Source organism: Desmodus rotundus, chromosome 7 (genome assembly GCF_022682495.2).
Source record: "Desmodus rotundus isolate HL8 chromosome 7, HLdesRot8A.1, whole genome shotgun sequence".
Taxonomy (NCBI): domain Eukaryota; kingdom Metazoa; phylum Chordata; class Mammalia; order Chiroptera; family Phyllostomidae; genus Desmodus; species Desmodus rotundus.
The window spans coordinates 81,989,500-82,403,038 of NC_071393.1; the positions used below are offsets into that span (position 1 = coordinate 81,989,500).

Here is a 413,539-nt window from a genome sequence, read left to right on the forward strand (position 1 = left end):
GCCATATTCAGGTTAGTGAGGCTGATTTCTTGGTGTGGCAGGGGTTTGGGTTTTGGAAATCCTCCACTTTTTTTATAATAGTCTATTTTTATTGTATTTTTTCATTACTATTTATCCCCCCTTTACCCTTTTCCACTTCCATGCACCCTCCTCCCCCAACCCCAACAAGGCAATCATCCATTTGATAAAGGTATCTTCAGAGAAAATGAATTTTCTAGCAGACTATGCTTCCATTCAAACCACCCACAATCACACTGAAAACAAAAATTTAGCAATCTGTGAGAGATGAAGATGGCAGCTTTGTGTGTCTGCTGGTGATCAGCACCAAAAACTGGAAGCCAGTAACAAAAGGGACCAAATATTTTAAGCCTTCAGAGCTCTGGTGCTGACTTAAAAATTGGGAGCAGCCTTTTCTGGCAGACTGGGCTGAAAAACAGGTTAGTGGCCATAAACAACTTAGGTGCACTTTACAAGGCAATAGGGGGGAAACAACCTGCATTTAAAATTTGCTGATTGATTCCAGCATGTGGGTCTGGAGAACCCCCAAAGCAGGGCTCTGCAGAAAATCAACACATTCCCGATGTTAGCCCAAGGCACCTGCTGAGTTTCTACTGTTGACACAAAAGTCAGTCAGGTAACTTACAGAGAAAAGAGCCTTTTACTAACTCATAGGTTGGAAGTTTGAGAGGAAAAAAGAAAGAAGCTAAGAAATAATGAATACTGGATAACTCAGGGAATCAGATAAAGTAAAGAACCTTAATGAGAAGTGTGCATACTTGTGACCAAAAACTAAGCCACCGGAACTGGGAAGACTGAATCACAAACTGACTGTCTAAGGTATGGCATTGAGTTAAAAACACAGGCCACGGGACAACTAGACCCCTGGGGTTTGAATCCAGCTTCTCCGTTATATACATACCTGCTTTACTGGGTTATTGTGAGGATTCAATGAGATAATGCTTATGAGACTTAGCACAATAGCCAGCACTTAATAAAGGCTGTAAAAAAGGTTTGCTTTTGTTTTATAATCATTCTCTCACGTAATCCTCACAACCCTGCAAGAAATGTTCAGTGATCCCCATTTTCCTGGTAGGGAAATGGGCGTGAAGAAGGTCAGTGTCTCTGCTAAACAGTCCCATAGGGGATGGGCTTTCGAAGCAACAGCATGCCCTGCCTTCTCTCCGCTTCTCAGGAAGCTGGACAATTCACAGTGCAGACGGTCTTTCACTTTTGTCCTACAACTTGGTCTGCCCCACAGCTTTCTCCTCAATTACACTCCCTTCCTAATTCCCCATGACCCTCCTTTTACCACGGGAACATTTCTTTGTTTTGCTGTTGGCTTTTGTTCTTCAACTTCTTTTATGCCAAGGACACATGGGACTACCCCACACTAAGCAGCAATGTTAGGAAAACCTCTGTGACGGGATGTCAGCTCGTCATCACCTTTTTCTCAGTTTCTATTCTTCTAAATTCTTTTTTTTTTTTTTTTAATATATTTATTGATTATGCTATTACAGTTGTCCCATTTCCCCCCCCACTCCACTCCATCCTGCCCACCCCCCTCCCTCCCACATTCCCCCCCTATAGTTCATGTCCATAGGTCATACTTATAAGTTCTTTGGCTTCTACATTTCCTACACTATTTTTACCCTCCCCCTGTCTATTTTCCACCTATCATCTATGCTACTTATTCTCTGTACCTTTCCCCCTCTCTCCCCCTCCCACTCCCTTAATGACAACCCTCATGTTCTAGTTGTTTGCCTAGTTTGCTCTCGTTTTTGTTTTATGTGTGGCCGTTAATAACTGTGAGTTTGCTGTCATTTTTACTGTTCCTATTTTTGATCTTCTTTTTCTTAGGTAACTCCCTTTAACATTTCATATAATAAGGGCTTAGTGATGATGAGCTTCTTTAACTTGACCTTATCTGAGAAGCACTTTATCTTCCCTTCCATTCTAAATGATAGCTTTGCTGGATACAGTAATCTTGGATGTAGGTCCTTGCGTTTCATCTTGGGTAATGTAATTATGATGTGCCTTGGTGTGTTCCTCCTTGGGTCCAGCTTCTTTGGGACTCTCTGAGCTTCCTGGACTTCCCGGAAGTCTATTTCCTTTGCCAGATTAGGGAAGTTCTCCTTCATTATTTGTTCAAATAAGTTTTCAATTTTTTGTTCTTCCTCTTCTCCTTCTGGCACCCCTATAATTCGGATGTGGGAACGTTTCAAGGCGTCCGGGAGGTTCCTAAGCCTCTCCTCATTTTTCCAAGTTCTTGTTTCTTCATTCTTTTCTGTTTGGATGTTTGTTTCTTCCTTCTGGTCCACACCATTGATTTGAGTCCCAGTTTCCTTCTCCTCACTATTGGTTCCCTGTACATTTTCCTTTGTTTCTCTTAGCATAGGCTTCATTTTTTCATCTGTTTTTCGAATAGATTCAACCAAGTCTGTGAGCATATTGATAACCAGTGCTTTGAACTGTGCATCCGATAGGTTGGCTATCTCTTCGTCGCTTAGTTGTATTTTTTCTGGAGCTTTGAAGTGTTCTGTCATTTGGGCCATTTTTTTTTTTTTTTTTTTTGTCTTGGCGCTTCTGTTACTTTAAGGGGCGGAGCCTTAGGTGTTCACCAGGGCGGGGTAACGCTGGTCGCTGAGCTGTGATGCTGTACGAGGGGGAGGGGCCGAGTGGGAGCAATGGCGCCTGCCTCACTCTCCTCCGGATTTCAATCCTTCACTCAGCTACCCACAATCAAACTGGGCCCCTCTGGTGCTGGCTCCCGAGTGGGCGGGCCTGTGCACACTCTAGGCCCCCGTGGGTCTCTCCAACGACCTCTCCTGTGAGGCTGGGAGTCTCTCCTGCTGCTGCCCCAACCCCCCGGGGCACTTTCAATCAGAGGTTTGAGGCTTTATTTCCCAGAGCTGGAGCCCTGGGTTGCACGGTCTGCTTCGTTGCCCGCCGTTCGTCAGGTTTATCTGTGGGCGAATTTGGTGCCGCGGGGTGCTACCTGCCACTCTGCCTGCCCCACTCTCCGCCACTCTGAGTCCGGCCCTCTCGGTTTATCTGTGCAGATGTGGGGCCGCAGGGTCTGCTAGTGCTCGGACTGCCTGTGCCATTTGTCCCACACTCCGCCAGTCTCAGTCCCGCCACAGCCACGCGAGTCCTCTCCTCCCCGGTGCCCGTCTCCGCCCCTCCTACCAGTCTGGATGAATGGTTATTTTCTATTTTCTTGGTGTTGGTCCCCCTTGCTGTTCGATTCTCTGTCAGTTCTGGTTGTGCGAGGAGGCGTAGTATGTCTACCTACGCCGCCATCTTGGTTCTCACCTATTCTTCTAAATTCTTTCAGCTTCAAGGTACTTCCTCCCAGATCAGGACAAGGTTCCCAAGGAAGATGGAAGTACTTTAGAGTTCATGGACAATTCCAGCCCTGCCGTCAGACTACAGGCTGCTTTGAAGACTGCAGTCAGTCAGTGGAAGCTGTGGAGTAACTTTGAAGAGAAAAGGACAGAGGGCAGAGCTCCCGTTTCTGATATCTGAGGGATTGAAAGTCATGAAGAAGAAACTGATTCAGCCTCTTATCCAAGGGCAGAAGCAGTCCGCGGGTGGTGACTGTGAGGGAACAGACTTCAGGTCAGGAGAGAGAGGTGCTTCCTCACCATCAGGCTGTCCCGTTAGGGGGCTGGCTGCCTGCAGCTCAGGGGTGTTGCGTCATTGGGGACATTACAGCAGAGGTTGAATGCCATCTGTAGGCTTATTCTGAAGGGGACTCCTGCACGAAATAGAAAGTACACAGTCCCCTATCAGAGAACAGGAGTGTCACCTGAAACACTCTCACAGGAGTGAGCAGATAACTGGGAGGTCAGTGAAACAGACTTAGAAGAGCGGCCTGGATGGGGAAGGGAGTGGTGAGAAGAGTACAGACTGGGGGAGGGAGGGTGCCCAGCTCATGGCCCTGTCTCAATCTTCACTGATACTCAGAGAACATAGTTCCTCTCTGGAGCCACCTGGGGCACCCAGGATACGGGGAAGGCACTGTACTCATCCTCTTCCCCTCCTTTCCGTGAGCCCTCCTTTCCAGCAGTAAGTCGACTGGACACCCCTGGCTGCTCTGTGATGCTATTTGACAGAAAGCCCCTAGGTCACTCTTCAGAGGATCAGGTAAAAAGCCCAGGTCAAGTGAAATCACAGTTGATGAGAATGAGTATCCAATTGAGAATAGCCTTTGGGGGCCTGATATCCTTGACTTCAGCCTAGTCAAGGATTAAGGAATACTACTGCTGTGTGAATAAAAGGAGGGAAAGTTTGGGGCAAAGGTGGGGAGATGGGGACAGCGTAACCCTGCAGGTAACATGGACTAACACACATACCTCATTGGAACTCCTTAGAATGAGCTGATAATGATGACTACTACACCAAAGAGCAAGTCAAAGAATTTTTAAGAGATATGAGCTTGCTCCACAGAACTGAGATATAAGAAAAGTCACATTTTGCCCTGGCTGGTGTAGCTCAGTGGTTGAGTACTAGCCTGCGAATCAAAGAGTTGTCGGTTCGATTCCCAGTCAGGACACATGCCAGGGTTGCGGGCCAGGTCCCCAGTAGGAGGTGTGAGAAAGACAACCACACATTAATGTTTCTCTCCCTCTCTTATTCCTTCCCTTCCCCTTTCTCTAGAAATAAATAAATAATATCTTTAAAAAAAAAGAAAAGTAACATTCTTTATCATTCTATGTCCTAATAGACTAGCTCTGAACGTCCAGTCTCCCCACCCCATCCCCTTGACTCCCATAAGAATCACAGGTCTTACCTGATCCGAGGAGCCAGGGGAGGACCTAGTCCTTAGTCCCTAAGAGGTGCCATTACTTCCAAGGCCCCCATGTCTCCACTGTTGATGTCTGGCTCTCCATATCTGGGTACGGCTGCTAACTTTCTTCTGGCCACAGACTAAGTCACAGGGACATGGGTCATCTCACTGAAGGTTTTGGTGCTTGCTGATTACACCCTAAGCACCCAGGTGTCGTGATACCTTCCACCTCTTGGGGTTCTGGGAGGCAAGTGAGATTAGAATCTCTGCCTCTCAGCAGAATGCATCATCCCTCCAACTCCCAGGTTTGAGAAGTCCATCTTTCCAATATTTAGGCCCTGGGGCTTCTCAACTCCCAGAATCCAGCCTTCTCTCCAACAGTCCAGCTCCAGCTAGCTTTTTTGAGCCCGAATTTTCAAAACAAAGGCCTGTTAAATCTCCTCTGGGGCAAGTGAAATGCAGCCCTCTGGAGCACAAACCTGTGGTTGAGCCAGGCACTATGAAAAGTGTTTTGCAACAAGCATTGTATCATCTGATCCTGACAGGGGCCATCTGGGTAGGTAAGATTACTATTCCAGTGGGTTAGGGAATTTGCCTGAGGGGAAGGAGCTAAACCCAGGCTACTGACCCCAGAGCCTGGGCTCTCAGTCACCACACCAGTGCTTTCGTCTGCAAAATTAATACATGAATCCAGCAGTAAGTAATTTTCTCTCTCTCTCTCTCTCTCTCTCTCTCTCTCTCTCTCTTGTTTGGTGAGGATGCTGCAAGAGAACATGAAATACAAATGAATTCATCAGATTAACATGTCGGAATGATACCAGTTAAATCCCAGAGACTCCAAAGGCCACACAGCAGGTATCCAAGAAGGAAGTGATACTTTCTCAGAACCAGGCAAAGCCTGGAGGGCCTGGGGAGCTGCCTTGGAGGTTATTTACCCTCTCTGGGCTGCTGGGGGCAGGAGGGGTGCCCTCACTGCTCTTTGCATCATTAATTTGCTGTGAAGAGATCCTCTGAAATTCTCCAACTCGAGAGCACCCTCTTGCTCTTGCCTCTTCAGGCTCTCCCTTTCCCTGGGCTGCAAAATAAAAATAATTTCTTATCCCCAAACAACTATTGAAACTATTATGCTCTTTAGGCATCTTTAAAAAGTAGCCCCATACACTGTATATTTTTTACCATTTCTCAACCTTCTACAACTCAGTAATTACCATTTTCATTTTTTTAAATTTCTAAAATTAGGAATAAATCTTCATGCAATGACATCTTTATGATTCTAATTAACAATACTGTTTCATTTTCAAGTAGTCTATAAATTGATGATGCATCTTTGAAATTATGGCATCTTCCATTCAATGATCTGTGGTGTGTGTCACACTCAGTGGCAAGATTCTAGACTAGAACCTCCTCGAGGGCAGGAAAGAAAAACTGATTCTGCTTCTTACATACCTCATATTCTCACCACCCTACAGTCAGCGCCTAGCGCAGTCGTGCTGTGTGTACTAGTCATGCTGCGTGTACTAGTCGTGCTGCATGTACTAGCCGTGCTCTGTGTACTAGCTGTGCTGTGTGTACTAGCCATGTTACGTGCACTAGCCGTGCTGTGTGTACTAGTCATGCTACATGTACTAGTTGTGCTGCATGTACTAGTCATGCTGTGTGTACCAGTCGTGCTGCATGTACTAGTCGTGCTGTGTGTACTAGTCGTGTTGCGTGTACTAGTCATGCTATGTGCACTAGTCGTGCTGTGTGTACTAGCCGTGCTGCGTGTACTAGTCGTGCTGCATGTACTAGTCGTGCTACATGTACTAGTCGTGCTGCATGTACTAGTCGTGCTGCATGTACTAGTCGTGCTGCGTGTACTAGTCATGCTGCGTGTACTAGTTGTGCTGCATGTACTCGCACATTTCATCTGAGATGATGAAACGTCTACTATATGGAAGCCACGTGTAAACCTCACACTGAGAACTTTGAGGGAGAAACAGAACCATAAAACAAAGTCCGCTCAATCAAGAAGATATTGCCAGTGATCTTTTCTGTCATGAAAAATTTAACTGAACTCCCAAACTCCTGAATCATAATTACTTATAAATTTTTTACTTGTAGAACTATCTGATCAACAATGGCAATGAGTTGCTCAGATAAGGAATCACTCACGATGCCCACGGGTGTTTTGTCACCAGTGTTGTGCAGTTAAAGACTATTTCTGGTGTTCAAAACACATCACCTTACAGCTTTAGGAAACACACTATTCGTTGGTAGAGCAAACCCATACTGAGAAAATATTTTGACCTGTTGTATAATATCTATGAATTACTTGGCTTAGAATTTTGCTTTTAGCTACTCAGACCAAGTAGGTACTTTATAAAGAAAAGTAGGTATTGTTTTCATATGTGACTTAGAACATGGTCGGAATAGGGCCACATGACAGCAGCCGTTAACAGTGGGCAGCCCCGGCCATTAATGACTCATGTCCATTCTCCCTGGTCAGTGTCCCGGCCAAACTGATGGATAATAATTTTAATATCTCCCCAAAACACCTAATCATGATCTCAAATTAATTCTTTTTTAATCATGACTTCATCAAAATGACACCATGTCAAGAAAGGAACAGGACTTTTATTTGAAACCTCTTCTGGGGTTGTCCTGGAGTCCCTGCAATTCCTGGCCAATCTCTGCACATCAGCCGTGCGTCCACACTCATATACTGCTGCACACTGAGGAGAGACGGTCAGAAAGGGGCCAGCAGTAAAATCCGCGGTCATCGAAGAAACAACCGACTCCCTGCTCACACGCACCTACTAGAAAGCAGGGAGAATCAAGCACATTTGTGACAGGGATAATCATTGCCCCCAAATTCAGTTAAGTATCAGTTTTCCATGCATCCTGGTTCAATAAGGTTTTTCTGTATGAGCCTAGGGCTGTAGTTTATTAAAAATTTAAACTTGCCCTTACAAACCTTACGGGAATCCGAATTGAGATAGCCAGAGATTTCTGGCCAACTCATCATTATTATTTCTTGAACTCTGGACATTTCCTATGCTGCTCCAAGCTGATTTGTATTCTGCACCGGTTACAGGAATAAATCTGCCAGGAAGTTTTGAAATGCGAGGACAGATAGGCCCCTTTCTTGGTTAAGTCATAGCTCCAGACCTACAGATTTGCCCAGGAAGGCCCTCCAAATATTTTGCAATGAGCATTTTGAAACACATGGGTTATTTGGTTCTGGCTTCCAGGCAGTTCAGCGAAACGCTTAGGCTAGAGAATTGCAAAAGTTCATGATTTGTCACTGAGGAATGAAATGTGACGCAGTAAAGCAAACTGTGGACGTTTAATACCAGATGTTGATATAAAAATTGGAAAATTGTGGCCCCACGTCATTATCTGACTCCCGACCCGCAGAAGCCCATCATAGTCCAGCAGTCATCTTAATTTCTGGCTTCTGCCACTATTAAACTATGTCTAATATTTTAAAATTTAAAAATAATAATTCTGAGTGATTCAGCCGAGATGATTAGGTCACATTAATTTGGAGGCTTTTTGCACACACACTCACAGAGTAATGCAACATCTTACCATAAAAGTTAGAGGAGGAGCTTTTCTGTTTTTCTAACAATTTTTAAAAAGTAATTTGAGATGTTTATTTCCACACCTATCTAACTTCATCAAATACACAGAGAAAGAAGAGAGGAAATCTTGCTTATTTGTACTGAGAGGGAAAGAGAGCACCTGAAATATGCATTTCAAAACCCTTTGACATTCGTCTGTGCTTCCCCGGACCTGTACACGTGAGAAATGGAAGGACTGTTTTAGAAGGAGACAGACTGCTGAGAATTCTCACACCTGTGAGGACAGACAACGGTGGTGTGAAATAAGGAGTTGTAGGTAAGAAGCTCCAGATTAGGTGTCAGATCCGAGTGAGCCTTTTTACTATCTGGTAGAATTGGGCAAACCAACCTCTCTATGCCTCAATTTCCTCTTCCTAAAAACAGGTTGAACATGAATCCCTGACCACTACACAGGATCGTTGCAAGACCCAAAGAATACAGTTTGTGTAAATATAACCCACGTGTCCTTCGATGGATGATTGGATAACGAAGATGTGGTACTTGCAATATGACTCAGCCATAAGAAAGGATGAAATATTGCCATTAGCATCAATATGGATGAATCTGGGGAGTATCAGTGAACCAAAATAAGTCAGACAGAAAAACTCATGATGTGATTTCACTCATATGTGGGATATAAAACAGAAAGCAACAAACACACAAAAAAACAACTCAGAAACACTGAAAACAGTATGGTGGTGACCAGAGGGGTAGGGGAGTGAGGGGAGGATGAGGAGAGTAAAGGGGACCAAATATATGATGATGGAAGGAAACTAGACTGTGGGTAGTGAGCACCGAGTATAATACACGGATGATGGGTTCTAGATTTGTGCATGCCACTTATATAATGTTATTAACCAATGTCACCCCAGTGAATTCAATTTAAAAGTTCTCCTCTAAGCCCAGGGACAAGGTAGAAAGGACTTTAAATGGCGCTCTTCTCACTAGGCAAAAGTGTCTTACCTTCATTCCTGTATACTTTTGATATTTAAAGCGGCAGAGAGGAAATGAGAGTGTGGTTATAAGATCTTGCTGAAGCCCTGGCTCAGTGGATTGAGTGCCGACCTGAGAACTGAAAGGTCACCAGTTCCATTTTCAGTCAGGGCACATGCCTGGGTTGTGGGCCAGATCCCCAGTTGGGGGCGTGTGAGAGGCAACCAGTCAATACATCTCTCACACATTGCTGTTTCTCTCCCTCTCTTTCTCCCTCCCTTACCCTCTCCCTAAAAATAAATAAATAGATCTTTAAGGTTTTATCACCTCTGTGGTAAGCTAAGAGACAGAAGCACACCAGGGGCTATTCTAGAGAAATACAACTAGTACAAGAGTTAAGCCCTCCCTGCAGGAGAGAATCCAGTTTAATTTCTCTCAATTTCTCTCTCTCTCTCCCCCCCCCCTCTTTCCCTCCCTCTCTCCAGTTAAAACCAATTACAATGTGCAACACTGGTAAGAACAGCTCCCAGAATGGGTCTTTGAGGCCACACTGCCTGATTTCTCCATAGATGGACTGCGACACTAAGGCCTGGGGAAGTCAGTGATATGCCCCTCCTGACAGCTCAGCAGCATCTCTGTGACGAGAACCCAGAGCTCCTGGAACCCTTTCTAATAAAGTGTTCTTGAGCTCACACCTCCTGTGAAGGAGGTTTTTTTATTCACTTCTCAAATACCATCAAAAGTTTTTCCTTTGAGGAATTAAATTTATTTTTCAGAGAGTCATGTCCCCTTAAGAGATATATAACTGGAAACTATTACCTCCCCTCCTCCTATCTTCTCCCCATTGCTTTCTTCCTCTCTTGCTTTATTTCTCTTGCTTTCTTCATCCCTCTCTCTTTCCTTACTTTATAGTTATGTATACCTAACTATACATAGTTAGGAGGCAGATGAGAGAGACAAATATGGCAGATGTAAGTTATAGGAATACAATTTGCAATTGCCTGTAAATGCTCAAAACTTGAACAAAGATTTTAAAACCTTAAGGTTACCAACATCAGTTCTGAATCCAGAAAAATTATTTTCCTTTCCAAATAATCTGATAATGTTTATGTAAAATCAAAATTTTATCATTCCCCAGTGTACTGCCATCACCAGCCACCACTCAGACTCTTTTTGTTCAGGTTCAAAATCAGCCCTGGCACTTGTAATCAAATTATCTTGCAGTGGGTGTGTGAGCTTATTTGAATCTCATGAGGCCAAAGTAAGTTGATAATATGTTTCTCTCACAATCATCCACATTATCTGTTTATAAACAGCTTTATTTAATTTGGACAGAATTTGCAAACTTGGAACCTTCCTAATGTTTCCCATCCTTTACACATAGGTCCAATCAGTCATTTTATTCTTGATTCTGATCCTAAGAATGATGTACATTTTCCTCAGGCATATAAAGAAGAGAAAAAAAAAAAAAAGAAACGGTTGACCAATGTAACAAAAACTCTTTCCAATGAGTTCCCAATAAAGAAATGGCAAAACATCAAATCCCAATAATGCCAAAATATTTACTGAAAGTTTAGAATCTTTCAAAAATGTTACAAAAAGCAAGCAAACACAGTGAAACTAATGAAATACTAGACATTGAAAACTGGTATCTTGGTAAATCTGCACAGGCATGTAGGGGAGAAGGGAACATATATGAGCATATAGTATGACTAGACTCTTTGACATGTATCTCATTTTATCCCATTCAAGGAAAATTATCCCAGACTTTGAAATAAAGGCCAAAACAAACAAAAAAACAGGATTGTATGACATATTCATATTATGCTAGCCTATTATTCATCAAGCCCACCCGAGGGCCATCTAACTCTCTTGGGAAATGTAACTTTGGCTAATGACTCAATAGGGACTACACTATGGACCCTGTAAAGTTGGGGGTTGACTTGTAGAAAATTAGTCACCTTTCTGGCAGAGAAACTCACCTCCAAGGTTATAGTTTTATTTCTCTTTAGGACACTAACCAGTTTTTATCTTACTTTGCAATCTCATTTCATCAAGGCCTTTCCCATTGATTACATTCTTGTTCCTCACATTCTCTTCTCTATTTTCTGATGATGAGTTTAATGGACCTAAACTCATCACCTATTCATATGAGAATTATGTTTTTCATGATTTGAGAATTTGTGCTTTGACAACCCTCAAACAGCCATGCGAGGTAGGTAGTATATATTCCCTTTACAGAGGAAGAAACTGAGTCTCAGAGGAGATACCTGCCCAACATTATAGAGGTAAGAAGCTATGGAGCTGGACTTTGAGCACAGATCTGCCTCAGTTCTTTTATGGAAACTACACTGGTGGTTCACATCTGGACTAGAATCTCTCAAAACAATCAGCCTCACATGTGTGTGTGTGTGTGTGTGTGTGTGTGTGTGTGTGTTGGAACTATAAACATTATAGCTGAGAACCAAAAGCAACTCCCACTGAATGACCTAGCCTGGGTATTTAAATAGTAACTGAAGAGAATATTTACTAACATGTTTGGTTTCCAATCAGAACTTTTAAAACTAACAAATGTTGAAAGAATTTGCCCATACACTGTATGGGGAATATTATCACTAAAGTGTGAAATTTCACTGCTTTGCTGGTTCCACTAATGGTTCTGGATGACACTGAGCAAATTACTACTGAGATTGTTATAAAAGTCATTGAAAAGTATGTAGAACACTTTCTAGAGAGCCTCTCTTTGACAGTTCATGAACACATCTATGAGAGCCTTCTGAATGAATTTGACCAAATTATCAGCTTATCCCACTGTAAAGATGCTCAGTCTATACTGTGTTCCTGAAGGTGATTTTTGTCCTGGCTGGATAAACAGGTAGATGTCAAGACTGGAGAGGGAGAAGCTCCTCTTAGTCTGAAAGCATCTAATCTTAAAAGCATATCTTGGGGAAGGCTGATCTTACATGTACATGTTTATCTGTAAACAATCATGATTTTCAGCTGGGGTATATATATATCTTGAATGCACCCTTTTATCCATCTGAAGATCCATTAATGTATATGCAGATTTATAAGTTTTTCTTCATAAATAAAATTCTAAAGTTTGAGTCAATTGGTATCTAGGTTGATAAAAACCTGTGCTCGTGCTGTGAGGGTTTTGTCTGCCAAATCACGCATTAGATGGTGACCACCTGGCTTTGTTTCCAGTAGAGCACACCTCTATTTGACGGGCACCAGGCAGCTGTCTGCCACAGATTTAAGCGAAGTGAGGCAATCTACCCCACTCCTAGCCCCGATCCCAAACTCTGGAGCCAGCTGAATTTTAGCTTCAGCTGAAGTGGAAAGATAACTGTGTGGTTCAAATTCATCTTGACTCACAGTTTTACTGTTTTAGTGTGGTTAAAGCTGCTCACTGTGTCTGTGGTTTTCTTACATAAATTTTCAATCCAGCTAGTGCTATTAGACAGTGTCTTTTCCAGCCCTGATGTTGAGGGTAGATTTTTAGCTCGCATATTTTTTCCAGATGTGATAAGCTCTCCATAGCCCTCTTGGTGAGCAAAAGCATATCCAGATCTTCTTGAGCTTGATCTACGAGTCTGAGGCCTTTGGCTTCGCTGAGGCCTTGCCTTCCTTTGAGCTTTCTGCCACTGGCGGATCTGGAGAGGAAGGAGACCCAGAGTGAGATGATGCATCTAAATGATAGACTCCAGGCAGCGGGCCACTTTGTGAAGTGAAAGCCTTCTCCATAAAAATAACATCAACACTAACAAAATACCCGCCTTCATTGAAAAAGGGAGTTTTTCACCTAAAAAATAAGAATTTTTCCCCTTAAAGACTACCCTGGGCACCAGTTAGTTTTTATTTCTACCAGGAGACTATGGAGCAAGAAGTATTGATGCAAACTTCATCATCGTCTCTCTCTCATACATCTGTCTTAAATGAATTGGGACATGTTTTTATACAGAAAGATTTTCTAGGATGCACCACCCAAACACAGTCAGTATAACAATGCATAATCCCATTGCCCCTAAAATGGGCCTTTTCCCTCTCTTTTGGAGATTCTCAGGATCCAATAGTCATTAGGAACTAGACAAGAACAGAATTTAGAAAATGAGAATCAGAAAGGTCCAACTCTTGTGGTAGGTCTATGTACCATATTTTCAGGGTTCTGATTTCTTCATGGGGGCTTTTGATCACCTTTTGAAGAAGGCAACACCATTTGAGTGGGTTTCCAACATTTCTTTTATTCCCCTGTAAAGTTAAGGGGGAAATATCCAAGGTTAGGAGCAAGGTGGGCAAGCCACCTTGTTCTCTGAGTCAGCTGATTGCTTGGACTATGACTTTTGTGTCAGGAGAAAACTGTTAAACAGAAAGTCATGATCTGACTAAATATAGGAAGAAATGATCATCATCTTCCTTCCTTCAGCTCATTCATCATTTTCTGGGTTTACGTAAGAACGAGCTTACAGAGCCAAGGGGAAAGGACAGACATAACAGGGGACTCCGGGAATCATTTCAGAAGGAATATTTTTGTGTTTTGGTCCCAGAATGTGAGGGATAACATGACAAGGAAAGTTCTACCTCAGTTCCTCTCAGCATTATTGGCCTGGCCACTCGCCCCACCAGTGTTTTTACCCTTCTCTTCATGTGGCTATAAATGGGCCTCCCCTTTCTTTCCCCTTTTCTCTTTGTATCTGGGTCCAGACCCAAGTTGCTATTGTCCTGCTTATACTCCTCTTCCCAAGAAATACTGAAATATGTTCTATTAACCCCTTGGTTTAGGCATTTTTATAATTTGTTCTATTTTCCTTCTAACTGTGTATTTTCCCAATCCATCCAACACGCTGCTGTTCCCCTTCTTAATCTGTTCAGAAGGTAACATTTCCCCTGTTTCTGAACGTGCCACTCTACTTCTACAAACCTATACAGCCCCTTCCCCACCTGTCTCGTTGTCTTCTACTGTAGCCTTTATTTGCCCCCAAGTCAATAATCTGCCCTCTAGTCTGCCTTTCCCTTGGAACAATTTTCCAAAGTGCTGCCAGAGAGCTCCTTTTTAAAAAGTCAACTTTTTAAAATCCCCGACTTGTAATTTATGACTCCCTACCCGTATTTAGTCTAGACATTTATTTTTATCGGCACTCACAAGACTAGTACAGTCAGATGTAGGCAGTTCTATCTACTGTGATGTGATGTTCTGCACCTGTGGGTGTTTGCCAGTGGGAATTTTATTGGCCCTTCACTGGGCTTCCAATAAGGCAGAGAAGAACATGATTCCAAGAGCCAAGAACAAGCCTTTCAAAGGCTCCTCAGCACTACAACATACCTGATCACTCAGGGTCGGGAATAAATCCACCTTCAAAGATCTGAATGTCAGCACAGGAATAACTGAAGCCACTGTCGTTAGGAGAATAACAAGCCAGATACACTTCTGGGTCAAGGAATGCCGTGCATTTCCTATCATTAAAGAAAAATATACATTGTGGTTATAAATAGAATTGAATTGTTGAAATAATAGGCTAGTTGTCTATTCGCATAAGACCTTTTTTGAAATGGTGAGGTTTGGACTACATAGGGAGAACCCCTAGGGTCTTTTCCACTACATAGTATGGTCAGTGGTGACGAGGAGAAGGCAAGGCTCTCGGGAGCTGCTTTGGGGCCTGGTCACTTGGAGAGGGCCAACTGGCGTCAAGCATTCTCTTATCCAGGCTCAGTCCAGCTTCACACATGAAGCATACTTCTTTCATCCAGTTTCTAGGTCCCTTGACTACATAGAAGTTATTATTGCTAAAAGTCATATTTACGCTGGTAGTTGAGGCTTGCATGCCACCTTCAGCTAAGGAGAAAGGGGAGTGTGGTGGAGGGAATTAGTGGTTTGAACTTCAGAGAGAAAGAAGGCAATTCACAAGAAGATGGAGATGTAGAAGGGGGGACCCCCAAAAGATAGAATTATTTTCTGGAGGGCAGGCCCCTTGTAGTATAGGCTTCCCCGGCTAGGTGAGTGGTGTAGGTGCCCATCTGTATCAGTATTCCAGCTGGCATTGTTGTGAGAGGCTGCCTTGTCTTCAGTGAGTTTTTTTGGAGACTCTTTTAATGTGTTTGCCCATTTCATGATAGTTGATTTACAAACGCACCTGCCCACACCACACCGAGTGTTCAGCAATTTTTGACCAAAACGCAGCATGACCTCCATGCCCCACCCTCCCTATTTATCCCATCTTGCTTCGAGTGACCCTTTTTTGTTTTGCTTGAAGAAAAAAGTTCTCAAAGGGAAACATTTGGCCCATGTGGAAGAGGTGAAACAAAAAGCAGCAGAAGCACTCAAAGGCATCAAAACTGATGAATTCAAAATCTGTTCTGAGCAGTGGAAAAAAGTCTCAACAGGTGAAATGGAGAGTACTTTGAAGGTGACTGAAGTTAAACGTAAGAATAAATACACAATTTTTTATAAGTAAATTCCCTTTTGGGGTGTCTCTCCAGGGTGTCTACTAAATAAATGTTTGCTGGACCATCTTTAACCATGGATAGAGGGAGGACTTTGATCAAATGGGCCTTGCTAGATTCCTCCCTGGCCATCACTCCTAGTTCATATTAAACTATAGTTATCTGTGATGAGAGCTCCCTTCCTGGAGCAGGTCTTCTCTCTAAATTTTTAGGCAGTTAGGGGGAATGTCAAAAGTTCTCCCTGAGGTTTTTGGTTTTTAAAAAATAACCAGCTTAAAATAATCAATATCCAAAAAAAGGCATATATTGGGGTGGCAAACTTTGTCCCTCCTCATTACCATATCAAAACTACACAATATATGTCCTGGATGCAGGCACAGTCTTAAATAACAGTCGTGGGGACTGGGTATGTCACAAAGGGTAAGCTTCATTTACTACTGGGCTAAACTTCTAAATTCAGGCCACAACCCCAGAAAAACCTACATCAAAGGGACTTGCTGATTTCTCTGCCACTCACCGGGTTATGAGGTACTGAAGGTTCCCAGGAGAGCAGGGATGCTCCTCATTTTTGTAGAGTGTTCCCCTCACTGGGAAACCCCTGGTGCAGCCACCAAACGCCGGTGCAACAGAGCAGTGCAACTCATTCCCAAGCCTGGAGCCAGTTTCTTTACTTTGTACTCATAGCTCAAATACTGGGACGTTTGTTTAAACAAAGCAACAAGGGTCAGTAAGGCAGGTAGGAAAGTCCTACAGAAGATGGAAAGCCTACTTATATCACCAAAACCAACTTTTGTTCCTATGGGTTTTCCAGGGACTTACCAAACATCCAATTATCCAGGATCCCTCTCCCAATGCTAAAAGTGTTAACACCCTGAATGGGCTTTGGGTGCCTGCATTTTCTGGCTTTCAGGGGCGTCCAACCCACCGTCCAGGATAGCCATGAACACAGCCCAACCAAAAATTGTGAATTTACTTAAAACCTTACTTTTGCTCTTCAGTTTTTATTAGTGTTTCTGTATTTAATGTGTGGCTCAAGACAAGTTTTCTGGCAACGTGGCCCAGAAACGTGAAAAAGTTGGACACCCCTGCTAGAGAAGAGAATCTGCCTACCAAAGAACAGTTGGTTCCATTTCCCTGGGCAGAAACAAACTTGACTCAACAAATTAAACATCTCTTTGAGCTCCTTGAAGCTCAGTGCCCCCAGGCATGGCTGGAAAAGCACCAGCTTCACTTTAAAACCACACTCCTGTTTGCTGCTGGCTACTAAGGAAAAAAATTTTTGTTAAACCTCAATGTTGATCTAACTTTTGAAAAGACTCATTGGAGCTCAGTAATTAATTCCTGGAATTAATTAGCTGGAGAGAGTGGTCCCCACACAAACTACTTTCTCCAGTTGAGGCATTCCAGGCTCCTTATGCATTCTGAAATGCCTTCTGAGGACTGGAATCTTCTAGTCAATGCGCTGAACTCTCAGATTTGGCAACAAAAAAGAAAAAAAGAAAGAAAAAATAAAAAAACAAAAAGAGTTTTAACGTCTCTCTTTTCCTAATATGCTTATTTTTATTCATAACCACCATGTTTTTTCTACATGACTGGAATCTTTTGATAAACAAAGTATTAATATTACATATTAAGTAAGAGTGGTGCAATTTAAAATTTCCATGTGCATGCAGGGCAAGGCAAAAATTGAAGAATAAGATCCTTAAGTGTATGTGCAAATTTAAATGGAATTGCAATTTCCATTTAATTCAGGAGCCTTTGCATCATTGGGAATGTATAACACTATAATTGCTCTTATTTTGCTTTCTACATGAACCAGTCTTCTAAGAATTCTTTGGTAGACTGAATTCCCTGACTAGTAGATGCAAATCTCAGTCCTGCCTGATTGAGCTCACAAGTGTTGTCATCTGTTTGTCTCTCTTTTCCAAAGTTTGCTGGGATGAACTGAAAAACATCATTATTACCAACTTCTCTCACACACCCTAGAGATTTTAAAACTTCTGAGAAAGTATATTAGTAGCCCCACAGTCTAAAGTTCAGTGGCCCCTGCTAGGAATCACTATGAAATGTGTGGAGCAATGTCAGTATACTCAATAGATGAACCAGATGCACGCTTTCATAGAATCACAGAATCTCACGACTGTAACGGACTTTAGGAGGCTCTATGCTACCTATGGTATTTACAGCTCAAATCACTCTGCAGTGTCCCCAGGACACATTTACTTGGATCATCCTCATTATCATCACCACCATTACCGTGGGTAACATTTTTCTGAACTGCTACATAGAATGTCACATGCTAAGCATTTTATATGCACTATTTCATTTAACCCTCACAAATTTCCAATGAAACTAGAAAATATTAATATTCCCGGGTTAGACATTAAGGCACGAAAAGGAAAAAACTTGCCCTCAGTCACACAGCTAATAAGTGGTGAAGCTGACACTGAATCCTGGCCGTCTAACTACAGAGCTTACTCTTCATGCCACTACAGACTAACGTCCCAAAAGTTTTAGAAGGCTCTAAATTATACATCATTTCTTTCTTATCCTAACGCAAGTAAGTTCCACTGGTAATCTCTGGCACAGATACTGGTGATACTGTGGCATGAAAGACACATTCTCTTTCTCTTTCCTCTATCATACATGAACTTTTCCCAGGCCTTGGGTAGCCCTGATGCATATGCTATGCCTCTTGTTTTCAAAAAGGCAGTTTGCTTCATCTGGGCTGTTGGAGTAGCCATCTCAATGAGTCTTTTGCATCTGGTGAAAACAGCAGAAACTAATCTTTTAGAGTTCTTTTCAAGCCTGGAAGCCTTCAGATGCTTCTGATGCAATCAAGTCCTAGAGAAACAATTAGTGGTCACCGCTAGTCCCACCTAACACAGAAAATAAATAACGAAGACAAATAAGTGACAGCATGACACTAGGCCCCAGTAGATAATAGGATTCACTTACCAACAAATGGAAACTGCTTTGGGAAGACGTCAAACATGCCATTACTGTGCATTGTAAATAAAATAGAGAAGTACGTGGCAATGCTGCCCCATATGAAGACGTGATTAATGACAGTCCAGTAACTGGTATCCAAGGCTATCTGTAAATAAAGTCGGATACAAGGGGGAGGTCTTTGAGGATTAAAAGAGCATGTTTTTACTGAGAGATGTTTCCCCAGAACTGCTCTGTGAAAAAAATGGTTACACCTGTCTAGTTCCCAACTAACCAGAGGCACCTCCACTTTGTGCACAACTCAGGGGACTCACTGTACATTTCTGCTCAACAGCTGACTTCAGAACTTCTACCTGCAAGCCATTGTATCTGCCAAGGCTTGATCAGAATTGGGTAATAAAATGTTAAACTTCTTTTCAGAGAGAAATAAGAAAGCAGAGTGGGTTCTAATTTCAATGTTGCTTTATAAATTGCTTTTAAAAATGTTTTTTGATGGAAAAAATATTTTCTGTGGTAACCAAGTGCAACATTTTATAATCTGTAAATGTTCACATGACCATTTTTTTACACAGGCATCATCTGTTTTACATCAATATTCTACCTCATTTTGATGATCCTTTCTCTTAAATTATTTGAATAGTAACAAAGACAAATCCTTCATCTTCTTCTGACATAAATGTCAGAAGCTGGTTCATAGTGCCCTGGGAGCACAATCACAACCCTTCTCCCTTCCAGGTGCTTGGTGTGGTGGAACAGCTGTAAAAGAGTGACCTACTATCAGAAAGCCAAGGAAGCCACTGGTGAAGAAGAGCCCTTGTGTTCTCAGGGAGAAACAAGTAGGTTCTGACATCATTATTTGCATCTCAGAGGTCCAACGTGATCCAAGAGAAGGTTTGCTTCTTTTTAGCTGAGTCTGATGCAAGACCACAGATGTCTCGCCTGCCTGAGAGGACCCTGCTTACTTAGTAAATAGATCCTTCTCTGCATTGGAGATATAGTTCCACTTCCCACTTTAACTTTGCTGTCTTTTGAAATACTGCCCCGGTAATAGATTGTTGGAAGCCTTGGATGTAAACTGCAGGGATTATAAAGGGACAGCATTTTCTTTTTTCAAGAGGCCTAAGAAGAGAAAGCCTCAGCAAAGAGATGCCAGTTTTCCAGCTTGTTTGGCTGCTAAGATGTTAGACAAAATCTCCAAATCTACCTTCTACCACCTGTCAGTTCATCACTATCCAGGGACACCAATAGCCTGGACTGTGTGGGTATGAGTAAGCAAAAAAAAATCACAACAAACTTAAGCCTCAAAAAAAAAAAGGACAAATCAAGAACAAGTGGCTCCTATTGAGGCAGAACTAATGGAAAAAGCAGACAAGTACTATAACAACAGAAACAAAAAAAATGTAATGAGAATTCTTAAGGGGATGCAATTAGATCACAGAAAAAATTCTGGATGAAAAAAAGCATTATTGCTGAATTTAAAAACTCAATAGAGAAACAAAATAAGAATAGTCACTGATGAGAACTGAATTAATATTCTGGAAAAAACAAGTGGAAATACTATCTCACAGCAGAGAGCAAAAACTTGAAGAAATAGATATTACATGCAAAAAGATATAAGACAGGGATGGCAAATCCATAGATGTCAGATCCATGGGTCCAATGTGCAAAACAATTGAAATTTTAGAAAAATAAATAAATAAAAAGGTAACAATCAAAGAAATAACAGAAGAAAACCGCTCTGGTACAACAAGTAGCAAAGATTTTCAGATGTGGGGGAGCAATCTATATCCAAGGCAAATTAAGGGAAGAAGTAACATTCTGGTGTCGTTTGGGAAGTCGAAGGATAAAGAACACACACTTCTAGACAGAGAAGATATTCCTTACAAAGGAAAGAGATCAATGTAATATCAGACAGTTGAAACTGGAACATAGAACAACTTTCACAAGGTTCCTAATGACAAAGGCTCTGACTCGAGAGTCTTATGTCCATTCGATATAGCATTTAAATGTAAAGACAAAGAAAGAAGGCTCAAAATAGAAAATCTATCTGCCACTTCTGAAGAAATTACTCAAGGAAATTGCTGTAACAAAAAAAAATTAATTAATTTGGAACAAAGGCCTCAAAACAGTGGAAGACAAAGAGCTTCAAAGTGGTGGTAAGCAACGATTCTTGTAAATTTGGAGTTGGCTCTAAATGAGTAAAAACTGAGTATGAACCGTAGTATTAATTTAGAAAGAATTTTGTAACAGTCAAGACATATGTTGGAGGAGCATCTAACATCCTGGAACTAGAGTCCTAAATTAGGAATGTTCAAGAGTTGGGGAGGGGAGTGGGACAAGGGAGGGAGAAGTGAAGTAAAAATATTTCCAAAACTGTTTAATTTGGAGGTGGGTGAGGGAAGGTATAAAACAGGATAGTGAAACATTTGATGGAAGATACAGTTGTTTAGTTTTGGTGTGTTAGTATAGAGATGAAGATTTAACTGATTATGAAAATAGGGAGAAATCACTAGTAGAATGGAAATTCAATAATAAAAGTTATAAATTATTCATAAGTAGGATATTTTAAAAATCCCAGAGTAGTAGTATATGTGTGGCAGCATTGCTTCAATAACAAAAAAGAAACGTGCTGAATGTCTATCGTTAGAGGGTGGGTGAATAAGTTATTATGTAACCAATTGTCAAATTCTGCACAGCCCTTCAAAAGGTTATGATAGCTGGACGTGTTGGTTTGGAGAGCTGTCTAGCATATCTCACTAAGTGTGAAAAGCATATCACAGAAATTATGAGAATTTCTCTTGGATACATGCACGTGTGGAAGAATTAAGCTATAGTAATCATAATAATAGTTAACCAGGAAACTATAGGGAAGAAAAGAAGGATGATTGATTTTATTTTAAACGCTTCTATATTATTTGAAATGTTAAAAGGAGAACTTCATAACTCAAGTAACTGAAGAAAACTGATACTTAAAAAATAATAGAGACTGGGGAAGTTTGGCCAATAGCATCGCAGAACACATACATAAGATTCATGACTGTAGTTATGGTACTCTAATTTAAACTGCACTGCCAGGCACGGATGCGTATTTGCTCGTGGAAATTTCATGGGGACTGTTACCATAATGACAAGTTAAGCTTAGATGGCAAGAAAATGGCATTAATGCCACCATCAAAGTGAGCTTATTCACAAAATTCCTGAAACTCATTATTTTATATATATATAGGACGGCAGTTTCCACTGAAGCCAAAATTGCTGAGCTTTTATGATTATAAACTCAGGTCTGAAAATTCTATGGTAAAGCAAACATTTGCAGGGCTTCCTAGAAATAAAAATGTGTTAGACTAAAATGACAGGAATTAACCTATATATTCCTTAAATTGAACATTGACGTTGAAAGTGGGTCTGTGCGTGTATCCTCTATTAACAGAGCTTCTCTCCCGTTTTATTCAAGGATGATCCCGTTGTCGCAGGTGTCCCCTCATGGAAGGGAGAGGTGGACCATGCATTCTCTGTAGCTACTAGCTTCCAGTTTTCTTTATAAAGAAGGGAGAGAGGTCCACATGGCTTTGGAGTTGGGGGTCTGAGGCCAGATCTGTGTTTAGATCCTGGCCTGTCACATTCTGTGTGACTTGAACTGTAACCTGTCTATTTTTCATCTATAGTAATAGTATCTATGTTTTAGAGGGCCGTGAATGGAGTAAACAAGATAAGGGGATTATCTCAGTAACAATTCATTTACATAGGAAATGTTCAATTAATGGCAGCTGCTACTGTTACTCTGCGAGCCAGAAAAGCCTGGCAGAAGCAAGTGGGCCAGGTTTGCTGTTAGTATTTCTGCAGCCTCTCCTTCCCCTATTCTTCCAGGTGTTCTCTCTCTTCCAAACCCCAGTGCTCCTAGCTTTATGACTGCTCTCTTTCTTTCTCCTGTATAAACAAGAAAGTATCTGATATTTTTCTTTCTACTCAGTGAGAACCTTTGTTTTCAGGCTGCCTGAAAGTTTGCCTTTTGACCAATGAAAGACTTTATCCTAGACAAAGTCAGAGTCAGATAGGTCTGGGTTTCAGTCCTGGGTCTGGGATTCCGTGTGTGGCCTCAGGCAAGGCCTTTAACCACCCTGAGCTCCATCTGTGAGAGGGGACAATAATACCTAGTTCATAGTGGCCCTGCAGAATACGTATAAGCATGACATTCCTCAGAGCGGTAATGAAGATACAGGCTTCTGCAGGGTACCACCAAGGACAGGCTTGCTTTAGTCATCTGAGAGTAGATGGGCATGTAACTAATAGAGTGGGGGTAGTTGGGTACCTCAACCGAATTCTTCTTACTTCGTTTGCTCAACTTTAAACTCTCTCTTTATATCCCTTGCCCTTTCATTCATTCAGCAAATACTCATTTGTGTCTGGCATTGGAATTTAAATTACAGTACAGTAATAAACAAAGCATGCCCATTGGAAACTGGTATCCATTCTCACCCATTCTGCGTCTAGGCCACTGTTACTAGCCTGTATCTCTTCTCTCTCATTCTATCCAGAAAGTTCCTCAGTCTGCTGGCCGTTTCGGGTCTCTGCAGCACTCAGAATTAATGGTGGGTATGCATGAAGGGCAGGGAGAAATCAGATAAAGGAGAAATGGAAAGGGAGTGTGTGGATAAGACTTAGAGGACTTTGACCCTGTAACGTGGTAAAGAGATCACAGCCACCAAGCAGTGTGACCCAGAACCTCGTCCTCAGAAGTACAACTTCCTGTGTGCATTACTGCTTCCCGGCCGTGCCTAAATGCTCTGCACCCCAGCAATAATAGTGTTGTAGAAAATGTGCGCCTCCCCTTTTTAAAGGACACTCGCACATGCCTTTACTTAAGAACATTTCCTTGAGAAATAAGACTACTGAATCCTTGCCCTAAACCGGCAGGGCAGTCACTGTGTGAACTTGGGCAAATCTTGGTCCCAGTTTGTTCTATCAGTTTTATTTAAAATTATACCTGTTATGCTTGTAACATATGACCACCAGTTCTTTGAAACTCCTCTTTCTAGGAAATGGAGTTTATTCTCTTCCCCCTGAATGTGGGCTGGTCATAGTGACTCAGTTCTAATACAGGGAAACAATCAGTTTACAGTGGAGAAACCTTTATCTTAAAGACATTATCTTAACTAAGTAACCAAGACCAGCATCACCAGTAATAAATTACGTTGATAGCGTGTGCCTCCCTGATAGGATGCAACTAGAACTCACCTCTGTGATTCTTCCCCAAAATCCATCATCTCAGTCTATTCCCAAGAAAACACCAAAAAACAAAACAAAACAAAACAAAAAAAACCCAAACCCTGAGACATTCTACAAAATGCCTGACGCTCTTCAACAGTGGCCAGGTCATGAAAGACAAGGGAAGAGTGGAAAACTGCCAGAGAGGAAACTAAGAAGACATGACAACTGAATGCGATGTGGGATCCTGGAACAGGAAAAGATCGGTAACGCAAAACCAAGGAAATCTGCAGTTCAGTTAATGGCTTCATTCCAGGGGTTATTTCACAGTTCTGACAACTGCACAATGGTTACATACGATGCTAATGTTAACATTAGAGAAAAGCTAGGTGGTCCACAGTTGCCCTTGAGGAGATGGAAAGCGGAGAATAGATGGGAGAGACAAAAGCCAATGAGGCCTGAACCAAACAGACCTGGATAGTCCCACCCTGAGTGAGGGACCAGTGGTTACTCTGAGCCCTAAGTATGAATCCCTCTGAGAAAGCATGGGTCCCATTCTTATAAAACCTTGATAATTAAAGGTAAGAAATTTTGAATAGTTTGATTTTTAAAACTCTAAATTACAGAATGAAAAATTGTGTGATCTTATAAATAAACAATGTTTTTAAAGTAAGATTATTTTTATGAGCTCTCAGCTTGTGAAAAAAGGAGAAATGTAATGATGGCATCCAACTGTTAAAGAACTGTGTGCTGTGTGGGGAAAATGCTTTTAAATTGAAAGTTAATATAGAAACAGCACTGGCATTGCTGCAACAGGGTATAAGAAATAAATTATGGACAAGCAAAAAGAAAAAGAGATATAAGAATACCAACAGATTTTTTAACTAAAACATGAAGTTAATCAAAAATTATAGGGTTAATTTGGAAAGCTAGTTTCACTAAAAACATATGATGCCTGTTATATCTACAGTGAATTTTCCAGGTAAATGTTTTGCCCTTATTTTTATATAGCATATAATGTTAAGGACAGTTTGAAGAATTGTTGCCCTTTGCTTTCTTCTTCAGATATGGGTCCTTTATCTCAGTGACTACCTTTCAAATCATCTCTTGGAGCACCAAGTAACAGGCCTGACCTGGAGGTGACTAAGCTGCTACCACTAAAAAGATGTCCCTGTACATGCCACAACCACTCTCTCATTGTGAGGAGAATCCAGGGAAGTGGAAACCCGCCCTCCTGACAAGGAGTACATCGCCCAATTCTCTGGGCTGGAACAATAAGGGTGTACACCGGGTTTGCTCAGGGATCAAAGGCAACAAAACAAGAGAAGCTGGAGTGCCCAATATAGTGCCAAGAGCTGTAAGAAAAGATGAAGCGATAGCTTCTGTGAGGAGATAAAGACCTTATCATCCCTGTAATGGACTCCCCTGATGGATGCCTGAGCTACATCAGATGCTTCCAAGTCAGTCTGTGATTTCCTCCTCCGCTGCAGAACTGAACATGGGGGACTGGGCGTGGAGGGCTCACAGAGCACCAGTGTGCTTTCTGTAGCTATAAAACAGACAAACAGAACTCCTTTTTGAGTAGAGAAATCTGGTTCTGATTTTGGATGCTACCTGTCTGATTCTGAATTTTGAACTTCCAAGATGTCAATTGTCAGGTGGCTTTCGTATGGACTTAATGATACTCACTCAGATGGGCCAATGAATGGAAACGATGCCCTTTGCAGCAATATGTTTACATTTGATTCCTTCAACCTAATAAATATTTATTGGGTCATGAAGAAAAAGTCTGGATTTAATGCGATCTTTTGTTGGATGTGAGCAGCTAAGATTTGTGAAAGATTGGTTACAAATCTTTTTGGCTAGGAAAAGGTCTGACCAAAGGCAATTCGAATGCTATAAAAATTAAGCCCTTGATTGATACCCTTAAAAATAAAAACAAGAAACAAACAAAAAACCCGAAAAGAAAAACATAAAACAGAAGTCACATTGCTTGCTGTACCCACCCAGAGCTACAGATTTTAATGGACAGAAAGCTTTTGTGAATTCTAACTTATATCTAGTAGTATTGTTCATAATTTGCATTAAAAAGGGAATAGAAACACAACTCAAGATGTCCAGTGGAAGAAGATCAATGGAACATCAAAAATTATCCCTGTCAGTTTCAGAGGTACCACCAAACCTCTTGAATAATTCCAAGGTTATAATGCCAAAAAAACTGTAGATCTCACTTTAAAACCTAGACATTATGAAGCCTTATAGAAATCATGGGAAAGTTTCTCTTTCTGTCATAAGCGAAAACAATTTCTTCTTCAAACACCAGAAGGAAGTAGTAGTATAATCATATCTTCTTACTGACAATATTCAACCCCAAGAAGTGATTCCATTGTGAGGTTTCTACTAATGCGGAGGTTATAGGCCCCTAATGCTAATTTTCTACATCTGGTAATTTATGTTAAAGCTTCTTGTTTCTTTTTTTCCCAGTTTCATTGAAAAATAATTGATCACTCTGTAAGTTTAAGGCCTACAGTATGACAGTTTGATTAATATACACTGGGACATGATGACCACAACAGGTTCAACTAGCATCCACCTCAAAATGTGTAGTCAAAAAGGAAACCCCAGTGTTCCTGTGGGATTTTTTCTCCTCCAAGAAGTAGAAAGACATCGGTCAACAATGAAACAGAATTTTAAGTTACAAAGAAATCAAGTTAAGATGTTTTCACCATCAGGGTTACCTGCACGCTGACCACGATGACCAAAGATGTGGCCATGGTGACCGCGAAAGACTGGTAGTCAGCAACGTGCTGCCCATCCTCTCCAGCCACGTTGTAAAAGGCCCCATAGGGAATGAAGAAAAGGGCTAATGAGGTGTAGATTCCATGTGCCACGCAGATGAAAAATTTACGCTTGTTAAAAAGCAGATTCCGCTGTCCAGGTTTGTAGAGCTGGGGATGGTCCATGCTGTTCTGGTCACTTACATCCTGCCAACAAAGTGTTAGTTACATCAGCAGAGGAGGCTTGAGGAGAAGTCAGAGAGGCCCTGAATTCCCTGTCTCCAGAAATGGCCAGTGCATGTCTAAGCATGCCCTCGTATGCACCAGTCATCATCCTGTTTTCATTCCCGCAATAACCCAGAGCATACTAAAATGATCCCTGTTTCATAAAGGAGGAGCTGGAGTCTCCAAGAGAGATTCATGAGAGGTTACACAGCCCTTATAGCAGAACCAAAACTTGATTCACACCCAGGTGTTTGCCTTCACATTGAAGTTTCTCTCCTGTATTCCCCTGATGGCAGGATTCTAGTACATCACGTGCCGTCAGTGGGCCTCGGGGTTAACTGCCAGGGAAGTGAGTGGTAGTGACTAGGTGATGGTGGCAGAGAGCTGCAGAGTTGGAATTGGCCAATCAGAGCTCCCAAGTTGGGGGTGGGGGGAGGGTGAGCAGCAGGAGGATATCAGGGAAAGGGAAAAAGTGCATGTGGGATTCCAGGTCGGAAGGGAGCTGAGCCTCAAGAGCTGAGTACTCTACCCAATGAAGATGCCAAAGATGCCAATGGTGTTCAGGACAAAGAATTTCCACAGAATGAGAAGGCATCATGTTTGGCCCCAACAGGGGTCCTGGGAGAATCTAAAACAGTGTTTCTCAAACTTAATGTGCATGCAAATCATCTGGGGAGCAGGTTATGATTCAATAGGTCTGGGGTGGGCCTGAGACTCTGCATTTCCAACCAGCTCCAAAGCTAATGACCACACTATGAGAACCAAAGCCAAATGCCAAAGCCAAAAAGGATGGCAAGGATATCATAGGACCATGGGTGGAGGAGAGGCAGTGAAAAGGGAGGAATACAGGCATGAATGAACTCTGGGGGCAGACCAAGTTCCCCTTTCTGCTTGTGGGATGGGCTGAGTCTTGCTAAGTGGGGTCCCCTGGAAAACACTGACATACTCACTTCAGGAAGTCCTGTTTTGAGACACTGTTGGGAGCTTGTTTCCTCAGTTCAGTAATTGGTCGAATTACATGCACAGGCTTTGAAACCAGACAACACAGAGTTCAAATCCTGGCTCTGCAGCTTAGCAGCTGTGTAGTCTTAGACCTTCTAATGAACCTGTCTGAGGCTCACTTTTCTCATTTCCAGAAGTGCTAACAATAGCACCGCCTTCACAGGATCACTGTTATCATTCAATGGGCATGTACTCTGCAGAGTTCTTGCCATACCTTAAGTAATAAGTAACAGGAGCCTCTATACATAGTAAATAGAATAAGGAGAGTAACACCCGCAATGGTAGAAGTGTAGCAGACTATGAGTTAACTGGCCTGGTGTTAGGCTGAATTTTATTACTGATTGGCTATATGGCTTTAGGGCAGCGACTGGAAGCTCTGAGCCCAGGCTTCCTCCTTAAAATAAGTGATCTGTAGATGATCACTGAGGCCCTTCCAGCAGAGCACTCCGCGATCCGTGATCAGCGTAAGGGCCAAAGTCGGCAAAGCAGGGAAGGAAAGGAATGGACACTCAAGGGGGCAGCGATAGAGGCCTTATTTATTTATTTATTTTTCAAATTGCACAATCACCATCTTTTCCCAGAAGCTGATTTATTTTACTTTATTCCACATTCTGAGCAGATACAAGGTACCAAAGAAAGAAACACTTGTTAACGTGGGCACTTGGGAATGCGTGTGCTTAAATCCTTTATACCTTGGGTTTTTAGAAGTCTCTTTGTGTAGAATTCCATAAAACACGCCATTCACAAACTGCTGTTTTTACATACAGAAAGTGAGACATGACTGACTACATAGCCACAGAATTAGAGAGTGGAATGAGCTCATAATGTGAAGATTTATATTTTGCAATAGACGGCTTTGGGCCAGAGAATGAGGCCTAGCAAATGGGTCTAACAACAGCCTGGAGAAAATCTGGTCTCCTTAAAAATACTTCAAAAAAATTTTTTTAATAATACACTCTAATCATGCCATGGCAAATCCTCTGGCTAGCCTTTCACTTCCCCATAGGCAGCCAGACTTCTCCCCTTTCCAGGAAATACCCTCCAAGGCTCTAAATGTGCCAAGGAGACACTATTTCTCTTTTTTCTCAAGCATGTGAGCTAAAAAAAAAAAAGACTGCAATGCACCTTGTTCTCCATGCCTGGGGGGCTGTGCCTGTCTGCCCCATTGGGAGGGTGCTCTGCTGGCCAAGGGAGTCTCATCGCAGATGCCAGTTCTCTGCACTCCCGCCTGGCTCCATAACTTTACCTGTCATGCCTGGTTCTCTGCACTCTCAGAGGCTAATACAGCCCTTGGAGGTGGTGAGCCACAAGGCACTAGTTCTGAGGCATATTAATAAGTGCTGTACAAAAAGTAGATAACTAAAATTACTCACAGGAGTTGGGGAAATGCTGGACTAAAATGAAGCTAAAGAGACTATCTCCTGTAGGATGCCTCAGAGCTCTGAGACACTGGGGTATGAATGTGGGGTATGAATCTCTAAGGGGAGAGTAGCCAAACTTTGAGCAGATAGATTTGGGGGGCAGTGGAGGGGCAGGGATATGAAAGGGTTTTTACCCGTGTTGTATCTATTAAAACAACTCTACTCCTAAGACTTTTTCTATAACTTGTATCTTCTAATTAAAGAACAAATTGTCAGTGACCAGAGGAAAAGGGGGAGGGAGATAACAGGGGAAAGAAGGGGAGAGGTCAAGTCAAGAACATGTATAAAGGACCCATGGACAAAGACAACGGGGTGGGGGGGAGGATTGAATGTGGGAGATGGGGTAAGGCAGGGGATAGTAATTGGGGGAGGGAAATGGGGACAACTGTTATTGAACAACAATAAAAAAATAAGAAAGAAGCAACTAAAAGGCATCAAAAAGCAAAATAACTTACAAATATAGAATAAACACATACCTGGTCAAAAATCCCCATGGCTAAAACAGGAAGTGATGTGTAGACAATGTTAAAGAGGGTAATGAACCACTGGTCATAGACAGTCTGAAAAGAAAGAACACATCGGTGAGAAACATCATCCCCAGCAGTGAGAATGTTCACTTGCAGGCTCTTACATGAAATATCCCAATTTCCTGAGGTGGGTGAGAGTTTAGTTTTGGAGTCGGACAGACATGAGTCCTCCCCCAGGCTCTGGCTCTGACCAGTTCCGTTGCCTTAGTGGGACTCTAGATCTCTCTAAACTTCCATCCGTTTCTTCACATTAAAATGAAGCCATACCCTCCCTGCAGTATTGCAGCAGGGATGAAAGATGATCTAGAGAGTACACTGGACACATTTAAGACCCTGAACTCTTGTGGCAAACCGTTATTCCATTATCCAGTTTTCCAATGGCTTATCCCTAGCCCAGTGATCTAATCTAAGTGATATGCAAAGATCCACTAAAATTTTTAAAGGGAGATGCAGAAATTAACCTGTGAGCTCCACCCTGTGCTCAAATAGAAAGTTTTTTCTTCAGAGTGGCTTAAAGTAAGATGGACATGGAGCTGGTGGCTCAGGATACTGCATATAAACAAGTGAGATGATAAAAATATCCCCTCACATCTATGTAGAGTACTTCCTTGCATAAGCCTCACTAGAAGTCAGTAAGGCATATGAAACAGGTATTACTGTGTATCTTTATTTTGTTAATGAGTACATAGAGATGTAGAAACAGAATCAGAGTTACAGAGCTTAATACAGGCAAGGACAAAAATTAAAACCCAGGTCTCCAGCTCCTAAATAGTATCTGTTCTACCACTGGTATCATTCATTCATTCAATATTTATTAAGAAACCACTATGTGCCACGTACTGTTCCAAACAACAGTAATTCAACCTGATCGCTCAGATAAAAATTCCTCATGAAATTTGCAGTCTAATAGTGGCAAGGAAAAAAAATATATGTAATATATATAATCTATCTCTCTATATAATCCACCTATCTATATAATATATATTATATATCTATATAATATATATTATATATATTATATATATATATATCTCAGTGAGTGAGTAAAATGGTAATAAATACAAGGGAGAAAGGAGGAATAGGAAGTGTGGGAGGGATGTAGTTGTAAAAAGGTGACTAGAGAGGGTCTCACTGAGAAGTAACATTTCAGAAAATGTAGTAGCAATGTTACAGAGTCCCAGCACAGAGCAGGAGTCTTAACAGGGTTTCAGATGCCAACTTCTGTCTACCCCAAGAGTCTACCAGAACAGCAGAGCTTGGCCTCTCATTTTCTTCTGATGAGCAACTGCATTCAACAACTCTGCTTAGACAGATGAGTTCAGAGTGTCTGCCTTCGTGCATCAGGAGACACATGAAAAATACTGCAGCATTGGTCATAAAGAACCAAAGACATCCACCAGGTGTGGAATGGAGAAAGGCACTGTGATGCTATATGGACATAATGGAATACCACAGACTCATGGAAAGGAAGGAACTACAGCTACATCCCAAAACAAGAATGAACTCAAAAATATAAGTAATGCTAAGCAAAAGAAGCCAGACAAAAAAGTATAATTCCATTTCAATAAAGTTCAAAAATGTGTCAGTCCTTTCTGGTTTGTCAAGAGATTCACACTGGTGGTGAAATTAAAGGACAAAGCACACCACGACTATAGAACGTCAGGGTGACGGCCACCTGTGGAGAGTTGTGACCGCGAAGGAGAGGGAGCTGCTGGGGCTTTGGCAACGCTCTGCTCCTTGAACCGGGTCACAGTCAGGTGGGTGTTTGTTTTATAATTTGTTAAGTTGACATTTATGTGTTAGGTACGTTTTTGTAGATTCATTATATTTTACGATTGAAAAAAGAAAACACATGACCTTTTTTAGTCATCGCCTGGCAAAACTTCGGCCACACCCCAGGTCAATTAAATCAGTATCTTTCGGGTAGTTTAAAATTTTTGCCAGGTAATTCACCGTGAAGCCAAGATTGATTATTTCGCTCACTTTCCTCCAAAAAAATAAAGCAGTAGCTGACACAAATCTCCACTCCTTGATGATGGCATGATGGCATCTGACTTCCATTCCTCAGACATGTCGATTCATTTCATGATTGCAGTTTGGAAGTTACAGAAGGGGGAAAGCAGCCAAACTGAAATTCTGTAGTCCCAGGCAGAACCCAGTGCTGGTCAAATCCCTTACTCTTCCTCCACCCCATCTACTACCCAACTTCCACACAGAGAGAGAGATGTTTTCTGGGATGAGGAAGAAAGAAAAAAATCTGGTAAATTGTGGCACACTAAACTGCAAGTAGTGGATGGTCTGGCATCAAATGCCCCCATCATCACGCACTGGCTCGCACGAAAACCTACAGTTGTTTCGCAGCAGCGTTTGTAAGTTGGCATTCAGACTTAAAGCCTCATTTCACAACTGGAGCAAGAGAGCACAAGGAGGGAAAATCCAGGAGAATAAAGCTTAAGCGAGTTGTGCAATTTCTTGGAAGAGTTTTTACTGCCACTTAGGATCACAACAAGAAACAGAAAATTAGCTGATATTTACTGAGCACCTGTTATGTACCAGGCACCAGTTCCAGGGCTTTACATACATGACTCGTGAGATCCTCACAACCCTGTAGGTCAGTTCTACTAACAGCCCCAAATTGCTTGTGGGAAAACGGACGCCTGTCAAGGCTGGGAGATTTTCCAATGTCATACACTGAACATAAAGATTTTCAAAGTGTCATCTAAAGAACTTCTGGAGGATCTACAATGTCAAAACTTTTTTCACAAAGATACTAAGATGTTCATTTATTTGTCCTTTTCTCTCTCATTCTCACAGGAATGAATATCACTTGTGATAACACAGCCAACTGACTGCAGAAGCAGATATGAGAATCCATCCAAGGAACCAAGTCAGAAATCTGATATTTTTCTCCTTTTCTCCAACACTCCGTATCAAATTAATCCCCAAGTCCCACTGATTTAACCACGCCAGATGGCTTGTGTTCCTGCCCAAGGCATTCCTCCTTTCTGTGACTTTCCTCCAGTTGTCCGCTCTGCTGGGATGCCTGTCTTCTTACTCCTCACCTCTTTCACTATGATTGATCCTCGAGGGATCAGGCCACGGACAGGTCTTCCTGGAAGCCCTTCTGAGCCCCAACCTCCTGGGCTGGGTTCCAGCCACTCCTTAGCAGTCCCCTGACACTCCACGCCCTCACCTCACTGCTTCATAATTGTCATTTTACAATTATTTATGTGCCAGTTCCCAGCACCGCCTCCACTAGATTGCAAGCTCCTTGGTAGCAGGTTATATGACGTATACTTCTGTGAACATAACTCAGTGCCTAGATTATGGTAATTACTCAAGGAAAGGAAGCTGGTGTCTTAAAAGTAAAGGCATTGGAGTCAGAAGACAGAACTGGGTACCCTTGTATAAGACACTCAACCTCTGTGAGTCTTAGGTTTCTTGACTATAAGATGGGGATTCATGGGAGGTGGTAAGTATTCAATGAAATGACTAAGTGCCAGCACAGTAGTGCCTGACAGACAGATAGTGCTCGGTAAGTGAGCACCTTTACTATGGAAGGAAGGAAGAACAGACAGAGGAATTCGAGCCTCCGATGGTGTGTTTAATGGGTAAATGAAAAGGTATATGCTTTTCACTAATTATACTTTTTTATGAAAATACAATTCTTTACTGCTATAACTAACTATACATATGTATTTCTATAATAAACTACTATATTAATGAAATCAGTAGAAAATTAGAACAAGATTTAAAGAAAACAGAGTACCTTAATATCATTAAGCATTTTCCTTATGAATACTTAAATATATAGATCACTGTTTACTCTAACTCTAATTTTGTCTCAGGCTCAACCAAAATGTGTTCATCTGAGTCATTCACCTTTAAAAAAAAAACAAAAACAAAAACAAAAAACACCTTTTCCAGCTTTGTGCATTGGCTTAGCACAGTTGAGGTTTAGGGTCTTCCACAAAAATTAAAGCCACAAGCAGTATTTCTTCTACAGCAGGCTTCCTCCTCCTCTTGCAAGAAATCTCCACCTACTCAAATTGCTATCCTAGTATGCTCTGCTTCTCCTGAAGGCCCTTAGATACCCTCAGAAAAACTTTAAGACGCCCCTCTGGTGACTAGGACCCGCTGAGAGGGGCACACTAGCCCAGATCATGACCCATGGAGAACCCACCCATTTCTCCCCTTCTAGGTATTCTCAAGCTCTCTACCAGCTCCACTACCCACCCACCCCCAAGCACCAAGCACACATGTGAGTTGACCAGATGTCCTAATGATTCATTCCTCTGGAGCCTCTGGTGTAGGAAGCATTTTGGCCTGAGACTAGACTGTTCTAATGGTGCTGGCACTCTGATCTCGGGTAACTTAAACTGTTTATATAAATGAGGGTGACCATTTATATAACATTTGTTATTATATAAAATATTTATATATTTTTTTAAAATTTGCCCTTGGGCCTCTGTACCCCAGGGCCAGTCATATCACCTTGACTTCCCAGTTGTCTGTTTGCCCTCTCCAGTACTCTGAATAAGAGAAGAGCCATGCTCCTGTGAGATGTCACTGGTCTGTCTGGAGCCACACAAGTGTCTCCTCGCAGCAGAAGAAAAAGGAGAGGAGAGTTTCCATTTTTCCAAGTTCACTGTTTTCCTATTTAAGGAAAGCTCCTCCTGGCTCCTTTCTTTGCAGGAGCAATTTATCAACCTTATCAGCCATTTTATAGAGTAAAAATACTCCAACTACAAATTACACTCTCAAAGCTTGGGAAACACAAAATCTATGATTTATAGAATACCACATTTAAATAAACTTTACGAAGGCCCTTAAACAGTGACAAAGGGCTTTCCACTCAGAGACTATCGGCTTAGCCCATTGTTCAAACAGCAGGACGAGCTGGCTCTTTGGAGACATGTACCCTGTGTTGCTGTGCGTTGCAGGAGAAAACTGTATAATAATAATTTTTCCTTTTTGGCCTTAAAAAACATTTGTCATTTAAAGAAAAAACATTTTGGAATAAATATGAGGTGCTTGGCCTCAGCACATCTGTTACTGATTTGTGTAATTAGCAGAAACCCACGAGCAGGATCCAGGAGGAAGGGCTGGAGACTGAGCACCCGCCCCTCCCTGGGTTTCCACAGAGCACATCTGGAAGGCGGGGGTGCGGGAAGGAGCCACCGAGCCAGGGCGAGACGGGCTTGCAGGTAACCAGATCCATGATGTCATCGAAGCCTTGAGATTAGTCGCACTCTTTCCCATCACTTTCCAAACTTTTCAGTGTGAGTTTTCTTATATTGTTTGTCAGAACTAAAGTTTTTCTGACCTTGACAACATAATTGTTTCCATATCACCGGAGAATTTAAAAGAAAATACACAGCTCTGTATCTCACTGACAATGATAAATTGTCATCAGATAATATCATCTCACAAGTACACAGTGCCAGTAGTTGCTTCGTTTCAAACGTGAATTTCCTAAATATGGCTTCAACCAATGCGTTTTTCTTTCTGGCTCTATACCTGGTGGGGGCCAGCTCATCTTTAGTAAAAATCCTGAGGGTATAAAGTGCTTTTAAAATAAATTATGCATATAAAAAGTGCACACAAGCTGTCATGGGCTCCATGAAAACCATGTGGGCTTTATAACAGTTTGGGATAAGACATGTCCTTACAAAGGATCCATGATCCAGTTTAGAGACTTATTTGATCTTTTTTCAAACCCCTCTGGTCCAGAAATCTGGTTGGAAATCTCAACAGGACAGATTATATTTAAATTGCCTCTCAGTAGCAGTTTGGTTGGAGTGCTTGCTGGCAAGGTGACCTCATGCTTCCAGATGATTCCAGGAGGCAGTGTCCCTAGAGACAGGCCTGGCTTTCTAAGGACCTAAGTTCTGGGAGACACCCCCCAAGACATCAGCTTTCTCTCAGTAAGGAGTTCATTTTCCCCAATAGTTACATTGTACTGACTGTTTCTGGATGTTTCTTCTTCAGATTAGAAATAAAGCAAACACTTGCCTGGTTAGGGGTTGGGAGAAGAAAATGGAAAATTGGAAAAAGATATAGCCATTCTCCTTTGCAAGTCTGTGACAATTTGAGTAAGTCGCCGGAGCACTGAAGGAAGAGTCGGAAGACATGGGTTCCAATCCCAGCCTTGTCTACCCCTGATTCTTGGCTGTTGGGGGACTCGGGTTCCCCCTCTCTAAATTGAAGGGCTAAACTTGCCATTCCTTGCCAGAGCAAAGATTCTAGACTTCAACAAAACCTACACTTTTTGTTCTGTGTCCCAGCTGTTCCTCAGGAAAGCAAGCAAAAGGAGTGTGGTTCTTCCCAGGCAGATTCTTTCCCCCATGTGACCCAAGCAATCCCAACAGAGGCGAGGTGTTACAGTTAACAGAGGAAAGCCCATAAAGCAAGCACAGCCCAGCCTGCATCGCATCACCATTCGTCTGACATGTCCTAAGTGCCACCATCCCACAGGCAGTGAATGATACCACCCACTGGCCCTTGACAAACACCCACTGAGTCTCACATGCCACAGCTGGATTGGCTTGCCCATCTGCCCCAGCCCACCTACCAGGATGGGGCATTGGATAGAATCTGCCAGGGATATCATCAGAGAACAAGAGCCTGGATAAAATTTACCAGGCTCCAAGAGACCAGCCAACATAGTAAAGAAAAAGCACATGTCACTTCATTAAGTAATTAAACTGGTGTTTTTAAAAGTCAACATTGTATGTAAGAAAGCACAATCTGTTTACGTTTGGTCAGATGTTTTGGGCTGCAGAGTGGATTACTTCAAAACAATCTGTTAAGAGGTGCGGGGAAGAAATATTTAGGTGCGTATAAATCATGCGGAGATTGGACAGGGTTGGCCCCAAGACATGGAGCGTCCACTCTTCAAAAGAGTGTTTTTGAATTAAATTTCAAAAACACTCTTGGTAGAAAAATAAGAGAAAGGTGACTATGGAGTTACTCAACATCAGTTTCACATTTATGAAAATAAAATTGTTCCCAGAATGTAAGTTCCCTGAGGAAAGAAACTATAACCCTCTGGTTCATTCTGGTGTCACCAGAGGCCAGCAGAGCACTTGGCCCTACACTGGCACTCGGTTTACTCTTGTTTAATGAATGAGAATTCAAAGATGATGCATTCGGTGTTAGAGAGTGTGCGTGTGCATCTCACTCCTATCAGGATGGGACAGATAAGTGATGGTCAGACCCACCAAGGAAGGAGCTCTCAACACGCCTGTGTCACCGAACTCTGCCAGCCCCTAAAGTTTTTATGACTCCTGGCTCCACCTCGACATGGAGCCTTCAGTTCCATTGAAGCAGGTTAGGAGAGGGTTGGCAGGGGGTAGAAAGACCTGACAATCAACTTTCATTAACAGACTAGAAGCAAGCGGCTACTTAATGGGTTTTAGAGGCTAAAAAAGCCTTGTCACCAAACACAAGGCTTTAGAAGCCAAAGCCAACCAAGTGATCTCAATGGGGGAAAAATGTGTGACTGCAAGTGTCCCCTATTCAAAAATTCTCATTCTCTGCAGACTAGTCTCTTTCCCAAATATGTTGTTTTCTTTTCACTTGCTTCATTTACCGCATATTGTCCTTAGGAAACCAGGGCTAAGAAAAAATGCCAGTTGATTTTTCAGTAAAACCTGTTGCTAATCAGGACCTTGTAGGGAAAAACAGGGAATGGAAGAGAGACGATGACCCCAGCTCCCCATCACAGTGGATCTCATAGCCAGTTCTCGTTATCACTAACACACCAGACCACCTGTGTGTGGGTGGAACTGGGGAACACCAGAGTCTCCATCTCTATGACGGAATAACACCTGCTCTAGAAGACACTGCTTGCTGTACAAATCACTGTGAAGTAAGATCCCCTTTCGACAACATGCAATTTTTAAAGGGTGTTTCTGAATGAGTTGATGTTAAATGCAATTTTAGAAATTTTAGAGGGATTTCAAATTCAGCTGACTGCTGATCAGCTGGCAAATGTTCGGTGTGACTCGGAGGGCTTTCCTCCTTTTTCTCGACAGTCTCACACCTTCACACGAGCCAGTTCCCAAATCTCGGCAGGCAGCTAGACTTTCAGGCCTCACCTCCACTTAATTTTGAATATATCCACGTACTCAATTGAGATTGAGCCCCTCAGTTGTCCCAGATCCTCACACATTCCTCCTTTCCCATGCTCTGGTATTAACTTCAATTACAGAACTTCTGTTGGACTTATTTATGCAATTTTTTATTTTCCAATAAGAAAACAAGTTCCAGGTGGCTAGGGACTTGTCCTATTCACTATTTTGTTTTCTCTTCCCAAGATAGTAAACGAGTATTCCTACTAGACATCTGACAACGTCATATAACTCAAGGCTATGGGCAAGGAAAGAATTATTCAATTTAAGTAAGAAAGATACAAACAGCCCTGACTGGTGTGGCTCAGTGGGTTGGACGTTGCCCTGAGAAGGTTTGTCAGTTCAATTCCCCGTCGGGGCACATGCCAGGGTTGCAGGTCAGGTCCCCAGTTGGGAGCATGTGAGGGGCAGCCAATCGATATTTCTCTCCCTGTCTTTCTCCCTCCCTTCCCTTCTCTCTAAGAATAAATAAATAAAATCTTTTTAAAAAGGAAAGATACAAACGGTATGGCCTCAGATATATATAAGTTGATATATATGCACATATAATTATTTTTATAATCAGAAAGAAACTTTAAGGATAGTGGGAAAGATTTTGCCAAAGTTTAAATGTAAACTTTCCACACCTTGGCATATAAAGCAGGGCTCTTTTGTCCCCTGTTCTAAAGTTAATTAAGAAAATGGAAGTTTCTGATATGGAGAAAAATAAATAGCTTGTTTCTATGAGGATAGTATTCTTAGCATCATTTTGTCTTCCAGACACCTTACTGCCTTCAGAACATTGGAACTAAGATGAACGGCAGGGTAAGTCAGGTTTGGAAACCACTGCCCTAGAGACATGTATTCCAGAATCCTCCAAAGTGGGTTCTGTATGGCTCCTGGTCTACAGGACATTGTTCATGTTGCTTGGCGTGGGGGGAGATGGGGATGAGTTTGGGTAATAATACTAAATCTCCCAGACTCTAAGACACTAAATATTGTAAGGGGGACCATTATTGATGCCAAGATTGGACCAAATGAGGACTCTAATAAAGCTAAGGCAGCAAAGGGCTGAATCCTTAGTGTGAGAGTAAAGGAGAAGCAAATCTTTGTGCAGACAGGGCCTGCAGGAAACATGCCTGCGTCAACACACTGGTACTAGCTAAAGGGGGAGATAAGAACACTTCTCCCAAAAATGTGAACAACAGATGGTATTCACTAGATCTGAAATGCAAATTCAAAAAGTCCTGCAACAGAGAAAGAGATCTCAGGTAGGCAACGCCCACAGGAAATGGGCAGAAGCCACACAAATGCTCTCTGGAAAAAGGAACTTCAGGAATAATGCCATCAAGATGGCAACACAGTCATTCCCAGCAACGGTTCCCCTCACTAGAAGACCGGTGGCAACTATCCACAGACAGGACACCACTGCGAAAGTCCCAGAGCTGGGGGGATGAGGCTGAAGCACCACCCTGAACCACAGAGTCAGAGCAGCACCACATCCAAAGGGAAAAGGAGCAGCTACACTCTGACTGCATCGCCCCTCACCCAGGCTGCACAGCACTGCACCAAGAGGGTCCCTCTGGGCCTAAGGTTTCTCCAGTGATAAGAAGGGAGCCCCAGGGGGACATCCACCTCTCCCAGAGCTAGGGGAGACTTTCTGGGAGGCCCATTCCGGTCTTGCCTCTTGGGAATCACTGGGGAAATCTGCAGAGGCTCAACCGGCTTCAGATACAGGTTGGGGAGGGGGCGGGGCTTACAGCAACCAGTGCTCAGATCTCTTGATGGATCTCATTCATACTTGCAGCAATGCTGGAGCAGAGAAACCCCAGCCAGGGGTTTCCTGCAGTTCAATCAAACACTTCAGAAACTTAATCATAGACAGGTGGTGTGTCTTACAATTAGGTTTAACAATCAGCTACTTGTGTCTTTAGAGAAATCACTGTGTTCCTCACTGTTCTCTTTTTAAATATGACCATTGTCAAGAGACTTAAAAATCTACTTGTTTAACATCTGACTGACCAACTTCATTAGATCCTAAAAGCAGAGCAGAAAATCACCTACATGTAGAAGTTAAAAGTCATTGAACATAAGTTTCAACTTCACAGTTTTAGTGAGCACAACTTTGCCAGTAAACCTACCTATCCAAGCTCAGCGTGTCTATACATACAAATTATTAACAACTCTTCTGTGTAAAAGAGGTCTAAGTGAGGGTTAAGATGTCCTCTCGTAGTTCTGTAATTTTTCAAAAGCCTCAAACCTTTGCAACATGAAAACTGGATCTCAGAGAAACACCGCTTAGCAAATAGCCTTGCTTTGTTGTTAAGTGGAGGCAAAGTGACCCGCCTGGGAAGGCAAAGTCCACAGGCCCACGCCTTTTGTCGGACAAAGGTGGAATAATGAGGAGGTGAATATCCCTATCCCAATGCCTTCTCAAAGTAGAGTTAAAATCAAAACTTGCTTTACTTCAACTGTCTAAAAATTACCAAAAATAATCAACAGAGTCTGCTTTAGTTCTGAGAATGTTATCCTTCAGAGAGAAAATTAGGAATGGGTATAGGTGTGCCTTACTTTAAGAAATCTCAACTTCTCAGAAAAAGAAAAAAATGTATGAAACCTATTTTCATTACAAAAAGGATTTGTTGCTCTACCTTACACAATTAAGGTAACATAAAATGCCAAGATTTAATTGATCTCAATTATTCTGGAATAAAATGATTGAAACAAAATCAGCTTCATGAATGTCATTGAAACCAGGGATTAAACCCAAGGGGAAGGAAGAACAATTAAAGCAATCTGTAATGAGAATTATGGCCACCATTTCATTTTCAAGGACAATGTTTTCTTTTGTTGTCATTTAAAATAATGGCATGATTTTTTAATTCATAAATATATTTAAATACTATAGGTCTTACATTTCACAACACCCAGGGTCAAATCTTGATATCCTTCAAAATGAAGATGGCTGTATATAAAAATAGCATCCTAATTTACAAATTTGCTAATTTTTCTTTATTACAATCAACATCATCTATATATCATTTTTTTTAGCCAGTGAACTACTGTCTGAACATCCTTGATGTCAGGGTATCAATTACTTCCCCCGATATAAGATATTCACATTAAGTGAGTTCAGTGAGTGGCCATCCTCCCAATAGATATATCTCAACATTTCTTGTTATTGTTTCTCAGACTTCTGAATTAAAACTCTGTATCAAGCTTACCTGTCATCCTACAAGAACATTTTAATAAAAATGTAAAGAAAAGAGTACTCATTGGTTGCTATGCAAATAGAGAAAAATAAATAAAATTCCAGCTAAATATATATTCTTCTTGGGTTCAAAGCTCAAGTCAACTATCAATTACATAATTGCCATAGTGTCCCTATTAATTAGTAAAAGCCATGAAGAATAGTCATTTATAATCCAGGGGATTTTATAAAAGAAAGAAAAGTACTTTTTACCAACCTGGGCTGAGAAACCACAGAAGAAACCAAACCAGAAATGCACAAGTGTGAATGCAAAATTCTTATAGAAGAAATAGCATAAGAATTTGCACATGCGGAAATAGGACCACCTTCCATGAACAAGGAGAAGCCTTTGGAGGTATCTGAACTGAGCAAATGAATAGTCGCTGGCTAAGACTGCCTGCAATCCCTCCTGGCCGCTGATTCCAATGCCAATGTGAGCACCTGCAAAGGAAAAAGGGAACACTTTTTATTCCCCAAAGAAAGACACAATCCCTTGTGGAACTTGTCATTCCTCGTTTATGGAATTATTTACTTACAGAAAACTTACAGCTATAGTATTAATAATTTTCACACATATTATCTCACGATGCACTCATCATAGTATAGGTGTTTTTCCCAGTTTCACGAAAGAGGACACTGGCTCAGAGGAGTTCAGTAAGTTGCACAAGGTTTTACAATTTCTAAGTGGGGAAGCTGGGACTAAACCCAAGTGTTGGAACTGTGGGACCAATGTTCATTTCTCTACACCACGTCCTTTTCCAGCCTAAAATATACAGATCATTTAATTACAGACAAAGAGGGTTTTTTTCCTTTTTTTTAAAGATTTTATTTATTTATTTTAGACAGATGGGAAGGGAGGGAGAAAGACAGGGAGAGAAACATCAATGTGTGATTGCCTCTCACGTGCCCTCAGCAGGGACATGACCTGGTGCACAACCCAGGCATGTGCCATGACTGGGAATCAAACCAGAGACCCTTTGATTTGCAGGCCAGCACTAAATCCTCTGAGCCACACCAGCCAGGGCACAAAGAGTTTTTTTAATGAACACTAATAATGGCGAACTCATTGGATTTAGAGTATTCATTCTAGAACCACCGGGCAAAAGGAAGTTGTAATGGAATCTCCGTTACATACTGCCGAATGCTGAACACGAGGACTCCAGGTATGCAGCATGCCCCACCAAGCAAATGTTCTCTTACTTTTGATCATGCTGACATCATTAGCTCCATCGCCTATGGCCAAAGTGACAGCATTTCTGTGTTTCTTCACCAGCTCCACTACTTGGGCTTTCTGGAGTGGCGTGACCCGGCAGCACACCACAGTCTTACACATGCAGGCAAGTTCTAGGAGATCTTTCTTGACATCACTTTCTAGGGCATGAGCCTATTATTAAAAAAAAAAAAAAACCAGAATAAGACAAGAAACAATAAATCAGAGCCATCATTTGAGAAATCAATTTCTTATTTCTCAACTGATTTCTAAACAGTTTAATTCACTTCAACAAGTCACTGTTGATTCAGGGTCACACAGGCAACAATGACCAACTATAGTTGTGAGTATTAAGCTCCTCCTAAACGCCAAGGAATTTTAGAATAAATATTAAAGACACAATGCCCTTGGATGCCTTTGAATGTCCTCCTTGACACATTATCATGCTGAACTAGAGAGAGAGAAAGTTCAATGCCAGAGAAGTTCCAGAGTCTCCCAAAATAAGGAAAAGCAAATGACAGAACCTATTCACCACCTCACCAAGTTTAGAATGAACTACAAAATGGTGATTTGTTTGTCCTCATGATGGAATTTTTGTTTCCTTGGCATTGTTGTTTGCTATATTTAGTGTTTGTTGTGGTTGTTAGTGCTCTCCAAATAGGTAACAACCTTTACATGTGCCAAGAAATTACTGAAAAAGAGAGCATAGTCCTCTGTAATTAACTGTGCAATTTTTTTCTAGAAAACATCTTGCTGTACATTAATTAATAGACTTTAAGTCACCATATCTTTGAATGAATCTTTAACAAGATATTCATAGCCCCTCACAATTGCCCCCATATTCTTTTTGAGTTCTGTCTTCTACCACCACCTTTAAGTTTTCTCTCTACTCCCATCAGGCCAAATTGCTTATTTCCATAATTTGACAGGTTCTTTCTTGCCTCTGCGCCTCTGCATTGCTGTCACCTCTACCTGAAAATATCACTTCCTCCAGGAAGTCTTCCCTGACTTTCCCACAAGGAAATAAATGTAACTGCCTCTTTGCTCTCAAAGCACTGTGTTCATTCCTCTTTATAGTATTTGGCATACCACTGTGAGATTAGCTGTTCCACCAGATGGCAATCCTTAAAGCAAGGTCCATGTTTTATTTGCATCCTATTCTCAGGCTCCTGTACTGTGGCCTAGATACGCTTGGTACATGAACATGGTATGAATAGAAAGATCAGTGAATGGCTATAAAAACATGCACTGAGGTGGATAATTCTCATGTCAAGGTCTATAATTCCAAGGGGAAATTGTGAATTAGCATTCTCAAATATAAATGCCCTTTCTTAAAGAGAAAGCATGTACCATATTTTTCGGACTATAAGACGCACCAAACCATAAGACACACCTAGGTTTTAGAGGAGGAAAATAGGCAAAAAAAAACCCACTCTACCACCGCCCCGCCCCCAGGCAAGCCAGGTAAGCTACATTTGGACTATAAGACGCACCCCCATTTTCCTCCCAAATTTGGGGTGGGGGAAGTACGTCTTATAGTCCAAAAAATATGGTAACTGGTCCAGAATGGTCCCCTTTTCTTTCTTTTCTTTTTTGTTTATTATCAATGAGTGAAAACTTAGACTTCCTGGCTCTAAGGAAGAGGACCCAAGTACATTCTGCAAAGCAACAAGATTTAAGCAAATTCAACTATAATTTTTAAGGCTTTTGACCATATTATCAGAAACATGGTCAGTTCTTAAATAAAAAATGGCATTTCATGGTTTCACAAGCTTCCAGCATTGAAGTTGAAGGGGTTCTTGAGGATCTACCTTAGCTCTTTCAGCATATTTAGAGAAAGAGAGAGAATAGTGAATGTTATCCCCTAAGGGCTCTGACCCACCACACCCTGGCTTCTGCAAGCCTGGGGGAAAGTCAAAGGGCAGCTCATTAGGGACCCTTTCTATATCGTGGTCCCTGGGCAATTCAGGTTGGAGGCCACCAGCTCCAAGTCCCAGCTGACAGGCTTATCATTTTCAGTTGCTATTCGTTTGTGCAAGGGAGAAGTTCGTGTCATCTGGACAAACTTTCAGCTGAGCTTGGCCCACAGCTGAGCTCTGTAACTTTCCATGGTGTAGACGGCAACACATCATTACGTCTGGAATCCAGCTGGATAACGCTCTGAGCACTAAGAGCTAACAGACAGCTGATCACAGGGGAAAGTACAATATACTCACATCCAACTTCTTTTGTCCTCTAAGAAAATGTCTAAAAGAAGATACATTTATTTTCCACAGTCCAAAAAAGAAAAACGATCATCAAAGTGGAAGAAAAATATGACATTAGCTCTTTTTTTTTGCATATAAATGATAATTTCACTGGAGTGCAATCAGAGCTTTTGTTTTCTAAATGAGAAACTCAGAGGAGCGTTTTGATATTTGTTCAAGATTTGGAACCTGAACTACATTAAAAATACAATACAAGTTTATTCTATTACGACAAGAACCAGATTTCCTAATCAAAGCAAATTGTTTGGCATTGCTCTAAAACGCTGCTATTTAGAAAAACCACCAGGGGTATCTTAATGGCAATAATTTGGTGTGGTAATTCTGTGAAGGTCGGGTTGTATTCCACAAATCACAAACATTAGCAGGAGCAATAAGTGTAATACATTCATCCAGTTGCATTATTTCAATTAAATAACAGTGAACTGTGACACTCTCCCTTAGAAAAGCACTTAAACGATACTGCTAAATGGTCTATAGTCATTGAGACAAGATTGATATTCTATGAATTCAGCATTTCTTTGGCTCCTCCCTTCACTGTGGAAGTTCAAGCAATAATGTATAAAGTATGTATTAGACGTTTCCTTTCCCCTCACAAACAGGAAATGGTGGTGTATGCCTTGTTTCCAGTAGTGCCATTTGTTTCGAAAACACAAAAGGAGATCTCATTATGACAGCACAAAAGAGACAATTATTGGGGTGAACAAAAAGAACAAAAGTCTTAAGTGCACTCACCAAACTGTGACCATTTATGATTAAGGCATAATCTCCTGTTACGGTTTCTTCTACAACTGAGTCCAGCTCCCACTGCTGCTGTTTTTCAAAAACTACATGGCCATTGGAAGAACTTCTGTTTTGTCCAAACATATTTTCCTTTGCTTTCCTTAAAGGCAAGGGGCGGGGGAAGCAAATCATAACAAAGTATACAGAGCATATCTTTTAACTCTAATAAGAGACTGGCCTAGAGGTAAATCCATTTTGTCATGATTTTGACAGACTGCGGCAGGAGATTCAGTTTCAGTAAGCGAGCTTAATAATTCTTTGTGACAGAGATGCAAGAGCAAATTTCCAAATTCCAGCAAGTAGGAGGGTAAACATAATACAAAAAGAATCAGCTTGATCTTCTAAATTGTTTAAAAGTTAAATCACCATCTTGATCTGGCCTTGAACTAAGGGCTCTTGATAAATTTGTTCTATAAGGTTGTCTGAATTTCAAGGGCTTAAGAATCACTGATCTGGCATGTGATATTGTTAAATAATGAAAGGGAAAGGCTGAAGAAAATTCATGGTATCTTCTAGGAATTCTGGGGCATCTATGCTGTAAATGAATTAATTAATTTGTAGAATGATCTAATATGATCCATCTTATAACAGCAGGCTTCTAAAGACAATAAATTTGACAATAAAACAAATGCTAGCATTTAAAAATTGGCATAGGCATTAGGGAATATTTTAAGTGAAAATTGTACTTATCAGCTCAAACAACAGAATAAGTTTTCTGAAAAATAAACTACAGGCACCAAAGTGTAGTGGGTTATTCCAAATGGAAACGCCCTCCAATGCCCTAGCTCTGGTTGCATAGAATAATCCTGCCCACATCACATTCACCTATGCTGTCTAAGAAGGATGTGTGGTAATTCAACATCCTTAAAAATGGCATGTTGCTCCCCTTCAAAATGCAAAGAGATGCTTTGAAACAAAGGAAAATTTCCTCTCCAAAGACCCGTGGGTGACAGGCTTTGAAGCAACACAGGGCAAGCTGACATGACTACAGAACTCTCAGCCACAGCCAGGGAGCTACCCAGCAGACACTCCCTGAAGATGAGCACCAAAGCCAGCCACCAAACTCCAGGCCACAGCTTGCATGTACTAAACGAGTGCCCGGGACAAAATTGGGAGTGAGAGATAGGCCAGAAAGTGGATGTTTGGACTCGGAGCAAAATGAAATGGTTCCCCAAAGATTTATCCTACGTAGAAGATGTTTAATAAAATGGGTTTAGGCTGTAGCTCCTCTGAAAGAAGAGAGTGTTCCCTGTACAAAAACAATCATTGTAGTCTTCATCTTTCTATTTGAAAATGTAACACTAATTATTTACATGCTAAGTTTAAAAAAAAAACAAAACAAAAAAATTTTTATCTGCTGGCTCAACATCTCCTTCTGCTGTTCAGGGCCCAAATCACAGCCTGTGCTTAGGAACCCAAGCCACCCGAGGTGACACAGCCCTGGCTCCAAGGATGATATCATGCATTTAGCGGAATCAGAGAAAAAGGTTCGTAAAGTCAGAGTGCTACGTGTGAAATTCAAGGAGCTAGGGTAGGGTGGGGGAGGGAAAGCAAGCATGAAAATTATTGTTTTAAGTGGGAGGACCAGACTTTTGCCTCAGATAACCATGTCAGGGAATCCTCCTCACAGTTATGAAAATTTACAGTCCCATGTAATGAAGAAAGCAAAAGAGACAAATTCCTCCGAAATGAACATTTCTCTGACAATGTTGCAGAAAGCCTAAGCGGGGGCCTAGGAAAGCACCAAAGGGCAAACTTCTCCTGAGGTTTCCTTTTTCATGGAGTTCTCACTCGCTGGATAAATGACTCAATCTCTGTTTTCCCCCTGGAGAATGAAAACATTCCAAAGAAGGGTGAAGTTCATAAAAGTATTGGCTGAAATTTTATTTACTTAGGATTTTCCCCCCCTAAACTGTCTTCCTAACATCTCACATGAACCCATTCCAGGCAGACAAGGGACAGTGTTTTCAAACTCTGCTTAAACTCCCACTGCACTCCCTCCTCACAGGCCAACCCTCCTCACCAGACTGGGCTCCTGCATTTGCAGACCTTTGCCCACACTCTACAGCTGTCATTTCTTCTTCTTCCTGGAACTCAGCTCTTCAAGTACCAGCTGGTTTTCGCAAAAACAATTTATTAGAAGGGCAAAAACTATCATAACTCCGTTCAATGAATATGAACCATACATTTTTGTAGGCACAACGCACAGTGCTTAACCACAGAATACAAATAACACATGCTGAAACAAAAGAGCGCCTGTTTTTTCCAGGCGTTGTAATGAAGGGCAGTCTATTACAATGCTGGCATGCAGAAATGCATTAATGGTTGGAGCAACCGCGGCATTCACAGCCCCATGCCACCACAAACACAGCAAAGCCCAGTTAGGCCCATGTTGGCTTGCATGCAACCTATAAAGAAAAAGAGGTGGTAGAGAAACGAGTCCTTTTGTCGGTCCTCTTAAGGCGCTCTATATTCAAACACTAAATGGCCTTCTTAGGAAATGGATTGAAATTATGATATCATGCTTACAAGAAGACAATCTTGACTTTGATGTAAGAGCATTGGGCTTGGAACCTGAAGTCCTAGATTCAGGCTTAAGGTCTGCCTCTGACAGCTAGCCCCTTGGTTAGTCAGTGACAGTCCCAGGCTAGAACCCAAGTCTTCAAATTCCCAGTCTTGACCTACTACACCAAGTAGGTTTACCCATAGAGTCTGTCCCAGGCTGTCTCTAGGTTGGGACAAAGATACAGTGACAGAGGAGTAGTTAAGGAACAGTACTACCCTGCCAACAGTAAAGGGAGAAAGTACATGAAATTTTTATTTCGAGCCCTAGTTCCATCCCTTACTACCTGTGTGACCTGAAGACATTAAATCTCTGAACCACGTGAAAGACTGGTTTCTTTATTAGAAATTGGAGGAATGGTACCCACCAGTCAGACTGGTTGACACCAGCTATGAAAACGGACAGCTCTATGAGTGTGTACTAGAAGATCTCTGAGATTACTTAGAGCTCTAAAGTTTTACCATTTATTATAGAAACTTAACTTACTAAAATGTTTTGCCTGGGTGACTAGCAGTTGGGAATTTGGGACAAGATGCATTTTGTCTGGCCTGCATAGTATTTAAAAAAAAATCTGTATGAGTTTGTGGACAAGATGATGTTCGCCTTACCAAAGTCCCCACTGCTCCCTAATGTCTTATCTATTGCCCAGATTACACAACTAATGTTATCTTCCTGCTCTTAGAGCCATTTGTATTTGTGACCCTCGCTCATTCAAACAAATAACTTTTCACCAAGTAGGTATTCAAAAAAATACAATGTGTATTTTGTTGATTAAGCAGGAAATATATCCTAGGTCTATCGCCAGTATACTTCTCAGAAGCAGTGGAGTCAGCTCATGGTTGAATTAGTTATAAGACATGAGTTTTCAAACAATAAAGCCTGTGCTCAATGAAACAAAAATGAAACATGGAATGAGTGAAGTTGCCTGAAAGGAGAATTACATTCTCAGTCTGTTTTCTTTTGGGCAGAAGACATATATGTGTTGGTGAAATGTAATCAATGCATTAATCTTCTGAGAAACCATGTCAGAATTTAATTGTAGATTTCTGGGCACGCCCTCAATACTAAAGCAGCTATGGCAGCAAAATTAACGCAGCACTTAAAGTGTCTAGAATGGTTTCACGACACTAAATTTGAAATAAGCCTTATGCATGATGATCATGACAATTACTTATCCGTGTTTATGAAATAATCTAAACACACTTGACAGGTTTCAATGTAAGCATTTAGGTCATTTCTTCCCAATAGCTATTATGACTTAGACCCTGTCCTTCTGATGCACTTTTTTTTGTTTGGTTGGTTTTGTAAGAACTCTCACTGAACTCAAAAGTATAAAACAAGAAGAGTTAGTGATGTAAATTTATGATTTCAATATTTCATCTCCAAATGTGTGGGCTTTAATATACTACACTTTGCCATGTATAATGAGCACCCATGTTTCGTGTGCTTTATACATGGGGATATTATAGCCGTGGTATGCAATGATCATACCCAATGTGCACCCTTATTTTTCCCTCAAAAATCTGAGCAAAAACAGTACACATTATACATGGCAAAACACAGTAAGTAACCGAGATTAGAATTACAGAGCACCTCTAGCAATAATTTTTCTTAGATGTCCTTCCCCCCATCATAATATTAAGCAAAGTAATATTTAAAATGGATTGATTTCTCTTAAATAGAATTTTCTACCATGCACTGCCTCTCTGTCTTAGACTCTAAAAATGAGGTGATAACCAACTCTGGGTTGAAATAAACATGATTTGCCGGTCAGTTAAGCAAGGTGGCCTCAAGGATCCTGAAATTATTAGTGTATGTAGAAATTATTTATTTCTTCCCTCTGAATATCTTTTTCTTCTCTTTAAAGAAATGGAGATAATTTTTTCCTACTTGTAAGAGTATTAAATAAATACTATTATAACTTCAGATACTACAAAGAGCCATAAAGAAGAAGGCGACCATGATCTGCACATGATTCTATCACTCAGGGCAAACAACTTTATATACGTCCTCCAGAGTTTGATGGGCAGGTAGATAGACAGATATGAGTATATATAGATAGTGTTTATACATATACAGGGGTGAGCAAAAGTAGGCTTACAGTTGTTTGTATGGCAAATAATACAATAATAAATAATAATGCAAGAATAAACTTTTATGTACTTACATTGTAAACCAACTGTCATCCACCCCTGTACATACATACTTACACATTTATATACATACATACATACATACATACATACATACCTTTTATTTAAAAAAGGATCATACACTGCACAATGTTTTATAATCTCATCTTTTATTTAAATATATCATGTATATCTTCCAATGTCAATAAATACATAATCACCTTTAATGACTGAATAGTATTCCACTGCATAGCATAGTAATTAGCTAATAGTATTCCACTATATAGTATAGTAATTAACAAAATGCCTGTGGGTGGGTATTTGAGTAATTTCTAATATTTCATTATCATAACTGATGCAGCAATGAATATTTCTATATATGTATATCCCATCTTAATTCTTAATATTTTTAATTTTGGGGTCAGAATGAAGCTATAGATTTTGCATTTTAACAAGTGCCCTCAGTAACACTGATCACTTATGATCATGTAAGAATTAACAGGGGTTACTCACCAATGTGTAATTTTAGAGGCTAATGATAATGGAAATGGCTGGAAATCATTTTTTAAAACTACTTGGGAAATGTTGGAAGCCTGAAGACATTAATCCACCACTGATGTCAAACTTGTCTTAGTTTGTCACCAAAATGAATAGAATTTTAGGAACCATGCAGAAAGGGCTCTACACTAAATGAAGACCATAGGAAACTGTAGAGTGTCTGTCTACTTCCTCAACTATCTGATCTTCCTTTGCCCTTTGTCTCTCTCCCCCTTCTTTCCTCTCTTCCTTTCCTCCTTCCTTAACACTTACCTGAGTTCTTCTCTGACTTCCCCTGCCGAGTTCCCGGCTACAATGAACACTTCATTCATGTCGTCAGTCAGCATGTTGCAGGCATAGCCAATGTTGATGGCAGTTTCTGATGCAAAACAAAGCGTACTTCAGTTAGAACATTACTTGATAATACAAATACCGTCTGTGCTGTATTTCCTTGTACCTTACAGGTTCCCTTAATGTCAGAGAGAGCCTAATGGCGATGAAATGCAAGAGACGCAGAGGGAAAGTCAAAACCCTGGCTCCATGATCACATTTACCAACTGCTAAATCCATGGATCGGTAGCAACATCCATGAGTCCTCAGCTTTCTCATCTGTTTTCTAGCAGGGGTTGCAAACACAGCCTTTGGAGAACTAAAATACTAAACTTAGCCATTTTTCAATTTTGAAATGGTAGGCAAATTGAAAAACAACTCACAAAATGTTCAGTTGAACAGCAAAAATGCTCTTCTGACATTTTTATAGTTCTCCCATACGTAATATTGTAATTTTCCCATTAAGTGAATGGACTGTGGCTACCAGCTGACCGGAAAATCACATGATTTGGCATTCCTTCCACTACTTTTATAGAAATAGAGCCTAGGATAGTTAGGTAACCCTTCCATTTCATTCCAGTTCTATTGAGTTCTGAGGCTTAACCTAATTCTATGGAGTCATTAGATTTCTCTGCCCTAAGTCAAGGAAGGCAACTGATAAAATCTCAGCATATCCTTTGTATAAGCCACAGAAATTAAGGCTAAAATAATAGTAAGCCTGTGAATATTCCTAACTAATTAAACAGCCGTACATGCGGATCAACATCAAACCCCAGGAAGTCTGCAGTAACACACCACAGAGCTCAACGTTCTGTTGTTTTTTTTGTGTGTGATCCGTGATTGGGGTGAACATATAACTGATTTATCAAATCTGAAAATCCTCCAATGTTCTAGAAATACCTAACAGGTAGATAGACCTGAAAAACATGTGTTCACCAGTTAACTGAATATTTCTGGGTTACTGAGGGCCAAGCATAAAATCATTTCTGTTTGAACCATTACTGCTAGCAATAGATCCAGAATGTATTGATCCCCTTTTCTTTCTTAGGAAACACAGTATTTTGAACATAACCACTCTTTCTCTGATGGACTTGGCATTTTGTCATGCCTGAAAGTGGGTCGACTCTCATTATACCACTGCATGGGAAGGCCTGGAATTCAGCCAAGTTGCACCAGTACAGCTGTGGTTGTTAAAATACCAAAACACGTCCACACCAGCTGATAAATGGTTGCTTCTCTGAGCCTTCCCAAAGCTTGCCCACTGCCCTGATCCCTCCTCTAAGATTCCCACACCTCCCTACATAGCATCAAGAGACTAAAGGAGTTGTCCTACCAGTACCATACCAGCCTCTGTCCTCGTTGGAGGCAGTGCTCATATAAACCAAGAGTTAGACATTTTTAATTCCATCATTGTCTACAGGTTTAACTATTATGTTTAACAAGTGAGTTAGTTGAAATTCAACAGACTACAGGGTATACTATAGAAGATATTTTCTTAATTTGTTTTTGTTTATTTTTAAATAGTAAATTCCTTCTTATTTACTTTTTACTCTATTTTTTCCATTACTATGTGTCCCCCTTACACTCCCTTGCAATCACCACACTGTTGTCCACGTCCATGAGTCCTTTTTCCTCTTTTCTCAGTCCTTCTACCCCCTAATACCCCCACCACAAGCTGTCATCTGTTCTCTATCTATGAGTCTGTGTCTATTTTGCTTGTTAATTCAGTATGGTCATTAGATTCCACATATGAATGAAATCACATGGTATTTGTCTTTCTCTGACTGGCTTATTTCACTTAGCCTAATGTTCCCCAGGTCCATCCATCCTGTAGTAAAGGGTAAAATTTTCTTCTTTTTTACGGCCAAGTAACATCCTTTTTGTATGTCAACTTTTTCCTACATGGAGGACTGGGAAAATATCTAACTAATTCAACTTTCTAATTAGTTAAAATTTTACCATATATATTACCACCCTCTGTTCAAAACATCATCATCCATTTTCGAATTACCTTGTTTGTCTCCTGTTAGGACCCAGATCTTAACATTGGCTAGCAATAAACTTGTAACTGTTTCAATAACACCCTCTTGTAACTTATCTTCTATAGCAGTGGCACCTAGAAGCTTCATTGAAAAATAGAGAATACCTTATGTTAATGCATGCAAACAACAGTTAAAACATCTGCAGCTTTCAATCATGGAGTTTAGAGGTCAAAGAACATGAATTGAGGGTGAAAATTATAATGCATTGATATAGCAAGCATCCTATTACATGCAGACGTGAGTTGGAACAAACCCATGTGGAGCTTCCCAAATCAGGCCAAGTGATAGGCACACCAATTAATGGCAGAGATCCTGGAAGTTACCGTAAACAATCAGAAGCCATTTGAGCCTCTTAAGGACTTAAGAACTCCCCAGCTGCTTTCCCACTTACAACGGCATGAAAGGGTCCAAAGGAGAGCCCTCATTTCAGTCAGGTTCACAAAAATGTAGAGCCGTTCTCCTAAATTAACACCTCAGCAGATGAGATAAACTAAAAACTGAAGTTCTTCTGTGACATTTCACCCAAAGATGAGCAAGGCGTGCTCCCTAGTACCTCCCTGTAGCTAAGCATCCTGTCCACTGGTGCCTCAGGAAAGGGTGGTGTCTAGAATAGATGGCACCCGTCATGGTCCAGGCAACACAGATACCATCTGAATCTCCTGGGTCTAAGGCAGTTTAGAGCCGTAGCCCAACTCTTCGTGGCAAGTTTCCCTGGTCTAAAAAGGTGGGGCATAAAGCAGGGAGCAGAAAAAAATAACATCAAAGACATATTAGAGGTTGACAAAGAATAGAGGGTCTCCAATCTTCTACTCTTGGGTGACTTCCAATTATATAAGTTACATTTAAGAGAAATAATCTTCTAGGCTCTCCAGGGCCACACATGGCAAACTCAAAGCCAGAGCAGAAAGCATGATTCGGTGTTTGAAAGAGTAACATCTGCTGTGTGCAAGAGGGTTCAGCCAATGGATTATTCTTATGCTGGCTCTCTAAACATATACTATCTTCTTTATCAACACAAACCATCATGCTTCTAAACTCATACCATCAAATCCCTTTCGATCTCTTCATACAGCCCAGCTATCCGTTCATCCCTCTCATCTGTGGCAGCATTTGCATCTTCAAGCATCTTCTGCCACTCTTTAAAGTACTTGTCATCCAGGTCTCTGTATGCGATGGCCAAGGTTCGAAGGCCTTCCCCTGCAAATTCCTGCCAGAATGGACATTGATTTAGGAGCCATCCCAAAACAATCATCACAGCAAGAAGAACAAAAATAATGGGTAGGGAGTTTTGCACTCAAATTCACTTTATCCCAAGAACACAACTTGGCTATCCTGACCTTTAAGTTCTTAGCCCTCTTGGAAACAGGGGATAATGTTTGCATTTTGAATATTATTTGTATTGGGTTAAAAACATTCAGGGGAGATAGCCCTCACCCTAAAAGAAAATTAAAATGCCTGTTGAAATGTCCTAGTTGCAAGGTGATTAACAGTGCCTGTGAATTGCAATATCTAATTGAAGTAATATATATATTGGTTTTCAACCTGTCCCCCACCTGAAGGAAGTCCTCCTGGCAATGAGAGGAACCCAGCCTGTTTCATGGCCCACGGTACTCAGCTTCCAGTGGAAAGAAAAGGACCTTCAGAGGAGCCACAGCTCCCGAATCAAAGGCGGAGGCTGTCCTCTGAGTCTTGTCACCTTCCCCCTAGTCCTATGGCTATGTCTAAAATGAACTCAGTCCTATTTTTGTTTATCCTTGAAACCTTCCACAATAAAAAGATAAGAGTCAATAATAGATGAATAATTAGATGTTAGGTAATAGAAGTTTAAGCCTATTAAGTAAGATTATGTTATAATAAGCTCTAGGGGAAAAGGGGAGAGAATGGCAGAAAGTAGAAAGTTAATACAAATGTTTGGTTTGGGGAAGTGGGACTAAAAGTGGAGGCTGACTTTTCATTCTAGATCTCCTGTAATTTAAAAGAAAAAGCTAGCCCTGGCCAGTTGGCCCAGTTGGTTGGAATGTCATTCCATACTCCAAAAAGCTGTGGGTTCAGTTCCCGGTCAGGGCATGTACCTAGGTTGTGGGTTTGATCCCCAGTTGGGGCAATCGATCAATGTTTCCCTCTCACATCGATGTCTCTCTCTCTCTCCCCCTTCCTTTCTCTCTAAAATCAATAAACATCTCAGTGAAGATTTTTTTTTAATTCTATATGAAAGTTTCACTTTAATAATAAAAATGGCTTGAAACTTTAAAGATACCATCAGGTCAGGTTAGTTTAAAAATGTATTTTTTTATAAACTGTTTTCTATGAAGTTAGTATTTAATAACAGGTCAAATTAGTGGGAGAATTATGCTTTTCCTTTCTTATCTCAGGAAACTGACAATCTTAAATGATACGTCTGGTGCTTTCTCCTTCTAACAGTAAAAAAAAAATCCCCCCCAAAAAAAGTAGGAGACTGGTAGTGGCTAAGTGTCTCACATGGTCATGATAGCTAGAAACACATGCAGATTGCTTTGGGGAAATGCTAAAAACCTCCCGCTGTGCCTAGGCCTCCTGTGGCCATTTTATGGCCTGTACACTGTAAGCATTTTTATAGCCATTTCTATGCCTTTGGGTATTGCCACTGAGCATATCTTCTCTGTGTGTTTTGGCTTACAGAACACACACAGGTTTCTGAGCATGCACAAGTTAAACCGTGACACATCCTAATTAGGTTAATGGAAAGCAAAGTCAGTGTGCAGGCTGCAATGATGTGGTTTAGCCCAGAGAGACCATGAGAAAAATTCTCCAAATTTATCTTGTAGGCAGTTGGTAGCACTTTGGATATTGCAATCACATTTACAAGCCCTGCCTTCCAGGACCACCCCTGGCTTCCCTACTGATCTGAAAATGGAGTCACTGTGGTCTAACGATCTTTTGTCCTCTTAATTCACATAAACGCTTCTTTGCCTTTAACTTGCAACATCGCTGGGCATTACAATGCTTTCCTCTGTGTTCTGCACAATAGTGAATCAACTCTAAGAAGACATTACAAAGGGGAACAGATGATTTAAGTTATTTAATTAGTACATGAAACACAAATTGGATCCTAAATGAGCATTTGAGCAAGGTTGTTTCCTATCATTAAACAATTTTAAATCAATAATTAAATATAAATTTAAAACCTCAGAATTTGAAAGCCAAAATGAACAAAGTGAATGAAGCAAAGAACAAGTTAAATAGATATTACCTGTAAAAATTTCTTTTACGTAGAAATGTAAAAAGACCAAATTAGGCTTCCTATATTTTTGTATGAAAGGAGAACGTATGAAAATTCAGGGCCTTGGTGTTTGAGCAATGGCAAAAGTCAGATACTTATGATTCCAATGTTGTTCTCATAAAAAAATTAAAAAGACCATGCCGGCCTTCTGGAAGAGATTAAAACAAAATCAAGAATGCTCTCTTGGAAAGAGAAAAACAATAGCTATGTTTGTACCCAATATTACTAAACCATCGTTTTTTAAACTTAAAGTCAGGCAGAGTTTTTAAAATTTGTTTGTTTGTTTGTTTTTTAAAGAGTCAGGGAATGTTTTGTATTAAACATAGGGCTTGACAAAGAACACAAATCCTCGGTAATTTTAAAGGAGAGAAACCAATGAGGAAATGAGAGTTTTGGCCAGTTGCCCTTAAAGTTCATATTGGGTTAAACAGAACCTCAAGCAAGTACTAGGGAGATAATTGAATCTCAGGTTCAGACTAGGTAATGCTCATATTAATTTATACTATTTTCAAAAAAAAAAAAAAACTTTGCCAAAAATCACCCCTGCTCCCCTCAGAAAGCTTTTGGAAAGAAATTATGCATAGCTGCAGAATGTATGCAATTGGTAACTTCACCTACGAACATAAATGGCTCGTCAAGATTTATGTCCTGAATAAAAGGACCATTAGGAGAGAAAATGGGCTACAGAGACTATTTTCCCCTCACCCTTTGAACACAACCCTAAGATTTTCACTGGGGATGACCATAAGAGATTCTGTGGGTGCCAGACATATTGGAACACAGGTGAAAGCAGCTGTCCAGCTCTCCTTCCTTGAACCTCCCAATGGGCACATCCCCAAACTACAGGGGAGTCAGAGCAGGTCTCCCTAGGTGTCCTGAGCCTTCTCCTGGATGGAGCTCAGGAACCCACATTCAGTGGCTACGTCTCAGCGGCTGCGTGTTACTCCACCTGCGGTGAGACCAACCAGATCCTCAGCAGGGCAGGGGGTGGGTCCAAGTGCCAGTTTCCAGATATTTACTGGCACAGTTCCCTGTGGAACCACTCTCCACATGTTTTCTATTTCAGAAGTCAGATCATGTAGCTGATATTTTGTAAATGAGACCTAACCATAGAGAGTGGCCAAAGGGCCGTTGTGCTAACCTTAGACAGAGGCACTTACACTGATGTGGTCTGACGTCAAAGCCAGAAGGTCTTCATTGGATGGATGAAGTTTTTCAAACAGAATAGTGTCTGCTCCTTTGGAATACAGCTTTATCTGTCCTTCCGGGTTTCGAACTGAAAATTAAGAAGTTTGGAAAGTAGATTTTAATCAATAAAATCTGTCAAAACTGGGCTCTCCCAAGGCTCTAGCCAGGCAATTTGGAAATGGGCATAACGTTTTAGCCAGTAGTAAAATATTCAGTGTCTTTGGTTAGAAGGCCACTACCTAAGTCACTTGGCTTTATTCCTGTTTTATTAACTTAGAAATATTTCATCTACTGGAATCCTTTGATTTCCCAAACTCAGAAACAGTGTTTTTATTCTGGTGTGTATGACTTTCCTACTATCCTTGCTTACTACTTCTGAAGGGTTGATACATTTAAATTAAGCCTGTATTGAGTAGAATTGTGAGCCTGTGTGCCTGTCTCCTGGTGCGAAATTCAAGACCTACTGTAGGAATGACAATCAGTGATATGCCAAATGATCTCCATATGCACTGGTTTATCCATTAGTTCTCAGCCCTCGCTAACAAATTTCTTTACCTCCTTTACTTCTTGGAGAAACCCTTTCTTTCTTGGTGGTTCCTTCTTGAGTCAAAATCCTGATTGTAAGCATGCCTCACAGAGGGCCTTCAAAATTAAACTTTCTATCTTCTTCTCACTGGAAGTCTGTATTAGTATGGCTGTGTTCTGAACCTGTCCCCCAGGGTTTGAGGATGATAGTCTTCACCAGGCTCCTCTCATCTCCAATCCCCAAGCCTTCCCCTGGATGTCCTGCAGGTTACTGTCAGACAAGTCTTTTTTAAACCACAGAGTACTTGGCCTACCTTTGGAAGCCTGGTTTTATAGCTTAGCACATGTTAGGCACTTAATTATTTGTTGAATGAATGAATGAATGAATGATGTGACATGACATGACAATGTATTTCTTTCCAGGAATGGCCTACAATTTAAGGCAACTGGTTGGGTCATGTCTTCGTAGTATGAATACTCTGACCCTCAGAAGCTTCATTGAGTCATAGATTATACATGCTTTCCACTCAATTATACTTTTTTGCTAAAGATAGAATTCCTCAAAACAGATGAACATAAATATGGACTACTATTAATTTAATAGGATGCACAGTTTAGAGCTTGATTTAAAGGAACATAAATATCATTGTACAATAGATTACTTTTCCCTCTAACAACCCTCATCAGCACTTCATCTAAGGCACCCTGGGAACTTTTTTGTATTGCGACTTGTCTAGGTTCATCATCTCTTCTAAGATCCTCGGTCAGTTTCCTGGTTGCAGTTGCAAAACTCACCCAGTTTTCTTGTCCTCCAGCTCTAATTGCCCACATTGAGGGGAAAGAGAGAAACAAATATGCAATTTGTCTAACCGTTCAAGTGGGAGGGGGGACATTTATTCCTAGGAAAGACTTCTTACTCTTATAACAATTCAACTTAATAGTTTCCTCATACTTTCTTCCTCACATCACCAGAACTATAAAAGCGAAGTAGATGTAGCTTACATTTGACAGTGTGATTCTCTATGACCGTTTTTGATAGTCCAGACTAGAACATCCATTCCCAAACTTCTGGGTCTCAAAACTCCTTTACACTCTTAAAACTTCATGAGAATGCCAAAGAACTTTTTTTTATGTGTGTTCTATCAATATTTACCATATTAGAAATTAAAACTGAGAAATTATATGATATTAACAGTCTTAGACATATATAATATTATTATATAGTACATATATAATATATATTATGACAATGATAATTATTATATACTATAATGTTATATTACTATAATGATAATTATTAGAGTAATAAATCGATTTTGTATTCTATTAACATAAACATTTCTATGAAATATAACAATATTTTTCCAGACAATAAAACTGAGTTTGGAGAATGGCATTGTTTTACACAATTACAGGTCCCTTTAATGCCTGGCTTAATAGAAGACAGTTGGATTTCATATCTGTTTCTGCATTCAATTTGTTGTGATATTATACAGCACGTGGCTTTTGTAAAACTCCACAGAATACTCATGAGAAAAAAGAATGAAAGAGACACATAACATTAGTATTATAAAATTTGGGGGGCCCTGGCAAGTATGGCCCAGTTGGTAGGAGCATCGTCTGGTAACCAAAGGGTTGTAGGTCTGGCCACTGGTCCAGGCACATACAGGAGGTAACCAATCAATGTTGGTGTCCCACATCGATGTTTCTCTCCCTTCCTCCCTCTAAACCTTCCCCTCTCTCTAAAAACAGTGAAAAAAAAGTCTTCAGGTGAGGATATGTGTGTATATAAAATGAGAGGTCTGTCCAGAAAGTACCCATCCATTTAATATGAAAAATGGAGACGCAATTGAAGAAGATACAAGATACAAGAAACATTGTACATAGGAAAATGATGCCTCAGTCCCCTTCAAAGTAGGCACCTTGTGATCTCACACAGTTCCCCCAATAGTCATTAGCTGCCCCATCGTACTTTCCTGAATTGCATCAATGGTCTGACATCTCTTTCCTTTCAGAGGTGATTTTAGTTTTGGGAAAAGCCAGAAGTTGGAGGGTGCCAAATATGGGATGTACGAGGACTGAGTCACCTGGGTAATTTAATGTTTTACAGAAAAATTCTGCATGAAATGTGATATATGAGTGGGTGTGTTGTCATGATGAAGCTGCCAATTACCACTTGCCCACAGCTGCAGCCTTCTGAATCATCTGAATAGTTTCCACAGAGGAATATTCAAGCTTAACACAAAATTTGATGCAGATTCATTGTTCTACTCGCTCATTTTGAATGTGATGGCCACACAGTACACATGCTCACTCAACAGCGTCTACCACCCCCACTGACTAGTACAGTGAAGTCATCATTGTTCATGCGTGCACATTCCAGTCCACTCTCCTTTGCTGCCAGGTTACATCAATGTCATGTAAACCATTCTCATTATATTATCCATGGTAGGACTTGTGCATCCTCTGAAAAACACTCAATGTTTCCTGTGGTTCCCCAGACCACACATTGAGAACCACTTGTTTACGGAAATCATAAACTCATTATGATTTGTGCAAATTCCTTACCATCTCTTAGTCTCAGTTTCTACATGTGAAAAGATGTTTTTAAAACTCTGAATTTAAGGTCCTTTCAGCTCTACAATTTTCTTTTTCAATAAAAACTTTCCATCTCTGACGCCTTCTCTTAACCCAGCATTATTCCCTTTAATGGGCACATTATCTTTCTTCAATAACTAGCTACTCCTTCTATGTCCCCAGTCTGGTTAACCAGATTCATCATTCACTCAGTCTCCAAATCAGATACCTGGCCATCATTCAAAGCTCCTCCCTGTTCAAATCCATACATCCATTTGAAGTCATGAATTTCTCTGTCACCCTCTTTCTTGCCTAGATTGTCACATTAACCAAAATGATTTTACTCTTTCCAGCCCTGCTTCCCCCATACTCTTCTGTCATCCAGACAGAATCATCTTCCCACTATTGCTTGGAATCTTGCAATAAAAAATTGGAATCTTGCAATAACCTTAGACCAGGTGCAGATTTCTTAACATGGCATAAACAGAAATCTTCAAGATCTGGCCCTTTCCAACCTATTTCCTGCCCTGCTTCCCCATCTTCTCCTCAATACTACCACACAGAACATTTTTCAACTCCATCTTCTCCTTAGCTTCAAGTCCCTGGAACATGGTGAGCACTTAATAAATATTTGTTTAGTTGAGTTGAATTATAATTATGCAAAATTCATTGACAGCAGCAGCTATGACTTTGTGACATAAGGGGAAAAAAAGGTCAGAAATAGTTATAGGTTTATGCTGTAAGAGTAAATGCAATAGCAACACTGTGAAGGGTGATTAATAATTCTGTTTTGCCCTATCTCCGTGGGGTGGATATGGCAAAACCCTCAGTGGGCTGTTCATACACTCATACAGAGGAATGCCTGACATATGGCAGCATGATTTGTACTTTGGTAATCATTAAACAGTTTAGGGTTGAGCAACCCTTATCTTAGGATCTTGTAAGGGCTTTTCAAGAGCAGCAATTAGATATTACCAGGTGGGTAGGAGTTTTTTAAGAAAGAAGTGGAGAAAAGGAGAGTTCTAGGCAGGGGACACGGCACACGCGAAGGGTGTGGAAGTACGCAATGCATGATTACCTGCCACTTACCTGTATTAATAAATATCTTTGAATTTTATCACTGTATTTTTATTTACATAATTGGTAGAATTTGTACTTCTAAAACTATATAATGAGATGGACCTGTTTATCAATATAGTAGGTTCTAAACCCTCTTACCTAATTCTCTATAGAAATCTATTTTTAATTACATACCTCTAAATTAAATCAGGGTTCTTGCTCCAAAATGAGAGTACTCCTGGTATACATGTATGATTCAATAAATAATAGGCAAAAGGGAAGGAGAAGAAAAAGGAGGAGGAGGAGGAGAAGGAGAAGGAGTACAGCAGCAAATGTCAAGCCTTCACATTAGGGTGTTGTCCCCACAGACAAAGCATGCGATGATCATGAGACTAGCATTGTTTTTTGCCTTGTTATCAAACAGAGACTTTTCTTCCCTCACTGAGTCCCTCTTTCAGATTCCGCCAGATTAAAAACCAAATAGAACCAAAATAGAGCCCTCAAGCCTGCCTGCGTTTTGTGGTGGAACATTACCTTTCCTCATATGGGATCTATTAGGGCAAACATCTGATGTTTGTGGTTAGGCTGTGATTTCTCCACAGCCTCTAAGGGTGACTGATGCTGGGGAAAAGCCAATAGTTTCCCTGTGTAGCAATCTTAGGTTTTTGTCAACACCCTCAAAGGCAGTTCTGGGCCAACCCAACACCAACACCACCTCCCCCGAAGCTGTAAATGGCAGATAATTCCCACTGCTACAACATCAGGTGGACACTTAGAGCAGCATAGCATGTCTGTTCATCAGCAGCATCAGTGATGACTGCGTAGAGCCTGTTGTCAAAAATATAAAAATAAATATCCACAGATGATGTTTGGTTTTCACCTGCTGAGAGCAATCTCCCAGGGCTAGTTTCCAGTAGTGAAGACCCAAACCCCTACAATTACATGTACACACGTTTCCAGCAGTAGAAATTGACTTACTGTGAGGATCAGAATATTCATAAGTCACAAAGTGTAAGGTAACATTATATTAGAAAATCATTTACAGAAAACTTGGTGTGCGCCGAGCTCTGTGTTTGGTCCTGGGAAGCTTAAGGAGACTAAGGCACAGCACCTGCCTTCAAGTAGCACACACTCTAACAACTGGGCAAGTCACGGGACTGGTATCGCACTCTTGTTAGGAGCAAGGGGCTTGGGAGAACAAAGGAGAATACAGTTATTTGGAGATTGGGGAAAGAATTGAGAGAATAGGAGACATTTGAATTAGACATTACCAGGTGGGTAGGAGTTTTTTAAGAAAGAAGTGGAGAAAAGGAGAGTTCTAGGCAGGGGACATGGCACACGCGAAGGGCGTGGAAGTACACAACGCATACCGGGAATGCTGAGGTCTGACGAATTGGAGCACAATCTGGGCAAGTGGAAGAACAGTCAAATTGTTGTCAAATTGCAAATGATCTTGAATGTCATCCTAAGAGCTTTATCCTTTAAGTTCTAGGCAGTCACCAAGGTTTAAGAAGATGATGGCAAAATCAGCCCGGAGTTTTAGTAGGGATGCCCTGGTGTCAGCATGGAGGATTATTTCAAGGGGGAAGAGTTTTGAAGATATTGCACTAATATAAGCAAGCAGTGATGAGAGCATTAACTAAAGCCATGGTACTGAAAATTAAGAGAAAAGGAAAGAAGGCCCCTTTACAAAAAGGGGCTTGGGGGCCATTTTTAGAAAGTTTACTGTAACACCTTGAGAAGAAACAACTTAGAAACAGGGTGACTACTGAGGATTCTATAGGGCAAGAGATGCTGAGGCCTTAGTGAAGAGAATAGCAGAGAGGGAGAGAGGTTTGAGAAATGCCCCCAACAGACCTGGGTAATTAATGAGTAGTATTTGATGACCTATTAGTCCAGGGAAGTCATCCCCAAACTGCAGCCCCCTGACCAGCAGTGTCAGCATTGGATAATATGGGAGCTTATTAGACACAAATTTTTTAGGCCCCACCCAGACCTATTGAATCAGAAATCTGGGGCTGAAGACTGGCAACCTGTGTTTTAAAAAGCCCTTCTGGTGGTTCTGATGAGAGCTAAGGCTTGAGAACCACTAGCCCAGGGGCATAAATGAGTTGAGGTGTCAAAAGTAAGTGAGCTACAACAGGGGTTAAGAGGCCAGACTTTGGAGAAACATAGATCTGAGTTCAAATATTTGCTCTGTATCTTACCAACTGTGTGACAAGTCATGTGACAGATGTGTGAAAATCTTTGGTAAGTTACTTAAAATCTTTGAGCTTTAATTTCCTCCTCTTCTAAATGGAGTAACATACTATTGCAAGACTTTAATAGAATAGTTCATTGTAAAGTGTTCAGTTTACTGATAGGCATACAGTAAAAAGGGATTGTTAACAATTTTAATAAGGGCTTCAGAAAGAGCAATACCTCTGAAAGAAAGTTCTATATTAGACCCATTAAATTTGAGGTAACTGTAGTACAACCTAGTGGCAGAATCCAGGAGAAGACTGAAAATATTTGTGGACCTCAGAGAGAGATTAAAGCTAGAGAACTATTTAGGAAAGACTCAGAATATAGGCAATAGCTACAACCGTGTGAGTGGTTAAGATTATCCAAGAGGAGAACAGAAAGTAAGAAGGGAAAAAGACACCAACACTGAAGAATAGAGTAGCAAACAAAAGAGCTGGAGAAAGAAAAGACAGGACAAGAGGAGAACCAGGAGATGATGAGGTTGCAGAAGCCGAAAGAGGAGTGTTATGAGAAGGCCAACAGTCTCAATATTACAGTTTAAAAAGGTAGATAGGTAGGTAGGTAAGTAGGTAGATAGATATGTAGACGATGAGATGGATAAATGGTTGGATGGATAGATGGATGGACGGATGGATAATAGGTATAGGTAGATAGATAGATAAAGAAGGCAACTGCTGGGGAAGCTATGAGGTGATTGGAAACTTCTGAGAAAGCATTCTTCTTGAGCAGTGGCAGTAGAAGCCTCACTCTAATTGGCTAAAAAGAGAAATAAAGATGAGGAGCAAAAACTGACCTTAAAAAAGATAGATTGTGATGGAAAGAAGAAAATGGAGTGGCAAAATCTGTGCAGGCTGGAACATGAAAAATATCTTTAAGGAAACAGGATAATAATAATAGAGTTGTGGGCTGAAAGAAGAAGTGAGTGATAAAGAAGAAATCAAAGACACAAGGAAAGAAGGGAATTGGGTAGAACCTTCAGCTTTGAAAAGAAACAAGAGCAGAAAAAAAGAATGAGTAAAGATACAGCTTGGGGATGAAGGAGGAAGATGGGGAAAAGTGTGAGGTGACGGTACACATTCTGAACACCTCTATTTTTTTTTAGAGAAACAGAAGATGAATTTAGTTTCCAAGAGTGAAGGAAATCATGGCAAAGTTGGGGAGTTGAGGAGAGGACAAAAGCCTAGAACATCTATTATAAGGACTGGAAACAGGAGCAAAGTAATGAAAAGGACATTGATGCAGCACTAAGGGTTAGAGCAAGAGCTAAAAAAGCATCATTTGCTGTGGTGCCAATACAGCCTCAGGTGATCATCTCCAGCAATGCAGGTAAACAGAGTAAGTGAATGAAAATGAGGAGGCTGATGATGATGATGATGTTCACAAAACAACACTGTTGACAACAACTAACAGGGGCCAACAACAACTAAGTCAGGCCCTGCACCAGTGTTGTGTAGTGATGAAATGAGTGGGCTTGGCGGTCAGACCTCCTAGATGTGAATTCCAGCTATTCCGGTTCAAGCTATGTGACCTTGGGCGAGTTACTCAATTTCTCTGTATTTCAGTTTTATTATCTTCAAAATGGTCATAAAAATACAGTACAGTTTTTGCGACAATTAAATCAGTCAGTTCATGAAGAGCAGTGGTATCAAACCCATCTTCCCAGGGGGCCACATCAGCTTCACAGTGGCCTTCAAAGGGCCGAATGTAGAGCTGCTTGCCCCTAGTTAAGGAGAAGTTACATTTACACAGCCCTAAAATTGCATTTGGCCCTTTGAAGGCAACTGCAAGGCTGATGTGGCCCCCAGTGAAAATGAGTTGACACCCCTGAATTGTAGAGTGTTTAGAACAGTGCTGGACACATAAGCATTTGTTAAATGTTAGTTGTTACTGTGGTGTTGAGTCTGAGGCTACATTGAGGATGACAGAAGTTCATAAAGTTACAAAAATATCACAATTCTCAGTCTATAACCAAGAGTGAAATCATCCTTGAGAAGCATCAATATAACAATAGTATTATACTATCAAAGATTAAAAATAATCTCAACTCCCAACCATACCTATGACAGACATCCTTTTTCTGATATTGTTGAAATCCAAAAAGGCAAGCAGTTGATAAGTAACTAGGGTTCCCAATTCTTCTATTGTTATTGTGTCTGGGGTCCGAGACTTAAAAATGAACCCCAAATTTCTGGCAGCAGTCACTAGAGCCCCTTCGTCAGGTGATTGAACTTGGTAAGTCAGCTGTCCTAAAAGGAAAAGAAATGAGTGGATTAAACATCAACCAAGAAAGTGGGTTTTAAAAAAGGAAAAGAAATAAATGTATTAATACTAAAAATAATAGCTAACATTCATAGAATGCCAATACCAACTCCAACTCATTCTTCCACACTGAATTCCAATACCAGCTCTAGAAATCAGAACTTTCCACTCACCAACCAGCTGGACCAGGTGCTTATTCTGTGGGATATCCATACCAACAGTTTAGCCCTTGTCATCTTATTAAAAAATACTTGCCCTAGCTGGGTGGCTCAGTAAATTCAGTGTCAGCCTGTGAATGGAAAGGTTGCCGGTTCAATTCCCAGTCAGGGCACATGCCTGGGTTGCAGGCGGGGTTCCCAGTTGGGGGTGTGCAAGAGGAAGCAGCCCATCAATGTATCTCTTGCACATCAATGTTTCTCTCCCTCTCTTTCTCCCTCCCTTCCCCTCCCTCTAAAAATAAATAAATAAAATCTTTAAAAGTAAATAAATAAATAAATAAATAAATAAATAAAAATTTTTAGAAAGAAAAGAAAACTTGTTCTTGAGTATGCCTTTCCACCCTGCCAGAAGTTTCTTAGGTCAGAAACCACACCTTTGTATTTTCAGTAACAACAGGTGTGCCATGAAAGTTCTATAAGCTAAAACACTTAATATATATTCACTCACATAATTCTCATGGAACACTTTTGAGATAGGGTTATTAAAATTATTATTTCCATTTATACTGCTGAAACTTATGACTAAACAGGTTATGATTTTTGCAAAGTTACATGGTCAAAGAATAACAGAGCAGATATTCCAAACTCCACTCCAGTCTGCCACTAAAGACCTTTCCATGAGACGGTATCTAAGAAATCCCCTGGAATTGAAAGAATCAAACCTGATGTTAATCCTTGACACTTGATACTGTGTATGTGTTGGGGTGAGGGTAAGAGGGGAGAGGAGAGAAGAGGAATGAAGAAAAAAACATAAAAATAAACTTTAAAAAACAGTATGTATAAAGTAAGCCCTTCTACATAAAATTAGTATATTATCTTTGTATGTAAAGATAAATTTTAAAAAGTAGAAAGAGCTAGATCCATATTTACTGATTTACAGTGATGGTCATGATAAATTGTTGAGAAAACAAGTTGCATATTAATGTATATACTGCGATTCCTTTTCATTAAAAACAAATACACCACCTACATACCTGCAACTGGAAAGGGTAAAGTGGTTCACACTAAATGTTACCATTGGTTACCCCTATATTGAAATTATCAGAAATAACATACAAATATTTAATATATTTCCAAAAATAAAAGAGAGGCATGAAATTAAGCAGATTTGAAAAAGATTTAAAGATCCTGTAGAAATTAAAAATCAAAAACTGCAGATTAGATACAACTAGAAAAATAATTAGCATACAAAAAATAAAGTTCCCGAATATATCCCAGAGAAATAAAGAAATGGAAAAATGAGAGACCTGTTAAAAAAGAGAGTGGAGTGAAGATATCGAACATTGAAGATCTGGGAGGAAAAACTAGTCAGAGGCAATATTTGAGGAAATATGGCTGAGGAAACTCCAGAAATGATAAAAGATGACATTCTATAGATTCAAGAATCTCAATGAATCCCAAGCAATACATATTTATTTTACTTTCACATGTATACTAGGAAAATGATAAAAGAAGAATCCTAAAAGTAGCCAGGAAGAAAAGACCAATTACCTTCAAGCCCAAATTAGAATTACAGCTAACTATACAGTAATAGAAATCGCAGCCAGAATACAGTAGAATATCTTTAATGTCCTGAGAGAAAATCGTCACCTTAAATTTCTACACAACAAAACATCATTCAAGAAAAAGGATGAAATAAATTTGTTTTCAAACAAAGTTTTTGAGAATTTGCTACCAGTAAGTTCTTCCTAAAAGAAATTCTAAAGAATACGCTTTAGGTCAACAGAAGACCAGAGATGGAAAAGCACTGAAGAACATGGAAATTAGTGAGCACATGAATAAATCTAAGTAAACATTGATTGTAAAAATCAAAAATAATATCTTGTGATGGTAGAAAAGGAGACACATGAGAATAACACTGTACTATGTAAATCGGACAGGGTTGATTAGTATTGAAGGGTCTTAAGATCCTTGCTTTGTTCAAAAGAAGGCTTAGGCTTTGATAAGTCAATTATGCTAACACTTCTAGACTAACCACTAAAAATACTAATAATGATGTATTATTTCCAAAGCAGCAGAAGTAAACATGGACTAAATCTGTAAGACAAAAAAATGAAGAGAAACAAAAATGGGGCAAATATAACATACAAAATAAAATGGTAGAAATAAATATAAATGTATTAATAATTATATATTTAATACTTAAAAATCTAAAAATGTCAATAATCAATAAAAGTAAATAGATTAAATGTTCCATTTAAACTTTAGTTTGTCAAACTAGATACTTTTAAATGGTAGAAATGCTGGTTCATCAGTATAAATGAGAGGTCTTCCCCCAGATATGATCCAGCCATATCTGGAGTATAGTACCCAGAACTCTCTATCTTTAACACACAAAGTTTTTGGAAGTTATGACCAATGTGCCATGGGAAATGCAGGAAGTAGATGTTCTGTTTTATTGGTGTAGAAGTATTGAATGAGAGATTACATCCTCTGGATAATTCATTATTTATGTGTACAATCATTAAAGTTTTTCAAAAAATCTTAAAAAAAAAGAAATGCTGGTTCATATTAAAATTATGTCATAAGAGATGTGTCTAAAACATAAAGAAAAAGACAGATTAGCAGAAAAGAGTGGGAAAAGCTAAATAATACAAATATTAACAAAAGGAAAACATCTATAACAATATTAATATCAAACAAAATAAACTTTAAGGTAAAAATATTACTAGAGATAAAGAGAATCTATATATGTATATCGATAGTTTTAAAGAACACATAAGTCTAATATCTAATAACATAACCTTAAAACATATAAAGCAAACATTGACAAAACTACAAATATAAATAAACAAATGTACCATTACAGTTGGTGATTTTAGCCTCATTAACTGAGAAATCAAATAGTCAAAATAATCCACAGAGATAGAATATTGAACAATACAATTAATAAACATTATCTAATGGACATATTTAGAACCTAGTACCCAATAACTATAAAATGTACATTCATTTCAAGCACATGAAACATTTATGGAAATTGAATACATACCAGGCCACTAAACAAGCCTCAACAAATTTTAAAGGATATAATAAGGTAATTGAAAGAAAAAAATTATTAATTTTTTAACTCTTTAATTGCCATTCACTAAAATAGAAAAATAAAAGCCCTATTGAAGTTCTTATACTTTCCACTTTTCTGCTTCTGTAATTTCATCCTGGCAAAGGGAATGAGAATATATCAACTTCTCCAAGTTTTTCTCCATGAAACAAATAGCACACACCAATAAAGGCCATTGATAGATGAATAAAGATGTGGCATACACACACACACACACACACACAATGGAATATTATGCAGCAGTGTAAAAGAAGAAAATCTTTCCATCTGCAACAATACAACTGGATCTAGAGAGTATTATGCTAAGCTTAATAAGGTGGAGAAAGACAAATACTATATGACTTCACGTATATGTGGAATCTAAAAACAAGCAAACAAACAAAACAAAACAAAGACAGACTCAGGAAACAGAGACCAAAAGGATGCTCACCAGAGGGAGGGGTGGGGGTAACGGATGAAAAGGGGAAGGGGACTATAGTCAATACATTGTGATAAGTTTACACAGTGACAGATGATTACTAAAATTAGTGGGGTGACCACACCATAAGATATAAAAATGTTGAATCACTGTATTTTACACCTGAAACTAACATAATCAATATAAGATTGTATAACAAATATATATAAAAATAAATAAAAGAAAAGCAACACTCTCAACTATAAATTATACAATAATTATAGTTTTAAGTTTGTTAGATTTGGGCTCTGTTCTTTTGTGTAGTAACATTTATATGAGAAAATTTATATTTTCAATGTACTTTAACATACATGCATTTGTCATATATCTTATAAATAAAGCTTTAAAAGAAGAGCAATATAATTTCCTCCTTCTCAGTGATAGAATCCTTCACTTTAGAATTTGATATCTGAAAGCAAGAGACAGAAATAGTTCAAAGCATATGTACATTTACCTCTCTACACTTAAAATACCTTTATGTGGCAGAAGAGTAATTAGCCAATACCCACCAGAATAACTAAAATTTAAGAGTGATAATGCTAAATGTTTCCAAAAATGAAGGAACTGGCATACTCATGTATTAATGGTAATGGATAATGGTAAAGGAATGTAAAATGATAAGATCATTTTTTAAAAATAGTTGGCAGTTTCTTACAAAGTTAAACATACCTACACTACGGTCTGGCTATTTCCATTAAGTATTTACCAAAAACAAATTTGTTAAATATTTTTAAGAGACACAAAATTGTTTATGGCAGCTTTACTCATAATAATCCAAAGTTGGAAACAACCCAAATGTGCACAAACAGAGAATTGTAAAGAAAAAAAATGTGGTATATTCAAACAATGCAATATTACTCAGCAATAAAATATGAACTATTATTGATTGATATGACAACATGGATAACAAAAACATTACCTTATGTGAAACAAAGTAGATGCAAAAGAATATATATTGGATCATTCCATTTATATTAAGTACAAGAACAGGCAAAACTCATCTTCGATGATAGAAATGAGGGTAGTGGTTGGTTGGACAGGGGTTGGTGGCATAGACTGGAAAGAAACATGAGTAATGTTTCTGGAGTGATGGAAAGGATTTGTACCTTGATTGGGGTGATGGTTTTAACAGTATATTTAATTGTCAAAACTCATCAAATACACTTTAAGATCTTTGTGTTTCATTGCATTTAAGTATATCACATTATGAAAAAATTAAATATTTGAAAAGAAAAATGAATATTATCATTAAGCTAGAAATCTGAGAAATGTCTGAAAAATAAAAAGTACATTTCATCAATGAAGAAATAAGAAGAAAACCACAGCTCAAAGCAAGAGTAGTGCTCAAAGTTTCTCCAAACTCAGAGTCAAAAAAACAGGAAAGTAGGCATGGTCTTGGGGGAACATTGGTAAAATTAACTGAATTCCACTCAGCCCTCCTGGACCATTTGGGATCCTGCTCCTGCCAGCTTCCTCTAAACTACAGGCTGCCGTGACATTCGCTCCCAAAATAAAATGTTGACAGTGTTTTTCAACACAAAGTGTACCATCTACCTAAGGAAACTTCGAAGACTTGTTGGGTCTGGAGACCAGGCTGAGGAGAGCCTGAAGTAGCCTCAGAATTCCACAAGGATACGTAAAAAGAAAATGAGGAGAAGGAACTCAAGGAATCTGATGTCTTCTCCAAGGCCAGACCTTAAGTACAAATCTCGCTCAAACGGGAGTTCTGGCACAGACTGCCAGCACTAGATCTGAAAAAAGAAAGTTAAGCCCAGGTAGCATATGAATTACAGGAGAGAGGAATCCCTCACCTACATGACAAGTGTGTATTTCGCCTCTCCCCAACCATCTTGGCAGGCAGGCTGCTGTAATCAGAACCTACATTAACCAAGAGGCAAACAGGGGTTCTCAAACACAAATGAAAGCAGGCGACCACAAATCATCAAACATTTGAGAGCAACACAAAAGCTAGACACAAAACTCAAATAATAACATTCCAAAAATGAAAACAGAGGAAATGAAAGTGGAGAAAACAAAGAATACTTCAAATTAATATCTTCAAAGATATCTAAGAAAAATATTATAACATTAAAAACAGATTGCAATTAAAATAAAAGAGCATGGCAAATGAAATAAACTCAAAAACAGACATGAAAGAACCTTACTTGAAAGTATTGTGATATCCTCAGATGAAATATAATAAATTATTATTGGCGTTAGTATTATAAAGATAAGTTTAAATCATAAATATAATTATGTGAATCCTCACAGCAATAAAAATATGAGGAATGGGTTAATCCAGCATCATGAAGGGCAAAACTATGGTTGACTATAGTTCCGACAAAGAAAAAAATATATATATATATAATATATACAAGTCTATATATGCAAATATATGCATACACACATACCTATCACATATATATACATATGAACACATACAGTCTACAGTCTGTATATATTTCACTTTTGAGTAAAATTACTTGGATAGTACTTTTTAGTCAATAGTTGGTAGTAGAAAGAACAAATAACTTGCAAATAAAATAAATTGGGCTTGAGTGAAACAAGAAGCTTGTTCATTAACACCATTACCTACCCACCTCATTTCTTCAATTTTAAAGTGGCCCAGCCGATTTTGTTCTATTTTAGGAACTCTGAGCTCTAAACAACCATCTCACTGGGAAAATGCATTCTAAGCGTACACCTGATGGTCATCTGCATTTATTATATGTGCGTGGTTTATATTATACATAAAAGATAAGTGGAAAATGTGGGATATAAATAAATACAAAGAAAAAAGCTAGTGTGATAGGTAAGCCCTTTATGCAAAGCTGTATTTTTAATTAGAAAATCCTTCCAATTCTAAAGATGTTAAATAAAAATATCAGTTCTGATTTAAAAACCAAGGGTGGCCTCAGACACACCTTCGTTCACTTACCTGCACTGTTTTCCTCCGACATAACAGTGTGGCAGAGAGCAAGTAACCGCAGAAATTCATGCACCTTGGGATCCCCCAGTCTGATGGACTCCATCAGACCGTGGTCGGAGAACTGAAATGTTTTATCTCCCTGGGGGCTGACTGAGAAATCCATAGGCTTCTTTTTCTGTAGGAGAGTAACAACAACAAAACTAGAACTCATTTCAACAATAACCTTTTAAAATTCAAAACTATTTCCTCTAAGCATTTTTAGTGCACATATGATTTTTCAGCCTCAAATGTCTGGCACTAAAATGTCTTTCTGTTCCCCATTACTGTTAATTTTTTTTTTCCTTTCAGAACCATGCAGTAAACAGTGAATCTTCAGAAGGCGTATAGAGGAAAAATATCCAATGGCTATAAAGATCCTCAAATGCTTATTGAAACACAAAAATACAAAGAAGCCCTGAAAATTGAAAGTTTTTTTCCAAAACTTAATAGCAAAGCCTCACCTGACTTCAACTGATTTTGGCAGCACTATCTGACCTGGAATGACACGTGTCTAATTATAGATTGCTTTAGCCTATTTAGTGTGAAATAATAGTTTCTGAAGCAGACATGCTGTGTTTGACCATAGAATACTTTCTCAGCTCTCACTGGAGATACTGCATAATATAATGACAGAATTAAAATTAGGATCTCGAGATATTTTCCACTCAGATATTCACTGCAGCATTACTCACAGTAGCCAATAAGTAGAAATGACATAAATGTCCATCAACAGACAAATGAATAAAGAGTATGTAGTAAAAGATCCAAAATTGTGGTGGAGTAGGTGAAAGCTACACTCACCTCCTCCCTGGATCAAACTAGAATTATAACTAAACTACAGCACAATCAACCTGAAGGACCAACCAAAGACTAGCTAAACAGAAGTTGTATAACCAAGGATTTACAGTAGACACCACATCAAGACTGCTAGGAAGGGCAGAGATATGAAAAGAGCTGGACCCATGCCCACAGGCAGCAGTTAAGATACCAGAGGGATATCTCAGCTGCAAAGGTTCCCCCTGAGGAGTGTGGGATCTTAACCCCACCCCAGGCTCCCTAACCCAGAGCACTAGAGCTAGGAGAAGTCACTCACATAACCACGGGCTGTGAAAATCAGTGGGGATTCTGTCCGCCAGGGAGAGACAGAGTCTGCCCTGAGTCATCAATTCTCATATTGACGAGGGTATTTGTGGGAGGGTAAGTGGTAGAAATTCTAAAGAGGGTGACCTGGCAACATTTATCAAATGATAAATGCACATACCTTTCGATTTAGGAATGCATTTCTAAAAATGCAACTTGTTACAGTATAGAATCCATTTGAAACAGCACAGGTATACACTTATTGTTGCTGCATTTTCTTTACTAGCAAAATAAGAAATATCCTGAATGTCTAATAATGTTTCCATACATAACTTACAAAACATTAATATAACAAAATACTATTTGTTCATTAGAAAGAATAAAAGAGCACCCTTTTTTTCCTGATCTAGAAAAATCTCCAAGATACATTGGTAAAAAAGAAAGTTGAAGAACAGTATATACGAGTATATGCTACCATAAAAAATGGAGAAATATATTTGCTTGCATATACATAAATATCTCTAAAAGGATGAAAAACAGTGGGAACTCGGGTTGGTGGTCCTGAATGAGCAGGAATTATGAACCAAATAAATCTACTTTTTTTAATATTATGTATCTCATCTGGTCATAATGGAAATCAGGCCTCCAGGAACCCCTCATTTTTTTAATTGTTTTAAAGATTTTATTTATTTATTTTTAGAGAGGGAGAGAGAAAGGGAGAGAAACATCAATGTGTGGTTGCCTCTCACATGCCCCCTACTGGGGACCTGGCCCACAACCCAGGCATGTGCCCTGACTGGGAATCGAACTGGCAACACTTTGAATCACAGGCTGGCCCTCAGTCCACTAAGCCACACCAGCCAGAGCTGGAACTCATCATTTTTAAAATGCATGCACAAAATGAAATTAAAAGTAAGAATGAAATATTATCACCTCCCCACCTTAATTATGTCTGTCTTCCGACCCATGTCATCATGTACTTCACCTGCCAAACAAAAATTGAGAATTAAAAATAAATGAAATTGAAACTAGATTTAGACATTTAGTCTCAAGTAATACACTTATTTATTAAAGCACTACTGTTGGATGGCACTATGAGTTCACACATAGCCTTTATGAGTGTTTTCCAACTGTGACCCTGAACATGGCAATCTACACAGAGAGATACTCACATTTGTCCAAGATAGAACTAATATGCAATATACATGTAAACAAAACACAAAACCCACAATCACGTTTTTCTAAAATTTTTTCAGCCTGTCATTACATCATCTGAAGTGTTTCTCAGAGGCAAATTTTGTCTTCTACTTTATCTCCACTGTTGGAGAATCCAAAATTATACCCTCTACAGACCAATTCTCATAAATGCTTGAGTTTGGCAAGAACATCTTTGTGTATCTTGGTTGGGGCCAGATACGTCTGTGCAACGTGAAGGTCAGATGAGCATGTAAACTTTAAACAATGTCAGTGCCTTCTGCAGGCAGAGAACATAGCCACCTATGTGCCAGATCTTTAAAAATAACTTTTCTTAGTATAAAGCCAATATGTGATTATTATAGATATATTTTAAAATACAGGACATTTACAGTAGAAAGTAAAAATTATTAATAGTCCCCCCACCCAGAGATACCAATATTTGTAGAGTTATTTTTGGTTAATTGTATGTATGTGCATTTGTATATATGAGTGTATATCTAAGTTCATCATACTATTCATAAATTTCTGCTTCCTGTGTTTTTAACTACTTAGAGTATAAGAATTTCTGCTATCATTAAAAGTTCTTTGTGAATTTAATTTTGAATGGGAGAAAATGCAGACAATTGTAACTGAATAAAAATAAATTAGTTAATTAAAAAAATAAAAATAAATTTTGAATGGTTGTATGATAGTCCGTGTAGCGTAATTTATTTCAGATTTACCCTATCTGGAGGTCTTTATGATTTTTTTCCTAATTTTTGTTTGGCATTTGAAGGTTTAATATTATTGGCCAGGACTGTCATTCTTGTAATAATAAGAAGAGTTATTTGCATCAATCCTGTGCCAGGCACTTACATTATCACTAATCTTTATAACAAACTCACCAGATGAAGATTTTCTTTCAGAAATCTGACGATCTGGATGAGTGAACTGAAGAACTGGGTTCAAAGTTACATGACTAAACTAGAACTGAAAAGACAGCACAGTGGATTTTTGAACCTCAGTCTCTCTTTTCACTGCATAATGCTGTGACCAAACGCAACACTTGACCAACGGGTATTTGTTGGCTTTCTGGGGCACAGGTCTCAATCTGGGATGCTGTGTAGCTGCATGTGAGAGGAGCCCCTGAGCTAGTGAATGGACCTCACCAAGCACCTGGAGTTGAAATCTCAAACTCTCTGTGCTTATGTTCCAGTCATTTCCCCATATGCAGGAACCAATAAATAGTAATAACAAAACGAAACTGCGTCTTTGTGTAAAATGTTTACCTCAAAGAGAGCTCACTTTTAGGGCTACGATGGGAGTGAAGAAAAATTAAAGAGGTATAAGGAAAATAATAGTTCTGAGCCAGAAAAATAAAAGATTTAGATAAATCAGAGTGGAATGTCAAAATTTCCTAAGGCCTAGATCTGTGATATAAACAAGACCAAAGTGTATGAAACAGGAAAAAGTTATTCTGAAACATTCTGTGAGTGTTTTAGTAAGAATATATTTTAATGACATCATAAATGCATCATAAATTATTATGGCATATAAATTGAGGGTTTAAAGGGGTTACTTAAATATTTCAGTTATCTTCCTGCATTTTATGAGGGAAATTAAAGCTTTCAGGGGATTTGAACATTTGGAGATTTGCAAAGATCGTGGGTTATATACTTTGCAAAAATCAAGGGCCTTCTCTAAAAATAGCCCGGTGACAAACATCTCTACAAACAAATCTTGGCCTGCCTGTCTGATAACTTCCTTAACATCATTTCCTAGAAGTGATACTATTATATTATCAGTACGTGTCATGGTAAAATAATTTAAAAAGCCCCCCAAATTCAAAATACCTCCAATAATCTAACTAAAATTTTCCCATTTAAAGTACTCTTCTACTTTTAGAAAGCCTTTAAAAATAATGTCCAAAAACACTTTATAAGGAAATGTTCTGCTTTATTTACTAATCATTATGATAGTGGTGTACAAAATGCACAGTGTAGCTGAGGGCTTGTGGAAGTCCTGGTCGAGAAGCATTTGCTCCACTGTCAGAGAAGGGTGGGGGGCAGAGGAGAGGTGACCCTGAGTGACAGGGGTGGGTTGAAACAGGAAGGTCAAAAAGCAGGAGAATATAAAAATCAACTTCTTGTACTTTCAGGTTTTTTCCAGGTCAAATCTTGCTTTAAAATATTTGGCAGTATGTGAGGTTTCCCATCAAGAGACAGGGGAATGTTTTCCTCTTTTTCTTGGATTTCCTTTACTTCCTGAAATTTGTTGGGAGAAACTGGCCACTCAGAATGCACTGAAGTAAGATTGGGAGTCCGGGGGGACCTGACAGAAACCTTCTGCAGAGCTTGCATGCTCTCAGCAGAAGGAACTGTCTGCTAATTGGCCAAAGTCGGGGCGACAAGGGTCCCATCTAAAGAAAATGCTTGAAGTCCAAATACAGAGCAGGTATCCTGACAAAAGCAAACAGGAACTGTGTAGCGATGACCTAGCTTCTGTGGCCACTCAAGTCAAGTCCCAGAAACACAGGCACTAACATCAATGCCGGAGTTGACTGGAAGCAAGTATAAAGTACTACAAAGAGGGATGGAACAAATAAAAAGAGAGAGAGAGAGAGAGAGAACTCATGGGCAAGGACAACAGTGTGGTAATTGCTGGGGGTAAGGGAGAAGTAGAGGTAGAAAAGAGAATAGGGGAGATAAATGGTAATGGAAAAAATAAAAATTTAAAAAGTACTACAAAGAATTTGTCCTCCCTGGGATATGGGTCCATTAAGTACCACAGAACAGAATCACACAGTTGGAACACCGAACAGAACCTCTGAGAGTATTGCATTTAAGCACCTTCCCTACCTTCTCTGTGAATGGTAACAAATCCAGTTTATTCTAAATTATTAAACATTCATCCAACTAATATTTAGTGGGTGTTTAATATTTAGTGAGTGCTAAGTATGATGTTAGATGCTGGTGGTGCCCACATTGACAAGAAGGCAGCAGTGGTTTGGGGTTTCTTAATAAGAAAAAAATAGACTTGCCTATTTTTTAAGGGACCATTAACGATATCATTTTTTTTTAAAGAACTATTTCTCTTACCATAGATTCTCCCATTGATGGAACACTTTTTAAAAGTCATGATGTTTTGAGTGAGGGTGCCCGTTTTGTCAGAGAAAACGTATTCAATCTGGCCCAGTTCCTCGTTGAGCGTGGTCGTTCGAGCTTCAGCGGGTGTTGCTCTCTCAGAGTAATACATCTTCCAATCCCAGTTTATAAAATAACTGTGTCCCAGACGAATTACTTCCACACTTTCATGCATTAAAATGGAAAAAAGAAAAAAGAAATGCTCCATCAATTTCAGAGCCTACAAAGCTTTGCCAAAGTAAGAAGTCTGCCAAAGTGTTCGGAGTTCAGAAAATGTGGCTGCTTTGTCCCTAGGCCCTAGTGACCTTCGGAAGCATCACAGCAGAGCCTGTTTCTTAAACCTAAGTTATTTCCATACAGCACCCTGAAACAACAGCCTGGCTTTGCATAAAGCTTTAGGGGATGTTCCATGGTTCTCTATTTACATTAAGCAGGCCCAGTGGAGGCTTCTTGTGTTATATATTAGTTGGCATCTCTCCTAAATCTTAGGAGAAGCTATTATTAAAGATATTTGTCAGACGTCTGATCTAAAGAAATGTGTGGTTGAGGACTTTCTCTCCAATACATTGCTTGATGTGGCTTTGCCAAAAGAGGTAAAAATTATCTCCGTCAAGCACGGAGAAAACCATAATAGATAGTGAGTGAAAACAGGGGTGTGTTGTCATATTAGTCTGTTCACTTCCCAAGACAAGAGCACTGTCTTATGGTCTAGTGGTGATTTATGGCTTTCCAACTCCAGCAGTAAAATTCCTGCAGCCAAGGGTATGAACTTCTCCAATCTTTGTCATACATAAGGCCACACTGATTTCCAAAAAGGTTATAACAATGTAACTTTCTACCATTAGGTTATGGAAAATTATCTTTGACTGGATGCCAAGGCAAATGCATCTAATTACTATATACTGAATTTCTTTTCAGTGTGTTAAAGTTTTGTTTCATATTTTATTGGCCAGTTGTTTTCTTCACAAAGTTATCTAATTGTGTTATTTGCCTATTGTATTTTCCCTATTGAGATGTTAGTGTATTTCTTATTTATTTGTTAAGAAATATATATATAATTTAATATATACATTATGCAAATATGCTACTCAATTTATTATTTGTCTTTTAATATTTCCATTATTGTTAACATACAGAAGCTTTCTCTTTTTACATGATTAAGTTTATCCACATTTTATAGTTTCTGCTTTGGGAGTTTTGCTTAGAGAGGCTGTCCTTGTACTAAGGTTATACATATAGATATTGATATTATTCTTGTAGTTCTTTATTAATTTTTCTACATTTAAGCCTTTATCACAATAAGAATTTTTTGAATTATGATGTACATATGAAGAGATAACTTCAATTTTTACCAAGGGAAAGATTTTGTCACCATTTCTTTAACAATGAACCTTATCCCTATTATGTTGGGCTGCTTCCATGTGACATACAAATAACTTTCCTCACTAGAATCTATTTTGGGACTTGCAATTTTGTTCTTTAGTATGTCACTTAATGCATCTCTTGCTTTCATTATGGTCACTTTAGAAAATTTTGCAATACCTGAGAAGAGATAAAAGAACATTTATTCTCTTCTTTTTAAAAAATTCTTAACTATAATCACTCATTTATTCTTCCCATATAGGATCAACATGTTCATCTAAATAAACCTTAGAATCAATGTATCAGCTTTGTCATGAAACTTATATGGGATTTTTATTAAGTCTGGTAGATGCTTAATTGTCTGAAAAGAACGAATACTTTATAATGCCTAAAACAACTTCAAGAAGGGTAAATCTTTCCAGGAATTCAATTTTGGAAAGTACCTCTATTGGTAAAGAATTTTGATCTTGCTTTGCCTTGTTTTGCCCACACCGCAGCTTGGTAAATTTGTTTCTGGACATCATAACTCTTTACTAATGAGAAACTTTTCTAAATTGTTATTGGTTTAAAGGAAATTTTTAATATTAAATGTAATATTAAATAAATATTAAATATGTTAAATAAATAAAAGAACTGAAAATTCTTCTAATATTAAAAAAGTGATTATGTGATAAAATCAGACATTTAATTGAATTATCTGACTAATAGTATTACAGAATCATTCTGTTGGATTTTCTAGAATTTAACCACATTCTGTTCTTCATTTCTAATAGGTTTATTTCAGTTTTAGTTTCATGTGTCATTTTGTCGTCGATATTTCAGTTGCATGCCTTAGTACATTCAACAAGGACATTCAGAACAGCACAAAGTAGTAATGGTAAGAGCAAGGACCCACAGCTTATTTCTGATTTTAGTGGGAATTAAGCCTTGGTTTTCTCAGCCATAAGGTGAGAAAGTCCTCAGCAGTCTGTTAGACTACCTCTGAACATTTGTCTCCTTGAAGACGAAAGAGGACAACTAAGTGTTGTAGGGGCATTAAATTCTATACTTCTAGTTCTACAATTGCATGACATACCTACATTTCCCTCCCAAAAGTGGTATGGTGCCAGTTCACTTTCTAACCATGTAAATGGTAACACATTTTTACACCCAATCTAAAAATCACATTATGACTCTGTAGAAGCATACGATATAAAAATAAGTGTCATATTCTGAAGAGTGTGGTGATGGCCAGAGGGAAGGGGGCGCAGGGGCTGGGTGGAGCTGGACAAAGTGTGAGGGAATGGGGACATCTGTAATAGTGTTGACAATAAAAATGAAGTAAAAAAATGAGCATAAATGTCTGCGGAAATTTAATTTCTGTTAACATTTGATAACTGAATTTTATATAAGTACTATGCAGAAATCAGAAACTAGTTGCTTCAGAGAATATGTATGGAAATAAATGAAATACAAGTAAATAAAATAAAGTCATATTCTGCATGTATTTATTCATGTATTTCCTGTTATGGTTTACTATTCTGTATCCATCACCAGTACCACCCCCTACTCCCAACCCCTACCCTTCCTGAAACACACAGTTGCTTATAAGTTCCTTGGTAGCTGTTCTAATTCAGCTTTGTTTTCCTCATTCCACCACTCAGAAGGCATTAGTATATACAGGCACAGTGCCTTACCTGGCATAGGCAGTCAGTCAGGATTCTATGAATGAATTCTGACTCTCTATTCATTAATTTTATCAATAAGGACATTAACAGAGGTTAAGTGACTAACCCTGGGTCACACAAATAACTAACTACAGAGCCAAGACTAGAATTCCAGCATTTGATAAAGCCAGTGCAGACCTGACCTTAAGAATGCTATCAGAGCATGATGGAGGAAACTGCACAAGTCAGCTGAAGCTTCCATTTATTTGAAAGTAAAGTAGCTCCCTGAACACTCAAGGCAGAATGAATGGAACAGAACTTCATCCTTGTGTGTTGCAGTACAACCCAAAGGAAGTACTCTAAATTGATTTGAACGCTTAGACCTTAAAATAGTCCTTAAAAAGAAAGGTAACCTTTTTGTTTGGGAGAAGAGGATATGAGAGCGTCACAGGGGAACATTCAGCCCTTTGTTTCATAATAAAGAAAAGGAGACAAATGTTGAGAGTTAGCACTACCACACCTCACACCACTCAGTGTTTTCTGCCTGGATGCTCTTTGAGCAGGGCGTCTGATTCCCCAATTCAGTGGCAAAACAAGCCATGGAAATGAGTTCCTCTTGCTTTGGAAAAAACACTTAAAAGCTAATTCCTTGGGAGTACAATGGCTGCATTTCTCAAGTTGATGTATTAAAAAACCGTAGCTGCTTGTGTTGAACACTACAGATAAACAAATTGACAGCACAGAACTATCTTACCGCAATCGATGTCCTTTGCTTACATGGAATTGTTAACCATTCAAAGTAAATTCTGCCCTTTTATTCTCAAGTGGCATGTGGCACTAATTTATCCTTGGTACCTATTCAAAAGACTAATGGAGCTCACCGTGGAGACCTTTCTCCCCCAATCACTCTCTCTCTCCACCTCTCTCATCAATCAATTTTTTTAATTTTAAAAATATCTGGGGGTTCTCGGTGTGTAAACGTCAGTGTGTATGATTGAGCAGTCTGAAATTCCTCAGAATGCCTTTTCCCTCAAGTTAAGAGCAGAGTCACCGTTTCTATTTGGAGAGAGCAAATCTTATTTGTCTTCATCAGGGCTATGCCTTACCAGCAGGGAGAGAATCCGGCCTCTTTTTTCTCTTGATATCTTCACTGACTGTTAAATCATACACAGCTTAGGCATAGAGGAAAAGATACTGTTCCAAGTGTCAGAAGACTTGGATTTGGATCCTGGTTCTGTCCCTAACCAGCAACATGGTCCGAATGAATCATCTCATTTTTGAAAAAGTTCAGCAATACCTACTTCCTAAGAGCATTAGGAGATGTAAATGAGATAAAGTGTGTGAAAGCACTTTATATAAAATATAAAATGTTATCTAAAAGGTAAGGCAGTATTATTGGGAGCCCTCAGAAATCAATTATTTTAAACCCCTCATTATACTGAGCAGCACATATCTGACAGGCAAACTAAGGCACAGGGCAGCCAAGTGCTTTCTCCAAGGTCCCACAGCTATCAGTGGCAGTGCCGAGACCAGAGCCCGGGTTTGGACTATTCCAAACAGATTTTCTTTCCACCGCTGCAAGGGACACATTGGCAGGAAAAGGAACACTACCCTGGAAATCTATCTAGCCTTGGTCTCAATAAATAAATAAACAAACAAACAAATAAATAAATAAAAGACCTTTCAAATCATTAAATGAAAACTGCCAGTGCACTTCAAAGAAAGGGCGTGTATAGGATACACTTCTTTCACGAGGACATAAGGAACTGCACATGTGCTGGTGGGAAGCCACTACGAGCATTTATTACTCATTTAGGACATAAAAGGAAAGCTATAAAAGCTGTCCATAGCTTCTGGCAAAGAGCGGGATTTACTACAGACTTAATAATTGCATAGAAGCTTGAGAGGTCCTCAGAGTCAAAGATGAGCTAGCACGATACAGTTTAAGTAGACCCCACTCTGACCACAGTTCCAGAAGGCTCAAAGCAATTTGTGGTGTGACGGCCACATGCCGCTACTTCAAGTCCATTTCCCACAACTTGACATTTCGGAGCCCTGACCACTATCCAAAACAAGGGTGGATTTGTGCATTAAACTTGCTTTGCTTCATCATAGCTCGACTTTTGGAAAGAGAGAAAAAGAAACTCATAAAAATTAGTGGAAATTTAAAGCTGGTGGTGCTGTGTATTGTTAAAATACCGGCAATCAGGAAAGTCAAACAACCAACTCTGCTCTTGGCCCCAGCATCTCTGGGACTGTCTGGCTCAGGCTTGGTCAAATTAGGGTCAAGAATGTCACAGGTACAGACTCTAGGGCCAACTTGTCAAGCACTCACACTCACACATACACATATACATATATGTGTACATATAGAGACAGGTGTGTATAAGTCTGTATTTATCTATATACATGTATAGATGTACGTACCTATGTGAGACCATTTTAGCTCTAGTTTGTAGGACCAAATCTAGAAATGACAGACCAAGTCATAGTAGAAGTTATGAATCATACTTCTATTTAACAATGGTTAAGTACCATCAACTATATTTCAACTCCTTCACGTACTCTTTTGTAGTTACAAATAATAATGGCAATAATTAATATTCATTAAACTCTTACAATGTGCCAACCTTCTAAGAGCATTACACGTTTGTTTACTCCTCAGACAATCCTACTGTTTTCTCTAGTTTTAAAATGAGAAGACTGAGGCACCGAAAGGCCAGTTAACTTGCCCAGTTCACAGAGTCAGTAAGTGTAGGACAGGATCTGAACACAGGTGTCTGGAGCCAGACTAGGAGCAGGGAGGCACCATCACCATAGGTCTCCCCAAATATCCTTTTATTTCTTACCCAACATCAACCCAAATCTAATTGATCAGGTTGGATGAGATTATATTATAGTCCACGTATTCCAAAGAAAAAGATTTATAAGAAAATGAATTGAATGAAGAAGAAAATAAAAAGCACTTACTGTAATTTGAAAATGTAAAAGTGAAACAGATTAACCGGTTTAGTTGCTTCCTTTGTAACTGATGTGGCTGATCACAGACAGAGCGATACATCCATCTCACAGTTGTAATTTTACAACAGACAAAAGCGACTATGCAAAACAAAGGCTTTTAATAAAAAGGCTTCACGAAAGTATAAACTCTCATCTTACCTCACGTATAATGAAATGGGTACGACTGTGTTGAGAATAATAATATATGACCAGAATGTTAAGAATCCTGAGAACAAGGAATTCTTCTCTCCTTCATTCCAGAAAAGGAAAGTTCTGAATTGGTCCCCAACTTGATTCTCCCAGATTGAATTTCCTATTGCAAGAATAATTCCCAAGCATACCAGAAACCCAAAAATCTGAAATGAGAACAGAAGTCTGGTTAAAGCTAACTTGAACTCAGAACTAGTCCTATCAATGCAATCTAATTACACTTCCAACTCCAAGAAATTGTCATTTGAAAAGTAAGTTATACAAAGCTCTCCTTACTTATCATTAATCATGCGAGTAAAATTTAACATTATTATGCAGGGAACACAACTAAATATTTTATATACATTTTCTCAAATTTCCCATTGACTCTGAGATAGGAACAATTATTTTCTCACACTTTGCTGGTCAAAACCAAGACAAAATAAAGTGGAAGCACAGAAAAATTATGTAACTTGCCCACTGCCATAAAGCTAATAACTTTAATTAATCGATTCACAATGAGTGCGTATGTTTCAGTGGCTTAAGTAAAGACAATGTGCCCTCATCAAACCCAGTTTACATGCATTGGCCAGCTGTGACACTGTATCATTCCCTGCTTTTCCCTCCAAAAGTATCCTGTTTAAATGATAAGTTATATAATCACCCAAGGCACAAAGCAAAAAGAAAAAACATCAATGATAACGATTTATCCAAGAATGGGCAAATCTTTCGGCTACAGATCTAGTAGCATACTACTTACTTAAGGCTAACAAGAAAGATAAGGATTAATTAAAATATTTCATGACATATATACCTTCCTTTTGAGATAAGAAAGAAGGTAGGAAGCAACTGAAAGCTAGCCAACTCTTACATTGTGATTAGTAACAGTATTAGCAAAGAGACACTTTGGAGGTATAGCAAATAGAAAAACAGCAAAGTGAGTCCCTTGTGAGCCTCAAATTCCAGCTTTTAGCAGGAGGAACACAAAGTCAGTGACCACAGCCTGATATAAGCTGAACACAGTGTTCAGGGGACTTTGCTCTGCTATGTCACACTGTGATAGGAGCTGGGACCAGCCACTGTCAAGGGAGGAGTGGGGCTAGAGAATAGGAATGCATTGCCTTCCAGTTTCCTTTGTCCTCAATGAAAGAATATTCAGGTGTTCTAGAACTGATTTTTTCTTTTTTCTCTCATGAACAAAATAGGCACCTTAAGAAGACAAAGTTTAGGGAAAGCCAATTTGAAGCATATTAGAAAACTGTGCACTAGAGAAAAGTAGAACCGTGAATCCCTAAAATCCTACCAATGTGAGAGCTGTATCACACAGTATCCTCTTTCTGTTAATGGCTGATACTATAAGTTAATTTAATTGAATTACTCTAAGAGCATTAAAATTGCTGACATTTGGCATTAAATTCCTGATTTAAGGAGAGACTCTAATACCCCAATGGATCACCCAATTTTCTAGTACAAAACGCTGGGACATTCCTGCTTCACAACCCCGTAATTTTACTCTGTGGTGGGCAGATATACAATCCCCATGCAAACCCTAGAAGTGAGCACAGGGTCATTAAATTGGAGATATTAGGAAGGGGTCACAGACTCCTGGGCATGTTTCCTTGACCCCGTGGATTCTGACCCAAGAGGACAGTGTAGCTGGAGTAAAGTCCATGTCTGAGGATAATACCGAAAGCAATACACAGAGCCTGGATATGATTTTGTACCAAAATAAGGTTCCATTTCCTTCTTTCCTTATTCAGGGTCCCACTATTACATATTAGTTAAGCAAATAAATATTGAGCTCAGATTTTATCATTGTTTGTGAGTCTGTGATGGGGCAGGTGGAGAACGTGATTCAAAGTTACTGTCCTCGTATTCCAAAGTCAATGTTCTAAAACTTAACCCTTACATGTGGAGGCAAAGCAATAGCACATGAAAAATCGGACAACAATCAGATCCACAGCCTGTGGTAGCACAAGACTAACTTCAAATAGGGTAGGACACGGGGAATACCTGTTTTTAGTAAATGGTGGTAGAGGAAATCATTTCAAAAAATTCAGAGGAGAAAAAAAGTTCAGAGGAAAGAGATAACCATGGGCTAGGAGGTTGGGAGGTCTTCATGAAGGAGAGCTGTGACTTACACCTCAGAGGATTCATGAGTAAAATCAGTACATAATTTTCAAGGCCCAGTGCAAAATGAAAATGTGTGCCCCCTTTGTTCAAAATTTATTAAGAATTTCTAAAAAACAACACTTTACATAGCAATAGGAGGTCAATAACAAATGCGAGGCCTTTCAGAATGGGGACCTGTGTAAGTGAACAGGTCATACGCATGAAGCCAGCACTGTCTATAAGCTACGAAGAGAGGATGTGAGCAAAAGTAAGACAACAGAAAGGCCAAACTACCTTAAAAATTATGTTTTGTTTTTTAAAAGCAAATCTTTGGAATATGGAGAACTTGCAAGACTATGAAGCCTCCACAAGCACTAACCTACCTCTCACAAGAAACTTTATCAAAGATTGAGAAATCATAATCTAGAAAGTAGAGGGCTATATACCTGGGCCCCAAATGTAAAATCTCCAAATACAAACTACACAAGGGGAATGTAGACTTCTGAAAGAACTCCCAGCAAAAATATAAGAAATATATGAAGATAACAATGACTGACATTGCCTAATTTTCTTATAGTAACTTACCCATAGTACTAGAGTATTCATCAATCTATCAATGCTTGTCCTTTTAAACTTTGTCTTTCCACTGTTCTGCATTAGTTTAGTGTCAGGACCTGCAAAAAAAATATTTTTAATAACAACTTTGAAATTATTATTATTATTAGATGGTGATGACGATGATGAGAGAGGAGGAGGAGGAAGGGGAGGAATTCCTACTCATATCAGATGTTCCTGAAAATAATATATTTTTTAATTTAACTTGTATTAAGAGCAAGCAAGGGCCATTATTAAGTTGTGTATGATTCTCAACTAGTGGCTAAACAACTCTGGAAACTGCAATAGAGTTGGCCTCCTTAGAACAGAATAAATCCAGACAGAACTTGTAAATGAAAAGTTTAAGTAAACGGATTTTTTCAAAATCTGTGTACAAATATGCTTGTAGCTTGAAGCAGTTAAAAATAATTAAGTCCAACAGATACAGAGTGAGGAATAATTTGAATGGGATATCACCTTACACCTGTCAGAATGGCTACCGCCAATAAATCAACAAACGACAAGTGTTGGTGAGATTGTAGAGAAAGAGGAACCCTCTTGCACTGCCAGTGAGAATGCAGTCTGGTGCATTTACTGTGGAAAACGGAGTATCCTTAAAAATTTAAAAATGGAACTCCCTTTTTTTATTAAATATTTTATTGTTATTCTATTACAGTTGTCCCAATTTTACCCCCTTTGCCCTCCTCTGCCCACCCACCCCCCACTCCCACAGTCATTCCCCAACCTGTTTTCCATGTCCATGGGACATTCATACATGGAATTCCCTTTTGACCCAGTGATTCCACTTCTGTGAATATACACCAAGGATCCCAAGACACCAAAACAAAATATATATGCATCCCTATATGTATAGCAGTGTTATTTATAATAGCCAACATTTGGAAACAGCCTAACTGCCCATCAGTCTATGAGTGCATAAAAAAGCTGTGGTACATTTACACAGTTGAATACTATGCAGCAGTAAAAAAGAAAAATGCTAACATTTCACAACAGCATGGATCAACCTGGAGAAAATTATGCTAAGTGAGTTAAGCCAGTCAGTGAAAGAAAAGTACCATATGATCTCACTTATATGTGAAATCGAATGAACACAATAAATCAATGAACAAAATACAATAGTAATAGAAGCTTATATACATAAAATGGACTAACAGCAGCCAGAAAGGAGATAGCGGGAATGGGATAAAAGATAGTAAAGAACCAAAGAGCATTTATGTACAACCCATGCTCATGGACAACAATATGGGGATTGGCTTGGGGTGGAGTTGGGTGGAAGTAGGGAAAGAGAGAAAAAGTCAGAACAACTGTAACAGCATAAACAAAAATAAAATTAAATTTAAAAATACAATTCAGGACACTAAGGTCAAAAATGAAAACTCGAAATAAGAAATCAAATTCTGAATCTGTTTCCCAAAAAGATTTGAGGTGCCTTTAATAGAGAAATTAGGATAACTCCAAACAGTACATAAGCAAATAATTTAAACCTTTATTATGTATTACACACTGTATATATAATATGTACTTTATGTAAGGGCAAGAATTATCTTTAATCTTGCATTAGATTAATTTCAGGTAAATACAATACATTATCTCATGACAGACATATTGATTAAGTGCCTTGTTCAAGGAATTTTAAGAATATTATTAACTGCCTTAGATGTAGATTATTAGGTGTTTAATAGAGGAAAATGTTAGAATATATTATTGCTTAGGAGATTCCTTGTGGGCAAGGAAGATGCTAAACAGAAGCAATTAACTTTTAATTATACCTGACTTGTCTAGTGTTCCCTCTACACATCATCTTCCCATGATTATTTTCAATTCGTGAAGACATTTCATATAGCAGGGGAGGAGAAATGAAAGGAAGAAGAGAGGAGAGGCACACATGAAATTCCAAAAGTCAAGGAGGAATGGGCACATTGCTAAAGACTTTCATTTCCTTTCAATACAAACTGAAGCAAAGATTGGTCTCAGAAAAATTCAGTCTTCAGTTGGAAATTGTACCCCAGTGCCCTATTCCAGCCACTGCTGTGTAAAGGAGGCCACCCACATTTTCTCAAAATCATTTATTAAAATCATGTGGACATTGACGGTGGGAAATATTTCTTTTTTTTAATATTTTATTTTTTTAATTTATTTATTTTTACTTTTTAATTTATTTTTTATTTTATTACTGTTCAATTACAGTTGTCTGCATTTTCTTCCCATGCCTCTCCCTCACAAATCCAAACCCACCTCCCTCCCTTGTTTTGTTTATGACCATGTTAGCCAAAACACATTCTAGAAGCATTTCTTTCATAAGACCCCTCTTCCTTTGTCCCTAAAAGACTGCATATAAAGTCTTTTTTTTAATTACTTTATTGTTGCTTAATTACAGTTGTCTGCATTTTCTCCCCCACCTTGCCCCACCCCTCCCCCCCACTCCAGCCAAAGCTACCTCCCTCCCTTGCTTCCACCCTCCCCTTGGTTTTGTCCATGTTTCCTTTATAGTTGTTCCTGAAAACCCTTCTCCCCACTGTCCCCTCCCTTCTGGCTATTGTTAGATTGTTCCTAATTTCAATGACTCTGGTTATATTTTGTTTGCTTTTTTCTTTTGTTGATTCTGTTCCAGTTAAAGGTGAGATCATATGGTATTTGTCCCTCACTGCCTGGCTTATTTCACTTAGCATAATGTTCTCCAGTTCCATCCATGCTGTTGCAAAGGGTATAAGCTCCTTCTTTCTCTCTGCTGCATAGAATTCCACTGTGTAAATGTACCATAGTTTTTTGATTCACTCATTTGCTGATGGGCACTTAGGTTGCTTCCAGTACTTGGCTATTGTAAATTGTGCTGCTATGGACATTGGGGTGCACAGGTTCTTTTGGATTGGTGTTTCAGGGTTCTTAGGCTATAATCCCTGCAGCAGAATTGCTGGGTCAAAGGGCAGTTCCATTTTTAGTTTTCTGAGGAAATTCCATACTGTTTTCCACAGTGGCTGTACCAGTCAGCATTCCCACCACAATGTACTAGGGTTCCCTTTTCTCCGCATCCTCTCCAACACTTCTTTGTGGATTTCTTTATGTTGGCCATTCTGACCGGTGTGAGGTGGTATCTCATTGTGGTTTTAATTTGCATCTCTCTGATGGCTAGTGATGCTGAGCATCTTTTCATGCATCTCTGGGCCCTCTGTATGTCTTCCTTGGAGAAGTGTCTGTTCAAGTCCTTTGCCCATTTTTTAATTGGATTGTTTGTCTTCCTGGAGTGGAGTCGTGTGAGTTCTTTATATATTTTGGAGATCAGACCCTTGTCTGAGGTATCATTGGCAAATGTGTTTTCCCATACAGTTGATTCTCTTTTCATTTTAATGCTGTTTTCTTTAGCTATGCAGAAGCTTTTTATTTTGATGAGGTCCCATGTGTTTATTCTTTCCTTTATGTCCCTTGCTTTAGGGGACATATCCATGAAGATGTTGCTGCATGGAATGTATGAGATTTTCCTGCCAATGCTTTCCTCTAGGACTTTTATGGTGTTACAACTTATATTTAAGTCTTTTATCCACCTTGAATTTATTTTTGTGAATGGTGTGAGTTCGTGATGGAGTTTCACTTTTTTGCATGTAGCTGTCCAGATCTCCCAACACCATTTGTTGAAGAGGCTATTTTTGCTCCATTTTAAGCTTCTTCCCTCTTTGTCAAATATTAATTGATCGTAGAGACTTGGGTTTATTTCTGGGCCCTCTGTTCTGTTCCATTTGTCTGTGTGCCTGTTTTTATGCCAGTACCAGGCTGTTTTGATTATAGTGGCCTTGTAATACAGTTTGATATAGGTATTGTGATCTCTCAAGCTTTGTTCTTCTTTCTCAAAATTGCTGCAGCTACTCAGGGTCGTTTATGGTTCCATATAAATTTCTGAAATGTTTGTTCTATATTTGTGAAATATGTCATTGGTACTTTAATAGGGATTGCACTGGATCTATAAATCACTTTGGGCAGTATGGCCATTTTGATGATGTTAATTCTACCAATCCATGAGCATGGTACATGCTTCCATTTGTTTGTGTCTTCCTTCATTTCTTTCTTCAGTGTTGTGTAGTTTTCTGAGTACAGGTCTTTTACCTCCTCGGTTAGATTTATTCCTAGGTACTTTATTTTTCTCATTCCTATATCAAATGAGATTTTTTCCTGATTTCTGTTTCTGCAGTTTCGTTGTTGGTATACAGGAATGCCTATGATTTCTGAGTATTGACTTTGTAACTGGTTGTTTTGAAAAATTCATTTATTAGGTCAAGTAGTTTTTTGGTGGAGTCTACAGGATTTGCTATGTACACTATCATGTCATCTGCAAACAATGACAGTCTTGTTTCCTCCTTTCCAATTTGGATGCCTTTTATTTCTCTTTCTTGTCTGATTGCTGTGGCTAGGAATTCCAGTACTATGTTGAATAGGAGTGGTGAGAGAGGGCATTCTTGTCTTGTTCCTGATCTTAGTGAAAAAGCTCTAAGTTTTTGTTCATTGAGTATGATGTTGGCTGTAGGTCTCTTATATATGGCCTTTATTATGTTGAGGAATGCTCCCTCTATTCCCACTTTGCTGAGGGTTTTTATCATAAATGGGTGTGGCACCTAATCAAATGTTTTTTCTGCATCTATTGAGATGATAATGTGATTTTTGTCTTTCATTTTGTTTATATGGTGTATTATGTTTATTGATTTGCAAATATTGTACCATCTTGCATCCCTGGGAGGAATCCCACTTGGTCATGGTGTATGATCTTTTTAATGTATTGCTGGATGCAGTTTGCCAATATTTTGCTGAGGATTTTAGCATCTATTTTCATCAGTGAAATTGGCCTGAAGTTTTCTTTCTTTGTTATGTCTTTATCTGGTTTTGGGATTAGGATGATGTTGGGTTCATAAAAAGAGTTTGGGAGTCTTCCATCTTCTTGAACTTTTTGAAATAATCTGTGGAGGATGGGGGTTAGCTCTCCCTTAAATGCTCTGTAGAATTCTCCTGTGAAATCATCTGGTCCAGGCCTTTTGTGTGTTGGGAGCTTTTTTGATTACTGTTTCAATTTCATCAGGCGTTATTGGTCTGTTCAGGCTCTCTGTTTCTTCATTGAGTTTTGGGAGCTTATATTTTTCTAGAAATTTGTCCATTTCATCTAGGTTTTCACATTTCTTGACATATAGTTCTTCATAGTAATTTCTTACAATCTTTTGTATTTCTGTGGTATCAGTTGTAATCTCTCCTCTTTCATTTTTTATTGTGTTTACTTGGGTCGTTTCTCTTTTTTTTCTTGATGAGCCTGCTTAAAGGCTTGTCAATGTTGTTTATCTTGTCAAAGAACCAGCTCCTGGACTCATTGATCCTTAGAATTGTGTTTTTAGTCTCTGTGTCATTTAATTCTGCTCTGATCTTGGTTATTTCCTTCCTTCTACTTGCTCTGGGTTGTCTTTGTTCCTGTTCCTCGAGTTCTCGTAGGCGTAGGGTTAGGTTGTTTATTTGAAATGTTTCTATCTTTTTTAGGTAGGCCTGTATTGCTATGAACCGTCCTCTCAGGACTGCCTTCACTGTGTCCCGTAAGTTTTGGATTGTTGTGAGTTTGTTTTTGTTTGTTTCCAGAAACTTTTTGATTTCTTCCCTAATCTCATTCTTCACCAATTCATTGTTTAATAGCATGCTATTCAATCTCCGTGATTTTGAGTGTTTGGGGTTTTTTTCCTTGAGGTTTGTTTCTAGTTTCAGACCCTTGTGGTCAGAAAAAATGCTTGATATGATTTCAATTTTCTTGAATTTGTTGAGGCTTGTTTTGTGTCCTATCATGTGGTCTATCTTTGAAAATGATCCATGTACCTTTGAAAAGAATGTGTATTTTGCTTCTTTTGGATAAAGGGCTCTATATATATATCAGTTAAGTCCATTTCATCTAGGGCATTGTTCAATGCCACAATATCTTTGTTGATATTTTGTTTGGAAGATCTGTCCATTTTTGACAGTGGGGTATTAAAATCTCTTACTACAATTGTGTTGCTGTCAATATCTTTCTTGAAGTCCTCCAAGATTTTCTTTATGTATTTGGGTGCTCCTATGTTGGGTCCATATGTATTTACAATATTTATGTCTTCTTGATGGATTCTTCCCTTGAGTATTATGAAGTGACCTTCTGGGTCTCTTTTTATGGCTCTTTCTTTGAAGTCTATTTTGTCTGATATGAGTATTGCTACCCTGGCTTTTTTTTTTTTTCCTGTCCATTTGCTTGGAATATTTGTTTCCAGCCCTTCACTTTCAGTCTATGTAGGTCTTTTGTTCGGAGGTGGGTATCCTGTAGGAAGCATATGTATGGGTCATGTTTTCTTATCCATTCCGCTATTCTGTGTCTTTTGATTGAGACATTTAATCATTGAGCTTCCTTATAACCAATGCTTTGAACTCAATATCTGAGAGTTGACTTGCCTCTATTTCATTTAGCATTCTTTCTGAGACTTCCTCCTTTCCTTATTATTGATAGATATTTATTCACTGCCATTTTTTCATACCTGTGTTCCTTTTTCTTTCACTGTTTTTCCTCCTGTTCTTAAAGCAAACCCTTTAGCATCTCCTGTAGAGCTGGTTTGGAGGAGGTTTATTCTTTGAGGCTTCTTTTGTATGGGAAGCTCCTTATTTGGCCTTCCATTTTAATTGAGAGCCTTGCTGGATAAACTAGTCTTGGTTGCAGGCCTCTGGTTTTCATTACTTGGAATACTTCTTGCCATTCTCTTCTGGCTTGGAGAGTTTCCATTGAGAAGTCAGCTGCTAGTCTTATTGGGGCTCCCTTGTATGTTACTTCCTGTTTTTCCCTTGCTGCCTTTAAGATTCTCTCTTTACATTGTTCTTAATGTCAATGTCTCTGGATAGTGAGGAGAGGGGTCTATAGGAGCTACTATAAAGGACACCAGGACAAAATCAAGGGGAAGAGTAGAGGTGGGAGAGGGAGATGGGACTGGCTGGGGTGGGGTGGAGGGATGGGGAGAAAATGCAGACTATTGTAACTGAATAAAAATTTAAAAAATAAAAATAAACAAATAAAAGATTCTCTCTTTATCTGGAATTTTGCTATTTTAATTATGATGTGTCTTGAAGTGGGCCTCTTTGGGTTCCTCTTGATTGGGACTCTCTGTGTTTCCTGGATTTGGGTGACTTTTTCTCTCATCAAATTAGGGGAGTTTTCCATCATTACTTTTTCAAACAGGTTTTCTATCCCTTGCTCTCCTTTTTCTCTTTCTGGTATCCCTATTATATGGATATTATTACGTTTCATGTTGTCCTGCATTTCCCTTAACCCCTCTTCATTCTTTCTGAGCCTCTTTTCCTTTTCTTGCTCATTCTGGGTTTTTTTCTCTACTTTGTCCTCCAGCTCACTGATCCAATCCTCTGCTTCATCAAGCCTGCTTTTGATTCCTTCTACTGTGTTCTTCAGTTCAGAAATTGTATTCTTCATTTCCTCTTGGGCCTTGCTGATAGTTTTTATTCCTTTTTTCACGTTGATATAGTTTGCAGTGAGTTCATTGTAGTTTCCCTGTAGTTTTTGGTAATTCTCTGTGAGCTCATTAAGCTTCCTTATAACCAATGTTTTGAACACAATATCTGATAGTTGACTTGCCTCTATTTCATTTAGCATTCTTTCTGAGACTTCCTCCTTTCCTTTCATTTGGGGATTGTTTCTTTGACTTCCCATTGTTTGTGAGACTCTTCTTGTTAGCCTATGAGCTCTAAAAACCCATATGTTTAAATCCATATATTTAATTGCCTATATGATATCTTCACCTGAGTCTTTCTTGGGCTTCTCAAGTGGCCCTTGTCCAGCCCAACTTGTCTTCTCCAGTCATCTGTCCATCTCTATCCTCCATGCTGTCCGTGCACCAGAGTTCCTCATCTCAGTGAATGGCACCACTGCTCACCCAGCTATGAAGGCTGGGAGAAACCTAGGAGTCTAGTCTATCTCCATGTCTCACCCTCTAGTCCACAGTACCATCTTCTCTCAACTGGACTATAATAAAAAGCCTAGTAACTTTGTCTCACTAAATATACTCTGCCCCCAACTCTAATCAATATTTCTCCCCTTCCCCACTGCAATCATACTTTTTGGAGGGGGGTGCACGTATTACTTACCAACTTTACAGACACTGTAGTCAAGAGTAAACTTTTGAAATTTAATACATAAACACACAATATCCGTTTGAAAACTTGCAATGGCTTCCTGATACTCTTAGGATAAAGACTAAAATTCTGAATATAAGCCACAGGTCTTACATAGTCCAGCCCCCATCCACATCTCCAGGCACTCATTCATCTCTATTCTTCTTGCTCTCCATGCTACACTACTCCACTGTGGCCTGCTTCAGTTTGTTTCTGTTTTTTCTCTGTTGTTGTTTACTTCACCATCCTCAGACCTGCTCCACTGCCCCACACTGGCCTGCTTAAGTCTGTTTTTTGTTTGTTGTTGTTGTTGCTGTTTACCTCACCATCCTCACACCTTCAACAAGCCCTTTACCCACGATGCGCCTTTTAACTAACTTGTCCCTGCATTATATACTCTCGTGAGTCCATATTCTTTTTCTTCAGAGCACTTCTCTCAGTTTAAGATTATATATTCATTACTACAATTATTTGATATTAAAGTCTCTGCCTCCTATCAGATTCAAAACCACATGAGTGAAGGGACTGTGTTTGTTTTGTTCACATTCTTAATTACAAATGAGTTATTAGCATAGTGCTTGACACATAGTAAGCACTCGATAAGTAATTGTTTAATGAATTTATTAAGTGCTTGCTATGTTTTAGGCAATGTATATATGTGCTTTTTGTCTATTGTCTCAGTTAATGCTTAAAAGACAACAAATTAGTTATCCTTAGTTCACTAATAATGAGACTGAGGTTTAAAGAATTTAAGTAACTTGCCTAAGATTTCTTGTCTAGTAGGTGTCAGAGCCAGAATTTGAACCCAGATTTAGTTAAGCCTAAATCTCTTGCTCTTGACCACTATTTTAAAATTATATGAAATAGTCCATTAATTCATTAATTTACTGACTCATTCAATCAATGTGTATTTAAGACTATGACTCACTCAGAGTCCAAACAGGAAATAGTGATACATTGAACAAGGACAACTAGAGAAAGGTTTATTTATAAAGGGACTATACAAAAGTGTGTGTGGAGGTATAGGGGAGGCTAAAGGTTAATTAAGTAACCAAGGACTTGATAGAAATCAAGATGTTTCCATCTAAGCCAGAAGGAACAGATGAGGGGAGAGGGTGGTTACTGGACCTTAAAGGAGAGAGGTATGTTGAGTTTGCAGCCTTTAGAAGAAGAGTGACTGTATGTTAAGGGACTAAGCTACTTGAAGTGACTATGTAGGGAGGCAGACAGTTGGGAAGAGCAAGTACCTTGATTTCAATCTTTTTTCTCCCTTTGATCTATCTCTCTCCAGGGATCCCCAATGACACAGCCCAACTAAAAGCCAAAGTTCAAGGAAACCTGAGTGTAAACCACATAAGTTGACCTCCGGGCTGGAGAGAATAGTGAGAAAGGGTGGCCATACATCTGGAGGGGCAAATAGAAGGCATCCAGCACAAAAACCTACTGTGCACCAAGATGGAATGGACTCCTTAAATGAATAAGACTCCTACCCTCAGAAACAAGACTTTTTCCTTTCTTGAGCATAAAGGAAAAGTCATTTCCAGGGAGGCATGGCTTAGCTGTTAATGTACTTTAGACCCTCATAAGTTATAGATTTGAAAAGTAAACCATGTCTGTCTTGACTGCTCCTTACACAATCATCAATTGTACGTATAATTAGAGTAATAACATAGAATGAATAGTTAATAATTCATTTTGAATAACTTTAAAAACATTTAGGTGTTTATCTGGAATTAGTTTCCCAAATTAGATGTCTCAGAACTTAGTGGTTCTGAAACATTCACCTGTGTAACTTTGAAACTGGTGAAACCAACCATTCTTCCTGCCGTCATTCTAGTTAAGCTTTTTATCAACATTTGTGCCCAGACTAAAGTCAATGGAGGCATGCTGTGCATTATAAATATCTGCCTCATGAGGGTTTCCTACCAGGAAACATCCAGGCCACATCACAAAAGAAGAAGGTGTTCCTGCACTTCCCTGCCAAAACCCAAAGAGCAGTACATTTTCCCAACTCTCAGCCTATAGAGTAGGCAATGCACTCTGAACTGATGCCCAAAGAAGGGAGAAGCACAGAAGGAAGGAAAACATTTGTCAAGCATTCTCTTCCCTTATGTATTGTCTCACTGAGCTTTTACAATGACTGCCTAATGAACTTATTATTACCCCCACTTACAGTAGAAAAAGCTAAAGCTTAGAAAGTAACCAAAGCTTAACATCCTACAGCTGGTAAACAAGTCTGAACCCAGACCTGTCCAATCCAGATTCTGCGAACTTTCTGTTATACTGCTTAGAGAGAGACCTGTTCAACTTACCACCCCACTTCCTTCTCTATAGAAGCATTTTCCCACAGAGCCAACCTTCTGAAGGAAAACTTGGCCCCTGCATGGTACAGAGCAGCTGTCCTAGCTTAACATGCTGGACCATAGTCCTGAATCAGTCTTTTCAAACAAGATCATACAAACGCAAACAAAATTTTGGGCTACCACCCATTCCTAGGATGAAGCTCTCCCCATTTCTATGACGACAGGGAGCAAACCAGCGGTGTCCTTCCCATCAGAGGACCTTCGAGGAGTCCCCCCCTTCATTAAGTAGGAAAGTATGAGCTTGGCTGTCTTTTTCTCAATGGAAGAAAGATGCAAATAAAGAAAGATATGATCACAGGCTTATTTCCATGACAAAAGAATGAAAGCAACTGATGAGAGAATTATGAAACCAGATATGTTCCCAGGTAAAAGCACATACACTGCCTCATTTCTAGAGAATTTCCCAAGTCCTTTAGATGGCAATGTCCCAAGCAGCAAGAGCCTTGTTAACATACACAGCTGAGAGTATTTAGAAAGAAGTGGGAGGACTTTTCCAGGTTTGGAACCCTTTTGAGTCTTTAATGAACATTTTGTTGTTGTTGAGGAAAGTCAGTTAAGAGAAACATTCCAATTTTGATTGCACATATAGTCAATGGGCCCCAAACACATCTTAATTTGGTGTCACAATAAACAGGATTTTCAAAAGTCAACGGCTAGCAATTCAAGCCATGAGTACCATTTGAGTGGCTTTATGAAGTGGTGCTACTGTAAGCTTCCTCAGCAGGAGAGTGCCACCTTGGGCCCACAGACATAAAGCAGAGAATGGGAAAGTGGGCAGCAGGAAGAGTTAAAAGCACCTTCCCTCCTCCCCAACTCCCACCCCACTTCCATCACACATAGTCTTTCAGGGCCCACTGACCAAGAGAAGAAGCTATGGAGTATAAACAGAAACAATTGCAGGAGCTCCAAGAAACTTTTTCAAAAGAATTATTTGACCTTTCCAAACTACAAAATTAACAGCAGAGCTGGGGGATTTTTTTTTTCAGCACTATTTCCCCATTTCAAAGGCAAGTCAATTAGTAAATATAATGATGTGGTTGATTGAGATGGGGCTAAAGAATGAGAAATTAAACAGTAGGCATCTACCACCCACTGAGTAATTAAGGCCCAAGCACCCTTAGGACTATGTTCATGATGTCAGTGGTTCCTCACACAGTGGACCCGCACACAGTATTCTGGAGCATTGGTGTCTTCCCCTGGGACCCTGCACTCTGTAGTCAATGCAGGGTGACACCTCAGACAGAATAGAAGCACTGTGTTCATCCAACTCAGGGAGCCCCAGACTATGCCCATGCAAATGTCAGGAAGGGACCCCCACAACCAACCCTGGGCAGTAGCCATACCTGCAAAAATAACCATTCCAAAACACCAGCTGGTGTTTCTCAGGACACAGCCCCTCAGGATTATCTTCTCGTTGTTGAGGGAGTGCTTGCTGTCCTTCCAAGAGAGAACTCCCATGAATTTATCTAATTTGTTGTTAGGCGCTTCACAGACAACAATCCCTGAAAAATAAATAATAATTTTTAAAGCCTTTTTATGACTTACCTTAAACTCTCTTTAGCACTCTCTTTAGAAACCCACACTACTTAACCTCTCTTCAGAAACCCACAGTACTTGGATACTACCTTACTTGTCATACACGTGTATTTTACCTTCTTTTTTGGACAGCACACAGTTACATGTATAAGATAGTGCTAGGAAAAATAAGTTAGGGGGTACAAAGATGGAAACCCATCAAATGTTTTAAACATACCTTATTGCACTGTCCAAATAAAAACAGGAAGCTCAAGAGCCGTGGGATAATTTTTTTCCTTAAAAAAAAATCACTTCTCTCTACCTCTAGTTTCTAACAATGACTTTTGACAAGATAAAGCAGGAACTGTTCTAAAAGTTTTTCTTATTCCATCTCCTTTTACTTAATGTGAACTTCCGCACAGGTTTAAATGGCACACTTCCAGTTTCACAGCCAAAGTTAATCAGGTCTTTCTAAGCTTATAATCAGAATTTCAAAGGTGGAACCATATTCCACCCCCAAGAAACCTGGGCCCTGTTTGCTACATGTGCCTGAGAATGCATGTGATTCCTTTCAGCTGTTCTATGCTTTTCATCTTGATTAGATTCAGAGTTCTGGGGACTCTCAAAGACACCATATAAATTGTCCCAACCTGGCCAGAAGATGTATCTAGCTTTCTTTCTTTTTTTTTTTTTTTGGTGTTTTTCTTTTAATTCTGAGCCCATTCCAAAACAAGGGCATGCCCATTCCAAATTAATGAATCAATTTGTTCCACTACTTCAATAAGAATAGACATTTTCAGGATGGGCATTCTCCTGATACAAAAGGAAACCAAAAATAATCTTTAACGGACTGTGTCACAAAATACAATTCTTAGATTAAAATATATTTTAACTTTGGGTGTTCAGCACACAATGTAATATATAAATCATGTATCATAGAATTATACAGTTAAAGCCTATATAACTTATCAATAAAATATATTAAAAATAAAACCTATATAATTTTATTAATCAATGTCAACCCAATAACCTTAAATAAAAACTACATTGTACTGCAAACAATTGAAGTTTAAAGTCTTATAAGTAGCAAGTACAAAGACTTGAAAAACAGAGGGAGCAAGGAAGGAAAGGAGAGAGAGAAGGAATAAAAAAGGAGATTGTGGGTAGATCCAACAACTTAGTACCTATAGAATTCTTTCTCTCAAAAACAATAAAAGTATGTTTACTTAATCAGAATCCAAAATGGTAGGTTAGAACATAATAAATGGCATTTGGAATATAAAAAAGGGAGGCATGCCTTCAGCACTGATTGAAGGGAAAGGAGACTAGCCCAACCTAGAGAACCTCTGTATTACACAGCTACAACACTCACCAAACACCTGTTGCACTTAGAACATTTTTACATAAGCTCCCTTTCCTAAGATATCTTTTTCTTTTAAAATTCTTAGACCTAGGTGACAAAAGCCAGTTTTCACAAAGTGTAATCACTTCTGACCAACAAGATTACTAACATTAACAGACTGCATGAAAAGACAAAACATGTTTCCAGTCAAGATGGCAGCATAGGTAAATGCGGTATTCGCATCATCCACAACCACATCAAAATTACAACTAAGTTATAGGATAACCATCATTCAGAACTGCCTGAATCTCACTGAACACAAGTACTACAACTAAGAATATACAGAAGAAGCCACATTGAAACTAGTAGGAGGTGAAGAGATAAAGAAAGGGCTGGTCCCACACTCAGGTGTGGAGAATAAAAATCAGGAAGTAAATCTGAGCTCCAGAGGTTCCCTCTGAGAAGCAAGTAGTCCCAGCCCCACACCAGGGCCCCAGCCGAGAGTTCTGGTGGCAGGAAGAGACATCTGCACAACTTGTGGCTGTAAAAACCAGTGGGAATTGTGGCTAAATGAGATGGAGGGCTCTGGAGTCCCAGGAAGTTCCTTTTAAATGGTCTGAGCACAGACTTACTCAGATTGACTCCCTCTGAGTTCCAGCCCTGGGGCAAAAGGTACCAGAGACATGTGGGGAGGACCTGAATTGTCTGTCATCAGGACAAGAGCTGGAGGGGCAGCTTTCTCCCAAACAGAAGTGCTGGCAGAGGCCATTGTTCCTCTCTGAGCACTTCTCCCCCTGAGCCAGTAGGCAGGCACAATATCTGAGTCTCCATCAACCTGGCTATGACTATTTGCCCTGCCTGGTAATTCCCTAAGACCCTGCCCCACCCAACTTTCAGGCCCACCCAACCCCCTTTCCAGTGGCTTTACCATAGAATGTCCTATCTTGGTTCATGCTTTAGACTTTCCTAAAATCTCTCAAACAAGAAGTAACTGGCCTCAGCATGCCCCATACCTCTCAGGTGGACCCAGGCCTGGCACTAGCAGTAGCTGGCCTTGGTTCACAGCTTGGCCTTTCCTGGGCACCTCCAAGCCCAGCACAAGTATCAACCATCTGCAGATTGTTTTGTAGCTAATGCCAGGTGGCCCTGGGCAGAATATAGGCAGTGTTTGACCATGGCCTCCAACTCCTGGGAGGTCCCAGAGCCAGCACACTCTGTGGACAGCTTCAGACCACATCAAAGCACCACCCAACCACCTCCACAAGTGACATAGTTAACGGGAAAACTCAGCAGGCACCAGTGCCCTGAAGTAAGTCCTGCTCTGTTGTGTAGGCCCCTTCACAGCTGATCCTCAATGGTGGTTATAGCTAGCCATTGCAGCTGATTGACCTAAGGGTAAATCCCTCCCATTGATGTGCCAACAGCAATCAAGACTCAACTACAACAGGAGGGTGTACACGGCCTACATGGGTGTGGGGGGAACACTGGAGTGCTCAGCTTGGGTGACTGGAGAGGCTGTGCCACTGGACTCTACAGAACACCTATTATATAAAGCCACTCTACCAAGGCCAGAAGATGTAGCAACTTTACCTATACATAGAAAAAAAAATACAAGGAGGCTGCCAAAATGAGGAGACATAGAAACATGTCCTGGATGAAAGCATAGAACAAAACTCCAGAAAAAAGAACTAAATAAAATGGACACAAGCAATCTCCTAGATGCAGAGTTCAAAATACTGGTTATAAGGATGCCCAATGAACTTAGGTAAAGAGTAGAGGAACTTAGTGAGAACTTCAACAGCATAAAAAGGACATGGAAACTATAAAAAAGAACCAGTCATAAATGAAGGCTATACTAACTGAAATGAAGAATAATTTAGAGGGAATCAACTGTAAAGTAGATGAAGCCAAGAATCAAAACAGTGATTTAGAACATAACGAAGAAAAAATCATCTAATCAGAACAGCAAAAAGAAAAAACGAATCTAAAAAATGAGGATAATAAAAGGAGCCTCTGGGATCAAGTGTAGCAACACATCATGGGGGTGCCAAAAGGGAGAAAGAAGAAAAAATTGAAAATCTATTTGAAAAAATAATTACAGAAGACTTCCTGAACTTGATGGAGGAAACAGACATACAAGTCCAGGAAGTGCAAAGATCCCCAAACAAGATGAACCCAAAGAGGCTCATACCAAGACACGTTATAATAAAAATGCAAAAGCTAAAGACCAAGAGAGAATCTTAAAAGTAGTGAGAGAAAAGCAGTTAGTTAACTATAAGGGAGCTCCCATAAGACTATCAGCTGGTTTCTCAACAGAAACTTTACAGGCTAGAAGGGATTGGCAAGAAGTTTTCAAAGTAATGAAAAGCAAGGACCTACAACCAAGATTACTGTACCCAGCAAAACTATCATTTAGAATCAAAGGACATATAAAGACCTTCCCAGACAAGAAAAAAGTAAAGGAGTTCCCACCAAACCAGCATTACATAAAGTGTTAAAAGGTCTTCTTTATGAAGAAAAAAGAACATAAAAGTAGTAACAATACAACAGCAATAAATACATATCTATCTATAACTGAATATAAAAAACAAAATAAGAAAACAAGCAGAATAGAAACAGACTCATACATACAGAGAACATGTTGACGGTTGCCATGTTGGAAGGGAGTTGCGGTGATGGGTGAAAAGGTGAAATTATTAAGAAGTACAAATTGCTTGTCACAGAATAGTTATAAGGATGTAAAGTACAGCACAAGGAATATAGTCAATAATATTCCAATAACCACATCAGATGTGTATGCGATTTATCAGTATAATCACCTAGTAAGTTATATAATGCCTGATCACTGGAGTATATACCTGAAACTAATATAATACTGTATGACAACTATAATTGAAAAATAAAAAATAAATGTAAAAGCGAAGTAAATAAACAAAACCATAAAAAAAGAAAGGAAACAAAGCAAACAAAACCCTGAAACAAATAAGTAACTCCTGGCCTCAGGACTACTCTTCCAAATTCCATCTCTCTTTCCCCAGTATAATAAAAGTGTTGCTGAAATGCCCCACACGGGCATTCACTGGCACCTTCCCAGACAGCCACTGCGACATGACAGAGTGCTGGCAGGAGGATCTGGATGAAGCCAAATAACCTGTACAAAGTCATTTGTTATGTGAAGGCAAGTAGCTGAATTCTGGTTACCTCCATTAAGGTCTATCAATGATATTAAAAAGTAAATTAAAACTGATTTCAACTGGCCCAAGTTGTTTGGACAATTATGTGGTGGAAGAGGAGACATTTTCTAAATTCTAAGATTTCAATATCCTTTCTTCTTCACCAAGAATTTTTATTCCTGAATTTTGTAGAACCTTGAATTGGACATCACTAGCTAAACCTACACAAAATAACAGGTTGACAGCAACCCTGAATGCTTATTCCAGTTTTTTGACCCAAGACTCAATTTATCAGACTTCAATTTTAGCCACTTAAAAAAAAATGTGCTTTGGGCAAAAACATGGTACACAGTCCCTGCCAATAGGAATATAAAAAACAGGCTCATTTGGTCATTTTCATTGTCACAAGAAAAGACTGACATGGAAGCAAATGCAGCCTTGAACATGTTGGCTTGCTGCTCGCTGGCCCCAAGGCTCATCCACTCCTGGCCTGACACCAAAGGTGTGGTTCTAGACAGGGACAGGCAGTAAGGCCAAGGGGTTCCTGCCTAGGTTCTTGGAGGCCAAGCCCCAACTCAGTCTTTCTCAAAGAATGTGGTTCCAGTGATTTTAGTGCTAAATACAGGGCCCAGACAAAACAAAATGGTGGGAACAAAGCTAAGTTATAGTTTATCTTCAAACATACTCAGCTTCCCATTGCTTAGCCCTGTTAGCATAAAACAAAAGCTTTCCAAATATTTTTCTGCCCTTTCCAAAAGGGTGAAGAGTTTCCTTTGAAAGGCACAGTGTATTCACTTCCAAAGCCCCATAACTTATCATACTGCCTACATAATATGATCTTAACAAATATTTGTTGGAGAGATGGGTAGAAAAAGTTTCAGATGGTTTCAAAAGAGAGGTCGGGAGGTGAGATGGGGAAGTAGATCTAAGATGAAAAGAAGTGGGTATATTTCCATAGTAATAATGATCAAGTGTTTTGGGAGAACTAATAGCCCAGCCACAATGGAGGGTGTAGGTTGATCTAACTCTAAGGGGATACAAACAGGTCTGAGAACAGTGAAAAAAATGTAGGAACCTCAAAGCAAAATAGAAGCAACCAAAAATATATCCTAGCAATAAAGCATAATAAGGACTAGGGAAAAGTTTTAGTATCCTTCTTCCTTTCACTAATTGTATCAAAGAAGAGTAATGCGCAATAAACAGTGTTACAATGGATGAGAAAACTATTTATGAAAAATAGCATCATTTCTTATATAGTATGCCCTGAAAACATGTTTAGAGCATAAAGTCATCTTTAACGGGCAATAAAACAACTGGGGGAAAATCACGTCAATAATGAAGTATAAATGTAATCAAACTAGCCAGTCGCATTTGTTTGCCCTCTGAAGAGAATGAAAGCAGACAGCAATTCATCCAGTTCACAATCACACAGAAATGCTCTAGGTCCATGCTAAACAAAATCCACAAGGTTTCACTCTGGACCTTCCTCAGCTAGATGATTCATTTATTAGCAACCTAATAACCTTCAGAAACTCAAGTATTTACCTCCAAGTGGAACTCTGTAGCTTATCATGAAAATGGAGTTCAGTACCCACTAGTCTATGATTTTCCAGAGAAGTTGGCTTTATTTCTCTATGTACATTATTATTAGCAATATTTCTTGATGATCTGCACTGCAACTCTTCCATAAGACAGATTATCTATTAAGTAAGACATCATTACTGCTGTTCAAGGGCTTCTCTAGCCAAGAGCTTCTTAAAGTTTAAAAGATTGCCCACTACAGTTCCCATGTTAATTGTGATAAATATTCATCTTCTTTTTTTAAAAAAAAGAGTGTCACCTTCCTGTTTTCTACAGCCTCTCTATTCTTCAAACATCAAGTCCCAGCCACCCATTATCACCACCATCAGGACCACATCAACAGCAGCAATAAAAAGGGAAGTTATTCTTCCTGTCTTTGCATGGAATCTGTGCTGCGCTGCTGGGCTGTGCTTCTGTTCAGGTAAATGGGAAACCTATCTGATAGGTAAAAAAGTCACAAGATGCTGACCGACCATTTTTGTTTTGTTTTTAACCCAAAAGAGAGGCTTGTTTTTCTGTGTTTTAATTACACACATGCTATTCTTTAGAAAGGACCACAAAATACACAAAGATTCCTGAAATAAAGAGTCAACCTTTCCCCAGTTCAGAACTCAGTATTACACAGTCATACAAAATATGTAAACTTGTCATAAGTTGCAAAAAACAGATCTCAGCCCAATCCATAACAATATGCAAAAAATTCTTAAACACACTTGGACAATTTACATCCAGGACTTTCCCCAAGGCACAAATATGTCCGGTTTTCAAGTATACAACTGACAATTATTTCCAGTTACTTATTTGTAAAAGCTTATCAATTCCCATAAGATTATAACATGAAAAACCAAGGTCCACTCTTTTTCATACTTATTATAATATTAGATCAACTTATGTATCTCTTCTTATAAAGTTCAATACACTACATACCAGTTTTTTCTGATGTTTGAAATGTATAAAAATATTTATGTAAGAACTTTTCAAATAAGTGGATTTACCTACCGAAACCCAACTCCGCCTTGCATGTACTGGCCTCTATGCTTTTCCAGCCCTTCTATAAACTCTTGTCAGGGATCCTAACCCTCAAGATCACTAAGAACACTGCTACTTTTTAAAAATACGATAATGTCATCTGAGTCCTGAAAAGAATTGACCTCTGGTCATTAATTTTGTACCTTTAGGTTTAGAGTATTCTTATCATTTATTTCTTGCCCTACCTAACCCTGTCCTGATCACGGGCTCTGCTGCCCTGTTAATTTCCCCAACTCTGCAATGCTGCCTTCTGCTTGTAGTTTAGAGCCTCTCCCATCCCTTTGTAGAACAGGCTTTGCCAGCAGTCCTGGGTTCATATTCTGGCATCTCCACTTAGTAAACATAGGGCATTGGGAAAGTTTTTGATTTATCAGGGTCTCGGGGTTCTTGCCCATAGCTGGAGGTAATAATAATCTCTTCCTCCCGGGGCTGTCAGGATTTAATAAGACTGTGCACAATTACTTAGCAAGGTGCCAGGTACATAGTAAGTACTTATTCATATGTTGACATTATGTTCAGGGCCTGAGAACTTTAGGACACTTACCTACCTAAAGGCTTCTTTGGGGATTAGCTTAAGTTCAAGTCTGTCTTCTCCCCTGGGTTATAAATTCTATGAAAGCAAAATCTGGGTCTGACGTATTAACCACTGTATCCCCAGGCTTGGCAGATCCCTTGGCATTGTGTTAAAGATACATCTACTGAGTGAATGAGCAGGCGACTGAGTAAATGAAAGAAAGAAAAGACTGAGTAAAAACTCACACCATGCCTAAGAAGGCCACCAGCAAGACACTGTCGTTAGGTTTAGGCAGGGAGAATTATCAGAGATATCTTGAGGCCCGATCTACCTCAGTTTTGACCCTTGATGTCCCCAATTTGGAGTTTCAGTGGGGATCTGTCTAAGGATAGGAGTGGGACACTCAGGTCTTCAGATAATTAACTGGAAGATGTGAACTGGTGACTCAAGGACAGAACACTGTAATTTGGTGTGAAAGAAAGTATTTTGGCAAGTCTCAGAAAAAAACCACACAGTAACTAGAAGCAAAAATAATTCCATACCCACATTTGCCCAGAAGTCACAAGCTAAAAGATATACTTAGCACAGGCAAGCGTGCGTCACATGTCTGTCTCATTTATGTGAACTTGACATAGTTAGGTGGGCCATTTCTAAATGTACACAATGCTGATACCATATTTCTAATTTAAAAGAAAGAATGAACTATCTGGTTTTAATTCGCATGACACAAAGAAGTCTTTTTCTAGTCACCAGAAGAAACCATGACATCTACTGATACTCCATTATAACAAAGGTGAATAGGGGAGACAAAACAGGAGGTAGAGAAAGAATGGGGGAGTAAAAGAATCTAAAGAAACTTACACTACATGTAGAGATATTTTATAGTTCTACATACTTTGTACTGCATCTTGTCCTAAGGAGGTGCTTCATAAATAGACTTAATGAACTAATTAATGTGGAGAGAGGACACCAAAGATTTAAAAGACAGAAAAAGAGATAGTGCAGGTAGAGAAAATAAGCAAACTAACATAAAGAGTGGAAGAGGATGATGGAAAGACAATAGTTAGAAAGAATGCAGAGAGGGAGGAAGAGAAAGAGAACTGGTGAAAGGGGTAGAGAAATGTGTGTACGTAGCATATAGCATGTGATTGTGTGGGTCAGAGAGGCAAGGAGAGATTGAAATTAGAGCATGTAAATAGGGCTTGAAAAGAAAAAATTGGAGGAAAAGTTGAAGGCTATCAGAAAGCAGAAGCAATTGTGGGAAGGATTTAGGGTTTATTAATTGTTCCAACTCTTTCAAATATACCTCTTGCATCACCCTCTTGGTCTTTCAATTTGGCTGCTATTTGTATGTTGTATTTAATTTATTTCTCCTTAATCCCTCTATTCATTCTTCAGATGCTTTCTTGGAAATGAATCATCATATTTTAATGAGGCTAAAACCATAAAACGTCATATTGCCTTGAACTTTAAGGCCGATTGAAATTCAACCCAAGATTTAAGAATGAAAGAGTAAATTTAGAAAAAACCTGGTTCTTAGCCTAGAATTGTACCAGCCTGATGCATTTGACATTACATGTTCTCTGAAAAGTGACCACAGTTAAAGTATAAACAATAGAAAAGAGAGGTCAGTGTTGCCTTTATTTCAAAAACAATTATACATTAGAGTTTTGGTGAGTTACCTATGCTGTATGAAGCAAAACCAGGCCCCATCTAGCAAGTAATAATTATTATTACACTTTAAAAATAAATTTTAAGAAGTATTAAAAGAGATTATGTTTACATATAAGCAAATCCTTTAACCGTTCAGGATACCCCATCTGTAAAAAGGAATTGTGTTAGATGAGGAAATATTTTCTTGCTTTAGCCTGAGAAACAGTACTTACATTGGTGTAAATTTGGGGCTCCTGTGTTGAGTTGTGTTTGGAGAAAGGATTTTGATGTGAAGGATTTGATGTAAAACCACCACACCATATAATCCATCTCCCAGCTACCTGCCCTCCGGAGGAGAACACTCAGCCCTCCAGCTTTGCCCTAGAAGGCCCCATCAGGAAGCTTTCTCTTCCCCTGATCATTTCCCAATCGTTCCCTTCACTCTCCCATGTCTCTCTGGGGCCTGATACTGATCCTGCCCCAACTCTCTGGAACTTGGGACCATTTATTCATTTATTCAGCAAGTATTTATTGAGCAGCTACTATGTGCCAGTCATTCTCCCAGAAACCAGATACATATCACTGAGCAAAACAGAGACCCCTGGGCAGCTCTCACTGCAGCAGGTAGAAATGGACAATAAATAATAAACTTAGAAAATAAGAAAGTTATAGAGTACATCGGGTGGAATAAGTGCTATGAGAAGAAGAAGAAGTCAAGCAAGGTGGGAGATTGGGAGATAAAGAGTAACACTGAGAAGGAGGATTCTTGGCCCCATTTCCATGGTTCCACGTAAGAAATCTACGTAATCCAGCCTGGCCTTTGACATGCTATTCTATGGTCAGAGTTCTTAGAGGGTGGGATACAAACTGCTAGCTCTCAATAAATATCCATTCTTGTTATTTCCCAGGCTCCCTTGCAGTTAGATCAGGACCATGTGACTCATGCTGGCCAATGAAATGTGAGAGAAAGAAGTAGTTAAACATCAGTTTTTCTCTTTCATCTCATCCTTACTGTGATGTGCTGACCTTAGAGTCCATTAGTCTAGGCACCATGGCCACCAGATGGAGAAGGCCACCCAGCCTGCATCAGAACACGACATGAGCAAGAAATAAACTTTCACTGTTTATGCCGCTACGATTTCTGGATTGTCTGTAACTGAATCATAGTGTGGGCTATCTGTGCCAATATCTATGAAAGCAAGTGAACTGGTTATTATAACAATCACTTTCTGCTCTTTGATGGTAAAGAAAACTAAAAATCAAGAATTTTTGCCTCCTCATAGATCGACAGAGATATAAAGGTGCAATTCCGGCAGGAAAGAAATGAGTAATGGTAAATTACATTTATGTTGCCCTTTTAGGACTCCATGAATACTCTCTGAGGTACTTTAAGCAAGTTTTTTAATTCATGAATACAATTTACTTTTCTTGGATTCACATAACAGTAAAATTTCATTGAAAAAATTACTTAGTAGAAAATGATTAATTTGTTTTTAATCTAATCAAAATATTTCTTGGGCCATTCAAAGTTTCCTGGCTATTTCCCTGACTTAAATCTCAAACTGGAGGAATATTTTTTTTCTATAAACATTTGCTATAATAGCACTCTTTGAAGAGAGATTAAAATATTAACAGAATTCAGATGAAGTTTACAAGTAAATGCAAAGCACAGGCAACATAAACTCTAAGCTGTGCATTGGAGAAACTTTATAATGTAAATTTACCTGTGCTTTAACTCATGGAACATGCTATGACCCTTGTCCAGATTTTCCTTTGGTGGACTCCAAAGAAAACATTTTGGAAAATAGTCTCAAACTCCTAAAGATTCATTAACAAACGAAACCAAGCTATATGTAAACACTGATATTCAAAGCCAGGCATACAAGTGTGTAAAGCAAGAGACAGTCGAGGGGTGGCAGGAAGGCCCCAGAGATTTTCCCACAGCCTGTCGTGGCGCCTGCTGCCCTACCATTAATGACACTTTCCTTGGGCCTCGAAGGGCTTTGTTTTTCTGTGACGGCTTCAACAGGAAAACAAAACAAACAAACAAACAACAGGACATAGCTGGAACAGAACGGCAGGGGAGACTCCATCCTGAGGGGCAGGGGACTCGGTGCAATGCTGGAAAGACGGTGATGACAAAACCTGGTCTAAAATAGAGGACAACACCTGACCAACTGATTAATAAGTCAGAATATTCTTTTTAAATGCCTACTATCTTTACAACATATGCCAGGCACTCTGAATGGTACAGAAATAGATGAAGCAGGATTACTGTCTTCACAAGTTTACAGTCTAGCATTTGGTCTGGTTGAAGAGTCGGAGAATGGAGGGATGGTTAGGCCTAGAGCTAGAAACAAAATTGTGTCCTGTATTCATCCTCAGCGAGTCTACCCAGGGCACCAGGGAGGCCACCATAAGGCAAGTTAGGGTACTGTGGGACTAGAGGGAACACAATCTAGAGAAGAAGAAATAAGGACAAAATGAATGATGACCTGATAAAGTCATTATCCCTTGGTAAACACTTTTACGCATTAGCTTGAGAAGAGATTACAGGCTTTGATTCCTGGAAAATTTTATGTTCTTTCATGAAATTTAAAAAAAAACCATAAATTGTATCTCAGATAATTAGTTTATTACTATTTTTGTTATGAAAGCTTTTTGATTTCAAAAGCTTTGTTTGTCTATTGTAAACACTCACCATCAAACTCTGCAAGTCTGCTAATATCTTCTCCAAGTGCTGAGGTAACTGATAGTGCGTGGCGAACTTTAAGGTTGGTCTCCCTGTGAAATTCATTGACATGACGTGAATTTTTATAAGAAACAGCCCAACAGCATCTTATACAAAGCAATCCAGTGGGTGCAGCACGTGCAAAATCCAACACAAGAGATTCAAGAAACTCCCTTTGAGTGTCATTCACGCCTCTCACACTGTCTCAGGAAAGTGGACAGGGCTTTGCAGGCCCCTAAGAATTGGCATTCCACCCACGGCACATCTGTATAACAACACAGTGATCTGTTTTGCTATTTGAAAGGACAGGGGACATAATAAACGTGGTTTCATCGGAATCTACTCAGACATCATGCATGAGTTACAAAACACATTAGGAACGGGGACACGACTGCCACATAAAGGAGGCCAGTGTGACTCCAGAGTCTGCCATCTACATGGGAGTTTACTTGCAAAAAAAAAAAGTCATGGCTAATTTCACAGTAGCTGAAATTTAAATGGGAAAAGGAATGCAGCTTTCTTTTTCTTGGAAAATCAAGCCAAGAATCCCATAAGTCAAAAATTAAATAACCAAACACAAACTCAGCAGGTCACAGTAAGCTGGTCATCTTCTTCCAGGCAGGACCACACGTATGAGGGAAGAGGGCTGATCTCTGGTGTTCAAGAAATGACCGGCAGTGAAGAGTCGATGAAGGTCACTCACATCTGTATTTAAGAGCTTACCATGCCAGCTTTCTCACCAAGTCCAACCAAATTCTCCTCCTCTGTAGTTTAAGATTATCTGTCAGAGTTCTATCTTTTATGAAAATGCTGAGTAGCAGGTTCATTCAGTCAACATATATTAATTGAATATATACCATGATACCCAATGCTGCCTCACAAGGGTGATTGCCCTCTTGAGGGAAACAAGTGGTAGGTAAAAAAGCAAATATCGCCTTTTGTAAGTACACGTTACACCATGGAGTAATAGGATTTGTAAGTACATGTTACACCAAGAAGCAGATGCCTGAGAAGGTATGTAATTAAACTTCCCATATATGAGCTTCACAATGATGTTGGGGTAATATAAACCCAAGTCAAGGAATGCCCACTGGTAAAATAGCTTTCTGTAGGAAAGTTGTGTATATAATGAAGTTACTTTGTTTAAAAGTAATCCCATTGACCAAAATGTATTAATTCCCAGGAGGTACAGACAAGTAGAGACTGAGACAGTAAAGAACTTCATAGTTGAGGCAGAAATTCAGCTGGGATTGATGGACAAGAGTGAGAGTGTGGCGCTGAGGCTAAAGGACTAACATGTCCACTCATTTAAACAACTTTTCAAATACCAGAAACAGTCAGTCACACCAACCAGGCAGACAGTCCTTATTCCTTTATCCTACTCAATACATCATGCCATTCATCAAAGGTTTTCATCATTTTAGGTTACTTCCCCAGGATTCTCTCCAATGCCTCACTTTCACCTTCAGATATAGAAACTAAAGGGGGAAAATAGTCACACATGTGCCTTATGATAAAAACAATAATACTTTTCTAAGACTCTGGATTAATACTTTCATTGTTGTACCATACTCTCCCTTAATCTGCCTCAGTATCTTGATAAACTTCAAAATAATTTTCAGCATATGAAACAAGACAGAAAGATCCTGGGGACCTTTACTGGGTTTCCACTAAGGGTAAAATCTTGCAAAAACTGTATCACAATATGACAACCAGGATACTGACGTTGGCACAGTCAAGGTACAGAGTATCTCCATCACTCCAGGGATTCCTTGGGTTGCCCATTGCAGCCACGCCCACTTCCCTGTCTCCTCCAACCCACCTTCAACTCCTGGCAACCCCTACTCTGCTGTCCATTTCTATAATTTGCCATTTCAAGAATGTTACATAAGTGGAATAATACAGTATATGATCTTTGGGAAGTAGCTTTTTTTACTCAACATAATTCTCTGAAGTTTCATTCAGGTTGTTGCATATATCAATAGTTCCTTCCTTTCTATTGTTCAGTAGTATTCCATGATATGGATATACCATGGTTTGTTCAATCATTCACATGTTGAACGGCATACGAGTTGTTTCTAATTTGGGGATGTACAAATAAAGCTGCTATAAACATCTGTGTACAAATTTTCACGTAATCATAAGTCTTCATTTCTCTGGGATAAATCCCCAGAAACGAAATTGCTGGGTGGTATGGTAGTTGCACGCTTAGTTTTTAAGAAACTGCCAAACTTTTTTCCAGAGTGATGGTAGCATTTTCACTTCTATCAGCAACATGTGAGCGATCCCGTTTCTCTACATCCTTGCCAGCATTTGGAGTTGTCACTATTTTCTAATTGAGCCATTCTGATAGGTATGTGGTGATATATTGTGGTTTTAATTTTAATTTCCCTAATGCTAATGATGTTGAGTATCTTTTCATGTGCTTATTTGCCATCAGTATGTCATCTTTGGTAAAACGTTTCATCATATCATTTGCCAATTTTCTAATTAAATTATTTGGGTTTTTTACTATTGAGTTTTGAGTATTTTTCACATGTTCAAGATGCAAGTCCTTTGTCAGATAGATGGTTTGGAAATATTTTCTTCTAGTCTGTAACTTATTCTTCTTCATTCTCTTAACTGAGTGTTTGCAAAGTAAAAACTCTTAATTTGATGAAGTCCAGTTTAGCAAATTTTCCTTTTATGGGTCATGAATTTTGTGTCAAGTCTAAGAACTCTGACTAGCCCTAGATCATAAAGATTTTTCTCCTATGTTTTTTTTCTAAACGTTGTATAGTTTTATGCTTCACATTTGAATTCAATTTTCCTATAATTACAGGGCTATTCAAATTATCTATGTCATACTAGATGAATTGTGATTGTTTTTTGACAAAGTGGCCCTTTTTATCTATGTTATTAAATTTACATGAACAGAGTTGTTTGTAGTATTTCCTTATCCTTCTGATGTCTACAGGATCTGTCTTAAGTCCCCCTGGTTCATTCATGATACTGTTAATTTGTGTCTTTTTTTCTTTTTTCAGTCTTGCTAAAGGTTTGTCAATTTCCTTGATGTTTTCAAAAAAACAACTTTTTGTTTCATTGATTATCTCTATTGTTTTCTTCTTTTCAAGTTCATTCATTTCTGCTCTTGTTTTTGTTTTTATTTCCTTCCTTCTGCTAGCTTTAGATTTATTTTGGCATTTTCTATGTTCTTGAGATGGCAGTAATTTGAGACTTTTTCTCTTTTCAGTTGTATACATTTATTGCTGTAGGTTTTTCCTCTCAGCACTATTTTAGCTTCTGCCCAAACTAGGGGCGGGATCACACACACCAAACTCTGTGTGAATATCTCCAAGACAATAATTTAGGAAGTAGTGGATAAAACCATGGGCTCTTTTGTCAGACTGCCAGGTGCGAGTCCTGTCTCTACTCTTTAGAACTTGGAGACAAATTACTTAGTCTCTTTAAGACTTAGTTTCTTCATCATACAGTGGGGCTTATTTATAGTAACTATTTCAGGATTAAATGATAAAATCCATCTATAAAACATATATGGTATCTTTAAAATGTAAGCATTCACTAAATGTTCTTATGCCAGCAGACAAATTGAATCAATGAGAAAGAACTACTTTATATCAATGTCAAAGCTGCCTCATACTCCATTTCTCTTTTTTTCCTCCATGTCATCATTTGGCCCAGTTCCAAAAGATTGCCTTCTACAGTGACACTGGTCCTTCCTTCCTCAGGAGATCTGGACTACGACTAGCTCTCATTTTCCTTGGAGAATCACTTGAAATTAAAAGCAAGCAAACAAACCCCAAAAAGAACCCTTCTAAGGAATCTCAGTGAAGAGTCTCTGTATGATATTATTTATATATACATGTTTGATTCACTGTTTGCAAAAGAAAATAAAATCAAGAGAAAATATAGAGTTTTCAAAAACAAACTGCAAAGTAATTAGCAAATGAACTTTGGAATTTAGACTATTTCTTCCAAGAAAATAAAATGGAAAATAAAGATTAAGATTTAAGTCCTGTTCCTAAAGCTATTAATCTTAAATAAATTTAAAAAACAATCTTATTACTTATTCTAACTTCAATAACTTACCCATCAAGCTCAGCGGTTTCAATGTAACAAAGGCCGTGTGGCTCACTACTTGACAGGAGAAGCAGATCAGCCTGTTTTTAAAAGCAGGACAAAGAGCACTTGAGAAGGGAAGACTGGTCAGAGTCTTCCATGCTGCACTATCCCTCCACTACTAATGAGCCAGATGAGCCTTAGGAAAAAAGTGAGAGAGGTGAAATCCTGTTCCACCTCTCCGTTACATGCCCTGAATCAAACCCTCCCTCTACTTACCCGTTCCTGTTTTGCATACCCTTGACCATCAGAACATACGCAAGGGCAAGGGGTATCAAAAAAATAAATAGCCACTCCATTCACTTTTTTTCCCAAGAAATATATAAAATTCTGCTTTCTTGCTTGGATAATTACTAGTGAAAAATATAAAACTTTCCCCAACAGATTAGATCAATGGAAATGTTTAGATGCACATACTTTAATTCCTTTGTATGATCAGTTAAGAGCAGAGGGCAGGCAACGAAGATGAAGAAAGGCAGAAGTGAAATAGAAGGAGGAATTTGGAAACAACAGAAAAAAATAAGACAGACAAGGAAATCTTTTAAAGAGAGAAAGGTTAAAAGAAAAACAAAGTCAGATAATTTGGAAAAAAGAAAAAGGTGGTGAGGTGTGAAGAAGAAGAGAGAGAAAATAAAGCAGGGACTGAGCAAGAGGGAAAGATAGAATAGAAAATTTGGTAAAAGACAGTAGAAAACACCCAGAGACTAAGTAGTTGGTCTCTCGCAGAGATAAATCATTCTAGGTGGCTGTCCATGTGAGCCTTGGAAATAACCTGTCACAATTCGGTTTTAGAATTCTGGTATCTTTCCACATTGGGAAGCTGTTTATTTACTTTTAAGTTTCAAATTTTATATTAAAATAAGGGGTTTTGTTTCCACATCTTAGCTATTGTAAATAATATTGCAATGAACATAGGAGTGCATATATCTTTTTTAATTAGGTAGTGTTTTTGTTTTCTTTGGATAAATACTCCGAAGTGGAATTGTTGGTCCATCAATAGATAAATGGATAAAGAAGATGTGAAATATACACACACACACACACACACACACAATGGAATATTATTCAGCCATAAAAAAGAATAAAATCTTCCATTTGTGACAAAATGAATGGACCTACAATATATTACACTAAGTGAAATAAGTCAGACAGAAAGAGCCAAATACTGTACGATTTCATTTATATGTGGAATCTAAAAATTAAATAAACACAACAAAACAGAAACAAACTCCTAGACACAGAGAACAAACTGATGGTGGCCGGGGGGAGGGATTGTGGGGAGACAGATAAAAAGGTGAAGGGAAGGAGAAGTACAAACTTCTAGTTATGAAGTAAGTAAGTCACAAGGGTAACATACGGCACAGGGACCGTGGTGGGTAACACCTTAACAACCTGTGCGGTGACAGATGGCTACTAGACACATCACGATGACTACATCATAAGGCACATAAATGTAGAATCATTATGTCCCACACCAGAAACTAACATAATATTGTGTGTCAACTATACTTTAATAACAAGTAAATAATAATGAATAAAATAAGGATTCTTTTTTTGAAATTCTGAAGGGTCTGAATGTCTGAAAAGAACTGACTAAAATTTTAGCAATTTATTTTGACACAGCCTAACAATTTTCTAGCTATATCTGAATGTACAATCAGTATTCCAAATCTGTGAAATTTTCTTACCTTTGTTTTTAAAAATGTTAGAATGATGCCATTCTCAAGTCCTGACACTTACATTTAGAATCAATCCACTCTTTTCATTGTCTCAAGCTTTTAAATTTCCAACTCAAAAATAGACAGTGTGTATGGGATTGTGTTGTCTAAATTGTGACAAAATGGGGTCTGGAAAGAAAAGCAACTCTAGGTATAAACAGGCATCTTTCTGTATATTTCATAATTATTTTCAATCCCAGATGATAATAATAAGAGAATTCTGGATCTTGTTTAAAAGGATCCTTCTAAGCTTGGAGAAGGAGAGGCGTAGGCCCAAGGAGCATGGAGTTCTATTACTATCCTAGTCATTGAAGGTAAAAATGAGAAATAAAACCAAGGTGAATTTTCAAAAACTTTTTTTCCCTTTAAAATCATAATGGGCAATTTTGGCTCAAGAGTGGTATACATTCAAAAAAAAAGAGAGAGAGAGAGAGTGGTATACATTCTTCCCATGTTCTCTCTATGGTGGGTATGCTTAGTTTACATGGTGACAAGTCAGAAAATGAACTTCTGCCGTGACAGGCTTCTGTGGCTCATCCACAGGTGAAGAAGAGCCCTGATAAGGCAAACCCATTTATTCCCCAGGCCAGGGATGATTATTGGAACCCACAGTGGGGGCAGGCAAACAGTTGTTAATTCCAACCCAAATCATGTTCCTTATATCCCCATTTGTGCTTTCTTCTCTCAATTATCAGTGCCTTATCCAGTGTGAGTATGCTTAAAGGAAAATATGTTGATATGGACAAAAATCAGAATAAAGTCATGAAAATGTGTGAGATTGTAGGATCATTTTTATTTAAAATTTAAATTTTATACCCAAAAAATGTACACTGTGCAATAATATGTACTAGATATATTATTATTTTTATTTATTATAATTAAATTGATTTGAGAAGATTAACAAACAGATGGGGAGAGAAGGGAAGAGAAGAGAAAGGGGAGAGAAAGAAGAGAAGGGAGCAGAATAATAATGAACCTCATATCATTTACTCATGTATAGGTCTTTTCCTTGTTCAAAACGAAATCCTTGCCCATCTGTTTCACCCCTACACTTAGTAATTGTTTATCAACAGAACATTGGTCATTTATGTTTTTTCATATAGAAGAAGCAAGAAGCTTCTTCTTCATACAGTTCAGATAAATGTTTAAAAAAATCTTTCTCTGAAAATTTTCAACATTCTACTGTCTCACTTATTTTTTAAAAGGAGGGTTTATTTACAGAAATTAGAATGAAACAAGTAACTCTGATTTGAAACTATAAAACTTCAAAAAATGTGAGGACAATTAGACCCAAAATGGCCTCTCTGGAAGGATGTCCGAGAAGGTGCAAAAACAACTAGATGAGACGCCCTGAGGGGTCCGGGAGAGCCAAAGCCTACCCTTGCCAGGACTGGAGCTTAGGTCAAATTAGTCTTCTACCAGGGGTGTCCAACCTGCGGCCTGCAGGCTGCATGCATCCTAGGATGGCCATGAATGTGGCCCAACACAAAATCATAAATTTACTTAACAATTATGACATCGTTTTGTGATTACATGTCACAATGTGTTTGATGTGTGGCCCAAGACAACTCTTCTTCCAATGTGGCCCAGAGACGCCAAAAGGTTGGACACCCCTGTAGCCATTTCATCTAATGTACAAAGTAAAACCCTCATAAATAGGATTTTAATGATTCACAACAATCAATAGAAATCTTCTGATTATGATAATTCAGGAGAGAGCACACATTCTTCCTCTCACTTATCTTTTTCTCAAATATATGCAAATTAGCAGTATTAAGTCTGTTATTGTGGGATAATATTCAACTTACGGGAGGACAAACCATTTTTAAAGTACTCTGGAGCATTTTAAATGGTCTTATTTACATCGAACGATTGTAAATCTTTGTATCTATTAATTTAATGCATCCCAGAGGAGATACAGTGACAATCAATCGGCTGTATCTAAATTACCCTGTTATCGAAAGTAGTTAATCAATATGTCTTTTAAAACATTTTATCATTGAGACTTCCTACAAATACATCTTGGCATTCCCTCTTTAATTACTCTGGATTAGTATAGATTTACTAAGTTTGCAAATGTAAACACTGCAGTACATGTGATATTTCAGTCAGAGATATATTATTTAAACAATGCTCTATACTCACGGCAATAAACTGGTTATTTTCTAATTTAATGATGTCTCCCACTTTAACATTCATCCATTTTTCTTTCTGCAGGCTGTGAACAAACATGAAATTAATTTTAATCAGGAACAGGGAAGAGTTGAGTGAATGAATGTATTCATAATGGAGCATCACAATGGAGGGACAAAAGCAGCAGACCAGGCTCTTCTAGAATGCTCAATTCAAAGGACCTTACATAACAAAATCTTTTACCTGAGTGCTGTGGGGACTAAGGCCCAGGGAACTCAACTGATTTGCCCAAGAATACTTAGGGAGTTCGTGGTATCCCTGGGGCCAAACTCAGGATGGCTGGGTGCTCTTTCCACCACCCCATGGTACCAGCTTTATACAGCAGCTATTGACTCTTGCTTGCATTTCCTTGGCCAGGACATTAAGGAGAACAGGAAGGATAAATTCAGTCACTGACATTCTTTTCAAACTCTGTTAGTAATAAATGTTGAAATATCACCGCCATTGTCTCAGAAGTCTGTGTAATGGAAAGCAAGCAATGAATGAGGAGACCAGGGCACGGATAGAGTGGGTCCCAGCAATAGCCAAAGTGCAGGTAAGAGTAATTGCAAGAGAATAAATTTGAGGAAGGACAAGAACACGGGTGATTAAAAAAAGCCTCGGAAAACTGAATGAGAAAGACCAGCAACAAATCATCCACAGCCCTGTGGCCGAGGACAGACTTCGTGGCATTCCAACGTCTAGGACCAGCAGCTCAGAATTGAGAGCAACACAGCCAAGATGCTGCATTGCTTTCTTTGAGGCTCCTATACATAGTGGAGCCCTGAGTCTATCCTTCATCGAGTTCAAAGGAGTTTATGACAAAAAGCTATGGCATCTAGTTGGTCGGACCCCTAGTGACCATGTAGGCAGACAGGCCTCCAGAAAACAGACCACCTGTAGCGGTATACCATGATGCTAATCACGCCTCGTGAAATTCTCTGAAGCCTCCTAAACCAGTTTTGTTTTCCAAGTTGGAAGCCTTCATCACACTTTTTGCTCAGTGATTCCCTTTTGGGAGAGAAGGCTGGGATGATAAGGCAGGTTCCCCAACAAGTTAAGGTGGGCAGGTTAATGTCATTATGCAGTTTTTAAAAACAACCTAATTTACTTGTTTTATAGGCTGGAAAACAGTTTTAAATATTTATACAACTGTGAAATATGTCTCACACTATCAACCCTGCTGGGTTATTTGGCTTAAACACTCAAAGAATTTTTCTTTAATATGGATCCAAGTACATGTTGTTCTGGAAAATATTCAACTGCAGCATTTTCATCTCCAGCCAGAATTCAATCATTTTCCCAAAGCCATACTTCTCTGCACTTTATCTAGTTCAATGGCAACAGGAGAACCTAACAAGCCTTCTAAATCTCGTTTCATTTCTCCTGGGGGTACCTCCTTTGGAGCGAAAGAGACACTTCTTAGGGGACAGTGTCTTGGGTAAAAGTTGATGCAAACAGAGCAATATGGAGACCGTGTCTTTATTTATGGAAATTGCACTGCTACCGAATTGTCTGGAAATCTCTATTGAAAGTGCATCTGTTTACAATAATATTGTAATAATTAACTATGGTGCCAGCCATGGGTACTGGAAATATCCCGGGGAACACTTTGTAAAATATTCTGATTGTCTAACCATTACGCTGGACACGTGAAACTAATACAAAATAATATTGAATATAAACTGTAATTGAAAAAAATTTTTTTAAAAAGAAAGTGCATCTGTTTCAGGCAGAAGCTGAAATGATATTGTTTCATTTTCAAACTCATATTCCTCCTACCTGTACATCATAAGCTCTAGGAGGGACCCCACCTTACCTCTCCCATCCAAATGGAAAATCAATCATAGTGAAAAGGGAACACTACAGAAACTCTTACACCTTTTTTTATTCTTGTTTATTCTATTACAGTTGTTCCAATTTTTTCCCCTTTGCCCTCCTCCACCCAGCCCACCCTCCAGTCCCACAGTCAATCCCCACACTGTTGTCCATGTCCATGGGTCATTCACACATGTCGTTTGACTAGTCCCTTCCCTTTCTGTCCACCATTGCCCCCCTCTCTCCTCCCCTCCAGCAGCTGTCAGCCTACTCCATGTTTTCATAGTTTGGTTTGCACAGATAAGTAGCAATAGCCACTTCTGATGGAACAAATCAAAACCTGAATTTTCTTACTTAAATTCTAACTTGTTTTTCTCCAGTTCAGTATCATAATGTTTTCCTCTATAAAACCAAAGCATTTGGAATGATGTTTTTAAAGGAGTGATATCAAGGGGAATTACTTGAATTAACTCTACATTTGGGGAAAAAATACTAGAACAAAATCTCTTTAAGAAAAAAAAATTGCAAAACCCCAGAGCATGTAAAAAATCCCTGGTATGGGACCATCTGAGATGATTGTAAATATGATGTCCTATAGGGACCATACAGAGGAATGATAAAGTAGAATAAATCTTCATGCCCATTCCCCTCTCACCCACCTGTGCCTCTACCTGTATTTTAACCTCGACTGTCCAACTTATTAAATATTTCCAAAAGAAGAAACGCACTCAAAATAACTCATTTGACAGTGCTTTGCTAAGATCTGACTATTAATCTGTTCTTGTCATTCAATAGTCCAAGAAAGCAGATAGTACCTACAATACTATATGAGCCCAGGATCCCTTACTATGTGTCACTCTAGTCCTTTCTTTTTCTCTCTTGCTACCCTCCACCCAGAACATACACCCATCAGTCTCTCCAGGCTCCTCTTCCCAAAAGGCCGATTTGTTATTCCAGACATCTTGCAACACCTATCCCTCTCCGGCTGTGTCAACAGAACATTGTCCCCTATAGAGTACTCCAAAGTCTATGACTAACAAGACTTGACACCAAAAAATTTTCTGGTATGTCCAAATTCCATGGCACAAACTATCACCTCTGTGGGCCATGGGCTGTGGAGAACCTTCACAAGGCAACAATGCAGGCTAACACAAACTTTTTCTGAGCTTTAAACAAAATGCTGAGAAAATTTCTCCAAAGAAATATTATCCAAAGCTAATTAGCAGTCTGTCAAGAAACCACAAACAGGATTTCCTAGATGTCGACCCCAACCCCAGCACTTTTAACTGTCTCATCATTTACCCACACAATGGACACACAGACACATTGCTTAGGCTCGTGGACAGCGCCCCACCAAGAAGAGAATACAACCCTTACTAAGTAAGATTATGATAGTCATCTTATGATTGGAAGGTTACCAGAAACTGAATGAAGAGTAAGAGAGAACAAAATAGATTATTTTGGACAGGAGAAAGTAACACTCTACAGATTCCATTAGAATTTTGAAGAAAAGGGGCCCGGATGTATTGGTAAATGATAGGGGTACGTGATATCTTGGTTAAACCCCCTTATCTGACTATATACCTGTAGAACAATGAATGTGTATAATACAATCAAAGGAGAGTATTTTTTAATGTTATTTCCTATTCTATCTTACCAGGTAGATGTAACCGTACTTAAGTAGGGCTTCTAAGATATATTTCAGGCCCTGGCTGGGTAGCTCAGTTGGTTAGAGCATTGTCCCTATATGCCAAAGTTGTGGGTTCAATCCTCAGTCAGGGCACATACAAAAATCAACCAATGAATTCATAAATAAGTGGAACAACAAATCAGTGTTTCTCTTTCACTCTCTCCCTCTCTTCCTCCCTCTTCCTCGTTCTGAAAACAAATTCATTTAAAAAAGAGATATATATTTCAATGAGCACCAAGGGTCATAGCTAAGAAGTAGCCAAACTTACTGAAAAGTGCAAACTGGTTAAGACCTGCAAGTGCATTTAAATAATCTATATTTTAAATTTCGCCATTTTTCTTGTCCTACCAACTACCGCCACCACTGACAACACACAAAAGACACACCAGCAGAAGGGAAGGGCAGTTAGGAAGGTTTGCTTTAAAGCTCATCCTCAAAATATTTCTAGACTTCTTCTAATATTTTAGCTTCTATAGTGACAGCATTTCATCATCATCCTAAAAAAAAAATGAAAACGGCCACTCCCCAGCTCTCCATGTGTGGCACAGCTGTTCTCACGGCTCACGTTTGAGGCAAGCTTGCATCATAGTCCTGCCAGGGGGACACAGAATGGCCTCATGGGCAGTGACAATGACACTTAGCTCCACACCCTTGGCACAAACAAACTTTGCTTTTATTTTTGTTGGGAAAAGCCCTTCTGTTCTCATGGAGGAATTGCAATATGTGACCATTCTGAAAGCAAGTTTATTTATTTAATTGCACTGAATCAAGAAATTCCAAGACTCTAAAATATGCATATTTTATTTCAGGTTTTGAAATGGACATAATCAATTTAATCCTTCTATGAACCATGTTTTTCAAAAACAAATTAGGTTATAAGATAACCTTTACCTTAGTAAAGTCACAAACCAATCACTAAAGAAGCCAAACTTCAAGAAAAGAACTCATAAAATTCAAATTCCAAAGGCACCATAAAACATATGGAGTTTAACTGCCACAGAATAGTAATGAGAATTACTTACAGGAAAGAATTTTTTTTAATACACTCATTAACTATAGGCCTACCTCAGAGACATTGTGGGTTCAGTTCCAGGCCACAACCCTGAAGTGAGTATCATGCAATAAAACAAATTGTAATATTTTGGCTGGTGGAGGGTCTTGCCTTCAATTTGTAAAAATGTAACATCCGTGAAGCCCTATAAAACCAGGTGTGCCTGTGTAATGTCTACTCTCAGAACATCAGAGAGCCTGAGTTCTGAGAAAAGGTGGCGAGACAGAGCAACCACATCTAACATTTGCTGATAAATTAGTCTGAACGTGCTTCTTCCTGATACCACGCAGCACCCTACGAGCTGCTAGGCTTTGCGGAGAACCTTCTTGAGAAAGTGCAAGTAGAGTGAGGTGGCACCTACCCTGCTCCATGTCACTGAACTATTGGCTGCAGAGGCTACAAATCAAGTGTTTACCTTGAACGTGACACCAAACCCATTGCTGAAGCTTTCAGGGACACAAGGAGGAGCTCTTCAATGGGCTCCTCAAGGCTACATTCATCCTTTTTATATTCTAATGTTCCAGACTGCCCATTAGCAATATAGATCACTGAGAATTTCCTCAAAAGCTACAGAAGACACACTGGGGACTACAAAGAGAGATAACAAAGAAGATGAATATTATTGACCTCAGTATTACATATACCGAGCGTGGTTTCTTCTTTAATCTCAAGTCCATGTCATACCTAAAACACACAAAAGTATTCTTCTCCTCATACAGAGATAGTTTTATTACTCACCATTGTTTCCTCAGGATCTAGAATAATGCCTAGCACATAGCAGGCACTCAATAAATATTTCTTGAATAAATGATAAATAAATTAATGAATATAAAACAATTGTTTACAAAAACACTTGTTGAATGATAGCATTTTCCTGAATGTCTAGTAAGAATTATAGCAACCAACATGGATTTAGTGCTTACTGTTTGCCAGGAATGTGCTGATTTCTTCAGGTATAGAATTGCCAAATAAAAAAAGTGACACCCAATTTAATATGCTTTTAAAATAAACAGCAGTTAATTTTTAGTGTGTCTCATGTAATATTCAACAACACTTACACTAAAAAAACATCATTATCTGAATTTCAAATTTAATTGGATTCCTTATATTTTTTTAATTTCTTATTGTTGTTCAATTCCAATTGTCCCCATTTTCCCCCATTACTCTCCCTTGCCCCACCAACCCCCCACCTCCCATGTTCAATCCTCCCCCCATTCTCTTTGTCCATGGGTCCTTTATACATGTTCCTTGACTAGACCCTTCCCCTTCTTTCCCCCATTATCTGCCCCCTCCCCTCTGGTCACTGTCAGTTTGTTCTTTATTTCCATGTCACTGGTTCTATTTTGCTTGCTTGTTTGTTTTGTTGATTAGGTTCCACATATAAGTAGACAAAAAAAGAAAAAAACTGTGGTATTTTTACACAATGGAATACTACGCAGCAGAAAGAAAGAAGGAACTCCTACCCTTCATGACAGCATGGATGGAACTGGAGAGTATTATGCTCAGTGAAATAAGCCAGGCAGAGAAAGACAAATACCATATGATCTCACCTATAGGTGGATGCCTTATATTTTAATTTGCTACTTCTGACAATGATATTCATGCATTTTATCTCATTTTATCCTCACAACACCCTATGAGATAGGCCTAAGCTGCTACTCCCATTTTATAGAATAGAAAACTGATGTTTAGAGAAATTAAAATATGTGACTTATTTTTGCAAATCTATCAGAAATTTAAAGGCTAACCGCTGTGGGGGGATGGAGGGATCGTGAAGAAAGAACTCATGGACATGTAAACAGTGGGGTGATTGAGGATGGGTGAGGGGGTAGGTAGAGGTGAAAGAGGATCTGGGGGGATAAATGGTAATGGAAAAACAACACAATAAAAAACAAGGTATAAAAATGAAATCTAAATGCCTACAGACTTTGATATAAACACCCCACTTTAAAGAACTGATCATACAGGTGCTCAGAGGAGGTCGTACAAGGATGTTTGCTGCAGACTCGTTTGTACTAGCAATCTACGAGAAACTCTGTGCCCACCGAGAAGGGTTAGACAGGCACGGTATGGTACGCCTGTTCAGTCATGGTTCTTCTACTCAAAGCAATACAATGAAGCCACGGAAAGAATAAGATAGGTCTGTATGTGCTGACATAAAATATTCTATACGTTACATTTTTAGGTTAAAACGATCACATACAAAATACTGCATATGCATAGAAAGATTCTAACGGTGTTTTGAAGCAAAGGTATACCTACGTATATCTCTGTCCACACCTGCATAGAAAACATCTTGAAAGACACACAAGAAACTGTTGAGTGGTTGCCACAGGAGATAGGAAATAAAGAGAAGTGAGGTGAGAGGGGGGCTTCATTCCACTGCATACTGTCGTGTACTATGTGAGTTACATTCCGTACATGAATCTTTGGCATTATATATAGGTACTTTAAAGGCTAAGTGAGGAGGGAAAATAGAAAAAAGCAAAACTTTTCCAAGGTCACATGTAAATGGCAGACCTGGAACTAGAATCTGAGTCTCCAAAGCTCATGCTCTTGATAAACCTATATTTATTATTATCTTTTACTTTGTTTGCCATGGAACTTAGGTATTGCCTATTTAGAAAAAGAACGGGCCCTTGGGAGCTGAAGGAGTGCGGTCACAGCCGTAGTGCAGGCTCCCGGGGTTGAAAACCAGGCAATCCGAAGGCCACTCGCAGTCCTGCCCCAGGACACAGATGTTCCGCGGGCAGCAGCAGTGTCTGGTTCTCTTCAATCCCACTGCTGTCAGAGTCACGCTGGAGTAAAACACACAGCTTGGCCCTGATCCTCCAACAATAGACTGCTGAACAGAATCTCATTACATTGAGAATAGCATAATACTCATATCTTTGGAATCTACTTATTTTGAAGAATGCAGATGTTTCCCTCCTATTCCTTCCTTATTAGCGTGGTGCTTGTGCTGAGGCAGGATCACAGGGGAGGTCTGTGGTCTGCTGTTGAAGATGCTCTCGCAGCAGTTTTGCCAGGGCAAAGGGCGGGAAGAGGGGAGATAATGAAAGATGTAGTCCTACAGCATGGATAATTAGTTCAACAATTTGCTGAGAAAAAGTAATCAATCTTACAGATGTCTTGCTTAATTTTTATAAGTCCTGTTGTGCACTAGTCAGATGCAGAAATACACGCACAAGGTAGCCTTCCTATTTTGAAAACAGAATGATCAATTCACTTACTGTTACCTGAACTGTATAAACCTACTGAGAGTTGTGCAGAAAATGTACTTTCTTTAATCATTTCCCTGAACTGAAACCCTTCTCCTAAATCAGTCTCTTAAGATCCTTTGTCTTCTGTAAATTCTTAGTAGAATTCCACTAATAGATGGCTAATAGATGATGAGACCCCAAGGAAATCAGAAGAAATTATTTCAAAGGAAGACTATTACACCTGCTCTCACATATGAATACTAAAGGAAATACCTTAGATTGACTGGAGAAAACAGAGCTATTTAGGTCAAGATCAGATTCCTCAGCAGCAGTTTCAAAGGGAGATCTGTGTGCCAGAAACTTATTGGCAAGTACTCTTGAGATTAACACCTGTGGGGAAGTGAAGGAAACACAGTTGGGCAGAGGGAGGAAGTCGGCTGTTGATGCAGTTGCATCAGAGGCTCAGCCAACCCCACACAGAGCTCTGGAGATGGAATGCCCTTCAGAGTTGGATCTAGGGGACCAGGCTGGATACCTGGGCATTATTCATCCTTTGGATGCAGTCTGACCCCAGCAAGAAGGGGCAAACTTGAGCAAAACAGCTCTTCTCAGCCAAGGGCAATTCCCAGCGAGGGCTGACAGTGGAGGGCTGTATGCAGGCAACAACCTTCCCACCACCTAGAGGCAATGGGAAACCACAGCGGCTGTGGAAATATATCCTGCAGTGTTTCAGGGGAATATGGGTGAAACAGGAGCACATCCTGTACAAACTGCCAGCCCGCTTCCCAGTTTTGCTATCGACATGGCCACGTAATTAGGATACTCCTTTTTTAATTCTGAGCTATTTTACCTCTCCCTAGTTCCCATTTCAATTCTATAAAGTCAGTATGAGCAGCTGCCACGAGTCATTGTGTTCTCCCACCCTCCACTTTAAAACTTCTCAGGGATATTTCGTAAAACTTTGGGTCATCCGATTTACTCCTTTTTCCAATGATTAATAAATGAAGTTGGAAGATACATTTTTAGTACATTTCCATTAAAAAACCATCTACAGACAGTCACTGACTTCCTGAATGTCCTAAGAATAATGTCTATATGGGGAGGGTGGGATCACTGTTTCTGAATACTCCTTATGCAAAGAACATATTTCAATGAAAAAAAATTACAAGCAACCATCTTAGCTTGAATAGATCAACCCTTCCCTTCATCTAAGTTGCCTACTTTATTTTGAGAAATCAGAGAATATGCTCCTACCCAGCTCAGTGGTGGATAACAACCTCTTCTTTCTAAAAACACCCCAAAAGAAGACAGCTCCCAAATAGAGGAGAGCCCAACTTGAATATCTTGGTACCAGAGTAGAAGTCTTATATTGTGATTTCCCATTGCCTCTAGTGATATTTTAAGTCAACTTTTCAATACAGAACCAGGTTAAGAGAGAATAAAATGTCAGAACCAAAAGGCAGAAAAAAACAATATTAGTTTCTTAACATGACAAGTAATAATACATGCCATATCAACATAGACAAAGCGAAAGCATCTCTTAGTGGTGTGATCTGGTTTGCTCTGGTCAGAGAACCTAGTTTTCTGGAAATATCATTCCTAATTTTGGAGCCCAACATATAGGATAACACTGGAATATCATGAGTTTATTTATTTACTACATTTGCAGACATATTAAATCTGAAACACTTTTTAAGAAAAATTTAAAATATTTCTTCAAAATAGGTAATAATGTTTATCACTTTGAGTTTCTTGGAAGTAGGACAGCATGTAAGCAGAATTCTTAATTATATCATCACCTACCAGCATGTGTGGTACTGCCACTCTTCATTAATGAGTTCAAGACCACCACCCACACAAAATGAACACTCCGAGCCCGGCACTCTGCTGAGTGTCAGAGCCTCAAGTGGAGTTAGATCCAGACTGTGGTTATCAAGAACCTAGAGACTAGTGGGAAAATATAAATCTGGTTATTAAATAACCCCAATTAAATCATCTTGGCTTCCTGATACCTGGAGCATGTGGATATTCTTCCAGTCAGCACTGAAGAATACCTGTACTTTAGGAGAATGACCTCAGTGTTAGATTGCTTGCCATAGAGCTGTCATCAAAAGCCCAGCAAGAAAACTGATAGGCCAGAGAAACTGTCTAATAAACGATGCATTAACTTTCATTCCTCATGGTATTCCCAGCCTTGTCCCCTTATACAATGAGCTCATCAGAAAACTATATGTCTGGACTATATTACTCTGGTCCCTCTAGACTTGGCTTCTCAGAATCATGCCTTAACATCGTAACAAAGAGATTTTAATCAGGACTTACTTGTGGTCATGAGTAAAATATCTCTGCTTTCTGAGGTACTATCTCTGCTTTCTGAGGCTTCAATCATTATGTCATTCATATTTCTCCCAAGACCAATATAAATCTTACTGCTCACAATTACTAGTGTCTAGGAAGAAGTGTCTTTCTTTGAGCCATTGGTTTCATACCCTAGAAACTTTAATTATGAGGAGAAACAAAGTCCAAGGTGTTATTTCAAATTCATGGATGACAAATTCTAACAGATTATTTAAACAAGAACTAGGAAATTTTATAGTAAAGACACTGACCTTTGAAGATGACATTGAAGGGACAATCTTGATACAAGCAAAAACAAAATACTGTTCAGAATAGACCAGAAGTTGGAATCAATTTTTTAAAGATACTGACATTCTTAAAGAGAAGAATTCTGACCTCTTGCTTATAACAACAATGATGCAATGTAGTAAAAAGAGGTCATTACATTAGAATAAAAGTTCACCCAATTGGGTGCAAGTTCACCCAATCAGCCATGTGACAGAGGCAAGAAGTTGACCATCATTGGAAATACACACAATGACCTACATTAATGGGTGCCTGCCAATCCCTCAGAATACCTCTTTAGTCATAAGACTAAGTAATTGAGCCCTGGCTGGTGTGGCTCAGTGGATTGAGTGCAGACCTATAAACCAAAAGGTTTCCAGTTCAGGTCCTAGTCAGGGCACATGCTTGGGTTGCAGGCCAGGTCCCCAGCTGGGGGCATGTGAGAGGCAATGAATTGACGCTTCCCTCCCTCTTTTTCTCCCTCTCTTCCCCTCTCTCTAAAAATTCATTAATTAAATATTTTTTTAAAAAGACTAATGTCTTGAAAATGGGATAAACCCACCGACATTTAAATGCCTATCTATCGTAGCATCTATGAGCTTCATATAAGATAAATTTATTAAAGAACTTTGTAAACTATAAAATAATGTATACTTTTAAGTATTTTCACTACTTTTATTATTTTAAAGCACCTCATTATAAGGATAGTACATTCTGATTTATATTTTAAGTCTTCAAATTATTTATTTTCATTTCATTTATTGTCTATCTTCTCAACCGGAGAGTAAGCTCCTTATGAGCATAGACTCATCTGTCCTGCTTATTTCTGTATCCCAGATATAGAGAGATCTGATCAGATCAGGGAGAAGTAGGGAGGAGCTGTAGGAGTTTGCAGGTAATGGTAAGCCATCTAGGATGGGGTTGGCTGAGAAGTTAAATGTCTCCAGAGCATGGAAATAAAAAGAGGGGAGGCTCTCTGGCTCCTGGGATGGTTCTGTCTGGCTCTCAGGCTCTTCTTCCTCAAGCGTGCTTAAATGATCATGCTCCAGCTGCCTGGGTTTCCCAGCAGATGGTATTTTGGATGGGAAGGAACTCTGGGTGCAGCCTAGGATTGGGCGTGGCAGGGCGTGGCAGGTTTATTCTTTGGGTGTTCTAGAAGGAATAGGCTCTGAGGCAGAAGCCTGCCATTCTTCCAAAATTGTGTGGCTTTTGTATATTATGTTGTTTTCATTTGTAAACTAACCCTAGAGAAATAAGATAACTAAAAACTAATAGGGGGAATGCTAGGAGAACTCAAGTATTAGAGTTTAGCCTTAATTGATAGGGTTAAGTGATTAAAACTGTGACTTGATAGCCTTAAGGGACTGCTCCTTTCCTTTATCACCAAACAAAGACACCTTTCCTTTATCACCAAACCTTTGTCTCTGGAATTCTGCCTAGAGGGTGGTGGAAAGCAGCAGGACCCCAATCATTGTTCAGTAACATCCCTAGTATGTAACAGAGCCTGGCATATATTAAGGACTAAATACTTATTTGTTGAATGAATATTTGAATGGACTTATTATTTACATGGTAACTCATACTATATGCTTAACATATTTAGCTCTGGGGCTAAAGTGAATAATTCAACATAACTACACCTGCTGGGAAGACCCTGAGAAAGTATAGCAGAGATAACTGCAAAGCACGGAAAGAAGGTAAGGATAAGAGGAATCATTGCAGGACAAAGTATAACAGTTTAGAGAATAGAAGCATTATTCATTTTCCTCAAAGTATGTGCTGCTGATTTATATTTCGTATGAATATAATGCCCATCCACAAAGATGCTAACTTCCTTCATGTCTTTAATTTTCTGGTTTCTTTATTATGATCTATGTCCTTAACGTTGCTGGTTCAAAGAGTGAGTAAATTCTGCTACACTCAACAAACATTGGGTACCTACTACAAGCCAGGCAGTGAGCCAAGCACTGGGGATAAACACAGTGTGGTTCCTGGTCTGAAGAGGCCCATAGTCAATGGGGAGACCTAAAAAGGACTATTAAAATGCCATGCTTAACTCCAGCCTGGTAACATGCACATGCTGTGGGGGCATAAAGAGGGTAGGGATTGTTCTACCTGCCTGAAATACATATGGGAGGGATTTCCAGAGGTGGATAACACAGAACCTGACCCCTGGTGAATGAAAGAGGGAGAAGGGAAAGAGCACATCACAGGTTTAAGCAAAGCAAGTAGACCCATGTGATTGTAGACAATGTTAGAAGTGCTAGCTGCAAGTTTGATAGGAGTAGATGCTAGGATGGTAAGGAACGGTTAGGGGAGATACTAAGGAGTTTTTAGCAGGAATACGTTTTGAAATAAGTTATCTTATAAAAGAAAACTGTTAGAAACATTGATCACTTAGCACAACTCAGTCCCACTTAGAAAACTCTGCTCGGCATGCACACTACGCTGGCAAAGACCCTAGAGCAATACCTCTGTGCAGAATGCAAGGGTGTCATTGTTTTCCACTGGAGGAATTTATTAGAAGAGAAAATTTAAAATAAGTTCTCAAACAGAACACAAAAAAATACTATAGAACAACAGTAGACAATGAATATAAATAAACAAGGCACTGAAAAGAGAAATAATACAATTAATAATTACTTGAAAAACTAATCACCTTCACTAGAAACCATGAATTTTTAAACAACAGGACACCTGTTTATACATAGCCAGTTGGGCTAGGTAACATTCAAAGCTGCAACGGTGTGGAAAAAAAACACTTATTTGTTCAAATGGGAAAATAAATGAACACAAACTTCCTAGAAAATAACATATATTAAGACTCTGTTAGCCCTGGCTGGTGTGGCTCCATGGATTGAGCGCCAGCCTGAGAACCAAAGGGTGACTGGTTTGATTCCCAGTCAGGGCACATGCCTGGGTTGCAGGCTGGGTCGCCCGTGGGGGGCGCATAAGAGGTAACTGCACATTAATGTTTCTCTCCCTCTCTGTCTCCCAACCTCCCCTCTGTCTAAAAATAAATAAACAAAATCTTTTTTAAAAACAGAGTCTTAAAAAAAAAGAATCTTTTTGAAAGAACAAAGTCTCAATTCCCTAGAAATATAGCCTAAGGAAATAGTTATATATGCATATGAAATTGACATACAAAGATGTTGCTGTGAGAGGCGTTCATTAAAAACAAAATTAGAAAGAAGTTAATTATCCAACAATAGGGGAGTGAGGGAGTATAGCAATCTATTATTCAGCTCTTAGAAATGTTTTCAAGAAATTTTTAATGTCATATATGAGTTATCATAACAAAATCAAAAACTGGAAAACAAAATTATATCTATTGCATGGGTTTCTTTGCATATATGCAAAATACAAACAAACAAATACAAGGGATAATGCTTTCCTTAAAAAAATAGAAATTTAAAAAGTAGAAATTTTTACTTTTCTGGGTTTCAATCTTTTTATTTGATTAATTTTAGCTAAAGTCTCGACTCTTCCAGAAAACTTGTCTGACCCCTAAACTTGAGGACTTTTGTGGCAGTCCATGAATACTCTGATCATCATAGAAATTACATTGAAACTACCCGCGTGTTTCTCTCTCTCCCCCACAGAATGTGAATCCATGACACCAGCAATGGTGTGTTAATCAGCTTTGGTACACGGACGATAATATTTGGAGAGCTAAGACAGACCTAGACTTTCCTCTTTAGTTCAGAGCAGCCATGTATCTGGTTTTAAGAGTAGAACTGGGGTGCTTAGCAGGAGCTGTAACACTCCCCCGTGCCCCTACGTAGGGCATAAACTACAGCTCCCAAGCTAATCCGCTGTTCTAGACCCTGCAGGCCTAGGTAGCCTCAGCTTCTGGTGAAGGTCCTTGCACTTCTGCTGCGCACGCCTCCTAGACCACTAATCCATGCGTCCCTGGAACAGCTGAAAGCTTCGGGTTGAAGACTGCGGTGTCAAATGGGGGTTCCACTTCTTATGTTGTAGAGACCAGAGGGGTGGTAAAGGCCTTCTAATGCGTTCCTTTTCTTTCTCTCTGGCCTTTCTCAAATCCTAAAGACTCTAGGATTTTCTGCTCCCCAGACATATCTAGATGATGCCTTTTGTCTGGAATAGATTCTGGTTTTCTCTGTTAGGAAAATGAAGCCTTTCTGCCAAAAACTTGCCCTTTTACTTGCTTTCTGGGAAACACTCTATATTGTGTGCTCCACCCAGCTCCGGGATGAAATTTTTTTTGCTTCAGAGCAATGACAGGCTGGCCTCACACTCCCCTAAGACCTCCGTTTTCTAGCTATCAGGGGGTTTCAGGCCCTAAGGTTTTATTTATAATCTGCAAAAATATATCTAAGTATGTGTATAAGCAAGCTGTTCTTTTTAAAATTTCTTTCCTAATCACAAGAGCCACTGCTAGGAATTATATTTTCAACTTGGTTCATTGGGAGATTTCATGCCAGAGATGGTGGCCAATAATTAGGTACCATTTGAGCAGTTCGACATTATCAATACCAGATTTGAAACTGAACATCAACAAATGCGCCTGCCAATTCTAAGCACTTATGCTGTGGTCCTTTGCTTATTTATTTGCATAAGCTGTGCTATGATCTCTACTTCTTTAGACATCTAAGTATTCTAAAATGTTCTCTACTTTAAAAGACCCATATTGAATATTGTTTTCCTATCATTTTTTGTATCTCAACTCCAGTTTTTATTTTCTTTTCCCTAAAAGAGGAATCCAATACAAAAAAGGACAAAATTTGGAATACGAGAGGAGAACAAGAGGAATCTGAAGATATTTGCCAATACAGAATAAAAGTGACAGTGTCTCCATGACTTGGCACCCACAAGAATTAAAGCCAAAAGCAACAACAACAACAAAAAGTCGTACGGAACTACTTTCTATAATGAAAGCTCAGGTAAGAAAGGAATGCACAACAAAGAAAACGAGACATTCTCTGAACAACATCTCTCGATGTGGGCCGTGATGTTGCAGAACATGAATAGGTACTGGGTGGGGAGCAAATAAAGGAAGCCATGTCCCTTTTCCTGGTTATTCTTTTTCTTGCTCTTACTGGAAAATTGCACTGTTATTTTTAAAATGCTAACCTATTTCTGTCACCCAAGTTTCAGAAGAAAGTATAAGTGAAAGAGGGCAAATTTTCTTTAAAATCATGTATCTAACAGATTCACTCATGGTTCATAGCTGTGACCCGAAAACCTATTTCTAATAAAGCAAGTGTTGGCAGAGCTGAGTCCTCAAGGGGGTTAAATCCCGCTCATCCAGCCCCAGCTGATGGAGACAGTAAGCAGATTGTACGATGGAGGTCAGTAATTTTCAACAGATACCTAATAACTGAGTCTAGAAAGTGTGGGGGAGAGAAACTCAGCCCTCTCCTTTTGGCAGAAAGCTTTACTTTTTTACATTTGAAAACTATTTACAATTCATATGGTTTCCAGACCCGCTCTCCAGAAGCAAGGGCACAGTTCCCTGCCTGGGTCTCTCAGCTCTCCGCATGTGATTTCTCAGGCAACCAGCCACATGAGCATTTGATTTGAAAATTAAGCCTTAAATTTAGCAGTGTGAAGGGGGAAAATACGTCTAAACAGAAATGCTGGGTAAGGAGCAAGGTGACCAGATGAGGCAAGCTGGGTTAACAGGATTTGTTAAGCCAGGCAATTCAAATAGTCCAGTTGGAGGCAAACGTCTGATGTGGAAACAAGGAAGCCCATCTCTGCATCTCTGTCCAAGAGTCTAGGGCTGTCCAGGTTCCCACATGTTTATTTCCTGACATGCTGCAACCAGGGGGTAGCTGCAAAAGAAACAGCATGCATTGTTTCAAACACTACCTTGAGCTCTGATAAGTTCGAAATGAAGCCCAGCTGGACTTAATCCTCTCCCTTTCTTTAAATGTCAGCCAGGGTCCCATGCACATTCAGGTGCAGCAACATCAGGGAGACTCCCAGTAACACAGAGTACTTGGGTTAAAGATGGGTCTCGTGTGCAAATGCCCCACAGCAAACACCAATCTCAAGTGGCAATGACAGCAGACAATGATGTTCACAGAACATGTGCTATGTGGACACCTCCTCCTGCCCCACATTAATTGTAGGGAAGAAAGAAGGGGAATGGGATGTACATAAAAGATATTCTGATCTTCCCTCAAAATGATTTACTGAATTCATTTAAATGCATCTGGCTCATCCATCATATAATTATTGAGCATCATCTGCATGCAGGACACTGTTCATTTAGGTGATGGGAATTCAGAGACTGTTTCAGCCTCTAGTAACTCCCAAGAGGGTAAGGACAGACAAGTACAGCAATAGACAACTACCCCCTGCCTACATCTACCCTGCCCCCCTCCATTGGTTGTTTGGCCCCAAGCAGCAGCCATGAGCTTTTCCAAAGGTAAATCCTTCCATGTATTTCCTCTGTTCTTAGGAAAAAGACCAAAACTCTTATCATGTCTTTAAGGTCTGGCAGGTTCTGGCCTCTGGCTGCTTTTCCAGTCTTATGTCCCACTGCTCTTCTCTCAGCCTTACTCTGTGCTTCTGCCACTCAGTCCCTCATAGACCCCATCCTCCTCCCATCCACAGAGCCTTCGCACATGCTGTTACCTTTCCCTGGAACTCTCCTTTCCAGCCCATCACCCACACTTGCCTAATCAACAATCAATCTCTCTCTCTTTCTCCCCCTCTCTCATAATCTTGTCCTTAGCAGCACTCTTGCCTCAGCTTGTAATGAAACGCTACTCAGCATGACTATTTGCCTGTTTGGGTTTGCTGTATTCCCAGCACCTAACAAACATCAGCATATAAAGACAAATAAATGAAAGGGAAGGAGACCTTTAAGACACTGTGTGCTGTGATGGAAGTGAGCACAGGATCTGTGGGAAGATCAGGTCAGGGCATTACCTCTGGCAGTCTCACGCTTTGAAATTATCTCCTGACACTTTTTGCTACAATTTTGTCCATCTGAAATACAGCATCTTCATTTTGGAAGACCCCAGGTTAAGGTTGCTCTCTTCTTTCCCTAATCCATTCTGTGATTTAATTGTTTATGTCCAATTTTCCTCTTCCACCTTCATCTATTATTATTTTATTATCATTACTATCATATCCACCCTTACACTTCTAACCTCCCATTATCTGTTCAATATTTTTATCCTACAGAGTCTCTGACTTCCCTTCTCAGGTGCCTCATCAGGACAACAACGCTATAGGAAGTCAGAGTCTCACTATTTAAGGACTGGGAGGGACCTTGAAATGTCTAGCCCAGTGGTTCTCAAATTTCAATGTGCATAAAAATTCCACTAAATGCTGATCAAAATAGAGTTGTAGGCCTCAAACCCAGAGATTTTGAAGCTGGAGGTCTGGGAAAAGGCTAAGAATCTGTGCCCCAGTAGGTTGGACCCAGGCAGTCCTCAGCTGTCATTTGGAGAAGCACCAAATAGTCCAGTGATATCCATGGAGGCGCCTCAAGGGCCAACACAGAGGATGAGGGGGCAGCCAAGAACACATGCTCTGGAACCCCCCACCCACTTTCATCCTGAGCAGCGCTCGTATCTGTTCTGTTTGTTAGGATTCCATACGAGATTTCATTTGAAAGGGCTCTGCTGATTGGAAAAAGAGGAGTTTGCAAACGACTAGCATCCAACCCCCTTGTTTTACAGCTGAGAAAACTGAGGTCCATGGTTCTCAATCACACAGCCAATTAGTAACAGAGCCAGCACCAGACCTCCGTCTTCTGACACCGGGCTGGTGGGCTTTCCCCAACAGCCTCCTGCCTCGTGGTATAGAAGGACAATACAGGTTTCAACAGTCCTATATGAGTAGTCTATACATGAAGATAGCAGTCATAGCTGGACCACATTTTATCAGAGCACATAGCTGGAGTGATGAATTTATGCTAGTTTTTCTATCTGTATTTTTCAGCCAGCATGTTCTTAGCCTCCCTCTGCAATAAACCTATGAGGAGTTAGTCATCTTTTATAGCCTGAATCCTTCCCTAATCCTCCTCTTATCTCCCTTCTCTCTCACCCCATCATTCAACTAGCTTTTCAATGGCTGATACTTGCTGGGAGCCAACTCCTTCTCTGAGACAATGATAGCCCTGCTACTACCCTCCCAATTTGTGGTGGGGACCTCCCAAGCGAGCACTTCCACAGCATCTCAGGTTTCCTTTCATCACGGCACTTACTGCTATGTAATAGTCTGTTTATTTGTCCACCTCTTCCCCTAAACTCCAGGCTTCTTGAGGGAAGGCTGGGGTCTTCCAGTATCCCTGATGAATCCCTGTCTCCCTAGTATCTAGCATAGTGCCAGTGCAGAGGAGTGTCACACAACCACAGGTGAGTGACAGACGGACACGTGGTCAGCATGGACCCTGCCACTACTCTCAGCGCCCCCGTGAGACTTCGACTTCATGTCCCTGATGCAGTCTTAATATGTGTGACTGACGCACAGAGCAAATTAGATGATCCGATAAAATTCATCCCTAGTTGCCAGCATAATCCCTTCAATCTCACTGATGTTCCTCTGTTCTCTCCCAAGAAGCCTTCTCTAATTGAATTCAATTTCTCAATACTTCACTTTTCTTCTCTCTGTTCAAACTTCTTCATGCTGGGCTTACCACAGGACATTAGTCAAATTTAAAATCCAGTAAGCACTTATTTTGAATAAAGGCTCACTTCTTTTCTAAAGCTTACAGAAAGCAAACTTTATTGCATATATAGTCTCCATTTTTAAATGCTATCGTCTGTCTTCACATCTTCAAAATCTCTCCTCGCTCCATCATTAGAGTCCGTTTTCCTCCTTCCGCAATGTTGTGAGCATCACCACCCCAATCACACTTTCCCTTTCCCCCTTACTTCTAGCGCCGGGCCACACTGCCACAGGCAGAGTTCCCTTCTCGCGTGTTGTTGACAAGACTCTTACAGCCCCCAAATTTCCAAAGTGCATTTGAGTCTTTTGATCTAATTTAAAGATCATTACTGTTAGTTCCTATGCTCTCTGCGCCTCTTTGTTTTTCTTCTTCTATTATTGCACATCTAAGTTTCGCCAGAAATCAACAAGCAGAGATAATTTTTAAAATTCCTGGCATGGAATAAGGAAATGGATCTTAGTGTTTGGGAACACCACTCAAGTTTAAAGGTGGTTTCAAGTGTCCCTGAGTTACAGTTTCAAAGCACCATTTGCAGCCAGGTTCCCAAGGCCTGCTAAAGTTCTCTGCCACCTGGCATTGTTTCGTCTGCAGAGCCTGGATTCTGACAACAATTTTCAAAAGATGCACATTCCTAATGAGAAGAGTCACTTTGCTCACCCACCTTACACATAATTAAAAACAATAAGATGCTAAGAGTATTGTGGCAATTCTAGAGATAAGCCTATGGCATACCATATATGTATGATTGCATTATATTTGGGGCAGAAATTATGTTTTATTTAACTTTGCATGCCCAGCCTATAGCATCTTGCCTGATATATAGCAGGCATTTAATAAATGTTTAGTGAGTAAAAAAATAAACAAGCAGAACCTCTCAACTAAAAGCTGAAAGCAAGTGAGCATTCATTCCCTAGGTCTGCTACACCAGATGACCACAAACTAGGTGGTTTAAAACAGCAAAACTTTATTCTCTCACAGTTCTGGAGGCTAGAAGTTCAAAATCAAGGGTCATCAGGGTGGCACTCACTTTGTGGGCTCTGGGGAAAGATCTGTTCCCTGCCTCACTTCCAACCTCTGGTAGCCCCAGGCGTTGCTTGACTTGGGACTGTTTAACTCCAGTCTCTGTCTCCATCTTTACATTACCTTCTTTGTACATCTTCTTTCCTCCTCCCATAAAGACACTTGTGATTGGATTACTTGGAAGACCTCATCTCAAGATCCTTAACTTAATTACATATGCAAAGACTTTTTTCCAAAGAACACACTGGAGTTCCAATGGGCGTATCTTTGGGGGGAGGGAGGCACCATTCAAACCATGACAGTAAGATATAGTAAAATGTCAATTATTTTTAAATGACTATTCTTTGGTAGATTTGAAAGGATAAGAAAAGAGGAGAAAGCAAAAATGGAGGAGGAGAGGGAGCAATAAAATGCCTTCACAAGTTCATTGGAGTTTTCTCTTTGCTGGGTATTAGAATCAACAGTAATTTCTATATTTCCTTCATACTCTTTTTTCATTGGTCTTAATTTTCCACCTACATCATACCTATTGGTATAGATAATATACCAATCTAAAATGCATGGAAGAAATTAACCCACTGGTATTATCCCAGGATATTTAAAGCTAAATGTCCCTGTAGTAGAAATGTGTAAGCACTTAATCAACAGTAAGCAGTTCATGAGCAAATCCTGTCAAAACACTTGTTTGATTCAGTATAGACAACATGTGGGCTGTGATTGACACCAACTTTGCTCCCTGCAATATTATAATCCCTTTTATCTTGCATATTTTAAGATCTTAGGAGAGCTTTACATTATGAAACCCTAAGGCCTTTGTAGTTTGAGTATGGGTTTGTTCTTTCAAAAGAAATTCTAGATCTCTTCCCTGTGATGACAGCGAACCTATTTTTTTAAAGAAGAGAATCGAGTTTTAAATGTTACATAGAACATGGTGTAGTTTAAGCTTTCTTTGTCATGCATAGGTGGGTCCTGGCTACAGAAAAATCTGCTATTTTGGTGAGCCGCTGTGATGGGTTTGATTTCAGAGCCAAGGAAGAACCAAACCACTCTGAGCAATAAAAGGGAGATACATGTATATATGAGGGGCCCTAAATATTGAAAGAAATGGATTAGAGCCAATGACACTGAGCACTGAATGGAGGGAGAGATTACAAATGCTGGCAGCAGAAAGAGAACTTGGAGGAAGGAAAACGTTAACAGGGGATTCCACATATTTTGCTCTGAAGTACGTAAAATAAAACTCCTCAGGTATAACCCCACAAAATCTTCATTCAACTCTACCTTGTTCTCTAATGCTTTGCAGGGGAGGGAGGCAGTGAGAGAGCTTTAAGAGGAGCAAAAGGGAGCAACTAACATCTGGATTATATAAATTTTAAAAAGAAATTAGAAGATGCCACTGAAAAGCTCATGTGCAGAGTTTTGAAAATGTTATAATTTCCTGTTATTTCAAGATGTACCTCATTTGAGGAAATAGTCACCATTTAGAAATTTAACACTTTAAAAAGTTATATTTATGCACCATAGTAATTGATTACAATGGAAAATCACTTATAAGAGCCTTAACAATGTCACGGCTCACACACAGAAACCAGCCGTTGGCAAGTGGACACTTCCATCTGCAGAGCTGACACGCAGAAACTGCCCAAGAAATGATCAATCCAAGACCAAAGAAACTGAAATTAATTTGTTGAGGGTGACACTACTTTTCAAACATGTTTTCTGTGATTTAGTAGCATAAGCTAGAAATTAAATTAATTTTTAAACAACTTCCTCTGAAAAAACCACTGAGACTACTCCCATCAGCTTCCTTTTGAACTCACTGTCATTTAAGCCTATAATGGTATGTTTTATTAACATTGTTTAAAAGAAAAAGAATGATGTTTTTTTCCCTCAATTTTCCTTTCAAATACGCAGTCTCTTTAAATAGACCTCAAATCGCTCCCCTGTAGACCCAGTGGTACCATCATTAACATACAAATTATCTGGGTGGGCTGGAGATTTAAAAAAACTCAGGAAGTTGGTGCTCTGCCTTGTGTTTAACCACAGAGGCCTCCACTCAAACTGCAAGCCAACGAAGCCCTGGTGAAGACAAGGTAACTCAACTCGGTGTTCATCAGTTCTCCCACGTGATCAATAGAACCCCAGGACCACACGTGTTCACACTCCCCCACAGCTTACAAGAAGCACACGGACACCCTAAGTAGTGTCAGCTTCAGATGCGTGAAGTTCAGTGATCTTTGGTATTTTTGTTGCAGGTGCCCGAGGAGGAAAAGAGCATATTTAGTAATAAGAATCCACTCTCACCCAAGACTGACATTCTGGATCAAATCCAGAAGAGGGCAATGCCATACATGAATTTCCCCCTCTCCTGGGTAAGTTATTTCCAAGAATTCAGCAGCAAATGATAGACTTCTTGACATCAGTCTACATACCTCAAACCTGGCAGGACAAAGAAGAGGGCAAGTTCCATCATAGCTGCCTGAAGGGTCTGCAAGTCACACTGCCCAGTCACTGCCCAAATGTATTCTAGGAACTCTGCAGACCAGAACTGATGTATGTATTTTACGTATGAGCACTATGTAGCTAGTAATTATAATATAAAACTTATATTCACACTGTTTCAAATTATTGATGTTTGGGAATTTAGTCACTAACGTATTTTTTTTAAGTGGAACATTTGGGGTTTTTTTTTTTTACATGATTAAGAAAAAGATAGACCTGGAAGTCTAACAGCCACCCACTCAGGAACACCCGTGTTTGATGAGACTGAAACCTCCTGGCTTCAATCACTGTATCCAGCCTGGTCCTGCTCGCACTGACACCCTGGGGCCCTGATAAAGGTTGTTGTGGGTGGACTGAGTAACAATGCTTCCCACTCTGTTTCCTTCATATAGGAAATATGGGTGCAATGCAATCTTCCTAGGTAAGCTTTATAAATATGTCACAAAAACCCAGTCTTAGGAAAAAGGGTACTCTATCAATTCAGAGAGGTCAAGAAACTATATTTTAAGTTAAAAACAGATGAAATATCAAACAATAAGAAAGTACTTATCTGAATTGTGAGACATGCATTTAACGGAATGTTATGCAGCCTGTAAAAATTATGTGTACAAAGACAATATAAAGACACTAGAAACCGGTGATGATATGATGTGAAGTGAAACAAAAAAATAAATATATATACACACAATTATAAGAAATCTTGGCATAGAAAAAAAGAAAGGACATAGAACAAAATAGCAATGCTTTTGGAGAGTGAAAGTGTGAATGTTATTTTTTTCCCTCTACTTTTTCTTATTTTCCAAATTTCTCTTAATGGACATATGCTACTTTTATAATGGAAAAATAACTATATGCTAAGAAAAATGAAACAAAATTTTCTATCTTAATATACAGTGGGAGTTATCTTTCAAACTGGAAAAGCTGATTAAGCAAAGAGAAAATTTGTTTCTATTGAAATAGTGTATTTGTTCACATAATTATGCAGGAATAATATCTAGGAATATCAAGCTTGAATAGTGCAGATAATACTCTGCAGCAATGAAAGAAAGCCCTTATCTCTCCCTATAAATACACACAGTTTCCAAATGAAAATGATCGAATAAGATTGATGGGAGCATTCTATGAAAGAGCCTGGAATATTTGAGCCAAATTCACCAATGCTCAGGAAGGTATAAAGTGGAATATCTTGCACAAAAAGCTGATGGTCAAGAGCAATCTGAAGTCTAGAGGTGTCCAGGAAATATCCTGACTGAGAGCAGGGTAACTGCACAGAAGCATCTGAGCTCAGACTATTCTCATGCAGAAGTATAAGTTCAGAAAATGTCAGGGGTGTAAAAATATTATGCAAAAGTGGTGCTGATTCTATTTGTGAATAGTTATACAACCCATAATGCTGGCAGCTTGCAAGATTCGAACAGGGAATCCAGAGCTGAGAATCAGGAGGCCAGAGTCATAGCAGAGTTCATTTTCTTCTCTGCTTGCTTCTCTCACTTGTAACTAAAGCTGTTGTATAAAGCAGTGCTATAGGAGACCGTTCTGCGTGGCACGAGCCTAGCTCCCACTCGAGCCCAGCTCCCACTCGGAGAGGCCAGTAGAAAGTGAGGTCTGGCACACAGGACCCACGCCCACAGATAGGTTCACCCGTGGGGAATCAGGCCTGCATCGTACCTAGGCCTCTATGGGACTTGCTTTTTGCTAAAACTCCCTCACCCTGAATTGAGGCAGCAAACGTTTACTGCATATCTTTAAAGTAACTTCCTAAAATCTATGCTAAACCTTCCAAGGACCAGTGTAACCAGTTCAACCACTTTTCCCTTTACATTTGCAAATATCCTTCCTTTTTGATGTAATTAGCAACATCCTCTCCTTTGTTTTCTGTAAAAGGTAACCACCTAAAGCAAACCTGTGCATAGTAAATGAGGACCATCCTCCTTATAATGGACCCAGAAAAGCAATAAAAGCCTGTCAAGGAAAAGGTCGGGGCACTCTTCTCTTGAGAGAGTGGCCCAGGTCCTCTGAGGTGCTCTCCCCTTGAGAGAGTGGCCCTGCGGTCCCTTTTCCTCCACAGGACTCGGTAGTCCATTTGAATTTGTCTCGTCTCAGCCACAAGGCCTCGCACACTGAGGGCCGGTGTCCATATCACAGTGCCATCCAGTGAAAATAGAATGCCAGTCACAAGTGCGAGCCACATAGGTAATTTTAAAATCTCTAGTAGCCACATTCAAAAAGAGTTTTTAAAAAGATAACTTTAATTTTAATATATTTTATGTAAGCCACTGTATACAAAATATTACAATTTTGAAATTGAATCAATATATAACAAATTATTGATGACTTATCTTACATCCTGCTTTGGGTACTAAGTCGTCAAAATCTGGTATGTGTACCTTATATTTACAACACATCTTACTTGAGACCAGCCACATTTCAAGTGCTCAGCAGTTCCACGTGGCTAGTGGCTACCTCCTTGGGTAGCAAAGGACCTCCACACACCTTTTCTATTCTAAAACCCATATGACTAGAAATGTTGATGAGCTAGAACAACAAATATTGGAAGTGGCATAAATATGTTGAAGTCAACAAGTGACTCAGCTCTGAGAACAATACATGTGATGGAGAACAAAAAGACAAAAATGGGAAAAATTAAAATTTGAATTTCTGAAGGAAAGGAAAACATAGTAAAGTAGTTATTGATTGGCCAAATGTTTCACTAAAAACCTGAGCTTGAACACAGAAATAAATGTAAATAAGCATTAGAGAGTTATTCCTTTAGAAGGATAGCTCTAATATGAAAAACTGTGCTTACCATTTTAAAAATGAATGGCATTTCTTTTCTTGCATGTCTTTTAATATTAGTGAGGTGTAGGCGTAAAGATACAGATAGGGGCAAAGAGATGGCTGTCATTACAGGTTCTTAACTCTGCGTGTTAGATTCATCTGGGAAACTTTTAAAAAGCACCAGGGCCTTGCCTCCAAAACCCTCCTGTAATCGCTCTGGGTTGTGGCTGGGCTGGGCACCGATACCATGCGCTGCCCAGGTGGAGGAGCACCGGATTAGATGACCTCTGCCCTCTGAGAGCCCCTCACCTGCCCCGGTGCTCCCACTGCGGCCAAGGACGTTGGCATGACTTGGGGAACCTCCTCTTATCAAACACTGAAGCACCTACCGGCACGCACAGGTTCCGGCAGCAGGCGTATGTCGTCTTGCCTGGGCCAAGAGTGTGCACTTCCTGTTCAGCAGTCTCCTCAACTTTGACTCTATGGAATCGTGCCCCTCCTGCTTGGTGTTAAAACTAAAGCCTCCCAGAGATTTTGTCCAAAGCCTAGCACAACACCTATTTCTTAAGCCCTTTCACCTACGGTAACAGATTGCAGAAGCAGAAGATTAGTTCTGATTTAAAAGGAATGTGAGTAACAAAACAAAACAAAACAAAAAAGCAATTGAAAAGAAAGATGATAAAGGGTTTTCCTCCTCGAAGTATTTTGTGGCTGAGGTCTACAGTGTGCACCGTCACCATCACAGCTTGCACAGTGCTAGGAGCGTAGGTGAGCAATGCCCCCCGCACTGAAAGTACAGTTACGTATGTTTATTCACATACACAGGGTCCGGCACCAATAACGCCCCCTTTTTATTACCAAATCATAAGCATGTAATTCTGTAACATAACAATATCACACTCAAGCACACCATCTGATATTTTAGGTGAAATGTTCAAATTAAAACTATAAATTATTATATCCATATTATTACCCTACCAACCACACTCAAGCATGCGTTACTTCTGCCAACCCTGTACATTACATATAAGCTACATACGTAATTACATAATACAGTTATTATGTAATTATGTTTATACTTCTATAATTGTATACAAAGCCCTTCAAATATAAAATAAATAGTGAAGATATGAGCAGACCACGATTTCACACCTACACATCGCTTCATGACTGGGTAGAAGTCTAATTTACACCTGTACTTGCCGTGGAACCCGGGACAAGTCACTCCCTTGCTGGGTCTTAATCTCTGTGTCTAAAATTAGGCAGCATTGCCCACACCTTGGGGTTTCATGAGAGTTATGTGTGGAAGCACTGCAGCCCACACACAGCATTTGCTCAGTAAACATGTATTGGGAAAACAGCTACCCACCTTCTTTGCTTCTGAGCACAGAGAGAGGGAGACATGAAGCCCAAAAGAAAAATTAATTGCCCAAAGTCACACAGTGGCCACTTACAGAGACCCGGGTTTCCTGAATGGTGCTTTCATTGCGCCCCCCGTCCCCTCAGCAGTCTCCTCCTCCCTGTGCCTCCTCTCCCTCCAGGGGAGGCCATGAGGGCTCCTGCCCTGGCGTGAATCCCACGTCCAACACATCCTGCCAGGAGCACTCAGGGAAGCCTCCCATACCTGGTGGTGCCCACCCCAGTGGGACACCCACACAGCAGTCCCTGGACCCCCCTGATCCCCTCCACGCTTTTTATTTTACCCCAGGATTGTGACCCACAGGTGCCAACGGCAGACCCACAAGCACTGTCCTGATTGCCGTAAGGTGAGGATGCATTAACTACTATCCGACATCCAGTTCCCTAGAGGCAGAACCGGAGCCGAGGACTCCCACACAGGTTCACAAGAAAGTACTTAGGGGAGAAACTGGTAAGGGAAATGAGAAGCAACACAAGGGAGGGGGAAAAGCCACGCAGGAGTGTGATTGCAGGCAAAGTCCCATCCTCAGCCTGGTCTCCAGAGGTGCAAATCATACCTCAGAGCTTGTTCAGTTTGAGGCTGAAGTGCTGATCTTCCCTACTCCTGCTGCAGTGAAACACTGGCTCCAGTACCCCCCCAGGGCAGTGCTTTGAAGAAAGTGGCAGGTGCAAGCCCTTAGGAGCGATGTACACAGGATGTACACAGGAGCTGGGCGTGAACACAGGAAGACAGTGATGGTCTAGTCAGAGACCAACATCATCCTCAACAACCACCAGCTCCAAGGAGGACTCAAAACTCCCTGGGCTATCTCAGATCTGAGCCCGCGTGATGTCTCCAACTTCTGAAAAACCAAAAAGTGAAAAGCCAGTCTCCATAGCCTGAGAACATCCTGCAAAGTCCACCATCCCAGCCATGGGAACTGTCTAATGATGGGGCTCAGCAAAATTTGGCACATCAAGCTCTTCTGGTAAATTCTCTCAGCGAGGATACTAATTGCTGCTCAGTTTGCAAATTTAATAGACACTGTGCTAGGCTCAAGGGACACAGATGTAATTAAGAGAGGTGCTCTTCAGGAGTTCACAGTAGTAGGTAATTTACAAATAAAAATTCTTGCCTAGCTGGTGTAGCTCAGTGCATTGAGCACTGGCCTGCAAACAAAAGGGTTGCCAGTTCGATTCCCAGTCAGGGCACATGCCAGGGTTGCAGGCCAGATCCCCAGTTGGAGGCATGCCAAAGGCAACCACATATTGATGTTTCTCTCCCTCTCTTTCTCCCTCCCTTCCCCTCTCTCTAGAAATAAATAAATAAAATATTTTTTTAAAATTGCCTGATTTTAACTGAATCCTAAGGAATATTCCATCTCAGTGACATGTGCTTCTCCCTTCTACTTTACAACATCAGCAACAATGCTTTTTAAAACCTCACACCATACTGCATTACAGAGATGCTACCTCATAAGGACTCAACAAAAAGCTGAACAAAACCACAAGGAAGTAACACTGAAGTTACTTCTAATAATAATTACAATGTTAGCTAGCACATGTGGGAGACATGTGGCCATCAGGTTCCCAAATATGTGATCACTAACATTGTAATGAATACACACAGTTCTTCTATATTGGATTGCTTTAGAAAATGATGTTAAGTGCATGGTGAAGAAAATTGATCTTCATCTCAAACCACAGTTATAGACAGACTCCGCAAGTGTGATCCTGGTGGGACATGGATGAGCCAGAAAGATGCCTGGAACCATGTGGTCCTTTTCCGTTGTTAGCAAGTTTTGAATTGTTGCCACTGTAGTGTGGTGTTTAAAAGCATGGGTTTTACACTCAGAGACTTTAAGTATGAGTTTAGTCCTGACGCTGAATAATTCTGTGGTTAAGCAAGCTCTTAAGAGGTGGTGACTTTTGTACGCTAATGTGGTGTGTGGCTTTGAGCTGTACTGTTGCATATCTCGACTTTCTCAAGTCATGCAGTTTTAACTAATTCCCTGGGAACATTTGATAATTAGTCTCATTACCTTGAAGTACCATCTCATATAAAGTGTGTTAAAGACATGTACAGTTACATAATGAATTTGGAGTAATAGTCTTAGCAGATCTTTTAATGACTCTCCAATTAGCAGCTAAAGTTTGTGGCACTGTGAGCAGTGACAGACACTGAGGCCTCCACCTGGAGGCCCTACGAGAACTTTCTTGTGAACTACTGGATGGGAGTCCTCAGCTCCGGTTCTGCCTCTGGGGAACTGGATGTCGGACAGAAGTTAATGCATCCTCACCTTAGGGCAATCAGGACAGTGCTTGTGGGTCTGCCGTTGGCACCTGTGGGTCATAATCCCGGGGTAAAATGAAAAGCCTAGAGAGGACCAGGGGGGTCCAGGGACTGCTGTGTGGGTGTCCCACTGGGGTGGGCACCACCAGGTATGGGAGGCTTCCCTGAGTGCTCCTGGCAGGATGTGTTGGACTTGGGATTCACACCAGGGCAGTAGCCCTCATTGGCCTCCCCTGGAGGGAGAGGAGGCACAGGAGGAGGAGACTGCTGAGGGGACGGGGGCACAATGAAAGCAGCGTTCAGGAAACTTTCCATTTCATGTGATTAATTTGTTTTGTGATATCCTTTAAAAACTATATTCTTCACTATCCAAAGGATTCAAAATCACGGAAAGATAATGTTGACTGCCAGACTGAAGGACTTGTTACAAACTTACTTTTCTCCCTCTCATTATTAGCAAAAAAAAAAAAAAAAAGACAAAGAGAAAGAGAGTAAAAAACAATGGAATGAAGATTTGAAATTTACTTTTTGCTAAGTTTTATGGAGGAGTTTTTTTCTGTTGTTTGTAAATACACATTTTAAAGCATCTCAGATTCAAGAACAATTCCCATAAATATTTCTTTATTGATTGATGAATGTAAGAGCAATGAAAAACCTGTGCTATGGTGGATAATTCATTCTAAAATCAGCTATAAAGTGAATACAAAATTCTTATCACTATCACTCAATACAGTAATGTATCAAAGTCTCTGTTGCAATATTCCCCAGAAATTACCAAATTAAATAATTCAAGTACTTATGAAACATCTGTTGTACATACAAGACATCACATATGTGCCGATTCCAAGTAGTGTTAGATCTAGACATGAACACTGGCCATGATGTGTCTGCGTTCCACCAAAGGAACTCCAAAGGGATTGAAGTAGAAGCTGGGTGTCTAGCATAAGCATTTGCTGGGCATTAAAAAGAACCATAAACACAAAATGGACTTACATTGCAATTTTTAATAAAGGGGAAGAGAAATATATGCATTTAACTAAAAAAGAAGCCACCCATTTTCGAGACCTGTTTTGTGGCCCCAGAAGTCTTTAAGATAACCCAACCCAAAGAACGTATTTCTTACTTGTTGCCGATAAGCACTTCAGATTGCCGATTATTCACTTGATTATCACTCTTGTGGCGAAACTGAAAATCAAAGTGTTTGTGAAAAAAGCATATTAAATCATACTTTGTCAGCACAAATAGGGACACTGAAGGCACTTTGAGCTCATCTGTTTGAACAACGGCACCGTCGGTCCAAAATGAGCACAGCTCATGGTTACCTTGGACCCAGCGCCACGTGTTCTAAGTCTGAATCATGACCCTTCTCGTTAAACCTCGCTCTGGGCATCGCCAATGGAATGAGTCTAGCCACATGCTCTTCCCAATTTCCACACATTTTCAGTTGCTTCTAAGAAGACAATCTGCCTTTTGTTCTGCCTCATAGCTCCAGAGAAAAACATACATTAATTCTGATGTCTTCATTGGGACATCATTCATTCTGCTTTATGGATTTCTTTGAAGCTGATAAAGTACTTATAACAATATGTGCTTTTATTCTCTAGAAATTCTAATTGTTAACAGTGATCTTATCAAGTACTGAGTATTTTTAAAAATCAAAATACAATACTGAACCACATTTGGTGTGGATTTGTGTGTATTTATGCCCAAGTGATCCTATTTCTTATTGTATATCCCGGTAATGTAAACATCTTTTATTGCTCAGAGAATCCAAATGTTATGAGCCCTCTACTAAAGTCATAAATTAGCAGCCATTCATATAAGACTTTCTACATGAACTATCAAGATCAGATAGTATTAGGCTAAAGTATAAGGTGTTATTTCAAACAACTAGCCTAAATGAACAAGGGCTAGTAGTATCAGGAAACATGAAACTGATTTCATAGATCATAATCATCAGGATTAGTGTTTTCTCCTTATGAAAATATTCAAATATTATATCAATATCACAATACACAGAATGCTTCAATCCATCCTTCCCTTCTCAATATCCTTCCCAACCCCATCCTAATCTTTCCTTTATGCTGTGCCCAGTACATTCAATTACACTGAGTGCCAGGTATAAGTACTTGGTATTACCAGGAAGGATAAGATATTTAGCATTTGTTAACGTGGAAAGAGTTGATAATACTGGTAGAAGAGTAAATTAAGTCAGCCCATCATTGGCATACAATCTTCTCCCCACCAATAGAACATTAGAAATGGAAGCAATTATTTTGTCTAGCTACATAAATTGACAGGGATGCTAGATAATTTCCACTTGTCTCTCCACATCTACACCCATCCTTCTCCACTCCGCCCTGCGCCAGAGGAAGCTGACCTGTGTTGTCCTTTCCCTCTGGCTTCCAGCTGGGTTTGGCCAATAGGTGGCACTGGCAGAGATCAGAGTACCAGAGGAAAGTGAAATTCCCTGGCTTCCTTCCAGCTGGGTTATCAGTGGCTGTTTCCTCTACAGGAAGCCCCAGCAGTTGCAAACAGCCCTCGGCTACAGCTTCAGGTCTGGTAGTGGCTTCCTTTCTACGCCCCTTCTTGCTGAGAGGTAGTTTTTGCCATCCATGTAAGTATCCCCTGTGCTTTCCCTCTTCCATACCCTTTGTAAATGGTTTGCTCATTATTAATCCTAGTCCAGGCTTCCCCCATTCTAGGTGACATCTTTTTTGTGCCAAGACCCTGCCTCATAAAGATATCTGGTTGTTGAACCAGCACATATTATCACAAAATAAAAGCCTATTTAAGCATTAACTGCAGTGGAGACAGAGGAGACTTGGTACTTAGTCACATCTGTATCTAACCTGAAAATAGTCCCCTAAATTGACTAGCTGGGCATCACAGAAAAATACCAATGAATTCACTCCCTGAACTTTGAGTTGCCCACTCTCTGGGCCTTCAGATGGGGCCACTCTCCCTCCTGCTCAGGCTTTGCCAAGGGGGTCTTGGCATTGAAACAGACAGTCTGGAAGGACTGGAAATGGTCATCTCAGGCTGGCTCTTCTTGACGTTTTCTACCTCAGAAATAGCTATGAAGGCTCGGAGGGGAACTGGCCAGGAAAGGAAGTGAGCAGAGAACAAGCATTAATTTCGTACGCCCTGTGAGGCAGGCTTTGCATCAAGTGCCTTACACACAGCATCTCATTCTGTCCTGCCCACAGTGCTGATGTCATTGGCCACATTATTCAGGCAAGGAAAGGTCCGGAGAAGTGGCTTGCCTTGTGTTACACTGCTAGAACATGGTGGGGTAAGGTATCTTTCTCCAAAACTTCTTCCTTCCTCTCTTCCTTTCTTTCTACTCGACCATTTCGTTCTTCTATGAAGCATGTCTGTATGAATAAGACCTTTAAAGCCAAACTGTGGCAATTCTTGCATCTAAATGAGTACTATTTCTCAAAGATTAGATAATGTGGGGAAGTCAGACATTTTTCCCAAATATCATTATTCAAATCATCGCTGAATCTATGACTTGTATTAATCATCAAATAACAAAAGAGTTTTATATCATGTTTACCAAAAGACCTTCATTCAACAATTTCCAATGAATCTCCATGTTCTACTTCTGAGAGGTCACAATGGAAACAGACTTCAGGACTCCCCAAAAGCAAATACTCACATAGTCATCTGTGGCATCTTTGACAGCCGTCATAGTTATCACCAGGACCAAAGGCACAATAGTGGTAAACCAGGACAGGGAAGAAATTTCTGGAATCAGCTGAAACAAATATTTTAAATAGTTTAGGGCTTTGAAGGTTAGTAAATATATCTTCTAAGTGTTGTCATTGAATTTTATAAGACTTGTCAGAAATTGGGATTTTATTCATTTACTGGTACAAATGTAGAATGACTTTCTATAATTTAAATGTTTGCAATTGGCTATAAGACACATAGAACAGAAGTATCATTGGATCATTTTTCAAACCGCCTGGCAAAAAAATAATAATAATTTTTATAGCAAGTTAAGAAGCAAGCTTCTTGAGATCATTCACAGATGATGATGTCTATCCAGGTAATAAACATCACTTGTCTTTTCTCAGTTCCTCATCTCAACTTTTAATAACTTTACCAACTCCTCCCCAATTCCCAAAAAGAGATTCTTTGGGCATCTACCTTGAGTCAGACACTGTACCAAGTACTTTCCATATATTATGTCATTTGATCCTGAGAGAAGTTCTTTGAGTTAGACCCCGTACCAGCATTGTTTTACGCAAGCCCACGGGGCTTGTGTTCCATGGAAATAACGCCCAGTGCAAAGCACAGAATACATTGTGAATGGTGCCCCAGAGTGAGGAAAAGCTACAGCCCCGGGAATCATTTTCCCATTGTATAAATAAGTATCTGAACACCAAAGAACTGTGAGCTTTGGTCTATTTGACTCCAAAGTCCTGTTCCTAGTACATCTAAAGCACCCACCTGAGAGAGGCATCAGGACAGAGGACAGGGCTCTCTCAGGCAGGTGGCTTTCAAGTGAGGTACAATTTGGAGCTGCTTCAGAGCCATCAGGCGGGGAAGGGTTGGGTGGAGATGGTCAGTTTTTGGAGATCAGGTCCCATTAAAACAGCTCTAAACTTAATCAGTTTTACATGATAGCTTCCACATAAGATTTAAAAACCAAACAAACCTCAAAAGACTCTGAAGTGCCAAGAAAAACATTGGACAGGGTGGTAGAAAACCTGGATTCTAGTCCTAGTTTTATCATTAACTTGTGGTAAAAGCTTGATACATCATCTGATGTCTCTAGGTCTTATTTCTTCATCAACAAAAGAAAGGAGGCTGGACTAAACCATCCCAAAGGTCCCTTCTGGATATAAATTCTGTGAACAAAAGCCTTTGACCAGAAACGCGAAAGCCATTAGAGAAATGAGCTCAAAATTCTGTAATGGTATAAAGGATTATGTGAAGAAACCAAAAGCAAATTCACAAGGGGACCAAGAAAGAAATCTAGGATTCTAAAGTCTCTTCAGTACATTATAAGTTGTACTTTCATCACTTTTTCTTCCTGTTTAGCATCCAGTTTTTCTCAATTAACCCTTATTTTCTTAAGAAACTACCCAAACCCTTCTACTTCCAGTCCATGTAATTTTGGTGCATTCAGTCCACCCTGGCTCCAGGTTTTGGCATGTGATCTCGGTAAAGACAATCACTGCGTCAAGTTCTTGAGCCACAGTGATTGGTTTAGGGATAGAGGTGTAACTCAGCATGATTCGGTCAGAGCTAACGTTCCTCCCTCTCCTTCTCTCTGGCTTTCATAGTGGAGTTGAAGCTAGGATGATAAAAGTTTAGACATTTGGGGGTCCACCAGGTAGAAAAGGCCTGCCAGAGAGTGAGGCCAACATGAAGGAAAACTGGGGAAAGCGACATCACATTCTGTTGAAATAGTTTGCCCATGAATCTGGCCATACGTTAAGTGACAAATAATCATGAATATATTCCCTTTTTGCTTAAAAGTGAGACACACTCGTAGATAGAGTGCAGGTAGGTAGCTGTTGGGGGGTGGGGGGAGCTGGGAGCCTGGGTGGAAAGGGTGGGGGATACTGAACAAAAAAGAAAATTAAAAAAAGAGAGAGAGAGAGAAAAACTCCTGGACAAGGACAACAGCATGGTGATTGCCGGTGGGGCGGTGGGGGGGCGGGGGGCAGGAGGAGGTGTTGGAGGGAGGGGGGACACATGGTGATGACGGAGACCTGACTTGGGGTGGTGAACACACAATGCAGAGTACAGGTGATGTGTTGTGGAATTGTGCACCTGAAACCTGTATAATTTTGTTAACCAGTGTCACCCCCAGTACGTTTCATAAAAAGGAGAAAAAGAATTTAGGTTTCTGCCACCCACAACCAAAAGATCCTTAATACAAATAATTACTCAATTAAACAAAAATAGCTCTCAAGCTACTAATCTCGATGGCACGCATGTAATCTATCTTCTTACCTCCTATAATTAGCATAGATTCCAGCACATTCTGAATCTACCAGTTTACTGTGATTAAATTGCCCTAAAATAAATACTAAGTAAATAATCTGTATGTGTATTCTTTGATGTATGCCTTTGTCTTTTCAAAATATCACTAAAAGCTTAAATTCCATTTAGGCCCAAATTTTAGTCAAATGGGAAGAAAAAGCAACATATCTAACTACCAATGAACCACACAAAACTATTAAAAAAAAATCACTCTACAGTGAAATAACATAGAGCATACATCATTTATTTTACATATATGTCAAATATGTCAGTGTTCTTAGATGCAAATGAAATTTGCCTAATCAGGTTCCACAAACTGCTCCTCAGCTGGACTCGTGGCCTTCGCTGTGGCGACGCCTGTACTGGCGGCAGGAGCGGGAGACCCAGGAAGGAGGGGGCCGGGAGCAGTGATTTTTAGGCTCTGGTTTGGTTCAAATAAAGTGCAAGACTGCATTTTAAAATTACCTCAGTGCTGAAAATGATGAATGTCCTAGTTTTTACCCATTCCTAGCCCTCCCACATGTGTGAAGAGAAACAGCAATAATAACGTAAAAAATCTGATAAGGATGGTTTTACCGAATCGTGAACATTTAGCTAAGTGAATTAACTTACTTCTTCAAATTATGTGAATACTTTTAACAAACAGATCGTGAAGAAATACAACATAAACATTACCTGTAAAATCAGAAGAAAAAGGAAATAGGCATTTGCCACTCTTTGGAACTGTTCAAATAAATTAATTGGCAAGAAGGTGAGAATGTTGTACTTGGATGTGTGGATACGATTATCCTGGAAAAGAAATAGCATCGTGTTAGTTTGGGGCAAGGCATTGTTCATTATCAGAAATAGCTCTACAACTTACAAGGCTGAGCACGCATTGTACCACAGCAAGAAATATAAGCCAGTTACCCAGGAAATTACCTAGGAAATGTTAAACTCTGTGCAGCCCAGGCCTTCTTTTCCCCCACGATGACGGGCTCCTTAAACTAGGTGAAATCACTGTTCAGTGCCATAAAATCGTCTATGACTAAAAATGTATCAGGTGCTGAAGTCTGCCCCTGAGGTTTGTTTTACACTTACGCATTCATTCATTTGGCAGATAATGCTTGAGCGCCTACTGTATGCAGACACTGAGCTCATGCTGAGGCCCATGAGGTTAACAGGAACTTCAGGACCATTTGATCCACTTGCTAAAGCATGGCCCTTTTGAGACCCTGACAGAGGGCCCATGGACTTGTCCGTGAAGGTCTTCTCTGACGGGAAACTAACCCTCTTGCAAGGCAGCCTGTCTCCATTTCAGAATGGAGATTGCTAGAAAGGTTTTTATGATGAGAAACCCAAATCTGCCTCCCTGTAACTTCTTGACATGTGCCAAATTCCATCGCTGGCGTAACCTAGTCCAAATCTAAGTCCTTTGCATGTTGACAAAGTTCAAAATTTCAAAAATCACTCCTAGAGCTTCCCTCAATCTTCTCACTCTGATCCAGACACCCCCGAACCCCTAAGCCATTCTCCGTGACTTATGTTGTAGACATCTCTTCCTGGTCAGCCTCCTCTAGACTTCTGATTTATCCGCATCTCTCTTAAAACACGGTGCCCAGAACCAAGCACATATTAGCAATTCGGTTCAACTAATCCTTGTACAACAGAGACTTTGACATCCTGTGCTCTGATCTATTGTATTAACACGGCTTAAATTTCATTAGCATTTTGGCAGTCGTATCTCACTGTTTGTTTGTATTGAGTTTTAATGAACTAAAGTCTCTGGATTATTTCTTCATAAATTACAATTGAATCAGATCTCCCCTTCCTAAGAATATGCAATTGATTTTTTCAAATACTGATGTACAAGACCTTTCACACACTCCTATTATACTGGCCTAATTAAAATATTTTCCCTTAACTGAATGATCCCTAACTATTAAATATTCTCCCCAGCTCTGTGTCATCAAAGAATTTCAAACACATGCCTTGTATTATTCTTCTGGGTGTCCAACCTGTGGTCTATGGGCCACATGCAGCCCAGGATGGCTGTAAATGCAGCCCAACACAAAATCATAAATTTACTTAAAACATTATGAGATCTTTTTGTGATTATGTGTCACCATGTATTTCATGTGTGGCCCAACACAACTCTTTTTCATCCAGTGTGGCCCAGAGACACCAAAAGTTTGGACACTCTGTAAAAGCTATAGACTGTTTATTAAAAAGGACAGGGCTATAAGTGTCCTTCAGTGGATGATTAGGTAGAGAAGATGTGGCACACATACACAATGGAATACTACCCAACCACAAGAAAAGATGAAATACTGCCATTTGCCACAACGTGGATGGATCTTGAGAATTTCATGCTAAATGAAATGTCAGAGAGAGAAGAACAAGAACCATATGATTTCACTCATATGAGGGATACAAAACAAACACACTCATAGACACAGACAACAGAAGGGTGATGACCAGAGGAAAAGGTTGGTGCGGGAAGGATGAGGAGGGTAAAGGGGTCAAACATATGAGTACGGAAGGAGACTAGACTTTGAATGGTGAGCACACAGTGCAATATACAGATGATGGACAATACAATTGCACACCTGAAACTTATACAATATTATTAATCAATGTCACCCTAATAAATTTGATTTTTAAAAATGGATGGGGCAAAATACCCCCCAAATTTTTAATTAAAGAAACAAAGCTTTGGCAAACTACTACAGACCTCTGCACAGATTATTGTTAACAGCTTTTTCAAGTGTTCATGTAGAACATACTAAGTATGTTTTATTTAACCATTTATAAATCCACCTAACTATACTCCCATGAGGCTGAAATCTACCTCACCTACAAAGATAGTGTCAGAAATTTGGAATCTGGTTGAAGTTCAGAATCTGCATGCCCAGAGCGTTTCCACCCACTGACATTTTAAAAGTGCAGTTAGTTGGTGTGCCTTGTTTTAAGTGTACCTACACGGACTGCTACTAATCACTGATACCCTTTAAAGAAAACTAGTCATCTGTTAAACGGCCATTTTTAACATTTACCAGGAATCAATCTGTCTAGCTCTGTGCAATAAGTTGTGGGAAAGTAAAAAGTGTCAAGAGAAGAATTTCCAGCTTAGCTGGTCTGATACGTAGTAATGCACTAAATACTGTTCTGTAAATTAAATGGCTATTTTCCAATGAATTATCTATTCAAGAGCTGGCCTGGGAAGGAAAGCTGGGAGACCTGTCATGACACATTTTTATGAAGGAGAGACTGGGGGAAGATAATAGGGGAGAGGAAAGCTAAGGAAAAAAAAGCAGCTAACTAAAAGAATCCCATATTCCAATTAGGTTTTATATTTTTCCTCTAAGTTGAGACTAAAACAGAGGTTAAGCCTGTTTCATGCTAGAAGGACAGACTGCACACCAACAGTGACATTCAAAGCCATGGCAGCAATCACTAAAAAGCTCTCCTCCAAACTTGAACTCCACACAGGTGGAGTGGGAATACTACAGCTAATTGTGCGGTACAGCGTGATAATGCCAAATGGGGACCGGGTCAATTGTCTCTTATTTGCTTAAACTAGAGCAGTGATTGTGTTTGTTCTGCTGGCTCTGTTGTGACTTAGTCACAGACCATGCAAATCCTCACAGCTGTGACTGAGACCAAGGAATGAGGGCTCCCCCTCCTGGAGACTCTCTGGACCCATTTACCTTTGTTTTTCAGTCAAAAGGGAAAAAATGTTTTCATTTCCACTGTCCAAGAATATGAGTATTGTTAAGACCTTAAATCAGGCAACTTAATATTCAGTTACTTCACTGAGCCAGTCTACAGCCAAATTTTAGTATAGTTCATTCCACACTACAGCAGGAGATATCTTCTCCACGGCCCCTTGGCTTTTACACCATGGGCCACTAGAAGCATCCCAATCCAGAAGACAAGATGAGGAGGACAAACATGAAGAGAAGGATAAGAAAAAGTGGAAAGGGATACATCTAGAGAATCCACATAGCATCTTTAGCGCTGAGAGAAGCCAGGCTGGAAGTCATGGGTTTAGTTTGTTAGGTAGGTGAGCCAGTTAACCAACCCCTGATGAGGGAGGCTTAACCACACAGGCAGAGGCAATCTCAGTCCAGGTCAGGCCTCCCATGCAGTGGGAAAGAGCCTGCTCCTCGAGGACCATCAGAGACGACCTGCTCCCTGTAGGAAGCTCACTTCCAAGAGGAAGAGGGCAGAGCTAAGCTGAGGAGGCCCAGGTATTCCTCTAACATTGGCACATGACTTCACCTTCCATGGGGCACAGTAAGTAAAGAGGTGGAGAGCGAAGGATACCCTCATAGAGACCCCTCCACCTGAAAAACAGCATCAAGATAAGGAAAAGGCATTGCTTGTCTAAAATATGTCAGTATGAAGGCGTGAGGTGGGCAGAAGATGGCACACTTGGGCATCTCAAAGAGGAGCTGTGAGGCTGTATTACAGACATCAGCACTGAGGCTAGGGAGTGAAGTTCCTTGGAAGCTATACCTTATTATAAGTGAGGAGGGAATGACTGAAAGGTTTTAAGCAAAGAAATAACGTGATGGATTCTAATTTTAAAACATTACCCTAGCCACAAGGTGGAGAACAAACTAGAAAAGACATAAGAATAAATGTGAGAAGACCAATAAGGGGGTCTCTGAATTAGTCAAAGTGAGAGGTGATAGGTGGCTTGGACCAGGGTGGTGGCAGAGGGATGGCAACAAGTGATAATAATAATAGTTATTATTATTATTGATATTTATCCAGGTTTTACTGTGTGCTGTTCTAAGAGCTTTACATTTCACAACTCTTTTTATCCTCACACCATCCTTATGAAATAGGTACTAATATCCCTACTATATTTAAGGGGAGTCCAAGGTTCAGAGAGATCAAGTAATTTGTGCAAGGTTCCACAGCTTATTAGTGGTCGAACCCAAGTGCTCTGCTCGTGGAGCCTGCCCTCTTCACCACTAATGCTCTCCCGATTCGCTGCAAAGCAGATGTTGCTCTCTTCTCCACTCTGCATTTCTAGTCTGCTGCCTCTTTCTTACCCAGGGAAACACTGTATATTACCTCTCCCTCTCTAGTCAACCTCCTCAGCAAGAGCCCGGTTATCTAGTGCCTGACGCATGATTACACCTTCCTTGTATTCCCCCTCAACCCACCTCAAGAGTGTTTCTCTTGGCCACTGACGCAGCTCAAGGCAGACACACAGTATAGCTACCCGCTTCCTCAGTCAATCTGTCCAATAGAAGCCACAGCAGCCAGAGTCCTTTGCACTTTCAACACTGATGACTTGGTGTGGGGAAAGAATAAAGTAAAAGGTGTTACATTCTTCAGAGGTGCAGAGGTGGGCCATCACATAAAATATTAATAAAATGAGAAGCATGATTCTTTATGAGATTTGATTGTGTAATTGTACTGCTTAAGGCAAAAAAGCAAACAGAAAATAACAAACACTGCAAACAGAGCATTTGGGGAGTTCGCCTCAATTCTTCCACTGGCAGAATGAAGCTAATATTTCTTATCTATATACAGGACTGCTGTGGAGATGAAATCACAGATGTAAAAGTGTTTTTGCTAAGTTGAAAAATTATACAAATATAGGATTTGGGGGAGCAGCCCCTAAATAATTCAAATGAATTTAGGAAATCCAATGCACTAGGCAGGATACACTGGGTATGCCACAGTGACAAACAACCCCAGAATCCTCTCAGCTTCATCCAGTAAGAGTTTGCTTCTTGCTCATGCTACCTACTTGTCCGACATAAGCCAGCAGGGAGACTCTGCTCATCACAATTTCTCACAGTGGACCAGCCACTATGTCAAACGCCTCCAGTGTGGTACCAGAGGGAAAGAGAGAGCTCTGGAGGGTCTCACACCCTGAAGTTCATGCTTTAAGCCAAGTGCTTACAACTCATTGACCAGAGAGAATCACCATATATCCAAAAGGCAGAAAGCCAGAAACACTAACGGACATGACTAATGGCTACCGCAACCAGAAATGGAAACTAGCCCTGATATTTGGAGACTATGACACACATCAGCTACAAAAAATAAACGTCAAAAGCCTACTTCAGTGCTGCACATCCTCTCCTGTTTGAATGTCAGGTATAACAAACACTGGACTGCCTGCTCTTCACCTCAGCTAACAGTGCTCCAAATGTTTTAGTCCTGTGGTCTGGATGAATTCAACCCCCATCCATAACTCCACAGTCAGGCCCAGATTAGTTTAAGGCCAACTATATGGCCCATCTCCTAATTACAACTTTGAATTCAGGTATGAGCACATGACCTATGTCAGTTCTGGGGATTTGCTAGAGATAGAAGTCTTTCTCTTTCCTACTGGATTCCAACCTGAAGCAAGTAGCACTGGGGCTGTCTCGGGACCGTGCGCAGGGATGCTGCCAGGAAGAAGCTCTGCACTGGAGACAGAGGGCTGAGAAGTGCAGAGAGAGAAACCGGACCAAGCCTCTTCTGAGGCTAGCCCTATCTCTGGACTTTGTAGTTATAGTATATGCTCATATTATTTACTATTTTAGTCAATATAAATCGATTTTTCTTTTACTCCCAACAAATCAAACACCAGGTGAGAGCATTGATAATACATGTAAGATCAGTTTATGTTTTTATGCAATAGTTTATTTTTATCTCATTATTTGCCTTAAAGAATGAGTCACAGGAGGCCAGGCCTAATGCATTCTGTGGTTGTCTGGGGACACAGCCTGCATCTGCGAGTCCCACGGGCCAGAGCCGAGGCGCTTTCGCAAGGAGCACCGCAGTTTCAGCACTATCAAAGGTCTTCCCACATTCGGTGAAACATTTCCATGTCATAACTGCTATTAAAAGAACCTGTCAGGACTTTGGAGGGGAAGCCTTGTTTTCTTGCCATAAGAGCAGGCAGATACAATATTGTTACGGTACAATCTGGATTCGAGAAAGAAAAATAGTCACGAAGCCTAAGGGAGAGATTATCTCTAAACCATAAGACAAAAACTCAAAAAAAAAAAAACCAAATCCGTGTCCACAGATGACTTGCATAAAAAAAGGAAGTGGCCAAAGGCACTTGCACCACTCAGGAAATATGTGAAACACTCCTGTTTATGCAAAGGTCCCAAAAGAACACGTGTATAGGGCAGATGGGCCTGGAGATTTGGGGTCTGGTGCCTCAGTGATACCAGGCAAAACCACAGCCTCTCAGTTTTGCTAAATGTTGCCCAGTCCGAAATGCACTGCATTCAGGGTTGGGAGCCAAGAAGAGATGAGAGCGCTCTGTTGAACACCAATGAGAGCGATGTCAAGCCACAGAAGGGACTTTACAGACAGCTGTCAGTAAGTGTTGGCTGTAATCAGCATCATGGTAACATTCTCCTGAGCTGGGCTCTTCACTGGGAACAAAAGCACTGGTGGGATGGGAAAAGCAGAGGGTACATTCCCCCTACAGTCTCCTCTCCTTCAACTGAGGACCTTCTGAGCACCAGGCACTATGTCACAGAGCCAGGACTGCAGACATACTATCACCAAAGTCCCCACTCCCTGAAGCAAGTTGCATGGTATTTGTGGGGAACAAGGCGGGAATGAGCAGGCAATAAACTTGTAAATTGATGACACAGTTTAAGTGATCAGTGCGATGAAGAAAACAGCAACAGAGCAGAGGCACCTGGCCTGCCAAGACTCCCTGAGGAAGTCTGCTTGTTTGCCTCTCCAGTTAATGCAACCTCAAGATTACCCTGTCTGATGAGACCTCCGGGGCACCAGTCCCCCAGGGGGTGCCCAAAATAGTTCTTCAGGCTATCAGAAAAAATGAGAATTGTAATGCATTTACTAACAAAAAAATTTTGGGGGTGGGGTGGAGGGATGGGGAGAAAGGGCATACAGATGTCATTGAATAACAATAAAAATTTTTAAAAATTTTAATGAAATTGCTAATTTATAATGCACAGATCATCTTTACCATATATGTATACACATGCTTATCAATACTTAATATATATATTTATATAAATAAATATTTAAATATATACATATAAAATAAATATATGTGCATTGGAAAGGTGTTCTTTTTACCAGTAGGGAACATGCTCAAAAAGTTTGAAGCCTGCCAGATTAAACATTGTTGTGGTCAAAAGAAATGAGTATGACCCACATGCCACCGAGACAGTCACAGAGTGGAGAACATTTGGCTCTGTGCAGAATGGTATCTGTGTATCCCACAACGACGCCAGCTAAGGTGAACTGTCTCCTCACGCATGCCAAGCACTGGGCTGAGCACTGTCCACGCATCATCTCAGGTAATCTTCAAAAAGCCCAGTGAGCTACCGCTGTTTCAGCACCATTCCACAGATGGGGAAACTGGGGCTTAGAGCAGCGCAACGGTTGCCCGTGAAAGCTGTTTCATAGACTCACGTGCTCTCCCAAGTGGTGTTTCGTGGGGAGTGAGTCAGAATCAAGGAGTTTCTAGACTCCCTCTTGACCATTGAATTCACTGACCCTTATAGAACATTCTCCACCTGGTGACAGAAAGAACCTCTCTAAACTAAAGCACGGTGAAGAGTACACATTAATTCAATCAGCTGAAGCAGTTCCTTTCAATCCTCTCAATCTAGGGAGAGCATCACAGGACTGCCTAGGGAGCTTCACTTCCCATCTAGACCTCGGAAACAGACTACAGCCCGGCATGCTTCTGGGCCTCAGTCCCCCTCGAAGCAAATCGTAAACCTTGTCCTCTTTTCTACCCTCAGGCCTGGGTGTAGTTTCCAGCATCTGACAGACTGTTCTAGGACTAGTAAATAGCCTATGAATAGTAATTTATCCACAAAAAAACTAATTTGGGGCAATTACCAGGGGAACAAATTAAAGTTCCCTCTGAGATTAATTTAATCACACTAATATTTTTTTTCTCCTGGGTGTTTAGATGCATGCAACATATAAAGACTTTTAAATAGTTCTAGATAAAATGTTAACTTTCCTTTTGTGAAGCCTTAAGAGGATTGAAAATACTTTTAAATTACACAGAGAGAGACCTAGTATATGCCTTCTCTGGGAAGATAAGAGGTAAAACAAAAGCAAGGAATAACAAAAGAGAAAAAAAATCAAAGGTTGTATTTCAGTGGGACTTTTATAGAGCATCCCTAATGATTTGTTTGCCTCCTATTACTGCTTTGCCAAAGCTCATCTGTGCCTGTAGCTCAGCCATCTGCTGCGTAGCAGGCCCTTAGCTTTGATCCACAGGCCCACCTCATTCTAGGGCTCTAGAGACCTTGGATGACCAGAGTGAGCATTTCTTTAAGTTGATGTGGGGCTGGCTTGCTCAGGCCAGTTTCCTGAACTACAACTGCATATGATCTGCTTTGTTTATTAGGACTAAAAATTAGACCATGTTCATGCTGCTGTGCCGTCTGGGAACTAAGCCAAATTTCAGGCAGGACCTCAGTGTTTATGACAATAACAAAAGCACAATGGAAAAGTCCAGTTAACGAGGAAAGACACCCGTAAAGAATTTCCCAAAGGGCGGAAGGGTTATAATAACACACCACAAATTGTCTAATCTTGCCTTGGACTCTACATCTTACCCTAGGGTTCTACACAAATAACGCTAGCTCTGGGGTAACTGAAATTTTCTCCTGAACCCTTGGGGATCAGATGGGAAGTGCATGTACCTCTGAGTCCTCACCCTCTGCAGGATGCTGGGGTAACTGGGTCCCCTAGCCAACCCATAAAGATGTCATCCTGAAACATTCCTAGCCATTCCTTGTCTCCAGCCTCTTCTTACCCAGGGTAGAGTAATTAATCTAAATTTACACCACCTGGCTTTGTGTCTTTTGTTTATTGAGTGGTTTTTGTTTAGAAGTAGAGGTGTCGAGAGATGCTCCAAGTTGCTGAATTGACTTGGAACTAAGCTTCTAACAGGAGCAATTCTAAGTACCAGGCTCCAGGGCAAGTTACAGTGGGCATTCATTTATTTAATAGTTAATGATCCACCCAAGCATCACTGGGGCAGCCAGCTAGGAATAGCAGTGAGTGTACAAAGCTTCTTTTGGAACAAAGTAGACCAGATCCTTTCCCCTACTTCCTAAATGAATAAATGAATGAACAAATGAATGAATGAGGGACTCCTGGCTGCGGCACCCACACCTTGTCTACCATTTCATCCCACTTCCTCCATATTCCTCCTCCCCAGTGCATTACTCTTCCACATTCCTGCTTCTCACTTACATCATCAGGAGGAAGGTTTAATAATGAAGTTCACCCAGAATCCTATGCAAGTGTGGTGGTTTTGGGGAGGAAGAAGTCAGAGAAGTTGGTGGGTCTGGCAAAACAGAATCAAGAGGTATTTCTTGAGAATAGAAGACTGTGCTCTGTGTCCTTCCCACTGAGAATCACCAGCGGCACTGTACCAGGATTAGAGGGGAGTGGAGATGAAACCTAGGGGGCTATGTTGTGTGGCCTGAGGCCTTTCTGAGAAGCTGGTTTTCTCTCAATAGTTAACAACAAAGGATATCCAACCCATTTTAGATATTCCCCTCCCACAATAGTCCTTTCCAGTGAAATGACTCGCCTCTATCTTCTGTAAGGAAAGTGACATCCAGAAAGTTCAAAGCACTTGCACAGGCCACACCAGAGTCATGGCCCCCAACAGCCCCCTGGACTTCTGGGAGATTTTCTGACTCAAAACCTGAAGAAATGGACTGTGAGCTCCTTGAAGGCAGATAACAATGAGCCTTGTCCACCCCTATGTACCCTACCCCTGTGCCGAGTGCATGGCAATTCCTGAATAATTTTTGTTCTTAATAATGTAACCTGTAATGGTACCTCTTAATTTTTAATAATAATTCTTGTTGTTAAATAAATGCATGAATAAATGAACAAATAAGAAGTAGAGTACAGCAATGACTCAAAGGAGCCCTCTCAAAAATCTGCACACCTATTACATGCCTGGCAGTGTGCTATGCAGTGTGCTATCCCCAGAGTAGAGGGAAATACAGATGCATCACTTTCAAGCCAACTCTCAGTGTCAAACACTGTCTCTGGCCTCTGGCCTACATGACCATCCAGATGCCCAAGGGAGGATAATACATTAAATTCTTTTTTTAAGATTTTATTTATTTTTAGAGAGAGGGGAAGAGAAGGAGAAAGAGAGGGAGAGGTACATCAGTTGATTGCCTCTCGCACACCCCCAGCTGGGGACCTGGCCTGCAACCCAGGCACATGCCCTGACTGGGAATTGAACCCGTGACCTTTAGGTTTGCAGGCCGGCACTCAATCCACTGAGCTACACCAGCCAGGGCCTAACACTTCAATGTGAGGAGGATTTCCTTGCTGATGGAAAAGATCTTGGATACAGCAAAGCATCAGGCAACTGGGTAGACATGGGAAGTGAGATATGGTATGGCAAAGTCCACCCATAAATCACTTTAGTTGAAAGCAGTTCCCTGACCATTAGCATGGAATTGAGGAAGGGGCTTATCACAGCCTACAGAACTCATAGTGTTCTACACACCTCACACCTTGAATCCAAACAGGATTTTGCATTTATGACTAAGCCCCGCAGCTTCCCTGAAAATGCCATTGAAATATGCCAAGTTTTCTATTGCAAAATGGTAACATAAAATGCTTTCAATATGTGCCTTCTTACTTGTGACAAACAACTATTTTGACAGGAACTATTGTAAAGGAAAGCAGGAAGAGGCAAAGAACAAGAAGGAAAAGAAAGAAAGGGGAAAGGGAGAGAGGGCAGGAGGAAGCAAGAAAAAGAGAGAGGGAGGGAGACATGCTATAAAGAAAGGACTTACATATGAAAAATGACAAATCACACCTCAAACTTAAGATGCATAAATTAAGGAGAAAGATCTTCCTTGCAAATCTTGTTTCAGAAAAGATTCAAGAACTTCTTGAAGACATTTTCTTCAAAAAAAAAATCTAAATCACATTCACCATAAAGAAACAACAATCCTGGAGATTATTATGCTAAGTGAAATAAGCCAGTCAGAGAAAGACAAATACCATATGATTTCACTTACATGTGGAATCTAATGAACAAAATAAAGTGACAAAATAGAACCAGAGGCATGGATGGATACATGGAGCACACCAACAGACCTCAGAGGGGAGGGAGGTGGGGGGACTGGATAAAAAAATGATGAAAAGAGTAGCAAAGAACATATATGTGCAGCCCATGGACACAGACAACAGTGTGATGAACGGCGGGGGCTGGGTAGAAGTTGGCAAAGGGTGGGGGGACATCTGTAATAGCATCAACAATAAAAAGAAAAGAAAAGAAAAGAAACAACAATTCAGTTAATTAGTTCTTGGGTAAATGCCAATTGTCCCCGGAGATACTTGAGTATTAGGAAGAAGTGAGGGCTTGGAGTCCTGAATCTGAAAGGTGACTCTGCATTTTACCAACTACTTTGGAAAAAAATCTCTTGGTCCCTCCAACCCCCAGTTTCCCCATCTGTAAACTGCAGGTGATAATATCTACCATGCAGACTTGTGAAAGTCAAATGAGGTAGTGCATCTAAAGCACTAGCATTGTGCTTGATAATTAAATATTTTTTTCTCCTCACCCCTTTTCTTACACCCAAATCTTCAGGGCACTCCCAACTAACGTAAGAATAGAGGACAGATCCAATGCTTCTGGAACTCAAATGTTTCATTCACAAAAGTATACATGAATCACACGGAGGTTTTGTTCAAATGTAGATCATGACTTAGTAGTTGGGTGGTGGGCCCTGAGAGTCTGCATTTCTAACAAGCCCCAGGAGAGGCCAGTGATGTTGGTCTAAGTCCTGTGAACCAACCTGAAGAAGCCAAGTGCTAAATGGCCTCTTAGCATTTGAATAAGCATACATACCTGTGATGTAAGAAAGGTTGTGTGCATTTTTAAAAGGCTGTGTAAATAATTCAGTTACATTAGTATGAATCCAAAGAAGTCCCATTTGTCCCCCACAGATTATGCACGTTGAGAGGAATTTGATCTCCCACTAGACCATGGGGCTGAATCGATGCCACGGGGGAAACTCTGACATGCCTCACACCACGACTTGGAGCACAAAGCCAAAGTGTCCCTAACTCAGCTAAGCACATGGTGCTAGATTTCCTCTCCAATCCTTGGAAAAATACATTGCATAAAGAGAAATATCACACATTCTCAATTTAAACGCTAGCTAATAAAAAGACCAGATCAAACAGAAAGCTGGAAAACAAAGGACCATGGTGGAAACTCAATGGGTATACAGAGGCAAGGGGGAGCATGGCAGGTGAGGAGCACAAATGGGGCTGGGGGACCCCCTGTTCAAAATGATAAAGTGCACAATACTGATTATTTGCTCAGGCAATAATTGCATATAAGACCTGTATCGGGAATGTATTTATAATTGTTTGTTCATGAAACATAAATCAGAACTATTCCTTAGTGTCAAAATATTTTAAGTATTGATTTTTAATAATCACAAATATAAATTTACATTACAATTTTTTAAAAATTCAAAAATTACCTTTTATATTCAAAACATTCCATTTTAGTATATCCCAGAAGTAAATTTGAGTGAGCTTGTAATTTTCTTCAGTCAGTCTGTATGGGTTTACAGGTGACTGGCACTTGGCTTTCTGAGCAGCCAAATTGTTTCCCAAATCCAGGCATGGATTCAAGTGCAGTAGAAATTGGTAGGTCTGCAAACTGAGTTAGATCATTTTTATACTATGTAATTGCAACATGGTATTTTACCATTCTTTCATATTTTTAAAAGATATTTATTCCTTATTGAACAAATTTAAGAAACAATTCTTCTCTCCCTGGCTGGTGTGGCTCAGTTAGTTGGAGCACCATCCCACTGAATGGTTGTGGGTTCGATGCCCAGTCAGGGCGCATACCTAGGTTCTGGTCTACCCCCCAGTCTGGGCATGTAAGGGAAGCAATAAATCAATGCTTCTCTCTCACATCAATATTTCTCTCTCTCCCTTCCTCTCACCCTGCCCCTCTGTCTAAAAGCAATGAATACATGTCCTCTGGTGAGAATTGAAAGGAAAGGAAAGGAAAGGGAAGGGAAGGGAGGGGAGGGGAGGGGAGGGGAGGGGAGGGACAAAGTCATCTCTTCTTAGAAAATTGTCTTCCTTATGCAATATAGTGAAAATGTTAATTAAGAGCTTAACACCACTCATTTTCATACTTAATATTATAAATTCTTATACTATTATTTCACTTATGCATATAAAATAATTTCCAATGCCCAAAAGGATAGCAAATTTCTGAGGGTTGAAGACCTGACTTTATGTTTTCTTAAGTTTCAAAAGCATTTAACAAAGTGATAAACACTTACTAATTACTCAATACAAGGTTGATAAACCCAATTAGAAAAAATACAGAATAATATGTAGGGGAAAAGCCGTTCTATTTATCAGAAGAAAACATGAGCTAGTAGAATTGTTAGTACTTCACAGCACAAACCAGTTATTGCTAGTACGTAACAAGAGAAGGACCTTTGCCAAAGAAAGACAGGCGCTAGCATAAACACAGACTTTTCACATCTTATAGCATATCTTCATGCAGTTTGTTACCTCGATCAGAGAGCAAACACGAAGAAAAAAATCAAACATTCCTTTAGCTTATTTTCTCACCTAGAAAAGTCTGAACAATGCTTTCTCTGCAAAACATTATGATGAAGTTCAGACCATTTATGTTTCTAACCTCAAAAATGTCTTGCTTAAAACAATGCCATTTTGTGGCATTTGGTCTAGAAGAGTGTTTAAAATATCGCAAGAGGGGACTAAGTGGTTTGCAAGAATCATAGAACCATGACGTGGGAAGGAATCTTCAAAGTTCAGTTATTCATTCTATCCTCCTGCTTCCACACAGAAGCCATCTGAACGGGCTCTGTAATAGGTTAATTTTTTAAAAAGACTTCTGCTTATTAGAAGGGAGAGCAATAACAACATATTTGAACAAAAAAAATGAGCTGGCAGCAAGGAAGTTAATTATACAAATAGGAAAGCACAGCGGTTAGATCAGGCAGATGTAATGATTAATGGGCCGAAGGCAATCTGTAGGGAAGCGTCTAGTGATGAGGCACACAGCTCTGTCTTTGACCGTGTTGTACTCAATATTTTTATTAGTAACTTACATCTGATTCTTAATCCTGATTGCTCATTAGAATCACCTGGGGAGCTTAAACAATACCAATGCCTGGGCTCTGATTCAACTGGCCCCTTGGATCAGACATCCGTGACGACGCGGAAGACACGCTCGTCAAGTCCACATGTGACTCGGAGGAACGAAAGGGATAATTTAATAACAGAATAAGTCCCCATTGTGCATGAAATTCTATGGCAAGTAAGATACAGAGACAATTGTAACACACTCCTCGTCCCCAATGATGAAAATGAGATTTAGTGTGAGATTAATAAAGTCAGAAATCACCAAAACACTAATGCCATCTTAGGCTGCATTGATAATTCTTCTACTTCAAGCTAGTCAAATAACTTTTGAAATAAATTGTGCTTGACTATGGAGCGACACATTGTAAGAGGTTATTAAAAAGCTGAAGCTCTTTGAAAAGAAGGAGAATTGGAGGTAATTGTCCTGGAGATTGGTCTACTCAGTGAACTCAAGTTTGATATCCTAAATCCAAATTATCAAAAAAAAACATGTCACATGAAACAGGAGACACGTTGGCTCTGCTTTGGCCTCAGAAGCAATGCTGAACTGATGGCTAATGAAGCAAGAGAAGATGGCTGTGGTCCAACTGATGGAAAACTGTTTAAAGTCAAAACTATCCAAAGACAGAAAAGGGTGTTTGGGGAGGCAGTGAGTTCCCCTCCTCCAGTGTCATATAAACACAGATGGGATAGGTCATCAGTCAGAATTCTGTAAAGACTAATTCCACACTGAGATTCTACCACGAACTTTAGCTAACTCAACAGTACCAGGGCAGTCAGTCCGTTTTGTATAGAACAACTCTTCTTCCCAGCACTTTTGGACTGTCGGTGCAGAATGATGTCACCATCTGCGACATGCCTGCATTGCACGTGGACAGCCACAGCTATAATGACGGGACTTTGATTCAGAACCAAGGAGCAGGTGTGAAATTCAGGACAGTTAAGGCTGCCAGAGATATCAAGACAAGGGTAGCGGCAGCTAGAGACTTAGATCACTGATCTGGATATAAGAATCTGATTGTTGCCCTTTGCTTAACTTTTCAAAGAATAGTTTTTCACTGTTCAAGCCAGAACATTCTTACAAAGATGTGTACACATTCTCAAACTACAACCTTACCTACCTGCATATATATGAATGTGTGTGTGTATATATATACATACATATACATACACACATATATATATGTGTATATATATATACACACACATTTATATATGTGGCCCCCTAATCAACTCCTGGAATCATCTTTAAAGTGTCTTCAAATTTAAACTCAATGGCTTACTTTTGTAAGAAACTGCATGGAAAGTCAGCTATAAAATGCAACAGTAATCTGAGCACTGGTTTGGCAACAGTGCACATGAATGTGAGACCACATTTTCTACACAAGTGATTTGATTAATCTTTCAACTACACAATGTAAAATATGATAGTTACTATCTTTTGATAATATGATCGCAGAACCAAACTATTTGGTCCAGTCCAGAAAATTACAAAACAAGACTAAAAAACACTTTGAGACAGTTGGGGTTGGTGGTTTTTCTGTTAACCTCTCATCCGTTACTGAACTTGCCCAATTTTATCCACATGGTTGATTTGTGGATTACTCACATAATCCATTGCCAACAAAGAAAACTGCATTTGTAGTTCTCTCTTCACACAGGAAGTTACTTTTCTTCCTGCTCTATCTTTTCATTCTCAGTCTTAGTTTAAATCTATGTCACTGTAGCTAGGCTATAACCCAGCCCCCAAATTCTAACATCAAAGTTAGCTTATTAACTCTTCTAATTCCAATTATACACGGCTTGTAAACTTTTCAATTCATATCATTGCAAGGAAGAATGTACAAGTAAAATAAATTAGCCAAAGCTGGTGGATTTACTTGAAATTTCCTTCACAAAGCAGATGAAATGAAACCAGTTGATGAGGATGCTGGAAGTACCACAAGCCTGGAATAGGTAAATAAGAAACACTTGAGAGGTTTAGAGTTTAAGTGGATTTTTTAACTATCTTTTTTTATTTATTTCCATTTTATTTGATGTTTCCAAATGTAAAAAAGTCAAGATTCTGACACCAATTATCTCACATGAGACCATGGAAAGCAATCCCAAGTGTATACAGCAATCACCCCCTCAGTTTTGCTGCTTTATACAGCTGTGCGACCAGCTCTGGAAAACTGAATGGCATGTGTCTGGTTGGGAAATTTCACCCATTTATAAAAAACAAAACACCCAATGACATGCAGGATAGTTGCTACTTCGTGTCCGCAAGTTAATTTACAAACGTTATTTTATTAAGGAGGCAGGTGGGACTGGAAATTTTAGCTGTCTGGTTTTCTCCAGCTACCCCACAGAAAGCAAAATGACAGTCCCAACACTCTGTGATCTTTGGAGGGTTGAGACGGTAGACACTTTCTGTTACCCGTAGAAGATTCTATTGTTAAGCCTGAAAATGTACACTTCTTCTCTGAACAACAAAAAAAAATCCCGAGGGTCCTTCCTCTAATTTTGCTAGACTAGGTTAGAGAAGAATAGAGAAGAATAGAGAAGAGCCCCTTGTCTGAAACTTAAAACGTGGCAACTGCAAACATTCTGTCGCGTTACACAAACTTTTTGCTAGTTGCATACACCGAAGACAGGGGTTTGCTAAGTGGCACTGAAGGAATCCCGACTTGAGTGGCACCACTTCATCCCACTGTTTCTGACCAAAGAAAATCATGCAACAGTATTTACAGGCTCACTTTTAAGGGATGGCTGACATTAAATACTGTGCCTACTGCACAGGTCAAATACATAGTCTTAGAGTTTATAAAATAGGCTCATGCATTGCTAACTCTAAGAATGTCATGTACAAGATACCCCCCGACCAAGTACTTGTGACAGCTTTTCAGGTGGACACAGTCCTATGCATAAAAATAATTCAGTTTCTCTGTTGTGTTAAGTATGTTATTTAAAGAAACTTCAGAGATTACTGAGAACAAACATTTTAGCCCATTGAAGATGGATAGAAAATATCTGTGGGATTTAAAATGTTTTCTTTAAAAAAACAAAAAACAAACAAAACCAGAATACATAGCCTCTGCACAAAGAAAATTATAGAAATTCCAGATGGTCATGTGTGATCACGCTGCATGATTTCGAACAAAATATCATCATTGGTCAAATTCCTCATCCCTCCGACCGCACTAATCTGTGAACTAATGCTAGTGCAGCTGCACTCACAGCACAAGGTCCCATTTCTTTTAAAGTGGCACCAATTTTCCTTAAGTGTAGCAGCACTCTATTTTTAGCAACAATTATATTTTTAAAGGTTAACAACTTGTAAAACAAATCTATACCTATATTTATTTTCTACTTTATCCTCACCAGTTACAATATTTACAAAAGGCTAATGTCCACATACAGAACGACCTCGCCCTCATCCCCCATCCCATACCTTATTCAAAGGCTTTCCTTCCCACCTCATTTCTGGCCTCCTTGGGGAAGCACAGGAGTTTCAGACAAGTTACCAATGTATTTTTAGATAGGATTCTTGATTTTAATACATATATACACAAGTATAAGACAAAATAATTCTCAGTTCAGATATGTTCCAGAGCCCCAAAAGTTAGTTATGTGACAAGTAGTCCCAAATGACGAGTTCTAAAAGACAAGACGTTCTAAAGTGCCCTAGCAATCTAAGCCTGTGTCAGCACAAGAGCAAGGAGGCCGTTGCGATGGTGAGGCAGTCGTCCCAGACTGGCGTTTGAGGTTACAGACTCCAGGCCTAGGCGTGGTTATTGGTGAGCAGCAAGTTTAACTGAAGAGGTGTCACTAAATTCAAAACTGAAAACATATTTTTATGAAAGCAATATGCATTGAGTAGAATGTGGTTCTCAAGTATTCTGTGTAAAGAGATTTCGGATGAAGGGAATTGGCAACTGGGTACGCTAACTCTAATTCTGTGAATCCGGATTTCCTGACAATTTGATGGACTTGCTACGTGCGTTTTGCTTACAACGCCTCCCTAAAAGTGGCTCACTCTAGAGAGTTAAAAGTTTGTGTTAAAGGGCTATTGGGGAAAGGGGAAGTATGCTAGTGACATAAGGCCAGTCGTGAAAATTGAGACAAATGAGTTGACAAATTACTGAAAATAGCAAAGTAGGTCCTCTGTCAAAATAGTTATTGGGCCATACAGAAACAGTCCACATATGGAATATAAAATTATGATCCTGTGAAACCTGTTTTCAGAGGAATGGATTTCTTTAACACCAAGAATTATTTTTGTAAATTGGCACAACAGAAGGATTTGTTGAGTATGTTAATGCTGTGAATGAGAAAACAATTTGGGGTGGGGGGTGAAACGTAGGATTTTTAAACTATCTTAATGTACCATTTTAGAACATTCAGGAATAGGAATTCAGAAACTAAAGCAAAAAGTTAAAACCATATTAAGGAAACAAGGAATCGAACAACTGCTTAGCCAAAGAATAACACTCTTTAAATAAATCAGATGTCAAAAAGATAAAATATTTATACTTTTAAACTCTTGAATCCAGAATGAAAATGAGTTTGAGAGATGTCCAAAAATTATCTTTTCTCCTATAAGTAAATTATTTATAAAGGAAAAATAAAAACTTCTGTCATATAGAACGTAGATAATGTACACAGATACCAACAACACATAAAACAGAAGGCATTTTCAATGTTTGCTAAAAAGCCACCGTTACTATGGTAATGCCCCAACACATGCTCACACACAGAAAGCAACAACCAACAACCTGAAACCCATAACAAATGCACATCACTGGCACTTTCTACAACTAACTCCAACTTGTCACTCTGCTTGTCATCATCTGTACTCGAGTTGGCACATAACTTGCTTTGGTTATCAGGCCTGTTGATGAGGATCTACAGCACGTTGGCAGTGCAACTAGGCTGCGCAGAAAGAAGAGAAAGAGAAACCCAAATTTTCCAGCAGGCTGGGGATTAAAGCAGGACTGGGATGTGTCCCAACATGTTGCTATCCAAAGAGTCTCCCAAAGAAAATATTTGCTTTTACCTTTCCACGGACTTTGTGTACTTGCATAGGCGAAATGAGCGAGAAGAGTGATTCAGAAATGCTTCATTTCAGTAGGCCTGAAAGCTTTTACACTATTTCCCTCCTTTTCATGATAAATTCTTAATCGAGTGTACTATACTACTCCCTTCTTTCTTGCATTTTTTCCTGCCCTTTGACTTCCAAATCCCAACATTTTAAGAAAAATTAAAACTGCCTTCTTCAGAGGTTCTTCCATTGCTTCCTTCTGATTGAAAGATGGTTTTCCTTAGTTCTTAACCTCGTGGGCACCAAGCAGCAGGTGCAGGGTTACCCAGCCTCTGTCTCCTGAGAGGCTCCCTCCTCCACTGTCTTCTCACCATCTTCTCTCTGTTCTCCATCCTTGCTGCTCTCTGCTCATTCCTTGGGCTCCCTCCCTCCCTGTCTCTAAGTAACTGAGAGTTTTCACCCCAACATGCCACAATTCAGCCATCACTCTTTGACAAGTTCTATTTTTCTCTCAGCTTTAAGTACTTCCTTCTAACTGATATCCCTAATCTACAGCTCTAACCTCATCCAAGTTACATTCCATAATTACCTGGGCATTTCCATTTAAATATCTAACCTATTTAATCTGGAGGAAAATAAAATCCTTTTTCACTTTTTGACTCCTCCGGTCCTGAATACTTATTACCTCATATTAAAACTCTTTTTAAAAATAATCTAGACTCTCTTTTTTAAAATAATCTGAGCCACAACTTCCTGTAACACACACGTCACCACTAATTAATAGAATACAGGGTTTTGCTGTCCCTCCCTCCTAACTGCAGTGGTACAAATAGACAAACAAGGTAGAATCACTTCCCATTTATTCTGGCAACACTTCCTCAAACACTTTCACTCAACCTGAGCCCTCATTTCCCTAACACTTACAGCCACACCATGCAATTAGAATTTAGCATTGCCTTTTCAAGATTACCTATTGTCAAGTTCTTTCCCATGTACTGGTCATCTCTTCTTGAGTAATTTATATATGCTCCTTGAAGGCTGACAGCAGAATTTATACCCGCTCTGTTAACCTCAGTAGCTCTCAACACATCGCCAGTCTAAGCAGATAGGGCCTTCTAATATGTGAAGGGACCATAATTCTGCTACCCAGAAGATGCTTTTGATTTTAAGTGTTTGTTAAGAAACAAAAGACTGTGAAAGAAGCTTTGCCCCTTCTTCCTTTGATCCTGCCTAAGAGATTCAGACAGAGAGACATGCCTCAGGAAGGAGATTTTAGGATGCTGCCTTCCCTAATCTGAACTGAGTGGGGTCAACCAGAGGGCCTCAGGCAGGTAGGTGCCAGTCAGCTAAATGCCATTTATGTCCCATTGTTTCCAAGTTGCCTAGCAAGGCCTTTCCTCCCATGTGTGTTCAGTTCTTCAACTACCTGTAAATTGCCCATTCTCCCTTCTGAAATTTAATACCACACCTCCCGGCCCTTTGTCTTTTGTCCAAAATATCTTATGTACCCAATGTTGCTTCACTGTCTTTGAAATTGTTACGGAATGATCACATCTACGTAAATTCCCCATGCGCCTCTACTAAACTTATTCTTCTGTTAGTCTTTCTCTCTTAATTTGGTTATTAGTCCTGCCAGAAGAATTTAGGAAGTAGGAAGAAAAGTATTTATATTTTTTAGCCCTCACACATTCACTTTGGGCCCACCTAAAAATCACTGCCCTTCCTAGTTTCCTCATGTATTTTTAGTCCCTTGAGCTTTATTTTCTTTTTGTGTATTTCCTCAAAACCACTTTGTAAAGTAAGTCGACAAATTCACACATTGCTAGGCATATGTAGGCACATTGTGAATATGTCAAATTTTGAAAATCATTTTTAGTTCTATAAAAAAAGGACAATCAATCATTAATTCACCCCCCCCCCCACAGGAACGTACAGTTTTACTGTTATGCCACCCTGGTCTCAGAGAAGCACATTACTACAAAGTGGGCCTGAAGGGGTCTAGTCACAAACCCACATGTTGGTGGATCATATTGTTCTACTCCTCTCTTTACCACTCACTGTGAATTAAGAGAAAAGAAAAGTGATCATTGAAACGTATAAAGTCCCATTTAAACAAACGGGAGGGAAATGGAACCGATTCATGTTGAAGGGCATCTTGGTGACGTCACCGTATCACTGTCTGCTGAGAGTCAGCCATAGTGTCTTACTGCATGAACATTCTTTGAAAAACCCAAGTGGTCATTGTTCTACCACTCGCAAAAATCACGAGAGCAACTACAGATTCCATCCAATAACCGCAATATCAACAAGACATTCTAAGATGCTAGGAATAAATTAAAGTGTTAGATTACAGTTTTTGGATGGAAGCCTTTCTTTATAAGCATGCAAAGCAATTTGGTTAAATTTTCACCACCTTATATAAGCCCATGCACTTCCTGAGTAGGATCTATAATTAAGCTCAGGAAAACAAAAAATCCTTTCAAAACTTCCCGTCTACCTTTGTGCACGAAATACACGCAGATAAAAGTTACTGAGTGTTCAGCTTTACTAAAGTTTCTGATTTTGAGGCTGGATAACTTTCTCATCACTCAAATAAGTTCATCTCCCTTCTCAAATTCTGTGAAGAATTCGAATGAGCATAGAGCATGCCTGTGACTGGGTGAGAAAGAGGGAGAACAAGAACCAGTAAAAAACAATGATTTCTAAAGCCATTTGTTTACTTTTAAATGAAATCGGAAAACAGCTATATTAATCTAATATTTTTCCTGACTTTTTTTTTACATCAACACATTTTAATACAACTACAACTGTTTTCACTACTACCATTCACTTTGAACTCCTTTTAATAGGAATGAGTCTGGCTACTTGGCCCACTCTCACAATTTTTCTAACATTTTTCACATTAACATATTTTAATACAACATTGTTTTCATTACTTCCATTATTCATTCCTATTATTAACCAGGAAAACTTTGAACTCCTTTCTAATGAGAATAATAATTCTAGCACTTGGCTTGCTCTCCCTCCACACTTCAATCCGCTTTGTTTTACACATCTTGGCAGTCTGAAACCCCTCTAGTTTTCACAATATTATGTCTAATTCACCAATTCATTTCACTTAGAATCATTAACCTTGTCTTTATTTATGTTCTGAACCCTTTATCTTTTTTAATTGAATTTATTGGGGTTACATTGGCTAATAAATTATATAAGTTTAAGGCGTACGATTCTGTAACACATCATCTGTACATTGTATTGTGTGTTCACCACCCCAAGTCATGTCTCTCTCTAAACTGCTTATTTCTTAAAAGTACTTTTGATCGTTTTTTTAAGTCTGTGCTACTTCCTATAATGTACTTTGAAGCTTTAGGCTTTGTTGATAAATTAAGGTTCCCTAGGTACTGAAATATCCTTCGGCCTTCAAAGAGAAAAATTTTCTTGGCCAAGCTTAGTGCTCATGGAAATCACACCATTTATCTGAGCTTTGTGTAAATTTTCCTCCCAAGTGCTCATCTACAAATGTTAAGGGCAAGATTTAAGGTCATCCTTAGCCTCATATTTGTAAAATTTGGTATCACTTTTATCTGCCTTTGTCTCCAGAGTTTAAAAACTTTACCCATAGGAAAGGAGCAGAGATTTGGGAGACTTATTTATTTTTGTTTTGAGGGTTTGGGGGGCAATTTTTTGTAGTTTTTTGTATTGTTGTTCAATTACAGTTGTCCCCATTTTCCTCCCATTACTCTCCCCTGCTTGTTTATTATTGTTGTTGTTGTTTGTTTTTCAGGATTGACCAAAAGAATAGCATAGTATCATGGGAAAAACATCTTTGGAATCCAGTCAATATGAATTAGAATTCCATCTTGGCCACCTCTTAGCTATGTGACCTCAGTTACTACATGAAGCTCCACTTACTCTCTCTGTTTTGGGGAAGATCAGCAATCTGTGCAAATCACCTGGTGCATAGCTAGACTCACAGCTATAGGAATGGGAGCTGTGATCCAGCTGTGTGACCTTGGGCAAGCCTCTGAAGTGAGATCTCTATGCCTCAGTGTTTTCATACATAAAAGTGAGATAATAAAAGTACTCTCTCATCGAGTTGTGAAATTAAAAAAGCTTAATATAGTAGAGTGCTTCGAACCATGCTTTTCCTATGCTAAGCTCTACACTTGTATAAGCTATTCAGATTATCATCATCTCTAACTTTATTGTTATTACTATCACTGTTCACCATGTACTGAGAGCATCAGGAAAATTTTCTGAACTCATCAAATGCTTCAATAAGTATCTCATTGAATTATTATCACTCGCATATGGCTTATTTGGTGGGGAAGGGGGTGGAAGTGGTCTGTACTACCACAATTGTTATTAGTCTTCTTGTTTTAGGTGCATTTTTTTTCTGTACTCTAGCATCATCTTCACAATTTATCAGCAACTTTCACATCTTCAGTATCACAGATTTGCTAACTTTTCATAAGATACCGCTGCAAAAAGTTTATAACTTCAGCCAATTTCTCAGTATCTTCCTAACACTATTATTGCCAATATCTTACTTAAGCCAGTCCTTTATAGGGAATCTAAAATTTATTGTGACTATTTGCCCACAGCCATGTTAGGTTTAAAAGAAAAATTCATATAAAAGATTTAGCAGGACCTGGAACATAGTAAGCATCTGATATATTAGTTAGTCTTACTATTATCAATTATTTCATATAAATTATCTCACTTTAATCTTTTAGTAAATAATCCTATGAGGAAAAATTCTCATTTCACATCTGAAATAACTGATGCTCAGAAAAATAAGCAAATCAAGATCACAAGTTAGCAAATAATAGAGAGGGAAAGGATTCAAACTACGACCTATCTTATCCTAAAGCATTCTTTCCACTACATTTCAGGGTCCTTCACCATTTCTCCTTTCGTCTTTTTCATAATAAGTCTCGGTTTATTTCCAATTCCTTTTCAGCCTTTAGGTAGGAATGTTACTTCTTCAGTTATGAGAATTCTCCTTGGGACCAGTTAGGGTCTTTTGAAATCCATTTCCAGTTAGAGTAATAACCTTTAAAGATAAGCAAAAGTCTGCTGGATTTAAAAAAGAGAGAGAGAGAGAAAGAGAGAGGAAGTGGTTTAAAAGCCCTAAATTCAGATGGATACAGCTTCAAATCCCATCTCTACATAGAGTGGCTCATAGGGTTATCGTGTCTTATTCTACCTCAATCCTTACAATAACTCAGTGAATTAAGTACTTGTATTATCCCAAATTTGTAGCTAAACAGACTGAGGCTGAGAGAGGCCTCACAGCTCCCAATATTATCAGCCATCCTGTTGGAAGTTCCCAAAACAAGAAACCAGCAACTGATTCCCGTGGGGACCCATGTTCACTCCAGGAGCACTTGGTTTATCCCGTGTGAGCCAGTGCAGTGGCCATCAGACCTGCCCCTCTCTGCTCTGCAGCTCCCCTTTCTCAACTCCTGTTGACATTCTTGGTTTTGTCAGCCCATAATGGCTTTTGTTCTTTCTTTGGTATGTATTAACTCAGAGGCTGAGCTGCCTTGTTTGATCTGCTGCAGCTGCAGAATACTGTCCTACTGTCTTGTTGTTGTTGGGAAACCCAACAGAAAACACAGCCGCAGCCACACATCTGTGTGCTTTTGTCAGTATCGTGCAAACTCAAAAGAAAACCATCTCTGTATCATTGGTATGTTATTACTTTTAAAAGAAAGAAAGATCTGAAGCAATCACGGCAAATTATTAACATCTATTCAATCTGGGTGGTGGGCACGTGGGTGTCATATTATCTCCTATACTTTTCTGTAAGTTTAAAGAATTCACAAATTAAGTAAAAATAACCATAAGTATAAAAGACTGTAGCATCTTACAAAGTGCAAATAAAATATGACTTCCCTTATGGAGTTGCTACTTACAGAATGAAAACATCTATTATATGTTGGAAAACATAGCATAAGTAGCTAAGCACTTAAATAATAAGTAATTATTATAACAGTAATAATTATAATAACAGTAATAAGTAACCTACCCCATAGTAGATTACTTATTACTGTATTTCCCCAAGGTCTTAAAATATACATATGTCTACACCTCTGATTTAGGGCTTAACGGTCAAGACTTTCAAGGGCCATTCTCTATGTCAAAGGACTGGCTGTAGAATGGCTAGCACGGCATGGAGCCAATTGTGGTAATAGCCAGAGGGTTAAATGACTAGATGTCAGGGAGTTGCACTGAGTACCATTAATCACCATGAAAAATTATAGTCCCTTCCTCTCCCAGGCTGAGAAGCACGTTTATCTGCCTCCTGAGAGCGATTCCTTCTCTCAAAGGCAGACTTACTTTAACCAAGCTTGCAAGATTGATGGATAAAATCCGAGTGCCACTGCATTACTTTACAGTGAGAAATCTGTCACGGAAACCGTGTACTGACCCCCTGTAAGGAAATTTACATCGAACATTAAATTATAATCACAGTTTATGTGATTAGCACAGCATGAGGAGAGAGAAGTTGTTAGCTATCTCTGCTGCAATTTACTAGTATTAAGCTACACTAACCTGATGCACCCATCCCCATTTATGAGGAAGAGCTACCAATGGGAACAAAATACTAAAAATAATCCATCGGCCAAAATTCTCTCTACCCTGCCTAGTGCTGGCACAGACACTGTCTGTGTGCCTCCTGACACTCGCCTTTCTATGCCTCAGAGTCACCAAACTCCTCTCTGAATCGAGACTTCCTTTCATTAACGTGCTGTTACTCACTTGTACAGCAGGTCTGATAGGCCACACGTCACCTACAGAATCGGTTCTACCAATTATCTTTCTTGAAGCTTATAAAAGGCTCTATGTAGCAACTGAGGTTGAGTCATAGAAAGACAGGGACACCTTGATGGGGCCCATGATATAATTCACGATGTTGTTCACCAATGTATCCCGAGTTCTAGAAGAGTTCCAGTCACTCACTCAGTAGATACTCAGTAAATACTTATGGAAATAAAGAAAACCCTCATTTTTAAAAAATAAAAAGTAGTTAAGTACAACTTAAAGCGCACATTTTAATTAGTCATTGTCACCACTTATTTAGTAAATAAAATCATTCAGGATCAGGGGACTCTCTTCTGCATATACGTTTCCACATTCAGCCCGAGTTGCTTAGAGAAAATCCCCAAATGCCACTCATCACCCACCAGCCACCACCATCACTTCTATCAATAAGTGCTACCATGAGACCCAGTGTCCTACTATCCTTGTGTACTGCAGTGCCCAAACGAGCAGCAAAGTGGACTAAGCCTGAATGCGTCTTCCCATACCAATAAGAATAGAAATGGGTATATATTACTAAATTCTGTACTTATGGAAACATATGGCACCTTGCTATTAAAATGGCCAACAAAGTTTTTAGTGAGGTCATAGAGTTCTAGAAGACATGAATCCTCCTTCCCTTAAGGGGTAAGGCCTACCCTCACACGTGTGTGCTCTGTGTGATCTACTCACTGCGTACTGGAACTTCTCGTTGTATTCACGGTCATTGGCTTTCACTATCCGTTCCACTTCTAAAGAGAAAGAGAAATTAGGTATGAAATTAAATTTTCAACCCAAAGAATCATATAACTCATTAAAATAACAGCACTTAGGTTACTTTGATTGTCTTCAAGGTTGCAAGAATTCTTTCCTTTGAAATTTGAAGGGCATCGGTTTTTCCAGCCTAAATGTTGGAACACGTACTGGAAAGTCCCAAAATGGAAAGCTGAAATGTTTCTCATTGTCTTTCCGATGCCAGCCATAAAGCAAAACACTCCGTGTCTTCAATTTCTACATCCCTTCAGCTCCACAAAGACCCTTACTCTTAGCTTCGAGTAGTTCTTAAAGGCCAAGGAGCTTCTGAAAATGAAATGCCACACTGGGAAGGAATTTTTTTTTTTTGCTACAGAGTCATTAAATGTAACATAGCCAAACAAAACCATACTGAAGTGGCCAGTGAAGTCACTGACCTTATGGTCATGGGGCCAAAGGTGATACTTGTAAACAACCCCGGACATTGAGAGAATTCCACATCATCAGAGACTCAGAGACCCATCCTCGGCTGGAAGCAGCTTTCTCTCTCTCCTTTTTTTTCTTTGTACTTCCCTCTGCTTCGCTCCAGCCAGTGGGCACTATCCTCACATTCTGACCTCTGCCCCACTCCAGAACACTAATACCTCCTGGAGGGGAGCTTCTACACATGTCTGGTGCCCCAGTTTTTATTTCTTGTGACCTTAGTCTTTTGCCACTGCCACCCAGAGGATGCCCAATGCCCCAAGATCACCCAGCTCTGGAGGACAGGGGAGCTCATGTTCCCGAGTCCCATGGGACTATAGCAATCAGAAATTCACTTCTTGGCAGACTACAGTTCTTCAGGACCCTGAACAGAGAGCAGACTGAAACACAGCCCCAGGCTTTGTGGGAAAGAAGCCTATTTGCTTGTCTACAGCTTTGGCCTGAAGGACAGTCTTCTGCTTTGGCACGCTTACAGGGACCTATGGAGGGGCTCTCAGGGAATGAAAGCTAGTGAACACAATCTTTGCACTCTTCCTCTGCCTCATTCCAGATCACTGGTATCTTCCAGCAATCACCTTCTATCTTCTTCTCTAGTGCCCTGGTTTTTGTAGCTACTGCCAAGGTACAGCTCTACATTACCTGAAAGCAAATGCAAACACCAGTACAAATAACAAAATAAAAGGATAACAAGCCCAAAGGTTATAATAGTGCAGAAATTAAAATTTGTAGACGGCAAGAAAAGATAGTGGCTCAGAAACACCAGCTGAGCATATTTTTGTGGCAAGGATACCAAGTTCTTGCTCCATGTTTACTAGATCCAAAGTTGACCAAAGGGAAATGATGGAATAATAAAAGCTATGGGAAGAGAGTCAGTCAAGTAACCACCAGAAGTCAATGCTAGATTCTCAAGGTAAGTGATTTAACCATCTCACCTGGGAGTCCCTTAATCCCACAGTTCTCCACTTGGATAAGTGACAGGTAATATAAAGTATAGGGACAGGGGTAAAAGTCTGCATTTAGAGAAGATACATACAACCATGGAGATAAAGAGGACTAGAGGGTGGAAAGTAACTTGGAAGGGCATATTAGGGATGGGAGAAGGAAGACCAAAAGGAAAGCGAAGATAAGAAGATCTGGAAATAGAAAGGAGATGAAAAGATGAGGGAGATGAAGAGGGAGGGAAAGAAGAAAGGAACATATCTTCATACCCGTCCCTTATATGCCAGGCGCCATGAATTGTGAGAACTGTCCACATTTTCCCAAAAGTCCAAGAGGAATCTAAATGCCTTTACAGCGCCTGTGGCTCAACTTCCAAGTATGAAGTGCACTTCTCAGGGCTGCTCCTGACACATGACAAAACACAAATGGTTGCATTTCTACCATTTGAAGAGTATTGGTCTGTTTGACATTCACTTTCATGGCTTCCTTCTTACCTATCTAAAGAAGCCAGTTTCCTATGAGTGTTCTTGTTTTCCAGTCTAGCTCACCCAACTGCTGATAAGAACAATATCGGACTGACGTCCAGAGCTCCTGACACCTACCGCGTATGACTCTGAAATCCAGAATCCACCGGGAAGCAACCTCTCAACCAACCATCCCCTGGAGGAAACAATTCAAACTCTGGCTATAAAAGTGTCATCCCCTTTCTTCCTGATTCCCAAACAAAGAACAAAAATATCAAAGCCTAAAATAGTGTTTTGAATAATGAGGTCCCACTGAAATTACAGAATATCTTTTTTTTTTAAAGAATGGAAACAAAGTAGTACTAGAAAATAAAAGTGGGGTTTAGTAGAGCTTCATAAATTTTAAAGAAAGTCTAGAAAATAAAATAGAAATCAGATGATATCAAGATAAAAAAAAAAGAAACAGTTCTCACTGAAAAACATTAGAATAGTCTTCCCAACAGAGCCCAGAAAAGTTCCAAATTCAGTCAATGAACACAAAGACTGAGGGTGTGCTGTAGAGAGGGTAACAGACCAGTTTATGCTTATTGTCTTATCAAAATAATTAATAGGGTTTCCTTTCATTCTCATAAGTAGAGGATCTGATTCATGAGATCTATTCTGTTGGAAAATGCTTCAAAGAAGCAAATAACTTCCTGTGGCCCTTCAAATTATCTTTTTCATGGGGTGGAATGAAGGAAAAGACCACCCATCTTGTAGAAGGTGGAGATGCTGGTAGCAGGGAGGACCAGATCAACAGGCTTATTAGAAGGATGAACTAAGGTATCTACCATGGTCATTTTTGTAATCTGCTCAGTTAATAAACAGGAACTGCTTCAAAATTGAAAAAAATAGTGTCATAGTTTGGAAGATAAATTAACTGATCACCTTAGTTTTGGAGCATCACCAGAATAATTAAATAATAATTGAGCCAGTTGGGCCACACGCTCCCTCTCTTTCCCACTAAAAAGAGGACACAACATGCCAAGGAGGAAACCAAGGCTGGGTGTCCAGGCCTCAGAGAGAAGCAGTTCTGAACCTCTACATCAGCTACAGCAGAGTCAGGCCCTAGTAAAGCCTGCCTTCCTAAGACAGCTGTGGGATTTGCCAAACTGCCTGACTAACCCACAGAACTATAGACTAAATGTTTGTATCCTCCCAAAACTCATATATTGAAACTTAATCCCCGACGTATTTGGGGGACTCCGGGAGGTATTTGGGTCATAAGGTTGAAGCCCTCGTGCATGGTATTAGTTCTCCTCTCGAAGAGGCTCCCTTGCCCGTTTCATCACGTGAGAACACAGCAAGCAGATAGCTGTCTATGAACAGGGAGCAGTCCCCACCCGCCACCAAATCTGCGATGCCTTCATCATGGACTTGCCAGACTCCAGAACTGTGAGAAATAAATGTATGTTGTTTGTAAGCCAGCGAGTCTATGGTACTTTATTACAGCAGCCAGAACAGATGAAGAAAAACCTCTCTGTGAACTGGCTACATCACTGGCTCTCCTATTTAAAGGAGAGGCCTGGCAGGGATGAAGATCTTTGCAACTGCACTAATTCCTCTAGCCCTTCATTTGTAAATACAAGCCAGCAACCATAAGTTACCAGAAATCTGAGACAAGCAAGAGCACAAAGGAGAAGAATCCAAAGGGAAGAGATAATGGTGAAAACAAGTAGGGGAAAGGGGTTGTTTTCTTTTTAACTCTAACTAGTACTTTAAAGATATTCAGGAAGACATCACATCCATGAAACAAGAACAAGCTGATAGGAACAAAGGAAATAGAGAAGAAGAAAGAGTTTTTGGAAGTTAAAATATTTATTTAATAGACAAGCTGTAATCTTGAAGAACTCTCCTAATACACATACCAAAATGACAAAGAGGAGGAAACTGTGAAAAGAAAACTTAGGAAAAGGGAACATAAACAATGAATGGAAGGAAATATTCAAATAAATAGAAGAAAATTTTCCCGTACCAGAATAAAACATAACTCTTCAAAGTGAAAGTGCCATCAAGATGAATTAAAGTGGACCCACAGATCTTCATAAAATTTTGAGCTCCAAAAACAAAGGCAAAACATTAAAAACTTCCAGAAAAAAAAATTGGTTAGTCCCAGAGACACAAGAATCAGACCACGAAATTTCTCATCTGCAATATGGATAACAGAAGACATTGGAGTGATGCCTTCCAGTTTTAAGGAAAAATATTTTTGAATTTGTAATTCTACACTCAGCCAAATAAACAAGCATGAAGGGGCAATAAAAATCTTTTTAGTCATGCAAGAGTGTTTACACATAAGATCATCTCCAAAATAACTGCTCAAGAATGTATAACAGGAGAAATTTTTATTTTAAATTTTATTTTTTTACATTTATGTAAATATTTTTTATAATTTTTTTATTGTTGTTTGAATATAGTTGTCTCCATTTTCCCACCACTACTTTACCCCGCCCCACCCACCCCCACCTCCCACCCTCCATCCTTCCCCCCTTCGGCATTGTCCATGGGTCCTTTAATACATCTTCCTTGATGACCCTTTCCCTTCTTTCCCCTGTTACCTCCCTCCCCACTCCCCTCTGATTTAGAAGGAAAGCAGAGTGGGAGAAAATACAGAAACAGGATGATGATCAACTAAAGTCAACAATGAGAATAAAAATGCCTGATATGATGACCCACACACCTGTTTTAGGCGGACCACAAATCCTACAGAAAAAGGGAAGGCCTATTGCCCTTTATTTCATAGTCTGTAAAGTAAAAATAAGCCAATTTCTCAGAAAAAGCACAATTATGTATTCGTTCTTGAGTCACACAATAATTTCTCTAACAAATCCTCATAAAGAAGTCATTGTTTGATATAAAGAACATAAAATGAATTTTTTAGAGCTGTGTTTTGTAACAACCCTAGGAATACCGTCCCAAACACAATTTAGAGGGCCCAGTGAGAGTGTCTGCACTCAGTCTCTGCTGAGCTGATTACATTCAGGAATAGATTCAGGAACATTTAGATAAATAAATGAAGTATGTGTCCTTCAAGCAATCATCCTAATTATTATTTCTCTCAACTGCACTTGTGCTGAACACTAAATGACTGGGAGCTTAAGACTGAACTTCCTGGAAAATACCTAGAGAACTGCGATGCTGTATAGCTAGCTGAGCACAGATCCACAAGACCAAAGATCAAGCTGGTAATAGTGTTAGCATTCTTTCATGATGGCAGAGGAGCCTACGAGAGGTATGTATGTGCCTGGATAGGAAGCCATCCTTCACCATTCCAATGAGCCAAAAGAACAGTCGTTAACAGAGATCATCTTAGACACTTGTTTTGAATCTGCTCAAGAATATAGGAAAATGGGTTGTTAAGCCTTCAAGGTCCTACTCCAGGCAGGGTGATGGGAGTAACCCTGACTCCCCTAAACTCATACAGACCAATATAATTTGATGTCTGCCCCAGTCAAATAAAATAACATATCAATGAAGCACTTGTAGGATGCTTATCTTTGAGCTATGTGCTTCCTGTTGCATGATCCAAGATAACTAAATGAGGATACCTCATTTATTTTCTGAAATGGTCATTTATAAATCAGTTAAACACTAGGGAACATTCACCAAAAAGAGTAACCTTCATTTTAGGATTGATGACATGTAGCCTACGCCCTCCGTCCCCCAAATAATTCTCTAATAGAGTTAATGGTTTGTTTGAGCCACAATAAAACCATGTCCACTTATGTTTGGATATATGCTTGTCTTGTTATTTGGAAGGAGGACATGCATTTAGAAATCCAGAAGTGTTATGGGATCACTAAGACACAGATTTAAAAGGTGGGAAGGAAATAACACTACTCTGCTGGAAATGTTTAACTGCAATCAAGATGTTGTTCCCTGTTAGCAAGACTTTTTGGACCTTTAAAAATGAGTGATGAAACCATCCTCCTATAAGAAAAAGAGGCCTAGATCTTTTTTTTTTCCCATATTAAACTTGTAGCTTTATTCAGGTTTGGTTTTAACAAGTTATGTTGAGGAGAGAGCCCACAGGAAAAGGTGAGGCCCATGGGGGCAGGGCCCTCCCAGATGCCTAAGGAGGGCACAGGTCCCCTCCCCTCTCCTCCTCTCCCATCTCCTGCTAAAGAAATTTGGGGAGAGACATAGACATAGGGAGGGGGCTGGCCCCCAGTCTGTGGGAGTGGTGCTTGGGGAACAAGGGACCAGACCAGGGATGCATGGGGGGGAGGGCACAAAGACCATTTGCCAGAATCCACAGCTTTCTGACTGCAGAGTGGAAAAAAAAAATCTAAATCACAAGCCATAGCTCTGAGGGGAAAAGATTGGAGGGCAGCTTCCCGGCCAAGACCATGACTCACTCACTCCTGACCAAGGGGAAAAGGGTGAAAGGGAAGGGGCTCCCTGACAGATTAATGGGGTGGGGGAAGCCAAAATAAAACTTCCAATATTAAATTGTGTAGGAGTCCAGCTAAAGGTGGGGCCCGAGCTAGGCCAGGCTGGGGAAGAAGCCTCTGTAGGCTCAGGGGTCACTGCTGCAATTGCTGCCACCACCGCCACCCAGGCAGCCAGTTATTTCGACATGGCCTTGATTGCAACAGCTACCTCCTCTGTCGTGGCAGACGCCCTGTAACCAGGATCTCCTCTCTGCAGCCTCCTCGCTGAGATCTCCCTCAGGCAGAGGAAGGCCTTCCCACATTTCCCCACTGTCCTGGAGCCATGATAGATTCCCATCCTGGATGCCTATCAGCTGGAAATCATTCCTTTTGAGGTTGAGAATATCTGTATCATGAGTTGATGGGCAGATAGCTTCATATTTCTTCCCAGGAACGGTGTCAACGCCACCTGGGTGGCCATGCTTGCCAGTCTTGGTGGTGGACGTCTCTGCAATCTCACGTGGCTGTCCTTTGAACAGCTCAAAGCCATTCTTACTGTAATTCTGAACACTGTGTTGGGAAGGTGGCTGAGGCCCCTGCACCTCCTGTCTCCAAGTCCAAATCACCTACCATTTTAAGAGGCTTCGATGCCAATTCATGCAAACACGATGAAGGCCTAAGATCGTCTCCTACCAAATTATCCATGTAAGCGTGTTTAAACTCATGACCTCTGCTTAGCTATGGCTCCTCAGTAAAATAATGCTACTTTGAGTTGCCATCATTAAGTGAGAAAATGTATAGAAAGCACTTTGTAAATAGAAAAACACCAGAAAAACTTTTTTAAAAAAATATAGCAAATAAGAAGTGAAAACAGGAAATCACACAAGCTTGGATAGTCAGTCTTAAAGTTTCTTATATTGTTATTTCCCAAGAGGGTCGAAATAATTTTCTGAATATTTTTAGTAGAAATTGGCAAACACCTATCAATTCTACTCCAGGTCTTCTAAGGCAACACCCAGCTCTTAATCTGAGCTTTTTTTTTTCTCCCTCATAACTTAATAAATATTATTCAGTTTCCATTTCCAGTAGGCAAGAGAAGACAAGTCATTTACATCTTTTTTCATTAGTTTGCGAACAATTCATGATACCTTCGTATTTAAGACTAGTTAGTGAACGCAGCAGCTCTGTTAATAAGACCAAAGGTAAGAGGAAGATTTGGCAGGCTTTTACTGGACCTGTGAGTGATCACAGCAATTGTGAGTCCCTAGTTAGCATGCGCGACTCTTTCTTCAATGAACACCAGAGCATTTTGTCCTTCACCAAATGTGGTTTAGGAGACAGCCTTCAGACCATTGGCTTTAGGTCCCCCAAAACATGAAATGATGAGACACCATGGAGAATTCGGGGTCTCTGTATAGGACCCGGATGTCATGAACTGAGATTTCCTCAGCAAGGCTGATCCCAAGCCGAAAGCTGAAGAATGTCTCCACACATGAAGTGTCATTTGGGTTTTATTGGTGGTGGTGGTTTTTTGGGTTGGGTCAGGTCTCAGAAAAACTCCCTCGAGCTAAATCAATGACTTAAGTTTATTTCTTTCTTAATTTTCTTTCTCTCTTCACAATCTGGTCTGTGTGGTCGAAAGCCAAACCAATTCATTAAAGACATGAGGAAAGAACAATGAGAGGGCAGAGCTTTGAAGAAAAGAGTTCCCCCGTCTCCAAGATTTTCTGATTTAACTCCAAAGGCACACTCGGATACAAATGAAAACTATGTGTCCCAAATTGGGGTTTCCTATTGAACCCCAGTGCTGACCTGCAGCTGGTGGGACTTACTGACATTAAAGCAGCAAACTCAAGAGAACCAAGGCAAAACAAAAATCTTTCCACAATTATTTTATTCTTGTCCTCACCAAAAAAAAAAGCTTGGAAACAGAGTTAGGGGATTTATACAAATAATAACAGCCTTGGGTTTGTTTTCCTCTTGAGTGAGCCAGTTTGCTCATCAGGGCCAGATATTTGGAAAGTTTGATTTATTGGGAGCTTTATTCTTCCCATGGCTTACTATAGTTTCTCAAAATATGTAAACTTTTTTATTGGCTTATATTTCTTCCAGAACACATAAATTCTATTATACAAGTTACAAGTAAAATCAATAAAATGTTTATATAAGCCCTTCACATGTAACTTTCTACACATCACAATGGGAGATTTAGGACTTACTATATAAGAAGAAGAAGAAGAATTAATGTTTATTGAGCATTTGTTAAAAGCTAGGTACTGCATGAAATGTTTCACATGCATTATTTCATCAGTCCTCAAAACAATCCTATCTGGTACATGCTGTTACGATCCCCACTTTACAAATGAAGAAAAGACTCAGCAAGATGATGCAGCAGAAGCAGAATTCAAACTTCAAACTACCTCCCTTGAAAAAGAAGCTTGAAAGAAATCCTGTGTGTAAGGACATGGTCAGACATACTGTGCAGAGATGACTGGGAAATGCAGACTGGGGTGTGCCTGTGTCCGGAGGTCAAGGAGAGAGAGAAGTGGCTCCCCTCATAGAATGCAATGCTCCAGAATGTCCTTCAAATCACACGCCCCCTCCCTGTTAACCTTGTGACCCTATGAACTCTCACCTTCCATTGCTTCTAGGCTTCTCTATTTCACCATGGAGGCCTTCCCAGAAAACCTATCTGCCCTCTCCTTGCTGAGAATACACACCCAAATCCTTCTTCAGATTTTATTGTTTTGGACTCTTGTTTGTCGACATTCTTTTACAATTTAATTATCTACAGGAAAAACTGCATTTTTATGGACTAGGACTGGATCAGAATGCTTTCTGTAAAGACAGAAAATAGTTTTACCTTTTTACAGCACCCCCATTCAAAAAGAGAGGAAAAAAAAAAACCACATCTACCCTAAGGATCACAAGAGCCTAGAAGAAGCTAGAGGACATTTAATTTTCCATGATGAGACACATTCCAGCCATCCAAGGGAAAGCAAGCCACCTGTCACAAAGTGAGAGGAAAAAAACCAGGTGGAAAAGAAAGACACATGAGAAAGAAGCCTGAGGCAGTCTCTCATCTGCCTGATACCTCAGGGGTTGCACAGGAAACTGCGTTTTTTCAAAGCGTGTGGTTGTCATTTTGAAATGTATAGGGCTATAAGTTAAGTTTCTTTAGTACATATTGGCTTCTGTGTCTCAGACCCCTGAATCCATGTGGCAAATAAAATCTGCTGGAGCCAAGACAAAGTGATTTATTTATTCCAGAAATATTTCTTGAGGTCTTTTGAGCAAGGGTCTATTCTAGGCAAAAAAGGAAAAACGAACAAGACAGGGATCTCCTTCAAAGGGTAGGCATGCCCACAAATACCAGCACAGCAGGGATGCAGAGGAGAGGCCTAAGGAGCCACAGAGTAAAGGAAAGTCAAGTTCAAATGGGTGGTTAAAAGGCATCCCCCTTGTCCCAGGTGGCTCTGAAGGGGACGTATGCTGTACACACACTGTGCGATGTGGCAGCTGTTCTATCAAGCACCATCTCCAAGCTGAGCTACAGTCATTTACTGAAAAGAGAAGGAAGTGGGTACCGTGGTCAGCCACCTGTGACGGGGTAACATATGGACTTTGTAAGAAGACATCGCCAGTTTCTCCTCAGCTGTTCCTCCCAGCAGGACCAAGTGGGAAAACACCAAAAGAAAAAATAGGAGCCTTGCTTTATTTATGTATTCATGAAGCACTCATATAATACATGTTTTAAAAGAGATATAAAGGAGACAGAAATTGAGGAAGAAAGGAAATCTTCCCTCTTTTCACCCCCTCCGGTGCCCTCATTCTGGTCCAAGCCCCCTCACCGCTCCCTGTGGCTGCTGCACTAGACTCGCCCTGGGGCCCCAGCTTCTGCCCTTATCTCTATGATCTGTTTTCAGTAGAGCAGCAAAGTGATTTTTTTATATGTGTTCATTTCCGACTCCTGCTCTAGCAAATCACCACAAACTCAGTTGCTTCAAAAAACATAAATGTATTATCTTATTATTCTGGAAGTCAGAAGTCCAAAAATGGGTTTTATGGGGCTAAAATCAAGGTGTTTCAGCAGGACTCTGTTCCTTCTGGAGGTTCTAGGGGAGACCCTGTTCCCCTCCTTTTCCAGCTTCCAGAGGCTGCCCTCATTCCTTGGCTCATGGCCACGTCACTCTGACCTCTGCTCCTGGTGTCATGTCACCATCTCTGACTCTCCTGTCTTCCTCTTATAAGGACCCTCGTGATTACCTTGGGCCCATCTGGATAATCCAGGTAAATCTTCCCATCTCAAGATGCTTAACTTAATTCTATCTGCCAAGTTCCTTTTCCCATGTAAGGTAACACAGTCACAGGTTCCCAGGGTTAGGAGTTGGAGATTTGGAGGGAGGAGGCATTACTCTGTCTACCACAGGAATCACTATTTTCTCTGCTCAAAACGTCCAATGACACTTCATCTCAAGAGAGAAGAGAGGTTTTACAAAGGCCTTCTGGGCCCTGCTTGATCTTCACACATTCACCCTGTTACCTCTCTAACCTCAAACTTCTACTAGAAGCAGACTTACCGTGAAGCCAGTGAAGCTTAAGCTTCATTCAGCTCAACTCCCTGTACTCTCCATTAGTAGCCTAATAGCCTAGAAATGTGTTTGCATTGTTTGTTTTTCATTTGCAAAAGTGAAATATTCGAGCCACAAGGGGTTAGATCATTGTCTCTTCCACTCTAATTTCCCCCCATTGCCCTTTGTCTCATATCAGATGGTGCTGGGATCCTCCTCTCTCATACTCAAAAAAAAAAAACCATGTCCTTTCCCCTCTGGACACCAATAGTTACTAAAACGTAGAAGAGACCCCATCAGCCAATACTAACTCCAAAGTTAGGAGAGAGATTTTTGTGAACCAGCACTGTCTTAAGTACGTCACTGATGGGTCAGTAATAACTGGCACTTCATTGAATCGGCTGCATGATTGTGAAAAAACCAGATCCAGTTTTACACACAAATTACTATCGTCGACAAAAAGCAACTTCAAACAAAAACTAAATCTTTCACAAGTGTAACTGCAGAACTACTTGAGAAACAGCTTTTGGATTTGATGCTGTTCCATAAGGGATAAACCCAATGAGAAACAATACTCTTTAATAGACATCTATTAATATACATACATGGACTTTTATAGGCATTGATATGGTACCTGCAAGGCTAGGTTCCATGTCTTATTCATCGTTTTTATCACCAACCTTCTACTGCAGGACCAACCCAGTACCCACTAAATAGCGTATGCTCCAAAAATGCCTGAGAAACGGTGCATAAACTTCAACCAAAGAACCGCCTCATTTGTAGGCACAGGAGATGCAGCACCTGGCATCCACAAAACTTTTAGGGGCACACAAAAGTGTTTAAATTTTCATATACTTTAAAATCAGAAGGAAACAAATATAATAATAATGAATTTGATCTGGATTATATTTGTCTTTATATGCACAATTGTAAAATATAATTTTTAATATTTTTTTGGAGGAAGGGCCCACAGAAGACACAACCGTGACCCCAGCCTGATTTTCCCCACCCCAAACCCCACACACATACTAAGGCTTCCCTGTGGAGTGATGTGTGCGGGCTCCACAGCCCCCACATTGTGGACTCAAGAACAGCTTTAAGTAGTTTAAAGAAAGCCTCTAAATATCTACTTCGTTTGCTCCCCATATTACCAAACTATATAAAATCTGAATTTTATGAGCAATGCTCTTATTGATTGCTTTGGAGAAAAGCACATATATGCTTTAAAATGATTTGTCTTCAGGCCTCCCATCAATGCATATGGAAGGGGTGCACTATAAAGAACAAATGGAAAATAGACTGTAATCGTGTTTTAAATATTTGAGTCAATTAGCTGGAATTTTCCACATCTTGAAAAATGTGAGACTTACAGAAATGGGGAGATACTAAATAATAAATTATATCTGGGAGAAAATAATAGTTCCCCACAACACCATGACTGGCTTGTTATACTTTCATACACATCATCCATGGCCAAAGCTTCCTGATGATGTGAAATTTTGTGTACAGGTGAGTACACCTTAATTAAAGGCTGAAGACATTATATATCTCATTGAGGTACAATTCCACTTCCACATGGCTTTTCCCCTGACCACCCCAGGATAAGTTGAAGTCCTCTAGTCTGTGCTCCTCTGGCAAATATACCACTTGTAGAATTTAGTAAACCCTTTTTAAGTTATCATTGCTACTGTAAACTTAACAACTATGTGAAGATACATGTATTTTATTGAATCAGAAAAAGCTTCTTGAAGTCAAGAAAGGTCGGCCCTACCTTGCATATCATAGGGGCTCAAAAACATTTGTTGACTGGCTGTATGAACGAAGGAATATTTTAGGTTATAAAAGCTCTCCAGTCTATTACCAGCTCTACAGGAACTGATATAACCTAAAGGTGCATCATTACAATCATGATGATGCAAATGATAGTCACAGACGTCAGTCCCTCGAGTCATGTGGCCATTGTAACAAGTCCAAGAGGAAGGGGCTGGCCTCAGCTTTCTCTGCAAATCCGTGCCTGATCAGACTCAGCTATGTCACCAAAACATACCAAACCCTGCAACAATAAATCTTGTTGGAAACTTGTCCCGGTTACAGTTGGTTAACCTAATATTCACACTATTAAGATTATTCTAGTGATTTGATATAAATAAATTATTTCATTTGAAAAAGAAAAAATGATGACAGTTATTTTAATCTCCTAGATTGGCATTGGGAATATGAAAATATTGCCCCAGAGGGTACAACTAATGACCTCTGGGTAGGAACTACCCTGAGACAGATTTCAGCTGGTTATGCGGCCCAAAACGGGAATGGACTACACCTGTCAGAGATGTTGTTAGATGGAAGAACAGTGCATTAGATAAACTCTAATCCAGCCTTTAGTCCCTAAAAAGTCATGGTCAGATACAAAGATAACGGCAGCGATTCACTGAATATGCATGCATTAGAGAAGAATTGCACGATGTCCTGTCACTGACTAACTAGAGGCAAAAAAGGACCTCAGGAGAATCTGGCTGGGATGCTATATTAAAGAAAGTGAAATATTATTAAAGCTGTTCAACTAGACCAATTACCCAACCAAAAAGTAAGTGTTTCCTGTCATCATGAACCAAAATTATTTCTAACTGTATGATCTTAGTTTTAAGTATTGGTGTATTCACACAATGTAATATTGCTTTGCAAGAAAGAAATAAAGAACAAACTATTGACACCTGCAACCATATGGATGTATGTCAATAAGCCTCATACTGAGTACAAGAAGCAAGACACGAGACTATGTGCTGTAGTATTTCATCTATGTCCGTTTCAAAAACAGGCAGAACTGAACTGACAGAAATCAGAAGACGGTGTGTGGAGTGCAGCGAGAATGAATAAAAGGGGCGTGAGGGAACCTCCTGGCTGGGAGAAAGGTTCTGTCTTGTTTTTAGTACTCCTCCACAAAATAAAATCTAATTTAATTAAAAAATCGTATTTACTTTGTACGGTCTGAAGAACCCAGTACTTACCCAGTGGTTTCTTCTTACTGCAGAACATTACTGCACTGGTGACTTTTCACCAGGCCACAACTGCGGACCTGCCCAAGAGAACGAGAAAAATATACAATATCAGCATTTGAAAATTGCTCATTAACCATAAATTTCCATCCTTTAACTCTCTCCCGAGTCAAATCTAGGTGACTAGGAAGCCATTGGCACCATAAGGAATAACAGATTTCATGTATCTGGTTCAAGTCTAACTAGATACAAATAATTCTATGAAGGCCATGTAGACAAACGTAAGGTAAGCACGAGTGTGCCATACAATTGGGCATTTATTGAGCCACATTTTCTAATATATCCCAAACACTATGAATCAGAATATTTCAGGGGTGAAGCTCCAGCTTCCGCCTTTTTATTTTGCAGTTACAGTTGACATACGATGTTAGTTTCAGGTGCACGGCATGGTGATTAGACATTTATATAAGCATCTGTCTTTTAGTCAAGAGCTGTAGGTGATTCCTGCCCACAGCCAGAGCTAGAAACCACTGCTAAACTGTGGGAGTTACCTGTGAGAGGAAATTATTGACCAGGCTCTAGAGAAACAAAAGATAATTCAAAAATCTTCCTCAAGTTATTCTCATGTGTATAGTCTTCTCCAGGTAATTACCGAAAACAAAAAAAAAAAATAATGTCATTGTTATCTTTCATTTTTCCCTTATTTCTGGTCTAATTTCTTTCATGTGGTAAACTCTATGAAAGATTGTAAATAAATAAATAAATAAGTAAAATGCAAACACATGATTTAGAACTTCACAGACCATGGAAATGAACTCGGGCACCTTAGCAATACATGACAATGTAGGCAGAGGTACTGAGTGCACGCTCTTTCAGTTGGAAAGGGAAATGACTTGTTTGCTGCCAACTCAAAGAAGTGGTGTGGCAGAATGCCGTAAACGTACTTAAAGAGGCCGGTCAGTCATATGGAGACCAAAAAAGAGGAAGAGCAATGCTTATGGCTTACTAGTCAAGAAAAGAGGAGGAAGGAAAGTTTATCAACACCCATTGCTGCACTATAATCTTTCAGAGTCTAAAAAGCCTGAAACCATCGATGATTCTCCCTGTCAAGCCCCCCAGATCCATGAGTTCCCATTCACCACCTCTGGGAAAAACAGCCTGCTGAGGGCACAAGCATATGCCTGACAAATAGGGCCATGACATTGATGCTTTGTGGAACCCACTCTTTTCTAGGGACTAAAACTGATCAATCTGATCAAGAAGATGAGGATACTGCTGCCAGGTGCTGCTAGAAGCAGGGTCCTCAAATACACAACTCTTTTGTTCCTTCTCCCACATCTTCTACCAACCGCCACCAAGGCTGCCCCAGACAATCCCTCCTTCCCCTCCTCATGGCTCCCCCCACCCCAGCCTCTGGGATGGGCCTGCGACTAGTGATTGCTTTTCCCCTGCATTCCTCCTAACAGGTTTCCTTGCTCCAGCCTTGGCCACCAGGGTCCACAGTGAAGCCAGAGTCATCCTTATAAAATGTAAGCAGCATCATGTCACACCTCGGCTTAAAACCTTCCAATCACCTCCCATTGGCCTTAGGAAAAAAGATCAAATTCTAACATGATTTTTTGGACCCTCTGCAACCTGGTCCCTGTTCATCTTTCTAGCCTGATTGCTGATCACTCTCCTCACTGCCCTCACTCCTCCTTGCACCCTCTCATGTCTATACTTCTTTCTGTTTGAGGGCCTTCACACATGTTTTTCCTTCTGCCTGTTACCATCTAACCCCATCTCCAGCCCTTTCACCCAACTACCTCTTACTCGTGTTCCAGTATCAACTTATGCACCACTTCCTCTAAAAGGCCTGCCTAGTCCCCCAAATCAAAGACGGGACCGCCCACTATGTGCTCCCACAGAATCCAGAGCTTCCCATTTCAGAGCCCCTATAACTCTAGAACATATATCCCAATCATATTGGCTGTTTCTCCATTAGTCCACAAATTCCAGTAGGGCAGAGACCTCATCTGTCTGGCCCATAGTTTTATCTCCACTATCTGGCATATAGCAATGCTTAATAAACCTGGCCTATAGCCATGCTCAGTAAACATTTGCTAAATGAAAACCTTACTAATGTCCTCAGTTTCTAAGAGGAATAGAACACGGGTTTCCCGATGCTAAAATGTACTTCCATTTTAGCAACTGTCCCTTCCCAGACCCCAGCCCCAAGTGCCAAAATATCTTAGACCTTCCCAAGCTGGAGGTCATTGTGGCTTTCTGGGCTTCTCCCTCCCTTTGGCTGGTCCCCATCTTCTTGTGCACTCCCATATCCAGCCTAGGAATAATCTCAAAGGATGAGCAATATTTGGTTAACTATAAGAAGAGTGTCACAGATAAATTGAGAAGTACAAGAACAAAGGGGGAAATGAGCAAATCTTGGGGGAGAAAGACAAGAGGAGGGACTCTGACTATAAAAGAAGATTCACAAGAAGGATTTTTTAAGGTGAAGACTTCCTATAAGAAGAAATATGGGCAAAAGTGGGTTTTTGTCCATGAAGGGCTATCTGTGTTCCAAAAATAAAAAATAGTCACAGCAACAGATAAAAATGGTAACAGGGAGAGGGATGAAGGGATTCTATGACAATGACATCTGGATCTGGGGGCCCCATCTGGCCAGAAGATTAAGACTCATCAGCAAGTTCCAAGCCAACTTGTTAGGGCTTGAAAACTCTCTCTGGGGACTAAGGGAACATGTTCTGTTTTCATGGACTCAGAGTCCCTGGAGCAGGTGAGAGAAAGCGATTCTTTAAGCAAGATGGCAAAAGGGAATCTACACCCTGACAGGTGGCGATGAAAATGCAGGCAGAAAAAAGTTGTTCAGTCTCTCGGGAAGTTAATAAGAGTACTGGCCATTGGCCAACTCATTCTTTCTCCTTATTGGTTTGCTAGATTGCTAGATTGGTTTGAGGGATAGTACTAACAGACAACCAGTACAAAATATGAATCTAAATATATTTGCGTAACATAAAGGTAACTAAGGAAAAACTATCCATGTAACCCTTTCCCTCGCTTATATTAGATCCTCTTGTAAGAACTTCTCACTTTAACAGCCCCTAGATAATCAAACATAAAGCCACATCATATTCTTCCTAAAATTACCTTTAAGTCATACAGTTATTTCATTGCTTTTACTTTCTCTAATACCATTTCCAAAGTATCTTTGAAAACTTTCATTTTAGAGACATTGAAAAAACCCATTTTTTTTAATTTTAGCCATTTTTGCTTTTGTACAAAATATTCTTTACTCCATAATTAATCCAGAGTGACGATACTGTTGTATGAATTAAACAATATTTCTATAAGATTTATGAAAATTATCTCTTATTAATGATCTCATTAAACTGTTTTTACTCTCTGAGACATAAAGTTACAACAAAATTTAGAATTGACACCCAGAGCTGTGCTTCCTTCAATCCCATCTTTTCCTTGTAACAGCAGCAATTTGGGCGTATTCAGGGAGGAGCCATGACTAACGTGGCCGATTCTAGTTTCACTCAGAGGATACAAAATACAGACCTTCCATTCTTGCACATTTATCAACTCACCAAAATACACCAGCTGGCACTTGCTTCACCTCTAAAGGATGTTGGAGTAAAGAAAAAGTCATCTTTTGTTGAACTTTTGGATCAGTGAAGGTCTAAGGGAACAGAGTAAACAAAACCAGGTAAGAGAAAGGGTTTGCTAAAGTGAAATCTAGCTCTAGAAACAGGAATTGAGGATTTTGAAATCCAACCATTTACAAGTGTTGAAGCAAACAGTATTTACATGAATACATTCCTTCTTTTTTGAAATCACCCCAAAACAGAGGAAATAAAAAAAGGAAAGCTGCTGGCCAATTCATATCTTACCCTTAACTTCATCTTATGTTCAGGATTAAAATGGTAATTTCCTTGTGTGAAAGTCCTTGGGGGTTTATAAGAAATAGGGGTATGGGAAAAGTAACAGAAAGGAGTAGCTAAAAAATAATAACTATGAACTTTACATTTATGAATTCATTTAAAAATGCAATGGGTTCTTTTTAAAAAAACATTAAAAGTTACACTTGCAAGGGGACAGCCTGCTGACCTGCTCAAGGGGCAGCAGGATGTGGTGACTGGAAGCTTGTCCTTTGGAGTCAAACAGCCTGATCTTGGATTCCTGTTTTTTCCACTAACTTATCACGGAATTGGGGCAAATAAACTCTGTAAACCTCAGAACCTTCCCCATGGGGCTGCTGGGGAGGGAAGGGGCACACAATGAAAGTGTATTACATTACTTATCTTTAAGGCAGCCCTCTGAACATTCTTTGTCCCAGTATCTACATAAATGTTAAGGTGAGGACAATGAACGTAACTCCCTCAAGACATTCTGCAGTAAAATAAAAGAGATCCGCGTAAAGAAGTAATGAGACTTTGAAAAGAAGATGTGTTTACAGTAGGAAGACAGAGCCATGGGGATAAACTGAGGGAACAGAACCAGTGGAAGGAAGAAGACTGAACCTATGAGGTTAAGTGACAGAAAGGCAAAGGAATTGGAGGAGATGGGAAAAGGAAGAGGCCAGGGCAGTTGGGAAAGACCAGAGCAGTCAAAGCCAGGACAGGAGAGTAGCATGGGGCAGACTCTTGGCAGCTCTCTGTACCAGAAAAGTCAGATGAGCCCCTTCCTGCCGGGCTTCATCTCAGGGTCTCAAAAAGAACTGAAGTGTGCCCACTGGGAGGAATCTTCTATTTCCTTTGAGTGGTGGGTTCTCTCCAGTTCTCAGGACTCAAGGACAAGATGGGCCAGGGGAAAAGGGACCCATCTAGCTTCAGTGAGCCAAACCCCAGACCTCACCCCTATGAGGACCCCCACCCTCCTCTCATTCAATTCTCCAGTCTCTGTGCTGTTCTGCTTGCCTTTCTCTTTCCCCAACTCTGCTTTCTCTTCCCCTCTGGAGACATTATATTATACAGGAGAGACTTTTAGGATAACAGGACTCCAATCCCAGCTCCATTATTTTCTATCTAGTGTTCCTTTGGCTAAGTCACTTTCCCTTCCTAAGACTCAATCTCTGAATCTATAAAATAGAGATAATAATGCCTTCCTCCCAGAGGTTTTGTGAGGTTAAATACACGTATATATACAGTTCACTCTTTAAAAGTGTTCCCTCCCCTCCCCAGTCTGTCTCTCCTACTCCCTACCCTTTTTCCTCTTCCAATATCTCAGTTTCCTTTCCCTGTTTCCCTAACTTCCCTTCATATTTCTCACTACAGCAGTTGCTTTCCAACCCAACACACCTCTCTGAGGACTGACCCAAACAATAGTGGAAAACAGGGGGGCTTTCTGGGAGGCCAGCACCAGGGTGAGCTTAGGTGACCCTTGAAAAGGCCACCTGCTTCAGTAATAGTGGGGTCTGAGGTTGGGAAGCTGCCATGGCAGGATTAGGGAACCAGCCTCTTCTCTCCTCATGATGCCCTCCATCTTCTCTGGTCTTGCCCCTGCCCTTCCCTCCACTGGCCCTAGGTGCCCAGAGGCTGAAAAGCAAAGCCTCATGGAGTCCTCCCACCCCTAAAACTGCAACCTTGCAGTCATATCTACTGGCACATGCCTGCCAGCCCAAGAATAACCCCCGGGTTCCCCAGGGCCAGGCCCCTGAGGGCAAGGGTGCTGAAGCACAGCTCTAAGACCCCAGGGAAAAGAGAGCTTGGCAGGGCAGGGAAATCTCAGCCTTGGAAGCCTTGGAAGGTGAGACCAAAGAGAGATAAGGAATCAGCCCCAGCCTCTGTCCAGCAAATGTGCAGCTTTGAGTGTGATGCAAGGGTGGAAGGTGTAGATAATATGTTTTAATCATATGTGGTGTCAGTGACAGCTGCCAAGAGCCATAGTGCTTATAGATTATAGACATTGGGCAAAAATAGAAGTAAAAAATTTAAGCCAGTCTGTGTGTATATATGTATGTTTATAGAATTGATGGTTAGTATGGCCAAATTTATGAATTGCTTGGCAATTATATCTAACTACCATGCCTCAACAATAAATTACTCTATTTCCCATATAACATATCAGATTGATTTTGTTGTGAGTTGTCATGTCAACACTGAAGTCTGTTTATACTCCGTTAGGCATGCAGCTGTTACCCAGCCACAAAATTCTAAAACAGTGGGAATTCTGCTTCCCTCCCTCCTCTTGTTTATCCCCTGCTCATTTTCCAACTTAGTCTCCTAGTTTCCTTTTCTCTTTCCTTTTGCCTCCTTTCCTAGCCTGCTCCCACTGCCTGCCTTGTGTGTTTTCACCCTCCACCTCCTGCTGCCTTTCTCTCCCAATCAGGCCTCCCCTGACTTGGTCGTCTTCCTTCCCCTTCTCACTTCCTTATTCATGCACCCGCAGTAGAGTCAGAGGGCTGGGTATGGTCTTGCAGCTCTGTAACCTCCATCAAGTTCCCCTCCCGTCTAAGCCCTGGTTCTTTCATCTGTAAACACAGACAGTCAGGGCAACGCAAAGGATCACTCAGTGGTCTAAATCAGGCCATGCCTATAAAGAAATGGGCACAGTACCTCCTGCTAAAAAGTTAATATTCAAAAAAGAAAGCTTTTATTATTAAGTGCATTTTTAACTCTCCACAAGTAGAAAACCTCCTGTCAAATGTGAGAGCCATCCCTACTGGTGTTCAATTATCAACCATCAGGTGCCTATTCTATGTCCAACCTGGACTGGGTAGAGGGAAGTAAGGAGGATTAGACTCCATCTCTGTCCTTCAAAAGCCCATAGACTGGGGAAGACAAGACACAAATACATGGAAGAATCGTTAGAATGACAAGTGCAGGGCCGTGATAAAAGGGGGAACTGAGAACTGTGGAGTCAGAGGGAAGGGAGTCACCAAGCCTGCTTTGCAGAGTCAGCTAACACTTCACAGATGGTGATACCAAGTTGAATCCTTTTGAAAGAAAAAAGTGTTTGCTCAATAAAACAAGGTAAGGACAGGTGAAAGGAGCAATGTGTGCAAAGATCAAGTGCTGTGAAAGATAAGAGAAGGTCTGGGGAGAGTCATGGCAACCAGACTGCAAGAAGCATGGAGAAATGTGGTGTGATGTGAGGCTGGCAAAAGAGAGGAGAGATGGGTTCTGAAAGAAGTCACCATCTTCATCATTGGCATCGTCATCACTACCATCTGCTGGGTACTTGACCTCACGCTAAGCACTTGACATATGTCATCTCATTTAATCCTCACCAGAACTCTATATGCTGGGATTGCCATTATCTCCATGTGATAAATGAGGTGACCCAAAGCATCATCACGGCCAAGAGCCTCTGGCTGATCCTGGAGGCAGCGGAAAGGCAGAAGAGGGCTCTCCATAGAATGTATGATTAGAATGCAGCCCCCTGTCCATTCTCTTTGCTCCCTTATGTCTCTCTATTCAAGTGCATGCTGTCAGAGGTCTCAGGAAGGTCACTCTCACAGCATGGACTGGCATGGAAAGAGATGGGGGAGCAGCGGCAACAGGCAAGTGGAGCTGGATTCTAGCAACGTTGCTGCAGTTGAATTGCCAGTTTATAAATGGCCCGTGTGTTAGGGTACAGAACAAGGAGTAATCTGGGGTGACTTTCAAGTTTTTCACTTGGGACAATGAGGGGATAGAGGTGCTGTTATCTGAAATGACAAATACAGCAGTGAAGGGAGAAGGAGGGGAAGCTGTAGGAGCAAAAGCAGGAACTGGGGTGGGAGAATAAGTTCAGTTTCAAAACACTAGGCTTGTAATGCCTCTTGATTGTTGAAAATATTCTCAGCACTAAAGAGAAAACACAGATTTGTAGACTTGGAATCAGCATATAAGGAAATGCTGAAGTCACGGGGAATGAACGGTCTCACTCAGGAAGAGCCAGAATAAAGGGAGGTGAGGAGAGGACAGAGAGTGAAGATGAGTCAATAAAAGGACAAGAACAGAGTCCTAGAGGACACTCAACCTCAAAAGAAGGGTCACAGAAGGATACACTGAAAGGAAATGCTGTGGCTTTCCTAACTGTGTCCTCACCCTCCAGCACCAGCCCAGAGCCTGGCAAAGGGCAGGTGCTCAACAACCTGGAGCGGAGTGAAGAAAAGGAGAGAAGAAAGAAAGGTGGCTTCACATTAAGGAAGGTACGCATTTCCAAAAATACAGTCGTCAATAACATTTAACATTTACACTCAGAAATTTATTTGTTAACACTTTAAAAATGTGTAATATTGCTAAGGAGCTAAGTTAGACTTGAGGCATGTGCTATATAAATGTGTAACATCTGGAGATGACCATTTTTTATTTTTCATGAGAAATCTGAAAAAAAAATACCTCACCATCTAACTGTTGTACATACCATGCAAGTATCTAGAATGCATACATTCATGTACAGAAAACAATAAAAATAAATTTTAAAAAAGTTTTATTTCAAGGACAGCTACAATTTCCAGTTTACTTTGAAATGCTATGTTAACATTAAATGAAAATGCCTAGTCTACCATGTAAAAACAAAATAAATCCTGATGTGCAAAAAAGTAAATCTGCCAGAGCCCCCCAAAAAATCGCTTGGCCCCATCTTTTTACTGATGCATGCTTGATGAAACAATAGAAAAGCACAAGATAAATAAATGTAAGTTAAAAATTACTCTGAATTTACATGTTGCAGTAAAGCTACTAACCGGAAGCAAGACCTGAGCAAAGGTGACAGCCGTGGGCACAGGTGTTGGGGCCACACAGGCGACAGATACTGTATTCCCTCATCCTCTGTCTAATACTTCAGCCCCCAATTAACATGTCTTGCCTGTTTTATTTTTCTTCAGAACAGCTCATTGTTAACCAGGGACCTGAGAGTCCCTCATGCCTATCAACCAGGCAGCTAGACGAATCAGTTTTCTGTTCTTACCAACCTCCGCACGGAAAACTTACACCTCAAGCCTCACAGGGAGAGCTTGGTGGCAACCTGTTACGTCCAAAGCCATGAACTGACCACAGGATAAACAACACCTTGAATAGGTGCGCTAGATACAAAACCCCTAAAAAAAACAACTGAAACCAATTCCTACCAAAGGAAGTGACAAATACCTACAAACCAAGAAAAAGTAGACATTAACGGTACTCCCACTGTCATTTAATAGGTGATGATAATAGGATTTTAAAATTTTTTCAACTTCAAAGAAAATATCCTATTTCCCAAACCCAGCTAACTTTCCCCCAAAATTATTTTTTTAATAAGAGGAGAGTAACAAAGATTATTTTCTAAGCCTGAACCACACAAAAGAAAAAAACAGCACCCTGGAAAAGAGAAAGAGAAAGCCCCACAGAGCACAAAGCTAACACTCCTCTCAGGCTCACCAACCCATGGGAGCTCCCCACCGACTCTCCTCAGCCTGGACTTGCCTCTGTCCCCCGGAGGGGAGGGTTCCCAGCAGTGCAAGAAGATCAAACAGGTACTCATCCCATGACCATATCAGTGAGAAAAGCAAGGCTATTCCAAAAGCTTTAGTAATTACAGAGAAAACAAGCTGGGTCCCTAGGGGACATTCTTGAAAGCCTGAGATCACCTCCAGGAAAAGCACTCTTGACCACTTACCACTCCTGGAAGCTTCTAAGTGGCAGATCAGAGTCAGCACCTCATCAGAAAAAGAAGACATTGTAGGAAAGCAGTTTCACTACGAGTGAGGGATTGGGGGAGAAGAACGCTCCTTGGAAAAATACCAAACTCCCAGAAGAGTCTTTCCTTCAGTGGTTGCCTGTTGCTGCCACCAGGGCAGAACTGGTTAATCTCGGAGAGACAAAAGGAAGCTCCCTAGAGACTGATTTCAGGAGGATGGCTTCCTCCGAGGGAACCAAGAATTCAGAAGGATGGACGAGGACAACGGAAGGAGTGACCAGCGACGACTCCTGCTTACCAAACTTTTATCAGCCCTTGGCTGAGAGAGATAAGCAAACATCTTTGGAGCTCCCACCTGTTTCTCCCAGACATGAAGGAATCAGCAATAATTTCTTTGTGTGGTTTTCTAATCATTACAAGGCAAGTTCAAACTCTCTTACTTACGGGTGAAAGCTAAGCACACTCAAGCAACATTTAACACGCAGAGCGAAGACACTACTTGTTTCCCAACATGCTTAACTCAGCTCAGAGGAAGCAAACAATTAACCCCGAGGATGCCAAAGAACACATGCACATACGAAGTGGATTTAACTTTTTAGTTCAGAATTGCTTTGACAGTTCTGGTTTTTAAGAAGGGATTAGATGAATGCAAAATATTTTGGTTTGGACTATTTTTAAATGAAAGGATTATAGTTCCTTTTAAAACTTGTCTAAAGCTGAGTATTTTTATCATAAATGGGTGCTGTACCTTATCAAATGCTTTTTCTGCATCTATTGATATGATCATGTGATTTTTGTCTTTCCTTTGGTTTATGTGATGTACTACATTTATTGATTTGCAAATATTGTACCATCTTTGCATCCCTGGGATGAATCCCACTTGGTCATGGTGTATGATCTTTTTAATGTATTGCTGGATGCGGTTTGCCAATATTTCATTGAGGATTTTAGCGTCTATATTCATTAGCGATATTGGCCTCTAGTTTTCTTTCTTTGTTGTGTCTTTATCTGGTTTTGGAATTAGGATGATGCTGGCTTCGTAAAAAGAGTTTGGGAGTCTTCCCTCTTCTTGGATTTTTTGGAATAGTCTTAGAAGGATAGGGGTTAGCTCTTTCTTAAATGTTTTGTAAAATTCTCCTGTGAAACTATGCAGCCCAGGGCTTCTGTGTGCTGGGAGTTTTTTGATGACTGCTTCAATTTCACTAACTGTTATAGGTCTGTTCAGGCTTTCTGCTGCTTCTTTATTCAGTTTTGGGAGATTATATTTTTCTATAAATTTGTCCATTTCACCTAGGTTTTCAAATTTCTTGGCATATAGCTGTTCATAGTAATTTCTTACAATCCTTTGTATTTCTGTGGTATCAGCTGTAATCTCTCTTCTTTCATTACTGATTTTATTTATTTGGGTCCTTTTTTTTCTTGATGAATCTTCTTAAAGGCTTGTCAATTTTGTTAATCTTTTCAAAGAACCAGCTCCTGGATTTATTGATCCTTTGGATTGTTCTTTTAGTCTCTATATGGTTTAATTTTGTTCTGATCTTGGTTATTTCCTTCCTTCTACTTGCTCTGGGCTTTGTTTCCTGTTGATTCTCCAGTTCTTGTAGATGTAGGATTAGGTTGTTTGTTTGAAATGTTTCTATCTGTTTTAGGTAGGCCTGTATCACTATGAACTTCCCTCTCAGGACTGCCTTCACTGTGTCTCATAGGTTTTGGACTGTTGTGTGTTCATTTTCATTTGAACACATTTTGATTTCATTCTGGAAATCAAAAGTTTCCAGAAACTTTTGATTTCTTCATTCACACCAGTGAGAATGGCCATCATAAACAAATCAACAAATAACAAGTGCTGGTGAGTTTGTGGAGAAGAGGGAACCCTAGTGCACTATTGGTGGGAATGCTGACTGGTACAGCCACTGTGGAAAACAATATGGAATTTCCTCAGAAAACTAAAAATGGAACTGCCTTTTTACCCAGCAAATCCACTGCTGGGATTATACCCTAAGAGCCCTGAAACACCCTCCAAAAGAACCTATGCACCCCAATGTTCAGAGCAGTACAATTTACAATAGCCAAGTGCTAGAAGCAACCTAAATGCCCACCAGTAAATGAGTGGATCAAAAAACTGGTACATTTACACAATGGAATACTACACAGCAGAAAGAAGAAGGAGCTCCTGCTGTTTGAGACAGCATGGATGGAACTGGAGAGCATTATGCTAAGTGAAATAAGCCAGGCAGTGAGGGACAAATACCATATGATCTCACGTATAAATGTAACCTAATCAACAAAACAAACAAGCAAGCTAAATATAACCAGAAACATTGAAATAAAGAATAAACTGACAGTAACCAAAGGGGAGGGGGAGAGGGATAATGGGGGTAAATAGGGGAGGGTCCATCAAGGAACATGTATAAAGGATGCATGGACAAACCAAAGCGGGGTGTAGGTTCGAGGGTGGGAGGCAGGGATGGGTGGGGTGGGGGCTGTGGTGGAATGAAAATGGAGACAACTGTACTTGTACACAATAAAAAAAAGAAAAAAACAAAAATAAATAAACTTGTCTAAAACCACTTATGGATTTTCCAGAAGTTGCATCAGATTTGCAGTTAAGTACTAAAATCAAATATGTTTTAATCATGTCTGTATCACCAGAGCAAGACGAGCCCCTGTGCGTTTTCAGCTCCACTATTCTAGAACATTCTGGTACTGAGCCCTCAGTTGTCCACAGTGCCAGATCAGAGAGGAAGAAGGGCCTTTCCCTACCGAGACTTCACAGTCACAAGAAACTGCAGATGAAACAAGAATGACAACTTTCTTCCTTGGATGACATAAAGCACCAAGAACAGCCTGTGTAATGAAACAGTTGTTTCTTTAAAATATTTTAAATGAAAAATTCTTAAATTAAAAAATTAGGTATAGGCTCTCTACTATTTTTTTTGATTTATCATTTTGGCAACTATTTTAAGTTTAGTAAAGCCCTTTGTTGAAGAAGATACAAGGAGATCAGTATCTTCGTCTACACTGTTAGTGAGAGTAGCAATTGGTAAAATACTTTTCAAGAGAAACTAAATAGTGCCTTTGAATAGAGAAATGTGTGTTTCCATCTCTTAGGAATTTACCTTACAGATGACCACAAACATGCAAGCATATCCATAAAAAAGTTAATTATAGCACTGTCTGTGATAGCACACAATTAAAAATGCCTTAAATACAGGGGACGAGCTGAATAAGGTAGGCACATCTGTACAGAGGAGTGCTATGCAGCCATCGAGAGGGAGTAGAAGTGGAGTGAGGAATCAGATCATCGGGCTAAGATCTGGCTCCACCAGTGATGACCAGGTGACTCTGAGCAAGTTTCCCAAACCTCTCTGGGCCACAATCCCTCATCTGTAAAAAGGTGATAATTACGATACTTACCATGGAGGACTACTGTGACTAAGACAGTACCTGGGCCATAGTAGAGGCTCAGTCAATATTAGTTATTGCCAATGAAGGAAGTAGGACTCTTCAGACTGACTTGGAAAGATGTCCAAGATATATTATCAAGTGAAAAGTGAAATTGCAGAAGAGTAAGTATAGAAAAATCCCATTTGGGAAAAATATTTTAAATATGCTTGCTGTTTACTATTTCCTCCCCTTAAACTATAAGTTCCTTAAAAGGGCCATTTGGTCACTGTTGAGTCCCCAGCGTCCATAATAGGCATTCAATAAATATCCATTGACTGAAAGAATGATAACAGGTAGGCTAAGCAAGAAGAAATAATTAACAGTAGTTACCTGTAAGGAATGGTATGAAGGTGGAGGGGCTGATGGGCCCTGGGAGGAATGTTACATTGGTTCTTACATGTCTGTATGCTTAAATTTTTCGCAATGAGCTTACACACCAAAAATGAAAGTGCAGCTCTTAGTAGATCATGTTTTTGTTTACATGGACCATCTTGAGATCTGTGGTTGCCCCACTAACAGCAGACAGAAGGGGGATCAAGGGATGATTCTCCCTATAACCTGATCAATTGAGTCAGAAAGCAGTTTACAAAACAAGAAAAGCACAGAGCTTTCTTTTTCTTCTTGGCTTTCCATTGATCTTTCCAAAGTTATCCCTACAATCTCCAGGCCAACCCTCTGCACCATCCCATTGGGACCCCTCTCCATTATTTAGATAGCAACCGCACATGCCACATGGCATCTTGGCTCAGGCCACTGTCTCCTTCTAGAACATCTTTCCCTGCATCCCCTCACTCCCCAATCTGCCCTTAAAGCACCAGATGACATGTGCCCTCTCCAGAGCCTTTTCTGATCTTCCCAGCATCTCTGGGCCCTCCCTCAAGGGCGTGACTGGAAACTAGGTTTGGTACCATCCACCTGCACTTATCCTACAACGTCTGCTACCTTCCCTCCCTGCTCGTAGTTTGCTTTGCTTGAGGTGAGCACTGTAAGGACTGTGTCTTCGTCCCCCCTCCCTCACACACACACACACACACACACACACACACCCCTGCTATAAAGGTGACAGTGCACATTAAGGACCTACATGTTGTGATTTTGTTCCATTTGCCCCAAAGTTTCTGATACCAGAAAAAGTTCATGTGCCTTGTCACTCTGCCTGAAATGTCAAAGCTAGAGACACCTTTCATTGGCTTACTAAAGATATTCTTGTTAAATGCTTCTTTAAAAACTTAAATAGGTTTAAAATGCTCTAGATTTTATGTACTATTGAATCACTTGATTTCATCAAACTATTTCCATAACTAATGACAATGACAGAATGAGGAGTCGGAATGGGAGAGGGAAGGAGGAAGGATAGAGAAGGGCGGCCACACGAAGCTGCCTCACGTTTATCTCGTGCCCAGAAGCCTTCATAACACACGTGTGTGTGAGTGTGCGTGTGCGTGCAAGAGAGAATGGGAGAGAGATTCCAAGCACTGCCTCTTTATCATTTTGAAATATTTATCCACTTTAATATGCAAGTGTCTTTTGCAGGTAAGTCTTTGGGTATTTAAATAAAAAACAATTTTATGGTGCCATACAGTTATGTACCTAAAAATCACAGAGCAGCAGATGCATTTGTCCCATCATTTAAAGTCCCAAAGGTCTTTATCAACCCTAGGAATATAATATTACCATAGATGCCACGATTCCTCCATCAGGTCCTCTTGTCACTCCTGCTTTCCCTTGACTCTCTCCCCCGCTTTATTCAGATCTCTGCTCAACACCCCTGACTCAGACAGGCCTGCCCGGGTCCACCTACCTGAAACAAATCACACACACTACCACTGCATCCCTTATCCTGTGTCATTTTGCTCTGTAATAAACTACACAGCCAGTACACCATGTATTTCTTGTTTATTGTTTAGTTGCCCCCACTAGAAGATCTGCTTCAGGGGAGCAGGGACTTTGTCCTGTTTGGTGATGTGTGCCCAGGGCCTCGAGCAGTGCTTACTTAGTAAGTGCCTGATGGGTGTTGAATAAACAAATGACTACTAACAGCATTGTTGTATAGTTTTTCATTGCTTCCTGATATGTATGCTGCCTATGCTACAATGTGAGCTGCTTGAAAATAAAGGGCTTGTCTCATTCACTTGTTGTATTTTAAAAGTACCCAGCAGATAGTAATTTATCCAGAATTGAATTGAAGCTAAACTCTATAAAGTAGAAGTGTCTGTGTGACACTTTTCTATTAAGTTTCCATTTATAATGTGCCCTCAGCTACATTTATCTTAGCTCATCTTAACTTGCCAGGTCCCTTACACTGACAAACGTTATTCCCACCAGGTAATGTTGTCAATGTAAGAAATGTCCAAACCTATAACAATTTCTATGAGTTTGTTTCAGCCAAACTGACAACAATTGCCAGGAAGCAAAATCTCAGCAGATTTGAGAAAATGCTCTGAGAATGGCAGTTTTGCATCTGATTTTACACATTACAAACAAAGGAGGATGTGTAAGGGGATTACCTGAAATCCACTGGTGATAGATTAGGAAGGTGGGAGAACGTAAAGCGGGGGAAATCTCTGGGATTGGATAAAAAGTAAGAGGAATAGATACATACTTATTTTACATTGGCAGGTATAGGATAGTTAACAGTTAACAATTAATACAACAACAGTAACAATGAGGAGTTCTGTGGTCTCCTGCTCTGGTGGGAGACTGTGCCCTGAGGGGTCTGGAAAGGAAATTACCCTGATATTCAAAGGTATGTTACCTTAGATGCAAAAAGACAGTAAACAGGCTCAGTTGAGGTAAAGACTGACATTTTTCAGGGAAGATCCTGGCCCAGGACATGACTACCTGCCGGGACTCACTTTCAGTTCGGAGTTCTCACTGCAGACCAGCCTGTGTGGTTACTCTGGGTCTCTGAGTTTGGAAGGCTGCCACGCAGGCCTCCCCTGAGCTGGTCAGGTTTAGCACGTGGCCTGTCTTTCATCCACAATATTATCTGAGCAGGACTCAATCTTTCACTGTCATTAGACAGCATGTACGTTGTATGTGCTTAAGAGGCCTTATTTTGCTTTAAAATCTTACTTTTTATAAACATCCTTCCTGTCTGTTATCTAGCGTTTACAAAGAGCCTTCTCAATGATCACTTCAATCTGTCCTCACAACAATTGAGTGAATTACGCTAAAGGAACTTTGATTAAATATCTGAGCATTTGTGAGAAAACTTTGTCCTAATTTACTCACCCTCTTACCTTATCCTCCAACTTTGCATACAATTTATCAAAAAGAAGCCGTGGAAATTTTTATGCTTCAGCATCTGAAGCCATGCAGCTTTTCCAAACAGAATAAATAGCAGTATATATTTCTTAGAACCCATGAATATACGAGCTCTACTGTCAAGACAGCTAAGAAAGCCAATGAATTATTCATTTTTTTAAAAGATTTTACTTATTTATTTTTAGAGAGAGGGAAGGGGAGGGAGAAAGGAAGGGAGAGAAACATCAATGTGTGGTTGCCTCTCATGCACCCCCTACTGGGGACCTAGCCCACAATCCAGGCACATGTCCTGACTGGGAATTAAACTGGGGACACTTTGGTTTGCGAGCCAGCACTCAGTCCACTGAGCCACACCAGCCAGGTCCCAACAAATTATTCTTATAAGTAAACAGATTAATCACCTATAGCAAGTGGAATGTCCTGACCCATAGTTCCAAATGTACAGTGGAAAGAAATGGACTTAAACATATTTTTATTCAACAATTGCGGACACTCAGCTAGGCACTTTGTGAGACATAGAGAGACGAGCAAGTGTGATTCCCGCTCATGAGACAGGCACCAAGTGCTGGGAGGAGTCAAACACGCAGAGGAGGGGCTTCTACAATAAAAAGGGGAAAGGGGCTCTGCTGTTGGTTATGGGGCTGCCAAACAATAGACTCGGCCACTTCATGTCGATTCAATTTAATCCCAATGAAACGAACTGATTAAGATGTAATCAATTCCCTGGAATTTAGCCATCATAAAGGTTTAGAGGGTTGTTATGTGCTTGTTTGTTTGCTTGCTTGCTTACTTACTTGCTTGCTTTTCATGTCAAGAAAGAAAGACGTAGCTGACTGAAACATTGAACCAAGCCGTGGTGCCAACCAAATGACAGAGAAGTATCTCTCGCCTGAAATTATGATTTAAACATATACAATAAAAAGAGAGAGAGAAAGAACAAAGTGCAGTATGTCCTGATTCTGTAAACACATTCTTGAACAATCCACCTGCTGCGAGCAGCCTAGAGGCCAGCTGGAACCTACCAAAGCAGCAGCCTTTTGAGAGGAGCCCTGGGGTCTAGGTTGCAAACCTACCTGTGCACTAAAGCGTGAGGACCGCTGGGGTATAAGTGATGCAATATTGTGCAAATTACTTAGCTGCCTAAAATGTTAGATTCCTGATAGTAAAATTGGAAAAAGTAAAACCTTCTTCTTTAGCTGTTTGTGAAAACCAAATGAGATACTCGCTAAATGAATAATAATAAATGAATGAATGAATGAATGCATGAATAAAATGCATGCGCAGTGATAGAGCAGGAATAAAGATCACACAACCGAGCGTCTGTCATGGTGTCTCACCACGGTCAACGTCCTCACTGCTCTCTCCAGAATCTTCCTAATCTTCCCTCTATCAGGAGAGAAGGGAGACTTCTGAGTTCTGAGCTACTCCACATCTCCAGTTCTTCCCATTCTGATACAACTACCTGCTTTCTCCTCTTACCCAGTACAGTAGTCCCCAAGCAAATCCTTTCTATACACCACAAAACAGCACAACACATAGACATTTTTAAAAGATGAGATCAATAAGAATAAATAGAAGTTTTTTAAAGGAGTTCATCATCACCAAGCCCTTATTATATGAAATGTTAAAGAGATTTATCTAAGAAAAAGAAGATAAAAAATATGAACAGTAAAAATGACAGCAAACTCACAGTTATTAACAACCACACCTAAAACAAAAACAAAAGCAAACTAAGCAAACAACTAGAACAGGAACAGAACCACAGAAATGGAGATCACATGGAGGGTTTTCAACAGGGGAGTGGGTGGGGAGAGAGGGGGGAAAGGTACAGAGAATAAGTAGCATAAATGGTAGGTAGAAAATAGGGGGAGGGTAAGAATAGTGTAGGAAATGTAGAAGCCAAAGAACTTATATATATGACCCATGGACATGAGCTATAGGGGGGGAAAGTGAGAGGGAGGGGGTGGGCAGGATGGAGTGGAAAGAAATGCGGGAAATGGGACAACTGTAATAGCATAATCAATAAATATATTTTAATAAATAAATAAATAAATAAATTTTAAAAGAATAAATAGAAGTTTTAGTATTTTCTTCCTGCAACTCAGAGAATTGTTTGAAAACCACTGCTTCAGCACAATAGGTTTTAGCAGGAGACAAAAGTGAGGCAGGATAGTGAGAAGCTAGGAAAACTCCTTGGCAGGTGGAATGGGGAAACTGAGACAACTGGCTGATTCACACTGGCCCCATCCAGTACCCGGACTCACCTGCCTCCTTCTTCCTTTCACAGCCACTCCCTTAAGCATGAAGCCCTCAGGGCAATGAGGTTCTGAGCAGCATCAAATGATCTTAGGAATGAAGCCTCAGGTCTGTTGACCACAGAGACAGAGTGTTGTCAAACTAGAGATAACATGGTTGTATTTCAGCTCCAGACCCAGAAAAGCAGCAAAAGCAGACTAAGCAATGCCTCGGCTGACATCATCAGGACAAGCTGCAGTGACTAATAACACCCTAGTGCTGACCAATCAGTGTAGACCATGACCCTGAAAGGACGCACCTGGAAAGCTGATGAATATTCTATTGAGATCCTCCCCTGAGACCTCCCCTAAAATTCCTGCCTTTAGAAAACAGATAAAACCCTTAAAACAAAGGACTCTGTGCATCCTGTCTCTCTCTCTCTCTCTCTCTCTCTCTCTCTCTCTCTCTCTCTCTCTCTCTCACACACACACACACACACACACAAGAAAGAGTTCTCTAACCTCTTTTAATTTCATTTACTATCTGACACTTACCATGGTGTGGTGGGCTGAAGTTCACCAAAAGAAATCAATTCAAATTTTCCTTCCCCAATCTCCTCGTCGATTTCTTCCTGCTTGTTAGTTGACCTTTTGTGTAAGAAAGTAGGTTTCCTTACATTGGCCAACATAAATGACTGACCCATTTCTGGTGATGACATTTCCTATGTGAAACTTTCCATTTTAATGAGAACACTCACAGTTGAGTTCTAGTTATTACTCAACTCACAAAGAGAACACGAAGAACATTAGAGAATGCAAGAAGGAAGACATTTCTTTAGAAGTTAATCTCTGGATAGGGACACCTTTAGGAATAAAGGCGTTTCCTTCTCTACTATTAAAATTTCAGGAATTAAAAGTAAGCTAAAAATAATATAAATCCACCCCTACACTAAACTGAAGCTGGTATGTTGGGGTTTTTTTAAAGATACCCAAATTTCTGGGTGTTAAAAGTCACCTCTGGGGACCAGCTCTTCCCAGCAATTCTGGACCTTCCCTCAAGGGCTCCCCTGCATATCCAAGTCAGTGCAGACCTTCAGGCACTGTGAAGCAGAGCAGTGGGACCCAGAAAGCTTGTTGTTATCCAGTCCAACTCATCCAAACCAGGTGATTTGCATTTACCTTGCCCTTTCAAATGCATGCTGAGCCATGTGTTCCAGAACTGGATGACCCATATCTAAACCAGGCAGCCTAACCCAAGCCGGACAATCGGCGTATCTAGTGGTAAAAGTCATTCTAACAGTTCATTTCCAAATGACAAATGTTCCACCGCCAAAACTGGATCCTGAAATAGACTGTTGTCACCAGTGAGAGGAACACTTCCCAAAATGAGGTATCTCTTGCCATCAGGAAAGCACGGTGTTTCTTTGCACATAATAAGTGCCCAGGAGATATTTTTGGGCCCCACGTGTTTACAGATTGACATCTTAAGAAGTCCTTACAACAATAAGTGGCATTTGCCAGAATGGGGGAGTCTATCTGGAAGGAACTCCATCTGCATCAGTGTCAGGGTTCCCGTGGTTCTTGCCATCTCAAAACCTCCAAGACAGAGGACCAGCCAGACACGGGACATTTTAACACCCACACCAGCCTCACATTCTCCTTAGTAGGCTGTCATCCAAGCAAGAAGGAAGGACAAGGGTCATGTGGTTTTACACAACCTTTTCCCTTTATCTCTTTACCCTTTTGGCCCACCTTGCACATCAATAGATGAAAAATGCCTACCTCTTACATGTCATTTGGAGAGTGCAGGTTCTAAGATCAAAGGAGTTCAGGCTCCTATCAGGACTACCTCTAGGACATTTCACACATTCATCACTATTTTCCAAGCCCCAATTCAGTATCTTTACAAGATATTGGGAATCCCAAGATAACCAAGATTTGGTCCCTGCCCCAGCAAGAACATTTCTTTCTAGTGGGAAGGGAAATTAATAGTCAGTAAGTCACTGTGATACAATATGATAGGAACTCAAGTAGAAGTACCTCCTATCCAGATATGCTCCGGACCTGAAGGAAAAGCAGTACTTATCTCTGTGTGATTGTGAAGGTGTCACGGGAAAATCTCAGGACAACTTGGGAAGCTGGATCCTAAAATGAGTAGGAGACAAGCAGGGAGGATCTTGTTAGTCCCGTAAGCTAAGAATCCAAGAGAAAAAAATGTCACTGACTGTTTTCACCTCCTCTTCTCGGCTACTACTCCATCCAGTCCCAGAGAACAGTAGCCCTCTCTGTCTGGGCTGCTGTTTCCACTCCAAATGGCGGGAGTAAGTCGCCAACGTACATCCTACAGCACTCACGAAAGTGGAGAACAGAAGTGAGTTCATCGTCACTGTAGCACATCAGTGACAGTAATTAATCAGGTCCTAGTGACTCAGAGACCGGGTGAGGGTTAGGCAGGAACTGAGTCCTCACGGCTCCAAGTACTGTCTTGGGCATCCCACCTCTGAGGAAAGCAACCTGACTGCATCCTTTTCTGCATAAGGTGCTATAGCCGTGCTGTAGCGTAGGTTGTCTACCAAGGGAAGAGAGCATAATTATCTTCCCAGAGAAGAAGGAGGATGAGACATGGGGTTAAGTCATGCCTGAGACCAGAGAAAAAAGGGGAACAATGGAGACAGACACCAGAGTCCTGGATTTTCCTAGCTTGGGGCCTCAGCTTCAAGAGGCAGCTGACTAGAGAAGCATACAGAAAGATGTAAAGGCACCTAGGAAATCTGGGTTAGTGGCCTGTGTCCTCCAGCTCTAAAGGGCACCCTTGTCTAGCATGGCAGCAAACTCAGCAAGGCTGGGAGCAGTAGAAGGCACTGGAAGAGGAAGGTCGTTCCAGACAACTGAGGCTGTGTTCCTGCCTCCTCAAGACCTCCTGGGGCAAGATGGAGGTTATCTACTTGAACAAAGAATTCAGAGGACCCAGCATGGCTCCAAGGCTCCCACCTCCCTCACGGTCACAAAGTCAAAAGGGTTCTCCTTTTTCCCAGATAGGACTGAGAAAGGAGCAGGGTGAGACAGACAGCCAATGGCCCTAAAAAGTCTAAATAATGAAAAGGAGCTCATTTGAGCTGGAAAAGACTAGGGTAATTTAGCTGGTTTAAGGCTTGTTGGAGATTTTCTTCACTACTTATCCATCAGGGTACATGGGTTAGTAAGAATGAATAGATCTTTATTTTTTTTTAAAGGCATGTTAGTTAAGGCATGTAAGTAATAGAGTAAATGGTGACCCACTACACTCATTTCCATCATTGAGGTCAGACTGTGTATGTCTTTTTCTTGTTGCCCAGAAGAGTTACTCATCCCAAGAATGCTGTCTCCATTTCCTAGGGCTGCAGTAACAAATTACTACAAACTGGATGGCTTAAAACAACAGAAAGTTATTCCCTCACAGACATGAAAGCTGGAAGTCTGAAATCGAGGTGTTGGCAAGGTTGGTTCCTTCTGGAGGCACTGAGGGAGAATCTGGTCCGTGCCTCCTTCCTAACTCCTGGTAGTGGCTGACAATCTTTGCTATTCCTTGGCTTGTAGGTGCATCCCTCCATTCTCTGCCTCTGTATCTTCGTGTCTTCACGTGGCTTTGTATAAGGAAACCAATCACTGGAGGTAGTGTCCACCCTAATTTAGTATGATCTCATTGTAACTTAATTAACTACATTTGCAAAGCCTGTTTACATATGAGCCCACATTCTGAGATTCTGGGTAGACATGAATTTGGGGGCATACTATTGAACTCTATAAAATGTAAAAGGGTGTTTTAATAAACAGCCAGTATTGAAAATATAGGATGGAATCTAAAGAGATTTCCATTTGCTGTAAAGAAAGCCAAAGACCTCCCTTCTTTGGCCAGACTGGACTCCTTTTGCTTTTCTGTGGATATTAGATGCATGTTGGGGCCTTTGCACGTACTGCCTGAATGCCCTTCCTCAGCCTCCATCATCTGGGCAAACCTTCCATATCTGTTATGCACTACCTGTGTGTGTCCCTGTAAAATTCACGGGTTCAAATGCCTTGCTTTGGGTGGTATTAGGAGGTGGGGCTTTGGGAGTTAATTAGGATTAGATGAGATCATTGGGGCAGGGCCCTCCTCATGAATGGGATCAGTGCCCTCAAAAGAGAGCCTCTGATAGCAGTGTGCAGCTTGGAAAAGGGCCCTCACCAGAACACATGCACGCCATCACCCTGATCTCAGACTTCCAGCCTTCAGAAATGTGAAACATAAATTTCTGTTGTTTATAAGCCGCTTGATCTATGGTAGTTTATTAGAGCAGCCTGAGCAAACTAAGACAACCAACATCTTTCAGGTCTTCCCTGCATTACCACTTCCTCTGGGAACCCCCTTTAGGACTCTCTAAGAAATCTAGAACTCTTCTGAGCTCTTATGGTGCTCCTGAGCACCATAAGATGCTGCACTTCCTCATCATGACACGTCACGTGCCTTGCTACAACCCTCACCTGTCCACTTGTCTGGGCCGCCACTTCCTAAGAGTGGCAACTCAATGTTCCGCACATAGCACTGGACCGAGCACAGAATGTAAGAGCCCACGCCCCCTGCAATGGGTACCCAGAACCTGATGAGCAGCTGTACTCAACTTCTTTGGGCCTCAGCTTCTTCATCTATAAAATAAGAAGCTCAGACTACAGTGTCAATGCCCCCCTCCTGAATTTAACATTACAGATAATGATAGGTAAGACCTCCTAATAGCTATGCAGTACTTGTTATGTGCTAAGTGCTTTACATGAAGTTACATAGTGCATTCTTAGAACAATCTTGTGAGGTATGCCTTTTTACAGATAAGGAATTGGAGAAAGAGGTATTAAGAAACTTTCATAAAGTTGCAGAGCTAGAAGGTGGCAGAACTAGAATTTGAACCTGGCGGTCTGTGTCTACAGTCTATGTGCTTAACCTGTCTACTATCTCTGCCTCTGCACAATGAACCCTCCTTCCATTCCATGTAAGAGCTAGTATGAATTTATACACACCCAAGAGCCAAAATGTATCTGATCTCCACAGACACACTAGAAACATAAATTCTAGTTCACCACAATTAGGTAAATTAAGAGAGCAGTATTCAAATATCCTATGATTTAATTTTAACACCAATATCTAAAAGCACTGGTATACTTCAAAAGTCTCTTCTTCAAACTCTCAGTAATATTACTAGGAATGATACTAATAATACTTATATATGTAATTAATAGTAATTATAATTAGTAGCACTTAAAAATAAAGATTGTAAAATAAGGTCAAGGTCACTACTATTTTTTTAATGTTCTCACACACTTTCTCAGCATTTGAAACAAAAATATTTTATTCTGGAAATTTTAATGATTCTATTTATAACAAGCCAAACTTTTATCAAATTTATTTTGTCCTTTTAGTTATTTTTAAAAATGAATGCTAAAAACCACTAGATCTGTGCCTGGTGATAACAATCACACTATAGTAGCTATTCAATAACTGGCTTCTGGTTTGATATCCAGAAAACTGACCTGAAAATAGACAAGTTATTGACAATATTGAGACATAGGTAGTACTATTAAATAATTAGTATCCTGTTTCATGAGTTGTATGATTTGCATAAGAAAAATTACAGAACCAGCCATAAGCTTAAGTTTGTGTTAATCATGTTAATTAGACATGGGTTCTTATATTTAAATGATAGAGTTCAGTAAAAGAAATATAACATAACATAAATTATTATGACAAATTTTGCTGTTATAGGTGCCCTTATAAAGGTAGAAAGAAAGTTGCAGTGAAAAAGGAAATAGACTAAGAAGAGGCCCCCCATCGGGGAAGACTTTAGAGAACAGAAAGCACTGGGCCCGAAAGGGTCGGTATGATTTATGTACATGCACAACGATGAGGAACAAAAGCCACCTGGATAGAGAGAACAGTGGGAGCAAAGTCAGAGAAGTCAGAAAACACAGTATCTGCAAAGATCGTCAAATACGATGCTTCCATGTGTCTAGCAAGTAGAGCATACAGAAGGAGATAATGGGAACTAAGGAAGAAAAACATATGTTAGGGTTAGATATAGCCTCTTAGAATTATCTTGGTAAGTGAAAATAGTACCTGAAATTAAGGCAATGTCAGTAGGAAGGGAGAAAAAAATTATAGATTCAAGAAGTATACCCCCCAAAATAGAATCAATAACATTTGGCAACAGGAAGGAAAAGGACAGGGGGAAAGTCAAAGACAATGGCAAGTTCTGAGCCCTAATGGTTAGAATGTTGGAGACGACAAAAATTGGGAGAGAGAAGATGGAGCAAGTTCCAGTCCACCTATGTGAGCTCTATGTGCCGGTCTTGCTAGCTCATCACCGAGCAGGAGGAGAGGACATTTCAAGTTCAACAGTCATCCTGTGACTCCTCAGAAGTGAGGGTGGAGTTATTTTTACTCTCACAGCTGTAGAGCAGCCCCTGCACATTACTAGCCGGGTCCCTCAGGATGCCCGAATGCTTGGGTGGGCTGTCTAGAAAGACAATCTTCACTTGAGCCTCAAAATCAAACCTTAGAAGAAAGTTCTAAAGGTTTTATGTTCCCACTCTCTAGCCCTTAGCTTGTTGAAATACGAAAGCTCACTTTTCTCTTTTTGAGATGTAAGTGAGACATACTCATTTCCGAACTTTCTCAGTTTCGTCTAAGAAAGTCACATTAAATATTTGGTATGACGAGCTCTCAGCTTGTGGGTTGACCAAGGAGGTACTGGAGATTTCATCGTCTGGATGTCACACTCTGTCAGTATTCTGAAGGGTCTTTCCATATGGCTTTCAATCCTCTATCACTCAACCATAACTCGATGGTATCACACTTACGAGAACCTTTCGTTTTAACCCTGTTCCCATGAATCATTTTCACTGTGGTTTGTGGGAATTGCTTGAGATACACTCAGAGCATTTTACATGTCCCATCTGTCCATCAAGATTGCTTCGGGTGACATTTTCAGTGCACAGTTATCTATGCTCCTAGATATTCTTTCAAATTTAAAACAATCTGGTCACAATTTGCATAATATTGCAAAAGTGTGGGAACAAATGGTTTGAACATCCAAGTGCAGGAATTCCACATGGGACTTGAGCAACACAATAATCAGATGCTTTCCTCTAAACAATGAATCGAAGTCTACTTCCTGGACATATTTTCAGAGGTCATCGTCACTGAAACCTGATATACATAAAATGGTAACTAAATACTGATGGCTTTGGAGCTAAGCACCATTAAGACAAATGTCCTAGGCTCCTCTTGGATCTAACCAGGAAACTTCCAGTCCAGTTAAGAGAACACAGATGTGACTTCAAAGGGCCTCCAAAAGAGTGTAAATGCTCACTGATAAACTTTATCTCCCCAACATTGAACTGTGTGGTCCTCAGACATTTAATAGCTCTCTCACATACATTTCACTGAGAGGTGAAGCTGTTTTATTTAATACAGCTTGTGTGGAGACTTTCTTCTTCTAAACTATGGATACAAGCATGACATCTAAATGCACACAACTAGTAGCAGCAATTCTGCCTGGATCTCCTGCTTGCGTCGGTTGCTGTGAAGCTAACCATGCCCGTTCCATCCTGAAGTTTAAGTAAACAGGACCATCACTCTCTGCTCTTGGCCCAGGATTTATAGGGGCCGAGTGTCTGGCGCTCAGGAAGATGTTGGCCCGCTCTCACCAGTGATTGCATATACAACATTGTCATATAATTTTCGGATTTTTCAAAGACTTCAAAGCTCACAACCTTCTGTGAACTTGCTATCTGGGCATGTTTATCATGGCAGGGAATACAGGGAGGTGTGCTATGCAGAAACTTCAAATTATGAGCACTCCACAATGCATTCTGTATGTCTATAAAATGTCCAAGAAAAAAAATGAAAAGGTCACTCAGTCTACCACCCACACAGGGATAAAGCCAGGTCACAGAAAGTGTGGCCCAAATGTTGGGTTGGAATGGCTGTTTGATTTTTCCATGATCAAGATACTTTATCCTAATTGTTTCTTTTGCTAATGAGCGGTGCTCAATTGGTAAGTAGTAATGAGTTTACTTCCTGCTCTCTCTCTTTTTTGAAAGTGACCAAAAAAAAAAAAGAAAGTGACCAGACGCCCCACCTGGGGGAATTATCCTTGTCACATGGTACTGAGGACACAGAGCAGACCTTGTGCGCCTTAAGAGGCCCCGTGGCGTGAGAATAAGAGTGGGGGCTCTGGAGTCAGGCATGGCTGTGGGTGAAGCCTGGCCCTGCCACTTCGCAGCCAAATACTGCTGGACAGTTATCCCATGCGTGTCAATCGCCTCACCTGTAAAATTGGGATGATAATAATAGAACCTACCTCGTCAGGCTGTGAGGAGTGAATACGGCCTAGTACATGGGAAATATTCAGTGAATATTACTTTATTCTTATGACTGAAACATTGGACAGGAGAAGTCAAAGTACTCTTTTTCAGCTCAGGGATTAAGCTCTAAAGGAGCAATAAAACTTCTCTTCTTGTGGTTCTGAGTTCTGTCTCCCTGTAGCTTTGGTTCATACTTTACTGGAGTACTTCCAATGTTGACGTTCCTCCCTGTACCAAGCACTGTGCGAGAGGCTCCCCATGCATGTGATAGCCACAGAATCAAGCACCTTGTTAGCGCTGATTTAAGGCCAATCTTCCCACCCGCACTTTCCCATTGGTGCTCTGATTATGCTTCATTCATCCGGTAAGGACCCATTCTGTGCCAGCCCATAGGCTCTGCAAATGCAGCCACCCAGGATCCCTAGCTCTTACCCATTGATGAGTAAATTCTTCTAGAAAAGCAACATTTCGAGAGATGCCTAGATTTCCTCTGTTGGCCAGAACCATCTGTGAGGACTTACCCCCAAGGATGGCAAATGATGTGTTTATCTTTCTGTGTAGTACTGTGTCCTTTAAATACCAAGCGTCATAGTGAGTCACCATGATTCACAAGTGATCAATCACCAGGTGACATTTAACTAGCCTGACTAACCGCCAACAACCTTTGGCAGCTTCTGAGAATGTTCTCTTGGGATAATACCTGAACTGCTGCCTCTGAAATGTGTAACAAACAACTGAGTACGAGACAAGTCCCATTTTGTGTCCCTCTTCGCCAGGAAGCATCTGCTGCCTCGCCCTTGCCGACAACGCTCCCCATGCTCCTCCGGTGAAGTGACAGGTGCCCCTGGGAGTTGTGTGCCAGCGTAGAGCGGGCAGGGGAGCCATCCTGGAGACAAGAGACAGGCAGAGGGGGAGTGAGAGAAATCTAACCTTTATCACGTTCCACAACCCAGGCCTCCAGTCCACCACTTCAATGATCTTTCCACTATCCCACCCCGGTGACAAGATTTCAAAATTTTCTGCTCAACTATTCTTTTACCCCAGTTCCCACTGATCAACTTGATTATCTATATTTTGGTAAAGGCTGTGCGCACAGGGTGCTAACTCTAATGCTCACGTCAGCATCACCCTGGCCACCGCTGAGCAAATCAATTGCACTACCATCCTCCTGCAGTCTTGTAAGCCACACCAGCACGGTCTCTCTCCTGGGCTGGTGCTGCAGGGGTGGTCAGTGCGACCTTTGTGGAGGGCAGCCTGGAGGTGCACGAGACACCTCGTGTGTGCGTAGGCCATGGGACACGCTCCTCCCATTTCTGGGAAAGCACACGAAGAAATGAGCAAAGAAGTGGCCAGTGTGTGTGTGTGTGTGTGTGCGTGTCATGAGTGAGGGACAGGGCGTCACTAGTCCATGTACAGACATGTATAAAAGTGAGTGAACTATGTCATCAGTTAGCCTCACTAGACACCCTAAAGAGCACCACCATCCACTGTGGGCCAGGTGCTGGACTGGCAGGCACAACGCCAAGCATGAATTCTCACAGAAGTGTATCTTGTAGACTCAGTTCCCCAACATGTCGATAGAAATTCAAAATAAATACAATGTTTGAGACAATCAGTCTGTTCTATATTTTGACTGTGGTCGTGGATCCTCAACTGTATGCATTTATCCAAACTCAAAGGATAAGTTGTGCTGTGTGTAAATAAAAAGGGAATAAATCTTAAAAAAAGAAGTGTTTTTGTAAAGTCGAGCAAGTTTCACTGACTGTAAATATCCCAATTTCAAAACAGAAATTAGAAAGAAAAATTTTCAATTAAAATAGCACTTTCCAGACACTTTTTATTTATTCTTTTTTCCTTTGCTTCTCTCTTGCCACCACCACCTCCTCCTCCACCCTCTAAGAAGTTGGTCTGCGTTGGAAATCCTTTTTGTCTAAGCCAAAGTAGGCGTAAACAGGACTCAGTTCCTGGTACTGAGGGACACTGTGTAAATAAATAAGGTAATTGAATGTGTCTGTTCTATAGATGTGTCAATACTTCTTCAAGTGACTTCGGTATATCAGTGTGAACCTAATAGTCCGAATATTAGGTAGTTCTTACTGTTAATCATCTTCCTACAAATTTGAACTTGAGAAAATTTCACTGATTATCCTAGACTACACACAGTAGTTGTAAACAAGTATTTTTGTTAGGAATCACCTTTTACCCTGTGTCCTGGAGTTCACCGGCACAGCGAGATGTTTTCTGCCTGATGGGCAGATAGATATGAAAGTTGGACAAGCGCACGTACGTGGTGTCTTGTAGGGAAGATAACACAAACAGTAGGGCAAGATCATCCCATGGCGCTTCTCACAGGAAGGACCTAAAAATGTAAAACCAAGATCCACTATTCAGGGCTGCATGCCCAGCCTCCTCTGGCCACGGGCTCTTCGACTTAGCCCCTGCCTGCAAGATCCCAGAACCCGTCCCATTCTTTCCTGACCCTGCACTCTTTCATCTTACTGAAAATAAGTCTCAAGGTTCATACAGTTCTCCAGCATCCTGTAATTCTTTATATGCTTTTAACCACTTCCTTAACTACTTGTAACTTTTTGTTTGAGTTTCTTTTTGGTTTTGTTTTTTAAATTCACAGAGTTTATTCTAAAGGGAAGCACAGGTGAGCTTTCTACTTATGGGAGAGTGATCTTTAGAAAGGGCATCACTATGATCAGGAGCATCCTTCACTCTACAGTCAGTTCCTTTAAGTCAGGAAACAGGTTTTGGTTTTTGTTTTATTGAGGTAACCCTGGTTCACAGCTTTATGTAACTTTCATATGTACAACCCTGTAATTTGGTGTCTGTATATGCTACGTGATGCTCACACTGAAAGTCCAGGTTTCATCCATCACTGCACTGTTGGCCCCCTTCCTTCCTCCCCCTCCCTTCACCCGCTTCCCCTCTAGGAACCACCAACCTGTTGTCTGCCTTGATGCTTTTGTTTTGTTTGATTTGTTGTGTTTTTTTCTGTATTCCACATATGAGTGAAATAATACAGCATTTGTCTTTCTCCATCAGACTTTTTCACTTAGCGTAATGCACTCAAAGTCCATCTGTGTTGTTGCCGATGGCAATATCTCAGCCTTTTATGTCTCAATGGAATACTATACACAATAGTATTCCATTGTGTATATATGCATATGTTTATCTTTTTTGGAAAAATATCTATCCGGATCCTCTGTCCATTTTTTTCAATTGGATTGGTCTGTTTGTTTGTTTATTGAGTTATGTGAATTCTTTACAGATTTTGGATATTAACCCCTTATCAGACCTAGGATTTGCATATATCTTTTTATATTGGGTAGGCTACCTTTACAATTATTTCATGGTTTCCTTTGTTGTACAGAAACTTTTTAGTTGGGTGCAGTCCCATTGTTCATTTTTGCTTTTGTCTCCCTCGCCTTTGGAGTCAGGTACACAAATTCATTGCCAAGGCCAGTGTCCAGGAGCTGGCCACCTATGTTTCCTTCCACGTGCTTCACAGTTTCAGGTCTTACCTTCAAATCTTTGGCTCTGAGCTTTTTTGTGGTGTGTGGGGGGAGCTGTTTGATTTGTTTCAGTCTCCTTACTAGTAGTCTGTCTCTTCACTTTTCCTATTTCTTCATGATTCAGTCTTAGAAGGTCATTTGATTCTAAGAATTTATCTGTTTCTTCTAGATTTTTTAATTAGTTGGCACATAGCTGTTTATAATGGTCTCTCATGATCCTTTGTATTTCTGTGGTGACCATTGTAACTTCTCTTTCATTTCTGATTTCATGTATTTGAGCCTTCTCTCTTTTTTTCTTAGTCAGTCTAGCTGCATTTTGTGAATTTTGTTTATCTTTTCAAGAATGAGCTCTTAATTCATTGATCTTCTCTATTTTCTTTTTAGTCTCTATTTCATTTATTTCTACTCTGAGTTTTACTATGTCCTTTCTTCTACTGACTTTGGGATTCATTCGTCCTTATTTTTCCTCATTGTGTTAGGACTGAGGGTAGATTGTTTACTTGAGATTTTACTTCTTCCTTGTGGTAGACCTGCATGACTATAAACTCCCTTCATAGTACCACTTTTGCTGCATCATAGGTTTTGGTATGTTAAATCTTCATTTTCATTTGTCTCTATGTATTTTTTATTTCTCCTTTGTTTTCTTCATTGCCCCAATAGTTGTTAAGTAACATGTTATTTAATATTCACATATTTGTGATTTTTCCAGGATTATTCCTGTAGTTGACGTCTAGTTTCATACTGTTGTGGTTAAAAAAGATGCTTGATATGTTTTCAATCTTCTTATATTTATTGAGATCTGTTTTGTGTCCCAAGACATGGTCAGTCTGCGCTTGAGAACGCGTGCTCTGCTGCTTTGATGCGGTGTTCTGTTAAGTCCCTCTGGCCGAACGTGTCATTTAAGACTGATGTTTCCCTGTTGACCTTTTGTCTGGACGATCTATTCGCTGATGTAAGCAGGGTGTTAAAGTTTCCTATTATTATTGATTGCTACCAGGGTCTCCCTTTAGGTCTGCTAATAGTTGCTTTATATAGTTTAGTGCTCCCAGGTTGGGTGCATATACATTAATAAATGTTATATTTCCTTGAGGAAGTGTCCCTCTGTCGTTACATAATGTTCATATTTGTATCTTGTTATCTTCTTTGACTTGCAATCTACTTTGTCTGATATAAGTGTGGCTATATTCTATTTGCTTTCGTTTGGTTACAATTTGCTTGGAGTATCATGTGCTGCTAATGACACCAGGTCTGTGGGTGCTGAGGGGGATGTTGCCATTGTCACTGTTGGAGGAGGAGGGATACCTGGGTCACAGATGCCATCACAGTTCCTGCAGCGTCCGGTCTCAGTTGCGGCCACGTGTCCTGGAGTCTCCGGTCGTGGGCTCTGCCGTCACTGATCCTTTGGTTCCACTGCCTCCATGAGGTCCAATCCACCCACCTTCAGACACATGTACATATGGATCTCTCAGGCACCCTGGTGTGGTGTGAAAAGCATCCTTTTGGGGGCTACGGGTGTCCTACTGATTTTAACTTAAAGGGGATGACCCGTGTTGTTGTCACGCTGACATTTAATGATGTCTGTCTCCTCCTTAAGGCTCTAAGCTCCTTGGAAAAAGAGACAGTATCTGTCTGAGTCACAGCTTTATCTTCAGTGACTAGCCTGATGCCTAGTGTATTGTTGGTGCTCAATAAATCTTGTTCCTGGGATATATGATTTATAATAAGAAATATATATTTGGTTCCTAAAACCCTTGGAATTTTGTAAGTGATGAGAGCAATAGACATGTCTTGTCTTTTTTTTTATGTTAATGACGTGACTTTTGGAAAGCACCTAAGGATGGGGGCTGGTTGACAATGGAGCCAACCATGTGATTAGAGGGTTGGAACGTTCACTCCCACCCCCTGACCTCCCATGCCCACTCTCTCATGCAAGCCTCGGCCTGGAACCCTTGAAGACTACAGCTGTAGTTTGCTCTCACTGGGCCATCCCCCTCCTCCAGGGACTAAAGTGCAGTTCCTCGGGCTTCTGAGTCCTGCTGGTTCCCATCTCCCTCCTAGTTCCACTCTCCTCAGATCCCAGCAGCTAGACCTCCCCCCAGGTGTGGACCTCGTCCCCTCACAGGCTGTATCTGTATGCCAGGTCCTGGCTCCTCCTTGTCTGGCTCCTTTTAATACCAGCAGAGCTCCAGTTCTCAGTGTGGAGACCGAAAAAGAAATTCCAAGCAAATAGACCCTCGAAGTACCTCCAAACTAAAAACCTGAGATAGTGTGGAGAAAAATACTGTCACCCACTGTAATGCACTCAGCTGCCCTAAACTCCAACGAAAGGCTCAGTAAGAGCACTTAAAACACAGCCTCCTGAGGAGCATGATTCATTCACAGATACGTACTGAAATAATTTTAAAATTCACACACAAAGCAAAATTACAGGCATGTGGAAACAATGCAAGTGGAAAACATGAAACAGTTGCCAATGGCTACTTTGTCCTGAGAGGGCCTCAGGAGAGAGCAACGGTTGTCCGGTTGTTGGTGCAGCCGGTGGTAGCAGCCGGCCTGGATGTGTGTGTCCACTATGAGCGAGTCAGAATTATCTGAGATCTTCAGCATAAACTTATAACAGAGTTGACATCCTCCTTTTAAAGACAGGAAAATGGAAGCTAAGCAGCTCTCCCAATGTAACACAGCTAAGAGTAGAAGATCTGAACCAGTGTCTCTCTGGGACCAAAGGCTGTGTTTTATCTCCACCGCACATGGTAGAGTGTGTCAGGGCTATTTGTCTGGCAGGGGTGAGAAATGTACTTGGGATGCTTGCAAGGTATGAGTTTGATGAATAAACGGACAACCATTTGGCCCTGACTGGTGTGGCTCAGTTGGTTGGGCGTCATCCCACAAAGCGAAAGGTCACCAGGTCAGTTCCCAGTCAGGGCACCTGCCTAGGCTGTGAGTTTGGTCCCCAAATCAGGGAGCATGCGAGAGGCAACCAATTGATGTTCCTCTCTCACATCAACATTTCTCTCCCTTTCTCCCTCCTTTCCCCTCTTTCTAAAAAAATTAATTAATTAAACTTTTTAAAAGGGCAATTATTTTTTTAAATTTTTATTGTTATTCAATTACAGTTGTATGCCTTTTCTCCCCATCCCTCCACCCCACCCAGCTGAACCCACCTCCCTCCCCCACCTCCACCCTCCCCCTTGATTTTGTCCATGATTTTGTCCTTTTTAACTACTTTATAGTAGTTAAAAAGGACAATTATTTGAGGGTATTTAAAATGAAAAACGATAGGAATTTAAATCTAATAGCACAGGCTTCAAAGAGCTCACCTAGCCTTTTGAATTGGATGTTGACAAGAGAATTCTTTCTTGGAAGCTGGGTGTAGGGTGTGTTGAGTGAGGAGAGTAGGAGCAGGGGACCCGGTTAGGTCCTGTGTGGGGGGCGACTGGAGAAACCACTGGAAGAAGAGGAAGGAAAAGGAGGGGCCGAGCAAGACTGGATGCTCGGGCAGATGGAGGATGGGAAAGGCAGGAAGAGGCTGTCTCTGGGGAAAGAAGGCCATAAAGAAAGATTTCAGAAGTATATTCTAACTAGCTGGGAAGGAGACTTGTGTGACCTGAATTACAGTTATTTGGGTGGAGTAAAAAGGGCAGGAAAGAGACGACAAAGTGGAAGAGAGAAGACTGAGGCTGGAGTCAGTTATTACAGATCACTTGCTCTCAAATCCTACAAGGAAAATGAGACAAACTGGACAAGTTAAAAGAAAATTTTTTTCCTGTGTCATTGGGAGCTCGAACACAACAGAAAAAGAACAAAAGGGCAGGAAAGACAAATGCATTGAGCCCTCAGTGATGTTTAGGAGACTCCTCCGGGTAATCACGACAACGTAGGGCAAGGTGCGCTCACCACTCTCGAGGCAGCAAAGCCTAGCACGTGCTGAGCCAGCCGCCACGGAAGGGCCTGACGCCTGGCTTCTCTCACAGCTGGTCTCGCGGCCTCTGTGAGATCACTCACAACCCATTTCCTAATGCGTCACGTGAGAGCAATGTTCACTTCCCTGTGTGCCCGGCACTGCCCCCAATCAGCACTGTGAGCTCATTAAACCTGGCTTGGTTGATGACCTTACAGAGCAGTTGTGAGAATGTAGATAAGAAAACATGTGGGAAGATTTAAAAGTGCTATCAATGTCATTACTCAGTACGTGCTTGCCAAAGTAGATCAATAGGTCTCAAGTGCCATAACATGATCTTATTTATGCTAGTTTCTGAGTTTAAAACACTCATGGAATAAAATAACACACCCTGCTTCTCTGGGGGAAATTATTTGCACATAAGTTTGAATATGTTGAGAGCTGTGGTTCCTCAATATCCCCCTGCATATGTTACAAGAGAGCCAACAGGGGGGCTTTTAAAAACACAGAAACATCCGGGCCCCACTCCTGGAGATACTGACTCTGTAGTTCCGGGGTCAATCTGGGAGAGTCTGTATTATTTGAAGTTCCTAAAATGATTCTAACACGCAGGCAGCTTTGGGAAGTATTAACTGAAAATGTTTTACAAAAGGGCTGCTCTCTCAGACAATTAGACTGTCCTCAAAAGAGCAAAAAACCACCAGTACCTTCTAGAAGCCCACCATGGAAGGACCTGTGGGTCAGATTATCCCCAACCCAGTCCCTGTGAGGCCTCAGAACACTCTTGGTGCACACCTGCTCCCTGAGCCCACCTTCTCTGTTGCTCTTTTCCCATTTTCTTAAAGCTGCCTCCACCCACCCAACCCTCAGGGTCCTGCCAGCCTCCTCAAGGCCAGCTGCACCAAGGGCAGCCGCCACCTCCTTTTCCTCTTCCTGCTGTGCTGTCCCCGTGGATAAGCACACAGCCCCTTCCCCGTTTGAGACGTGCATTGGTGGTTCCTGCAAAGGAGGGGGAGAACAAAAGGCAAGAAACTCGGGGAAGAAATAACGGTTCCAGGCTCCAAGGCCTTACCACCAAGACCCCCCAGCTCATGGTTTTTGATTCCCAATAGAGACATTGAACAAGCTGGGAATTTTTGAGAGTGAAAAGCTGAGAAGAAGGTTCTGGTAACTTAGAAGGATCCTGGGTTCACCTCCTCCCACAGACACACCAAACCTGCAGCTATATAGAACAACTTCCTCTGGAAAAAGAACAACTAAACACTGAAGCCCTCCCATCAGGCAAACAAGAGGGAAACCACATCAGGCTGGGAGGGGAAGGTGAGACACAGTTTCACCATAAACTTCATCCCCTGCCTGGTGACTCACAATGGAGAGGGAACTCAAAACCAGGAGCTTCTCCCTAAGCAGTGAAGGGTTTGAACCCCACACCAGGTAACTTTTAAGATCTTCACCTGAGAGGTGAGCTCTCAAAACCTTTAGTTTTGAAAACCAGCGGGACTCCCCACAGCAAGACCCATGGGCTCTCAGGATCTGAGAAAGGCTCTTAAAGCGCCTGCTTGCTCGGACTAACCCACCCCAGAGCTCACCAGCCTCGCCTTCTTGCCTTCTTAGGCGGTCAACATTAAGTGAATGAGGGTCTTAAAATGTAGGTGTGAGGGGCAGGCATCAAATTCAGCACATATCTAAGAGCCTGAATCTTTTTTTCTTTTTTAAATGTTCCTCTCATTCTCTCTCTTCTCTTTCTCTCTCCTGCCCCCTCCCCTCAGGAACCCTTCCTGTGGGCTCCATCTACACGCTCCCCCTCTGCCTAATTCCAGCCAGCAGGTGTCATCCTCACGCTCACCAACCCCCCCACCCCACCCCACTCAACAGTATCTTCCAAAGGGTAGCTTTTACAGGTCTTGCCGCCCCAAAAGCATCAAGGGAAAAATAGCTTGTTACATACATGGGAACCCCCATAAGACTATTGTTACTATTAAACTCGTCTTAAAAGAAATGTAAAGGAACTTTTTTATGCTGAAAACAAAGGGTGCTGATTAGTCACAAGAAAACATGTGAAAATATAAATCTCACTGGTAAAGGTAAATATATAGTAAAGGTAGTGGACTGATCACTTATAAATCCAATAGGAAAGCCTACTAGTATGGGGAGCCAACATCTAGTATGATATTGGTACTAGAAACACGAAGAAGGGGAAGAAAGTGAAAGACATTCACGAAAAAAATTCTATAACCATGACATACTTACTATGTTTGCATTCACAATTAATTCATATTTTCCTTCATTTCATCTTGAAAGAAGAAATAATATTGATGGTATGATTTGCAATTATCCATATTTTTTTACATCTTTCCTCTTATCCACAGTGTCCACCTTTCCCCAACCACAAATTCATACTTACTATTTTCCTCAGCACTTTTTTCAAAACTCACCTACTCTTGGAAGCCGTCTCTGACTTGTCCCAGTTGAAGGGATCACTCCTCCCCTCCACACTTAGAGAAACAGTTGGTTCCTGTCATATTACGCCAGTGACTATAGTGCTTGGCCTTGTTACGTCAGCTCTGGGGTCTGTATTGTCATTTCCTCCGATCAAGATCCCTCATGCCCCGGCTCAGCCCAGTGCTCTCAGAATCCCTGCGTGGACCTCACCACCCAGTTAGAAAATGGAAAGCAACAAAAATAACGGGGCGGAGACTAGGAGGATCCTGTAAGTTGGCGCCTGGCTTGCAGGTTCCAGGCTTCTTCCCAAGCTCTCAAATATGTGACTTTTGGCAGTCAGACCTGCCTAGCTGATGGCATGAGCCTGCAAATGGAAGATACTTAGTTCCTCTAGCCTAGCAGAGCCGTGAAAGGCTGTGACTGGTATTGGTACTGTCAGTGTTTAGCTAGATATTAATAAAGGAAAGAGAGCAAAGGGAACTAGGCATTGAGCTCAATGAACCGGGAAGCAGCAGCTTGCTCGCTCAGCCAGGAAGCTGCAGCCTCACACTCCAGGGGACCACAGCACTGTGCTCCTCCAAGGAAATTAACCCCCCCACACTGCATTGTTGGGGGACAGAAGGTGCTGGACTATGGAGGCCTGTTGGTCTAACTACAGATGTGGACCCATGGGAAGGTGATTGGTCATTCTGAGGAAGTACCTAGTCCATCCCAAACCCAAGCTCCCAGTCATAACCCCAGGGGAACAAAGAAGCTCTCGCTCGCTCGCTGGTGACCTACACATGCACAGTGCACTCGCCTACTCTCCCCACGTGGCTATAGCTCTGCCAGGTGGCCCCTGGCCTCCAGGAGGGAGCCCGAACACTGAAGCACCGCAGTGGACCGCAGCTGGAAACACATGCTAAGCTAGCGGATGCTGCACTGGGTTGTAATATGGAATGTAAACTCTGGGCAGCGGCCTTCATCTTGACCCACTGAAGACAACATTGGATTTTTTCCATGGCGAGATAGACAGAGATGGGACGTTGGGAACCAGGCGGGGAACCCCCTTAATTGTACATCATCAATAAACCATGCCCCACGGCCACATCCTCCATGCACACCTCAGGAAATTCTTTTCCTTTTCAAGGGTGTCAAATTCATTTTCACCAGGGGCCACATCAGCCTCGCGGTTGCCTTCAAAGGGCCAAGTGTAATTTCAACTCCCTAACAGTTAAGGAGTAGTTACATTTATACAGTCTTAAAATTACTTCAGCCCTCCAGAGATTGTGTGAGACCCCTCCAGAGATTGATTCAGGATGAGAGTCTCTTGTTCTCAGTAAAATATTAGATTACTGTGAGTTAAACAAGACCGAGAATTAGATTTTAAAAGTCAGATTAGTATGATCTGAGGAGCAAATCCATCTGAAAGATTTTCTGCGCCTGGCAGGACGCTCTACACACCTTGCTCCATAGCTCCTTCCAAGTAGGTTTATCCCTTTTCCAGACCTCTTGGGAACCTTATTCCTGGAGTGTTACTGCCACCTAGTGGAAATTTTATAAATGTGACATAAATGCTTTCTCCAGGCTAATTTTTTCTCCCTACTTTCTTCCCCATTATTCTCCCCACTCATTTTCCTTTTCTCTTTCTCTATCATAAGTGCCCTCAGGTTCTCCCAGATTAGAAAATGTTTGGTCAGTCATTGGAAACTTTTTTGAAATTTGGGCTTTTGTGCCAACGGAACAACAATGTTTCTAGTCAGCCAAAACTGATGTTTCAAAACCACGTCAGAGAACATTGAAATTAAAATCATTTTGCATAAATGCATAAAATGAGGTGAAAATGAAAAGTACATATATGTGAAGGAACTAAAGTTCTGCCACTCTGAAGCTGCTTTGGCGATATTGATTTTAAGCTGTTTATTAAGAAACAAAAGACTCATAAAGAACCTTGGACCCTCCTCGCTCTCCTACTCAAGAGATTCAGACAGAAACTTGCTTCAGGAAGGGGAGCCTAGGCTGCCACCTCAGCCTGATTTGAATTAAGTATGGTAAACAAGGTCCCCCTGTGTCCCACTGTTTCGGAGTCACCCAGCAAGGATTTGCCTGTCCCGTGTGTTCCCCTCTTCCTCAGCTACCTGTAAATCCCCCGTTCTCACTTCTGAAATCTAATACCCCACTCCCTTCTCCTCTGTCCAAATGTCTTCCATGGGAATTTTCATGGATTTATCATATCTACGTGAATTCCCAGTGCACATGTATTAAACTTTGATTTTCTCCTGCTAATCTGTCTCTGTTGAGTTGGTTATTAGTCCATGCTGGAAGAACTTAAATGGCAGGAGGAAAAGCATGAATATTTTTGCAGCCCCCATACACGAAACAATCGAGAGTCAAGCTGTGTGGTGAGTTTGCAAGTGTAGTGCAAGAGATAGATCTGCATGAGATAAAGATGTAAAAGAAAAGGTTTTTAGAACACTTTTTTCACACGAGGTGTACATGGAAGTCCGACGCAGAAAAGAGATGTGCGTGGAGGCGCTCCGGTGGGAGCTGACGGACGGTACCAGAGCCCCTTTCCCATGCTCAGGGATGAATCCTCCTTGCTGGCTCTCCAGAAGCCCTGGGCCTCTCTGCTGGGCCGTTCGGAAACCACAGGGCTAAGTCAGTGGCCCTCAGAGTGTAGCCCCTGTGCCAGCAGCTTCAGCATTGTGTGGTAACTTCTTAGAAATGTGAATTCTGGGCCCTCCCCGGGACTTTTTAAACCAGAAACTCTGGAGCGGGACTTGGCAAGCTGTGTTTTAGCATGTTTCCAGGTAATCGATGCTCATAAAGTGTGAGAACAAGTGGGCTACTTCATCTCCGTAAAGTGGGGGGGAAACCACCTGCTTTGAAAGGACAATTCAAGGTCGGGATTGGAAACTACAAAGGGAGCTGGGAACCCCCCCCTGGGGGGCCTTCTCTAAGACACCAGCAGAGATGGACCTGTCAGGGGGAAGCAGCGGGGAAGTCTTGACCAAGGCTGGCAGGTGTCAACTTGAACTGGCCCCTGAACTCCTCCTAAACGCCTCAGCATAAGAGAGACAAGAGTGGGCATTTGACATAACCTAGCACTCCGGGTAGAAAATATGAGGAAAAGAGGGGTCTAGGAGGCCCATTGAGGTGACTGGCCATGAGGGGACTAGACTTAATAAAGGTAACAAGTAGGCTTAGTGGGTGTGGGGCATGGGAGAGGGGATGTCAGGTGGCCTCACTAGGGCAAGAGGGTGGAGAAGTGCCACGTTTCAGGTCTCAGGGCTGAAACAATCCAAAGTTCTATTGCTGAGAGCAGCGAGAACGGTACCAGTTGTTAGACCAGGGTACTCTGACCAGACCTTGGCTCAGTAACCTTGGTATTGAGTTCTGATTAGGAAAGAATTCAGAGCCAAGACTCAAAGTGTAGAGAAAGCTTTTTAGAAAGTCACAGAGGTAGCAGAAGTGAGCCACAGAAGAAATGGGCTCAGGACACAAGTTACAGGGGTGAAAGAAGGGCCTTTGGAGCTTAGTGGAGAGGAAGGTGATGGTGTCATGTGTGGTGGGGAAGCAGAGGGGAGGGGGAGAAGAGGGAAAAGGTGCTGTCTGTCCCAGTGATCTCAGGAAGGAGACCACGGGGCCCTCTGTCCTGAAAGGTTTTTAAGGGTGGGATTTTAGGGGAGGCCCCAGGGGAGGATCTTGATAGAATATTCATCAGCTTTCCAGGCATGTCCTTTCAGGACCGTGGTCTCCACTGATTGGTCGGCTCCAGAGTAGGGCTTCAGTAGCGGATGCAGTTGTCCTGAAGTCAGCGTTGGCTTTGCTTGTCTAGTTTTGCTGCTTTTCTGGGCCTGAAGCTGAAACATCACTGAAGCCTAAATGTATGTGATGCAGGTCAGAATCTCATTATCCTGGGAGCCTAATGCCTAAGGGCTATTCTCCAGCCCTCTTGTTCCTTCCCCCTCTGAGGGGGTCTAATCCAAGTGACTAGCAACATGTCAGGGGAGGGAAGGTCAGGAGAGGATCTGAACCACGTGACCAGCAACATGAAAGGTCACGGGGTCGAAACCAAATGACCAGCGATATGCAAGGGGAGGGAAGGCCACCCTGGGAGTGAGGTCCTTGTTTGTCTCCCATCTCTGCCTGTCGCTAGGTCCCTGGTGTCACCAAGGACCTTCCACACCTGGCCTGCCGTCCTTGCCTTGCCCCTGTCTTTCTAACTGCCTCCCGCATTATCAAAGTTCAAGGCTGGGCTCTACGTCATGCTTCCCTGTTAAATCTCTACTTCTAACCAGAGGAACTTGCCTGTAAACAATTTGTATGTGACATAATAAACCAAACAAAACTGTGTTTTCTGCATCTAAAACTATTTCAATTTCTATCTTTTTTCTGTATGTTGGTGTAATGCTGTCTTTGTCCTTTCTTGAAAAGGACTGCACTCTATTTGGGGGGTATATTTTTCTTTTTTTGTAAATTTTGGTGTAAAATACACATAACATAAAATTAACCTTTTTCCCTATTATTTTTAAGTGTATGGTTTAGTTATATTTTTCTTTCTGGCACTAAAAATGTCATTCTTTTATAATAACAACAGACTGTGGTTGTTGGAGAGGGATGTTTTTACTTGAAAAATGACAAAGTTGGCACTTTATTCTGGGTCCCTAACTTTGTTTTGATGCTGCTGGACTAAGACACCCAGATTCTCTGAAATGCTCGCTGTGTACAGGAGGGCTGGGGCCGCAGGGGAAGAGTTTATGGGGCACAAAGAGACTAGAACAAAACCATAGAGAGGGACATGCAGGGCATTGTTTGGAGGGTGTAGACCAGACTTGCTAAAACAAAGTGTTCTTGGAAAATAGTGGTTGGAATTAAGTTTTGGTTCAGGTTAAAACATTCAGCGTCTGGCAATGTTCCGCTCCCAGCAGAAACTCAAGACTATTTGCTCACTGAGTGCGGTGAAAGTTCGAGCCAGATTCAGAAGAGCTAGGAAATAAAGTTTAAACTTCATTTTATAAACCAGGGCTTCCTGGAAGATGTTCCTAGGATGGGCAACCAACGTGCTAAGCCCCTGATCCCCTCCCTCCTCAAGAGAGCCGGAGCATGCGGTCCAGCCCAGTATTCTGTTCTCCAGATGCCCTGTATGCAGTAAAAATATGACAAATGTCTACAGACACCAGGAGTGAGAGAGGATGGAGAGCAACGGGGAGCCACTGACTGAACTTGACTGAGCGGTGGAGGTATAAGATGATAACAGTATTTCCAAGAAGACAATTAGCCAGGTGATAGAGGTCAGCATAGAGCCCAGGCTCGAAGGTACAGTCATCAGGGAAAAGAGTTCAAAGAAAGAGAGAGATAACAAATATTGGCTAATTGCCTCCACATTTGTTTCTTTTCCCCTCCCGCCCCCCACTTTTTAAATGATACTCTGAAATTTTCCATAATGTGGGATTGATTCTACCCCCAGCTCCACGGCTGAGCCCTGACTGGCTTAAAGCAATCAGTACTTCTTAGCACAGGCAACTGATTGGTCCGAGAACGGGCACATAACCCAGAGATTTAAAAAACTAAAATAAAATAAGGACTCCTAAAAAAAGGTTCTTATCTGTCTGAAGTTGACACAGGAAGCACGTAAAGGTGGGGCTGGCAGCACCGTGGGATCAGGATGGAGAGCGTAGGTGACAGCACAGGAGGGACACGGAAACGGTGAAGGGAAGCCGGGCCCAGGCCCCAGCTCCCACAGCACCACTGCAGACCCCTGAGGCTTTCCTGCCCCGGGCTCCATAGTTACTGCTTAAATTCCTGTTCTGCTTCAGCCAGTGCTGGTCTTATTCTATTTCGCTTGCAACTGTGCTGCAGCACAGGCTGCCGTAATCCTCAGAGTAAGGGAGAAGCGAGCATCTACACTAATCTAGCATCTGGCATGTCGCTGTTGAAGGGTGAGACAAGAGGAGTCCGGGACCCGGCGTCTGAAGTGACTAGCCGGAAGGGGTGGCAGTGGGACAGACTTGGAGCGCTAGCTCTGAGCTTCGACAGGAAAGAAGAGGTTCTGTCCTGAGCCCTACTTACATTAGCACTGCTGCCTCCTCCTCAGGGATAAGGAAGGCCACCGCCTCATCCCCAGGGGGATGATGCAACCAGCCACTAGATGGTAGCTGGATCTGCCATGAAACAGTATGGAAAAGCTAGAGAAAGTGTTGCTTGAGCAGGTCCCAGAAATAAAAACAGGGGACTAAAAAAAAATTGGGGGCGCGGAAGACTGTGGGGAAAAAAAGGAACAAAAATGCTGGGGAAAAAAAAGAAGAAAACATGGATAGAAATCTAGAGAATGGAGGGCAACATAACATGGTTGCTTAGAGTGGGCCCAGGCCCAAACAGATACTGTTACGGATAAGGGGGCCTGGCCCTGAGTGGGTCTGCTCATGGCCAGCTGTGGTGTGGGGGTTCTTAACTTCACGTAGGGAAGATTTCACAACACAAGTCCGGGTGACTGTGAGGCTACATTTATTAAATGTGGGAACAGAAAAACAAGGAACGGCTTAGCATGGAAGAAGCAACAGGAGAGCATAGGCTGGGCCGCCTTAGCTCACTGGGAAGTCAGGAAAAAAGAGGGTTTGGGGGACAGTTTCAGGAGATTAGCTTGAGACAAGCTGCCAGCTGCCCATTGCCTCAGAGTTTAGGAGCCTCCTGCCTGTGGGGAAAGAAGTGGGTGTGAGGGTGGTGGAGAAGAAGGAGAAGGGAAAGAAGTGGGGGGAGAGGAATGGAGAAGAAGGAAAAGGAAATGGCGCGCATGCTGCTCCCCTCGGGGAGAGCACGCCCTGGGACTTTTGTCTTGAAGCTTTTATCCGTTTCTTGCAGGCGGGAATCATAGGGGAGGCCTCAGGGGAAGATTTCAGTAGAATATTGATCAGTTCTCCAGGTGCAGCCCTTTCAGGGTCCTGGTCTCCACTGATTGGTCAGGGGCAAAGTAGGGGGTCTTTAGTCTTTGCAGTTGGTTCTGGCATTGCCTACCTGGTTTTGCTGCTTTTCTGGGCCTGGAGAGGAAAGGGCACCCTGGGGGTGAGGGTCTTGTTTTGCCCCCTGCTAGGCACTCAGGGCCTTCTGCCCTGGTGACCGTCCACACCTGGCTGTAATTGGTTAGCCATTGCGTTCGGCTAACTCTCAGTTTCCCCGTTACACTTGCCAAGGAATTTTCCTACCTTCTCACTGTCCTCTCTCAACACCAGTTCAAAATCAGATACCAACTCTGTAACGGAACCCCTGGGTTCTATTGCCCGTCACCAAAGAAACTGACCCCCCACTTATGCCAGAGTCTTATGAAAAGGAAAGCAACTATTTATTCAAAAGTTATACAGGTTCAGAATTTTGTTTTAAGTTTCAAAGTCCCTGAAAACTAAACACCCAGAAACACAGTCCTGCCTCCCCTTGCCAGACCATGTCAGTCAGAGGTACCATCTCTCAGGAAAAGAAAGAGAAGTCTGTGGCACAGCTCCGCAGATTCCTGTTTTAACATTCCAGCTTCTTCCAGTCGTCTGTGCTCGGCTAGGCTCCCGCTCTTAATCCAGAACCACGTGGCCCCTTCTCATGGTGGGCCGGTTGGGGTCCTTCTGCATCTTTTCATACCACATGGCCAAGGCTGCTCCCAAGTCCTATGGTTAAGAGCTTCCTCATGGCTAAGCAAGCACAGCTGCCCAGCACTTGAGTTTAAATCCCAGTCCGACCTTCTTTTCTAACCGCATTTCCGACTTCTCCCACAGTCGACTACACCTGCCAGTACTTTGGTCTCTTGCCTTTCTCTGGCTGCCATTATTAGTCCACGCAGGTTTGCCTTCCTGTCATAGGGGAATTGCCTTCCTGCTCCAGCAGTGCAGCAAGCCCCTCCAGCTACCTTAGTCAACGCCACACCCATCTCTCTGGTTCCCAGCACCTGACACAGCTGCTTAATATATTTATGAAGCTAGCCAGCTGGTATTGATAAGCAATGTAACTTTCAACGGCCCTGCTCCCCCAGCCAGGTTAGTGGGGGACTTCCCCATTTTGGGGACTTGTATATTCCTTGTTACAATTCCATCACTTACTAGCTGTCTTAGTTTACCTCTCTAAGGGTCCCTTTCCTGTCTGTAAATGAGCATGAAAGTGCCACCTTTAGATGACTGCGAGGTTGCAAAAATATAATGCAGGAAAGCCCCAGCAGTGCCTGACAGAAGGAAGCATTCTTACTTGTATCTCTTAAGAACAAGAATGGATGAATGCAGGATGACAGGAGAGGAAAAAAGTAAAACACTTTCATTTAGGTCCCGACCCTCCTCTGCAGCAAGCAGTGAGTATCCACCCTGGACAGAAGCAGCACTAAGAGAATTAAAAGAAAGGATCACACTGAAAGAAATGGCTTTTGAGAAATGTCAATAATGTCCATGTAATTTTAGTAAATGTGTGTTGAACTGGGCTGACAATAGTGGAGTATCTTCCACTTACAAGGTGGCCGGGCGGGATGGGGTGGGTGAGGGCAGGGGGTTCGGGATAACTTAACAGAACAAAATACTAAAACAAATCAAAAAATCACCAGGGCTTGATTTCAGTCTGGGCTGGCTGGATGGGAGGGGCCAACTAGGACTAGAGCATTGGCTCCTTAACCAAGGGCAGGGGCTGGGTAAGCAGGAAGTGACAATCTCTAGAGCCTTTGTGCTACTTGAAATCCTTGTCTCAGGAGACAGTCCGGCAATTGGACTGGGGTTGGGTTGCGGGGAGCAGCAAATCTGAGAAACGAAGACACCTGACTGAGAGCCCCCGGGGTCAGGAAGGAGAGATGGGATTCTGATTTCTCCATGCACCTGATACCCGCTAACAGATAACAGGACTGGCTCGCATTTAGTAGGCACTTCGTTGATAATAATAACAATAAGTCATCCATAAGGCAATCAATTAATTGTAGCAATAAATAATAGCTCTACGCACGCCTGCATTATCTCCTCCAATCTTCTGAACATCTGCTAAGTGTGTCTCATCACCACCATTTTTATAAGGAACCTGCAGCTCCGAGCTGTAAAGTGCTTCGGTCACAACGCAGGAGTCCACACTTGACCACAGACATCCAGACTCGGGTGGGGCTGTGTCCGCCGAGGGACGGCCGCAGGGGCGGGCCAGGAGCGCAGGTGTCTGCACCCCCACGAGGGGGCGGGCTCAGCCGGCAGGTCGCGCCGGAACCTCAGGCAGCCAACAGGCCACTCCACCTGCCGTCACTCCACCTGGCCGAGAGCCCACTAAGGCAGCCCAGGCACTCCGCCGTCGACCCAGCCTAGCCGCGCGCCCCAGCGCTGCCAGCCCGCCTTCCGCCAGGAGCACCCCCAGCCGCCGCGCTGCACGCCCAGAGTGCGCCCTCCGCCCTCGCGGGGACAGGGGGCCCCGTCACCGTCATGCTGCCCGCTATCTACACGGCCTTGGCAGGGCTGCTGCTCCTGCCGCTGCTGGTGAATCTCTGCTGTCCCTACTTCTTACAGGACACGGGCTACTTCCTGCAGTTGGCTGGCTTCTCCCGGCGGGTGCGCAGATACGGGCGGCGGCGGCCAGCGCGCACCATCCTGCAACATTTCCTGGAGAAAGTGCGCCAGACTCCGCACAAGCCTTTCCTAATCTTTCGCGATGAGACGCTCACCTACGCGCAGGTGGACCGACGCAGCAACCAAGTGGCGCGGGCGCTGCGCGACCACCTCGGCCTGCGCCAAGGAGATTGCGTGGCGATTTTCATGGGCAACGAGCCGGCCTATGTGTGGCTGGGGCTGGGGCTGATGAAGCTCGGCTGTGCCATGGCGTGCCTCAACTACAACATCCGCGCGAAGTCCCTGTTGCACTGCTTTCAGTGCTCCGGAGCGAAGGTGCTGCTGGCCTCGCCAGGTGAGCCCGGGAACCTCGGGGCCCTGGCGTTGGGCTCCTCGGAGGGGGAGGTTCAGATTGGATCTGGAGGTGTGGAGAGAGAGGTTGACAGCCCTTCCTCGAAATGCTAATTAGTCTTTTAGAACTGCCCGTTGTGGAAGCTGACCGGCCCAGACACTGTGTTAAGCCCTACATATACTGTGTTGCTTTTAATCCTCACAGTAGGCAGCGTTTACCATCAGACTTTATAGATGAGACACCACTGAGGCCAGAGAAATGAAGCTTTATACCTACCCCAGGTCATGGGGCTGGGAAGAGGGGGGGTTAACCCGGGCGGTCCACCGTGAGGGTCAGAGTCCAAGCTCTTTACCAAGACTGACAACATCTGCGATCAAACGCAGAGGGTCTTGACTGTGAGCAGCAGTGGATTAAAAAAAAAAAAAAAAAAAAAAAATCCTCGCCTCTGCTGCTTGATTGGCTGTGTAGTCATGGAAAGTCATTTTCCCTCTCTGACCCTTGCTTGGTTTCCTCCTGTGTGATGAGGTGGTCTTCAAGGTGAAGGTTTTGGTCCCCAATGAGAAGACTTTAGGGATCTGCTGCAGCGCCTTGGTGATCCCCTTCTGCACCTATAGCAATAGTGACCTTTGGTTCTGTTGTTAACCTCCTGCTATATTTTAACAAGACCTGAAATGGTAACTTCATGCTACCATGGTGACCATGCCAAGAAACCAAGAACCTGTTAACCACCAGGCCGCCGGTTTTCCCTTCCCAGAGAGCTTGTCTCTGTGCTTGAATAAGGACCAGCAGTTGCTTCCACTCCCTTAGTAAGAGGAGGCTAGCCAGGTGGGGGCTGAAAAACACAGAGGAATAGGGAGCCAGGGAGCCTCACCTTTTTGGAATGCCTTTCTGTACAAAGCCCTATGCTGGGTACCTTTGTTACCCTGAGAGATAACATATCATTGCCCCCGGTATGGAGTTGAGGAAACTGAGGCTTAAAGTTTCAATCTAGGTCTGTCCAACTTCAAAGCCCATGCCTTTCCCTGTATCATGTTCCTTCCTCTATGCAGCTGTAAAGCATTAGAGCTGGAAGGAATCAAGCATCCATCTGCTCTCCCCCTTGCCTGCATAGCTGAGGAGCCTGAGACAAGCTAAGCCGTTTGCCTAGTGTCACAGAAAGATGTCTATTGGCTTGTGAGAAACCAGGAAACTTACACATCTGTTTTGTGTGGCATAAAGGAAACAATCCAAAAAATGAAGACTTTATATAAAAGTGTAAAACAGAGGTCACTTTAAAAGGGAGCAAAGTTGTTTGAAGGGCATGGTCCTTTCAAAACTCCCAACAGTTTCTAGGTGGTTGGGAAATGAGACAATTTCACTAACCAGAAGATGCTCTTAAATCTATTACTTTACCAGTTGATTCAGAGGGAAATGGTTAGCACAGTGACCTTGGGACCTAAGGCAGCCCCGGCACTCCAGGAGGGATTGAAATACTATTAAACTGCATAGTACAGTCCGACATCGGGAGATAGCAGGAATGTTTTATGAGAAATGCATTGTAAGGCAATTTGTCATTGTGCAAATATCACAGAGTGCACTTACACAAACCTAGGTGGTGTAGCCTACTACACACCTAGGTTGTGTGGTGTACCACCACCATATATGCCATTCACCATCTGCCAAACCGTCATTTCGCAGCGCATGACCATATCCCAGGCCCAAGAGGAAGGTCAAGGACTAGGAGTTCTGTTGACAAAGAAGCTTAGGTTTAAGTGACTATAATAGAGTTCGGTTCTGAATTTCAGGTCAGGAATACAACTAGATATGTCCTTCTCCACCCAGAAAACCGTCCTCTGCCATTGAGCGTTATGTCTAGGTCATTCATTGTATAAAGAAAATAGAATGAAATGCCAACATTCAGATCAAATTTGAACTAGGCTCTCCGGTGGACCTATGGCGCTCTCTAGCACCCAACTGACCTTTGAGAGAGGCCACAAATTTGTAAAACATTCAGTTTTTCCAAATCACTGAGAGAGACCATTGCATACAGTGTAGAATTACACTCTGACCTGAACCAGTTCCTGCAAAGGAGATAACACAGAGTCCAAAGTTGCATACTAAATAAATGTACCCATATGTAAATGTGTTGAATAAACTAATTCTTAGAATTCTTTGCAGTTGGAAGGAATTTTACAGACATTCTAACCCTATAATCCTCCAACTGATGTCAGTAAGAAACATCAGCAAAGTGCGCTGGCTGGTGGCTCAGTTGGTTGGAGTGTCGTCCCATAGACTGAAAGGTGGTAGGTTTGGTTCCTGGCCGGGACACGCACCAAGGTTGTGGGTTATGAGAAGGCAGCCAGTCTATGTTTCTCTCTCTCTCTCTTCCTTTCTCTCTCCCTTCCTCTCTCTCTAAAAGCAGTGAAAAATGTCCTCGGGTGAAGATTAAAAAAAAAAAAAAGAACTTTAGAAAGGAAGTTTTTTAAATTTAATCTTTATTGTATTTTTTCCATTACCATTTAGTCCCTTATACCCCTCCCCCCAGCAATCACCACACTGTTGTCCATGTCCATGAGTGCTTTTTCCTTTTTGCTCAGTCCCTCCACCCCCTAACCTCCCCTACCACACTCTAGCTAACATCTGCTCTCCATCTGTGAGTCTGTCTTTGTTTTGTTTTGTTCAATTTGTTCGTTAGGGCCTACATATGAATGAAATCATATGATATTTGTCTTTCTCTGACTGGTTTATTTCACCAAGCATAATGTTCTCCAGGTCCAACCATGCTGTTGGAAAGGGTAAAATTTTCTTCTTTTTTACAGCTGAGTAGTATTCCATTGTGTAAATGTACCACAGCGTTTTCATCCACTCATCTACTGATGGGCACCTGGGCCGCTTCCAAATCTGGGTGATCGTAAATAACACTGCAATGAACATAGGGGTGCATATATTCTTTTGAGTTAATGTTTCAAGTTTCCTCGGATATCTTCCCAGAAGTAGGATTGCTGGGTCAAAAGGCAGATCCATATTTAATTTTTTGAGGTACCTCCATACTGCTTTCCACATTGGCTGCGCCAGTCTGCATTCCCACCAACAGTGCAAAAGCGTTCTTCTTTCTTCACACCCTCACCTGCACTTGCTGTTTGTTGATTTATTGATAATAGTCATTCTGACAAGTGTGAGATGGGATCTCATTGTGGTTTTAATTTGCATCTCTCTAATTAGTGATGTTGAGCATTTTTTCATATGTCTATGGGCCATCTGTATGTCCTCTTTGGAGAAGTGTCTATTCAGGTCCTTTGCCCATTTTTTAATTGGGTCGTGTGTTTGTTTGTGTTGGTGTTGTTTTGTAAATACTTTATACATTTTGGATATTAACCCTTATCAGATGTATCAGCGAATATGCTCTCCCATTCTGTGGGTTGTCTTTGTATTTTGTTGATGATTTCTAGAGAGAAAATTTTAATGAGCATAAGAATCACATGGAAAGCTTACTTGGAAAAACCGATTCCTGAACCTTGTCCGCCAAAATATACTGAGTTAGTAGGACTGTGGTGGGCTCCAGGAATGTGTATTTTATACCAAGTCCCACCCCATCCCCAGACGATTTGGAAGCAGATGGTCTGAGGACTAGACTTGGAGAGACGATCGGTCTAATTTCCACTTGTTTCACACCGAACCAAGTCCCAGCGGGGTGATCACACTTGCCTGGGGCCACATGGCTAGTGAGCAACAGAGAGCTGGGGACAGAACCCAATTTTTTTCCCCCCTCCAGGGCACTTTTTATTCTCTTAAACCTTCTGGACGTGGTGCATAAAGGTGAGGAGTTTTAGAATGGTTGGAGTGGTGACAATTCGATAGGGCTGGTTCTGCACTTCGAATTCCAGCTTCAGAGCTTGTGAGTGAGCTAGTAAAAAGCTCTTGCGTCCCAACTGTGTCAAATTCTGGAGCGTATGTAAAGGGACCAGCACAGGGGCATTTACCTGAGGATTAACCCAGTTGCCATAAATGTGTGGGACTCTGTAAAGGTCAACAGGGCTCAGCCCTATCAGGAATTTCAGTACCCAATCATTTCTTCAGAATTCATTACACTTAGCAAAAGGCAAAGATTCACAAATACTTCCCCAGATCAAATAGTTGCTCCCATCTCCCAGAGAATATGGTCTTCCTTCTGCGGCTCGGTGTGGTGTAAATATTCACATGGAAAAATTGCCTTCGCCTATTTGAACTGTTATTCGTCTTGTTGATAGAAACCAACTTGTTGGCCTGGCAGATTTTTAAGCACCTTCCCAAACATAGACTACGAGGAAGGCAGGAAAGCATAATTCATTATATACAACACAGGATATTTTGTGAAAACATCCAAAAGAGCCCCCAAAATAGTAAATTCGTTTTGTTTCCATTTATGCTAGCTTTAAGATTTTCACTAAACTAGCTCTTCTCTCAGAAGAATAACCCAGGTCTCCTTCAGTTCACTGGCAAGGTCTACACTGTCTGACCCAAGGTAGCCGTGCAAGGCTCCCCCACTACAGCCACTACTCTTGTACAAAGCCTCAGTAACAGTTGAAGATGCCTTCTATTGCAAGCCTCAGGTCCAGGGGGTTATGTAATGTTCCAGATTACCTTTGACCTGGTTTTGCACGGCTGTGAAAAACAAAACTGGGCCTTCCTTTCAGCAACGTGACAAAGGAAAATGCTTCCAATTTTTTTTTAAAGTATTGCATGCTCATTGTAAGTTCGAAAACAAGAGAACTTCGTTGTAAAACCAGTGTTCGGACCAAGGAGAAGTCTCCTCATACAAACTTTTGAAGTTAGATTGAGAAAAACAGGTGGTACAATAATTTAATTTCAAATCAAGAAACATTGAGAGAGTCCCCACAAGGTACAAGCTAGTTTCCAGGGTGGGATGGGAAGTTAAGAGAATGAAATCGTTCAAGGATCTTAGCATCCAGCAAAAGAGCTAAGCCACAGAACCATACATACATGATTCTGACATCCAGGAGAATGTGATAGGGATGCTGTAAGAGCTACAAAGTGCTGTGGGAGGAAGAGAAGAGGGTGAGGGCTTCTTGGGGGCCTTGACAACTAAGCTGGGCTAGTGCAGTTGGGGAGGGGGCATTTCAGGCAAGAGGAGCCCAAAGGCGGTTTTCATCAGGTTGGTAACACAGTGAGATGCTTCATTAAAGAGTTTTCCTAAGTAAGGACAATAGCAAGCTGGCCTTAAATAATAGTAATTTCTTAAAGCTGCTTACTGAAGAGACTCTACTGTTGAGAAAATAGGGACTCAGAGAATCCAAGGAATGGCCAACAGCACTGACCTCACATCCATGGAAGGAGATAATTTTCCAGCGCTAATGTTAATCAAGGATCGGGGCGTAGATATAATCTTATCTCCATTCCTCAGATCTCTCTGGGTTGCCCAAGCAGTAACTTAGATGAGTTGCTTCAATGCCCTTTGATTGTCTCAGGGCTTAGAATTCTCTCATATATCTTTGCATAATGCCCTAGTGATATCTAGCACATAATAGTCACTCAGTAAATGTTGCATTAATGAGTTGCGCCATTCTGGTTGGATGTAACAGACTCTCTTCTCTGAAGCACAAGGGCATAAAAAATGATGTGAAAAAAATCAGATGTATCCTGATTTCAGACAATCCATTTAGACTCAATCTTCCCCAGGCCCAGACTCACCTTACCAAAGACTTATTTATCTCTGGCAGTGGGAGAGAGGTTCTCTCTCTGGGTTTCATTGCCAGAGGGGTAACTAGTGATGAGCACAGGATGGGCAGGGACCACACTGGGGAGTCTGTGCATAGGAGGGTGGGGCACAGGCAGACATCAAATGAGTAGTGTGTTCTAGGGCTGGGATCCCAATCAGGTAGCCCAAGGTCTGAATGGACAGGTAGCTTAAAGATGTTCTCTCGAATTTTTCTTCTTGGCCTGCTCATAACTAAAGATTACAAGGGGATGGTTGTACATTTCCATTCAAAAAAAAAAAAAAAAAAAAGCACCTAGCACTTTGCTTGCATATCTGGGAATACTTTTTTGTTGAATTTATTGGGGTGACATTAGTTAATAAAATTATACAGGTTTCAGATGTACAAGTCTATAATGCATCATCTGTATATTGTATTGTATGTTCACCACCCAAGTCAAGTCCTCATTCATCGCCATTTGTCCCCCTTACCCTCTCCTACCTCCCCCACCCTTCTTTTCCTCTGTTAATCATCATGTTGTCTGTATCTATGAATTTGTTGGGTTTTTTGGTTTTGTTGTTGTTGTTTTGGTTTTTTTGCTTAATCCCTGTTCTCTGTATCTATAAGTCTGTTTCTATTTTGTTTATTAGTTTATTTTGTTCATTAGATTCCACATATAAGTGAAATCACGTGGTACTTATCTTTCTCTGGCTGGCTTATTTCACTTAGCATAATAGTCTCCAGGTCTATCTATGCTGTTGCAAAAACTAAGATTTCCTTCCTTTTTACAGCTGAGTAGTATTCCATTGTGTAAATGTACCACAGCATTTTTATCCACTCATCTACTGATGGGCACTTGGTGCTTCCACATCTAGACTATTGTAAATAACGCTGTTGTGAACATAAGGATGAGTATATTCTTTTGAATTAATGTTTCGGGATTCCTCGGATACATTCCTAAAAGTGGGATCACTGGGTCAAAAGACAGGTCCATTTTTAATTTTTTGAGGTATCTCCTCACAGCTTTCCACAGTGGCTGTGCCGATCTGCATTCCCACAAACAGTGCAAAAGGGTTCCCATTTCTTCACATCCTCGCCAGTATTTGTTGTTTGTTGATGTATTAATGATAGCTATTCTGACCGGTGTGCGGTGATATCTCTTGTGGCTTTCACTTGAATTTCTCTGACGATTAGTAACATTGAACATCATTTCATATGTCTATTGGTCTTCTGTATGTCCTCTTTGGAGTATCTGGGAATACTTAAAAATTCATTTTCCTTAGAAACGAGAAGGGAGTGAAGAGGTAAAAACAAAATAAACTCTAAATCAGCTGTTAATGTTATTGATTCTGAAGAAGGATAGAGTTCAAATTATTCTGCTTGATGAGTGTAAGTGACCACTATTTACAAAGGACCCCACAGCGTCTGAGAAACAAGGAAGTAGGAAGCTGGTTGATAAGTGACATTGTTGCTTATACATAGCAAATGATGACAACTGTGAGGCCTGGTATGACCTGGTAATCTGGTAACAAGGAATTACCCATGATTCCAGGGCTCTTTAGAAAGCAAGTGTTCATGTAAGCAAGAACTTAAACTGCGAGATTAAAAATAATATTAAGAAATTACATAATGACATAAATGTAAGATGAGTATGCATCCCTTTTAAATATTTACTTACTCCTGATGGCACTTAACCTTGATTATACACCTTTCTGACCTCAGGGTAATTTTTTCTGTGGGGAGAGGGGTGGGGTACATGCATGTTGACATACAGACTAGACAATAGGTTATTAAATACTATAATTTCGAATTGCCAATGATAGAAATGAGAAACCACGGTTACAAACGGCATTTAAAAAACCATTTTCAGCTTGTCTCCTGGGCTGGGTTAGAACCAGTTTGTGTTTCCATTGCCTTGCTGAATGAAGGGTAGATAAGCCTTCGGTCCTGACTTGTTCATCCACCAACCATTTCACAGTTATCCTGAAAGTTTGATCAGAATGCATTTCCTTTCACTGCCTTCTTTTCAGATCTTACTTTTTGGTGGGTTTTGGTTTTTTTTTTTTTAACTAACTCAATCAGTTCCCCATTCAATGAGGCTACCTAATAGCAGGACAAGCTATTAGACGAATGCCGCTCCCATCTGAGAGCTGCAGGCTGACAGTAGCACCTTTCAACCCTGGTGATGAAGGCTGATGCAGCCCATCGCCCACCCTCTCTCCCTGCTTTCTAAGAATGTGTATTCAGGAATTTCTTTTCTTCCCTCTTAAAATAAAAAAAGGGGGGTGTGTGTTGGGGAGGGAGGGAGGATATTGTATGCTACCTGGATTTTTTCTCTTTTTAACAAGTAGATTTGGGATGGAGGAGGGGATTTTGTAATCACTTGATTTTCCATCACCTGAATGTGTACTGCTTTCTCTGAGGTTCTATTTCAGCCCAGAGTTTAACCCTCGACTCATGAGGAAATGACAAACCTACTCTGTGCCCTTCCATGAACACTATTTCTCATACCCACGCTTTACATAAAGCATGGGGTCATGCTCTTCATTAAAAAGATGAACAAGAGGTCATCCATGCTACTCTTTTTTTTTTTAATACTCACCCAAGGATACGTTTATTGATTTTAGAGAGAGACAAAGGGAGAAAGAAAGAGATAGAGAAGCATCAATGTGAGAGAGAAATATCAATCGGTTGCCTCCCATACACGCCCTGACCAGGAATCAAATCCACAATCTAGGTATGTGCCCTAACCAGGAATCAAACCCACAGCCTTTTGGTGTATGGGATGACGGTCCAACCAACTGAGCCACCTGGCCAGGGCCATCTGTGTTACTCTTCAAAGTCACATTCACAAGCATTCAGGAGGCCTAGTAGACAGCATCTTGCAAAAAAATAAGATACTTTACCGAAACTTGAATCTGGATGACTAGTACAAGGGGGTGGGAATCCCAGAGCCCAGTATAATTTTCACTGTATATGTAACATATACACAGACTAGCTGAGCCCCTGTTCTCATTTGTACCAATAGAAAAATAGGGTTACTGGTATCTACAACACCGAGTGGTTGTGCAAATTGTGTAAACTAATGGATGTGAAAGCTACTCCACAAACTGTTCTGTCCAAGTGAACTTTACATCTCTGTTGTCGGTAAGAATGAAGGGTGTAGTACTGCGATGTGCTGCCCAAGTCCCCACCTCAGAACTGAGGAGGGCTCGTTCCTCAGCTGCTGCGAGCACTGGCTGCTGACAGGTGTCAGCTGAGGCCCTTTCTAGGGCTTGCCCTTGGTTGAAGAGAGCCGCTTTGCCCAAGGTCATGCACTACCACCTACCCACTTTCCACCTCCCCTCTGCATTTGTTGGCCAGGCATGAAAGTAGAGCCTTAATTTGGCACAACCATGAAGGGCCGTCCCAGGCCCAGAGGTCCCATAGGATCAGAGGATCAGTTGAGGGAGGCCACTGTGTCACCACATTGCGGTTCAAATTCTCCCCCTCTCTGACCTACTTCCCCTTCTTCCCAGGTGTCATTCCCCAAAACACTCCCGCATACAAATCTCAGACTCTCAGAGGCCCAGGGAACTCAACTCTATGGCAAGTAGAATTATTTGAGCTATGTGTCCTGGTGGATTACCACTTTCATCTTAAATAAGCAGACTTTACAATAAGAATTACAGCAACAACAAAGATTCATGTGTGATGAAGAAACATCTAGGTCCAATCATATTTATAAAGGACTTAAGGAAGGGCACTGTCAAATACATAGTTAATAAGAGGTGTTTACATCCAGAATTGCCTTTCAAATTTCAGTTTTTCTATCAGCATCTTTGAAGGAAGAAAGGCTGCTATCACAGGATGCCCCCCCAGGCATGTCCTGATGCGTCAGCCAGCTACCGGACACTCAAGTCAATGCCGTGATGCAAATTCTTCATCAACAGCCCACAGACGGGTAGGGAACCTGTGGTGGGCAGGAGCGATGCTCTTCCTGTTGGACAGGATGGCTTCCTGAATGGTCAGAGATCACAAACGGATGCCTGGAGGGCCAAGGGGGAACATGGCTGAAGTAGAAGGTGCAAGTTGCTAAACTGCCTGAATTATGATCAAGGGTGACACCTGCTTAATTACATTTCCTTTTACTTTTTATTATTACTGTCATTAAGTTTTACAGCGCTAATGCCTGAGTATATCTTCCTTTCAAAACTTACTGGAAAAATTCAAGTTTCTTTTGAATTTTGCTCTCATCAGGACTGTCACCAAATCCTGTCTATTCTACCTCCCAAACATCTCTTTAATACATCTACTTCTCTCCACCCTCCAGTGCTACCTTCATACAGAAGAGTTTGATCTACAAATAGTCTCCCTCACTCTGGTCTTGTCCCTCCAACCCATTCACCTGTCTTGAGCCAGAGACCTGGTTTCTGCTTACATCCCAGCCTCTTCCCCCAGTCTTCTTCCCCTCCCACCCTGCATCCCAGTCAGGGTCAGCCTCTTGTACTTAAGGCACCTTGCAGTTTGCCTCTGGGCCTTTGCCCATGCTGTGTCCTTTGCTAGAAACAGGCCCAGTCAGTTTCAGCGGCTCTTTATTTTGGGCACTCCTGTTCCTCCTTCGGAGCTCCATTTAGATAACACTTCTTCTGGAATGTCTTTGTGCCCCTCCCATGTGCTTCCAAAACACTGTCTCCTTTCCTGATTGTGACACCTGTGACAGCTTTTCACAGATTATTTCTCGTTTCCTCCCACTTCATCCCAGGGTCTGTGAGACAAGGGTAGTGTCTGATTTGCATACTATTACATGCAGTGCTCAGAACCATGTCGGATACACAGGGGGCACTCTTTGTCTAGATGTTGAATGGCCCTGGCCTATGTGGCTCACTTGGTTGGAGCGTCTTCCCATAGACCAAAAGGTTGCAGGTTTGATTCCCCGTCATGGCTCGTGCCTGGATTATGCGTTCGGTTCCCAGTCAAGGGCATGTGTAAGGGGCAGCCGATTGCTGTTTCTCCCCATCTCTCCCTCCCTCCCTTTTGCTCTCTCTAAAATCAACTCAAAAAATATATATTAAAAATAAATAGATGTTGAATAAATGCTGGGAGAAAGTGAGAAGTAATCCAGGTAATTCAAGAACACACAATTTGCGTATATAGTTTCAGCCTCAGGCATAAGGGGAGGAGAGACACAGAGGGAGAGTTCTTAATTCTTTAAGTAGCAATAGTAGTTATTTTTTAATTTACTTCTGTGGACCCTTACTTGCATGCAAGGCATACACGTGTCACAGAAATTATTTATTTTGCACTTTATTTTATTAGAGGTTTATCAACTCACAGTATAGCAGGACCTGCTTCCTTTAAAATCTACAGCTTTAGGTTATTCGTTTCTTCCATGCTGACTAATACAATACTTTGTGCAGATTCTTTCAATTATAAATCATCTAATGTTAGTGGGGTGGCACCAAGATGATTAAGTTATAATCCCTCAATCTTAAAGTTTTCACTGTCGAGGAGGAGAAGAATTGACACACACCACACTACACAGTAATACTCTGGAGCAAGTGTACACGGACTCCCGAGGGTGCGCCAGCCTGGCTCTGAGGGAAGACACCAGAGAAGGGAGTCTGAGTCTTGAAGGGTGAGCAGGAGTTTGCGAGGTGGCCAGAGGCTGGGAGGTCACTCCAAGCCGATGAAATCACCCAGACAAAGGAAATGAGATGTGAGAGGAGGGGTATATTCAGTTCTCATAGGTGGGCTGATTAGAGGAAAGGGGACGAGAGGTAGAAAGGAGGTGACATCAGGAAAACAGCAGGACAGACTGTGAACCAAGACCCCACATGCTGCATAAGAAGACTGGATTCTTTCACTGGGATGAGCAGACACAGAAGGATTTTCAATGAGGAAGTAACAAGAAGCTGAGCAGTAGGGGAGCTGGTAAACTGGGAGCTGGGAGAGGTTAGGGGCGAGGGGGTTGGTCAGGAGGCTGTTGCGATCATCTAGGCAGGAAATAATGAACACCGGAACCGAGGCAGTGCCAAGGGATGGACCGTTACTACCACTCCAGTTTTTATAACGATGGTATTTTGGGACTCTTCCCAGAGTGCTGAAGGACTAGGGAACAACCAGTCACAATAAACGAGTAGAGGAGGGTAAAACACAGAGAAGCTGACCTGATGGAGGTTGAAGAAAGAATTGAGGCAAATAATATATTTTAAAATGACAGCCATTACAAACTGCAGGAGAACACTGTTCAAGAAAGGAAATGTGACTATAGTGTGAATAATATTTACATAGTCATAATCCCATCAGTTCTGATTATCGGTGTTCAGCTTCTACAGCCAACTCATAGACGAAGCTGGGGAAACAGTTATGTTCTCAGAATAGATACAAATACCATTAACCCAGACAACATAAAGAGAACATAGTAAGTGTTGGGAGTGGACACAGGTAAAACAGGTGTGGGGATAAAAATTAACATGTCAAGAGGTAGCAGGAAAAGTACATTATTTGGTGATGAACGGTGATTGCCAGAAGAAACAGCTTTAAGAATCGGAAGTGATTGCACTTAGGCAGCAGGTTTAGTCTTGAGAGGAGACAAGATAAAGGCCTGTTGTTTTTCATTATAAACCTTTTTTACTCTTTGACTTATTTTTATCAGGTCCATGAGCCATTCGACTAAAATGTCTTCAAATTTGGGGGGTTTTTGTGAAATTTTTTATTGATTGATTTTAGAGAGAGGGAGGAGGGAGAGAGAGACACAGATCAATTTGTTGTTCCACTTATTTACGCAACCTTGGCGTATCGGGATGACGCTGTAACCAACTGAGCGACCCCAGCCAGGGCTGAACTGCTTTTTAAAAAACTTAAAGGCATCCACCTAGATGATATTTCTCGTCTTGGTAGAGACATTATACACAAACATCTGAAAAACAAAGCATATAGGACGGCTTCACTATGGCCTCCCCAAGGTAATTCCCTGGGATATTGAGTCACCTTCCCATTAAGAATAAGTGTGTTCACAAGTAAGCTTAAAGGCCTTTTCATCTTACTGTTTAAGGGCACAGAAACCCAAGTGGCATGCATGAAATGTGGTCTGCATATTAAATTAGTGTCTTTAAAGTTTTTTGACCTTGACTTACAGTGAAAAATACATTTGTTTGTAACCCAGTACCCACACACCAACATAACTGAAGCAAAACTTTTAAAAAACAATAAGTACCTTTTACTAGGTGTGATGTGCTCTGGAAATTTCTCTTTCATTCTCTTTTAATTTTTAAAAATACTGGTCACTTTAAATGGTTTTAATAATCCACCACTGCAGTGTGACCCATGGTGAAAACGTGCTAATCGTTTTTTTCCCTCAGACCAGAGAATGTGCTTATGAAATCTGGAGCTTAGTTCTCAGATCAGCTGAAACTTCCTAATGGAACTACTTGTTAAAAAAAACCCAAAAAGCCAAATTGCATCGTCTTTGTTATTTAGCATGGTTCCCTCATTTTTATTTCTCCTTCCTTAAACACTTTTTTTTCCTCGTTGATCCTGGGGGGCACTTATTGGGAATAACTAAATTTACTTCTGGAGTATTTTGAGATGTATACAAAATATGCATATAACGGATGCACTTACATATCTTGGCTTTTACCTGTATGTCCACCTGTTCATATAGATTTTAACCAACCAGTTGCTGCTTATGAAAAGCCATCAAAACCCAACCTTCCCTCAGATGTTGGAATCTTTCAATATTTTCAAATGTGGCAAATTCCATGCCTAAAAATGAATTCCATGCCTCACTTGTCAAGTCTGTACATTTTAGCAAAACTTACACTGAAAATAAAATTACCGTGAAGCTTTCTGCACTAACAGTACTTTAACACGCTCACTTAGTGTGTTTGGATTCTTTTCTCTCACTAAACGCAGAACTGCAAGCCGCTGTTGAAGAGGTGCTGCCCAGCCTGGAGAAGGACGACGTGTCCGTCTACTACGTGAGCAGAGCGTCCAGCACAGAGGGGGTTGGCTCTTTGCTGGACAAAGTGGACGAGGTGTCGACCGAGCCCGTCCCAGAGTCATGGAGGTCCGAAGTCACTTTTGCCACTCCTGCCATATATATCTATACCTCAGGAACCACAGGTAAAAATAAAGACGGGCTTTGGAAAGAAATGAACCTGTCCTGAAGAAGGAGTTAAATACGGGGATAGGTTTTCAAACGTTCTCTTTCTTTGACAAAACTTATCAGATAACTACTACTTCAGGGGATTTAGCCCTTTGCCTATGGGAACTGATCTTATTTCATAGCATATGATCCCTTTGGGGTTTCTCCAAGCTATGCAAATGTCCCCCTCATTGGTATGTAGAAGAGATAAGAAGGTCAACAAAAAATTACCAAAATTATGATGATGGATGAAATTTGACCCTGACTAGGTTTTTGGAATTTTTTAAATGATTGTTATATTTTGATTATATTCGGAGTCCCTATGGAAAGTATATGTAAATACATATATAAAAATGTATGTATGTATATAATGAATGTATATAAATACATATACCTATGTAAAGTATAACCAATTATACATGGAACAGCAGAGAAGACTATGGGACAATAATGGGGTTGTATTTTTATAAATGTTATGACTACTTTCTTCTCATGTAACACGGAACTGGAGCTGTTTGCTGGGCTGGGGATAGGATGGCTCTCCACTAAGATATTTTTTTATCAAACAGGGATGCCTTCAACTGTAAGCTGGAGTACTATTTTTATGAGCCACTAAGAAAAAAGCACTGCCAATTAACAGTGTTATTGGAACACTGCTCTGTGGAACAGACAATGAATATTAAGGGTAGGAGGCACTAGGAGCTCTCCTAGGAGCTTTATGGCATCTGTCCATACAATTCTCCCAACACACTTCAAAGTGTACCCTTCTTATTCCCCAGTTATAATGTGTGCTGCGGCGCCAACAAAATGGTAGGGCGACAGAGTCAGCCTAATGCTTCCACTACATGCAGACACTACCTTAATATATGAGGCTTTGTACTCATTTCTTAAGAGAATGGTAAAATTAAATTGTGAACTTTGATTTGGGAAAGAATGGAGATAAAATGAGCCCCTGGGTAGTGACAGGGAGTTGTAGTCTTACTGCTAGACAGATAAGTATGGAGCATCTTCAAAACCCAGGTCTGGGCAGTCAAAATAAAACCATTCTAGGGAGAAAAAATCAGCACTCCGTAATTGACCCCATAATTCAGAATTAACATTTACTTGGAAGATTGAGTTGATGTTTATTTTACTTTCTTGTGGTCTCTGAATAAAATTTTGCTAAGTTACTCTTGTAAACACTAATTGAAAGAACTCGTTTAAGCAATTGGAGAACACAATATTTTCCCTGCTCCTCAAAGGCAGTCACGAGCACAGTTACCAAACATTCTTATTTCTTCATTAATAAAAATCTTAAATTAGGGAAGTTTCTAAAAGTACTTCAAAGCAGCAAAGGCTTTGCATCTCCTTTTCTTAAAAAGTAATTCAGGGCTTTTACTATCCAGAAGATTCTTTTTCACGGTGAATACAATTGGTTTCTTGATGCGTTCTTCTATGTTTTAATATTAGTACAGATAGGGCATTCAATACTAACACAATGCCACTGTCCCACTGTCAGAGAAAATGAAGCTTCAATGGCGTCTGCAACGAGGGTGGTTTGCTAGCCACACTGCTTTGCCTGATGATGCATTGCTGTGCTGTAGGCAGCACCTGGCTACGGCACCATCAGGTGATGGAGGGTCTGAGTGTACAGAGAACTGCATTCTCTTCACAAAGCCAATATACCCACTCAGGTCTTAACCTCTAGCCCAGCGCCTTCGCCATGACTTCTTGCTCTCCTCCATCAAACTGACCTGCCATGGGGAACAATGTAAGAATATCCTTTCAATAAAGTCTTACCAAAAAATCTCGCATAAATTGCAGTTAAGAAAATATCCATGTATTTAGTCATATACTAAAACTACACTGAGATACCAATTTTCACCTTTCAGATTTGCAAAAATTCTACCATTTGAGAGCCCACCTTGGCTAGGCTGAGAAAACACGTACATTCATATGTTGCTGGTGGGAGGAAAAATAGAATCAGATCTTGAAACTGGCAACGTGGCACTGTCCATCCAAATTACAAAGACATATATTTTGACCCTACAGTCTCACTTGAGCACACGTGTCCTACATATATGGTATCATTCAGTGTGAACTACCACGTGGGCCAGGTTAGTTACTGCAGCAGCATTTGAAATAGCAAAACAGTGTAAATAAATTCTAATACACACAGACAGGGGCCTGGGTGCAATGGAGAGACAGAATAAACGAATGAGTAAATAAGGGACATTTCTATGTGCAAATATGGACTGATCTCCAAGACACCTTGTTAAGTGGAGGGCAAAGTGCTTAAGAGCATTTTTAGTTTTTAAATGGAGGAAAGGGCAAGAATATGTAAGCAAATGTTCATAACTGTATATATATGTATGAGCTTCTTTATACATATGTATGCACATATATGCATATCGAATACTTAAGAAATCCATAAAAGTGGTTAGGAAGGAAGATGATGGGAAGTCTGAAACCCAGCCTTCTTATCTTTGGATTAGAGAATATAATTCCACTTATTAATTATGAGAATTAAGTGAAATTTTGAAAATGTCTTACAAAGTGGCAGGCATAGAGCAGAAATCCAGTAGGCATTTATTCCTTTCTCTTAAAATTACTTCTGTAATAACCATGTAACACAGAGGTCGGCGAACTCTGGCCTGTGGGCTAAGTACAGCACCCCCACACACACCCCACACACCTGTTTTCATAAATAGCTTTATTGGATCAGAGCCACATTCATTCCTTTATGTCAGTGATTTTCAACCAGTGTGCTGCAAGAATTTTTCAGGCATGCAGTACCTAACTATTCAGTCAGGGGCTCTGACCTCTTTTCCCTTAGATTGTCAAGTGAAAAATGACAACAGCCCACACAGTAGCTGACTGGTGTGAAAATTATACCTGTTTTTTTTTGTCAGATCAGCAAAAAATATATTTTTCGGTGTGACACAGAATTTTAGTAATTAGTTTATGTGTGCCATGAGATAAAAAAGGTTAATAATTGTTGCTTTGTGTGTTTGGCTGCTTTGGCTGCAACAGAATAGTGGCGTTGAGTAGTTGCAACGGAGACTGTATGACCACACAAAGCCTAAACTATTTACTGTCTGGTCAGTAACAGAGAAAATTGCCCTCTCACGAATCCTGGCCCTCGCCTCTGCAATTCTCGAATCACTGGATGATGAATTTTCAGAAGCCAGATCTCGCTCCCGGACAACATGTCTGCAAATGGCCGATCTTGGCTCACTCATGCCTTCTCTTGTGTCTTTGCAAAGGTCTCCCAAAAGCTGCGGTGATCAATCATCAACGCATATGGTATGCAACCGCCCTCTCTTCTGTAAGCGGGGTGGGTAAAGATGATGTCATCTATACCCCTCTGCCCTTGTACCACAGTTCTGCACTTCTGATTGGTGTACACGGATGTATTGCGGCTGGTAAGCTTTTTTCTCTCAACAAAGCATTTGAGGTCGGTACACAGTCACACGTACTCGTAAGAAAAAGTAATTCAAATCTGGCTACTCTCCTGTCTGCTTGGAAGTTGTTTACCTCCATGTTAATAACAAGGCTATTTGCCTCACACACTGCAAGCAGGTATCTAACATAGTTTCCATGTTTTCATGCCTGCTTGTCTAGTAGTATAGTGCTATAGTTGTTCAGTATGTCGAGGAGAAAACTTTTAAAAATATTTGAGGTGTTTATCGAAGTTAAGATATTTGATTCTCATAGGCCGTAAATAATTCTCCAACATCATTTCCATCTTCAGAAATCTGCATGGTGGCCTCCATCAGCATCTAATGTAAACTTGTCCTTCTGTTGTCTCCTTCCTACTTTATTCTTCCCTGTTTTCACGGCTCCTCAGCTCTGGTCAGAGCACCTGGCTTGTCGCCTCTTTTCTTTGCTTCTCAAACTCTTCCATTCAAATCAGAGTTGCCATCTCTCTTCTTCCAGTAGGGTTGACGCCACTTTTATATGTAAGGCTCAGTCTAATATACCTCTTCCAGGAAATCATCTGTAATGCTCTAGGCTAAAAAACTGAATTTTTTCTTCTCATGTGGTATTTTATTATAAATAATAATATATGTGTATACACATATACGCGTATACACACATATACATATACAATTGGAAAAGCCTCTGCTTCTTTCCCTCATCAACCTACTGAGCAGCTATAAAACAGCCCCACATCAGCTTCCAAATCTGCAAGAAATCACTAAGCTTGATCATACTGCTGGGCCTTTTAAGAACAGGGTGACTCTGAGGATCCCAAAGGGGCAATTCAATTGCTTACACATTTGCTTAAGCAGCAAAAATACATGCTACAGAATTAAAAATAATATTTTTAAAAAGTCTCCTCTTTGAAAACATTGGGCTTTTGTATATGTAGGAGTATAAATAAATTAATAACAAAAAAAATATCTGAGTTTACTTCACTCTGCTATATTTCATGTTTCTAATTAGGTTGAATATGATAGATATATTATTTTTACCCGTTGTGCTAGTCCCCTATTGCTACTGTAACAAGTTACCACAAACTCAGTGGTTTGAAAGAACACAAATTTATTGTCTGACTGTTTTGAAGGTCAGAAATCCTAAAATCAAGGTATTGGCAGAGCTGCTTTTCTTCCAGAACCTCCAGGCAAGAATCTATTTCCTTGCCTTTTCTAGCTTCTAAGGGCTGCCAGCCTTCCTTGGCTCCTAGCCCCTTCTTTCATCTTCAAAGCATATCACTCCAACCTTTTGTTTCTTTCATCCCATTTCTTTCTGCGGTTGACCTTCTTGCCTTCCTCTTATAAGGGACCTTGTAATTACATTGGGCCCACCCAGATAATCCAGGATAATCTTCCCAGCTCAGAGTCCTTAATTTAATCACATCTATACAGACCCTTTTGCCATGTAAGGTACATATTCACAGCTTCTATGGATTAGCTTGCGAACATCTTTGGGAACCATTATTCTCTCTACCTCCCCCAACAAAGAAGAATTCACCAGCTTGCTCAAGAACCTGGCTCCCATTGCCCACACAAATCAAGTCTGGTTCCTCCACCTGGCACTTCCAAGCTCTCCATGATTGCACCCCTAGCTGCTTCTCCAGGGTTATCTTTTACGAGCCACGCACCCTTCCCCACCCCTGTTACAGGCCCCTCAGTCTTGGCCATCCTCCAACACCCTCTGGCCTTTGCTGTCTTTATGTTCATCTGCAATTCTCTCATCTTTCTCCATATTCATTTCTCAAGAGCTAATTCAAATCCTACCTCTTTCAAAAAAAGTCTTTCTCAGCCCTTGACCAAGCAGAATTAATGTGTACACACACACTCACATTTCCATAGGGGCTCATTTGAACCTCTTATTTATTGCACACTGACTTTTATTAGAAAGAATGTTTATGCATCTTTTTCTGACTAGATTGGAAGCTCCTATAAGACAAAACAAGGTCTCATTTGGGGTTTGTTTGTTTGTTTTGCATTGAATATGATTGGTACTCGACACTTATGAATATAATATTTAAGTTTCTGCCTTTCAAAGTGGCAAATATAATTGGGGAGGTGTTTTGTAGCACTTTTTTGCTAACACTTTCTATGCCCTCTCTGCAGGGGCTACTCTTGTTTTGCGGAACAAATTTTCAGCCAGCCAGTTTTGGGATGACTGCCGAAAATACAACGTCACTGTCATTCAGTACATCGGTGAGCTGCTTCGGTATCTGTGCAACTCGCCCCAGGTAACTCCCCACGTTTCATTGTTTTTGAAATGGATAAAATGGGAATTCAAGTCACTCTGGGCCATGCTGGGCTGCAGCTGATTCGTATATATGATTTCATTTTGGACTACAGCTGTTTGTCACAACAAAGTGCTTGGCACCATTGCTACATGACAGTTGCGATTAATGTTATTATTCCCTCTCTTTGTCTGTGTTTTCACATCTTACCCTCCGCTTTCCTCTCTGCCTATTTAAGGCCTATTCACTTTCAAAGCTCGGCTCAAATGACGCCTTACCTGTTAAACCTACTTAGGTCACTCCAGCAAAGTCATTACTCCCTACCCTACCTCATTTGATTCCTACCTGCCAATGTGTCCTGGTCACACTGCAGGTGTTTGTCTTCATGTCTCCCATGCTCCCTAGGATGTAAAACTTGTGATGGCTTGGACCACATCTTATCCTCTGGCCCTCTCTTATACCAAAGGCATTCAGGAAAAGTATGTAATGCTGCCTCATGAATAAATCCCCATGTGGCTTTTGAAACCATCCAACTAAGTCTGATGGTTTGGAACAGATGCCCCAAGGTAACCCCAAACTGCCCTGTTTGCAGAGGTCCAGATATCCTGATGGAGCCCTTTGGGAGCGTAGGTCCTGCCCAGTTCCTCAGCTCTCGCCAGAGATGTATAGCAGCCTGCCTAGGGGCCAAATCACGATTTCTCAGCGGTGGCACTGCTGACATTTTAGGCCCCTTCATTCTTTGCTGTATGGACTTGCTCAATGCACGGGAGAATGTTTAGTAGCATCTTTGGTTTTACCCAGGACGTGCCAGTAGTACCCTCCCCTCCTCCCCTACCATGATAATCAGCGTCTTCAGACACTGCCGGGTGTCCCCTGGCAGGCAAAATCGTCCTCAGCTGAGAAACACTAGACTAGATAATGCAGTGAATTCACCAGATTCTACTTCCTTTAATCCTTTCCCTCCTCATAGGAAAGCATTCAAAGAATCACTAGGTTGATAAAATGCTATTTATAAACAAACATCTGTTACGTTCAAATGATATAACAGCTGCTGTGTGACATAGACAGAAGTACAAGCAGCTCTGGTCCCAGTCGTCTCTCTCAGTCTCTGCCCACACGGTGCCTCGTCAGAGGCTCCTCCTACTGACTCTCAAAGGTGTCACCCCGCCTCTTACCACCATCCCATGGGTTACTGCTTTTCAGCACTGCCACCTTGGCCACAGTGCAGGTTTATATGACTGTCGTCTGCCTCCCCACAGTTAAATGGACGCTCCACGTGCCAGGGACTTTGTTTGCTGCCAGATACCCAGGACTAAGATCAGTACCTGGCACGTCCTAGGCATCCACAAATTTTGCTGAATTAATCTCTAAATTCTTACCACTGAGAGATACATAATTAAGTTAAAGGAGCTAATATGTTCCCCCAAAATGTTTGGGCTTTGCACTTATTCAGGTTTGGGGGTGCAAATTTGAAGGATTCATGGGGGTCATAATTAGCTGTGAGCTGGGTTAGAACCTTTTCTACAGTAATTTTTGTTGATGTCATTATTGAATTTTTTTCACATTAGTATTCTATCTGGTCCTCAAGATTGCATTCTATTAAAGCCTAGGAATTCATATGGGGCCCTTCTGTTGGGCTTTTCTTTTCTGCCTTAATGGTACCTCCTTGTTAGATAGAACTTTCCTGAGGGAGGGCGTGTTATTTCTCTTATTTCTAATGGAGCTGCCTTTGGACTTGAGGAAAAGAAGCATGTTTGCGTGTAGCTCTTTCACGCTCACACACACTCACACATACACACACTTCCACCTTTCTCTTTCCTCTTAACGTTGTCTCAGATACTGTGATCTTTGGGGTTTTATATCTTCAAATACGTTATGGTTTGATTTCTAATTCATGGATGCCCTGAAGTCTAGAAGTAGATTTGGAGTTCCTGTTTGCCCTTGGTTCCCTCTCCCACCCCTGAATTCTGATTTGTCTGCAAACAACTTAAAAGAATTATAAAAATGATCAGGATTACAATACCACCAAAAAACCCTTCATTTAAAGATTTTTTTAAAAAGAGATGATCTTACCTATAGAAAACCCTAAAGACAAAGAGCCCTAACTGGTGTGGTGCAATGGGTTGGGTGTTGTCCTGGGAACCAAAAGGCCATTGGCTGATTCCCAGTCAGGGTACATGTTTGTGTGGCAGGCCAGGTCCCCAGGTGGGGACGTGAGAGAGGCAACTGATCAACGCTTCTCTTGCACATCAGTGTTTCTCTCTCTCTTCCCCTCTTCCTTCTCCTCTCTCTAAAAATAAATAAATAAATAAAATTTTTAAAGACAAAAAAAGAAACTGTTAGAACTAATAAATCAGTTCAGCAAGGGATCAGGGCTCAAAGTCAACACATAACATCAGTTGTATTTCTATACACTAACAAAGAACAATCTCAAAAGGAAATTACAAAAACAATTCCATTTACAATAGCATCAGAAAGAATAAAATACCTAGGAATTAACCAAGGAGGTAAAAGACTTACATAATTAAAACTATAAAACATTTGCTGAAAGAAATTAGAGAAGAAGTACACATAAATGTAAACGCATCCCATGTTTATGGATTGAAAGACTCAACATGCTGAAATGTCATACTACCCAACGCAATCTATGCATTTGATTCAATCCCTATCAAAATCCCAGTGATGATTTTTGCAGAAATAAAAAAAATCCTAAAATTCATATGGGTTTTCAATGGACCATAAAAAACCAAAACAATCTTGAAAAAGAAAAACAAAACAAGAGGAGTCACACTTTCTGATTTCAAAACTTACTACAAAGTGATAGGAATCAAAACAGTACGTTACTAACATAAAGACATATAGATCAATGGAATAGAATAGAAGGCCCAGAAATAAACTCTCACATATATGGCCAAATGATTTTTGACAAGGGTGCCAAGATCATCCAATGGGGAAAGGCCAGTCTTTTCAACAAATGGTGCTGGGGAAACTGAATATCCACATGCAAAAGAACGAAGCTGGGCCCTTACCTGACACTGTTTGTGTATACAGAAATTAACTGAAAATGGAGCAAAGAACTAAATTTAAGACCTAAAACAATAAAACTCTTAGAAGAAAACATAGGACAAAACTTCACAACATTGAATTTGGCCATGATTTCTTGAATATGACAACAAAGGCAACAAAAGAAACATGAGACAAGAAGGACCTCATAAAAATTTTTAAATTCTTTGCCTCAAGAACACTATCAACAGAGCAAAAAGGCAAGCCACAGAATGGGAGAAAACACTTGCAAATCATTTATCTGATAAGGGATTCATCCCCAGGATATGTAGAGAACTCCTAAAACTCAACAACAAAGATATAACCTGATGCAAAATTAGGCCAAGGACCTGAATAGATATTTTTCTGAAGAAGATACACAAATGGCCAATAAAAACATTAAAAAATATTCAATGTCATTAATTATTAGAGAAACACAAATCAAAACTCTAGTGATATACCACTTCACACCCATTTGGATGACTACTACCAAAAAAAAAAAAAACCCACAGAAAACAACAAGCATTGGCAAGGATGCGGAGAAATTGGAAGCCTGTGTACTCTTGGTGGGCATGTAAAATGGTACAGTTACTGTACAAAACAATATGGCAGTTCCTCAAAAAACTAAAAATAAAGTTACCATGTGATCCACAATTCTCCTTCTGGGTACATACCCAAAAGAATTTAAAGCAGGATTTCAAAGAGCTATTTGTATACCATGTTCACAATAGCTAAAACATGGACTCAATCATCCACTGATGGATGGATAAGCAAAAAAGTAGTATATAAATATATATACACAGTGGAATATTATTCAGCCTGAAAAAGGAAGGAAATTCTGCAATATGCTGCAACATGGATGAACTTTGAGGACACTATGTTAAGGGAAAAGCCAGTCACCAGAAGACAAATACAATATGATTCCACTTACACGAGGTACTTAGAGTAGGTAAAACCATAGAGACAGAAAAGTGGGATGGGGGCAGGGGGAGGGAGGTAATGGGAGTTATGGTTTAATGGGCACAGAGCTCTTTCTACAAGATAGAAAGAGTTCTGGAGATGGATGGTGGTGATGGTAGCACAGCATTAGGAATGTATTAATACCACCACGTTGTACACTTAACGATGGTTAAGATGGTAAAATTGTGTTACGGGTGTTGTACCATAATTCAAAAGGAAAACAGGTTATTCTAGGAAGCCCAGATATCTGTGGATTTAAATGGAACTTGAAGAAAGATGGTATTACATGGACTTCTCAACCAAAAGTGGATAAAAACTAGAACTAACGGTGGAAGGCTCTGGATCAGTGTAACGAGGATCTTTCTCACCCCTAGAGCTGCCTCAGGTAGACCATCTCTGGAGGGGCTGACACCGCCAGCCCCCAACATGGACATCAGGGAGGCAACACCTGCCTTAGCTGAGCATGTGAATGACATGGCAGCCTTCCACAGAGCTGGCAGGGCTCCTCAGGAGAACCTGCAGTAATGCTTCGCCTCCCTCTTCCGAATGGTATTCAGTAGCTCCTTTGGTAGGGCAGAGGACTACGAGGAATGCTACCAGCCACCCTTAGGGGAGGAGTTCAAATTTGGCTCAAGGGACTTAATGTAGTGCTTAACAGCAAGGACTCTGGAGTCAGCAGACCTGACTCCTGACTCTCCCCTTTGAGCTAGATAGTTAACCTCTCTGAATCTGTTTCCCAACAACCAACAGAGGAAATAATCATACCTACCTTACAGGGGGCTGTGAAGGCAAAAGGAGATGATGTACGTAAAGCATGTAGCAAAGTACCTGACACTTAGTAAATAATCAACAGATGGTGGTAGCCATTACTATCATTATTTTTGGTGCTTAAGGGTATATAGCTCCATACATATTCACTGAATGAATCAAAGAAAATTCTGCCACCCATACACAAAGGAAGAAAGAAGAGAAGGCATTCAAATTAGTCACTCTCATATACTGTTGAGAGGGGGTTGGATAGCAAAGCTATTGACAAGTGATTTCACAGTACTGTCGTTGAACAGTCTTTATCAATTTACCTTCGATCATTGCATATCGGGCTAAGCGCTCAGAGCACCTCACCTGCTTACAACGAAAGGCTAATTTAGTTCATTTCCTGCACTGGGCAATTGTCTGCTCCCACCTTGCTTATGTCATTCATTGCCTAAAAAGACAATGTCATTCAATGTTCCAGTTATCTATTGGAGCAAGATACACCTAAAGCTGAGTGTTTCTCTAATCCAATTAGTACTGAAGATACAGGCAGGGGCCCAAATGAGGTTTTGTCCTGCCTGCTGAGAGTGTGACCCAGGTAGGAGGAGCAAGAGGAGGAAGAGGGAACCAGAAAAGAATTCCAGGGGCCACGCTTTGAAGGCATGATATTAGGAAAGTGAAATAAAATAGAACAGAACTCTGAAACAACTGAATAAACCCAGCTTACCTCCTAGTATTATCTGCCATTCTTTAAAATTAGGTAACCTCTGTGGTTCTTTCCCAGCCCAAAATTTCTTTCTCTGTATCCCCTCCATTCTGATAGAAAGCAGAATAGAGAGAGAGGTATGTAACAGCACAGAGTGGAGAGTGACCAGTTTGACCTGCAGGGGCCAGGACAGGGACAGGCCAGAGGAAAGAGGGAAAGAGCAGAATCAGGGAAGGTTTGCCACAGAAGGAGAGTTTGGAAGGATGCAGAGAAGATTTCCGGCCATGCAGGGAAAGAAGGGCCTCCAGTTGGCTGGAACACATGTGCGGGGCAGTGGGATGAAGGAGCTGGCATATTGGCCACTGCAGGAGGTGTGGCAGAAGGTGGGACTGATGGACTGGGCCTTTGCTAAGAACTGAATGTGACTGTGACAAAGCACCACCAAAGGGCCTTTCATGGGAGAGTGATGTAGAAGATGGTGTTGCTAGATGGTCCTTTGGCTGCAGTTGGAAGATACACTGGAGGGAGAAAGGCCTCTTCTGTGAAGCAGAGAAGTCTGGCTTCACCCTTTTATCCCTCTAGTGGGTGCTTTCTTCTCTCCTCAGGGAGCCAGGCTGCGGTCTAGCATATTCATTATTAAGAACACGGACTCAGGAATTTTTTCTAAGATGGTGAATACCTTCTGCCCTTTCACCTCTTGGAAGTCTCCCCAAAACCAAGAGGACAAGAAAAAGACACACAAGCTCCATTGTCTTAGAAATTGAGACATGGCAAGAGGGAACTACGTCTTACAAAGCTGAATATGGAGGTGACCAGCACCGCAGGACCGAGGGAGGTGAAACTTAAGCAGCAGGTGCCAAGAGGAAGGAAACTGGAGACACCAAACACAGCTGAAGATGGGGTCAGGTATCAGGCTTGAAAACAGGAGGACTTTGGAAAGTAAAAGTCTGTGCAGGATACAGCTAGACCTGCTGCTCTCCTCTGCCACCCTTAGAGGACGTAGGAGATTTATTCTCTGATGAAGACCTAGAGAAGCTTTGAACTCAAGGACCCCAAGAGTAGGGCAGGAAAGGGGTGAGGCACTGAAAATAGAGATTGAGTCAGTATTTATTTACTGACCAGGGAAACTGCAGCTCCCTTTCCCTATACAGTTTTTAGACCTCCAGTAGCCAGTTTATGCTTGTAGGCAAGAGATGGAGGAGGGTCATTCTTAGGAAGAACTCAACTTTCCCAGAAAAGAAGTTGAACTTTGGCTCACTAACCCGTCACCAGACAGTGCAGCCCACCTGAAAACAGCGCCTCCTCACCACACAAAGCTGTTCAGACATCTTTTAGTTGCCTGATTTCCAAATATAAACGGACATCAAGTATCAGCAGTCACCTGAGGAAAGCCTCCAGCAGGAAAGATCGTTTAAAGAAAAAAAGAAGCAGCATCCATTCAGAATTTACCAAAACCTGTAATTAACATCCTCAGGGATGTTAGAGAAGATATTGTATCCATAGAACAAGAATAGTATGCTGTCAAAGAAAAGAATAACACCTCCTGAAAAAGTAAAAATATGATTTAAAAATTTTTTAATTCATAGAAAGTTTGGAAGATAAAGTTAAGAAATCTTACAGAAAGTTGGAGATAAGATAAAGTGATAGGCATGAGGGGAGACAAGATAATAAAATTAGAATATCAATCCAAAAGATCCAAAATCTCATTAATGGGAAATCAGGAAAAGAATAGAGAAAAATGCAGGGGAGGAAATTATCAAAGAAATAACACAAAAAAAATTTCCGAAGACTGAGAGACAGATTGGAAAGGCCAATAGAGGACCCAATAAAAACTATGCCAGGACGAAATTAAGTCCACCACGAAAAGAGAAGGAAAAGATTCTGTAAGAATAACATTTGACTTGCCGACAACACTGCAAGTTGGAAGACAAAGGAGCGGTGCCTTCAAAATACTAAGTAAAAATTGTTGCCTATCCAATCAAGTTATTGATCAAGTGTACAATAAGAATAGTTTCAGACATTCGAAGTCTCAAAATAATTTACCTCCTATGCACCCTCCTTCAGGAAATTACTAGGGAAAGTGTTCCACCCAAACAGGAGAGTGAAAAGAGAGAGATGAAGACCCAGGATCCAGGAAGGAGCAGTGAAGGGAATCCCCAGGCCTGGGGAGCAGCTGGTCCAGACTGGAGCCAAAGGCTGAAAGGAACATAATGGAAATTACGTCATCTGATTGATTTCACTATAAGGAAAATTTCACTTAGAGGCTGTTGGATGGTGAGAAAAGACCTACAAAGAGAAACTAAGAAAAGAAAGCAAAGGGTCAAGGAGGCAATTAATTCCAGGAAAAGCAAAAATGTATTCAAGAATGTGGTCATAGTATATTACTTGGCTCATCAATAGTATATTATGAGCAAAATGCTGTGAGCACTGAATATTGATTTAACCGAAATTACGATATTGGAAAAATGGAAGACAGCATAAGTCTTATCTAGCACAGTAGTACATCAATAAATAATGTCTAAATTTGATCAATCAAAAGATAGCAGTATAAGCATTCAATTTAGAAATCAGGATAAGAAACAGCTGCAAGAATTAAAAGTGTCTGCCTCTGGGTAGTAAGTAGGGGCAAAGGAAGAGGACAGAGAAGTACAATGAACAGCTTTCTTCATTTAAGAGCCTTTCAGTACCATTGGATTCTTAAACCATGTGTGTGTCACTATTTTTTTTTTTAATGAAGAGAAAAGAGCACTCTGTAAAGTCACATAGATTTGGATTTGAATCTTGGCGCAATCATGTTGCTACCTATGTGACTTTGGCAAATTATTTTAATCCTCTCAGGCTTCAGGGGTTTTTTTTTTCCAATTGTAATATAAAGCAAATGCTTTATTACCATTCACATTTTAAAATGTTTTTATTAAATTTAGTGGGGTGACATAAGACAGTACAGGTCAAATGTCAGACACGTAGTAAAGCCCGCAATGAAAGTTTTTTGCTTCCTCTAATTACCTGGTGCCTTATATTCCTCTCTGGATACCCTGACCTCTCACCCTTCACCAGTCACTAAATCCCAGGGTGGATTTAAGTCCCTGCAGGTGTGTTTGCATGTTGCAGCTTACCTCCAATATGGAATACAAGGTTTGATCCTTATTTAAAAGAACTGAACCAGGTGACCCTTGACCTAAAATACGGTTAGTTCTTTTGAGGAGGGGCTTTGGTGATGTGAAAACACCATTTCTCCTCTGGGAAAGGAAACTCAAGTCGCAGCTAATACTCTCAGCCACTGGGAGCGAAAGCCAACCTGAGAACCAGCCAACTCAGAAGGCCCCAGGATCTCGCGGTTTGTGTCCACAAACATTTCCAGCCTAGAGCCTTAATCCCTTCTGCTGATGTAATAAGATCCCTCAGTTTACGGTGAAAACTGAGCCTGTGGTATTGTGCCTATGACCCAGCTACCTGCCACCCGCAGCTACACCTGTGAGGCTGGCCCACTTCCCACACACCCACGGCACCTGCAGCCTCCTGCACCCTCCACCCTGCCCTTGTGCTGTTGCACAGGAAAGTCGAGGGTTTCCTGGTGGAAGTTATTCCTTCTTTTGCTGCAGGGATTGCACTCTATGCGCGGCACAGGCCCAGGTACTATGGATAACACAGAAATACACTCGGCCTCGAAGGCATTTACTATTGAACGGGGGAGATAGATAGATGGTCAGCACCCATTAGACAAGGAAATGAGCTAACAGGGTGATTGCGGGCTGCATATGGAATAAGGAAGGTCTTGGGTTTACACGTGGGAATGCTACTTTGGAGCTTCTCACACAGGTCTGGGAGCAGGTAAGCCCCAGGTCAGTTAGTTACTTTCAAGCCCAAGTAAGTATTCTTCAAATACTTGTGGTGCTTTATTCCTAGAGTGACAGTGAGGGTGCTCCCTGAAAAGCTGGCAGCTCTTACCGAGAACAGTGACTTAAGGACAGACAAGATGACCATACAATTCATTGTCCAAACAGAGACACTTGAGAGTAAAAGGAGTGCAATAAGCACATGCAGCCAACAGGCATATGCCAAGACAGCCCCGGCCAAGCCAGTCGTATGGTCTCATTACTGAGAGGTACTTAGTAATTATAAAAGGGAGTAGATCCAGTGACCTGTGGACCTAGGGTGCATGCAGGTCCAGAAGGCTTTTCAGGGAACTCTCCAACACTCCCCCACTAGATTGTAAGTGCCTTTGAGGTCAAATAGACTTCTGTTATTATCCACAGTACCTGCCATGGTTCTCTATACATTTCTTCTTCAGTAATGTTGCTTAAGGGGCCCAGATTTTACCAGTGGCTAGTGTCCGCCCACCTCTCTGGTTGGGGTTCCTGAACGAGCTTCACCACCTGAGTTTCAGCCAAGAAGCTACTTAAAAATTAACTGCATATGTGCTGCTCCCCTGGTCCCTCGGCTCCTCCCTCATGGAAACCAATCCGAGGTTTGTTTTGCTTTGGTTTGTAACTGCCTTATCAAACGCCCTCCCCTTTATGGGAGAACGGCCAGCCGCTCTCTTTGAACAGTTTTCTTCAAAGAGGGACTCTTATCCTAAACCACAGCACAGCGGGTTCGCAGATAGTAAATAATATATACTCTTTAGAGCGTTCACTCTTAAGCAAACGGCTGTTCAATCAAAGAAATTTAAACTTGTTGTTTGAGGAGAGTCCTAGTTACCTAGCACTTTTACCCCATTCCATTCGGTTTTCTGTTAAAGATCATAGAGTTACAAAACTTGCAAGTTAAAATTATACTTATTTATTTGCCTGGCTCTCCCCACAGGCTGTGATCTCCTTGAGGACATCAATTGCCTTATTGATCTAAAAGGTCATTAAAATGACCATAGGGTTAGACATATTTTCAGGGGCCCCATAAAGGATATGGTTGAATGGAACACCACCCAGTCTTAACACACCCCCTCTCGCTGACACAAGCCCTGCTTTAGTTCTCACACTCACAAACAGCTTTTCCTTTGTGAGTTTTATTTACAGCCAAGCACACTCCTCCCCGGCCACCTGAGGCAACTGGGAGCTGGTTTCCTCCCACTCTTCCCTTCCCACCCCATCCCACTGGGACAGTTTCATTGGCTGAGTCTGTCAAATGAGATGATCCAGATGCTTCTCTCCAGCCTCTCAGGCCCTCACATTATTGCTCTTTACGACTCTCTGGAAAATGATTCTGTCTTTCTCTTTGGACTGTGTTCCCAGTTTTCTTCTTCCTTGTCAGATGAAAATCATTACTTCAGATTGTTTTAGTCTCTGACAGATCTTTGCCATGTGGCTCCTCCTTTCTAGCAATTCAACAAAACGATGTGTACACTGTTCTAGCTTCAGACTGGATACAGATTAAATGTTGGCATCACTTAGTTCTATCAAACCGTCTCACCTGGCCTCTTACAAACCAAAATGAGAGAATCCGAGGGCTGCCTGTTGGCCCATACTGTGTGTATTGGGGGGAGAGGAGTTACATATGTGGGTAATAGAAAAAGGTGTGTACTAAGGTGAATTTGTAACCAACATAAATATATAGAACCATAAAAGCAATTGCTAATATATAAGTACAGTCTCTAGAGATGTTTCCATTTGGTGTCCTCTCTTCCTACAACAGAAACCAAACGATCGTGATCACAAAGTGAGAATGGCAATAGGAAATGGCTTGCGAGGAGATGTGTGGAGAGAATTCATCAAAAGATTTGGGGACATTCATATTTTTGAATTCTATGCTTCCACTGAAGGCAATGTCGGCTTTGCAAATTATACGAGAAAAATTGGTGCTGTTGGAAGAGTAAACTACCTGCATAGAGTAAGTACATTGAAAAATGAGAGCGTGTATTGCAGGTTTTCAGAATAGAGATTCCTTCAAAGCTATGTCGTCATGGTGTTATTATCAGAATTTCATGAAGCATCAGAGCTGTGGTCCATCCATATCAGCAAGAGAGGTTTTGCTCAGTCTCTGTGACAAGCACCTCAATAAGATGGGTTGCTCTAATTTGAAAATCTTAATTTCGGTGAGCAGCAACCCATTATGCCTTTGCCATCTGCAATTCAGGTAAAGTATTCATCCGTTGAAAAGATGGATAGCTTGTAGATCCCCTAGGGCACAAAGGTTGAATGGCTTGTTGACCTTCTGGAGTCACATAGGTCATGCATTCCAGTTCCTGGAATAATGTTTTCTATAAGCATAAATCACTTAATCCTATTGACTATAACTACAGCTAAAACCTTTAACTCTTGAGTTCCCCCATCTTATTGTATTGTGTGTTCACCACCCCAAGTCATGTCTCCATCACCACTTACCCCCCTTTTACCCTCTCCTGCCTCCCTCCATCCCCATTTCCCTCCGATAATGACCATGCTGTTGTCTCTCTATGAGGCTTTTGGGTTTTTGGTTGTTTGGGGTTTTTGTTTGTTTGTTTTTGTTTTTGCTTAATCCCTTCAGCTTTTTTTTTTTTTTAACCCAGCCCCAAGATCCCTTCCCCTCTGACAGCTGAGTTTGTTGCTGTTTTGTTTGTTAGGGTTTTTTTGTTCATTAGATTCCACATATAAGTGAAATTATATGGTACTTGTCTTTCTCCCACTGGCTTATTTCACTTAGCATAATGTTGTCCAGATCCATCCACAGTCATAAAAGTACGACTTCCTTCTTTTTTACCGCTGAGTAGTATTCCATTGTGTAAATGTACCACAGCGTTTTTATCCGCTCTTCGACTGATGGGCACTTGGGCTGCTTCCATATCTGGGCTATCATAAATAACGCTGCAGTGAAACTAGGGGTGCATATATTCTCTTAAATTAGTGTTTCGGGTTTCTTTAGATATATTTCAAAAGTGGAATTGCTAGGTCATAAGGCACTTCCATTTGTAATTTTTTGAGGTAAACCATACTGCACCATTTTCCACAGTGTCTGCACAAATCTGCATTCTGACCAGAAATGCACATTGGTTCCCTTTTTTCCCCATCCTCCCCAAAACTTGTTGTTTATTGATTTATTGGTGATAGCCATTCTGAGAGGTATGAGGTGATATCTCACTATGGTTTTAATTTGCAATTCTCTGATGATTGGTGATATTGAGAATCTTTTCATATGTCTATTGGCCATTTGTATGTCCTCTTCAGAGAAGTGTCTGTTCATGTCCTGCCCCTTTTTAAATTGCATTGTTTGCTTTTTTTTTTGGTGTTGTGTAAGTTCTTTGTAAATTTTGGATATTAACCCCTTAGCATATGTATCATTAATGAATATGTTATCCTATTCAGTGGGTTGTGTTTTCAGTTTGTTGATGGTTTCATGTGCTGTACAAAGCCTTTTTAGTTTGATGTAGTGCTATTGGTTTTCCTTGCCTAAGGCGATTTATCAGAAAAATATATTGCTAGAAGAAATGTCTGAGACTGCCTATGTTTTCTTCTAGGATTTTTATGGTTTCAAATCTAACATTTAAGTCTTTAATCCATGTTAAGTATATGATGGTATCCTAGTTTCATTTTTTTGTATGTATCTGACCAATTTTCCCAAAACCATCTACCAAATAGACTATCTTCACTCCAGTGTATGTTTCTGTTTCCTGTGTAAAATACTAATCGACCATAAAGATGTGGTTTTATTTCTGGGCTCTCTATTCTGTTCCATGGTCTATATATCTGTTTTTATGCCAGTACCATGCTGTTTTGATTACTCGTAGTGTATTTTGATATCAGGCAACGTGATTCCTCCAACATTGTTTTTCTTTCTCAAGATTGCTGTGGCTATTCAGGGTATTGTGTTATCCCAAAGAAATTTTTGAAATATTTGTTCTAGTTCTGTGAAATACACTATTGATATCTTGATAGGAATTGCATTGAATCTATAGATTGCTTTGGTTAGTATGGACATTTTAGTGATGTTAATTCTTCCTACCCATGAAAATGGTATATGCTTTCACTTATTTGTATCTTTTTAACTTTCTTCAGTGTCTTATCATTTTCTGAGCACAGGTCTTTTTTAACCATGGTTAAGTTTATTCCTAGGTATTTTTTAATGCATTTTTAAATAGGACGGTTTTCTTGGTTTCCATTTTGATAGGAAATTATTGGTGTATAGAAATGCAACTAGTCTATGGCCACTGATCAGGCCTGAACACGCCTGATCTCATCTGATCTCGGAAGCTAAGCAGGGTTGGGTCTGGTTAGTACCTGGATGAGAGAAATGCAACTAATTTCTGGATATTTATTTTATATTCTGCTGCTTTACTAAATTCATTTATCAGTTCTAGTAGTTTTGGAGAAGAATCTTTAGGGTTTTCATGTCACGTACATATAATGACAGTTTTACTTCTTCCTGTCTAATTTGGATGCCTTTTATTTCTTCTTTTGCCAATTGCTATGGCTAGGATTTCCAATATTATATTTAATGAAAGTGGTGAAAGTGAAAATCTCTGCCTTGTTCCTGATAGTAAGGGAATACTTTAATTTTTGCCCTTGAGCATGATGTTGGCTATGGGTTTGTCATATCCGGCCTTTACTGTATTGAGGTATTTTCCTTCTATTCCCATTTTGATGAGAGTTTTTATCATAAATGGGTACAGGGTTTTATCAAATACTTTTTCTGCATCTATTGATATGATCATTGGATTTTTATACTTCATTCAGTTTATTTGGTGAATCACATTTATTGATTTGTGGATATTGTACCAATCTTGCATCCCCAGAATAAATCCCACTTGACCATGGCGTATGATCTTTTTAAGGTATTGCTGGATCCAGTTTCCTAATATTTTGTTGAGGATTTTAGCATCTATGTTCATCAGGGTATTGGCCTATAACTTTATTCCTTTGTAGTGTCTTTATCTGGATTTGGAATTAAAATAATTCTGGCCTCCTAAAATGAGCTGTGAGTCTTTCCTCCTGTGAATTTTTGGGATAGTTTTAGAAGGATAGGTGTTAGTTCTTATTTGGATGTTTGGTAATATTCCCTTGTGAAGCCATCCAGTCCAGGGCTTTTGTTTGTTGAGAGTTTTTTTTATCACTGCTTTAATTTCATTAGTTGTAATCTGTCTCTCCAGATTCTCTGAATCTTCCTGATTTCGTTTTGGAAGACTGTAAGAAATTTATCCATTTTGACCATATTATTCAATTTGTTGGCATATAGTTGTTGGTAATATTTTCTTACACTCTCTTATATTTCTGTGGTATCCATTGTTACTTCTCCTTCATTTCTGATTTTACTTATTTGGGTCCTTTCTCTTTTTCTCTTGATGAGTCTGGTTAAAGGTTTATCAACCTTGTTTATCTTTTCAAAGAACCAGCTCTTGGTTTCATTGACATTGTATTGCTTTTTTAGACTTTATTTTGTTTATTTCTGCTCTGATCTTTATTAATTCCTTTCTTCTACTCTGGGCTTTGTTTGTTGTTCCTTTTTAAGCTTCTTTAAGTGTAAAGTTAGATTGTTTAACTGCAATTTTCTTGTTTGTTGGGGTATGCTTGTATGCTATGAATTTTCCTCTTAGGACTGCTTCTGCTGTGTCCTATAAATTTTGGGTTGTTTTGTACTCATTTTCATTTGTTTCAAGGTATCTGTTGATTTCTTCCTTGATCTTCAAAAAAATTTATAAATTATATTTTATTGTTTATGCTATTATAGTTGTCCCAATTTCTCCCTTTTCCCCCAACTCCCCTCTGCTCCCTCAAGCAATCCCCACACCATTGTCCATGCCCATGGGTCATGCATATATGTTCTTTGGCTACTCTATTCCCTATGCTATACTTTACATCCCCATGACTATTCCTTAATTACCAACTGGTACTTCTTAATCCCTTCACCTTTTGTGACCATCCTGTAACCCCACTCCCATATGACAACCATTTGAACATTCTCTGTATCTATGATTTTTTTTGATCCTCATCTGAGGATATGTGTTTATTGATGAGAAAGAGAGACATGAGAGAAAAATCAATTGGTTCCCTCCCATACGCACCCCAACAGGGATGGAATCTACGACTTAGGTATGTACCCTGACAAGGATTGAACCCACAACATTTTGGTACATGAGACTACACTCAAATCAACTGAGCCACCCAGCCAGAGCAATTCTTTTTTCCTGTTTCTTTAATCTTCACCTGAGGATATGTTTTTATTGATTTTAGAGAGAGAGGAAGGGAGAGATAGGGAGGGTGAGAGAGAAACATTGATATGAGAGAGAAACATCAATCACAACCCCCACTGTTTACACCCCTATAGAGGATTGAACCTGAAACCTAGGTATGTTCCCTGACCAGGAATTGAACCCACAACCTTTGGTGTACAGAATGATGCTCCAAGCAACTAAGTCACCTGGCCAGAGCAATTCTTTTTTCTTGTTTGCTGTTCAGATTGGGTGTTTTCTTCTACCTTGTCTTCCAAATCACTGGTTCAAGCTTCTGCTTTGTTTAAACTACTGTTTTATCCTTCTGGTGTATTGCTCACTTCAGACATTGTAGTCATTATTTCTGACTGGTTCTTTGTTATGGTCTCTATGTCCTTTTTTATGTTTGCTGACTCTTTGGTTAAATTCTCATTAATTTCATCCATTCTTCCCCTAAGTTCCTTGATTATTCTTACAACCATTATTTTGAACTCTATATCTGGTAAATTGCTTGCCTCCATTCCATTAAGCTGGAGATTTCTTATGTCTTTCATTTGGGACATGTTTATTTGTTTCCCCACTTTGGCTGCCTCTTTGTGTTTGTTTCTATGTGTTAGGTAGACCTGCGGTGGTTCCAAGTCTTGGTAGGATGGTCTTATGTAGTAGGTGTTTTGTGGGGCCCCATGGCACAGTCTCCTTGATCACTTGCACTGGGTGCTCCAGGAGTGTCCCTTGTGTGGATTATGTTGGCCCTCCTGTTGTAATTGAGATTTGATTGCTATTGACTCATATGTGTGTGAGGTTAACCCTCAGGCTGGCTAATTGTAATGATCAATCCAACCACAGTGTGTATGCTGACCACTTAGAGTAGAATTTGCCTCAGCAGGGTCTGCTGCCTGCTGAGATCTCTCTTTGCATATGCCACTTACGAAGCTAATTGGATCCTGTTCTCATGTTGTCTGAAGCTGGCCACTGATTATGCTGATTGTGGGGCTTCTTGGGAGGGACTCTGGTGCAGATCAATGTCAGACACTTGCTGTGACTGGCCCTGGGCAACGTATTTATAACTACAAAGTCATCCACAGCTGTGGCTGCCTCTGCTGGATCTGGGTGTGTGCTCAGAGGATAAAGCTGTGCACTAAGGCTTGCTTTTACAAGCACTGAATCCAGGAACAAGTCAGCAAAAATTCCTAGGAACCCTGAGGTCTTCCTCCACCTGTCTCCATCTGCTGACTGCTTATTAGGATTAATCACTGAAAGAGCCTCTAGTGTTGGGGGGCTGCACCCACAGAGCTCCCCCAACCCCAGCTGCTGCAGATGAGAATAAGTCTACTAAGACATGATTTGCTTAAGGAGGAAAGGTGGCCAATCTCTCAAAGGAGAAAGGCCTTCAGCCTGTTCTTCAATGGACTTTTATTTGGTTTATTTGCATAAGAATGCAGGGTGTATATGTAAAGCTCATCAATCATTTTCAGGCAGTAATGATCAAACAATAGATAACATTCAAAGAACTATGAAGGCTTATTCTGAGTCAGGGTCAGATAGGGCCATAAAACTTTGGGAAACAAACTCATTTTTTGCTTGGACCCTTATCATTTAAATTCAGGGTATTCTTAGCAAAGCAGGTTTCACAGGATTTTATGCATTCTTTCTTAGGCCGGATTGCCCCAGAAACTGCCCTTTCCAGCACAGGGCCGCACCCCCCTCCGGCATTGTTTCAGGCTTAAGTCATGTGGGGGAAGTAAGGCAGCCAAGAGATTTGGAGACTTTTGAGACTTCTGGCCAAGATGGAGGCATACGTAGACACACTGTGCCTCCTCGCACAACCAAAAGAAGGACAACAACAATGTAAAAACAAAAAACAACCAGAACTGACAGAAAATTGAACTGTATGGAAGTCTGACAACCAAGGAGATAAAGAAGACACATTCACAGACCAGTAGGAGGGACGGAGATGGGCAGCCGGGCAGAGAGGACTCATGGCAAGGCTGTGGCTGGAGGATCGGGGCGGGCAAGACAAGGGCGGGCGGGCAAGACAAGGGCTGGTGGACCCAGCAACAGATCATGCAACCTAGGGCTCCTGCTCAGGGAAATAAATCCTCAAACCACTCATTGAAAACACCTGTGGGGGTTGAGAAACTCCCAGCCTCACAGGAGAGTTCGTTGGTGAGACCCACAGGGTCCTAGAATGTACACAAACCCATATACTGGGAAGCAGCACCAGAAGGGCCCAATTTGGTTGTGGGTAGCAGAGGAAGAGACTGAAAGCCAGCAGAGAGCAGAGCAAGTGCCATTGTTCCCTCTTGGACCCCTCCCCAACATACAGCCTCACAGCACAGCCATGTGGGTTGTCCCGCCCTGGTGAACACCTAAGGCTCCACCCCTTTATGTAACAGGCTCTCCAAGACCAAAAAAAAAAAAAAAAAGAGGCCCAAATGAAAGAACAGATCAAAACTCCAAATATACAACTAAGTGATGAAGAGATAGCCAACCTATCAGATGCAGAGTTCAAAACACTGGTAATCAGGCTGCTCACAGAAATGATTGATTATGGTCACAAAATAGAGGAAAAAGTGAAGGCTATGCAAAGTGAAATAAAGAAAAATATACAGGGACCCAACAGTGAAGGGAAGGAAACAGGGACTCAAATCAACAATTTGGAGCAGAAGGAAGAAATAAACATCCAACCAGAAAAGAATGAAGAAACAAGAATTCAAAAAAGTGAGGAGAGGCTTAGGAACCTCCAGGACAACTTTAAATGTCCCAACATCCAAATCATAGGGGTGCCAGAAGGAGAAGAGGAAGAGCAAGAAATGGAAAACTTACTTGAAAACATAATGAAGGAAAACTTCTCCAATCTGGCAAAGGAAATACACTTCCAGGAAGTCCAGTAAGTTCAGAGAGTCCCAAAGAAGTTGGACCCAAGGAGGAACTCACCAAGGCACATCATAATTACATTACCCAAGATTAAAAATAAGGAGAGAATCTTAAAAGCAGCAAGGGAAAAGGAGACAGTTACCTACAAAGGAGTGCCCATAAAACTGTCAGGTGATTTCTCAAAAGAGACCTTACAGGCAAGAAGGAGCTAGAAAGAAGTATTCCAAGTCATGAAAGGCAAGGACCTACATCCAAGATTACTCTGTCCAGCAAAGCTATCATTTAGAATGGAAAGGCAGATAAAGTTCTTCTCAGATAAGGTCAAGTTAAAGGAGTTCGTCATCACCAAGCCCTTATTATATGAAATGTTAAAGGGATTTATCTAAGAAAAACAAGGTAAAAAATATGAACAGTAAAAATGACAGCAAACTCAGTTATTAACAACCACACCTAAAAAACAAAAACAAAAGCAAACTAAGGAAACAACTAGAACAGCAACAGAATCATAGAAATGGAGATCACATGGAGTGTTATCAGCAGGGGAGTGGGAGGGGGGAATGGGGGAAAAGGTACAGAGAATAAGTAGCCTATATGGTAGGTAGAAAATAGACAGGGAGAGGGTAAGAATAGTATAGGAAATGTAGAAGCCAAAGAATTTACATGTATGACCCATGGACATGAACTATAGTGGGGGGGAATGTGGGTGGGAGGGGGTGTGCAGGGCAGAGGAGAAGGAAGGGGAGAAAATGGGACAACTGTAATAGCATAATCAATAAAATATATTTTTAAAAAAAGAAATTAGGAGCCTTTTTACAGATAGAATGAGGACCCAGGCTATGACAAAGCTGAGGGGTAAGGGTCCATCACCCCTTTTCTATAGTCCCCCAAGTCCTTCCCTGATGGCCCCTTTGCAACCATGTCTGTCTTAGGTTGTCCCTCCTTTGAGTGATCTTACCTGTCATTGGCTAACCAGTCATCTGCCCAGGGCCAAGCAGGGTGAAGTATAAAGGTGGCAGAGGCTGCACCCCTGCTGGGAGGATAAGCTTTATCTCCTTAATGGCTTATGGTCCCAAGGCTTTTTACTCAGCCTTAGCCATGAGGGGTTAAAGCTTCTGAAACCAGGCAGGGCACTTCCCAACACTCTGGCAGTACTAGAGTTGCATGTAATAGGTTCTCAGTGAGTCGCCAGGTAGGGGTGAGAGATGTTCTCTAGATCTATATGGGTTCAATCTTGGTGCCAATGTTCTGCCTAAGGCTACTCAGCAAATGTCCCAGGGTATAGCAAGTCAGGTGACACCCTCTGGGTGCTCACACACCTTTGTGTTAGAGTGAGGTGTCAGAGAGTCATCTGAAGAGTCAGCAGGATGGGGCCAGCAGTTTATCAGGCCTAAACAGACCAACCAATGAAGGGAAGGATCTGCACCAGTCAGGTATGTAAGGGAAAAATTTCCCCTGTCCTAGAGCCACGCAACTCGATCTTTCCTACATTCTGCCAGAAGCTCGATCTCAGCAGGGAGGGGCCATTGGGAGTCAAGAGGGGGAGAGGTGCCAGTCATGTTTGGGGTAATATGAGGTATGTGGCCCCTGCCCCAGCCCCAGAGCCACACAACTCAGACTGTCCCAGCTACTGCACAGCCTCAGCAGGGTGGATCCGCCAAGGGACTAGAGGGTAGGTCTCCCAAGAGCTCGGAGAGTGAGGCTAGCCAATCCACAGTGAGAGGAAGGAACCAGTCAGGATCACAGGAAAGTGGGTGGAATGGCCTCCACCCCTAAGCCATACAAGTCCGTAACTGACACCCCTTAAGCCTGCCCAGACCTCTACACTTTAGCCCAGGCCACTGACTCCTCAGCAGGGAAAAATCAGGTAATAAAAATATTTAATATCTTGATCTGGGTGGTAGTTACGTGGGTATACACATACATAAAATTCACCAAGCTGTACACTTATGTGTTCTTTACATATTTTATGTGTGCTATGCCTCAATAAAAAATAAAAATATGAAAATATATGCTCAAAATTATCTATTTTAATTTTCCTAGAAAGTCATATCTTATGAGCTGATTAAATATGATGTGGAGAAAGATGAACCTGTCCGAGATGAAAATGGATATTGCATAAAAGTTCCCAAAGGTACAGTGGATCTTTGTTCAATTAACCTGTCACGTTCTTACCTTGACCAAGAGACTGTTAAGAACTAACCTATCGCTGCCCAAACGAACACCTGGTAAAATTTGTCGGAGTGGGGAAAAGAAGAGATTTACTTTTGTACTCTCAGGAATAGTTACAGAAACTCCAAAAGATACTAATTTAACCACTACATGGAACATAATTAGAGTTTGAAACCTAGCTTAACAACTTCTTGATTGTGAGGTAAGCATTTTGTAGGAAGGGATGTATAATTCTGGATGCAAAACTATAGTTTTAGGAAGTTTTTACCTTTAAGCTAAAACTACTGTTCATTTGTCTAATTATGTATGTAAATCATTTTTCACTACAAAGTTAGCATATTAAAAACTACTAACATGTAGCTGTATAGAATAATGTACCATGTGTGCATAGCGTATGTGTTATATGATGTATATGAATATACATTTACATGTGCAGCCAGCTTGCTGCTAATGAGGTGCCTGGCATCAACTTTTAAAAGAAGGTTAATAATAAAATTCTCCTCCTGCTAGCACATGAAATAACAAATGTTCTTATATCTTAGGTGAAGTTGGACTCCTGGTTTGCAGAATCTCACAACTTACACCATTTAATGGCTATGCTGGAGCAAAGACTCAGACGGAGAAGAAAAAACTGAGAGACGTCTTTAAGAAAGGAGACATCTATTTCAACAGTGGAGATCTCTTCATGATTGACAATGAAAATTTCATCTACTTCCATGACAGAGTTGGAGATACATTCCGGTTGGTTTCTCCGAATCATTGAGAAACATGCACGATTTGGCTTACTCCTAAATTGGAATCACATTCCATTTTGGTTATGGTTCTTCTCTCTTAGCGTGGCAATTCAACCTTCTGTGTTCCTAGAAAAAAAGCAGTAAAATACAGGAGGGGTCACTCTAAAATGCAGATGAAAATAAGCCTAAATAGCTTCACCCACCCAATTCCTCTGTTATTACTGGCCACTCTTAGAAGAGCCAGGGATTTTCACAGTTTTCAACCATGGGGCCTTTCTTCAGATAAAAATCAAACGTGAATTAAGGTGGAGCTGATTTAGTTGAAGAGGAGGTGAGGAGTTCCGAGCCTCACCTGCTCCCTGCCCCCCACTCTCCATGCCCACCCGGGTGGTTTCCCACAGAACACACAAGTCGGCACAACCGTTTGAAGCCATGGTAATAAACCATGAGATTAATTCCCAGCAGTAGCACAGTCCTCCAGCCTTGTAACACTTGTGTTTCATCAGCTTCCTTCCTTCATGAACTCCCTGAGGCCAGGCCCCAGCTCCTAGCACAGAGCCTCACACACTTAATCACTTCCCGCATGAATCAGTGAGAGGGGAAGTTACCTGGCTGTAGGAGAAAGTGTGGGGCTATGAATGAGGTTAACAGCCTGAGGCTCACCTCTGCCCCTGACCGTCTGTGTTAGCAAGGCAGGTAACCTTTCTTCACCTCAGTGTCTTTACCTGTGAATGAGGGTTTCAGTGATCCTCAGAGTTCCTTCCATCTGGGACATTCCATGACTCAAGATCCGTATTCTTACTTTGGAGATTGAGGCTAGCCAATCTCCAAATTGCTGTCTCCACATGCTGTCTTCATGTTATTGAAAATATACTTCTCAGAGATCTAAACAATTTTTTAAATGTAAAACATAACTTTATGAAGTGAAAAATAGCACATGCTTGGGCACTAACATTATAGTATTCCTGCAAATAAAGTATATTTTTTCTTATTAAAAGCTTTCTCATGGCCAAGAGACCCTGAAATACACGTATGACATTTTATTAATGGAAGTTCACTAATCAAGTTAAATAGCAACCAACATCCGTGAAAGAGGTGAAAGACTTAAATATAGCAAAATGTCACTGAGGGCTTATTTTTTATTTCCAGTGCCTCTCTTAGGCCAAGTCTGTATTTTAACATCATTCTGTGTATCATGTTTCTTGTGGCTGGTCTGAAATTTCACATTGTATTATTTAGGTCTATGCCTTTGTCTTTTGTTCCCCAAGCAGGATGCCTCCTCACCCATGACAAAGTCGGGGAGCTTGGGGGCCCACGTGGGGTACAGAGTGCAGCCTCCCCACAGAGGCCCCTCCCCGGGAAGGGAGCCACCTTTACCCCACCATTGCAGTCCTGGCCCAGAGTCCCCCGGGGACCTCTGCTAACCTTGCCTTTTCTCCCAGGTGGAAAGGGGAAAATGTGGCCACCACTGAAGTCGCTGACACACTAGGGCTGGTTGATTTCGTCCAAGAAGTGAATGTGTATGGAGTGCCCGTGCCAGGTATGCACAAAATACTGCAGAGCTCTGCCTAAATCCATAGTGTAACGGAGTATAACTTTAACCCCAGGGCAAAGCATGTCACTGCCTCCTCCTGTCGGCTGGAGAATGGAACAACGCTTCCAGCCACTTGGGAATGAGGGGCCTGTATCTGGTTATGTTCTTTTGTAAATCATCCAAGTCAATACCTCTGAACCTGGCCTCCTTCTGTGGTTCAGCTCCACAGTGGGCTCTCGGGGAAGCCAAAGCTCTCCAGGACATAAGGCCCCGTGCTGCATTTGGCACTCCTCAAGAAAAGATGTGTCACGCTGGATAGCTGGGAAATGGCACGCAAGACACAAATAAGAGCGAGTGCAGCACCTAAGAGGAAGAATTGGGAAGGAGCTGATTTTGCCCAGACTCTTCTTTTAAAGCTGGTCCCTCACCCAGTGCACCTGACTGAGTTTCAGAACCGTGACACGGAGTGGTCGCCATGCCTTCTTCTACAGGTCTGCTTCTGCCAGCATGGTGGGCAGTGCCAAGGTCTGGTTGTGGGGCCTGGCTCCAATACCTGCTGGCCGTTGGACTTCAGGCAAATCACTAAAATTGGGGGTGATACCAGTCCCGTAGTTAAGATTGTCAAGAGAAATCATTCATTTCAATTACATAAATAGTAAAAACATATTTATCAGATATGTATGGATAGGACATTGTCATAAGAGGAAATCACTTTAATTATAGTCACCAGGAAGGACCGAAACCACCAAATCATTGTCCAAACACAAGATGCTAGGGGTACTGCATTCCCCCAGAACTCAGTATTTGGGATTCCTACCTCTATTCAACATGGAAAGTCCTCAAGTCCCTTTTCCCTGAGCTGTGATGGTTTCATATGACCTCGTGCTGTCCTTTTATTTTTTAAAGAATATTCAAGACTCCTTTACCTGCTCCTCTCCAACCTCATGGGAGTTACAGGATAGGAAGTAGAGCCACATCTCGGGTCACAGGTGTGAGGGTTGCACATACGTCTCACGTTGGACCTTAGGCTGAACTAACTCGAGCACGGTTGCCGGCCTTGCCCCAACACGGGGCTCTCACAGGCCGCACCTGGCCTGTTGCTCACCCTGTTAGATGCTGAGTTTTAAAAGGGTAACAACACAAAAGAATGTGTAGGAGAAGGTGAGAGAATCTGGGAAACAGAATGGAAGGAGCTAACCCAATGCTCTTCAAAATGGGTCCCTGAACCAGCAGCATCCTCATCCTCAGCCAGGAGTATGTCAAAAATGTGATTTCTCAGACCCTCCCCAGATCTACTGAATCTGACTTTCTGGGGTGGGGCCCAGGGAGCTGTGTTTGAACAAGTCCTTTCTGTGATTCTTGACAACACTGCAGTCTGATTTGGGGGCGATGACAGTGTTTGGAACTAGGTCCTGGTGGTAGTTGAACAACATTGTGAATGCACTAACTGCCACCGAACTATACACTTTAAAATGGTTGAAATGATGGATTAATTGTATGTTTCACCTCGATTAAAAAACACTAAAGTCTTGAGAAGCACTGAGGCCTACTGGTTCCAAAAACCTGGGCAATCCATAGGATTGCCTGGGAAACTTTTTAAAGCCCATATCTAATGGATCAGAACCTCTGGGGTTTGGGACTCAGAATCTTCATGTTTTTTCTAAAGTCCCAAGTGATTCTAATGACCAGTAAGGTTTGGAAGCCACTGATACAGGACAAAGAAGAGGAAGCTGATGGTTTCCAAATGACTAGAGGCAGTCAGTTCAAACAGGGACTGAAATAAACAGTTTACAAGGAAACAACAGTAAAATAGATGAAGCCAAGAATCAAATCAATGATTTGGACCATAAGGAAGCAAAAAAGAACCAACCAGAACAAGAAGAAGAAAAAATAACCCCCAAAATGAGGATAGTATAACCAGCCTCTGGGACAACTTCAAGAGGTCTAACATTCACATCATAGGGGTGCCAGAAAAAAAAAAAATTATAACAAACAGGGAGCCAGTGTGTCCATGTTGCTCCAATGTGCAGAATGAAAACCAATGGGCTGAACCCTGGCTGGTGTGGCTCAGTGGATTGAGCACCAACTTGCAAACCAAAGGATTACAGTTCAATTACCAGTCAGGGCACATGCCTGGGTTGCAGGCCACATGCCCAGTAGGGGGCGCACAAGAGGCTACCACACATTGATGTTTCCCTCTTTCTCCTTCCCTTCCCTTCTCTAAAAATAAACTTTTAAAAATCTTTTAAAAAATAAATATTTTAAAAGAAAGCCAATGGGCCAAAATGACCAAGGAGCAGATTTTAGCCCAAGAACTCTCCTGTAACCAGAGGAAACAACAATAGAATGGACTGTCTCCTGAGGTAAGGAATGTCCCACCAGCTGGAGGGAGTGAAGAGACAGGGTGTCCACCTGGGACCCCATGAGAACTCTTATAGCCATGAAAAATTAGAGATGAGCTCTAGTGGAGGGAGACTCCAAAGTCTCTCCCAAATTTCAGGTTCTGTGCTCTTCACAGGGCCTTCCCAGATCTGTTTTGGACCAGGAGGGAACTTACAGGTTGGGATTTAGAATGGAGTTAACTTTTTCTAGGTGTCAGAACTATCCAACTACTCTCTAGAACTTTTATCAATAGAACTTCCTGCAGCGATGAAATTGTTCTATATCCGCACGGTCCAATATGCTGTCCAGTAGCCACCCTGTGAGCAACTGAAGTGTGGCTAATGCAGCTGAGAAACTGAATTTTCCATTTCAATTACAATTAATTTTAATAGCCATGTGTGACCAGTGTCTACCATATTGGGCAGTGCAGTTCTAGAGAAGCCCGGCCTAGAACTGCTGCAGACTGGATGGAACCTTCCTCCTGGAGCTGAACTAGCCCAAAACCAACCTCCATGAGTCAGGGCAGAGGCCTGAAACCCAACAGGCTCCTTCACTTCTCCAGAATGCCAGAGCAAGAAGCAGGGAGCCAGTCAATGCTGAAGATTTCTGTTCATCAGCTTCTATCTTAATTCTAAAAGGAAATTAGATGCTTGAGATTCCTGAGTGAGGTGCCTTCTAGAGAGCTACCAGGGACCCCTAGCGAAAGATGGGTCCACTGCCCTTCCTCCCTCAGATAAGAGGCAAATGAAATGAGGGTGTGTTTCTTTTCTTTTTCCGCTTGTTTTCCGCCTCCTTCAGAGCTGTAGGTAAACACACAATCACCATGGGAGAGATTTTGAAAGCTGGGGCCCAGGTGACGAAGGGCGGCTCCTTCCTCCTCTCTGATTACAGCTAAGTAGTTAGGGAAATGGACCTGGGCTCCCACTAGGTCTCCTGGATAGGGTAGGAGATAGATTACTTACTGCCTAATTACCACTGTCCTCACAAGACAACAATGTAATTCTTCTAAGACCTCTCCACTTACTGCCCTGCCTGAGAGGGAAGAAAGAGCTGTTTGGGTCTGTTTCCTCTGTGGACAACTCAACCTCTGGCATCAGTGGAAGGGCACAAAACAGCTCACCCTTGTACTTTGCCTTCACCTCCTGTTCGCAGATTCTCTAAAATGTAGAAAGGCAAAGTTATTAGGAAACCTGATTAAATACGTAAGTCTCAAAGGTGGTGTTTGTGCCCAGAAGTACCAGAGAGCTGACACTGCAATCTAAAGGACATGTGACCTCAGTTATGCATGAGTGGAGCAAGGACTTTTTACTGGAGTCAAAACAAAATCCCTTTAGCCGCCATTTGACCCTTTTCCCACTCGAGTGTTTCCGTCCAGGCTGCTGAGAAGGATGATGATTCCCAGCATGGGATCTAGAGCCACACTGCCTCAGCTGAGTTTTTGACCCTGCCTGCTATTTGCTGGGTGAACTTGAACAAGTCTCTTAATGTCTTTAAGCCTCTGTTTCTTCATCTGTAAATGGAGATAACATTTGAACCTCTTCATGGTTGTTGTGCGGGTTAAATGAGATGTCCGTAGACCTGGCATATAGTAAAGATTTGATCAAGGTATAGCTGCTAGTAGGAGTAGTGGTAGTAGTAATGTAGTAGTGGAAGTAGTATTTTCACTTCGTTATAACTTTAACATATATTCAAAAGAAAAATTCCAACTATCCAAAAGAAATGTATGCCATAATGTTGTCTCAGTGCACTGTTCCTTGAAACAGAAAAGCATTATAAAGAAAATAGCTACAACACTCTGATATTTTTTCATTTTATTTCTAGGTCACGAGGGTCGAATTGGCATGGCCTCGATCAAGATGAAGGAAGACTATGAATTTGACGGAAAAAAAATCTTTAAGCATGTTGCCGATTACCTGCCCACTTACGCAAGGCCCCGGTTTCTAAGGATACAGGTGAAGCCTCTTGTTTTCAAGTTCAATTATCCCCTCCCGTGAAGACCCCTGTCTCTTAGGTAGCAGCTCCCCGTCTACCATGGTGACCACATTGGTCAAATTTTCACTACCCTTTCCAGGAAGCTCAATAAGGAAGCAGAAATGTCAGAAAAACATAACTAACAGAAACCAAATCCTAATCCCTTTCTCCCTAAAATTGGCAGGCCAGTTCATTCAGCAACAGTATTAGCAAGTAACTCACAAAGTCTGTGTTTGAGGATATGTGACTGACATTTAGCAATGCTCCGAACCTATTTGTTTTTAGTTTTAAAGAATGAAAAGAATCTACTGAAGTCCTGCACCTTTCTATGGTGTGAGATTTAATTGGGCATCATTGGGCAGCTGGAACTACCAACGGTTTAGCTGTCAACACTGGAGGGATTTTCCCCCCCCATTCTCAAACCCCTTGGTTAGTTTAACACTCACTTTGGGACTTGGAGCTCTATGATGCTGAAAAGTTGAGAAGTGTTAGATTTCCAGACATTACTGCAGCTATAAAATTACGTCTGCTGTTGTTCACAAAGCAGTGACATTTGCTTTACCGTGAAGTGGTTGAGAGACATGAAAATTGCAGTATCCTCAGATCATCACTTATTAATTGACGAAGAACCAAACCTTAAAGCTGATCTTCAAGCTTTAAGGGCATGGAAAATGCCTCCACAAAGCGCCCCCTAGCGGAGCTTCAGAAAGCGGGATGTACCTGTATTGTAGCAAACTCTTAGCAAGGAGCCTGCCCCACTGCCCCACCTCCACCCCTTCCCCCTGCACCCTCATCTGTTTGCAAAACACCAGGCAATGTGAACTGTTTGATGTTTTTTCAGGACACCATTGAGGTCACTGTAACTTTTAAACACCGCAAAGTGAACCTCGTGAAGGAGGGCTTTGACCCTGCAGTCGTCAAAGATGCCTTGTATTTCTTGGATGACAAAGCAGAAATGTATGTGCCTATGACTGAGGACATTTACAATGCCATAAGTGCTGAAACTCTGAAACTCTGAGTATTCTCAAGAGGATAACTCATATTTCCAGAAAGAAAGAATGGATCCAATACAGCCACTTGATATAATCCAACAATAATTTGATTGAAGATTGTGAGTTACATTTTTATGCATACCAATAAAGGGATACTTTTCTAAATTACACCTGAACCTTTGCAAGTGACAGGATTCGGAGATAATTATTTTTCATTGTGCACCTACTGTTTGTATTTGCAAACTAAGCTTGTTAGAGGGAGGACATTATTTTTTAAATCTGTAATAAAATAAATGAATGCCAACATAGGAAATGCACTCGCTTGCCTTGCTTTGTTCTAAATGCAAACCCTGAGCCTGCCAGTCTCATTGGTAACTTTTCACAGGTGCCTCACTCATAATGATAATGGCGCTCTAGGTAATTTATGGCAAGGAGTTGGGAGGGGAAGGGGGTGTCACCAAGGAACAGCCCCAGTGGAAATTCAGCTCCAGTGTAAGGCCAACTCTCCCCCCGAATAGCATCCTGGCCACTGTCTAAAACAGCGTTCTCCAGAAGGTGAGAATGCCGCCTTAGAGAAGACTAAGCGGGAGCTCCAGTATTCCACACATAAGAGGTGTTCGGTAGATATTTTTTAGTTACATCAGGATTGCAAACTCAAGTGTCTTCAGGACTCACATCGGTAAGGTGTTTGAGAGAGCAGGTGGCGAGCGTGGCAAATTTGAGGGCAGCCACTACTCAGTTGGCTAATTACTGTCATGTGGGAATACACGTCAGGCACTGCTAGGGTCTTTTTTCTTTTTTAAGATTTTATTTACTTTTAGAGGGAGGGGAAGGGAGGGAGAAAGAGAGGGAGAGAAACATCGTCAACTGGTTGCCTCTCACATGCCCTCAAACAGGGACCTGGCTGGAAACCCAGGCATGTGCCCTCACTGGGAATCGAACCAGCGACCTTTGTTTTTTCAGGATGGTGCCCAACTCACTGAGCCACATCGGTCAGGTCAAGACAATTTGTTCTTTACTAGAGCTTGTCCTGGGCCATGGGAAGTAAGTCCACATCCAGGAAGTGTAATCCAAATTCATCCCAGCCTCCCTAAAAGAAGTGGAGTTTCCTTCCCTAGAGGACATTTTCATATGATCAGGAGCTGGCAAGGAGCCCCAATTCACCCCCAATTTACTCCCCATAAGAACTCAGGCAAACACATCTAGGGATCCTCTAGGGATAAGAGGGGTGACCACCCCCACCCCCAACACAGTACTAGAAATAGTTTTTAAACTCCCTTCACTCTTAGGTGGCTCCTAAGAAGATTCAGGACCAGAACCTCTGCCCTGCTCGTTATGCCCAACAATAAACACTTCCTAAGAATGTAAAATTCATAAGGAACTTGAGGACGGGCGAAGGAAGATGCTGGGTATCACTGGCTGTTTGTGAATAACTTAGACCAATTGTTGCTTGTGAGTCAGCGCTTAGGAATTTCTGAAAGATTCTGAGTATCTCTGCCTTTGCTTTATTGATCTCCCAGTGGGAATTTGAACCCAAGAGATGGGAAACAGCACGACCTTTGTTTTGGACTGTAACACCTTGTATAATTGTATTCTTAAACTTGGAATCCTGCTAAAGTGAACCCAGGTGTAAGCAGAGGTTATCATCATTTTTGTCACAAGGGCATCTTTTCAGATGAAAGCTCACAGCATTTACAGCTTTTGCCAGAACATAGTGTTCCAGTAACCAGAGCCTGCTGGGACCGCATCACCTTTGACATTTTTAGACTTCCCAGTTAGAAACCCTCCTTCCCAGTCCCATGGCTCCCTGCTCCCAGCCTCCCACTTCCCCAGGCCTTGTAACTCTGGCCAGGCATTGTGAAGGAGGAGAGGCACCAGCACAATACCATCAATTCCTCAGTTTGTATGTGTGGACACAAAATTAAATCATTGCCTGCCCCAGATAGTCAACTCTACAGACTGATTTTCCTCTTTTAAATGGGTTAGAAATTGTGCCCATAGAAATGTCTGCACAACTTAAAAGTACAAATGGCCCCAGCCAGATGGCTTGGTTGGTTGGAGCATTGTCTAGTACTGCAAAAGGACCAGCGGCAGCAACACCTGGAAACTTAAACATGCAAATAATCAGGCTATGCCCCAGAACCACTGAGTCAGAACCACTGGGGATTGGCCCAGCAACCTGTGTTTTAACAAAGGAACCCTCCTGGTGACTTTGATGCAGGCTCAATTGGAGAACCCCCAGCTCACAACAGGGCTTCTCAAATTTCACATGTGCAGAAGCAGCACCTGGGGATGCCAGCGCCCGTGGTCCACACACCTCTCTTTGAGTGGCAAGGGACCCTGGGGCAGTGGTTCCTAAACACTGCTGCACATTGGAATTATTTGAGGAGCTGACAAAAATCCAAAGCCCAGGCCCACCCCATACCATACCAATTAGATGAGATTTTTCTAAGAGTGAGAGCCAGGCATTAGTTTGGTATTTAAAAAAAAATTTTTTTAATCCTCACTTGAAGACATGCTTATTGATTTTCAGAGAGAGGGGGAGGAATGGAGAGAAACATTAATTTGAGAGAGAAATTAATCGGTTGCGATCGGTTGCCTCTCACACGCACCTCAGCCAGGGACCAAACCTGCAATCTAGGCATGTGCCCTGACTGGGAATCGAACCCACGACCTTTCGGTTTACAGGATGACACTCCCATTACTTGAGCCACACTGGCCAGGGCCAGGGATCAGTATTTTTTTAAAGACTTCCAGGTGATTCCAGTATGCAGCAAAGTTTAGGGACCACTGATGGAGAACAAAGATGAACATGAAATGTTAAGCTCTTGCCAAAGATTCACTCTTTGACCAAATTCAGAGTCAGGCTCCTCAAAGCCCTCCTGTGGACCTGGCCTCACCGTCGTCTCATAAAGACTTGAACAAACACTAACATGGTTTCTAACAGCTCAAGGCCATACTCCTAGATGCCCCCTTAAAGTATCTGCCTGCAAAAACTTAAGGATGCCAAAAGAATTGACTATTTTCTCTATCCATTCCCTGAAGATGGGCCCCTGTGTCCAAGCCTCTGCGAGAAGGTAGGAGCCTCACTTCAACAAGCACCACGGAGCAAACCCAGATGGGTTTCACATGGACTGACCCCCTCTTCCCTCCTCTTGCTTTTTGCAATTTTTCACTTCCCTGACTCTACTGAGTCCCCACTGGCCCTTTCCTACTCCTTCTTTCTCCCTTTAAAATGCCCAGTGACCTTTATACAAATCAAATTCAAGTTCAGTTTATGCTAGACTCATTCCCTATTGCAATAGTAATTATTACTGAATAAAATTACTGATTAAAATCTGTTCTTACCACTTTAGTGTCCAGCTTTGTTTACCTTTGACAGTATAATTAATCCATTTCAGAGCCACACCCTATAACAGTGCCATCTGAAATGGGAAGAAAATAATTTTTTTGGCCTATGAACTAACTATGGGCAAGCTGCCAGTGAGCTCAGCTTTTATTTGACTACAGGGTCCAAAAAATGGGAAAATCCCCAGAGAGAGAGAGAGTCAAGATGGCGGCGTAGGTAGACACACTGCGCCTCCTCGCACAACCAGAACTGAGAATCCAACAGCAAGGGGGACCGACACCAAGGAAATAAAAAATAAACATTCATCCAGACTGGTAGGAGGGGCAGAGATGGGCACCAGGGTGGAGAGGATTTGCGTGGCTGTGGCGGGACTGAGACTGGCGGAGTGTGGGACAAATGGCGCAGGCAGTCCGAGCACTAGCAGACCCTGCGGCCCCACATTTGCACAGATAAACCGAGAGGGCCGGACTCAGAGTGGCGGAGAACGGGGCAGGCTGAGCAGGGGGTAGCACCCTGCGACCCCACATTCGAACAGAGATAAACCGGGCGAACTGTGGGGAGCGAAGCAGACCGCGCAATCCAGGGCTCCAGCTCAGGGAAATAAAGCCTCAAACCTCTGATTGAAAACGCCCGTGGGGGTTGGGGCAGCAGCAGGAGAGACTCCCAGCCTCACAGGAGAGGTTGTTGGAGAGACCCACAGGGGCCTAGAGTGTGCACAGGCCCACTTACTCGGGAACCAGCACCAGAGTGGCCCAGTTTGATTGTGGGTATCGGAGTGAAAGATTAAAATCCGGAGGAGAGTGAGGCGGGCGCCATTGCTCCCGCTCGGCCCCTCCCCCACGTACAGCGTCACAGCGCAGAGACCAGCATTACCCCACCCCGGTGAACACCTAAGGCTCCGCCCCTTAAAGTAACAGACGCACCAAGACAAACAAACAAACAAAAAAAATGGCCCAAATACAGAACACTTCAAAGCTCCAGAAAAAATACAACTAAGCGACGAAGAGATAGCCAACCTATCGGATGCACAGTTCAAAGCACTGGTTATCAAGATGCTCACAGAATTGGTTGAATCTGTTCGAAAAACAGATGAAAAAATGAAGCCTATGCTAAGAGAAACAAAGGAAAATGTACAGGGAACCAATAGTGATGCGAAGGAAACTGGGACTCAAATCAATGGTATGGACCAGAAGGAAGAGAGAAACATCCAACCAGAAAAGAATGAAGAAACAAGAACTTGGAAAAATGAGGAGAGGCTTAGGAACCTCCAGGACATCTTGAAACGTTCCAACATCCGAATTATAGGGGTGCCAGAAGGAGAAGAGGAAGAACAAAAAATTGAAAACTTATTTGAACAAATAATGAAGAAGAACTTCCCCGATCTGGCAAAGGAAATAGACTTCCAGGAAGTCCAGGAAGTTCAGAGAGTCCCAAAGAAGCTGGACCCAAGGAGGAACACAACAAGGCACATCATAATTACATTACCCAAGATTAAACTCAAGGACCTACATCCAAGATTACTGTATCCAGCAAAGCTATCATTTAGAATGGAAGGGAAGATAAAGTGCTTCTCAGATAAGGTCAAGTTAAAGAAGCTCATCATCACCAAGCCCTTACTATATGAAATGTTACAGGGAGTTACCTAAGAAACAGAAGATCAAAAATAGGAACAGTAAAAATGACAGCAAACTCACAGTTATTAACAACCACACATAAAACAAAAACGAAAGCAAACTAGGCAAACAACTAGAACATGAGGGTTGTCAATAAGGGAGTGGGAGGGGGAGAGGGGGGTAAAGGTACAGAGAATAAGTAGCATAGATGATAGGTGGAAAATAGACAGGGGGAGGGTAAAAATAGTGTAGGAAATGTAGAAGCCAAAGAACTTATAAGTATGACCCATGGACATGAACTATGGGGGGGGGAATGTGGGAGGGAGGGGGGTGGGCAGGATGGAGTGGAGTGGGGGGGAAATGGGACAACTGTAATAGCATAATCAATAAATATATTAAAAAAAAATCCCCAGAGAGAAAAAAATTTAAATGTACTGAAGGACCAGAGGGGCCTGCTAGACTGAGAGCTTCTGATCAAGCACAACCTTGAACAGTACGGGACATTGGAAGTAGCATGGACTCACTGCAGGCAAGAAGACCTGGATTTGGCCACGTGACCCAGAACCTCCGTTTCCTCATTTATACACTGTAAGCCATAGTGCCTGACTCAAGCTGCCTGCCTTCATACCAAGGCCTTCTCCAAACTCACTTTTTTTTTCAATCCTCACCTGAGGCCATGTTCACTGATTTCTAGAGAGAGGGGAAGAGAGAGAGGGAGAGAGAGAAACATCCATGTAAGAGAGAAACACCAGTTGGCTGCCTCCTGCATGCACCCCAACTGGGGATTGAACCCGCAACCTAGACAGGTGCCCTGACTAGCGATTCAAACCGCGACCTTTCAGTGCACAGGAGGATGCTCCGACCAACTGAGCCACACCGGCCAGGGGCCAAACTCACTTTTTCACAGTCAAATTCAAACCTTCAGTATCCTAAAAAGCAGCATCCGTAAGTACATGCATTTAGGCTCCAGGATATGTTCTGGCTAATCAATCAAGTTTCAGTGATCAATTAAGCCACACAGGATATGCTTTTTTCACAGACAAGCACAATTTATTTTTACATGGCATTTCATATCACAAGCTGAACCACAGAAGCTGCCTTTCCATATATCACCCTGGGCCCTTTTTCTCTGACCAGACGGCTAGGACCTTCTGGGCCATGCTGGCTTAAACGCTCCACTTGCATCCTTTTGTGGGTCATAAACCCCTCTGAGAATCCGATAAAAATTATGGGCTCTCCCCCAAGAAAAATGCACACACACATAAGCACACAGATTCAGCATACAATTTTGAGGGGTTCAGAGACTCCCTGAAACACATCCGTGAGCTCTGGCTGAAACCCCTAGTCTAAACCATTGCCTGCAGAGGGCAGCAGGGCAGCTGGAGCCCACACTGAGAGCTGCATTCGGGAAAGCTGGGGACACTGTAGAACTTGATTAGTTTTTTGAAGGCACTTTTCTTCAGCATCATCATCTCTTCGGGAAACCTAGAGAAGATTTTAACCCTGGAGGAGCCCCCACTCTTCAGAGAGCCATCTGCGGGCAGTGGCTTCTGAGCACTCACAGGCACACTGTTGCAACTGAGGGAACGCACTGCCTTCCTCTTATTCTGCACGGACAGATAACTGAACAGGAAGGACGACAGCTTGTGCTTGGTGACATCCGGGGCCTCTTCTGAAAAGCAGTCATCCGGGGGGTCCAGCAGAGTTTCACGATGGCGGCCATCTTCCCTTCTCCCAGGACCGGCTCCCACACGCTGAGGCTGCTTGATGACCCTTCTGGCCTGGGCCAGGTCATCTTCTGCCCCGCTGACAGCCTGAAGGGACACTCCACTGGTCAGGGCTCGGGTGCCCCTGGTTTGGGGGAAGAGGTCCCTGACCTGAGGGACAGGTTGGGAAGTACAATGCTGACTCAGGACGAGAGTGGCAGCATCTTGAATGAGACTCCAGTCTCTCAGGAGATCGTCCCTGGTGGTAAACTGGGACGTCACAGTGAAGCGGATGATCAACTTGTCCTGGATAGTGGCCGGGATGAGGAAGAGACGGCCAGCTTTAGCTATTTCCTTTAACACACTTTCCGTGAGACAATTAGGGCCCTGTGTGAAGGATAAAGAGAAGTGAAGCCTGTACCATCCCCCCTGTGAGCATCCGCAGAAGCCGAGCATTTATTTATGTTTCCAAGATGCTAAGTGATCACCCAATAACATCATTCACAGCCACGGAAGACGACATTACCTTTAGACGAAAAACCACCAGGCCCAGGTGCCTCTTGGCAGGAATTTCAAAGAGAGGGTCATTTCTGACCAGAGATTCAAAATATTTAGCCATTTCAGTCCCCTGGAATTATAAACACAGAAAGAAGAGATTGATAGTCAGGCAAGGGGCAACCGTGCATAAACTTCCACACCGCTGAGAGGGTTTAAGCAGGACACCTTTGAACCATTGAGATCTGAATGGCTTCTGCCACACTTTCCTCTCTGTTTGGTTTTGATCATATTCCACGCTGGGAAACCTCCAATGGCTCCCTACTTCTCATCACTTCAGATCTACCTGGAGAACTCAGGTCTCAGGGCCCTCTTTCAACACACCCCCAGAACCAGAAGGCAGGTGTTTTGCCGTCGAGGCAATCTGGCCTCACATCCTGACTTCACAGCTTCTTGACCAACCCAGGCGGCAAGTGAGGGCCCACACCAGCCCATGGTCTGTGTCCCCGGCCAGCGGCCTCGTAAGGGTTGCAGGTTGTTGCTACTGAACGTGAAGCCACGATGTGGGCTGTCCACAGCCCTGCCCCCTCCTAAGCCTACCTCCTTCCCTTGCCTCCCAAACCTTCCCCCCACGTGTCCTTGCACCCCCTTTTCCCGACATTCCGCAAAGAATGTATTTGCCAGGTCATCTCCACGGGCACTGTGGAAAGGCGCTGCGCCTGTTCATGGGTCGAGTTTCTGCGTGGGGCGAGGAAAACGTTCTGGAAATGGATGGCAGTTAGTGGTGGTTGCACACGTTGTTAGTTCGCTTAATGCCACGTAATTGTAGACTTAAAATTGGTTAAAATTATCAATCTTGTTAGGCATATGTTACCACAATAAAAACATTGAAGCTTTGGATCATATTCATCTTTCACTGACATTTAGTCATTTTTTTATATTTTCACATGTTATTTTTACCTAGGAATGTTAACTAAACAAGAACAGGATTTTCCTTCTCTTTCACATCTTAAAATTTCTCCAAGCATCCAAAAGGATCTCAATAAAATATTTGCTAAGTAATCGCTATCACCTGGTTCTCATACCTGCTACTCTATTTCAAAAGAAGGCAAGGGGCTTAGCTAATAATCATGTCTTTGCTTACGATGAAGCAAGTTGCTCCAAACCTCATCTAGAACCTCTCTCTCCACGGCATGGTCCCTTTAAAAGGCTCCAACCACTGCCCCAAGAACTTTTCATTTTCAAGTCCTGAGGCTCTCTCAGGGAAAGCCACCTGCTAAATATTTTCTAGCTGTTTTGTCATGTTCTGCTCAGTGTTCCTCTGGCTAACAAAGAGGTGGCCACCCTGAATAATCAACTCCTAGGAGCCCGCAAACAGTCCCAGCCACCTGAGTCACACAACACAGATTCCCTGGGCAGGTCTGCAAAGCAGAAGCCCACCTTCCTCGGCACTAGGACACAAAGCAAGCCCAGGCTCAGCCCACAGTTTGCACATGAACTAATAGTACATACATGTCTGACGTGCGCTTGAAGATTCTTCACCCCGAAGGACCGAATCACGAACCAGAGCTTAATAGAGCGAAACCGCCGGCTCAGGGGGATCTGCCAGTGCTAAGACAGAGGAACACGGCGCCAGGGTTAGAGTCAAGGGCATCCGCTCCCTCACACGCACCTGGGCTTTATCGCCCGTGGCCTGCCCAGCCCTTCAGGCCTGGTCCGTGTCACCAGAACTCCAAAGGACTCGCTAAGGAGCAGCCAAGGCCAGTCACCCAAAGGCTGCCTTGTCACGGGACAAAATCACTGGTGAAGGTGACCCATAAGCCTTTGTCCAAGAGCAGGACAAGTGGAAATCAAGTCCATGAGCCTGAACAAAAGAGACGACACTTTAAGCACAGCTTAAAACATTTCTTCCCAGGCTGAAATTCAAGGTAAGGGCAATATATATATATATATTTTTTTCCCCCCAGAAGTACCTAAGTTCATTGAATAGCAGAAAATAAAGTTCTATTTCTAGTCCCCTCTACCTTGCCGCCCAACTGTAAAGTATAGCGGTGGAGAGCTCAGAGGCAAGAGCCCCGACGTGGGATTCTCCTGCAGCTCTGCCACGCCCGGCTGTGACCTTGGGCAGGGCCACCTTCCTGGCTCCTTGTGAGGTGGAACAGGAACAGCACCCCCCAGGGAAGGGGTTCAAGGAGCACAGATGCAAAGAGCTTCACAGGAAGTTGTCAGTGTTGGCTATTTACACAATTGAGATGGGAGCTACAGATCCCAGTAGTGTTTCCACCAGCACTGAGACCATCCTTCTTTAATCTCACTTTCTCGTCCTGACTTTTTCCTGTGGCCTTGGGAGGCGTCACTCCCGCTTTCAGATTTCCAACGGGCATCTGCATTCCAGCCTCTGTTAAACTAAAGTCAGCCTTTCTTCCCGGTGACTAAATTCAACAGAGCTTAACGTTCAAGGTTATAGGCCCAACAGATCTGAAAAATGTCTAAGTAACTAACATTAAACCAATTTCTCAGATCTGAAAACAGAGCAAAGGGTGTGGAAAACCTTTTCGGTTATTCTGACAAGTGATGTGATTTCTAATGACCTCTTCCTCAAACGTCAGGAAGCTTCTACCATAATTTCTGTTGACTAAAAATAAACACTTATTCCACTGAATATTTATCTACTCATCCGCAGGATCGCCAGATTCTCAGAAACACGCTCACGTTCATCCTGACCCAGGACGCTACCCTTTGGTGATAGACAGTGTTCCTCCCACGTCAAGTCCGAAGCCTTCGATTTCCTAGCAAAACTGGTGCTGAGCACCCCCTTGGAAACTTGGTCACCAGCAGAGGGCATCCAAACCCAGGCTGTAAATTAGCTACTTTATTTCACCAGCGAATTAAAGGAGAGGCAGAGATTATTTTTATTTTGATTTCATCACACTCTGTCCGTGTCCCCAGTTATTTCTCTCGTCCCTATTCCAAAGCCAACCCATGCTGACCCAGCTGGTTGATTCTAGCTGATATTTTCTTCCGGAACAGTAAAGTTGGGCTTACAAAGGGGGACGTGGCTCCTCTGTAACTCAGGGCATTCCCAAACCGCCTCTGTGCACTTCCAATGCCTTGCGGGTCCCCTTTGCCAAGGGCGAGGCAATGCCTCACCCACTGTGGGGGAAGGAGAGGGCGCACCCCTGATGTCAGGGAACATAGCCCTGATTTCAGGTGGCTCCAGGGCCCCAGGGAAAAAGCCCCTAAGTCTTTTTAGGAACTTCTATTTAAAGCTGCAGCCACCTGTGCAGCTTGGGGCACAAGTCAGAGCAATAGTGAAGACCCCCCACCCAGAGTCACAGCAAATAGCAGCTGTAGTTTTCTAGGGGTTTCTTTGTAGACTTGAAAATTAAATCCACTGGATTGCAGGTGAGCGTGAAAAAAAGCATAAAGCAGCACTTTCTGGGTATAGAACTATAAACAGTAAGGTTCCAGACTTGTAGACACAGAGGATAGACTGACGGTTCTCAGAGGGGAGAGGGCTGGGGGAGGGGGGATGGAAATGGTGAAGGGACTGACTAGTACAAATTGGTAGTTACAGAATAGCCATGGGGACATAAGGTGCAGTGTAGGAAATGTAATCAGTAGTATTGTGATGGCTGTATATGGGGCCAGGTGGGTACTGGAAATATGGGGGTGATCACTTTGTAAAGCGTATGGTGGTCTAACCCCTATGCTGTACACCTAAAACTAGTACAAAATAATATTGATGTAAATGGATAAGGAAATCAAGGTCCACTAAGCTCCCCAAAGACCCACTGCCACCTCCCCTTGGCCATGACATGCAACTTATTTGTTTACATCTCTGCCTGCCCACAATTACAGGAGGGCTCCTCTTCAAACTGACCGGTAACCCCAAAGAACCTGTTTCCCCAATGGACAGTAAAGGCTGAGAGTGTGAGCAGGTTTGAGAGACTGCGGCGAAGGCAGTGGAAACCCCGGGAATGTGCAGAGGCATCCGGAAACTCAGGCGGGACGCCCATCTCGCCGCCCTACGTGGGAGCCTCCACAGTGTCTCTCTGGGATCAAAACCACAAAAGTGATTTAAACAAGGAGCCCCCTTCCCAACTCAAGGAAATTCCCCACCCTACCCCGCTGCTGAGTAGCAAGCAGAAAAGATTATCCAGGACAGAGGAATAAGAGTCCGTTGTTGGTTAGGAGACATTTCTGGGAATTAAAAAATGCCACAAATATTCAGGAAACATGCAGACTGCCTATATAAGGTTGGTCTCATTTTGGGGTTTTTTTAAGTGTTCCAGGTTTCATGCTGGGCACAGATTGAAATCAAAGGCATACAGTAGCAATATTATGGGATGGGCTCACAATGTGCCACTTTCTGACCAGAGCTGACATGCAGGAGACCCTTGGGGGTCACACGCAGCCAGCTTCCATTTCAGAGGCCACCAGGCTGCTCGTTCCTGGCCACTCACCATGAAGTCGGTGGCTGCGCCCGAATTGGCATGCCTGAGGTAGATGGGGTTCACGCTGAAGGTCTGCTGCAACTTGTACTTGTCCTTGACCCTGTGGGTTTCCAAACGGGCATTAGAGGCTGCGGCCCCTCCAGAGGAGGCAAGGCTTTCCTGAGGGTTGGGGGCTTGGCTGCCACACTCACCAGAACGCAGTGCAGTCAAAGTGCACCATCATCCACTTGGAAGGATTAAAGGTGAAGGAATCGGCGTACTCGACACCCTTCAGAAAGCCCCGGAACTCGGGGCACAGGAAGGCAGTGCCCGCGTAGGCAGCGTCGATGTGGAGCCACAGCCCTTCACTGGCACCTGAAGAGGCAAATGTCACCCAGCTGGGAGGTGGGACTGGGGCTGGGGGTGGGAGTGGGGATTGTCACCAGCCCCCTAAACCGTGTCTCTTGCCTGGCCCAGCTGGCTGGGAGGCTACAAGAGAAGAGCAGGCGAAGAGGGGCCTGCTTTGGCTCCTTGGGACATCAAGGCAGGTGGAGACGGGAGGGAGTGGCCGTGTGAGGAGCTGAGGAGCAGGGGCGGAATGAGGCCCCATCACCTCCTAAAGGGAAAGCCTGTGGAGCCCCTCCCTGGCCTTTGTCCCTCTCCTGCTGGAGGTCAACACTCTCTCGGCCTCATCCTAGAGCTTTCTGACATACACACCCACTTGCCACCGGCCCAGAGAGCACTGTTAATGCATCCAATACACACGTTAGGGAGGGTATGTCCCTCTTTCCTAGCTGGTTTCTTGCTCAGAGATTTTAAACGATCACATTTGGGGTTTTTTCGGCCTTGACCTCCTCCCATGGTTTCCCCTACCCTACACTTTTCATGTCCTCAGCCTGGACTAGAAAATGTTTCACTATGCCTCATTCTCCCTGAGCTTATGGATGCAGACTTCGACATACAAGTGAGAGGGCGAGAAACCTGAAGCTCCCCTGCTGCTGCCTCCGCGGACAGGAAGCCAGGGAGAGCAACTCTGACCCTGGGTCACACCCCTGGGGAAAGCAGCGGCCTGGCTGCCTGGGAGAAGATATTTGTGACCTATGGAGGCACGAGGTAACTCCACAGAGATGGTTTCAGGTTCTTGCTCTAAGGAACTTTCCAGAATTCATTACTTGTCTTCCCAACTACATAGGGCAGACTTACATATGGGGCCCAGCTCTGACAGGCAGTCAAATGCACAGACGCCAGTGGTCCCCAGGGTTGCACAGACCTGGAGGAAAATAGAGGAAGTTAATGTGAGAAGGTGGGCTCTTGTGACACATTTGACCTGGAAGAAAACTGAATAGCAGATATCATCTGCCCCCCACATCCTAGCAAAACAGTGGGCGTCTCGCACTGTATTTTACCAGGACCCACGGTAAGAAGTGCATTGTATGTGGTTACCTGCTACATATATATGTGTGTGTTTGAAATAAAAGTTCCACCAAGGAATACATTCTCTGGCTACAGGAATGCACTCTGAGATTTTCTATTCGGTTTCTTTTTTCTTTTTAATTCTGCTCATGACCCCCCAAATTTATTTCCTCACACACCAATGAATAGCAACTCATAAACTGTAAACAGTGTAATATTCGAAGGCCTTCCTGCCTTTCCTTGCAGCATGTACTCACCTGCATTCTGAATTCCTCTCACCTCCAGGTTCTATCATCCTAAGCTCAGAACACATTCTGACTTACAAAGACAGGCACCAAGCCCCGCTCCTTGTCCTCCTCGATGGCTTTCTGAAGGGCTTCGCCTCGGAGTGAGAAGTTGTCATCCACAGGCAGAAACTTCATCTTCACCAGAGAAATCAACCCAGCCTTCTCCACGGAGGAGTGAGCCTGGCAGGACCATGGAAAGCGGTGAGCAGAGCCATCCTGGGATGAGCACGCCCCAGAAACTGCTGAAGCCAGACCAAGGGAGTCAAATTAACATCTGACACTTGTCTGCCCCTACGGTTCCTGGAGACAATCTCACGAGCCTGGGCTTCCCTTAACCCCAGCATTCTCAGGTCGAGAGGAAAATGACCCCAGGGCTAAGACTCCAGAAGTCAAGCAATGACCTGAAGGTATGGCCTGTGGTGGGCGACTCACCTGGTCAGAGGCATAGGCAATGAGCCGAGCGTTCAGGGAGGACTCGTCTGCCCCAGGTTCAGACACTTTCATTTCCAGGATTTTGTTCTTTCTTGCCGCCAGCAAGGCGATCAAAGTGGACTCGCTGACTGTGCTCTGCAGTGGAAGAAAGATTTCCAGTGGCAGCCTCTCCCAGTGTTGTCTTGCCAAACTCCCCCAGGCTCTTCATAGGTGTGTGTGTGTGTGTAATAGCTATTTCTTAAAAAGCTCACCGCTTCTGCCTGAGCTCACAAGCCTATTACACATTGGCCATTCACAGCACCTTAAGCAACCCTGGGACGCCTCTTTCTCACTTTCCTGGGACGTAACGAAAGCAAAGTTTTACCTAAAACCAACATCTCTATTAGAGAGGCCACAGTGACCAAAAAGAGAATGGTTAGCCCCTGCTAGACACAACTTTGCTTATAGATAGGTTTGTTCCCCATGGAAAATGTGCTTAAAAGAAAGCACTCTCAATTTTTTAGGCATGGGAATGGAGTTGGTTCTGTGGAGATACCCCAAAGAGAGGGTCTTGGTCAACGAGACAGACTGATGACTTTGGCCTCGGTTTTGCTACCACTGGCTCTTGTGCTGTGATCTAATATTTTCCCTCTGGAAGACATTCTTCCATTTATAAAATGGAGCACATCCCTTTGACTGTCTGTGGGAATCCTGGGGGCCACCTTAGCAGCCTCATGGAATTGGTATGGTTTCTCATCATTCATCCGCTCAGTCGTCAATGTCTTTGCTTCTTGAAATCTGCGGGAGACCTGCAGCGGAGAGCTCCCTGATGAATGCCCGGCAGACAGGGCCACGGGAGTGGTACGGACCATCGCCCACTAGATGGTCAGTGGCTGGAAATTACTCCACAACAAGGAAGCCAGCCGAGTCCTAATAATAATACCACCTTATATCTGTATAGCAATTTATAATTTACAAAACACTTTCTCTCACACCATTTGCTCCTCATAAAACCTCTGAGAGTCTAGTGATTCTTGTCTACAGATGGGATAATGATGCTGAGGGAGAGGTTAAGGCCTAAACAAAGTTCGCTTGGCTGTCACTCACCAGCTGTGTGATCTGGGGCAAGTTTTTAACCTCTCTTAGCTTCTGTGCTCTTATCTCCAAAATTGGGAATGATGATATTTACCTACAGGGTTCCTGAGATGAGTAGATGAAACGCAAGATCACGTACAGCAGACATTTAGCGTATTATCCCAGATATAACATCTAACGTTTTAACTACTTGCTAAGAACCCAGGACGTCCATGACATACAATAATTTGTCTTTCTTATGAGGTTCACAGAAAGGCTGAAGTGAGAGAGGAAGTCACTTAGCCAAGAAATGGACCCACTGAACGTTCCAGCTCTCATCCAGGGCAGCGTGGAGATTTTTATTTAATAGAAGAATTCATTTAATCCTCATATCCACTCTGTGAGTGTGAGGTGTGAGGGAACTATTACCCTATTTATAGATGACAAAACCCCAAAAGTTACACATTATGGTAGAACTCAATTTGGGATTCTCAAAGTTCTCAGAACCAAGCCCTCATGGATGTCAAGGGTTTATAGATGCACGGGCACCTGGCAGTGCGCATGGTCTATGGCGGGCCCCCAGAAAGCTCCACTCTGCTGTATTATTCCTCACGGAGGGAGGGAGGGGGAGAGAGATTTGAAGAACCACCATTGTAGGATAAGATATGTGCTGTTAGTTTCTCCTGCCGCCAAGGATCTCCTGGAACTTGGAAGGGACGGGAAGAAGTCTCTACTTGCTTCTATTCTCCATGTACCATACAGTGTAAAATGGAACAAGGGAGAGGAGTTGCCAGGCTATAAACTAAGAAACCCGAATCCATTAATACCGGAAATGTGATGGTACACTGACTTTTTCATCTTTTTCAAGGAAAAGAGAAAGAAAGAGTGGAGACGGTGGCAGCAGCAGTGTAAACGAAGTAGAAGTGGAGATGGAAGTGGCGGCTGTGGTGGGGGTGGTGGCCATGGCGGAGGCGGTAGCTATGCCGGTGATGGTGTTGCTGGATGGTGGTGTCAACCATGACGGTGAGGATGGTAATGGTGATGGTGGTGGCAGGGGTGGGGGTGGGGGTGGGGGTGTGAGTGACATCTGGAGACTCCTTGGGGGAACAGGAGAATTCCCCAGGCAAGGGTTTGGCTTATCTGTCACTACTTATCCCCCAGGCTAGGAGGAGCTTTGACAAGGGAGCACCTGCAAGACGCCTCCCCCGTGGCTGCTGGGGTGGTGGTGCAGGAAGTGCTCCGGGAGCCCCAGCATTTTGGCCAGCCAGTCCAGGACGTTCATCTCCAGCTCCGTGCACGCGGGGCTGGAAGCCTGAAAGAGGGAAAGCAAGCTCATCCGGGCAGCCCCAGGTCTCCAAGATGCCCCCATCAGTCCCAGAAGTACATCTGTCTCTGCTCTAGTGACCCCGTGCCCGTGACGGTATCAGTGGGAACCTGACCTATTTTATCCCTGGAGAAGGGGATTAGTGTCACGCCCTTTGCCCCACCCCCACTACCACCCAGTCCTCTGACAAACCAAAAAAGGGGAAAGAATGTGGGGCTTCGGATTCAGGTCACCCTTGATGAGGTGGGTTCTTCTGTGACTCCACGTTCTAGAAATGATTGCTTTCCTTTGGCTCCCCAAGTCCCTTAAATACCCAGCTGAGATGTATTCTGAAAGCCAGGGGACAGTTTTAGGACTAAGGAAGCAAGCAGTCCTTCCTGGAAAGGATAGCAACTCTCTTCCCCCACACCACCTCCTCCCACGTACACACATCTTATAACAGTTCAGCCTTAAAATATAAAGCTGTTTTAGGAGGCTCTGGCATACTTTAAAGTTGATTGGTGCTTAAGGGGTTATTAAGGGAAGTCTTAGGGCATATCCCTAATCCCTCGAAGACAAGAGCACAAAGGAAGTTGTACCCACAGGCACCAAAGTGCTCAGTTAGGGTCACGAATTGTGGCAAAACCACATCTCAGTCCAGATCTCATCTCTGTCTCTTCGAGGTGGGCCATCGTGGGGAGATAAGTTACGTCAGCCCGAATTTCTTCACTTACACAATGGGGCCGATACCACAATGGTTAAAGGATAAGATAAGATAATTTGTGTAAAGCTCAAGTTTAAAGAATGTAGCCATTGTTAATGTTTACCTTGGAACCCTGTTCAGAGACCAGGACAAAGTAAGTGTGCCTCAGGATGTCACGTCCTGCTGTGTTTCCCACTGCCACTGGTTATAGCTACAGCCACTGCTACTCACCCAGGTGAATCCCAAGCAGTTGATGGCATCAGCCAGCATGTCTCCCAGCAGTGACGGCCAAGAGGTGAGAGCTGGGTAGTAGGCGTGCATGTGGGGGCTCTGCCAGTGTACCACCTGCAGGCAGAGCATGTACACAGGTGACACCAGGAGGCATGCGTGGGAGGCTTTTTTCTCCAGAGACCCTCCCTGGCCAGGGAAGCACCAGGTCTAGAGATGGGCTGACATTTTTAAGGCAGCCCAAGAAATGCCATAACTCCATAAAAATAAGACATACTCAGTGTTCTTGCGCCCACGTTGCTCATATCCTAAGCTACTTCTTCAGTGGCGTATTTGCACGTATGCAAAGACCAGAGGGAGTATGTGGAATGAACATTGCTATAGTAATTAGAGCCGGGGATTCTGGGTAATGTTCACATTAGTCTCTAATTCTTATGTCACATGCCACCCCTGCCCGCTAATAAAAAGAAGGGGAGACTATTGGAGACAGTAGGTTGCTTGTGTCGTCTATTTTTTGCAAAAAGCATTCTTTGCCTTATGGATCTCTGAGCTCTCTGGGCATGTGGCTCCCGCAGTAGGTCAGTGTGAAGGGATTCAAAGCTGTCCTTAGCTTCTCAGGGGGGGTGAAGAGAGGAGAAATCAGGGGACCCCTGCCTCCAGGCTAACCCCGAGGCCACAATCAGATTAAACTGGATGTAAAGAAGAGGCAGGTGGACAGGGAGGGCCCCCTATACCAGGCCTCTGAAGCATCTTCACTGGCTCATCGGCCTCATTGATGACCTAATCTGGCTTCATCTCACTTCTCTGCACACACACCCGGTCCATTTCTGCATTCAGCAATGCTGTGTCCCCAACTGGAAGGCACTTCCTATACAGACATGACCCTCCAAAACCTGATGACTCTTCAAAAGCTACTACATTTCCGTACCTCCACAGAGCCTTTCCCAGCTGGCCAGGCCTTTTGATCCCTCCCCTGGGAGCAGAGAACCCTTTCGTTCTAGGGGCTTCATCCTACCAAGAACTCATTAGATAACATCTTAGCGTAGCATAGAGTTATTTAGGGCACACAAATTCCTCTCACCCCTCAAGAGCAAGGACGGTGTCCTGGACAGCGTGTAAGGTAGAAGCAGCCTAAGATTTAAACTCAAGGACACAGGATCCAGCCCCATCTCTGCGCGTAACCAGCTGTGTGACCTTGTCTATTCACTGTGAAGCTGATGGACTTAAGCTCCAAGGTCCCATGTTTGTATGGGTCTCTCTTGAGATCCATCCTTCACTTTATTTTCTTAAAAAAGATCTTAAAATTCATACAGAATTCAGACCTCATAAAAGCAAGATCTTCCCCTGCACTTCTCTCAACCTCAGTTTCTCATCAGAAACTAAACCCTGTCTCCTGGGGTTGCTGTATAAATTGGCCCGGGAGGAAATTTGTAAAACGTAAAGCATAAGATTAACAGTAATTGCATGGTGATAGACTCGTCACATATCCTGACTTGACTCTTAGATAATCAGACCACTTCCTCCAAGTTTCACCCGGCAAAAGGCATCATAGGTACTAACAATCTCTTCCACTCTCCATGATTTATCTAATTTAATTCTCACAGCACCCCAATGAGGTAGGTTCTGCCATTATCACCCGTTTTACAGATGAGAGTTGGGGCTGTCAGAGAGAGGCAGTGTTCCTGGGGTCACACGCCCGCCCCCCATGGGGCTGGATGAGAGCACCCACATACCCAGCGCAGTCCAACCCCGAGCCCAAACTCCTGAGTGGGATGGCACCCTGCCTTCTCCCCCGCTGCTGCTAGTCCCCTCATCTAGAGCAGATGAGGGTTTTCTGACCAGGACTGGAATTAAAGCAAAAGGATGCTTTTTCTTCTCTTTATGTCTGCGAGGTGGCACGGAGGGGCCAATTAACCCAGCTGTCAGCGAGGTGCTGCCCCAGTGAGAAAGCCAAGGGCCAACTGCTTCCAGCCCAACGCAGAGAGGCTGGTGCAGCCTGGGCGATGAGATGAGAGATTGGGCCTCATTATCGATGTGCTTAGTGACATTATTTTGGAAACCCAGAGAAGGGCTTCCGTCTCCTGATTCTATCAAAGGGCAATTGTATGTTCTTGTAAGATAAACACAATAAGCTAAGCCAGAGGAACCCTTATCAAGATAGACAGACCTCTCAGTCCAGAAATCAGCCTCTTGGACCACACTCCCAGCAACTGCTAGAATTTCTTTCAATCAAATGAATCAGCTCATTTCTGCCTCTTCTGACGGTTGCTTTCATGTCACTACCAAATTACAGTTGGCCCCTCAGCAGATTACATTTTACAGAATGAAATCCATGAGATAATCTTATCGGGGCGTTAGCCTCCTTGGTAAAGCTCTAATGACATGCAAATTTTCAAAAGATGCTTATAAAATAGGTTGAACGACTTTACTTGGCACAAACTTGCTATCACTTTGAGTCTGAATAATTTCTCACTCCTGCCTCCAGCTGCATTTCTATCATGTCTAAGTTCAAAGCTCTTTAGGGATAATGGAAGCAGATCTCAAGTCGGCCTCAGGAAGAGCCGCTGGATGTGCTGTTCAGAACACTGGTGCCCCAAGCAGGGGGTGTGGGGGCACAGCCTGCATGTTGGGACACAGCTGCGGGAGCGGCACCTGGGTGTGCGGGTTCAGTCTCAGGCACTCAGTCGCTCGCTAGCAGAGATACCAGCATAGGAGGGAGACTGGTCTTGGCTAAAACCTTGGATTTGCCAGGCACAAACTCTCTGACTTTGGGAAGACAATGAACTTCCCTCAGCCTCAGTTTACTCCCATGTAAAACAGGGATCGTAGGGTCTCCATAGGACAGAAGCAGCTGTCCTGTAATGCGTCTGGCACAGTGCCTGGCACAGGGCCTGGAGCTCAGTGAAAGGCAGCCCTTCCGTGGGAAGAAGACTTGTGTGCTTTTAGCATGGATGCCTTGACACAGCTCCTCACTCCTGGTGGCAGGGACAGTGTCACAGCCTGTGGCCATGGGCCTCAGCTCCAGCCCTGTGCACCACCCAGCTTCTGTCTGTTCACTGGCCCCTGACTAACTCCAGGTTGTGCCCCCTGTCACTGGGAGTGTGGCTGATTCTGGGAAAGCCCCTTCTTACCCCTGAGAAGCAGATCAATCACAAGATCTCTGCTTGATAAGGAAGGATGTGGTTCCCACCTCACAGAGGGGAAAGGATTCACTCAGCTTCCCAGGTGCCCGATCTGACCATCAGGGTGCCCTTGGGGAGCTGTGCTCTCAGCTGTCTTTCTCTCTGGCACGTCTCAGAATTCTGCAGGAGAGCCCCTGCTTCTGCCAACCGGTGCCTCCAGGGCCATCTCCAGCGTCCTCTCTCCATCCCGCTCTCCACAGCTGTCCTTTCTCTTCAGACTCAACTTTTACTTCTAGCCTCATCCCATTCAATTTCCACACTTCTGTCCAACTAGGGCCTGGGGTGCATCCTTATTCTCTCTTGCTCCCCACCCAACACTACAGCTCACTTGGCATTAGAAACCTAATTTCAGTCAAAGTCCTGGTCCTCCACAGGCCCAGAAGTTGGGCTTGGATGGTGGCCCAGTGGCTGAAGGGTCATCCCAGAGGGCCTTTCTTCATGCCTACCACCCACGCCATGCCCCGAAACCCAGAACCGTTTCTTGTGGTGACTTCCTCTCACCCCAGGCATGATGATTCGCTCAATGTCCCCAAAGATGCTGTCCCAGCTTTCAGGTTCCTCAGGCGCACTCTCGGGCAGCTGGGCCCGCAGGTAGCCGGGCCGCACGTCTGGAGTCACCCGCCGCTCCCGCACAGTGCTCAGGTACTGGCAGATGTAATCCACCATCTCTTTCCCTACAAGGGAGGCAGAGAAACCAGACTCATGTCCCCTGGCCAGGCCTGGGTGTGTGTGCCTGTCCCCCTCGAGTCTGGGTTGAGAAACTTGCTGAAGGAGGAGGCGGGGTCATGGGTGGGTGGGGGTCCGAGCCCCAGCAAGGGCCGTGTCTTCAGAATAAGAGAAAAAAAATCAACGAGGGAATGAATGAATGATGGAGGGAATGTGGAGTGAACAAATGAACAAGAGAGAAAATCTCCAAAGCATAAAACATTTATTTTTCCTCCCCTTCCCTTATCCATAACAGTCGTGGTCATCTCTCCCACTTTTCTTCTCAAAAACAGAACATCTGTTAATTCCTTACCTTATAGGTTCAATAGAAACCCTGTGGCTTTTCCTATCCAAAAATTGTTACTTCTACACACTGGCAGACGCACTCACCCCCACACTGCATTCTTTGTTAGTACAGGTGGCAATTTCCCATGGCAGGTTCTGATTAAAGTCGAAAAATCTATTTGTTCACCATTCCCATTGGACCAGAGATTCCTCATGTTTTTAGACCCATAAATTTCTTTAAGAATAGGCTGACATACACACAAAATTTTGTGTATCACTTATGAGGTTCATGAAATCCCTAAAGCACAACCATTGGCCCCAACTAAGAACCCCGCACTAGCCCAAAACCTCGTCTTACTCACTTAATCTCCCCCTGTGCCTCCACCAACACCCAGTGTTTAGAACATTTCCTAGATCGTTAAAAAATTTTTATCAAATGAATGAACAAATGAATAAGGAAGAAGGGTAGCCAGATCAAACCCTCTGAAGCCGCTGCCAATCATTTATTCTCTCTTCCCTTTCATTCCTCCAGGAGAGACTATCAGTCTTCTGTGCCTCTGTCAGAGTCTCTCTCTCTCTCTCTCTCCCCCCAACTCTTTCCCCGCCTCCCCATCTGTGTCTGTGTGTTCATCTCTCTGTCTCTCTCAATATCTATAACTCCTCCTTGGTACTCCTTAGCCTCCTTTCCCCACGCAAAAATAAAATAAGGAAGAGGAGAGGAGAGGAGAGGAAAGGAAAGGGGAGGAGAGGGAAGCTGACTCGCTCCTCTGCACCACCTCATGCAACATTCTGAGGAGCAGGACCTGCCTCAGACGAAGTTGTGAATGAAACAAAAAGATTTCACGCCCTTCTCTCATTTTTCTCTCCTTCAATCTTCCCACGGCCCGATGCTTCTCGTGTCTGAGCAGGACCCCCAGGGGTCTGAGAGCCCTGGGCCTAGCCCTCCACTTCTAAGGGACGGTATGAAATGTATTTGTGCTCCACTCACAGGATAAATGTCCACAGGAACTGCTCTGAGCTAGAAGTGCCTTCAGAGCAACAAAAGAAGCTGATGCACACTGAAGTCTCAAGGCTGATAGCCTCCTCGTGAGTTATGCTGGGTGGAGGAGGTAGAGAAACTCGGATTTTAGCACAGGGCAGCACCTTACAGCAAAGGGATACCAGGAATACAGCCCGACAGTGGGCTGAGGATATAAAAACTAGAGGGAGAGAAACTATAAGCCACCGCCTACTTCCCTTCTTAGGAGAACCCTGCCTGAACACATTTGGTTTTGCTCAGCACACAGGCCTTGATACATAGTAGGTGCTCAGTAAATAGTTATGGGATGTTTGACTAAAAAAAAAGAATGTTACTGATAAGTTCACACATAGGAAAATGAATGTTAAGAAAGAAGATTTTGCAGTGACTACAGAATACTTAAGAAGTTTTTTCTACTTTAGTATATAAATAATTAACCCCACTTTTGCCATTTGATCAGTAATTCAAACCTCTATTTTGTGAGAAAGTAGAGAGGAAAAGCATGACGTGGTAGAGAAGACATGCGGGAGTGGGTATATGAGAGGGAGAATGAGAGAGAGGTGGAGACAAGTGTTAAACTCTGATCCCACATTCCTTTCTCAGGAAAAAAATAAGGTACCAACTTTCAGAAGGCAATTCTAACTCCCAAATGACACCCCAAAATCTAAGGACCCATAGCCAACAGCAGTTCCTGCGGCTGGCGGCGGGGAAGAGGGCAGGATGCCCCTCGCTCACCTCTCTGTCTGTACTCCTCGGGCTCCATCATCTCCCTCAGTCTCTGGCTCCTTTTCACAGACACGTAGGAGGTCGAAGAGGCACTGCTGGGCGGCCAGAAGGGGGCCTGTATTTAAAGGGTTCTCTCTTTTTTCAACCTGAGCCCCGCCCTTCAGAAGCCCTTCCTCTGGGCTGAATCAATCCACCCCTTCTTCCCCCAGCCCTTGTGAGGAACAGTGACCACAACTTTAGTCAAGAAATGAAGGATGAAACAGTGCACTTAGCAACCCGAGCCTGCAGGCAGCGTCCAGGTAAATAAGGTGAAGAGCGCTCAGTTCTTCCTGCCCCTGGATTCAGACAAGCCCCAGCCTCAGACAAAGCTCACAGCTCTGTAGCCCAGAACGAAGGCAAGGATGTGCAGAATAAGTAGCACAATTTATTAGTAGTATCCCTGCTGCTGCTTCCCTATCAGCAGCGGGGAGGAAGGAGCAGGCACTTAGAGCCGAGCTCACTCGCTGCGCAGGAACAGGCAGATGTTAGCATCTCACACAATGAATTTGTATTACTACGGAGTGCTTACTGCCAAGAGATGAGAAAACACAAAGAAGCAAGGAGAATAACAATCACCAAACGTAATCGCTTTTAGCACCTAAGGGGGTGTGTGTGTTAGTATATGTATGAATGCACATGCAGAAACACAAATGTTCATAAAGGGCATTAGTCATAGCAGCCGAAAAGTGGAAAGAACCCAAATGTCCATCAACGGATAAACGGATAAATAAAATGTGATATACCCACACAACAGAATGTTATTCCACAATAAGAGGGAAGTACTCACACATAGTGTGGATGAACCTTGAAAACATGCTAAATGAAAAGAACCAGTCACAAAGGACCATGTGTTATATGACTCCATTTATCTGAAATGTTTGGAAGTCAAATCTATAGGGACAGAAAGTAGACTGCTCATTGCCAGGGGCTGGAGGGTGGGGAATCAGAGGTTGACAGCTAAGGGAACAGGGTTTTGAGGGGGTTTTGTAGGGAGTTTCTGGAAATGTTTTAAAATTGATTATTGTGATGGTTGCACAGCTCTGTGAGTACCCTAAAAAGACTGCATTGTACACTTTACATTAGGGGATTTTATAATATGGAATTATATCCCAATAAAGCTTTAATTTACAAAGGAAGGAAGGGAGGGAGGGAGGGAGGGAAGGAGTTGGGGAGGGGGAAAAAGAAAAGGAGAAAGGGAAAGGGGAAGGAAAAGAAAGTGAATGAGAAAAAGAAAAAGGGAAAAGAAAAGGAAAAAAAAATGCCCTAGGAACATTAGACCTTTTTTAGACAAATGGCCTGGTGGATGTGGACCCCAGTAACCCTGCCAATAGGATAAATCTTTCATAAAAGCAGGGGTGGGAAAAATAATATTGACAGTGATAATAGCTGGCATTTATCGAGCCCATTAAAAATACTAACCACTGTTATCTGGCATACAAAAAAAATTCTTACAAAAAATCAAGAAGACATTTAAATAAATAATCCATAAAATTCAAAATTATAATTCATGTCATCAATCAGTAGTCAGACTGGGATTGATTACATCAGTGATTTTCATTCACTGTGCTGCGAGAATTTTTTAAACATGCAATAGCTGACTATTCAGTCAGGGGCACCGACCTCTTTCCCCTTCGGTTGTCAGACACAAAGATGGCCACAGCCCATATCACAGCAGCCTGGTGTGCACGCCCCGTCCTGAACCATAAGCATACAGGTCAGATAACACAGGTGCATCTTATTGGTCATGCTGCAGAATAAAGTTGTCCAATTGGTTCATTCTTTTTTAAAATATTTTATTTATTTTTAGAAAAAGGGGAAGGGAGGGAGAAAGAGAGGGAGAGAGACATCAATGTGTGGTTGCCTCTCATACACCCACAACTGGGGACTTGGCCTGCCACCCAGGCATGTGCCCTGGACTGGGAATCTCTGGTTCTCAGACCCTTTGGTTCTCAGGCCGGCACTCAATCCACTGAGACACACCAGCCAGGGCTGATTGGTCAATTCTTAGTACCAGAAATCCTTATATTCAAGTATAGGCACCTGATTTCTTTAAATCACTTTGGAACAAAAAAGGTAGGTAATTACCATTATTTTTTTGTAAATCAATCAAAATTATAGCTATACCTATTTTTTGTCAGATTGGCAGAACACATATTTTGGCGTGCCACAGAATTTTAGTAATCAGCATCTGTGTGCCATGAGATGAAAAATGTTGCAAATCACTGTATTACATAGTACTATGTATTTATATATGTCAGAAATGTATTATAGGCCAACCGTACACATGAGATATAAGCTATTCAAAGGAAAAACCAAGTAAGCAATTAATAAAGTGTAGTGGACAAAATCATAGAGACAGGTCAAAATATTTTTAGGAAGCAAATGGTAGTTTTCTGGGACTTACAGAATATATATAAAAATAAAGAGCCCCAGAAACTGCATCATGAAGTGAAATGTTTTTGAAGGAGCTCAGACTATCAAATGATCGAAAACTGTGAGTATCTGTGCATCTATACATTTGGAAAATACTGTCAGTAAGCCACAAAAGTACTGATACCAAAATTTTGACTTGGAACCAGGAGTATATTTCCAGTGATGCTACTGCGTTTGCTATCACAGGTTACACAGAGTAATCTGAGAATGAATCAGAGAGCTTACGTCAAACTGAATCCATGTACATTGAGATGTTCTCATAACAAAGAGAAAGCGAACAGCAAACATCTTTCACAACTACAGCAGACTAGTTATCTATAATGAAATCCAGGTACAGTAAATATTACTTAGCAAACCAACAGATATATTAATTAGTTCATTCCTAAGTCGACCTGACATGATGGAAGGAGTTATTTGCTCGACAGGAACTAGGTGAATAGAAAAGGTGGGTTTTTTTTTCCTGTTTGTTATATAAGGCTGTGTGCTGATGGCTTGGGAACCCATCCATATGGAAATAAAGGTTCCAACAATCAGATTGTTTTTACCTGAAAAGGTTTTTCCTCTTCATGTATTTTGAGTCAGTTCTCAACATCTTCCAGATATCAAAGCACAAAGAAATTATAGATTTTATTGGGAAGAAACTTTGTATAGAATAATGCAGAAAAAAACAGTCATATCAGCATAAGGCATCCGTGAAGACATCTATCAACTCATCAACTCCTGTTCTGGGCAAGGGTTTCTTCTAATTTTCGATAAATGATGTCATGAATAATCATGTTGAAGAAATGCAGACTGGAATACATTTTCATTAACAATGTTTTGGAAAAATATATCTGTACACAGATCTTTTTGTTACAAACAAGCGTAGTCCAAATTACATGGGATTTTACATTTATTCCCTTATCTCTTTAACTTTGTTCTTTTGAACGTCACAGAAGAAAGCTCCCCAACTCCCAACACTCCACTGCCATAAAAAAAATAGAGCAGTCCAGCGGCACAGTAAAAGCATAGAATAACTAATTTGACGTTCACACCGTAAGAAAATAATTTCTAAAAGCCAATGAAGAGGGAAAGAATGCAGCAGGCGGAAAACTTGGAAAGAGCAGTGACCCCTTCCACCGAGAACGTGCTTTTTTCCGAGGAACTGCAGTTGTGTGGATGCGGATAGACTTTTTACACAGGGACGAGTTCTTCCAGCATTTTTAACTGCACATTCCGAGACAGTCGGGCGCATCGGTCCTTTCAGCAGAACCTGCCTTAGGCACTTAACCTTTTGTGGCTCAGGCACCAACAAGACAAAAAAAAAAAAAAAAAAAAAATGGCCCAAATGAAAGAACAGATCAAAGCTCCAGAAAAAATACAACTAAGCGATGAAGAGATAGCCAACCTATCAGATGCACAGTTCAAAGCACTGGTAATCGGGATGCTCACAGAATTGGCTGAATTTGGTCGCAAATTAGATGAAAAAAATGAAGGCTCTGCTGAGTGAAATGAAGGAAAATGTACAGGGAACCAACAGTGACAGGAAGGAAACTGGGACTCAAATCAACGGTGTGGACCAGAAGGAAGAAAGAAACATCCAACCAGAAAAGAATGAAGAAACAAGAATTCAAATAAATGAGAGGAGGCTTAGGAACCTCCAGGACATCTTTAAACATTCCAACATCCTAATCATAGGGGTACTAGAAGGAGAACAGGAAGAGCAACAAATTGAAAACTTATTTGAACAAATAATGAAGGAGAACTTTCCCAATATGGCAAAGGAAATAGACTTCCAGGAAGTCCAGGAAGCTCAGAGACTACCAAAGAAGTCAGACCCAAGGAGGAACACACCAAGGCACATCATAATTACATTACCCAAGATTAAACAGAAGGAGAGAATCTTAAAAGCCACGAGAGAAAAGGAGACAGTTACCTACAAAGGAGTTCCCATCGGACTGTCAGCTGCTTTCTCAAAAGAGACTTTGCAGGCAAGAAGGGGCTGGAAAGAAGTATTCAAAGTCATGAAAGGCAAGGACCTACATCCAAGATTAGTCTGTCCAGCAAAGCTATCATTTAGAATGGAAGGGCAGATAAAGTGCTTCCCAGATAAGGTCAAGTTCAAGGAGTTCATCATTACCAAGCCCTTATTATATGAAATGTTGAAGGTATTTATCTAAGAAAAAGAAGATTAAAAATATGAACAGTAAAAATGACAGCAAACTCACAGTTATTAACAACCACACCTAAAACAAAAACAAAACTAAACTAAGCAAACAACTAGAACAGGAAAGAATCCTGTTTCTCCACAGAAATGGAGATCACATGGAGGGTTATCAGCAGGGGAGTGGGAAGGGGAGAGAGGGGGGAAAGATACAGAGAATAAGTAGCATAAATGGTAGGTAGAAAATAGACAGGAAGAGGTTAAGAATAGTATAGGAAATGTAGAAGCCAAAGAACTTATCTATATGACCCATGGACATGAACTAAAGGGGGGGAATGTGGGTGGGAGGGGGTGTGCAGGGCAGAGGGGAATAGAGGGGGGAAAATGGGACAACTAATATCATGATCAATAAAATATATTATTTAAAAAAAAAGCCAGTGAAGAAAAGGGCATCACAAGCCCTTTGGAGAAGCACAGTCCCTGCAGATACCATTCATCAGATGAGGCTCTCCCAGACTCAATTTAGAATTGGGAATCCTGAGTTCCAGAGACTACACATTAGCGAAGTGTTAAATCTGAATCAAGAAATCAGGCAATCAAGACATGTAATGAGCTCAGCATCTAAGACAGTACAAAACCAGTACTATTCTAGATGTATAGAAAAGAAACTAGCCCTGGCTGGTGTGGCTCCGTGGATTGGGTGCTGGCCTGCAAACCGAGGGGTCACCTGTTCGGTTCCCAGTCGGGACACATGCCTGGGCTGTAGGCCTAGTGCCCTCTTGGGCATGTGGGAGAGGGAACTGATCGATGTACCTGCCACACATGATGGTTCTCTCCCTTCCTCTCTCTCTAAAAATAAATAAAACATTTAAAAAAACTAATTCATTACAAGAAATGAATTCATTAGGCCCTAACACTCAGGGCGTTAGGGCTGGATTTCCTCGCTGACCCTCATGTGAGAAAGCCTGCTCTGGAAGGTGTCGTTCACACATAAAAGGAAATAATTAACCATCGGTGTGGCAAATCCATCACTACACAACGGAAAGATATTAAGTGTGGATTTCTGAAAACTTTTATATTTTATTCTCTGAGGTCTTTTGCTCAGAACACTATAGAGAATGCTTAGAATGTTAAGCTTTTCCAGCCCAACTGAAAACAGAAGCTTAAAAAACAAAAACAGAAAAAGGCAACCCATTGCTTTCTTTATAAATCATGATGTCATAGGACAGTGAATCAGGTAAATAATGGAGGATTTACACGAGCCCAAAATAACAATCAGATCACAAAACAGTGAATATTCCTCTGGTACTATCATGGACTTACTCCTTTTAAGTATCAGTTATTTTCTGCCATCTATGCCACATTACGGATAAAAATTCTTTCTCTAGCATTTTCTCTAACAGAATGGGAAACTAGAAATCAAAGGCATTACGTGAGCTTTCAGAAGAAACTTGTTTCCAACACTGTCTCAAGGCTCTTCAGGGCCACGCTAGTCCGGGGGCAAGACTGATCCCCTCCGGGATGAGCACATTGGCCATTCTCCACTGCCACACTGCACTATGTCAGGGCACCTGCCTAATGTGAGCACATAAATGCACCAAAGTAATGAATGACAGAAAAAGTAGCTTCATGCTACCGAAAATATGACCGAGCATTTGTAAAATGTACAATTTTAGATGATTTTTAAAGAACATTTTATTGATTATGCTATTACAGTTGTACCATTTTTGTCTCCCTTTATCCTCCTCTGCCCTGTATCCTACCTCTCTCCGGCATTCCCCCTCCCCCCTTAGCTCATGTCCATGGGTTGTACGTATAAGTTCTTTGGCTTCTCCATTTCCTATACTATTCTTAACACCCCCCCCCCCGTCTATTTTGTACCTACCCATTATGCTTCCTTTTTTAAGACAAGATTTTATTTATTTACTTTTAGAGAGAAGGGAAGGGAAGGAGAAAGAGAGGGAGAGAAATATTACTGTGTGGCTGCCTCTCACACACCCCCTACTGGCGACCTGGCCCACAACCCAGGAATGTGCCCTGATTGGGAATCAAACTGGCAATCCTTTGGTTCGCAGCCCATGCTCAATCCACTGAGCTACACCAGCCAGGGATCATTATGCTTCATATTCCCTATACCTATTCCCCTATTCTTCCTCCTCCTCCCCCCCACTGATAACCCTTCATTTGATTTCAATTTCTGTGATTCTGTTCCTGTTCTAGTTGTTTGCTGAGTTCGATTTTGTCTTGTTTTGGGTTTTTAGTTCAGTTGTTGATAGTTGTGGGTTTGTCATTTTACTGTTCCTAGTTTTGATCTTCTTTTTCTTAGATAAGTCCCTTTAACATTTCATATAATAAGGGCTTGGTGATGATGAACTCCTTTAACTTGACCTTATCTGAGAAGCACTTTATCTGCCCTTCCATTCTAAATGATAGCTTTGCTGGATACAATAATCTAGGTTGTAAGTCTTTGCCTTTCATGACTTTGAATACTTCTTTCCAGCCCCTTCTTGCCTGCAAGTTTTCTTTTGAGAAATCAGCCGATGGTCTTATGGGAACTCCTTTGGAGGTAACTGTCTCCTTTTCTCTTGCTGCTTTTAAGATTCTCTCCTTATCTTTAATCGTGGGTAATTTAATTATGATGTGCCTTGGTGTGTTCCTCCTTGGATCCAACTTCTTTGGGACTCTCTGAGCTTCCTGAACTGCATATATAGTTCCTTCGCCAGATTGGGAACGTTTTCTTTCATTATTCTTTCAAGTAAGTTTTCAATTTCTTGCTCTCCCTCTTCTCCTTCTGGCACCCCTGTGATTCAGCTGTTGGAAAGTTTAAAGTTGTCCTAGAGGTTCCTAAGCCTCCCATTTTTTTTGAATTTGGTTTCTTCATTCTGTTCCAGTTGAATATTTATTTCTACTTCCTGTTCCAATCATTGATTTGAGTCCTGGTTTCCTTCCCTTCATTGTTGGTTCCTTGTATATTTTCTTTTACTTCACTTTGTAGAGCTTTCACTTAATTATTCCTTTATTTTCCAACCATATTCAACCATTTCTGTGAGTATCCTGGTTACCAGTGTTTTGAACTCTGCATCTGATAGGTTGGCTATCTCCTTGTCACTTAGTTCTTTTTCTGGAGTTTTGATCTGTTCTTTCATTTGGGCAATATCTTTGTCTCAGCACACCTGTTACATAGTAAGGGGCAGAGCTACAGGTATTTGCCAGACCAGGTCAACCTGCTTCACCTGTTTGTGGCTGTGTGGTGAGAGGGGTGAGATGGGAAAATGTTCCCTGCTCAGATCTCACCCCACTTTGTTACTTCCCACTACCCACAAATTGGGCCCTTATGCTGATTCCTGGGTGGGTGGGCTTGTGTACATTTTAGGACCCCATCAGTCCCTCCAATGGACTCTCCTGTGAGACTGGGAGTTTCTCCCACCACCACAACCCCCACAGGTTTTTATAGCCAGAGGTTTCAAGGCTTTTAGTTTTCCACACTGGAACCCTGCGTTGTGCGGTCTCAAACCCGGTTGTTCCTCCTGGTTTGTATCTGCATGTGAATATGGGACTGCCCAGTCCACCTGCCCCCACCTTGCCATGCATCCTCTCCACCCCTGCTGCCCATCTCCACCCCTCCCACCAGTCTGGATGAATGTTTCTTTATCTCCTTGGTTGGCAGACTTCCATACAGTTTGATGTTCTGGCAGTTCTGGTTGTTTTTTTGTTTTTAAATTGGTTGTCGTCCTTCTTTTGGTCGTGCAAGGAAGCAAAGTATATCCACCTATGCCTCCATCTTGGCCAAAGTCCAGTTTTAGATGATTTAAAATTTATGTCCAATTTAGTAGAAAACTGAAAGGGTTTCCCCCACCCCCCAACTTATATAGTTGTTAATTATGCCCTAAAGCCTCTCTAAGAGTTTCCAAACAGCAACCATCAGGCTGACAGTTCACAGATCCTTTTACTGTATTAACAACTGGACTGATAACTGCAATGAAAGAATTAACAAATTCCCAAGGAGTTACCTCAAGGACTTTTAAGACACAATGTGAAGCATATATATTCTCATGTGGTAGAATATGGCTTTAATACACAGAGCAAAATTTTTAATTTGTGAATAAAATGTGGTCAAAATATAAGTCTACACTGAATATATGTGGAAAAGATATTTAATTGTAAAATAGAAAAGTAGGCCAGAGTACAGTTTTAAGGGTAATTGCTTCTTTTACAGTATAGGTAATCTAGAAGGGCCTTAGGGCTAAACATTTTCATAAAGCAATAAAACATTAATGCAAGAAATTAAGCAAGAAAAATGGTTTGAAGTTACATTTTACAAAAATGAATGAACAGTGTGTCAGAGTTTAATGTTCATACATTGTGGAATTCAACAATATTGTGATGAGAGCAAGTCATAGCACAAAGGGCTTTTAGAGGAAAAGTAAAAGTTATGGTAGACCTATCTATAGCATCACTATAGTATAAAAAGTTCTTGTTCTACATACAAAATCATTTTTTTCCATAAGAATAATTTCTTAGAGAAGGAAGGGGAATGAATCCATGAAATATTTCAGAAACCCATATGCTTTGAGTTTTCCAAAAACATTATCTTAAAATGTACTGCCTTAAAGTGCTTTCACGTGGAAATCATGATGGAAGGCACAGAATAGTTTCACGTCCCCACTACGAAATTTTCAAAAAAGCATAGATTTTTATAGTTTGCTAATTCAAGTTATCTTGTAAGCTGTTCCTTCCAAGAACACTATCATCCCAATAAAACAAGCTGCTAGCTTACTTAGTTAAGATGACCCTACAGAATAAAAGGGTTTTCCCCCCTAGTAACTTTTATCATCTTTGTGGGAAAAATACCTATGCAAGTGATGCAATCTGAAATTATAAAACATGCAGAGTATGTACAAACACAAAGTTTTAAAAATATTTGCTTCATATACATGTAAATCTACTTGGGTATAGCTGAATTGAACAAATATAAAAATTTATTTTCTAAAAAATGTTTTCAGAGAATCTGAGACAACTTAAAGCTGTACAAAGATTTCCTGGGAGAAATCTTCTCTTCATATAGAAGTTTATACCTACAGGAGTAGTTCCAGCATCAGTCCACCACATAATTATTACACAACATTTGGTCTAATCAACACCGATCACCCTTAAAACTGTTCTGTTTCTGAGAAATTAAGGTTCATACTAAAATCAAAAAGAATTCACAAAAACAGTGGCTTATTGTGTTTTTGGATTTCTTCAACAATCTTTACCAACTCATTTAGAACTGTAAAAAAAGAAAAAACAAAAACTATTTACAGAATTCAGTTTTAAATACATTTGACAACTTATAGTTTTATGTTACAAGAATTGACTGCATGGCTTAAGTCCAATTACCAATCTGTAGTCTCTTCTATTATCCTGTCTTCCCATGACTGCACCTTACTGTGTACAGTTCAAGATTGTATTCTCTCTTGACCAAAAGTAAACTCAAACCATACGTTCATTTCAATTAAACAGCTTCTTTATTAGTCTGAAGACGAGTCATAGCTTCTAATTTCTGTCTGTAGGCCTCTGCTTCCTGTTCTTTCTTTAGAAGCTGCTGTCGATATTTTTGGGCTTCTCGATTTGCTTCATCCAGCTGTTTCTGAAGAGCTTCTCTCTCCTAATTTAAAACAAAAAGCTTTTTTCAATTTTTGCACAAATACATTATTAACATCTACAAGCATGCACCCTTTAACAAGAAATCTGTAGTAGCTAAAAGTTGTCATTTATTGGTATTTCCTAGACATCTTGCCTTTTCAACCAATTAACTAATCAAAGCACCCAATTTTGTGCTCCACACTGTGAGATACAGATTACAGTTTTTGATCCCCAGGAAATTATTTCATAATCAGAAATAAGACTAACATAATAAACCCAAATTGGGTACCTGGTACTTTTATATGTACTACAAAAACTAGTGAAGAACTTTATGAAGGAAATACATGTAATCATACCTTTTCATATTTTTGTTTTTCTGAAGGTAATACTTATAAACAATATTTATTGAGCAAGCATTTTATGACAAAACAAGGTGATTTCCAATGACAAGCCTCTAAGATAGATATGAAGCCCATTTTACAGATGAGGAAAATGATGCTCAGAGATGATGTAGCTTCCCCATGGTAACAGGGTAAGGAATCAGATTTATGAGATGCTAATATTACTGCCTTTAAAACTATCTTTCTCTGTGATAGCAAGCAAGATTCCTTATCTCTAAAATGATGAGTGGTGGTCTAATTATTATTTCCTAAATTATACTATTTTACAAATCAATAAAATACTGATTTCTATACAGTGACTTGTTAAATTACACAGGTATAAATATATTAAATGCCTCAATAAATTGAGAGCTGACTCAAATCTGGTCCTCCCCCTCAGTCTGCCTCTATTCAGTTGCCTAAGGAAAGACATTTTAAAGATTCTTTTCCCATACCTCTAGTAAGCACATGGACAAAAGCTCAACCTGCACACGCCCACGCCCACGCTCAAATTACAGAGGCCCAGCACTGATTAGTGAGGTGGGGACTGAGAGCTAGATTATTAATCACAAGAAAGGCCAGTCTCACACTGCACAGGACACTTGACCAGAGGTCAGCATCTCTCCAAGGAAGAGGACAACATGAGAGTCTCTTCACTGCCCCCATTGACCCTTGTCCATTGTGAACACCAAAAATTCCCTCTTCTTCACCATTCACATGGTCCACGACGGGGAGCACATCTAATACTCCTGCCTTCCTGTAATCCCATTCCCGTCCCCACACTGGGAGTAAAGCTACACCGAACATTTATTTTTCCCAAGGGTTCATCAAATGTGGGAGTGATTGATTATAAAAGTAGTCTTCAAATCTTCCAATTACACAAAATGTACGAGAAGAAAGGCATGTCTTTCATCTGCAATTTAAGAAATGCCCAAGCCCTACCCTGCTACATTTTTCTTACCCACTTTCTTACCCGTATACTCCAGGCAATGTGAAAGAGTAGGAACAAATCAGAAAAGACACCCAAAAGATGAACCTCACGTAAGCAACCAATGCCAGTCCCCTGGCAGTGAACCATGGAGGACTTGGAGCACACCAATGGGAAGCGGGGAGATGGGTGCTGCTGCCTGGGAGCTGGACTCCCACCACTAGCAGGAGCACCGACAGCCATTCCTCAGGGCTTCAAAATTCCATGTGTTAAGAACTGAGATCCTTTGGTAGCCAAAGTTTTGAATACGGAATTAAAAAAAAAAAAAAAAACTTGCCCTGATTGGATAGGAAATATTGGAATGGATAATCTTAAGGTATCTTCTACTATTAGCTATTTGCTACCATTTAGAGAGAGCAAGGGATTCACAATTATTTCAAAAGATGAGAGTGAACTGAGTGAGGCAAATAGTCTACAGTGAATACAGTTTAATGCTATTTTCCTTATTGTATATTTTTATTGCAATTAGTAGAATATATCTTAATATAAATTGAAAGCATAGTTAACATTATTAAAGTTTGCATTCTTTTTTATTTCTCAGATACACAGGTATTGGGGGAATCTTTTGGCATCTCACTTTTCAAACCAAATAAAAATCTCTAAATAGTGGAAAATATTACTTATTTTACTCAAAAGATCCTGTTTCTAAATTTATTTGTCAAATATTTACTTAACATATGTTACACACAAGACACTTCCTTAGTGCAAACAGCGATGTTGTTGTTTCACAGATAAACACTGCAACAGACCAACATTTGAGATCGGCGTTTACCGGTAAAAGGTAAAACCAATGTGATGGCTTTGACCTGTCACACTAAAACCACAACAAAAGTAATTTTGACATTTTTAAATAAACATACTTACTAATATGTAATACTAAAGCATTTTTCCTTTAACAGTCTGACATTGAAGAATTCCAAGAAAAATAAATTCTGGTAAGATCTGGTAGCAATAAAAGAAAACACCCATCTTACACAACAACTCAACCCGAGCGATACGTTATGATCACGGTCAGCAATGGAGTAACAGGGCAAGGAAAGACGTGAGTTCGATTTTTCATTTTCGAACAAGATTCTTGAATTCTGCGTCAGCTAGTAGCAATTATCTCTTAACAGTTTCATCATTTTTATTATATAATTTTCCAATATTCAATCTTATTTTACTTCAGCTATTATAAAGCAAAAAATCATTATAGTGATTTATCTTCTACCCTATCTCAATATAAATTTTAGAAGATAATAATAATGGCAACTAACATATACTGAGCATTTACTATATGCCTACCATTGTATCGGTCCTTCACAGCTATTCTTTAAACCTTACAACAATCTGATAATGTAGGTACTATTACTTTCCCCTTTTTACTGATGGGGAAAACAGGTCTTGAAGGGTTAAATTATCTTGACCAAAATCACACAATCAGAAAATTATGAAATACAATTCAAATCTAAATCTGATTCCAGACCCATATTCTTAACTATTAAACTATTTCTTTTTACACAGAGAAACTGGGCAGGGTGTATGAGCTGTCTATTTGCTGTGTATAAATATCAACTTTCTAACTGTCATTGGCCAAAGAAGATCCTGTTTTTATAAATAAAGTTTTAACAAAATACAGCCATACCTACTCATTTCCAAATTGTCTATGGTTGCTCACCTGCCACAACGGCAGAACTAAGTAGCAAAACACAGACTAGATAGCCCATAAAGCCAAAAATATTAGCTATCTGGACCTTTACAGAAAAATTTTACCGACTCCAGCCCTAGAGGAAAAGAATTATCAAAAAGGGATGAGTACAAAACATTTTTAAACTTCGACAGATTAAAAGGTTATTCATTAAGACAGGGTAGCAGGTTGAAAAAAACTTGTATCAAATGAAACATTATATGAAGTTCATAGAAATTAATTTTTAGAAGAATATTAAGGATCCCAATCTATCACTGGTTAAAAGACACAAATTGTTCATTAAAAATAAACAAAATTTCCTAATAAACATATTCATCTTTAATCTCCATGGTAAAGAAAAGGTAAAGGGATTCCCTGAATTCACACAATTAAGTAGTAATAGAAAAAAATCTATTACTCCTAATGTACCAATTGTACCTTCTTCCTCCCACATGTACAAAGAACAGTTTTAACTTCAATTCAATACGCTACTGTGTATTTATGGAAGAAATCCAAAAACAGCACACTTCTCCCAAAAATATAATGTACAGCCCTGGCTGGGTAGCTCAGTTGGCTAGAGTATCATCCCAGTCCGCCAAGGTTGTGGGCTCAATGCCCGGATCACTGGTCAGGGCACACACAAGAACCAACCAATGAATGTGTAAGTATGTGGGACAACAAATTGGTGTTTCTCTTTCTCTCTCTCCCTCCCTCTTTCTCTACACAAAAATAAAATCATAAAAAATGCAGTTCTTTTGTGTATATATATATATAGTATAGTAATATCAAGGAGTGATAAAATGATATACATTATTGCAATTTGGTCTTATTTATATGTCTCCTCTGGGGAAAAAACCCAACTTCATTTCTTATATTGCTACAATGCAGACATAAAAGCCACATTCACAATAAAATTTCTATGATTTAAATTAATTTTTCAAGAGATTATTGATAAACCTCTCCAATGTTAGCTGGGAAGCTGTAAATATATATTCTTAACACTTTCCTTATGGACAGTCACTCCGGCAGCTGCAGACACACACAGAGAAACCCAAACATGTTATCCTCTATATAATGAGTTCTTTTTTATTTCCTTCAAAGCAGAGTTTCTCCATCTCAGCACTGACATTTTTGGAGCAGATAATTCCTTATTGTAGGGGGCTGTCTTGTGCATCACTGTAGATGTTTAGCAGCATCCCTGGCCTCTACCCAAATGTCAGTGGCATGCCCCTAGCTGTGATAACCCAAAATGTCCCCAGATACTGCCAAATGTCCCCTAGGGTCAAAATCACCCCAGCTGAAAACCACTGCCTTAAGAGAGACTTTTTAGGTGAATGGCCAAGCTGTCACTTAGAGAGGAGTGTAAAAATCTGCCCCCAAGAAAATAAATTCAAAAGAACCACTTCATGTATTATAAGGAAATGATAACCTGGTTTGATGAAAACACCAGAGGTCTCTTCATTCTGTAAGCCCAGCCCATCTCTACCATCTAACTCACTGTATGCCTCCAGATCTCTCTGCAATAGCTGAGAGATTGTGCAACTGTGGCCTGAAATTTCTGCTGATGGAGACTAGGATTTCCATCACCAGAAAACTCCAATTACTAAAAACAAACTAAACCAAAACCACTCTTCTTTATACCAAGTTCAAACTCTATCCCCTAAGTTCTATCATCTTGGTGCTAGTGAATTCATACACCTCAACTCATACTTTACTGTTATTTGCGATTATTCTCTCTGGTTTCTGAAACACTGTAAGAGAGGAATCAGATGGAACTAAGGAAAACAGCAACTCTTATGTTAGGTAAGTAAAGGTACAGGATGCACATTGAATGTTTTAAAAATACAATTGATTAAATTTAGAAAGTTTGTGTTTTAATAAAAATTCCTGTAATTTAAAAATGTTTCATTAAATAGGTAAAGTGAATTACACAACAAAATATTTTTCACCTTATATGCCAGAAATAAAGATCATCTGACATAACAGGAAACAGATATTTAAAAAATTACTAAATAATAAGTATATAATACTGTTCAATGGACTACACTGTCAGTCTGTGATAAGATCTTCAATGTACTGCCCTGGCCAGGAGGCTCTGTTAGAGCACCGTCCAGATAGCCCAGCCAGGCTGCGGCTCCATCCCCAGGCAGGGCGCACACAAGAGTCAGCCCAGGGGTGCATGAATGGGTGGAGCAAAAAGTCCAACTCTCTCTCTCTCAAATCAATACAAAAAAAATTTTCTTGAAAGAACTTCAATGTACTAAATGTCACTCTGAAAACAATAAAATAATTCACCCTTAATAATTAAAGTGATAATTTTACCAAATATTGTGGTTATACCATGAATCAGACCACCTTTTCAACCCAAAATTCCTTGTGATTGTGGCCAAAGATCTGTCTTACATTTAAATGAACTTAGGCAAGGATATTTTCTAATTGTCCTTAGTCAGAATTATGTTGCCTTTTATTGACTTTTAAAAAATAACCCTGTCTGCCTAAGAGTGAGGGTAGGTATATACGCTTGGCTTTGTCACAAAACCAAAAGAAGGACAACAACCAATTTAAAAATAAAAGACAACCAGAACTGCCAGAAAATCAAACTGTTTGCAATTTTTGGAAGTCTGACAACCAAGGAGGTAAAGAAGAAACATTCATCCAGACTGGTAGGAGGGGCGGAGATGGAAAGTCAGGGCAGCGAGGAAGCAGGACAAGGCGGTGGCTAGCAGACCAGGCAGGCGAAGCAGCAGCTGGCTGACCCAGAGGTTCCACATTTGTGTGAGAGGAACAACTGGGGAACAAGACAGACTGCGCAACCCAGGGTTCCAGCACAGGAAACTAAAGCCTTAGAACCTCTGGCTGTAAAAACCCATGGGGGTTGTGGCAGTGGGAGAAACTCCCAGTCTCACAGGAGCGTCTATTGGAGAGGCCCACAGAATTCTAGAATGTACACAAGCCCACTCACCCAGGAATCAGCACCAGAAGGGCACAATCTGCTTGTGGGGATTGAGGGAAGTGACAGAAAGTGGGGCAAGAGCCAGGAAGCAGCACTGTTCACTCTCCGACCTTCCCCCACACACAGCGCCACAACGCAGCAAAGAGAGGTGCCCACCCTGATCAATACCCAAGGATCCGCCCCTTACAACATAACAGGTGTGCTGAGACAGAGATAAGGCCCAAATGAAAGAACAGATCAAAACTCCAGAAAAAGAACTAAGTGACAAGGAGATAGCCAACCTATCAGATGCAGAATTCAAAACACTGGTAACCAGGATACTCACAGAAATGGTTGAATATGGTTGGAAAATAAAGGAATAAGTGAAAGCTCTACAAAGTGAAGTAAAGGAAAATATACAAGGAACCAACAATGAAGGGAAGGAAACCAGGACTCAAATCAATGATTGGAACAGGAAGTAGAAATAAATATTCAACTGGAACAGAATGAAGAAACCAAATTCAAAAAAAATGAGAGGCTTAGGAACCTCTAGGACAACTTTAAACTTTCCAACAGCTGAATCACAGGGGTGCCAGAAGGAGAAGAGGGAGAGCAAGAAATTGAAAACTTACTTGAAAGAATAATGAAAGAAAACGTTCCCAATCTGGCGAAGGAACTATATATGCAAGTTCAGGAAGCTCAGGGAGTCCCAAAGAAGTTGGATCCAAGGAGGAACACACCAAGGCACATCATAATTAAATTACCCACGATTAAAGATAAGGAGAGAATCTTAAAAGCAGCAAGAGAAAAGGAGATAGTTACCTCCAAAGGAGTTCCCATAAGACCATCGGCTGATTTCTCAAAAGAAAACTTGCAGGCAAGAAGGGGCTGGAAAGAAGTATTCAAAGTCATGAAAGGCAAAGACTTACAACCTAGATTATTGTATCCAGCAAAGCTATCATTTAGAATGGAAGGGCAGATAAAGTGCTTCTCAGATAAGGTCAAGTTAAAGGAGTTCATCATCACCAAGCCCTTATTATATGAAATGTTAAAGGGACTTATCTAAGAAAAAGAAGATCAAAACTAGGAACAATAAAGTGACAAACCCACAACAACTGAGCCTAAAAACCCAAAACAAAACAAAATCAAACTAAGCAGACAACTAGAACAGGAAAAGAGTCACAGAAATGGAGATCTTAAGGAGGGTTATCAGTGGGGAGGGGGAGGAGGAAACATGGAGGAGGAAGTACAGGAAGTAAGAAGCATAATGGGTAGGTACAGAATAGACAGGGGGAGGTAAAGAACAGTATAGGAAATGGAGAAGCCAAAGAACTTACATGTACCACCCATGGACATGAACTAAAGTGGAGAGAGATGCTAAAGGGAAGAGGGTGCAGAGTGGAGAAAGATAAAGGAGAGAAAAAAATGGGAGAATTATAATAGCATAATCAATCAAAATCAATCATACTTTAAAAAAATCCTCCAAATCCTCCCTTTTCTATAACAAGAACCTTAAATTTCACCAACATTTACTATTCACATGTACCAGATATTATGAATTTGTGTATAATGAGTATGTAGCTTTTTTCAGTTCTCATAAAAACTCCAAAATAACTTTTTGAATAACTTTATTTTCATTTGATATAAGCTTATATATCAAATTTGTAGGACATAAATTCACTTACAGTCATGTGAGGAAAAAACCTCGTGAGGTAACTACAGTTTGGTTATACCTACACACTGGTTTACATTCATAATTTAGTTTGGGAGAGGGAAAAAAGTTGAATCTTATCAACACCTAATCTAAGTTTAATTTCCTTAAAGCACTTAATAAGTAAATAAGCAGTTATCTATAGCTTTATAATAAATAACCCAGTTCAAACATCAACCTTCTTTAAGAGGTTCTGCCAGCCCAAATAGGCATTCGCATTTTTCTTTTGAAAGAAAAAAAATTTTTAGTCTATACATAGTGATACTTCTTTTGGTGACTCGTGAGAATGATGTGTGTAAATCTAATGGAAAATAAAGGATGGAGTGCAAGAACCAAAGACAGTCCAATGTTACCAGGATGGCAGGCTTTGTGACAAACAAATTCTTCACTCATTCATTCATTCATTCAATATTTATTTATTGAGGGCTTGCTATATGTATAAGGCAAAAATTAAACAAAATAATACTAGGTACTTTCTGTATCAAAACAACACTGACAGTAATAAATATAAAAGACAAAAAATATATAGAAAAGCAAATTGAATTTATTTTGGATGACTGCAGCAAAACACACCGGGTAAAAGACTCCTTACTTCTATTTCTGCAGATTCCACCCGGTTTTCAATTATTTCGATACATTGTCTCTTAGCTGGTGGTTCTTCACTTATAACAGTTTCTTCAGCAATGTCCGTTGCTGGTACTGTTAGTACTAAAATGAAAAAATGTATACATTACTTCATTTTCTGAAAGGTTTAGCAGAAATAAAACTAGTTGACATTATTGATTCAACTCATCTAAAATATATTCCAAAATAATAATTTCAAAACATTGATTTGTTTTTTGAGGGTGTCCATATTTGTCTTCACCTTCTTGCTTTTTTACTACAAACTAGCCATTGTTTAAGTACCTACTTATTTTTTAAAAATTTATATCTAATATATTCATTCACATGGCACAAAATCAAAACAGTATTTAACAAGCATATTTTGAAAGGTCTCACTTCACTCCTGCAAACACAGGTGATCACTTTTATTGGTTTTTTGTGTACTGTTCTTTTGTTAATCTATGTAAAAACAAACATGAACATACATCCTCACTTTTCTTTCTTACACAACAGGTGGCATACATATAAAGCATACATTCAAATGATACATCATTCTGCAACTTCTTTTTTCACTCCATGTATCTACGTTATCTTTCATCAGTACATAGACAGCTTTCTTTTATTTAGCTTTTAATGTGTGGATGCGCCATTACGGATGTTGTCTGTTTATAATTTGCTTATTTCTCTACTGGGATGTTGGACTTTGTCTCAATTTTTAGTATCTCTTAATATAAAATTTAAGTATACAGAGAGAAGCTGTCTGTGCTTCACATAGCAGTATAGGACCATAAAAATGACTGTGCAAACTGAAACCATGCAAAATAATCTTAATAAACAATGGGGAAAATTGCAATTGTTCCACAGCCTTTAATGTTTTGTCAAAACACTAAAAACTGTAATTTGTAAATGTGAACATAAATGAAAAAAAAAACCTAATATTTATTTATAGTGTAATTTAAAACATTAGAAATAATGAGAACACAAGTGTTTTATTTCTTTTAACTCATATTATGATGCTACACTTATAAGTTAACTTAAGAATTTGAGAACCCTGTACCTGTTCCATTGAACTGTCCACATAGTGTGTATGTTCATATGTCAACCACACATTTTTAAATTATGGAGTCTTTAAAAGTTTATTTTAATATTCAGAAGGTTCCTCTTCTTGCTATTCTTTTCCAGAGTTTTCTTTCTTTTTCTTCTTCCCTCCTCCCCATCAATATAAACTTAGAGTCTGTTTGGCTACTTCTAGAAAAAGACCTACTGGTCTTCATTATGGCTGAACTGTGTCCTCTCAGAGTTCAAATGTTTAAGTCCTTACCCCCTTGCAATATTTCAGAATGTGACTGTGTTTGGAGATGCACCTTAAGGAGGTGAGGGGAATGGGGTCATTTAGGCAGGCCCTGATCCAACAGGACTGGTGTTCTTATATGAAGAGATGACTAGGACACAGATGAGGGACAACCATGTGAGGACACAGCAAGAAGGCAGCCATCAGCAAGCCACAGAGAGAAGTCTCAGAAGAAATCGAAACTGCCAACACCCTGATCTTGAATTTCAAACTGCCAGCACTGTGAGAAGATAAATTTCTTTTGCTCAAGTCACCCAGTCTGTGGTACTTTGTTCTGACAACTCTAGCAAATCAATATAGTCTTTTTTAAAATATCACATTACACTTATAATTTAACTCAGGAAGAATTGAGAGCTTTATGATAGTGAGTCTTCCCATCGAAAACTGAGTTTTTTCCATTTGTTCATCAGTGAGGTTCATCTGTATAAATGCCAGGTTTTGGAAACAATGTTCTATCTGCCTGATACAAATACTTGGAAAGTTTTCTTATTTTCTGCATAATTCTAATCAGTTCTTCAAAGCTTTGCGAAAGAAAGATTTGGGCCTGATCCAAATCTTAGACCAGCTATCAGCAGATGATTTCTGCACAAGGAGAAAGGCCTCTCAGGCTTCATAGGGCAAGGGTTTCCTCCTCTCCTGCTAACAGTGACAAAGCCTTTCCTATAGTGTCGTACCTCCTCTACCACTAAACCAAATATGCTTTAGGAGAACTTCTACCTCCAGCCCTTCCTTTACGTAATTCCTTCATGGCTATGAAGACGCACAGTCTCTGCTATCCTAGTCATTTTCTAAAAGGTTATGTGTGCGCATAACCTTTTATTTTCGGGGACTGGGTGCAGGGTGATGCTTGCTCAGCTAGGAACTTTCTGCACTTCCTGCTTCCTCCACTATTGATGCCCTATTCTATCTTAGCCCTGTCTTTCTGGGAATGTATATTTATTGCTGGTTTCTGAGCTCAACCCTTTTCTTGATGTACTGTTGTAGGTTTTTGTGACAGTTCTCTTGCCCTGGCTGTAATGGTCTTAGATGTCTTTGGCAGCACTTAAAATATGAAATTTTGTGGTTTTCTCAGCTTTTTATATTTGCTGGAAATGTAGTTGGGGCTTGTTTTATCCATCGTATTGCTGTCTGTGGTTTCCAAGAAGGGAAAAAATGGGAAAATTATCAACAAAGCTGCTAAAAATTGCCACCACATTCCTATTACAAGTCTTAAGTCCAACTTTTTAAAAGTAGCTTTTTCTTACATGGCATTTTAAAAAGCTCACACGATATCTGAACTGCATTAAATGGCCTAGGAAATTATTGTCCAATGCTGACTATGCATTATTTATTTAAGCTCATTTCCAACCAGAACGTTTTGGGGCCAATTCTTCTTTCCACCTGGTATATACTCAGAAAAAAACAAGCTAATTTTAATTACATTTGTTGCAAAGGGTTACAAAAATATAATTTAAGGCAAAAATAAATGCTATGAAAAACATATCACAATATCCTATAAATTGGGAATAAACAAAAATTTCACGTGAGGGCCTACGACCAACCTTGCTGTCCATCCGGCATGGTCACAATGATGGGCTGACCTATCCCACTGGTTGGAATGGAGTGTAAATTCCCAAGCTGAATTCCGTCTGTGACTATTGTGATGACTTGCTGACCTCCTGAACTAACTACTTGCTGAATTGCACCATCCACAGATTCTGCAGTAACTACTTCCTCCGTAGCCACTACTGGAAAAAAAAATATACATGTGAAAATCAGTGAGTATATAGAAAAGTATAAACAGAAGTTTCTTTATTGCTTTAGTACCTTTGCTTTCCCTGCTTCTTTCCTTCACAGGAAAGCTTTTACATGTTTTAAACTTTACTCTCCAGCAGTGCTGTACGTACCTGTGTAAATATTACTGACTACAAGTCCCACAATTTACAATAAGTGAGTTCCAACTATTCATGCATGTGCATGTTTAAAAAACAATTTCTCTTCACTTAGTTATACAAGGTACAAAATTTTTAAGATCTCCTAACGTCACAAATATGACAAAGTTTGTATCTGCTTAAATACAGTTCCACAGTCCTAAAGATAATTTTATATGTGGTTATACTGCATTTACATTTACATATAAGTTCATAAACATTTCTATACCCAATGAAACATGAACATTTGTATTTTTCAAGTAGCCAGAATAAACAGCATTCTCTTTTTGGATTATGTAAGTAGGGATTGCCTTGATAGTAAGTGGCATGCAGATCTAGTATTGTATGCCACTTGTATACTATATTATATAGTATAGTATACTAGTATATAATATATAGTATACTATACTAATATATTATAAGTATAATATAGTATATATACTATATATACTATATATACTATATACTTATAATATACTATATACTATACTATACTATATAGTATAGTATATACTATACTATATAGTATATTATATAGTATATACTATAGCATATACTATATACTATATGCTATATTATACTATAGCATAATACATTAATATATAATATATTAACATTTACATTAGTAAAATCCAAAATTATGCTCTTAGTAGTTTACGAGAGGCTCAGAGAGTATTCTAGCATCTGAAAACAGTCCCCTTAGAAATCACAAGTTAATACTGCCAAAATCTTTTCCTACAAGCAATCCTATGACCAGCTACTGATCCCAAAAGACAGACACAGGAGCATTCATTGCAGTTTTACTTAAAATAGTCAAAAACTTGAAACCAACCAGATATCCATCAAAAGCAGACAGAATAAATAAGCTGTGGTAGAGTCACACACTGGACTACGACACAGCAACTGATGTGCCAGAATACAAAACACGGGTAAGTCTGACAAAAAACCAGGCTAAGTGGACACAGAAGATGTACTGTGCACTTTCCACTCATGAGCTGAACGACGATTACACACACAGGAGCTATCACTTCGTGATGAATCACACGCTGCACGCGATGCTCTGTGCACTCTGCTGTGTGCATATCACACTTCAACAAAACAGCATCAAAGGAAAGACAGCGATCAACCGTAACACACTGAACTTTAAAAATCCACGTATCTATGGTAATACCCAATGAAAAAGGAGAGAAAGGGGGAAAGGGGAAAGATCTTCTTGACAGGAGAGTAACATCTATCTAACAAAATAAGAACAATTATTATTATAACCCCCCAAAATTGTCATTTATCATCCTAATGGATGTTAAAACCACTGGGGAAATCTTTTGAGGAAACAAGACATTGAAATGTTCTCAAGGTGTTACACTGAAAATTAATAGTGGTTAGAAAGGGGGAAATGTGCTCCCAGAGACCTGGCAGTCTCCACTCTCCCCAAGCAGTCATTACAGGATAGCCTGACATTATGTGCCCTCTGACGAGATGCAATGGGATGTTATAAAATATCACCGTGTGCTTCCCAGAAATGCTGGCTTGGACCTAATGATTAAGAAACAAACGAATCCAGAATGTGGGTGACCCTGCAGACTGTTGGCCTGGCCTCTACAAAGACTTCCATGTCATAAAGAACAATGGAGGCAACAGGACTGTCCTAGACTGGGGGAGACGAAAGAAACAATAACCAAATATAATGTGTGAACTTTGACTGGATCCTGAGTTAAAAAACAGGGTTTAAAGGACATATTTGGGAACAACTGGGGAAAACTGAATTATGGACTATATGTCAGTAATGTTACTAAATTACTATTGATGCTTTTAGGAAATATAACAGATATACGAGTAGGTAAAAGGCTGTCCTTATTCGTGAGATACGTGCTGACATATTAAAGATTGAAGTGTCATGAGGTCTGCAGCCTACTTTCAGATAATTTGGCAAAATAAAAGTGTGTGTGAACATACAAGTGAGGCAACATGTTAACAGCTGGTGAATACAGTTGAAAGAGTTCATCCTCCAATTTTCCTATGGGTTTAAAAACTGTCAACAAAAAATGTTTTAATATAATTAGTCCTGAAAAAAGAAATGACATAATAACTATTTCTAAATGTTTTTTAATGTGTTATATGAGACAACTCTTTACCAAAAGTATAATTAAAAAAAAAAATCATTCTCTCCTCAAGTGCTACCATTTAGACACACAGTTGCTCTGAAACATGCTAAGTTGCTACCAACTCCCAACAGAACATCATGGATATCAATGACCACAGGATTTACTGAAGACTGAGAGAGGCCCTACATGATATCAATTATTTTTTTAAAGACAAGATAAGCACTGGGACCCTAATTTCCAAGGATGCATTCTCGGCAACAGGCCTGGCTGCAACTATTACTGTTTTATTTGATAATCAAGGTCACAATACAAACTGCAGCAGATAATACTAAAAATGCAAACAACCTTTCTGTTTTGAGTTCTCTCATTTTTGTTTGTCTTAAACTATAATTAGGCTTTATTGCCAAGCACTTAAGAAAATTTCAGGAAGATAATTATAAAATAAAATATAGGGCATAAAATAGTAATATATTCAATAGAACAACTTCTAAGGCTTTCAAACACATGAACAACTGCTTTGATTTTTTAAAAAATATCCATATGAAAAAGAAGTGTTCACTCTGATTGAATGCTAACTACAAGTAGTGAATATTTTAAAGCATAATCCTACGTAATAAATGTCTGAGATCACACACAATCAAGGTACAACTCAAGAACTTTCATCTTTGCACTACCTGCAATGACAGTCATTAAAATGATGAAGTTCTTGCCTTTCATCTAAAAGGCTTTCTTTTTAAGTTGTGCTATGGTAAGGAGTTTAAGGAAAAAATATAGGAAACCAATTACATATGAAAACAAAGCGCCCCCAAGAAACTCTAAGAACACCCAATAATCAGTCAGCTGTTGAAACATGTAAGAATAAAGAGCCTAAAAATCTTTTAAAGTGTTATTAAATATATATATATACACACATGTGTATATTATATATATATCACTCAAATAAGACAGGGAAAAACTGTCTTTAAGATGTTCTAAAAGACTGAAAATTCTATATATATTTCAACAATAAAATAAACTTTATTAAAAAAAACATTTCAAAGGCATTATGCCTGCAGTTGAAACTGAAAACAAAGCAATCTTATGAAACTTATTGCATGAAGCCAGTATGTTTTTATTGCTCTGTTTTAGGAACAGACGAAAGAACTATGTGCAAAGGAGGCCTGACTCAAATTTCAGTATTAGGAGAAAGGAGGGAGACAGCCACCAGACACATTCATTACCCATCTGGATAGACAACCGTATTAACAAATAGCAGAAGAGTGGTCACAGACATCTATTCAATCAACATATTATATAGGTAGGCCAGAAGGAAGAATTAGGCCAAGCAAAGCTAAATCAATATAGGACTACAGGCTAGAACCACCGTGTTATATGAGTTTATTTTAAAAGGACCAGACAAACTACACTGCAGATATAAGGCCTGTATCTAACCAATTATAATTTCTGATTCTCCATTTCAAATAACTTGCAAGTCTATTCATTTCTTATTATCTCTTTGCCAAATCCTAATCCATGTTACCATTGTCTCTTCCCTGGCTCAGTGCACTAGACTCCTAACTAGACTCCCTTCCAGAGCCTGACAAAGTAATCATTTAAAAAGTCCTGTATAACTTTAACCTCCAACCAACGTGAGTTACTCTCCCACTCACTGGGCTCAGCCTCTGTGGCCTTTTAGTCCCCTGATATCATAAGCTCTTTCCTACCTCAAAAGCTCCATGTGTCCCTCTTCCTAAATTGTTTTTCCCCTAATTTTTGCTCCACAAATTCTAATCTAATCTTTAAATGTCTCTTCCTCTGGGAAAAGCCTCTATTCCACCAGACTAAGTTAAAACCCTGTATTCTTTGTACATAGCACTAATCACAATTATTTATCTGGGTGAATAACTGTTTATAATTTCGTTCTACCAAAAAGACTACCAAGTTCCGGAACAGTTGGGACTGTACCTGATTGTTTGCCATTTTCTCTGCAGCACCTAGCAGACTACCCAGGACATAAGAGATATTCAACAAAAAAATTGTTCAATGAATGACTAAATAATACTTTTCTCATTGTAAATGAATACCTGTATATAAACTGGTAATTGGAAATTTTAGCACAAGAACAGTTTTGAGTTACTCCTTTAACACAAAACCTGATATATCCCCTCCATGAATTTTTATTATTTGTACATTTTTTCATGTGTTTTAAGGCAGAAAAAAAAGGGAGTAAGGTTGTGAGTTTCCTGGAGTTTTGATTTTGCAAATGGGAAACACCTTTAACAGAATGGCCTGTAAACCTGGTAGAAAAATAGGATTGCTTCTGCTGTTTAATAAATAGTGTACTACATGGTGATGGTTTCCCCTTATAATACCCAAAAGAAAACTTTTACCCTTCTGTTACCTTCACTTTAGAATAACTTCCAAAATGGAAACCCATCCATTCTTAGAGGATACCACCCCACTCCACTCACCCTGGGCCCCCAACTCCAGCTAAAAGTACTCTGTTTGCTCTGAAAAACAACAGTAATTGTGTAAATAATTTCTTTACGAATCTCTTATATAACAATTTTAAAACATTTTAACCTAGTCTTTGACGTTTCACATGTTTCTTTTTCATTTCTCTAACAAGATTATTCGTTCCTACTTACGGTAACTCTCCCTTCACCTTTCCCCTGGCTTCAGTGTCCCTCCCACATTCCTAGACTGGAATATGTGAAACTTTAAATTTGTTGACAATTTTTTGGAAAAATAGTAGCTGAGAGCTGGCTCTGAAAGAGCTTCCTGGTCATTCCATTTCTGATGGAGAGACATCTAAGTTCCAAGCTTAAAACCTTGTAAGAAAATAAAAACCTCCTTGATATATATAGTACCTGTAGGCATTGGCAAGTTTTGATGGCTCTGGAAGAAATACAGGAAGAAAAGGCACGGAACAACAGTGAATCACAAGTAGGTCAAAACTGTTTCTGCCAATGGCAGGCTTAGAACTTAGCATAAAATACATGCTCCAGTACCTTAAAAAAAATGGGCTGACCAAAAATAAAGAAATCAGCGGCCATAAATTTAATCTCTTCAGTTTCATGCACAGGAAAATATACTATGAAAACACTTCAAATGTTTCAGGAATGCACATGTTTTTTCCAAAATTAATGAAATGAAAGCATTAGGAGGAAAAAAAGTGTACTTTAACAGAGCCTCTGCAAATCTTGCCAGTCAAAAGAAATGTTTAATTGTGCCTAAACACATAGAACTTGTACACTATTTTGAGATGCTAAATCTCTTATCTGGCTAGGTACCTACCACAACAAATCAAATAAAGCAAAAGAATCAAAGTACTAAAGAAAAAAAAGAAGCCAAAACTAGGCTGCAGATTAGACTGCTAAGATGGTACAAGAAGATGAAATATCAGTCAAAAATAAGTATAATTTTTAAAATTATCAAGCTTAACAATGTCAGCTTCCAGCAAATATAGTAGATAACTACTTAATTTAGAGGTAACTAAAAGACACACATTCCCTTAGTATAAGTAGATAACTACACTTAGTAACCTGAATCAATTCACTTTTTAAGAGATAACAATTTTCTTTAAACCACAATTTTATCAATGCTCACTGATCAGCATTGTCACATATACAATTTCATATAGGAAATTATAGGAATTCCCATAATCTAAAATACTTTTCTAGTCCTGGCTGGTATAGCTTAATAGACTGAGCACCAGCCTGCAAACCAAAAGGTCACCAGTTCAATTCCCAGTCAGGGCACATGCCTAGGTTGCTAGTTACGTCCTCAGCTGGCGGCGTGCGAGAGACAACTGATTCATGTATCTCTCTCACATTAATGTTTCTCTCCCTTTCTTTTTCCCCTATCCTCTCTCTAAAAGAAAATAAATAAAATCTTTAAAAAAATATTTAAAACATTTTCCTAATCTTTTTGAGCAAAAATCAGTGTGTTAGATAATAGTATGTGTAAATATGGGCACATTTAAAGATAAGTAAACCCTTAGTATGTCTATAGATTGCTGGCCATGAATAACTTCTGCTCTGTTTTATTTTAAAAGTGCTCAACATAACATTCTTCTCACTTCAATAAGAGAAATTTGGTCTTGATAATCAGTGTCATATTTTTGTTTTCATTATATCCTAATTACCTGAAGTCTTCTCCTTAATTATTCAATTCCTAAAAACATTAAGCAGCAAGCACCTAGATATATTTAAGTATTAAAGCTATTAAGAAAGACATTCTTTTCTCCCACATCTTTTCCTTATTAGAGATTCACCTATGTACCTCACAAACAATTGAATATTAAATTATATATAAAAATGAAAAAAATGTGGGTCAAATTCTTAAACTCTGGCGTGCCATCAGAATCACCTGTTAAAAATACAGACGTGAGGGCCCCATTCCAAACCTACTCAATCAGAATCCACTGCAGTAAAACTGAGGCAAATGATGATTCTAATTCACACAAAATTTAAGAACCCTGCTCTTGTTGCCATTATCATTAATTCAAATTAACTGAAAGGAGTTCAAATTAGTAGAAAACCTAAATTAGAGAACATTTAAAGGAATACAGCCTTCTAATCATTGGGTATATAAATTAACACGCTAATTCCTGATTAGTTCCAAGCAGAAATTCTAGTTTGTTTTAATAATGTAAAAGAGAATGACAATTATTATATTAATGTTGAGCTGCCTGATATTTTTCTTGAATTACTCCACTCCAAAATTCTGAAGGATGTTTTAAACAAAGTTTTTAAAAATTATGTGTATATTTTTAAACGCTAAAATTTTTTTCACCGATTTATTTCCAAAATGAGTAAGTTAATTTCATGTATCAAGACAGTTTGCCCTGGCTGGTGTGGCTTAGGGGACTGAGCGCCAGCCTGCAAACCAAAGGGTCACAGGTTCAATTCCCAGACAGGGGACATGCCTGGGTTGCAAGCCAGGTCCCCAGTAGGAGGCACTTGAGAGGAAACCATACATTGATGTTTCTCTCCCTTTCTTTCTCCCTCCCTTCTCCTCTCTAAAAATAAATAAATAAAATTAAAAAAAATAAAATCAATCAATAAATTTAAAAAAAGTTGTAGCCTCCCTTAAAAATAAATAACAGCATTCTGATTTATGTATCACCTTCATATGATTTTGCTCTTTGTGAGTCAGCCCCTCATGATACACTAATGAAATACTTCTGAAACTTCAAAGCTGAAAATTAAACCTTGGTCAGAGGTCAATGATAGTACCTTAATTCAGATCACTATTGTGAGAACAAAGTGAGATGATGCACATAAAGCACTTGGCACAGCAACAAGTATATAGCAAGAACCCAATAAATATTAATCATCATTCTTCTATATAGCATTATGCCAAATTAAATTTATAGTTAATATAAACCATCTTATCATCTTTTTATGGCTTGACCTAGAGCCAGGTAGAGTGAATGATTATTTAATACAACTATGCACATTAGCATAGGCCTATTGCATTCAGAAACTGAAATACGTAACTCCCAACAAAACCAGTCATTTATTAAAAATGAACATTAGCAACAAGCTCTTCAGAGTATATTGAGATTTATCAAATTTTCTATACTTCTCTTAAATAGATAAAGAATCATGAAAGAACTATGCATGGAGACCTAAAAATTTAAATAAGTTAAATACTTGGAAAAATAAAGGTTTATGCAGAAAGAATAAAACTGAAATTATTTACATAAAAAAAACACTAATAAAAATGCAATTCAATGAGATAATCCAATCATCGGGCATTAATAACTTGCAGTTACATTTGCTTGTAATATCAAGAAAAGACAGTAATATCATTTGGTGTCACAATGAAAGCATTATAACAGACTGATGTACTTTATGAGGTTCCCATTGGACTAACATTATGGTAATGGACAAAAATACAATAAAGATCAAATCAAAAAAATAAAAATAAAATGGGACTAGGTCAAACACAACAAAAAATATATTTGTTTTATGTGTGAAAGATGGCCCTAACGTAATCATGAAGGTGCTATTTAAAGCCACAGTTCCAGAGTGAAGTGGGTGGTATCCTAGCCTATTACAAGTTCCTTCCCTTTCTTTATAGGACCATGTCAGGCAGCCAGCCAGCCTCCATTTCAAACGCTGTTATCTGCTGCTATATTCTGGCTATTTGGTATCCAGAAGATGTGTTTAGTGTACTACTTAGCTGGTAAAAGTAAAGAATGCAAGCAGTACCAATTAGTACACTGATAGTTCTTATATTTTGATTTTCAATCATTTAAAAAAGGCAAAAAAGGACTCATGGACATGGACAACAGTGGGGTGGTTGCAGAAGAGGGGGGTATAAGGGACTAAATGGTAATGGGAAAAAATACAATAAAAATATTTTTAATAAAAATTTAAAAAATATTAAGGACAAAAGAGGAGCAGAATGTTTATTTCAACAGACTGTTTCAACAAACACACCTCAGAGGTAACAGTCAGAACAGTGATATAAGGCAAAATGATAATTACACAAATATTTATTTCTATCACAAACTAATCTATAAATATTCCAGAAGAGACCAGTCCGCTGATCACCAGAAGGTAAACTGCATAGAGGAGACAGTATATTATAGTAGTCACAGACACACAACTTGGGAATTAGATGTTGAGCACCTCTTTTTACCTCTTAATAGCTATGGTACTTTGGGCAAAATTATTTAACCTTCACAATCCTCAGTTTCATCGTCTATAAAATGGGAGCACTACTTTATTTCCCATATCTTAACACGTCCTTGGAAAAAATATATATAAATATTGCTAAAATGAGGATGAATCTGGCAACTGTTGTTAAAAGAAACTGGAGAGACAAGAGGCAAATAAATAATTTGCCTGAGCACATGCAAATTTATTTGATTATGCACCTCAGCTGAGGTGTTCACACTAGTTGCAATGTACTCACCTGAACTTGAACTCAAGTTCTTAAAGTATCTTCAAAAAGATTCCACTATGATATACAGCATTGAAACAAGAAAATCACTATGCTCATAGAACACTGTAAGTCACATGCAATAAAAGTCTAGTGAAATTACTAATTCTCTCAGACTAGACCACACATAACATTTTTAAGGACAGACGTTAGAGAAGTTGGTATGACCAACTCATGGAGCCAAAGATCTAAATGTCAAAAATTCCAGCTGACTTTCAAGAAAAGTTATTTAATTTTCAGATATCTACTTTAAATAAAGATAAAAAATGTGCAAGTTTAACCAAATAGAAACCAACAATGAAGTTAATTTGCTTTGATATGCTTATGTAATTCCAAAGATGCCAGAGAGATCTAGGACTAGGCTATGAAAGCAGCATGTCAATATGATGATGCACATAACTGCTAACAGCCAAGTGTGATTTGGAAAAACATAAAAGGCTTAGATTCAAGCATTGATTATGATGCTAAAGAAGCTGGAGAATGGATAAATGTTTATTATCACTAGCATGTAGAAAAAGAGTGAGAGAAAGACAAAGAAAAGAGAGATAGGTAAGTTTTCTCCCCTGAAAAAAATACATCTTTCAGTCAACAGCACCTTAAAGAATCAAATCCAGAAATATCCACCTTCAAGCTTTTTGGGCAGGATTGCATGAGATCATTAGGTAAAAAGTTTACCACGGCACACAGCACACACAGACAGCATTCAATGACCTGTTGCCGTTGCTGTTCATGTTGTTATTATTGTGGATCACACTTTGGGAAAAAACTAATTTAAATAATGAATGACATCAAACTATTTTTAATTTTATAAGCATTAGTCCAAACTTGGTTTGAACTATAGTCATAAGAATAATTTTGTAGAGTTTTTTTAATTTCCCCAATTAAAAAAACATTTTTCTTACATAATAATAATAGCAAACACTATTTTGGTTAAGTATAAAAGGAAACTTTACCTAAACCAGCTATTAATACTGTCTGTCATCCCCTAATAGTGGTTTTAGTATGCTATTTCCTAGTTCTGTCAGTCGTTAAGATTTAATGTCATTCTAACAGGATTGACCAAAATAAAAGTTGTGAAAGACAACAAATTTATATTATATATTTATCTACATAGTTTATTTATACAAAAAGTCACAGACTAGGGGAGGTAGGTGGGTTTAGCTGGGGTGGGGTGGAGGGATGGGGAGAAAAGGCATACAACTGTAATTGAATAACAATAAAAATTAAAAAAAAAAAAGTCACAGACTAGTAAAACAAAGGCCAAATTGGGTACACAGATATGTTTTCTGTGAACCACACAAATTTGTTTTTTAATTTTAGTTAAATTTTAATTAACTGGCAAGATTTAATATTCTTTTAAAATCCAGGTTTTCAGCTTCTCATGAAAAAGCAGAATCCTATAACACTGAGCATATGACTCCACTTGGAGCTGAGCAGCTGATGCCCCTGCCCTGTTGCATTCTCCTCAGAAGGCCATAATCTCAGCCCTGCCCACTGCAGCCTTTTATATTACCTCCCGAACCCCCAAACTGTAATGTGTACACGTGACTTGCTTTTCTAACCTGGAGTTTCTGAAGAATTGGACAAGGGAGCAGACGCTTCAGCTAAGGCAGCTAACGTAGCTAATACTGATGTGGAGGAGTTTCCAAACTGAACAGCAGACACACCCGTTTCATCTATGAGAAAAGAGAAAATAGATTTGAATTTTTAAAAAGCTTAATCTGATATCCTGTTTTGCTTTATTTGACTCTTAAGTGAAGCTTGGATAATGTTAGTTTTTTTGAAAAACAAGTTTGGATAGCATTAGGTTTTAAAAGATAATATTGCAGCATGTTTTGCAATATCTCATTTCTTTAGATTTCTCATAAAATTTTCCTTTTTTGTCAGTACCAAAGAAAACCGAAGTAGCTGAAATATTCTTACCCTCATTCTTCAACTGTCCTTTCTTAAAAGGATGAGTACGTACTAAAGCTTAAAATCCCAACAGCTACCCTATATGCATCTCACTACCTGAGGACTTGGAGGCACTTTCTGAAGACACCAGACCTGTTAGGTTGACCACCCCTCCAGGTCCAATGATGAACTGCGGTGTGGCAGCATGGATCGTCACGGTGTCAGGACTCTCCGGGTTCGTGTTGATTTGGTTCTGCATAGCAATCTGGGGGACAAATCACCACACTGTTTTCAGACTTACTGCCAGAACATATAGCACAGGCTTTCAGTGTACAAAGGAACATTCTGCAATTTAAGAAGAATCATAAATACAAATGGGTATCTTTATTTATGGTCTCCTGAGAGTAGAGTGGTAAACCAAAGGTATGAATTTATATCCTAAGTTCCACTACATAAAGCAGCAAAATCCCATGAGAGGAGAAATGGTCTGAAAGGCTCTTACAGCACACAACTGAAAGATATGCTGCTGCCCTGTGACTAAAAATTAAACTATTTAAATAAAATTATTTCCTCTACTATACTCAGCAATCTGTAACACTACATATATAAAGCTTGCCCTTCCCAATTAATTGTTCTACATCTTCAACCCTACCCCCTAAACTGTACTCTTAAGAATGAAAGAGTTAGAAGAGGCCTGGAAAAATTCATTTTTCTGAACATATCTTCAGATGGTCCTAGAGAAGAATTTTATTGGGAAGAATAACAAGAAGATATGCAAGGGGCAGTAAGTAAAGAAGATAATTTACATCAATGTTGTGTAGCTGAAGAAAAGAGAAGTAATGTTGGCTATCAGAAAAACTTGTCCTAGAGCCATAAATAAAATCATGCTCACAAATAGATTTTTCTGAGGATGGTGAAAAATAAAAGAAACCAATCAGAATGATAAAGACTGCATCATTCACTCAGGGGACATTATTATGGTTGCTAAAAAACGTCTTTTAGTAAAAGTATTACAGACTTGGACATACCATATGGTATTCAAAACCCTATGGTATGCAACAAAAATAATTAATTGAATAAAATGTCTAGAAGGAGAATTCCGGAACTTAACAAAGAAAGTAAACACCTCATCTAATCTTCTAATGTTACATGCAAACACTGTAATTTTACAATCAGGAAAATGAACAGTAATGAATAAAGAGAAAGTGAAAGAGGAAATGGCCTGTCCAAAATAACTAAGTCCAAATGAAAGGCTACAAACTAAATAGTTCAAATCATCCACAAGACAGAGATTCATTTGTTTATATCCTTAAATTAAAAGTGAAAGTTACCTGTAATATCTCTGCTAAATCTTCATTCCCATTGTCTATTGAAATATCAAATGCAGTTTTACAAAATTTACTTTGCGTGTGTACATCAGCACCGTATTTGATTAAAAGCTCCACCACCTCTTGATGATTGTGTTCTGTGGCCCAATGTAGAGCGGTCATCTTTAACATGTCCTTTGCGTTGACATCAGCACCATGCTACAAAAACATTTCAAAGAAAGATATCTCAAAAATATGAAATATAAAAAATTCCTGAAATGAAAACACTAGAATTACATTTTTAAAAATTTTCTACTAACATGATGGGCCATTTTTGTGTGTGTTGAATAATGTATATGCTCCAGGATCACCACACATCTGACACTTAACCAATATTCTATCATGATGACTTTCCTAAATGCTTTCCTTCTAATTTCTTAGAAGTGCAGCAGTTATTTTTTCAGTCACCCAGCTATGAGAATGAAGAGCTAGAACAGATTAAGAAGTGAAGGAAAACTAACAGTATTACTCCCAAATCCTTTTTAATTTTTGTTCCTTGCTTACACGAAAATATCCTTTGCTTTCAAAACCAGTGCAATATAAAGAATGTAAAGGGAGACACCTAGAGGTATGTTGTCCAATACGGTAGCCACTAGACACATGTGGCTACTAAGCATTTGAAATACAGCTAGTCCAAATAGAGATGTGCTGTATGTGTAAAAATACACTGGAATTCAAAGACCAAAATAAGGATGTAAAATATCTCATTAATAATTTTTATATTAACTTCATGTAGAATGATAATATTTTTATATTATTAGGTTGAATAAAATATCATATTAAAACTACTTTTTACTTCTTTTAAGATAGCAAATAGAAAATCTACGATCAAATGTGATTTGCATTTGTGGCTTACACTATATTTCTTTTGGACAGGTTGATCTAGAGCAAAAATTTTCAACCTTTTTCATCTTATGGCACAATTTAACTACCAAAATTCCGTGGCACATCAAAGAACATATATTTTTTGCCAATCTGACAAAAACACAGCATAATTTTGACTGATTTACAAAAAATAATAATTATCTACCCTTTTTGCTCCAAAGTGACTTTAAAAAAAATCAGGTGCCTATACTTGTATATAAGGATTTCTGGTACCAAGAATTGACCAATCATGCAATTTTATTATGTGACATGACCAATAAGATACAACTCTGAATTATATGACTTACATATCTGCAGTTCAAGACAACAGAGCATTCACACCAGGTTGCTACTGTTGTGTTGGCTGTTGTCATTTTTAAATCTGACAGACTAAGGGAAAAGAGGTCAGTGCCCCTGACTAAATGGTCAAGTGTTACATGTTTTAAAAATTCTTGCAGCACACCAGTTGAAAATCATTGATCTAGAAGCTGCAATAAAAAGGATTAAGAATATCTAAATCTATCAGTTTCAGAATTTTCTCTTTGCCATTTAAATAAAGAAAAATCTCCATTTGCATTATTTGTTTGTTAGTTAACTATCCAAGCCTAATAATCCTTTCCCACGAGCATTTTAACTGTGTTAAGAAAGACAAAACTGTAGTCCCTCACCATGGCAGAGATCAAGGTCTAAGAAATCAACTGTTTGACTTATGTAAGAACATACCAAGAAGTGTTTTTATCCCAGCAAAGGAAAACTTTAAGATAATTTCCATTTAATATGCTTACACACAAAAAATGAGATAACATGAGGTAATAAAAGTAAAAATTCAACAAAACTAGTTTCCTTTGACCTCTTATAAAAACGTTAAGCCTTTGAAGGCTTACTTTCAAAAGCAAAGTACAAAACTAGAGAACGCATACCTTAAGCAAAACCTCTACTATGCTGGCATGGCCCTCAGAAGCTGCCATGTGCAGTGGTGTTCGGTCCACTTTGGTCCTGGCATCCCTACTTACGCCAGCTCGAAGCAGCACTTCTGTGGTGGAGTAATGCCCGTACTGTGCTGCCAGGTGGAGTGGAGAAGTGCCCAGCTATACCACAAGAAAGGAAATCCACATTTATAGTCACATTTAATACACTCCTATTACTACTTTCTGTTTTATGTTTTCTGTTTATATAGCAAACAGATTATATTATTTGTTTACACAGTAACTCAAAACTCAAAAGAAATAATTTATGCTTTATGACATTCTCTTCATAGAGGCCTTCGAGAATTCCCACACACTTCTCAGTAAAGAGGAAAAGTCAGTAATTCATTTAACTCAAATTTGCTTTCTTCATTATTTTTTTAATCAGATAAAATAGCCTAAACAAAGTTAATTTCATCAAGAATTAGAGATAATTAGGGGTTGAGAAAATTTTCAAAGTATGTATTAGAATCTTTCCCTCATATCAGCCAAATAAAGCTTTTCATCTATGAAATTCATATCAAGTAAATGTAATAATGTATATTTTTATATTAAACTGTTTTGTAGGACTTTAAAATAGGTTAATTAAATATATCAGTGATATTTTAATGCGGTTCACATAGTCATTTTTCAAGAGAAAAATCTGATCTGAGGTGTACTTGCCAAAGATCAGTCAGGACAGAAACAAAACGGAGCCCAGTTCTCCTAAAATTGATTCCATGTGGTCCAGCCAGTACATTAACACTAAATTCACAAAATACAGAGTAAGCACTAAAATATAAGAGAAGGAGAGCCTTAGCAGAGGCATAACCTTTAATACGTGAAAATTAGAATTGTATCACATGCATCTAGAGACATAGAAAGTCTAATTACCAAAGCACTGATGTCCCAAAAAACCAAGACAGTTCACTAGAACATGCAATTTGCTAAGACCTCTACTGTAATAATATCAACTAAGGCTTTTGTTTAAGCACTTTCCATGGCAAGCACTACTCTAAGACCTTATACATGTTATCATTTAATCTCATAACGGGTACTATTACTATCCTCATTTGGCAGTACAAGAACTTAAGTAAAAGAGGTTACCAATTTGCCCGAAGTCACACCACAAGAGTCATAATACAAAGCAAGACAGGTGCTCTCAACATATGGCAAAAACAGAGTCATTCACCCTGGGAATAATTATTTTATTATCAATAAAAGCCTTGTATTTTTCAGGGAAGGTCTAAAAGATCAAAGAAGATTCTTTAACAGTCCATTCTCTTCTCCATACATTAGAATAATTTTCTAATGTAACTGGTCCTTTGTATACTCATAAATTCCAATCTTTAACTAAGTATTTCAATGGCCCATTTAGCAACCCTGGATACTGCTCAATGTAATAATGGGGTTTACTTTGCATATTTTTCTTCTTGAGACTGTACCTTTTTGGTTAATAATACAAAGAAAATATATGTATATAACACTTATGAAACAACCATCACAGTCTAGAAATAAAACATTGCTAGCAATTCAAAAATCTTCCCATATGCCGCTCCCCTTCCACAGCCCCAGAAGTAATTACTATTTTGAATTTTATAATAAACATTGCTTTACTTTGGTTTTTTTTTAAATCACTTATATATCCCTAAATAATAACTTTGGTTTTGCTTATTTTGAACGTTGTTTAAATAGAATCATACTCCACTTATTTCTCTGACTTACCTTCTTTTGTTTAACAGTATGTTCATGAGATTCACTAACACTGGTGAATTTATGTGTGGTTCACTCATTTTCTCTGCTCTACAACATTCTACTGAATGAATAAGCCGTAATTAATTTTACCAATCTACTGATGAACATTTGGGTTATTTACATTTTTTGTTTGTATGAATAATGCTGCTGCTAAAAACAGTCTGGTACATGCCTCAAATACATGAACAAGAGTTTCTCTTGGGAATGATTTTAGAAGTTCAATATCTAAAGATACGCACATGTTTGAATTTACCAAACTATCCTCCAAAATGTTTATACCAGTTCACACATCTCTTCACCACTGCTTGGTACTGCTAGACTTCTTTTTACTGACTAATCTGGTAGACATACAGTGATACTTCATTATTTTACTTTGCATTTACCCAATTACTAATGTAGCTGAGCATCTCTTCACGTGTATTGGTCATTTGAACTTTCTCTTTAGTAAAGTAGTATATCAAATCACTTGCCCATTCTTCTTTGTCTTGTCTTTTTATTACTGCCATGGAAATTCCTTATGTATTATCCTACTGTCTTGATGCACTATGGTACCACTATGATGTATCTAGATAGGGATTTTTCATTGACCCTGTGGAGATTTGATGGGCCACCTCAATCTATGAGCTGCCATCTCTCATCAGTCCTGGAAAAATCTTAGACATCGTGTCTTAAAATTATTTCATCCCTATTCTCACTCTCCTTGTGGATTAATGATTAGATACACGTTAGACTTTTTCACACTGGTCTTCATGACTCCTGAGAGCTTTCTGTGTTGCATTCTGGATGGGTTTTATTTTTCCATCTTTTTAGTTTACTAATTTTCTCTTCAGTTGTTCCCAATTAAAATCTTATCTCAAGACCTTATAAGTCTGCTTCTTTTGTCAGTTGTTTCAGTGGGTTATTGTTCAAAATGCCTCGTTCTCTTTAGTTATTTTTGACTGTTCATTCTCAGAATTTCATTTGTGGATATAAAGCCTGGACAGAAGGTAGGTTCCTCCAGAAAAAATATTCATTTGCTTCTACCAGCAACCTAGGGTAATCTCTAGTCCAAAGATCACTTTAAATTCATTTTTCAGTTTATGGTTTCATAGAATGCACAAGTATTTATGAGTTCGGGACACAAATATGTGCAAGGAATGGCTTGTGGCTCCAATTTTTTCCCCCTCTCCATTTGGTTCCTTGGTTCACGTCAGTTCACATTCCTTGCAGTAACTAACAAGGGCAGGAGCAGAAGCAGGTAGGAGAGGGAGGGGATATTTCTGGTTTATTCTTGCAATGAAGGTACATCTCTTTGGGATTCCAGAATTATGGGGGAAGGACTCTCCTAGGAGACTTCTATGAGCAGCCTCAGTTCTTTGCCTTTAGTAAGTCATGCCAGTGAGGTGGAAAATTCAACAAATGTTCTTAGGGTAAAATTTCTCTGGGTTCTGGCTTCCATTTAGTTTTTCAGGTTGAGACTCTGTTTTCTAACTCACAAGTGCACTTATGATTTTTTAAATATTTAATTTAAAAAATCTATCTTTAAAGACATGTTAAAATATTTAGGGATGCAATTATATGATTCCTAGAATTTGCCTTAAAATAATATATAATAAAATAAACTAGATAGGGTCACAGAAAAAACAACATTCATCATGATTTGATAACTTCTCAAGTTGAGTAAAGAGTATGCAGGGGTTGATATATGTTTGAAATTTTCCATAATAAAAATCTTTTTGTTTTGGTTTTAATAAAAGTAAAAAAGAACCCAGGACAAGTAAGCCAAGACGAACAAAATTAAAAATCTGGAATTTTTAATTTTTACCAGTGGAAGGGTTAATCCAAATTCCTAGCTCCTAGAATTCCCAAAATCATCCCTTTTGATTTAACCCCAGAATTAAACAGAGTTATGGTTTTTGTCTTCCTCACAATGGTCTTCTATAGCTGTTAAGAACTTCCCATCCCTTTCTTCCTTTTTCATCACGTTTGTAATAGTTTTACAAGTATCAATTGAAATGCAAACATTTTTTTCCTTTTTAGAAGCAATTATAACATTAACTCAAATCTTTATCTGTTATTTTCTGAATTATAAATTGTACCCGGGCTATTTATAAGACCTTTAAGTTAAATCACAAGCAGCTACATTTTACATTCATCCTCCATTATTGAACTGCATAGTTTAAAAGAAAAACCCTTTGTGAGCAAAACATTTGGGTAAGCTTACCAAGTATCAAAAAATGATATAAACCATTCCCTTTAAAGAACAGCTATAATTCTAAAGTTTCAAGCAAATCTGCAAAAGAAATTTTTTACCACTTATAAACACAATACTAAATTCTTATCTGAAAAAAACTCAAAACTGAGAAGGAAAAAAACTACAACAACATGTAATCATCATTCTTTACCCAGTCTGTAGTAAAAGGAGCTCCATTTGCCATCAAAATACGAACTTCATCATCTTGACCTGCTCGTGCCGCTTCTAAAAGCTTCTTTCCCAAATCTACCAGGGACATCTAAACAAAACATAAATAAATTTAAAATCTCCAAAGTTACAAAAATGTTCGAGCCTACTGAGCCAATGCAAGGCCCCACTTCTAATATCTATTCTGAAATAAAAATAAAAATATATAGAAACAGATCAATAAATTATGTATGTAAATATGTACATATATATCTACATATGAGGGGGAACCCAAAAAACTGGTATTTATAAAAAATTGTGTATTTATCCTTACATGTTTAAACTTCAGTCACCTTCAAACTACTCTCCACTTGATGTAATACACCTATTGAGACATTTTTTTCCACTGCTCAAAACAGTTTTTGAACTCATTGATTTTGCTGCCTTTGAGTGCTTCTGCTGTATTTGTTTCAACTCTTCCACATCGGCAAAACGTTTCCCTTTGAGAACTTATTTCCTCAAGCAAAACAAAAAAGGGTCACTCGGAGCAAGATCAGGTAAATAGGGAGGGTGGAGCGTGGAGGTCATGCTGCTTTTTGGTCAAAAACTGCTGAACGCTCAGCTCAGTGTGGGCAGGTGTGCTTGTAAATCACCCATCGTGAAATGGGAAAATGCGTTGAAACAGTCTTCAAAAACCAATTCACTGAGCTGAATGCAGCCTCCCACAACGCCAGCTGGAACACTCATATAGATGGGTTCCTAGAACACTCACCTACAGTGGGGGAAGCCTGTACTACAAGGGGCCCACCCTCCAGAAGATCATTCTGGTTTTTTTGGATACTCCACCCCCCCATATATTATATATAATCATTTTTAGAATGTGAAAAATCTAAAGATAGGAAAATGGTTAAATTGTGAAATTTGGTAGAATAAGATGCAGTAATTTAAGAAAATTGCTTTGAAGTTATATAATAACATTAAAAAAGTTATGCCATGTTAAGTGAAAAGATAAGATACAAAACTAATTTTTTGAATGTCAAAATATACACAGACTAGTGGTATGGCTACGGGAAATTTTGCCTTCAGTTTACAAAGTTTCTGCAATGTTACTATCTTATCTTCCTAATCTAAAAAGTGGATTTTTAAGAGACAAATTATATTGTATGACTGTTAAATAATGAAATGCTGACATTAAGGAAAATTATATACTATTGACTTACTAAAAAGGAAGAGTGGAAAAGATAAAGTAAATGCAGGGTATTGAGGACTAAAAATAGCAAATTTCTTGATCTGCTTATAAGAATTGCAATAAAACAATGATGAATTTGAACAAATCAATTTCTCCCATAATTCTGCAATTACCTTAATTATTCAAAACATATATTTAAGTACCTAGGATACTTAACTTACTGTAGTTTTAAAATTCCATGAGCCATACAGCTGTGTAGAAGATTAAAGTAGCTGAATACTCTTAAATCAGCGGGTCTCAATGGTAGAGGGCACTCTGTATATGGAGGTATTCTGGAGATTGATGCAGGAAGGAGTGGGGTGAAGGTTTGACTAGTGTTTACTGGGCAAGGGTCGGGGATACTAGAGGTCCAGCAATTCAAGGAACAATCCACCATGGCAAAGAACTGCCATATATCCTACATGAATTTCAAACATTCCACTGAATATATCTATTCCACTGAATATATCTAAGGCTGGAATTTAATATGTAAACAAAACATATTTTCCACAGTTATTAATGTATCCCAAATTATCCAAAATACAAGCATACTATAAATCTATTTGTTTTGTTCAGAACTTTACTAAGAGTTGTTCACCAATTTGAAAAGTCATGCCAGCAATCTCAATGCCACTTGGGTATGTGAATCAGCAATATAAAAAAATGACATTGTATCAATCACGCTTTCACAGCTATCACATTCACAATGATTCTATGCATAGGTAGAAACCATTGACTACCTCTTGTGACGTCTAGTGTAGTCTGCTGAATATTTCCACGCTGAAATACACATTCTATTATAAGATGCTTTCCTTCTATTTCTTCTGTATATTAAAATTAAGATATAATAATTTTTGAAATTATGCTGATAGGTATCATTAACTATGATTTTCACTTCCAGTTAGCAAAAGGGGCAATATAAAATATTTATTATTAAAAAACCAGTAATGATCTAATTATTTAGAAATAAAATTTAGAAATGAAAATTATTTAAAAATAAAATACACATGAGAGCGAGTAAGATCAAAATCAAAGGTGCTCTAGTGCTCTAATTTTCTTACCAAGATGATTAGAAAATTTAAAATAATAAAAATACTGAAATGTAGCAATTTCACTTCTGTTTCTCACCTGAGGGGAACCACACACATCACAGAGTAACTCTTGCCCTTAGAAGAACTCAACTGCATTAAGAAAACAAAACTGGCCAAGGGGACAATCACTCCAGAAAGAGCCCTCAATTTCTTTGGTTTACTGTCGACACATTAAATCCTCATAGATAAAGTAGTATTAGATTTAAACAAAACCATGTAAAGACTTGGCAATAAATGTTTTGGTATACCAAATAATCAAATAAAGAACATAATCCAATTCAGTGTATTTTAATGAAGATTAAAAACACTTACTGAAAATATACTATGTATAATAGCATTGAGTGTCATATAGTTTTTTTTCCTTTCATCTTGAGAAACCAACTGAAAAACCCACTGTAATAAATTCCATTTTTAATTCCTTTACTACTTCTAAAGAAGCCTATCAGGCTCTGATACAAAGCATTATTTTTTAAGTCCAATTAAAATGTATTTTAATAAGATCTATAGGGGAACTTCAAAATGTCCACAAAGAAAATCTGCATTTGCTTAAAATTACATGCTGAGAGGGCCATCTAGTGGTAACAGAAATTATAAATAATTAAATTTTTCAAGCTTAAAGTCTATTTTGCTTTTAATTTCTGTAATTCATAGCTCATAGACCTGTTGTGAACTTATACCAACTCCTGGACATGAAAACCCTCTATAAAATTATAAAGCACTAACTAGTTCCATTTGAATTGTTACTAGCACTATTAAAAATGAATACGAATAAAAACACTTAGAAAATATAATCCAATTATATTTCTACCACCTAGCTTCAATATTATCAATTTATGGCCAACCCATGTACACATTTTATTTTGAAGCAAATATCAAACATATTTTATCTGTCAGTAATTTCAGTATTTACCTCTAGAAAATAAAGATACCAAACTGAATTCAAAGGTTTCAAAATAGAACTGAGCTGTCCAATACAGTAGCCACTAGCCATAAGAAGCTACTGATTATTGAAATGTAGTTAATCCGAAATGAGGTATAAGTATAATGTATCAGATTTTAATAACTTAGGACCAAAAGGAATGTAAAATAGCTCATTAGTAGCTTTTATATTGATTACATGTTGAAATGGTAATATTTTGGATATATGAGGTTAAACAAAACACATTATAAAAATTAATTTTGCCTATTTCTTTCAGACTTTTTTTTAACGTGGCCACTAGAAAACTTTAAAGTAAATATGTTGCTTGGATTATATTTCTATTGGACAGAGCTGTTCTAGAAACATCTTGAAGGCACCAACTGTAGAACTGCTGGGTGCAGCCAAGATTGCTGTACCCAGCAAAGCCATCATTTAGAATCAAAGGGCGGAGAAAGAGCTTCCCAGATAAGAAAAAAATGAAGGAGTTCATCATCACCAAACCATTATTATATGAACTGTTACCAGGACTTATTTAAGAAAAAGAAGATCAAAACTATTAACAATAAAATGGCAATAAATACAATAATTAAATCTAAATGACAAACTAAGCAAACAAGAAGAACAAAGAATCATGGATAAGGAAAACATTTTGATGGTTTCTAGATAGGAGCGGGGTGAGGGGAATGGGTGACGGGGTGAGGGGATTAAGAAGTACAAATAGGTAGTTACAGAATAGCCATGGGTATGTAAAGTACAGTGTAGGAAGTGGAGTAGCCAAAGAACCTGTAGCACAGGTGGCAAACACAAGGCCCAAGGCCCAAATCCAGCCCTCCGCCTTGTTTTATCCAGCCTGGCACCTTGTTTCTACCCAGTGGCAGCTCCAAGTTCTAGCGTAGCTGTTAAGGAGTAGTTACATTTATACGGCCCGAAAATTACATTCGGCCCTTTGAAGGCAACCGCAAGGCTGATGTGGCCCCCGGTGAAAATGAGTTTGACACCCCTGACTTATAGCATGACACATGGACATGAACAGCTGTGGGGAGTGCCTGAGGGAGTTGGGAGGTGCTGCGTGGAGGGACAGAGGGGGAAACAATGAGACAACTGTAATAGCATAATCAATAAAATATAATTAAAAAAACTATAGGAGGTATGTATGGCCTTGTAAGACTTCACAAATTCATTTGGGGATAAAGGCACCTATAGATTCTACTAAATACTCATCTTTGCAATCCACTATCTCTTTACTACATTTAACTACTACTCTCTTTTAGATCACATGCATTTATTCAAAAAAAAGAGACTGAGGCTTGAAAAGAGTAGAAGCAGAGGGTGAAAATAACGCTACAACTCTACTGGAACCAGACCAGTAGATGGTTTCAAACTAATCAGAGAAGCATAACTTACCTGCTTACAATAAAGTGAAGCCAAGAAACTGATGGATGTGAGAAGGGACAACAGTAAACCATCAATATCCTGCCCAAGAGTATATTGTGTAAAAATGCCCCAAGAATGCAGTAAAGAAAAAAAAAGGATGCATTTATTTTGATCCATTCTTTCCAAGATTTCTTATATTCATCCTTCCTTCCTCTTTGCCTCTTACCTTAAACACTACAATGGCCTCTTAGCTGACCTAACTCTAGTTTCTTCATCCTGCTGCGAGGCAATCCCCTTAAAATAAATTTTCGTTCAATTCAAACATTTCTATAAGTTAATCACTACATAATACTTAGCCTCGAAGGATTCACCATCCAGTAGCAAAGACATACAGTGTGGGGCAAAAGTAAGTTTACAGTTGTGAGTAGTGAAAGAGTTTATTCTTTTTTTAATCCTCACCCAAGGATATGTTTATTGATTTTGGGAGGGAGGGAGAGAAATATCTATGGGAGAGAAAAATATCATGGGTTGCCTCCTGTACACACCCCAACCAGAAATTGAACTTGCAACCTTCTAGTGCATGAGATGACGCTCTAATGAACCTAGCCACCCAGCCAGGGCAAGAGCTTATTCTTGAATACAAGAATAAACTCTTGTTTATTAATTATTGTATTACTTTCCTACTTTGCCCCTCTCATGATTCTCTTGTCTAAAATTCTCATCAGCACAACCATTTGAAGAACAATTTATCAGTATTTAGTAGAGTTAAAAATGTACCTACAATTTGACCCATGGATTCCACTGCTGGGAAGCTAACCTATTTCCTTCTGTACTCTAAAACTTGTGCACAGGAGAGGAAACATGTATAAGAATGTTTGCAAAAAACATTATTTGTAATAGAAAAAATAAACTACAAACAATTTAAGTGTCCATCAACAAAAAATGTTTATTATAAATCTTTCCAAATAAAGTATGTATATACAAATATGTGTGTGTATGTGTACGCATACACACACTCCCATATGCCCATCACCCATTCTAAATTAAAAGTTGGCCATCTTGCTTCATCCTACTCCTCTAAAAAAAAATAAGGTACTTTAAATCTAATACATGGCATTTGGTTGTTATATCCCTAAATCAGTTTTATTCCAGAACAATTTCCTTCCCCCCACCTACCTCACCTCTATTTTAATCTCCCATGACATTAAACGACCAGTTCATTGGTATATCATGTTCTGGATTTTTTTGATTGTTTCATTTCTTTTTCATTTTTTCATCTACCAAATTCTTATAAACTGAGAGTTAGTCTATAGTTGACTAAATTCAGATTTTAAATTCTGGACAAAAATATTTCATAGTTGATGCTATATACTTGATATGGAATCACATTAGAAAACACACTTTTATAGAGAAGCCAAAGAACTTATATATATGACCCATGGACATGAACTGAAGGGGGGGAATGCTGTTGGGGAGGGGGTACAGGGCGGAGAGGAATAAAGGGGAGAAAAAAATGGGACAACTGTAATAGCATATTCAATAAAATACACTTGGAAAAGAAGAAAATATTACAAACAAAAAAAGACAGCACTTTTTTTGGTTCCTTTTAGTAATACTAAGATTAATAATTAGGTTGGTGATAGCCTGATCCTTCCACTGTAAAGTTATATTGTTTTATTTTGAAACCAAGAAGGACTCTGTGGAGTGTTACTCTGGCACGACATGAATATCCAATTCCCAATGAACCTTTTGCCTAACAGTTTTAACATCCATTAATGATCCTGGCCCAATGCAACTATTTTATAACAGGTTGTACCAAATTGTGAGTTTTTAATTCTATGATTCCTCCTATATTTATTATCTGGCATGCCTCATTAACTGTATACAGTTTCTACTAAAAAGGTACTTCAAATGTTTTCATCAATTTTCAGAATAAAGAATAGGTATAACAGTCATCTCCATTTTAAAGAATATTTTTATTGTTATATGTTATTTCAATAAATTACTCTTATTCTTTTCTTATGTTCAAACTGTCCCAATTTTGGCCAATCAGAGCCCCTTCAGGTTGGCTCTTTTCTGCCTTTGAAAGCTTTCCCGCTTCTGGCACAAGGTGTTCTAGGCTCACTATGTATTTTCCCTGCCCTAGTCCTGAAATCAGACATTGCTTTGAGGAGTCCTGGATTCTGAGTAGAAGTATTTGAAGACAACATTGGGGTAAGAGAAGTATTCATATTTACCAAAGTGACACACATGCTTCCAGGTCCTTTCAGTAAACAGAGCTAGGAAAGAAATATAGACAGAATAGAGTTCTATCTATTAGATAGAATAGAATTAAGAAATACACTTTAAATCATAAGTTAATATTGACATAATTCAAATTAAACATCAGGTTTTTTACTCAGCTTCTTTTATGTTCTATCTCACTTGGCTTCTAATATATAAGCATAAAAACTTACTGGCTTTATTTTACAATATTTATCAACTGGTATCAAAATAAAAATACCAGTATTAAAACTAACAATTAAGTGAACGAAATTTAAGCATTCTTTTTGCCCTTAGCATATATGTCATTTACTGTTGAGCTCAAAAGTCACTTGAGATTGTGTTTTTCTCCATGTATTTAAATAACTTTTTTAAGGTTCATTTGTTCAGGCTTGCTCTCAATTTTAGGAATTGCTTTTATTTTGAATTGCTATTTTTAAATGTGTAACATATTACAATTCAAAAATCAAATGTACCACTGGGGGGAATACTATTAACAGCGAGGTCATGCATGTTTGGGGGCAGATGGTATATGGGAAATCTCTGTACTTTCCCCAATTTTGCTGTGAACCTAAAACTACCCAGAAGTATTGTCTTAAAACATCATTTTAGAGTTAACTGGGGAAATGTGTATACTGCCTTATCATGTAATGATATTAAGGAATTATATTGATTTTTCCAGATATGATAATGATATTATAGTTTGTTTATATATATTTAGAAATAAAAACAATATACTTATGGATTAAATAATGTAATGCTTGAAATTTTCAAATAATTTGGGGATATATATGAAAAACTAGATTAGTCACAAACTGATCATTTTTGAAGCTGGGTAATAAATATATGGGGGATTCATTATATTCTTCTTTCCTTTTGTATATTTAAAGTTTTTTATACAAAGAGTTTTTAAAAAATTTATCCTCCCTCTAGATAATACAAGGACCTTAGAATCTAAAACCCCCCACTTACCCCTTCTTTACTGCCTCTTAATCCATTAGATATTTTTACTGTTTTATGTAATCAACTTTCATTTTCCAAATACATATCATTTTCTTTACCTTTCAGCCCTTCATACATTTTAATTCCTCATGTGGCTATTTATACTCAAATTAATTAAAAATTCAGTTCCTCAGTCATACTTGCCCCATTTCAAATGGTCAATAGCCCTATGCTGCTTATGACTGCAATACTGGAGAGCACAGATAAATAGTATTTCCATCACCAGAAAAATTTCTACGGGACAGTGGTGGTTTAAATGATCTCTAATGGGTGAGAGGTTGATACCATGTTTTTGTCTAAAATATACTTCATCATCATTCTTTAAAGATATTTTCACTGAGTGTAAAATTCTAGGTTGGGAAGCTTTTTACTTTTTCTTTTTTAAAATTTTATTCATTTTTAGAGAGAGGGGAAAGAAAGGAGGAAGAGGGAAAGAAACTCGATGTGTGAGAGAAACATCCATTGGTTGCCTGTCACATGTCCCTAACCAGGAGGCCTGGCCCGCAACCAAGGCATGTTCCCTGACTGGGAATCAAACCAGTGACTTTCAGTTCACAGGCTGGTGCTCAACCCACTGAGCCACACCAGCCAAGGGAGCAAGCTTCTTTCATTTCATATTGCAGATATCATTTCCCTATCTTCTGACTAAGCTGTTAAGAAATCATCTGTTAATCTAATTCTTGTTCCTTTGATGGTTATCTTTTCTCTACCAGCTTTTAAGGCTTTTAAGATTTTTCTCTGTCACTGGTTTTTTGAAATTTCATTATGATATGTCTAGGTGTGGATTTATTTTTATGTTGATTAGGCTATGTTGGAAATCTTGAATCCTGATTTGGTATCTTTCATTGGTTCTAGAAAATACCAGCCATCATCTCTTTAAAGTTCCTATTTTCTCCCTCCTCTTCTTTTGAAATTCTAATTAAGATCTTCTTACTCCATGCTCCATCTCTCTTACCGTCTTCTACAGTTTCAATCTTTTTGCTTCTAAGCTACACCCCGGAAATTTTGTCTGGTCTATATTCGAGGTCAATAATTTCTCTGATGTATCCAATCTGCTGCAAACTACATCATTGAGCCTTAATTCAGTCACTGTATTTTTTTAAAGTATTTATTTATTTTTAGAGAGAAGGGAAGGGAGGGAGAAAAAGAAGAAGAGAAACATCGATGTGCCAGAGATACACTGATCAGTTGCATCTTGCATGCCCCCAAGTGGGGACCTGGCCCACAACCCAGGCATGTACCCTTGACTTTCCAGTTCACAAGTCCGCACTCAATCCACTGAGCCACACTAGCCAGGGCCAGTTATTATATTTTTTATTTCCAGCAGTTACATTTGTTTTTTCCAAATCTACAGTGCCACTGTTTTTGGTAGTTTCCTATTTCCTGTCAAGTTTGTCATTTATTTCTGCAAACACAGTAAGCATGGTTGTTTTATCATGTACCTTCTAATTCGAATATATAATGCCTATGAAAATATTTTTCACTGTCTGTTGTTTCTGCTGGGTTTTACCTATGTTTCTTTGTATGCCTGGTTATTTCTGTGTGTGGTCAGTGTCTTTGAAAAATTATTTGTGGGAATGCCTAAGATGAAGGAGCATTTTCCAGGGAACACTTGCATTTGCTTCTGCCAAGCTCCTAAGGGACAATACCAGTCAGGGAACAATCCAAATTAAATCATGACTTAAGGTTCTCTAACCTTGCTAGGCTATGGCCACAACTTTCTAAAGGTTTTTGTTTCCTTTCTCTTTTTTTCTAGTACTCTGTTCAGTGCCAAGACAACTTGCCTTGAAGTCCCTTGATGTTTGGCTGGGAGGCAGGCAATGAAAGAGGAGCAAGGGTTAGTTCTGGTCCATCCTTACCTCTCAGGTGTAAACATACGGAGTCCAATCCTAGTAGGGAAATATATCTTGTAAGACTTTACATATGTCTGTATGTTGGGTAGGTTATGATCTTGATTTCTTTCTGCCTTGCCCCACAAAACTGATGATCACAAATCTAAATTTCTTGATGTCAGCAAATATATTCAGGGCCAAAGTGGCTTCAGTTCTCCAGGTATTCTGCTAACCTCTCTTGGTTTAGGCTTTCTTCCAGGATTTGATTTACCAGACTCCTGTATCTTCTTAGTTTTTCAAAGCTCGAAAGGTAATATATCTCATCCAGAATTTTCAGTTGTTTTCAAAAAGAACACTGGTCTAAAGAATCTAGCCCACTGTTACCCTGATGTAAGATATAATTTGAAGTAGAGCTAACAAGACTTCCTGATGTTTTACATGCCAGTCAGTGTATAAGAAAAAGAGGAGTCAGTGATGACATCTAGGTTTTTTTCACAACTTGGTGAAAAGTAGGATTACTTACTGAAATAAAGATAGCAAAGTAAAATAGGGTGGATCAGGTGTTAAGAATTTGGCCACTGACTTGTTAAGTTTGAAATGCTTTAGCTAGGTTATAAATTTCTTGTGGGTAGAGACAGGATTCATTTAGTGTCATTTGCACCCATAAGTTCTTTAGAACAGTGCTGCACATATAGTTGGCATTCAAGTAACCAAGTATTTCTCTACGTCAGCACTAAAACATTTTGGACCTGATAGTTCTTTGTCGTGGGAGACTGTCCTCTGCATTGTAAGATGTTTAGCATCACAGGGTATTTAGCAGCATCCCTGGTCTCTACCCACTAGATGTCACTAACACCATCTTTTCCCCCATTTTATAATATCAAAAAAAATGTCTCTAGATATTGCTGAATGTCCACTGGGGGGCAAAACCATCCCTAATTGAGAACCAATAGTTAAATGCTACCTGAATTAAAGTTAACTTCTATCCACTATGCTATTACCACCCTTTTACTCAACTGGACACATTAAAGATATATAAGAGGTAAAAGTCCATCCAAGCCCAAACTGTAGCCCAAACCAATTCAGCATTTCTCAAGCTGTGTTTCCCAAAGCTCCAGAAGAAGACAGTACTGAGAAAGGCAGTGGGTAAAGAGGTGAGCACAGGTTGGAGGTGGTATAACAGTTTCACCCTCACTTAAACAAGATTACATCCAATTGTTATAGGATTTTATATATAACATCATTTGTAATATTTAAAAAAACTATTTCCAGTAAAACATCTTCTCTTCAGATATAAAATGGTTAAAAACTGAAATCTCAAGCAAGAATTACTTAATTGCTTGTTATTGCTATTCCATGCCCAAGTCTTTATTAGCATAAACTCAGAAAAAACTACTAAATTCATTTGCAAGTCCTGACATGCATGTGCTTTACTTATGTTTTCCTTTTACTTTTTTGACTCTAGCCAAATATAATCAGGTAAAAGTCATTCGAAATAAATCAAGACCTCAAAAATCAGATTCTGTAATATAACTCGTTGAAGTAAACTTTAGGCCCCAAATTATATTGCAAGAGTTTCTTTTAGGTAGCACCCTCAATGTTGTGACTCCTTTCCTCCACTAGGGTAAATCCCTCTCATATACAGTTACTCCCAAATGTACTGTAAAAATACTCTTGTCCTCTACTGTAAACTTCCCCTCAATCCGTTTTAATATTGTTTTAAAAATTACAATTAAATCTCATCTACCCTAAAGATCACTTCCTCATTCAAAGCTATTCTTATTTCTTCAAATTTCAGGTAACAAAAGATGTAATTAAATTGGAACTATGCTGATATATCAAGTTCCTACATTCCACATAAACTATGTACTTATCATTTATACAGTCTCTATTTCTCTATCTACATTCAATCCGTGCATACCAATGTCCCTACTTGACTGTAAAATTATGACATCATTACAAAACTTCTCCATGAAACCTAGAATATAAATGTCTATAATCTAAGGGTAAAAAATATTTACTGATGACTATTTAATATTCACATGTAAGATAAGGTCAAGTTCTGTATCTAAAGCACATAAAATATATACACATACACTAAACTAAGAAGAAGTAAGAATTTTTCAATTTGCACATCCAGAACTCCCACGCACGTGCCAAAACCTAACCCTCCTCCTGTACTCCCTGACAGTGCCGCCGCCCTCTCTGCCTCACAAATCAGAAATCTAAGAGCTATCCTCAACTCCTTCTCCCTCATGTCTCTACACTGTTGGTCATCAAGTCCTTTAGCGTCTACTTCACATCTCTTTCTCTCTTAATTTCTTTTTTTGATAGACAATTCGAGTACTTTCATATAGCTCAAAAATCCAAACGATGTATACACTGAAAAGTCTTACTGAAAGCATTTACACTACTTTCGACCCTCCTTCTAGCTACCATAGGTAACCACCTTCACAAGCTTCATAGGCATCCTTCCAGTATTTCCATAATTACCAAAAGACGGCATTACTACAGACCATTCTGCCCTTACTTTACACATCCCGGAGATCTTTTTTCCTATTAGTTCACAGAGAGCTTCCTCATTTTTTTGTACAGCTGCTTAGTATGCTGTTGTGTGCATAAGCCTTATTTTATTATAGATGGACACTACCGCTACTGTAAGCAATGCTGCAATTAATAACTTTATAGATGTATCACTTCATTTCACATAACAAGATAAATCCCCTGAAGTAGAATTATTGGAACAAAGATAAATACAAATGTAATTTTGACAGAGATTGCCAAATTGCCCTCATGTCATTTTTAAATTAGTCAGTCCTTTCCTCTCCATTCTCTTTGCCACTGCATTCTCCTGCCTGTATTAATGAAGTAACCCTAAGTGATCTCCCATCCTTCTCCAACTACTGTCCACACTATTGCCAAACTCATCGTTATTTTTTAATTAAGTTTTAAATATATACTATAATCTTCTAATTTTAGAATGTTAAAAATTACTGAAAAGGCTTAAGTTTCCTCTGATCATCCCTCCTTATCTCTACACCCAAAATGCAAACCTGTATCCACTACCCGTGAGTTAATCACTATTATCGGTTTAGTATTTATCTTACCAGACCACATTCCTTGCTACTGCATGAATATAACATAATATTGATTTGGGTTTTTCCTTATTTATAGAAATGCTATCATACTGCATATACCACTCTACAATTTATCATATAATAGGTTATGTAACTTATGCATTTTTTAATTGTTACATGTTCTTCCATAGGATGAATATACCAATTTACTTGCTCATTTTCCTATATATGACCAGTTTTGCTTATTTTCCCATTTTTTGCTATTATAAATAATGCTGCAATGAACATACCTATACATGCCTCCTTATGCACACATAGAATTGTTTCTCTAGTGTAGAAAGTGGACAGATTTGTTGGAAACAGCATTTTAAATTAATAGATACTGCCACCAACTACTCACACCAATTTATACCCCCAAACTGGCTATATAATTTATACTCCCAACAATAGTTTATAGTATTTATTATTACTTTTCAACCTAGCCAATCTTCGTATTACCAAGCTTTTTAAAGTTCTGCCTGTGATGGGTAAAAAAAAAAAAAAAAAAAAAAAAAAAGTCACTCTTTTAATATCTCTCAAATTACTTATGAGATTGCATAACTTATCAAATGTTTATTGGCCTCTTATATTTCCTTTTCTGAAACTGCCACCTCATATTTGAAAATTATTTTTCTATGTCACTTTCTTTATAGAAGTGCATTATGTATATTTCTGGTTTATTATTTATGTTGCAAAAATTCCTCTCAGTCTGTTTAAAATTTCTGTATTTTGAACATAGTCAAAGTCTTAAACTGTGGTCAAATTTATCAAAATAGCTTTCTAAAACATATATAATCATGTATTCCAATCATCTATAGAAAACAGTAGGATTTAAGCACGTGTATATTTAACTTGAAGTGAAAAGTAATTAAGGACGTGGACACCTACCATTCTACTTCAGAAACGTAAGTCCCAGAATTAGCCTGAAATGTGAATCTCCCATTTCTTAAGTAGGTCTCAGTTCTCAAATGTTTCTTTAAAGTGAATTTCACATTATAATGGGTAAAAGTTTAATGTTTAAAAAACATTTTTGGGGGTACAACTTTGCCCATAAATGCAGGCCAACTTTTTTTAGGGCACAATTGAGAAGATAGTGCTGTTTCACCACTAGAGGAAAAACTAGCTATACTGGACTTATTGAGAGATGGTATCTTTATTTCCCATGTGGCAATTTCCTGCAAATAATTTTGACTATAGATAATTTTCACCTAGTTGCAAAATCCTTGAATAAGTGATGACTCCATTGCATTTCAGACCATTAAGGATCTGGCTCACGCCACACTGCAGCCTCATGAGCTCACCATTTTCCCCTTGGATTCTCATGATGCTATTCCTTTATATGTTATTGTGCCTGAGAAGTCTTTTCCTTATCCCAATTTACCTGACCAAATATTCATATTCTTCCTCCAAACCCAGTTCAGACATTACCTCCTGAACAAGCTCCCCTTGACCTCAGCAGAAAGAATTAAGCATTTCTCTATTCTTTCATTGTGCTCTGAGCATACTTTCATTAATATACAAATCCCACCATATTATGAACAATTTGTTTACAAGCTCCCCTTCCCATAAGCTTCAAGAAGTTGGGCAGGGTTTATCTTAGTCATAAGGATATTTCAGTACCTAGGAGTGTCTAGCATCCCACTCAACAGCTATTTGCTAAACTAAACAAGCCCTCTCTATTCAGCACTATAGTAAGCACTAAAAACCTACACACAAAACAAAATTGAATTGTACACATGCACACACACAACAATGCGTACATATACTAACAATGTAAAATACATTTCTTATTGTGGATCACAGTAAGAAATAACTTGAAAGCTACTTCCATAGTTGCTATGAGTGCAGAAAAGCTATAAATTACCAAATAAAATAACGTAGTTAAGGAAGACTTCTTCAATGAAAGTCTTAACCATTTGAAGTGTGCACTACCTCTCTAATCTCATCTACCACTCCCCCTTATTTTTCTGCTCTAGCCAAGCCAAACCTGTTCCCACCTTAGGGTCTTGGATGGACATGTTTCCTTTCCCTAGAAAGCTCTTCATTTAGATAAATATATCCTTTACTCCTTCATTCCAGACACCCAATCACAGAAGCTTTCCCCATCACCTAATATAGCAACCACCTCCCCCCTCCTTCTATGCCCTTATTCAGTTTTATTCCTTTTCATTGCACCTGATTACCACCTGACATTTGTTTACAGTGCCCCTCCCCCACTCCACCCCCAATGTCAGCTCCAGGAAAACAGAGACTTTGTCTTCTGTTTTGTTCATTACTATAACTCCAGAGGTTAGAACAGTGCCTGGCACTGGGCAAACATTTCTGAACAGGCTTTGACAGACAAGGAAAAGGAAAAGGAAAAGGAAGAACACATGGAGCTGTGCCTGAACATGGTATATTACAGAGGAAATACCGGTTTGATAATAATGTTAAGGAGTAAAAAATAAGGTTGAAGAAGAATATAGTAAGAAAAGGACTGAAACGCAGAAAGTAGAGTTTGGACTTTATCCTGCAGACCATTGGGAGTCATTCAACATATTGAGCAAATGGTAATCCATTCAAACATTTATTCAACACAAGTTCAATTCACTTTGCTTGGCACAATGCTGAGTGCAAAGGTCACTACCACATGTTTTCTCTTCAGACAGCTTAGGGTTAGTATCAGTGGGTTCAAAAAAGTTTTAGAAAAATTATTCTGGCAGACATACGCAGGATGGATTTGGAGGAAGGAGACTCAAGTTAGAAAGGTCAAATAACAGGCAACGCAGGATCCCAGGACTGAAATCCGGTAAAGAATAACCTAAAGAACTATGCTGACTGCTAGACATAAGAAATAAAGGAGAAATGTGCATCACAGAAAACTTTAAGATTTAAGCATGATGATGATAAAACAAAGAAAATGGAACAGACTGGAAGTTGGGTGATAATAAATCTAAAAGTGATGGAAATTCCTTTAGCCTCCCATTGGACATATGCAGGAAACCACTGGGAGATACAAACCTGGAGAGTACACATTTAGGAGGCATCAGCATACCAAACATCCATCTGATAGAAGACAGAGAGGAGAGGAGAGGACCAACTACTGAAGGGAATGACAGTGGTGTGAGGATCATGAAACAAAGAAAGAAACAGAAAGTAGTAGTCAGAAAGGGAAAACCAGGATGGCACACAAACATGAAGGACAAGTAAAGACTGTTAAGAGGCCTAGGTGAAAATCAATATATTCATTCATGCACTGCATAATGATTTTTCAATAGACAATAGACTGCATACACAAAAAAGTCATGTAAGATTATAATGGAGCTGAAAAACTCCTATCGCCTAGTGTTGGTATAGCAGTACTGATGTCACGAGTGTGTGATGCTGCTGATGTAAACAAAACTACAGTGCTACCAGTCATGTAAGAGTGTAGCACATACAATTATGGATAGTGCATAATACTTGATAATGATAACTATGTTACTGGTTTGTGTATTTACTGTAACATATTTTTTATCATTATGTTAGAAGATACTCTTTCTACTTATATAAAAAAAAAAAAGTTTGCGGAGTTTGCACTTTCCCTTTCTAGCAAACACTGTGCCTCCCTGGCTGAGCTGAAACACGAAAGATGTCTCACCAAAGCAGAGGGGAGCAGACCAGCACAGTGCCAAGCAGACTGACATGGAGCACAGCAGAAATGTCCAGCCTGAGAGGGCCTGGCCCCAGGGCTTTTCTACAGCCATGCTGCTTTCACAGCCGTGCTATATTGCAATTGATCTGTTCTGCATCAAATAAAGCATCCTTCTTCATCACACACACACACAAAAACAAAGTTGGCTGTAAAACAGCAAGCTGTATTATGCCAGCAGCAGCCTCATACATCTCATGTTTACTGTGTCTCTTGATTGCATCATTTCTTCTTCTCCTTGATTTAATCTCATGTTGTTTTGTACAGAGACAGGTACAGGCTTGTAGCCTAGGAGCAATAGGCTGTACCACATAGCATAGGTGTGTAGTAGGCTAGACCACCTAGGTTTGTGTAAGTGCTTCATATGATGTTTGCACAATGATAAAAATCACCTAACAAGTGCATATCCTCCATTAAGTGGCACATGACTGGCTGAGTAGAATCAGAATAAAGGCAATACCACTGGCAAGAAGGATGTTTCTTAAAGTAATAGTCTGAATATAACATTACATAGTTGCAACAAGTTAGGGAAGAAGTCGTAAAAAAGCTGAGGGCAGCAATTTTAACTAACATCTTTAAAAAATTTTTGGAAGAGAAACGAGGGAGTAAGCTGGAAAGAACAGTAGGGACAGTTAATCAAAGTTGATTTTTTTCCTCCCCAAATAAACAAGTCTGTATATATGAAGGTGGACTACCCCCTCCCCCCGCAAAACAGAATTATCTTCTAGAGGGTAAGCCCCTTGTCGTACAGGCTTTCACCGCTAGGTGAGTGTTCTAGGAACCCGTCTGCATCAGTGTCCCAGCTGGCGCTGTGAGAGGCTGCATTCAGCTTCAGTGAATTTTTTTTGAAGACTGTTTCAACACATTTTCCCATTTCATGGTGGCTGATTTACAAGCGCACCTGCCCACACCGAGCTGAGTGTTCAGCTTTTTGTGACCAAACATGGCATGACACCTATGCTCCACCATTGATTCTTTCATGTTTTGCTGGATAAAAGAAGTCCTCAAAGGGAAACATTTTGCCTATGTGGAAGAGGTGACACCAAAAACAGCAGAAGCACTAAAAGGCATCAAAATCGAAGATGGCAATGCAGGCAACCATGGGTCACCTCTTCACAAAACCACATCAAAATACAGAACAAGCGTCACTCACAACTGTCAGAAATCGAGTTGAATGGAAGTCTGACAACTACAGAATTAAAGAAACCACATCCATCCAGACTGGTGCCAAATATGAGACTCCACCAACCTAGCTAACACTGTTGCACCTGTCTTGGAGATGCACAGAAACTCTGCCCCACCCAACTTACAGGCCCACCCAAGCTGCTTTTCCATATGAATGGCTGATCTTGGTTCCTGCTGCACAACCTCCTAACTCCTCTCAAACAAGCAACAACTGGCTGCAGTCAGCCTAGAACCACAGCTTGGCTTTGCCTGGGAATCTCCAGGGCAAGCACAAATAGCAGCCATCTCAGACTGCTTTATAGCTCAGTCAAGGGGCCTGGGCAACACAGGTGGGGGCTGACCCTAGCCTGCACCACCCAGGAAAACCCTGGGCCAAGCACACCCAGTGGATAACTACAGACCACATCGGAGCACCACCACCCTACCCCTGCACAGTTGATCCTCCACAGAGAACGGAGGTTGGTGGTCAGTGGTCACGGCTAGTCTTTGCAGCTGACTGGCCTGAGTAAATCCCTCCCATTGATCTGCCAACAGCAACCAAGGCTCAACTACAAGAGGAAGGTGTACTCAGTCCACAGGAAGGACTCACCTTGAGTACCTAGCTTGGGTGATAGGGGAGTCTGTGCCACTGGACCTTATAGGACACCTACTACATTAGGCCATGCCACCAAGACACGGAGTCAAAGCAGCTCTACCTAATACACAGAAACAAACACAGGGGAAGGCTACCAAAATGAGGAGGCAAAGAAACATGGCCCAAATAAAAGAACAGATCAAAACTCCAGAAAAACAGCTACACAAAATGGAGATAAGCAATCTATCAGATGCAGAGTTCAAAACACTGTTTATAAGATGTTCAAGGAACTTAGTGAGGGGCTCAAAAACATAAAAAAGATCCAATCAGAAATGAAGGATATACTAATTGAAATAAGCAATTTTCAGAGAAACAACGGTAGCGTGAATGAAGTTGAGAATCAGATCAATGATTTGGAACATAAGGAACCAAAAAACAACCAATCTTGACAACAAGAAGAAAAAAGAATCCAAAAAAATGAGGATAGTATAAGCAGCCTCTGGGATAACTTCAAAAGGTCCAACACCATAGAGATGCCAGAGGAAGAAGAGAAAGAGCAAGAATTTGGAACTCTATTTGAAAAATAGTGAAAGAAAACTTCCCTAATTTGGTAAAGGAAATAGACATGAAGTCCAGGAAGCACAGAGTCCCAAGCAAGATGGATGCAAAGAGGCCCACTCCAACATACATCGCAATTAAAATATCAAAGGTTAAAGACAGAATCTTAAATGCAGCAAAAGAAATTAGTTCCTTTAGAAAAGAAATTAGAAAGAGGAGTTCCCATAAGACTGCTAATTTTTTATATTTTAATATATTTTAAATTTCTTTTCAGAGAGAGGGGAAGGGAAGGAGAAAGAGAGGGACAGAAACATCAATGTAAGAGAGAATCATCAATCGGTTGCCTCTCACACAGCCGTAACCAGGGACCCGGCCCACAACCCAGACATGTACCCTGACCAGGAATGGAACCAGCGACCTTTCAGTTCACAGGCCAGCGCTCAATCCACTGAGCCACACCAGCCAGGGCTATCAGCTGATTTCTTAAAAGAAACTTTGCAGGCTAGAAGGGACTGGCAAGAAATATTCAGAGTCATGGAAAGCAGGGACCTACAGCCAAGATTGCTCTACCAGCAAAGCTATCATTTAGAATCAAAGAGCAGATAAAGAGCTTCCCAGACAAGAAAAAAACTGGAGGAGTTTATCACCACCAAATCATTACTATATGAACTGTTAAAAGGACTTCTTTAAGAAGAAGGTCAAAACTATGAACAATAAAATGGCATGAAATACTTATCTATCAACAATTTAATGTAAAAAAACAAACTAAGCAAACAAGAAGAACAGAGACAGAATCATGGAAACAGAATGTTTTGTTGGTTGCCAGATAGATGGGAGGTATGGGGGACAGTGGGTGAAGAAGTGAGGGGATTAAAAAGTACAAATAGGTAGTTACAAAATAGCCACGGGGATGTAAAGTATAGTATAAGAAATGGAGTAGCCAAAGAACTTATAGGAGACCCATGGACATGAACAATGGTGTGCAGGTTGCCTGAGGGAGTGGGGGGTGCTGGGCAGAGTGGAGCAAAGGGGGAAAAATCAGGACAACTATAATAGCATAATCAATAAAATATAATTAAAAATATGTAAATAAAAAGCATCAAAATCAACAAGTTCAAAAACTGTTTTGAGCAGTGGAAAAAACATCTTGATAGGTGTATTGGATCAAATGGAGAGTATTAATACTTTGAAGATGAGTAAAGTTTAAACATATAAGAATACACATTATTTAATAAATAAATTCCAGTTTTTAGGGAGTTCCCCCTCATACTTGAATGCTGAGAGAAACAACCATTGCAATTAATGATCATAGTGATCAGAACCGAGGAAAGGTGTGGCAGCAAGATTCCCACAAAAGCAAAAGATTCTATTAATACTTCCATTCCGTTTACAAAATAAGATGGAAGAATGGAGATTTTCTGGGTGACAATTTTTAAAAATGTGCAAATTTGTACTCTCTTTTTCAATTAAGTAGAAGTCAATGGCATCTTTTGAGGGAGAGGAAGAAGATATGAGACAACAGAAAAGTCTGAGATTTACAAAATAATTGCCAAGAAGTAGCAAAGGCCCACTGGAATTGTTAAGCATATATTTAGCATGGCAAAAAATATTTTCATAGTTATCTACCTTCCTCCACAAATACACTGTAACCTATAAGGAAAACAGAGGAAATACACAGTAAAAAGACTTGACAACAGGAGCCTAGTAAGATATGGAAGAGGTGACTCATGTCAAGTTCAAGCTTTAACTCATACATATAGGAATAAGCTAAGGGCAAGAACTTGAGGGTCCCTAGAATGGAACAGATAAAGGAACACAGATGGAGTAATCACATGGGCAAAGGTCAAAGAGTTCACGCAAGCCAGTTAGGATGTAAGGGAAATATTTTAGATCAGTCACTTACACACCTACTGTCCACTACGACCTCATTGACTGCATGACTCCCCCCACCCCTTGAATTTGTATGTTGAACTCTTAATGCCCAAAGTGACGGTATTCTAATACCTTCTAAGGTAGGGCCTTCTTGGGAAGTGATTAGGTCACGAAGGCAGAGAGATCATGAATGAGGTTAATGCCCCTATGAAAGGAGACCTGAGATAGTTCCTTCCACTATGGGATTATACAACAGAGAAGTCTGCAACCAGGAAGAGGCTTTTCATCACAACCCAAACATGCTGGTGCCCTGATCTTAGACCTAACAGCCCCCAGAACTGTGAGAAATAAATTTCTGTTGTTTATAAGCTACTCAGTCTCTGGCAGTTCAAACACACTAAACACAGCATTATTCACAATAGCCAAGATATGGAAGCAACCTAAGTGACTGTTGATCAGTGAATGGATAAACATGTTGTATATATACAGAATGGAATATCACTCAGCCATAAAAAATAAAACCTCGCCATTTACAACATGGATGGACCTAGAGGATATTATGCTAAGTGACATGTCAGCCAGAGAAGGACAAATGCTATACGATCACCAATGAAAAAAGGCAAAAGACTAATAACTATTAAGAACAAACTGATGACTGACATGCAGGACAGCATTGAGGAGAAGGGTAAAAAAAGTGAAGAGGAATAAAAGGTACAAACTTACAGTTATAAAGTCAGTCAGTCATGGGGATGTAATGTCCAGCATAGGGAATATAGTTAATAGTGTCATAACACTATTTGCTTAAAACACAAAACAGATGGTTACTAATCATGGTGACCACATCATATACACATGTTGAATAAGTATGTTTTATACCTGAAACTCATAATATTGTATGTCAACTATATTTTAATTTAAACATTTACCTACTTAGATACATGGTAAATTCTGTAGACACAAAGGAATACAGGAGTCATGGTTTTTTGCTGTTGTTTTGTTTTTGTGACACCCTAAGAATCTTTATTGTAGCCAAAATATACCCACCCACCTTACATCCAAAAGCAAAACACAGCGTGATTTTTCCTAAGGGAATACATTCTACTAAGAACAGAAAATGAGAATAAACAGGTGAGTGAACATGAAAAAGGTAGAGGAAAAGATCATTCTTATTGTCCCTTCCCCTACTCTAATCAAAATTACTTATGAATGGATCACTATTTCCCTTGTTTTCAAATTATCTTAGGAAAACATTTAGAATTACAGCAAAAACAGCATTTATAAGTGAATTTATGTGGAACAGTTGTCAAAGTTCAAAATACCATGAAAGATCTTGAGAAGACAGTGAGTACTTCACATAAAAAACTGAATGATCAGGTCAGCCAGGCCCAAAATGATGATGAAAACATGAAAGATTAATTGGGCCATGCCAGTCTTCTTGGCAGAGGGAAATTATATAGATGAGAGATGGAAAGATGAACACAAAGGCAGGCCGCAGGCTATCCCTTAAGATCTTATGATTCCTCCTCCATGTTTGGGTATAAACCAGCGAAGATCACTCCAGCTCCCATAATAATTAGATAGGAATCAGCACACGGGAAATGCTAGGATAAATGTCACCAAAGATGTGGCCCATTAACGCCAAGTAGCCTAGGAGTGGGCACACAGTCATCACCTGTTCTATGTAATCTTTGGGTAACAGTGGTAAAAGAAATGAAACAGAAACCAGGACTCCAGTACAGAGATAAGTTCATGTCACCAGCATACAGGCAATGGACAGGACCCTCACACTGTTTTCTTGTTTCTCACTATTCTTTAAAGCTGTGATAATACAATTATGAAAAAAGAAAGCAAGGGTAAGCAATCCAATCAACTGTACAAACAGAAATCTTATCTCTGGAACAAAATATTCTGTTGGTGTACCAGCAGCGTCCAACCTGTGCCCTCTGCAGCTCAGGATGGCTATGGATGCAGCCCAACACAAAATCATAAATTTACTTAAAACATTATGAGATGTTTTTGTGATTATATGTTGCAACGTATTTAAAGTGTGGCCCAAGACAACTCTTATTCCAGTGTGGCCCAGAGATGCCAAAAGTTTGGACACCCCTGGAAACCAATGAAATTCCAAATGAAATCCCAAGCAAACAGCCTTCAAGGTGACAAGGAAAATCAAACACAGAATGGACACTGTGCCTCGGATATAAAACCTGAAAAAAAGGAGGGCAATTTGACATTGCGCAGTGGCAGGAGGAGTCCTGTGAGGTAAAAGGGCACTTAAGCTTATTTCACCACTTTTCAAACTACTGCAGTCCCATGTCATATGTGTGGAAGATCACAGGGTCATTGTTGGGGCAGCCACTCCCTGCACTTGGACAAGTCACAGAGTTGCTATCATTGGTATGCAGTACAGTATCTGCATCATTAATGTGATGAATAAAGCTGAAAATACACTTTCTAGCACTAAAAACTAGACATAAACTCCTAGTAAACTATCGTTGCTCCAATTAGAGACACCAAGGAGAAAAGGAGACCCAACCACTGCCCGTAAGAGGCAAAAAAAAATATCTGCAATACTCCCAGGCAGTGGAATCCACTGATGATATCATAGCTTGTGACTTCACTACTCTGTAGCAGCAATAAAGTGTTGAAAGGCCCATCAGCAGGACACGCATTCCAGTTGTAAATCAAGCCTGTTTTATGCCCCAAGGAATACTTAGTATAGATGTTCCCATCGTGGTATTCCTAATCATAAAAATGGTTACTAAACTGGTGTTTTTCCCACACCTTCAGGGTAACATTGTTTATAAACAGAACCCAGTGTACTGGACACATAACACTCCTCTTGAGGTGGGACTACATGGTCTGGGGCAATCAGTGCCTTGTCTGCAGGAGCAGTGAGCCAGCTGTAGTAATGAATCCTCTTGTTCATGGCAGAGGCATGGTCTCGCTAACCCTCTAAATGACATCATTCACACTGACAATATTGGTGGGCTCTGTATAGAAAGGCCTTTTGGATCTTAGATCTGATGAATCAGACTGAATATTCATAAGTCCAGATGTATTTCATGGTCTACCTCAGGGAAGAGAAAATGTCTAGAATCACTATCCATTTTTCTCAAACTCTAAGCACTGAAGTCAGTCTACTCTCCTATGCCACTATTCCACTTGTGTCACCGATAACTTTATCCTGGGAGGAAATGACTTAATTCCAATGTCTAGTTCTATAACACTATTACTTATGATAAATACCGACCTCAGTTTCCACATTTACAGATTAGAAGGGTATGTTAAAGAGAGGTGCCATGGTGGACCCCACTCGCCTCCTTTAAAGAATCTGCTGTAGTAAACCACCATAGTAGAAATGTCTTCTCCAGGAGGAAGGGGGGAAGGCAATAAATGATGATGGAAGGAGACTTGACTCTGGCTGGTAAACATACAATACAATCCACAGATGATGCACTGTAGAACTATACACCTGAAACCTGTGATTTCATTGACCAATGCCACCCCAATAAATTTCAGTAAAAAATTAATAATTAAAAAAAAAATCTTATCCCTCAAGTGTAATGAGACAGGAAAAAGCTAACTGGATTAGAGAAAGTCTCGAGCCTCTTCTAGAAAAGATTTACACTATGCCATAGAATCACAGTGTCAGTAGGTTTAGCGTATTTTTTAATTAAAGGAAATGGAAGTGAAGATTTTTTTAGTTTTTTAATTTTTTAATTATGGATTACAAAGCTATATAACATGAAAATGTGTTTTAATATTAAAATAGGACTCAAAATTGATTAGTCTACAGGTTCCTTAACAGCAATTCCAAAATCCAGAAAAGCTGTGAAACCCAAAATAACTTATTTAGCAGTACAAACCTCACCTGAACTGACATGAAGCTATTTATAATCTTATTTACCCTATTTAGTATAAACGTTCATACATTTTCCTACAGAAATGGTAACATGTTTAAGGACTCTGTTGAAGTTATATAACATTATTACCTTGCCTATATCCGAAAAAATTCTTAATTCCAAAACCTATTAGACTCCAAGGGCTTTAGTGGGCTATGACCCTATAACAATTGCTAACATTTACTGAGTTATCAACTATGTGTCAGACACTGCTCTGATCATTGTATATGCAGTAACTCATTTAATCCTCCCAACCACCATACAAGAGGTATAATTATCCCCATTTTACAAAGGAGGAGATGAGGCACACAGTGAATAAACTACCTAAAGTCACACAGCTAGAGTGTAACTAGACCAGAATGAATACAACATTTAGAACATTACACATAAGTTGAAGAGAACATAACCAAATAGAGAACAGCCCTGGCTGGTGTGGCTCTGTGGATGGAGCACCGAACTGCAAATCAAAAGGGCCCCTCGGGTTTGATTCCGTCCCTGGTTGAGGCAACCAATCAATGCGTCTCTCACACATCGCACATCAATGTGTATCTCCCTCTCTCTAAAAATAAATAAAATATTTAAAAAAAAAAGACCTGATTATTACAGTAGAATGGGAGTCAGTGATATTTTTCTCTATTCAATTATTATTTCTATGTTAAGGAGTAAAACAAAAAATGCACATTTCATACAAATATAAATTGTCATTTGTGTGAATTCCTAACTTGCATCAACTGCATAGTATAAAATCAAAACTCCTAAGCTTATATTAACATCTTTAATTTTTAATTGACATCTTAATCTTTATTTAATCTTTTTAATTACAATACACAATACATATTCCTAGAAGTTAAGAAAATTTGAGTAAGAAAAAAAATAACCACCTAATAATCTATACTTAGAAATAAGCACTGAACAATGCAAAAAAGAAAAAGGACTCATGCATATGGACAACAGTGTGGCGATCGCAGGGGATGGGGCATTGGTGGTGGAAGAGGTTATATGGGGAATAAGTGGTAATGGAAAAAATACAATGAAAAAATAAAGTGTTTTAAAGAATTTTTTATTTTAAAAAAAAGTGGCACATATCTTTCCAGATGTCAATATATTTTGTTTGTTGACCCAAATGGATTAAATGTTTTTTTCACTTCCATATACCAAGACATCTTTTCATGTCTTTACATTCTTCTGACATCATTTCGATGACTAGGCAGTACCCCACTGTAGGGATATATCTCAGCAATTACTGAGCTGTTTAGGCCATTTACATTACCACAGCATAATGATCAAGAGTCACTGGCTCTGGAGTCAAAGTCCTGGCTCTACCACTAACTCTACCACCTTGGGAAAGTTACCTCATCTCTCTATGGCTCAGTTTTCTCTTCTGAAAAATGGGGATATTACCTACTTTATTATTAATGGGGGGTTAAATATGTTAATATACAGCTTTTATTATCAACAATGTTGCAATTGGTATGCTCACAAGCTACCAATTTAATAGTATCTTTATTATATCAAGGGAAATAGGAATATCCACATCAGAAGGCTTTTGAGTCTGTCAAATTACATATGGGTTTAAAGACCTCATCAAATAGCTCTCTCACTTAACACTTCTCTTTATCCAAGAAAATAAAAACTATGATCCAGTTAAGCTAACCAGCTTGTTTCATTCAACCTTTGCTCTTCTACTTTTGTATCTGCAAACTTATATTTTGTAAATTCTCAGTTTGTAGGGAACTTAAAGATACCGGGCCCAAATCTTCCCTCAGCACATCAATTCTTTTACCCTGAAATCCCTAACTTTAACAGTCAGTGACAGTGGACAACCTACCACCCAAAACAATATATATTGACTGTTTTTTAAAAAAATATTTTATTTATTTTTAGAGAAAGGGGAAGGAGGGAGAAAGAGAGAAATACATTAACATATGAGAGAAACATCGATGGGTTGCCTCTCGGCACGCCCCCCAACTGGGGACCTGGCCTGCAACCCAACATATGCCCTTATCAGGAATCTAACCAGCAACCCTACACCTTGTGGGATGACACCCAACCCAATGAGCCACACGAGTAGGGCTACATATACTGATTTGAAGAGTATTTTTTGAAAGAATGTTGAAATCTGCCTCCTTCTAGCCTCTACACACCGATCTTAGTTCTCTGGTCAGATCAAACCTTACCTTTCTGTGTGACAGATCTCTAAGTATTTATAGACAACTATCATTTCTTGGATGAGCTTCTCTTCCTTGGGGCCAAACATGGTTTTTCAACCTTTCCTCCTTTTCATCCCCCCCCCCACCCCCGGTGATCAATGTCCTCTGGTTTTTTTTAACTTTAGTGTCTACCACCTGGGCAACTTGAAAAAACCACAGTGGCCCACATCCTTTCCTACTTAAGCTTGGACCTCTAGATTTTTTTAATTAGCTTGCCAGGTGATTCTGATATCAAGTTTTAGAACTGGCACAAGGTTCCACTTATGATAGTATGCTACCCAAAAATCTGACACAATGCCCCAGGTATAATACAACCAGTACAAGGTAAAGTGGGGCTAACGCCATGTTCTTTATATATAATGTCCTACCAACTTGGAGAGGACATTTACTTTCTTAAAACATATTATACTAGTGTCGACTCTACAATCAGTCAAAATAATCGAGTCTTTTCCACATTACCTATTTGTGCTCTAGCAGCTTGGGCCCTAACCGCTAACCTTTACAATTACTCCCATTAAAAGGTAAGAGAACTAGGGCTAAGAGTTTCAGATTTCCATTTCTAAGTGTATCGAAGGCCTTGCATATGGATTTACCTTCAGTTGAAAAATCACTTCATGCTAAGCCTCTACACTTATATCATGGACATACGTAGTCCAAATAAAGGTGTACTAGCCCACCAAAGACTGAACTGACCGCTGATTACACCAAAGCGTCTCTGTCCAGGGCACTGTTGTCAATTCTGTGAGGATACACAAGCCCTAATACTAGTAATAGATTTACCTTCTAGAGAGCATGATGGAACAAACACCTTCAGACTTTTTACTAATTTTGGCTGTAGATACATTAGTTTTATAGAAATATATGATTACTAGTTGGAAAGCTGTAGAGCCAAAGAAATGATACTTATTAGGAAACTAAGTTGCCCTCAACTCTAAGTTTGGTTTGGCTTATTTTTTAATGTTTGCAGAGAAACAGAAGCAATGGAATCTATCAGTGAGTTCATCCTTGCTCAGGCTACTCGTAAAGGGACACAGCACCACCAAAAATGCACACTCAAAATCAAGTGATTCAAAATTCCATGCAATTTCTAAATTCCTTATGACTTGTTTGCTTTACCTGTTACTATTTCTAACTCATGAGATACTCAAGGGCATACATCTCAGAGATGAGGAAGGTAAGGGCAAACCAAGATCCAATCTGATATTTTCATTTGAACAGCAAACATCAAAAATATACCTGGCACTTTCTAACAATTACATGAAGAATGACCAGATGCTTCCTGTTGATGGAACATTAGAGAACTACAGACTGACAGAATCAGACTAGAGTTCACAGAAACAACTGGAAATGAATTTAGTTTCATTTCAAAATCATTAAATCAAAATGTGGCCTTAAATTTTCACATATTTACAGTACAATCGTCCCCCAATATAGAAAATCCAGATTGATTCAGAGTTAGAGACTCAAACTCTGTAACAGAACTCTTAAGTAACTGTTAACTTGGAGGGTAAACACATGCATTACAACAGCATTGTTTCACCCACGGTTTCACTGCGGGATTCCTTTTAAATCTAGAGCTCCTACAGTGCTTTGAAAAGTGTCCTATCCTCAAAAATTACATTTACATACAAGGTTTCACAAACACATCTAATACGGAACTCGTTTTATTCATGTACCTCATTAAAAATAAGTTGTGGAATTAAAAATTAAGTTTAATTACTTAAAATCTCTTTAGATGTTCCCGAGTCTCCAGGATCATATGTAGATTATGCAATCTTTATTCATGATGTTGTTCACGCATCTAAAGCCCAAATTGAAAAAAAAATAAAGCCTAAGAAGAAAGTATAGAAATCAGCCTTCTTATCCATATTTTTCAAATGTGTCTGGTATAATATCCTGACTTGACTTTTAGGGGGAAAACAGGAGAGAAATAACACATTTCTCAGTTAAAAAAAAAAAGGCATGACTATACAGTGGATTGTTCCAGAGGTTACATGAGACCACAACAAATTGAATGCAGAAAGATTGAAGAATCTAGCTATCTTCCAACCAGACGTTTAAAAAGACTTGTAGAAATGCAAAACTATGTCATTCTTTGCTCAACATGTCATTTATGTTAACATGTGATTAATTTACTTCGGAAAACTAAGAAAAGTAGATAAAGCTGTCTTTAGTTCCCTTAAATTCAAAGCCGTAAAGTAGAAGTGTCAAGGCTGATGGTTATGTCACCGAGAAATTTAAATAAAGTCGGGTGGGTCTATACGTGAGATAAATTATCTGCACGAAGAATTTTTGACCAGTAATTTCTACATAATGAATTATAGTGCATCTTTAACTCTTGAGATGGAAAATTACAAGGATCCTTTCCTAACTACATGAAATCGTTTTCCAGATAAAAACTCTACTTCAGAAGAACTTGCCTGAATCCAGACAGCAACTCAGTGTCCAGAAAGAGCACTCAGATATTTCCACATTACCAAGCCCCCTTCAGAAGCACTGTGGTCTCTGCCTCTCCTGTGAACAGATGTCTGCTCGCCACAGTCCAATCAGGTTGAAAGCAAGAGTATGTGTACTGCAAACAAGCTCAAAGTGGGAACACACACAAAGCGGGCCTACATCATTCCTTTGGTTTCAGTTTTCACGTTGCACCCCTGAGGCTACCCATGTTGAGGCTGTCGATTCAACACGATACGAAGCTTCAACGAAGCACACTTAAAGCCACACTGATTAACAGTGTCCAGGCAGAAATGAACTGGCAAAATTCTCAACTTCTTTCCCGAAGCCAGGCACCCGCAGATCCCGGTGGCCAAGTCCCAAAAGCAGGTCTCAGCATCCAGAGTGGCAGGCTTCGCCCCCACAGGACTCCAGTCCCCAAGGCCGGGAGAGTCGCCGCGGCAACCCCGCCAGGAACGGGAACGGGAACGGGACCGGTTTCCTGGTTAACCCTGTCTGGACCGTCCGCTCCCGCCGCGGCCCGAGCGCCTCGAGGCCAGGCGCCTCCGCCGCCCTTTTCCCGCTCCAGCGAGCCAGGCGGAGCCTTCTCGCCGCCCAGACAAAGAGATCCGCGGCTCCTGGGGCAGCGGCCGGCGAGGCCGCGCCGCGCCGCGCCTGCCTCTCTTCCCCGCCCGCCTCCCGACGCCCGCAGAGGCCCCACCGCCGAGCCCGACACCATCTGCGCCCCGGGGCCGCCTCTCGGGACAGGCTCCGCAAGTAGCGGCGAGGAGGCCGCGGTGAGCCGGCGCCGAGGAGGGGGCGGCTGCCGCCACCATGTCTGCCCGCCCCTCCCAGAAGCGGGGCGCTCAGTGGACAATGCGCGGCGGAGGCGCGGGCGGAGAGGGCGCCCAGGCCGACCCTGCCGACCCCGCCGACCCCCGCGGAATAAGCGGGGCCAGGAGCCCCGGAAACCCGGCGCCTTAATGCAATAAACAGGAAATCGCGGGGATGATCTGGGTTCCGGGGGAAGTGGAATTATTTTTTACCAGCGAAGAGATCAACTTCCACATCCGGTGGTAACAGGGCCCTACACAGACCCGCACTGACCTGGAAAAGCTTCGGGAGCGGCGACGGGGGAGCAGCAGGAGGTGGTGTGGGGACCCGAGGCGCTTCGTACCCGGCCGGGCTGACGCGGCCCCGCTACACACAAAGCGCTTCAGCTGCACAGGGCGCTATTTTCTGAAAATGCCGCGTCTGGTCGGCGCCCAAAATCCCCACCGAAAAGTCCCCCGTGCTGCGCGCGGAGGGACACATGGTGTGCGAGTGAGTCAAAGCTCCCAGCATCCCTCCCGGACCCGGCCCTCGGCAACCCCGGCTCTGAGCCTTTCCGCCCCGGATCTAGGTAGCAGACCCCACTCCCACCCACTGCCCGACCCCATCCGGAGGGAAGAAAGGGGCGAGAGAGTCTGATTTTTGTATTTAGTAGAGGGAAAGGAAATAGGCCATTTCTAGAGTTTTAGCTACACAAAGAAAGCGGCGGAATGATCCGCTCTCGGCGACCGCAAGTCCCGGCTCGCCCGGCGCCTGCGCGGCACAGGGGTGGGAGCTGCGGCCGGCCGTGTGCGCTGGGTAGCAGTCCGGCCGGCCGCGGTGCTTTCCCGCCTCTTCCTTAGGCGGCAAGGAGTTAGGAAACTAAAATTCCCGTGCTATCGTTCCTGTGTCTCTGGCATAAACGCTGATAAACGGGGAATCCGGGGTCCGAGATTAAGCTGAGGCACCTAGCAAAGTGCTGGGAGATGGAAGGGCAGTCAGGATTTAACTTAAAAGTCTCCCTAGATTGAACTAGGCAGGCTGGGGCAGGAGTCGCTGTTGAGATACATGGGGAGGCAGGAAGGATGGACAGGTTAATTACGACTTACGTATTCCTGCAACTTTTTAAAATTATCATGCTGTCCAATATTTCGTAAACCCTACTAACTGCTCTCTGAATTCCCTTGGATTACTGACACCTGTGGTAGAGATGTGCTTTTTTTTTAGTGGCTGGAATGTCAAGACTTGTTGTGTTGTATTTACTAACAGTAGCAATAGTTTACTTGGATATGGTGATTTGCAAAGTTAAGCCTTTAATTTACATGGGATGGTTTAGTAAGAAACCCAACACTGATATGTTTTTAATAGAGGAGCCTGGGAATGACTCTCTCACCCGCTTTCAACTTTTGGCGTCCTATATCTAGGAATTGAGAATATCTGAGACGAATTCGGGGGAGCTGACAGGTTTAATTAAATCCATATTGCCCATCGATCTTTGTGGCCTCAAATAAGTAATCTTTTTTTCCACTTACCCTTTTGTAATACTGTTGTAACTTCTTAAAGCATTGTGCCTAACATGGATGTAGAGTGACTGACATATGGGCCATATTCTGGTGTGATTTAATATTTGCATTGCTGCAGTTAATAAAAATGTGTTATATTTTTGGTCAGATGCTCTTTAACATTATTTGAATTTTTTCAGCTAGTGATTTGTTTAGAATTCTTGCCCTCATTAATCCTATGCTGTAGATTATAGACAAATAAATTGGCATCGTCAGTATAATGAGGGAAGATGTTGGATACTGTGAAATCTTATACAAGAAGAATCTCTTATTTTGGGAGGAAGGAATGGAATGGGACTGGAGAAGCAATTAACTTTAATAAGGGAATTGGGGGAGAGCATTCCAGGCAGAGGAAGCAGTACGTGCACAGGTTAAAAGGCAAACTCTGGAGAGAATGTTGGGTGATGAAAATAACACTTTTTCAGGAGTGCCTGAGATATTCCTGAAGAGGTCTAATGAAGGCCAGGAATGCCATGTGCAGGAATTAGCTTTTGAGAGGTAAGAAGCAGTTGAAAGATTCTAAATGGAAGCATCGTAAGATTAGATTTGCATTTTAGACAGATGACTATTGTGCAAAAATCAGAGGTGTGGAAAACAGTAGGAAGAAAACATTAATCAGTGAGAGAGTAGTGACTTGGACTGAGATAGTGACAAATAGGCCTGAAGAATACAACCAAAGTGATTGAGGGCTTGGTGATTTGGTCGACTGGATAATGGCATGGCTGAGGGGGAGATGTCAAAGATGACTCCCAAGTTTGTTGGGAGAGCAGCTGGGAGGATGGTAATGTCTTCACTGAGATTAGAAACAAGGGAAGAGAAATACATGTTAGGTAAGGAAGTTTCATATGACCTTGTAGAAATTGAAGTGATTGTGAGCCAACCAAGCAGATATGTCTAGTAGGTAATTAGCTGTTTATTCATTTAAGTTGTTTCAAGAGCACCCCTCTGTAACTGGCACTGTTCCACACACTGGAATAGATTAAACAGCAACAAGACCAACAAAGGTTCCTACTACTGCTAGGGAACCTTTGTAGTAGTGGGAGTGGAGGGAACAGACTATAAACAAGTTTTACCAAAAAGGGAGGAAAAATAATATCCTATAATCTGTTCCATGAAGAAAACTGAAAAGTATTTGGATAAAGCCTTGCTCTGGGGGAGTGAGCAGGCAAAATGTTGGTTGGTCAGAGATGGCCTCACTGAGAAAGGTACTCTCTGCTAAGATCTGAAAGGGAATAAGTTAAGGCCAGTGTTCGAGACCAAAGGGAATAGCAGGGTAAAATCCTAAAGCGAGAGTTTGTTGTGTTTAGCAAGGAAGCCAATGTGGCTGAAGTCTAAAGAGCAAAGAAAGGAATGGTAGATAAAGTCTGAGTCCTTGATAACTTTAAGTGCTCTAGAAGCCATCAGAGGGTTTTGAGGAATAGAGAGTGACATGGAGAGTAGCAGTAAAGATAAAGTGGGTGGGTTGAAGATACATTTTGTTAATCAAACATGAGTGAGGGAAATAAAAAAGAACAGTTGAAATTAGTTTTAATGACTTTTATTTATCCCAATTTATCCAAAATAGTATCATTTCATACATGATCAGTATTAAAAAGTATTAAACATTTTTAAATGTTTTACGTTCTTTTTCTTAGTACTAAGTGTTTGAAATCTGTTACGTGTTTTACCTGACAGCATATCTCAATACTTGATTTCCTAAGATTTACAGTTGAAAAGTAGATTCACATCCCCAGGTCGTTCCAAGCATGCATAAAAGTTTTGCAGTAATCGAATGATGTGTCAGACTTTTAATATAATTTAAAAATAATAATAGGATTACAGTTTCCCAAATTAGCCACATTTCAAGTGCTCAATAGTTACGTGTGGCTAGTTGCTCCTGTAGTGGACTGTGGAGTCTAGTGCAATAGGGAGTAGTGGAAACTCAGACTAAAAGAGTTATGTGGAACCTGCCTGGAAGCCTTGGGTGCCCTGTTAAATGATTGGAATTTTATCCTAAAGACAAAGGGAACAATGGATAGTTCTTAAACTAGGGAGTGGTGTTATGCTTGAGGCTAGAAAAAGCCACTAGATGGCTGGCTGATAACTCAGGACAGAGAGCAACCCTTCAGTTGAGTCCCCACATTTCAGGCTCTGGCCTTAGCCCCGTAGAGTCAGAAGTCTGATTTTTGCCAGTGCTCTACAACAGTCCCACCAGAAGTGTGGTCAGCGGGTTTACGGCGTCTGCAAACCCTTTGTTATTGGTCCATGACAAGGCATTTACAGAAGTTGAGAGTAAGAATTTAGAAACTTTTATAGCAAGTTCACACATTCTTTTGTCTGTGGATCTAATAAAAATTTTGGTCTTGTGTATATCGTTGCTTTTTTTATTTCCCTTTTCTAGCAATTTATTTTTACATTCCAAGTTTTGGGGAATAAAATGGTCTTTCACCCAGATGATTTTTTTTTTATCCTTACCTAAGAACATTTTTTTTCATTGCTTTCAGAGAGAGAGAGAGGAAGAAAGAGAAACATCAGTATGAAAGAGAAGAAACCTCAATGGGTTGCCTCCTGTACACGCCCAGACTGGGGATCTTACGCACCCCGAATGGGGACTGAACCTGCAACCTAGGTATGTGCCCTGACCGGGAATCAAACCCCGAAACCTTTCAGCTATGAGCCCATGCTGCAGCCAGCTGAACCACCCCAGCCAGGGCCACCCCAAGTGATTTTTGAGGCACTGCTCTAGAGGCACGCAAGACAAAGGAAGTCAGAAGGACCAAGTTTTCAGAACACTTATCTAAATCCAAATGCCATCTTTTACTTTATCATGAGAACTGTAATGGCTGGGAGAGGAATGGACATCTGCTTAGTTTCTCCTTCCATATAGAAATGGAAAACTACATGGAAATAACCAATTGTATAATAGCCACCACTTATTGAAAGCTTCCTGTGTGCTAGCCACTGTGCAAAGCCTGTTACACATATTGTCTCATTCAATGCTCACAGCAACTCTGTATAATAAGTATTAATAGCCCCATTTTTCCAACGAGGAAACTGAGACTAAAGTAGGTAATTGACGTGCCTAAAGTCACGTATGTGGTAAACATTAGAAGATTTCTATGTAGTTCTCATCTCAACGCTATTGAACCTATTCACTTTTTTACCATTATCTTCCCAGTATCTAGCAAATTGCCTGGCAAACAATTCTACATTGTTTTAGAGAGAATACATGAAGTTGACTACAAGCATCCTTCATTTTATTGCACTTCATGGACATTGCATGTTTTACAAATTGAAGGCAAGCCCCTCCATCAGCAAAAAGATTACAACTGGCTTTATTGGGATGGTCTAGACCCAAACCCACAGAATCTCTAAGGTACGCCTATACATTTCTCCCAGAGGAGTCCTTGGAGGATTTGACACCAGAGTAAGGGAAGTTCTAACAGCTTCAGGCAAATGCATTCATTTCTACAATAGAAATAGATCTGCTTTGCTCCTATCTAGAATTTGTAGAACCACAAATCAATTAAAAAAAGAAAAAATATAAAGTGGGCAAGAGACTTGAAGAGACCTCCCCAAAGAGGGGATGAAGGTGGCCAATAAACATGTAAAGATGCTTAACTTTTTTAATCATTAGAGAAACACCAATTAAAACCACGATGAGATACTGCTGCATGCTCACAAAAATGGCTGAAATGAAAACACAGAAAATGCCAAGTGCTGGCCAAGAGTTGGAATAATTGAAACTACATTGCTGGTAGGAATAAATATTGGTGTAGCCACTTTGGAAAATTCAGAGCTCAAGAAACAGGTGAAACCAAACTAGATTTAGGAATATATAGCTAGTAAAAACTAAAAAGAAAGGATATGGTTAGCTCTGATGTGGGGGAGTAATGCTTGGGGGGATATAAGGGGGGTTTGGGGGTGTGCCAATGTTCTGTTTTTTGGCTTGTGAGGGGGTTACATTAGTGTTCACTTTGTCATTCATTAAGCTGTAGGTTTTGGGGTGGATGTATGTGATTTTCAGTGTGTATATTATATATTCTGCAGTTTAAAAAAATGTTTGAGCCCTGGCTGGTATGACTCAGTGGATTGAGTGCTGGCCTGTGAACCAAAGGGTCTCCAGTTCGATTCCCAGTCAGGGCACACGCCCAGGTTGCAGGCTGGGTCCCCAGTTAGGGGTGAACAAGAGGCAACCATACATTGATGTTTCTCTCCCTCTCTTTCTCCCTCCCTTCCCCTCTCTCTAAAAATAAATAAATAAATAAAATCTTTAAAAATAAAATAAGATAAAAATTAAAAAATGTTTGAAGCCCTGACTGGTATGGCTCAGTGGGTTGGACGTCATCCTGCAGAACAAAGGGCTGTAGTTCGATTCCAGAGCAGGGCACATGCCTGGGTTGCAGGCCTGGTCCCTGGTTGGGAGTGTGCAAGGAGCAGCCAGTCGATGTTTCTCTCGCACATCAATATTTCTCTCCCTCTCTTTCTCCCTCCCTTTCCCTCTCTTTAAAAGTAAAAATTAAGTCTTTTTAAAGATTTTTTCTTGGAGTTAACTAGTTAGAGAAAATTTTCCTGGGCAATGCTGAATATATACTACCGACTGTTACCTTGCTGACTGAACCAATCTTTCTATATTTTTATTACAATTGTGAAAGATAAGGTAGGCCTGAATTCTGGGGTTGGCAATAGTGAAGGAGAGGTGACATAGATGCAAAAAATACTACAAAACTTGAGGCAGTATGGGAAGGTGAACAAGCATGTCAGTTGGAGTGAGGAGCCTCAAATTCAAGGTTTAACTGACCATTTAGTCTAGGTTCTAACCACTCTAGTTGTGTGACCTGGGCATAGCTCTTAACCTGCCTTAATTTCATTTTCTCACCTGTGGCAAGGGTATTTAATAAAACTAATGGGTTTTTTTTTTCATTTGTAACCCTTTGTAAGCTATTAAAAGGGCATGATAAATTTTATTGATATCTGATTCAATGAGATGGGAAGGGGAAGGAGTTAAGGATGGATGAGATTTGAGTCTGAGTGGTGCAGATAATAGTGATAGCCTGAACAAAATGGGGAAAAACAGAGAAGGAGAAGCAGATTCAGGGGAAGATAACATTCTATTTTATACATGTTGTGTTTAAGATCATGCCAGAACATCAAGGGGAAATTATTCTATTAATACAGAACTTCTAGTTTAGTATTCTGAGAAAAAGGTCAAGACCGATGACTAGAAGTTATCCACAATAAGGGTGGAAATTAAAGCCATGGAGTAAATAAGATCGTGGAGAGAGCAAATAGAAAAGTAGAGTGAGTACTGAGGACAGTGGCAGAAGAAGTAAAGGAAGGAGGGGAGAAAATCAGCATTAATTGAACATCTATTAAATTGTGTGCCAGCTGCTCTGTTTGTCATCTCGTTATTCCCCTCAAATTCCAAGGTAGTTAATTTAGCTTCATTCGGTTGACTAACTTTGTGGACTCACACCAAGAAAAAGAGCCAGCACTGAAAATCAGCTTGACTTCAGTTTATACAGTGCACTACAACATTCCTGGGAGAATGAATATCTCCTCAGAGGCCCATAGGGAGCAGATGAGTCAAGGAAAGATAAGCACTGAAAAAAGAAAACATTGGATTTTTGTGATCTGTGACCAAGGGGTTTCTGGAACATGTATAGCAGTGCCTGCACTCCTGTTTGTTGTGCTTCTGTGAGTGTGGATAATCCCAGCAAACGTGTTACACCTCTGACAATAAGAGGACAGTCAAGACAGCAACTGTAAAAATTAGTATAATCAAAACAAAGTCAGGTGTTAAGGCCTAGCTAGATGCTCTTGCCAGCCAAGTGCTTTGAATCTGAAGGCTTGAAAGAGAGAGAGAAATAACTCACTGCATGAACTGATGTTTGCTGCCTTGTTCATGTACTACTGCCTGGAACCCCCTTGAGTATCACCAGGGGTATGGGTTTTTTACGTTGGGAAACACTGGAATGTTACATGATAGTGTTTGCAGTCTCAGTCACCTTAAATTCTGAGTGAAAAGGTCACGACGGCTTTCCCCGCCAAGGTCATTAAAACTTGGAATGAAAGATAATTTTTTACTAGTGATAAGCACATATGCCTTTTGGAAAGCAGCCTCAAAACTTAAAGTAATCCACTGTACTCAATGATGAAGATTTTTCTCTACTAGGTTTATTAAAACTGCTTATTTACTATTAGAATAGCATTTTATCATTAAAGAAAAGTAAAATAAAAATGTTCCAACACAATATAATTAGTGGTTTCTTCCCGCATGTTTTTAGATTTACCCTAAGTAGTGTGTGCGTTTTTTGGCAGACATATCACTGAAGAATTTTAAATTGATTGCAGAAGCATGATGTCTTCTATCTTTGTCTACCCCCTCTCTGAGTTCTAGAGAAGGCCTCCAGTAAGCAATTGAAATTCTTTGGCGAAGTTACTGATTTTAGAATTCCCCAGACACACTAAGAACTTTGATTTCCAGGAATTGGTGGGACACAGCCACTTCACTCAAGCTTTTTTTTTTTTTTTTTAATTTTATTTATTCATTTTTAGAGAGATGGGAAGAAGATGAGAAAGAGAGAGAAATAGCAGTGTGTGGTTGCTTCTCACGTGCCCCCTACTGGGGACTGGGCCCGCAAGCCAGGCATGTGCCCTGACTGGGAATCGAACTGGCGACCCTTTGGTTCACAGCCCAAAGGCGACCCTTTGGTTCAATCCATGGAGCTACACCACCCAGGGCTCAAGCTTATATTTTATACCTCAAAGTTAAGGTTTGTATTTGGGCCATGTTATTTTCTTAGTCTCTTTTAAGGCAGTGAGCATGTAATAATTATTGGTTGGTTATGGCTCCCAGCCAGATTTTTAAAAATTATTTGAATAGATAATCTATCCACTGGTGCAAAACACTTTTTTTTTTTTTTTATTTTAAAATTTATTTATTTATTTATTTAGTTTCATATATTACTTTATGGTTGTTGAATTATAGTTGTCTGCTAGTTGTCTGCATTTTCTCCCCACTACTCTCCTCCACCCCAGCCAAACCCACCTCCCTCCCTTGTTTTTAGAGAGAGGAGAAAGAAGGGAGGAAGAAAGGGAAAGAAACATCGATGTGAGAGAAATATTGGTTGCCTCTCATACACGCCCTGACTGGGGACCGAACCTGCAACCCAGGCATGTGCCCTGATTGGGAATCAAACCAATGACCTTTCACTTTGCAGAATAACACCCAAACAGCTGAGCCACACTGGTCAGGGCCACAAAACTTTAAAACATTATTAACCATCTTCTAACCATATAATCCAACCCACAAGGTAACCTCTAAGCTTATTTTTTGTTTGTTCTTTCATAGGTTTTTTTCTTGCCTATACATGTAAAAATAAATACTCTTATTTGCCCTCATTTTTATACAACAGAGAGGATACTCTATACACTCTTCTGCACTTTGCACTTAAGACATCTTGGGCTTTTCCATATTAAAAGCATAAAAGGCATCATTTTTTCTTATTCCTACCTGTGATTCAACCAATCATCCAATTGAGGGACATTGAGTTTATAATCTTTTGTATTGTAATTCTTGCTTAGATGAGTATCTTTGTACACACATCTTTTTTTAAGTGTGTCTTATCCCTGTTCCCAGAGTGGATTTGCTCTGCAAAAGGGTATATATGTATTTTTAATTTAGATAAGTATAGCCATATTGCCCTCCATGTACCAAATGTTTCCATAGCACTGCTGATAGACCAGAGTGTTAGCAAATTTTTGGAGTTTTCCCTGCCAGCTTTTAAAAGGCAGATTAAGTCCTACCTAATATTTCAGGACCAATAGCAAAATCATTTGGTTAGGTAAGAAGACATGGGATTCTGTTTACAGGATTTGTTCAGGCTCCTAATTCTTTGCTGCAGCTCCTACAGCTACATACCCACAACTAGTAAAACATGATTGCTTATGCAGTAGAAGCATCTGGCAAAGCTGGAAAGGGACCAAGAATGACTACAAACAGCTCCACCTATACTTTATGTAATTCTGCTTCAGTGCTTAGGTAGCACAAGGAAAGAGGAAGGAGGAATATCAGGTTGAGTTCCTCCTGCACTGGGGTTATATTAAGTCATGAAGAAAGTTTTCCAGGAATGATGATCTGAGATAGTTGGAGCCAAAGTAACTTAGGGAAAGGTTAAGAATTAGTTGTGGCCTACTACTTACTGGCTTTCCAAACATGACCTAATTTAACTCTAATTACCCCCCCAAAGGCCCATTTCTACATACCATTACGTTAGGGGCTTTAGGGGGGACACAAACATTCAGTCCATAGCAAACCTACAAAGTTATAAAATGATTAAAAAGTTTGAAAAGCTTTGAAAAAGTTTGAAAGTTAAATTAGGTCATGAATGTGGGGGCCTCATGATGGGATTAGGAGAGGCCTTATAAGATGAGGAGGAGAGAAAGATCTCAGCTCGACCACAAAGGAAAAGCCTTGTAAGTACACTGGGGAAACCTCTGCGAGCCGGGAAGAAAACACCGGGACCGAATCAGCCAGCACCTTGATCTTGCACTTCCCAGCTTCTAGAACTCTGAGGCATACATTTCTGTTCTTTGAACCACCTGCCTATGGTAGTTTGTTATGGCAACCTGAGTGACTAAGTCAATATATCTCTAGTTTTCCACAGATTCATAAAGTTCTATCAAAAAAATTGACATAACTATTAATATTCTTTCTTCAGATTAACTGCAGCCAACATACTGTCTTTGCTGTTCCTGCACAATTTGGAAACAGTGGCCTCTTTAAGCATGACAGATGACAATTGGGAAATCCTTCAGTTTGTTTAGTATTTTAATTTGCATCTCAGGAGTGCCTTGGAATTCTGTCTCCTGAGTTGAAATAAGTGGTATATAAATGCAGGTGAAAACTTGTTTACTTGATGGGCTGTGAGGTTATGCTACACCCCAGTGATTGATTGGGTATTTAATGATACCAAGGAATCTCATTACTTTTGTTGCACTATGATGTTTTGTTATAATAGTGGTATAACTAATTCTTTTTAAACAAGAATCTTTTAGACATTGAAATATTTAAGAGGAAATGATTTGTTATCTGGGATTCATTTCAAAATAACCCGGAGTGGCAAAGGTGTAAATTGGCAGTATCAAGGAAACAAGAGTAGTCGGGGTGGTAATTGTAGAAGCTGGATGATTGATACATGGGCGTTCTTTATATTCTCAACATCTGTATTGTGAAATTTTCTATACTAAAAGGATTGTTTAAATAATTCATGATTGTGTATAGCTACGTAGTGACTGCACTAGGCTTTCTTTATCTTACTTTGCATTATTCTGGTATCCAATAAAATTAACATATGAAGAATTTTCAACTTCAGTGTCTTACCAACCATGACAATTAAAATGCTAGGCATTAGTGCACATTGGACTTCACTTACCATGCATTTATTCAGCAGCTACTGGATGCTTTCATATAGATTTTCTTACTTAATCTCTGCCAAGTAGGTATTATCTCCACTTTACAAATGAGAAGACGTAAACTCTAGCTACAGAATACACAGGTAGAATATAGCAAAATTGGGATTTTTTTCCCCATTTGGCCTGTCTCCCAAATTTTATATTTTATTTCTATTATATCATACTGCTTCTCAGACATGACTTACTACCCTTCCTTTTATGTTGTTTCCCTTTTAGGAGCGGGCCTGGCACAACAGGTCAGACAGACTCACATGTGAAAATGTGAGAGATTTCTGGGGTGTTTGTCCTCTCCTTTCCTGTTAAGGCAGCTAGAGTCCCAAGGCAGGACTTAAAGGTATACTGCACCTTAAGGAAACCATGGAACAGTGAGCTGATAAAATTCTAGACCTAACTTGCCAAGCTTTTGTTCTCTAAAAATTCATTTGATTGTTATATATATTTGTACGGGATACTGTACAAGATACTCAACTGATACTCTCACCTTACTTTCAGAACACAAGAGCTCAACATTGAGGGCATTATGGTAAGTGAAATATGTCGGATGGAGAAAGAAAATACTGCATGCTCTCACTTATGTAAGAAATCTTAAAAAAACAGACTCATAAGCAGAGTAGATAGTTGCCAGCGGTGTGAGGGTATTGAGGAGAATGGGTAACGGCAAGAAAGGGTACAAACTTCCAATATTTAAACAAGTTCTGGTCATCTAATGTACAGCATGACGACAAGTTAACAATACTGTATCGTACAGTCAAAACTTGCGAAGAGTAGATCTTAAAGTATCGCCACAAAAAAAATGGTGGGGCAGTGGGTAACTGTGAGGTGATGGATGTGTTAACATTATTACGGTAATCTTTTGCAAAATACATGTAGATCAAATCATCATGTTGTACATCTTAAACTTATACAATATGTCAGTTATATCTCAAATCTACAGGAGGAAATGTCCAGTCTTAACACAATTACCTCTGTCCTTTTCCTCCTGCAGCCCCACTCTACCCTATTGATTTACATCCTCAACTGAAGCCGTGCCTAAACAACTCAGGAAATGGAGGAAATACAAGGTAGAACCGTCCCCTAATACTGAGCAGCTGCCCCTGCCAGTCATCTCTTTCTCCTTTCTCTTCCCAAGGATATGTCTAGTTTGCACTTTAAAGGAGCTTAGGACAACTCCCTAGTCTGTAACAACTGAACTTTAAGAGTACTTGTATATGGTGTGGCAGAGCTTAACAAAAGTCCCTCCCAGAAGTTTGTGGGAAGAGGCCAGGTTTTATAAACACTTATGGTTAAAGCAAGACTTGAATCCAAGAAAAGGTCCTCAGTGAGGTCTTAAGTAGGATCTAGGTATTTACACTCCTTTATACCCCTCTCCCACACATTCCCCCACAAATAAAAAGCACCATACTCAGGTGAACCTAGACTCAGCTAAGCTTAAAACAGTCTCTTGCTGTTACCCCCACAGAGTGGGTCATGTGAGATAGACTTGCAGCTCCATGGTGCGCTTTCTCTGCCCCTGGATTATTGCATATCCAGCCCACAGAAAGTTAACAGTTAAAAGAACACAGACTCTAGTTTTATCCAGAGATACCCTTTGACGAGGGGAAAATGCTGAATCATTGGAGAAGCTATGCCATGTTTGATTCTTAAAAAGATTTGACACTTAAGCCCAAAGAGACTGGAAAACTAGGAAATGAGAAATTGAGAGCTTGAAGTTAGATTGAGAGAAGACCTGCCGCTTATTTAAGGGCATAAATTTGGAAATGCCTCTGACCAACCTCTGGAGAAGGCTTTTAGTGGGATGGAAGGCTGAGAGCTGACATTCCCCCAGCTGCTCCACCTGTCCCTGGCAGCAGGCAAACGATAGAGGGTACTGTATTTTTTAGTAAAACATTAAGCCCGAAGTCTTGGCTTAAATTTAGATTTTTAGTTTTTCACATGTACTAAAAAGTGTTTTTTCTTCCATCTGCACACACAATTACAGTTATCCCTCTCCCCCTTTAAATTCTTCAAGTGAAACTACTGTTGCCTTTCCTCTTCAAGGCACCACCCTTCTCCAATAGTCCAGGCTCAAAAGTTTCTTCCTTTTTCTTTATTTGGTTTTTGTTCCACAGTCAGAAACTGCAATCCAGCTAGAGATGGAAGGCTGAAGTGAGAGCACAAAGATATAAGCAAGTGAGGGCGGTGGAGTGTGCACCTGAGCAGCCAAAGGAATGGTCTGGAGGTTAAGATAAAATACAAGTTAAATTTACAGGCATTGTCCACAAGCAACAATAGTGAGCTTGGTGGTCCTGCCATTCTGGGACCTGTGTGCTCCATGGTTTGCTCAGTATTCATGTACTCTTCCGCCTTGCCGAAGGCCACATCTCTGCCAGCCATCAGCTTGGCGCTTGCAGGGCGGTATGTGCACTCTGTGAGGTGATGGCACCATTTGTGTCGGGTATAGCTTTTGCCGTGGACAAGATGCCTGGCCCCACCAGTGTGCATCAGGATAAAACATCATCAAATTTCTCCCCACAGATGGACTTGCTGCCAGTGCTATTACAGTGTGTGAAGCCACCACCCTGGCACATAAACCCCAGAATAACAAAGTAGGAATGTTCGTAGCCAAATCTTGTTTTCCGATGTTCAGAGCATGAGTTTCCTGGCTGTCTTTGGAACGTTGTCTGCTAACAGCTAGAAGCAGACACAGCCCAAAGGCTTGCTGTAGAGGCCAGTGAGTCCGAGAACCAGGTGGGGTTGACCTTAGCTGGGTAGTGGCAGTGCAGTTTAAAAAACCAGATTTCATTCTTTATTCCCAATTGCTCGTCTTCCCTGGAAAGGGATTGTGTTTATACCTTTATCTCCACAAACAAGGACTCTGCCCTAAATTAGCCTTTATCACTTTTCTTTCAGATTACTGAGTCTCGTTGCCCTCTTTGCATTTTACCTTTCCTTCCTGCCCCCAGACTGTCCTGCCTTACTTCCACTGTGATCTTCCTTTCATCTTTCTTTAAAGATTGTTTTCTCTTTCAGAGATATGTTATTTCTCTCTTCCTTTTTTAAATTTATTTATTTATTTATCTTAATATGTATAAAGGTTTTCCCCATCTATAAATAGAAATATAAAAATTAAGAGTTGGGAATGCCTTCTGAGATCACTTGAAACAGTTTCCTCATTTTAAAAGTGAGAAAATGAAGAACATAATGGAGACATGTTCTGCATGAGCTTGTTTGTTCCAGAACTAGAATAAAGGTCTCTTGATAGTTGCTGTGTCCTCTGCTCCATGTGATCTCATTTTTTTAAATTTAAAGATTGTATTTATTTATTTTTAGACAGAGGAGAAGAGAGGGAGAAAAACAGCATGGGGGTTGCGTCTCACGCACCCCCACTAGAGACCTGGCCTGCAACCCAGGCATGTGCCCTAACTGGGAATCGAACCTGCAACCTTTCAGTTCACATGCCTGCGCTCAATCCACTGAGCCACACCAGCCAGGCTGATAACAGTTTTGATTAACTCACTAATGTCTCACTCTGTTTGCTGATTAATTTATGTGTCTTAATTTCTCCTCATAAATGTTTACATCTTTAAAGGTATTCCTCTGTATATTCTGCAGCACCTCACGCAGTGTTTGGCCCCTAACTGCTTTGTTCATTTATTCAACAATTTATTGAAAGTTCATTAAATGCCAGGCACACTGCTAGGTCTCCAAACTGTCAATTGGAATACTGGAAGTGAAGGTAGACGTTTTAATCCTTGTTCTAAGCCTTGAAATAAAGGCAGCAAAGCCTCTAATTAATTCACCTACCTATGTGAAGCCATATTTAAACTTGCTTTCTTAATTATTCTTCTTGGGGTAGGGTCTCGGCAATGGGTGACATGCATCCTGCTGCTCATATGTAGGTTGTAGGTGGACAAGACTACTGATTATCAAGCCCAGTGTTAGGTAAATAGAGAACCTTGGCCTACCTGCTAAGGATAACCCGTAGATTCCTTTCTATTCTACTTCTGAGAATGGGATCACTCTTGGTTCTCAGTAACCTTTTAGAAAAGACCCTTTTCCCTGGCACCCTTTCTCCTAGTGCTATCAACAGTCTGCCCCATGCCAGACTGTCAGTGTCTCAAAGACAGGAACCATTTGGTTTTTTTGCGTTAGTACCTGTTAAAGTGCCCAGCACATTTTAAATGTTAGTTGAACAACCAAACGTGTCTACATCCATGCACACACTATATTTATGATCCAAAGTGTCTCCTCCAATGTGTTTTCCACTAGAGTGAGTTTCACTTGACTTCTAATCTGTTTTAATGTTTCTGATTCACAGCTATAAACCCAGTAGCTTCCATTGTGTTTTCCCACAACCATAACTATAATCTTTCCTCTCTCCTTTCTGGAAACATTCCCTAACCACTAAGCCTACTGGGAAGCAAGTGTTTCCCTGGCACTCAAGATAAAACTTGGCAAGTTTATTTGTCCTCAAGGACCTTCTCAGTACAAAGTTTGATACAAGCCTGACTCCTGATCCTGGCAGGTTATGCTTCCCCTAGGTTCAAGGGTTTCTCCAGTCATTTCTCAAGAAATCTTCTCAGTATACTTACATTGCACGATGAGATGGAAAAGAGCTTGTGCTTAGGAGTCTTGCATAACTGCTTTCAAATTCTGGTTTGTAACTCACCAGCTCCGTGATATTGAATAAGTCACTAAAGCATTCTGAGCCTTGTTTTCCTATTTGTAAACTTAGAATAATAATGCTTGTCTCATAATGTTATGGCGATTTAGAAATAAGGCATCTGACAATCCCTGACATGGGGTAACTGCTCTAAATACAGTTCCCTTACTTTCCACATAGTGGCAAATTAATGAATAAACAAACAGCTTTCCCAAGCAACAATACTTATTTATGGAAATCCGAACTACCACTTTCTGAAGATGGGGACAAACCAGGTCTCTTGGTGGCTTGCCTTGGCCTGTCTCTAGCATTTTAACTTAGGAACATTGTGCTCTTGAGGTGTGTCATAGTATGTCCTGATCGAGGGCCAAGTCAGGTTTTGCCAATGACATTGGTATGTAAAAGTCCCTCTTACTAGAAATAAGGGCTACATGACATTCTTAGGTATGACAAGGCAGAGTCTCTGGTCTTTAGGTAATAACCATCTATTAGAGAATATGAGATATTTACATAAATAACAATTACACATGGTAGAAAGTGATGTGGCCTAAGAGATATGTAGAGGATATGCTGTAGTAATTTAATAAGGAAAAACTCTTAGTTGGAGAAGATAAAAAATGCTTTTACTCGTAGTCGATAGAAATTTATCATAGATGTGTCTGTGTAGGATATTAGACCAGACACTAGGATGCAAAGGTTAGAATTATACTTGCTCTGGAGGAGCTTAGTAACTAAGGAGAAGATGACAGAAAAAAATAATTGCAGTACTATGTGGTAGGGACTGTTTCATAGTGGTTATCTTCGATGTGTTTTGGAAGCAGAGATCCAGAGTAATTAATTCAGTTTACAGACAATGTAAAGATGTTTGAGCTGGTTCTTGAAGGATGAAGAGGAGTTTACCAGATAGAGAAGATGGGAAAGGATATTCATTTAGGAGTTGGCCTTTTATTTTGAAAAATGGAAGAATTTAGACATCAGAAGTGGGAGGATATAGAATTGCATCAACAAAGGTAGAGAAACCAGAAGAAAGCATGAGGTGAAATAGTTCTTTCTGTACTATGGGTGAGTAAAAATAATAAATGAATTTGATCCAGTTTGTGGTGGGGTTGAAGACAATGGGAAAATTTATTAAAGCTCTTCCAACTAGGACATGATAAGGTTAGAACTTTGACTTAAGAGGATTAATCTAGTTTTATACCAGATAGTTTGGACAAGGGCACACTAGGAGCAAGGAGGGCAACTAAGAGACCATTAAAATATCCAGGTAAGAGGTAATGAGATCGGGTAAAAACTGGCAGGAGGAATGGAAGGGAGAGGCCAAGTGGAAGCAGTTTTATCGACATGGGATTATAGTTACTGGCTACCAGAGTCTCTGAGACATTGGTGTACTCTTAACAGAAATAAACATAAGGGATAAGGCTTGGGAGAAGAGAAAAAAATTCAGTTTGGGTACATTCACATTGAGATTCTTCAAGAGATTAATTTCCATAGACTGATAGAAACAATAGATAAGGTGGGACACGTAGTTAAGGAAAAATGGAAAGTGAGAAAGTAGAGACAGTAAATGTGACTACTTTTTTGTGAACTTTAGCAATGAAGGAAAAGAGTATATAAGGAAAGAAGTTGAGGGTTTTTATTGTATAATGAACTAGAGACACTGACTTTGTGAGTTGAAAGGGAAAATGAAGAGCAGACCAAAAACTGAAGGGGAAAGAAGAGGGGATAAATGATAGAGCAAGGTCATGCTATCACAGTATTAGTAAAGAGGAAGATATAAAATGCTCCCAGATACAATACAAAACTTCCAGGTATAAGACATAATGAATCTCAGATTCTACTTCAGATGATCTCAATATTTTTCAGTCTCTTTGCAATTACGTCCATAGTCAGACATTTGGCCAAGATGGAGGCATAGGTAGATACACTTTGCCTCCTCACACAACCAAAAGAAGGACAACAACAAATTTAAAAACAAAAAATAACCAGAACGGTCAGAAAATTGAACTGTATGGAAGTCTGACTACCAAGGAGTTAAAGAAGACTGGTAGAAGGAGCAAGGATAGGCAGCTGGGACAGAGAGGACACACGGCAAGACAGTGGCTGGAGGACTGGGCAGGCAAGGCAATGGCTGGTGGACCAGATGGTCCCACATTTGCATGCAGATAAACCAGAAGGAACAACTGGGGAGTGAGACAGACTGTACAACCCAAGGTTCCAGCACAGGGAAATTAAGCCTCAAAATCTCTGGCTTTAAAACCTGTGGGGGTTGTGGTGGCAAGAGAAACTCCCAGCCTCACATGAGTTTGTTGGAGATACCCTCAGGGTCCTAGAACATACACAAAACTACCCACCCAAGAATCAGCACCAGAAGGGCCCAATTTGTCTCGGGGTAGCGGGGGAAGTGACTGAAAGCTGAGCAAGCGGCATTGTTCCCTCTCTGACCCCGCCCCCACATATAGCGCCACAATGCAGCAATGTGGGTTTGCCCTGCCCTGGTGAATAGCTAAGGCTCTGTCCCTTACACCATAATAGGCACGCCAAAACAAAAATATATATATGGCCCTAATGAAAGAACAGATCAAAACTCCAAAAATAGAACTAAGTGATGAAGAGATACCCAACCTATCAGATGCAGAGTTCAAAACACTGGTAATCAGGATGCTCACAGAAATGGTTGACTATGGTCGCAAAATAGAGGGAAAAAATGAAGGCTATGCAAAGTGAAATAAAAATAAACAGGGACCCAACAGTGAAGGGAAGGAAATGGACTCAAATCAATGGTTTAGAGCAAAAGGAAGAAATAAACATTTAACCAGAACAGAATGAAGAAACAAGAATTTTAAAAAACGATGGAGAGCCTTAGGAACCTCTAGAACAACTTTAAACATTCCAACATCCAAATCATAGGAGTGCCAGAGAGTCCCACAGAAGTTGGACCCAAAGAGGAACACACCAAGATACATTGTAATTGTTACCCAAGATTAAAGAAGAGGAGAGAATCTTAAAAGCAGCAAGAGAAAGGGAGACAGTTACCTACAAAGGATTTCCCATAAAACTATAGCTGATTTCTCAAAAGAATCCTTGCAGGCAAGAAGGGGCTGGAAAGAAGCATTCCAAGTCATGAAAGGCAAGGACCTACATCCAAGATTACTCTATCCAGCAAAGCTATCATTTATAACAGAAGGGCAGATAAAGTGCTTCCCAGGTAACGTCAAGTTAAAGGAATTCATCATCACCAAGCCCTTATTATATGAAATGTTAAGGGGACTTAAGGAAAAGAAGATCAAAAATATGAATAGTAAAATGACAACAAACTCACAACAATTGAACCTAAAAAAACAAAAACAAACTAAGCAGACAACTAGAACAGGAACAGTATCACAGAAATGGAAATCACATAGAAGGTTATCAGTGGGGAGGGGAAGGGGAGAATGAGGAAAAGGTACAGGGAATAAGAAGGATAAATGGTAGATACAAAATAGACAGGGGGAGGTTAAGAATAGTATAGGAAATTGAGAAGTCAAAGAACTTATATGTACGACCCATGGGCATGACCTAAGGGGTTGTGGGGAATGCTGGTGGGAGGGAGGGTACAGGGCAGAGGGGAATAAAAAGAAAAAATGGGACAGCTGTAATAGCATAATCAATAAAATATATTTTTTACATTTTTTTAAAACCATATTCTGACTGGATTGCCACATGGCCTACTTAGTAAGAGAGGCACTTTGCTGAAGTAAAGTAGGAGTTGTGTAATTGCTTTCCCTAGGGTTCTGCTGCAGAGAGCTGCTTGTTCAAATACTTCAGATTTGATATCACAGTACTCTGTGACTGGCTCTTCAAAAAAGCTTTTCAATTTGGATAGATGTTGATTTTCAAAATTTCCCAACTCAGACATTTTAAAAATCAGGAATAAAACCAGAAAGCCTCTAGAGGAGAAAAACCAGGTCTTTGAGCACAGCCTCACCTGTGACTTCGTGTTTGATTGGGCTTTGATGCGTGCAGGTGAACACACCCCTTTAGTTCAGTGACGTGAGCAGTTGGGAAAAAATGTTTTTAATTAAGTGCATAAAGCCTCTAGAAGAAAACAGAATACATGAATGACCTTAGAATAGGCAAAAACTTCTTAAACATGACACAAAAATCACCATGAGTGGGGGAAAATGTATATCCGAGCTATTAAACAATTCTAAATTTTTGTTCACCAAAAGGCACCAATAAGACAATAAAAAGACAAGACACAAAGTGAAAGAAGATATTCTCAATATGTCAATAAAGAAGATGCATACCCAGAATATATAAAGAAATTCTACAAAGCAGTTTTAAAAAAATGACAGCCCAATCATAACATGGAAAATAATTTGAACAGGCATTTCATGAAAGAAAGTATCCAAAGGACATTATCCAGTAAACATTATAAAGGGTATTCAGCTTTAGTCATCATAGAAATGTATGTTAAAACCACAACAAGGCATCATTTTTTTTTAAGATTTTATTTATTTTTAGAGAGAGAAAGAGAGAGAAACATCCACCAGTTGCCTCTCACACCACCAACTGGGGACCTAGCCTGCAACCCAGGCATGTTCCCCAATGGGGAATCGAACCAGCAGCCTTTCAGTTCACAGGCCACCACTCAAGCCACTGAGCCACACCAGCCAGAGCAAGGTATCATTTTAGCTATGAAAATGACTAAAATGAAAAGAACAAAGAATGTGTGAGCAAAGATGTGGAGCAAGTAAACTCACACAGCTGGTGGGAGAATAAGATAGTTCAACCTCACTAAAAGGCAGTTCAGTAACAGGTATAAAAAAGCTTGGGATTTACCATGTTGTTTGTTCTAGAAATGTCACTTCTGAAAATTTAAGGTATTTATCATGGATGTGCAGTAATATTTATGTTACAAATGTATGTGTGTAACATAAAAAAATTTTAATGATGTATTGTTTTTATAATATTGTTAAACCAGAAATTTAAATGTTTGATGTACAGTTAAATAAATAAGGGATTGTAAAAGAATATTGTACACTAAAAGAAAAAAAACAATTATTTTAAAAATTTATCTTTTTTTCAAGCAGACAATTGATGGTAGTTGAAGCATGGGTCTTCATTGTACTATTCTGTCAACTTCTTGGTGTGTTTGAGAAAGTACCTTTGTGACACCTTTATGGATACAATATGTTACATAGCCTGTTCTTTGTTAAAACGCGAATCCCTATCTTTCATCACAACTGGAGCTTTAGTCTCAAAATCCATAAGAGACTAATTCAGTGTATGAAGAGTCTAAAAGATGGACTTTAATTAAAGTTGTGTAGCAAATACAAGCCTCTGCTAACTTAATGTGCATTGTTTAAGCAAGATTAATAGAGACCTTTCTGATTCCAGAAATCACTCTATTTACCCAAAGCCACTTAAAACTTAATCCTGTGGAAGTTCTCAGTTTTCAAGATTAGTAGTTCTTGGTTGATACTTCTGACCTGCAGTAGAAGTGTTCCAAAACCAGGCACAGAAACTCTCCATTTGCCCATTTTCTTTCAAGTACATAAAAATATTCCTTAAATTGATGAGCTATTTGTTTGACAATTATCAAAGATTAAATTGTCATTTTCTGAAATGCTTGATTGGAATATGGTCTTTCTAAGCTGTCTAATTGTTCCCTGTGTTTCAATCAATAGACATAGGAAAGTTGCTCTCTTACTAAATGTACGTATTTGCTAATGACTGTTCTAACTCACTGAAGTTGTCTACTTTAACTTGAGTGAGCATTTTCTTTTTCACCTTGACTCTTTGAATTTAAGAGAAACCAAGTCTAATTTCATTTCTAAGGCCTGGACCTGTATATCTAATTTCTTTAAATATCTAACTCCGTTTGGAGGACTCCTAGCCTCTTTAAATCTACATGCTCAGTACTGACTCCTCTACTCTCCTCTCCCAACCTGATTCTCTCCTGGTGTCCCCATCTTAGTGAATGACCATCATCCACACAATGGCTCAAGTTAGAGTCTTCAGCATCATCATGTTTTTCCCTCTTCCTTTATCTGTCTACATTTTCTCTTACCTGCCTTTAAATTACTCTCTCCAATAGCAGGAGGAGTTATTTTTATAAAAGCAAATCAAACACTGTCATCCCTTTGCTGAAAATACTCAAGAGGCTTTTCATGGCTTTCAGGATAAAAGCAAAATCCTAAATCCTGTATGTGGTCTACAAGGTCCCAAATGTCTGGCTCCCGCCCTCCTCTCTAGCTATTCTCAGCTCCTATCCGTTCCCTCCAAACGCCCTAAACCTCCTTCCTACCTCAGGGACTTCAGATATGATGTTTCCTCAGCCTAGGAAGCTCTTTCTCCCCACACTGCACTGCACTCCTAATTAATTCCCATTAGTCATTTAGAATTAAGCAGCAGTGAACAATAGCTGTGGGGGAGCATCTTAGGGATGAGGTGGGTGAAGAAAGTGACGTCTTTGTAGGAGACTGAGCAGGAACTGTCCATGAATCGGGAGAGGTACCAAGAGAGTATAAACTCACAGAAAGCAGAGGACTCACAGCTAATGCTAGAGAAAGGTTAAGGGAGATAAGGACTGAAATATCTTCACTGGATCTTGCATTTAGAAGGTCCTTGGTGACCTTAGCAACAAGAGTTACTCCTGAAAGAAATAAGGAAAGAGAGAACCTAACTTTATGTTTTTCAAATTTAGCATTCTTTTTTTTAAAAATTTATTTATTGACTTTTAGAGAGAGGTAGAGACATCGATTTGTGGTCCCATTTCTGACTCAATAAGTAGCCATAGGATTCTTGTGTGTGCCCTGACTGCAGATGGAACCTGCCACCTTGGCTTACTGGGATGATGTTCTAACCAACTGAAGAGGGACCCTAAACTTAGACATTCTTTTTAAAAACTTGGCTATGGATGGAAGCAGGGTGAGAGAGGATGGTAAAATGGGGATATGGGATGTAAAAAGTGCGTGTGTATGTGTGTGGTTGTTAAGATAAAAGGACATGTTCCTGTTTAGAGAGAAAAGGGCAATGAGAGAGGGGGAGGGAGAGAGGGAGAGAGAGAGAGAAGTTACAACAAAAAAGGTGGGCTAACTGACAATGCAGGGTCCCCAAGGAGCATGAGGGGTTGAATCTAAAACGCAAGTAGCCTAGGACTAGAAGAGAGATGGACGGTGATAGATACCAATTCTCATAAGAAGACAGAGTCCTATGCGTATGGTAGATCTATAAATCCTAGACTTGGAATCAACTTCAAAATGTCCTAGCTTCAGCCAGGTAATGCAACAATATCTCTATAAATAAGTGGCCCAGAGAAGTTCACAGTTTACCTATCCATATGACATCTTCAGAACCACATTCTAAACCTTTGGGTGAGTAAGATTTCCAACTTGTGCCTGACACTACTGCCTGACACAATTATGTGGTAATAACAGGTTATGCCTTATTTTACTATTTTCCTGATTCCCTGTAAGAGAACCGGCTACTGTTTGTAAGCACTACTGACTGTCACTGAATTTAAGATGCTAGTGAGAGGTTTTGCTCTTACAATTGGTATGTACATGTTTACTTTCTTGGTGTATTACTTGATTAGAATATTTTTTATCAGAAATAATAACCCCTTTTAAAACACTTTTATAGAACAGTGGCTATGGCCAAAAAGTTAAATCCTAGTAAAGTGTCCTGAAGTCTATTCCTGACAGATAAATTTAGGAAGTGACAATGGAACTGAAGATGCCATTCAAAATTAAAATCGTAATGTTGTGTGTGCACCTGCTACATCCTTGCAGGCCTTTCTTGCTGTAGGTGGTGCAACTCCCCTTCCAGTCAGCATTTTTGGGGGGGTTACAAGATTTCAGCTGGACTCTGACCATCTCCTACCTACAGACCAAGAGTTTTTTTACCCAGAAGTTTGCAGATTATCAGCTATGGACCTCTAATGTGTTTCTAAAATTGTGTGAGCAACAATTCTGTAACCTTTCAAGGAGACCATCTGTAAATGGGTCAGTATCTAGCCCAGTCCTCATAGACTATAGCTTTTTGGAAATTGTTTGCCATTCTTATCCATATTCCACTTTCTAAATCAGTCTTCTAAATTACACTTTCAATTAGGCATTGGTCAGGAGTGGATGACTTCACAGGGAACAGCTACCGAGAGACATTATCTTTGATGTCATACACTTTTCTGAACAAGATGCTGCTTTGGAGATAGCTGTTTTTTTAAGAGACTTGTGGTGTATATGAGACTTTCGACATCAGGATTTGTGGCTTGTGGATGGGGGTTAGGAATGAAAACAGGCGAGGAGGCACTGAGGGAGAAACATTGAGGTTATACTGTTTTGTGGCCCATAATTACTAGAATATTATAAAATTCTTATTCACATGCTGGTATGTGGCTTACAAAGCGAAGCAGCTGAGGTATACCAGGACATGTGTTCCATTTCTTTAATATCTGTTCCCCTGTCACCACTGAGATGACGTACTGTTCCCAGTCATCTCAGCCTTGCAGTATTCCCAGCTATGAGAAGAAACAGCTGACATTGTTGAGACATTAGCCCACCTTTGGCTCAGGGTCTGTGGCTGGGTCTGACTCTGGAACCTCGGTGCTCTCTCCTCGGCCTCAATACTCAGTCTCATGTAACCCATTGGCTCCTGCCTTAACCCGGAATACTTCACATGGATCTGTGCATTTAGCTGGAACTTGCCCATTATAATGAAGTGAATAAATTGTTAACAACAACAACAAAAAAAAAAAACGTGAGAAAGCTTTAGCACATGCAGCTTCCCTTGTGCACCCCTGTGTTCTCCTTCGGTAGGGAGGAGTTCATATATTCAATTCCCTTTGTGCTGGCTCTCAGCTGTCCAAAGCCACTTATGAAACCTTGGTTCCCACAACATTCCCATCATCCTAATCTTCGCTTTCCAAAACCTATCAAAATTTACCTGCCCTATGTTTAATTCTCATTAGTAGAAGGCTGACTGATTTGGGAGAATAGTTTAATGCTGGGATTGACGGTTTTCTCAGAGGTGCTAACATGTTCATATGAATGTTTTTGTTTGTTTGTTTTTTAAGATACATCGATGTGTGAAAGAAACATCAGTTGGCTGCCTCTTGCATGCCCCCAGCTGGGACCTGGCCTACAACCCAGGCATGTGTTCTGATTGGGAATCAAACTGGTGACCTTTTGGTTCAGTTTGCTTGCTGGTGCTCAACTCATTGAGCCACGCCAGCCAGGGCGAAGGTATAGATCTTTTAATGGTGGCATTCAGATACCATGATAAGTCAGAGGAAGAAATTTGGAGACATAGGAATTAAAAATGACTTTATCTGACTGCCTGGCTGATCTTGCTACTAAATAGATGAAAAAAATTACAGAAAACAAATTCTGGAAAACAGGAAGATTATTTCAAGGGCCACATGTGTCAGTGAGTCAGAGAGACATTGGCAGTTCCACGGTTTGTGTAGAGGAAGCATGCCGGAGCCCAGTCAGGTAGGAGGGGTAGGCTAGAAGCTGCTTTTACATAGCACTTTACAAGTCATTGATAAAAATGTTAACTGGCCCCATTAAAGAACGGAGGGTGCTGATGGAGTGTATTGAAGGGTGGTAAACCCTTCTCAACTGTCCCTCCTGGACGCCAGCCACCTTTGCAGTCAGGCAACATCTACTGAGCACCTAATATGTGCCAGGCCTTAGTTAAATCCTTTGTATCATAAATGTGGGATTTCTTTCACATACAAGATCATACGAAAGTCTTGTGTTTATCCATACTGAAATGTAAATTGGAGTAATGGAAATCATCGATATAATCTGCTAATGACATTATGCACATCTGTCCTCAAAAAAAGAAAATTATGTGTCACTTGATCACTTGATTTTTTTCTATATAGTCCAATCATGAAGTGGTGAAAAAAATCTATTCATGTGTTGTTTATCCCAGATCGTCGCACTCCTAGACACAGACATATAAAAAGGATCATCCAGTCATTGTTTTTATCCATGAATACACTAAACAAAGAGAGTCACAGAGACACTCACTCTATGACGTCTGAATATGCCCATTTCTCTGTAGAGGTACTGCGTAGTCACGGAGGTGCTTACCCACTTCACAGACTGGTATGACCCACTGGGAGGATGCACGTTCACACTCTTTCTACACATCTATATGTGTAATACACTCACACCTCTGGAGTAAAACTATAGTAGAATAGCTGGCCATCAAAGAAACATCAACCAGAACACCACCCCACCTTCACACATTCCACCACAGAAAGGGCCACTGAAAATGGCTTGGGCATTGTGCCTCTGCACTCGGCAGATTATAAAATGATCTGCCGACCAGTTTAGAATTATAAATAATCTCATAATTAAGTTAAAATTTCAAAAATCTTCCACAAGATTTCTCACAAATAGTTATTTTAAAAATAAATTCAGATAAAAGAAAGTTCGCATGACTGGGTGAAATGACGTTTCACGTTCCTTCAGGTGGAGTCCATGACCACCAGCCTCAGAGTCTCTACGGACATCTTAAAATGCAAATTGGTGGCTCCCTCTTCTCGCTACTGAATGTGAACTTGAAGTTGGTTCTTCCACATAACTGAGGAAAGACACACTAGTCTGTCTGCTGGATGAGCCAGTGTTCTTGTTCTCTTCCTGCAGCCTAACAACAAGCTGACTCCACAAGGAGGTTGTAAGGTTTCAGACAGAAACCAGGGTTGATAAGGAAAACTTCCCAGGCAACTAGTCCCAAAAAGCTGGTTTTTAAATTGATAAGGTTGTAACCCCAATAGAAAAGCTCGAAGATTTTCAAATCTGCAGGGTGACCCCTGCTCTCTCTCTACTTCTCCATCAATATGGCAGGTGGCTGGGAGTCAGGATTCCTTTCCTGGAACATTTCCCAAGGTGCATGCAGACCCAGGCACAAGTCTCCATGGGTGGGCGAACAGCTCAGGGATTCGAGCATTGGGCTAGCCCTGAGTCTGTGAAGTTTTGTTTTGACCCTGCACTGTGTATTGTGTTTGTTCAAGCCACATATTTCTTGATAATATCTAAATCTGAAAATCACTTGGCATGTATTACTTAATACATTTATCTATGCTTTGGAAGAATAAACACCCCCATCAAAAATTGCACTCATATTCCCATAGGTGACATTATGTTACTTTAGATAGTTAGAGGTCATATAAATGGGGAAAAATTGCAAAAAGATATCTTGGAATTTTGACTTAAAGTATCTTTTCTAAATTAGATGCTTCTTAAAATGTCATTATAGTTTAATAGTTTCTTTTGTGTGTGTAAATATGTAAAAACAGTTTAAATATGTATGTTGATTCCATGATCTCAATTTAATACTCTCATAACTCAACAGTTCTTATAGCTATTGAATGGTATTCTCTTTTCTTTTTCTTTTTTTTTCTTTTGCCAGTTAATGTTAGTATGACAAAATTGTGGAGAAAGTTTTTTTTAAGGTCTTATTTGTAGAGAGGGGGAAGCAAGGGAAAAAGAGAGGCAGAGAAGCATCAATCAGCTTCCTCTTACACGCACCCTGACCGGGGACCAACCCCCAACACAGGCATGTGCCCTGACTGGGAATCGAACCAGAGACCTTCCACTTTACGGGATGATGCCCAACCAACTGAGCCACACCAGTCAGGGCATCAGGGACAATTCTTAAGAAGTTTAAGTAATGCTTTAATGACCTCAAGTCAAGTAGGTGAAAACTTTGTGATAGGGTCAACAAACTGAAAAATTTCTCATTAAAATAAGAGTATGCGTCACCATTTGTAATATTATAATACTGTATTTGAGTAGCATCTGTGAAGATAATCTAATAGAAGCAGGGAAAATCCAGAACACAAAGTAACAACCTGATTGGGGAACCACTGAATCACATAATAACCAGATTAAAACTCTTAGTTTATATAGAAAAACAAAGGCAGAAAGAAGAGAAGACCTAAATCTGTAAAATCACAAAGGGCTGAAGAAGGTAGCATAGTTATTCACTAAATTTTGAAATCATAGAATGAAGGTGCATTTCTAAAAATTTATTGAGGTAAGTTTAGGCCAATTACGTAGAAATATAAGTTCATGTTAAAAAACAGAATCAACCTAAGTGGTGATGTAGTAGATTTTTTTTTCCAACTTAAAATAAACCAATGGCTAATAGAGTCTCAGTGAATTGCAAAGAGTGGCGAATGCCTGTCATTTGAAGTTGATATCCAGAACAAGAGCCAAGACTTGCCATCCCTTGTCTGGTGATGGATCCCCTAGAGATAAAATGTTTGATGGGCCATGCAACTGGCCCAGTCTGGTAATCATTATAATTTTAAGAAATAAAAACCAGATTAGTATAAAAGAATATGTGATTAGTAAAAGAACCACAGGATACTTGTGTTTGGGCTTTAAAAATATTGGTATGAACATCTGTACATCACATAAATTTTGTCATACATGTGAAAGCTATTTTTTTTCCATAAAATAGCATGTACCTCGCTTCTCGCATTACCCTAGAATAAGTAAGTTTTACTGACCTACAGGCCTATATAATCTGTGTTCCATTCCCTCCCCACGCCTCTGAGATCCTCTCCTATCTTGATCGCACTCACTCACTTTACACCGAGCTGATCATAGAGTCCTTGCTGTTCCTCCAGCACACTCATCTTTTCCTGCCGCACTGCCTTCACCTGTGCTGTTCCCATTGCCTGGATGCTCTCCCACGTGCATCTGCAGCTTACTCCCTCCCTTTACCGAAAGCTTTGTGGAAATATCTCTGTCAGAGAGCTCACCCCTGACTATCCCATCAAAAATACCACTGTCTTTGCTGGTCCTTGCATTCTGTCTCTGAGATTGTCTATTTTATTTTTCTTCTTAGCACTCAACAACACCTAACATTATTTGTATGTATTTGCTTATCATATGTCTCCCCCGCTAGAATGTAAGTCAGTTCTGTGTTAAGGAGGGACTTTATATTCCAAGTCTAAAATAATGCCTGGCCTAAAACACACATTCAGTAAATACCTGTTGAGTGGTGGAGGATGAACCAGGTTCAGTAAGTTTGGGACTACTGCTTATGTTGGTTGGCACAGGAATTAAAGCTATGATCAAATACAGGCCATGCCTTCTACACAGCTAGTGACCATTAGATTGTAGGTACCATTGATACTGCTGCCTGGTCTGTTACAACACACATTTGAAAAAGAGCTACGGTTTATGGTGCAATTCAGTAAGTTAATTTCATCCAGGTAACCGTGCTCCTTAAAAACTCTTATTCCACTAATTTTGAAAAATCCAAAGCTGGTCTCCAGATTTCTTTGAATTCCCTAGGAATGGTTTTGTTTTTTCTGCTTTCACCACCTTAGTTCAATTTGGGAATCATCTTGGCATCTTGTGCCTGGTTTCTCTTCTGCACCTGTTGACCCACATGTGTAACTTCTTCATCTAGGGGGGGGAAAAAAACCCTCAAGCAAATGATTTGGGTTTTAGCAAACCTGACTGATGCTTTAGGAAAGTGGAGGAATTTCACTTATTGGGGAGGAGAGATTGTGACAATTACCTCAGAGCAACAAAAACCACTTTCGGTAAATGTTGAGTACTATGTACTTAAACCTTTCTGCCACCCCACCGTAGGAGATCCTTTTCGCTGGTTAATTCATTGTTATGGCTTCTTCCCTTTATCACTTCACATTCCTTGCATCCTCTCTCTGAGATTGTCTTCAGAGAACTCCAAATTCTCCGTTTTTGTTTGGTTCCCACTCCAAACTCAGCTCTGGGGTTATCTTTGCATATTCAAATTCATCAAGGTGCTCAGCAAAAAAAAAGAATCCCCCACCAACTTCCTTCTCTAAGACGCACCCTCCAAAGATAGACGGATGCATTTTTCGCCTTAGTTATGAAAAATTTGCTAAGGCATCCTAGTTTGTAGTTCCAGGCAGTACGATATATTTCATCCTACTATCAGTCTTTAATCTTTTGGTAAACAGCGTATAGCTTAGGTATAAAAAGAACCTTTTTTTTTGCAAGTATTTCATGGTGATGGAAAGGAAATTAACATTTATTGAAAGATTACTATACATTAAGCACTGTTGGACTAGGTGCTTTCATTTTACAACTTTATTGAACCCCTGTCTGGCACACGCTTTCACTTAAGGCATTTACTAGACCTCACCTCGCAGCTTTCCCATCCAGGAGACACACCTAGACTGCCCCTGGTGACTTAGACCATGGACAGCAACCCCGTCCAGGCAGCTTCGTTTTTACTAGTAATTGGAGCATCCAATCATCGTTCTTTAAGGGGGTGCAAAGATCACCTCGTGAGAAAAGTTCAGACCTCTCGATTTGTTATTAAGTTTGGGCCTTTAACTGGCATTAAGCGTGTATATACAATGTGCTTTAGGATCATGTCCGTCTTTATTTGACCAGAGGCTTGGCTTCAGAAAATGATAAACTTTTCGCCAGAATTTGAGAGGATTCAAATTGTTTCCTGCTTCTCCGAGCTGAGGAGGAAGGTACGTAGCTAACACGACGCAAAAGCAGCCCGTCTTCCTCCGCGACAAGGCCAAGGATACTGGAAACCCCAGGGTTACCG

General features: G+C 40.5%; 4 protein-coding genes, 1 long non-coding RNA gene and 2 pseudogenes across 18 annotated transcripts; 2 read left to right on the forward strand and 5 right to left on the reverse strand.

The window, feature by feature from the left end:
* Positions 1 to 10,382: 10,382 nt before the first annotated feature.
* On the reverse strand, positions 10,383 to 232,950 carry ATP8B4 (ATPase phospholipid transporting 8B4 (putative)). 12 transcript variants are annotated; one of them, XM_053927684.2, is made up of 34 exons: positions 232,718 to 232,950; positions 225,057 to 225,219; positions 223,293 to 223,746; positions 216,528 to 216,632; positions 215,043 to 215,135; positions 214,518 to 214,650; positions 199,524 to 199,615; positions 195,943 to 196,010; positions 182,009 to 182,067; positions 155,014 to 155,127; positions 151,997 to 152,095; positions 149,456 to 149,517; positions 119,275 to 119,347; positions 115,382 to 115,452; positions 111,263 to 111,345; positions 99,098 to 99,256; positions 87,208 to 87,296; positions 84,481 to 84,677; positions 78,269 to 78,477; positions 74,936 to 74,979; positions 72,885 to 73,050; positions 66,009 to 66,197; positions 57,519 to 57,634; positions 54,142 to 54,306; positions 53,069 to 53,180; positions 51,001 to 51,106; positions 45,448 to 45,595; positions 42,439 to 42,622; positions 41,456 to 41,679; positions 29,824 to 29,907; positions 26,661 to 26,906; positions 18,727 to 18,865; positions 14,651 to 14,781; positions 10,383 to 12,983 (listed from the first exon to the last, which is right to left on the reverse strand). In XM_053927684.2, exons 8-34 carry the CDS (start codon positions 195,968 to 195,970, stop codon positions 12,702 to 12,704), a joined length of 3,579 nt encoding a protein of 1,192 aa, XP_053783659.1. In that variant the 5' UTR covers positions 195,971 to 196,010; positions 199,524 to 199,615; positions 214,518 to 214,650; positions 215,043 to 215,135; positions 216,528 to 216,632; positions 223,293 to 223,746; positions 225,057 to 225,219; positions 232,718 to 232,950; the 3' UTR covers positions 10,383 to 12,701. The 12 variants fall into 12 exon arrangements, with proteins under 12 accessions (XP_053783659.1, XP_024424022.2, XP_024424025.2 ...); XM_024568254.4 differs by lacking the exons at positions 223,293 to 223,746; positions 225,057 to 225,219 and having other exon boundaries at positions 214,518 to 214,619; XM_024568257.4 differs by lacking the exons at positions 214,518 to 214,650; positions 215,043 to 215,135; positions 216,528 to 216,632; positions 223,293 to 223,746; positions 225,057 to 225,219.
* LOC112311804 (eukaryotic translation initiation factor 5A-1-like) lies at positions 188,563 to 189,017 on the reverse strand (annotated as a pseudogene).
* Positions 232,951 to 241,528: 8,578 nt separating the features above from the next.
* On the forward strand, positions 241,529 to 290,627 carry SLC27A2 (solute carrier family 27 member 2). Its single transcript, XM_024567982.4, has 10 exons — positions 241,529 to 242,597; positions 256,163 to 256,372; positions 259,640 to 259,798; positions 261,956 to 262,080; positions 273,170 to 273,364; positions 282,573 to 282,663; positions 283,244 to 283,442; positions 284,878 to 284,975; positions 289,173 to 289,303; positions 290,164 to 290,627. The coding sequence occupies exons 1-10, from the start codon at positions 242,120 to 242,122 to the stop codon at positions 290,338 to 290,340; spliced, it is 1,863 nt and encodes a 620-aa protein (XP_024423750.2). The 5' UTR covers positions 241,529 to 242,119; the 3' UTR covers positions 290,341 to 290,627.
* Positions 290,628 to 296,307: 5,680 nt separating this feature from the next.
* On the reverse strand, positions 296,308 to 313,333 carry HDC (histidine decarboxylase). The gene is made up of 12 exons (XM_024567990.3): positions 313,258 to 313,333; positions 311,016 to 311,188; positions 307,336 to 307,449; positions 306,288 to 306,410; positions 304,046 to 304,180; positions 303,650 to 303,793; positions 303,117 to 303,183; positions 302,126 to 302,288; positions 301,944 to 302,034; positions 298,990 to 299,088; positions 297,509 to 297,610; positions 296,308 to 297,369 (listed from the first exon to the last, which is right to left on the reverse strand). The coding sequence occupies exons 1-12, from the start codon at positions 313,286 to 313,288 to the stop codon at positions 296,623 to 296,625; spliced, it is 1,989 nt and encodes a 662-aa protein (XP_024423758.2). The 5' UTR covers positions 313,289 to 313,333; the 3' UTR covers positions 296,308 to 296,622.
* An 8,668-nt stretch (positions 313,334 to 322,001) lies between these two features.
* On the reverse strand, positions 322,002 to 383,952 carry GABPB1 (GA binding protein transcription factor subunit beta 1). 3 transcript variants are annotated; one of them, XM_053929051.2, is made up of 9 exons: positions 383,609 to 383,952; positions 353,275 to 353,382; positions 349,112 to 349,279; positions 347,292 to 347,486; positions 346,114 to 346,225; positions 345,630 to 345,743; positions 334,661 to 334,846; positions 331,739 to 331,873; positions 322,002 to 323,510 (listed from the first exon to the last, which is right to left on the reverse strand). In XM_053929051.2, the coding sequence occupies exons 2-9, from the start codon at positions 353,380 to 353,382 to the stop codon at positions 323,479 to 323,481; spliced, it is 1,050 nt and encodes a 349-aa protein (XP_053785026.1). In that variant the 5' UTR covers positions 383,609 to 383,952; the 3' UTR covers positions 322,002 to 323,478. The 3 variants fall into 3 exon arrangements, with proteins under 3 accessions (XP_053785026.1, XP_024423479.1, XP_045057130.1); XM_024567711.4 differs by having other exon boundaries at positions 331,758 to 331,873; positions 383,609 to 383,951; XM_045201195.3 differs by lacking the exon at positions 383,609 to 383,952 and adding an exon at positions 382,489 to 382,981 and having other exon boundaries at positions 331,758 to 331,873.
* LOC112311372 (neutral amino acid transporter 9 pseudogene) lies at positions 374,901 to 379,536 on the reverse strand (annotated as a pseudogene).
* Positions 383,953 to 388,796: 4,844 nt separating the features above from the next.
* Positions 388,797 to 408,010, forward strand: LOC123480455 (uncharacterized). The gene is made up of 3 exons (XR_008427418.1): positions 388,797 to 394,663; positions 394,822 to 394,852; positions 395,315 to 408,010. It is a non-coding gene; the product is annotated as an uncharacterized lncRNA (long non-coding RNA).
* Positions 408,011 to 413,539: the final 5,529 nt, after the last annotated feature.

What these genes read in the sequence shown, in the direction of transcription:
- ATP8B4 (XM_024568257.4), bottom strand. Translation starts at nt 195,970, where the DNA reads ATGTTCTGCAGTAAGAAGAAACCACTGG. An exon ending in TTTTTCTTCTGATTTTACAG is followed by an intron (nt 152,096 to 155,013) that starts GTAATGTTTATG and finishes TATTTGTTTCAG; the next exon opens with CTGATTCCAGAAATTTCTTC. An exon ending in TGGAATGGTTATTTTTGCAG is followed by an intron (nt 87,297 to 99,097) that starts GTATGGCTACTG and finishes TTTTTTTTGCAG; the next exon opens with GTCCTGACACTAAACTAATG.
- SLC27A2 (XM_024567982.4), top strand. Translation starts at nt 242,120, where the DNA reads ATGCTGCCCGCTATCTACACGGCCTTGGCAGGGCTGCTGCTCCTGCCG. An exon ending in ACACGGATGTATTGCGGCTG is followed by an intron (nt 259,799 to 261,955) that starts GTAAGCTTTTTT and finishes CCCTCTCTGCAG; the next exon opens with GGGCTACTCTTGTTTTGCGG. An exon ending in ATCTGTGCAACTCGCCCCAG is followed by an intron (nt 262,081 to 273,169) that starts GTAACTCCCCAC and finishes TTCCTACAACAG; the next exon opens with AAACCAAACGATCGTGATCA.
- HDC (XM_024567990.3), bottom strand. Translation starts at nt 313,288, where the DNA reads ATGATGGAGCCCGAGGAGTACAGACAGAGAG. An exon ending in GTCAGAGCTGGGCCCCATAT is followed by an intron (nt 302,289 to 303,116) that starts GTAAGTCTGCCC and finishes TTGCCTCTTCAG; the next exon opens with GTGCCAGTGAAGGGCTGTGG. An exon ending in TGGTGGTTTTTCGTCTAAAG is followed by an intron (nt 297,370 to 297,508) that starts GTAATGTCGTCT and finishes TCCTTCACACAG; the next exon opens with GGCCCTAATTGTCTCACGGA.
- GABPB1 (XM_024567711.4), bottom strand. Translation starts at nt 353,382, where the DNA reads ATGTCCCTGGTAGATTTGGGAAAGAAGCTTTTAGAAGCGGCACGAGCA. An exon ending in CTCCTTTTACTACAGACTGG is followed by an intron (nt 349,280 to 353,274) that starts GTAAAGAATGAT and finishes CTTGTGGTATAG; the next exon opens with CTGGGCACTTCTCCACTCCA. An exon ending in CATGCCGGATGGACAGCAAG is followed by an intron (nt 331,874 to 334,660) that starts GTTGGTCGTAGG and finishes TTTTCATTTTAG; the next exon opens with TACTAACAGTACCAGCAACG.